Here is a 576,716-nt window from a genome sequence, read left to right on the forward strand (position 1 = left end):
TCCTCACTGCCCTAGCCAATAAAATTAAGAAAAAAATCTCCACTGGGAGCAGTGGATTTGAAGTGCCAGCACCGAGCCCCTGTGATAACCATGGTGGCGGTAAAAAATAAAAGAATGGGTTAGTAGTCATGAGGTGGAATTTTTCAGTGGGCATAGTTTTGCAAGATGGAAAGAATCTGGGCATCGGGCCGTGGCACATCGAGTTAAACTCACATAGTATGAAGTACAAGGACCAGCGCAAGAATCCCAGTTTGAACCCCAGGCTTAACACCTGCAAGGGGGTCGCTTCACAAATGAAGATCTGCAGGTATCTATCTTCCCTCCCATGCCTCTCAATTTCTCTGCATTAACCGGAAGAAGAAAAAAAAATGGCTATAGGAGCTGTGGATGGATTCGAAGTGCAGGCACCGAGCCCCAGTGATAACCTTGGAGGCGGGAAAAAAATCTGGAGATTGATAGCACGACAATAAATATATTTAGTGCTTTTTCTGTGCATTTGAAACAAGGTTTAGCTAACCAACTAATGTATTTTACTCTAATTAAAATGTTTTAAATTAGTAGAAATTTATTTATTTGCCTCCAGAGTTATCACGGGCTCACTGCCTGCACTAGGAATCTACTGGAGGCCATTTTTTTCTATTTTGTTACTGCAATTGTTGTTATTGCTGTTTTTGTAGGATAGGACAGAGAAATTGAGAGGGGGAGAGAAAGACACCAGCAGATCTGCTTCACCACCTGTGAAGCGATCCCTGTACAGATGGGGAGCCAAGGCTGGAACTGGGATCTTTACGCAGGTCCTCGCACGCTTCGCACTGTGTGCACTTAACCCGCTGCACTACTGTCTGGTCCCCCTGGAAATTCTTTCCTTCCTTCCTTCCTTCCTTCCTTCCTTCCTTCCTTCCTTCCTTCCTTCCTTTCTCTCTCTCTCTCTTTCTTTCTTTTTTAATATTTTATTTATGAGAAAGATAGGAGGAGAGAGAAAGGACCAGACATCACTCCGGCACATGTGCTGCTGGGGACCGAACTCGGGACCTCATGCTTGAGAGTCCAAAGCTTTATCACTGCGCCACCTCCTGGACCACGGAAATTCTTTTCTTAAACCAGGATAGTGCACTAACTTAATACGGGGGAAAATATGATTTTATTAAGATGAAGGCAAAAGTTTAACAATATTCATCATACATTCCTGATTTAAAAAAATTCTAAGCAAACTAAAATTTAATAAAAAGTATCTGAAAAAAAATCTACAGCTTCTTTTCCTCCCAAGATTTGCTGCCAGCATTCTATTCAACATTATAGTGGAGAGTCTAGCCCAGGACAAAAACAAACTTAAAAAAAACCCACTATTTATATTGTAGAAGAACTGCAGAAAACATGATCACGTAAAAAAAAAAAAATCCAAAAGAACTTTATTATTGCTGGAAGGAATATATAGCAAGGTAACGTTTAAGGGCAAATACAATACTAAAATTTTAGGGGCCCTGTGGTGGCATGCCTGGTGGAGCAAACCTGTTACAATGTGCAAGGACTCCAGTGCAAGCCCCAGTCCCCACCGGCTGGGGGAAACTTCACAAGTGATGAAGCAGAGCTGTAGGTGTCTTTCTATCTCCCCCTTCCTCTCAATTTCTGGCTATCCAATAAGTAAATAAGGATTAAAAAAAAATTTTAAAGCTAAAATTTTAAATAATAAAGCTAAGTATAGCAAAATTCATCCAGGATCTTTCCTATAAAAATGATAAATTGCTAAGAAATAAAAGAATGTAAATGAATAGTGCAATATACCATAATTGTAAATTGATTTTTGTCAGTGTTGACTCTCCCTAAAATCCTGACAACTTGTTAACAAACTGGTTCTATAAAGTTAATCTGTACATGCAAATGCCCCAGGGTAGATAAAATGATTTGAAAAAGTGGTGAACTTTATATATAGCTTTGCTACTTAAAGCTACAGTCATCAGGATGTGTCTAGATAAGCAAAGGCCAGTGAACAGGAGAGTTCAGAATTCATCTCACACATGTATAACTGTTTTTGATAGGTACACCAGCATAATGCAATAGGGAAAGAGAAGTCTTCTCAGCGAATGTTAGAATAACTATCTGTGAATAGAGAACATGCATCTTAGTCCTTCATGTCACACAAAATTAGATGGAGGGTGGTATTTTATCATTTTTTTTATATCATGGTTTTGTGTGTGACATTCTAGAAATGACAGGATTATTCCTCCAGCTAAGGCATTATTTAGGAACTCAAAAGTTAAACTAGCCTTTTGTGTCCCATAAATTGAAAAAATAGCCCATATTGAATTTTGACAAATTCTTATCTATTACTCATACTGCAGCAAAGCGATTAAATATTTGTGAGCACTCTAAGCTTCACAAGTATTTAACAAAAAGCAAAAAACTTTCAGAGGTGAGATCATTCACATGGGTGGATTGAGGGCTAAACTAACTCATGACATGTATTTGATAAACTTTGATGCTGGTGGGGAAAAAATGTCCTTCATAGATCTTTCTTGTGTGAAAATGAGTTCATCTCTTCCCTGTTGAGAAATGAATATTGTCACATATCTTTGCTAAGATAAATCAAAACAAAATTGTTTTCTACATTTTTCACATTGTCTCTGAAGAAAGCATTTCCTCTGGCTATTTGATTTTCATACTTTCAGCAGTATTCTTGAGATGGAATGATTTCAAGTGTTGTCTCCAGATAAGAACTCTTGTATTTGAACTTGTCTCACTCATCCTGTGAGACCTAATAAAAGTAAATTTACATACATCGTGGAAGATAGACTCCTTCTGAAAGTCAATAATTATCTCAGTTTACTAAGTGATGGCCCAGGAATCTGAAGGAGTGAACTTGGAAAGCTTTTCTAAAGACACTGGGCACTGACTTTTTGAAATAAACTTTTTCTCCATTCTCCTAAAGTTGATCTGTGAAAGATCAACTCGGTGTCTGTTTTGGAGTGAACAAGGTAGGCATGTGTTTTTGTATTATTATTATTTTTTTATATTCTGTTTCCTGATTGAAATACCTTTTCTCTTTTCCTCCCCCTTCTCTGTCAAAAATCTGATTACCCTGTACCTTGTCTTGACTTGCCCAGCACTACCTTTTTGAACACATGTTCTTTGAAATTACTCTCATCCAATCCTCTCACCCACTGGTTCTTTCTGTGCTCAGTAACTTACAGTTAACTGTAACTTTCCACATCATTGCCTCGATCTGTGATCCAGCTGTGTTCAGGGCTGCATAATGGGACATTTCAATCTAAATATACCAAAATGGGACTTTCCATTTTCCAACCCTGTTCCGCTCTTTCCAGCTTTCCATTTTCTCTAAATAGCATCTCTATCTTCCACTCAAGTGTTCAAAAGAAAAGACCTACACCAAGTCTTCTGTTTCCCTACTCTTGCATCCATCCAGTCTCTTAGCAAATACTCTGATCAACCAATATCCATTACAAATCCACCCCCTCCAACTCCATCTCCAGTACTAATCTTTTTTTGTCCAAACCCAAATCACTTATGTGGATTTTAGGAGTTTCTATTGAGTGAACATTGTTAATTGATTTCTGAATGTTCTCTAATATTTTCTCGATGTAATTAACCCTGTTTGATCCCAATGTACTACTGTTTAGTTATTGCTATATTTGATTTATCAGTATTTTATAGAGGATTTTCTCTATCACCTATCTATTGTCTCTCTCTCTCTCTCTCTCTCTCTCTCTCTCTCTCTGGACAGGGAGGCACAGAGAGTGAAAGAGACCACAGCACCAAAGCTTCCTTTAATGTTGTGAAGTCCAGGCTTGAACCTAGGTGGTGCCTATGGTAAAGCAGCACAAGATTCAAGTAGGCTATTTCACAGGTCCTCTTTCTCTCTCTATTCACAGGGAGGGGAGCCCACAATATTCTTTGTTTGTCAGGCTTTGGTATCAGGTTTATGCTGTCTCCTCAGCCATTTATGTTTTTTCTTATTTTTACTGGAATCTGAACAAAATTTGTCAAATCTAGATGGGGTTATTTTTATGATATTTTGAGACTATTTGAGTAGTATTAAACAACGTAGGAAAATATAAATTTGTGGGATTTCTGTGATGCCTTTGAGTCTCCAGTTCCGACTTTTTCCAGCTGATGTCACTGTGGCAAAAGTATCTTAAACATCTGGCACACGTCAGCAGAGGGAGAAGGAAGCAAATCTGATGCGTCTGAATCAAGAGAAAACATATTTTGGAGGGGATGCAGTTCAAATGGGAATCGGCAGCAGGGCAAAACATCCAGACTACCATTCTTGGAATCTGAGTGATTGAGGGAATGCATTGATCTGACCTTCTCTGAGACAGCAAACAAACAAATCAGTGGTGAGTTTAGAAGCAGCTGAAGTTGCTGCTTTTTGCAATGACAGAAGTTAAAAAAAAACAAACAAACAAAACTTTCCACTCTCTGAACTGCATGATGCCTTTGGAGAGTAGATTACAGTCTTTAGTCTTGCTTCCATGCTCTTTAGAAATTTCTGACACTGGACTGATGGTCTATCTTTCTCCCCACAGGAAGTTAGGACAAATAATAGAGGAAATTTAAAGTAAGGGCCAGCTTATTTACTAAAAGGAGTGGTAATGGTTGAGAGTGCCTGAAAATGAACAGAAATTGCAATAAAAATGTCTGCCTGGGCACTTTATGGCTCCAAAGTGAGTACGACGTCCTTGAGTTTAGCAGCTGGTTAGGGACGTCTTTATCTTTTAGTGTTTTTTTTAAATGTCAAGGTAAAGGAACTTATGTAACTAAACACTTCATCAACAAGCGTTTACTGGGTATTTTTCTGAAATGGGAAAACAGATCAGTTTTCAGATCTTGCTCAGCTGTGCAGGGAGGCAAACAGATGTATTCATTAACACTTCCCACCGAGCATATTACAATATTCACAAGTAGAAAGTGCTCGAACTGAGGTTACACAAATGTTTTCTGTTATGAAACCTGCCTCCATGGGACCATCATTTTTTAAGAAGACTCTCATTTTAGACCATTTCCTGTTGTCCCACTTTATGTGAAAGGTGATTTTTCTAATTACATTAGTAAGCTGCTTTTTTTATTTTGCTTTAGAGAATGTTAAGTCTGTTTTCTTTCTGCCTGAAACCATGAAATCTGATGTATTTAAAATTCAGTTTTCCAGGATTGGGAATGGTTTACTTGGTAGAGTGCACGTTTTATCCTGAGCAAGGACCTAAGTTTGAATCCTTGCCACTGCATAAGAGTGCCATTCAGGGTGCCAGAGGAAGCCTCAAGAGCAGTGGTGTTGTTTCTTTCCTTCTCTGTCTCTATCTAAAGTTAAAAGAAAAAAAAATGTCCATTGAGTGTGGTGGAATGAATCATGCTGGCTCAATGCTCCGGTGGACAAAATGGTAGTAATGATGCAATGATGACGATATAATGATACCAATTTTTTCTTATGTAGTTACTATAAGAAATGAACTTACCAATGAAGATAAGGGGTTTTTTTCCCCCAGTGTTTAAAAAAAAATTTTTTAAATCTTTGTTTATTGGATAGAGACAGCCAGAAATAGAGGGGGAAGTGGGTGATAGAGAAGGTGAGAGACAGAGAGACACCTGCAGCCCTGCTTCACCACTCGCAAAGCTTTCCCCATGCAAGTGGGAGTTGGGGGCTCAAACTCGGGTCCTTGAGCATTGCAATATGTGCATTCAAACAGGTGCAACACTGCCTGGCCCCTGAAGATAAGATTTTAACAAAGTTGAATGACATTCAAGGGCATGGCTATGAGATACCATTGTACTAAAGCCAAAACTAAACACACCAGCTAAGAGTTAGTGTTTCTCTTTTATTTATTTTTTAATTTTTTTTATTTATTAATGAGAAAGATAGGAGGGGAGAGAGAAAGAACCAGACATCACTCTGGTATATGTCCTGCCAGGGACTGAACTCAGGACCTCATGCTTGAAAGTCCAGTGCTTTATCCACTCGGCCACCTCCCAGACCACGTGTTTCTGTTTTATACCTATAAGCTGATAATGATAATGATGACAAAGGGCAGCATTAATTTGGAATTCTGATGAATAAAACCAGGATTGTGCTGTCTTTCATCATCTTTGGATGCTTAAGCATTCTGCTTGATAGGAAATTTCCAGATTTTAGCCCCTGGATATGCTTATAATATGTGCTTATAATCTGATTGTGATGCATTTGTAAGTAGGCCTCAATACAAGGCAGAAAGACTGGAAATATAATAAAGGGTTAAGAACGTGTAGAAAGGCTGAGATAGTGCAGGCGGTGAGTGCAGGCTGGCCTTCACTGGGTGAGCAAGTGATAACAAGTAGAGACAATGAAGGTCAGACTGAACTTTGACTGAGAAGGCAGCTTCTGTAACCCTGGCTGGCTTCTGCCCTCCTAAAAGTTACAATCCCCCCCCCCCCCCCCTGCCCAGTGGTTGTATCTTAGGCTGAAGCTAAATTTTCCCAGACACAGCTCTGCAGGAAAGATAACAGTAACTAAGGCAGCCAGAACTCGAGCGATGGGTACAAGACCCAACCCTTAACCTCGCAGCCTCTGCTTCTGGGATGATCCTTTTTTCTCTCAGTCCTGCATCCCCTGTATAAGCTTGTACTGTTGCTTTGTTGGTGCCAGAGTTAACAGAATGATCTGAGCTCCTGGCCCGCTCGTAAACAAAACACCAAAGTATTGCACCAAAGTAAAAGACTCTGGGGTGGGTTGGGGGGAGAGTTCAGGTCCTGGAACAGGATGGCAGAGGACCTAGTGGGGGTTGTATTGTTGTGTGGGAAATAGGAATGTTATGCATGTATAAACTATTGTACTTAATGTCGACTGTAAAACATTAATCCCCCAATAAAGAAAAATAAAAAAAATTAAAAAATAATAAAAAGGTCCTTTCTTCCTCCACCCACCTTGGCTTCAGTCATCTTGATTATTAACAGAGTTCCTTAACATATGCTGTGAGGCATTTTCTTAAAGGTGAAACATGGTCTCATTGCCTAGTGCCACAGAGAACCGAACTCACATCAGTTTTTGCAAAAAAGTGGAGAAAGTTGTATTTCCATTAGAACCCTCCCAGCTCGCAAAAAGTATCAGCTCTTTTCTACAAGTGGAAGTAGGGAAGAGCTGAAAAGTTAGAAATTGGATTTAGGGGCAATCATCAAGGGGTTGAAGACATGGCTTTCCCTTGCCCTCCATCTTTCTTTCTCCTGGGCCACGACTGCTCAGACTTTCTCCTAGAACATAACTTTTACAGGCCTTTTGCTTGCTTTTATCTTTTTTTTTTAAAGACAGAGAGATTGACAGGGAAGCAGGGAGAGGAGCAAAGAGAGAAAAACAGACACGGGTAATACTTCACCTCTCATGATGCTTCTTTCTTGCAGGTGGGGACTAGGGGCTTGAACCCAAGTCCTTGTACACAGTAAAGTGTGTGCTCAACCAGGTACACTCATTGCTGGCTCCCTAGCCTATAAAAGGTCTCAACAAATGGTGGTGGTGCACCTGGTTAGCACACATGTTACAGTGCACAAGGATCTGAGTTCGAGCCCCCAGTCCCCACCTGCAGGGGGGAAGCTTTGCAGTGGTGAAGTAGGTCTGCAGGTGTCTTTCTGTCTCTCCCTCTCTGTCTCCCCCTTCCCTTTCAATTTCTGTCTCTATCCAATAAAAGAAATACACACACACACACAAAAATCTTCCTGATTTCAAGAGGGCAAGGTCAACAGGAACGGGTAGGATATGAGTTCCTGATGCTGTTTTGTGATCCTTATATTTTCACATTCAGTTTTATTCACTGAATCTTAACTGGTTGTATTGACTGTTACTTTGTAAAAAGTCTTCCTGCAAACAGCCAGTGCTGTCTCCTCCTCATCCTGAGTTCATATCAGACAACCTGTTCTTTTGGGACCCAATATCATTCTGCCCAGAGAGAGGTCTGAGGCAGGGTTTTATGGGAAAAATGTTCAGGCCTGAGATGGAGATTTGGGGAGAATCATTCTTTCTGTGCTATCACTGTTACTGCAAAATCAGGCTCTGAAAAAAAATGAAATGATTTTATTAATTTATCTATTTTTATTGCCACCAGTGTTATCACTGGGGCTTAGTGTCTACATGAGACATCCACTACATCTGGGAGCCATGTTCCTCTCCTCCTTCAGATAGGGACAGATAGAGATTATTGAAAGGCAAAGTGGAGATAGGGAAAGAGAAAGAGTTACCTGCAATACTGTTTCACTGTTTGCGAAGTTTCACACCCTTTCCCCTCCACCCCCAGGAGGGGTCATGGGATTTGAACCTGAGGTTTTTTTTTTTTTTTTTTCCAGAGTACTACTCAGCTCTGGCTTATAGTAGGGTGGGGGGACTGAACCTAGGATATTGGAGCCTCAGGCATGAGAGTTTCTTTGCATAACCACTATGCTAGCTACACCCGTCCTGACCCTGAGTCGTCTATCTGTGCATGGTAATGTACGTGCTCTACTTGGGCACACAACCATCTGGCCCCCAAAATGTAATCATTATTTTAAAAAAATATTTTGTTAGTGATTTAATACTGATTTTAAAAAAATTGCAAACAGTGGATTTGTAGTGCTGGCACTGAGCCCCAGCCATAAACCCTGGAGAACAACAAAAAAAAAGAATTGTATTTGGCCAAATACTTCTACACCAGGCATGGGTGCTATGTTAAATTATTTAACTTGGTGCTTCCGCCAAGCCATCTTCAAAGCAGGTTCCCAAGCCATTCCTCGTGGGAGACGTGCTAACTATACGCCTTGTCTTGATGCTGAATGCGAGCAACTACTAAAGCAGTATGATGAGTCGGGCGACCCAGATGTGGCTGACCATCTCATTGCCTCCCTGGATGCAGCATGCCAAGCCTGCTGGCAACAACTCAAGGAAAGTCTGAACTTCACCCACTCAAGTAGGAAGGCCTGGAAGCTTCTTCACAGACTGGGTGCCGGTAGCCAACCCCCTCCCGTCTCCCATCCTCCCGTATCTCCAAACTCAGTGGCCAGTCACCTAACTCAAGTTGGACGTGCTAAGATCAACCCAGTCTGGAAAAGAGAAATTTCCCGTGAGTGGTCATCCCACCTCCGGTTATCTGGTCCATCTCCAAAACTCTCTCCCTTTACTCTGTCTGAACTAGAAGACGCTTTGAAGAGGGTTAAACCAGGAACAGCTGCTGGCTATGATAACATCACCCCAGAACTCATTCTTAACCTGGGTCCCGCGGCAAAGAAGTGGCTCGCTTCATTCCTGTCCCACATCTTGGAATCTGAGTTTATGCCCAAAGTTTAGCGTCGTGCGAAGATTATAGCGGTTTTGAAACCAAAGAAAGACCCAACACTGGCCGCCAGCTATAGACCAATTTCTCTCCTCTCCATGTGTTACAAACTACTTGAGAGGCTGCTTCTGTCACGTATTTCTCATCTTACAGAGAAATTCCTATCACCCGCCCAAGCTGGTTTCCGCCCAGGAAGATCTACCTGCGAACAAGCCCTGGCCCTCTCAACTTACATTGAAAATGGATTCCAGAAGAATTTAAAGACGGGTGCTGTCTTTGTTGATCTCACAGCAGCCTATGACACGGTCTGGCACCGTGGTCTCCTAGTCAAGATCTCAAGATGCTCCATGGGTGGCCAACACTATATCGTTTCTTCTCCAAAACAGAAGATTCCGGGTGCATCTGGGTGACAAGTCAAGCAGATGGAGACCTGTCTCAAGTGGCCTCCCCCAGGGCTCTGTTCTGGCTCCTACGCTATTTAATATTTACATCAATGACCTCCCAGAAACTTCTTCAAGGAAGTTCATCTACGCCGATGACATCTGCTGTGCAACTCAGGCATCCAAGTTCGACATCCTCGAGGAAACACTCACGAAAGACATGTCTCTGATATCTGATTACTGTAAAAAATGGCAACTAATCCCTAGCACTGCAAAAACGGTATCATCTGTTTTCCATCTACACCATGCCTCGGCCTCGCGTGAGCTTAATGTGCAGCTTGGCGATAGGAGAATCCGACATGAAGCCCAGCCAGTCTATCTTGGCGTTACTCTCGATCGCACTCTGTCATTTCACGAACATCTCATAAAAACTGCAGCAAAGGTGGGCGCGAGGAATAACATCATTGCAAGACTGGCCAGCTCCTCATGGGGCGCGAGCGCTTCCACACTACGATCATCCTCTCTGGCATTATGCTATTCCACTGCAGAATACTGTGCCCCAGTATGGTTCCGTAGCCCCCATGTCCACTTGGTCGATTCCAAATTATATTCCTCCATGAGGATAATTTCTGGAACCATCCGTTCCACCCCGGTTCCATGGCTGCCAGTTCTTAGCAACATCGCCCCGCCAGGTATTCGTCAGGATGCGGCATCATCTAAGTTCATTTCCCACGTCTACACTCGACCAGACCTGCCAATATACGCGGATATCTTCGCCCATCCTGTTCAACGCTTGACGTCTCGTCACCCAATCTGTTCCCCTATGCCTACATTGAACTTCTCTGTTCCAGACTCTTGGAAACAGAGTTGGCAGTCAGCTGAGGTAAAGAACAAACACCTCATCACAGACCCCTGCAAGCATCTACCCGGCTTTGCTTTTGACCTAGCATGTTATGATTGGGCCCTCCTCAATCACTATCGAACAGGCCATGGCCGGTGCGCCGCTATGTTCCATCGCTGGGGAGCCAGAGACGACCCGAACTGCCCCTGCGGCTCCAGACAGACTATGACCCACATAGTCAACGACTGCCACCTCTCCAGATTCAAAGGAGGTCTCGAAACTTTACATCAGGCTCAACCTGATGCTGTTGACTGGCTACGGAAGAAGGGCAAACGCTAGAAGAAGAATTTAACTTGGTCCTAATCTGAGTACCTAGTATAACTCTGCACTACTTCCACCACTGAGTTCTGAATCCTCAATTCCTCCATTGTAAGCTACAGAAGTTCTCTTAAGGCTATATAGATACGGGTTAACTATTATTTCTACAACTGTCTATATTTGTATATAATTGGCCTTTTTTCTGAGAAGGGCCTCTTTTTTTTTGGGGGGGGGTTCCCATTTACTCTTCCTTTCCAAGTCACACTACATCTATTATTACATTCAAATATACCTCCCTCCGCTCCCCACCTGCACTGTTTAGCTTAACAAGTGGTAAAGCAGGTCTGCAGGTGTCTCTCACCTTCTCTATCTTTCCCTCCTCTCTCAATTTCTCTCTGTTCTATCTTATTTGTTTCTTTTTTTATTTAATTTTTTATTTATAAAAAGGAAACATTGACTAAACCATAGGATAAGAGGGGTACAACTTCACACAATTCCCACCACCAGAACTCTGTATCCCATCCCCTCCCCTGATAGCTTTCCTATTCTTTAACCCTCTGGGAGTATGGACCCAAGGTCATTGTGGGATGCAGAAGGTGGAAGGTCTGGCTTCTGTAATTGCTTCCCTGCTGAACATGGGCGTTGACAGGTCAATCCATGCTCCCAGCCTGCCTCTCTCTTTCCCTAGTGGGGAAGGGCTCTGGGGAAGCAGAGCTCCAGGACATATTGGTGGGGTTGTCTGTCCAGGGAAGTCTGGTCGCATCCTGCTAGTATCTGGAACCTGGTGGTTGAAAAGAGAGTTAATATACAAAGCCAAATGAATTGTTTACCAATCATGGACCTAAAGGCTGGAATAGTGCAGATGAAGAGTTGGGGGTGGGGACTCTATTTTGTAGATAGCTAATAGGCATATTTTAGTTATATTCCAAAGGGCCTGTGGTTTTTGTTTTTTTTTTTCCTGAGTTTGAAATCTGATATGCAGGTGGATCCTAATTATTGTCTGGGGAGGTGATGTCATGGCTGGCAGAAGGACTAGAAAGCTGGATCAGGGAAGAGAGTAGCTCCCAAATATGGGAAAGGTATATAAATATTGTTGACTGTAAACTCCATCGATTTGATCTGATCTGGGGCCCATATTCAGCTTAGGAGCCTATGTGACCTCTGCATCCCTGTAGATCTGAGTTCACATTTTGTGGTCATAAGTAGGAATGTTCCAAGCTGCTCCAATGTAAGGACTCATCTTCCTCAGGTGTAGTATAGAGTATATTGTCTAGCCTCCCTTCGGAGGATGGAACATTATCTACCATTTTTTTATTTATTATTATTGTCTTTATTTATTTACTGGATAGAGATAGCCAGAAAAACCTCCAGGAGCAGTGGATTTGTAGCACGGGCACTGAGCCCCAGCGATAACTCTGCAGGCAAAAATAAATAAATATAGTCAACCCATATCTGTGATCTTGGAGAACTACTGCAGTTTCCAATGGAGGGAATGAGAACATAGAACTCTGGTGGTGGGAACGGTGTGGAATTATGTCACTGTTCTCTTATGATTTTGTAAATCAATATTAAATCACTAATAAAAAATTAATGAAAAAAGGATACCTTCTACCCTCAAGCCAGTTGGATCAAGGCAGCCTATAAAGAAAACATTTTATAACATGTACGCTCAACTAGGTGCACCACTCAGCCCCTAGGATGACATTTTATATCAAGAGTTCAGAGAGCAGCAGTATGCACTGAAAGCTTAAATAAAACTGCTTGTCTATTGCATGGACATTTCTTTCCCCAGCCTTGAATAAAGTCTTGCTTTCTGAGGAAATACATAGAAGCACATTGTCCAGATAGCCAGATGACCTTAAGTCCTCTGTCTTGCTTATCTTGAGAACTAGCTACTGTTTTTACTGAAGGCCTCCATCCCCTCTGTCCTAAAATTTGGTTATTGTTTTCAGGAAAGAGACAAAATAGAAGTTTCACCCCCTTCTGTCTATCTTCATAAACATTTCTTGAAACAAAAGGACAGTGAGAAGGGAGTCGGGCGGTAGCGCAGCAGATTAAAGCGCAAGGACCAGAGTAAGGATCCTGGTTTGAGCCCTGGCTCCCCACCTGCAGGGGAGTCGCTTCACAGGTGGTGAAGCAGGTCTGCAGGTGTCTATCTTTCTCTCCCCTTCACTGTCTTCCCCTTTTCTCTCCATTTCTCTCTGTCCTATCCAACAATGACAACATCATTAACAATAACAATAATAACTACAACAATAAAACAACAAGGACAACAAAAGGGAATAAATAAATAAAAAGAAATATTAAAAGAAATATTTTTTTAAAAGGACAGTGAGATAGTCTTGAGCACGGATCCTGCCTTCACTGCACATGGACTTTAGGAAGGTCTTTCCATTTTGGCAAAAGTTGGGGTGACAGTATTTGTCTTTCTGAGGCACAGGGCAGTGAGGTCTCCTGGAGCTTCCAAGAAGATTCTTAGAAAGAGAACATAACTTAAAAGTAATTTCTCACCCTGGAAGGCAGAAAGGGGGGAAAATCACCCATTAAACAGGAAAAGATAATGATCACTGTGAAATGGTCAGTGGTGAAAAGAAGAAATGAAACATTTTACAGAAGCAAATCTATAAAATCATCTTTCTGAAGTAAATAATGCTGCTGAGACGAATCTGCTTTTTCAAATGTGAAGAAATGATTGTGAAACAGACCAGAAGTGTGTGCACCTGCTTAACATCTCAGATTAGCAACAAATCTGCATTTCTGTTCTTTGGGTGAAGGTAAAGGTTTTATTTTTTTTAATTTATTTTTTATATTTATTTATTTATTTTCCCTTTTGTTGCCCTTGTTTTTTATTATTGTTGTTATTGATGTCGTCATTGTTAGATAGGACAGAGAGAGATGGAGAGAAGAGGGGAAGACAGAGAGGGGGAGAGAAAGATAGACACCTGCAGACCTGCTTCATCACCTGTGAAGCGACTCCCCTGCAGGTGGGGAGCCAGAGGCTTACGATGGTCCTTGCGCTTTGCGCCACCTGCGCTTAACCCGCTGTGCTACTGCCAGACTCCCAGTAAAGGTTAAAAAAAAAATACTGTACAGTACTGATAGTGGGAGTCATCTTTCCATGCTGACTCCCTCTACCCACCTCATGTGTGTTTTTGAAAGCTCCAAGGAGGAGGTAGGCTGGAGATACGGGGGCCCAGATGCCCAGCTCTCAAGGGGCTTCTTCAATTTTCTTCTCACCGCAGACCATAGTTCTTCCGTAAGGTAGTCAACACTATAATTCTCAGTTTCACCATGACCCATTAATGTATTTTACGCACTTTCCTACTGATCTCTCATCTCCCTTGTAATAGGTGTTCTTGAGACACTCTCTTTTCCCTAACTTAGGTCTTGAAAAAGTGCATTTTAGAAGAGGAAATTAGGACTTGAGTTCAGTGTTTAGGTTGGCTTGGAATCTTTTCTGTTCTCAAGCAAGTTGGACCAAAACAACCCATAAAGGTTACTTGTTTGAAGAATTCTGAGAGGAGCCATGAGGTGGCACACCTGGTTAAGCAGACACATTACAGCACACAAGGACCCAGGTTCAATCCCCTGGTCCCCAGGAGCAGGGGGAAAGCTTCACAAGTGGTGAAATAGGGCTGCAGTTATCTCTCTATCTTCACCCTCTCTATCCCCCTCCTGCTCAATTTCTCTGACTTTACCCAATAATAAATAAATAAAAATTAGTGGGTCTGGGTGGTGGCACACCTGGTTGAGTGCAGGGGCTACAATGTGCAAGGACTCGAGTTTGAGACTCCAGTCTCCACCTGCAGGGGGAAAACTTCATGAGTGGTGAAGCTGTGTTGCAGGTGTCTCTCTCTCTCTCCCTATCACCTTCTTCCTTCTTGATTTCTGGCTGTCTCTATCTAATAAATAAATAAAGATAATAAAAATGTTAAATAGATAAAAATAAAAAATTCAAAAGAAAGTAAAAAATATTTTTAAAAAAGAATTCTGAGATAAAACTGCATATCCATTATATCAGAATTACTTTTTTCCTTTTCTTTCTTCTCCACCTCCTCCTCTTTCTTTTGCCACCAGTGTTATTGCTGGGTTTTGATACCTGCATGATGAATTCACTGCCCCTTCCTTCCTTCCTTCCTTCCTTTTTTTTCTTCCTTCCTTCCTTTTTCCCTCTTTATTTTTTTTCTTTTCATCTTTGAGAGAGAGAATTTGAGAGGGAAGGAGGACACAGAGGGAGAGAGACTGAGAGACAACTGCAGCATTGCTCATGAAGCTCTCCCACCTACAGGGGATAGGAGGGGCCTTGAACTTGAGTCCCTTCACATGATAATGTTTGAGCTCTACCGGGTGTACCACCACTCAGCTCCAAAATTACTTTTTTTTTTACTTTAAAAAAAATTATTTATTTTCCCTTTTATTGCCCTTGTTTTTAAAATTTATTTATTTTCCCTTTGTTGCCTTTTTTAATTGTTGTAGTTATTATTGTTGTTATTATTGATGTCTTTGTTAGGTAGGACAGAGAGAAATGGAGAAAGGAGGGGAAGACAGAGAAGGGGAAAGAAAGATATACACCTGCAGACAGACCTGCTTCCCGCCTATGAAGCGACCCCCCCCTGCAGGTGGGGAGCCAAGGGGCTCAAATCAGGATCCTTACGCCAGTCCTTGTGCTTCGTGCCACATGTGCTTAACCCTCTGTGCTACCGCTCAACTCCCCCTTGTTTTTTATTGTTGTTATAGTTATTATTGTTGTAGTTATTGATGTTGTCATTGTTAGATAGGACAGAGAGAAATGGAGAGAGGAGGGGAAGACAGAGAGGGGGAGAGAAATATAGACACCTGCAGACCTGCTTCACTGCCTGTGAAACAACTCCCTTGCAGGTGGGGAGCCGGGGGCTCGAACCAGGATCTTTACACAGGTCTTTGCGCTTTGTGCCACTTGCGCTTAACCCGCTGCTACTACCCGGACTCCCCCAAATTACTTTCCTAACCCATGAACCTTGAGCAGAGTCTTATTAAAGATTATAACATGTATCTACTGTGTTATGAACAGTTAAAGAACTGTGTTTATGCTTGGCCCATGTGTAAAGGATTTACAATCTTTAGACAAGATAATATACTAGTTCTGTGGTATTTAAAACTTTAATGTTTTGTTTATCATAGATTTCTTTGCATGCATTAAACATTATTTACCTCAATCATTGGGATCTTGGATGTCTTTACAAATTACGCATGTTGCTATCAATTCTGATTCTTTCAATTCTAAAATTCTGGGATCTGCTTACAAGAAAAGAAGGAGTTTCAAGTTTCCAAGTTCACAGAAAATCAAAAGAGAGATATAAAAACAAGAGTTTAAAGCTAGGGTATGGGTTAACTTGCCAACACTCATGTCCAGCAGAGAAGCAACTACAGAAGCCAGAACGCCCACCTTCTGCACCCTCAAAAACAATTTTGATCCACACCCCAGGTGGGGGAGAAATGGTAGGAGAAAGATGACCAGAGGCTCTGAACTCCAACTCCATCAGAAATCAGAGAGAGAGGAGGGAAAAAGAGAGGGACATTTAGAACTAATAATAGGTGCAAATCTGATTTGGAAAGGAAGGGAAGGTAGGACACTTCTCCCCCCAAAAAAGGCTGAATATATCCAAATATAGACAGTTAGTTGTATAAATAATAGTTGACTCATATCTACAACCTTGGTAGCTTAAAATGGAGGGATTGGAGACCCACAACTCTGGTGGTGAGAACAGTGTGGATATACCCCTTTATCTTATAGTTTTGTAAATCAGTATTAAATCATTAATAAAAAATGAAATAAAAACAAGAGTTTATATCTTAGTAGAAAAAATTTTTCATGACTGAAAACTATTATCGTGCATAAAAACTTTCTCAACACTGGGCATAGAAGAAAGGAGAGAGAGAAAACTAGTCTTCCTTGTTGCAACGGCTATCTAAATGTGGCAGTCACATCCACAAATCATGGCTAGTGGGACATTCTTGACCTAAAACTGTATTCTGACATGTGTTTATATTTATTTTGGGATGTGGTATTAGGAAAACTTGAAAATACTTCTACCCACATTTGAGTTAAATCATTATTGTAAGAATACTCTGTCACACTCACAGCATTTACTTCTTGAGCCTAGAAGAATATAGGAACTAAAATTAAATATCTGGAGGCCTTCTGGTTTTGGCTTCAACATTTAAAGAGTTTGCAAGTTGTCATCGTTGTCCTCACATTAAGAAAAAGCTGAGCAAACTAAAAATCTTTGACTTCTCTTGGACCTATCAGAGAGTTGAAGTTATAGGGCAAACTGTCACCCGAAATCTGGAGAAACAAATGAATTCAGAGTCACTGTCAATATCTGCTTAACTCAAACTGACATTTTGGAGCCATGAAACTGGTAGAATCTCCTACCTGCAAAGTCTGACAAACTTCTAGGGGCTTCACAAAAGACTTGAAGCATTCAACAGGCCTGGGCCCAGATGAAGGGGGAACTACAACACTTTCATAGGTTTTTATCTCCAAGAATCTTAGCAGGTTCTCAAGAGTGAGAATCAAAAAAGACTCCCCTATGTCTCTGATGGAAAGAGGAGAAACACTGGGGGCCGTGCAGTGGCCCACCTAGTTAAACACACGTGCAAAGACCGGGTTTGAGTCTGCACACCCCACCTGCAGTGGGCACACTTCATGAACAGTGAAGGAGGTCTGCAGGTCTCTCTCTCTCTCTCTCTCTCTCTCTCTCTCTCTCTCTCTTCCCCTCCCTTCTTTCTCCTTTCAATTTCTCTCTGATATATCGAATAAAATAGAAAAAATGGCCACCAGGAGCCGCCCTGTATTTTCAGTGCTAGCATGGAGCCCCAGCGATGACCCTGGAAGCTACAAAGTAAAATAAAATAAAGTAAAATAAAATAAAATATAAAGAAAGGGGGGGGGAGAAAAGCTATCATGAGTCAGGTCCAGATCAGCTCTCCTTTCCCTTTAGTAAATGAACTTAGAGAGTCCTGTCTGAACTTGGAAAGGGTATTTATGCCACCATTGGAATAGATACTAAAGTAGCGACATAAGAAAGTGGAGGCAAAAATAACTGAAATTGCTTAAAGTTAACTGCTTTGAAATTCTGCCTAGAAAAAGGCTGGGTGGTAGAGCACCTGGTAGAGCACACAGCTTACCATGCACAAGGACTTGAGTTCAAGTCCCCAGTCCCCATAGGGGAAGCTTTGTGAGTGGTAAAGCAGTGCTGCAGTTTTCTCTTTTTTTTTTTTCTCTACCTCTCTATGTCACTCTCCCTTCTCAATTTCTCTCTGTCCTATCAAATAAAAAGAAAGAAAGAAGGAAAGAAAAAACTAGAAATAAAAAAAATCCTGGGGCCAGGTGGTGCTGCACCTGGTTGAGCGCACATATTACAATGTGCAAGGACCCAGGATCAAGTCCCCGGTCCCCACCTGTAGGGGGAAAGCTTTGTGAGTGGTGAAGCCATGCTGCAGGTGTCTCTCTGTCTCTCTCCTTCTCTATTATCCCCTTTCCTCTTGATTTCTGGATATCTCTATCTAATTAATAAATAAAGATAATACAAAGAAATTAAAATCAATCAATAAATTCTGCCTGGAGGGACACCAGATGACACCAAACTGAAAACTGTTCTAGTAGTCTGGGAGGTGGCGCAGTGGATAAAGCATCAGACTCTCAAGCATGAGGTCTCCAGTTCAATCCCCGGCAGCACATGTACCAGAGTGATGTCTGGTTCTTTCTCTCTCCTCCTATCTTTCTCATTAATAAATAAATAAATAAATTTTAAAAAGAAAAGAAAACTGTTCTAAGAATGTGAGAAAACTAGAAAGTCTCAATCCTCAGTGGAAGAACCATTTCTTTTGGACCAAGTCAACTGGGGCGTCTCGTTGCCCAGTGTGTTCACCTAAATAGGCCAAGTGAATCCCAAATTGCCAAAATGTTCACTTGTAATAACTCAAGAAGTTATGAGCTGGGGTGAGGGCATTAAGAAAACCCAGAGGGAAGTCGGGCGGTAGCGCATCGGGTTAAGCACACGTGGCACAAAACACAAGGACCAGCGTAAGGATCCCGGTTCCAGCCCCCGTCTCCCCACCAACAGGGGAGTCGTTTCACAGGTGGTGAAGCAGGTCTTCAGGTGTTTATCTTTCTCTTCCCCTCTCTGTATTCCCCTCCTCTTGCCATTTCTCTCTGTCCTATCCAACAACAATGACCACAATAATAACTACAACAATAAAAAAAAAAAACCAGGAAGACCCAAAAGACCTCCAACCTCAGGACAGATGCTTTTCACTATTCACTCTCTACTCTGTCAAGACTATACTTTGATCTTTTTTCTTAGTGAACTTTTGACACACTGATGACAGTGTCTCTGCTCTGAAATTCTATTTCTGTGACACTTCAAGAACCAGAAGGACTTGAAAGTGGTTTTGGGAACCTCAATAACATGATCTCAATCTCTTTGATGGAACTGGAGTTTGGAGCCCTATGGTCATCTTCTTCTAACATTTCTCTTCCTCTAGGGGTATGGATCAGAATTCTTTTAAGGGTGCCAAAAGAGAGAGTTCTGTCTTCTGTAATTGCTTCTAACACAGCACTACTCAAATCTGCTTATGATGATATGGGGACCTGAGAGCCTCAGGCATTAGAGTCTGTCTGTGTAACCATTGTGTTATTTTCCCCACCTTTGGTCTAATTTTTATTTGAGCTAAAAGAAATAGTATTAATAGGAGAATGTTCAGGGTGATGATATGGAAACTGTGCAGTGAAATAAACAGCTCCACTGATAGAGCACAGTTTGCATGCCTGAAGCTCTCAGTCTGATCCCTGGTGCTTCATTTGCTACATTGATGCTCTGCCTCTTCTTTCTTCCTCTCTCTCTCTCTCTCTCTCTGTCTCTCTCTCTCTCTCCGTCTCTCTCTCTCATGTGAAACTATTTCATATAAAATTGATAAAATTCCTAGTCCCCACCTCCAGGCAAGGGGAAAGCTTCATGAGTGGTGAAGTAGAGCTGCAATCTCTCTCTGTATTTCTATCTCTCCCTTCTTCTTCTTCCCCTCTCAATTTCTCACTGTCTTTATCCATTAATAAATAAATAAAATAGGTGGGTGGGTTGAGCAGTAGCACAGCAGGTTAAGTGCACATGGCATGAGGCACAAGGACCTGCAGAAAGACACCAGTTTGAGCCCACAGCTCCCCACCTGCAGGGGAGTCGCTTCACAGATGGTGAAGCAGGTCTGAAGGTATCAATCTTTCTCTCCCTGTCTCTGTCTTCCCCTCCTCTTTCCATTTCTCTCTGTCCTATCCAACAACAACGACATCAATAACAACAACAATAATAATAACCACAACAACTATAAAACAACAAGGGCAACAAAAAGGAAAAAAATAGCCTCCAGGAGCAGTGGATTCATGGTGCAGGCACCGAGCCCCATCAATAACCCTGGAGGCAAAAAAATAATAATAGTAAATAAAATTTATAAAATAAATCTGGAGAAAAAGAAATGTCATAGGTATGAGAAAGAGGAATTGGGGATATTCTGTTCTAAAATATCTGTACTATAAATCAAGCCATTTGAATCAGATACACAAAAAGCCAGACTTCAGTTAGTAGTCTTGAATCACCGCTGGCTCAACAGCTGTGACAAGTAGAAAGGTGTTAAGTTGGATCTTCAGTGGACTACAGTTTATCACAGCAGATTTAGGGATTCAGAAGGGGGACCGGAAGGTTACTAAGGGGAGGTTAGTCACCTAAATTGCTTGGGTGAAATAAGATACTGGTTTGGTTGAAAGTGGAATGTACTGATACTTATCTTGGGGAAATGTGAAAATATACCCTTGTCACAACAAAAATCCCATAATTCGTCATTTATTGAAAAAAATTGGTGTTGGAACTGAAGGAAAAAAAAAGAAGAACACAAGATACTTCTTCTTCTTCTAGCGTTTGCCCTTCTTCCGTAGCCAGTCAACAGCATCAGGTTGAGCCTGATGTAAAGTTTCGAGACCTCCTTTGAATCTGGAGAGGTGGCAGTCGTTGACTATGTGGGTCATAGTCTGTCTGGAGCCACAGGGGCAGTTCGGGTCGTCTCTGGCTCCCCAGCGATGGAACATAGCGGCGCACCGGCCATGGCCTGTTCCATAGCGATTGAGGAGGGCCCAATCATAACGTGCTAGGTCAAAGCCGGGTGGACGCTTGCAGGGGTCTGTGATGAGGTGTTTGTTCTTTACCTCAGCTGACTGCCAACTCTGTTTCCAAGAGTCTGGAACAGAGAAGTTCAGTGTAGGTGTAGGGGACCAGATTGGGTGACGAGACGTCAAGCATTGGACAGGGTGGGCAAAGATATCCGCGTATATTGGCAGGTCCGGTCGAGCGTAGACGTGGGAAATGAACTTAGATGATGCCGCATCCTGACGAATATCTGGCGGGGCGATGTTGCTAAGAACTGGCAGCCATGGGACCGGGGTGGAACGGATGGTTCCAGAAATTATCCTCATGGAGGAATATAATTTGGAATCGACCAAGTGGACATGGGGGCTAGGGAACCATACTGGGGCACAGTATTCTGCAGTGGAATAGCATAATGCCAGAGATGATGATCGTAGTGTGGAAGCGCTCGTGCCCCATGAGGAGCTGGCCAGTCTTGCAATGATGTTATTCCTCGCGCCCACCTTTGCTGCAGTTTTTATGAGATGTTCGTGAAATGACAGGGTGCGATCGAGAGTAACGCCAAGATAGACTGGCTGGGCTTCATGCCGGATTCTCGTATCGCCAAGCTACACATTAAGCTCACGTGAGGCCGAGGCATGGAGTAGATGGAAAACAGATGATACCGTTTTAGCAGTGCTAGGAATTAGTCGCCATTTTTTACAGTAATCAGATATCAGAGATATGTCTTTCGTGAGTGTTTCCTTAAGGATGTTGAACTTTGATGCCTGAGTTGCACAGCAGATATTAATAAAGCAAGATACTAATAAAGCAAGATACTAATAAAGGGGAACTGGGTTTTGGTATGTGACCCTCTGACTACATTTTTTTTGGGTAATTTTTCTTTAAATTCAGAATTATTATTAAAGTGAAGTTTATCTGGCTTGAAAAGTTGACCTTGTTACTAAGCAAGTTGGCAAAAGCTGCTGTTTAAAAGGACTTAGAGAATATAGAGAATATAGCCACTTAGAGAATAAAGAGAATATAGCCACATATTTGGGCTCAGCTCAGACCCAGCCAAGGCTCAGGAGAAGCATATTTTGAGTTCCTTGAGTACAAAATTGTCTAAGATGCCTAAGCAATCATCTCCTATCCATTTCCAAATGGGGCAGGATAAAAATAAATCTTGCTCTTCAAAGAGTATGTGTAAAGGGATACAAATGCAAGGACACAGAGAAAAAGACAGAAAGGTTATCTCTGGAAATAGCATTGAAAAAGTGATGGGCAGATGACCCCACCAATATGTCCTAGAGCCCTGCTTTTCTGGAGCCCCGCCCCATGAGAGAAAGAGAGAGGCAGGCTGGGAGTATGGATCGACCTGTCAATGCCCATGTTCAGTGGGGAAGCAATTATAGAAGCCAAACCTTCCACCTTCTGCAACCCATAATGATCCTGGGTCCATACTCCCAGAGGGATAAAGAATAGGAAAGCTATCGGGAGGGGATGGGATATGGAGTTCTGGTAGTAGGAATTGTGTGGAACTGTACTCCCTCTTATCCTATGGTTTTGTCAGTGTTTCCATTTTATAAATAAAATTTTTTTAAAAAAGTGAAGGTTTGGCATGACCAGAGACAGGCAAAAACTGTATAGGTTAACAAAGGCAACTTTTCTCCCCACCCCTGCATAGGGTCCACTGATTACTTTCCCCACTTGAGTTTAAACTTTCTTAAAATTGGGGAGAATAGCTTTGAGATCCAGGTAATTGACTATGTGTTAGGCTTGGTTTTCTTTGTACTGTAAATTCTTCTTTTCATTTAAAAAAAAATTAAAAATTTTATTTATTTATTATTGGATAGAAACAGAGAGAGAGATTGAGAGGGGTAGGGGGTCATAGGGAGAGAGACAGAGAGACACCTGCAGCACTGCTTTACCACTTCTGGAAATTTCCCCCTGCAGGTGGGGACCAAGGGCTTGAACCTGAGTCCTTGTACACTGTAATGTATGCACTTAACCAGGTGTGTCACTGCCTGGCCCTGTGTATTGTAAATTCTTACTGTGGTATAGTGTTTGTGGAGATTTTTCATGCAAAACTTTGCATTGGCTATAGTAGGAATTGCTCTGCAGATGTCCCTTTAAATGGGAAGATGATTTCCAAAATTTCTAAAAGGATGCCTGGTGACTGGCCTGAGAAGTGGCACAGTGGGAGAAAACCCTGGATTTTCAAGCCTGAGGTACCAAATTGGGTTCATGGAATCATAGCTAGCAGAGTAATTCTCTCTCTCTCTCTCTCTCTCTCTCTCTCTCTCTCATTAATAAGTAAGTCAGTCTTTTAAACATAAGTAAACCAGGGGCCAGGCAGTGACACAGCTGGCTAAGTGCACATAGAACTAAGCACAAGGACCTGGACTCAAGCTCCCACCCCCCATGTGCAGCAGGTCTACTTCATGAACTGTTAAGCAGGTCTGCAGGTGTCTTTCTCTCTCCCTATCTCCCCCTCCTCTTTCAATTTCTCTCTGCCTCATCCTCTTATCCAATAAAATGTAAGAAATGGCCGCCAGGAGCAGTGAATTCAAAGTGCGAGCACGGAGTCCCAGGAGGCAACCCTGGAGGCAAAAGTAAATAAATAAATAAATAAATTAGTAGATGGGCCAGGGAGATAACATAAGAGTTATGCAAAAGAAATTTATACCTGAGGCACTGAGGTCCTAGGTTCAATCCCAGGTGCCACCATATGCCAGAAATGAGTAGTGCTCTTCTAAGATAAACAGAAAGTAAAACTTAGACTGAGTATGGCTTATTGCACCAAAGCAAGGACTCTGGAAATGATTTGATGGTCCTGGTACATGATAGTGTAAAAGGATCTAAGTTGGTAAGAATATTTTGTAGACACATTATCACAAGGTGATGAGAAGTTATACTCAGGTGTCAATAACTATACTGTAAACCATTAATGCACACCCCAGTAAAGCGATAAAAAAAAAAAGGTAAAGTCTTGGGGTTGGGGGAGTAGTGTAATGAATGGTTAAGCAAAGAGATTGTCATGCCTGAGGCTCTAAAGTCCCAAGCTCAATTCCCTGCACTGTCAGAACTGGGAAAAAAAAAGTAAAGTCTGACATTGAAAAAAAAACAGATAAATAAACAATGCTTTATTGTATTCAAGACCTCTCAATTATAAAGTTTGTTGATATGCTGTCTTTGTTTCTTAATCTTTTGTGCAATGAACATTGAGTATATGCCTCTCCCCTGATACTCAGTCAAGAGCATTTGACTATGGGTGGAGGTATAGCATAATGGTTATGCAAAGAGACTCTCATGCCTGAGGCTCGCAAGTCCCAGGTTCAGTCTCCCACACCACCATAAACCAGAGCTGAGCAGTGCTCTGATTAAAAAAAAAAAAAAAAAAAGCATTTGACTAGAGAATCAATATCTGTAGGAGTCTAAGTAGGTGACACCTGGGAAGGGTTGAGGAGAGAGGAAAAGGAAGGTCTTAGGAAGCACAGCTCCACAACCTGTATGCACCCACTAAAACCAAGCTAATGTCAGATGAGCTTGCTCTTCTTAGAAAGAGCTCAGTTCATTATCTGATTTCTATAGCTTTACTATCTAGTTTCTGTTGCATACCACCTGGTTCAAAATATTCTTTTGTTTTTCCCAAATCATCTTATGATTTGGAAATAGTGGGTTACAGGACAGTAGTTAACACATGTACAATCTCTCATCTCCCCAGGGTGTGTCTGCATACCACTGCCACCACCCACCCAAGTCTTTCTCTGCCACCCTGCACTGAGTCGCTGATGCCCTCTTCAACCCTCCCGTCTCTCCTTTCCCCAGAGACCTTTAATTTCTTGCAAAGTAAAAACCACCCAGTCCAAGCTTAAGCTTGAGTTTTCCCTTTCTTGTTTCTAGTTTCCACCTATGGGTGAGATCAGCCAGTATTCATCCTTTTCTTTCTGGCCTATCTCCCTTAACGTGATTCCTCCAAGTTCTGTCAAGAGGCCAAGGAGCTGACTTTATCACTTTTGCAGCTGAACAGTGTTCTATCGTGTATACACAATACAACATAACTATTATTATTACTTTTTGCTACGTATCTGTCACTGGGCATATAGTTTGTTTCTAAGTGAAACAAGCTTGTGTTTCACATACATCAAATTTTCTTATTTCAATACCATCTCTCCTAGCTTCTAATGTGCTGTTGGTCAAAAAAGTATTGACATCACACAAAGCTTGTGATCAGAACACATCTTCACTTTACAGGGAAGGAAATGCAAGGAAAAGTCTACAGGGTCTCTCTGAGTTGGTGACAGAGGTGGGTGATAGTCTGGATCTACCTAATGCTTTTGAAACTCTTGAAACAAGCTTCTTCCCAAAGGGCTCCAAAGGCTTGGCTTTCAAAAAGTTCAGAGAATTCACTATTTATTTTATGTCATGATAATAATTTTGTAGTGTTCTTTGCATAATTAGCAATTTTATAGATAAACATAGGGATTTAAAAATATTCTAAAGACTGGCCTGAAAGAATGAGGTGTTGGAGAAACTGAAATCATATTCAGACTCCACCTCCCAACAGTCAGCATGGCCGACATCGATAAAATGATGTGTTGATGAGGATGTGGAGAGACAGAAACTCGAAACTCAGTTATGTTGTTGGTGGGAATACAAACTGGGGCAGACATTATGGGAAACAGTATGGAGAATACTAAAATAAATTAAAATGGAGTTACCTTGTGATCCAGCAACACCGCTGGTAGACACTTATCCAGAAGTCATGAAAACACTATAATTTGAAAGGGCATATGTACCCCCCGCCCATGTTCATAAGCTGCATTATTCACAATAGCCAAAATATAGAAGCAACTGAAATGTCTGTCTACAAATAACTGGATAAAGAAGTGATGGAGCATACACTCAATGGAGTGAGTACTACTTGTCAATTTAAACAGCTATATTATATCCTTCAGGACAAGATGAATGAGCTGGAGTTGATTGCACTTAGTGAAGTAAGTAAGGAAATGAAAGACAAGTACCAGATAGTTTCACTTGTATGTGTAATATAAAGAACTGAAACACATGAACTTGCAAAAAAAAAAAAAAGTAACCAATCAGTCTCTAAGAACTTGGGGGGAGTCGGTCGGTAGCGCAGCGGGTTAAGTGCACATGGCGCAAAGCACAAGGACCAGAGCAAGGATCCCAGTTTGAGCCCTTGGCTCCCCACCTGCAGAGGGGTCACTTCACAGGCGGTGAAGCAGGTCGGCAGATGTCTATCTTTCTCTCCCCCCTCTACCTTCCCCTCCTCTCTCCATTTCTCTCTGTCCTATCCAACAATGATGACAGCAATAACAACAACGATAAACAAGGGCAACAAAAGGGAAAAAATAAAAAAAATAAATAAATTTAAAAAATAATTTAAAAAAAGAAATAAAAAGAACTTGGGAGAACTATGGTGGTTATAACTATAGTGGGGCACAGAACTTTGGTGGTGGGAGTAGTATAGAACCCTATTAGCTTCTAATCATGTATGCACATAAATGTTATGGCTACACATATACACTGTGTGCATGCATGTGTCTTTACTTAAACTTGCAAGAACCCAATATTCATACATTTTTCTTGTTTTTTTTTAAACTTTTTAAAAAATATTTATTTATTCCCTTTTGTTGCCCTTGTTGTCTTATTGTTGTTGTAGTTATTACTGTTCTTGTTATTGATGACATTGTTATTGGATAGGACAGAGAGAGATGGAGAGAAGAGGGGAAGACAGAGAAGGGGAGAGAAAGATACACACCTGAAGACCTGCAGGTGGGGAGCTGGGGGGTTTGAACCAGGATCCTTACGCTGGTCCTTGCGCTTTGTGCCATTTGTGCTTAACCCACTGAGCTACTGCCTGACGTCCTCTTGTTTTGTTTTAAAGATTTTATTTATTGGGGGTTGGGTGGTAGTGCACCGGGTTAAGCACACATAGTACGAATCACAAAGACCTGTGTAAGAATCCCAGTTTGAGCCCCCAGCTCCCCACTTCACAAGTGGTGAAGCAGGTCTGCAGGTGTTTACTTCTCTCTCTCTCTCTCTCCCTCACTCTACCTGTATATATTTGCCTCCCCTCAAAATTTCTCTCTGTTATATCCAAAATAAGTAACTAAGTAAATAAATAAATAAACAAACAAATAAATGGCCACAGGAGCAGTGGATTCATAGTGCAGGCACTGAGCCTGAGCAATAACCCTAGAGGCAAGAAAAAAATTATTTATTTATTAGTGAGAAAGAGAACTACATTTCATGTTGGGAACATGTGTGAGCCTGATAGAGCTTAGGGAGAACCACCCCCATCTTTGGATGGAGGTCTGAGAAGATAACCTCTTGTTAAGTCTCTCTCAACCGAGGTAAGCATAAGGGGGGAAACTCAGACTTGGTTCTTTCCTTCTTGACTCTCCGGCCCACAGATACCCCAGTACTTCCCTCCATTAACTGCAGGCCACATGGCCACAGATTCACTCATTCAAAGTCACCTTCTGATCACAGAAGAACACACCTTATCACACACTTCATCACACACCTCAGACCCCAGACAAGAGAAATGCCGAACTATATGGCCTTTTGATATCCATCTTCTCTCTGTCTCACCCTACGGGTTTAACCCCTATGCTTCTCTCAAATACCTTTGGATAATTAAGTTGCTTGTGTAATGGAAAATAACTGTCTTGTATCTCATCAATTCCTGTCATACCAACCCCCTACCTTAGGGGCATGTAATTTCTGTCATATTGCAACAATAATTACCTCCATTGCTTTTCTATTTAACTCATGTCCACTTTGCTAATAAACGGACTCTAGGATTCTGGGACTCAAGGACTCAGATTCTAGATTCACGCTAAGAGTCCCCTGGTGTCTTTTACTTCGTGTCACCCCTGTCGTGAGCGAGAAAGAACCAGCCCGTTACCTTTCCCCTGGAGGACACCCTGATGGAGAAGGAGGGAGACACCCCGAAAATATCACTCTGGTACATGTGATACTGGGCATTGAACTTGGGACCTCATGCTTGAGAGTCCATTGCTTTATCCATCGCACCACCTCCTGGACCACTGTAAATTTTCTCTGAAAACAAAGTATCAAAGTTCTGTCTAATTGCTAATATATATATATAGCCATGTATGGTGTAGCTTATTAAAGCAATGAAACTTGAGCTTCCTCCACTGCTGTAGCATTTCCTATCTGATGCTTGGGCTTGAACTTGGGCTGAACATCCTCCCTGGTGAACTATCTCTGTAGCCTAAACGATGGATCTCTTAAAACCACTATGGAAAAATCACCAGCACCAAAAAAAAAAAAGTGATTTTTTTTCTTTATTGGAGGATTAATGGATTACAGTCCACAGTCCAATACAGTAGTTTGTACATGTGTAACATTTCTCAGTTTTGCACATAATAACAACTCAATTAGCCCCCCTCTAGGTCCTTCTCTGCCATCATGTACCAGGACCTGAACTCTCTCCCCACCCACCCCAGAGCCTTTTACTTTGATGCAATACACCAACTGCAGTCCAAGTTCTGCTTAGTGTTTTTCCTTCTGTTCTTATTTTTCAACTTTTGTCTGTGAATGAGATCACCCCATATTCTACCTTCTCTTTCTGACTGCTCTCACTTAACATGATTCCTTCAAGCTCCAAGAGATGGTTTGATTTATCACACCATGCCTCCTGTTATTTGAACTGTAACTTGCCTCAGCTAGATAGGCACAGCTCACCATTCTCACCATCTTTGATATGCTGATAAACTAGAAATAATTATGATGAATTCCAGTCTGACAATTCCTCAAATATAAGGCTCTGAATTATACACAAGTTATTTCTATTGTTTTAACATTTTAAAATTCAGGACCTTAATATTTCATTGAATTTAATATAAGAAATGAACACTCCAGGAAAAGCCTTCCCTTCAGCATGAATTTCGTTGCAGAAAATGTCAGGGGCATCAGGCTCAGAGAGAATTAGAAGCAGCAGCATGAGGCTAAAACTAAAAACAGGCTTTTAGGTTAAAAAAAAAATTATTCCCTGTGGCACAGAATTTTTTTTTCCTCCCCCATAACCAATTGCTCTAAGCAAATGAGCTCCCACTCCATTCTTCTTGCATTTCCCAAGGAGGAAGATCAACCTTCCAGCAGGGAATGTAACTAAGAGAGATTAAATCTCTCTGACTTCTGATATTCTTATTTTTCTGCTGCTTCCTGCATCTGCTATTACTTGGTTGGCAAAATACTGCGGTTCTAGTTTTCCTCATGGTTGTCGCCACACTCAAGAAAGTGAAAAAGACTACGAGCCTGGACACAAACTTGGAAGAAATCCCAGTTTTTACAGAGAAAAAAGTCACAACATTTAATAGAATGCCTAGTGGGCTATTTCTCTACAGAGTTTTTCAAAAATACCACCTATTAGCCATTGAAGACAGGGGAGTCATGACTCACTTATCAGAGCACATGGTTACTATGTTTTTCAGCAGAAAAAAAAAATTCTAACATGTCAAATTATATTTTTCTTCTTAACTCCTTTGATCCTGAATGAATGCAAAATCCCCACTGAAGTGGGCATTGACTTCATTCTTTGGGATAATCCTTCTGTCCAAACAGGCAACAGTGGTAAATGATGTATGAACTGGAAAAACTGAAGTAGAAATAGAAAGCAGAATCGAATCTGATGTAGGCTAGGGGCCAGCTCTGTGGTTTTGGAGAGGCAGAGAGTGAGGACTCTGACTTGGAGGGAGAAAATCACTACACAAAGCAGGGGCCAGAGCTGGCTCACTGCTGAAGCAAGGGCTGATGGGGATTCTCTGCGTCTGAAATACAAGGCAAACTCTGTGTGGCTTGGCACAGGGTTTCTGTGACACCAGAGCTTAAGAAAGGCAGACTTTGGAGGTACAACCGCACAAAACAAGCCACCTAACGGCGCAGACAAAGAACTGCAGTATCTCCAGTAGCCCTCCTGGGATGGATAGTTGGTTTTGCATCAGATTCCCAGTGTGTCCTTGCAACCAGTGATCTAACTACTGGACAGTGTGACGTGAACACAGCAAAAGGACGGAAGCAAGCAACAGCAGTCAAAAAGGCTGCAAAGCAATTATTCAGAATGCATGAAGAAATGTAATGCCAAGAAAACGTTGGAAGCATCATATTTTAGAAATTTATGGCAGACATGTCTTCCTACAGGATGTAAATAAACAGCAAAGGAGGTTAGTATAAGAATTCATATACATGTGAATGTGTTGTTGAAGTTCTGTGAATACGTGATTGATTTAAAATAAAAGGTTACATTACAAAAATGGAGAAAAGATATCCCACTCATGAGATATCTTTTTGTAACAGTATTAATAGCATGAAAATAAAATATAAAACCTGAATAGAATAAAAAAAAGATCAGTCATTAATAATTCAAGAAACAATTCACTGAGAAAATACATTTATTATTTTGACTTTACTTATAACCAAAGCCAGGATATTATTAAGGGGAATCTAATAGAACTATTAGGAAGAAAATAAACAAAATCACACTTAGGATGGTCTGCCTTAGTATATACCTCTACCACAAATAAATATATTCCAAGAGGGTTGTAAAATACAAAATGCCTGGAATTCAAATATGTGTGCTTACAAGTGTGTTTATAACTTTAGTACATTCATTTTTAAAAAGGAATAAGTAAGATTGAAAAGAAATGTATGAGGAAGTTAGATAATGGGCAGGGTAGACAGCATAATGGTTATGCAAAAAGACTCTCATGCCTGAGACTCCAAAGTTCCAGATTCAATGCCCTGCATCACTGCTGAACAATGCTCTGGTTAAAAAAAAAAAAAAATGAGGCCAGTTGGTGGTGCATCTAATTGAGTGCACATGGTACAATATGCAAGAATCTAGGTTTGAGCCCCAGGCAGGATGAAAGCTTTGTGAATGGTGAAGCAGTGCTGCAAGTGTCTTTCTCCCTCTCTATATGGCCCTTCCCTCTAGATTTCTGGTTGTCTCTATCCAAAATAAAGATAACTTTTTAAAAGTTAAAAAAAAAAAAGTTAGATAAGTAGACAGGTAAGATAAATGAGCTAGATAGATTAATATTTAAGATAGAAATAAAAGTAAGGATAAAAGTAATAAGATCTAAGACACAAACTAGCTGAGAGAATAAAAACTAGTGGCTAAAATTAGAATAATGGGAGGGGAGGGGATACAGAGTTCTGGTGGTAGGAATTATGTGGAGTTGTACTCCTCTTATCCTATGGTTTTTGTCAGTGTTTCCTTTTTATAGATAAAAAAATTAGAATAATAAAGCAAGATCAGGAAGAACAAACAAAAACATGGAATTAGAAATTATGATAGCATTTGAAACAACTGTATGCAGATACATTTAAAAATCTGTGGTATTTGCAATTATCAAGAGATAAGTGCATTAAAATTAGCTAAAAATTCATATAATGGAGAAGCATCTTAAATTCATTCATAGTGTTAAAACTGACACCAGTGTGTGTGTGTGTGTGTGTGTATATGTGTGTGTGTGGTCACTGGGGGTTGGTGCTGGCACTACAATCCACTGCTCCAGGCGGTCATTTTTTTTTTTCATTTTTATTTGATAGGACAGAGAGAAACTGAGAGGGGAGGGGTGACAGAGTGGGAGAGAGACACCTGCAGACCTGCTTGTGAAGTAACACACCTGCATGTGGGGCAGGGGGGCCCTTGCACTTAACCCAATGGGCCACCGTCCAGTCCCTCCCCCTCCCCCCCACCCCCAGTCTGTGTTTAAAAGATGTCAAGCACGAGTTTCAAATCAAATACAGCTGTGGCAAATATTGAAAACTGACAAGGCGGTATTTGAGAATCAGTTGTTTCATGCCTGGAGAATTCTCTGTGATTTGCTCCTTAGAAGAAAAGTAAAGCTGTTTCATTTAAAGAGGGTTCATTCTTTTCTAGTTTATCCAGAGGAGTTTAGTTAATACTGGAACACATATGAACATGCAAATTTTAAGGTAATCTTTGCAGTACTGATTTGCTCTTCAGGGAGACACTCTCAGAAGCAGAATTTCTGGATCAAAATATGACACTTAAAACATTTTTTTAAATTATGTTTCTTTATTGATAGAGACAGACAGAAATTGATAGTGTAGGGGAGACAGAGGGTAAGAGAGAAAGAGAGACATCTGCAGCACTGCTTCACCACTAGCAAAGCTTTCCCCCTACTGGTGGGGACCTGAGGCTTGAACCCAGGTCCTTGTGCATTGTAACATGTATGCTCAATCAGGTGCACCACCACCCAGTCCCAAAATATGGCACTTTTTTTTTTTTTTTTGCCTCCAGGGTTATTGCTGGGGCTTGGTGCCTGCACTCAAATCCACTGCTCCTGGAGGCTATTATTTCCCTTTTTGTTGTCCTGGTTGTTTATTGTTATTGTTATTATTGTTGTTGTTATTGTCGTCGTTGTTGTTGGATAGGACAGAAATTGAGAGAGGAGGGGAAGACAGAGAGGGGGAGAGAAAGACACCTGCAGACCTGCTTCACCGCTTGTGAGGCGACCCCCCCTGCTGGTGGGGAGCCGGGGGCTCCAACCAGGATCCTTACACGTGTCCTTGCGCTTTGCGCCAAGTGCGCTTAATCCACTGCGCTACCTGGAAGGTAAGATGGTCCTCACCCTAAACATATTGGCTCTCAGAATCAACCCTATCCCATGACATCTCCTTGCTCACACAGTCCCTGCCAGGAGAACACACTTCACCGTTTAATCTTCTTGTGTCCAGAGAGACCACATTATTTATTGTGTGAACTTGGACATATGTCGCATGCCAGGTGCAAACTAACAGTCTTGGGAGAATATCATTACCCCACTCATGATCCACCTTGTCTGAAGATCTCCCTGGTGAATCTAATTTGATCCTGTGTATTCATTCCTTGTCTTCACCCATATCTAGGGTTTTCATTGGGCCTTACAGATCTGTAGTTCGAACGTATAAAACTAATCTGTAATCATGGAAGCAGATTCAACAAAAGGAAGGAGTACAAAGAGACTGTATAGGTTGGTAGAAACTTTCTGCATATTTATTTTTGTGGAAATGATCTTTACTTTTAAAAAATATCTTATTTATTTTCATGAAGGACAGAAACAGAGATGAGGACTTGAAAAACCATACCTAGGGGGCAGGCAGTAGCGCATCAGGTTAAGTGCACATAGCGCAAAGTGCAGGGACTGGCTTAAGGATTCCGGATTCCAGCCTAGGCTCCCCACCTGCAAAGAAGTTGCTTCACAAGCGGTGAAGCAGGTCTGCAGGTGTCTATCTTTCTCTCCCCATTTCTATTTCCCCTTCCTCTCTCGACTTTTCTCTGTCCTATCCAACAATAATGACAGCAATAACAACAATAATAATAACAAGGATGAACAACAAGGGCAGCAAAAGGGAAAAAAATAGCCTCCAGGAACAGTGCATTCGCAGTGCAGGCACCAAGCCTCAGCAATAACCCTAGAGGCAAAAAAAGAAAAAAAGAAAAAAAAAAGGTAAAAGAAATGAAAGGAAAAGAAAAGAAAAGCCACATCTACAACCCCACCAACTGTCCTGGAGCCCCACTTCCCCAGAGCCCCGCCCCACTAGGGAAAGAGAGGGAGTTTGGATCCACCTGGCAACACCCATGTTCATCAGGGAAGCAATTACAGAAGCCAGACCTTCCACCTTCTGCACCCCATAATGCCCCTGGGTCCATACTCCCAGAGGGATAAAGAATAGGAAAGCTATCAGGGGAGGGGGTGGGATATGGAGTTCTGGTGGTGGGAATTGTGTGGAGTTGTACCCCTCTTATCCTATGGTTTTGTCAATGTTGCCTTTTTATAAATAAAAAATAATTACAAAAATATAAAAGAAAGAAAGAAAAGCCACATCTAGTGAATGTTAAAGAAAAGACTTCTATTTAGGTAGATTTCCTGAGGAAATCACCTTCTAAGAACTGTAGGATCTTTACTTCTCTCATTGTTCAAAGCTCAGTGAAAGGCAGCTTCTGTGTGGACTCTCATCTCTTCCTGACAGATACTCCCTCATTCCTGCCTGGTCTTGCCCTTGACCGGTGTGTTTAGAGAGACAAGTTGTCTACATCGTTCACTCTAGCATCTGGCTGTAGATTGTCTCTAAAGAGAGAAACCCCCGGATGTTGACAGTGAGCAGGCCTCCAGCCTGCTACCCTTTTAGCTGAGACCAGTGAAGTCAAAGACACTATCCAACATGTCTGAAAGAAGTTCAGTTAAGATCATTTGACTTCGAGAAAGATTTGTAGCCAAGATATTTTTTTCATCAGAAAAATCATGCCTGTCTTATAATTCCAGTTCCTTAAGACTAAAAATAGCAAAAAAAAAAAAAAAAAAAAAAAAAAAAAGCAGCAAAACTGATGAATTATATTCTTTAGTTGGCTAGGGGCTATTTTTAGTTCCACATGAGACTATCTTTGCAGCAGTGTTCTTCGGTGCTGTTTCATCTTAACATTTTGGGTACTGTGCTGGCCTTTGATACAAGATTCTGTTCTTAAGCCGCTTTATAATGACAGGTGTTCATTTTGCCCAGGACTTGCTTCTTAGTCTGTTTTGGTGAACATCAGGTGGAGCCTCAGCTCTCTTCAGAGAGAAGTGTTAGAGCAGAGTAAGAATGAGGAGAGCCATCGTTTGAATAAAAAGATTCTTTTGTGTCAGTGTGAATTGTTTGGTAACCTTAAGAGTGACTGAAGTGCAGAATAGATTATTCAGAATTTTTCTTGCTTTTCAGATTAATCATCTGTTAAAGAAACATTTCTATAACCCTTGTTCTCAGCCATCTTTAGATTACAGATCTTGTTATTGTGTTAATAAGTAGAGCCAGTTTTAACAGCCACTCTGGAGTCCAAGTGGTGGCGGCACACCCAGTGGACTGCATATATTGCCACATTACCATGTACAAGGACCTGCTTTACCACTCATAAAGCTTTCCTCCTGCTGGTGGGAGCTGAGGGGTTGAACCCACGTCCTTGTGCATGGTGATATGTGCACTCTACTGAGTGCACCACTGCCTGGCCCTAACTTTAAGATTTTCTAATAAATAAGTGGTTGAGGGCTGGCAAGGTAGCTCACGTGGACGGTGTTGTAGTTTTGTCATATCCAGGTTCAAGCCTGGCCTTGACCAGGCTGATGAAAGCTTTTGGTGCTTTCCTTCCTTGTCTAAAAAAGTCGATGTGGAATGGTAAAGCTCCAGTGATGACCAAAAATACCAAACCAAACCAAACCAAACCACAACAATATCACCAAGTGGTTAAGGTGGTGTGCCAGGCAGAAATATTAGCCTGAATGCCGGCTGGACTAAAACCATCTCAAGTCTGGGGGTTGACAGTGTCTTACAGAAAACTGAGAGATTTTACACATGCATTAAAACTGTATTTACTGTAAACCATTAATCCCCCGATTAAAAGAGAAAAGGCCTCAAGTTTCTTAGTAGAGTGAAAGCAAGGTCAAGTTATTTATGTATCTATTCATTTTTGATGAGTTGGGGGGACAATTCACTCTTTCCAGACTACATTTTCATTCATTCATATGTGGAGAAAGCATTAATCCCATTGTCATGATATTGTCCATGAGGGCCTGGAATTTGAAGCTGAGCCACTTGTGTGGCGATATAGACATCTGACTTAGTGAACTGTTCCTCTGACTCTAACTCTATTTTGATTTCCTTAAAAAGATTGTTATTTTTTGAGAAAGAGAGATAACAAAAGACGTCGAGACCAGAGCTCTACTCTGCTTTGACATATATACCTTGCCAGGGATCTAACATGGGATCTCAGTTATGCAAGTCTTCTCTCTCCCCTTCTTTCTCTTTTTTTCCCTTCTTTCCTTCCCTTCTCTCTCTCTCTCTTTCTCTCTCTCTCTCTCCTTCCCCCCCCCCCCTCTCTCAGTTTGCTCACTTCTGGCTTATGCTGGTGCCAGGGACTGAACCTGGGAACTTTGATTCCCTAAGCATGAAAGTCTATTTGCATAACCACTCAGCTATCTCCCCAAACCTACATACAAGTCTTGTGCTCTACCATGGAACTCTCTGAGTACAAAGATTCCTAGTTGAAAAGATGCTGCTGGCCAGATGCCCACACTTTGGGAACAGCTGGGATAGCCTTCACTCTCTATATAAAATGTATAAACACAAACTTGACAAAGACACAGAATTGTTGGTTCCTTCAGCCCCTTCCCAGGCAGATGAAGTATTGTCTGGGAATGAGCTAGCAGAGCTCTCCCTAACACAGGCAGCCCTAACATGCAAGACTGGGAGAAGATAAACTGCTGGTGAGGATAGAGACAAGTTAGCAAGATCTTACTCTCTTTAACAAAAGAGCATCACACATGTTGAAGACTGGGGACAAATAAGTGTTGTTCCAAACCCAAGAGCAAAAGAAAAACAAATACAAAACAACAACAACAAAACACAAGACTGTGTATCTGTGCATGGCTTATTAAGCAGCGTGACTGTGGGATTCTTCCTGTGTTCAGGAGCTATGCAGACGCTCGTTACTTTCTTCATAATTTCTCTCTTGATAAAGGCGATGGTGCTAGCTATGTGGATTTATACCTCTAACTGTGGCCTGGCTTCCCATTTCTGAACTTTGACAAGAGTGGTTAGCAGTAAACCCAGACCTTTGAGCTTTTCAAACGGCAAATAAACATCACACTTTCTCCGTCAATTTAAAAAGACAAAGTCATTATAAAAAGCTTGAGAGATAATAGGAGTGTCATAATAACTTCTCAGATAAAATGGTGACCTCTTTATATTTTGTGACTTGCTAGTCTGTTGGTGCTCTGCACTATTTCGTTTAGTTACAGATACAGTTCACACAGCTTAAATCCTGTTTTCTCCCAATTAATTCAAATCAAGAAAATTGTTTCTATGCAGTCTTCACGTGGTCATTTCAATGGCAACACTTTATGTGGTCTTCTATTAACTTTCTTAATTAATAATGCATCTCAAATGGTTGAGTTCTAACAAAATTAACCTTGCTCCCTATCTTGAATGCTCCTTCTACTTCCAATTTTTAAAAAAGATTTACTTATTTATTTTAATGAGTGAGAGAGAGACCAGAACACTTCTCAGCTCTAGTTTATGGTGGTGTCAGAGAATGAACTTGAGAATTCAGTCTCAGACATGCAAGCCTAGTACACTATCCTTTGTGCATCTCCTCGACTCTATGTCCACCTTTTGGACTAAAAAATCCACAACAGAGTGATGTCCAATATAAGCTAACAGTATGCTTCTTCTTCATTGAGGCAGATTCTGTTATTGAAACTACAAGTTGTCCCAGTGAGCTTAGCTCATGAGACCATATGAAACAAAGGTACCAATTAGCTCTAATGAGGAAAAATCTGTCTCCCCCATGACCAAATTAGAACTCCTGATACAGTTAAGAGGTTAATAATGAATGCCATTCTGTGTCCAGATAGAGGTATATTCATTTGTCATTGCTACAAGAAAAAGTTTTTTTTTTTTCCCCAGGGTTATTGCTGGGCTCGGTGCCTGCATCATGAATCCACCGCTCCTGGAGGCCATTTTTTTCCCCCTTTTGTTGCCCTTGTTGTAGCTTCGTTGTGGTTATTATTATTGCCCTTGTTGATGCAATTCGTTGTTGGATAGGACAGAGAGAAATGGAGAGAGGAGGGGAAGACAGAGAGGAGGAGAGAAAGATAGACACCTGCAGACCTGCTTCACCGCCTGTGAAGCGACTCCCCTGCAGGTGGGGAGCCGGGGGCTCGAACCGGGATCCTTACGCCGGTTCCTGCGCTTTGTGCCACATTCGCTTAACCCACTGCGCCACCGCCCGACCCCCAAGAAAAAGTTTTTAAAAAAACCAGAAGACCTAGCTATACTTACTATATTTTCTCACAAAATGAGATACAGATTGGAATATTGATAGCCTAAGTCTAGAAACAGTTTCCTTATCTTCAATTGACTTTTTCTTTGAATACTAAATCTACATGTATAATTACTTATTTTTTTAAAACGTATTTATTATCTTTATTTGATAGAGAGAAGTTAAAGGAAGGAGAGGTAGAGAAAGGGACAGAAAAAGAAATACCTGCAGCTTTGCTTTCTCATTCTTAAAGCTTCACTTCTGCAGGTAGGGATTGGTGGGATGACGCTAAGTAACATGTACATAGTAACATGTACACTCTACTGTGGTCCGGGAGGTGGCACAGTGGATAAAGCTTTGGATTCTCAAGCAGGAGGTCACAAGTTCCATCCCCAGTAGCACATTACCAGAGTGATGTCTGGTTCTTTCTCTCTCTCCTATCTTTCTCATAAATAAATAAATTCTTCTAAAAAAATGTACACTCTACTAGGTGAGCCACCACCCAGCCCCAATTTGCTACAGTAACCTGTGATTCCCTTCTCAGAACTAACTTTATGTTCCTCTTAAATCATAGGCATACTTGCAAAATGAGGAAGTGGAGTTGTGCTCATAGCAGGCTCAATTAGTCCCAATTCTGTTCTTGGGAATGTATTCATTTGTTCTAAAAACAAAAACAAAAGCCCTGCAGTCTCATAGCTTAAAGTGAAGTATCATCCTAGCAAAACTAGGTAATCAATCTAAAATCAGTACAAGGCAGTCTACCAACTTTACTACCTATGAAGTATATTTCAATACAAACAACACCAGAAAATCCAGTTACCATTTGTCTTTGTGTGGTACACTTTAGATTCCATTGTAGGAGTCATAAATAAATACAGCACTCTCTCTCTCTCTCTCCCTCCCTATTTTCCCCACTTTGCTGGGTAGGGGGTTAATGGTTTACTATATAGTTGTTGACACATAGGTATAACCTCTCCCCATAGTGTCTGTAAGACACTCTCCTCTACCATCATACACCCTGCCCCTCCACCCCAGCCTTTTTCCTTCCTTCCTCCCCAGAGTTCTTCGCATTGGTGCAATATACCACAGTCAGTCCAAGTCTTACCATATGCTTTCCCTTACTGTCCTTGGGAACACTTCTCTTTCTATCCTCCACTGTCTGAAAGTAATGATGCTTGTAGTCTCCACCCAAACAGAAAATAGCTCCTTTGCACATTCTCAGAGGGTGGGAAAGGGAAGTTGGAGTAAATGAGAGCCTTGGAAATCTGGAACCACCTGCAGAGGACTCTGGTACTTTTTAGGTTTCTAGGACTTAAATAGTTTGCTGCAAACTCTGCTATTATTATTCTTTATTTCCATTCGGCCAAAAGCTTCTTACTAACTCATGAGCTCCCAGAATATTAGTCCTCGCTAGACCCTATGTTGTGACTCTCTAACCACATTGCTACAAACTAGGTGCTGTATACTTATTGACAGTTTCCATCTATTCTTGATCTGCCAACAAAAATTGTATGATTTGTTATCTTCTTCCCAGCTTCTCCTGTCACTCAAGTAAGAAGTCAGCATTTTTCAAATATCTTGTGAATTTCATTGAAAACAGCTAAGTAAAAATAGCCGGGCATCTATTTCCATCTAGATCCTAGAGGGAAAGACATGAAGCCATCAATCTAATGAGAAGATGTGCAAGTCAAGTTTCACTGTGTCTTTGTATGGAGTAGGACAGCTGCACTTACCAAGAGATTCCCCAACTTGAGGAACAACCCAGTGGCCCCTGGTGTGGGAGACTTGATGGGTTTAGGATGAACCCCTACATCAGATGATGTACCACTTGTCTTGGTTTGTCTGTGTCTTTTTGGTTGGTTATGATCCCATACATGTCTCTTTGTTTGATTTGTCATGACGGGGAGTCATTTTCTTGAGACCCAAATACCTTCATTTAGATAATGGGACTAAGTCCTTAAGAATAAAACAAAACAAAACAAAAACAAAAACAAAAACAAAACCCTGCCTTGTTTTCTATATTTCAAAGGAAAAACCCACAGATCTTTATAGAAACTGAGGAGAGTGGTTGGGGGTTGAGCTACAAGGTTTTTTCTTTTTTTTCTTTTTTTGTTTACCAGAGCATTGCTCAGCTCTGGCTTATGGTGGTGTTGGGGGGGATTGAGCCTGAGACTTTGGAGCCTCAGGCATGAGATTTTCTTTGCATAGCCATTATGCTATCTATTCCTACCCTAAGGTCTTTAGATATGCTTTAAATTGTAGAAATATTATCCCTGACAAAATGTGAATTGCAGAAAAGAGAACAGACACTTAATAAAGTTATCAGTCAACTAAAACGCTAAGAAGAAATAAGGCCTAGCAGTGTGATAAATAGAAATTATTATTATTATTATTATTATTACCAGAGCACTGCTCAGCTCTGGCTTATAGTGGTGTTGGGACTTGAACCTGAGACATTGGAACCCCAGCAATGGAAGTTATTTTTGCATAAGTATTATGCTATCTCTCCAACCCAAAAGGAAGTCTTGAAACTCCATCCTGATTTTTTAGTATAAACATTCCCATCATGGTTATTTGGAGTTAGTATAGGTTTAACTACCAATTTATGAAACTGCAGTAAATGTAAAAATTATCTTAGGTTTGCTTTATTGTTTGCTTTTTTCTAGAATATCCAAAAAGAGTATGTATTGCTAGCTTTTTTTTTTTTTTTTTTAGAAATTATCATTTATTTTTATTTTTTTACTATTTATTCATTGATTGATTCTTACCAGATCTCTACTCAGCTGAGTGGAGCTAAGGATTGAACTTGGAATTTCTAGTGCCGCAGGTATAAAAAACTGTTGCAGGGAGATAGGAGGTGGTAGTGCACCTCCTATCTCCCTGGGTTAAGCACACATAGTACAAAGCCCAAGGACATGAGCAAGGATCCTGGTTTGAGCTCTCAACACCCTGCAAGGGGATTGTTTCACAATCTTTCTCTCCCTCTCTCTATCTTCCCCTCCCCTTTCAATTTCTCTCTGTCCTATCCAATAAAATTTAAAAAATGGCCACCAGGAGCAGTGACTTTGTAATGCAAGCACCTAGCCCCAACAATAACCCTGGAGGCAAAAAAAAAAGCATAAATTCTAAAACTTGTGAGAACTATGATGGTTGTCTTTGTGTCAACAAGACTGTTTTTCTCAGGAGACTTTCAAAGGGATTCTGCTTCCTTGCCTGTTTCCAGATTCAAGAGGCCACATAATCTTTTATACATGGTCCCTTCCTCCATCTTCAGAGTCATCAATGTTGCTTTGCTTGGCTTTTATTTTAATAGTCATCTGATTCCATTTGAGAGTTTCTCTGCTTTGAGTACCTATGGGATCAGATTAATCTACCCTAATAAAATCCTGGACAATACTCTCATCCCCAATTTATGACATTAATCATCCCTGTCAAGTTCTTTTGCCATATATAGTAGTGACATGTTTTAGTACTGGGGATTATGACATGCTAGTTATTCTGCCCACCACAGATTGGCTATAGATTTCATGTTCCAAGATATCCATTTTCTCACTAGAGAAAATCAATGTGAACTTGTGGAGAAACTTATGACAGATTAGAATTTTATCATTCCTTGCATGCAATTTAAAGAAACATTAAGGATTCAGCAAAGGATTCAGTTACATTGGTCTCTCCCTCAATCTCATTTCATAGCCTCAGGTCCTGTTGATATTGAATAATTCGATTCCTCACTTGAACCTGTGCCTTGAATTAATCATTTTTGTAATTATTCTTTTCTACTTCAAGTTGAAAGGTATGCAACGATCAGGATTCTGTTTCATGAAAAGAGGTTGATTGTTTCTTTACAAAATTTTTTTAAGTTAAAAAAAGAAGATTTACTTTTTTATATTTTAACGAATGAGGAAGCACCTGGTTAAGTGGACACATTACAGTTTACAAGAACCCACGTTTAAGCTTCTAGTCTCCACCTGCAGGGAGAAAGTTTCATGAGTGGTGAAGCAGGGCTGCAGGTATCTTTCTGTTTCTTTCCCTCTCCTCTCAATTTCTCTCTGTCTCTATCCAATAATCAATAAGCTATATATATATATATATGAAAGACCAGAGAAATGTCCAGTTCTGACATGTGTTAACACTGGTACTGAATTTATCTATCTTAGGCAGGGAAATCTGGTGCACAACTGTAATGCTGTTTTCTTGACCTTTGAGTTGCTTTTTATTGTGTCACTAAAGATACCTTTTTGAACTACCAAATGAACATAGATGATGTAAGATGCACTTCTGATTAGATCTTCTCAGATTTAGAAAAACCATAGCTACCAGCCCTCAAGAGAGGGAAACTGGCTTAGAGGCAGGAAATTGGGGACTCTTTTTAGAGAAAGACTCAGGCACTAATCTACAGAGAAGCACTGTCCAATAGGAATGCCATGTGGACATACATATAATTGAGAAGTCGTTAGCAATCATATTAAATGCAATAGAAAGGAATAGGTGAAAACTAACTCTTTTTGATTAGTTCAGTATGCTTGTTCTTTTTTGTAATTCTAAAATTTTTACTAGTGATTTAATAATGATTAATAAGACTGTAAAATAACAGGGATACAATTCCATACTTTAACTTTTAATTAACTTTTATAAAAGATGCAGAATATGACTGCAATTTGGAATTAGCACAAGATTTATTTTAAATTTATTTTTTGTTGCAGAAATGTTGTTTTACAAGACTGTTTTTCTCTCTAGGGTAAAATATCACATGCTCTCCAAATAAATTCTAACCCAGCTATTTCACTGTGCCCTTTTCAAAGAGATTCCTGTTCAATCACACACTCCCCCATCTTTTACTTACTATTTAGTCCACAGCAATTTGACTTTAAAAAATTTTTTAAATTTATTTATTTTCCCTTTTGTTGCCCTTTTTTTATTGCTGCAGTTATTACTGTTGTTGTTACTGATGTCATCATTGTTAGATAGGACAGAGAGAAATGGAGTGAGGAGGGAAGACAGAGAGAGGGAAAGACCTGCTTCACCACCTGTGAAGCAACTCCCCTTGCAGGTGGGGAGCCAGGGGCTCAAACCAGGATCTTTTCTTGGTCCTTGTGCTTTGCAACACGTGTGCTTAACTCTCTGTGCTACCACCGACTCTCACAATTTGACTTTCTAAGAAAGCTCTCATTCAGTTCTTCCATAAAATCCACCACCATCGTGAACAAGGCATTCTCAGTTACCAAACTGGAAGGGCAGGTCTAGTTAGATCTCTTGACCTGACTGAGGCATATCATTACTTTCCTCTAGACACTTCTCCCTCCTCCTGATGCTTTTTGCTTACCATGGCTTTTCTTTCAACAAGAGTCTCTTTGAAAGGAGGTGAAAGGTGGACCAGGGAGATAATGCAGTGGATGTGCACCAGACTTTTGTGTTGGAGATTCAGAGATCCGATGTTCAATGCCAGAAACCACCAGAAGCCAGGACTAGGTTGTGCTTTGCTCTCATACATTTGAATGAATAAACTAATAGGCTTCCCTTCACCGCCCCCCCTTTTTTTTGCCTCCAGGGTTATTGCTGGGGCTCAGTGCCTATACTACTAATCACTGCTCCTAGTGGCCATTTTTTTTCCCATTGTTGTTGTTGGATAGGACAGAGAGAAATTGAGGGTGGATGGGGAAGACAGAGGGAGAGAGAAAGATAGACACCTGCAGACCTGCTTCATCATTTGTGAAGTGACTCCCACTGCAGGTGGGGAGCTGGGGGCTCGAACTGGGATCCTTGCACTTTGCGCTATATGTGCTTAACTCAGTGTGCTACTACCTGGCCCCCACTAATGGGCTTTTTAAATACTAAAAAAGAAAGGAGAAGAAAGATTTCCTAATTAATGGGGGTGGTTAGACCAAAAGAAAAAAAAAATTTTCTTTTTCTTTCTTCACACATACAATGCTACTACTTCTGGGCCTTTTCTTTCTTTCTTTTAATTTTTATTTATAAAATGGAAATATTGACAGTTTTATTTATTTTTTTTTATTCTTTAAAAAATTTTCAGAGGGAGTCGGGCGGTAGCGCAGCTGGTTAAGTGCACGTGACCAGTATAAGACCCCACCTGCAGGGGAGTCGCTTCACAAGCAGTGAAGCAGGTCTGCAGGTGTCTATCTTTCTCTCCCCCTCTCTCTCCTCCTCCTTTTTCCATTTCTCTCGGTCCTGTCCAACAATGACAACATCAATAACAACAATAACTACAACAATAAAAAACAAAGGCAACAAAAGGGAATGAATGAATAAATAAATAAATAAATATTTTTAAAAACTCAGATAGATACAGCATCATTCTACTCCACAGGGCTTCCCTCACTAGCATTCATGATGTTCCCATATTGTCAAGGTTTGTTGTTTTCTCTGGGCTAGCTTCACCCGCGGGTAACAGATGACCAGAAACTCATAGCTGAGCTGAGAACACAGTTTAATCTTTATTCACCAGCGGGCAAACAGTCCAACACCTAATCACCACACCATGTGCTTCTCCATCTTTCTCCTCCAGCAGCAGAGAGGAACCCAGGCAGTACGTAGGGTAGTGGGCAGGGAGAAGGAAGAAGTGAAACTAGCAAGGGCTAAACCAAATCTCCCAGAGGTGGGGGGAGTGAGACCAAACCAATGTAACAGAAAAGACCATGTAAATAGACCACAATGTCAAGCAATGTAACAGAAGCAGAACTAGATCCCAGAAGCAGAGCTAGATGCATACCAACAAAGGTTTGAACCCAGGACCTCACATATAATAAAGCATGTACTCTTCTGGATGAAAGCCCAAAGATGAATCAACTGGATGTGCCACATGGTACTGAAAAAGAGCAGCAGAGGGCAGAAGTTAGACTCAACGTGGAAGACCTCTGCATTCTATCTGAGCACACTTTCTGGAATTAACATTGAGCTAATCTGGGTCTACCAAGTGTCTTTACTGAGTATTCAGCTTCAGAGATGTTAGAAAAAAACCTTTAGGGGAGAGACCAGGCAGTTGTGTTCCTGCTTGAGTGCTACCTTGATGTTTTAAGTCCCTAGTCCCCACTTGCAGGAAGGAAATTTCCTAAATTTCTCTCCCTTTCTTTCTCCCCTTTCAATTTCTCTCTGTCCTAGCAAATAAAATAAATTAAGCATAGTCTTGGAACCTCACTTCTCCAGAGCCCTAGCCCACTAGGGAAAGATAGAAATAGGCTTGGGGTATGGATTGACCTGCCAATGTCTATGTCCAATGAAGAAGCAATTACAGAAGCCAGACCTTCCACTTTTTGCACTCCATGAAGAATTTTGGTCTCCCAAGAGGGATAAAGAATTTTACAGTGGAGGTGATGGGACATGGAACTCTGGTGATGGGAACTGTATGGAATTATACCCCTATTATCTTACAGTCTTGTTAGTCATTATTAAATTACTAATAAAAATTTTTAAGGAAGAATTTTGGCCCATACTCTCAGAGGGGTAAATGTTAAGATGATCAGAGGGCTCTGAACTCAATACCATCAGGACCTGAGGAGAGAAGGCCTGGGGTGGGGAAGGAAGGGCACTGAGAAGTAGTAGTTGTGACTTAGAAAGGAAGAGAAGGTAGGACCATAGAAACACACACACACACACACACACACACACACACACACACACACACACACACACACACACACACAGTTTTATAAATAATAGTCAACCCATATCTCTGATCTTGGGAGCACTAATGCAGTTTCCAGTGAAGGGAATGGAGATTCAGAACTCTGGTGGTGGGAATGGTGTGGAGTTATACCCTGTTATAATTTTGTAAATCAATATTAAATCCCTAATAACAATTAAAATTAAGTAAGTAAATAAGTAAGTACAAAAAGTTGGATCTTGAGATTGGAGGTCAGATTCAAACAAGCAATAACCTTTAGGGGAGGAGTCTTTTGAGACAATGGTTCAAAGCACCATTGAATCCTGCTGCTGTTCTCCAAGGCAGGGCCACCTCCTGATCAAATTTATTGCTGGTCTGTCCAATTTTGCAGATTCATGATCTAAAGAACTTGTAAAGACCCACATATATTGTGTGTGTGTGTGTGTGTGTGTGTGTGTGTGTGTGTGCCCTCTGTGCCCTCTTGCAAGCCCCAGGCCATGTATTCAAACAAAGTCATTGGAACAAATCGAATGAAGATGGCACAGTTTTCTATGATAAATTCATAAATCAAGTTCTGATATTTATAAGAGTGGGAGTCAGTGTTGAATGTTAAAGGAGTGGACTTGGTTTTGTTTTGCAACATTAGATACTCTTGTCCAGGTTGATCCTCAGTAACAGTCTTAATTTTGTTATCAAAGATGTGCATTTATACATTGGGTATATATGAATATTTTCACTTATCTATGCTGGTGAGAATTCTCTCAATATAATCAGTTATATATTGGTGGACTGAAAAATGAAGGCTTGTGGATAGAGGAAAAATGAGTCTGAGTGGTTGGCTTTTTTTTCACAGAGAACAACAACAAAAGCTAATGCCTTCAGAGGATTTTGCTGTAAATGAAAACCAATATTCAACAAACAGCAGTGATCTAATTTTGAAGCAATGTTTAGTGTAAAGCAGATTGATTTTTTTTTTTTTTTAGGGCTGCCATCACCTATCAGCACGAAAAGAGAATCTGAAAAGATAGATCTGAAAGCATCTGTTCCATGCCTTTCTCCTAGTTTCTGGTGGTTTGCAGAAATCCTTGGTGTTCCTTGACTTGTACCTGAATTATTTTGATTTTCCTCCATCATCTTATGAAATTCTTTTTGTGGTCTCTATATTTTTGTATGACCTTTGTAAAATTAAATTTTATTTATTTATTTTAATGAGAGAGAGTGGGATGCATTGGATCGACCTTCTCGTGGTGCATCCCGTGAGTACCCATTCATTGGGGAAACTGACGATCCTTCCTAGCCGACTGAATCCACATGGATCCCAGTCACTTTCAAAGCCAGCAACAAGTAGCTCCTGACAGCTTTCAGCCTGACGCTGTTGACTGGCTACGGAAGAAGGGCAAACGCTAGAAGAAGAAGATGAGAGAGAGTCCAGAGCACTGCTCAACTCTGGTTCATGATGGTGTCAGAGATTGAACCTGGGACGCCTGAGCTTCAGGTGTGCAAGTCTAGGATGCTACCATTGTGTGCCACCCCAGCCACCACAGTCTTCTTAGAAAAGCATCAGTCATTGCAATTAGGGCCTCCCCTAATCCAATATGACCTATTTTAACTTGGTTATATTTTCTGAGGCCCCGTTTTTTCAAATAGGGTTCAAATTGGAAGCCAGTTGTATCAGAAGTTAGGACTTCATCATGTATTTCTTAAGGGTGCATAATCTGATTAACAATAAAAAATACTAGAAAATAGGAATTTTGATGAATTCCGTGCTTGAAATAAGGGCTCTTCATAACTGGTATATAGAAAATGAACCGGAGTGAGGGGGATAGCATAGTGGTTATGCAAAAGATTTTCATGTCCGAGGCTCTGAAATCTCAGGTTTAGTCTCTCCACACCGCCATAAGCCACGGCTGAGCAGTACTCTGGTAAAAAAAAAAAAAAATTGGACAAAACAAAACTAAACCAGAACAGAGTATACTGAGTAACAGATTATAATTTGGGAGAATTCAAATTCCAATCAGAGATGAGAGCTTCCTGGGAAAATTTTTAAAACTTCACAGAAGGGCCGGCTAGTGGCACACCTGGTAGAGTGCCAACATTACAGTATTCCAGGACCTGGGTCCAACCTCCCCACCTCCATTTCTGTCTGTAGTGGGGAAGCTTCTTCACAAGCTCACAAGGGATTTTGTTTTTCTCTTTCTCTCTATCTCTCTCTTCCTTTTTCAATTTCTTTCTGTCTCTATCCAAAAGAAATGAATACATTTTGAAAAGTAATTAAAAATAAAAAAAAAGAATCCCACAGACTTCTCATTACACCTTCCCTGCTCTCTACCCGCCAGTTTTGGTTATGAAAAACAGGTGAGCCCATTCTATCTAGCAACAAAAACGTTTTCCCTCTCTTCATACTGGTCAAGTCTGACCTGGAAACTGGATAACTCAGTTGAAACCACTCTTCAGATTACACAGAACTAATTGTAGCCAACAAGGGGCCCAGAAACTAGGGCAGCATATTAAGGCACAGGACTCGCATGCTTGAGGTCCAGGTTCCAGCCCTAACACTGCATATGACAGATCTGAATGATGCTCTGGTCTCTCTCTCTCTCCTTCTCCCCCAAACATTAAACATTTCCACAAATCACTAATATCAGTCAAAAAAGTTCCTATTTTCAATACATTAAACCTTGAGAGAGTAGCATTTCTCTAATCAAAATATCCAACTCTGAGAGTGTCATTTGATGTGCCCTGGGGTGCAAAGGCATTTTTTTTTTCCTCCAGGGTTATTGCTGGGCTCGGTGCCTGCACCATGAATCCACTGCTCTTGGAGGCCATTTCCCCCCCCCCTTTTTTGTTGTAGCCTTGTTGTGGTTATTATTATTGCCATTGTTGATGTTGTTTGTTGTTGGATAGGACAGAGATAAATGGAGAGAGGAGGGGAAGACAGAGAAGGGGAGAGCAAAATAGACAACTGCAGACCTGCTTCACCACCTGTGAAGCGACTCTCCTGCAGATGGGGAGCCGGGGGCTCGAACCGGGATCCTTACGCTGGTCCCTGTGCTTTGCGCCACATGCACTTAACCCACTGCGCCACCTCCCGACCCCCGCAAAGGCATTTTCTTTCATAATTATTTTTGAAGGCATTTTATAATTTCAATTTTGCTTATTCTTATTTTTGTCTTTTTGATTTATTTATTTATTTATTTATTTTTCCCTTATCTATATTTTTATTTTTTTATTATTTTTTTTATTATTTATTTTTTATTTAAGAAAGGATTAATTAACAAAACCATAGGGTAGGAGGGGTACAACTCCACACAATTCCCACCGCCCAATCTCCATATCCCACCCCCTCCCCCGATAGCTTTCCCATTCTCTATCCCTCTGGGAGCATGGACCCAGGGCCATTGAGGGTTGCAGAAGGTAGAAGGTCTGGCTTCTGTAATTGCTTCCTCGCTGAACATGGGCGTTGACTGGTCGGTCCATACTCCCAGTCTGCCTCTCTCTTTCCCTAGTAGGATGGGTCTCTGGGGAAGCTGAGCTCCAGGACACATTGGTGGTGTCTTCAATCCAGGGAAGTCTGGCCGGCATCCCGATGACACCTGGAACCTGGTGACTGAAAAGAGAGTTAACATACAAAGCCAAACAAATTGTTGAGCAATCATGGACCCAAAGCTTGGAAAAGTGGAGAGGAAGTATTAGGGAGGTACTCACTGCAAACTCTAGTATACTTCTGCTTTCTTACTTTGGTGCCATACTCCAAACTCAGTCAATTTCTGCTTTGCGTTTCTACTTTTTTTTTTTTTTACATGCATAACATTCCCCAGATTCCCATTTAGCAATACAACCCCCACTATTTCATTCATCATTTTTCATGGACCTGTATTCTCCCCACCCACCCACCCACCCCAGAGTCTTTTACTTTGGTGTAATACTCCAATTCCATTTCAGGTTCGACTTGTGTTTTCTTTTCTAATCTTGTTTTTCAAATTCGGCCTGAGAGTGAGATCATCCCATATTCATCCTTCTGTTTCTGACTTATTTCACTCAACATGATTTTTTCAAGGTCCATCCAAGATCGGCTGAAAACGGTGAAGTCACCATTTTTTACAGCTGAGTAGTATTCCATTGTGTATATAGACCACAACTTGCTCAGCCACTCATCTGTTGTTGGACACCTGGGTTGCTTCCAGGTTTTGGCTATTACAAATTGTGCTGCCAAGAACATATGTGTACACAGATCTTTTTGCATGGATGTGTTGGGTTCCTTAGGATATATCCCCAGGAGGGGAATTGCAGGGTCATAGGGTAGGTCCATTTCTAGCCTTCTGAGAGTTCTCCAGACTGTTCTCCACAGAGGTTGGACCAATTGACATTCCCACCAGCAGTGCAGGAGGGTTCCTTTGACCCCACACCCTCTCCAGCATTTGCTGCTGTTACCTTTTCTGATGTGTGACATTCTCAGAGGAGTGAAGTGATATCTCATTGTTGTCTTGATTTGCATTTCTCTGACAATCAGAGACTTGGAGCATTTTTTTCATGTGTTTCTCGGCCTTTTGGATCTCTTCTGTGGTGAATATTCTGTCCAATTCCTCCCCCCATTTTTGGATGGGGTTATTTGTTGTCTTGTTGTTTTGTCTGGTAAGCTCTTTATATATGTTGGTTATTAAACTCTTATCTGATGTATGGCATGTAAAGATCTTCTCCCATTCTGTGAGGGGTCTCTTAATTTGGGTAGTGGTTTCTTTTGCTGTGAAGAAGCTTTTTAATTTGATGTAGTCCCATAGGTTTATACTTGCCTTAGTCTTCCTTGTAATTGGATTCGTTTCATTGAAAATGTCTTTAAAATTTATGCGGAAAAAAGTTCTTCCAATATTTTCCTCTAAGTATCTGATAGTTTCTGGTCTAACATCCAAGTCCTTGATCCACTTGGAATTTACTTTTGTATTTGGTGAAATACAGTGATTCAGCTTCATTCTTCTGCATGTTTCAACCCATTGTTTCCAACACCATTTGTTGAAGAGACTCTGCTTTCCCCATGTAATAGTCTGGGCCCCTTTGTCAAAGATTGGATGTCCATAGGTGTGGGGGCTCATTTCTGGGCTCTCAATTCTATTCCACTGGTCAGTGTGTCTGTTCATGTTCCAGTACCAAGCAGTTTTGATGACAATGGCCCTATAATATAGTTTGAGATCTGGCAGTGTGATGCCTCCGGTTCTGTTCTTTTTTCTCAAGATTGTTTTGGCAATTCTAGGTCTTTTCTGGTTCCAGATAAACATTTGTAGCATTTGTTCTATTCTCCTAAAAAATGTGCTTGGGATCTTGATGGGGATAGCATTAAATTTGTAGATGGCTCTGGGTAATATATTCATTTTGATGATGTTAGTTCTTCCAACCCATGAGCATGGAATATCTTTCCACTTCTTTGTGTCTTTTTCAATTTCTTTGAGTAGTGACTCATAATTTTCAGTATACAAGTCTTTCACTTCTTTGGTTAGGTTTATTCCTAGATATTTTATTGTTTTTGTTGCTATAGAAAAAGGAACTGATTTCTGGATTTCAATTTCTTCTAACTTAGTGTTTGCATAGAGGAATGCCACTGACTTTTGAATGTTAATTTTATAGCCTGACACATTACTGTATTGCCTGATGATTTCCAAAAGCTTCTTGCTAGATTCCTTAGGTTTTTCCATGTATACTATCATGTCATCTGCAAATAAGGAGAGTTTGACTTCTTCTCTTCCAATCTGTATTCCTTTAATTCCTTGCTCCTGCCTGATTGCTATGGCAAGAACTTCCAACACTATGTTGAATAGTAATGGTGATAGTGGGCAGCCCTGTCTAGTACCTGATCTGAGGGGAAATGCTTCCAGTTTTTCACCATTGAGTATGATGTTGGCTGTAGGTTTGCTATATATAGACTCCACTATCTTCAGGAATTTTCCATCTATTCCTATTTTTTGTAGTGTTTTGATCATAAAGGGATGTTGTATTTTGTCAAAGGCTTTCTCTGCATCTATTGATATGACCATGTGGTTTTTGGTCTTGCTTTTGTTGATGTGGTGGATCACATTGATTGATTTACGTATATTAAACCAACCTTGCATGCCTGGGATAAACCCCACTTGGTCATGATGAACAATCTTTTTGATATACTGCTGTATCCGGTTGGCTAGAATTTTGTTCAATATTTTCGCATCTATGTTCATCAGAGATATTGGTCTGTAGTTTTCTTTTTTGGTTGTGTCCCTGTCTGCTTTTGGTATCAGGGTGATGTTGGCTTCATAGAAGCTGGCAGGGAGTATTCCAGTGTCTTCAATCTTCTGGAAGACTTTTAAAAGTAGAGGTATTAGTTCTTCTTTGAAAGTTTTGTAGAATTCATTTGTAAAACCATCTGGTCCAGGACTTTTATTTTTGGGAAGATTTTTGATAACTGTTTCAATTTCATTAGCTGTGATGGGCCTGTTCATGTTATCCACTTCCTCTTGACTTAGTTTTGGAAGTTGGTAGGTATCTAGGAAATCATTCATTTCTTCCAGGTTCTCTAGCTTGGTGGCATATAGTTGTTCATAGAAGCCTCGCATGATATGTTGAATTTCTGCAGTGTCTGTTGTGATATCTCCTCTTTCATTTACTATCCGATTTATTTGGGTCTTCTCCCTTTTTTGTTTTGTGAGTCTGGCTAAAGGTTTGTCGATTTTGTTTACGCTTTCGAAGAACCAACATTTACTTTCATTGATCTTTTGTATGGTTTTCCTATTCTCAATGTTATTTATTTCTGCCCTAACTTTAGTAATTTCTGTCCTTCTGGTTGCTTTAGGGTTCCTTTGTTGTTCTTCTTCTAGGTCTTTAAGATGTGCAATCAGGCTGTTTATTTGTGCCTTTTCTTGTTTCCTAATGTGTGCTTGTATAGCTATGAACTTCCCTCTTAGGACTGCTTTAGCTGTGTCCCAAATATTTTGATAGCTTGTGTCTTCATTTTCATTGAACTCTCGAAACATTTTGATTTCTTCCTTGATTTTCTCTTTGACCCAGAAGTTGTTAAGAAGTGTACTGTTGAGCTTCCACATTTTGGCACTGTTACTAATCTTTTGTTGATTGTTAAGTGTTAGTTTAATTCCACTGTGGTCTGAGAAGATGCTTGGGATGATTTCAGTGTTCTTGAATAGGCTGATGCTGTCTTTGTGGCCTAACATATGGTCTATCCTTGAGAATGATCCATGTGGATTTGAGTAAAATGTGTATTCCAGTTTCTTGGGATGAATGACTCTGAAAATGTCCAATAGTTCTAGTTTATCTATCTCTTCATTTAGCTCCCTTATGTCTTTACTGATTTTCTTCCTGGATGATCTGTCAAGTTGAGAGAGTGGGGTGTTGAAGTCCCCTACTATGATTGTGTTACTGTTAATATATTGCTGTAGCTCTTTCAGTAGAAGTTTGATGTATGTAGATGGCTTCTCATAGATATTAATAATTGTTAAGTCCTTTTGATTGACTGATCCTCTGAGCATTAAGTAGTGTCCATTCCTATCTTTTTTAATCTTATCTATTTTAAAGTCTATCATGTCAGATATGAGAATAGCTGTTCCTGCCCTTTTTTGTGGGCCATTGGCTTGAATGATAGTTTTCCATCCTTTCACTTTAAGTCTGTGTTTGTCTTGTTGCGTTAGGTGAGTTTCCTGTAGACAACATATTGTTGGGTTGTGTTTTCTGATCCATCTTCCTACTCTGTGTCTTTTAATAGGTGAATTCAGGCCATTCACATTTATTGATATCAAAGATTGAAGATATTTTAACGCCATTCTTGTAGAGTTTTAGAGTGTTTTGATATATGTTCTATTTGTGGTGGTCTGGTTGTTTATAGGAAACCTTTCAGAACTTCTTTCAAGGCAGGCTTGGTGATGGTTGCTTCCTTCAACTGTTGCTTGTCTGAGAAGGTTTTGATGCTTCCATCTAGTCTGAATGACAATCTAGCAGGATATAGTATTCTTGACTGAAAGCCTTTCTCATTGAGCACTCGATAGATATCTTGCCATTCTCTTCTGGCCTGTAGTGTTTGTATGGAGAAGTCCGCTGCTAATCTTATGGGTTTTCCTTTGTAGGTGACTCTTTGTTTTTCTCTTGCAGCCTTGAGGATCCTTTCTTTATCCTTATTCCTTTCCAATCTAAGTATGACATGTCTTGGTGTCTTTAGGTCTGGGTTAATTCTGTTTGGGACCCTCTGGGCTTCTTGAATCTTTATGTCTTTGGTGTTGTCTAGACTAGAGAAATTTTCAGCTATTATGGCCTGGAGAACGCTTTCTTCCTCCCCTTCTCTTTCTTCCTCTGGTAAGCCAATAATGCGTATATTGTTTCTTTTGAAGTCATCCCATAGGACTCTGTTGTTGTTTTCAGCATCTCTTAATCTCTTTTTGAGATCTCTTACTTCTTTTTTAGTTGTCTCTAATTCATCCTCAATCTTGCTAATTCTGTCTTCAGCTTCATTGATTCTATTCTCTCTGCCCTCTACTGCTTTCTGGAGTTCATCTATTTTGTTGCCCTGCTCTGATACTGTTTTAGCTTGTTCAGCTAGTTGCCTTCTTAGCTCAGCGATTTCAGCTTTCAGCTCTCTAATAACCATGCGATTATTAGAATTTTCTTCCATATTCTCATTTGTTGTTCCTGCAGTTCTGATTACAATTTTTTCAAATTCTTTACTCACTCCTGTTATTATTTCCTTAGCTAATGTTTGGATGTTGAACTCGTTGTTTTGTGCTTCGCCCTCTGGAGGACTTTTAGCTGGACTCTTGTCCTGGTTCGAGTCTCCATTATTTTTTCTTGTTTTAACCATTTTATATAAGTTAACAGTTTTTTCAATCCCTGAGTTGGAGTTCAGTGGTGTAAAAGCCTTTTTTTTTTTTCCCCTGTAGGCTATGGTAGCCTGAGGGCTTTTAAACTATCAATAGGCTTCTTGGCTTAATCAATGACTCCTGACCAAGAGATAAAGCAGGGTGTGGCAGAGATAATCCAGTGGTTATGCAAAGAGACTTTCACAGCCCTTCAGCTATGCCACCGAGGTATAGGTCTTCTCCTGAGTTTCCCGGTTAGATCTCTGTGCCCTGGTGTCCCTCCCTGTTGCTGCTCCAGATTCTGAGGGTAGTAGCAATGGAGACTCAGAGTTGTACTTGGTGAGTCTCTGGGGAGTCCTTTCCTCCCTTCAGCTGTCCCCTTGTTGGTGGAGCAGACTGGAGGTGGTGTCTCCACTGACAAACTGTCGAACTGTTAGCAGTCACTTAATCTCTCCTTAGGCCCCTCTCTCCTCTCTGTCACCAGCCACGCGTGTTTGTACTCACGGGTGATTTACTGGGTTTCTGTGGTCATTCTAGTCCTGTCTTGTTTCGGTCCGGGTGGTCTCCTTTGGTATTCCTAGTTGATCCGGGAGAGGAGAGGAGAGGAGAGAAAGCGATCTGCTGCTCGTAGCTCCGCCTCCGGAAGTCACAATCCTAATTTATTTATTTTCACCTTTTGTTGCCCTTGTTTTTTATCATTGTTATAATTATTATTGTTGTTATTGATGTCGTCATTGTTAGATAGTGCCGGGCTAGCTTTGCGGGCGGGAGACAGACGACCAGGGACTCATGGCTGAGCTGGGAACGGAGTTCAATCTTTATTGACAAGCGGGGATGCAGTTCAACAATCTAATCTAATCTAATCTAATCTCTCTTCATTAGAAAGCCCTGTCTTTTATGTCTCCTGAGGCAGAACTGTCAGGAAGAGGAAGTACCAAAGATAGGGGGTGGGAGAAGGAAAATAGTGCACGAACTAGTAGGGATTAAGCCAATGAAAACAATGATGATGTAAACAGACTACAACGTCAAGCAATGCAACAGAAGGGGTCTTAGAAGCAGAATTTAGAAGCATACCAACAAGATAGGACAGAGAAAAATGGAGAGAGGAGGGGAAGACACCTGCAAACCTGCTTCACCACCTGTGAAACGACTCCCCTGCAGGTGGGGAGCTGGGGACTCCAACCGGGATCCTTATGCTGGTCCTTGTGCTTTGCTCCACTTGTGCTTAACTAGCTGCGCTACCTCTGACTCCCCCCCCCCTTTTTTTTTATCAGAACAACAGCCTTGCCATCCTCTGACTTCCCGTGAGACTAGGCTTTGAACTTGGAAGCTTTGGTGCCTCAGGTATGAATGTTTTTCTGCATATCCACTCTACTATATAACCAGTCTTGAAAGACATTTTTCTTATCATACACGTTACTAATTTCCTTTGGGTTCAGATACCATAGCAGACAGAGCTCTTTTCTGAGTTGAATTTCTGTCATTAGGCACTTAACATGTTTGGGAGTTGGCTAGTGATCATAATTTTCATCGTAACAGCTGTCACAAAAAACTGAGTCTGTTAATGGAACTGGCGTATTGCACCAAAGTAAAAGACTCTGGGGTGGGGGTGGGGGTGGGGACACAGGTCCAAGAAGGATGACAGAGGACCTAGTGGGGGTTGTACTGTTATATGGAAAACTGAGAAATGTTATGCATGTGCAAAATATTGTATTTACCGTTGAATGTAAAACATTAATTCCCCAGTAACGAAAATTAAAAAAATAATAATAATAAATAAAATAAAAAACAGAGTCTGTTAAATTCAAATGCATTGGCAGAACAGATGAGCAGTCCCGTGATGGAATTTTCAGTATCAATCTTTTTTCTTTGTGTCTGTGCTCAGAAACTCCAGTTAAAACATTTTGGGACACAAACCAAATTGGTAAGTAATGGAATCAGTGCTTCCCTCATTCCTAGTCCATGTGGTTCTGATGGAAGAAGGGACTCAGCTCCTATATCCTGAAGGCTCAGCTTATCCAGGTAGCACATTGGAAGACTGACTGAGTTCCTGAAGGCTCGGCTTATCCAAGCAGCACATTGGAAGACTGACAAACTGAGGGAAGAACCAGGTTCCAAACATCTCTGACTTCAGGGACCATTTAGCCCCTACTCCCAAAAGTGAACCAGTTGTAAAATTGGCAGAGTGTCGGGCATATGCTAGCTTCCTTGTTTTACTTTAACAAACCTAGTGGATTAAAAAAACACACGTGTTGTTTTAGAGCTCTAGAAGTTTAAGTGTGATCTGTGTCTCATTTAGCTGCAGTGAGGGTGTTGACAAGGTCGGGTTCTGGGGGATCTAGAGGAATATCTGTCTTCTTGCCTATTCTAGCTTGTAGAAGTTGCCTGAGTTCTTTGGCTTGTGGGCTCTTCCATCTGCCGTGCCCAATTAGAAGAGAGAGATTGTACCGCCAGACAGAGTGGACTAAATTTTCTTCCACTATGAATTTTTTTTTTTAGGATATAAGAAATGAGATTTTCTTTTCTAAGTCCTTTTAAATATTTTATTTATTTTTTAAATGAAAGAGAGATACAGAGAGAAAGATACTGAGAATCCAGAGCACTGCTCAGCTCTGGTTTATGGTGGTGCTGGGGATTGAACCTGGGACCTTTGGTGCCTCAGGCATGAAAGTTATTTGCATAATCATTATACTATTTCCCCAGGCCAGAAATACTATTTTCTAAATTTTTCTCACCTTTGACTTAAGTGTAAATTCTCCCAAATCATAATTTGTTTCTCTGTACACTGAGTTTATATCTTGCAAGGTAAAGTCTTATATCACATCACTCTTACGTTGACTTCTTCTATTTAAAAAAAAAAAAGAGAGAGTCGGGCAGTAGCAGTGGGTTAAGCTCACATGGCGTAAAGCGCAAGGACTGGTGTAAGAACCCTGATTGAAGCCCCTGGCTCCCCACCTGCAGGGGGGGTTGCTTCATGGGCAGGGAAGCAGGTCTGCAGGTGTCTGTCTTTCTCTCCCCCTCTCTGTCTTGCCCTCCTCTCTCGGTTTCTGTCTCATCCTCCCCCCTACCAAAAAGAAAGAAATGCTTTCTGAGCTGGGCAGTGGCACGCCTGGCTGAGTACACACATCACTATACACAAGGATCCAGGTTCAAATCTCCATTCCCCACCTTCACAGTGGTGAAGCAAGTCTGCAAGTGTCTCTATTTTTCTCTCCCTCTCTATCTACTCCTATGTTCTCAATTTATCTCTGTCCTATCAAGTAAGAGGAAAATAAATCAAAACCAGAAACAGTGAATTCTTTTTAGAGAAATGGTGATTTATAAGACAGTTGTTGATATCTATCTATCTATCTATATATACTTTTTTTGCCTATAGGGTTATTGATGGGACTCTGTGCCAGCACTATGAATCCACTGCTCCTGGCAGCCATTTTTCCAATGTTGTCATTATTGTTGTTGGATAAGACAGAGAGAAATTGAGAGAGGAAGGTACGATAGAAAGGGGGAAAGAAAGATAGACACCTGCAGACCTGCTTCATTGCTTTCGAAGCGACTCCCTTGCAGGTTGGGAGCCAGGGGCTTGAACTGGGATCCTTGCTTGGGTCTTTGTGCTTGGTATTATGTGCGCTAATCCCAGTTCACTACTGCCCAGCCCCCAATACTTCTACTTTGAATGACCTGTAATCACACTCCAAAATCCAGGATAATTTCTTTATTTTCATAATCTTATTTATTTATTTCTTCTTTTTAAAATTTTTTTAATTTAAGAAAGGAGACATTAATAAAACCATAGAATAAGAGGGATACAATTCCACACAATTCCCATAACCCGATCTCCATATCCCATCCCCTCCCCTGATAGCCTTCCCATTCTCTATCTCTCTGGGAGTATGGATCCAGGGTCATTGTGGGTTGCAGAGGGTGGAAGGTCTGGCTTCTGTAATTGCTTCCCCGCTGAACTGGGATTGACTGGTTGACTGGTTGATCCATACTCCCAGAGCGTTGACTGGTTGATCCATACTCCCAGTCTGCCTCTCTCTTTCCCTAGTAGGGCGGTGCTCTGAGGAAGCAAAGCTCCAGTACACATTGATGGGGTCGTCAGTCCAGGGAAGTCTGGTCAGTATCTTGCTGGCATCTGGAACCTGGTGGCTAAAGTCTCTGGTCACAGTCTGAAGTGAAGCACATTGGGGTGGCACTCGTTGCGTTGATTAGGTTGAGATCCGCGGATGCAATATTATTTGATTTGAATTGAGAGCAGCATGCAGAAAAGTGGGCTCCACCCTAAGGTTCCAGGACTAGGGAAATATAGGCTCTATAGTGGAAATGTGAGGTTCCTGTTGTCTTAGGGTTCAAGAAGACAATGGATAGTTATTGTTATCGTCACATTATTTGGTGATAGGGTTAACTTTGGAAAGTCCCTTTGTTAGGGTTTGGGGTATAATACCCAGCATCTTGTATATAGCTGTGCTACCGGTTGCTTCTGTTCTCCCTGGTCTAGGCTTTTGAGAGAGTCAACATATCAAAGACAGCCTATGTATTAAAAAGACTCAGTCTGTGTTTTAAGAAGTTCTAGACATATGATCAATTTTTCCCCTCTCATATTAATTAAATAGTGGTTTATATGTTTACACTTTAATAGGATTGTACATAAATACCACTCCCACCACCAAAAGACTGTGTCCCATCCCCACCACCCATCCCTGCCCCCCCAACCATAGCACTGTTCAGCTTTGGTTTATGGTGGTGCTGGGGATTGAACCTGGGACCTCAATGCTTCAGGCATAACTATTATGCTGTCTTCCCCACTATTGATTCATTTTTAAAGTATAACTTTCCCAATTCTAATCACCTTATTTTCAAACTGCTTATCAAAGTTAATTGTCCCTTGACAATCTTCTTTTGTTATCACCAGGTCAACATGTCTCTGAGTTGGATTTTTCAGTTATAATTTTCAGTTTAATTTCTCAGAAATCCTCTCCCTCTCTCTCTCTCCACACATAAACACACACACACACACACACACACACACACACACACACACACACAATTATTATTATTTTTTACAAAGTCGTCCTAGCACTGAGTAGAATGAAAGACAACCCAAATCTATTCCATCCAGTTTTTGCTCCGTTGTCTCCACAACTCCCCAGGCCCGCAACTCTGGCCATGAAATACTAATCATCTCTTCCTTTCTTGGGTGTGTGACCTGTCCTCTGATGTCTTTCCTGGGGTTGTGGGTGATGGAATGGCGTTGCCATGATCTCAGGAGGGAATGGAATGACCCCATTTATTAAAAAGAAAGGTGTATCTCTGAGGTGACAGCAGACTTGGGTGGGCTTCAGTACTACCTAAATGTTAGGGACACAAGGTAGGGAGGAGGGGACAGTGTCTTCACATTGACATTTCAGAGCTGAGGCTGAATCCCTGCAAAGGCTCCAGACCCATTCAGAAGGCCAGGCAGAGACTGTCTTTAAAAAGGGAATTCCCAGGAGTTGGGAGGTAGTGCAGTGGGTTAAGAGGGTTAAGCACACCTAAGTTACGCCGATGACATCTGCTGTGCAACTCAGGCATCCAAGTTCAACATCCTCGAGGAAACACTCAAGAAAGACATGTCTCTGATATCTGATTACTGTAAAAAATGGCAACTAATCCCTAGCACTGCAAAAACGGTATCATCTGTTTTCCATCTACACCATGCCTCGGCCTCGCGTGAGCTTAATGTGCAGCTTGGCGAAACGAGAATCCGGCATGAAGCCCAGCCAGTCTATCTTGGTGTTACTCTCGATCGCACTCTGTCATTTCACGAACATCTCATAAAAACTGCAGCAAAGGTGGGCGCGAGGAATCACATCATTGCAAGACTGGCCAGCTCCTCATGGGGCGCGAGTGCTTCCACACTACGATCATCCTCTCTGGCATTATGCTATTCCACTGCAGAATACTGTGCCCCAGTATGGTTCCGTAGCCCCCGTGTCCACTTGGTCGATTCCAAATTATATTCCTCCATGAGGATCATTTCTGGAACCATCCGTTCCACCCCGGTTCCATGGCTGCCAGTTCTTAGCAACATCGCCCCGCCAGATATTCGTCGGGATGCGGCATCATCTAAGTTCATTTCCCACGTCTACGCTCGACCGGACCTGCCAATATACGCGGATATCTTCGCCCACCCTGTCCAATGCTTGACGTCTCGTCACCCAATCTGGTCCCCTACACCTACACTGAACTTCTCTGTTCCAGACTCTTGGAAACAGAGTTGGTAGTCAGCTGAGGTAAAGAACAAGCACCTCATCACAGACCCCTGCAAGCGTCAACCCGGCTTTGACCTAGCACGTTATGATTGGGCCCTCCTCAATCGCTATCGAACAGTCCATGGCCGGTGTGCCGCTATGTTCCATCGCTGGGGAGCCAGAGACGACCAGAACTGCCCCTGTGGCTATAAACAGACTATGACCCACATAGTCAACGACTGCCACCTCTTCAGATTCAGAGGAGGTCTCGAAACTTTACATCAGGCTCAACCTGACGCTGTTGACTGGCTACGGAAGAAGGGCAAACGCTGGAAGAAGAAGCACACCTGGTGCAAAGCACAAGGACCGGCATAAGGATCCTGGTTCGAGCCCCTGGCTCCCCACTTACAGGGGAGTCACTTCACAGGTGGTGAAACAGGTCTGCAGGTGTCTACCTTTCTCTCCTCCTCTGTCTTTCCCTCCTCTCTCCATTGTCTCTGTCCTATCCAACAACGACAACAAGAATAACTACAACAATAAAACAACAAGGGCAACAAAAGGGAATAAATAATTTTTTTTTTAAAAAAGGGAATTCCCTGGAGTCGGGTGGTAGCACAGCAGTTAAACACACATGTTGGCCAAGCGCAAGGACTGGCATAAGGATCCCAGTTCCAGACCCTGGCTCCCCACTTACAGGGGGGTCGCTTCACAGGCAGTGAAGCAGGTCTGCAGGTGTCTATCTTTCTCTCCCTGTCTTCCCCTCCTCTCTCCATTTCTCTTTGTCCTAACAACAACGACATCAATAACAACAATAATAACCACAACAATGATAAAACAACAAGGGCAACAAAATGGAAAAAATAGCCTCCAGGAGCAGTGGATTCGTAGTGCAGGCACCGAACCCCAGCAGTAACCCTGGAGGCTAAAATAAAATAAAATAAAATAGGAATTCCCATAGTTTTGGAGGTGGCTCAGATGTAGAGCACTGCTTTGCTTGCACAAGGGCCTGGGTCCAGTCTGTGCTATCACATCAAACAATGGAGACAAAATGGAGAGGACTAAGTGGTATTCGAGCAATGTGCCTCTCGTTCTCACACAGCAATTTTTAAAAGGAATTTGTGTGTGTTTATTGAATGGCTGTTGACTGACATTCAGATGTTTGTGGAGGTCAGGAGATGGGGGTCAGTGGGTAGACAGAGAACATACCTTTCTGTGCATGAGGTCCTCGGTTCGATCCCCAGCAGAACATGAGCACACCGAGGTAATCACCAAGGAACCCACTGAGTGCCAGAGCACCATGGTTCTCTCGTTCCCTCTCTCTCTCAATGAATATCTAAGGACTCGCAATCTTTCAGACAGTTGTCCTTGAAACTTCCACATGGAAAGAGTACACAGTCCCAGGCCTTACAGATCTGAGCTCTGCTTCTTAGCTTGAGGCCTTTGCGTCAGCCATGATCCATCTAATCCTGAGTCAGGCCAAGACGCATCTTAGCTTGATTCCCCTCCTCATCTTTACTGGAGCTGGGAGTACTGGAGCAGCACTGTCTGTCATGCGCCTGACATTGTTCAATTCAGATGTCAGTTGGCACAGAAAGAATAACCCAGAATCCTGCAACACAGGTGTCCCAATACAAGTCCCACTCAGTGAAAGTAGACTACAGCAAACTGAAGAAAGAAGGCCCAGATGTCTACATGAAATATTTCACTATACAGCTCCTTAAAATAAAGGTTTTCCAGAAGTCATTTCACAATTTCCCACTTAACCAGGAATATCTCCCCTTGAAATGCATGAAATCATGCTGGTGTACTGTGTTGGGGTTTGTAATGATTAATAACCATCTGAAATGTGAATAAAAAAAGGAATTTACACATGGGACAGTGGGATGCAAATTTCACAGGACAAAATAAAAAGCTTGTGCATTTGGTAATGCTTCTTTAAAATCAATACATATTCAATATGTCATGTACATGACCCGGGTTTGACTCTGGCCCTTACTGCTTTGAAGGAAGCTTTGGTACTGTGATTTCTTTCATTCTCTCTCTACTTTTCTGTCTATCTAAGAGATAAATATTAAAAATATCTTAATCATCAGTTGAGATTGACACAATGAAATGTCTTTTTCTATGCCACAAGGTTTTTAAAAAAACACATTTGTAAACTAATAACCACCCAATAAAATGACTTGATGAAACAAAATCCATATAGGTTTGTTTGAATAAACAAAAGCCACAAGGTTTTTAAAATACACATTTGTAAACTATTAACCACCCAATAAAGTGACTTGATGAAACAAGATCCATATAGGTTCACAGAATATCATTTTATAGAAAGAGAGAGAAAAAAAAAAAACAGGGGCCAGGTGGTGGTGCACCTGGTTGAGCGCACATGTTGCAATGCTCAAGAACCTGGGTTCAAGTCCCCGGTACCATGGGGGTAGACAGCATAATGGTTGTGCAAAAAAGACTCTCATGTATGAGGCTCCAAAGTCCCAGGCTCAATCCCCCAACCACCATGAACCAGAGCTTGAGCAGTGCTCTGGTTAAAAAAAAAAAAAAAAAAGAAAAAATTTGGGGTTTGGGTGGTGGCACATCTGGTTGAACGCACATGTTATAAGTCCCTGGTCCCCACCTGCAGGGGGAAAGCTTTGCAAGTGGTGAAGCAGGGCTGCAGGTGTCTGTCTCTCTCCCTCTTTTTCTCACCCTTTCTCTCAGCTTCTGGCTGTCTCTATCCAATAAATAAAGATAATAAAAAAATTTTAAAAAGAGTATCATCTTATAAATACACATTTGTCTCCAAATAATTAAAACATATGTAGACAATTGATGTGACTACAAAAATATCCAGAAAAGAATCAGCTGTCAGATATCTAGCTCTTAGAAGAAATAAGCTTATGTTTGGGATAGAAGACATGACTTTTGTGTCCTGGGTAAATATCTTTCTTCTTCAAAGAATGATTTATAGTTAGGGAGGCAGCCCAATGGTAGAGCACAGGATTTGCATGTATGAAAGCCTGGGTTGCATTTCCTGCATTACATGTGACCAGGGTGTTGGGCTTTCTCATTTCATTTCTTCCTCATAAAATACAGTGATTGGTAAAAATAGGAAAGTTATCAGGGGATGGGTACAGAGTTCTGGTGGTGGGGATTGTGTGAAGTTATATCTCTCTTATCCTATGGTTGAGTCAATGTTTCTTTTTTATAAATAAAAAATTAAAAAAAAACAGATAGTGGTTGTTGTCTGTGCCTGGCAGACAGGTCCTGAAAGACCGACTGCTTCTCCAGTCTGTCATCTTTTGTACCCGCTCTAGACCCAGGGATGGAGTTTACTGGTGGAGGTGAGTGTGACACGGCACAGATGGTCCTTATGTCCTTGCACTAACGCCATATGAATTCTGCCTTCCATTCCTGCCTTCCTAAGTGTAGTTTCTAGGCCTTCCTAGTGTGGCCTATGCTGACACGTGCTCTTCCTGAATTTTCTTACTGGTGGATGTGGAGCTTAGTAAAATAGAAATAGGCAGTGATCTCCAGTAATTGACCAGGTCTGCAAACATGATTTCATACGTGTTTCTTGTCTGGCACAGGAAACTGATCTCTCTGTACACACTGTTCACATTTTTTCTTTTTCTTCCTCTTTTTTTTTTTTTCTTTGCAGAAATAACTTTCTCCAGGGAGTCTGGGCGGTGGTGCAGTGGGTTAAGCGCACATGGTGCAAGAATCCCTGTTCGAGTCCCCTGGCTCCCCACCTGCAGGAGGTGAAGCAGGTCTGCAGGTGTCTATTTTTCTCTCCCCCCCTCTGTCTTCCCCTCCTCTCTCCATTTCTCTCTGTCCTATCCAACAACAACAACAACAATAATAATAACCACATCAATGATAAAACAATAAGGGAAACAAGAGAGAAAGAATAGCCTCCAGGAGCAGTGGATTCGTGGTGCAGGCACCGAGCCCCAGCAATAACCCTGGTGGCCAAAAAAAAAAAAAAAAGAAAGAAAAGAACTTTACACATTGCAGGGATTATCCAAGAGGCTGGATCACCAGCAAGTCTTTAGTTGGGATGATCTGTTGGCTATTTGCTGAATCATGGTGAGAGTTTCAGTTTCTGTTCCTCTTTGGTCTGCTTTCTCTTTGTGCTTCTGACTCCTTCCTATCTCGATGATAGCTGATTGGGGCTCTTCCATGTGTTGGGGAGGACGTGAGCAGTGCCCTGCCATGAAGATGACATGATGTTGTCATTAATGGCAGCCGGACACAGAGCCTGCAACATGCGAAGACTGGCTTCAACCTTCTACTTGCATTGTGTGTCTTTGGTCTGTGTCCCTGGTTCATAAGGTCCTGGCCACCCCTTCAATAGTGTAAGCTGTCACTGGCACCTTCTCAAATCTGAAGATACGTCCTCTGGTGCTGACCCCAAACATTGCCAGGGCCCCACATGTCAAGACATCACCATCCTGGGGGTTCGTAGGATGTAGTCAAGCTGATGGATCAGGTCAGCGAGCTCTCCACAGGAGCTTCAGGGTACTCGTGGTCCTGGGGCCAAACAGCAGGTACTCTACGGTTTGTGGACTCCATAGCGCGGCCGCCAAGTGTCAGTAACCTATGGCTTCAACTGACCACTTAGATCTCTGGGAGTGTGTCCCCAGTATGAAAACTGGCACTCGGCAAACAAGAGGGCAGTTGGAAGGGGGAGGGGAAGCTGCCCTAGCTCCAGAACGCACACTCCATCTTGTTTTTAAAGTGGACAGTGTCTCACTGGGGGAAGTGGGAGGTCTGACCCTGAAACTCTAACCCTAACGGGACAGGATTCCCTAGGATGACTTTATTTATTAATTTATTTTTGCCATTAAGGTGATCACTGGAGCTTGGTGCCCACAGGATTCCACCATTTCCAGGGGCATTTATTTATTTATTTATTTATTTTTCCCTTTTTGTTGCCCTTGTTTTTTTTATTGTTGTTGTAGTTATTATTGATGTCGCTGTTAGGACAGACAGAAGTGGAGAGAGGAGGGGAAGACAGAGAGGGGGAGAGAAAGATAGATACCTGCAGATCTGCTTCACTGCCTCTAAAGTGACTTCCCTGCAGGTGGGGAGCCAGGGGCTCCAACCGGGATCCTTACGTCGGTCCTTGAGCTATGCGCTACCCGCTACCTGCGCTTGACCCACTGCGCAACCGCCCGACTCCTGATTCCAGGGGCTTTTATTTTTTGTCTCCAGGGTTATTGCTGGGGCTCGGTGCCAGCACTACAAATCCACTGCTCCTGGAGGCCATTTCCCCCCCCCCCATTTTGTTACCCCATTTTTTCCCCCATTTTTGTTCCCATTTTGTTACTGTTGCCATTGATGCTGTTGTTGGATAGGACAGAGAGAAATCCAGAGAGGAGGGGAAACAGAGAGGGGGTAAGAAAGATAGACACCTGCAGACCTGCTTCAGGGTAGAAAGGACAGTTCTGTGTTAGGTATAAAAGAAGGGAAGGAGGATGTGGGGGTAGTGCTGCTGCCAGACCACCATTCTGTCAGCTACATGCTCTTCCGTAAAAGAATAACCTTGGGGGTTAGGGAGGGGAGAGGGATTTAGGTTCTAGTACATAATAGTGGAGGAAGACCTAGGCTGGAGGTGAGAATATTCTGCAGAAAACTGAGAAATTTTACACATGTACCAACAACTATATTTTTTGTAAACCATTAGTCCCCCTCCCCCCAAATAGTAGCATCTGCAACTTGGTGGCTGGAAAAGCATTAAGATATAAAGCACAACAAAATGTTTAATAGTCAGGAACATAAAGGCAAGAATATAGCAGATGAGTTTTGGAATCTACATTTTGGAAAAAGCTAGTAGGTCTGTTTTAGATATATTCCAAGGTGCCCATGACTTTACTAACTTTTGCCTGAGCCTGACAGCTAATACGCAGGTGGACCCAAGGTATTGTCTGGGGAGATGGTGTCAGAGTTGGAAATAGGACTAGAAAGCTGGATCAGGAAGAGAGTAGCTTCCAAATATGGGAAAGGTATATAAGTATCATTTTATGGTGTCTTTTTCTTTTAAGGTCTTTCTACTTGCTTGCTGTTTTGGGTTGCTGCAAACTATTGTGCACTTTTGCTTTAAGGTGTACATTTTCTCCTGACTTATGGGTACGTGTGCACATGTGCTCTGTCTCACAGGCCCTGATCTATATCTAGGTTCTGTGGTTTTGTTAAGAGGTGCACCACCCGATATGGAATAAAGGAGTCCTATGAGCTAGGAAATGTCTCACCAGAGTAATGGAGCTGAAGGGTTGACATCCCTCTGGACACAATCAGAGGGGAAGCATGTTGAGGTAGTACTGGTTGCATTAATTTGGTTGAGCTCAACAGATGCAGTCTGAAATGGCATGGATCAAGTGAAGTGTGCAGGAAGGCAAGCCACGCCCCAGTGTTGTCCCCAGGACTGGGACAAATACGGGTTTTATAGAGAATGAGGAGGGTTCCTGCTGTCTTGGGTTTTGAGAAGGCAATAGGTAGATAATTTAAGAAGGTAATAGATAATTATTATTGTAACTAAGTTACTAGGGAATTTGCTTTACTTTGACAATACTTCCCTGGACAGAGGACCTCACCAATGGACCCTGAACCCTCACTTCTCCAGAGCCCTGCCCCACTAGGGAAAGATACGGACAGGCTGGGAGTAATGGTTGACCTGCTAACACCCATGTTCAGTGGAGAAGCATTTACAGAAGCCAAACCTTCCACCTTCTGCATCCCATAATGACCCTGGGTCCATGCCCCCAGAGGGATAAAGAATAGGAAAGTTTTTAATGGAGGGGATGGGATACAGAACTCTGGTGGTGGAAATTGTGTGGAATTGTACCCCCTCTTCTTCTGTGGTCTTGTCGATATGTTTTGTTTTATAAATAAATTGATAACAATTGAAAATAATAAATGTCCTGCAAGTTAAAAGTATGTATATACTTTCCCCATATTTGGGGACTACTCTCTTCCCTGATCTAGCTTTCTAGTCCCATTTCCAACTCTGACAGCATCTCCTCAGACAATACCTTTAGCTTGCCTGCAATTTAGCTGTTGAGCTCAGGCAAAACTTAGTAATGGGCTTCTTGGAATTTACCTAGAATAGACTTCCTAGCTTTTTCCAAAATGGAGACCTCGAGTCTCATCTGCTTTATTCTTACCTTTATGTTCCTGATTTTCAAAGTTTTTTTTTTTTTCTGCTCTCTATCTTAATGCTTTTCAGCCACCAAGTTGCAGATGATGCCATGACACCAACATGAGTTCCCTGGGCAGACAACCCCACCTCTCCAGAGCACTGCCCTACTAGGTAAAGAGAGAGAGAGGCTGGGAGTATGGATTGCCCATGTCTAGCCAATGTCCATGTCCATCAGAGAAGCAACCACAGAAGCCAGTCCTTCAACCTTCTGCACCCCATATAGATATTGGGTCCATACTCCCAGAGGGATAAAGAATAGGAAAGCTTCCAATGCAGGATGGGATGGGAACTCTGGTGGTGGGAATTGTGTGGAATTGCACCTCTTATCCTATGGTCTTGTTAATCATTATTAAATCAATAAAAAGAAGGAAAAATAAAATAAATAGAAGGGAGGGAAAAAGAAGAAATACCTAACTTCAATTCCCTATCTTTTGTTTTGACAATGATCTTAACTGATTATTATTTCCAACAATTCTTCAAGGGAAAAAAGACACAAAATAGAGTATGAAATGGAGTGCTTATTTTGGAAGGAGAGAAACCCTGAAGCTTAAGTTTCAGGAACTTTAGGATATGTCAGTCTTGGTTTATGGGTTTTGAGTCTGCAGAGAGAAAGTGGAATGAAGAATTGGATATAGAGAGAGGCAGAGGTGAACTACCTCAAAAGATGGAAATAGCATCATATTCCACTTTTTATTTTATTTATTTTTATTTTATTTTTATTTTTTATTTATAAAAAGGAAACATTGACAAAACCATAGGATAAGAGGGGTACAACTTCACACAATTCCCACCACCAGAACTCTTTATCCCATCCCCTCCCCTGATAGCTTTCCTATTCTTTAACCCTCTGGGAGTATGGACCCAAGATCATTGTGGGATGCAGAAGGTGGAAGGTCTGGCTTATGTAATTACTTCCCTGCTGAACATGGGCGTTGAAAGGTTGATCCATACTCCCAGCCTGTCTCTCTCTTTCCCTAGTGGGGAAGGGCTCTGGGGAAGCGGAGCTCAGGACACATTGGTGGGGTTGTCTGTCCAGGGAAGTCTGATCGGCATCCTGCTAGCATCTGGAACCTGGTGGCTGAAAAGAGAGTTAACATACAAAGCCAAACAAATTGTTGGACAATCATGGACCTAAAGGCTGGAATAGTGCAGGTGAAGCGTTGGGGGGGAGGGGTCCTCTATTTTGTAGATAGCTAGTAGGCATATTTTAGTTATATTCCAAAGGGCCTGTAGCTATACTAGTGGTTTTTTTGTTTGCTTGGTTGTTTTTGTTTTTGCCTGAGCCTGAAATCTGATATGTAGGTGAATCCTAATTATTGTCTGGGGAGATGATGTCATGGCTGGGAAAAGGACCAGAAAGCTGGATCAGGGAAGAGAGTAGCTCCCTAAAATGTGAAAGGAGTATAAATATTACTGTAAACCCCATCAATTTGATGTGATCTGGGGCCTATAATTAGCTTAGGAACCTGTGTGACCTCTACATCCCTCTAGATCTGAGCTCACATTTTGTGGTCATGAGTAGGAAAATTCCAAGCTGTCCTAGTATCGATCCATATTCCTCAGGTGTAGCATAGAGTATGTTGTCCAGCCTCCCTTCAGAGGATGGAACATTCTCTACCATTGTTGATCCAGGTTGAGGGCAAGGTCCTGTGGGGGCCCACAAAGGGGTCTATTGTGTTGTTCCTGATAGAGATGACCGGAAACAATGGAGAGAGGGATTTATTTGAGGTCTAGGCCCATCATGTCTGTTTGGAAGACTCAGGACTCCCTGATTAGGGCCCCAGCTATATTCCACTCTTAAAAAAAAAAAACTCACTTTCCATGTCTACATGTTATTATCTTGTGAAGATCAGATTTACTACTCATAAACATTACCAGAAATTTGCCCTTTTCAGTTTAAATTAGTTTATGGGAAGCAATCAGCAGATACAATTCCCCTACAAAGAAAGGAAAAGACAGGTGGAAATGTTACCATTTTGGAAAAGTCACCAGCTAGGCAGAGAGCACAGTAGAGACTTGCCCAGACACACAGCAGAGTGTGTTATAGGCTCAAATAGAGTCAGTTGTCTGGAGTGGGCCCACTATCCGGGAAGTCCAGGCTATTGTTTTCATGAGAGTCTGAGCGGGTAGACCCCAAGTTAGAGACAATGGCAGGTTCCCCCAACCTTGTGAATTAATGATGAATGGCTTCTCTGGATGGAGGCTACCTTTCTGCACATGCTCCTCCTTCCCCCTTAAAACAAAGGTCATGAGTTACTGTGTATTGTGTATGGCCAACTTGAAAACCACTGCAAATATCCTGGTTTTGCTCAACTGCTCCCTTCCTCCTTGCCCTAAAGTGCCTGTAATTTACTTCCAGAGAAATATGCATTGTGAACTCATCATCAGGCCTTGTATGGTAACTTTCCAGTGTGATCAGTTTGTAGGTCAAGATGTAATTATGTATTGTGTTTGGGTTAATGATTACCTCAACCTTCTTTGTGGACAATGGGTATATCTGCCTGCTTTCTCCCTCAATAAACGAGTTCGCCCCTCTGAGGCCTCTCCCAGAGCTGGATGAGTCTGGTGTGATTCTCTCCTCTCCATGCACATCACCCCCTGACACTTCACCCCAGGACTCCCAAGGGCCTGCTCTGACCTCTGCCAACCAACGGCCGGGGAGGCGGGGGACCCATAGCGAGCCCGCAGCCAGTATCTTTGACTCTCTGGTCAGAGAGTCCCTCACTCTGTTCTTAATAGGGCTGGTACCTCCTTAGAGAGATGGTGGGTGCCTGGGGATCTCATTACTTATTATCTGTCCATACTTCTTGTTCGGTGATTCCATGAAACACAGTTCTGTCACCACTGGAAACTAAGACATAATGAACTAAGAGAAGACAGGGTAGGTATCATTAGGCAATGCCATCTTTGACAGAATGTCCAGTGGCTGCTATTCATTACACTTGTTCATTGAGACCCTTGCTTGCTTTCCGCTGGATTGATTTGCAGTGAGGGTAGTTTGGAAACAGTCCCTCCAGGAAATTTCCTTCCCACTTTGATGTGACAAAGCAAGCATGTAGGCTTCATTTCAGCAGAATTCAATTGTGGACTCTGTAAGCCCCAGAGTTAGGATACAATTGGACAGTGTGGTGAAGAATGTATTAACAAACTTCGGAGACTTGTTAGAAAGAATGCATGCTGGTAGTGTTGGCCAATTACTTTGGCATTACCAGAGGTGTCATGTCGTTTGACATTGTTTGACATTGTGATGCTCTCACTAGTGATGGCCACTGTGCATTTGCTGTTCAAATCGGTGGAGGTGGTTTAATTAATTTTTGCTATGTGTATCCTGGCAGTTGCTAACTACAGAGTAAAAAGAATCTCAAGGGCAGCAGAGAATCAAGGAATGTATCATTTTCTGTGTTCTCAGCAAATAGGGAAACAATATAACATAACAACAAATAGGAAAGAATAAAATGTCATCCATTTTTTCCTTCCTTTCTCCATCCTTCATTCTTTCCTTCCTTCCTTCCTTCCTTCCTTCCTTTCTTCCTCCCTTCTCTCCTCCTTCCCTTCCCTTTTCTCTCTTTCTTAATTACAGTGCTTTTTGGTTAGTGCTGAGAAACTTTTGTACACTAGTCCAAAAGTCCTAATAAGAGAAGACTAGCACAAATAATTCCCTGCAACAAAAAAAAAAAAAAAGGAATAATCCCTTTCACACCGAAAGAAAAGGAAATGAAAGCATTGTATGTACAACTGGGAAGTGGTAGACTTAGAACTTTAATCCAGGTCTTTGTAACTACAGGGACCCATTGGTTATCTATCATTACAGCACCATCTAGATACCTTCAAAATGGGGTATTTTGGTACCTAGTCCAAGTTATTCTTTGTGTCCCTAATACCTATCTCAGTTTCTTTCTTTTTTTTTCTACCTCAGTTTCTAATTGCTTATCAATGCCTCATTAATAAATTAAACGGGGGAACCAGGCAGTGGCACACCCTGTCAAGGGCACATAATACTAAGTGCAAGGACTAGTGCAAGGATCTGTGTTCAAGCCTCTGACTCCCCACCTGCAGGGGGGATGCTTCACAAGTAACAAAGCAGGTTTGTATCTATCTTTCTCTCTCACTATTACCCTCCCTTCTTAATTTCTCTCTGTCCTGTACAATAAAAAGGGGAAAAGTGGCTCCCAGGAATAGGCGATATAGTGCTGGCACTCAGCCCCAGCAATAACCCTGGAAGCAAAAGGAAGGAAGAGAAGGAGGAGGAGAGAAAACTATATAAATGAATTAAATGGGTGAATGTTTTTGATTGAATGACCTATACTGGCATTAAAAGTGGCTATCTGGGGCCCAGGAGATAGCTCACCCACTAAAGCATGGCTGAGGCCCTGCATTCTAGTCTGAGTACCACATGAATTCACTATTTTGCCATGAACCACAATGGTGAAACTCTATGTCTGGTGAAGTGGTATTGTGGTCTCCTTTCTCTGTGTCTGTGTCTCCCTCTTTTCTCTTTTCTCCTTTCTCTAAGGAATGGAGGGGAAAAAAAAGGCCACATACATGCATTTCTGAATTCATCCCTTAGTGCTCGCTTCGGCAGCACATATACTGAATTCATCCCTTGAAATGCATAAAAAAGAAAGGAAGGAAGGAAGAAAGAAAGAAAGAAAGAAAGGAAGGAAGGAAGGAAGGAAGGAAGGAAGAAAGAAAGACCACCTGGGCCTTTTGGTGTTCTTTCTTGTGCTAGAGAAACAAAGGTATCTCTGGGAAGTTAATGTCAATGGCTCAAGTACTACTGTGGGTCAGACCCTCTTAAATTAGGACCTCTCTGTAGGGTTCAATGCCTGACTGTTGGTATGCATGAGACCCCTTCTGTTTCATTTGGTTTAAATCCCCCCTGCTTAACACTATTCTATTTACATAACCACTGTTAACAAGTTCCACCTCCCTCCAGGGCATTTGTGGTTCAGTGATAGGATTCTCGCCTGCTCCACCCCCTCCTTGTCACACCCTGATCCCTTCTTTGTCACACTCTGATTTTCACCAGTCACTTTTCTCTCCACCCTCTCTATGTCACATCCTGTTTCCACCTTACTTGGCAAGTATATATAAAGACAGCATTGTGAGTAGTACTTTACTTTGAGTTTAGCTTAGCTTGTCTTAGATTGTGCTGCGTCCTGCATGAATAAAGAGATACTGCCTACAGCTCAACTATGAGTCCCTGGTCGTCTGTTACCCGCCCGTGAAGCCAGCCCGACGAAAACAACCTAACCCATTGAAAACAACACCTGACTATTCCAACTTCACTGTCCCATTTCAGGAACAAAGTCAGTGCTTCCTTGTCAAGAGTATTTTGCTTATCAATTCACCTGCTTTGGTACAATGGAGTTTGAGTTCATTAATCACCCATTCTACACAGCATGCGTACTTTTGAATTGTTCAAAGAATTTTTTGTGGGTTCTTCTCCTGTTTCACGTGTCCTACCACCTGGTCATCCCATTCCTTAGTTAGTGCTCACTCTTCATTAATTTGTTCCCAAAGTCCCTTTTCTGCCACCTGATAAATCTCTAGGGTGTGTGGGGGGGGATAATTTACAGAGTTTCTGTGTCAAATGTCACCTGAGAATGAGAATAATGCACAGTTTCCAGGGTATTGGAGGAAGTGTGTTTTCTCTTAGCTCTGTTACCACTGTGAATATTCTTGGCCCAAAATGTGAGGGTGGTGCTAAATTAATGTCCTCCCTTTTCCAACCTGTTGTTTCTTAATGCTTTAAACAAGAGTAAGTGATCTTCTTTTAGGTTAACTTTTATTCACTCCCCTGGTCTCCATTTTCTGGTTATTAAACCAAATGCGCATGTAAGTAGCTAAGGTATAAGAAATACCCATCCGCAAGGACAGGCATAAGGATCCCGGTTCAAGCCCCTGGCTCCCCACCTGCAGGGGAGTCACTTCACAAGCTGTGAAGCAGGTCTGCAGGTGTCTATCTTTCTCTCCCCCTCTCTGTCTTGCCCTCGTCTCTCCATTTCTCTCTGCCCTATCCTACAACAATGACATCAATAACAACAATCCCCCACCTGCAGGGAGGTCGCTTCACAATCGGTGAAGCAGGTCTGCGGGTGTCAGTCTTTCCCTCTCTCTGTCTTCCTGTCCTCTAGATTTCTCTCTGTCCTATCCAATAACAACGACAGAAAAAACAACAATAATAACAACAACGATAAACAACAAGGGCAACAAAAGGGAAAAAATAGCTTCCAGCAGCAGTGGATTCCTAGTGCAGGCAGTGAGCCCCAGCAATTACTGTGGAGGCAAAAAAGAAGAAAGAAATCTGCTACTGGGGCCAGGTGGTGGTGCACTTAGTAGAGTGCACACATGACCATGTGAGCCCCCATACCTCATGTGCATGGGGCGGGGAGGGGGGACTGTCATTAGCAGTGAAGCAGTGCTGCAGGTGACACTCTTCTCTCTCCTTTATACCTCCCCCTACCCTCTTAATTTCTCTCTGTCCTATCAAAATAAGTAAATAAAGAATGAATGGATGAAAGGAAGGAAGAAAAGAAGGAAGGAAGGAGGGGAGGAAGGAAGGAAGGAAGGAAGAAGGAAGAAGTATAAATGACCACCAGGAATGGGAGATTCATCATGTAGGCACTAAGCCTCAGCAATAACACAAGTGGGGGGGAAAGCTGCTATTATCTCAAAATTCTTGCTCAGGGGCATCTCTTTATTTAGATATGGAGGATCGCAGACCATAATAAGTGCCCTCAGTGAATGTGTTCATAGTTTTAGTTACAGAGAATTTTTTTTTCAGGCTTGTACATCTGTCTCTTCCCTTCAGTTGGGCTCTCTGATGACATTAGTCACAACAGCTCTGTAATTCAGACCCGCCTGCTGAATATCTCCAGATAAGTGGATCAGGGTTTATTTATTTGCTCCCTGAGCTCCTCGGTTGTGGAGAGCATTCACTACTGGAGGCTATTCTCAGATGAGGCAAACATAATATAATAAATGATTGCTGGCCTCTGCCTCTGTGAGGCTTGCTTCCTCAGACCACCATGAAGGTTTCTGCACTGAATCACTAATTCTTTTCTGTGTGTGCTGAGCTTGCCACCTCTGCATCAGACTGTGGAGGGTCAGAGAAGAGGGGCACCCTCCCAAGATTTCCCCAGCTCTGTTTGGAATAATCCTTAACAGACTTAAAAAAAATTCATTTGACCATGAAAACTAGTTACAGAAAATAAGAATCAGATGGAGCTGTGGCTACTACATGTAAGATAGCCATGTTTGGTCTGCTTTTGAATGAAAGCCTTTTGATATTTTCCTATATGGAAAATATAGAAAAATATATGGATTGGAGAAATAGCTCACCGTGTGGGAAGTGTGCCTTGCTATGCTTGAGGCTTTGGTTTGAGCCCCAGGACCACATGGGAGGCGTTAAGACACTGAGGGGAAGCTCTGGCATTCTGATGTCTCTGCCTCTGCCTGTCTTTCTCTGTGTCTCTCTTTCTATCTGGATGAATGTGTAGTCTGGAGTGGTGAGATCACATATGCTTGAGGGCCCAACTCTGCAAACAGTAATGGTAATGATGATAATGATAATAATAATAATAGTAAGTTCTAGCACCGGGAAAGAGGAGAGTCTGGGGGTGTGTTGGAGATGGAAAGGGTGGGGGTGAGAGGGCATGGAGGTCTAGGTTCTATCCCTCTCAGTCATCTTGGATTTGGCCTTGAACTTGTTGGCCCAAGTAGCTAAACAAAACAGGGGCCGGGTGGTGGCACCCCTGGTCAAGCACATATTCTAGTACTAAGCGCAGGAACCTGCAGTGAAGCAGGTCTGCAGGTGTCTATCTTTCTCTATATCCCTCTCTTTTTCTCAAATTCTCTCTGTCCTATCCAATATAATGGAAAAAAACAGTTTCTAGGAGCAGTGGATTCACAGTGCCTGCACTGAGCCATAGCTAGGGGGCGGGGGGACTGTGCAGGTTGCAATATGGGCCTTCCTTAAAAGGAAGTTCTTAGGCCTTTATCCCTCTTAACATTTAACATTACATTTTTGCCAAATCAACCCATTCCACTAATAAAAAGGGGGTGAAAATCATTCATTCGATGAGAATAATTGAATGCTAGTGAGTGACATGCACTATGACAGTTGCTGGGAGGGGTTGTGGGGTGGGGAACATTTAACTAATAAGACACTGCCAGATGTTGATAAATTCAGTAACAGGGAAGATAATGAGAACATTAATAGGTGGTGGTGCACCTGGTTGAGCGCACATGCTCCATTGCTCAAGGACCCAGGTTCAAACCCCTGGGTCCCCACCTGCCGGGGAGGGGGGGGTGCTTCAGAAGTGGTGAAGCAGGTCTGCAGGTGTTTGTCTTTCTGTCCCACTCTCTGTCTTTCCCTCCTCTCTCGATTTCTCTCTGTCCTATCCAACAAAAATGACAACAATAACAGCAATAACAATAACAAGGGCAACAAAAATGGGAAAAATGGCTTCCAGTAGCAGAGGATTCATAGTGCAGACAGGCACAGAGCCCCAGCAATAACCCTGGAGGAAAAGAAAAAAGCATTAACAGGCAAAGAAGCAGATAAATAATTACAGTATAGGAAGTTTTGTGATGGAAACAACCACATAAAGGCACAAGAGGTAGAGTTAGTGTAAAAAAAAAAAAAATCTGAAGTTGGCATTTACCAAGGTGAAAAAAGAACCAAGAGTTTCTCTCTCCCTTTTTATCTTTCCCTCCCCTCTCCATTTCTCTCTATCCTATCCAATAAAATTAACTAATGAAAGAAAATGATCACCAGGAGCAGTAGATTCATAGAGCCAGCACAGCACCAAGCCCAGCAATAACCCTGGAGGAAAGAAAAAGAAGAAGAAGGAGAAGGAGAAGGAGAAGGAGAAGGAGAAGGAGAAGGAGAAGGAGAAGAAGAAGGAAGAGAAGGCGAGGGAGAGGGAGAGGGAGAGGGAGAAAGGACTAAGAGATGAGAAACAACGAACTCTCACTTCTCCAGAAGCCGATAAACTGTAATCTGTAAACTGTCTGTTCTCTGTGGTTTTGTCATTTCTAGTTCTTCTCAGTGTAACTTGCTAATGTGCTACATTTAGTGTTTGTCGGTGGAGTTTTGAGTTGTCCTAATATTCACTCTTCTTATTTTTTAAAAAAATAATTCATAACCTAGAGGTCTTTGACCTTTTGCTTTCTCTTCCTCTCTGTTTTTGTACTGCAATTAAAAAAAAAAAATACTGGGAGTCAGGCGGTAGCGCAGCAGGTTAAGCAAGGACTGGCGGAAGGATCCCCCAGTTCGAGCCCCCGACTTCCTACCTGCAGGGGAGTCGTTTCACAGGCTGTGAAGCAGGTCTGCAGGTGTCTATCTTTCTCTCCCCCTTTCTGTCTTCCCCTCCTCTCTCCATTTCTCTCTGTCCTATCTAACAACAATGACATCAATAATAACTACAACAACTATAAAAAACAACAAGGCAACAAAAAGGGAAAATAAATATTAAAAAAAAACCAAACTTGGTTGGCCCAAAGGGAGCTGGATTCTTTTTGTTTTAATTATTTATTTTATGTGATAGGATAGAGAGAAATTAAGATGAAGGGGAGATAGAGAAGGAGAGAAAAAGAGAGTTATCTGCGGCACTGCTTCACTGCTCATGAAGCTTCTCCCTTACAGGTGGGGGTTGAGGACTTGAACCCAAGTCTGTTCAGATAACAGTGTGTGTGCTCAGCAGGGTGTGCCACCGTTTAGCCCCAGTTGGATTCTTTTGTCTTTACATCATCATGCAAATTTTTCCTGGGGCCATGCAGTAATTATGGTTGATTGACTATTCATTTCTGAAAGGCAAAAATAAACTATCCAGCTGCCTAGGTAAATTTTGTAAAAGGAACCCCCCAATTTTATTTTATTTTATTATTTTTTTAAGGTAACAGGAGTATAAGTCCACATAGTTTGCACTACCAGAGTTCCGTGTCCCACACCTTTCATTGGAAACTTCCTTAACCTTTATCCCTTTGGGAGTATGTACCAAAATTCTCCATGGGCTGCAGAAAGTGGAAGGTCTGTCATCTGTAATTGCCTCTCTTGCTGGACAAGGACTTTGGCAGGTCAAAACCTATAGAATTTAACTGTGTGAAGCCTGCCCAGGATTTTCTGTGGCGCTAAGACATACTGTAGGCTAGGTCACTATTACAAACAAGCAAATATTCTTCTCTGTCCTGTGCATCCAATCTGATGTTCCTTTTTTCCAGAGAGCAATAACATCCAGCAGCAAAGCCTAGGGAAGAAGTTAGAGGTTGCCTAGCAACCTCATTCCCAGCACAAGTTTGTGGCTTTCTGAGCAGAGGAATAGGGGAACTTTCTCATTTCCCTGGGAGCCTCTTGTTTTCCCTTATTATATTGTAGAAGCTGAGAGGTATGAAAACTCAGGCCGTAGGTGTGACTACCAGATAGGAGTGTCACCTCTCATTAAAAACCATGCTCATCCTCCACTCAGTGCAGTAGGTTTGCAGCCAGGATGTGAATCACTGGTCCCCAATTTCTGGCATATTCTTCTGCTGCAGAGAGCACTGCAAATGTCTGCACCCACCAGTAACTGAAGGGCCTCCTAAATTCTTTTGTTCTTTTTTTTTTTCTAGAGATAAGTGACATCTGTTTTGAGGTCTTGTCGTTTGTTCCTGCCTCTCATTCATTAAAGAGTTACCAAGTTGAGTTTTCTGAATCTGTATTTGTGATTTTCTATTTCCCAGTGGTCATAGTCTATCTAGTTATCTCTCCTTATTTCTCTCTCTCTCTCTTTCCTTTTTCCTCACCCCCTTTTTTCTCTCTTTTTTGGTAGTTCTGCACATTTCATTTGCTGAATTACTTTAATTCTTTCTCATTATGCTTTATGTTTTCAAAACTTCTGTGTCATGCCCTTACTAAGCCAAAGGTAAGAGTTCTAAAAGGTTACATGGAAATTATAAAAACATTTAATTATTGGGAAATGAATAGTATGTGTCATCGCTGCCCCCCCCCCCCATTTCAACATGCTTTTCAAACAGAGCTGCCTTTGTTCCTGGCTATCTTTTAAAGGTCTTTATCTTGGAAGCAAAAGACAGTGTCTTTCTCCACTGCAAAGAAAGGTATTCTGAGCCTAGAAGTATGAAGTTATTATCTTTTTCTGGAGAAAGGGTACAAATTTGCTCGATGCTCATTATATAATATATAATTTCCCTGTGCTTGGGGATCCTCTTACTGCTTATGTAGACATCTTCTGACTCATTTCATATTCAGACCCAGAGAACTGGTACACATCTAAGTACCCCAGCTATTGCTATGGCTCTGAATAATAAAGTCCTTTGCCTATGACTTAGAAATCTTGTGTTTTCTGCCCACATTGTGAAATGATGGCTGAGTAGCTTATTGAATGGAAAGTAGGATGAAATATTAGAGTCTTTATAGTCCTAGTTAAGTTCTTAGGAGATTCTGGTCTAGTAGGCATGTGTTGGAACATATTTTAAATTGGTCTCAAGATACATTTCTTTTAAGAAATTTGTTGTTGTGGTCTGGGAGGTGGCACAGTGATAAAGCTTTGGACTCTCAAGCATGAGGTCCTGGGTTCAATTCCTGGCAGCACATGTGCCAGAGTGATGTCTGGTTCTTTCTCTCTCTTTCTATCTTTCTCATCAGTAAACAAAATCTTAAAAAAAAAAAAATAATTTTGTTTTAAGAAATTTTAGAGTGCTGAATTAGCACCTGAGTCTCTACCCAAGGAGGAACAAATGTAGAATTCTTTCAGTGCTATTTTGGTCATAGCATTTCATTTCATTTGTTTTGTCATCACTGGGGCATCACTACTCCATCATGACTTTGGGTAGGGAGAGGGAAGGGACAGGCCCAGGAGGTGGGGTGCTGGATATAGTGCTGTACTTATAAGCATTAAGTCCTGAGTTCAATCCCTGGCTTTACATGTACCAGAGTGACATTCTATCTTTTCTTTCTACCATTAATAAATTAAATAATCCTAAAAGAAGAGAGAGATGGAGGGAGAGAAGGTTACCACAGCACCAAAGCTTCTTCCAGGGTGGTGGAGTCCAGTTTTGAACCTGAAGTAAGGGTGTATCAAAGTAACACACTATCCAGGTGAGATGTCTTGCTGGACCCATAACGTTTTATTTTAAAAAGTATTGAGGGCTTCTTATTAAAAAAAAAAAAAGTCCAGGGGCTGGGTGGTGGTGCACTGGTTGAGCGCACACATTACAGTGTGCAAGGATCTGGGTTCGAGTCCATGGTCCCCACCTTCAGGGGAAAGCTTTGAGAGTGGTGAAGCAATGTTGCAGGTGTCTCTCTGTCTCTTTCCCTCTCTATCATCCCATCTCTCTTGATTTCTGGCTGTCTCTATTCAATAAATAAATAAAGATAATAAGAAAATTTACAGAAAACAAGCTAGGGGGCCAGGTGGTTGTGCAGTGGGTTAAGTGCACATGGCGTGAAGCATATAGACAGGCATAAAGATGCTGGTTCGAGCCCCCAGCTCCCCACCTGCAGGGGGGTCGCTTCACAAGTGGTGAAGCAGGTCTGCAATGTCTATTTTTCTCTCCTTCTCTCTGTGTTCCCCATCTCTTTCTATCTCTGTTTTATCCAACAACAGCAATAACAACAATAACAATAATAACAACAACAAGGGCAACAAAAAATGGGGGAAAATGGATTCCAGGAGTAGTAGATTCATAGTGCAGGCACCAAGTCCCAGTGATAACTCTGGAGGCAAAAAAGAAATAGAGAAAGTAAGTAAATAAGAAAGACACACACACACACACACACACACACACACACACACACACACATACACACACAAGTTTAGCTAAAATTCTGCTGCTGGCTTTCAATTAACAAGATAATTTTACTTGTTGTATCTTATGCTCAAAGCTCCAGATAACTCAAATGTTCAAAGTCACTAAGTTATGACACTAGACCATTTGTTTTTCACTTTTTCTCCTCCTCCATCTCATCTTTTTTTTTTTTTTTTAATTGCTCGGCTCAGTGACTGAACTACCAGTCCACTGCTCCTGGTGGTCAATTCTTTTCTTTTCTTCTATTTTTCTTTACTTTCCTTCTTTTTTAAAAAAAAATTATTTATTTATTCCCTTTTGTGGTTTTGATGTTTTATTGTGTAGTTATTATCGTTGTTATAGCTGTTGTTGTTGGATAGGACAGAGAGAAATGGAGAGAGGAGGGGAAGACAGAGAGGGAGAGAGAAAGACAGACACCTGCAGACCCGCTTCACCACTTGTGAAGCGACTCCTCTGCAGGTGGGGAGCTGGGGGGTGGGGATGAACCGGGATCCTTAGGTCAGTCCTTAACACTTCGGGCCACCTGCACTTAACCGCTATCGCCCAACTCCCTTTACTTTCCTTCTTTATAGAGACAGAGAAGTTGAGAGGAAGGTATGGTAGAGAGGGAGACACTTGCAACATTGACTCACTGCTTCTTTCCCTGCAGCTGGGCAGCGGGGACTTGAATCCTGGTCCTTGCGCAGGTTAATAGGTGTGCCACAGCACAGACACAAGACTCCTCCTTTCTTGATGTTCCCATCAATGAGTGGGATGCCAATCTACTGCCTATTGCCTACACCCCTGCTCCGCCCACTTTGGCAGTTCCTTATTTATTTCCAGCTCTTCATTCAGATTTAATAATCAAGACTACAAATATCTAGTCCTTTCCTTCTTTTCCTTCCCTTTTCCTTTTTCCTTCCCTTCCTTTGCTTTTCTTCCTCCTCCTCCTCCTTCTTGTTTTCTCTCCCTCTTCTCTCTCTCTCTCTCTCTCTCTCTCTCTCTCCTACCAGGGTTATCATTGGGGCTTGGTGCCAGCATTACAATTATATTGCTCCTGGCAACCATTTTTTTCTTTCCATTTTGTTTTGACAGGATTGACAGGGGAGGGGGGACAGAGAGAGGGAGAGAAAGATAGACACCTGCAGACCTGCTGCATTGCTCACGAAGCATCCCCCTGTGGCTAGGGAATGGGGGCTCAAACCTGGATTCTTGAGCACAGCAATGTGTGCACTTAGCCAGGAGTGCCATGACCTTGCCCCCTCTAATTTCTTAGATATGTTTTGCTTATATATTAAAGACCTGTCTTCAAAATGGGTCTGGATTAGTGTTATTCAACCTATAGCCCTCCTCCCTCCCGGTCCCAGATCTGATGCTGCTAAAAACAACTTAGGAGAATTTTTAGCAGAGAATAATGCCCACATATATTAAATGACCTACTTCCTCGGCTTTATTTTGATTTTTAAATTTTATGTTCTGTGGGAAGCTATGTGTTCAGTGGCTCAGAGCAAGCACTTTGGAGTCGGAATCTGGAGTCTGTGTCTGTACTCCAGTGGCTTAGTACGTGAGCAGAGTGACCCTGGGAAAATTTAGTTAATATTCTTTGGCTTAGCTTGTAGTCCACAAATAGAGATGAAAAGGTCATGCACAATTTAAACAAAACAAAAAATGAAGCCGTTTAAAAATGTTTTAAATTTTAGTTCTTGTCAGAAATTGAAAGAGAATGGAGAGATAGAGAGAGAGAGAAAAAAAAAAAAGAGCGATACCTGCAACATTGCTTCACAGCTCATGCTGCTAGTAGAGTACTGTAGTTCAGAAAGCACAGGTTCAGGTTAGCATCCCCAAAGGTGTTTCAGGGACAAACCCAGACTAGCAGGCTTTAGTGAGTGAAAGAGAAATAAAGAGGTAATGGGTAGCTAGTGCACAGATGAAAGAATCACAAGGTAAGACTGTTCAGGGGCTGGAGAAATAGTTCACATGGATAAGTGCAACACAGGTTCAAGCCCAGCCCCTACCACACTGAAGAAAACTTTGGTGCTGTAGTCTCTGCTGTTCTCTTTTTCTTTTCTTTTTTTGCCTCCAGGATTATTGCTGGGGCTAGGTGCCTTGCACTATGAATCCACTGCTCCTGGAGGCCATTCCCCCCCCCCCTTTTAAATTTATTTTATTAAAAAATTTTTTTTTATTATTTATTTTCCCTTTTGTTGCCCTTGTTGTTGTAGTTATTACTATTGTTGTTGATGTCATTGTTGTTGGATAGGACAGACAGAAATGGAGAGAGGACGGGAACACAGAGAGGGGGAGAGAAAGAGAGACACCTGCAGACCTGCTTCACCACTTGTGAAGCAACCCCCCTACAGGTGGGGAGTCGGGGCTCAAACCCGGATTCTTATGCCGGTCCTGGCACTTTGTGCCACCTGCGCTTAATCTACTGCGCTACTGCCCGACTCCCTTAAATTTATTTTTTAATTGAACAGAGAGAAATTGAGAGAGGACAGGAAGATAGAGAGGGAGATGGAAAAAGAAAGATAGACACCTGCAAACCTGCTTCACTGCTTTGTGAAGTGACTCCCCTGCAGGTGGGGAGCTGGGGTCTCGAACTAGGATACTTGTGTGGGTTCTTGCACTTTGTACTATGTGAGCTTAACCCAGTGTATCACCACCAGAGCCTTTGTCACTCTTTTTCTGTTTGGCCATTTTCCCTCCCTTTCTTCTTTCCTTCTTTCCTTCCCTCCTTCTTTCCTTCCTTCTTCCCTTCCTTCCTTCCTTCCTCCGTCTCTCCCTCTCTCCCTTCTTTACCATCACCCCATATTTGGTTTTGGGATGTTGGAACCAGGACTGCAAATATCATCTCTATTTTGCCTTCAGGAAGACAGCAAGGCTAGGAGGAAAAGAATGATTTCTTCTGTTTTGTTCGTTGGTTGTTTCCCTTTGACTGTTGGCTTCTGTGAGTCAGCAACATTTCCCGACTTGCAGTCATGTTCCTTATACTTTTGCACAGGACAGGGAACTCAGGGATTTGAGTTAGGTATTTGTCTCAGGCACAAAATTTAAAGGAGTGCTTTACAACGGGTGAAGTAGGTCTGCAGGTGCAGGTGGGGAGCCGGGGGCTCGAACTGGGATCCTTACATTGTCCTTGCACTTTGCGCCACGTGTGCTTAACTGGCTGCTACTGCCTGACTCCCATATTTATTCATTTTCCGTTTTGTTGCCCCCTTTTTTATTGTTGTAGTTATTATTGTTGTTGTTATTGATGTCATTGTTGTTAGGACAGAGAGAAATGGAGAGAGGAGGGGAAGACAGAGAGGGGGAGAGAAAGACACCTGCAGACCTGCTTCATCGTCTGTGAAGCGACTCCCCTGCAGGTGGGGAGCCGAGGGTTCAAACCAGGATCCTTAAACGGGTCTTTGCACCTCGTGCCACGTGTGCTTAATCCGCTGTGCTACCACCGGACTCCCCTGGCTCTGGTTTTTATCCAGTCTTGGGTTGGCTCCATGCCCATTTATTTTTAAAAAGTAATTTGTAAGATATAGATAAAATATGTAAAATATATAAGATATAGATAAAATTCATATATGCCAATTTGAATCTGAATGCAGCTGATATTCAGTTTTCAATATTATCTCACTACTTTAATGTTCTGGAAAAATCTGCCATTTATTTTTTAAAGATTTTTAAAATTTATTTATCTAATTTGATAGGACAGAGAGAAATTGAGAGGGAGGGGGGATAGAGAGACAGAGAGACACTGCTTGTGAAGTTTTTCCCCTGCAAGTGGGGACCAGGAATTTGAACCATGGTCCTTGCACATGGGTGCACATAACCAGGTGTGTCACCTCTAAGCCCCAAATTTGCCATTTAAACACTCTATGGAGTTATCCATATAAAGATACACTATGTTTCATTTGGCTGTAGGTTCTCATATGGTTCAGTACAGCACTGCTTTCTTACCTCCCTCATTCAGAAGTATGCATTATTTAACTGTCCTCTATGCTAACTTCTCTCTGTTTAAATAACCAACATTATGGTTCTTTTCTGAACTGGTGCTGAATGGTTCACCATAATCTAACAATGATCCAGAGCTTTCTCTATAATGAAAACAAAGCTTTATTTCTATTCTTTAGGAGAATTACAACCTGAGGGTCACCAGTTAGACAAACAATGTTGAGTGACCAATACTGGGGACAGGAGTCAGCATAGAGCTGATATTGGCAGATTGGTTTCCTACAGGTAAGTTAATAATCTACTTTTATTGAACATATATTTTATTTATTTATTTTCCCTTTTTTGTTGCCCTTGTTGTTTTTATCATGGGCGGTTATTATTGTTGTTGTTATTGATGTTTTTGTTGCCAGATAAGACAAAGAGAAATGGAGAGAGGAGGTGAAGACAGGGGGAGAGAAAGACAGACACCTGCAGACTTGCTTCAACACTTGAGAAGCTGTACCCCTGCAGATGGGGAGCTGGGGGGCTCAAACTGGGATCCTTATACCAGTCCTTGAGTTCAAGCCATGTGCACTTAACCCACTGTGCTACAGCCTGACCCCCAATAATCTACTTATAAGGGGAAAGGAAGACATACAAAAGGAAAGACTTCTGCATGTCAGTGCAGTGATAGATGGTCCTCTTTGAAGCCATTGTCTAAAGTGCCATTTGCTGATTTCTGTGAGTTGACTGGTCTGTTGCTTTAAAATGCCTCAACTTCAGGTATCCAGATGCTGGTATTGAAGATGGGGTAATGATGCTATTTGATTGCAAATTCTGATGACTAAATGGTTAGGCGCGCTAGATGTATTCCCTTTAGTAATTTTGCTCTCACGTTTTCTTCGTCATCTTTACAAAGAATGCAGCCTCTGAGTATGAAATGGACTTCTTCCTGTTCTCTCCCACGCCTGAGCACTTGCTCACTTTTGTACTTTGCTCATTTTCTGTATTGTGCAAAAACACAGCCCTTCTTCCCTTACACATGCATTTATTTCTTCCTGTCCAAATTTAATCCATTCTTCAAGATTCATTTCATGTGCCATGAGGTCATTCTTCATGAACAATTTCTTCTCTCACTGTATCTGAAAGCTGTTTTGCAGCTTTTTTGTCATCCTATTCTGGCTTGCTTCTGTTGTTATTTGTATATGATTCATATTTCTTTCCCACTGGATGTTGAATCTTTGAGGATCAAGGACCGACCCTACCCACTCTCCCCATCTCAATCCTCTTTGGGCTTTGGCTATGAAGAGAGCTGGAGACAGAGCATCAGGAAGCTCTGGGTTTCTGCAGAGACATGGAAAGAAGCACTGTTAGAAGTTTAAATTACTTTTCCTTTACAACCTCATTGCTCTAAAAGCTTTCTTCCATTTTTTTGTCATCTCTGCCTCTGGTGCTCAATTTTGATCTATGAAAGGGATGATTAACTCCTCTTCTTGGCTAAGCCTGCTGAGCACAGGGTGCCATTGAAAACAGTCAAGAGCAGTCTCTCTCTCTGTGCTAGAAAGGAAGAGATTTCCAGGAAGCAGAAGGGACTTTTAAGGTGTTTGCAGTGGAGTGGGATAGCTCTGCTCTGAATGGCCCTATGAGCAAGTCACTTCCCTCACAAAAGAAATGGAGGGCTACAGGACCAATTAGTGATGGGGCCAAGGTAGTTGGGAGCAGTGGGGACCATTCTGCTTACTTCTCCAGTCATGAAAGCACCTCCCATAAAATTGAAACATGAGGAACTTCCCTCTGCTGGCCTCCCACGGGCTTCAACTTCCCTCTTTTAGAAAAGACAGCGTCCTCTAATTTGGGGTTGGGTGGGGAAGTTGAAGGGTAGTTATGTTTGTTATAGGGTTGTTTAGTTACATAGTATAAAGATGATATATTCAAACTGGAAGCCAAATGATTTTGGATGACAAAAAGAAGTTTCCAAAAACAAATCTACAAGGTCGAGTTTCAGAGTCACAGGAGGGGTAAGTGAGGCAGCAGAGGCCAACCACAATAAAAGAAGGCATATTGAGTTTCTGCTTCGGAAAGGAATTTGCATCTGTGCCTCAAGAGCAGCCCGAGTTCAGAGTCTGTCTTAGCAGCCTACATCTTTATAATAGATAATGCTGACCCATTTTATGCTCTTTGGTTCCAGATGGAAGAGAAATGAATCAGTAATCCAGATTGTTGAAGAGATTATGCCACCCTGCTGTATTTCTGTGTTTGCTTGTGTGCACTACTTTCTTGAAGAGGACCATAGATGATTTTAATTCTCAACCCAGCAACACCATACTTTGTAGAATGAACTAAAAGCAAAGACAAAAGCAAATAAACAAAAAACCCAAGTGTCACAGCTGCTTCCTAGCCCTGCAGGTACCACTTGAAAAGCTCAGTGGGATTTTTCTCTTGGAGTCAGAGACATGAACTCTGTTTCACCACATAGGATGTTCTCTGAAGTATCCTGGTAAAACGACCTATATTCTTAGAGAAAAACAAAGGATATTAATCCAAATCTCCTTATGTTGGCTACTCATCCATTTGTGCATCTATCCATCCACTTATTCATCCACCCATATGCATTCACACATCCCTATCCATTCATAGAAACATCCATCCATCCATCCATCCAATTTAAGGCATTTATGTGATAGTGTAGAGCTAGGAGCATCTATGCAGTAAAAATAACAAATCACTGTTCCTGTGGAAAGACATTGCTTCTTCAAACATTCAAGCCCAGTGTTCGTAAAACACATTCCCAGATTTAGAAATATATATATATATATATATATATATATATATATATATATACATGGTAGACCCTCTGGTGAAAAGCTTTTGTGTCCTTAATGAATGAACTAAATCAAAACATCAGAAATCTGGATGCAAGAGTTCCATACAAAACACAAAGATGCTTTTTAAAGTTGAGTAAATGACTCCTTATTTAAAAAACCCAGCCAAACAAAAACAAGATAAAACCAATGCTTTTAGCCAGAGTCAGTTTTGTCCTCTAGAGAGATATCTCTGGAGGTATGGAGGCATGTTTGTTATATTGGGGAGAGAGGGGCTACTATTTGGATCTAGATGGTAGAGGTCAAGGATGCCATAATAACGTGACAGAGCTGCCAGCAAAAAATTAACCAATTCAAATTGTCAGTAGTGCTGAGTTGGAGACCTCCTGTTTTTACCCAGTACAACAACTAAGTTTTCTGTGTTTCTAATTAAGATGAAAAATTTTATTCTGAAAAAAAAAAAAATAAATAAATAAATAACATTATCCTTGCTGAGTTCCTAAGTTAACATTTCACATTAATGATGAAAAGCCATAACTAAAATTTACATTTCACTTGACTACAGAGCTTTTTTTTTTTTTTTTTTCCTAACTGTCTTTTACTTTTAATGTCTGATGTTGGAAAAGAGCTGTTTCTGAATCCCAGTGGTTCTGCCTAACTAAAGTTTGTGAGCTGGTCAACCTCTTTTGATCTCCGACTTCCTGCCTCTAATGGTCTCAGCAGACACCTTGCTTCTGCCCCAATCACCTTTCTGCTTCTTTTTCAGAAAAGTCCTGAGAGTTTAGTTCCCCTGCTTTAGAGACACAGAACCCAGAACCTTAAAAGGTAAGATTTAATTAAGGTCACCAGCAGGGCCTTGCACATGGAGTATCCCTCACTCCTCCTTTATCTCATTATTCTCTACTCCTTCAGGAGTAATGTACAGTATAAATCAGCAAAGACTATTGTCTATAGTCCCCTAAACGTGAGAAGTTAAGTTTAGTCAGGCAGGTGATTTATACTGCTGATTTCCCTTTAAACCTCTATGGAGAGTTTAAAATCCCTTTGGAGCTAGGACAACTGGAGAGGCAATCTAAAATATTTCAAGCTCTGTTGTTGTTATTCTTCAAATGTGAAAATATTATTCAAGGTCTATTTGCCCAGGAAGGTTTGGATCAGAAAACATTTTTGTGAAATCATTTCTTTGGCACAAATTAATTAACCAAAAGCACTTCACATTGCATCTGTTATCACTCTCCTGCATCCTATAGTCCAAAAAAGTTGAACTATAAAAACAAAAGAAATTTAATGAGAAATTTAATAGGTCAACTGTTAGGAAGTTACTGGAAATGACAAAGGACTTGGATCATAAGCAAATCTGACTTTTTTTTTTTTCAATAAAACTAATGGAATTACAGACTCAGCCTGGCCACTCACTTCAATTTCTTATTTAGGAGGGGGAAAGTTATGATTTAGTGTATGCAAAAATACAGACACATCTTCCTTCCACTTAGCCTTTTATTTTTTTTTTTCTTTTAACATTTCTTTTCTTTACTTTTTTACCCCCAGATTTTCTTCTGACCTTTCTTTCTTTATGTGGTCACTGCAGTTCAGATAATATTTGGTGTGAAACACAGTTGGAGGGGCCAACATTCCCCAAATCATTTATCAGTGCTCTCGATCCAGATATCAATGGAAGTAACTCCATTGAGAAATAGAGACTAGAGGGTAACATAACATAATGTCTGCAACTATAGTGACATAGTTGATGCCTATAAAAGGTGAATTGCAGTCATTAAAATTTTGATGACTTTCTTAACCACTAGTCTGTCACTGGACATCCAGGATAGAGCTGGAAGGAATCATGTTAAGTGAGAGGAGCCAGAGAGAGAAGGATGATGATTTCACTTACAGGCAGAACTTAAGAAACAAAGGCAGAAAGGGAAAACACAAGGTAAAACTTAGACTGGGTTTGATACACCAAAGCAAAGGACTCTTGTGGGACTATGTGAAAGCTTGGTAGAGCTTAGGGGAGCTCTCCCATCCTTGGATGGAGGTCTGGAAAGACACCCCGCTTGTTAGCCTCTCTCATCATAGAGATGAGCCAAGAGGGAAAAAGTCTCCCAGACTAAGCTTGCCTTGTTAGACTCTCAAGCCCACAGAGGTCTCACAGTTTCTACCCTAACTGCAGGCCACATGGCTGCCTGATTTAAGGTTCTTTTACTCAAAGTTCACCTCGCCTTCCGATCACAAAGGAGAACACACCTTATCACACACTCCTAACAGTGCCCTTTGATGTCCTTAAATTTACATCAAACCTTGCTTATCTTCTCTGTAACTCACCTTAACTGGTTTAACCCCTATTCTCCTCTCAAACGCCTTTGGGTTATTAAATGCCTGCATCAGGAAACTAATTATCTTGACCTTTATATATCTGCATCAATTCTTGTCATACCAGCCTCCTACCATAGGGGCAAGCTGACCTTTAAGAAACCTGTAATTTCTAACGTATTTGAAAAATGTTCTTTGCTTAACTTTCTCTCTATATATATATCCAAGCCCACCCCTGAATAAATTGAGAGTGTTCCAATTCTCCCCGGTGTCTCTTGTCTGTATTGCTGAGTCCTCAAGCTAGCGAGGGAGAACCGGCTGAAAACTGAACTGACTTCATGGCTGAAAGTCACCCTGCGTAAGCTCCAGCAGACTCTGGGGAAGGAGGGCAGAGGAGGAGGTTGGGGTAAGGTGGGGGTGGGGGTTGGTTTCATGATGGGTAAAAAGGGTCTAAGTTGGAGGATGAGAATGCTTTGCAGACACTCATCATGGGGAGATGAAAAATTGTACCCATTTGTCATGAACAACTACTGTAAGCCATTATCCCCTGAATAAAATGATGAAAGAAAAAAAATTGATGACTGAGTACATGGTGACCTCTACCTGTTTCACCTCATCTTTCCATCTCCTGTTAGAATATAAGGCTCAGATTTCTATTTCTTGTCATGGGAACCTGACTCAGGAATTCATTATGTAAATCCATGGAAAATCACCAGGTTTTCTTTAGATCACTTTGAAATGGAAGTGACTTGTTAACAGTGAGTAAATCTCACATAGTGGTAAATTAATTTTTTCTCTCCAGTCTGAAAATCTGAGTACCTGATTTCGAGAAGAAACAACTCAACAACCGAGTGGTTTTTCTTAATTATCCTTTCATCTGAATGTTGCCGACTCTAATGTCTTATGCAAAAAATGATATATTTAGTAACTCAAAGATATGCCTTTTAAACATGGCTCTTCTAAAGGCTAACCAACTGACTGTGTGTGTTTTCTTCTTGTGACTGTAGCCAGTGTTTTTCACCCATCATCCATTGTTTTCTGTTAAAAAGCACTGCTTTGTGGATTAGAATAGAATTTAACCCAGTTTAATATGCCAGGGCATAGATAATTAGTGAGACATACCAGTGATTCTACACTGTGACTCAAAGCAAACCAAGCCTGGTAGTTTCTGTCATTAAATATGTATGTAACATATACAATCATCAGCATTCCCAAAAACAAATTATTGGTTCTGTGAAGAAATTTGAGGTGAAATCATTCAGTCTAATTTTCATCTGATTATATTTAGTTTTTACTAAGTCTATAGATTTTATTTTTGGGGATGGAAAAAAAAAACCAGCAAGATATCTTCTGAAGGAGTGGCAACAGGAGCCCAAATAAACTCACCATATTGTTTGTTTATTTGCACACCCTTCTGTTTCTTTCAACTGATTGATTTTCCTTTTATTGTATGTTATATTTTTGCCTCCAGGGTTATTGCTGAGGCTCAGTGCCTGCACTACGAATCCACTGCTCCTGGAGGCCATTTTTTCCCTTTTGTTGCCTTTGTTGTTTACTCTTTTGTTGCCTTTGTTGTTACTATTATTGTTGTTACTGCTATCATCATTGTTGGATAGGACAGGGAGAAATGGAGAGAGGAGGGAGAGACAGAGAGGAGAAGAGAAAGACAGACACCTGCCGACCTGCTTCACTGCTTGTGAAGTGACCCCCCTGCAGATGGGGAGCCGGGGGCTCCAACCGGGATCCTTATGCTGGTCCTTGCACTTCGGGCCACATGCACTTAACCCGCTACGCTACCGCCCAGCCCCCTGATTTTTCTTTTTAAGGAGAAAAGTCCCCAGCTCTAGATACATTCCAAGTTATCCATGAACTCAAAGAAATTAAAATCACCTCTGAATATCTCTGTGACAATGGATATTACTGACATTAGCGTGTAAAAAGCATGATGTAGAATGCAAGCATTTTGACCATCTTGTTTACTGCTCTATTCCCAGTATATAGCGACTCAAGGCTGTAAAGAATGGGCCATGCATGTGTGAGGCCCTGAGTTTGAACCCTAGAACCACATATGCCAGAGCTGTGTGATGCTTTGGTTTCTCTCTCTTTCTTATAAAACTGACTGAATGCATCTTTACATATATTTTTCTTCCAAAAAAGCAGTATGGTAAATATCTTTTATTTTTTTTAAAGAAATGACTTTTTTAAAAACTTGTTATTTATTTTTATTTAATAGGACAGAGAAATTTAAAAGGGAAATAGAAAGGGAGAGAGGCAAAAGATAGACACCAGCAGCACTGCTTCACTGCTCATGATGTTTCCCTCTGCAGGTGGAGACTGGGGAGGCGAGTGTGAACATGGTAGCACACACACCAAATGAGGTGCACCACTCTTGGCCCCAAATACATCCTTAAAGCATGTAAGTAACTAATCTATATTTAGTGAATGAACTGGACATATTTTATGAGGCCTCGGTGTTCTACTCAACAGTTAAACAAAAATTGTATCTTACTTAATCAGAATTAAATGTTGGGAACTGGGCCAATGCTGCACCCACTTAAGTGCACATATTACTAAGCACAAGGACTGGGGTTCTAATCCTGGCTCCCCACCTGTGGGGGGTATGCTTCACAAGTGGTGAAGCAACAGGTCTACCAGTGTCTTTCTGTTTTTCTTCTCCTCTATCTCCCCTCCCCTCTCAATTTCTCATTGTTCTGTCAAATAAAATAGAAAAAGAAATAAAGAGGGAAAAAGAAGAAGGCTTCTAGGAGCAGTGGATTTGTCGTGCCGGTGCCAATCCCAGAGATGACCGTTGTGGAAAAAAAAAAGAGTTAAGCGTTATTTTTCTTTCTACCAGGGTTATCACTGGCTCTGTGTGCCTGCACTACGAAGCTTCAGCTCGCAGCAGACATTTTTGTCTCCTCCTCCTTCTTCTCCTTCTCCTCCTTTTCCTCCATCTTTCTTTCTCCTTCCTTCATGTTTTTTTTTAAATTTTTTATCTTCATTTATTAATTAGATGGAAACAGCCAGAAATTGAGAGGGAAAGGGGTGATAGAGAGGGAGAGAGATAGACAGACACCTGCAACAATGCTTTACCGCTCACAAAGTTTTTCCCCTGCAGGTGGGGACCAGGGGCATGAACCTGGGTCTTTGTGCATTATAGCATGTGCACCCAACTAGGGGTGCTACCACCTGGCCCCTTAAAATTTTTTTTAGACTTTACTTATTTGATAGGACAGAGAGAAATTTAGAGGGAAGGGGGATACGGAGGGAGAGAGTAGAGAGACACCTGCAGCACTACTTGACCACTCATGAAGCTTTCTTCCTGCAGGTGGGTCCTGGAAGCTTGAACCTGGGTCTTTGTGCGTTGTAATGTGAGAATTTAACCAGGTGCACCACCTGCCAGCCCCCTCATCTCCTTCTCTTTCTCTTTCTTCCTTTCTTCCTTTCATTTGGATAGAGACAGAGATAAGAAGCTAGAGAAGGAGTGGGAGAGACTAGTGTTGCACTGTTTCACTGCTCCGTAAAGCTTCCCCCTGAAGGTGGGAACCAGGGGCTTGAACCTGGGCCCTTGCCTTTAAAGAGATGTACTCAGTCATCCAGCTCCCTTGACTTCTTTCTTCCTTTCTCTCTTTCTCTTTCTCCCTTTCTACATTTCTTTCTTTCTTTCCTTCTTTCTTTCTTCCTTTTTTCTTTCTTTCTCCCTTAAACTGGTGATCCAACTGTAACTAAGGTTAATTAAGCAGAGTATTTAAGTGACTAGAAATCATAACTTTGTAAATATTTGGCTGGCTTGCAGCTTTTCCACTCTGAATTTCATCCATTGACTCATGGGAGAGCTGTGGTTTTTGCTCTGTCTTGTAATTACCTGCTCATCTGCCAATTTTCCACAAGTCTGGCTGAGACTAAGCAGTTCACTTATCCCTTTTCTTCCCAGTGCCCTTGGAATGCCTCCTGGTAGCAAGTTTTTGGCAATTCTCTTCATCCATGTATTCATTACTAACCTATCGCAATTAGAATGTACTGAGCTTTAGCCTGTTCAAGGACTTGGAGAAATCTTTGCAGCCTGATTGAGATATGAATACAAATACAACTGAACGACATGGAGTTGGGTGGTAGCGCAGCAGGTTAAGCACAGCTGGTGCAAAGCACAAGGACTGGCATACGGACTCCAGTTCAAGCCTCTGGCTCCCCACCTGCAGGGGAGTCACTTCACAAGCGGTGAAGCAGGTCTGCAGGTGTTTATCTTTCTCTCCACCTCTCTGTCTTCCCCTTCTCTCTCCATTTCTTTCTGTCCTATCCAACAACAACAATAATAACTACAACAATAAAACAACAAGGGCAACAAAAGGGAATAAATAATAAATAAATATTAAAAAACTGAAATACATTTAAAGTCTACAATATGCTACTTATCATTCATATGAAGAGAGACTGCTGGAAGCAAAGAGAAGACATGTTTCTAAAGTCTGTGACTTCTGGGTCTACTAAACCCCAGGAAGTAAAGGAGGAGAGAAAAAAAAAACTCAGCTATTGGAACAGCCCTCAGGACCAGTGTGTCAGACCTTAGAATGGTCATGAGATTTAGAGTTTCCTTCATGAATGGGGATTCCTTGAATGTGAAGAGAGGGGAGGAATCACAGAGCATGGAAAGCAGTTGCCATGTATCACAGCTGTAGGCAGATAAAGAAATGCTGGAGACAGTGTCTGCAGATGCTCTAAGCTTGCAAGGCATGTGCAAACTATTCAGGAGGCCAACCAGAGGCCAGGAGGTGAGTCCTTATTATGAACCTCTTCTCCCCAGGTCCTGGGACATAGAAGAGAGGTTGACTTCTTAAATCAACCCTGTGCAGGTGGGCTGACCTACTTTCTCTGCATCCAGCACTAGAGAAGTTGCTGTGGGTCTTTCTCTAGATAATCTATGTTGGGAAACTTAGAAAATCGGATGGGCGTCCTGGGTCATAAACCATCCATGGTCAAGTACAGTCCTACTCCTCTCTTGCCTCTTTTTGCCTCCAGGGTTATCATTGGGGCTCGTGCCAGCAGTATGAATCCCCTGCTCCTAGCGGCTGTTTTTTCCATTTTATTGGATAAGACAGAGAGAATTTGAGAGGGGGGAGGGAAGACAGAGAGGGAGAAGGACAGAGAGACACCTGCAGCCCTGCTTCACTGCATGTGAAGCGACCCCTCTGCAGGTGGGGGACCGGGGGCTCAAACTGGGATCCTGTGAGAGTCCTTGAGCTTTGCACTATGTACGCTTAACCCGGTGTTAGTTACTGGAGTGTCTAAGGCTGGGGCATTGTCTTGGCCCTTCCCAATGTAGACTGAGGGTGCCACATGGGTTATGGAGAATAGATGACTGCTTTATTTGCTATTAGAATGTCTGTAGCCTATAGCTGGCTTTCTGAAGACTCCACTCTGCCACAGGGAAAGAAAAGATAGGATCTAATGAGGCCATGTGAGCCTGCCAAGTTTCCCTTTCTTTCTAAGACAGAAAGCATTATATTTGCCTCAAACATTCTGCTTTCCCTGCTGGTAGGTAAAATCAGTATTTCAGCACCCCAGGCAGAGACTCACCTGCTGGACAGTTGGAATAAATACTCTTCAAATCCTGGCCTCTTTGCCAGCCCTACATCTCCAGTCAGTTCCCCTCAGAGATCAGGGGCCTTTAACTAGTGTTTTTTTTTTTTTTGGTGTGTGTGTGTGTGTGTGTGTGTGTGTGATGTTACTTAACTTTCCTTATACTCACCCACTGTTATATATGGAAGTCAAACAGCATGTGCAGTGAACCACAAACATAAGTCAGACTTACCTGTCATTTCTCTAGGAAAGATTTAGAGGTCTGTATAGAGAAAAACCAGCCAGAAAAATTGGATTGTTTGGGGAAAAACTTTGTGGAGTGGAGGGCTGTTATTGTCAGAATAGTAAAAAGAAAAATAAACAAATGGTTTAACCAGTAAAGGTGACATACATTAAAATAACAAAAGGAGAGAGTGGCGGGTGGTGAGTGGTGGTGTACCCAGTTATGTGTTTATAGTACTAAGAGAATGTACTAAGAGCAAGGATCAGGGTTTACCTCCCACCCGCTACCCACCTAAGGGTGAACCCACAAGTGGTGAAGCAGGTCTCCTTCTTCCTCTCTATCTTCCCCTCCTCTCTCAATTTCTCTCTGTTCTATCCAATAAAATGGGGGAAAAAAAAAAAGGTCACAGGAGCAGTGGATTTGTAGTGCCAGCACTGAGCCCTAATGATAACTCTGGAGAGAGAGAGATATTGAGAGAGATATTGAGAGAGAGAGAAAGAGAAACATAATGGTTCTGTAAAAGATTCTCTTGCCTGAGGCATCAAAGATCCCAGGTTCAATCCCTTGTACAGCCATAAACCAGAGCTGATCAGTGCTTTGTTTTTTTTCTTTTTTTCCTTTCTTTCTTTCTTTCTTTCTTTCTTTCTTTCTTTCTTTCTTTCTTTCTTTCTTTCTTAAAAGGCTCTGTAGTGATGCACCCAGTAGAGTGCACACATTACCATGCTTGAGGACCATGAGTCAAACTTCATGAGTGGTGGGGCAGTGTTTCAGATGCATCTCCTCTCTTTCTCTCTTCCCTCCCTATCTCTGTCTCTCATCCTTAAGAAAAAGAAACATAAAGAAAAGGAAAAAGAGAAAAGGGGGTCGGGTTGGGCAGTAGCGCAGCAGGTTAAGCGCACGTGGTGTGAAGTGCAAGGACTGGAGTCAGGCTCCCCATTTAAGCCCCTGGCTCCCCACCTGCAGGGGGGTTACCTCACAGGCAGTCTGCAGGTGTCTATCTTTCTCTCTCCGTCTCTATCTTCCCCTCCTCTCTCTCCATTTCTCTCTGTGCTATCAAAAATAATAAATAAATAAATAAATAAATAGAAAAAGGAAACGACAGGGGAAATGGTCACTTGGAATGGTGGAGCCATGCAGGTACTGAGTTCTAGTGATAATCCTGATGGGAAGAAATAAATAAGTAAAATACCAGCGACAAAAAAGCCCACATAGTTCTGTATCTGACACCCCAAGGAGCAAAATGCTTTTCCCACCATTACTGTCATTGGAATATTTTCATCTGTTTGCTTCTAGGTATTCAAATGCAGCTACTCCACCACCCATAAAACCCATTAGCAAAAACTATAAAAATGAGTGGTCAGAGGATACAGCACCAGCGTTGAAATTAGACTAGTAAAACTTAGATGCAGAGACAATACTGGCTGCTAGACCACTTTGCATCATAATAGACTCAACTGTTTGGGGACCTAAATTCTGGGTTCTTTTAGCTATGGCTATTGTTTTTGTTTTTTTCCCCTAAGAGAAAACATCTGTATTCAGTTTATGCTTTTGTTCTGTTTTGCTTTTCCTCCAAGATTGTTGTTGTTAGAATGTGGTCTACTGTGTGTAGGGCAAGATAAAGGAGGATTTTCCTGTAGGTTGAGCAAGAGAATTCTTTTATTTTTTTTTCCCCATCTGCCAGTTTTCACTCCTCTAGCCTAACTTTTTCAGATATTCTGAAGGAAAGAAAGCATGTAAGGAGGAGGAGAGAGAAAAGGGAAAGGGAGAGGGAGGGATAGGAAGAGAGAGGGAGGGAGAGGGAGAGGGAGGGGGAGGGTAAGGGTAAGGGAGAGGGAGAGAGAGGGGAGGGAGAGGAAGGGAGAGGGAGAGAGAGGGAAGGGAGAGGAAGGGAGAGGGAGAGAGAGGGGAGGGAGAGGAAGGGAGAGGGAGAGAGAGGGGAGGGAGAGGAAGGGAGAGGGAGAGAGAGGGGAGGGAGAGGAAGGGAGAGGGAGAGAGAGGGGAGGGAGAGGAAGGGAGAGGGAGAGAGAGGGGAGGGAGAGGAAGGGAGAGGGAGAGAGAGGGGAGGGAGAGGAAGGGAGAGGGAGAGAGAGGGGAGGGAGAGGGAGGGAGAGGGAGAGAGAGGGGAGGGAGAGGGAGGGAGAGGGAGAGAGAGGGGAGGGAGAGGGAGGGAGAGGGAGAGAGAGGGGAGGGAGAGGGAGGGAGAGGGAGAGAGAGGGAGGGAGAGGGAGAGAGAGGGGAGGGAGAGGGAGGGAGAGGGAGAGAGAGGGGAGGGAGAGGGAGGGAGAGGGAGAGAGAGGGGAGGGAGAGGGAGGGAGAGGGAGAGAGAGGGGAGGGAGAGGGAGGGAGAGGGAGGGAGAGGGAGGGAGAGGGAGAGAGAGGGGAGGGAGAGGGAGGGAGAGGGAGAGAGAGGGGAGGGAGAGGAAGGGAGAGGGAGAGAGAGGGGAGGGAGAGGAAGGGAGAGGGAGAGAGAGGGGAGGGAGAGGAAGGGAGAGGGAGAGAGAGGGGAGGGAGAGGAAGGGAGAGGGAGAGAGAGGGGAGGGAGAGGGAGAGAGAGGGAGGGAGAGGGAGAGGGAGGGAGAGGGAGGGAGAGGGAGGGAGAGGGAGATTGAAAGGGAGAGGAAGAGGGAGAGGAAGAGGGAGGAGGAGAGGGAGAGGAAGAGGGAGGAGGAGAGGGAGAGGAAGAGGGAGGAGGAGAGGGAGAGGAAGAGGGAGGAGGAGAGGGAGAGGGAGAGGAAGAGCAGTCCCTGATTTTGCCTGGCACCTTAGTGCTTCCATGTGATGGAGTGCTTGCATGACATAGCAGGTGAGCTACCTTGCATTGTATTTATTTATTTGTTTCTTTATTGGATAGAGACAATCAGAAACTGAGAGGGAAGGGGAAGATAGAGAGGGAAAAAGACAGAGCTTGCAAAGCTTTCCCCTTCAGGTGGGGGCCAGGGGCTCGAACCTGGGACCTTGTGCACTGTTGACATGTGCATGCAGTACCACCACTCCAGTCCCCCAGGTGAGCTGTGTCCTTGGCCCAGTAAGAAAGAATGCTAGTGGTTTCTTCTTCTCCAAAGCCTGTGCTACCACAAACATGACTTGACAGAGGCCATAGAGTTTGCTGCACTTTTGCCTTTATCTCCCTCATAACTAACTGTTGAGAAGCAAAATTGGTGTTGTGGACCCCTTGCTGCAATGCAGGACATCCACACTGGCTTTTTGCCCAGGGCCCCTGAGGCCCTGCCTCTTCATACTAGTAGAGCCAATAGAAGTCTTCCTTTAGCCTTCTTGGAAGAAGAGGCAAACATGGCCATGATTTGCCTTTTTCCCTCCTTGTGTATTTGATCCTGAGCTTTTGTGTTTTCAGATAATGTCATCATCAGCAACAAAGGTTTATTTTATTTTAGCCCATTCAAGTAAACTATCATTAGGAAATTTCAGTCCCAACCTGGTCTTCTTGACCTCTCAACAATTTCTTGATCTGCTTAACATCCTAGTGGAAACTGGTACTGGAAACCTTATTTTTGTTGTTGTTGTTGTTGCCTCCAGGGTTATAGCTGGGGCTTGGTGCCTGCACTACTAATCCCACTGCTCCTGGAAGCCATCTTTTTTCCATTATCATTGTTGTTGCTGTTATTATTGTTGTTGCTGCTGCTGCTGCTGCTGCTGCTGTTGCTGTTGTTGGATAAGTCAGAGAGAAATTGAAAGAGGAGGGAAAGACAGAATGGGGGAGAGAAAGCTAGACACCTGTAGACCTGCTTTACCGATTGTGAAGTGACACTCCTGCAGGTGGTGAGCCGGGGACTCGAACCTGGATCTTTGCGCAGGTCCTTGCACTTCACACTATGTGAGCATAGCCAGTGTGCCACCGCCTGACCCCTGGAAACCTCTTTTTAAGATCCTTGATTGAGAGGTCAGTGGATTACAACAATATCTTTCGGCCCAGCAATATCCTACTTAATGTAGGTAAATCTATTGGACAAGTGTTGGGGTCTTCATAGTATAGAGATATGTATGACAGCTATTCCAGTTCTATGTCTGGGCGGCATGTTTTCACCTTATTGACTTTTGATTTAAAAACATGCTCATATTCTTTGATATCATTTTCACCAAAATATAGACATTACACTCCCTCTCTTATCCCTTTCCCCCCATCTTCTTACTCTGGACACATCTTTATGACTTCCGTAACCAATCTGTGGAACTTCCAAATTCTTTATGATATAAAGAATTTTTTGCATCTTTTTAGAATGTTTACTCTAAGATCTTTGCCATCATGCTACCAGAAAGTCTGGATCACATAAAAAGATACAAGAGTTGAAGAACTGAGGCTCCCAGGCGAGCTCCCAAGCTGATAACCAGCACCAATTCACTGGCTACATGAGTGAACCATCTTGGAACAAGGCTCTGAGCTTTCAGCTGTGTTGATCCAGTCGATGTTCCAAGAAGTAAACATCAGTCTTCCCATGAGCACTCCTCAAACTGCCAATGTGTGACAAAATAAAGATCACTACTACATGATCATTGTTTGGGTTAGTAATGATGACTTGAACATTTAACTTGTAAGGTTTTTTTTTTTTTTTCTTGTATCTTTAATCCCTGGCACTATCTGAATGCACACACTCAATTTTAAATCAATGGATGATCAAAGACAAGCAACTGTGACCCTCACACAAACAATGAGGAGACACTGAGACCACTAAGAAAAGTTTCTGGCTTGAGAAAGTGTTCAACTTAGAAAAACTAGTTCAGGGTGGTTAAATGTAGTCAGCTCTGTACCATGTAAAACAGATTACCCATGAAGACACGACTACTCAAGAAAACATACTGGCAATTAAAATCATTTACTTTGGAAATTACTTCAAAACCTTTTTAAGTTGAGCGCTGGAAACGGAAATGAGACATCGCTTTCTGGTTAACCTTGGAGTCTGTTGTTGGAAGGGGGAAGGAGGGTGGTTTTTGCTGCTTTAATAGCCATAGTGGAGCTGTGTGTTCTGATTTGATCTGCAAATGGATTCCACAAACTAAATACATATAATGAAAGCAGAAAAGTTAATTAAATGATTTGCACTCAGATTTTTCTTTTCTTCCTCTTTCTTTCTTTCTTTCTTTCTTTCTTTCTTTCTTTCTTTCTTTCTTTCTTTCTTTCTTTTGTCACAAACCACCAAGGTTATCACTGAGGCTTGGTGCCTACACAATGAATTCACCACTCCTAGTGGCCATCCCTCCACCCCTTTCTTTTCTTTTTATTTGATAGGTCAGAGAGAAATTGAGAGGGAAGGGGAGATAGAGAGTGAGAAAGGTTACACTTGCAGACCTGCTTCATCATTCATGAAGCATTCCCCCTGAAGGTGGGGAGCAGGGGTTTGAATCGGGGTCCTTGGGTGCTTAACCGTGTGTCATCACCCAGCTGCACACATGGAGAAGGGAGAGCTAATGAGAGAATGGCCTCAAGGATTTTCCAAGAATCTTCTGCTACAGAATCATCCCCAGTGTGGATGGTGAGGTCAAAATTAGTTATAATAATAATAATTATCATTATTTTTAATATTTTATTTTATTTATTTATTCCCTTTTGTTGCCCTTGTTGTTTTATTGTTGTAGTTATTATTGTTGTTGTTATCGTTGTTGGATAGGACAGAGAGAAACGGAGAGAGGAGGGGAAGACAGAGAGGGGGAGAGAAAGATAGACACCTGCAGACCTGCTTCACTGCCTGTGAAGCGACTCCCCTGCAGGTGGGGAGTCGGGGTTCGAACCGGGATCCTTATGCCGGTCCTTGTGCTTTGCGCCACCTGCGCTTAACCCGCTGCGCTACAGCCCGACTCCCAATAATTATTACTTTTTATTTCAACTTGGAGAGACATGGCGTCACCCAAGTCTCTCTTAGGCCTGTGGTTCTATGAAAGGACAAACACACATGCTGCTAATTGCTATGGAACTGTTCATTTTGGAAACCAGTTTAGTATTATGGAAAAGAAAAGAAATAAAAATACACTTCTGTATATGTTCCTGAGTATGCAGCACTTAAATGTAAAATTTACTACATAGTGAACGGTGTTCTAAAAACTGTATATGAATTAACTAAGCCTCACCATCATCATGTGAAGGGCTACTATTATTATCTTTGCAAATGAGGAAACTGAGGTCCAGCCAAGGCAGATGTTGGATCAAAATTCTGAATCCTTTAGACAAATACTCAGTTGATTTTTTATCAAAAAAATGAAACAACGATTTGTGGTCAAAGCTATTGATTCAAATAGTATTTATAATAGTGAAAATTTTCCTAAGAAAGAAAATATCCTTATATTTACTCAAAATGTAGACCCCTAGATCTTCAGAGTTTATTTAAATAGATCCAGGAAATTGCATTTTCTGGTGAGGCTTATAGGTAATTTTGGAATAGGTGAATGTGATGATCCTCTGAGAGCCAGATCTGATAAATAGCACCAAAATGACTCAGATAGTAGGGAAACACAAGGCTGTCACAGACAAGCGACCACAGGACCTTGGAGACAGTGCATATACAACAAATAAAAAGCATGGTGTAGTATAACAATAACCAGCAATTACCTACCCTCACAGGGACCAAAAGCAGGAACAGAGGGGAAAACCTGGGGGAGAACTGAGCATCTGGGGAAACGGAAGTGTTGCCCTGATACAGGAAGTGAGGGACACACCACAAAATGAAGGTTTGTGCCCAAAATGCGAAGAAGACACACCAACTCTTTCCCTTCTCTCACTGCCCCATCAGTGCTGTTCGTGAAGGAAACTGCAGAGAGACAAGAGCAGACAGAAGAAAGACTAGCCACCCCATCTTCAAAAACGAATAGTAGTAGAGAAAAATAGACCATTGTTATAGAGAATGCCATAGAATGTCTGAAACCATAAGTAACATTGCTGTGTTGCTGAAATCCTTCCCATAAGACCACCATATAGTTTTTAAGTTATCTTTATTAATGAGCGTGAGAAAGGAAAAGGTGAGACAGAGAGAGAGACAGAGAGAGAGAGAGAGAGAATATTACTCTTGCGAACCACATGCTCAAGGGTCCAATGTTTTATTCCCTGTACTGCCTCCCAGACCTCTTGTCATAAAGTTAAGGGACATTGTTACCCCAACACTCAATGAAATCCAGCATGAACCTAGGGAAAAGATCATAGCCTAAGTCAAAAAGTCAAAAACTAAGTAGAGAAATTAAGAAAAATGGGGTCCAGGCAGTGGCGCACCTGGTTGAGTGTACACATTACAGTGTGCAAGGACTGGGGTTCAAGCCCCTGGTCCCCACCTGCAGGGGGAAAGCTTCATGAGTGGTGAAGCAGGGCTACAGGTGTCTCTCTGTCTCTCCTCCTTTCCATCTTCCCCTCCCCTCTCAATTTCTGGCTGTCTCTATCCAATAATAAAAAAAAGGTTAAAAGAAAAGAAATTAAGAAAACAAAAACAAAACAAAACAAACAAAAAACCCAGGGAGAAATAAAATTATAGTTGATGGAACTTAGGAAAGAAATCAAAGAAAATTGCATAGCCATATTAATAACAGACTAGATTATTAGATGCCCAAAGGAAAATAAGTTCAAATAAGCCCTTATGAAATGGCACTGAAGAAAAGCAAGAAAAACAACCAAGAGAACGAAAAATAAGATAAAGAAAATAAAAATGATCAAAGAGAAAGAGTTTGAAATGGGAAAGGAAGCCAAACGTTCATATTATTGGTGGCTCTGGAGAAGAAAAAAGAACGGAATGGAATAGTTCAAGCTTTCATCCAAGAAAAAGTTTCAGAAGTAAAAGAGCTGAATCAACACACTGGAAGGGCCCAAGGGGTACCTAGAAAAAATTGACTACAGACAATCAACTTAGAGATATAACTTTGCAAAAATTATTAGACTTTAGAGATAAAGGGGGGAAAATTCTCAGTGTCTTCAGGCAAAAATGAGGAAAAACTTAAAAAGGGAAGAGAATTAGATTGGCCTCAGATTTCTCAGAAATGACATATAAAGTAAGGAGACAGAAGAGCATTTCTCAGAAACTTAAGGCAAAATGAGCTGCCCTTCAAGCTTCAAGGTCATAGAGAATCAGTTTTGAATCTACCAGAACTCTAGAAATACTGAACATATATGCTGCTGCCAAGGAATTAGCTGGAGGGGGGTGGACATTCAGCCTAAAGATGTCTGAGAATAAAAACTGATGAAAACCATTTCACTTAGACAACTATCGAGCTAAGCCTAAAACAACGTTGGGACCATGAGTTGAAGAAAGATCTGCTCACATGAAGGAGACCAAATGCAACCCAAAACAGGTGAGAGGGGGAGAGGAGAGCAGTGCCGCTCATTTTGTCTCATCCTTAACACCTGTGAGAAATATCTGACGTCAACAAAACAGGAAAGTTTGATGAGGAAGTGGAATAAAGAGAATTCTGGTACACTGTTGGCAGGAATGCAAACTGGTGCAACCATACTTCTGATCGAGGGATGAAAAAATGGTCGCGCAGTGGAGCACTGAGTTAAGCTCACATAATATGTGCAAGGACCAGCACAAGGATACTGGTTCGAGCCCTGGCTCCCCACCTGTAGGGGTGTCTCTTCAGATGCAGTGAAGCAGGTCTACAGCTGTTTTTTTTTAATTTTTAAAATTAATTATTTTCTTTTTTGTTGCCCTTTTTATTGTTGTTGTAGTTATTATTGTTGTTGTTATTGATGTCGTCGTTGTTGGATAGGACAGAGAGAAATGGAGAGAGGAGGGGAAGACAGAGAGGGGGAGAGAAAGATAGACACCTGCAGACCTGCTTCACCGCCTGTGAAGCGACTTCCCTGCAGGTGGGATGCCCGGGGCTCGAACCGGGATTCTTACACAGGTCCTTGTGCTTGGCGCCATGTGCACTTAACCCACTGTGCTACCGCCTGACTCCCTAGGTGTTTAATTTTCTCTTCCCTTCTCTATCTTCCCCTCTCTCAATTTTTCTCTGTCCTATCCTATAAAAATGGAAAAAAATGGCCACCAGGAGTGGTGAATCTATAGTGCAGGAACTGAGCCCCAGTGTCCTACAGTGGAGGGAGATGGCAATTTGGTAATGTGTGAGCTAAACTGACACTTCCCATGCGGAAATGTGGGAAATGTGAGACTGTAGTCCTGCGACAATAACAGTCTTGTAAAACAATGTTTTCTAGATAGATACATGAGTGAGACACAGCTACTGGAAAAGCTGACAATAAAGGGGGTGAGTAAACACTTATCAGGGGAGCCGGCCGGTGGCACACCTGGTTGAGTGCACATGTTAACAGTGTACAAGGACCCGGGTTCAAACCTCTGGCCCCCACCTGTAGGGGGTAAGCTTTACAAGTGCTGAAGCAGCGCTGCAGACGTCGCTCTGTCTCTCTTCTCTGTCTCTCCCTTCTCTCTTGATTTCTGACAGTCTCTAGCCAATAAATAAAGATAATCATAAAAAAGAAAAAAAGATGAGGTGCATGATATCTTGGTATCAGTGTAGATTTGAAGGCCAGAAGACACAAATAGGAATTTCACAGAGCAATAAAATGGTCCATGAATTTAGGAAAGACTATCCAGCTTCACTTATAGTAAGATAAATATAGATTAAAAGGATATTGAAGCACCTTTCCCCACTCATTTGGTGGGTCTTATTAAATGATTTTTGCCATAAATTCATGTGATAACACTCCAATTTTTCTATTCTTGCTTTTTTTCCCTCTTTCTTTTCCTTCCTTCCTTTCTCTTTCCTTTTTTTTTTTTTTTAAATTTCTTTATTGGGGGATTAATGTTTTACATTCGACAGTAAATACAATAGTCTGTACATGCATAACATTCCCCAGTTTTCCGTATAACAATTTACCCCCCACTAGGTCCTCTGTCATCCTTTTTGGACCTGTATACCCCCCCCCACTCACCCTTCTTTTTTTTTTTTTTGTAATTGACATATACATTAAACTTGCTACCTTCTGGAGAATCTCTTCAGTGTCATTCATTTTGAGAACCAAAAAACATTATCTTTTTTATTTGTAATTCTATTATGTGCACTTATTACATATCTTACTTTATACACATATTAAAGTCTACATGCTGGGGCCACATGGGGTTAAGTGCATATAGTATAAAGTGCAAGGACCTGCACCAGGAACCCAGTTTGAGATCCTGGTCCCCACCTGCAGGAAGGTCAGTTTGCAAACAGTGACGCAGGTCTGTGGGTATCTATCTTTCTTTCTCCCTATCTCCCTGTCCACTCTAATTTCTCTCTAATAAAATGGAAAAAATGGAGCAGTAGATTCGCAGTGCTCGCACTAGCCCCAGCGATAACCCTGGAGGAAAAAAAAAAGCCTATATTCTAACACACACACACACACACACACACTGCATGATTGAAGGATGGCCTATATGTCTGAGAAAGCTTGGTTTTATTTTTTTTATTTTTAAGTAATTAAAAAAAAATTATTATCTTTATTTATTGGATAGAGACAGCCAGAAATCAAGAGGGAAGGGGGTGATAGAGAGGGAAAGAGAGAGACACCTGCAGCCCTGCTTCACCACTCATGAAGCTTTCCCACTGCAGGTGGGGACCGAGGGCTCGAACCCAGGTCCTTGCGCATTGTAATATGTGCACTCAACCAGGTGTGCCATCACCCGACCCCTTTAAGTAATTTTTTATAAGATTTTTATTTATTTATTAATGAGAAACATAGGAGGAGAAAGAACCAGGCATCACCCTAGTACATGTGCTGCCAGGGATTGAACTCAGGACCTCATGCTTGAGAGTTCAATGCTTTATCCACTGCGCCACCTCCCGGACCAGCTTGGTTTTATTTTATTAGAGTCACTGTATATACTGTTTAGGGCTAATTTTACTGCTATCTATTTTTCTTTGGGTCAAGTCACATATATCCATATAAAGTACACACATCAGGCATATTCATATTGATTTTCCCTCAGCAGGACAAGGAAATGAGGATATTGTTCTCATGAAAATAGGACACACTCAGATGAGTTTCATTTGGATCTGTTCCTATCACATAATAACATGCTGAAACAGTTTTGATTTTCTTGGCTTAGTGTTTTGGTTTTTAACAGGTTACAATCTAAAGTTGAAAGTGCTGGCTACTTCTGTCATGTCCTCCTGATACCAAGCACAGCATGGCGATAAGACAAGGGTCAGTGTGCTTTCTGTCCTTGGGGATAACAAGGGATGGACTTCCCCACTTAACAAACGCATGTGCATATGGCATTGATTTAAAACAGAGAACAAGCATTCTCCAATGGGGCCGATTTTGCTCTCTTTAAGGGACATTTGACAGTGTCTGAAGACATTTTTGTTACAACTGGGGAGTGCTCTCTGCATCCAGTAAGTAGAGACAAAGAATGCTGCTAGACATCTGCAATGCAAATGACAGATGCCCCACCCTCACTCCCACCCCTAGGAATTATTCTCCCTAAAAATGTCAAGAAGTGGGCAGGGCAGCTGGCTCAGCGGGAGAATGCAAGCCTTGTAAGACTAAATGAGTTCAACCCCTACTACTGCTTATGACAGAGTGCTGTTCTGACTTCCTCCACCAACACCCCCAGCTATTAAAAATAAATACAATTTTATGAAGGGATTGGGAGATAGCTTACCAGGTAGAGGCCCTGCCTGATGTGACCTGAGGCCCTGGGTTCAAGTGCTACTGAGAGAGCATCATGGATGGCGGAGCAGTGCTTTCAAACAAAGCAAAATGAAGAGTAAAAAAGTGGACCAGAGTGGTGTGGGATGTGGCATCGTGGATAAAGCACTGGCCTCTCAAGCATGAAGTCCAAGAGTTCAATCCCTGGCAGCACATGTACCAGAGTGATGTCTGGTTCTTTCTCTCTCTTCTCCTCCTATCATTCTCATTAATAAATAATGATAATGACCAGGAAGGTGACTCAGTGGCGTATGCAGGGGCCCCTGGGCTCACTGTGCAGTGCTGCAAAAGAAAATGAAAAGAAAAATAGAATTGCTGGGAAATTGTGCAGACTTGGTCACATCTGCCATGTTGTCCCCTCAGGCTACTGCTAGTTCCGGGACAGTTGGGACATTCTCAGAGCGCCTGCTCCACCATGTTGTGCCCTCAGGGCATTGTCAATAGTTGGAGTGCTTTGGTTACTCCTCCCCCTTCCCATTCTCACAAGAGCTATTCCCATAAAAGCCCTTCTTCTTCCACCCCTCGCTCTCTTGCCGGCCTTTCACTTTGGTGATTAGACGCAGGGAAGGTTGCTGTGTGAGGCGGCCATTTTTGCTACCTCCACCTGGCCCAAACTGCTGCTCTCTCACCCAACTCTGAGGTGCCAGCGCAAATAAAGGATTGTGTTCCCTTTCTGCTCCAAACCTCCTTCTTCTGCGTACCGCCACCACAGTGACAACTAATTAATTAAATATTTTTGTCACTAGGCTTATCCCTGGGGCTTGGTGCTTGCATGATGATTCCACTGGTCCTGCTAGCCATACTTTTCTTTTTCTTATAGATAAAAGAGAAATGGGGGGGAGGTGATAAAGAGGGAGGGAGACACCTGCAGCACTGCTCCACTGTTTGCAAAGCTTCTCCCCTGCATATGGGGGTTGAGGGCTTGAGCCTGGCTATGTGTGTATTGTAGTATGCACTCTGCTGGGTGTGCCACTCCTGCCCCCTCCCCCAAATAGGATTTTAAAATAATTTTTTAAATTATTTTTAAAATATTTATTCCCTTCTGTTGTCTTTGTTGTTACTATTGTTGTTGTTATTGATGTTGTTGTTGTTGGATAGGACAGGGAGAAATAGAAAGAGGAGGGGAAGACAGAGAGGGGGAGAGAAAGATAGACACCTGCAGACCTGATTCACCGCCTGTGACTCCCCTGCAGGTGGGGAGCCGGAGGCTCAAACCGGGATTCTTACACTGGTCCTTGAGCTTTGCGCCACATGTGCTTAACCCACTGCACTGTCACCCAACTCCCAGCCCAAATAGGATTTTATAAACACGAATGCCTAAACAGCCTCCCTTCCAGAAAACTATTGACTGAGCTGACTCAATTTTCTAGTACTTTCATCTTTTATTGGGGACTGTGATGGATGGTTTCTCTGAATGTTTGTGTCTCCCATAGCCCACCATCCAAATGTTGAAATCCTAACCTCCACTTTGGTAGTTTGAGGAGATAGGGACTTGCCTGGGGAGGTGGCTGAGTCAGGAGGGGGATGTTGCCTGAATGAGACTAGGGAGTGTGTCATAGAACAGAATTCTTCTTTTTTTTCTTCTCTATATTACTTTTTTTTTTTTTATTGGGGAATTAATACTTTACATTCAACAGTAAGTACAATAGTTTCTACATGCATAACATTCCCCAGTTTCCCATATAACAATACAACCCCCACTAGGTCCTCTGAATCCTTCTTGGACCTGTGTTCTCCCCACCCACCCACCCCAGAGTCTTTTACTTTGGTGCAATACGCCAATTTCATTTCAGGTTCTACTTGTGTTTTCTTTTCTGATCTTGTTTTCCAGCTTTGGCCTGAGAGTGAGATCATCCCATATTCATCCTTCTGTTTCTGACTTATTTCACTCAACATGATTTTTTCAAGGTCCATCCAAGATCGGCTGAAAAATGTGAAGTCACCATTTTTTACAGCTGAGTAGTATTCCATTGTGTATATAGACCACAACTTCCTCAGTCACTCATCTGTTGTTGGACACCTGGGTTGCTTCCAGGTTTTAGCTATTGCAAATTGTGCTGCCAAGAACATATGTGTACACAGATCTTTTTGGATGGATATGTTGGGTTCCTTAGGATATATCCCCAGGAGAGGAATTGCAGGATCATAGGGTAGGTCCATTTCTAGCCTTCTGAGAGTTCTCCAGACTATTCTCCACAGAGGTTGGACCAATTGACATTCCCACCAGCAGTGTAGGAGGGTTCCTTTGACCCCACACCCTTTCCAGCATTTGCTGCTATTACCTTTTCTGATGTATGACATTTTCACAGGAGTGAAGTGGTAACTCATTGTTGTCTTTATTTGCATTTCTCTGACAATCAGAGACTTGGAGCATTTTTTCATGTGTTTCTCAGCCTTTTGGATTTCTTCTGTGGTGAATATTCTGTCCATGTCCCCCCCCCCCCCCCATTTTTGGATGGGGTTATTTGTTGTCTTGTTGAGTTTGGCAAGCTCTTTATATATGTTGGTTATTAAACTCTTGTCTGATGTATGGCATGTAAAGATCTCCCATTCTGTGAGGGGTCTCTTGGTTTGGGTAGTGGTTTCTTTTGCTGTGAAGAAGCTTTTTAATTTGATGTAGTCCCATAGGTTTATACTTGCCTTAGTCTTCTTTGTAATTGGATTTGTTTCATTGAAGATGTTTTTAAAATTTATGCGGAAAAGAGTTCTGCCAATATTTTCTTCTAAGTATCTGATAGTTTGTGGTCTAACATCCAAGTCCTTGATTCACTTGGAATTTACTTTTGTTTTTGGTGAAATACAGTGGTTCAGTTTCATTCTTCTGCATGTTTCAACCCAATGTTTCCAATGCTATTTGCTGAAGAGACTCTGGTTTCCCCATGTAATAGTCTGGGCCCCTTTGTCAAAGATTAGATGTCCATTGGTATGGGGGCTCACTTCTGGGCTCTCAATTTTATTCCACTGGTCAGTGTGTCTATTCATGTCTTGGTACTAGAACAGAATTCTTCTTCACCACATGTTGGATGGAGTTTGAAGAAATCCTGTTAAGTGAGAGCAGCCAGAAAGAGAAGGAAGAATACGGGATGATCTCACTCATGGACAGGAGTTGAAAAAACAAGATCAGAAGGGAAAACACAAAGCAGAACTTGGACTGGAAAAGACTCTGAGGTTTGGTGGAGGGTTTAGGTCCTGGAACTTGATGGCAGAGGAGGACCTAGTGGGGTTTGGATTGTTATTGGAAAACTGAGAAATGTTACACATGTACAAACTATTGTATTTTATTTTACTGTTCACTGTAAACCATTAATTCCCCAATAATTTAAAAAAAAAGAAAAAAGAAAAAGGAATCCAGAGGGCACTGAGTAACAGCACACCTGGTTAAGTACACACATTACAGTGCGCAAGGGTCCAGCCTCGAACCCCTAGTCCCCACCTGTAGTGGGAAAACTTGAAGGAGTGGTGAAGCAGTTATAGCTCTCTCTCTCTCTCTCCTTGCCTCCCCCCACCACTCTTGATTTCTTTCTGCCTCTATCCAAAAATAAATAATGATAAAAAAGAGAAAAAAAAAAAGAGGGGGCGGCTAGGTGGTAGCACAGTGGGCTAAGTGCATATGGCGTAAAGTGCAAGGGCCAGTGTAAGGATCCTGGTTCGAGCCCCCAGCTCCCCACCTGTAGTGGGGGTGCTTCACAAGCAGTCAAGCAGGTCTGCAGGTGTCTGTCTTTCTCTCCTCCTCTCTGTCTCCTCCTCCTCTATTTCTCTCTGTCCTACCCAACAACAGCTGTAACAACCATAACAATAACAACCACAAGGGCAACAAAATGGGGGAAATAGCCTCCAGGAGCAGTGGATTTGTAGTGCTGGCACCGAGCTCCAGCAATAACCCTGGAGGCAGAGAGAGAGAGAGAGAGAGAGAGAGATGGAATTCAGAGTGATTGCTGGGCCCTTTCACCAAGTGAGGCCACAGTGAGGAGTTGGCCATCTGGAAGCGGGTCTTCACCCACCACGCTAGTGCAGAGACTGACTCCTAGTCTTGGCAACTGTGGAAAAGGACCCTGTGGTTTGCTCAGTTACCTAGTAGCCAGAAAAGACTAGGACAGGGACACAGACACACAATAGGGCAGTAAAGATCAGGAGATAACTCAGCTGGTAGACTGTGTGTGCCTTCCTATATGCAGGGTCCTGGCACCACTGGTGACACTGGAGGAGGTCCATGGGTGGTGGAGTGGGGTTGAGTGTCTTTCCTTGTCATCTCTAAATAATGATAATAATAATGTTCCATCCTGTGGAGAGCAGTCTGGAGACCCTCCGAGGTCTAGAAGCAGACCTACTCTATGACCCTGCAATTCCTCTCCTGGGGATATATCCTAAGGAATCAAATTTACCCGCCCAAAAAGATTTGTGTATGTATCTATGTTCATAGCAGCACAATTTGTAATAGCCAAAACCTGGAAGCAACCTAGGTGTCCAACAACAGATGAGTGGCTGAGAAAGCTGTGGTCTATATACGCAATGGAATACTACTTAGCTATTAAAAATGGTGATTTAACTTCTTCCAGTCCATCTTGGATGGAGCTTGAAGGAATCATGTTAAGTGAGTGAGATAATTCAGAAACAGAAGGATGAATATGGGATGATCTCACTGACAGACAGACGTTGAAAAACACTGAGCAGAACTTGGATTGGAGTTGGTGTATTACATCAAAGTAAGAGTCTGGGGTTGTGGGGAGGGTTCAGGTCCTGGAACATGGTGGCAGAGGAGGACCTAGTGGGGTTTGAATTGTGATGTGGAAAAGTGGGAGATGTTACGCATGTACAAACTATTGTGCTTTGCTGTCAAGCATGAATCCCCCAATAAGGAAAATTTTTTAAAAAGTACACATCAACACAATGAGTGCCACCCCAACATGCTTTACTTCAGACTGTGACCAGAGACTTTACGTGTGGAATGACAACCCTTCAGCTTCATCACTCGGGTGAGACCTTTCCTTTCATAGGATTCTCTAATTCCATTCCAGGTGGTCCACTCCCCAATAAAGTCCCCAAACCTAGATATAGACCAGGTCTCCTGAGATAGAGCACAGACAGGTTCACACGTGCCCATAAACTAGGGAAAAATATATACCTGAAAGCAGAAGTACACAAGAGCATGCAGGAAATACCCCCAACACTTCATCTGCACTATTACAGTCTTTAGGTCCATGATTGTTCAACTATTTGTTTGGCTTTGTATGTTAACTCTCTTTTCAGCCGCCAGGTTCCGGATGCCAGCAAGTTGCTGACCAGACTTCCCTGGACAGACGACCCCATCAATGCGTCCTGGAGCTCTGCTTACCCAGAACCCCACCCTACTAGGGAAAGAGAGAGGCAGACTGGGAGTATGGATCGACCAGTCAACGCCCATGTTCAGCAGGGAAGCAATTACAGAAGCCAGACCTTCCACCCTCTGCAACCCACAACGAGCCATACTCCCAGAGAGATAGAGAATGGGAAGGCTATCAGGGGAGGGGGTGGGATATGGAGATTGGGTTGTGGGAGTTGTGTGATATACCCCTTTTATTCTATGGTTTTGTTAATGTCTCCTTTCTTAAATAAAAAAAGAAAGAAACCTATAATTTGACATATTTGAAAAATGTTCTTTGTTTAACTTTCTTTGTATATATCCAGGCCCACCCCCAAATAAACGAGAGTGTTCCAATAAAAAAAAAAAGTACACATAATAATTAGCCATGCAAATAAAATCTTTGACTTGTTAAAAAAGAAAAAGATCTAAGAGGCCACTTAAGAGTTACCATGTACATACATAGCCTTGAGTTCATTATATGGTGCTGCATTAAAAAAAAAAAAAGGAAGAAAGAAAGAAAGAAAGAAAGAAAGAAAGGGCCGGGTGGTGGAGCACCTGGTTGAGACATGTTACCATGCACAAAGACCTGAGTTCGAGCCCCCAGCCCCTCCCTGCAGGGGGAATGCTCTGAGTGAAGCAGGGCTGCAGGTGTCTTTCAGTCTCTCTCTCCATTTCTGCCTGTTTCTATCCAATAAATCAATAAGGGTAATAAATTCAAAGAAAAGATATGGTAGCAAACATACTGTGGACCAGGGCCTAGGAGACAGCCCAGCAGTAGAACACAGGACTTGCATGCATTAGCTTACAGGTTCCAATCCTGGGACCACCTACACCCGCTGAGCAGTGCCTTAGTCTCTGGGCCAAGGAAAACTGGGAAAATGAAGGGAGTTTACAAGTCCGAGAGAGGCATGCTGCCTCTAGTTTCCCAATCAGACATGCAACTAGGACACAGTAGGTGCGGGTTTAGATTCCTAGTCTTTGGATGGCTAAGCAATCGGAAGGCTGTTGCCGTGGAAACAGTCACTCGCTCCAGCACAAGGGTGCTCTTCCAAGCATGCATTTATTTACCTGAAAATACCATTTTATGCAAATTGAAGCCAAGTCTGAAAGAAGGGTTGGTCCCAGCCTGCCTTGTCCGTCTCCTTATTTTTGCCCCTTTCTGTACCATCCTCTTGGTATCAAAGATCAACATTTCAGACTGGTGACAGGAAAGCAAAGCGGCTTGGCCTCCTATCCCTACAGATGCACCCCCTTCCCCCTCACTCTGAATATTCAACCTCCACAGTCATTCTTCAAAGAAAACTCTTGCCCAGGGTTATTTTATTTAATTTATTTATGTAATACAGTGTAGAAAGCTATCACGTTCATAAGCAATGATTCTGTACAATCAACCTGCAGAAAATTTTGGGGGAGAATTCTTAAGTGATTTGAGACCAGCGGAGTTCCCCCGCCCCTCCCGCCCCACCCTCACCAGTAAAAGTGCTTACAATGAACAGGGGTTCTCTTCTTTTATCAAAGAGCTGGAAGATACATGGACCCAAAAAGTCTTGATTCTCAATGCCTAACGTGTGCACATAAAACAGGCACAAAGAAATAAACGTGTATTCTCATAGTTCTGTATCACAAATACAGCGGAAGCAGCAATCTGTACAGTGAGATGCAACTATGGGATAACAAAAGTCTCTAAACCATTTGGAATACTAAAAGAAAAAAAAAAAGAAAGAAAAAACCCTTAACTTGAAAATGCATAGTCATCAGGAAAAGAATACTTAGGCAAGAGAAGCAGCTGGACTCCCACGTTCACACGAAGCGTCCCTCGAGTCTTAAAGCATAGTTCGAGTAGGACTTAACTGGCTCACAAACCACGAGGATAATATACAATTGGCTAAGAGGCTACGAGATAAATAATCTGGAGAGGATCTATTCATGCACTAGTCTGAGACAGCTAAGTTCCTTACAGTACACAAAACCCATTAATCATGTAGTGTAGGCGACCAAAATGTAAAGTGAGAGAGATTACATTGCTGATTTGTATATTGATTCAAGTTCAGGCATCTACTCGTGTTACAGCACGGCTGTCAAAAGGCAATATAATGAGTAAATAATGAAAGAGAAGGGGGTTGTTTCTTTCCACGTTATTCTAGAAATGAACACCGATAGGTAGTGAAGCAATGGTTTTCGCTGTCCAACTTCGGAGGCTGCTGTGGCGGTGGTTTAGTTCTGCATCTGCTCGAAGAACTTGTAAGTTGGGTTTTCATAGCCGTTCTGCTGCATCTTGGAGAGGTGGCGCTCCTCTGGGGTCACAGCAGCGTCCACCTGAAAACGCGAGGACGAGGAAGTAGAGTTAGAAAAACCAGCCTTTAGAAAGTGCAGAGATGCATAGGCAGCAAATGGATAAGGAGCAGGATAGTCTAGTTTTGCAAAATAACCACTCTCTCCCAATTTCGACACGTGTTCGCCGTTGCTCCATCCAGCCACTAGGTGGCACTGAAAAGCCTGTACTGCTGGCTTGGGTTTACAAAGCGCTCACTGACCAGATCAATTCAACAGTGACTAGACAGACCTATCCATCTAGAACAATCTATCAATAGATTAAGTTTTCTTCCTTGTTGCCTGGATAACGGACAAAAAGTGATGGTAGGAGAGTCAAACAAACAAAGATACGCCCCCAAACAAAAACACTTGAAAATGTCATGGTAAACTAGAAAAAGAAAAAAAAAATCCAGAGAATCAAGTTCAAGTTCACTCAGTTCACTGTGGCGATGCCCAGGATCATTTTAACTCATCCCTGTTTTCTCCGAGTATGTTCATAGCAGATCTAGAAACCTTTCGGGGGGAAAATGGTATGTGTGTTAAAGAGGTTATAATTGAAAAACAGTGAATATATGAAGTTCTATCTTGAAGGTGATATTCTTTCTTTCTTTCTTTTTTAATTGTGCAATAAGATTCTATATAGAAGTGAAGTTCACCTAAAAGTCTGATAGACTATCTGCTTTTCTTTATTGGGGGGATTAATGGTTTACAGTCAACAGCAAAATACACTAGTTTGTACACGTGTAACATTTCTCATAACTTTCTCATAAGTTTTCCACATAACAATTCAACCCCCCACTAGGTCCTCATCTGCCATCATGTTTCAGCACCTGTACCGCCCCCCCCCCCCCAGTGTCTTTTACTTGGGTGCAATACACCAGGCTTTCTCTGAGATCAAATGAGCGGTTGTAAATTTATATGCTCCCCCTAGTGGGAGCATTTTCCATCACTGAGTCAGTGATGTGAGCAGTAGCTGCTCATATGATTGGCACTTTTTTTTTTTCCCCTTCCACCAGAGCACTGCTCAATTCTGGCTGATGGTGGTGCAGGGGATTGAACCTGGGAGCCTCAGGCATGAGAGTCTCTTTGCATAACCATTATGCTATCTACCCCTCCATATTGTCAATGTATTTTTGTACCTCTCACAGTGCACATTAAGAGAGAATTTTTATTTTAAAAAGTCTCTATGTTTTATATAGCCTTCCTTCCTTCCTTCCTTTATTTTATTGTCATCAGGTTATCACTGGAACTCAGTGCCCATATGACAAATCTACCACTCCTGACAGCCAGTTTTCCTTTTGTCTATTTGATAGGACAGAGATAAATTGAGAGGGGATGGGTAGACAGAGAGGAAGACAGAAAGGGAAACACTTTTCATGAGTTTTACGAAGTATTTTTGGAAGTACTTTTGCATAATCATCATGCTTTTCCCTATCCAATTAATTAATTAATTAATTAATTTTTGCCTCCAGGGTTATCAGTGGGGCTCGGTGTCTGCACTACGAATCCACTGCTCCTGGAGGCCATTTTTTCCTTTTTGGTTCTTGTTGTTTATTGTTGCTATTGCTGTGGTTGTTGTTGGATAGGACAAAGAGAAATGGAGAGAGGAGGGGAAGACGGGGGGGGGGGTGGAGGGGGAGAAAGATAGACACTTGCAGACCTGCTTCACCACCTGTGAAGCGACCTCCCTGCAGGTGTGGAGCTGGCGGCTTGAACTGGGATCCTTACCGGTCCTTGTGCTTCGTGCCACGTGCGCTTAATCAGCTGTGCCACCACCCATCCCCCCCATTGATTTATTTATAACGAGAGAGAGAGAGAGAGAGAGAGAGAGGAACCAACAACATCACTGACATATGTGCTGCCAGGACTTGAACTCAGGACCTCATGCTTAAACCTCGTGCTCTCTTGCTGCACAACCTCGGCAACTTAACTCAAATCTGTTTATGAGCCCAAGTGGGGAAGTTCTTGTCCAACTCTTTTGTCTGATCTGCCTGTGTTCTCTCCTGCAGTGAGTCCTTGGATGCTACAGGGACAAGGCTCCTAGAATAGTGCCACCAAGAAGTCAGTACTCAAAGGACGCCTCTCAGACAACATGCCCAGCCTTGCTCTCCCAGTGGGAACAATCATGAATGTTTTCCCCCCCTCTCTTCCTCTCCCTTTGATCTGCACCGATGTCAACAAATGAGGTCAGCCTGCTCTAATTGGCAACTGTGTAATGAGCCTGCACAGTGAGAGATGAAGGCCAATAATGAGGGCTGACAGTCACCCTCCGAATTTGCTGGCAGGAATCCGCCTGCCATTCCAACTTGAACTTGAGCATCTCTTGCTTTACTCTTCACTGAGATTTTCAAGAATGTTGAAATTAAAAAAAAAGAAGACTTGTGTGCAGGAGATCAAACACCATCAATGACACGTTTCTGAGTATAGAAATAAAACCACGCCCATGTTCAGTGGGGAAGCAATTACAGAAGCCAGACCTTCCACCTTCTGCATCCCACAAGGATCCTGGCTCCATACTCCCAGAGGGATAAAGAACAGGAAAGCTATTGGGGAGGAGGGTGGGTGGGATACGGAGATCTGGTGGTGGGAATTGTGTGAAGTTGTACTCCTCTTATCCTACAGTTTTCTTAATGTCTCCTTTTTTAAATAAATAAAAATAAGTAAATAAATAAATAAATGAAAAAAAGAAAGAAAAGCACAACTTGTCTAGATCTCCGTAATACCACGCAGGGTCTGCTCTAGGAGTTCCATCAGTTCCCCCAACTGAAGTGCCAACACCTTCTGCTTTCATATCTGGCCCTTCAATAGCTTTATCTCCCCTTCAAAGGTCAAAGTCAAATGCTTAAGAAGATTAACCCATGAGACATGCAGTTTGCTGCTCAGTGGTGGAACTTTCCTGTCTTTTCTTGGTCTTTTCTTTCTGCTTGCTAATTCTCATTATCCTGCCACTGGGTAGGGGGCTGCTGATCCTGCAGTGAGGAGGCTCGATCCTTGACCTCCCCGCCCCAGGCCCACATACACAAAGGGCTCCGGATCCATGGGAGAAGGGCTTAGCTTTACAAGATGGCAGCCATGGAATTGGGATTGTATCTTTATTATTATTATTTTTTAAATTTTAAAGTATTTTATTTATTTTATTTTTGAAAGACAGAAAAAGACACAAGAGAGAAACACCAGAGCACTGCTCAGTTCCGGTTTATGGTGGTGCCGGGGATTGAACCCGGGACTTCGGAGCCTCAGGCATGAGAGTCTCTTTGCATAGCCATTAATGCTATCTACCCCTGCCCAGGATTGTGTCTTTTAATTCTCCAATCCCTTGAAAGTGAAATGACCCCTGAAGTGAGAGCACTAGGTGAGGGTGAGCCTGTCTTTCCAGCGGGTGCAATGGAGAATTAACTCAACTGGTGCCGGGCTGCTCTGTCAGCCCAGGCCTGGGAGACACAGTGGGGAACGCGCATAATAAAGCGTTATTATACCACTGCCCGAGAGACACCCAAAGCACAATCCTCTCCTACGTAGAGCCAGGGGTTAGAGTCCAGACTCTTTCCTATCCTACCCGTTGCCTTTTCCGAGAAAAGTCCAGAAGCCTCATGTGTGTTAAATGACTCACTCACTCACTCCAAGGAGATGCATTCTGAATGATTCTTTATTACAGGACAGAGAGACACTGTTTAAATTAATTAAATCTATGGTGAAGCCAGAAACCCCATTTTGCTCAGCACTTAATCTCCACAGACAACTTATTTACAGGAGCTAATTTTCAGTCTTATTTCGCTGGTCCACTCTGGTGTGGATATGCTAAGAGAATTGAGAAGCAGGTGGCAGGATGGGAAAGGCCCACATGATTGACAAACCAGAGTGTGGACATGGAATGTGAGGCAATGATGCCAACATCAAATTTTGAGATGTGGCTCTTTTCACTCCTGAACCTTTTTTTTTTAATCTTTATTTATTTATTCCCTTTTGTTGCCCTTGTTGTTTTATTGTTATAGTTATTATTGTTGTCATCATTGTTGGATAGGACAGAGAGAAATGGAGAGAGGAGGGGAAGACAGAGAGGGGGAGAGAAAGATAGACACCTGCAGACCTGCTTCACCGCTTGTGAAGCGACTCCCCTGCAGGTGGGGAGCCTGGGGCTGGAACCAGGATCCTTACGCAGGTCCTTGCGCTTTGTGCCACCTGCATTTAACCTGCTGCACTACCACCCAACTCCCTGAACCTGTGTTTTTTGAAACAGTTTAAGAATTAATGATGCTACCCCGTTGATCTAATTTCCACTCCAAGCAATTTTATTTCTCATTTTAATTCCATATTGGGCAAAGGAAAATGTTTCTATAATAGAATTGTTTCTTTTCATTTTCTAGGACTGATGAATTGACCCCAGAAGCAGCTTCCTCCCTGTCGAGAGCCAGAATATTGGACAAATCTATCTGGTTACCTCCTGGCCCACTATGCCATCATTTTCCCTTCCCTTTACCCTCCCCTCCCCTTTTCTTTTTCCTTTTTTTTCATTGCCATTGGGTTATCACTGGGGCTCAATGCCAGCACTACAAATCTACGGCTCCCAGAGGCCATTTTCTCTCCCTTTTCCCTTTCTATTTCATTTGATGGGACAGAGAAAAACTGAAAGGGAAGGGGGAGACAGAGAGAAAGACAGACACCTGCAGTCCTGCTTCCCCACTTGTGAAGTTATCCCCCTGCAGGTGGGGGACGGGGGCTTGACCTCGGGTCTCTGCGCATGGTATTGGCCTATGTTAAACTGAGTATGCTACCTCCCGGCCCCCATCAAATCATTCTCTCTCTCTCTCTGTCTTTTCTGTCAAGTTCAGGATGTGGGTCCTAGAGATAGCTCAACTGTTAAGAGTACATGTTCGACCATGTTTCAGGACCCACATTTGAGATGCAGCGCAATGGACTGCAGTAGGGAAAATTCCACAGGTGGTGAAGGATTGCTGTGCTCTGTCTTGTTTCAGGTTTTTTTTTTTTTTTTTTTGCCTTCAGGTTATTGCTGGGGCTCAGTGCCTGCACTATGAATCCACTGCTCCTGGCAGCCATATTTCCCCCCGTTGTTGTTGTTGGATAGGACAGAGAGATAAGGGGGAGATAGGGAAAGAGACACAGAGACACCTACAGCCCTGCTTCACCCCTCGTGAAGCTTTGCCCCTGCAGGTGACCTGGGGCTTAAACCCGGGTCCCATGTACCGTTACGTGTGTGCTTAACTAGGTGTGCCACTGCCTGCCACCCTTATCTTTCCCCTCTTTGTTCTGTTTTCCTTTTAATGCTTGCAATACAATTTTTTAAAGCATTTTTAAAAAAGATTTTATTTATTTATTAATGAGAGAGATAGGAGAGAGAAAGAACCAGACATCACTCTGGTACATGTGCTGCTGGGGATTGAACTCAGGACCTCATGCTTGAGAGTCTAGTGCCTTAGCCACTGTGCCACCTCCCGGACCATGCAATACAAATTTTTAAAGTCAGGCATCATTACTATTATTTTGATAATTTCGGTATACATCAACATATGATCCTAGTACTTTGACTGGAGTATTCGTAAGTCCGAATGAATAGAAATCAAAGCAAGAAAATAACTGTAAGAAGAGCAATGCACAGGAGTATGGATTGCTTTAAAAAAAAAACAAAACATCAAAGACACATCAGCCAACGATTCACCCACAGTCTTTGACTCCCACCTGCAAACGTGCAGCTGTGTTACCTACCTCCACCACGCCATGATGGATGGATGTGTACTGCTTCTTCTTCAGCATCACCAAGGTGATGACAATCACTGTTGCTATGACAACACCGCCCACCATGAGTCCAATGATGGCACCTTTGTTTGAACCCACATCTTCTGCAAAGAACACCTTGAAAACAAATCAAGAGGAAGAACTGTAAGGAAGGGCAACTGGATAAAGTATGAAAATTCTGACGAGCTCTCTGATGCTGTCAGTTGGGTTCCTTCCTCACTACTACATCATTTGGTAGTTACCTCATGAATCATCCATCACACATCCTACTTGGTAAGAATGGTATTTGTGGTCTATAAAGTCTCTTGTTAGACGTGTGGTTTCCCCTGTTCTAGCACGTCTACTGTCCCTGACATGTCCCTTGGAAGGCGAAACAGAAGCCTGCAGGGATTTCACCTGGAATCCTCTGGCAGATGGAACATTTGGTGAGAGTTGGGAAGGTAACTCTTGGAGGTCTCACATGCTGTAAAGGCACAGACCATGAGTACCAAAGGAGGCTACGTATGTTCCCTGTCACAGCAGGTTTGAACCACGAAGACTAGATGCATGACAACTATGCCTCAGGGGCTCTTCACATGTGCAGAGGCCCTAATTTTCTCAGAGGGACATTCTTAATACACAAGACATAGGCATTCTGAAGGTAACCTGGAGGAAAAAGACACTATGCTACCTACTTGGAGCCATGACAAGTCAATGGAACACCAATTACCTTTGTGAAGCATCATGAGTAAAGAGCAGTTACTTCAAAAGGAAGTAGTAGTAAAGCCACAAGACCAGAATGTTAATGTGACTCCGGCTTTCAGACCATGTGGTCTTTAGAAAGCACATTTTTAGAAAATATTCCTTTGTTCTTGCTATTTCCTTGGATTACAGAATCAAGAGGGGCCAGGTGGTGGAACACTGCGTTGAGCGCACGTGTTACAATGCGCACGGACCAGGGTGCAAGTCTCCAGTCCCCACCTGCAAGGAGAAAGCCTCACCAAGTGGTAAAGCAGTGCTGCAGGTCTCTCTCTCTCTTTCCCAATCTCTCTCCCACTTCCTCTCAATTTCTGGCTGTCTCTATCCAATAAGGAAATAAATCATTAAAATAATAATAATAAAAGAATCAAAAGCACTTGTAAAGAAGAAGTACATTGGTATGATGTATTTATTATGCTATATTCTTTCACATTTTTAATATCTGAATTATCTCTCTTTTTTATTGCCACTAGGGTTATTGCTGGGGTTCGGTGCCAAATCCACTGCCCCTGTGGCCATTCTCCCCCCCTTTTTTACTTTCTATTTTATTTGATAGGCCAGAGAGAAATGGAGATGGGAAGGGGAAATAAGAGAGAGACACCTGTAATACTTGATTCAGTTTGTGAGGATTCCCCAGTGCAGGTGATGAACTAGGGCGTAAGCCTGGGTCTTTGTTTATGGTGACGTGTGCTTAACCAGGTGTGCCACCATCCTGTCACCTGTATTTGTTTATTGCCAAAAGGGTTATTGCTGGGACTCTGTGCAGGCACTATGAATTCACCAATCTCAGCAGCCATTGTTTCCCCTTTTTGTTTTCTTTCTAATTTTTATTAGATAGGACAGAGATAAATTGAGAGAGGATGGGGAGATAGAGAGAAGGAGAGAAAGATAAGACACCTGCAGACCTGCTTTACCATTTGTGAAGCAGACCCCCCAGCAGGTGGGGAGTGGGGGCTTTAACCCAGATCCTTGAGCTTGGTGATATGTGTGCCACTGTCCAGCCCCCCTGTATATCTATTTTTCAACTTTATCCCTTTAAATGGACTTGTACACACACACACACACACACACACACACACACACACACACACACCATCTATCATTTTGTTTTGATACCAAAGCACCTGGCTTATGGAGGCACTGGGGACTGAACTTGAGCTAGCAGAGCCACAGGTATAACCATTATTCTATCTTTCCAGCCCTCACCTAACTTTTTTGTTATAAAAGGAGATAATCTCTCACTGTATCCAATAAAACCACTGTCACACACAACCACTTCTGTTATAGAAGTTAATGAAAACAAATCCCTAATAAGTAGCTCTTTGAACCTAATTGTGGCAGTAAATGGCCAATTTTCATAAACAGAGCCGAAAACGTGAAAGAGCGCTGGAAAACAGAACAGAAAATGCCCATTTCTCAAACACGTACTCATATTAACTGCAATAACACTGGCAATTGTGCACATCTATTCCCCCTTCCAAATGAATCTGTTAGCTCAACATTACTTCTACAAAAGCAAGTCATTAATTAACTAATGATACGAGTAGGAGGCAGTCAGGACTAAACGTGTGCCTGGACATCTTCCTCAGTCTTCACGGAAATACTGTGATTTTGTCATATTCACTGCACTAATTATAGTACATTATCTTAGCAACTAGTTCAGTAGAGGGAGCTGATTCTCCTAATTGCTGCCACCGCCATTAGTCACTGTCGCATTGTGGGAGCTGGTGTAGCTGTGGGGATGGGTTTCTGTGGCATTTGCACTGGAAAATGCCAAGCTGCACATTGCTCTTCAGCTCTCTGCCCCACCAAGTCCCACTGTCAGGCAGCTCCCCCAGTGTCTTTTAACCTTCTCAGCAGCAACCATACCCAGAGCATCCCTGATTCTGTAAGGATTGATCCTGAATTAACTCGCTAAGGAACCCATCCTTCAAGAAGCTATGTGTGTTTTCATGGGAGCTGAAATGCCCATCTGAAATAAAAACCAGTTTTTTATTTACTTACAGAATTCAGAGAGGACAGGGGTCATCAACAGTCAAAGACATCTAGAGTTTAATATTTGGATTCACAAATCTTATTTATGATCATTAGAAAGAGAGGTTACTGCTGACAAAGAAAAAATGCACAGACACATAAACAAAAACCAAGTAAGCAAGTGTCTGAGAACAAGCACTTCAAGTGGTAGGCTAACAAATAATTACTCCTTTTTTATTTTTTATTTATATTTATTTATTCCCTTTTGTTGTCCTTGTTGTTTTATTATTGCAGTTATTATTGATGTTGTTGTTGGATAGGACAGAGAGAAATGGAGAGAAGAGGGGAAGACAGAGAGGGGGAGAGAAAGACAGACACCTGCAGACCTGCTTCACCGCCTGTGAAGCGACTCCCCTGCAGGTGGGGAGCCAGGGGCACGAACCCGGATCCTTAAGCCAGTCCTTGCGCTTTGCACCACCTGCACTTAGCCTGCTGCGCTACTGCCTGACTCCCCAATTACTCCTTTTAAAAAAAATGTTGTGCCAGGAAATGAACCCAGGTCCCTTGTATATTCCTGTATACCTCCTTGGTCCTTTTTTTTTTTTTTATAGAAACACACACACACACAGAAAGAGAGAGAGGAGAGAAAGGGGGGGAGAGACATCTAACGACTGCTCCACCATCCAGAGGGCTCCTATGTAGTGCTGGGGATTCAAACCCAGGCTATGATAAGACCATTGTCCTCTATCTGCAAAACCTTCTTCCATTTTAATTATAATTAGTCTTATTATAAAACAATTTTCTCTCATTTTTGGTTCATCACTCAATATGCACTAAAATTATCTCCTTTATTAATCTTACTCTTTATTGTGCTGATAAGATGGAAGGAACTCTAATATAATGCAGGATTTGATTTACATGAAGCTTTCTTGGGGAAGAGATTTTATATAGCAACTAGAGAATCTACAGAAGAGATTTATTTAAAATTTTAGTTCACTCCTAACATTTGAGGGTGGGGAAGATGATCTTCGTGTAAAAAGGAAGCTGTTTTCCTTTTAAGTTCACACACACACACACACACACACACACACACACACACACACACACACACACACACACACACACACACACCAGAGCACCACTACACACACACACACACACACACACACACACACACACACACACACCCCAGAGCACCACTTCACCATATATAAAGCTCATCCTGGTGTTGCCTAAGGGATCCCCATGTGGTGCTGGGGGGCTTGAACCCAGGTCCTTGGGCATGGTACAGTGTGAACTCTACTGACTGAGCTATCTCCTGGTCCCCAAATATTCTGTTCACTTCCTGTGTTCATTTCCTTGTACAGTCACAATGATCACAAAGTGTAAGATATATGGGGGTGTAGGAGGAAAGATGAAAGGCAAAGATGAAGAAACACTGGAGAACTACTAACATGAACAATTATAAAGACGGTCCCTTGAAAACAAGGCACGTTTGCATGTGTTTTAAGATTTAGCTCCATGGCCAGGTGGTGACGCACATGGTTAAGTGCATACATTACAGTACCCAAGGACCCAGGTTCAAGCCCCTGGTCCCCACCTGCAGGGGGAAAGCTTCATGAGGGGTGAAGCAGGGCTGCAGGTATCTCTCTGTCTTTTTCCCTCTCTATCTCCCCCCTCAGAATTTCTCTTGGTTTCTATCTATCCAATAATAAATAAAGATTAAAGAAAATTAGCTCCTTCAAAGAAAGCTATTACAAACCCTATTTCTTAAAAACAAACACACACCCCCCCCCCCCCCCGGGAGTTAAGTGAAAACGGCTGCTACGTGCTAATTCCATCTTAATTCCTGTGTGGGTTTAGCTTCCTCCTAGGCATAACGAACTCTCTAAAGAGCTTGGTTTCCTTTCCCAGACTGGTCTCAGAATGACCCTCTAGGGCAAACATCATTAGTGTGCTTCTATTTTTTTTTCTCTATAGTGGATTTTGAACATTGTGATACATCACTTAGCAAGAGAGCGTGGTGGGAGAGGTAATGATTTTGCGCACCAGTTTTTGATGATGAACTTCATATCCTGCATCATGTCGGAACTCTGCATCCATCTTCACTTCAGAGATCTCTTCAGTCTTGATGTTTGTCAACCCTGAACCTGCATTACAGCACAGACATGATACCATGATTAAAACGTGCAACTAGCCAACTCATCCGCCCTATGAAGAACAGGACAATACAAAGGATACAATCTCCTCTTCTCTAGGCTTAAAGTTAGAGGAAATAGATTTCATGACTCCTTCAAGAAAGATGACATCCACATTCATATCCTTAGCCACTACTTATTAAAAAAAACCAAAAAACCAAGAAATCAAAGATATCTGATGTTAAGGGTTTTCCTATCTTTAAGCATATGCTATGATCTTTTCCTTAAGGGGGAAAAAACAGAAGCTAGATGGGAGGTTGACAAGCATTTGTTCCTGGAATATGCTGGCTTATTATAGGGACTTATTATTTAGGCCAATATATATATATATATATATATTTTTTTTTTCCATGTGTTCTTATTCCTCCAGAAAAAAAAGCAGTAAAAGGCTCTAAAATGAGTGTTTATTACCTGACAGAAAAAAACTGTTACTATGGGCTTTGCTCTGATCACACACACCAAAAGTGTATAATATATATATATATATATTTTTTTTTTCCCTTCATATCCCCCATATGCCTATGCAGTGACTGCAATAAAAGCTCTATCATTTACATAATTATCCACACAGAATGGAATTGGTTCATATGGTGAACATAAAGCTGGAAGACCTGTGGTCCGGGAGGTGGTGCAGTGAATAAAGCATGAGGTCCTCTCAGGCATGAGGTCCTGAGTTCAATCCCCGGAAGCACATGTACCAGAGTGATGTCTGGCTCTTTCTCTCTCCTCCTATGTTTCTCATAAATAAATAAGAAATCTTAAAAAAAGAAAAAAAGCTGGAAGACCTAATTTTTGAGAACATTTCTTGGGGCTAACTCTCCTCTCGCTAACATACTTCTTAAATTACTTGTTATAATAAATCTCACTTTAAAACACGACAGCATAAGGAATACATATTGGTTTCCATGGGGCAGCATTTCAGAATGAGGAGGACTTTAAAGATCAGATAGCCGTAGTGAGGTATCCCATTCTTGTTGGACCTTCTCTTACTGGGGCAACTCTCATGGGACCCAGTACTGCTTTCATCTGGTCTCTCCTAAAGTCTTGTCTATAAGGTGCCCTGGGACTGTCGCACACCAAAATAAAACTGAAAAAGGCACAATGTCCACAGGACGTGATGTGTCAATCTCACAGCACAACCTACACGAAGGAAAAAGTAGGGTAATTTGACATGTCCAGGGAGTCCATGCTGGCTGTGACATGTCACCGATTTCTCACCCAATCACTCAAAGATGTTACCATTTAGTAACCTATAAACAGACCCAAGGTCAATGGCTGGAGAGCAACTACCTTTTCTCTGTTGATCACGCTGACATTTTCTTAAGCCTGTCTTCTCAGATCTTTTTTCTGCTTTCTAGGAGTTTTATAATGATCATGTGCCAGGACCCATTTCTCTGCTTAATAGATGATAAGCTTTGAAACAATGGAAGCCCTCGAGACAAGTTTTATTTCCCCTCTGGGCAGGCCATTTCCCCTCAGGTAAACCATTTATCAGTAATCAAGTGAGACAACACACAGTTGTGGTAATAAACATGGTTTCGGCCATTGTTTGTTGCAAGGAACACTCCACTTTGAAGTTTGTTCCCCCTCCTCCCCCTCCAGCATCTCTGCCTCCCCCTTCCCCCTATGCTCCTCCTCTCCCAAAGCCTTATAATGCCTGTGAACACAATACAATTTTGTAGCTTGATCAGAAACCTGTCTTGCTGTCGTTCTTATGTGTCTCTTGTCCCTGTCATTCCAGGTCTTCAGGTTCCTAGCCCCTGTTCACTGCCCCGCTGGTCGGGGCACTCATGGATTTCTGAGTTCAAACTTTCTTAGCTTAGGGATTGTCTCAGTCTTAAAAGTTTGAACTTGTGTAGAGATTTAGTAGATTTTCAATATAGTCATACTTTTTTTTTTTTAATGAGGGGAGACCACTCCCTTCTTTAGCATGTGATCTGAGTTTGTGACTTGATCTCAGTGAATGTGGCATAAATGATGGATAATTTCTGAGACTAGGTCAGAAAAGGCGGTTTAGATTCCTTCTTATTTTCTCTCTTAAATCATTTGACCTGGGGAGAGCTGGCAGGCCTATTGTGAAGATACTCAAGTAGTTGTGTAAAGGTTCAAATGGTGAGGTCCTAAGAGCTCTGTCCTGCTCAGCAACAGCAACAGCAATGGCAACAATAAAAACAACAACAACCAGGGCAACAAAATGGGAAAAATGGCCTCCAGGAGCAGTGGATTTGCAGTGCAGGCACCAAACAAAAAAGATTAAGGAAAAATTTATTAAGAGCTAGTCACCTTCTATAAAGGGGAGAGGCAATATCTGGAGAGAAAATAAAGCTCAAATTCATGTAACTAGTTAGAACAAGAGTCAATCAGACCTCAATACTTTGCAAGATTCTTAGCAGAAAGTCCTAGCTAGCTCACAATTTGCACAGTATGTACAGTCACTCAGAAAAAAAAGACCCAAAAAAAACACCTTTCTGTATATTAAGTAAAATATACTGTGAGGGGGAGAGAAAAACTGGGGAGTTGGTACATACAGAAATATGGGTAGTAAGTTGATATTGATAGTAAGTTGGGATGGAATGCGACCAGTAGCTTTAAACACATCGCAGGAACTTGTTTTCACAAGCTCATCAGATCTGTTACCTAACAGTGCTGATGATGCTCTTGAGCCTGAGGGTTTCAGTGACCTGAGTCACAGTAAATGAGTGCTATTCATCTGTGGGAGTTATGACCACCACAGAAACCTCTCGTGTGGTGGCACGATAAGCCACTGTGAAGAGGGTAGCTTCCTACCTCCTGTGAAGAGCCTGCTAATGCACTCTTCCTTCTTCTGGGTAAATAGTTACTTGACCTTGAGAGGCTATTTTTCTCTGGGAATAATCTGGGAGAGCAGCTACAATAACAGTCACTATGCCTAGAAATCTCATTGCTATTATTGTGTCTCCCACAACCCTCCCCCCCCACCACACACACACGTTGTTCTAGAAGTTACTGTGTCCTGGTTTTTCAGATATGAAGGTCAAGGAGAAGTTGTTTTCCTCAGTTCTGATTATACCAAAACCCTTTATCCGTTCCAGAATGACAGCAGTGATTATTCAAAAACAATGCTATCAAATGCATGGTATGATTTGACAATCTGGGGAAGAGTTTCTAAGTTTGGAAAGTCTAAAGATATAATTTGGCATGTTAGACCCAAGCATATAGACTTATAAAGGCTGATGAAGAAACAAAGCTAATGCTACAAACATCAGGGAAGGAAGACGCTGATCCAAATGCTTAAGAGAATCGTGTAAGTACAAAAATACAGTGTTCATATGTCTTATATACTTTTCTCGCAGATACAGCTATTCATAGACTTCTATTATATCAGAGCATTCTTTCCTATCTAAGGCCTTCTTCTAAGGCTTTTTTATGTAGCTTAGGGAAGGATGGTTGGCTTAGGTCTTTCTCTGATCTATCTAGAGAAATTTCTCTCCGCTCTTATCCAGGAAGTGCCCTGGTGAATACACTTCTTGGGCTTGAGTCGGGCTCTACCTCCTCACATTATAGACATCCTGGTTTATACCTTACGTTACTTGCTATTTCCGCACATGTCTAAGTCCATCTTCTCTTTCTAACTATGCAAAGTATGTCTTTCAGTATTCTTCTCTCTCCTAAGAGCAGGGACCCTATCAGTTCATTTGTTTTGACTTTCCATAGCATTTAGTGTGCCAATCTTTGTGAGTCACCATAATAAAATACTATTCTTCTAACAGCAAAGAGACTTTAGGGTTCCTTTTTCATCTGTAAAATACCTCCAACATTTATTTACTTATTGATTCATTCATTTACTTATTTTCATGACTAGGGTTACTGGGGGGGGTTCAATGCCTGCATGACGAATCCACTGCTCTCGGTGCTATTTCCCTCTTTCCCCTTCTTTTATTTGATAGGACACAGAGAAATTGTGAGGGAAGGGGGAGACAGAGGGAGAGAGAAAGAGAGCTACCTGGAGCATTAGTTCTTCCCCCCTGCAGGTGGGTACTGAGCGTCTGAACCTAGGTCCTTGTGTATGGTAATGCGTGAGCTTTAACCAGTGTGCTACACCCTGGCTTCAATACTTTCAATTTTTATCTAGCATTTTGATTAAAAAATGGTGGTGTTTGACAATGTGTGAAGAGGTTCCTTTTGTGTTATTATTATTCTTATTTTTTTTTAAAGGGAAAAAGCTAATCAGTTTGGTGGGTGTCAACCTTGACCAGATATTTTAACTTAAGAAGATAATAGTCCAGCTTACCAGGGTAGAAAACTTTAATAAAATTGGTTGAATGACTACTTCTACCTCACTTTTTATATTTGTAGCTGTAAAGCATCTCTTCCTTTTAGAATAAAGTAGGAAGCACCAGGAAAAAAGGCCCAAGGCAGATGACCAACCAGAGCTGGCTTTAGTTATAGTAAAGACGGAACTAACCCTCAGCCTTGGGTCCCACCAGCAGTGGGACAGATGGGGGACGCCAACTCCTGGCTCTCTGAAGTTCACTTGAGTGACATTAGCAATAAAAGGACATTAGGAGAGCCAAAACTGTGTCTGTCTCCCTATAACTGAAGTTCTTCTGAAAAGCCCTAAAGCCAGAGATTCATAAAACCACAGAGATCAGCTGTCAAGACGTGTCACTCCACTGTCCCTGCTGTTCCATTAATCACAGCACTTGGAGCATGAGGTTGCCACAAGGCAGACTGATTCTCCTCAGTGACTGTGTTGGGGACAGAAGTGGCTTGAGCTTGCCGTGATGACCTCCTCCTGGCAGGGTCTGTTCCTAATCCTTCAGCTGACTGCACCTGAACGAGGTAACTTGGAGAGTGCACGTTTCACTTCTTGAAACATGGTTAGTTTTCTGTTGATTACTACACGGGGGACACTATGAGGATAAAGGAGAAAATGAATCTATAGGTACACTTATTGTTGGAAGTAGAATGTTCTCAGAAAATGTACACACACACACACACACACACACACACACACACACACACACACACCTCAATTCAGTAAAATTCTCTTTTTGACTCATTGGAAAGACTGACTGTGAAAAAAGAAACGATCATTTCAGTATTAATGGGAATTGCACAGAATAAAACAAATAGAGAACTTAATCCCGCAGGGGAATGGTAGGATAGTGCTACAGCTCTCTCTTCCTCTCTTCCTTCTCTGTTACACTCTGAGTTTATCTCTGCTTCTATCAAAAAGAAAAAGAAGAAGAAAAGGAAGCTAGAATTTTCAGTATCATCCCAGCTACAATCCTAGTGACAATAAATACATAAAGGACTTATATGCAGAAATGCTCAAGGTCGTAAGTTGTGTCATTTTACTCAAATCTCTCTCTTTTTAAAAAAGTTATCTTTATTTATTTATTGGATAGAGAGCCAGAAATTGAGAAGGAAGGGGATAATAGAGAGGGAAAGAGATAGAGAGAGATACCTGCAACACTGCTTCACCACTAGCAAGCCTTGCAGATGGGGACCAGGGGCTCAAACCCAAGTCCTTGCACACTGTAACACGTTCATTCAACCAGGTGCACCACCACCCGGCCCCCTCATTTTACTCTCATTGTGAATAAGTATACACAACTCACACAAAAAAAGAACTAGAGCTATTCCAATTCTGATGTTTTGAGGAATTCTTATCTACTTGAGAAATATTCACATAAGCTTGAAACCATTTTAGACAGGGACACATCGAGATACCAGACAGGAAGAATAAGTGAGAGGTGTTCACCTTTGTGACAAAGTCCAGCAAGGCCTGAGCCTGCATTAGAAAGGGGGTGGGGGGAGAAGGGGTCCCCCTTTCTGAGAACAAATAAGCTCTACCTAATCCTCTCTATTGGAGAATGAAAATCAAAACAAAACAATGCAGAACTTGGATGGATTCCCTTTTGCTATTCTATTTTCCAAACAAAAGCTCAGCGAGAAAAATAAAAACAACCCCATTTACTGCCTTAGGAACTTGTGAAATGGAGTGTAAGGTAAAAAGAAAAGGGAAACTGAAAAAGTTGGTTTCCAGACTCATTTCAGACCTCTCCACTTTGCAGAATATTTGTGTTTCAGGGCAACAAATCATGAAGAAAGGCAGCAGCGTGGGCTCAAGCTCAAATGCAAGCTGCCAAAGGGCAGAGGGAAAGCGAGCTCTACCTGGTCGGGTGGTCAGTCCTCGGTCGGCGGCAGGGCGGGCGTCAACAGGCTCAACTGGGCACAGGAAGCGAGAGGCACAGAAAGCAAAGGAGACAAATCGAGATGGTAAGTCATGGCTCCTAAATGCAGAGCAGGGCAAAGGCATGTGCAAATCACATTAAAAAAAAAAAAAGGAGCAGCTGGAAGAGAACCACAGCGAGTTAATCTAGAGCAGGGAGGGCAGGGAGGAGTTGTTTCAAAATGCCAATCCCACTTCTCAGTACCCACCAAGATACGCAGTGACATCAAGAAGAGGGGCTGTGGACAGTGGATTTTCCTCTCTGCTAGTCTAGAGAGAGTTTCCTGCCTCTTGAATAGAAATAAAATATATCTTATGCAGTCCAGTGGAAAATCTTCAAAAGAAACCTTCTTTTACAACTGTCCCATCTTTTTATAGTTAATTAATTACAAAAGGATACTTAAAATCCCAATGCAAATAGGAATTGATCAGAAGTGGTTTATCTTGTAGGTAACCTGCCATTTGCTGGCTCAAATTTACTCCTAGTTGGAGTAGAAAAAGAGGCAAGCCTTACATCAACAAAACAGAAAATGACAGATGTTGGCGAGGTTGTGTAGAAAAAAAGGTTGTTGCCCTCTTGGTGGGAACACATACTGGCCTATGATAGTATATGGGATTGAACCTGGGACTGCAGAGCCTCAGGCATGAGAGTCCCTTTGCATAACCACTATACTATCTATGGCACCCCCATATCACACTCTCAACATGATTCCTTCTGTCTAATCTTCTTACCACCTTCCCCACTGAGAAAGACAATGCCCCCATCCCATTTTACACTTTTTTTTTTTTTTTTTTTTGCTTTTGCCTTAGCTGTTTAACACAGTGCTGAGGAATTGAATTCAAGGTTTCCTACATGTGAAGCAGGCACACTGCAGCAGAATCACCTCAGTGGGACGGCATTTGGACTATTTATTTACTTCATCAACGCTGTACAGCTTCTGCTGCACACAGCTCAACGGTCAAACATGGAATTATACACCCAAAGCCGTTCTAAATCCCACATGTTGGTAGGGACAAAGAAAGTGGCAGCAAGCCAAATATTCAGGAGAAAATTCTATTTCTGAGGACATGGAGACATCTGGATGAATCAAAAAAGAAACGTGGTTTGGTCATTTGCCACGTGGAGACCAGCAACAGGGTAATAGAGAAAGGAGCCCCACATTTAAAATACAAGTGACTTTGGGGACAATTACTTTTCTCAGCCTGTTTCTTCATATGGAAAATAGAAGTAAAAATGCCTCTCCCTTCTTTCTACTTGTAGGAGAAATAATAGTATACATTTGATATTCTGTTTATTAAATATCTTATAATTGTTATAAGCATGACTAATCTCTGGCACTTTCTTCATTAGAGTAAGAGATACTTCCTTCTACAGTTCACAAATACACATGAACAATGTATTGGATTGTTGGAAAAGTCACAATGCATTTTCTGCCCAGAAAAAAATGTCATGACTTTTCGAACAATCCAATAATTCCTAGTTTCATTTTCTCCTTATCTGCAGCAATATATACATCGAATGATTTTAATATTCCTTATCAAATGGGATTAACTGGAGGATTGTTGTACTTTTTTTAGAATTTCTTACTTTTTTTTTCCCCCTCCAGGGTTATCTCTGGGGCTTGGTGTCTGCTCCTGGAGGCCATTCTTTTTTGGTTGTTTGTTTTTGTTTTATTGGATAGGACAGAGAGAAATTGAGAGGGGAAGAGAGGATAGAGAGGGGGAGAAAAAAACAGACACCTGCAGACCTGCTTCACCTCTTGTGAAGTGATCCCCTTGTAGGTGGGGAGTGGAGATTTGAACCAGGATCCTTGTGCAGGTCCTTGCACTTCTTACTATGTGCACTTATCCAGGTGTGCCACTGCCTGACCCCCGAGAATTTCTTACTTTTTAAAATTTTTATTTATTTATTTATATATTTATTTATTTTCCCTTTTGTTGCCCTTGTTGTTTTTCATTGTTGTTGTAGTTACTATTGTTGTTGTTGATGTCATTGTATAGGACAGAGAGAAATGTAGAGAGGAGGGGAAGACAGAGAGGGGGAGAGAATGATAGACACCTGAGACCTACTTCACCGCCTGTGAAGCGACTCCCCTGCAGGTGGGGAGCTGGGGGCTCAAACCGGACGTTGCGCTTAACTTGCTGCGCTACCGCCCGACCACCGAGAATTTCTTATTTCTAAGAGTGCCAAATGGTGCTTCAGTTGAAAGTAAGGAATAAAGAACTTACTAAGCCAAAAAGAACTTTCAGTGGTTAAATTATCAGAAACCGTATTTGATCTGGGTAAGCAGCTGTACTTGTGGTTTAAACTTGGGCTGAAGCACTGCCAGCCAACTGCACGGTCTCCTTTGATGTCATCATTTATTTTCCTCTGTGATCTGGGGCAACTCACAGTCTTTGAGCTTCAGCCTGGTTATAAGGAAACAGGGTCCTTGCGAGACTCACCTGTGTATATGTATGTGAAAGAACCTCAATGGCAAACTGCTATTCCATAATCACGTAAGTGAATACAGAAAAGCATCAGATGTGCAGAGAAAAAAAACTCAAAATTGCTATTACAAGAAACTATCTATCAGTAGGTATTTTAAGTCAGAAGATTAATCCTATAAATTTCTCTGTGATGGAAAAAGTATGATTCCCTCCCTCCATCCTTTCTATTTTAGCAGAAGACTGCTCAACTCTGGTTTATGGTGGTGCTAAGTATTAAACTTGGGACCTTAAAGAGTCAGGCATGAAAGACTTTTTGCACAAACATTATTTGTGGCGAAAAACCTTATTCTTCTTGAACAGCTTGAGGCTGTCTCAATATAAACTAATATTCCAAGAATAATTAAGTCTTGTGTTCAGGCACCAAACATCAGTATGCTAAAAAGACAAGAGTTGTGTCTAAGTTCACATTCCATGGAAAATACTTTGTATATTTTCAATTGAAAGATTACTCTTTGAACCAGAAAGTAACTCCCAACATAGTGATCAAAGTAGTTTACTCTGTGCTTTTTAGTAAACTGAAAATAAGAAACAGATCACCTTAAAGAGTTAAAAATAAAGTGTAGGAGCTCTGGGGGTGGGCAATGTGTGGAAATGTACCACTCTTATACTATGGTCTTGTCAATGTTTGTATTTTATAAACAAAACAAACAAACAAGAAAAGAGACAAAGGAAAAAAAAGCGTAAACAGATATCTTTTTTCCCCTCCCTGACTTCAGCAGTTTTTGGTTCAAATCCTTCCCTGACAAGAGAAGAGAAACAGAAGGATAAAAATTCTTGAATTTTGGGAGTCGGGCTGTAGCGCAGTGGGTAAAGCGCAGGTGGCGCAAAGCACAAGGACCGGCATAAAGATCCCAGTTCGAGCCCCCGGCTCCTCACCTGCAGGGGAGTCGCTTCTTAGCAGGTCTACAGGTGTCTGTCTTTCTCTCCCCCTCTCTGTCTTCCCCTCTTGTCTCCATTTCTCTCTGTCCTATCCAATAATAATGACATCAATAACAAAAACAATAATAACTACAACAATAAAAAACAGCAAGGGCAACAAGAGGGAATAAGTAAAATATTTTCAAAAAAATCTTAAATTTTTGAGTTTGTGCTTCTTGATCAGTTAGAAGCTACCAGCTGCCTAGCACAACGTCTTCACCTGCCTGAGGAGGTGACAGAGGGTCAGCAGCAAACCAGGTAGTGAGGCCTGGAGCAGATGGCTTGTGGGTCTAAGGACAGTCATTCCACTTCAAAGTCGATATGTAAAAACATTTATTCATTGCTTCTTTATTATTCATTTATTTTTTTTTCCTCCAGGGTTATTGCTGGGTCTCGGTGCCAGCACTATCAGTACACTGCTTCTTGTGACCACCCCCCTCACCCCCCAGTTTTTAACTGGATAGAACAGAGTGAAATTGAAAGAGGAAGGGGAGATAGAAAGATAGTCACCTGTAGACCTGCTTCACCTCTTTTGAAGCGTTTCTCCTGCAGGTGAGGAACCTGGGACTTGAACTTGGATTCTTGCTCAGGTCCTTGCACTTAGTACTATGTGCACTTAACCAGGTGTACCACTGTCCCCCCCTCCCATTGCTTCTTTTTATCTAAGTAAAGACATCAAAGGGGCTACTCCTTTTCCACAAATATAAGACCTCTCTTGCCTCTTTAAGAGCATCATATGTCTGTCTGTATTAGATACCAACAAGTTGACTGGTGCCCACAAAGACTTTCTGGTGGCCACTGTTCCATGATGGTCTTGCTGACTAACCATATAGTCATGAAAAAGTAGAGGAAACATAAATGCTTTCAGATGGATGTGAGGGTGAGCTGGCTGCAACATAAATGCTCTCAGATGATTTCGTGATTCATGAGAACAACAGTTTTAGGAACAATGGTGTCCTTTCAGTTTAGTTATTTAGAATTCAGTGGCTCAGAAAAGCCAGAGGATAGCCCCTGCCCCCCGCTTTTAAGAGCCAATCAAGCATAGTTCATGAGCTTAAAATTACACTATATATATATATTTCTAGCATAGATTAAAAGAAGGCCCTGGTGTCTGATCCATCATCTCTGAATTTGACTGATAAGTTGTGGAAAATAACACATTTTTCTTTTTTTTTTTTAATTTTTTAAAAAATTTATTATTATCTTTATTTATTGGATAGAGACAGCCAGAAATCAAGAGGGAGGGGGTGACAGAAAGGGAGAGAGACAGAGAGACACCTGCAGCCCTGCTTCACCACTTGTAAAGTTTTCCCCCTGCAGGTGAGGACTGGGGGCTTGAACCCGGATTCTTGAGCACTGTAATACATGCACTCAACCAGGTGCGCCAACACCCAGCCCCAGAAAAATAACACATTTTTTGGTAAGCCTGTTACTTCTCAGAACTGATGAAAACTCTATGCCTCCAGGAATCTGAGCCCAATAGTCACGGGATACAGCTCTGGGCAGAAGTGTTAAGTTCATTGCTGTTTTGGGAGTACTTCCAAACTGCTTTTTTTTTTTTTTCTTCCTCTCTCTTGGTTTTCCCCAAACTTAACACATGGAGGAAAACCAGTATACACTAAGGAGGTGCTGAAAGATGTTTTCTTCAGAACCGGCAATGCCAAACTATATATATCATGATGATCCCAACAGATGACACCATATAGCCTACCAGCTATATGCACCTAGGATTCTGCACTTACACTTGAAGACACACACACAACAACCAAGTCACCTAGTGACTCATTTCTCCGAGTGTCTCCTTGCCATTAAGTGATGCCTGACCATGGTCAATAAAATCTTCTTTCTCTGGGTTATCTGGCAAGGGTTGGGGTAGGAACTCAGTTTGCTTCATGATGTGGACTCAGATGTCTTTTTATTGACTTGATTTTTTAAAAATGTTTTTATTTATTTATTATTGGATAGAGACAAGAGGAATTGAGAAGGGAGGGGGAAACAGAGAGGGAGAGAGACAGAGAGACACCTGCAGCCCTGTTCTACTGTGTGTGAAGCTTTCCCCCCTGCAGGTAGGGTTTAGGGGTTTGAACTTGCAACCTTGCACACTGCAATGTGTACACTTAACCAGGTGCACTACCACCTGGTCCCCCTTTTGACTTGGGACTGCTCGGAGGCAGAAGACCAGAAAAACAGTGAACAAGTTCACACAGGCGTCAGGTTAAGATTTTAGGAAGCTGCTGTGGTGGTGAAATAGCGTTGACTAATATTTTTACTTAAAAGGAGAAAAATTATTACTGCATTCTCTACCTCTCCAAACAAAATGCCTTTTATTTAAAAACAATTTAAAAAAATATTTATTTATTTACTATTGGATAGAAATAGAGAAATCGAGAGGGGAGGGGAGATAGAGAGGGAAAGAGACAGAGAGACACCTGCAGCCCTTCTTCACCACTCTTGAAGCTTTCCTCCTGCAGGTGGGGAACAGGGGCTCGAACCCAGGTCCTTGCACACTGTAATGTGAGCGCTTAAACAGGTGCACCACCACCTTGGCCCCATCTTAAAAAATTTTTTTAATATAAGCAGCACACTTAATAGAACATATTATTAGTGGTGATCACATATGTGCATACACACACGGACACATAAAGTCAGGATAAAATGCTCAGAACAATAAAAGTCAGGGTATTTAACTGCTGGTGTTATTGATAATCTCCATTTACTCCATTAAAGATAATGAGATATATAGCCTGAAAGCCACATATGGAATTTAAGCTCTCAATAAACAACAAAAAAGGATAAGAGGAAACCTGCAGTCCAGAAAGGCAACACCTTGTAACATGCTGCATCACCTTCTGCTACTCTGGGCTGTGCTCTGCGACACTGCATTCCCTGCGTTCACTGAGGTTGTTACCTCGAATGTCTGTTATATCTTCGTCAGACAAGTCTAGTGCAGTCCAGTCCATCTTTCAATAGGCCTCATGAAACTGAGAGCAACGTCAAGTATTCCAGCATACTCAGAAGTTTCTACACATTAATTTTACTCTGATGCTAATTCATTTTATTTTGGCTTTCTAAATATCTTTCCATAAATAAAATTACAATTTATAGCTTCTACTACAGCATGTGTGTTTTAAAATTTTTTAAAAATTATCTTTATTTATTGGATAGGGACTGTCAGAAATTGAGAAGAGTGGGGAGACAGAGAGGGAGAGAGACAGAGAGACACTTGCAGCCCTACTCTACCACTTGTGAAGCTTTTCTTCTGCATGTGGGGACCGGAGGCTTGAAAAAAAAAACATTTAGAACAACATGCTTCCACTGTTGACAGCTGCCTTGCAGTGAACTGCCAAGTATAAAATTATTTAAATCTTAAGCAAAATTGCATTTTATTCCGAAGTGGTTCTCTATCCTTGCCTTTAGCATTGAACACCATCCAAAATGGTATGCACTGGTATGAATAACTAGTAAGACTCGGGTGCCTTTCCAATCTCCACACACACAGGCCCTACCGGAACATTTCCGCACTGTTGGGTCTAGTGTGATTTGCTATCATTTCATCCCTGGTCCATTCTCTTCAAAGGTGGTCAGTCCAGTCTGGTGGGTCATAGACACAAGTCAGTGCGTTAATAATGTTCTTTCTTTGCAGAAGCAACAAGACACTCCTCAGTGAGAGTACTTTCTTTTCTTTTTCTTTCTCCTCCTTTCCTTTTACAGTTGGGTGTCACAGCTGTGCAATTTTACCGATCCCAGAGGGCTCTTTATATCTTTTTTTTTTTTTAATTTAACATAGAGACAGATACCACAAGACCTGTCATGCATGGTGATCCCATGTTGTACCAGGGCTCAAACCTGGGTCTTTTGTACATAGTAAAGTGTGAGCTCTACTGCCAAATCCTCACCCCCACCCCACCCATTTTTTCTCAATGTATTTTTCATTTTACCTTCATTCTCTGTATTGGCAGGCACAGAGTCGGCGGCAAAAGGATGCCAGGGCTGGAGATCATCCAGGCTGAACTCCCCATTCACGGGAAGAAGCTCCACCGTAGTTTTCGTTTCTGTCAAAGATGGCATGAGTGCATCATTTCCGTAACTGATTCTGGGTTCGCTGATCATGTTGGCCAAGACATCATCCGAGTAGTTTTGCTCCTTTTGTAGCAGTTCATCTAAAGAAAACACAGCCAGATTCTTGGTAAGGGATGACAATCAGACAACTACCAGTAGCCATGATCACTTAACATCTCAGTCACCAAGTACCCAGGTTGGAGTCTGAGCCTAAAGAGACCGCTCAGTCCCGGACTGATGCTCTGAACCACCCCACACTCCTCCCAGAGGCTCAAAACTCTTCCCACCTCTGACAGATTCTGCACATGATTTCATACTCTCAGAGGAAGCAAGCTCTGGTGAAGTGCTTGTGGCCACTGCTTCTGGGTCAAAGTTTCATTCCTTTTTGTTTATTTTAGCGAGAAGGGAAAGAGAAAGAGACACCACAGCAACACTTCATCATCCATACAGTTTACCCTGGGTTGGTGATGCTCCTGCGTGTGTTGTCAGAGGCTTGGGCCCAGGGCTTACAACTTGGTAAGGTGCTTGCTCTACAGAGTGAGTTACTTCTCATCCTCTTGACAACCTTTTCCCTTCCTTCCTTCCTTCCTTCCTTCCTTCCTTCCTTCCTTCCTTCCTTCCTTCCTTCCTTTCTTTCTTTCTTATTTGATAGAGACAGAAGTTGAGAGGGAAGGGGAGGCGGGGGATTGAGAGAGAGAGAGAGAGAGAGAGAGAGAGAGAGAGAGAGACCTACAGCAATGCTTCACAGTTTGTGAAGCTTCCCTTCTGGAGGTGGGGACCAGGGGCTTGAACCAGGGTCTTCTGTGCATGGTGATGTGTCTGCTCTACTCAGTACATCATTGCCTAGTTCCCTGCTATCTTATTACTTCTAAGCTGAAAGACAAGCCCAACGAATGCTCAGTTCTTTTCTTGAACACTCCTAAGGACAACCAAAGTGAAATGGACAACAGGCACCTCCTACATGTTCAATCTTTTTGAAGCAAAAAAAAAGGTGCCCTGGCCCTTACAGATGTGGCCTGAAGATCTGAAGCTTTGCCCCGGTCACGTCAACATTCCTGCTTCCCACCATTTCTCATGCGAGTAACTTCAAACTAAATATCTACTTTCTTCCTCTGCTGCTAGGTGCATTCTCTTTTTAAAAACAATTAACTTGGGGGCTGGGTGGTGGTTCACTCAGTAGAGTGCATGCTATCATTCGAGAGGACTCAGGTTCAAGACTCTGATCCCCACCTATGGGGGGAAGCTTCTTCATGAGTGGTGGAGAGATGCTCCAGGTGTCTCTTCTTTATTTCTGTCTTTCACCATCTTTCAAAAAATAAAATAATAATAATACAATAACTGCTGGGAGTGGTGGAGTTATGTAGACACTGAGTCCCAGCAATAACCCTGGTGGCAAAAAAGATTCATGAACTTTGTAGCAGTATGAGAAAAGGAAGGAGGGAGGGAGGGATCAGAGAACCACTTAGTTCAGGCATATGTGGTGCTGGGGACTGGACCCGGGACTTCATGCATGCAAGTTCTGTGCTCCAGTGCTGAATTATTTCCTCCAGTCCCTTCAGGGTTTGCACATTTTGAGAAAAGTATTTGTTTATTATGAGAGAGAAGGAGTAAGGAGAAAGGGGAAGGGAGGGAGTGGAAGGAGGGAGGGATGGAGGGGGAGAGAGAGAGAGAGAGAGAGCGAAACACCAGAGCAGTGCTCAGCTCTGACATTAGCTGGTGATAGGGATTTAACCTCTGGCTTTCTAATAGGCTGACAGAGAAGAAGAAAGAGAAGTAGAGACACCACAGAGTTTCACCCTGTGCTGTGGCACTCCCATTTGGTACTGGGAACCAAAATTGAGTCATGTGCTTAGCAAGATATGCACCCTACCCAGTTGAACTACCTTTCTGACAACCTTCTGTTCCTCTTTTTTTTCTTTAAACTGACTAAATAAAGTCAGTTTTATGGAATATAGTGAACTTATCTAAAGTTCTTTAATAAAATATCTGTTTTAATGAGAGAGATACAGAAAAAGAGAGAGACAGGCAAGACAAGAGCACTGTTCAGTTCTGGCTTACAGTGGTGCCGGGGATTGAACCTGGAACCTGGAACCTCAGATTCTCAGGCATGAAAATCCTTTGCATAACCATGGTGCTGCATCCCCAGCCTATCTAAAGTACTTAAAGATCGGGTGGGGTGGTGGTGCACCTGGTTGAGTGCGCGTTATTGTGTGCCAAGGACCCAGGTTCAAGCCCCCACTCTCCCCCTGCAGGGGGGAAGCTTTGCAAGTGGTGAAGCAGGGCTGCAGGTGCTTTTCTCTCTCCCTCTCTCCCCCTTCCTCTCGATTTCTGGATGACTATCAAATAAATAAAGATAATAAAAAACTAACAACAACAACAACAAAACCCTTTAGAGTACTTAAAGACTAGTGAAAATTCATTATTGAATTGCATTTTTATTAGGAAAAAAAAAAGCCTGGAACATAACCCAGTATCAAGTTTAACTATTACTTTAAAAATAGGATTATCACTCAGTTCACAAATCTGCTATTAAGCTGACCCAATGATCCACACCAGGTTTTTCTGTGATATATCTTAAAATTCGAGACCCATATATAGCATATGTGCTACTAACAATAATATTAATCAGAATAGAGCATTTTCCAATCATACTTCTGTCAAGAGTTTATTGCATTTGATATTTCAAACTGATCACGGGTTTCATATTCCTGCTGTAGGAATGTAGAACAAATAAAACCAGGATCTGAATTTGATTTGCAACATTTTACCATCATCCTTCACATTCTTTTTTAATCGACAAAAATTTGCCTGAAGAATTAAAATTCTGCTCCAATAGATCTATTAAAATCCTTTGACAGAACAGCTCTAAAGACTGATGAATATTCTTCCGTGGAGTCAGTTTTATTGCAAGATATTATTTTAAATGATAAAAATCTCTAGCAAGTCAGCCCTCCCGACGTCTAATTTGGGTTGTAACATATATCTGTTAGCAGTTGCACCACGCTAAAATCCAGTATTTGATGCTTTCAGTGACCTTTTCCGTTCAGATGAAACACCATTAGATTTCCTGCAGTTTTTTCATGTCTTACAGATCCATGGGTAATGTCTAATAATTCAGCCAATGTCTGCTTTAGTAAATTAAATGGACATCCTCTTATATAAATCTTATGCTTGTGACTAGTATGCACTTACTATGCTAAAGATCAGATCTTCTGGAATAATGTTCATCTTATGAAGGAGTAACCTTTGCCAGCATAATCTGCCCATGGCCTCAGTTGGCGCCACCATTTTTATTTTAATGTGTGTGTGTGTGTGTGTGTGTTTACAAGAAAGACACAACCTTCATCTGGAAATACTTTCCTTGTAGATTTTTCCTAACACAAGTTCTGAGTTTTTTTTTTCCTGACCTCTTTGAATAAATCTTCATCCCTCTTCTCCACAAATCTAATCATATCATCTTCTCGTACCCTTCTACCCTCCCCCACCCCTTTTAAAATTAACCTCTTTGAAATACCACCCACTCCTTAGACCTTAAGGATCACCTCCCATTGATGAATCTGAAGTATATTTCTTCGGCTTTGAATTTTACTTATTCTGGTTTACAGTTTCTAATAGCTTGCTGACTTTATCGCTCAGCGTTTCCATGAACTTTTATATGTGCCCAAACCCCTTGCTCTCCTTCCTTTCTGTTTTCTAATGGTTGCAGGAAACAAACATACCCAAAGCCATTCTCCTAACCGCAGGTGTCAAACATTCAGAACCATCTGTGACTGACTCTGTATTCTGAAACTGATGCTTTATTTCTGAAAATACCTTTTAATTTTATGTGTGAATTGGCTTATTTATTTCTCTCTCTCACTTTCCACTATTAACCTATCAAACATTGCTACACTTTTATGGATAACTGATAGCCATCTCATTGCTCTTTCTACTCTAATTTTTACCTCGGCACCCAGTATTTTTGATATTGAGGGATGGTTCCCTATTTTCTACTGAATCAGTCCTAAACTCCTCTGTTAGCTGCTAAACACTGAAATCTGAGTTCACTGATTTTTTTTTCCAATCAAAAAGATCATAGATATTTGCTGTATATACCCATGGTGTGATTTATAATGGGAAATATATACTTGGTTTTCATTGATATAGAATTTCTAAAATCCTTGGAATTTCCCAAGTGATAAGGACTATAAAGGTTCCCTTACTTTCTCTTTAGTCACCAGTGGGTTTCCCTACTCTGAGTCAACCTCTTCAGATAGGTAGGTAGGTAGATAGACAGATAGAGAGATAGATAGATAGATAGATAGATAGATAGATAGATAGATAGATAGATAGATAGAAAGATGGATAGAGAATGGGAAGGATACCACAGCACTAAGTTTCCTTCAGCTATTTTCCTGTCCCTATAAAGGTGCCTTTAAAAAGGTCTGTCAACGAGTAGCTTTGGTAAAACTCTGGAGTACATAAGGACAGAGAGTCTGGTTACCAGTCAAGCCAACTGTATGATCAGAGAATTGAAACCTTCTGACTTATGCCCTTCCTCTTGGTGAGAGTTTGAGATTGAGTTGAGTCCCCAGTGGACAATGATTTAATCACCCATGACCCATAAAGACACCTCCATAAAATCCCATAAAAGCCAAACAGGACAGAGTTTGGAGAGCTCTGGGGTTGGGGAACACAATGCATAAAATCTGAGTTCTGGGTTGCTTGAAACCAAACTCTTTCATTTCACCCACACTTATTCATATTCCACACTGGCTGAGGAGGGTAACATGGTTAGTCTTTACCGTCACTGGATTGCTCATCTGTGGCATAGATGGAATGCAGAATCTATTTTGAATCAAATAGATTCTGCCTTGTGCCTAGCAGTCTTATCTGAATACTTACAGTTGAAAATCCAGTGGTCTGACTCAACATTTGGGGGACTACAAAGAAAACAAGATAACACCCCTTCTCCCATGTGGCAGCATTCTGTCTGGAGATATCTGTGTCTGATCATGGACAGACTGATGGGCTTGAGAATCAATTAAAAATATTTCATAACAAACTCAGACCTCTTTTTTTGTCCAACCCCCTTACAACTCCCCCACCCCCTGATTCCAAGGACTGGCCCTGGGTTAGGAACCCCAATCATGATTTCTGCTTTAGGGTAAACATGCTTTTGACTGTATGACAGCCTGATTATTTTCCTGTCTCCTCCTCTCAGTGCAATCTGAGAAATTCAGCTTCATAAGCAGAATTTTCTTATAATAACTATTTCATAATGTCTTTCACTATGGGACAGTTGCAAGCTGACTCAACTCCCAGTACCATTAGCTCCATGGAATAGAACCTGGCTTTGTTTCCTGGAACAGACATTTCTCAGGCCTGGGAGCTGGTTCTCAGTCTACAGCAGTAAAAAAAAAAAAAAAAAAAAAAAACAGACAGAAAAAAGAAAGAAGAAAAAGAAAAAGCAGAGAACTACAGTAGCAGAGAAGCTCCTACCTGTCCTTCCTAAACTATACAAGGTATTTCAAGGAGAGGAAAACCCTGGCCCCTTCTCTGTTATCTCTTTTGTTGGGAGGAAATTTCCTTTGAATGACTGTGAAAATGTTTAACCCTGCAGTGGTTAATTTTCCTAGATTACCATATTCATTTTCATAAAATGAAATATTCAAGAAAGGCTGTCATTTTCACAGAGTGAAAAGCACTTAGGCTTTAAAAAATAAATTTCTGAGTACTAAAGTGCAGAAATTCATGTTCCTGTCTCAATTTAAAAAATGGGAGGTTTAGAAGCAACTAGCTCTGGTTAATCTCATTTGGAAAATGAAGCCAGTGGGGTTTCTAAGGGGACAAGGAGGGTGGGAACCATGCATTATCATAAATGAGTGGAACTCAATTTTATGACCATAAAATGTCAAGATGGCTATTTTTGGAATCACTTTCTGGGATTTTTACCAGCAGCTAATATGAACGGATACTGGGTAATCCTGCCTGTAGTAATGATAACAAAACAAACAAACAAAAAATCCAGAGTTCAGTAGGATTACTTCATTGTTCATTCTGAGTGGGCAAATTAATTGGATTAGTTTAACATTTTTATTTTAATGCTTTGAATGGTAAATACTGGGGATTTACAAAGCTTTTCTTAAAAAAAACATTTTGTTGGGAAATTAATGGTTTACAGTTGACATATGGTACAATTTCTTATCTCCCTGTGATAGGTGTCTGCAAACATGCATCAGGATTCCAATGCCCTCCCTCCCCTTCCTTACCCAGTATCCCTTGTTTTAAAGTTGCCACATAGCACAGCTGCCAATTGCTGTGTCAAGCTAAAAGACTAGGCTCATTTTCCATCCAGACTTCCCCCCTTCCCCCCCGAAAGCTGTTATTGCCCAAAATTGCAGCAGTTATACAGAGAATGAAACATCAGAAATACTCAAGTGGAGCAGCCTCACTGGTAACAATTGATAATATTTAACTGAGAACTCAGTTCAGTGGTGGCAATATTTAACCGACAGTTTAAACAATACCAGAGATACAGAATTCCAAATATGAAACAATGAACTCCTTTCATTTTGTTAAGAAATGCTTTGAAGATAGTATTAGGCATATTTATAGTGTGGGGGGAGCCCTTAAATTTCACCACTTAGCCAGTATTGAAAAAAAAACTAAAAGAAAGCAACATCAAAATGGCATTCAATAGGGATTTCATCTTCCAGCAACTAAGATATAGGTATATCTACTGCAAAAGCAGTAGGCTTACGTGACAGTTCATTTTTTTTTTTTAAACATTTTATTGATTTTATATGCTGGAGAGAGTTTTATGAGAGAAAGAGAAGCCAGAGAGCCAATCCAGTACATGTGGCACTGGGGATAGAACTGAAAGTCCCAGGTGTGGGAGTTCTGGGCTCCATGTTCTGAATGACTTTCCTAGCTGTGTGATAACTCAGTCTGAAAGAACTGGCCTCCGGCTCAGTAGACAGCATAATGGTTATGCAAAAGACTTTCATGCCTGAGGACCCAGGTTCAATTTCTAGCATCATCATAAACCAGAGCTGATCAGTGCTCTGGTCTTTCTCTGTATCTCTCTCTCAATTCTTAGTCATTATAATTAATATCATGCAAATGACTTCTGAACATTTAACAGCCACATTTTATGTTTCAAAAATCAGGTTTACTTACTATTTTGTGAGATTAAATCAGTTCTCTTTGTATACACTTTCATTGGCATGAGTGAGTTTCCTAATTTCTTCTTCCATCTCCTTTAAACACATTTAAGTTGTGTGGAGGAAATTTTTATGCAACTACTATTTGATGGGGGTTCAAAATCAGTTTTCCCCAAAAATTCATGGCCTGTACAGGACTTGTTTGGAGACTGGTGAGAGCATAAAGTCCTTTAGATCTGTTTTTCTTTTGTCTAGCATTGAACCCTCATTACACACACACACACACACACACACACACACACACACACACACACACACAGTTTTTTCACCTCTAATTCTTCTAGTTCCTAGTGGATAAAAATGCATTTATTAATCGTATCTCCTGCCAAATAGAAATTCCCTTCTAATCTCATCTCGGTAATTCTCATATGACAAATTCCCACCTTTTAACTAAATACAGACAGGACTGAGGGTCACCATACCTCTGTCCAAGGTAAATCTCACCATGCCTGCACTGGGAAGATTTGTGAGAGGAAAGTGCTTCTTCCCCCTAATATGTGCGGCTCTGTTATCATCCTTGTAGGCATTTGGTCCACACTGAGACTGGGAATCAGATACAGTTCTGCAATCCCAGTTTTTGTGTATTTCACTGCTCAATGCACAATATATTTAATATCACATGGGCTCTAAAAATTACAAGTCTGGTGGTCACCGTCTCTTACATAAGAGGTTGCATGGGCAAACTCTGTAGTTCCTTGACTTAAATTTTTTTTTTTCAAATTATCTTTATTTATTTATTAGATAGAGACAGCCAGAAATTGAGAGGGAAGAGGGTGAGACAGAGAGGACAGAGACACCTGCAGCCCTGCTTCATCACTCACAAAGCTCTCACCTTGCAGCATTCTACCATGTGTGCTCAGCCAGGTGCAACACCACCTGGCCCCAGTCCTTGACTTTTTGAACCCTGTTTTCTGCTACTCTTGCTATTTGAGTATCTTATCCTGGAAGAAAAGGGTCAGAATCTGCATGGATATTTTCTTGAACTACATTATGGTCTGACTACTGCTGAAAATTGCACAAAGACATTGCTACACAGTGACCTCATCTTTTATTTCTAAAACGATTCCTTTCTTTATTTTTATGAAAGGGAGATACAACAGAGTACCACTCAGTTCCGGTTTATGGTAGTGCCAGAGATAGAGCTTTGAACCTAGGGGGTCTATGTTCTTACCTGTTGAGATTGTTCCCTGGCTAAGATGTCCTCTTAATAAAAGATAAAACCCATGACTTTAGTAATCTTTGACTGAACCTGATAGCTAAAATGCAGGTGGACTAAAAATATTGTCTGGGAATATGGTGTCAGAGTTGAGAATAGCACTAGAAAGCTCTATTAGGGCACAGAGTAGCTCCCAAACATGAGGAAAGTAAATAAATACCATTAACTGTTTGCCCTATCCATCTGACTAGGGCCCATATACATCGATATTTAGCATAGGAGACTGTGCAACCCTTGCTCCCTGTCAGTCTGAGTTCACCCTTGCAACATACCTAAAATAGGCTCCCTAGGTTCTTTCTGCATGAAGATCCCTAATTTCATCTGCTCTATTCCTACCTTTGGGTTAAATAGTTTGTCCTGCTTTCTATCTTATTGCTTTTCAGGTACCAAGCTGTAGATGCTACTATAATTCCATCCTGACTTCCTTGGGCAGATGACCTCACCAGTGTGTCCTCAAGTCTCACCTCCTAGAGCCCTACATCACTACGGAAAAAAAGAAACCAGCTGAGGGTATGGATTGACCTGCCAATGTCCATGCCCAGTGGAGAAGCAATTACAGAAGCCAGACCTTCCATCTTCTGCACCCATAAAGAATTTTGGTCCATATTCCAAGAGCAATAAAGAAGTTTCCAATTGGGTAGATGGGACATGGAACTCTGATGGTGGGAACTGTATGGGATTTTACCTCTGCTATCATACAATCTTGTTACTCATTATTAAAGCACTAATAAAAAAAAAAAGATAAAACTCATAAGCAAAACAAGGGACCAAGATGAGTACGTCCAAGAAATGTTATTGCCAGAATAATGGACATTACAACACACCCAAAAATCAGGTTTTTAAACACCCCCTCCCCCACTACTTATTGCCATGAATCTATCACTCACTAAAACATTTTCACAGGAAAAGAAGGGGTAGAAAAGAACTTCCTTTTTTTTTAACCAGAGCATTTGTCAGACAGGAAACCACAGAGAGCACAGGGAAGTTCAGGAAACAGGTCAGGAAACAGGTCAGCGTTACTTTGATTCTGGTAAAAAGGATGCACATCATAATTCAGAGGGCACCAGAGGATACACACCACTGCTGTAGATTGGCCTTAGCTGGGGAATACAAAGGATGGATTGCCTCACAGTTCACTGGAGCAGAGCCATATGGCTTGGAATGCTGATTTGAAGGAGAACCTGTGGAGTCTTCCTGTGATTGTCATACAGGGTCAGGATGCTACAACCAGCATATGACATGTGTTACAGCCATGCTGTGATAGGATTTGTGTCATGCTATGGCATCTTCATAACATGAGATCAACAACATTTTTTTCTTGCTTTCTTTCCTCTCCTTTCCCTTCCCCTACTCCCTGTTGGAAAGATTTACTTATTTATTTAGTGAGAGTAAGAGAATGAGAATGAGGGAAAGAACTAGACTACAGCATCACTCTGACATATGTGGTGTCAGAGATCAAAATGCAGGACCTCACAAATGCAAGTCCTGCATTCTTCCACTGAGCCATGGCCTCAACTGTGATACCTTCTACTTCCAAGGCCTTTCCCACCACTAGTACATTTGATACCCATGATAATCCTCCCCTTATTTTTATCATCAACGTTATCACTGGCGCTCAGTGCCAACACTATGAATCCACTGCTCCTGGATGGTCATCCCCCCCCCATTCTTTCTATATTTGATAGGACAAAGATGGGGAGTGGGATGGGGGATGCCTTGTGCATGGTAATGTGTGCGCTCAACTAGATGCACCACCACCCAACCCTCATGATAATCTTTAGAATGGTACGACCACTACTGACAGTTCAGCAAGTGGTAACATCCACCTTGAGCTATGAAGCTAGCAAGTGGCAGAAGTAAGACTTGAATCCAAGATTCCTGATTCTAAGTGCAAACCTAACATAATTCCATGAAAAATTCTATATTACAAAGGTTCTGGCTAGTTGATTTTGATGACTAATTAATTAATTATACATCTATCTTCACAAGCATCCTGTGGTGAATAAATTATTTTTGATAGATCTCGAAAGTGGTGGAGTCAATAGCAACTTTGAGTCACGTGAAGAAAGCAAAGGTAAAGATATAAGTTATAGTCCAGGGTCACAGAGCTCCTTCATGGGAGAACAGAGCTGAGCAGTCAGGCAGTTCTCAACTGCACAGCCACTCATGTGCTAAGGGAACCCTGACCTGTCACTTCTGACTTGACAGTTAACGCTTGATAATGGGTTGCCTTCTAAACAACTAGCTCCCCACTTATAAGATTTTCCTTTCTAAGAAAGATTGGCTTATATATGATAGCTACATGAACTGTCAGAGTAGAATTTAAGATAATTCAAGCTTCCTTTGGATTTTAGAACTATTTACATGACTGAATTCAGCATACTTAAGTCATTCCAAATATCTCTACCCTCTTAAAAATTTTTATTTTATATTAGTGAGAGATACACAGAGGAAGACAGAAAGATAGGAAGAAAGAAAACAAGAAAGAGCATTGGTCAGCTTTGGCTTATGATGGTGCCAGGGATGGAACCCTAGGAATGAAAGTCTTCTGAATAAACATTATACTGTCCTCAGCCTCCAAATATCTCTATTTTAATAATGTGGTGACTAGAACACTTCAATGACCAAGAGTGGAACAGCCGTGAACAAAGCAGTTGCCATTTCCAACGTGGGGAAGAAAATCAATGATATCACACACTTTGTTTTTATTTTGACCTACAGAAAACTGGGTCAGTTCTCTGATTTCTGGTTTTAAACATCTCTTTGAGTCAAAATTCAGACTTTATGTCTAAATCTGAGATTATTACTATTCTTTTCTAGTAGTTTCCAGGATGTGAATTTTTAATAGAACATGCTTTGTCTGCTTGTGACAACAAAATGTTCCCAGTGGGAATATAAGCATGGCTACATATGACTTGTGAGAATATCCCATATTTGCAAGTGACATTTTCCTAAAGAATCATATGGTGAAAGACTGAGCTTACAGAAGAATTCCCTTTTCACTGAAGGCAGATTTCCTTTTGACTTGTAAATAATATAGATCAAAGAGTTTTAGCTCTACCAGTGGCATCAGTCAGAAAGCAAGATAAAAGTCAGTCTGGCTGCTGGACATCTAAAAATGGATTTAAGAGCTCCTTCTCTATGTTGCTTTGAGGATCTTAGTCCAAGATCCTAATCCTATTTCTGATATAGCAGAAGTCTTGGTTCTAAGCAGGGAGTCAGGAGACTGGGTAATCCTGAGGTGAAAAGTCTTCTAAGGTTAGACTAAAGCCCAATTTTAGATTTTAAGGAAATAATTTCTAACTACTGAGGTTATAGTTCTCACTCAGATCCTTAATTGGAGTAAAAACAAACAAAAAGAATGAAGAAGTGAGAAAGTCCTGTCAAGTTACTGGAAGCAAACAAACAAAAAAATTGTACAAGATACCTAGGAAGTTATTGTCCTGTAACACACACTACCTCTTAGCGAGGCCATTTTTCTCTAGGAATTACTTCCTAGATCCCCTTTTTACTTGTCTGTTTTCTTTCTTTCTTTTTAGATACAATTTAAAAAGAAATACTTTCCCAGTATAATTATAGTGGCTTAAGCCACGCCAATTATAAAAAAAATAAAAAACAAGTGTGTTCTAAGTGTTCAAGTTGAAATAAAAACCATCATGTTCAATCACAAGCTAAACCTATTTTAACAAGTTTCCACTTTTTCAGAATATATGACTGTGCTTTTGAGAACGTACTATTTCAAATATAACCCTCAGTAAACAAAAACTGAGTCACTCCAGCAAATGGAGAACAAAAAAATAAAACAAAACAAAACAAAATAAAAAGCTGCATTTTTACTTTATAAAAGAGTTGTTCTCCATGATACAGTGAACCTGTGCCTTCACTGTGATTCTGCCTTTATATGAAGAATGTAATTAGTTGGTAGCAATTACAAGACGAACATAAATTCAGAGCCAGAAGTGAAGAAAAACAAAAGAAATAACAATGACTCATTTGCAATCCCACCTCCAGAGAGCCGAGAGTAATGTTTTCTTGATCATTTTCCCTCTTTAAAAAATTGATGACTCCATCTCTAACCCACTTTTACTTTACTACCTAATTTTTATGACTGTGGTTAAGAAGAACAGATTCTGGGAGGTTACTGAGGCGGCACAAGGCCCTTGAAAATGATAACGATGGTGTCTGAGGGTTGAGAGAGAGAGAGAATTGAAGGGTGAACTTTTCCTATGGGTTCATTCTACAATACGGATTTCTTAATTTTGAGTAGGCTGTTGTGCATAATTGGCATAGGTTTTTTGTTTGTTTTTACTTTCAAGTGAATTCTCATATACAGGATACTGGAAAGACCAATATGAAACCTGATGTTTGTTCTATCTAATGGGTCAGTAACACATTTCATTGCTCAGAAAACTGCTATTGCTCTTAGTGTGTAAAGGAAAGCAAAATGAAGGTGCCCCAGACTTTGTTATATTATTATGATTGAAAAATATTAAAATAGGGGCAGTTGGGAGATGGCTTAGTGGGTGGAGCTCATGCCTAGTCATGTGACAGGCCCAAGGCCCCATGCCTAGTCATGTGACAGGCCCAAGGCCTCATCCTTGGCACATGGGAGAACCAGGGACAGCACTACAAGGAGATCCAGTGACGGAGTGCTTCTCTGGTGTCTCCCTACCACTTCTCTCTCTCTTTCAGTATATAGAGTAGAAAAACTGAGTTAGGAAGTGAGAGTTTTTTGAGACCCTGGGTTGATACCTCACCACTGTGTTTAAAAAATATTGAAATAACAAAGTATTGCTCTTGATAGATTTTTATAAAACCATTCTGGTGACTGTATACGATCTGAGCTCATAGTCTTGCTGGTATCGGTGTGTTGTGGGCATTAACTGATATCGTCCTCTGTTCTCTTCTTGATCTCTGAACCCATCAAAGAGAGTTGCTAGGGATAAAAACATAACCTTGATTTCTGATAAGGTCCAGGTCATGACTAGCCCCCATGACGTTTCTTTTGGGGACTCAGTCAGATACAGGATGCATGGCTTGACAAGTTGCCTGTAGACTAACAGCTGCCAACTTGTTCTCTCAGCTACACACGAGGGAGGGAGGCCAAGCGTCACTTCTACAATTGGGTTCTACGTGACCAGCACACTGTCTCCAAACTTGAAAGAGATACCTGCCTGTCTTGTTTGTTCATGTACGAGAGATACCGTGGAGGATCAGAAGAAATCAAAGGACTGAGAACCAATGCTTCTCTCAACAGCCAGTAGTCATTCACTACAAAGCTATGAAGAGAGTTCATGCTATTGGGGCCAAATATTCAATGGACAGAATTTTACATTGAGATGCATGAAAAGAGTTGCTGAGCAATGTTCATGGCAGAAAGCAAGACTTCCAATGTCTATACAAACCTGACTTGATGTAAAGAGTCTCAAGATTCACATAGAGGATGTGCACTAGAGGGACAAAACCAGAAAGACATTGACTGAAGTGACACAAGAATGGACAGAACAAATACTTATTTTATGAAATACAGAAGGAAGAGCACCACACTGGTATATCAGGGCCTCACACAGGTAAGTCTTGCACCCTACCTGTTGGGCCACACTCCAGCTGCATTTTAAAAATCTAAGTAAGAGTGATGGTTATTTTTGTTTTTGTAAAGAAAATCACTTCAAGGGGCCAGGTGGTGGTGCACCTGATTGAGCACTCACATTACAGTTTGCAAGGACCCACGTTGAAGCCCCTAGTCTCCATCTGCAGGAGTGGTAAAACAGGGCTGCAGGTGTCTCTCTGCCTCTCTCCTTCTCTCTTCTCAATTTCTCTGTCTCTATCTAATAATAAATAATAAATAAAAAATAAAAAAAGAAAATCACTTCCCTGTTAGAATCCATAGGATAGTAAAGAAACAGTGTGGGTGGGAATAGATAGCATAGTGGTTTTGCAAAGAGACTCTCATGCCTGAGGCTCTAAGATCCCAGCTTCAATCCCCTGTACTACCATAAGCCAGATCTGAGCAGTGCTCTGGTAAATGATAATAATAATAAAATGCAATTTTTTTTTTTTGCAAAGAGCAGAGGCAAAAACTAGATAGGAGAATAATAATAACAGTAACAACAATAATAAAAAGAATCCTAACCTTTTGCTCATTTGACTTTAGATATACTCTCTGATTAAATAAAAAGACTGGGGTGATGGTGGTATCACTGAGGGCTGCTTTGGTTTTTTAAAAAATTTTATTTAATGTATATTTTATTTATTCTAGTTTAATGAGCGAGTGAGAGAGAGAGACAGAGAGACAGAGAGAGATCAGAGCATTGTTCAGCTCTGGCTTATAGTGGTGTGGGGAATTGAACCTGGGACCTTAAAGACTCAGGTATGAAAGTCTTAAAGCATAACCATTTTGCTATCTTCCCTCACCTAGCAGTGTTGTCTTCAGATAACAAGTGAATTTCAGATTCAGGCACTAGAAGGTATGTTCAAGTACATACTGGAAAACCACCCTAGTAGGCCACATCTCTATGAACAATGGTTAATCTGTTTCACTGTTGGAACAGCTACTTGGCAATTGCTTTAAAGACATGTACAGTCTCTTTGACCACAAAGAGGAGATTTTGCCTCAGATTTTCTCCTGAAACTGCTTTTAATCTCCACACTTTCTGTCTAAGCGTAGAACTCACCGCAGCCCCCTGATGTTTTCCTGTTGAATATTCACATGGAATTCTAGCAATTTCTTCTCTTCTAGGAAAAAAACTTCTTTAAAGTATTACTTTCATCTAAGCACAATCAACTTTTTGCTCACCTCTACTCTGTCTCAACTAAAAGCAAAATCAATACAGACTTTATTTCTAATCACAACATTCTACATGAAGAGTTACCAATCTGCCCTAATTGTCTGTGAATATGGTGACCTTCAATAATATATGTTAAATCACCCCAAATTTGGAATCTTCTATACTAATTACATCAAGTTTTTGGTAGTGTGATGTAAGGAATTTTTATTTGGATACACTTGCAATTCAACAGAGAATTAAAAAATGATTCACATTATGGTGCATTTATTTCTTTTCATCTACGTGTAGTAAACACTAATTAATCCTGGCTAATTAAAACAGTCATGGTTCACAAATTTACTCATAAATCAGCCTCAAGCAGACACAAAACATTTAAAGCCTTTCATTATTTGTACCAATTAAATATGAAAATTATTATTATTTTTCCAAATAAAGGGGTCATAAATTCAAGACTTGCAGTCCTTTGAAACCAGGACAATTTTTGTGTTCACAGAGAAAACACTGAACTGGCTACTCTAGGTAGAAGTATATTTCTCAATAGATACGTCCAAGTAATAATCCCTGATTAACTTAGTATATTAGCTAATTTAGAAATAGTGCTCTTGAGGATAAAAATCAAGCAAAGATGAGATGTTACCGGAATAGGATAGGTCTTTAATCTAATCTGGACAAGTATAAATGACTAGACTAAATGTGCTCTTAGCCTTATAGATGGAAATGAAGGGGAGAAAATTATATGAAGACAGAGGTAGCGAATGTAATGGTTGTCTACAAGAACATCCAAAGATTGAGGTAGCACCAGAAGCAAGGAAAAAAGAATAGGTCAGATGCCCTAAGACCTTCAGAGAGAATATGGTCCTTGACTTTGTGGTCTGCTATCACACAGAACAAAGAGAAAACAGATTTCTGCTGTTTTAGTCTACACAACTTATGAATTCTTAGAAAATTAATATATATTGCACCAAAGTAAAAGACTATGGGGTGGGTGGGTGGGGAGAATACAGGTCCATGAAAGATGATGAATGACATAGTGGAGGTTGTATTGTTAAATGGGAATCTAGGGAATGTTATGCATGTACAAACTATTGTATTTACTGTTGAATGTAAAACATTAATTCCCCAATAAAGAAATAAATTATAAAAAAAAAGAAAATGAACATAATATCTGTATAAAAGTCTATCAGTCTGTCATTTCTGGTATAATAAAGGAACTGGAATTGATTGTGACTTCTTGGTGAGCTTTTCAGTCAAACCTGAGATAATGAAGAGGCCCACCTATTAGTCTAATCTAGTCCTCTTCCTGCAGAGCTGCATTCCCTCCAAATACCAGACACTGTTCCAGAGGAGATTAAATAGCTTTGTCATTTCAGATCTCGGTTCTTTTACCCCTTCTAAACGGAAGGGCCTCATTTTCCTTTGCTGATTACCAGAGGCTAAATATCTTCTCTTGATGAGACTGTGGGAATTCTGTATACTAGTCTCAACTCTGAGTCTCAGCAAGGAAGTGAAAGGGCCTCTGTCTCAAACATCTTGTAAACACAGAGGTTGTCTCACATCCGCTCTAGCAAGTCAGAAGCCGAGCCATCCCTGGCAGGCAAATGTATGGCAAATGCTGGCAGGTTTCATGCTTTACTAAATTCAGAGTGATGAAAACACTACCTCCTCTAATGCCAGAACTGAGTCTGCTGTTATACCTGTCAGACAACTACATTAAGTCAAGTTAGAACAGCTGGTATCATCTATTAGACATGACATATCAATTTCATTGTAGGGTTTACATTCAACAAATTGGGACTTAACAAAAATATCTTCAGTAGCTTAAAATTTCTTTTATTCTCATATGAAACATGACTGACTGGAATAGAATACTTTATAAAAATACACCATCAACTTCTAGGATATTCTACTTAAACTCTAGGTTAAATCCTTTGGCTCAAGATAAAATATATCTCTAAGCTATGAAGAAAAAAATCAATACTTATAATTTTTTCATTTTCTTTCATTTTATGGTCAACTGCTAAAGATGTTCTCATATATGTTTCCAACTATACTGTTGTACGATTTGGCCTGCCCTTGTGCTTCGACAGTGGAAAAACTTAGCTTTAGTTATTTAGAGACATGGGTGTGCAGACATTAGTAAAAAGCATATTAAAAAAAAAATGTCAAGGTTTATTTTTTATATGCCAAAGTGATTTTACATTTGAAACTCGTAAAGATATAGTGAAGGCTGACAAAGGAAAGCCTATTGTTAGTGATGAAGGATGAAGAATCAGGAAAAATACCTTCTATGGCCTCCTTTGATTTTCTGATGGTAAACATTCGATCTATCCAAACGCACGAGTTAGCCAATTGTTATGAGTTAAATTGTGTTTTCTCCTAAAACTCGATATGCAGACCTAACTCCTAATGTGACTATATTTGGAAATAGAACCTTTCAGAAAATAATGTTAAAATTATATCAGAAGGATGGGGCCCTAAACCAGTTGGACTGGTGTCCTTAGTAAAAATAGCAAAAGACACCAGATTTTCTTTTCATTCCACATGTATGCACAGAGAAAAAGCAATGTGAAGGCATAAAGAGGAATGAGAAGGTTGTCATCTTTTTTTCTTAATATTTATTTATGTATTCCCTTTTGTTGCCCTTGTTGTTTTATTGTTGTAGTTATTATTATTAATGTCATCATTGTTGGATAGGACAGAGAGAAATGGAGAGAGGAGAGGAGACAGAGAGGGGGAGAGAAAGATATACACCTGCAGACCTGCTTCGCCGCCTGTGAAGCGACTCCCCTGTAAGTGGGGAGCTGGGGGCTCGAACCGGGATCCTTACTCCGGTCCTTGCACTTTATGCCACGTGTGCTTAACCTGTTGCACTACCATCCAACTCCCCGAGAAGGCATCTAAGTGTTAAGGTGTATGGCCTCAGGAGAAACCGAGCTTGTTTTGACTCTAGACTTCTGGTCTCCAGAACTGTGAGAAAACAGTTTCCTGTTGCTTATGCTACTTGTTTCGCTGGAGTATTTTGCAATGGCAGCTGGATGTGAGACATTCACCTCCAGAGGAAAACACCAGAACAGCTTTTTTCTAAGGCATTTTGTTTGTTTCTGTCTCTCATTTTTTTTTCTGGAAAGGTGGTAACTGGAGAGGAATACAAGTTACCAACAGGCCACCAGGGATGTGCAACTTATTTCTTGACCTGCTCTTTTCATAGAAGTGACAAGGAAGCAATCTATTTCAGATGAGACACACTTTAGGTTTTGAAAGAAGTTGACCTTTGTGGTTTCTCCTTTTTCTTGATTTTTCATCATCAACTGCTAAGAAGTTCGTAAGTGCTCTCCCCTCTGTTACAAGTGGAGCAAAACATCTAAATGAGAGTTTTCCCATGTGTTCGATATTTTTTCATTAAATGGTATATAAGCTTGGTGGGGAGTAATAAAAGGAGTGGCCCATGATTTTGAAGGCAAGTCACTACATGAGAATCTATAAGAGAAAAAGGGTTATAACTTGTTTTCTTGTAAAAACCTCAACATACATATTCAATGGCTTAACAGTGAGTTACTGCTAGTTAGTGTGGCACCTGGAGCTGGTATTCCACAAGCCTTTCTTTGGTAATTTGTTGTCAGTTCTTTACGGAAAAACACATGGCTGCTAAGCTAACATTAGGCTCTTTGACAGGCCTCCAAGATTCCCGTTTGTCATTGACTAGGCTGACAACTCCGACAGTATTTTGCCAATTCCCTCTTTCAATTCTTATTAGGATACTATCACTTCTGATTTAAAGAAAGCCTAAGTGGATACTTTCTTCCAGTGAAATGGCAACATCAGTGGTTTGATTCTACTTTCCTATTCCCTTGAAGAGGCATTTTGTGTGGATGCAGGTTCCTACTGAAATTCATTTGGGGTTTCACCCTGGACATTTTTCTCCCCTGTGGCATTTAGCTCTTATCATATGGATTTAAAAGATAATGCAATGTACAAATCACATGGTCAGAGGACAGATTACTTTGTGATAATCAGATTTACAAGGGAAAGTACATGAGAAGCAGGGTTTTAAAAGAGGAAGAGGGTCTCAGTGGGCCAAGATTGTATGTAAAAAGATGGGGGGGGGCAGGTGGTGGCACACCTGGTTAAGCACACATAGTACTAAGTGCAAGGACCCACACAAAAATTCAGGTTTGAGCCCCCAGCTTCCCACCTGCAAGGGGAGTGGGGATGCTTCACAAGTGGAGAAGCAGGTCTGCAGGTGTCTTTCTCTCTCTCTCTCTCTTTCTCTCTCTTTTCTCAGTTTCTCTCTGTCCTATCCCCCTGCAATGCTGGTGGGAATGTAAATTGGTCCAACCCATGTGGAGAGCAGTCTGGAAAACTCTCAGAAGGCTAGAAGTGGACCTACCCTATGACCCTGCAATTCCTCTCCTTGGGACATTTCCTAAGGAACCAAACACACTCATCCAAAAAGGTTTGTGTATACCTATGTTGATAGCAGCACAATTTGTAATAGCCAAAACCTAGAAACAACCCATATGTCCAACAACAGATGAGTGGCTGAGCAAGTTGTGGTCTATATATACAATAGAATACTACTCAGCAGTTAAAAAATTGTGAATTTTTGCACTTCTTCATCTCATCTTGGATGAAGTTTGAAGGAATCGTGTTAAGTGAGATAAGTCAGAAACAGAAGGATGATCTTACTCAGACAGAAGTTGAAAAAAAGAACAGAAGGGAAAACATAGAGCAGAACTTGGATTGGAGTTGGTGTACTGCACCAAAGTAAAAGACTCTGGGGTGGTGGGGGAGGGTACAGGTCCTGAAACACGATGGTGGTGAACCTAGTGGGGGCTGAACTGTTATGTGGAGACTGAGACATGTTACACATGTACAAACTATTGTATTTACTGTCAACTGTAAACCATTAATCCCCAAAAAAGAAATTAAAAAACAAAAATGAAAACAATAAAATAGAAAAAAATCGCTACCAGTAGCAGAGGATTTATAGTACAGGTACTGAGCCACAACCATGGAGGCAAAAACCAAACAAAACAAAAAAAGAAGATAAGAGTAGCACTATCAACTTAGAAAAGAAAAGAAAAAAAAAAAACCTACAATCCTTTCCCTAAATTCTATCATGCTTTACTTTTTTCTGTTTCCTTTCTAAAGACAATCATTAGAATAATCCCCTCCATGGGCTTGGTATATGTTTGATTTTTAAGGGCTCACTGAGAACTGTTCCCATAGCGAAACTAAGAGCTGCTTGAGGATTATTACATCATGGTTTCAGCAAAATGTCCCCCTGCACTGCAGGGGAAATTTTAATGGCAACGAGAACACAGAAGAGGGCATGTTACTTGTCATGTTTCATGTGCTGGCGTGATTTTAATAACAAATGCATAATACAAACAGAAAACAAAAATCCTGCAAAATGCATTGCAAGCAGGTATCGATATCCTTTTTTAAAAGACCTTAGCAGTGGCTTAATATTCAACAGGGATGTGTCTTTGTGCTTGGGAAGCATCTTACACTGAATCATGTCACTAACACAAGGGGCATTTCTTAAAACCTCCAATAGTTTCAAAGAGACGACACTGAAGCTCGAAAATTCACCACCCAACCCAGTTTTTGTTTAGCTTGGCATCAGCAAGGAGGCAGAACAAATAGAGAGATATTCAAATATATTTAATCTTTAGTCTTATTAACCAAGATGTTTGGCCTTGGGCTTATCACACTGTTTCTCTGAGCCTATGAAATGTGGCAGAGCTGGCTGAAAATGCTTGGGTCACCTCTGACAATCTTTAATGAGTGCTGGTGGAAGAAAGGAGTGTGTCAAAATGTTACCACCTACAATCAGGGGCATGGTGATTAGCATCCTTAACATTTATAGATACAGTCTCTCCCTCTCTCTCTCTCTGGAATCTGGAATATGGGAGGCACAGAATTTATAGTCACTGGAGATCCTAAATGGTTCTAAAAAATTCTTGGAGTTCCTTACTATCCAAGGCAGATGCTCTGTGTATGCACTTACAGAAACTCTTGTGTTCACTCAACTGCTTCCACCCTTCAGGCCTGACAACCACTATTTTTCTCTTGGGCCTGATAAAATTACTATCCCAGGGAAATCATATGATGGAAAATTAAAAAACAAAACACCTCTATTTCTTTATTTGATGCAGACAGCCAGAAATCAAGAGGGAAGAGATTGAGAGAAGGAGAGAGAAGAGAGGTACCTGCAGCTCTGCTTTACCACTCGCAAAGCTTTCCCCCTGCAGGTGGGGACTGGAGGCTTGAACCCAGGTCCTTGTGCATTGTAATAGGTGCAATCAACCAGGTGTGCCACTTACCTGGACCTTGGAAATTTAAACAATATAAAACACCTCACCAACTGGCAGTCATTCTTTCAGGGGATGTACCTTCTCTGTATCATTCCAGTTTTAGCACATGTACTGTTGAAGTGGATATTGATAGGGAACTTTTTGAATCGCTAGAAATTATTGCTGTTTACCCAGGGTGGGGGAGATAGCACAGTGGTCAATGAGACTCTCATGCCTGAGGCTTCAATGTCCCAGGTTCATTCCCCCATATCACCATAAGCCAGAGTTGGAGTGCTTTGGTTAAAAACAACAACAACAACAACAAAAAGTGTTTACCCATTTATACTAGACCTAGTAATATTGATAGTTTCCCCCCCCCCCCCCGCCCCCATACTCACTAGATCCCTGCTCAGCTCTGGCTCATGGTTGTGCTGGGGACTGACTTTTTTTTTTAACTAGATCACTGCAGAGCTCTGGCTAATAGAATACCAATGGTATAGAGGATTGAACCTGGGACTTCAGAGTCTCAGGCATCAGAGTCTTTTGCATAACCATTATGTTATCTCTCCTATCCGGAAAGTTTTCTTTTTTACTTAAAAAATGTTGCTTATTAAAATTTCACATGTAAAAGTTTTTGGGAATAGTCTTTGGTACCATTAGAAACTTTTAAATAGCAGAAAGCCTGTTATTGGATCATAGGTCAGGTAAAGCAAAATATCATCTTAATGAAAAAAAATTAATTTGAAGAAAAAAATTGAAATCTACCAAAGATCACATTTTACATGATTAATACTTTCAAGTCCGGTTAGATATATGGTATCTTTCTTGTGTATGTCATGAGAGTCTGTTTGCATAACCATTATGCTATCTCTGCTGCCCGTTTCTCTCTCTCTCTCTCTCTCTTTCTTTTTAAAAATGTTGATTTATTATTGGATAGAGACAGAGAAAATTGAGAGGGGGAGGTGAAGAGGGAGAGAGGCAGAGAGACAACTACAGTACTGCTTCAACACTCATGAAGTTTTCCCCCTACAGGTGGGGATCAGGGGATTGAACCTGCATCCTTGTGCACTGTGATATGTGCCCTTAACCAGGTGCACCACCTTCTGGCCCCCAACAACAACAGCTATGACAATAATAACAACTACTACAAGCCCAACAACAAGGGCAAACAAAATGGGATAAACAGCCTCCAGGAGCAGTGGATTCCTAGTAAAGGCACCGAGCCCCAGTGATAACCCTGGAGGCAAAAAAAAAAAAAAAGTTAAAAAAAAGAAAAAAGATTGAATTTATTTAAGGCTGTTGTTGTTGGATAGGACAGAGAGAAATCTAGAGCGGAGGGGAAGGCAAAGAGGAGGAGAGAAAGATAGACACCTGCAGACCTGTTTCACCGCTTGCAAAGCGACCCTCTGCAGGTGGGGGCTTGAACTGGGATACTTATGCCCGTCCTTGCACTTTTGCGCCACGTGCACTTAACCCGCTGAACTACTGTCCAGCTCCCCTAATAATTTCAATCTTAAAAAGGGACCTGGGGCAGAGAGTTGATTCAACAGGGCAAAAACACTCAGTGTGTGAGGCTCTGTGTTCAATCTCATGCGAGCACCAAAAGACAGAAAGCTGAGCGGTGCATAGAGCAGTGCTTTGATCTCTCTGTGTTTCCCTCTCTTCCTCTCAAAATGCGACATAAAAGTTGGGCTGGGGAATCAGGCTCAGTGGCCTTGTGTAAATCCCCCGGTTCATTTCCTGGCACCAGTTTAAAAAGAGAGAGAGAGGTAGAGAGAGAAGATGAACACATAGTTCCTTTATTTACTCTAAGGAAATGAGTTAATTCATCTAAATGTCACTCAAACTACAAACAAAGCTAGAGATGTGAATGAGACTAAAGAAGTTGTCATCAATTGCGATTGCTGTCACAGGTAAACTAATTTTGTGCTTTCATGAGCACATGTAAATGAAAAATAATCATAGGGGCTGGGTGGTGGCACACCTGGTTAAGCGCAAATAGCACTAAGCTCAAGGACCCACGCAAGGATCCAGGCTCGAGGCCAATCCTTTACTTCACGAGTGGTGAAGCAGGTCTGCAGGTGTCTCTCTCTCTCTCTCACTCTCTCTTTTTTTCCCTATTAATTTCTCTGTCCTATTTTAAAAAAATGAGAAAAATAAGCACAAAAAAATCAAACAAACTAGATAAACAATTTTAAATCTACTGTCTTAGGCAATGGCTCTGTCCAAAGTAACCGCAACATGCTGACACCCTGCCCTTCAACTTCTCAGCACCTGTTTCTCACAAGTCCAAAAGAGTCTTTATGAAGTGTTTTGATTCATACAAAAAAAAAAAAAAATCAGAATTTAATTGCGTGATCTCTTTTTTGATAAGATATTATGCCTCACCGCCTCTGATTTCCTTTCTAAAGAAGCCCACCATATACATGACAGGAGAACTCTTAACAAAGAATAATGGAACTCAGTTTGGAATATAGTGTAAAGTTTTACTCCTGAGTTGAGTAGCAAGAGGTAAATTAATATGCTTCCGAAATGCTGTCTCTCATGCAAGCACAGTCATTTCCAGTTAGTTGTTGTAGTAACAGACTTTAAAATTTTAGTCTCAATTTGAATTGAGAGTGACAGGTATCACTACATTCCTCCCCCCCTTTAAAATATTGCCTTGATGGTGGCTCCTTGTCCAAAATGAAATAACCAGTCTAAAATGATTAGCTGTTCCCCAGACTCCTCTCCCTCTCCCTCTCCCTCTCTCTCTCTCTCTCTCTCTCTCTCTCTCTCTCTCTATATATATATATATATATATATATATATATATATATATATATATATATGTCAGAACACTTCTGCTGTAGGGTTTCATGCCAGGAAGGAGACTAGCAGCTACCACTGTGGTCTGACTTCACCCTGCAGTCATGTAAGATCTCTTTAGGAATTTTGCTTCAAATCACAGGGCCATCCATAAGAGATGACGAGCAAAGTCTAGAGCAGCACCGGGTCATCACAGGAGTCAGCAGAGCTTGGTATAGAAGACTCCGACTCAGGCTTTGCCCATTTGGTTGAGTTCCTCCCTCATCTCCTAAGAGTACAGCATGCAAACATGCAAACAACTGCTGTGTCATGGTCACCAAGATTTATGGAAACGTTCACCAAGAAATCTGCTCAAACGTCATCAAAATATAGAGCAAAGCAAATGGCAGTATGCTGAATCAACTTTTCTAAGAATTTTCAACATCAATCCTCTTGAACGGGGTCAATCATCTCACACTAGGTTTCTACTTAAGAAGTTATAATGTTTTAATGGGCCATTTGGTCAATATCACACCACCTCATCATCTGGGGCCCTAGTTAGGGGATCCTTGGAATCCTATACAGCTATGATGGGCCTAGACCTCTAAAGCATCCCTCTCTCCACTACCACTGGTCACTTCCATAAGGAACAGCATCTTGTGGGCCCTCCCAGGACCTTCCCTTCACCGTGAAGCAATGATGGTAGAGATTGCCCCAGTCTCCATAGGGAGGCTGGGGGTACCCTGCCCGGCCATTCAAAAAAGACTGGTCCTGAAGTGAGTGCAGCCTGCAATGTTCCTCATTGAGCTATAAGCTCAGACCAACAGGGACTTAGAAGTTACACAGGCTCTGGTGCTAAATATATATATATATATATATATGGGCCCTGGAGCAGGTGAATGGAGGTAAATAATTAATTTTAGCCACAGATTTTTTTTTTTCCAAGAATGGGAGCTACTACCTGCCTTAATCCAACATTCTAGCCTTTTTTCTACTCTGATACCAATTTCTCAGACAATATTCTTTTTTTTTTTATATTTTATTTTATTTATTTATTCCCTTTTGTTGCCCTTGTTGTCAGACAATATTCTTATCCAACCTTATGGTAGCTACTAAACTCAAGCAAAAACTACCATAGTTATGTGCCCCCCGGAACATGCCTAAAATGGTTTTCCTAGCTTTCTTCTACCCTAAAATCCCTAATCTCATTTGCTGTAGTCCTACTTTTTGGTTCCTGTTCACTAACCATTTTGTCTCAACTTAGGTCATACCACCTTCCAGACAACAAGTTACAGAAGCTACCAGGACTCCATCCTGACTTTTCTGGGCAGATGACCTCATCATTGTGTCCTGGACCCTTGCATCTTCAGAGCTCTGGTCTACTAGGGAGAGATAGAAACAGGCTGGGGGTATAGATCAACCTGTCAATGCCCATGCTCAGTGGAGAAGCAATTACAGAAGCCAGAACTCCTACTTTCTGCTCCCAAAACAACCTTGATCTATATATACCCCAGTGAGGGAGAAGTGATAGGAGGAAGGTAAGAGGGCTCTGAACTCCAGCTCCATCAGCCCCCAGAGAGAGAGAAGGGAAAGGAGAGAGACGTATGGAGGTAGTTATGATGTCATGAGTGTCTTGGAGGGGAAGAGAGGATTGAATCAGAAAAAAAAGAGGAAACTATATATAAATGTAGGCAAATAGTTGTAGAGATGATGGTTTGGCCCATGTCTACAACTTTAGGGGAACTGTGGTAGATTGCAGTAGGGAGACTGAAGATTTAGAACTCTGGCTCTGGGAATGGGTGTGGATTCAAACCCCTGTTGACATGTAATTCTGTAATATAAAAATAGATAAGTAAAAAGGGAAAAATGTTATAATGTTTTCAAAAATTACTTTGCAAAATCATAGCAGTAATTGCTTCTCAAATTGATCTAGAGCTCTAATGTGACCCCATTAAGATGCCAACTTTTTAAATGTCAGAAAGAAGGAATATTGCCTTTAAGGTAATATGGAAAAACCAGGGACCAAATTAAAAAAAAAAAAAAGAAGTTGGAGAACAGCAAAGGTAGAAGGCTCATCTTTCCAACTATAAAATTTAATATAAAAGTATAGTACTCAAAGCAGTGTTGGACTATAATAAAGATAAACAAAAGATCAAATGGGTTAGAAATAAGGCATAGGGAATCTCAGGAATTCAGCTGATTCCTGAGAAGAGTGTCAAGGCTATTCAAAGAGGAGAGGAAGAGTGTTACCTCAACATAGTACTACAACACCACATATCCAACTATGAAAGAATGATGGTGGATCCTTACCTCACACTACATGTAAAACTGTAAATAAATCAAAGATCTAACTCGAAGAATTAAAATGAGACCAAAAAAAAAAAAAAAAGCCTGCAGGAAAAAAACATAGGTATAAATCTTTGTAATCTTGGCTGGATTTGGGTAATAGTTTTAAATATAAAGCCAAAGCAGAAACAACAGTAATAAAATTAAAAAGGGGGAGTCGGGCGATAGCGCAGCGGGTTAAGCGCACGCAAGGACCGGCGTAAGGATCCCGGTTCCAGTCCCCGGCTCCCCACCTGCAGGGGAAGTCGCTTCACAAGTGGTGAAGCAGGTCTGCAGGTGTCTATCTTTCTCTCCTTCTCTGTCTTCCCCTCCTCTCTCCATTTCTCTCTGTCCTATCCAACAGCAACGACATTAATCATAACTACAACAATAAAACAACAAGGGCAACAAAAGGGAATAATAAATAAATATTTAAAAAAATTAAAAGGATACTGTCAAAGGGTTCAAGAAAGTAAAAAGAAAACTCACAGAAAGGGAGGAGACAGGACTGGCAAAACAGCTCCCGTGCACTGCTCTGCCATGGGTGCAACCCAGCTTGAAGTCCAATCTACCACACTGAAGCAAGCTTAGGGAAATGTGGTTTTTCTCTGTCCCTATCACTATTTGAAAAAGTCAGTTTGGAGGTATAAAGCCTCAGATTACTGAAGGAAGGAAAGGAGAAAGTAAGATAGAAGGGAGGAAGGAAGGAAAGAAAGGAAGAAAGGAAAGGAAAGAGGGAAATAATTGCAAACCATTCTAGCATCCAGAATATATAAAGAATGTTTAGTAATGAAAAAGGGGGGGTGCTGCTGGGCGGTGGCTCCATGGGTTAAGCACACATGGCGCTAGCTAAAGATACCAGTTTGAGCCCCCAGCTCCCCACCTGTAGGGGGCGTCGCTTCACAAGTGGTGAAGCAGGTCTACAGGTGTCTTTCCTTTTCTCTGTTTTCCCCTTCTCTTTCAATTTCTCTCTGTCCTATCTAACAATAATATTAACAACAATAATAACAACAGCAATGATAAACAACAAGAGCAACAAAAAGGGGGAAACTAGCCTCCAGGAGCAGTGGATTCAGGCACTGAGCCCCAGAGATAACCCTGGAGGCAAAAAAAAAAAGGCAGATTGTGGTCAGCAGTTGACTCACCCCCAAAACATCTATTACCATGCAGCAGGGCCCAGGTTTAAGTCCCCATGGTAGTTCCTGCAGAGGGGAAACTTCACAAGCTGTGGATACGAGAATCCGGCATGTGCAGCTTGGCGATACGAGAATCCGGCATGAAGCCCAGCCAGTCTATCTTGGCGTTACTCTCGATCACACTCTGTCATTTCACGAACATCTCATAAAAACTGCAGCAAAGGTGGGCGCGAGGAATACCATCATTGCAAGACTGGCCAGCTCCTCATGGGGCGCGAGCGCTTCCACACTACGATCATCCTCTCTGGCATTATGCTATTCCACTGCAGAATACTGTGCCCCAGTATGGTTCCGTAGCCCCCATGTCCACTTGGTCGATTCCAAATTATATTCCTCCATGAGGATCATTTCTGGAACCATCCGTTCCACCCCGGTTCCATGGCTGCCTGTTCTTAGCAACATCGCCCCGCCAGATATTCGTCGGGATGCGGCAGCATCTAAGTTCATTTCCCACGTCTACGCTCGACCGGACCTGCCAATATACGCGGATATCTTCGCCCACCCTGTCCAACGCTTGACGTCTCGTCACCCAATCTGGTCCCCTACGCCTACACTGAACTTCTCTATTCCAGACTCTTGGAAACAGAGTTGGCAGTCAGCTGAGGTAAAGAACAAACACCTCATCACAGACCCCTGCGAGCGTCAACCCGGCTTTGACCTAGCACGTTATGATTGAGCCCTCCTCAATCGCTATGGAACAGGCCATGGCCGGTGCGCCGCTATGTTCCATCGCTGGGGAGCCAGAGATGCCCCGAACTGCCCCTGCGGCTCCAGACAGACTATGACCCACATAGTCAATGACTGTCACCTCTCCAGATTCAGAGGAGGTCTCGAAACTTTACATCAGGCTCAACCTGACGCTGTTGACTGGCTACGGAAGAAGGGCAAACGCTAGAAGAAGAAGAACAAGCTGTGGAAATGGTGCTGCACTTTCTCTCCTTCTCTCTCACCCTCTACCTAGAGGAAAGGAACAAAAGAAATGTCTGGGGGGACAGTGGTGGGAGTGGGAATCAGGCAGGCACTGAGCCCAGTGATGACTTCGATGGCAAAAACAAAGCAAAAATATCTACTAGAAAATGGATAAAGGTGTCCTGCTCTTTGCAATCACATGGGTGGACCTAGAAGGTATTTAAACCAGCCAGAGAGAGTCGACACACCATGACTTCACATTCATGTGTACTATATAGAGAAAACAAACAGAAAAACTGAAAAAATCAAGGACAAACTTTTGGAGTATAAAACCAGTTAGTAGCTATCAGAAGTAAAAGGGCATGGTGTATACAGGACTGAGTGTTGGGGACACATGGGTGCACTTGTTGAGTCTCAGTGTTGCACACCTAAATATATAAAGCTTCAATGCAATGATACTTCAAAAAAATTTTAATGAGCAAAAGACTTGAGTAGACACTCTTTTTCATTTGTTTACTGCAGCTGGAGTGGAGACGCACTCTATGAAGAGTTACTGCAGTGGCATGAAGTCAACAATGTGGTTGGTGTTTAATTCAGCTAATGACTAACTGCCCATTTGGACCACAATAAACAAGATCAATATACCACACTAGATTATACATATTATTACCAGCAATTTGTCTGTCAAAATGACAGTTTGTTTTTCTTAGTGAAACCATTTTCACATTCATTCTTCCTATAAAGTGTATTCTTTCTAATGCTGAAGGATTGGCTTGCCCAATCAAAAACAAAACAAAAACACCCCCCCTACCACCAAACAAAACAAAACAAGCAAAGATGAATCAACTAGAGAGAAAAGCTAGAAAACTCGTTCAGGAAAATGGATGTTTTCTGGAGTAATTTATATAAACTAATAATTTACATCTGTCAATATTTAAGGTACCAGACCAGTGTCTTCTACACACACTATAATTAAAGACTGAATAGCTAAACTCCTAATCAAGAAAAAGTTTATGCATCACATTCAAGAATGGAAGAGGGAACAAAATACAGACATACCCTGAAGTATGCTCTATGAGTAATCTAAGCACTAGTTGCTGTAACCTCTTAAGATTGTTTATAACCAGTTGAGTTTGAGGGTGAACTGTACTGTCATTAACATAGTTGAACAGTTAATACCAGACACATTTCCACATGGCTCTCCGAGCACTGGAAATTCGGGCACCGCTATACTTTACTTTGCCATTCTGCTGCAATGGGGAATGAATATAAAGGTTTGAGTCTCATTTTCCAATACATAAAAGCATTTAGCAAAAGTATTTCTATTTTAGGAGAACTGCTTTACTCTCACTCACTCATGAAAATAAATAAATCTTTAAAAAGGCAAAACTAAAAAAAACAAATAAGGAAAAATTTCCATTGGGGAAAGTAGGAATAAGATCTTTTGAGATCACTGTAAAACCAAGGGGGAGGGGCATGTTGCTGGGACATTTATTTATTTATTCTTATTACTGTTATTATTAACCAGAACACTGCCCAGCTCTGGCTTCTGGTGGTGTGGTGAATTGAACCTGTGACTTTAGAGCTTCAGGACTGAGTCTCTCTGCATAACCATATGTTATCTCCCCCACCCTTGGTGGTATTTATTTGTGAGATAAAAAAATGTCCTTGTTTTCAGTACTTAAATCAACCGTAGAGCATTTTAAAGTCATTTCTTATAAAAAACAAAGAATAAGAACTGAGGAGGCCAGGAGTTGGACAGTAGCGCAGCGAGTAAAGAGCACATGGAGCAAAGCACAAGGACGGGCCTAAGGATAAGGATCCCAGTTCGAGCCCCCGGCTCCCAGCCTGCTGGGTGGTCGCATCATAAGTGGTGAAGCAGGTCTGCAGGTGTCTATCTTTCTCTTCCCCTCTCTGTCCATTTCTCTCTGTCCTATCTAACAACAACAACAACAATAATAACTACAATAACAATAAAAAACAAGGGCAACTAAAAGGAAAATAAATAAGAAGAAGAACTGAGGAGGCCTACAGTTCTTTTATAGTTTTTAATTTTAATTTCTTTTTTTTTTTACTCCTTAATGGTCTTCCTTGACTCACAATAACACAGAAGGATAATTAAAATTCTCAATAGTAACAAGTGTCCCATTTTGTTCTTCTGGCAAATGCTGTAAATATTTTATTTTAAATCTAGATGACTTGGGATGCATGAAATCTTCAGATCAATAGGGTTGGTCATTATGAACAGAGAATAGAACCACTGTCTTTGACATAAACATGCTGTATCCTGCCTCCCCCTCCACACAAAGAGGATAAAATTTTATCAAATGGTGACAGTAGAATTGCAGTAAAAAATTAAAAGCATTCTTTCATTGTGATCAAGAATCTTGGTCTCCTGTCATACATTTCAGCTCTGTCCCCTTCTCTATGGATTTGCTCAGAGAGCCTTCCAACATGCAAGGATTTTTTTTTTTTTAAATTAGTTCTGAATATCAAAAGGAAGAAGGAAAAGAAAGGAGGACACCATTGGGCCTTTCCTTCCTACCACTGTTTCTCATAAATTGGTTATTACAGCATCCTGTGAAACAGCCTTCTCTGAATTGAGAGCTACAATATTTTTAGCTTTGAGGTAGCTGCAAAATGAAGCACTTTGATAAATAACCTCAGGGTAGACTAGAATCTTTTTAGCAGAGATTTAAGGACGCTTATCAAGGGCAAAGACAACCAGTCATTTTGAAATAACAATTTGACAAAGCAAAGGTTGAACTGGGCAATAGCAGTGATGAAAGAATTTTGCCTTTATGAAGCGCTAAAAGGTGATAAAAACAAAAATATGAACAATAAATAAGGGGACATGTTTTCTTTGAAATAATCTTTCTATCTTTTACTGAATGAAAGATGTCCTACATAACTATTCTAAATAAAAGTTTTTTTTCCTTTATGATTGCCTTAGGTCTTTCTTTGCAATAGGACTTCATAATTTGTATGCAAATAACATTTAAAAAGCCCCCAGGAAAACATTATGTAATAAATAACTGTACCTACAAATTTGCACAGTAATTCACATAATAATTACTATAAAATGAAAAAAGCTGAGCGCTTATAAAACTAACAGGACAGTTATGACAATTCATGCTTACTGATAAAGCAAATCAAATAGACAGTGTCCAACTATGACTGATGTGCCAGTCACAATGGAAAACTTCATGAAATAAGTGTCAAAGTATGTAGGTTGACACAAGATAGCCAGACAGCAAAGATACCACTGAAATGACAGAGGACAGTGCTACAAATGTTATTAATTATAGCCCTTAGAACTCTGCTTTATTCTTTATTTGATGCCTTTGCCCATGGTACCCATTTTGTTGGCTTGGTGGAATGCTGTGGTAGAGGAAAGAGAAGGAGCTCCAGGCAAGGGGTGGGATGGGAGAGGGGTGGTCTTCTGGGCTATGAAGTTCACCCAATGAACCTAAATTAAGGAGAATCCCCGTGTAGCCTGAGCATTAACCTCAAATTTGAAGGCAATTATCAATACCTACAAAGGACTAGGTCTTCTGCAGAGATGGTCACAGTATGGTCCAGAAAGGTTGACAAAATGTGGTCTTGGTGGACATGTAAACATACAGTTAAAATCAAAGTAAAGATGAGTATCAGGTATTTTTGATACTGAGATTAAGTAGAGGAGAATTCTTCTTTTCATTTTTTTTTAAATTGTTACCCATGTTATTGCTGGAGCTTAGTGTTTGCATGATGAATTCACTACTCCTAGTAGTCACCTCCCCCTTCCTTTCATTTACTTAATAGGACAGAGAGACATTAAGAGGGGAAAGGAAAATAGGGAGAGGGAAAGAGAGACACCTGTGGCATTACTTTACCGCTCATGAAGCAGTCCCCCTGTAAGTGGGGACTAGGAGTTTGAACCAGGGTCCTCCCACATGGTAACTTGTGTGCTCAACAGGGTGCACTACACCCAGGCCCTTGAAAATTCTTGAGAGAGGATAAAAGGAAGCAGATAGGTCATGAACTGTAGACTCCAACTAGAGTTCTACCATAGTCAGTTAAGACCAGCATGGGTGGTTGCATTGCTAATGAAAGTCATGAAAGAGGAAAGGATCTAAGAAAACATATCTAGAGAGAGCAGGGATTCAACCTGAACATTAAGGATTTGAGATTGGTAAAAAAATTATTGGTGGAAGAGAGAAAGGTCTCATGGATAAATTTTGGTCAACAGGGAGAAAATGATTAAATTTCATTTTATTTAAATAGGACATAGCAAGTTCCTTTTTTGGTTGAAGTCTGAGAAGCACATGGAACATCCTCATAGTCTGGAATATGTCCCTGGGATTTAGCTGTTACAAATATGGGTTGGGATTTCCTGTAGTCAATAGGAAAGTAGCCACAACAATGAGATTCCTTAGGAGTGCATAAAAGATGAAAGAGGACAGGGTTCGATTCATGAGCATGATGAATTCTATGCTTTAATTAGTCACAAATTACAATTTCTAAAAGTTTGATATTAATTCTCTCCTTTTGCTATGACTAGTTTGTGATTTGTAATAAATGAGGCTACCCTAGTGAAAGTATACATTACCCTGAAGCAGACAGAAATGGTACTAAAAATACTAGCGGATTCTCAGACCAGTGGATACCCCCATCTCCTGAACACCTGTTACCTTTCCTTTAATACTACATTTCTTGCCAGATGTCTCCCTGAATTAAGCAAACCCAAATTGCATGCAATTATAAGCACAAACATTTATGTCAAAGGCATGCAACTGTTGGTATTTTCTGAGCTTACCCTTCTTCTAGTAGCTCTGAATTATAAGTGTCTTTACTGGTAGTGAACCTACTGCTAAGTTAAAGTTTAATTATATGTGAGGATAGAAGCAAACTAATAAAGACATTTAATCAGAAACTATTAGAACAAGTACAAGACATAATCTGGAAGAAATCTGTGAACATCCTATTTAGAAAGTGAGTAATAAAGAAACCCTAACCATTTCCATTATGGAAAACTTCAAACATGGACAAAAGCCAAGAAAATGCTACATGAGCTCCCAAAGACTCACCACTCAGCGTAATCAATGAGCAACCCAAGGGTAATTTTGTTTCATCTCTCTTCTGACATTGAAAGTATGTTATTTTTAAATGTTCCTTCAAACTAAGAAGAATAATTATGGAAGCCAGCTAAGCTGGATCCAAAAAGTTCATCCCCACCCAGTGAGCTTTCTTCTTTGCTTTGTTGTTAGGAGCTCAAATGGGGAATAGGGCTAATTAATATGAGTTCATTAACACCAGTTTCTTCTACAGTAAAGAGTCGTTTATAAATGGTAGAAAACAAAAAGCTGATTTGGTATTTGGTATATTTAGGAGGGCAGCAACATATATCTTAAAAATAACATGCTCTTGATCCAATTTAATAGGGAAGGGTTTTTTTTTTAATATTTATTTATTCATTTTCCCTTTTTGTTGCCCTTGCTGTTTTATTGTTGTAGTTATTATTGTTGTTGTTATTGATGTCATTGTTGTTGGATAGGACAGAGAGAAATGGAGAGAGGAGGTGGATGCAGAAAGGGGGAGAGAAAGACACCTGCAGACCTGCTTCACCACTTGTGAAGTGATTGCTCAATAGGTGTGGAGCTGGGGGCTTGAACCAGGATCTTTATGCCGGTCCTTGTGCTTTGTGCCACCTGTGCTTAACCACTGCACTACTGCCTGATTCCCTTTTTTTTTTTTTGGAGGAAAAGAATTCCAGACTGGGTGGTAGTGCACTTGGATAAAGGCACTAAGCACAAGGACCCTCGCAAGGATCCTGGTTCAAGCCCCCAGCTCCCCACCTGCAGGGGGGGGGGAATACAGCAATGCTGGCCTGCAGGTGTCTATCTTTGTCTCTCCCTTTGTATCTCCCCCTTCCCTCTCAATTTCTGTCTTACCCAATAAAATGGAAAAAATGGCCCCAAGGAGCAGTGGATTTGTAGTGCCAGTACTGAGCCCCAGGGCTAACTCTGGAGAAAAAAAAAAAAAAACCACAAAGAAAAAGAAAAAAAAAAAATCCATGATTTTCATTATCTAAATGTTCTCCATGGAATTGAGAACTGAAGCTTACTGTGCTACGCTATTCTTGGGCATTTTGCAATATGCAACATCTTTGAATCACCATCTGCTCTGCAGACATGTGACTCATCAGTGACCACTGTTTTCAGTAGTACCGTGCCAAATAAAAAGTTCTAATAATTTAATTAGAATGAGACATAAATAATCATCAGGTCAGAGTGAAATGATGGTCAACTCTCCAGTCTTTTATAATTGTTTATCCCCTGTATTTTGGTGTTACTGAAGTCATGTATAAAAATAGTTAAAGTAACTGCAAGACAAATACCCATTCATGTAGACCTTGAGCTTTAGTTCGTTAAAAAAAAATGACTTCTTTAATTCTATCCTTTCTATAGCTTACTGAGGACCAATTACACATATACACATTATAGTGGTTCCTTGTCAATTTATTTTCTACCAATTTATCTAAGAGATGTATGCATTTCTTAACAGCAGAGTGAAAATTCAGTGGGAATACTAAGTCCAATTCAAGGTGTAGACTATAGGGTCTGCTGATGATCCCCCTAAAATCTGTTCAACATAACCCACTGTTTAAAGATTTTTAAATTTTAATTAATTCATTTTCTTTTTCTTATTAAATAAGCCTATGTTCATTCATGATTCCACTATGTCCAGGCTCATTTTTTCCATTAAATTTCATTTTTCTCTCTTTTTTTAAAAAGATAGAGACACGACAACACTATGCTTTCTCTGGTGTTGCGATGAACCAGTGTTGTGTGTGTGGGGGACTCACACTTGGTTAGGTGCATACTCTACCAGAAGGCCTATCTCCTGACATCTTTAATGTGCTCCACCACTAAGCTACTTCTTTGGCCTGAGTTCTTCCTTTGGAACAAAAACCTGGATGACTTATTACAAAGTTTCTTCATCAGCTATGAAGACTGAAGTACCCTTGACTTCATCCATTAAAACACAGTACTGGCATACCATCACCACTTGACACCTGCCAAATATCTGGGAGTAAACAACATTTAAAAGTGACTTCAAGTTCAAAAAGAAAAGAGTAGAATAGCATTGGCACATACTGGAGAAAGGAAGTTAAGAGGTATTTTGGACACTTCAAAGGAGGAATTCCTGTAATGACAAATCCCTGACTTCAGATAGCCAATATTTATTTCCAACCCACTTAACAAAGGGTAGAATTCATTATGGAGAGGGGGACAGCCCATGGATACAGCTGATCTGCTGACTAGTTATTTGGCAAATACAAATCTCCAGTAAGCACACACTTCCTTTATGCTGATAAGATTCATCAGCATAGCTGCCCTCTGTACACTGTTGTAAGGAAAAGTTAAACAAATGTGGGCATTTACAGAGAATAAGACACTTGATTCTGTTTTCAAGAAAGGCAGCAACTGACTCACTTGACATATAAAACATGTTACTAGGAAAACAAGGGACATCAATGACAGTGGGGCCACGGCATCAATTTCCTGGTTTGGGGATACTGTCTTTGGTTTTGTGAGTTGATGGTTATTTCAAAATGAGGTTTACATCCTTGTCTCTGTGTTGTGCCTCTTCCAATGTTGTGATACCATCTCCCCATAACAGTCCCAGTGTCCTCCACTACAGTCTACTGGATTACCATCCCCTTTGGTTTCTTTCCTTCTCTCTTTGACAACCCCAGTTCTTGAGGGATTCAAAAACTAGTTCTGGATTGTCTTAGTCTATGAATGAGATCATCTGGTATGAAAACAAAATTTTGATTAAAGTTAGGGCTCACATTTCAATTAAATATGAACAACTATCTGCCTCAGAGAATACTCATGGCTCGCTCTTCTTTTTTGGGGGGGAGGGGGAGCTCTGGGGGTAGGGAATCAAAGACTGCCGTGACTTACTGAGCATAAGAATAACCTAAAACCCTCCTCACCTACCTCCTATTACACATCCCTCAATCACTCCAAAGCTAACATGTCAGACAAAGGACTACAAAAGCTGAGTAAGGGCAAGGGACCGGCAGACTTTAATGATGACTCTTTAGTCACTACCAGGCCATCCCATCACCTGGGACCCTAGTCAGGGAGTCCTGGGATCCCACACAGACATGATGGGGCTAGACCTCTAATAGATCTCTCTCACCACCACTGTCACTGGTCTTCTCCATCAGGAACAACATAATGGACCCCTTTGTGGACACTCATAGGACCTTGCCCTCAACGTGGATCAACAATGGTAGGGAATGTTCCATTCTCCGAAGGGAGACTGGACTACATACTCTACCTATTACCGGAGGAAGATGGGTCCTGAAATGAGTACAGCCTGGAATGTTCCTAGCTGTGACCACAGAATGCAAACTCAGACCTACAGGGATGCAGAGGTTACATAGGCTCCCGTGTGGAATATGGGCCCCAGATCAAAGCGACGGGGCTTACAGTTTAACCTGGGTCCACCTGCACATTACCTGTTAGGCTCAGGCAAAAATTAGTAACATCACAGCCCCCTTGGAATATACCTAAAATAGATCAACTAGTTTTTTCCAAAACGGAGACTCCAAACCTTTATCTGCAATATTCTTGACTAGGTTCATGATTAGTCAACAATTTGTTTTGCTTTATATCTTAACTCTTTTTCAGCCACCAGGTTCCAGATGATACCATGATGCCAACCTAACTTCCCTGGGCAGACTACCCCAACATATGTCCTGGAGCCCCACCTCCCCAGATCTCTGCCCCACTAGGGGAAGAGAGAGACAGGCTGGAAGTATGGACCAACCTGCCAAAAGCCCATGTTCAGTGGGGAAGCAATTATGAAGCCAGACCTTCTACCTTATGCACGCCATAATGATCCTGGGTCTATACTTCCAGAGAGATAAACAGGGAAGCTATCAAGGGAGGAGATTGGATACGAAGTTCTGGGGGTGGGAACTGTACCCCTCTTATCCTATAGTCTTTTCAGTATTTCCACTTTACAAATAACAATAATAATAATAATAAAAAGAGTAACCTAAAAGTCAGAAATGAGTTTTATGTTCTTGATGCACTGCTTAGGATACATGGTGTGGCATGGGCAAGAAAGCCACTTAAATGGTAAATGTGAATAAAGTAGTGTTCTGGTGAATAAGAAGAGAGATAAATAAAGGTTTGCTTTTTTACCAAACTGTGAAGTACTAAAGCATGACAGGGGGATATGCATGTGACTGGCTAATGGCTGACAAGTACAAGCCAACAAGTATCTCATCAGAACAAAGATCTACCATGAGACAAATTCTGTCTCCCTGTTCTTGTAAGTACTTTTATGAACTGATGCAATTACTAAGGTGAGAGTTATTATGATCTCTTGTAATACTGTAATACGAAGTGTTTTTTCCTCTTCAACATATTAGAACAACTGTAATTTCTGACAAAGATGATTTCACTTTCTAGATTCTCCTTTCCAGGGAAAAACATGCTTTAATACATAGGATTAAATATTTTGCTTACCAACTTCATCCTGAATCTCCTCGGCCACTGCAGGTACATTGTAGAGCAGGGAGAGAGACTGGTTCATGCGCTCATAAATCACACGGAGATGAGTCATAACCTGCAACAAAGCAAGACAAGATGGTTAGCCATCTCCTGAGTAAGGACCGCTCACTTCCTTAGCCAAGTATTACAGATTGACAGACTTTCTGAACAAAAAGGACAGAATGCTGCTGGAACTTATCATCTTGATGGCAGAGCATTCTACTTTTTCTTCTCCCTCCACTGATTTTAACTCTGAAGTTACTTTAATCTACCTTTCCTATTGCATGTTTATAATCAAAGATATAACCAAAGAACACGAATTGAAAAGGTAATTTTTGCCCAACTCTGATTCCTAACATTGAGTCTTTCCAAATAACTTTGATGCCCTAAATATATTTCTTTGTACATTTACAAACAGATAAGAATGTTTTTCAGTCTGGATGGAAAATTCATACTATATGTGAGTTTTAAATATAAGTCTATAAATGCATGAATTTACATGCATGTATAAAATGCACACACAATTTCATGATAATATATTTATATATCTAATTTAAAAAAAACCATCTACTTTAGGAAATGTCAAATTATAGTTTTTAGAGGTAGACTGAAAGTTTCAACCTTTGGGAATAGAGGTATATGAAATATTATTATTAGAGGATTTTTTTAGGCTCACATTATATCCATGCATCAAAGAAACAGTGATTGCCTGCTACAATTTAATTGAACCAGGGTGTTGACTTATACAGCTTCTGTTTTCTTCATATTAATCATCAGAGAGTTAAAAGATCCTTTAAGAATCAGTAGTCCCTAATATTGTTGAAACTCAGAAAATAGCCTATCACACTTTGCTCTAAGATAAGCCATTAGAATTTTACCAGGCATCAAAGAGCTCTTGTTTTAGTGGAACAATAGCCAGAGCTACCCTGGGAATAGCTAAAAAGAACAAGGATACTGAGCTGTCAAAGCTCCCAAAGATTCCCTCTCTCTGCTTACCTGGGACCGGATCTGAGCAGCTTTCTTGGGGTCCACCATGCGTACATGTTCAAAATGCTTTAGGGTGTGTTGTCTGTCTTTCTGTTCAGCTCGGACATACCTCTTCAGCATGTTGAACACATGACGAGGCTATGGGGGGGTGATGAAAAGGAAATTATAGGTTTGTGAAAATCTCTTGACAAATCATCACCCCTTCCCTTCAAAATTCTCCTTTCTAGACATTTCCTCCATTTTTTCTGTAGTGGGTGATTAATTAATTAGCCAGCGCACCACTCTTCATTTCTATGTAAAAAAAGGATTTGGTAACTTCAACACGGTGGAGATTGTTCTCCTTAGTCAACATTTCTTTCTGTTTATTTTTTGGGTGGCACTGGGAGCTCTGACATGTGTGATTTCATCACATTTAGGTTGAAATTTCCCATTCCTTTTATATATCAGAATATATATATATGGAGAGAGAGAAGGAGAAGACAGATACCATAGCACTGCTCTAACACTTATAAAATTATCCATTTACTTATTTATTTGACAGAGAAGAAATCAGGAGGGGTGGGGGAAATAAAAAGGGAGAGAAAAAGAGAGACATGCTGGGAAATTATGCAGATGCAGTCACATCTGCCATGTTGTCCCCTCAGGCTACTACTAGTTTCTGCGAGAGTTGGGACATTCTCAGAGTGCCTGTTTCGCCATGTTGTGCCCTCAGGGCATTGTCTATTTCCCCCCCCCCCATATTTGCAGTGTTTTGGTTACTCCTCCCCTTTCCCATTTTCACGAGAGTCATTATCCTATCCTGGAGTGCTATGGTTACTCCTCCCCCTTCCCATTCTCGCGAAAGCTACTCCTATAAAAGTCCTTCTTCTTCCGCACCTCGCTCTCTTGCCAGCACTTCACTTCGGTGTTCAGACGCAGGAAAGGTTACTGCGTGAAGCGGCCATTTTCGCTACCTCCACGTGGCCCAACCTGCTTCTCTAGCACCCAACTCTGAGGTGCCAGCGCAAATAAAGATTTGTGTTCCCTCTTCGCTCCGGACCTCCTCTCTCTCTTCTCTGCGGCCCACACAACAACAGAGACATACTTAGCACTGCTTCACCACTTGTGAAGCTTCCCCCCTGCAGGTGGGGTCTGGGATTTGAACCCTTGTCCTTGTGATGGGTAACATGTGTGCTCAACTGCCCAGTCTTCCCTGTCTTAGGGTTAAGTCAACAGTAACATTACACAAGTAATTCTACCATCAGTAGCATAAAAATGCACAATAACCAAAACAAGAAAAAGTCATGGGAAACGTTAATCCTTTTGTAGGCAAAATAATAATAATTGATAAGCACCAAGTGGCCTATTTTCCTAAGATCAAGGTTGATGCTAAACTGTAGTTGCTTTACATTGAAATTTGATTACATTCTTTTGAGGCCATCAGATTCTAATTCTTTAGCAACAATTAAGATTCTTTTTAATGATGATCTCACTCATAGACAGAAGTTAAAAAATAAGAACAGAAGGGAAAACACTAAGCACAACTTGGACTGGAGTTGGTGTATTGCACCAAAGTAAGACTCTGGGGTGGGATGTGAGGGTGGTGGAGGGGAGAGCTCATGTCCTGGAACATGATGGCAGAGGAGGACCTAGTGGGGGTTGTATTGTTATGTGGAAATGTTACACATGTACAAACTATTATATTTTACTGTTGACTGCAAACTATTAATTTCCCAATAAAGAAATTTAAAAAAAGATTCTTTTTAAGTGCTCCTACATTTTCTAGTTGGTTCCTTTTCAGTTTTATTCTATTTGAAATTTGGATTTGAAAACATTCACCCTAATCAAAAGGACAAAGTTTCTTCAACAATTCCATGGCTATATGCATTCCACCATGGCATTTGGCAAAATAATTTCCCAAGACACACATTTCTTCTTCCTTAAAACAAGCAAGTTACCAGCTCTAGAAGCTCATGTCAGGAATAGAATTCCAGCCATTTGAACAAAGCTAGTTAATTTATTTGCAGAGAAGATGGTGATTATGATGTGTATGTGTGTGTGTTTGTTTATATGTGTGTAGGCGGGTCTGTGGTGTTCCACTATTTGATCAAGTCCACATCTTCTTTTGTTTGGTTGACCAAGGAGCTACTCCTGACATGCTCAATGGTGAGATGTTAAATGAGACCCCTTTTTGCATGCCTGTGCAATACTCTGCTAGTCCCTGTGACTGGATTTAATCCCATATACTAAATTATTTATGTTTTGATTCCCCTTTTCAAGTGTAAGGTCCCAAAGTGGCAGCTTCGGTGCTGCTAGTTTCTTTATCAGCAATCACACAGCACACTGTGCCTGACTGAGAAGGTGTCTTGTACGTGCTTGCTTCATTGCGTGCCAGTCAGTGCATGCACTCCTACACTTGCAAGGACAAATCTACCAAAAGGAAAAACAACGGGTGCTTCTCTGCCTTATTTATTTTTCCCATCTTAGGAAAAAAAAAAGTGCTCTGCAATTTATCCCTAAAAGCAGACATTGCAGCTTGAGATGAGCTTGTGGCAGTATACCCTTTCAGATTTCATTTATACTATGAAAGTCAGTTGAATCTACGGATCAGAAAAATGATCTTTTAAATCTTAAAACAGGAAAAGCAGTAAGAGACAAAGATCTACAAGCCACATTAACCAGATATATATATATATGTATATATATATATATATATCCAAAAGAAGATAGAATACAGACACATATACATCTATATCTGAAAGACACAAGTATACATATTTATATCTAAGAGGAGAGACTATAGATATAAATTAAAAAGGCATCTTTAGGGGGCCAGGCGGTGGTACACTGGGTTAATATAGTGCGAAGTACAGGGATTCCTATTCAAGTCCCTGGCTCCCCACCTGCAGAGGGGTCGCTTCATGGGTGGTGAAACAGGTCTGCAGGTGTCTATTTGTCTCTTTTCCTCTCTCTCAACCTCCTCAATTTCTCTCTGTCCTTTCCAACAACAACAACAAAACAGCAGCAGGAACGACAACAAAAACAGAAGAGATGGCCACCAGGGGCAGTGGATTCGGAGTGTAGGCACTGCGCCCCAGCCATAAACCCGGAGACAAAAAAAAAAAAGAAAAGCACCTTTAAAAGGTCAGAAATCAAAAGCTGTTGGAACATGGTGGATATTTTATCTGTAGTCCTATGCAAATAGAAAGTGACATCCCCTTCTTGATGCTTACTCATTTTTCAACAGCAAGGCCTAAAAAAGCATGTACACCAGGACGGGGAGAGTCCAAGCTGAGCTTCGCACTCCTACACTGAGCTAGGTTTCAAATTTAAGCACAGGAGATGATTCCTGATCATTAACACAGGGCTTCCCGTTCTTCCTTCCCCTGCCACCACTTACATCATTCCCACTTGCTGTTTATCTATCGGTTATGAGAAGGGGTGAGAGAAAGACAGAAAGAGAGGCCAAGTTCAAGCTTAACGTAAGGTGGTACTCAGGAATGAATCTGACACTGCTGGGGCCTCATATACGCGAGTTCTGTGCACTAACAGGGCTGAGCTCACTTCCTATTCCCTTGCCTGCTAATGACTAAATATCAGTTTTACAATAAAATGAGAGTCTCAACACTTTCTAAACCCCAATTTTATCATCTGTGCCAACCAGCTATTCTTCTTCTATACAGGAAGGTATAGAAAATTAAAATGGTGCTGTGCTAAGCTAGCCACCGATACCTAATCATGGTAGGCACTCAATACATATTTATTTTAGTCTTGTTTCTCTTCTTTCCTCTAAGCATTAACAACCCAGCATTAAAAAAAAAAATTGCCACCAGGGTTATTGATGGGGCTTGGTGCCTGCACTATCTTGGTGGTCATGTTTTTTTGTTTTCTATTTTTATTTGATAGGACAGAGAAAAACTGAGATGGGAAGGAGGATATAAAGAGGGAGAAAGACGGGTATACGCAAACCTGCTTCACAGCCCATGATGCATCTCTCTCCACAGATGGGGAATGGGAGCTAGAACCCAGGTTCTTGAGCTTTGCTGATGTGTGCGCTCAACTGGGAATGATACCACCTGGTCCCAATAACCTAGTAGTTACTGGATTATTGAACAAGACCATGTTTTCAGTGCTGTGTGCTTTTTAACTTATCACTGTGCTCAGATTCACCTTACAACAGAAATAGAGCTGTTCTTTGCACTACACAGTAGTAAACGGAACACAAAGAAGGCTGAGGGACTAGAGTTTGATGGCCACATAACTGGTCATGCAGCTGGTTAGTCAGTAGCAGCAAAACAGTTGAGAAACCCCAATTTTTCTGGCTTCAGAACTCATTCTCCAAACCACAAGGTGATCCTTTATAGGCAAATCTAAAATGTATCAAGCTAAATGTGAATTGAAAGAATAACTTACAGAGATGAAAAACAAAGAACCGAATAGCTACAGAAGCCCCATGCCAGGAATCTTTGCCTAAATTTCTAGGTTTTATGCTCTCATATAGTATTCTCTTAGGACTTGCTAATATCAGCTCTTTTAATTGTGTGGAAAGACCATCCAGATTTAGCTTGTTCAATCTCATGATTACTGTCCTTGATTTTTGGCACTCCTCTCTACTTTTGCTAACATGTCAGATACAGAGAGAAGGAACAGCAAGATAGGAAGGTCCTCTGTCAATCTGGTTAGGATTACTGGGAACTGATTAAAAGCATTAGTTCAAAGTTAGGCTTTTGTGATATTCACGGATTCCAGTTCTAAAGCCATCTTTATCTCTTATTAAAAATGGATAATTAAATGGTGACTGTATTCATAGTTAAAAATGCTTATCTCCTCTAATACCAACAATTTTTTTCTTTCTATGCTTTCAAAACATATCCCTAGCCTCCTCTCCCCAGCCCACCAGAGCTCGACAGTGAAATACACACCAGGCTCTCTCTCATGATTACCCAACCTCAGTATGAAGTTCTCTCTCTGCCAGGAACAAAAGCTCCCCTGTGGACAATGAACCCTAAGAGCCCACAGGAGGCTAGGACCTCATCATTGTTAATGTTAGCTCAGATACACGCTGTGTGGACATCTATAGAAACACGAGCCTTACTAGAGGGGGTATAGCTCAGTGGCAGAGCATTTGCAGAATGCTCTGCAGAAACACAGCCTTTTCTTCCTAATGTTCGCACCTCGGGACATGAGATAATTCAGGAAGACATTACCATGTCCTTCAATAAACGAATCACAGGGTTCTGCTCAGCTGATTTAATCATGTAAACAAACACATTTCTAAGAATCATGCTCAGAAGTGGGGGAAGGGAGAAGATTAATTATCAGGCGGGAGCAGGCAGATAAATCACAGCAAGTGAAATGACAGCTATGTCTATATCTCAGAAACAAATATTATTTTAGTGAAAAAGAGAAGCCAATAACATTGCTCTGTCCTTTTATATTTTCACTGGTTTTTAGATTAAAAAAAAAAAAGAGGCCCTGCCTTTGGCACATGATTCATGCATATTCCCTTCAAATAAATTAACTGCCTTAATGACTTTTAGTAGGAATAGAGAATTCTCCAGACTGGAAACTATTTCTAAAGCTGTATCACATACTACAGGTGACAGGAGATCTCAACTGTGTAAGGAGTTTCATTTCATTATGCTAGGACGAAAATAAATGCCATCATATTTTCATTAAAAACACAAAAAATGTTCATATAGAAATGGTAGGAAAAATTCCTGGTATCTACACAAATGTATATTACTTTAAAGTAACTGGTACTATTACCGTCACAATATTTAAGTGCATAGCAGAATTATTCATATAATTGGAAAGACAAATATAAGAATTGAGGAGCTAGTCATAAAGATGATGATAGCAAGCAGAATCTAAGAAACATTTTTTATTATTATTTATTTTCCCTTTTGTTGCTCTTTTTTTAATTTTTTATTGTTGTTGTAGTTACTATTCTTGTTGTTAGATAGGACAGAGAGAAGTGGAGAGAGGAGAGGAAGACAGACAGAGGGAGAGAAACACAGACACCTGAAGACCTGCTTTACCACCTGTGTAATGACTCCCCTGCAGGTGGGGAGCCAGGTCTCGAACCGGGATCCTTATGCTGGTCCTTGTGCTTCGCGCCATGTGCGCCTTACCCTCTGCGCTATTGCCTGGCCCCCTCTAAGAAACATTTAAACTATATCACTCTCACATCTTTAAATCTTTTGCAAGAAGTAGTGACATTTTTTTTGTGTGTGTTTAAATTTCCTCTTTCACCATTTACATATGCTATGTATTAGTAGTACAATAATTTTATATTGGCCCTGGATGGTTAATCTTATTAAAATTTACAGCAAAGAATGGGGACAATGAAAGGAAAAGATCTGCCCCAAGGGACTAATTATAACCAATCCTTTTTATTGTCATTACTGTTTCTGAAAGTGTTTAGCCTATGATTACAAAGTATCTATTTACATCGAATGTGGTACTTTTCAATTTTCACTTAGTTAACTCCACAAATCATGCTGCTTAAAAAAAAAAAAAATCATTTCAAAAAGAAATTTCTTAAAAGATAAAGAGTGGCCTTTCCTCACAAGCACTAGACTCAACCTTGGAAAGAAATTGACTTCTATTTTGAAACATCAACCATTGTCCTCCCTTGGAGCTAGAGTGTATCTTCATTTCCTGCTACAATCCTGCCACAGTTTGGTTACTCATTAATGTCGGTTAATTGAATGAATGGAGCCAAACAGAACTTCACAGTAGTTGCAGTACCAAAATAGACAGCTGCCCATATCCAAGTTGCAAAGAACTATCTTTCCATTAAGAAGAGGCACAATTCAGAGAGCATCACAATCCCAGTTGGTTTAGCCATCTAGTATGTTGGGGTCCTTTAGGAAGTTGTTGTAATGGAAACACAACTTAGAAAATATCAAATGGGGGGTCGGGCGGTGGTGCAGTGGGTTAGGCGCACGTGGCGCAAAGTGCAGGGACCGGCATAAGGATCCCGGTTTGAGCTCCCCACGTGCAGGGGAGTCGCTTCACAGGCGGTGAAGCAGGTCTGCAGGTGTCTATCTTTCTCTCCCCCTCTCTGTCTTCCCCTCCTCTCTCCATTTCTCTCTGCCCTATCCAACAACGAACAACATCAACAATGGTAATAACAATAACCGCAACGAGGCTACAACAACAAGGGCAACAAAAGGGGGAAAAATGGCCTCCAGGAGCGGTGGATTCATGGTGCAGGCACCGAACCCAGCAATAACCATGGAGGAAAAAAAAAAGAAATATCGAATGGACTCTAGCCAGCATGTTCAAACTAGTGTCAGTACGGAGATTCATCTCAAAAGATGTCATATCTCGTCTCTTATAGCTTGAGTTCTGTTGTCAGGTAATCTTTAAGGAGACTCTTGAGATGAGAAGTTGTACCCATGTGCCAGCAACTGTACTGTAAACCATTAAGCTCCTAATAAAAAAGCAATCTGTGTATAAATATATATTATATATCCCCACGTATCAGAGGTACTAGCTTTTTCACTTGGGTTTTTTATGTAATTTCATAAATGTTCTGTCCCTGAACTTTGGGTATATCACACACATCTGACTGACTTAACGCCAACCACATCTGAATGGGCCACTTTTTTTTTTTTTTTGCCTCCAGGGTTATTGCTGGGGCTCGAGCCTGTACTATGAATCCAATGCTCCTGGAGGCTACTTTTTTCCCTTTGTTGCTGTTGTTGTTATTGTTGTCGTTGAAGAGGACAGAGAGGAAGGGAAGACAGAGTGGGGGAGAGAAAGATAGATACCTGTAAACTTTCATCTCCATCTGTGAAGACCCCCATGCAGGTGGGGAGCCAGAGGCTCGAATCGGGATCCTTGCACTTTGTGCCAGGTGCAATTAACCCGCTGCGCTACCGCCTGACCCCGAATGTGCCACTTTTTAAAGAAATTTTATTAGTGATTAACGAGATTGTAGGATAACGGGTACAATTCCACACGATTCTCTCAACCAGAGTTTTGTATCCCATCCCTATTCCTTTTTTTTTTTAAAAAAATATTTATAAAATAGAAATATTGACAAGATTATAGGATAAGGGGTACAGTTCCATACAATGCCTACCCCGAAGGGCTCCATATCCAAATCCCCTCCCTTGATAGCTTCCCTATTCTTTATCCCTCTGGGAGTATGGACCCAAGATCACTGTGGAGTGCTGAAAGTGGAAGGGCTGGCTTCTGTAATTGCTTCTCCACTGAACATGGGCATTGGCAGGTCGATCCATACTCCCAGCCTGTCTCTCTCTTTGCCTAGTGGGGCAGGGATCTGGGGAGGCAGGGCTCCAAGACAAATGATGAGGTTCCCTATTCTTTTTTTTTTTTTTTTTTTTATTTTTTTTTTATTTTAGGGCAGTGGGAATGGAGAGGTTCCCTATTCTTTATCCCTCTGGGAGTGGCACTTTCTTTCCTTCTTTCTTTCTTTCTTTCTTTCTTTCTTTCTTTCTTTCTTTCTTTCTCCTTTCCTTTCTTTCTTTTAATGTCACAGTCTATATGGGAAGTAGATTAAAATAAGACCACTCAGTCCTACTATCCCTTTTCTGCATCCTTATGCTTGACCTAGAAATTTGGCATCTTACCGTAACAGACATTTGCGCCTTGAACCACTTCATAATGAGAGAATGGTCTGTCAAATGCCTTTAAAGGCATAATCTTGCCAAAAAGAAAGTGAATGAGTCACTTAATGGGGAGGGAAGCACCTTCGCCTTTCCAGGCAACAAGAGACTTTTTCAGAAAACCCTCTCCTGGAGCACTAAATTACACCCTGGTGTTTTCCAACCCTGTGACTGTGGAAGTTAATCATCACCCAAGAAAAAAAGCAATTCCCTCCTGTTTTCACAAAAAAGTTCAGAGCCATTATTCTCCCAACTCTAAACCCTGCATCTCAAGATTCTGAGCACATAAATATAAAATGTGCTCTAAGTACAGGTTTTAAAAAAAAGACTCAAGATAGTCAAGCCTCTTTCATTTTGAGGTGGTCTCTAGGGAGGGAGAGAGGGGGGTAGGAAGAGGTGGAGTGAGGGAGGGAGGGAGAGAGAGAAAGAGAGAGAGGGAGAGAGAGAGAGAGGGAGAGAGAGAGAGAGCAGCCTTGAGTCTTTTGACAGTATGATTTTAGCACTCTGTCACTTTTTCATTTAGATAAAGAAAGGCCTACCTTGAGAGCTCTCTCTCTCTCTGTCCTCAGTCAAGTTTATTTTGAGCTATCACTGAGTTCATTCTGCAGTTTGGCCTCGGCATTTCATAGGCACCTTCACGATTACAAGAAAAATCTGAAAGCACCAGAAAAAGCTTCCAGGGGGAAGCTCAGCTTCACAACCTTGTCTGTCTTTCAACTTAGGAGGTGAGGAAAATTCATCTGCTTTCCTTTCCTCAGAAGAACACAAATAGGGTATTCATAGTTTACAACAATGACAGAAGCTAAATGATCATTTTATGCCAACTGTAAGCCTTAAAGAAGCAAGAAGGGAAAAGGTAGCTTATGCTCATGTCAATGCACATCTACCCTTCTTCAAAGTTTGATAATGTGGAGTCAGTAAGATACGTGCCTCCTCAAAACACAAAGGACACTGCATGCACTCTGGTGTTGGACTTTAACAGAGCTCAGGGGCATCCAGGAACAGAGTCCATCACACTCTATCTTCTACCCAGAAGTCTGAGGAACATGAGGTACAGGGCTTCCCACAGGCTCCTGGAGCCAAAGCTCCTGTTAATTTTTTCCTAATAATCTTTCTCTTTCTAGGGAGGAAGTTTTACTTCATAAACCCACCCCGATCCATCTTCAACTAATGAATTTTTGGTCTTTCTTGTTATGACTACCCAAAAATAGGAAAAATGTTAATTATGAAAGAAGATAAAATTAAGTGCCAATTTTCAGGTGAAAGAGTCCTTTTAATTAAGTCACTTGTGCCAACTTACAGGCTATAAAGGTAGCAAGAGGAGTTTTAATTTGCTCACTCATAAAATTAGTGACTTTATGTGTCAGATTTTTTTTCTTTTTTCTTTTGTTACTTTATTTTTGAGAGAGATGCAGAGAGAGGAAGACACAGAGGCAAATACCAGAGCATTGCACAGCTCTGGCTTATTGTGGTGTGGGGGGATTGAGCCTGGGACTTTGGAGTCTCAGGCATGAGAGTCTCTTTGCATAACCATTATGCTATCTACCCCTGCCCCTTTATGTGTCAGATTTTTTTCAGGGATATTTTGCCAGTTCGCAGAAATAACTATTTTGGTACACACACACACACACACACACACAGAAAAAAATATATATATATTTGGCCTCATGCTCTAGTTCCTGACATAGACTTCCTAAAACTCCTCTAATTCCTAAATGGTAAGGATTACAGAGGCATAAATTATTTATTTATTTAAGTTCTTTTTTATTATCTTTATTTATTATTGGATAGAGACAGTAAAGGAAGGGGGAGACAGAGAGGGAAGGAGACAGAAAGACACCTGCAACCCTGTTTCACCACTCGCAAAGTTTTCCCCCCTGAAGGTGGGGACTGGGGACTCAAACCTGGATCCTTACGCACGTGTGCTCAACCATGTGCGCCACCACCCAGCCCCCATAATTTATTTTGGGGGGGGCATAAAACAGTTTTCTTATTTATTTTTGCTACTTATTTTATAAGTGACTTAATCTTGATTTACAAAATCATAACAGGGGTATAATTCTGCACCGTTCCTACCACCAGAGTTCTGTGTCTCCACTCCCTCCACTGGAAGCTACAGTAATTCTCCCAAGGTCAGAAGTATATTTAAAAAAATGCCTTTATGCGGTCCGGGAGGTGGTGCAGTGGATAAAGCATCGGACTCTCAAGCATGAGGTCCTGAGTTCAATCCCAAGGCAGCACATGTACCAGAGTGATGTCTGGCTCTTTCTCTCTCCTCCTATGTTTCTCATTAATAAATAAATAAAATCTTTAAAAAATGACTTTAAAGGGTGGGGGTAGATAGCATAATGATTATGCAAATAGACTCTTATGCCTGAGGCTTCCAAGTCCCAGGTTCAATCCCCTGCACCACCATAAACCAGAGCTGAGCAATGCTCTGGGGGGAAAAAGAAATTAATTTATATTGCGTCTTTCACATGACATGGTTTTCTACGAGAGAAGTCAGAGCACCACTAAGTGCACACATCAAGCATGCAAATCTTGTGCTTACCAAGCTGAGCTATTTCCCTGGCAGCCATCTTTTAATATTTGGTTTTAGTGCTTGGTTTCTGACTCAAGAGCTTCTAGACTCTTGGAGTAGCCAATGTCTTTTTAGCTGTTAATGAAGTGACTCTTGGAGTATGGGGACTGATAGCCACCTAACAAGCCACATGAACAAAGAGAGGAAACTTGAAAACTGAACTCCAAGGTGGAGAGGGGGCTGGAAATTGAGTCCAAGCAAGGATGACCCGTGATTTCTTCAGTCATGCCTTTCCAAATGAACCTCCATAAAAAAGACTCAATAATGGGGTCCAGAGAAATATGCAGCTCTACACACTGGGGGTGGGGGACGGCAGTTCCAAGGGGATGGGGGGTTCCAGGAGGATAGAAGGCCCCCTACATCATGTACTCCACATCTTTCATCTGCCTATGCCTGAGGTCTATCCTTCATAATGACCTAGTAGAGCTTTTATATCCTTTCCGTGAGTTGTTCTCTCAATAGTTGACTATCAAGTCTCATTTACGGCATGTAGACAAGAAGTGGAGGTAACAAGCCAGGTCTTACAGTTAATTGACTTCCAAAATAGGGGGTAGATTCTGTGGGGCTGGACTCCATCTTCACTCTGCTAGTGAAGGAGTTATTTAACCTCTGAGAGGGGAGAAAAGCCCACACAGCTGATGACAAAATATACAAAGTTGAGAAAGTTTTTTTTTTCTTTTAGCTAATATATACACTAGTGACAGTGCGTAGAATTGAAATTCAGTGCCTGATCAACCGCCTTGACTTAAGCCTTTGGGCCACCTTTAGCATGCACTGTATACAGAACGTAGATCTCCTGATTTGAGAACAAAGAAAGACCAGAAAATGTTTGAACTTGCATGCTTTCAATTCTTGCTCACTAGAGCAGTGAAGCATGTTGAAGCTCTTCACTATGAACAGGATTATTAATGCAACCCAGAAGGCAAAGCCCACAGAGCTGCAGGAAAAAAAAAATCTTATAAACAAAAGATGTTTTAAAAGTACTTACTTTGGAGGGATTTGCCAAATGGTTTGATCACTCAACAAAAGTTAACTATGGGACTTGCAAGCAGTGGCTGGCATGAGCTCCTACAAGCAGCAGCTTGTGACGGGGATTCTCTGGATAGGATGACTGGGTGTCCTTGCCAGTGTGAGAGGAACTTGTTTCTCTCTACCTCTTCCCTCCACTCTCCTTTCTCCCTCCGTGCTAATTAAAAAAAAAAAAAACCTCTCCTTTCACTGCTTTTTTTTTTTTTCTTGTTCTTGTCTTTTTTTCTTCCTTCCTCCTTTTGATTTCTGAATTCACTGATACTTGTTTGTGAATTATTTGGGGGAAGACATCTGACTCAGAGTTGGCTCACTCTCTCTGTGTGTCTCTCTTCTCTACTTCCCTTTCTCCTCTTGCTATCCCTAGAATTTACGGTGGACAGTAGATCTGCATAATTGTCTATTCTTGCTTTCCCTTTTTTCTTTTCTCTTTCTTTTTCCTTTGGATTTGGTTGCTATCTTTTCTTGGACTAGAGGTGTTGTTCGGCTAACTGGTATTGGTTGGACTGCATCAATCCTTGCTTCAGTTACTATTGTTGTAGTTTCTGAGGTTGGTGACTGCATTTGTCATAAAGGTCTTTAGTATAGCGTGGCTTGTACTCAAAACACAATTAAAGAATGACAGAACAGAAAAACACATCAGTAAAAAGAAAACGGTTAAATCAAGAGCAAATAAAACTGCTACCACAATGAATCAAGACAGGAGCCCAGAAGAAACTCCAAATCAGTCAGAAGTAACCATAGATAAGAAAAGTGTGCAAGCAGTAGTAAAACTAATAATCACAGAAATGAAGACAACTATGGAGAAAAGGGCTATCAGAATTAGGGAAACAAGAGATGAGACCCCCCAAGGAAAACACAAGCTACCTTGAGGTAATTAAAGAACTGACAGCTGAAGTAGCTGAACTAAAAGGTCAATTAGCAGAACAAGCTAATACTGTAACTGAACTGAAGAAAGAAGCTGAGGGAAGGGAAAGCAGATTAACAGAAGCAGAAAACAGAATTAGCCAGACAGAGGATGAGCCAGAGAAAACTAAGAAAGAGGTAAAAGACCTCAAAAAGAGATTGAGAGACACTGAAAACAACAACAGAGACATATGGGATGATGTCAAAAAGAAGTAACATTTATATAACTGGCCTGCCAGAGGAAGAAAGAGAGGAAGGGGAAGTAAACATTCTAGAGGAAATAATAAAAGAAAACTTCCCAGACCTAAACAACAAAAAGGACATAAAGATTCAAGAGGCTCAGAGTGTCCCAAACATAATCAACCCAGACCTGAAGACACCAAAACACATCATAGTTACAATGAAAAGAAGTAAGGATAAAGAAAGGATCCTAAAGGCTGCAAGAGAAAAACAAAAAGTCACATACAGGGGAAAACCCATAAGATTATCTGCAGACTTTTCCACTCAAATGGCAAGATATCTATCAAGCCCTTAATGAAAAAGGGTTTCAACCAAGGACAATATATTCTGCTAGACTTTCATTCAAACTAGATACGGGGATCAAAACCATCTCAGACAGACAACAGTTAAAGGAGGCAACCATTACCAAGCCTGCCTTGAAAGAGGTTCTAAAAGATCTCTTATAAATAAGAATATCACCATAATACTTGCCATATATCTGAGCAAATTAAAAATTGTAGAATAATGGCACTACAATACATTCAATCCATAATATAAATAAATGTCAGTGGCTTAAATTCACCCATTAAAAGGCACAGAGTGGGAGGATGGATCAGAAAACACAACCCAACCATATACTTGCAAGAATCCCATCTGACCCAACAAGACAAACAGAGGCTTAAAGTGAAGGGATGGAAAACTATCCTACAGGATAATGGACCACAAAAAGGGCAGGAACAGCCATTCTCATCTCTGACACAATAGACTTTAAATTAAATAAAGTAATAAAAGATAGGCAAGGCTATTACATAATGATCAGAGGATCAATCAACCAAGAAGATTTAACCATTATTAACATCTATGCACCCAGTGAGGGCCCATCTAAATACATCAAAAACTTACTGAAAGAACTACAAAAATACATCAATAGTAATACAATAATAGTGGGAGATTTTAACACCTCACTCTCACACTTAAACAGATCAATGAAGCAGAGAATCAACAAAGAAACAAGAGAATTAAATGAAGAGATGGACAGACTAGACCTCCTGGACATTTTCAGAGTTCTTCACCACAAATGTTAACTATGGCACATTCTTGACTTCTTAAGAGAATTACAGCAGTATGCTTAAATGGTTCCTATTTGTATTAAGATTTTGACATAACCTCTCATAACCATCTTCAAATAGTTTGTATACACACATTTCTTTTGACTTCATCACCTCTTCATACCCTATATAACCATAGTGGCTTGTTTAACTAGAAACATTAGTATAAGGAAACTCAATATAAAGGTTTTTGAAGTTCCAAATATACTCTAGGATCTTTAAACTGGTCTTAGATGAACAATTTCCTTAGAAGCCATGTAGGATTTTGTGTTCAAGTCTATATATATTGAGGGAGATCTTTACTGTTGGCTCTTCCATAGGATAGATATCTGCAATGCCAAACTGCATTCTTATGAAATGTGTTACACATTTGTTTAAAGGTTTTTTTTTTTCTTGCCTCCAGGGTTTATCACTGGGGCTCAGGGTTTATCGCTGGGGCTCGGTGCCTGTACTGCTTCTGGCAGTTTCACTGTTGTTGCTGCTGCTATTGTTAGGCAGCACAGAGAGGGGGAGAGTAAGATAGACACCTGCAGACCTGCTTCACCACCTGTGAAGCGACCACCCTGCAAGTGGCCAGCTGGGGGGGGGTCTCGAACTAGGGGGGGTCTCGAACTGGGATTCTTGCGGTGGTTGCACTTCATACTGTTTGTGCTTAATCTGGTGAACTACTGCCTGGCCCCTAAAGGATTTTTTTTTTTTTCAAATTCTGTTTTCACAATGAGTTTTCATCTTCCAAGAATAAAATCAAGATAGATATCAACAAATACACATATGCATGCAAGCTAGGCTAAGAAGGAGCATGATATTCCAATGCTATGTGATATTGACAACATCTGCTGATGAATTACTTGCATTTGGAAGGAAACTAGTAAGTGGGGTTCCACTGTGGAGGGGACTGGGGTGATGAAGTTGAAGTTGGCTTCAGAGGTCGAAGAGAGTTTTTCAGCTAACGCCTTTCAGCCATGCTTATCAACTGTCTTTTTTAATTGATTCAATTAAAAACCAAACACCAGTGTCTCTGGTTATACATGTCCTCCCGGTCTTTGGCAGGAATTTCTTACTGAATCTCAAATTAAACATTTGATGTAAGTAAGGAGGAAATGCTAAGCAGCTTTACTGAAATAGCATGCAAATCACTCAGGATAGTTTGTGCTGATTTTCCATAAAGGCTGATTCTCCCCCCTCCCCCCAACTGTTTGTTACTGGATCTGTCCTTAAAGACTCAAGTCTTCATGGTGCATTGCACCAAAGCAAAGGACTCTGGGGATGGGGGGTGGTGGTGGTGGTGGTGGTGGAGTATAGGAAGAAAACTTTGTGGGCCTATTACATAATGAAATTGTATGCATATATTAATGACTGCACTGTAAAATATTAACTTCCTCAAAAAATGCTCCCTACATGGTTACTCCATATTACGTTGACTAATGATTAGCTTTTCTGACATGAAACATCCATCAAACTGTTTTCATGTCTATTCCCTTCTTCTAGGCTTGCTTCTGATTTCTGAACATTTATTGCACTCTTGCGCAAATCTGTCAAGTAGGAAAGAGCAAAATCATAACTTCAGGACAAAATAGTGATCAGTAATCAAAAGTCTCAAAAAGCTTTACATTGAAGTTTTCCTGAAATTTTCCCAGGCTTTCAGGAATCTCAAGCAATTTAACATTGAGGTGAATTATTCAGTAGTAAGATAATGCTGCTGGCACTGATGAGTGGAGATGTGTGTGGATATACACATTCAATTTCATGTAGAAAATAGCTGGAAACTGTTTACATCAGGATAGTATTATGATGCTGTGTGGTGAAAGACAAACTAAGAGTCTATACAGACACTCCAAATCTTAGAATTACTAAGAATGGTTATATTCTTCTAGTCTTTAGAGCATCATAATCCTTACCAGGAATTGGAAGTTTATCTAGACCTCAGTACACAGAAATTTCTATCAAGACCTAAGCTTAATCACACACTACCCATTTCTGCCTAATTTCTCTTCACATTAGAGAATGGAGATTAGTCAAGTACTATCATCTGCCTTCCACCTAAGAACTGTGGCAGTTACAAGAGAAGAGGTTCAAATAGCAGTTAGCTCAGGTTTCATGAGGCCATAAGCTGCCTGAACATGGGCTTCACTTGATAAAAAGGCAGAAGCTCATAGCTGAAAGAAGTGAACACTAAAGGATGATGATTTCTCTTCAAGCAGTTACTGTATAACTTTGAAGACAAATGTAATTTTTTGGAAAAAAAAAAAAAAGAAATGACTACTTGATTTTCCAAGGAAACTTTCAGGGAAATGGGGAAAAAAAAATTGAGGGGATTGGTTCTTAGAAGAATAACTGGCTGCTACAGAGTTAAGAATTTATTTTATGAATGGTCCAGGAGGTAGCGCAGTGGATAAGGCATTGAACATTTAAGCATGAAGTCCTGAGTTCAATCCCTGGCAGCATGTGTACCAGAGTGATGTCTGGTTCTTTCTCTCTCTCCTCCTATCTTTCTCATGAATAAATAAAATAAAATAAGAATTTATTTTGTTTGCAGCCACATTTTTATCCTATTTTAATTCCTCAAGAAAATAAAACTTTAAATAGTTTAAATATCACAATATTTAAAGTATTTATATAATTCCATAAAATACATTTGATTCTAAATATGATTCAAACACTGCACTTCTAGGTGGGTTGTTCAGTATATCAGCCAGAGGCATTTGGAACATAAAACACAGAGACTCAAGACTTCATAGATGAAAAAATAACCGCTGCACAAAAACATCATCTTGTAAGACTTGAGTTTGAACATACAGCCAAAGGCCAGGGAGGTGGCTCAATGGTGAGAGAATATGACCTCCAGGCCTCAGTCCTGGGTTTGATTCCCGACACCACATAAAAACAGCAAGGACAGAGGAAGTGGAACAACATAGATGGCAAAGCCATACTTTAGTGTCCTCCCCCCACCTCTCATAAAAAAACAAACAAAAAAAATAGGGCAGAGGGTAGATAGCATAATGGTCATGTAAACAGACTCTCATGCCTGAGGCTACAAAGTCCCAGGTTCAATCCCCCGCACCACCACCATAAGCCAGAGCTGAACAGTGCTGTGGTTAACACACACACACACACACACACACACACACACACACACACACACACACACACACACACACACGGCTGGAGCTGGAGGAGGGCACTCAACAACAGAGTAAATGTGTGAGGTCCTGGATTCAGTATTTAGCACTGCATTAAATATACAGATCAGAGTGGATTCAACCCGAGCCTCACAAGAGATTATGTGAAAATAATGTCTATTGTTTCAGAACTTCATGTCTGTGAAGCCTGGAACCATAAGGTAGAATTTCCTCAGGGTTAATGATAGCTAATTCTGAAGGTAATGGAGAAAAACCACTTCCGCAAATTCCTGTCTTTAAATTTAGCTAATATTTACTTTAGACTTTTTTCCTTTTCTTTAAATTTTCTTTTTATTATTTTTATTATTGGATAGAGACACCCAGAAATTGAGAGGGAAGGGGGAGATAGGGAGAGCAACAGGGAGACACCTGCAACACTGCTTCACCACTTGCAAAGCTTTCCCTCTGCGGGTGGGGACTGGGGGCTTAAACCTGGGTTCTTGTACATTGTAACATGTGCGCTCAAACAGGTGCGCCACCACCCGGCCCCTACTTCATATTTTTTCTAGGGACTGTTTTAAATCTCAGGGAGATCTGAGATATATTTATTTCTGGCTCCAATGTAAGATGTGATCTTCCTCAGATAACAATGGACTAATTCTTGAATAATAACTTTTGATAAAATATATACAAATTCTTAAGCAGGGATTTAGGGCTTCCTCATTTCCCAAAGTGCAAAGTTAAGTCATACGTGAAAAGTTAAACACAATATTCAAAAACAGTAACTTTATAAAAATTGTATGTCTAGGACTACCCAGTTCAGTTCCTATCGGATGGGAGAGTTCTCTATTTGAGGAAAGATTTCAACAAGAATCCCATGGACTAATCAACAATAACCTGATTTTCTAGATAGTAAGATTTTCTAGATAGTAACATCTTCACAATCTAGTGCTTATTTTTTTTTTTATTATTAATTTTACTTTGAATGGATGTATTTGTGGGTCCAGGTGGTCATGCACCTAGAATGCACATACTATAATGTACAAAAAGACGCAGGTTTGAGCCTCGGATCCTCATCTGCAAGGAGGCAAGCTTCACAAGCGTCTCTGTTTCTCTATCTCCCTCTTCCCTCTCAATTTCTTTCTGTCTCTATAAAATGAACAAGTATGATATTAAAATAAAAAATTATTTCTTTAAAAAAATTTGTTTATTATGAGAAAGCATGAAAGGGCAGGGAGAGAAATAAGCAGAGCACTGATCATCTCTGGCATACAGTGGTGCCAAGGATTGAACCTGCAGACTTCACGACCTCAGAAATGCAAGTTCTGTGCTCTTAATAGGCTGAGTTATCTGCCTGGCTCTTTATGTTTACTTTTTAAATAAACACGTTGTCCAATTCCACTTTCTTTTCTGTGATCGCAGGTGAGAATGAGCTGACAAATTCTGAAATGCAGACTTGTTAAAGACTCTATGCAGCCCTTCTTTTATTTTTAGCTCTATCAATGACCACTTAGTCAAGCTCTGACGTTAGAGACTAGACTTTCAGCCATACCGTGTCACTCAATGCCAGCTATTAAGATTCTGGTCTTGGCATACACCTTCCTGTCCTGCTCTGGCAAATGATTGCAATGTCCATGCTCTTAGAAACATGTCCCATAGAAGAAGAGAGAGGAAACAAGCATTTCTTGTTATTCTACAAAGACACACCAACACTTCTAGGGACAAAACTAGGACAAAGGGTTTTTGTTTTTTTCCCTGAACAGAAAATGAAAATTTGATTTCAAAAGTTTTCTGTTTAAAGAGGAAGCAGGGCCAATGAGAAGGCAGGCAATGGTCAACTAGGATTCACAAGTTTATGCTGTCTCTTACGAGCTGTCACCCAGGACCAGTCACTCAACCTCACTGGTGTCTTCAGCAAAATGGGGTCAATATCTATCTATCTAGAAGAGTCCCATGAGCTCTTTAATGGCTCCCCAAAGCTTTCTATGCTATCAATTTAGCACTGAAAGAAAAATCAAAATGGCGAGGCAAATCCATGCAAGTGGGTGGCTTTTTTGACTTAGTTGCATAATACATATGGAGACAGAATTTTCCCTAAGATGGAGCAATGGGGACCAGATTTACTCTCTCACCTGAAAACCACTTCCAAAACAGACAGAATACAAGGAACAGTGTGCCATCAAGATGTTAGCTATCAAATAAGAGATATGAAAAATGAGAAAATAGGTGAGTCTTATAATTATCCAACTTTACTGGCTTGAATTTCTTGACTGTGACCCCAGGCAGGGAAATCCAGGTTGAACCTGCCGGACTCTCAGAGTTGAGGCTGTGGAGTGAGAGACTAGGGAGACTGAGGTAGCTATGGTTTGTAGACAGAGTACTAGGGAGGGACTTGATCCAAGAAATCCCAAAGATTTGCAGATGATGCCATTGAAAATGTAGTTGAGTGAGAATCAGTTTACAGATAAGAAAGAAACCAACCAGAGTCATGAGGAAAAGCATTCAAATGGATTAGTTGGTGCCATAGCTATAACAGCACCTGTTCCTACAATCCAGGTGGAAAAACTTAACATTCATTGTGGGTTACCCAGAAGGATCTTGTCTCTGTAGTGGAAATAACAAGCTAAATTAACCCTCAGCTGGCACAGATGTTAAAAGCAGCAACCAAAGATAATGTTACCATAACATACCCCATAGGTTAAAAAAAAAAAGTTGGAGAAAGATAGGGGACAAGCGTAAATAGATGACAGACTGAGATATAATTCTATCAATAATTCCATTAAATATGTATGATCTTCCTAACGAGAAGGCAAGATCCAACTATGTACTATCTCTAAGAAATACACATCAAATGCAAACACAAATAGACTTAAGAAAAGTGTAAAGGTGAAAAAATACAGTCTGCTAGTACTAACAAGAGAAAACTTAACTCATATTAGAACAAGTAGATTTCAGAGCAAAACATTATGAGGCGTAAAGAAGGTGACTTCGTCAGAAGAGGGTGAAAAGGCAGAACAACCTCTAACATTTATGCAACTAAAAATGGCCTCAAAATACAGAAAGGAAAAACTTTACATGAAACATAGAGTAGGCCATATTTAGAGGTGAAAGTTTCAATATACCTACTAGCAGACAGAGTAAGACGATATGGACACTCTGACTTACAATGTTCCTTATATCCATAGTAAACTCTCCTAGGGAGCCTCACTGAGGACACCTATGCTTGTGAAGGCATTATTACTGAAAATCATAAGCCCCTCCATCACTCACATTTTGACGGACTAGGATTTCCTTTCTAGAGAATATGGCTACTGTTTTGAGCAGGAAATGTAAATGCTACTTCCTGTTGTTGACCCACCTGAAACTGTATTAAGTCTGCCAATACCCAATCAGTCTTGACCACAGTTATATACAACCCTTATAAGATAGGGGGGGTGGGGTGGGGTGGGGGGTGGGATCCATTACTCCTGAAGTCTTTAGAGCTTCTGTGGTGACAACAACTTTATCATAAGTTGTCATTACTTCAGGAATATTAAGTTTAGTAAGGCCTTGGGAGTCCCTGAGAAGTCTGACTCCTCTGTGGATGGCTATCCTACTGAGTTGTCCTTTGGGGACAACTATCTGCCATCTTTAATCTTCAGAATAAAACAGATATAAATCCTCAGGGCCCTTTACATATTGTCCTGTGTTGGGTGCCCTGCAGGGAGATGAGGATAGAATTCCTGGTGAGGCTTACCCGAGGGGGAACAGCCTGCAGAGCGGTGATATAGTTCTCTAGAGCCAGGCGGCGGCGGTCATTGAGCATGGCTTCCACTCTGGCCATGTGTGTCTCTACCAGCTGCTGTCTCTCATTGGCTGCTTCCTGCTCGAGAGACTCCACTTTCTCCTGGAAATGCTGCCATTGTAAACACAGACACAAACATGTTCATCAGAAATAGCACAAGTAGGATAGTTCATATATTTTATAAGAGGTACAGTATCTTGGTTGATTCAAATGTTTCAGTCTTCCTGCCATTTTGACTAAATCAATAGGCTTGTGGGTTATCTCCCTTTTCTGCAGTCCCAGCACCAAACACAATTATTTCTCATTATAAATTCTTAAATATTTATAATTATATAAATATTATTAATATTTATACGGTCCCTGAAGAGTAATTTAACTAACAATAATGTAGAGGATTTAATGTACTTTTGAAACTCTAAATAACATTGCATATTAAATAACATTGCATATTATTTTACTCAAAGTATCTTAAGGCATTGACCATAACCCTGTAGTTGATGAAAGTAACACAGAAAGGGATGGAGTAAAAATATCAAATTCTTACATTGTTTTTGCCAAAGAAACCATCAGCCAATCACGTCAACACAAACTATACATTACTGATAAAAAAAATAAATAGATCTCAATTAACAGCACTGAGTTTTATGAGAATGAATTGTACCTTAACTTGGACTAAATACAGGAAGGATAGGAGCAACTGAATGGCTAGACAACAAATAACTGGAATAAGCCAAGTTGATGGGCTTATAGCCACACATGTCAGAAAACTTGGGGACACATGCAGCCAAAGGGCTGCTGGTATGGTCAATGCGGTGGGGAACAGACTCACGCTCTACCTGGATAACTGCCTTCTTATCAGCTTTAGGCAAGTTCTTGGCTTGACGTTCTGCCTCTTCCCATTCTCTCATGACCTAGAAAATGAGAAAACATTTGGATTCATCATTTGGGTTTTCTATTGCTATAACATCAGTCTGCAACGGTATAAAAATCTGAGAGTATAGTTTCACACATCCAGTGTGAAAGTTTCATCACAACCACCTCTAAAATAACCAGTTTCATCTTCTAAACATACATTAAATAATGCTTTTCTTATTCTTTTTGTCATTTAAAAAAATGTGAAAAACTAGGGTCGGGCGGTGGTGCACCTGGTTGAGCGCACGTTACAATATGCAAGGACCAGAGTTCGAGCCCCTGGTCCTCACCTGCAGGGGGAAAGCTTTGCAAGTGGAGAAGCAGGGCTGCAGGTGTCTCTCTTCCTCTCTATCACCCCTTTCCCTTTCGATTTCTGGCCATCTCTATCCAATAAATAAAAAAAGATAAAAAAACATTTGAGAAACTATATATCTTTCATAGTTCAATATTTCACTCCCACTATGATGCAAATAATCTATCCCAATAGTGCATCAAACACAGATGTTCACATCTATTATAGGAATATGATTCTTTGAAACAGTGTTCTTTGATAATTTTTCTCCGAAGGAATGGTTGACTTTTTCTGATGTATATACATGCCAATAATTCATACAAGGCATGTATAATTTCTTCTGAACAATGTTTTCTAGTGTTAGTCTTTCCTGTTTTGCATTTTCTGCACTATGGTTATCACTGGGGTTTAGAACCTGTACAGCTCCATCATTCCCACCAGTCATTTCTCCCTGCCCCCTTTTCATTCTTTTTGATAGAGAGACAGAGATTGAGAGGGAGAAAGAGACAGAGAAAAGGAGAGAGACTTCCAGCACTGCATGTGAAGCTTTCCTCTCTGTAGGAGGGACTTGGGAGTTCTGAACCTTGGCCCTTGTGCATGGTGATATTTATGTTCTATTCCAATGTTAATTTGACTACACTAGTCTTATGCTTGTGTAAAAATAAGTTATAAAATTTCAGGTTGTGGGGGATAGGCTCCTGGTAAAGCACACACATTACCATGTGCAAAGACCTGGGTTCAAACCCCTTGTCCCTACTTACAAGGAGTGTGTGTGTGTGTGTGTGTGTGTCTGGGGGGGGAATTCTTGCATGGTGAAGCACTTGTGTAGGAGTCTTACTTTCTCCTTTCTATCTTCCCTCAATTTCTGTTTCTATCAAAAAATAAATGAATAAATAATTGAGGCTGTATATTTTACAAAGAATATAGTTGACATCTGAGACATGTTATACATGTGTGCCAAAAAACAAGTACCTAGTGGAAGAAGAAAAATAAACTTTCTGTTGTCAGAAACTGTAAGACTGCCTACATCATAGAATTGATGGCAATTAGATTTGTGTGCCATGAACAGCGATGGAGGTGCTGTGTCCGTCCAGCTATCACAAGGGAATATAATCTTTTGAATGCAATAAGAAATATTTTGATTTAGAGGAAAAGAAGCTTCTTTTTAAAATATTTACTCATTTATTTTCATGAGAGAGAGAGATACAGAGAGAGAGACAGAGAGAGACAGAGAGACAGACACCAGAGAATTGCTCAACTCTGGCATATGGTGGGTGGTTCCAGGAACAGAAACTGGGAATTCTGGGGCCTCAGGCATGAAAGCCTAGAGCACTGCCCCTAGTGATCTCATGGGCTGGACCCTTTTCTCTCTCTTCCTTGATGCTCATCCAAGACTTCCCTTAGATAAATTCACTCAACAGTCTGAATGCAAACAGGAAAAGTCCACAGCTATACATGTTAAGAGAAAAATATTAGATTTTTACTACCTATAGTTGTCTTTTCCCTTTCATTTTGTACTACTCATAAGTGAACTGTGTAAAATAAAGAACTAAAAGATCAAGCAAGCAAAATAAAATACTGTTGACAGATATGTACTTGCATACTTTTGGGGCTTATCAAACAAGAGAGAACTTGATTGTTGCCCTAGAACAGACGGTTATTTATTCTTATGAAGCTGACTTTTTTGACCTTCAAGATTACAAAAGAGGCTTGTATGAAATAATGCACCATCAAATCACCGAGTGTTTTTGTTTTTGTTTTGCCTCCAGGGCTATCTCTGGGGCTCAGTTCCTGCACTACAAATCCACTGCTCCTAGAGGCCATTTATTCTCATTTTTGTTGTCCTTGTTGTTGTTTTTATTATTGTTATTGCTGTTGGAAATTGAGGCAAGGGGAAGACAGACAGGGAGAGAAAGATAGACACCTGCTGACCTGGTTCACTGCCCATGAAGTGACCTCACTGCAGGTGGGGAGCTGGGGACTTGAGCTGGGATCCTTATGCCTGTCCTTGTGCTTCGCACCATGTGCACTTAACCTGCTGCACTACCGCCTGGCCCTGTACTGAGTGCTTTTGATTTTGCTATTTTTCTGTCTCTAACAGTAATTTTGTTACATAAAAGACTAATACATTGTTTTCAGAAAAATAATGGAGAAAATAATTTCTCCATATATGTATTTTAAAATTATCACGCGGGTATCGCTAGACCTTGGGACTTGTAAAATCAATCCACTGCTCCCATTATCTATTTCTTTTTCCTTCTCTTCTATCTCCTCTCTTTTTCTCTCTTCCCCCCCCCCCCGCCTTTCTTTCTTTTGAACTGTATTCATTTTATTGATAGAACAGAGAAACTGAGAGGGAAGAGAATAGAGAAGAAGGAGGAGGAGGAGGAGGGGGAGGGGGAGGGGGAAGGGTTTCGAGAAGGAGAAGGAGGAGAAGGAGAAGGAGAAGGAGAAGGAGAAGGAGAAGGAGAAGGAGAAGGAGAAGAAGAAGAAGAAGAAGAAGGACACCTGCAGACCTACATTACCATGAACCTGGGTCCTTACGCATGGTAACATGTATACTCAGCCAGGTACACCACTACTCGCACTCCTTTCTTTCTTTCTTTTTTTCCCTCCAGGGTTATTGCTGGGCTCGGTGCCTGCACCATGAATCCACCGCTCCTGGAGGCCATTTTTCCCCCCTTTTGTTGCCCTAGTTGTTGCAGCCTCGTTGCGGTTATTATTGCCATTGTTGATGTTGCTTTGTTGTTGGATAGGACAGAGAGAAATGGAGAGAGGAGGGGAAGACAGAGAGAGAGGGGGAGAGAAAGACAGACACCTGCAGACCTGCTTCACCGCCCGTGAAGCGACTCCCCTGCAGGTGGGGGCTCGAACCGGGATCCTTACGCCGGTCCCTGCGCTTTGCGCCACGTGAGCTTAACCCACTGCACCACCACCCGACCCCCCCTTTCTTTCTTTTTATTTGATAGGACAGAGGGTAATAGAGAAGGGATAGGGAGATAGATGTTTGTCACACTGCTTCACAGCTCATGAAGCTTCCCCCCTGCTGGTGGGGACCAGGGGCTTGAACCTGGGTCCTTGTGCATGGTAATTTGTGTGCTCAAGGGGGTGCACCACCAACTGGCCCCTCTTCATAAATTATAGATTGAATAAATTTTTAATAAAACTTGGACAAATATCCTGCTGCTATGAACAAGAGCAGAATACACACAGAAGAGAAATGCGCTGTCCCAGATACTTTGATGTCTCTGAGATTTAATGAGCAGCAGCACAGTACTTAGAGGGAGGACGCCATTGAAGACCACTTTTGTTTTAGAGGTGGAATAAATAGTCTCGTAATAAGAATAATCCAACATCCCGTTTCAAAAATGTCCAGAATGGCAGGAGTGCCAGGAATTTTTCCCCCCAGAAATCCTCACAATTAGTTTGAGAGGGAAGCCAAGTCTCTCATTGGAATGTGGAAAGCAGACCCACCCCCATGACATTTACATTTTCACCATCTCCACCTGTATCTTCAGACCTTGCAATTTGAGCTTCAAGAGAGATTAATCCTTAGGCCAGTTCAGGATTTGATTTAGCTAATGAACTGAAAGTAAGCATTAGGACGGAAATGAAATCGGATTTAGGGTCTTCACAGCCATTTAATTATACCCTCACAGATAAAACGATTACAGATTATACTGACACCATTATTGACGGCCTATAGACTACTGGGTTAATATACACAGCTGACGCAACTTCTCACATGGACCATGGCTTGCACTGACATATGGTGAAAACATATAACATGACTTCTGACCTGCCACATGTCAGATCCTGTAGTAATTCGTTACCAAAGGCTCTGTTGTTGAGCTAACTCCCTATAGGCCACCACTTCATAATAATATTCCAGTGTCTTACTTCCAAAATGGACACAGTGGTACTAGTCTGCCATGAATTCTCTCCCAGGAAAGCACTCAGTTCTTGAAAGCAAAGTCAAATATCTCATTGGGCTGTGAAAGGTGACTGTCCCCATGACATTTCCATGGTTACCCCTGTTGTGGATGGGGTTGACCTGCTGACACAAGGACATGCAGAAAGACATGGAGAAGGAAAGCTATCAACTAAGATCTCTGTGGCTCTGAAGACAATGCACTTGTTCTCTCTGACCCAATTTGCCTTTGTAAAATGTCAATGGGTTTTATTGACATTTGGTGACAGGAGAAGGGGCTGTTCCTAAGATGCTGATGTTTTTCTTAATAGTAAATCAAAGGGTTACCCTCCAGCTCAAAGTACAGACATGGCGTGTATACATTGACTGCAAAATGCAGCTTTGGTCAGTATAAGAGAATTTTTACCTGGTTTAATAAACATTTATCATCTGTCCCCAAAAAGCATAAATTCAGAGAAAAGTTAACTTTCTTTGTCATCGTTTTAAATTGTTGCTGGAGCTTCATTGTTCTGAGTTAATCTTTTCAGACAAAAGATACAGATCCCTTGGACCAGTGAGATCAAACCTGGACTGTGCTCATGACAAAGCAAGCACACTCAGTGAGTTATCGAGTGGGCTCTAAATTTCACTTTGAAGATGTTAAAAGCGAAATCTGTCTGACGCTGCTAAAAAATTCATGAGTAGGACAATGCCATCTCTAACAAGTAGAAAGGTGATATACTTTGAGAAACACTTAAGAGAATATATTAAAACTTCTAAATTTATAAGTAAGCAAAACACCTATATGCTGTTCAGATTTTTATTTGCTAGATCCTATTTATAACAAGTAGTCACAGAGCATACAGGATTAGAGATATCATGAACTATAATAAAACACTAATAAGAAAAAAAAAAAAAAACCACCCAAATACAAATAATAAGAAACGACAATGAAACTCATTTGTAAGGACTTATTCTTTAGGTTCAGATTTCTCCAGATCTGCACTTCATGGTTGCTCTGTATATTTTTATAAATCAATTTTCCACTTTCTACCCACAAGTATCAGCACATTAGGACTTATAGATCTTCAAAGGGTTGGCTGTTTCATGCAGAGAAAATGACAACTAATTCATAGAGATTTAAGAGGCAAGGAAGTTCAAAGTCAAACATCCCCCAGTACTCAGCACCATAGATGATAAAGACAAATGATGGTTTCAGGCAACTCACTTTCCTAAGATTCCTACAATCTAGCTAACAACATTCTCTGCTTCAAGATAACATCTCCTGTTTTCTCTTAAAGGCTAAAGATGGAGAAAGTTTACCAAGACCTATAAGAAGTAGGTGATTGGTTAAACAGATGTGGTAAAAAAGTTAAATTATTATTCTGTAAGAGATCTATCCTACTCCAAACTATTAAGAGTACTTGAAATTTTCTTGATAGGATTAAAATGAACAAGATATATTAAACAAGAAAGAAGGAAAGATCCAAATTTATCTTTATACCCTAGTAATGACTATTGAGTTCAGAAAATAAATGTAATTAATTAAACAAACAAACAAACAAACAAAAGGGAAGTAGGTGAGGAGGGTATCTAAGGTTTAAGTAGAAAATACTTGATGTACCCTGGAACCCACCTCTCTAGAGCCCTGCCCCACTAGGGAAAGACAGAAACAGGCTGAGAGTGTGGATCAACCTGCCAGTGCCCATGTCCAGTGGAGAAGCAATTACAGAAGCCAGACTTTCCACCTTCTGCGCCCCATAATGATCCTGGGTCCATGCTCCCAGAGGGATAAATAACAGGAAAGCCACAAATATGGGATATGGAACTCTGGTGGTGAGAATTATGTGGAATTATACCCCTCTTATCTAACCGTCTTGTCGATAGTAATTAGAAAAAAAATTAACATAAAGCTAGCAAAGTGTCTTATATAGTGAATTTTTAGAAACTAATTTTTCTTTTAATTTTTTAAATTATCTTTATTTACTTATTGGATAGAAACAGCCAGAAGGGAGTCGGGTGGTAGTGCAGCGGGTTAAGTACAGCTGGTGCAAGCTCAAGGACCAGCGTAAGGATCCCAGTTTGAGCCCCTGGCTTCCCACCAGCAGGAGAGTCGCTTCACAGGCAGTGAAGCAGGTCTGCAGGTGTCTATCTTTCTCTTCCCCTCTCTGTCTTCCCCATCTCTCTCTATTTCTCTCTGTCCTATCCAACAATGATGACATCAATAACAATAACTACAACAATAAAACAAGGGCAACAAAAGGGAATAAATAAATACATAATAAAAAAGGGAGAGAAACAGCCAGAAATCAAGAGGGAATGGGGAGATAGAGAGGGAGAGAGACAGGAAGCTGGGTGGTAGTTCACCGGGTTAAGAGCACATAGTATGAAGCGCAAGGACTGGTGCAAGGATCCGGGTTCAAGCCACACTGTGGGGGAAGGGGGAGCTTCACAAGCGGTGAAGCAGGTCTTCAGGTGTCTGTCTTTCTCTCTTCCTCTCTATCCCCCCATCCTCTCTCAATTTCTCTCTGTCCTGTCCTATAAAATGGAATAAGTAGCCACAGAGCCACTAGTAGCAACACTTGGGATGTGGTTGCATGCTCTAAAAATCCCAAGCTGAATATTCAGCACTAATTTTTTTTGTTATTTTTGTCTTTTTGAACTCATTTTTCCAGAAATGGACTTGTGAGCAGAAAGGACCCTGTGAAGGCATCAGAAACAAAACAGAAAGTCATTTAAATGTCAACAAGTATGACTCATAGTCATTTTGTGCTTATACACACATATATAAATATTTATACACATATATACATATACATGAGTATAATTATGTTTTTTTTAATTTCTTAATTCTTTTTATTCATTTATTGGGTAGAAACAGTCAGAAATCAAGATGGGGGGAGGGTAGGAGAAGAAGAGAAAGCCTTGCTTCATTACTCACAAAGCTTTCCCCTGCAGGTAGGGACCAGGGGCTCAAACCTGGCTCCTTGTACACTGTAAGATGTCCACTCCACCAGCTGCGCCACTGCCCGCCCCCATGTGTGTAATTCTGTACTGCTGTAACATTGTATTATAACACTATGTAAGTTTTAGGTGTGCATGATGATGAATTCCTATCTGTGTATGGCACATTCTATACACTTTAATGATTATTTATGAATTTAAGTGGCTTTAGATGAAACCTCACTATTCACCTCTAGCTAATGCACATACTACAAAAAACAAGAAGTGGCGGTTGGTTGGGGAAATAGCTCACTTAGTGCACTGCTTGGCCATCTGTGTGGCCCAATTTTGAGCCTAGCCCCCACGGCATTGAAGGAAGCTTCGGTGCTGTGGTCTCTATAAATCTTTGTCTCTATGTGAAAGAAAAGAAGAGAAAAGGAGCAAAGAGAAGGGAAGAGTAGCTGACATCACCCTGAGGTTTTTCTTCATTTACTAATTTTTCTCCTTAAATTTGATTTTCCCCTATTTGCTTTTAACTTCACTCTAAAGGGTATAAACTGCAAAACAGAATAGTGATAGTAAGCACATGCTAGAAATATACACTGACAGAATGAAGCATCTGAGAAAGAGATAAAAGCCTCTACTTTATCAAATTCTAAGGTGTTATCTAGTACCTCAAATAGAGGTAAAATGGTTTAATTTGTTCATGTACAGATTATATATATATATAATGTGGTCTCAAATTATTTTCAGTTCATCTTCATTACATTTTGCTTTTACTAGAATTTTAATGACACCACCTCTCTTGCTTTCTTCTCGACTTGGAAATTAAAGTCTTGTACCTCTATTGCCTTAACTACCACTTATGGGACAAAATGAAATGATAATGGTTCACTTTACTTTTAAGTCTCTATGTTTCTAATGATTTAAATTTGTAAAATGTGACAGTTTCAAAGTTCTAATAGTAAGTTGCTTCATAGTAAAAAGCAAAAAAAAAAAAGTAGTTAAACTGGTGCTATGATTTTGTGAAAAGTATGGTGGTTATCCTTGGGGAGAGCCTGAATGGGGTGACGGAGGGCACAAAATTATGTTGTGGGTGTGGTGTGCAACTATATCCTTGTAACCTTATGATCTTGCGAACTATCAATAAATCACTAATAAAAACTAAAATAGTAATAATGATATAAAAATTCAATCTATAATGTGATGATCATAGGTACTAAATGTATAGAGTAATACAGCCTATCAAGAATGTGGTAGATATAATTTAATTCCTTCATTCAAAAATCCTACAATACACATTATAATTAAATACTTTCTAGGTATAGGTTCATGGACGAATTAAAAAACCCAAAAACTGGGGTGGGGCGGTAGTGCAGTGGGTTAAGTGCACATGGCACAAAGCGCAAACAAGGTTAAGGATACTGTTTCAAGCCCCCAGCTTCTCACTTGCACGGTGGTCGCTTCACAGGTAGTAAAGCAGGTCTGCAGGTGTCTATCTCTTTCTCCCCTTCTCTGTCTTCCCCTCCTCTCTCGATTTCTCTCTGTCCTAGCCAATAACAACGACAGCAATAACAACAATAAACAACAAGGACAACAAAAGGGGGGAAGAAAAACCCCCAAAACTGGGGCCAAGCGGTGGTATGCCTGGTTAAGCACACATATTACTGTGCGCAAGGACCTGAGTTCAAACCCCTGCTCCCCTCCTGCAGGAGGAAAGCTTCACACGTGGTAAAGCAGGGATTCAGGTATCTCTACCTTTCTATCTCCCTTCCCCTTCTCTATTTATCTCTGCCTCTATCCAGTTATAAATAAATAAAAAGAAATGTTTAAAAAAATACTCAAATACAAAAAGAAAAAGAAAAACCCAAAAACTACACTCAGAGAGTAAACAATTAAAACATTATGGCTTCACTGGGCCAGATAAAGTCAGGGACCCCCTACCCACATTAACCATTGGAGACTACAAGGCAATGGCAAGCCCAGCTTTTCCAGTACTGCAAGACTGAAGAATGGAAGAGTTCCATTTACCTGGGACATTCTTTCACGGTGCTTGGCCTCCAGGCGTTCTTTGGCCTTCTGGAAATGGGCATGTTCATTCTCATCTCCGGGAGTCTCAAGATACTTATCAACAGCATCAGGGGTGCTTGCTGCTGTGGTAGGAACTACAAAGGAGAAGGGAAAGAAGTTTCAGAAGAGAAAGAATAATCAGTCATTCACTCCCAAGAAAATACCGGTTTCCAGACTAAAGAATTTAGGAAAGAAGCACAGACAAGATGTTAGTGCTGTTTAAAAGAACATTGTAGATATATTCCGCAGCCCAGAAAAGGTAGTCAACCTCTTTCAAGTGAAGAGTGAAGGAAAATTCTTAAAACAGTCCATGTTGAGAGTCTAGTTTAGTCATTAAGATACTCAACAGAAAAAAGCATGCACAGAATAAAAACAGTGGCTATTTAGGACAAGCATGTCACAAATTCTAAAACTTTGCTACATTAACTTCTGTAATCTTGAAAGTGAGTGACAGAATCATCAAGTTCACACCTTAAGACTCCTGAGACATTTGTAAAAGACAATTTTCTTTCAAAGGAAAATGATAGTATATTGAGACTTACAGATTCCAAAGCATTTTCATAAAAAGTCTCAACATTTTTTTCTCCCCTGCAGACAGGAGTTTTTCTCTAGAGAAAATCATCTTTCCCTCCTACTTCAAGGACAAGGTAAAGAACTCTTGTTGAGGTCTGGGTGATGGCAGACCTGGTTGAGTACACTTGCTACAATGTACAAAAAACCAGGGTCTAAATCCTCAGCCCCTGCCCCACCTGCAGCGGGAAAATTCCATGAGTGGTGAAGTAGTACTGCAGGTGTGTTTTGCTTCCATGTCATCTCTCTCTTTCTCTTCCCTCTTAATCTCTCTCTAGCTCTAGACAATAAATAAATAATTTTAAATGAAAAAAATTATTTTTATTTTACTCCATTTTTTTTGCTCTTGTTGTTTTATTGTTGTAGTTATTATTGTTGTTGCTGTTATTGATGTTGTTGTTGTTGGACAGGACAGAGAGAAATGGAGAGAGGAGGGGAAGACAGAGAGGGGGAGAGAAAGACAGACACCTGCAGACCTGCTTTACCGCCTGGAAGCGGAGAGAAATGGAGAGAGGAAGGGAAGACAGAGAGGGGGAGAGAAAGACAGACACCTGCAGACCTGCTTTACCGCCTGGAAGCGACTCCCCTGCAGGTGGGGAGCCGGGGGGTTGAACCGGGATCCTTCCGCAGGTCCTTGCTCTTTGCGCCACCTGCACTTAACCTGCTGCGCTACCTCTCATCTCCCAGAAAAAAGATTCTTACAGAAACCAAAGAAATCTCAAAATCACCACACTGCACAGCTCACTTCAAAGAAAAGCAAAGCCATGTTTCATGAGAAAAGTGTTTGAAACCCCAGCCAGAGTCACAATGGTCAGTGAATACATTTGAGAAATCACAGAAAGACTTGGACGCCTTCACAAATGTGTCACAGGCCATCAATTCATTGCCCTAGTTGTCAAAAGAGAAGTGATTTCTACTTTGAATTCAACTGGTGCTGCTTAAGAACTATTACTGACTCGAAACATATACTGCTTTTATTATGTGGAAGTAGAAGTGCCCATAAAAATGAAGCAGGTACTATAAAACAAAAATGTCTTCACTTGAGTTATAATGCCTATACAAGCAGTCTTCCCAATAGATTAGTTATGACTATGGAGGAAATCCGAGTATTTATGAACTTACACACACACACACACACACACACACACACACACACCCCGGAGAGAGGGAGAAAGAGAAAAGAAACAAAAAGTGATTTATGGAAGAAAGCATGTTCAACATAACGAGATTAAGATGTTTTCACCATCTTCTCAGGTCACATCCATTTCAAGTGTTATTCAGCAGTGTTCTAAGTGTCTTTGGTCACTGTCCTCATCTAATTATTTGACTATTATATTTTAGATTAAATATTCCAAAAAGGACCTGAGTGAGAAGAATTTTTAATTTTTAAATGTCTTTTCTCTGTGTTTTAAGCAAACATCTGGGATGCTAATAATCCAAAGATTATAATAGTTGAACAAAATCAGACCTTTTTTTTTTTTTCCTCCAGGGTTATTGCTGGAGCTTGGTGCCTGCATCAGGCATCCACTTCTTCTGGAGGCTATTTTTTTCCTTTTTGTTGCCCTTGTTGTTTATAGTTATTATTATTGTTGTTATTGTTGTGGTTGGATAGGACAAGGAGAAATTGAGAGAGGACAGGAAGACAGAGGGGGAGAGAAAGATAGACACCTGTAGACCTGCTTCACCGCTTGTGAAGGCTTGTGAAGTGACCCCCTGCAGGTGGGGAGTCGGGGATTTGGATGTAGTAATAGGGTTATGTGTGGCTTGGAGGGAAAGAGAGAACTGGGCCTGGAAGAAAAAGGGGGCAATTATGTGCAAATGCAGACAGAGAGTTGCAGAGTGACAGTTAACCCATGAGAAGAACTGCAGTGGTTTGCAATGGAAGGACTTGTGATTCAGCATTCTGGGAAGGGTGTGGAATTATACCCCTGTTGACATGTACTTTTTAAAATTAATTAATTAATTTAAAAAAAGGAGACATTAACAAAAACATAGGATAGGAAGGGTACAACTCCACACAATTCCCACCACCAGATTTCTATATCCCATCCCCTCCCCTGATAGCTTTTCCATTTTTCATCCCTCTGGGAGTATGGACCTAGGGTCATTGTGGGTTGCAGAAGGTGGGAGGTCTGGCTTCTGTAATTGCTTCCCCGCTGAACATGGGCGTTGACTGGTCGGTCCATACTCCCAGCCTGCCTCTCTCTTTCCCTAGTAGGGTGGGTCTCTGGGGAATTTTATTTATTTTATTTTATTTTTTAATTAATTAATTTAAAAAAGGAGGACATGTAATTTTATAAATCAATACTGAATCACTAGTTAAAAAAAAAAAAGAGTAGGGTGTATTCCCCCAAAACAACAGGGAGACTGTGACTCAGCCAGTATGCTATTGGCACAAGGAAAATATATTTGGAAAAAAAAAAAAAAGCCTCTCCTATGTGTCTATATATTTGCCCTAATGTTTTTGTGGAGGTGAGAGAGTATGTATTGGGTTTCAGAAAAATCAAGATGTATTTTTTTTTTCTGTTTTCCTATACACTTTTCTGACAGCCCAATATTTCAGCACAAAAGAAGCAGGAAAGAATAAGGGGCTGTGCAATTAGCTCACCTTAACTGAATCCCTGCTTTCTTAGACAAGCTGGGACCCAATTACCTTAGCACTCTATGTTCCAATTCTCTTTTTTAATCAAGTGGTGATAACACACCAACGCACTAGGGCAGTGGAAACACAAGATGTATCACAGCAAGTGTTGATCACCCTGCAGACAGGGTGGTGCACAGGGTACTTAGTCCCTTTTCTGTTTTACATCTCAGCCAAATTATAGGGCTTTGAGCTAAACACAGGAAAAGGCAGCTACTATTATTTCACATCCTCTGAAAATGAATTATACATGGGACCATCAAGTGCGAACTACTGGAAAATCACCATGTACTTTTCTAAACAATCCTCAACAGAACCTAAATAAAAGGCTGAAAATAAGACCTTAATTAGTATGGCTGAAAAATGAATTTTAATTTCAAATCCTTTTTTTGCATTAAACAAAATCCAAACTAAAAAAAATTTTTTTTTTTTCTGCATAAACTCAGGCAAATCAACATGAAAAAATTTTGTTTTTCTTTTCAACACAGTCATTTCTGAACCTGGAAAACTTTTGAATGTTTCCCATGATCTTAGTCATTTCTCATCTGTACTGGCTCAGTCAAATGAGAATACATTTTGTGATAAGGTCCATGACAGGTCAGTGACAGGGGAACAAAAAAGTAAGATCAGGAAAAACTGTATCCTCCTTGCCTACTCTTTCAAAAGTTGCTTCCTCTTTGGACAGAGCAATTCAAGAATGTTAAGAGCACAGGAAGCTGTTTATCAGAGTCCACTTAAGGTATAGGGTGCTTTAACCCTTTTGGGCCGGGGGGGGGGGGGGGGGGACGGACGGACGGACGAAAAGAATTAGACTTTAGGAGGGCTTATTTTTGTGGTATTTTAAAAATCTATTTTTAGAGGAACGTGTGTGTGTGTGTGTGTGTACACTGGGGATCGAAGCCCAAGATTCTTATTACATATGAAATATGCTTTACTATGAGCCCTATCTCCTGCTCTTGTGTTTTTATAATTATCAACAAAGCAGTCTGTCCTATTCAGGGACCTTTCAGGACCTTTTAGGTTCTTTAGATAGTGCTGCAGACTTGAGTTATGTAAGTTGGGCAAATAACAGCCTCAAGCATCAGTGTCACTATGTCAGATACTTTTTATCATTTCATCAATGCAGAGAAGGAAAGATTACCCTATTACCTACATAGAGGGGAAATATCCTCATTCACCGAGTTGCATCCCAGACAGACAGAAACAAATCTGAATTTAGAAGTAGGCGAACCATAAAACAACCAAATATTAATATTTAGAGCAGTGAAGGGTTAATGTATTGATACATTCTAGACATTGGAATGGGATTGGCTTTGTTTGTGAACAACAGGAATTGGGGAAAAATATGCTTTGGTAAATTATCTGTTCGTCTGTTTGTTGCCAAACAGCTTCTGCCTGCCCTGAATGCTTCTGGATGGTCACCTTCCACCAGTGTTTAGCAGAAGCAGGGTGCTGAAACAAGGGTCAGATGAAAAAGCAACGGAGCATGAATCTAAATAACCTTTTAGTCTTGACCTTTGCTCATTCATGCCTTCTGCAAGCAAGCTCAGGAATAAATGTTTCCTTTCCCATAGAAACTAGTCTTAAACTTAAGGTTAAATACTTTTAGCTCTAGGGTTTGACCTCTATAGCTTTGCAGTACTCCCACTACTGTATGCATGAACTTTTATGATATCTTTTCTTTTCTCTTTTCTTTCTTTCTTTCTTTTTTTAACCAGAGCACTTCTCAGCTCTGGCTTCTGGTGGTGCACAGGACTGAACCTGGGAGCCTCAGGCATGAGAATCTCTTTGCATAACCATTATGCTATCTACCCCTCCCACCCCAGGAACTCTTATGATTTCCAATGACCTTCACAGTTTCTCCCTCCCTCTATGCCTTCCTCTTCTCTTTCCTTATTTTATGTAACCACCACTATGGTCAAGATGTAGAACAATTTTATCACAAGGAATTTTTCCATTCTGCTACTCTTGTGTGGCCTTCCTCCCTGTCTCTCAAAACCACCAGTCTGGTCTCCAGCTCTATAATTATGTCATTTCAGGAACACTGCATACGTAAAACATGTAAGTGTTCTTTGAGGTTGGCTTCTTTTGCTCAGCGGGATGTCCTGGAGTCCCACTCAGTTGATGTTATTATTGACCAAAAGTTCGCTATGCTTTTTTTTTTTTTTTTAATTTTTGTTGGAGTGGTATTCCAACTTTTTTTTGGTCTCAGTTTTATCATCTGTAAATGATATGGGATGGGCTGTTTGGTCTTAAAAGATCAAGCTGAATAAATATTTAATGTTTTTTAAAAAATGCTGAAACATTCCTTAAGAGTGAACAGACCCAGAAGGTATAAAAATCTAAGAAAGATGGTAGGCATCAGGTCTTTGAGTGTAAATTCTAGTCACGTGATACAGTCACAGGAAAAGGCACGTGGAGAGACCTAAGCATCACTCTGGCATGTACAATGCTGGGAACTGAACTTAGGATCTCATATTTACAAGTTTGTAAGTTCTACTAAGCTAAGCCACTCCTCACTCCAGTCACCACAAGTCACTTGGAAACACAGATGATCAAGAGTAGTAGCTTTTCACAGACATGTATAAAGGAGGCAATTTTTTAAAAAGTTCCCTTAGAAAACTGTAGAGATGCTGAATTCAAAGGTTTCTCTGTAGAGGGAATTACCTTAGGATTGGCTTTAAACTTCTCTATCATCATTTTATTTTAGTTTCATAATAGTCTTACAGGATACAGCAGGATATGTTTCTATATATACATATATGTGTGTGTATATATATATAAGTTGAAAGTATATGTCTAAACAGCTTATTAAATAAAAGTGAAAAAAAGTCCCTACTCTCCAGTTTCTCTGTAAGGGAGAAACTTCCTGAGTAGTGAAATGTCTCTGACTCCCCTACTCCTAGTTTTCCCTCCCTTCTCAATTTCTCTCTGTCCTATCAATTAAAGAAGAAAAAAGTTCCCGCTCTTAATATGTTAACAACTCTGGATGAATAATTTGCTTCCCAAATTTAAGAAGCATTTGGGATGAACAATGCTCTCCTATATAATTTATTTATTTATTACCAGAGCACTGCTCACCTCTGGCTTATGGTGATAAGGGGGGTTGAACCTGGGACCTCAGAGCTTCAGGCATGAGAATCTGTTTGCATAACCATTATGCTATCTCCTCTGCCCTCCTATCTAAATTTTAACACCAAAGATCTGTAACTCTCCTGCCTAGAGGATGCTTGTTCATTCCATTCAGCACATATTACAGCTGCTTCTAGAAGAGAAGTACAGGGACAAAACCATGAGCAAAACAAAGGCTCTTGTTCTCACACAATTATGTTTTAGTGAGAGGAAAACCATCTAAAAACAAAAAGACAACAATAAATCATATTGTTAGATTACGATTTGCATAACGGAGGACAGGAAAACCACTAGGTGATGCTTTGGAGAACACAACAAGAAGGAGGAGGCCAGGAAGGCTGGGCTTAAACTGACAGAAGACACAAGGAGTTAAAGTGCCACTTCCCATTTACCTGCTGAGAGAAAAGCACAGATGAAACAACAACACAAAGACAAGCTTCCCCCACCCCCGCCTCCCTATGGGGAGTGTGCTTGTAAAGCTCTAGAATCAGGATAAACAAGGTCAGAACTGAGGACCCAAGTCTGGGAGCTGTGAGAGAGGCAGAAAAGAACTGCAAGACAGATCAGGTAAGGCCTCAAAGTCACGGAAATAACCGTAAGGTGACACTATGTAAGGGTGTTGTAAGGAATGACCACTTCTGGCTGGGGCCAGGTGGGAGTTCACTGTGTAGAGCATGTGCCTTAACCTGTATGAGATCCAGGGTTTGTGCCCCTGCACCACACGGGAGCACTCTGGATATCTCTGAGGGAGCTTTCTGGTTCATGGAGAGATGTTGTGGTATCTCTCCTTTTTTTTTTTTTTTCCTCTCTGTTCCGTCTCCTTTTTCAAAAACAAATAAAAAAAAAATTGAACTGGGGAGACCATTTTGCATGGGCGAGATCCAGAGCTTACCTCTTGATATCCCATGACAATCATAAATAATACATAGAGTGAAAGAATGACTCAAGTTTGTTCAGAGACTATGCCTATGGAGTATCTCTTCAGGAGATAACAATGGAGGGATGAAGGTGTGTCTGGGACTAGTAGAAAGGAGGTAGGTGGTGTTAAGGGGTTCTTATGGATGGTCCGTGTACACACACGCACATACACACGCACGCGGTCAGAGGTTCTCTTCTTTTTCTGACCAGGCAACACCATTCCTTAAACCACAGGTAACCTACTACTGATGGGGAAATTGCTTACACATGCGCAGGAGCATTAGGTTCAGTTTTCACTGAAGTGTAGCAACATGTGCAACCGCACATTGCAGGCTCCTCTCTCAATCCCTGCCAGAACCCTATTTGAGAGCAGGAAGGATGGGAAATGAATTTATCTTCAACTCATGAGTGAACCCTGGTCACTGCAGTCAGTGGTCCCATCTTAAGATACATCGGGGACACATTTCCCTTCTGGCAATTATGTCGAGAAATTGTCGCCACAGTAAGAAAAGATACAACTGTTCTATCTTCAGAATGTGGCTGAAGTCACTCCATCTCAGAGAGACTGTTCAATTTTTTTTAAAAACTTTTATTTATAAAAAGGAAACACTGACAAAAACCACAGGATAAGAGGGGTACACCTCCACATAATTCCCACCACCAGAACTCTGCATCCCAATCCCCTCTCTTGACTGAATACGTCTTAGTCTCAGGCTTTCATTTTATTTCCTTTCTGTAGATACAGGACTTAGCATAGATACAGAGATAGAGATACACTTAGACACCAAGACAGAGAGAGGAAGAGATGAGACCAGAGCCCCCCCCCTTCAGTATCATAGCACCTTCCATGTGGTACTGGAGGTCAAGCCTGGCTCACACAGCAGACAAGGCATGCACCATCACTGGTGACCTATCACTCAGGCTTCAGTTCTGGTTGTTTTTTAATCATTTCACTTCATATTTTTACAGAAGACTGGAAGGTGTGGAGTTAAGACAAGAGATTCTGTGAAGACTGCCCTGATCTCATTGATATTCATTTGTTTTCTCAATCTGTAGGGAGACATATCATTTTACAGGAGTGATGGGCAGAACCTGCAACTGCATCTCAAACCGTAATGACTGCGATGACTGGGTTGTTGGAAAAGTCATGAGCTATTTTTCTATGAGAAAATGCATCATGACTTTTCTCCCTAGACGGAGGCATGAGAATGGCATTTGGTCGATATACCAATGTTAGAGTCTAACAAGAAAATTTGGTTAGCCTCCCTTTTCTAGCAGAAAAGCAATTTATCTCTATATAACTGACAACAGAAGATGAAAGCAAATTAAGACCTATAGAAGTCATTGCCCTTTCATTGCAAATGCGATTTTATACAACGTTAGCTAGGCTGTCACTTTAACGGGCTATAATTTGTAGGCGATGTGGCCATGAGGATAATTGATAAATATGCGAAATATAAACCTGTAAAGCAAGATTGTTATGTGAAAACTTAATCTCAAAACACTACAGAGCTTGCAGGCTGCCAGTTTAACTTTTAAGCAGAAAGTCTTGCATGGCTGAGGCCTCAGAGGGCCCAGGTTTGATTTGATTCCCAGTGCCACAGAGCTCTGATCTCTCTGCCTCATAAAAACAAATAAATCTTAAAAAATAAAAAAAAAAAATTTTTTTTGGTGAGAGCACAGAGTGAGAATCTCTAACTTACCCTAAATGTGAGTATTTATCAAAACCACTAAGTTCGAATTTTTCTTTTCTTTTTCTTTTGCCTCCAGGGTTATTACTGGGGCTCAGTGTCTGCACTACGACTCCACTGTTCCTGGAGGCTGTTTTTTTCCCTTTTGTTGCCCTTGTTGTTTTATCATTGTTGTGGTTATTATTATTGTTACTGCTGTCCTCATTGTTGGATAGGACAGAGAGAAATGGAGACAGGAGGGGGAGATAAAGAGGGGGAGAGAAAAATAGATACTAGCAGACCTGCTTCACTGCTTGTGAAGTGACTCCCCTGCAGGTGGGGAGCTGGGGGCTTAAACCGGGATCCTCATGCCTGGGCTTAACCTGCTGCGCTACTACCAGACCCCCAAGTTCAAATTTTAAAAGCTCATTGACAATGTGGAAAAATTTTTGTTGTTATTTTTTTACATGTGGTATCAGACTCTCTTTAAAGGAGAACACATCAGGGCATGTGTCCTCACACAGCACTTCTTTATAGTCAGTGTAGACCTAGATGGCAGATCAACACGGCATCCTGGGGACAACAGGAGGTAATAAGAGATGCAATCTGTGCTATGTTTCCTCTACTTTGGTCAAAACACATTGCTTTTTTTTTTTTTTTTAATGTCTTAACAGGCATGGACTGACATAGGGATTTTGTCAAATACGTAAAATGAGCATGAAAGAGTGAATGACAGTGCTCAGTGCTATTTTATTAATATCTATATCTGTTTTAGCATAATGCTCATGAATTTAAAAGCAACCTCAAGACAAAATTAAAAAAAAAATCTGAAGCAATAGCGAGATTAAAAGGCATCTAGAACAGCTTGCTCCAGGTTCTCTTATTCATTCGTTATTTTTTTTGTTGCTGTTGTTCATTTGTCAGAAGCCCTTCTCGACTTCATTAATTGTGGATGACAAAGGGAGGACCTGCCACAGCTGCTCAAAGCTGGAGATGAGTTCAGAGAGTCAAAAATCTTTCAATAGTGTCCACTTTCATTAAAAACTGCAGCAACAAAAACCCAGATGGAATTGTTAATCTCAGTGGAGGCATTCAGAATCAAACCCACTTCATTTCATCTTGGCCTTCCACAGCAATATTTCTCTGCCCTTGTACACTGGACTTTACACTGATATTTAATTCCATCATCCTTGTGTGTTATCACATCAATAAACCTGCCAAGTTACTGCAGGCAAAGTGCGTGGTTAAGTCGTGGGCCCCTTGGAATATATCTAAAACAGACTTCCTACTTTCTTCCAACATGAAGACCCCAAATCTCTTCTGCTATACTCTTACCTTTAGGTTCCAGATTAATAATAATAAAAAAAGGTCTGCTTTCTATCTTAATGCTTTTCAGCCACCAGGTTGCAAATGCTACCATGATTTCAGCCAGACGACCTCACCAATGTGTCCTGGAACCCCACCTCCCCAGAGCCCTTAACCACTAGGGAAAGAGAGAGACATGCTGAAGTATGGAGCAACCTGCCAATGCCCATATCCATCAGAGAAGCAGTTACAGAATCCAGACCTTCCACCTTCTGCATCCCATAAAGAATTCTGGTCCATACTCCTAGAGGGATAAAGAATAAGGAAGCCTCCAATGAAGGGGAGGGGATGTGCAACTCTGGTGGTAGGAATTGTGTGGAACTGTACTCTTCAACACACAATCCTGTTGATCATTATTAAATCACCAATAATATATACATATTATTGGTGATTTAATATCTCTTAGCACCTGTGCATTCTGGCTGAAATGTAATGACTATTTGACACCAGGTGTTGGCCTACTTGTTTCTTTTGGTAAATATTCTTTATTGCAAAACACCTGTATCTATTCATTCCACTTGCCCATGACTGCCCACAAGTCCCAACTGCCAGGGCAAAACCTACACTGCTGGCTCTCTGTCTTTTTATTGAAGATGTGTTACTGAATCCTTTATCAGATTATCCACTCTTCCTTGAACATTGATAAAGAACAGGGCACACAGACAGCAAGCACATTTCAATGATCTGAGTAGATGAGCTTTATTTAAAAGCTAGTTTGCTAAGCAAATCAATCCTTTCTAATAATAAGGTTTCTCAATGTGGCAGCTGTAAGGAAAAAGGTATCCTTCTTAGTCTGATCATCTCTGGATCCCCAAATTATGGTTTGTCCTATTTATCAATTTAACAGATTTTACGGGTGCTCATATGATACTACCACTACCACGTCTTTTAATGCTTTTAATTATTTTTAATAGCACTTGGCACTTCCGTCAAAAACATCACAGTTCTATTAGTCTTAGAAAGTGTGCTAACGGGAACTAATTCTTGCCATTTTACAATCTGAAGAACAAGTACAGTGAGTTAAAAAAAATGGTTCAAGTCTGGCTAAAGACTAAAGGGCCTGGACATTCTGACAGGCTATATAACTCTGGCTGAGACTAAGGGCACACATCCCATTTAAAGGGGACACATTGAGTTATCTATACCCGGCAAACTCAGAGTCTGAGGCAACCTCAGATTCAGGGAGGGTGTCCTGGCCAGAACTGATATGATTTCGTTTCTTTTTATAGTCTCTGGAAGTGTCCTAGTCTATTCTGTTATGTCTGGGCCCCTGAGATGGGAGTGAAAATTTATTACTAGCCCTTCCTCCACTCTTCTGAAGGCAAACTTAAACTTCTGCAGAGATACTGTGATCACAAGTACGATGCAAAGACCATGCTAGATGCCGAGTCACCTAAAGTAAGGGAAGAAGGCACCTCTGCTGATGGCTGCTTTCTGTCATATGTTGGAATTTTATGAAACAAAAAGGAAATAGAGAAAGCAGGCTGAACTATGTGCTTTTAACCCAGATGCTTGCTGGTTTAGTTTCTGCTTCTTAATAGAAATTCCATTAGAGTAACTAGGAGACCTAAGAAATTCTAGAGTCAGAGCACTGAGGGTAACATCCATTTTAACTCAAAAACATTGAGAGAGAGGATAATGGTCTAACAAATTCAATTTTGTGCACATTTGTTGCACACGAGAGGTTTCTGACATTCTAACACTTCAATATGCCCTCAAGTTCATGGAAAGTACAAAGTACAGCAGATTTATTTTATTTTAAATTGGTTTAATTTAATGTTATGGCTCTGGGGTCTCATGTAGGAATGATTCCATTACTACTGAGGACTTTTCTCCCCCTCTCTTTAAATATCCCATATAAACACATACATGCATACATAGAGTTTCTTTGGTACCAGAGATAATGATACTCCCATGAGGCACCATCACACTTGGGGTTCAAACTTGGGGCCTTGTACACAGCAAGGTGTATGCTTCCCTGGGTGAGCTATGTTTCAGCCCTAAAAGTATAGCTATTCACATCAATCCAGGTATAAATTTGAAGTAGATATGGGTAAACACGTATCTAGGTCAGAAGTTTTCAGCCAGGAATGGTTTATCCCATCCCCCTTTAGAGGCGTCCCTGGGAAATTCTAGAAAGGTGTTTAGTTATCTCACCAGGTAGGGTGTTACTGACCTCTGGAGAAGCCAGAGGCCTGGCTTCTACCCCACTCAAGACAGTGTCTATGACAATGAATTATCCAGCTCCAAGTGTCGACTGCATTGAGGTGGAGAGCCTTGGTTTAGACAGTGCAATTTGTTGCAGGGAAAAAAAAATTAAAAGATGGGTCACTTGTCATTCTCTTTGGTTCAGTCCCTCCCTTGGTACAGCCAGTTGCACAAGAAGAGGCATGCTGCTCTCTGTGAGAGTCAGAGTCATTCAGGAGACAGTCTGTTTACCTTTTAAGGTATAATCAGATGGGGAGGCAGAGAGAACAAAGGAAGCATGCTTTCATATGTGAAATATAAACAAATCACTTTATGTAGTATTTACAGTTCACAAGCACAGTACTAGGCAGATGGAATGATAAACATGTGTACCATACTAAAGCTCAAGGGACAGCTAAGCTATTGGCAGAAGCAACTCAGGTCAAACAAGAATCTTTATCCTGTGGGTAAGGGAGACAGCATAATGGTTATGCAAAGAGACTCTAGTGCCTGAGGTCCCAAAGTTGCAAGTTCAATCCTCTGCACCAATATAACCCAGAGCTACCAGTCCTCTGGCAAATAACTAAAAAACAAAATAAAAAAGGAATCTTTATCCTAAAAGTAAAGTTTTTTGTCTGTTTGTTCTTAGGATTCAGATCCGTAAGTTATGGGTAAAATGAAGGATCTTGGCCTCATGTTGGATTTTCTTTTTGTTTTGTTTTCCTAGAGTACTGCTCCACACTGGTGGTGTGGGTGGTGACACTTGGGACTTTGGAGTTTCAGGCATGAGAGTCTCTTAGCATAAACTCTGTGCTATCTTCTCTGCCCCCAATTTTAAGTGTTTTTATTAGTGATTTAATATTGATTTACAAAATTATTAAATAGCAGGAGTATAATTCAATACCAGTCCCACTGCTAGGAGTTCTGTGTCCCTCTGTTAGAAGCTACAATAGTTTTCCAAAGATCACAGATATGGGTTGACTATTTTTTCTGTAACTATATACATTTGCCCACTTTTTTCTATGGTAGTGCCTTCTCTTCCTTTCTAAGTCACATCTACTACTTCTGAGTGGTCTCTCCCCCCCCCCATACACACACCTCTTTTTCATTGTTTCTTCTTCTTCTCTCTGGGTTCTGATGAAATCAGAGTTCAGAGCTCTTTGGACATCTTCCCCTAACATTTATTCTTGTGGGAGAATGGACCAAAATTCTTTATGGGATATAGAAGGTAGGAGGTCTGGTTTTTGTAATTGCTTCTCTGCTGGACTTGGGCATTGGCAGGTCCCAGCCTGTTTCTTTCTGCCTTTCTCTAGTGGAGTACGGCTCTGGAGAGGTGAGGTTCTGGGGCATATTGGTGAGGTCATCTGCTCAGGTATTTCAGAATGAAATTGTAGTAGCACCTGCAACTTGGTGGCTGAAAAGCAGTAAGATATGAACAGGAACCATAACACAGGAATAGAACAGCTAGGAATAGGGACTTTAGGGTGCATAGAAGCTAGGAAGTCTATTTTAGGCATGTTCCTGGGGACCCATGACTTTCGTATTTTTTTTACTAGAGCTTGATAGCTAACCTGCAGAGGGACTAAACATATTGTCTGGGAATATAGTGTTAGAATTGAGAATAGGACTAGAAAGCTGGGTCAGGGTACAGAGTAGCTCCAAATTTGAAAGAAAATATATAAATGGGGGGGGGTGCTGGTGCACCTGGTTTAGCATGTTACAATGCTCAAGGACCCAGATTCAAGCCCCCAGTTCCCACCTGCAGGGGGAAGGCTTCATGAATGAAGCACGTTTGTAGGTTGTCTATCCTTTTTTTCTCCCTCTCTACCTTCCCCTTCCACTTAATTTCTGGTTATATCTACCCAATAATGATAATTAAAAAATTAAAAATAATAACTATTCATATTTAGCACAGGAGCCTGTATAGCCTTTGAGTCCCTGTCAGTTTGAGTTCACAGTTCATGGTCACAAGTGGGAACATTCTAAACTACATCCATTTCAGGACCAGTCTTCCTTGAGTGGCAATGTAGGCTCCCTTTGGAGAGTGCCTGCCCCTGATTCTTACTTATGACAACCACACAAGCCCAGCCCAGCCCAGCCCAGCCCAGCCCAGCCCAGCCCAGCCCAGCCACGCCCAACCCAACCCAACCCAAACTAGTGCTCCTTAAAATTGCATGGCTCAAGTTTGTGTGTGTGTGTGTGTGTGTGTGTGTGTGTGTGTCAAAGATGCAAAATCCACAAATGCCTGATGATAAGGAGCCAACTTTGCCGGCAAATTCACTGTCTTTACAATTCTCACCATCACACATTTCCTCCATATATACAAGCTTCTACCGCTTTACTGAAGAGTTTTCCTGTCTAGTTCCCTGTATATTATGTAACTAGAAGCAACACCAACAGTGAAATGCTTAAAATTCAACACCATCATGAAAAGAGACACCATTCACCTAGCCCTCACTTGCCAAGAAAGAGCCCAGGGCAAGTCCCCATTGCCAATCAGACAAGGATGTTCAGCCTCTGGTTTCTCTCCATTTTTTTTTTCCCCCGACTGTGTTTGACTATCTGCATCTGACCTCCAGACGACCATGACTTTTTCAACTCAAATGTGCAGCTTTGCTATAAATAAGGAGGCATAGCTGCAAGGCTATAAATAACCAGAAATTATATGCTTTCTCCAATCTGATTGTACTAACACTGCAAAACCCTTCACTTGCCGTGACTGAACAGTCTCTGTAGGTAGACTAAGAAAATATAGCTGCCAAAAAATCGCCTCACCCTCCTGGAACTGGAAAGTGTCAGGACCTCAAACACACTCAAAGTAGAAGGAGAAAATTACTGGGAAAGAAAAAGAATATTATGAGAGATTTCAATGTCTACTTGGAAAGATTAAGGGCATGAAAACAAATCAAAAATGGCAAAATACAATAGCTCCAACAAAAGTAAAAATGCTTATTAGTTCAGAAAAGAGTGAGAAAGGCAATTCACGGAGGCATGTTATATTCTTGACATTTAGGGAAAAATGTTTTAAATATTTTTCACTGGCTTTGGGGCACTGTCTACATTTTTATAATGTGCATCTCAACTGCAAACATAATTTTTCTAGCCTCAAGAACACTTTCAGATCTTGACCATATGGAGTGCAAAACACTTTATAGGAAAATTTCTCTACAATCTAATGATAAAATTAGAAGTCTACCTACCCTACTAGGGAAACAGAGAGGCAGGCTGGGAGTATGGATCGACCAGTCAATGCCCATGTTCAACGGGGAAGCAATTACAGAAGCCAGACCTTCCACCTTCTGCATCCCACAATAACCCTGGGTCCATATTCCCAGAGGGTTAAAGACTAGGAAAGCTATCGGGGGAGGGGATGGGATACAGAGATCTGGTGGTGGGAATTGTGTGGAGCTGTACCCCTCTTATCCTATGGTTTTGTTAATGTCTCCTTTTTTAAATAAATAAAAAAAATTAGAAGTCTAGGTGCCACTGTTCTACTTGTTTTCATTCAGAGAGAGAAAGAAGAGGTGGTTCTGACATCCAAAAGTGATCTTTCCCTGTTCTAAAGCTTAACCGTTATCTCAACAATCTTGTGACTCTTGTGCACACGCACCAGTCCATATGGTTAACATATTACATGCATACTCAGTATTTTTCTGTAGAACAAGTCTTTTGTATACATGGCTTCTCATTACATTGTGACACCTTGGCAACTTCGGGAAATGAAACTGACACCCAATCCAATGAAATGATACTTTACATATACAGCACCTAAACATTTCCATAGGAAATCAAAAGATCACAAGTAGCAGCTCTGTCAGCACTACATCTGAAGCTGTCTGACCAAAAAAAAAAAAAAAAAAATCAGACAGAATTATATGCAAGGCAATGGAAAGAGACATTTCAGAATAGACACAAAACCATGCAAAGAAGGTGCGGGTGCTGGAGAGAGAATGCCGCCATGCAGTGCTCTCCTTCCCTCCGCCCCTCCTCCAAGTCAATTACAACATACGTGTAACAGCATCTTGGGGAGGTTCCTGGGTGGTCTTGAGTAAACTTTGGGACACTATGGAGAAAATAAGAGAACATAACTAAAAACAAAAATAGAAACGTGAAAATGATGGCTGAAACTCACGTGTGTTCACAGACCAAGGGAAAAAGAGAGACTAGATTAAAAAACAAATACTAAATGAATATCCCTAACAAAAACTAAAAACTGTCCTGCAGGCAGACAGCTTCACATGCAGTGCTTGTGGTTTTTCTTTCTCTCTCTCTTAAAGAAATGTTATTTATTTAATTATTTTAATATATATTTTTCCCCTTTTATTGTTGTTTTATTGTTGTAGTTATTGTTGTTGTTATTGATGTCGTCATTGCTGGATAGGACAGAGAGAAATGGAGAGAGGAGGGGAAGACAGAGGGGGGGAGAAAGACAGACACCTGAAGACCTGCTTCACCGCCTGTGAAGTGACTCCTGTATAGGTGGGGGTGCCGGGGGCTCGAACCGGGGTCCTTACGCCCGTCCTTTTGCTTGGCGCCACCTGCGTTTAACCCACTGCACTACTGCCCGACTCCCATTTATTTAATTTTTAAAAGTTATTTTTACTTATTATTTTGGATAGAGACAGAGAGAAGTTGAGAAGGGAGGGATGATAGAGAGGGAGAGAGGAAGAAAAATACCTGTAGCCCTTCTTCATTGCTTGTGAAGCTTTCCCTTTGCAGGTGGGGACCAAGGGCTTGAACCTGGGTCCTTCCTTACACAATGTAATGTGTGTGCTTAACGAGGCATGCCACTGACTGGTCCTGGGTTCTCTCTCCCTATCTTCCCCTCCCTCATGATTTTTCTCTCTATCCAAATAAACAATAAATTAAATTAAACCTTTAAAAATGTATTTTAAGAACTATGCTGAAAGCTAAATATAAAATATGAAGTTTGGTTCCAGCATGGAACCAGAAAACACACTTAAACATCAGATTGTATTTCCACAAAACCATCTTAGAAAAATCTCAATGACTTTTATCTCTGATAGAACATCTGGTATCCAGTAGAAGGATTTTGTGGCTCCCTGTTTGTCTCCCTAGTTCCCATTTGAACCACTCCTTCATAGAATCTCCAGGCATTTCGTTCACTCACAGGTCAGCCTCTAGTTATTAACCCTGGCGATTTATGGAACTTAACTCTCTTTATCTAGTCACCCTCCTAACTACCAGTCTTACATGCTTGTTCTCTTGATAAAGCATTCCATAACCCACCTCTTCTGGCTTATTCATTTCACCTTCTTTGGGGTGTTAATTTTTTGGAAAATCTCTTAGCCAACAGTGTGTCATTCATGGCACCTTCTAGAAGATATATATGCCTGCATGGTCCCCCCACACCCAGCTGCTAGCCCAAGTCTAGTCAACCTCATCAAATGGGGAAGGTTATGTAGGAGGTGGTTATAGGATTGGGGTGGGGTGGGATAATTTCTAATTCTTAAGGCAAAGTCACTACTGTTTACAATTTTGGAAAACATTTTTATTTCTATTTTTACTTACACATACACACATCTGTGTGCTCCCTCCCCAATCTCTTCTTATGATGCGTTGTCTTCAAACATTTTTTAAAATTTATTATTAAACCCTGTTTTCTATTCTTGACTGTAAAAATAAAGAAATCCATCTCTGTGAAGGGGGAAATAAATAGTTGGGAAACTGCCAGAAAATTCTCCCCAGCAGCTAAACAACTAAACCAGTTAGAATCACTATAACAAAAACCCTTTCTTTGTTCAAGAGGCTTCAGGCAACAGAATTGTGTTCCTGTTACCTGACCTAATTAACTTCTTTGTTTAAAACTGGAGAATGGAGTCTTTGGAGCTAGATACTGCAGCCATCCAATCTGAGCCAGAAGAGAAGCCCCAGGGGTCCAGTTCCTCCACCTGCTCTCACACAGGACAGCAATGGAGTCAGTCACCTCTCCCATCCTCCATGAGCCCAACAGGGACTTATATCAGATTCCATGGAGATAGTGGGCTTCTTCACAGTAAAAGTTTTACTGGTGTAGTCTTTTTGGTGTGTGTGTGTGTGTGTGTGTGTGTGTGTGTGTGTGTGTTAACCTTAATTCTATGCTCTCAACAAATATAGTCCTTAGAAATTCCAAGAAGGTAAGGATGGCTGTCATCCTCACCAAGGGAGAAAAAGCAGAAAAAAAAAGCACACCATTTGGGGGTTTAATCCTTAATTGAAGTGATCTTTGATTTGTCATATGGAGCAATGACTTCTCTGGCAGTTCAAACTTCTTACTCTTGAGCAAAAAGCAAAATAAATTTGACAGGGTGGGGATGATAGCATACTGGTCATGCAAAATGACTTTCATGCCTGAGGCTCCGAAGCCTCAGGTTCAATCCTTAGTCTCACTGTAGACCAGAACTGAACAGTGTTTTCATAAACAAATAAGCAAATAAATAATAAAAAAGGAATAAACAAAATTGGTATTTTTTTTTCTGGTACATTACCTCGGGAGAACTACTTTCATGGAAACCTTCTTCACTGGTATTTTAAGGCATCTTCACATTGTGTATGTGTTCCCCTCCACCCCAGTGTTAAGGAAATTTTAACATCCAAGAGGAAAGGCTTTGAAAATGATATTCTGTGAGATGTATGCCATTGAAGATTACTAATGTTAAGTCAACAGTTTTCTTCTATTTCCAAGAGAAGACATGCGAACTTGACATTGCTACCATCCATGTGTGAGCTCAGGAGCCTCAGGTATTTTATTTTATTTTTTCCCTCTGACATGAGGTACGTGTAATTCATTCAAGCACATTCCCTTCCCAATCACAATAAAGAACATGTCACAAAATAAAGACATGAATCAGAGCAATATGCTTTGCCGATGCAACTGAGGCTTTCTCAGCCAGGTCTGCTGTGGCAGATCTCACTTGCATGAACAGTGCTCATGCACAGACCTGAACATACACGTACACAGACAAACACGTAAGAACACATTGGCAGAAACAGCGGAGAAGACAAAACGACTACTCCAGCTTGGCTTAAAGAAAAGCGCTCAAAAGTCTCTACAGATTGCAAGATGGGAGGCAAACACAGCTAGAAGAATAGGCTGGAAAAGAGGCTGTACAACTTGAAAGAAGGTGACGGGGCGTGGTTAGTGGTAGCAACAGACACCTTTCCAAAGAACCATGAAACCAATCGGTTATAAAGAGCAGAGTCAGTGTGGAGAAAGACCAAAGGTGGCCAGGCTTGGAGGGAGGGTCCACTTACTGACGCTGCCACACACGGCCAGGCAGTACTCCTCTGTGTCAAAGTTGTTCCGGTTGCCTCCACATCCGCCGTAAAAGAAGGGGGCGCACTTCCCCTCTGTCACATCAAAGTACCAGCGGGAGATCATTGCTCGGCATGGCCCGGTCTCTGCTTGTTCTGAGCATACCTCTAAGCAGAGGAGACGTGGGGAATCACATTTAGCATGAAAAGGCACCGGCTGGCTGTTCATGAACACACATTTACCTTTCTCTACGTGACAGTCCTCCCACTGGTAACCTGAGCAGGTTCTATCAGGCAGTCATTGAGAAATTTAATTACTTAACAGGACTGTAGAATTACCCCTAAAACAGAGCTGTACATTCTCATTGGGTTTAATGAGTAGAGCTCTCCACAGTCATTAAAGGATCCCAGCTGGAGATGGACAGATTTTCTTTTTCTTTCTTTCTTTCTTCTTCTTCTTCTTCTTCTTCTTTTTTTAGCTGATGTTAGATTTAATGTTAAATGCCTAGAGGTGTTTGGACATCAAAACATGTCTTCATATAGAAAATAAAGCTCTTACAACTGATGTGGATATCAACTTTAAAACATAAAAGGATGATGCCTGGTTAGGATGCAAAAAAAATGTAACCTCTGAACAAACATCTGGTTTAATAATTGATTGTCTTTGGTCAAAATACAAAATAAACATGCATCTTGTGAATGTGGTATAGTTTTCAGAGAATGCCAGTCCACTGACTATATCTGGAAAGAAGTGATATATCTAAATGTGACTTGGTCAATTATGTGAACCCCAATTCAAGTTTTCTTTGCACATTTATCTGCCCTTTGGATAATGGTATTCTAAACTAAAACAACTAATTCTTTAACACATAGCACACACAAATATTTTTTTCTTAACATAAAAACATGTCTTACCTGTCAACATGCCTTGCCTCCCTTCCCAAAGTCAATTTCTTATACCTTGACAGATCAGAAGTATCAGAAGTGTACCAGTCTGATTCCACCGGGGTAAAATGATTGTGAATACAGTTGGAACTCTACCTCCTAAGTACATTCCATTCCTGCTAAACGTAAATCACTTCTCCCTCTGGTTTGTGTCTGGTCCTGGCCATGTTTACAGAGAGCCTGTTGATGCTTTAGTAATTCCAGATGTCTTGCTTATTCTTAGTTATATTAACATGTCAGAGGAAAGAACCCTTCTTCTAAAAGACAAAAGTCATACATACCGCAGAGCTACCCAAGCAGAAATAGTCAACAGGAAAATCCTAATCTAATCCCTCAAAGACCCACACCCACAACAGTGATGGAAAAGGAGCCATCACTTTACTTCAGTGAATGCCACCCACTGCCTTTTCCAATGCCAGCAAAGAGAATGATGGTATGACCATCATGATGCTGTCAACAGCGTAGGGGGACAGCTGATAGTCAGCTCAGAAGGCAAATGTCAACATACTATAGGAAAAATGTCTGATGCAACAGATGAGCTAAGATGATTCTGGTTCTCTGGATGGCTTCCAGATGAAGGCACCTGGTTTCAGGAGCACCAGCTCAATACTGCTCATCAATAAAATCACCTTGCTCAGTACTGCTGCTCATCAATAAAATCACCTTGCTCAGTACTGCTGCTTTGCAAGTTCACATTTAAGTCAAGATGGGGTTGTGGTTTTTTTTGCACAGAATTCTATATAATGAAAATCTGCCACACTATTAACGTGAATATTATTTATTCCCTTGGCAATTTGATTCATCCCTCCAAATTAATGGATTAGCATTCTGACTTATTAAAGGTAAGTTAGTTTTCTGGGAGCTGCAGAACACTAAGTCTGTAGAGATAGGGTTCTTCCCAGTGACACTCACAAGTTCTTCCCCCCCACACCACCACATAGACACTATCTTTTCTCTCTCCGTTTTAACACATATGTATAGTATACATTGGCTTTTCCTTCCTCTGAATCTTCCCTCCCAGGCTCTTTGTGTTCATAAGGTTTGTTCTTTCTTGTTTTGAAAACATCAGAGTATTAACTAGACTTTCAGGCAACATAGTCTTCTAAACCTACACTGGCTATTACTGGCTCTTATAAGAACTCCAGATGTCACTGCTACCACAGAGGTCAGTGCAGCCCACATCCAGGGCCACAAGACAAGCCAAGTCAAAGAACACGGGCAACGGAACTCAACATGGCTTCTCACCTCAGGCCAAGCCTTCCATTCTACCAGTAAACTATATATTCCACAAGGATGGAGAATTTGATCTGCTGGGACCCTTCCATTCTACCAGTAAACTATATATTCCACAAGGATGGAGAATTTGATCTGCTGGGACCCTTCCATTCTACCAGTAAACTATATATTCCACAAGGATGGAGAATTTGATCTGCTGGGACCCTTCCATTCTACCAGTAAACTATATATTCCACAAGGATGGAGAATTTGATCTGCTTGCTGCCAGAGTTATCACTGGGGCTTGGTGCCTGTCCCATTCCACCATTCATGACAGTCTTTTTTTCCCCCGCCCCCAATAGAAGGTGAGAGAGACAGAAAGGGAGATGAGATGCCTGCAACAATGGGAAGCAGCGGCTTAAAGCATTCTGTCTGTTTGAGTACCAGGCACCTTGATATTTGCCTTCCATGGACAAGAAAGTTGCTTTGAGGCTATCTTCCATGTACTAAAAAAAAAGTGGTGAAATTAACTACTGGGGTGAAAGAATGACTTCCAAAGAAGAGCCAAGCCACCGCAGACATTTTCCTTTGTGTTGATCTACTAACAGTTTCTTGCTTTTGATTTTTTGCAGAACTTCCCAGTCTAAAACTCAAGTGACACTGCGATGTATTGGTATTTTCCTACACCAAGAGTAGAATATAATGGTACATTGAGCTTTATATTACTTTTATCTACTTTATTCGAAATGGCTCCGAAATCTGTGTTACAACTAATTTATAGGACTTCAGTCAACTTGAAAAGCATTCCGGACTAGAATCCATCTATAAGTCAACTAAGCAAAGAGAATAAACTCAATGATGAGTCCACAGTTCATGATGGAGACTCCAATTATAAGAGAACACATTTGTCAAAGTCCGTGGGTGCAAAAGAAGAGCAAATCTCCATTTGGAAAGTGCTCTGCTGGCTCTCCTGGCATTATCAGGGGTGTTGGTGATGCCAAATAGTTAGGACAACTCAACTTTTTAGAGGAGTAAAGGTGAGTCTAGAGGACACTCTATAAATTGAATCATTTATTGAATTCTTAGCTCTCCTACATAACCATATCACTACTCCACTATATAGAAAACACATGTGTCAGGGATTAAGAGATAGTGCAGCAAGTTAAGTGCACATGGCACGAAGCACAAGGACCGGCATAAGAATCCCGGTTCGAGCCCCCCCGGCTCCCCACCTGCAGGGGGGTTGCTTCACAAGTGGTGAAGGAGGTCTGCAGGTGTCTGTCTTTCTCTTCCCCTCTCTCGATTTCTCTCTGTCCTATCCAACAACAATTACAGTAATAACAACAACAATGAGAAACAACAAGGGCAACAAAAGCGAAAAAATAGCCTCCAGGAGCAGTGGATTTGTAGTGTAGCACCAAATCCCAGCAATAACCCTGGAGGCCAAAACAAAAAAACAAACCAACAACAACAACAACAACAACAAACCACAAGAGTCTGACCTCTGTAAAGTTCTAAAAATGATAGAAAGAGAATCTTTGCTTAATTTGGGAGAAGCTGAAGGATAAGCATAAGATCCTAACTGGAAATGAATATGTAATTTATTAAGACACAGAGAAGAAAATGAGAAATAATTTTGGCATAAAGTCATGTTAAATGTTTAATGTCAAGTTAATTGATATGATACTGTACTCTAGATGGGGAAAATCAGATAAAGACTATGCAGAATTCCTGAATTAATATTTGCATTGTATATAAATCTATCATTATTTCCTGAATATTTTAAGTCTTCAGTGTGTGTGTGTGTGTGTGTGTGTTTGTGTGTGTGTGCTCATGCATACTGTGGGTTACTTCAGTTTATCTTAGAATTCTACTATTGTCTCTTTCCTTGAATATTTTTTGGCGTCAGAGTAATTCCCCCCCAAAGGGCTACAAATCTCAATTTGAGAAGCTTTCCTTTAAATTCCTTGTGAGTAATGGGAAATTACCAGGAACTCTGTCCAATCTAAATTCTAAGCAAACTGAAGAGTTTTAAAACACTGAATTCTGAAATGTATCATTTATAAACTGTATGACAAGATTTAGAGAAAAAGATTTCTCAAGAGAGACTCTAGATGCTCATGTTTGGTATTACTATTTTTTTAAAAGGAAATTTTCTTCCTCCCTGATATATGGAGGCCACAAAAAATCAGTGAAAACATGGTCCATATGAATGACTATAATCATTCAGTTGTAAGTTATTTACATTATTCACTAAATGTAAAGCATGGAAAATTAGATTTCATAATAACTATAGCTCCCCCCGGCCCCAAAAGAAGAATTAATCTGGAAATTAAAACTGAATCTTTCATTTCTCATCTTCATTCTCTTCTCAAAATCTAAAATAAATACCAAGAGACAAATTATAAAATCATTTCCTAAATTTGTTTTTTGATTTCCAATTCACTTTTATTTTTTTATTCAAAGTAAATGTTACATATATTTTTAGGAGAGATTATGCTCAGAATAATAGGTTCTCCCCACCCCCAGACAGAAAACCCAAAGCATATTAAGTGCTGGAGACTGAGCCCAGGACTTCACTCATATAAGTCCTGTGCTCCTATCACTGAACAACCTCACTTACTAGAAAAAAGAGGTTCCTTCCCTCTTTCTTCCTTCTTTTTTTTTTCTTCTTCTCCCAGAACCATGCTAACCTCTGGCTTCTGGTGGGACTGAGTTTGTACCTAGATTCTTTGGTGCCTCAGGCCTGAAGATCTAAATAGCTACTATATTAACATTATGTAACTAGTCTTAAACAGGGCTATTATTGCTGATGCTTAAAATTAGAAACATAGGCCAAATCTGGGACAATTAAGGAATTGCAGTCCTTGTTTATTCATATTTAATCTTTAACTCCTAGGACTGCAAATCAGTTTCCTAGTACTCATCCAGCAGAATCTCGCACCAGGAAGGGCTTAGATCCTCTTTTAAGACAGTTCTATTCACCCTTTAACACAATAGACTACTCAGTAAGCTGAAATGCTATTCTTCACAAAGAAATAGAAAGGTGTGTTTATATCTAAAAACAAGCATAGGAAAACATCAATCCTGTAAATCAACATTTTCTCAATCAAGTGATTTTAAAAGATTAAAAAAAAAAATCTTGGGGCCGGGTGGTACACATGGTTGAATGGTTGAGTGCACAGGTTACAATGCGCAAGGACTTGGGTTCAAACCTCTGGGCAGGAAAGCTTTGAGAGTGTTGAAGTATGGCTGTAGGTATCTCTCTGTCACTTTCCCTCTCCATCTCCCCATTCCTCACAATTTTTAGCTGTTTCTACCCAACACGTAAATAGAGATAATACAAAATTAAATAATAACAACCATAAAAAACCAAGCTCTTTTGCTTTAAATGCATCTTTGTAAGGCAGAGCCTTGTTGAGTTTTGTGTTGGCTTCAACACCAAATTCCAATTTCCAAAAAATCAATATCATATAAACACAAGACAGAAATAAAGCTAACCCTGTTATACACAAGTGATTATATAATCAATCCATTGTTAATAAAGTCAGATTCATTACTTGTTCAAAATAATGCACAACTAAAAAAAGGTTTCAAACTGAAGTAAAATTTTGTGTAGATGACCAAAGTTAGAAAGACAAGTTTATATTTGTTAAAGAATTTATGAAGATAAAAATTTTCATATGCTGTTAGAGCACAGAATTTATAAGCCTGAGGCCCTAGAGGTCCCAGGTTCAATCCTATGCACAACCTTACTCCACAGCTGAGCAATGCTATTGTCTATCTCATAAAAATAGATGATTTTTTTTAAATCTGGAATTTTTCATACATTTATTTATTTTCCTTTTTGTTGCCCTTGTTGTTTTTCATTGTTGTTGTAGTTGTTGTTGTTATTGATGCCGTTGTTGTTAGACATGACAGAGAGAAATGGAGAGAGGAGGGGATGACAGAGAGAGGGAGAGAAAGACAGACACCTGCAGACCTGCTTCACCACCTGTGAAGCGACACCCCTGCAGGTAGGGAGCTGGGGGCTCGAACCGGGATCTTTATGCCGGTCCTTGCACTTTGTGCCACGTGTGCTTAACCTGCTGCACTACTGCCTGGCTCCCTTAATCTGGAAATTTTTAAGGAGAGTAAAAAATACAAATGTAGCTTGGCTTTGTGAAAAAAAAAATCACTGGTTTAGTGTTCATGGTGAAATAAAATAAATCATGAGCAGATGTATTAAAAAATCTAGTAAACCTAGATTTGTGGTTAAAAGTTTAAGTAAATGCTTATGGTCTAGTCATGCAATATGTTAATAATGAAAGTGGCTGGCCTGAATGGAGTTTATGACAACTCTATATTGCAGGTCAATTAAATTACTGCTGTAATTCTAAATATTCTTAATACTGAGCCTAAACAATTAGAATTATTCTTATAAGTAAGTAAATATGTGTTTGAGTTTTATAAGTGAGAAGTCTGAAACATCAACATGCAATAACAGAAAACTGATTATTTCTTAAGAATATATTTTTCACAATTGATATGTTTAAGTTTAATGGAAAATAAGTTAAATGAATTTATATTAAAATATGATAATTTAGAAAGAATGTCCAACAATTAACTCTGATTGAGGGTAGATGATCAGATATTTACCACCTAGTAACATTTGACTATATAGAGGCCTATAAAATTGGGCAAGCCAGCTTGAATGAAAGTCTTATGACAAATCTCACTTAAGTCCCAAATAGGAGAGGAAATACATAAACAAATGATGGGAACAGCTGTGCATGACAATGAAATTACTGACTCCTTTCAAACTGACGAGAGCTAATTTGTCACGGAAGTCTCCAGAAGATATCTGCAGTTGGCTAGTCTTTTACTGAATGTGCTCATTCTCTAAGGCTCTGCAAGACATCTGGCATCCCAATTACACCTGACCTGGTTCTCACATCTCACCATGATGAAAGATTACTTATAAAATGCAACCTGAGGAGATCTACTACTAAGGTAGTTAGACTAATCAGTACTCTTGTGCTAGTGTTTTGGCAAGCATTTACAACACAGCACTATGACTTTTTCTTATACTTTTGTTTCCCTTTTATTATGGGGATACGTTTTTTTTTTTCCCTTTGAAACTGAGATTAGTCTGAAGAAGACATGATGTCATTTTTGCTTTGTTTTTTTTTGGAAATAAGAGGAAATGACTTTTCTTAACAATTGAGAGACAGTGTGGCATGCTGGGAAGCTAGTTGTCTCCAGAAAAGAGAAGAAACGAAAAAAAAAGAAAAGAAAAAAGAAAATAATAAAAGAAAAAGGAAGAAAAGAAAGGAAAAGAAAAAACTACTCTAATTCAGTTTTATTTCTGATACAGATTTCCAATGTTGATATTTCAAGCTATTGACTCTTGCCACTCAGAAAACACCTCAATACTTTCAATAGTCTGCTTTCACTGACTATAAGAGATCCGAACAATTATATATGTACAGAAATTATAACTTTCTCCCCACAAGTACAACAAATTTGTTTGGTCTTGAGTATTTATTGCTTCTGTTGTTTAGATAGAGACAGAGAGGCACAGAGAGAGAGTGAAAGAGACCATAACTTAAAGCTTCCTCAGTGAAGGAAGAGGGGGTTGCTGGGCTGGAACCTGGGTCATAGACATGACAAGGCATCATATTATCTAACTGAGATTTCCCAGGCCTGGTCTTGAGTTTTACAAAATCAGTCAGTGGGTAGACACGCTTGGTGTTTCTCTATCTCTTGGTGGCATCTGATATGTTAGAAACAATGGCTAGATAAAGATAGCTTTGCTGTCACTTTCTTATCCCCGTTTTAATCTCCTAAACCAGTGTGGAGAGCAGGAAGTGTTACTAAGATTTTTTTTTTTTAATATAATCCACGGGTCCCTGTCACCTGGTATTCAGGCATCACCTCCAGGCTCACTGTCTCAGTGCCTTGTGTTCTAGTGAATGGACAATAATGTTTGAAAAGAACCATACACGTACGTACAGCTGAAATGTCAGGACTAAATACATAAAATTCAATCACTTTACCAAAGGACCAGAGAGGAGGGATTACCAAAAATTTTGACTTTTTAAAAAGTTCATATATACTTGGAGGAAAAAAAAAACACACACAAACAGAAAAAACAAAACAAAAAAACATTCGCTGGCTGCCTACATAGTAGTATAGCACTAGAATGGGAGCTGACAGGCAAATGAGACACTTGTTCAAAGACTCAAAGCTGGACTCAACAAGAGGTTTCAGAGCCCAGTGGTTTGCATCTAGAGGCCCTGCCACCTCGCCCCTTTCCTGGTGGCTATCGAGTGATGACTACAAGACACTTCTCTTTGTCCCAACTGAGGGTCCTTCTGTCACCTGGTAAAGGTCAGGTATATTGCCAAACCTTCACTAGTGGATAAGACAGTCCCCCACAAGAAGTAATTTTCTGACTCTAAACATTAGCAACACTGAGCTGCAGAAACTCTGCCAGGGCCCATGCTAATAGTAGAATGATTCACACTGCATTTTAGTAAGAATCATGTTGTGTGCTGAGTAATCCCACTCATGAGTGCAAAGCTACTGGCACAGTACTACAAACACCTCTCAAATCCTGGTAACCAGTGCTATTAAACTCCAGAACAAAAACAAACATGAAAATTGAGCAGCTAAGACTTTCTTTGTTCCAATCATACAATGTCAGGGACTTCAAGTGCGAGCAACATGAAATTTCTGTTCAAGGTTGTCTATTATTTTGTTCTTTTGCTTATTAGTGGTTTAAGCATTTATCGGTCTCCTTCCTATTCTGACTTACAAACTGTGCTGAACCAAAATCTATACATATGTTAAGGAAAAAGAAAGGGATAATCATAGCTTTCTAGTTAACACCCACACTGGAAGAGTCTTCCCAGTCTAAACGTTGACAATCTGCTCTAAACTCTATTTATTCCCTTGAAAATCTCCCAAGTCACAAAATTTGAGCTGTTGTTTTGAAGGTTAAGGGGCCTGACTTGGACATCATTTTTATGAGATTCAGTCAGTCTTATTCCCACCTGATATCTTTCTCTTCTAAGGGAATCACAAAAGGTCCCAAGTGTTGAGAGAGGTGGCTAGAAAACTAAAGATGGGTGTGCAGGAAGGCAAAATGGTTTAAGGTTGAGAGAAAAAGTGTTTAAACTATCATTCACCCAGCTAAAAACTTCAAGAAGTTTATTATACAAAATAATTAAGGGTTTTTCATTTAAAACCCACAATTGGCCAGCGACATAGCTCAATGTGTTAGATAACAGGAATTACATGCCTCAGTCTCAGTGGTCCCCGGTTCAATCCCCAGCACTATGATAAACCAGGGCTGAGTGCTTTGATCTCTCTAGTAACAACCAATTAGTTAAAAAAAAACAAACAAAAAACCCAAAAATCTGAGCTGGTATTCACAAGAACACACGGATGAGGAAAAAAGGAGTATTTATGAATATGACATTTGCGTTTTAATAAACTGTTCCATTACTTTATGTTGTGTAATGTACACAACTGTTTCTGAGGCATGTGTGTTTTTAATAGTAAATGTGAACTTCTATTGCTATTATTATTGTTATTATGACGATGTTGCCAGCACGGTTATCCCTGGAGTTTGGTGCCTTTACAATGCTATTGCTCCCAGTGGCCTCATGTTTGTTCCTTCCCTCCTCCCTTCTTATTTTCCTTTTTTTATTTTTTTATGGGGTGGGGAAAGGAAAGAGAGAAACAGAAAGGAGAAGAAACACCTGCAGCATTGACTCTCCGCCCCCGCCCCCTGCAACCAGAGCAGTGCCACATACCTGAATGCGCCCTGGCTGATACTGGACAAATACACAGCAGAAAACCTCACTGCACTTCCTCTAGGTTAATAGCTACTAGACAGAGAAGCACAGTCATTTAATACTATGGTGTTCAGTCACTGAGCCCAAGGCAAGTAATGGCTAGATGAGATCATGCTATGTGATGACTGAAGGTCCACCTCTGTTACTGTTTCTGTCTGTGTAATGGATGAACTTCTATGAGATTTAAAATATTCGCAGGAAAGGAAACTTGGCTTGAAATGCACTGATACAGAATATAGTTGTTCACTCTCTAGTTATAGGAAAAATAAAACTGAAAATATTTGAAGTATATATAATATATTCTTTCCCAGATGCTATTATTTTTTCATATTTTCTTTATGCATTTCTTTATTTACCAGAGCACTGATCAGCTCTGGCTTATACTAATGTGGTAGGTTGAGCTTGGAGCCTCAGGCATGAAAGTCTTTTTTTGTATAACCATTATGCTATCATTTACCTTACATGCTCCCCAGATTTTAATCCAAAAGTTAATGTTTAACTGTTGCTATAAATATCAGTTCTCTTATGCTAATCCATATGCATCAAGGAATTGTAAGACATTTTCTACATGTTCTATATGAGATAGGTAGAGAGAGACAAGTGAGAGCCCCACTCACATGCATTTGATATGAGGTCAAAGCAAGTGTTCCAGGCATGCAAATCTTGTGCTCTCTCCCAGTTGAAACACTTAACGCCTTTCATCACTAACAGACAGTCTGCTGGACTACTCTGGGCATTTCTAATTAGTAGTAAACAGTCCTCTGGAGGACCAGAATGATGTTATAGTCATGAAGACTCTAGTACCTTGTGTTAACTGAACACTTAGTGCCCATAAGTGTTTCTCATGGATGATTTCACTTAATTCTTACAAATCACTTAAATTAGGGGAGAATTATTAAGTCCCATTTTACAGGGGAAGGCAATGAAACTTCAAGGTTACTTGACTGACAGAAATTTAAAGTAAGGGGGCCGGGCAGTGGCACACCAGGTTAAATGTATTTAGTATGAGGTACAAGGACCTGAGCAAGGATCCTGGTTTGAGAGTCCGGATCCCCACCTGTGGGGAGGGGGGGGTCACTTCACAAGAGGTGAAGCAGGTCTGCAGGTGCCTACCTTGCTTTCCCTCTCTCTATTTCCCTCCCCCCTTTTAATTTCTCTCTGTCCTATCCAATAAAATGGAAAAAATGGCCACTAGGACTACTGGATTCCTAATGTTGGCACTGAGCCCCAGAGATAACACTGGAGAAAAAAAAAAAAAGGAGAGAGAGAAAGAAAAAAAAAAGAAATTTAAAGGCAGTAGGTTGTAGAGTCAAGACAAAACTCTGGGCAACCTGTATTATTTAAATAAATTAAGTAGAAGGTGCCAGGCATTTTTGTAAATGTTTAACATGGCTCACCTAAAGGCATCTGTATAACAAACATGTGCAATCAGCATTTACACTACATGGGGGGGGGGGGGAGGCTTACCAAGGTTATTCTCAGGCCCAAGGACACTGCTGACTAAAAATGATCTCTTAAACACTAAGCCAGCCTGTCTCAAAATAAAATTTCTTTCAAAAAATTAGAATCACAGTGCCATATCTGAAACATAAGGACATTCACAGCGCATTTCTAATGATCAAAACCGGAGGCAGTCTAGAGGCCAGATGGTAGTTCTCCCAGTAGAGGGCATATGTGAATATCACAGGGACCCATGTTCAAGTCTCTGACTCCCACTAACGAAGAGGTGGGGGGGAACTTCACAAGTGGTGGAGCTGTGCTGCAGGTCTCTCATCCTCTCTCTCTCTCTCTCTCTCTCTCTCTCTTTTCCCAATAAATATTTACTTGTTTTTCTTTTTTTACTTTTTAGTTGTTTTGGATAGAAACAGAGAAATCGAGAGTCAAAAAGACACCTGAAACTATTTTACCACTCATGAAGCTTCCTTCCTGCAGGTGGCACTTGGGGCTTGAATTGGGTTCCTTGCATACTGCAATGTGTGCGCTCAACCAGGAGCGCCACAACCCAGACACTCACCTCTATAAAAAAGGTAAAGAAAGAAAGAGAAAAACAGGCTGCCAGGAACAGTGGTGCTATGCAATCACTGAGCCCAAAGTGAAAATCCTGATGGTGGGGGTAAAAAAGATAATAATCTATAAAAGCTTGGATATTATGTATATTACTTTATAGGCCTTGTGATGTTTTCTGCGACCATTCAACTCAGTCTCAGTCTGTGTAGTAAGAAAACACTAAAGACAATACATAAAAATAGTACTGACTGGGGAGCCGGGTGGTAGCACAGCGGGTTAAGCACCAGGTGGTACAAAGCGCAAGGACAGGTGTAAGGATCCCAGTTTGAACCCTTAGCTCCCCACTTGCAGGGGAGTCACTTCACAGGTGGTGAAGCAGGTCTGCAGGTATCTGTCTTTCTTTCCCCCTGTCTTCTCCTCCTCTCTTCATTTCTCTCTGTCCTAACAATGACTACAACAATGAAACAAGGGCAACGTAAATATTTAAAAAATAGTATTGACTGGAGAGAAGCCTGGAAAACTCTCAGAAGGCTAGAAGTGGACCCACCCTATGATCCTGAAATTCCTTTCCTGGGGCTATATCCTAAGGAACCCAACACACCCATCCAAAAAAGTTTGTGTATGCCTATCTATGTTCATAGTAGCACAATTTGTAATGACCAAAACCCGGAAACAGCCCAGGTGTCCAACAACAGATAAGTGGATGATAAAATTGTAGTATAGATATACAGTGGAATACTACTCAGCTGTTAAAAAGGGTGAATTCACCTTCATCTTATCTTGGATGGAGTTTGAAGGTATCATGTTAAGTGAGATAAGTCAGTAACAGAGGAATGATATGGGATGATCTCACTCATAGAGACAGAAGTTGAAAAACAAGAACAGAGGGAAAACACTAAGAAGAACTTGGACTGGAGTTGGTGTACTGCACCAAAGTGAAAGACTCTGGGGTGGGGGTGGGGGGAGGCTCAGGTCCTGGAATATGATGGCAGAGGAGGACCTAGTGGGGGTTGAACTGTTAATGTGGAAAACTAAGAAATGTTACACATGTCCAAACTATTGTATTTTACTGTCGACTGTAAATCATTAATCCCCAACAAAGAAATAAAAAAAAAAATGATTGACCGTGTTTGATTAGAAACATAGGTGATACACCTTATTGGATCTATGGGGATAGTTTTCTGGCACCAGATTGTCATTCCTACATACGTATCTTAAACTTTAGGCTATGCTCAGTGGGAAGTAATCCTGAGGCAAACATACACACATAGAAAAGGGAGCAAATGGCAAACTAGATTAGTATGTCTTTAAGTAAAAGAAAAAGAAGAAAAAGTATTGTCATTACTGTAGTAGAAACAACCTGGTCCACCTGGATCCAAACTGCCTTCACCACTGGGGAATTAGTTGGAAGGAAGGAAGGAAGGAAGGGAGGGAGGGAGAAAGAGGAGGGAGGAAGGAAGGAAGGAAATCTCTATATTTTTATAGTTACCTTGGTTTCATTTCAAGCCCACAGTACAATTATAAGGACTAAAGACTAGAATAGTTGTCCCAAAGGGTATAGGAAGCTCCAAGAATCACATGAGTGGACAATACCAGCCAGACTTAACTCAAACCAAGGAGCAAGGAAATAGGTTGCCCAGGAAAGTGCACACGTCATCATGCACAAGATTTCTGCCCCTCGCCAGCCACTACCACTCAGAAGCATCAAATGCAAGAAGAAAGCTTCACAAGTGATGCTGTGGCATCTATCCTTCTTTCTGTCTTTCACTCTCTGGAAAAAAAAAAAAAAAAGAAAGGAAGAAAAGTCTTCTGGGTGAGGTGGTTGGAATTGCACAGACATGAAGCCACAGCAAAGCATTGACAGAAAAAATTAAATCAAAGATTAAGTCATGCAGTATAATACCTATGCTAAATTGGGAGTTTCAGACTTCATGATTGGGCCAGAAATTACCCCAGCATCTTGCATTTATGAGGGCTGTGTGATCCCTTCTCAAAATAGAAACTTACGGAGATGAGTTTAAATATCCTATTGACTGGCTCTTACTGGTAGTGAGTTACTCCAGACAGTCAATATTCAAATAGCTTTTAAAGCAGAATCTCTAGATCCTGAAGTCAGATGGATATACAAATATGTGCTCACTTTCCTCTCTTCCTGAGCCCTTCATACAATCAGAACTCAAACCTTCTACCTCAAAAACACTGCTTCTAAATCTAAACAGACTGAACATTTTCTAGTGATGCTGAAAGGGTCTCTATTTTTCTGCCCTCTACCAATTTCTTTCCAGTTTCAAAGGGTTCCAAAAGGATGGAGGTTTCTCCTTTTAATTTTTATGAAGCACATTAAGGACTCATATCAGTGGCAATATGCTGGTAATGAAGAAACAATTTTCTTATTAAGTATGGTTGTAAATCACATTTTCTCTGGGGCACTGAAACATTAACATTGAATATTAGATTGTAAGCTTCTCTTCCATAACTCTTCTTTGCAAGTCACTTCTAATTTATATTTTCTGCACAAGAGCAGACTACTGGTAATGAGACTTTTACAAAGTTAGCTCTCAAGTCTAGCCCTGACATCGTTCTAAAGCAGGACAGAACTATAACTCACCTTCTGTACCAAGGAAGCAGAGGAAAAGGATTCTATGCAGCTCTAGGTTTTAATGCTATTTTCTAAAACTGATATGGACACAGCATACATATACATTTCTTTTCTCAGGTCTCCTTTTCAGGAAAAACTTCCCTCACTTATAGATTTCAAGAGCCTCAGATATCAGGGGCTAGGCAGTGGCACACCGGGTTAAGCACACATAGTAAGAGACTCAGATGAATCCCCATTAGGGGATTTTCTATTTTTTGCACTACTGGTACATATTAATGACCAGGCATTTGATTTTAGAAGGTCATTTTCACTGTCCTAGCCATTGACATTATTAACTTGCTATCTCTTAAGGCCACTTTTTCTTTTTATTCTTATTACCAGCCTCAGCATTTTTAAAATGTTCTTTTAATTTCCTTTGTCTTTCTATAGAAATCACTGTACCACATTTGACTCACTGTGTTTTATCTATCTGTCTGATAATGCTATATTTAAAGACCAGCTTGGGCTTGGTAAAACAAGCAAATAAATTAAAAAAAAAAAAAAACACAAACCTCACCTAGCTAGTGTACTTGCTTTAACATATGCACAACCCAGGTTCAAACTTGGTTCACATTGCACTGGAAGTTTTGGTGCTGTGGTGTGCATGCGTGCATGTCTATCTGTCTTGGTCATGTCTGGCCATTTCTACTATAATGAAATCAATCTAAAGACCAACTACTGGTCTTCTTAGTTTTACTTCAAATGCTATCCCCCACTCCCTCCTCAGCTGTCACCAATGAGTGTCTCTCTGTCTTTTTCTCTGCTCTCTCCCTTTTATTTTATCAGAGCACTGATCAACTCTGGCCTATGGTGGTGCAGGGAATTTAACCTGGGACTTTGGAGCCTCAGGCATGAAAGTCTCTTTGTATAACCATTATACTATCTCTTCTTGTCCTCACCAATTAATCTCTTACTCTTTGAAATGGATTCTCAGCTTTTAATTTATGTAACAGGGAGAATTTGTAGATCTTTGACTTCTATTTTCGACTAGACTTTTCCATCCTATGACTAAGTCTAGAAAAATGCCTTGTTGCAATTAGATGATCCACAAAGATGCTAGATAGGTAGATAATGGTATACAAGGAGTTACTAACTGATGAGAATTCAAGAACTTCAGTCCCATTGCAGAAATATTAGCTGCTGTAGTTTATAGTTACACTACTTTGACAACGTGCGCACATGCGCGCGCGCACACACACACACACACACACACACACACACGCACATCTGTCTTGCCTAGCTAGGAAAACAGAAGCTAACAACTTCATTTAACCAGATCTGTCACAAATGGTCTTAAGAAGCATGTGTCAAATGCCCTGAGGAAGGATTTCCAGTGACTCAAACAAAAATGTGCATTTACTTATATGTGTGTCTACATACACAAGCACTTAATGATCTATACTAAGAAGTTGTCATTAAGTAGGGAATGATAAAGCTAAACAATCCGTCTTTTATATATGTTTATTTTGAAAAGAATATTCAATAATACTTTAAATGGATCTTGCATTAACTCTGAATACTCAACTCAGAATAACCTGTGTTTTAAATGTTAAAGATATGCAGGATATCAACAATCCTATGTTAAATGAACGAAGCCAGACCTGAAATCCAAATTTGATTTCACTTACATTAGACACTCATAAAGGACAAACCTATGAATTAGAAGGTTGTAGCTTGGAACTGATGGTGACATGAACTAGGACTAATTTTGCATTTGTATAAGGGATTTTGTCAGGATAAAGACAATGTTCTAAGACTGGGTTATAGTGATGGTAGAATAGTTTGGTGACTTTATTGAAGCCACCAAATGCTGTACGCATACCTGAGATGAACAAATCTTATGCTAAACATATTCTACTTCCATAAAGTGGAAAAAATGTATTTATAGGGGAGAAACCAGTGATAGGAATCTTCTTGAAGCAGAGAAAGTAGCCCATTAGAAATAAATTTCAACTAACAAAAGAGCTGAAATAATTTGACCTTAGTAAAACTAGAGAAAGACTTAAAATGTTCTAATACTTATGGCTTAAGCTTAGAAAATATTTATAAAACATAAAAACTGATTAACTCCTTATACATTCAAGGACTATCTTCTATTATATGCAACTCTTAGAGAAACTCAACGTAATAATTCTCCAGTCGCTATAATAATCCTTGTCCACCCCCCTTAAATGTAAATCGAATGCTTGTTCTTACTTCATGAAGATAATCAGCAAGTATATTACTTCATTCAGTTGACAATATTTTTGAAAGTGCATTAATTCACCAGAAACAGATCATCTAAAATATTATCATTACACATCTATCTCTCCAAGAGAATCCTGGTACTTCCTCCAATAAAACAATGTAAAGAGAACATAAAACATTTAAGCTGAACTTCCCAGTGAAAAGTGACATGATACTTACCAAATCTCCTTTAATGAAATCTAACTACAACTCCTCACACGATTAAAATTTGTGGCAACTTTCTAGAAGCTAAGCAATCTGCTTCATACTGAGAAAAACCCAGTCATCATCCTCAAGTTGGTAACAGGTAAGGTGGATAACAAAAGACAACAAAGTGGAACCAGTATTGACGCCAGGGGGCTGTCAAGGAGGCTACTTAACTTGACCCTTGTTAAATGAGATGAGGCCTTGCTGTAACCAGTTTTACAGAACTGACTGAGAGTTTTACCAGGCTGAATACACATGGGACAGAGAGCAGTGACCACATAATCAGGATATTATATTATTGGAAAAGAATTATTTAACTTCTTATTTAACAAAAGAGTTTCTCAAGTAGAGGAAGGGCCGCTATTTTGAATATTTTGGTTTCAGGTAAGAAAATCAGTGGTACTAGGATGGAGAGAAAATTCAAGCTGTGGTATGATGCTTCCCATTCCCTCCCAAGATAGAAAAAAAAAACCCAAGCAAGGTGTGGCTTACCTCGTACAACCTCTTCCACAGACTCGGTGGTGGTGGTGGTGGTGGTGGCGGCGATGCTGGTGGTTCTCTCTGTGGCCTCTTCATAGGGTTCCTCAGCCTCTTCCTCGACCTCATCACCATCCTCATCATCTTCATCATCCTCAACTTCAGCCACTTCCTCTTCCTCTGTGACTTCCACTACTTTGTCTTCACTAAAACAGGAAAGAGAATCAACAGCGATGGTCACTTAATCTTCAGGGGGAAAAATGAACAAGGAATTTTCAGTGGGTGAAAAGCATGAGTGTTAACTTGATAGGTTGGCAACATTTGGCCTGTAGGCATGGCTTCTCTTAGTCTGCACACCTGCACAAAGGAGAGATTGTAATTCTAATGAAATGACACTCTGGAAAAGGCTAAATGAATGGAGACCCTAAGACTACCTGTGGTTGCCAGGAACCCTAGGTGAGGGAAGAAAATGGACAGTCAGAACACAGGGGATTTTCATGGGCATGAACATACTCTATGCCGTCATGTAATTATAGATAAACTTTATGTGCACTTGCCAAATCTCATAGAGAACCGGACAACAAATAGTGTGAACTGTAAAGACACCATGAGCTTCAGTTAATAATAACATATTTGTGGCTCCCTTCCCTGGGAAAAGTCTGTAAATCAATTTGTATTTATTTATTTATTTCCTTTTGTTGCCCTTGTTGTTTTATTGCTGCAGTTATTATTGTTGTTGTCATTGATGTCGTTGTTGTTACATAGGACAGAGAGAAATGGAGAGAAGAGGAGAAGACAGAGAGGGGGAGAGAAAGATAGACACCTGTAGACCTGCTTCACCGCTTGTGAAGAGACTCCCTTGCAGGTGGGGAGCCAGGGGTTCAAACCGAGATCCTTAAGCTGGTCCTTGCGCTTTGTGTCACATGAGCTTATCCCGCTACACTACTGCCCGACTCTCCAATTTGTATTTCTATCTTAGCAGATAAAGTTTTGCTGCTTACAATGATAATAGTAATAACAATAATATATTGATAGTAGTTCACAAGTGCTATACTAATGCAAAATATTAATAACTGGAGAAAGAGAGGGGTGTGTACAGAGAGTATAAGAAAGGAATTCTGTGCTCCGTGCTAAAATTTTCTATAAATCTGAAGCTGCTCCAAACTGTAAAGACTATTAAAAAATAAGACAAAAAAGTATACTGTATTATAGAGATTATTTCTCACAATGATATACAAACTCTGAATAGCACACATATAGTAGATAAATATATATGGGAGCTAGTTAAAATATTGCTATTGAATGTTTCAATGGAAAATGAAGAGGAAAGGACTATCTTAAATAAATCTGTAACACTCAGTGGTCAGGGAACTAACTGGAACTATTCAGTTGTGTTTTCTCCTCCTGCTATCTCTGCAACCTTTTAGTCTATTTGATATTTCAGTAAGTTTCAAATTTCAGTGATAGGAGCCAGGCAGTGTTGTGCCTATAGAATGTACATGTGACAAGTTCATAATGACCTGGATTCAAATCCCTGATCCCCACCTGCCTCAGGGAAGCTTCACAGGTGGTGAAGCAGTACTGTAGGTGTCTTTCTTTCTTTCTTTTTCCTTCCTTCCTTTTTTGCCTCCAGGGTTATCTCTGGGGCTTGGTGCCTGCACCACAAATCCACTGCTTCTGGAGCCAATTTTTCCCATTTTGTTGCCCTTGTTGTCATTATTGCTATTGTTGCTATTAATGTTGTTTTTTTTTTTTTTTTTTGGATAGGACAAAGAGAAATTGAAATTGAGAGAGATGGGGAGACTTAGAGGGGGAGAGAAAGGTAGACACCTGCAGACCTGTTGCACTGCTTGTGAGGCGACTCCCCTGTAAGTGCAGAGCCGGGGGGGCTCGAATTGGGATCCTTACATATTCCACTGCGTTACCACCCGACCCCCAGGTGTCTCTCTTTCTTTCACCACCTCTATCTCCTCTGCCTTTGTCCAAGGAATAAATAAATAAAATAATATTTTCAGTGATAATCAGTTTCCCTATCAGCACTCTGAAATGGGGCCCAATAATCTATATTTCTTTCCTTTCATGTCGTCCAGTTACTGGGGGTCCAGACATGTACTGTGACACCACCACTCTGCTTCTGGTGGCCAATCTTTGAAAAAAAAAATATTTTGATAGGAGAGACAGAAAGAGAGAAAAAGACAGAGGAAGGAGAGAAGCCTACGACATTGCTACACTACTCATGGAAGCTACCCCTTGCAGGTGGGGACCGGAGGAGGCTTGAACCCAGATCTTAGGGCATGGTGACGTAAACACTCTACTGAGTGCACTACTAACAAGTCCTAAATTTGCATTCCAGAGCTCATGTAATGTTAATATTTACCACTAACCGAAAGATAATACTTCTGAGAACCACGGAAACTTCTGATACTGAGAATAATGGTAACAGATAGTATGTGACAGTGTGATTATGAAAGAGATTATAAATCATAATCGTGGCACTGGATATCTGTAAGCTTTCACAGAGAGGTGAACAATCAATCAGAAAATATGATGGCAGAAGAAGGGAATGTCTAGAGCAAAACCAGAACGTCCCAGTAAGAGATCCTTGTGGAAATCATACGGCTGTCAAGGTTGATATGGTCCAGAACCTTTGGACCATGATTGATGGAGATAGGAGTTAAGTGTTAAGTAGTCATAGTACCTCACATGACACCAGGCTGCACAGATGGAAGATACCGGACATTTTCTCTTTGATCAGATCACAAAACCAGTGCAAGGAGAAAGATCTATAAGTGGTGGAGCATTTCGACTGAACAGAGTATCTACTGCTGCAGGTCTTATTTGCCAAAAACAACAACAACAACAACAACAACAACAACAAAACACTAAGGAAATAGAATTGAGAGCTGCCACAGCGACATATAAATCTACACACACACAACAGAGGATAGCAGAGGGGAACAGTTACCCTGTACTGATTCTAACCAACAAAGAGAAGATGGCTGCTGGCAGACATAGTATGCCCAGAGAGTTTGTGTCAGCCCCAACATGTAGTTCGCAGTGGGAGTCTAACACTGTATAGGAAACCAGACTTCAAAGATGTTAGAGAAAGAGAACAGCAGGATTTCATGGTCTAGGAAAACAGAAGGGAGGGGGGTAGTTTAGAAGGACTAGGACTGAATGTTTGACAAGAGAGACTCATGTAATATTTGCTGGAAGTGAGCTGTGTAAAGAAATAAACAGAGTGCAGAGGGATTCCTAGATTAACTGAGTTGAAAGAATTTTACAGTGGGGCTGGGAGATAGATCACTCAGGAGCGTAGAGCACATTTTGATTTTATTTTTTTATTGTCACCAGAGTTATCTCTGAGTGGTACTATGAACCAGCTCTCCTGGTTGCTAGTTTATCTTTCTTTTTTTTTTCTTCCTTCCTATTTTATTATTTTATTTTATTTTATTTCTTGCCTCCAGGGTCATCGCTGGGGTTCGGTGCCTGCGCCACGAATCCATCACTCCTAGAGGCCATTTTTTTTCCCTTCTGTTGCTCTTGTTGTTTATTGATGTTGTTACTACTATTATTGTTTGTCATTGTTGTTGGACAGGACAGAGAGAAACTGAGATGGGAGAAGAAGAGAGAGGGGGAGAGAAAGACAGACACCTGCAAACCTGCTTCACCACCTATGAAGTGACTCCCCTACAGGTGGGGAATCTGGGCTCGAACTGGGATCCTTACGCCAGTCTTTGCGCTTTGTGCCATGTGCGCTTAACCTGCTGCGCCACCACTCGGCCCCCTCTTTCTTCCTATTTTATTTGATAGGACACACACACACACAGAGAGAGAGAGAGAGAGAGAGAGAGAGAGAGACGGAATGAGAACAAATTTTATCATATGTGGGACTTTTTGCAAGAGGAAGAGTCAAAAGCAGTGGAGCAATTCTGTAGTGCCTTTCCTCTCTCTCTAGTTCAAAAAAAAAAAAAGGCTCACTAGGAATGGTGAAGTTTTATGAGTTTGGAGCCCCAGAAATGACCCTGGTAGAAAAAAGACATTTATATAAATCCATAAATCCAAAGGACTCCCCCCCCAATGAAATATCTAATTTTGATTAAATCGAATGCAAAGATAATAGTGAACACATCCCCCAAAGACATTTATTATTGATACATGTGGTTAAGAAGGAAAAACTAATTCAATAGAATAACAGTAGTAATGGGGGCTGGGCGGTAGCATAGCGTGTTAAATGCACATGGTGCAAAGTGCAAGGATGGGCTTAAGGATGCCGGTTCGAACCCCCAGCTCTCCACCTGCAGGGGGGTCGCTTCACAAGTGGTGAAACAGGTCTGCAGGTGTCTTGCTCTCTCCCTCCTCTCTCCATTTTCCTGCCCTATGCAACAGCAACTACAGCAATAACAACAATGATAAACAACAAGGGTAACAAAAAAGGAAAAATAGCTTCCAGGAGCAGTGGATTTGTAGTGCAGGAACCAAGCCCCAGCAATAACCCTGGAAGCAATAAATAAATAAATAAATAAAATAACAGTAGTAGTAACTTACTGGTGTGTCAATAAATTCTAGAATATAAAATACTAACCAGTTAGTAAGACCATGAAGAAAAGTGGCAGTGCTAATCATACAGTATAAGCCTTCATCTACACAGAGATAAATTAAGTGAAATAATTTTCTTGACTGCCTAAATTGCTGCACAAAATCCCTGGATTGGGACAGTATTTCAAAAAAGAATCCTAAATTTAACAGTTGCTCAGATACTCCAATTTTTACTGAGTATATGTCTGAGTTTTTTCCTATAGAATCTCGATGGCTATAGAATATCTTGGCTATAGAATATAGACCCTATGGGGGATCCACGGCAGCATAGTGGGCTAAGTGCATATGGTTCGAAGCATAAGGATTCCGGTTTGAGCCCCCAGCTCCCCACCTGCAGGGAGGTTACTTCACAAGTGGTGAAGCAGGTCTGCAGGTGTCTATCTTTCTCTCCCCACCGGCCCTGTCTTCCCATCCTCTTGATTTCTCTCTGTCCTATCCAACAATAATGACAACAATAACCACGATAAACTAGGGTAACAAAAGGAGAAAAAAATGGCCTCTAGGAGCAGTGGATTCTTAGTGCAGACACCGAGCCCCAGTAGTAACCCTAAAGACAAAAAAGAAAACAAACAAAAAAAATATATACACCCTATGCATGTGTTTGGCCCATTTATTGTGTCTGAGATCTCATCTGTATTCCATCATATCATAGGCACCAATACTATGCAGTTCTTCAATGAAGTGTAAAATTCAGAAAGAAAAAAAAAACTAACTAACCAACCAACCAACCAAAAAAAAAAAAACCCAAACCAGTAGTCTTTTTACATCATGAACTGTGCGTGCTGTCTTGAAGCAGGAACTGGAATAACAGGTCCCAAGTATGTGGTTGAGGGTAAAGGCACTGCTTTTGTTACAGCCAAAGAAAGGCTTCAGTGAGTAGAGACAGGACTTGCATGCTGGAGTCCCAAAGTTTTATGCTTTGTGCCTCATAGGATAGAGTAATGCTTTGGCCTCACATTCAAAAATAGATACTTTAAAAAATTTTAATTATTATTACCACCAGAGTTATTTCTGGAGTTTGCAGCCTGAATGATGAATTTACCATTCTTAGTGGTCACTCATATTCTCTCTTTTCCCTTTCTTTTCTTTTTATAGAGACAGAAATTAGGAGGGGTGGAGGAGATCTAGAGAGTGAGGGAGAGAGAAAGAAAGATACCTGCAGCATGACTCCTTCACTGCCTGTGAAGCTTTCTCCCTGTAGCTGGGGACTGGGGTTTTGAACCCAGGTTCTTAAGCATGGTAATGTGTGTGCTCTGCGAAGTGTGCAACCTCTCAGCCCCCATCTGTTTTTTCCCCTTCCCTTCTTCCCTCCCTCCCTTCCTTCCTTCTTTCCTTTCTCTTTTTAGAAGGAAGACACAGTGCTTTGGTCCTAGGTAGGAAGGTAAAAAAACAACAACAACAAAATGACCCTGGACACCCCTTCCCCCCAACTCCCTCAACCTTCTCTGATATGAGTTGACTGCCACACTTAAGACTCTAAACAGAAAACATGCTTATGCAGACAGCTGTGTTTAAAGCGATCTGCATTCTGGTACGTGTCTCTCCATGAGAAAGAGTGAAATATATGCCCATCATTCATCACAGCATCTGCCAGAGCAATTTGCTGGCATAATAACAAGGAAGAAAGATGTATAATAGTTCAACTGACTGAGGAATTAAATTACTCAGCCTAAGAGGAACTCAGGTCCAGTTCTTATTACCATAGCTTTGATTTCTGGAATTAAATTCAGATGTCCAATGAATTGAATTATCTATTTGAATACTATTAAAACAGTAGCACATAGTTATGTTTTAATGATGGTATATCTTCCCAAGGAATGCTGAGCAAGCCAACATCAGAAACTCCAATCAAAGTTTTCAGAAATGGTAGGAAACATGGGAAAGGGAACAGAATTTCTTTTTTCCACCTCCCCTTGGCCTGGCAGGTTTGCTCTGCAATGTGATTAAGGGAAGCTGGTGAGAATGCAAATAGGAAGGAAGGAAGGAAGGAAGGAAGGAAGGAAGGAAGGAAGGAAGGAAGGAAGGGAGGGAGGGAGGGAGGGAGGAAGGGGAGAAGGGGGAGGATGGAAGGGAGGGAGGTAGATAGAGAGCAAGAAGGAGATAAGCAAAGAAGGAGAAACAGCACGTCAGACTTCTTTTATGGACAGGTGAGGCTGCGTATCATAAAGCAATTTCCTCATAATCAACAACTCACAATGAAAGAACCCACTGAAAGATTGTTAGATAGTTTACTTGAATAGTAGTGCACTGCTCTGCCAGCATGGGACCTGGGACCTGGGACCTGGGACCCGGGACTCAGGACTCAGGACTCAGGACCCAGGACCCGGGTTCAAGTCCAGCCCTCACTGCATTAAAGGAAGCTACACTACTGTGGTCTTCGTACCTCTTTTTGCTTCTCTACCTCTCTCTTTCTCTCTTTCTTCCTTCCTCCCTTCCTTCCTTCCTTCCTTCCTTCCTTCCTTCCTTCCTTCCTTCCTTTCTTTCATGAATCAACACAAGCAGAATGCCCTGATCACCTGCCAACTTAGAGGAGACAACTTTCACAGGTTTTAAATTCCAATCATGGGAAACACTTCTAGTGGATGAAGGGAGGATCAGAGGATGCTGATTGTCTCACGAGAATCTAGATTTCGGAAGGCTAAATGATCAAAAGGACATGACTTTGAGAAAATATATCACCAGAGATAAGATTTGATAAAATTTGATGTGTCAGCAAATGGGACTTCACTTTGGGGAAGGATCAACTACTATCCTCACATAAAGGCTAACCATGACAGTCTCCCCAGCCCTCACCTCCCCGATATTCCCCCTCGATCGCAGAAGACTTAGATTCGCATCCCACTTTCCATTCCTTTTTGTGTATGTCAGACACAACAATTCATTATTTGTATACTCCAGGGAGGGGTGGGGTGGGGAGCTGTATGTATTCTTTCGTTGCCTCTCTTAAGACTAACTGTTGTTTTTATCTCCCCCTTTGGAGGACAAAGACAAGGAAATAGCTAAGAGAAAGCTCTGATTCCCATGGTCATGAGAACTGGACAATCAAGAGACCTGATCTATTAGAGCACTCAGGGGAGATGGAAAACAGGACAGCTGTCAGTTCCCAAAGTGCACAGATTCTCAGAGGGTCAGAGAGCAAGTCTCAACAAGAAGATGAGATTCCGCTGTGTTGCTACAGAGACAGGGAGAAAGCAGTTCTGAGTCTAGAACACAGGGAGAAAAAAAAAAATTTTTTTTTTTTTGAAAAAAGGTCAGCACGTCCCTCACTGGCCTGTTTCTTAATTCTACAGGAGGCACAATGATTGGGTTAAGAGGTTGTTTCCAGGGATAGCAGTATCTGAAATGACTTCAGTTAAATTAGGAAACTTAGAAGCTGTCAGAAACGGGGGGGGGGGGGGGAGAAGTATCTTTCATTCTCGGAAATTCTGAGAGACTTTTTAATGGGGAAAAGCTAAGAAAAAAAATCAGTATCTCCCCCAGTTAAAGGCACTGTTAGGAGTGAAACTCATCCAAGTCTGCACAAGGCTATAGTTGTTGATTTTATTATGAAAACAGACACTTTTATCCAGATAGAATAGGCATTTTTCCTTTTGGCAAGGGGGAGGTTGGTGGCTAGGGATGGGAGGTGGGCCCCCCCCCCCCCATTGGGCTGTTGGTGCATCTGGCTATGTTCATTTAAAAAAAAAAAGCCAGCTATAAACCTGTATTAGATCACTTCACTTTACATCACAGCTCAGGATAAAAGGGAGAGTATGCCGCTAGTGTAGTATCTCCTGGGCAACACTCTCACGGACAGTTTGAGAATAAGGAATCTGTTTTGTGGTTGAGAAGTTTTTGTTTTGTTTTGCTCTGTTTTTTTTTTTTTTTAATCATTTGAAGCAACACTGCAATCAGAACTCTGTAACTGAAAACATTTAAATTCCAGGTTCCAAACCTAAGAAGAAAACAGCCAACACTCCACAAAAAGAAAAAAAAGAAAAATATCAAGAGGCTGAAGACAAAACAAAAATTTGGTGTGTGTGTGTGTATGCATATCAGCATGATTAGTGAGACCTTGACTGGAAGACTGTACGTGTTCATTTAAACTAAGTAACTCATTCCCTAATTTTATTCAAGACATTTGTAAATGAACTTGATACTCAGAGGAATTAATTCACCATATGTCTTAGTAATTACTAAAAATAACCTACCTACCTTTAATGTTAAAAGTATTAGAATCTCTGTAGCATCTAAAAAAAAAATCCCCAAAATAAGTTCTCACAGATTTCTCTTTAGCATCTGTTTTGATGGTGTTTTGTAAGTGGTGTGTTTTAATAATTTTTCAGTTGCAGAGCCTTTGTGAATTTGATGAACCTTTTCACATGAAAAATGACTGTATAGGAAAATTATGAGGGATCTCAAAAGTCAGACTCCTTAAAAAGACCAACAAAGATGCATAAACTGGACTGCAGAAGAATTACACATGGGCACTGGTTTTTTTTAAAGACTTTTTAAAAATATTTATTTTCCCTGTTGTTGCCTTTGGTTTTTTATTATTATTGTTGTTGTTATTGATGTCATCATTGTTGGATAGAAGAGAAATGGAGAGAGGAGGTGAAGACAGAGAGGAGGAGAGAGAAATATAGACACCTGAAGATCTGCTTCACTGCCTGTGAATCGACTCCCCTGCAGGTGGGGAGCTGGGGGCTTGAACCAGGATCATTAAGCCAGTCCTTGCGCTTTGTACCACCTGCGCTTAATCCGCTGTGCTACCGCCCGACTCCCATGGGCACTGAGTTTTAACAGTGAAACACACCAACTTGCAGAGAGACCAGGTATTCAGATTATCTTTCTTTAGTAACTTAGAGTTTGAGATGGAACGGACCTGTATCAACTCATCAACAAGGCACAGAGCCATTCTGTCAGGTACCTTTCTGTGCTGCACACAAACACCTATTCAATCACCTAAGTCTGCGATGCTTTTATCCAGTGTTAGGTGCTATTCTGGAGTAGACCAGCGGAAGTGACAAAGGCCAGTTTGATCTCATAAAGCATCTATGTTCACAGAAGAAGCACAATACAGGGAAAGGAGTAAGGATAAGAGAGCTAGTCAACAGCACTAGAAAGAAAAGGAAACACCAGGGAGAAGGATGCGCATGGGCCAAGAGGAGGGTTTTCACACGTGAGACCTCGGCTTCAGTCTGCACTGTGAAGGCCAGAGCAGGACTCTGGTATCACTATTTTCTGTTTTTACACATGTATGGCTTCCTCTCTCTCTCTCTCTTTCTCTCTCTCATAAAAATAAAATCTAAAACAGAAAAAAAAAGGAAGTATAGCTAGTGTTGCTAACAAGTGATGAAAACACATGAGTGTAAGGTGTGGGGCAGCATTTCAAGTAGGGTAGATGGGGAATTCCACCAAAAAGGATCCTAGAGATTAGGCTGAGAACTCAAGAGTTAGGCAATGAAAAGAACGGGGTTGGGTGGATAATTAAGGTAGGAGTAAGAGTAAGTGCAAGCAAGCATGCCCTGATAAAGAAGAAGCCACAGCCAGTGGCTAGGGAGGAGTGAACGAGAAAGGGAATTAGTTTCGATGGTGGAATCAGGCAGGCAGGGTGTGACCTCATAAGGTATGTAAATTATGGGGCAAAGCAACATTTCAATTTCTTGGTGATGGCAACAGCTCAATCATATTTATGCTTTAATGATGCCTGGTTGCTGGGTGGAGACAAGAGTAGAAGTCCAGGGACTAGTAAGGGACAATCACTAGAATTATATTGGGGAACAACAAGGGGGGACCATGGCGATATCAATGATGCCAACCTGACTTCCCTGGGCAGACGACCACACCAATGTGTCCTGGACCCCCACCCCTGCAAAGCCTGCCCCACTAGGGAAAGATAGAGACAGGCTGGGAATATGGATCGACCTGCCAATGCCCATGTCCAGTGGAGAAGCAATTACCTTCCGCCTTCTGCACCCCATAAGGATCCTGGGTCCATACTCCCAGAGAGATAAAAAATTGGAAAGCTTTCAAGGTAGAGAATGGGATACAGAACTTTGGTAGTGGAAACTGTGTGGAATTGTACCCCTTTTATCTTATGGCTACGGAAGAAGGGCAAACGCTAGAAGAAGAAGAATCTTATGATCCTGGCTTGCCATGTGTGAGCAGCATAGATCCAGAGGGGAAGCTCCAGGGCTGTGATGTCTCTCTCTCTCTCTCTGAAATGTTGGCCTGAGTTGTGCAACTGCCCATGCGAAAAGTCCAATGATGCCTCAATAAACAAATAAAGACTAAAACTTGCACATTGTGCGAAGTGCAGGGATCCTGGTTCGAGCCCCCAGCTCTTCACCTGTGTGTGGGGGGTTTGCTTCACCAGCTATGAAGCAGGTCTTCAGGTGTCTGTCTTTCTCTCCCCTCTGTCTTTCCCTCCTCTCTCAAATTTTCTGTCCTATCCAACAACAACAGCAACAAAATAATAATAACAACAGCAGTAACAATGGGAAAAAAAAAAAGATGGTCACCAGGAGTAGTGGATTTGGTAGTGCAGGCACCAAGCCTCAATGATAACCCTGGAGGCAAAAAACAAACAAACAAACAACCCCCCCAAAAAACAAAAACCTTAAAAGTCCCATTCTATACTCTCAACACTAGGGGCATAGAAGGCTGAACCTGGTACTATACAGGTTCTTGCATGGAAAAATAATTCAAGGAGGACATTTCTGGCACTGAGGAGAGTCTGACTATGAATTCTTTATCTGGGGATAAGAAAAAAATTATCACCAATTTTATAGGTGAGACTGAGAGGGTATCATCTGGGCACTGGAGAAAATAAAAGTCCTTAGATCTTAGAGACACAGAACTGAAAGGTGGAGTGTACTTTATGTCTGAATTTTACTTTGAATCATTAAAAAAGGGGGGGGGGATAGTATTCTGGCAAGACTTAGAAAATATTAAATTTGGAAGATAATTATAGTAAAAAAGTAAAATCGCCTTCTTAAAAGTCTATCTTGGAAGCAACAAGAGTCATGCATAATCGAAAGCGAGTTCTTTTCCTGACAGCTTTATGAACTAATTAACATGAAGGAGAAGCACTGACGGTGATTAAAAAAAAAAAGTTTCAGGCATTTGAAAATCTTGAGCTACGAAGCACAATTTTGGTTAATCAGATCTCCTACTGGAAAACTTGGGATGAACAAACGTCTCCTGACCTTTAGATGAGGCTACTAAGTGCAGGTGACTTGAATACACTTCAAAGACAGAGTTGTAATATAAGCTTCTTCAGCAATTTAATAATGATTTGAGTGTGCTCTAGATTCCAGAGTCTGTTGCAGACAGACAGTAGGAAGAAAACAGACAAAATGGTTTGAGCTGCCTGATCCAACCCGTAGGGCGAGGAAGCTAGCCCAGCAGTAGAGCAGTGCTGCAGGCATCTCCCCTTCGGTCTCTCTCACTCTCTATGACAAAAATGGCTCCTGGAAGTAGCTGGAATGTTATCAAGCATCAAGCCCAAGCGATAACCCTGGTAGCAAACAGACAAAATTCTCTATTCCTCTGGAGTATATAGTCTATTTGGGGTGGGGTGAGGGGAGCAGGCAGAAGAAGAGATACACAAAACTAAAACAAAGATCTTTTATTAGGAATGCTTGCAAAGGTATGCTGAAGAGTGGGGAGGGCAAGTATCGGAGAAGGATCTCTGGTCTAAGGACACCAGGACATTAAGTGGTGGATGTGGTAAAATTCTAAAAATATTTCACTTACTTATTATTTAATGGGTATAGACAAAGAATTTGAGAGGGAAAGGAAAGACTGAAAGGAGGGAGGCGGGAAACAGACAGACAGACACCTCCAGCTCTGCTTCTCTACTCACACAGCTCAAAGCTTCTCCTCTGCAGGTGGGAGCCATTAACTTGAACTTGTCTCCTTGCACACTGTAACATTTGTATCCAACTAGGTGTACCACTTCCCAGGGCCGGGAGTGATAGCGCTTCTACACATAGAGGGGTGGAACTATACTCCCAAATGTTATGATGTTGCCAACCAATATGAAATAAATAAGAAGACACACTAGAGGGGGTAGTTGCAAGGACTCTGTGAATTAGAGTAGAACTACAGAAGGCCCAATCTATGAAATGGCTAGGAAGCCCTCTAGAACAGCCACGGAGAAAGAGAGCAGCCTGTCCTTTCTTTTGGTGACACCTTGTGAAAGATCTACTTTTCAGAAAAAGAAGGTACCTGCCTCTGCAGGTTTCTCCTCCATCTTGCTAGGTAAGAAAAGACAGTTATCCATGTATCTGCATTATCTTTTGGGTCCAGTCCTTGTTAATTAGCTGTGTTTGTGAATTCTTTTCCCCTTTTTTAAGAAAAAAAAAAATCATACTACTGGCTGTTCAGTTCACTGAAGGCTGATGTTCTCTGGATCCTTAAGGAGGGGCAGTGAGGTAAAGGGAAATTTTCAGATGTCACCTACTAGCTCTAGTGTGACTACAGGCAAGTGACTTTGTCTCCTGCCACTTAATTTCTTCATCTTCTAAATAAATCCTTGAAGATGACTCACCTTACCATGGCTCAGGCCCTGGCCTCCATCTGTGACACCAACCACATGGAGGCACAAAGGAAGTTCAATGGATAATGAGTGATACAGTGCTCTGGTCTCTTATCCCTTCCCTCCCTGTGTTTCCAGCCCATTTTCTCAACCTCAGAAACATTCCACAGATGGAAAATTTGGCCACAGAGGCAGGTCACTTATGTCACACATACCTGAGATCTCGAGTTTATTTTCCAGCTCTTTGTGAAAATAGACGATGGGGAGAATGATAACATTACCACCCTGATCAGCTAATATAAATCAACACTTAAGAAAAGGACACGGTATTGATAGGACTGGTTGTTTCACATCTACCTGGTCTAAGATTATAGGTGATTTAATATTTCAGAAAAAGATTTATTATAAATGCTTTCACAATTTAAGCCCAGTGTTAGAATTTAGTTTACAAATTTGAAACATTAAGTGTAGACTAAAGGAATATATATTCAGAACTGAAATGTATGCATTTAAAGAACTCGAGACACTCAATTTATTTCCCGCGTCATAATAAATAGAGATTGACATGACTATAAGTTCATAGGAGTATGTGTTAACTATTCCGGCCACCAAAGGTCTGTGTCCGTACCCCCAACCCCCTATAGTGAAGCTGAAAATTTACCCTCCTCCCTCCCCCTTCTTTTACTTTTATTCAATAAAAAAAGAAAGAGAGAAAGAAAAGGACAAGGTAAGATCTACAAATTATATGAAGGTGTACGTATTTGCTATTATTAGACTATAGCTTTGCTTTGCATTCTATTAGTTTTTTTCTTTAATGCTATTGAATTTTGAAAAGGGTCTAAATGCAAGTATCTTTTGGCTTTTCATGTACAATGTGTTCAAGCCCCCAGGTCTCCATCTGTTGGGGGGGGTCGTTTCACAAGCGGTGAAACAGGTCTGCAGGTATCTATCTTTCTCTCTCCCTCTCTATCGCTTCCTCTCTCAATTTCTCTCTGTCTTATCCTATATTTCAAAAAAAAAAAAAAAAAAAAAAAAAAGGCCTGCAGGAGCAGTGGGTATGTCATGAGGTACCAAGCTCCAGCAATCCCCTTGATGGGTAATAATAATAATAGTAACAACAAACAACAACAACGACGGTGATGATACAGCTAAATCTATTTTTAAAAGGAAGCATGTTGAGAAAAATAACAACAGAACCAGTGACCATCAGGAGAGAGGGGGTTAAATAGAGGGTGAAAGGGATGCTTCAGGATGGAGAAACTGGGTGGAAAGCAGTTGCTAATGGTGACCAAGGACACAGCAGGAAGAATGAGAGGTGAGGATGGAAGTGGAAGGCTTCAGCCTTGACCGTGACAGCAGAGCAAAAAAGTATTTCAGACTTCACTGAGATTCACGATCAAAGACCACAGATGATCTAGTACATTATTTGAGATAGACAGGGGACAAGGCAATTAGGTTTAGTTTCCCAGTGTGCATGGACTCCAGACTCCAAATGGAAGGAATTGAGAAAGACTCCCTTGTTATGAGTGGTCTACACAGAAGGGTCAACGGTAGTTGTGTTTTAGTACTGACGGTGAACCACATGTGAGGTTGGACTCGTGCAGGAGAAATGCAGAGATGCTGTAAAACTGTGGTTTGTAGCATTTTCTTTCTGTGAGACTGGTCATTAATAACCTACTTTAAATGCAGTGTTGTTATTCTGTGACTGCCTTGGAAATATATTTGCGTAAAACCAGAGGGCTTCATTTACTACTCTGACGTGTCCTGGGCTCCAATGTTCCAATAATATTAGCTGTAACATCCTCTTGGGAACAACTTGAGGCTAACCAATTAATATTTGAAGGAGGTACAAGCACTTAATAGAGAGACACATGAATAGCATATTACTGGAAGTAAAAGATAAAATATTTGATATATCTTCCCTAGCTAACTAGCAATTAAAGTTTATGACAACACAATTCTTCTAGTACAGTGTCTGAAATGTATAAATTAAAAAAAAAATAAAGGTCTCCAAATACATAAAGTTGAAAGTAGAACAATTTTATGATTGTTTGAATGTCTTCTAAATTTCTAGTTAAAATGTCCAAGTGAGCGCAAATCAGCTCCACGTTAACATTTACAACTATCTGCCAAGGCTGTGAAATGATGCTGTTCTATATTTTATTTCTTTAAACTAAGGAGAACTCCACCATGTCTAAATTCATATAATATCATAAGCTGTTTACCATTAAAGCTTATTTTAACAATGTACTTAAACTTAGCTAGGACAGAAAGTGCTTAAGAAGTCATTATCTACTGCTATTGGTTATAATAGCCATAAGACCTACAATACTTCCAAAGGAGTTAATTAACAAAGAACAAGCTCTAAGAGCCATTATTATCAAGCCAGAAGTAGAAAGATGATTTGTCACTGTACCCTAAGAAAAGCTTTTCTATTTAACAGTGTGAGTTAATGGGAAGGAGAAGGATTCGACTTAAGATAATGGTAGTCAAATAATGGTCTGCCCTCACTTACAATTCCAATGCATACATTGTAAACAAGCCCATGTAGATTTTACTTTAACATGCTCTAATAGCCACTGTTTAATTCAGTCTGAAAGGAAACATTATGAAGTAAGTTCAGCACTTTTTCCCATGTTAGCAGTAAAGAAATACTAAAATAAACAAAACTTTACCAGGTTCAAAGTACTCTTTAAAGCTTAGAAGACAATTTTTGAAGCAAAGATAATCTTATTTCCTAACGAAATGTTTCTTTTCTTTACAACTTGGATACATCCTCCTACATTGAGCTTCCATTTCTACAGTGTTTTTTTTTTTTTTTAATGGGGATTATCTCCATCATTGGTGAGTGACCATGATTCCAATATTGACCTTCCCCTCACGCTGATCATCTTTTTCCAATTTCAAGGCTAACACTTGTTTGCCAATCACAGGAACCTCTTTCCCACTGTGTTGACCAAAGGTTGTTAAGCAGAAAACTCTGAAAATCAAATCTACCCATCAGAGAAACAATGACTTCAAATGTAGAAGAAACCTTGAAGTATATGCTACAAGAGATATTTATGTTTATATAGTTTGGATTACTGTTCTCAATAAAATAGTACCAGTCTATAAACATATTTACAAGGAACTTCAAATACCATAATACACTTTTGAATGTCCTCAGGCAATTTACTCCAGAATTACACATTACACTTTCCTAAAACAATATAGTCAATACATAAACATTTATAGCCTACAATACATTTGATATCTGATTCTGCTATAACTATTTATATGTTTGGCAGAAAATAGGGACATTACAATACTAAACATTTGCTGTGTCTTCAAATGTGTGATGCTAACAGAAGCAATAGATGTATTCTGTACCCCTTATTTAAATTTCAAATTGACAACACATTATTAGAGAGCAATAAAACAGAAAGGTGATGGAACCACTACCACTAGGACATTTAAAAATATACTAACATCCATAACTCACATCACAGCTGCCATCAGAAAGTGTATGAAGAGGTCACTGGGAGTGGGATGCTGGTAGATGTTACACAATTAAAAAAATAAGGGTAAGAGGTCAGAACCAGTAAAATTTTATATGCACAATGTCTTTATTTCCCACGGTGTACTTTTTTGATAAGATCTGATGCACGGAAAAGCAGCTCATTTAAAGGTGCTTCCATTTGCTCACATGGGCAGTGTTCTAAAATACAAATATATATATATGCCTATGAGACCATAAAGATTGCTCACTATCATACATGCAACTCAGGGTTAGCCCTAACACCACATGGGGAGTTGCTATGTCAACAGAGGTGCTATAATGTCTCTTTCTTTCTCTATCTCTCTATCTGAAAAAAAAATGCTGGAGCAGTACACATATGTGTTCCACCACAAGAAAACATCTTTATTGTTACAAGGGTGTGGGTGTGAGAGAAGGCTGGCTTAGTAAATGTCATCAACACTGAGAGCAGGTCTAATGTGCTTGTGTTGTTGTTCTGCTCCATAATGATGTCTATTTGTAAAATGAAGACCCAATATAAAGCAAATAGAAACATATGAATTAGGGGGCCGGGTGGTGGCGTACCTGGTTAAGTGCACACACTACAGTGCTCAAGGACCTGGGTTCAAGGCCCCTGATCCCCACCTGCAGGGGGAAAACTTCACAAGTAGGGAAGCAGGGCTTCAGGTGTCTCTCTCTCCTTCTCCCTCTGTCTCCCCCTCCCCTCTCAATTTCCCTCTGTCTCTATCCAGTAATAAAAATAAATAAATAAATAATTAAATTTTAAAAAAAATATGAAGTATCAGCAGGGGGCTGGGTGGTGGCGCACCTGGTTGAGGCACATGTTACAGTGCACAGGGACCCAGGTTTGGGCCCCCGGTCCCCACCTGCAGGGGGAAAACTTCATGAGTGGTGAAGCAGTACTGCAGGTGTCTCTCTCTCCCTAACACCCCCTTCCCTCTTATTTGCTGGCTGCCTCTATCAAATAAAGATAGTTTAATAAATAAATAAAATAAAAATAAAGTAGCAGTAATTTGAACACAAACTTGTTAGTTAGAGCTATTGTATTAATCTGAAAGTAACTCCTTTAAAAATACTGTACTAGTCTCTGAGAGAGCTCACGTGGGAGGATGCCTGCTTTGACAGGCGTGCGACGCAAGTTCGAGCCTAGGCCCCACACCACTGGAGGAAATGTATTGCTGTCATCTTTTCCTCTATATTTCTCTCTCCTTCTAGCTGAAAACACTGGCTTGAAGCAATGAAGCTTTGGTGACAAGTGACAAGATTTTAGAGTTTTAAGCAATGAAAACTTTTCTCCTATTGACTCACTTTCTGCAGGAATTATGCTATGGGTTCAATGTGGAAAAAATTTCATTCTCAGTAGATTCTATTTTTGAAAGGGGGGAGACTCTATCCCTTTAGGACCATTTCAAAAACAAATGAAGCACCTAGAAGTCATGAAGATGGAGTACGTGCATGCACGTATGTTCCCCTCCCCCCAATCAAGTGACCACCAGTCTCCATTCACTAGCTAAGTAGAGTAATTCTGTTCTCTGGTGGTAACTGCCAACACTGGAAGTGTTACTTTATGAATATAGACGGTAATGTAAGGGAAGCTAAAATTAGTTCATACTTCGGAAACATTTTGTTTACTATACCTCTTAGCAAAGTTCTGAGTATCTCCACATTATTTTCTATATAACTTACTTCCTACCAAAACAAACACAGGCCTCTTCAAATGTTACTAAGTTCTCAGGCTGGGTGGTGGCCTACATGGTTGAGCGCGCACATGTTACAATGCTCAAGGACCCAGGTTTTAGCGCACATATTACAATGCTCAAGGACCCAGTTTTAAGAGCACATGTTACAATGCTCAAGGACCCAGGTTTAAGCCCCCCGTCCCCATCTGCAGGAGGAAAGTGTCACAAGTGGTGAAGCGGGTCTGAAGGTGTTTCTGTATCTTCCCTCTCTATCTCCCCCATTCCCCTTAATTTCTGACTATCTCTATGCAATAAATAAAGATAATAATAAAGAAAAATAAGCCTAAGTTCTCTGCAGTCCATTTTTTGGTACGAGTTTAGACTGAAAGGGGAGGCAGCATAGAAAAGCTTGATTTGTTGCCTTAGGGATCCTGGAAACCAAATGACATTCAAAGAACTTCCAGGTAAAATTTCTGAAGGCAGTTTGTCATTAAAGATTCATAAACCACATGGTTCAAGTAAAGAGAACCTTTTGGGATATAATACACTGGTATGTCCTAAAGTCCAGAAGTCAAAGGAAAAACAACAACAAAAACTTGGGACCAGGAGAAAGTTTACTTGGTAGAGCACATGCTTTGCCACATGTGAGAACTTGGGTTTGAGGCCCTGGACTCCACATGGGGGTACTGGCAAGGGGTGGGGAACTGGAGGGGCAGTACCTTCATGGTAGCTGGAACAACGCTGTGGTATCTCTCCTTCTCTGTCTCTTGTCAAATAAACAAACAAATAAATACATGGAAGATGTCTGCCAGGAGAGGAAGAATCTCGCACAAAGCCCCAGTGGTATCTTTTATAATTTTATATACAACAAAATTAAGCATTTTAATAATTGTGGTGATTATTAAAATAACAACAGCAACTACTACTACTACTACCACTACTAAAACTACAACAACAACAAGCCTCATCTAGCCTGCACATTTTACACTGGAGACAATAAGATCCTGATGTTGAATTCAACTAGTAATTGGCATTTGGGGTACTACTGCCAGAAACCAGTTACAACCAAAAGGATTTTCTTCTGTTTTTTTCCTACTATTTTATAATTTAGAAAAAAAATGGACATCTCAATAAAAAAATATTAGGGGGAGAAGACAGATCATTCACGCTTCAGTGGTATAAAATCCTTGGCTCTGGGAGTTGGGCGGTAGCGCAACGGGTTAAGTGCACATGGCGCAAAGTGCCAAGGAACAGCTTAAGGATCCTGGTTCAAGTCCCTGGCTCCCCACCTGTGTGTGTGTGGGGGTCCGCTTCACAGGTGGTGAAGCAGGTCTGCAGGTGTCTATCTTTATCTCCCTCTCTCTGTCTTCCCCTCCTCTCTCCATTTCTTTCTGTCCTATCCAACACCAAAGACATCATCAACAACAACAATAACTACAACAATAAAAAATGATGGCAACAAAAGGGAATAAAAAAATAAATATTAAAAAAAAATCCTTGGCTCTGAGTTATCCCACCCTTCAAACAGCTCTTAGAAATTATCTGTTCGCCAGTGTGTCTCATTTGGTAGGCTCCTGTCTTTGGGCATCTTTTGCCCAGCAGGCACAGAGATCCCTGCCAGATGTAGCTGGGATGGCAGGAACCCAACCCACACTACAGAGGCACCTTCAGTTCCAGCATCACTTGCTTGGAAACTAAAACAAACCCCATTGGCTTGGCCAGTAACCATGACCTGGTTAAGGCTATTTAGAGTGTTTTGTTACTCCTCTTGCCCTCTATGTGGTCCAAACTGGGGAAATTCAGAAGTTCAGCATTCCTGAATAAGACCTCACCATTGGCAGCTGGTTTCCTTAAGAGAAAATGCTACCTACTGCTACTCTCCCATTCTTTATTTTCCAACTGGTTCTTTTATTTCAGAAAAGTGGGCAACAGAGTGACAGCCTCAAGTAGAGCCAGAAGTCGCCAGTATGGTGGCAGTTACTTCTCAAATTTGTCCACTAATTCCATCCAAATCCAATCTTATTTGACACTGATACTGGCAAATATTTCAAACTTGCCTTATCACTTGTATGTCTGTTTTTGTAGGGTCGGGGCTTCATGCGTATATGATCTCACTGCTCCTACTTCGCCTCTACATTCAGATAAAGACAGAGGTAGAGAGAGATAAAGACAGAGAACCATAGCACTGGTGTTTCCTCTGGTGCCAAGGTTAGAAACCTGTTATGGGTCTAGAAACTGGGCCATACTCATGGCAAGGTATTTGCCCTATGTAGTGAGCTATCTCTCCAGACCACATTTAAAAAAGCCTGCCCCCCCCATTCTCTCTCTCTCATCTTTAAAGCCATAAAAGTTGACCCAATAATTGACATGCATTCATATGACAGCCTGACAAGAAGGAAGGCAGCAATGTTTCCACAAGTCCAACTAAGTGGAAGACATTTGCATAATTTACTCCACTTGACAGAATGGCAGGTTTCACAAACAACAAATAATGTCTTTGTGAAATGTGCCCTCCATACTACCATCTGGTGATTCTTTCCTAAGCACACAAACCACAGTTAACTTGATTCTTCATAGAGCTCTTTAAGATGAAGGTACAAATAATCATGGCTGAGATTTCATCCCTTATGTGGGAGCTCTGCTCACACTCTGGAAAATGACCAGAAATAGGCCCAGTATAGAGCAACCCTCTATATTTCTGAAATACAGTTGGGTCCCAAGTCTCAGGGGTCTCAAGAAATAAACATGTTACATGGCACAAAATGCAAGGACTGGTGTAAGGATCCTGGTTTGAGCCCCTGGCTCCCCACCTGCAGGGCAGATGCTTCACAGGCGGTGAAGCAGGTCTGCAGGTATTTATCTTTCTCTCCCCCTCTCTGTCTTCCCCTCCTCTCTACATTTCTCTCTGTCCTATCCAGCAACAACGATATCAATAACAACAACAATAAAACAAAAAGGGCAACAAAAAGGGAATAAATAAGTAAAAATAAAAAAATAAACTTGTAAAATAAAAATTAACAGAATTAACCTAGTCTTGTGACTAACCTGTATGTCTTGAAATTTTTGCCTACCGTTGCTTTTATTAAAAAGATAGAGTCTAGGGGGGGCTGGCGTTAGCACACATAGTGCAAAGCACAAGGATCAGTGCAAGTATCCTGGCTGAGCACCCGATTACCCACCTGCAGGGAGGTCGCTTTGCAAGTGGTGAAGCAGGTCTGCAGGTGTTTATCTTTCTCTCCTTCTCTCTGTCAATTTCTCCCTGTCTTGTCCAATGACAAGAACAGCAGCATCAACAACAACAATAACAATAACAACAACAATGGAAAAAAGAGGGCTGCCAGGAGCAGTGGATTTGTAGTGCAGGCACTGAGTCCCAGCAATAACTCTGGAGGCAAACAAAAATCTAGTCTGATATTATAAACAAGAAGACATGTTGATTCAAGTAAGAAAGATGTTAGAAGAATGTTTTTTCTCAAATTTTTCTGAGGTTCCAAAACTCCCCCCCTCCACAGAAGTTCCTGATGCAATTTCACTTAATTCTTGCATATCTGGAATGGTATTCCTTAAAAGGTTTTTTTTTTTTAAAGCTCAAATAGTTTAGCCTTGAGTTATTCATAATGTCTTTCCGTATGTATAATGTGAATGGCAGTTCAGTTCAAATCAAATATTTGTAGAGCACCTAAACTGTAGCAAATTATGCCAAGTTCTCTAATGTGAAAACTGATAAACATTTTGAAATGGAAACTCCAGCTATGCAGGGCAGGATATCAACACTGCAGCAATATCATTGTTCACTGAATGCCTTTTGAGTCTCATTTTGAGCAACTTTCTATCAAAGTGATGTCTCTTTTAAATTTTTCTTTTTAACAGATTGGCTTTATTTATTGACTATGGGGGGGAGAAGAGATGAGAGGAGAAGAGAGGGGAGAGAGAAAGAGAGAGAGAGGAGAGAGAGAGGAGGGAGAGAGAGGAGAGAGAGGAGGAGAGAGAGGAGAGAGGAGGGGAGGGGAGGGGAGGGGAGGGGAGAGAGAGAGAGAGAGAGAGAGAGAGAGAGAGAGAAGAGAGAGGAGGGAGAGAGAGGAGAGGAGAGGGAAGGGAAGGGGAGGGGAGGGGAGGGGAGGGAGAGAGAGAGAAAGAACGAACACGAGAACACAGGCCAGAGCATTACTCAGCTCTGGAAGAAGATGTGGTGGGGATTGAACCCACAATTTATGGAGCCTCAAGTACTCACATGGAAGCAACAATAGACCCGAGCTAGCTCTGCAGCTTTGGTTTATATATTTTCTGAGAGAATTTTAATTTTTTTTTGCTATCCCCAAAGCATTATTATTTATTGCCAATTGTGCATATATTTTTAAATTCTCTACCTCATCTCATATTTCCCATACTAATTAAAAAAAAAAAAAGGGGTAATTCAACAGATTTTTCATGTGGGAAACTGCAATGTGAACAGCTTCTTTCTTTTCCCCATTAGGTCTAAGTCTCCTGGTTTAGCCCTTATTCCACCAATATCTCGTTTGTAACAGACATTTTTCTTTCTTTTTTCTTTTACTGTAAAGTTAATGGTTTACAGTACAGTTGTTGGTACATGAGTAGAATGATTTCTTTTTTTAAAAAATATTTTATTTATTTATTAATGAGAGGGATAGGAGGAGAGAGAAAGAACCAGACATCACTCATGTGCTGCCAGGGATTGAACTTAGGACCTCATGCTTCAGAGTCCAACACTTTATCCACGGCACCACCTCCTGGACCACATGAGTACAATGATTTCTCATTTATCATGATAGTATCTGGAAAACACTCTCATGTAAATAAGAAGGAAGCTTAAATAAGAAGTACGCTTAGGAAAATTAAAGATCAAAAGATCCATAGGAACACTAGGATTTTTAGGAATAGGGTGAGCAATAATAAAAGTTATAACATTTCTCTACAAATTAGATACATGATATTATTGTGAAATAATGCTCTATATTAAAAAGAGGATGTGGGCAGGGAGATAGTCCCACTAGCAGAGCAGGAGAACTTTGTGCCTATGGCATCAGAAGTCCCAGGTTCAATGTCAGGCACAACCATAAGCCAGAGTTGAGCAGTTGAGAGAAGGGGAGGGGAAGACAGGAGACAGAGAGAGAGAGAGAGAGAGAGAGAGAGAGAGAGAGAGAGTGTCAGGGGGGTTGGGGGAGTTAAAGGAAAGTGTGGTGCTTGCTTTGGGGTCCTAGTGCATGATGGCAGAAAAGGACCTCAGTTGAGGGTGAGAGTGTTTTGCAGACACCTATCAGGGCAAGATGATAAATTATACCCATGTGTCAACAACTGTACTATAAACCATTGTTCCAAGAAACTAACTAACTGAAAAATAACAAAAATAAATAAATATTCTTGAAAAAAGTATTTTTACTCAAAACACACACACACACACACACACACACACACACACGTATAAACAAAGGGGAATCAAAGAACATCATTCTTACAAGTTAACTCATTCAACTGTATTCATCATTTTAATATTAGAACAGATCAAAACCAAAGTCTTTAAAAGGTGATAGGGCTGGAGTGTGCTGTACTAAAGTAAAGAACTGGGGGCGTGAGGTGGAGGAGGACCTAGGCTAATAATGACAGTGTTTTGCAGAAAACTGAGAAATTTTACACATGTACCAATAACTGCATTTACTGTAAACCTCTAATCTTCCCAACACACACAAGAAAAGAAAAAAAAAGAAGAAAAGAAAATGGATTGGAGTAGCAAATGAGACTTTTTTTTTTGGTCTGGAAAATAAAACTTTTTCTAGCTTATTGTTTCCATGAGTTTAGTGAGATTATATTTATACCATTGGGGTTTATCTTTGCAATATTTTTTCCTTTTTTTTTTATTCAAAGAATTATTTCATCATTACACATCCACTAATTCCAAGTGTATTAAAGAAGACTAAACAGTATGAAGCTGAGAGAAAGAAGGAATTGCTGACCAAGATGATGCAACAGTGAAAGTATCCGTTTTCTCCCTGTGCTCTCAAAATATTACATCATCTTTCAAGAAGTTTATAGGAAAGACTTCCATGGAATATACCTGAAAACAAAAATTTTCACTTTCAGGGCTGGTATAATGTTTATGCAAAATGGCTTTCATGCCTGAGGCCCAAGGTTAATCTCTAGCACAACCGTAAGCCAGACCTGAGCAGTGCTCTGGTTAAAAAGAAAAGAGAGTCGGCTGTAGTGCAGCTGGTTAAGCACACATGGTGCAAAGCACAACGAACGGCATAAGGATCCCGGTTTGAGCCCCCGGCTCTCCACCTGCAGGGGAGTCACTTCACAGGCAGTGAAGCAGGTCTGCAGGTATCTATCTTTCTCTTCCCCTGTCTTCCCCATCTCTCTCCATTTCTCTCTCCTATCTAACAACGATGACAACATTAATAACTACAACAATAAAAAAACAACAAAGGCAACAAAAGGGAATGAATAAATAAATAAATACTAAAACAAAAGAAAAAGAAAAGAAAAAAGAAGTCAGTTTCCATGTTGTCAAAAAGTAGAAGATTGGAACTATTTCACAGTTCACAGGCAGATTAGAAAATAAAGGAAGCTGATCACATAAGCAAGATCTCAGGTAGTAACATTCTGAATGAGCTTTTTCAAGTTCAAGAATGAACACTGCACACCTAAGAAAAGAAAAAGATACTTTCATTCATTTATCTATTCAACATGAAATCAGCAATCTGTAGTTACGATAGTTCTAGTTCAAGCATGACAAGTGATTAGGAGCTAGTTTCTGCCAAAGGGTTGGAGTGAATACCTTTAAATCCAGACAGGGGCTGAAAGGAAGCTCACCCAGCAGTTGTGTTGCTTTCCATGCATGACACCTCAGGCTCGAGTCCAGGCACCACACGGGAACACCATGGACAGCACCATAGATGGTAGAGAGAGAATGGAGCATTGCTGAGCTCTGGCATTATGACATGCTGGGGTCTGAATGTGGGAATCTCCTACATGCAAGACTGGTGCACTACTGCTGCTACCTTCCAGACTCTATAATTCTCATTACAATGGCTTTTTACATAGAGACAGAGGCAGCAGTATATCTATATCTATATCTATATCTATATCTATATCTATATCTATAGAGAGAGGAGACCACAGCACCAAAAGTTCCTTCAATGCAGCGAGGGCCGGGCTCAAACCTGGGTCACACACGTGGCAAAAAGTACCAAACTGTCCAAGTGAGTTATTGTGTCTCATTAAAATTTTACTATCCTTGTATTCCTTTTTGTAAATCGCTTGCAAAAGAATACAATTTACCAATTGGAAACAACAAATGAAATCCCAGAGTAGCAGTAATAATAGTAAGTGTCCAGTTAGTGAACAGAGCAGCTGGGTTAGTATTTCTGGTATAGCCAGGATACAGGTGTGGTCAGAGTTCATTCAGCTAGTGAGTGCAACAGCATTTTCAGGTCGCATCGCCTGCCACTCGTACATGAGTGGGTGAACACACACCTACACAGGAACTACTGAGGAATCATTACTGAGGAAGCCCCACCATGATGCGAACAACAGTCTCAAAGAAGGGATTTATCCTCAAAAACGATCACTCATCTGGATTAATCTGAAATACCTGTTTCATCATTAAACAAAAAAGCAAAGAAGTCATCTCATTTTCTAGGGAAATACATCAGACTTTTCTCAGAAGATTCTCATTAATGTCTGCAAAACATTGTCCTAGAATGTGCTTAAAAAACCCAAGGTCTTTAAAACACAAAAACACATAATTTGAAATTCTGTTTTTTTTTTTTTTTTTTTTTGGGGGGGGGCGAATCTTACTTCTAAGAGGAAAAATGCTTCGATGAAAGAATTAAATAATCTTCCTTCATGTCGTCTGGTCCACAAATCCAAGTTTAGATGGTGTAGAGTGTTTGGTTATGTTTAGGCTCTTCAGTTACAGGTGAGGGCATATTCATCCCCAAGACTCTCACTCTCAAGGCTAGCTTGAGTATGTGGCAGGTCTCACAAGTATGTTTTCCAAGTGAACTTTCTCATGGAAAAATATGTACCCAGGATGTTGAAACCCCTGTACTAGTCACCTTAGTAAGCTACATTACTGATCACATAAACAAGTATTTTGAGGTGGTCTGAGAACTTTTAACAAGGGGGAAGTAAATACTGAGTTATTTATAAGTGAATTTTGGAAGCAATATCTGCTTTGTCTACATTTATTTCGACATTTACCACTTTCTCAGTGAAGTCACTAAATGGAGCTCTTCCCACAAAGAATGTTTTCTCAAACACCTCATTAGTAAGAGGAAAAAAACCTCCTACCAAAACAAGTCTCAGTATTTACTAACCAACAAGGTCCATGAAACTGGGGATCATATTTCATTTCTGGAAGAGTTTCCTAAATCTTTTCATCCATTTTCCAACTTCTGGAAACACTTTGAAAGTAAAATTTGTTAAATTCCTATATTTGCCTCCATGGTTCAGGTCCTTCCTTTCTTTTTGTCTCCAGGGTTATTGTTTGGGGCGTGGTACATGCACTATGAATCCACTGCTCCTGGTGGCTATTTTTAGCTTTTTTTTTTTTTCCTTTTTTCTATTTTATTTGATAGGACAGAGAGGAATTTAGAGGGGAGGAATTGAGAGAGAAATCAAGAGAGGGGCTCAAACCAGGTTTTTTTTTTTCTTTTTTTTTTATATTTATTTATTTACTTTCCCTTTTGTTGCCCTTGTTGTTTTATTGTTGTAGTTATTCTTCTTGTTGTTGTTGGATAGGGCAGAGAGAAATGGAGAGAAGAGGGGCAGACAGAGGGGGAGAGAAAGACAGACACCTGCAGACCTGCTTCACCGCCTGTGAAGCGACGCCCCTGCAGGTGGGGAGCCAGCGGCTCGAACTAGGATCCTTATGCCAGTCCTTGTGCTTTGCGCCACTGTGCTACACCTGACTCCCTCAAACCAGGTTCTATGCACATAAATTCTTGTACATACTATATTGTGTGTGCTTAACTGAATGCACCACCGCCTGGCCTTGATGATCCTGTATTTCAAGTGTCACATGGAAGGCTGGTTCCTGGCACTAGAAGGTTTCCAGCTGGCAAGAGCCCAGCTTAAGTATGGGTCAGTGATGCAATATACCTCCTCTCCTGCTTTGCTAGAGGAGGCTGAAGAAGGCAAATTGCCCCCAGAGCTAACAGAAAAACACTCAAAATCAAAGGGACACAGGCCACCTGATATCCAAATTGTATCAAATTCAAACCAAGTCTTTCTAATCTTCAAAAGAGGAACAGTTACAAAACAACTATTAAGTATAGAGTTCAATCTTTGACCATATCACTGGGCCAACTGTCTTTATGGAAAATAAAGAATGAACTAAAAAACCTCTATATTTAGAGCTATGCTGTATTTATAAAGAAATCTCTGGGGGCTGCGTGGTAGCGCACCCCGTTAAAAAAAGTTCAGGAAAAAAGAACAAGATAAGACAAAGAAGGCTTTTAAGATATAAAAATGTGTTAAGTGGGGAAGTAGGTCTGGTAAAAACCTATGGCATTTGGGAGAAGTAGAACACACCCATTTTTAATTACAAAAATCCTGTGTGAACAGAAAGGTGCCAACCTTGATAGAGGGTTGCAAGTCCCACCTGCAATAAGTTTAATATCAACCATGGAGCTCTCCTGCCTTCTCATATGATATACAATCTGTTTTGGATTGAGAAATGATCAAATCAAGTGCCCTGTAACTAAGAAGAAAGGGAGTGACTGTCCATCTGCAATTTCCCTTTTTGGTATTTATGGATTTAATGCTTTCAGTGGTGCCAGGGCCTCATATATGTGTGATTCTGCCACTCCTAAGACAATTTTCTTTTCTTTCTCTCGCTCTCTCTCTGTTCCTTTCTCCCTCTCCCTCTCCCTCTCCCCCCCCCCCGCCCCCGCCTCCAGGGTTATCACTGGGGCTTGGTGCCAGCACTATGAATCCACTGCTCCTGCTGGCAGCCACCTTTTCCATTTTTTTTTTTTTTAATAAGACAGAGAGAATTTGAGAAGGGAGAGGGGATAGAGAGGAGGGAAAAAGAAATACACCTGCAGACCTGCTTCTGACCTTCCTGCAGGTGGGGAGCCAGGGTCTTAAACTGGATCCTTGGGCTTTGTACTATGTGTGCTTAACCCAGGGCACCACCACCTGATCCCCCCACCCAAGTCTCTTTTTATTATTATTAATCTCAAACAGAGAGACATCACAGCAATCCTCCACCATCCATGGAGCTCCTCCCTTGTTTTCATGGTGCTCCCATGTGATTTTAGGGTTTGAATCCAGAGCCTCCTTCAGTCTACTGAGTGAACTAGCTCCCTACCCTAACCATTTTCCTTTTTAATCTAGGATACAGTGACATTTAAAGCTACTCAAAAACTTTGAGATCTCAAAGAATATGAAGAAACTGCAGAAGCCAAGAAACCAAGAAACTCCAACTTTTAGACAAAGTGACAAACCAGCAGACACTTTTGTGACTGGCACATGGAACACAGGTGTGGCACCACCTATAGCCCACAACTAAGTAATTCCATGGAAAAACAACTCAGAAGCTCTCCTGGCAAATGCTTTTCTCACTGACGTTTCCTGCCCTGAGGGGGAAAAAGAGTTCATATTATTTGCTTTCAAACCAATTGCAAGCAGAAAAATACTAAAACCACATTGCTGGCATTTTCCTTGTTCTTTTGGCTTTTTTCCCCCCCGCATTCTTTATAATTTGATTATTGACTTGATTAATTTAGCTTTCTGCCTTGCTATATTGATCATATTTTTTCCTAAGCCGGGTAAAGAGGAAATTTTCAAAAGCCCGTCCTGAATAAACTGGATAGAAGCCATTAAAGAAAAGGTCAGCAATATGTCAAATACATCTGTATTTTTGTCAAAATTCTACAAAACATAATGCAAAATTCTGTGACCAACTATACAAAAAGCAGAGAATTTTACACTAATAACTCTTAAGTCTTATAATTCACATTTAATGCTCATCTGGAGACTCAAAGAAGATACTTGAGGGAACAGAAGTGATATACTAGAGACCAGATGGTAGCGCATCTGCTTGAGTGGACATGTTACAATGCACAAGGACCAGGGTTGAATTCCCTTGTTCATACCTGCAGGGGGAAAGCTTCAAGAGCAATGAAGCAGTGCTGCAGGTGTCTCTCTTTCTCTCTCTCTCTCTCTCTCTCTCTCCCTTCCTATTTCCTAACAATTATCAAATCAAAGCAACTAAAGAACTTTCACATTTATGAATGCCTCTGCATTTGTTTACAAAGAAGTAGAAGACAAAGCAAAGTGAAATAACAACAACAACAAAAAAAAAACTTTAAAAAGTGGAACTTGGAGTCAGGCGGTAGCATAGCAACTTAAGCACCCAAGACGCAAAGCCCAAGGACCAGCATTAAGGATCCCAGTTTGAGCCGCCAGCTCCCCACCTGCAGGGGATTTCTCTATGTCCTATCCAACAACAACAGCAATAACAATAATAAACAAGGGTAACAAGAGGGGGTAAGAAGTGGAACTTTATGCAATCAAAATTCACATTGGCTGACTAAACAGTTCCTAAATAGCATTTAAATATTTCTCAGTCACAGACCAAACAAAAAGTTATTTCACTCAGTTTTCAATTCGATCTACTAGTTGACCTATTATTAGTGGAATTTTGATGCCAGCTCCCGATAGTAAGTGAAAATAGCCAAACTAATCTATGATGATTAACTTACCCTATTAAATTAAAATAGTGGGCTGTAACCATAACTAGATATCAGGGTTAGGTTTTTCATTTTTCCCCATAAAGGCAAATTTTCACAGGAGTGGGAAAGGAAAGTCTTTGTGGGAAAAACAAAGTGTGTGCTGTATGCTGCAGCATCTCCAGAGAGGTGGATCACAATGGCTCCTTACCTCCCATCTGTGTAGTCTGCGTCTGCTCCGCCCCACCAGACATCTGAGTCATCCTCCTCCGCATCTGCTGAATCGATATTGTCACTTTCTTCGGCCAGTGGGCAACATACAAACTCCACCCCTCGGAACTTGTCAATTCCACAGGGCAGCAACATGCCATAGTCGTGCAAGTTGGTGCTCTTCTCACTGCAAGTCTACAAAGCGGAAGGAGAAAACAGTGAGGGGTGAGAGAGTAGATGGGTTCACTCTAAGAAAATCCCCACTAGAAAACGGTCAACGTATAGACCCACTATATCGAGAACCAAGGGAAAGAAATGAGCCTATGCTTTGGGGGTGGATTCATATATAAGAGATTCTTTAACACATTATCCTCCATTATCCTTATTTTTTAAACTTTATTATTAAAAAATGAATCACTAAAATGATTTAATAAAAACATGTCATTGCATGAGTTTATAAAAACAACAGAAATAGAAACTTATGCTAAATCAGACATAGATGAAGTCTGCGATATCAGAGAATCAAGGTTTTTTTTGGCTTTGGTTATATATATATCTGGATGGTGTCTAGGCTCCATGTGGAACCCCAACTCACTTCCACCTACATTACAGATGGAAGCTTTTCTCTTTTTCTTCTTCCCTTCCAGAGAAACAATTCTGGGAAGAGAAGAAATTATTCTTTTGGTATGGATCAAAGCTCAGCTCATAGTCATTAGAGACTTCCCTTTCAATATCTTTCTACAGTCTAGGGATCTGAAAAATTTGCACATATCAAGATTAATATAAAACTCTGAAAGCATTCGCTGGTGACAGAAGAAAGATGAATAATTCAACACACAGAGGTAAGCAATGAAAATATTGCAGAGTGCATTCTGGCCTCACAGGAATTTGAGTCATTTTTGTTGGTAATGAAGAACTTTTTATTCAAAAACTTGAGAAGAAATGAAAAAAATAAATGAATTTATCAGGTGGGTACCTGAGTTTCAAATTATTTATTTCTTTTGCTTAAGCTTAATAAGCTCTCAAACCCCCAAAGCACATTCTTATGTAAAATTATCTTTACAGTAAATTTGAACATATCGTTTTATAAAAGGCCAAAATAATGGAAATATTAAGTGTTATCTTCCACTAGACAGCATTAAGGCTATAGAATATATATAGAATTACAGATACAGTGCTTACCTTGAGTTGGATCAGGGTTTCTCAATGGCTACAACTGGCATTTTGGACCAGATGATACTTAGACGTAGGAATAGAAGCTTATCATAGCCCTTGAGGAGTATTTAGGAGAATTTCTGGTTTTTAAGCTTCCAAATGTCAGTGGCACCACCCCCTTTGGTTGTGATTATTATTTTGGGAGGCAGACCTATGGTGTCATGCATGTGTTATTCCACTGCTCCCAAGATGATTTTTTTTTTTTACATTCTTTGTATTTTCATTCTTTTGTATTTTCCATTCTTTGTATTCGTGAGATTGACAGATATGGAAGGAGAGATAACCTGTACTTGTAGTGCTTCCTTTGGTACCATCCACGGTACTCTCAGGTGGTGCCTGGGCTCAGACCAGGTCCAAATACATGAGATGGTATGTGTTTGTTCTAATGAGCTTTTCTGCCTCTAACCCTTTATATTTGCATATGCAAATACATCTCTAGGCTTTGACATATGTTTCTGGAGAGAAATAGCAAAGCAAAACTAAACTAGCTCCAATTAACAAACACTGAGCTATAGATAAAGGAACCTAATTTGAAAAGACTGAAGTCACTACCAAAAAGAAAGAAATAAAGAGAAAAACCTATAGATATCTTGAACAACAACTGCCATTTTATATGCATACTATTTTTCAATCAATTGCGTAGGTTCTCTGAATCCAAAGGCTCCAGAGGATATGGAATGATTAGATCAGGTGATGTGGAGCCTGTGGGTTCTGAGGTCAGATAGTGAGGGGTTAGAGCATAAGGTTTATTATACCTTCGGGGTTCCTGAAGCAAATGCACCAAGCTATCTTGGGATACTGCGTTTTCTACATTGCATGGAGGGAGATACCTCTACCCAACCCGCCTTAAAGTTAAAGGGTCAACTGTATATACATCAATGGGACAGAAAGTGCCATTTTGGCCTAATTGTCTTATGAGTTTTATCAGATTGATCAAAACTAAAGATTAGCATTGGGCGAGGGTTGGTGCCAAAGGCTCAACTAATATGGAAAAATGAAGAGGGTGCTGGATGGTGGTGCACCCGGTTAAGCCACACATAGTACAAAGCGCAAGGACCCATGCTAGGATCTGGGTGCAGATCCCTACCTGCAGTGGATCCACTATAGGATCAGTGAAGCAGGTCTGCAGGTGTCATTCTCTCTCCCTCTCTATCTTCCCCTCCCCTCTCAATTCCTCTCTGTCCTACCCAGTAAAAATGGGGGGGGGGGGGGGGAGATGGCCACCAGGAGCAGTGAAGTCATAGTGCCGGAAGCATGCCCTAACGATAATTCTGGAGGCAAAAAACAAGAATGAAGGTAGTGCCATGGCAGGGTGAGCTCAAAACTGGACGGCATAAACTAAAGTCTGGGTTCTAACTGCAGTTCTTATGTTGGCCTTTGAGAAGCTACTGCTTGTTCTGCCACTATATTCAACAAATAGAAAAGGGTCTAAATTATATAAACTTTGTATGTGACAAAGGAAAACAACAGGTAAATTAAAACTATATATGAGAAAAGCCCAATTGAATTTATAACATGGTACATGCATGTAATGAAGCTAACCAATGGTAACTAAAATAAATACAATTTTGACTCAAAAGTACTCTTAGGGGTGTCAGGCGGTGGCGCAGTGGGTTAAGCGCATGTGGCGCAAAGTGCAAGGACCGGCGTAAGGACCTGGTTCGAGCCCCTGGCTCCCCACCTGCAGGGAAGTCACTTCACAAGCAGTGAAGCGGGTCTGCAGGTGTCTGTCTTTCTCTCCCCCTCTCTGTCTTCCCCTCCTCTCTCCATTTCTCTCTGTCCTATCCAACAACGAAAAACATCAACAATGGTAATAATAATAATAACCACAACGAGGCTACAATAACAAGGGCAACAAAAGGGGGAAAAAATGGCCTCCAGGAGTGGTGGATTCATGGTGCAGGCACTGAGCCTGGAGGAAAAAAAAAAAGCACTTTTGTATTAATTTTTTAGCAATGAAAAAAACTTCTTTTTAAAAATGTTTTTATCAATATAGCGCTTGCCTCAAAACACCCTCTAAAATGCGACTGTCCCTAGGAAATCTGTACTTTGAAAGAACATAGTGTGTGGGCTGGTACCTCTTTGGCCACAGTGTGCCAGTGAAGGTGAGTTTCACAAACGTCCATCCTCTCCTGGTGTAAGAATTTGCACTTGTCAGGAACAAGGAGGGCATCACTTACAAACTCGCCAACTGCAAGAAAAGAAAGCACTTCGTGTCAGTTCACATGCATCCTGTGGGTTTATCAGAGTCTGAATCAAGGACATAGGGGCTGCATGGACATTGAGGAAGTAACACCACTCTTTTGAAAGAAGAAGTAATCCAATCCAGAGAGACCTGAACTTTACAAATGTTGAGTCCTGTCTCCCTCTGCAATCCAGTTACTACTATGCCATGTCAGTCTTGACTGTTAAAACACTTCCCACATGGTCTAAGTGAAATCTGTGTTTTCAAGAATGTACCACATTATATACATACGCTATGTATATACATCCTTGTACAGCTTCTACTAAGCTGATCCTCTTTATTATTATTTTTAGTTTTTATTGGTGATTTAATGATGGTCCATAAGACTATAAGATTACCTGGGTATAATTCAACACTGTACTTGTCATGAAAGTTCTGTGACCCTCCATGATAACCATCATACCTCTCAAGAGTCTTAAGGATTTGGGGCATTTTTTTTTTTGCAAGTTCATGTGTTATAATAATCCATATTCCACACATGGGTGAAACGACCCCACTAAGTGAAATTTTTATTTAGCTAATATAAAATTTTCACTGCAAACCACACAAGTGGTTTTCATGGCTGAAATAAGATTCCGTTGCCATTGCAATAAAGACAAAATACAGATTTTGAAAATACCTACACAACATCTAAGCACTGTTAATATGACTACTTCCTGACCTTCAGTATCAAACATTTTAATTTCTCTGCCACCTAACAATTTTTCCACTTATTAAACAAGTAGATCTCTGTATATATGTGTGTATTGCCTGTTTATGAATGTAAAACACAGTTCAATTCAAATTATTTCTCTAGCATTGTGGGTGTTGCAGACCTAACTTGCATACAATGAAGCCAGTGAACTTGTATTCTAATGAGAGTTAAAAAGGGATAATTACAATATGATAAGCCAATTATGAGCTTGATTTTCATTTATTCTTTGATGTATTGCAGTATTTCCAGCATTTAGAATAGTTTCTGCACAGTGTCAACCAATTATCTGTTGGTGATTAAAGAATTAAAATGCTATAGTAGAGATGAAAGTGACAGGCCAATATAGTGACTCAATCTACTAGAACGTCCGCAAATATGGACGGATTTAAATGGATGAGTAGGAAATAAACCAAATTAAAAATACATGCAAGTTCCATGATAGACAGACAGGATTTTTTTTTTAATACTTAAAGAAATTTATCTATTTGATAGAGTCAGAGAGAAGTCAAGAGAGAAGGGGGAAAGTAGAGAGGGCAGACAGAAAGAGAGACACCTGCAGCACTGCTTCACCACTAGTGGAACTTCCCTCTGTAGGTAGGAACTGGGAGCTTGAAACCTAGTGCATTATAATGTGTGTGCTCAACCCAGTGAACCACCAGCCCACTTCGTATCTATCTTGTGTTTCATTTTACATCCAACCGCTATACCCTTTCTGACAGAAATGATCATCCTGGCTGGTTGGCTGACTGGAAGGATGGATAAATGGGCGGGTGGATGAATAGGTAGGTGGGTAGGTAGATGAGTGAATAGATAAATGGTTGGTCAGCTAGGATGGATGGTCAGAGGAATGAATGGACAGCAAAAGACACTTCAAAATGATGGCGCTTCCCAGTCAAAAATAGACTAAAGAATAAGCAAAGCATTTTTGTAGAATAGGTAGAAATTCACTATGGCTGAACCACAGAATATTGGCACAGGGAGTCCAGAAGTAACTCGGACCAGTAAAATATGCTGAAATCTAATTTTAGAGTCGAAAGCTAAAAGATGCTTTCAACAGGAGTGGCATGCCCTGGTCTGCTTTCCAGATAAAAATTCTTCAAGTGAAAGATACGACTAGCAGGGGGACCATGAAAGCGGTCCACGTAGTTGGCAAGGAAGACAGAGAGGGGGAGAGAAAGACAGACCTGCTTTACCACCTGCCAAACGACACCCCCTGCAGATGGGGAGTCGGGGGTTTCATAGTACTATGTGAGCTTAACCTGCTGCTCTACTGGCCAACCCCACCCCACCCATATTGTCCTTGACTGAGAAATATATGCCCATTTCAAATGAGACCATTTTATATAAAGACTCAGTATTAGATAGCTAATGAGCCTTGGGAACTAATGGCAAAAAAAAAAATTCACTGTATTTTCATACTAAAACAAAATTAAGCAGTGGATTGTGGTTTAAAGCCCTACTTACACTATTTTCAGAACTGATCAGACACTCTAGAATGTCTCACCACAGACATTTTACACAGTTACAACCATAAAAATCCTTCTAAAATCTCTTAATAATTAAAGCATATTGGTAAAATTAATCCTTTCCCCAAGCTGGCGAAGCTTAATATAGTTTTTTCCTCTTTTAATTGCAAAAAAAATGTATGTTTTTTTTAAGTCTATCATAAAACAGGATCTGTGGGGAGTCTATACTTGCCATTCAGGGTAATTGTGAAGTTCAAATTGCTCTAAAAGATGTACCAAGAATCTGACAGTCTATGATTTGGTTTCATATAGGACCTTGTGGACTTGAATTTTTAAAACAAAGTGTGTGTGTGTGTGTGTGTGTGTGTGTGTGTGTGTGTGTGTGTGTGTGTGTGTGTGTAGATGGAGGAGGGGAGAGCAAGAGACTACAGCACCAAAATTTCCTTCAATGCAGTGGAGACTGGGTTAGAACCTGGGTCCTGCACATGTCGAAGCAACCACTATCCAAGAGAGCTGGCTCACCAACTCACTTGTCTATTTACTAATAACCATACAACTTGGTCTCTTGTTTAAAAAATTTACTCACAAAATACAGACATATACTAACTCACTTAACTACAACTCAAAGAGGATTTTCAAAGCTATTGAACAAGATCTTGGTTTAGCTTCTTGGCTTAAATGTCTTGGAGAGGTGAACAAGGACACCAAATTCAACTGGGACTCCACAGGTTCCAGTGGTTCTCTGGTGGTCTCTGACAGAGAACTATCTAGCTCAAATTACCTCATTTTGCAGATGGGAGAGGTAAAGCCCAGGTCCAGTGATTTTCCCCACAGAGACAACTGGCAATAGAACTGGCATAAAAATCCAGATTTCCCAGGTGCTGGGCAGTAGCACAGCAGGTTAAGTGCACATGCTGCAAAGCACAAAGACAGGGGTAAGGATCCTGGTTGGAGCCCTGGCTCCCCACCTGCAGGGGGTCGCTTCACAAGCAAGTGGTGAAGCAGGTCTGCAGGTGTCTATCTATCTTTCTCTCCTCCTCTCTCCATTTTTCTCTGTCCTATCCAACAACAACTGCTATGACAACAATAACAACTACAACAAGCCCAACAGGAAGGGCAACAAAATGGGATAAATGGCCTCCAGGAGCTGTGGATTCGTAGTACAGGCACTGAGTTCCAGCAATAATCCTGGAGGCCAAAAAAAAAAATCCAAATTTCCTGGCTCTCCTTCCTTCGAAGAGTAGTAACTCAACTCACTGCCATTTAAACTCTAGTCAAATGGTTTATTTGGCAATACACTTTGGTTGTTATAAAATTAGATTCATTTTAGACTATAAAATACTTAAATGCTATAATGCATAATGTGGCCGACTGAACAAGAACACCAGATTTAAATTAGCCAACAAGCCCCATAAAACTGCTGGGATCATATTCCTCTTCATGGATTAGAACCTAGGGTGAAAAGCATTTTAGAGTTCTGGAGGGAGTATTTATCTCACAGAAGTCTGTTGTTGAGGAGAAGACTACTGCAGATAATCAATGATACCAACAGAGACCAAGCTAGTCCTGTTTTTCTGTCAGGTTGGCTACTGGCCTCATGTTTTCTGGTCATTCTTAATGGCTTCATATTTGTTATCCTGAGAGGACAATGGCAAATCAGCTCAACGGATGGAAGTTCTCTCTCTTTTTCTTTCTGCCTTAGAAAAGTTTTATAGTTTTCTATAGGGAGGACACTCTTCTCATCATCTACCATATGCCATGACTGTTATCTAACCACACATTGCTGTAAGGAAGTATGTGGAAGTATTTTGCAGCTGAAGGTGTTATCACCATGCACAAAAGAATCTGCAATTCCTTTAGAAAGGAATGAACTGAAAGAATATGAACAGGGCAACAGTCTCCTACACTATGAGATTCAGCAACGGAAATGTAGTTTTTTTTTTTTCCATTTCTTTATGTCTTCTAAATTGACAGATGATTCTGAGAAGAATTCAACATTATTCTCTTATTTCAAGAATTAACAGCACAAACAGATCATGGATTTTACTACACGGGAAGAAATGGAGGGGAAGGGATGTCCGAGTAAATAGGACAATCTATATGTAATTTATTTGCTAGAGAGAGAAACTGACAGAGGAGAAGAAGATAAGAAATAAGCAGTGTTGCTTTACCACTCACAGAGCTTCCTCCCTGCGAGTGGGGACCACTGGCTTGAACCCAGGGTCCTTGACATTATATCCTGTGTGTTCTACCAAGTGTGCCACTGCCTAGCCCTGATCACTATTTCTATAGCCCAGATATCTTAAGTTTTGAGAAAGTGGAACTGGATAGATTAATCAAAGGGCTCCACAGTTTTAAGACAGTTTCTCCAAGACATAGATCTTAGAAGAATTTTTAAAAATTTTTTTATTAATGCCTTTATTTATCTATTGGATAGAGACTGTCAGAAATTGAGAGGGAAGGGGGAGACAGACTGGGAGAGAGATGCCTACAGCACTACTTCACCACTCTCAAAGCCTTCTCCCTGCAGGTGGGGACTGGGGGCTTAAACCTGGGTCCCTGTGCACTGTAACATGTGCACTCATTCAGGTGCACCACCGCCAAGTCCCAGAAGGATGATTTTTAAAGCTTTCACGAACTGATGAGAATACAGTGGTACTGGTCAGAATCAGAGAAATACAAATGGTGATGTATAGAGTCTTGAGATGTCAGCTCAAAGGTATTGATATGTCCTTCTGAACTTGTTTCCCTAGAGTTAAAATAATGGCACGTTTTAGTCTCCTTCTTTCTGCTCTGCTCCATGATCCACACTGAGCTTACAAGGAGACGCTGGTCAGCAATTCAATGATTTTGAACTGTGCTTGCCTTGCCTTAGATTCATGCTATCCAGAAAGCACTCAATTCTTTGTCCACAGCAAATGTGCCCAACAAGTTATTACCACTGTTGGCACCAATGTTACCACTGTATCCCCTCCCATATTTATCAGCCACAACTGCTTTTCATATTAATAATAATCATAGAAATAAGAATAGCTATTGCTATTGCTATTTAGCCCTATTTGGTGAGCCATGGATCTAGGAGGAAGGACTCAATCTGATAATAGTGTCTAAACAATTGATATCAAAAGCAGGCTGGACTCTGGGTTTGTTTTTACCCAACAATGGGTCATGAGATTCATACTGGTAGCATTAGAAAATTAGTGAGCAGCTGAAATTATGAAAATAATTACAATGACAGCTACACCTTTTCAGGTTAAGGGTTTCTCACACTTTCAGGTGAGGGGAAGCTTGATGAGAATGTCAAGCCACGCTCTCCCTAGTCCCAACACCGTAGGTGTCAAGCCACGCTCTCCCTAGTCCCATCTAGGTGTCCTGGGATGGGCCTGAAAACAGACTTGCCCAGAGGGATTCTGATTCAGGTGGCTCACAGGCCAGACTTCGAGAAAAGATATTAAGGACAACGGCTTCTCAGGCTTTAACGTGCATCCTGATCATCTGGGGATCTTATTAAAATGCAATTTTGGATTGGACGAATCAAGGGTGGGCCAATGTTTTCTTTCTAACAAGCTCCCAGATGATTCAATGCAGGTGTTTCTTTAGGTAGCAAGGGTCTACTTAAGATAATCCACTGGCATTAATCTTATTAGGGTTTATTTCTTCAAGTTACAAGTTCTTGCATGATAAAATACTTTAAAATGGCATGGAAACATTGCAATAGAGTATGTCCATTTCAAGTGTGTATCACCATAAATTGATGTCTGCAAATAGTTTACCACTGAAAACCCAATTTCACCCTTCAAAACAAAGCTGACCACTTTAACTATGGTGGGATACAAGTCATATAAAAATTTACCAACCTGGGGCCAGGTGGTGGCAGACCTGGATGACTGCACACATTACAGAGTGCAAGGACCAGAGTTCAAGCCCCTGGTCCATACTCGCAGGGGGAAAGCTTTGTGTGTGGTGAAGCAGTGTTGCAGTTATCTCTCTGTCTCTCTCCCTCTCTATCACCCTCTTCCCTCTTGATTTCTAGCTGCCTCTATACAATAAATAGTAATAATAATAATAATAAAATACCCACCTACCATGTTTATGTGTGCAAAGCATTACACTGTTATGTAACCAGTCTCAAGAATCGCTTCTACCTTGTGGAAGTGAAACTCTATGCCCATTAAACAAACCCTTTCCATTTTCTTCTCTCCCACCCCCTGACATGCTTCATTCGAACTTGTGATCTCTGAATTTGATTACTCTGTACCTCCTATAATTGGAACCACACGGTATTTGTGTTTTCATAATTAATTCTGTTTGTCCTATAAAAAAAAGAGAGCGAGAAAGAGACCTCTTTCATGCCCTCCTTCCATAAGCCGGTGCCCTGTCTCATGCATTTGTCACCATAAAGTGACATCCCATAGTAAGGGCTGAGTGTGTTTTCACACATCTCCTAGAGTCATGATGCTTCTGCTTTATACTCTGGGGAATCGGCGTTCCAGGACACATTGGTGGGGTAGTCTGCCCAGGGAAGCCCGGTTGGCATCATGGTAGTGTCTGGAACCTGGTGGCTGAAAAAAGAGTAAACACATAAAGGCAAACAAATTGTTGACTAATCATGAACCTAAAGGCAAAAATATTGCAGATGAAGATTTGGGGTCTCCGTTTTAGAAATAGCTAGTAGGTCTATTTTAGGAATATTCCAAAGGACCCGTGACTTTACTAGTTTTTGCCTGAGCCTGACCTCTGATATGTAGGTAGGCCCAAGTTATTGTCTGGGGAGATGATGTCATGGCTGGAAAAAGGACTAGAAAGCTGGATCAGGGAAGAGAGTAGCTCCCAAATATGGGAAAGGTGTATAAATATTGTTAACTATAAACCCCATCGATTTGATCTGGGGCCCATATTCAGCATAGGAGCCTATGTGACCTCTGCATCCCTGTAGGTCCAAGCTTCATTCTGTGGTCATGAGTAGTAACGTTCCAAGTTTCACCAATGCCCGTAAACTTTCAAAGTCATGGGCCCTTTGGAGTAGAATTCAAATAGGCTTTCTAGGTACTTCCAACATGAAGACCTCGAATCTCATCTGCTCTATTCTCACCTTTAGGTTCCTTATTACTAAACAATTTATTCTGCTTTATATCTTAATGCTTTTCAGCCACTTAGTTGCAGTTGCTACCATAATGCCAACCTGACTTTCCTGGGCAGATGATCTCAACAAGGAGTCCTAGAACCCCACCTCCCCAGAGCTCTACCCCACTAGGGAGACAGAATCAGGCTGGGGGTGTGGACTGACCTGTCAACAGCTATGTCCAGTGGAGAAGCAATTACAGAGGCCTGATCTCCCACCTTCTGCACGACCTAGAGAATTCTAGTTCATACTCCCAGAGGGATAAAAAAAAGGGGAAGCTTATAATGGAGGGGATAGGATGTAAAACTCCGATGGTGGGAATTGTACTGCTCTTATCGCACAATCTTGTCGATCATTATTAAATCACTGATACAAAAATAATAATAATAAAAATCATATAGTGTAAGCAGAGATTCCGTTTCTTTCTTTTCTTTTTTTGGTCTCTTGAAAAAAACAAGTCCCCTCAATGGTTGCTTTGCTTTCTCCTAACTTCCTTTTCTTTCTGGCTTATTAAAAATTCATAACCTGATAGATTTTTTTGAAGATACAATTAATTTGAGCTATATCTGGACATTAAAAAAAGCCACATAATTGCTAACAAAATACCAACCAGAGTGCTGAATGGTGAGACAGGAGCACCACCACTTATTACTAAAACCTTAAATTATACAGAGAAGTAAAAATACACAGCATACTTTCTCCACATACCACACTCAGAAACCCATGTGCAAGGCAGGCTATAATCAAGACAGGAAGAGGCACTTTAACAGGTAAACCTCTCATCCATCGAACTTATGAACTGCCACTTTCAAATTCCTGACTTGTTCCTTCCAAATCAACACTCTCTGCTCTTACTCTAATAGTCTTCTGCAAACTTTTATTCCCCCATCTGAATAGCAATAATTGGACTTGGTCCTTCTCAGACCTCAAGTTCATGTCCACTCTCTCTACCATATCACTTTCTTCTTCCTCTCCTTCTTCTTCCCCTCCCCCTCCTCCTCCTCTTCTTTTTTTGCCTCCAGGATTATCATTGGGCTCGCTGCCTGTACTATACATCCACTGTTCCTGTAGCCATTTTTAAAATTTTTTTTGGTTAGGACAGAGAGAAATTGAGAGAGGAGGGGGAGAGAGAGAAGGAGAGAAATAGAGACACCTGCAGATCTGCTTCACCGCTTGTGAAGTGACCCCCTTGCAGGTGGAGAATCCCAGGCTTGAACTGGGATCTTTCTACTTCGTCATTTTCTTCTTTCAACTAAGTTGTCTCTTTTAGCTTTCTACCAACCAAACAATATTCTCCTCATTCTTTCTCTTAAAAGTTTTATTTACATATGTATCGAGAAGGTGGAGGGGGAGAGAGAGAACCAGAGCACCACTCTGGCATATGTAACACTGGGTGTTAGAGAAATCTGATGTAAATCAAGAAAACTGTAGCTGAGGTGGGTGAAGGAAGAGAGGAGTTTTTATCTGAATGGGTCGAGAGTTCAGGCCCCTGCCTTGAACAAAGAGATGGTACAAGCGTACATAGCAGGTGCAAGCCTGAGAGCAAAAAGCGTCATTACAGAAGCAGAGGCTACTCATTGCTCAGTGTCTGTTTGCCTTCGTTACTCTCACGGTTATTTGTTATCTTTCCTGCATAGCTGCGTCTGGGAAAGTTTAGCCTCAGCATAAGATATACTACTGGGGGGTGGGGCGGTACCTTTTAGGAGGGCAGAAGTAGCCAAGGTTACAGAAGCTGACGTGACAAGCAATTAAAATATGGCAGTAACGTTGATTACTATAGATACAGTTTGGTATATATATATATATATATATATATATATATATATATATATATATATATATATATATGTAACATCTTACTGTTGGCCCTCAGCTTATAAAGTTCAGTCTGACCTTCATCGTCTCAATTTTGTTTTCACTTACTTCAACCTACTTTTATACAACCACCTGCTCTGTCTCATGTTTCTGCACATAACTTATTAAGTCTTTCTACACATTCTTTTTTTTTTAAGTATTTTATTTTTTGGAGTAGGGCACCAAAGTAAAAAACCTGGGTTGAGGGTGAGGGTGAGGGTGAGGGTGGATATTCACCTTCACGGGGGAGGAGGTATGGGATGGGACACAGTCTTTTGGTGGTGGGAATGGTCTTTATGTACACTCCTATTAATTTGTAGACATATAAATCACAATTTAATTAATACAAAAGGGGGGAAATTGACTGAATGTCTCAAACTCTTTAAAGCACAGACTGAGTCTTTTTAATACATAGGCTGAGTCTTTGAGATGTTGACTCTCTTAAAAGCTTAGCCCAGGGAGAACAGAAGCAACTGGTGGCACAGCTATATACAAATAATGTCAAAGGACATAAATTATGGTGATGTTGTATATGATACAGCAAATTCTAACAAAGGTATATTTCAAAGTTAACCCAATTGCCAAATAATGTGATTATAGCAATAACTATCTATTGTCTTCTTAAGCCCTAAGACAGCAGGAACCTCCCGCTTATTTCCCCCAGCTCTGAAACCTCTGGGGTGGGGCTCACTTTTCTGCAGGCTTTTCTCAATTCATACCAAATGATATTGCATCTGCTGATCCCAACCTAATCAATGCAACGAGTACCACCTCAGCATGCTTCACTTCAGACTGTGTCCAGAGACGTCAGGCGTGGAATGTCAACCCTTCACCCTCATTACTCGGGTGAGACCTTTCTTTTCACAATATTCTCTAATTCCATTCCAGATAGTTCACTTCCTAAAAAAATCCCAAAACCTAGATATAGACCAGGTCCCATGAGACAGAGCATAGGTTCACATGTATCCATAAATTAGGGCAAAATATATACCTGAGAGCAAAAGTACACAACAGTCTGCAGTGAGTCAGTATGAAGTTCATAATGAAATAGTGTCTATTTAGACTTAGATACCCACCTCACCTACTTCCTATTACAGTTCTCTCACTCACTCCAAAGCTAACCTTCTCAAAGCAAGGACTGTAAAAGCTGAATAAGGGCAAGAGACTGGTATACTTTAACAATGACTCTTTAGTCACTATCAGGCCACCCTATCAATTGGGGCCCTATTTAGGGAGTCCTGAGATTCTCAAACAGACATGGTGGGCCTAGACCTCAAATGAATCCCTTTCTCCATTGTTACCAGTCATCTCTATCAGGAACAACAAAACAGACCCCTTTGTGGGGCCCCCATAGGACCTTGCCCTCAACTTGGATCATCAATGGTAGAGAATGTACCCCATGCTCCAAAGGGAGGATCCTGGCCAACATACTCTATGCTACACCTGAGGAAGATGGGTCAATATTGGGGCAGCTTGGAACATTCCTACTCATGACCACAGAATGTGAGCTCAGATCTACAGGGATGCAGATGTCACATAGGATCCTAAGCTGAATATGGGCCCCAGATCATATCAAATCAATGGGGCTTACAGTAAACAATATTTATACACCTTTCCCATATTAGGGAGCTATTCTCTTTCCTGATCCAGCTTTCTGGTCCTTTTTCCAGCCATGACATCAACTTCCAAGACAAAAAGTTGTATCCACCTGCATATCAGATTTCAGGCTCAGAAAGAAAGAAAGAAAGAAAGAAAGAAAGAAAGAAAGAAAGAAAGAAAGAAAGGAAGAAAACTAGTATAGCCACAGGCCCTTTGCAATCTAACTAAAATATGCCTACTAGCTATCTACTAATAGAGGACCCCCCCCCCAACTCTTCATCTGCACTATTCCAGCCTTTAGGTCCATGATTGGTCAACAATTTGTTTGGCTTTAATGTTAACTCTCTTTTCAGCCACCAGGTTACATATGCTAGCATGATGCCAACCTGACTTCCCTGAACAGACAACCCCACCAGTGTGACCTGGATCTCCAATTCCCCAGGGCCCCACCCACTAGGGAAAGAGAGAGACAGGCTGAGAGTATGAATCGACCTGTCAACGCTCATGTTCAGTGGGGAAGCAATTACAAAAGCCAGACCTTCCACCTTCTGCATCCCATAATGATCCTGGGCCCATAGTCCCAGAAGGTTAAAAAATAGGAAAGCTATCAGGGGAGGGGATGGGATACAGAGCTCTGGTGGTGGGAATTGTGTGGAGTTGTACCCCTCTTATCCTATGTTTTTGTCAATGTTTCCTTTTTACAAATAAAAAAGTATGTTATTTAATTTATTTTTGTGAGAGATGCAGAGAAAGACACAGAAACACCAAAGCACTGCACAGCTCTGGCTTATTGTGGTGAGGGGGGAACTGTACCTGGAATTCAGAGCCTCAGGCTTGAGCGTCTCTTTGCATAACCACTATTCTTAACCCTTTCATTTGCAGTTGTTTTGTTCTGTGTTGAGGCCTTCTTGCAAACACACCACAATCATATTTTTATATAAGCACATATTTTGAGGCTAAAATTTTTGGAAATTCCCTATCACTGGAGATAGAGCCCACGGTGCCATCTCCTGGGTCACCCCGTTGTCTGTCACAAGCTAATTGTTCTTTCTCTTCTCACTGACTCATCTTATAAGAACTTGGATTACAGAGCAAGAGTCTCCTCCACCCTCTGTGCTTTCTCAATCTGATGACAATCAGCCCTTCCCAAGCAGCTAACGAGCTCCTTTACTCTCAATGTCAATACTTATTGACTTGTCCTAGTCACTTGTTTTGAACACCCTCTTCAAAGGTGTTGCTTCCAACGAATGCACTGACTGTTCAGTCTGGGGGCTGCATTCAGAGGACAAGCAAGTGGGTCAAACTTGATCTTAAGCAAAAGTAACAAAACGGGAGAGAACTGACACGCACCATTGGGGAGGAAAGGCAAAATGGTAGAGCCTACTGACCGGATGCTACTCAGCTGTAAAACTGAGTCCTTCCTCCCATTATGCTACACTGCCATTATCTCAGTATGTATTCATTAAGGATTCATGTCCTTACCCCCATAAGCTCTATGTCCACTGACCTTAAAACTTCAGTATTCCATCTCAGATCATGTCTTTTGCAGAAATGACACCTAATTCCAAACTCCAGTAAGCCATTTCCTTAGCAAGAAGTGCCCAATATCCATTTCATTTCCCCTATTTTTTTTAATCTCCTACAGTGGCTTATCATGACACAAGATCCCTGGATAGGCCCATCATCATTCGTTTTTATTATTTTATTTTGATATACTATTTATTTTGGATAGACAGAGAGTAATTGAGAGGCAAAGGAGGGCCGAAGGGAGGAGGGGAGGAAAGGAGAGAGAGAGAGAGAGAGAGAGAGAGAGAGAGCGAGCATGCACGTGTGTGCGAGCCACCTGCAACACTATTTCACCACTCGTTAAGTTTCCCCTTGCAGGTGGGGCCTGAATCCAGGACTTACTACAACGTGTATGCTTCACCACGTGTCCCACCTTAAAGCTTTCAAGGTTACAGACACTCATTTCATTTCTATGTTGGTCTGGCTTAGGACACTTAGCACATATACTCACATATATGTATATATACTCACCCCTAGTGTGAGCACATATACTCACCCCTAGTGTGTACAACCACCCCACATGCTCATGGTGCACGAAGACTGTTCCAGTCTACCTCTCCCCCAAGAAGAAGCCAACCAACAACCACAATGTGTTCCTTGAGAGCTTATCAAGTGTCCTATCTAGATTCCCTTATGTAGACCCTAAAAACCTGAACTATCCCAACTTCAACAGACAATGAGATAATAAATGTAGCTCTGTGTTATTAAGGTTTACTAACTCAAAACTTACCAGACAATAAAATGCTTTATCTTAAAAGATGTGAAACTATCAATATTTAGGGGAAAATGAAGTCAACAATGAGAGAATGAAAAAGATACCAAGGCATTTCACAAGAGAACTAGTCAGAAAGAATTAGGATAGTGTATCCGTAATCAGCAAGCTCTTTCAACAGTCTAGGATTATGATAAGCTCCCAAGGCCCTGGTAAAGCAGGGTATTGAGTGGGGTGTTTGGGAGGGGCACATGGTTAATGGTGGAAAAGTACCTAGAGGCTTGGGGAAGACACTGTCTTGCAGGCACCTAGAATGGGGAGGTGAGTGGTTGTAGCTGTGTGACAAAATCAAACAAGCAACCCCTTCCCCAATATAAAGGGAGGTAAGGAGTTTGGAGTACTGTCATTATAGTGATCATACTGTCTGGGGGGAGAGAGACAAAGTATCTAACATAATAAGCTTATATTTGAAGGGTACTCTATTCAGCAAGCTCTCCAATAAAAATGTTTTAGGAATTACCCAACCCCACTTTGAGTACCTTATGGAAAATCATGTTATCCGTTCAATGGAGACAGATTCAGCTAAATTAGAATCTCTTCCTCTGCTACCACTCCACTGTGGACTTAGAAATTGCCACTCAGATTTGTAAGCAAGGCTTAGCTTCATTACTGTAAATCAATTTACCAGGACTTATCACTCCTGAGAGAAATGAAATAATTGAATTTCTGGACTTTTAAGGGAGAAGGGTTTGGATCAGGGAATAATTACATTAAGACCTCCAAGAGGTGTATTGTAAACTATTTAGCAGAAAATTCTTCCCGGGAAACTCTGACCCCATTTCTCTAATCCAGTATTTTAGGATAGCATCTATGTCTAGGCCAACTGAATTATCTGCCTTTACCTGCTGATATTTACAAATAAAAGCTCAGAAATCACTGTGAATTTCTGTGGTAATGGAACTTAAAAAGCCCACATTATAACAAAGAAATAACAGACTAATGAAAGGGATAATGGATCTGTTTAAAGATAACTAAAATATAGAATAAAATAAAAACCTTAGAAAAAACTAAGGTCAGCAAAAGGATATGCATACTTTGGGATCACTAAACAGAGTCTCCAGCAATAACATTAAGTATCAAAAACCTATTTTTGTATTGACAAAACCCCGTGTTGTATAACCGAGGGAGAACAAGGCTATTCTTGAACCTAGCAATTTTCTTTTATAGCAGCAACTTCAATCACTAATGTAAATGAAAATTTCTGCTCACTTTGCTGCTTTTCTGCTTGACTGGATTTTGTAATGAAAAACGTCTGTTCCCTTCCAACAGAACACAAGTGTCATTCAAATTTTACACACCAGGCAAAAGAGTGAGGGCATTTGTTTGGATGCAAAATCACTTCAGTATGTGTCACTACAAGCGGCAGCACATTTATGGAAGCAGCAGTTTAAAATCTTCCTAGGCAATAAAACGCAAGGCATGGAAGAAAGGTGCATTCAAGCTTCAAACAACTTCAGACTAGTTCTTCCTGTCTGAACACTGTCGGCCCCGCCCTCCTTTCCTTAACCAGAAAGCAACAGAACTCTGCCAAGGCCAGTTCCATTACTCAAACATCTTCCAGGTCAACAATTCAAAATCACAAGAAAACCCTATCTCCAGCTAACCTCTCTGGGGAGCAGATATTTGGAAGAGTAAGCAGTCTAAGCTTGTTGAAGAAGCCTGGCCTTTAAGCCAAACTAAAGTGTGTGTGTTTATTTTATTTTGATTTTTGTTTTTCAAAGTAAGGCTCTGTTATATTCGCAAGGCACACTCAACGCTTTTGAAGAGGACAAATCTCATATTTTCAACAAAAGATTTACAAATAAGGAAACGGTTAAGACTCATAATGCCAGGGTAGTTCTCATTCCAAATAACACAGTCTTGGTCTTTAACTTAAAATTATAAAGATGACTAAAATGGACATTAAAAAGAAAATTACACTTGGAAGTCTCAGTTGTTTTAATTCAAAAGTGTGGTTTTGGAAAAATGCTGAGGGAAAGTTTTAGTTTTGGGTAAGGATATCAGACTGCCAGAATCTTCTGAGGAAAATGTAAGAGACTTGCCCTTTGCTACTGCAAGGCAGACATTCCCGCAGTGCACATAAGATGCACACACATATATATGCATCTTAATGTTCTTCTAGCGTTTGCCCTTCTTCCGTAGCCAGTCAACAGCGTCAGGTTGAGCCTGATGTAAAGTTTCGAGACCTCCTTTGAATCTGGAGAGGTGGCAGTCGTTGACTATGTGGGTCATAGTCTGTCTGGAGCCGCAGGGGCAGTTCGGGTCGTCTCTGGCTCCCCAGCGATGGAACATAGCGGCGCACCGGCCATGGCCTGTTCCATAGCGATTGAGGAGGGCCCAATCATAACATGCTAGATGTTAAAGTAACTAAAGTATTTTTATAGTCAGATGTTTGTTTAATTATATGCTCTCATTTTATTTTAATGTGAAAAATCAATACAAGAATATTTCCTAGGGATTTAAGCTTGATCCCTTTCATTTTTGCATGCTAGTTGTCATGAACTAGAAAAACAAAACAGACAAACAAACAAACAAACAAACAACAACAAAAAAAACCCCAGAACATAACAGAAACTTCTATGGTGAGAGTCCAGTATGAGCTCATTCAAATCTAACAGATTTTTATGCAGGAAATCAAGTGTTCACAATAAAAGCTGACAACAGCTCAATATCCAAAACTGTTCAATAAACCAAGAGAGAAAAAAATGCACTAGGCTTGATCCATGCTTACATATGCATGAGAGAGAAAAAAGAGACATTTGCAGCACTGCTTCACTGCTCATGATGCTGTCCCTCAGCAGATGGGGGCAAGGGCTTTGAACCTGTGTCCTTGTCCATGGTAATAAGCATTCTCTAACAAGTACAACACCATCTGGTTCTAAGATGTTCCCAAATACAAAGTAATAAGATTTATACCTCTGGAAGGGGAGTACTTAGCATCTTTATGTCTAGCACCTACTAAAGATTGCCTACTTATTTATTTATTTTTTTCCTTTTGTTGCCCTTGTTGTTTATCACTGTTGTTGTTATTGCTGTCGTCATTGTTAGATAGGACAGAGAAAAATGTAGAGAGGAGGAGAAGACATAGAGGGGGAGAGAAAGATAGACACCTGCAGACCTGCTTCACCACTTGTAAAGCGACTCCTCTGCAGGTGGGGAGCGGGGGCTCGAACCAGGATTCTTGCGCTGGTCGTGCGCTTTGTGCCACATGCACTTAACCCCTGTGCCACCGCCCGGCTCCCTAAATAGCACATTCTTATCAACGTGCCTTAAAAGCATTCATTCTCCGGAGTCTGGCTGTGGTCTGCTTAAGTGCACATGGTGCAAAGCGCAAAGAGCAGCAAAAGGATCCCGGTTCGAGTCCTCAGCTCCCCACCTGCAGGGGAGTCACTTCACAGGTGGTGAAGCAGGTCTGCAGGTGTCTATCTTTCTCTCCTCCTCTCTGTCTTCCCCATCTCTCTCCATTTCTCTTTTCTATTCAACAATGGCGACAACAGTAAAGCAACAAGGGCAACAAAAGGGAATAAATAAATAAATTTTTTAAAAAAGCATTCATTCTGTGTTTGCTTGCTTGCGTATTCATACCTGTTGTTGTCCTAGTGCGTCACTGCTCCAGGCTAACTTTTTCAGATAGCAACACAGAGAGGGGAAAAGATAACACAGAACACAGTAGTGAAGTTTCCTCCCGTGCAGTACGGGCTGACCTTGAACCTAAGTTAAGCACCTGGCAAAGCTATCAATATTTTGCTGGCCTCCAAGAAAGTCACTTAAATATGACAGGAACTAATACATATGCATTACCCTACCCTTTAAGCTACAACAATGTAAGAATTTTAATCAAGTTCCTAGAACCTATTACCATTGTTGAATAGTATTTAGAAATGGGTTTCTGTTATGACAGTCCTTTATCATTAGAACTGAAAGCCAAGGTTAAGGAAACTATCAGACACTAATACAGTGATGCCTCTAATATACATCGATTTTATACTAGACTCATGTAGATAGATCAAACCCTATTTCCTAGAGATAAGCAGTTAACTATCCTTTATCAAGACCCACAGCACTTGGCTTTTTCCTGACTTGAGATTCCTGCTATTTGACTGGTAAATAAAACCAGTGTGCTAGTCAATACTGATACGAGGAAAGTAAGTGGCACAAACTGTTACCCTAGAGATTCTTTCGGGCATGGAAGATCACTGCTCTATACTCTCTTTCTCTTTTTCTAATTTTTTTGTTGTATTTATTTATTTACTATTGGATAGAGACAGAGAGAGACTGAAACAGGAGGGGGAGAGAGAGAGGGAGAGAGACAGAGAGACGCCTGCAACACTGCTTCACCACTCATGAAGCTTTCCCCATGCAGGTGGGGACCAGGGGTTTGAACCTGGATCCTTGTGCACTGTAATGTGTGCACTTAACCAGGTGCACCACCACCTGGCCCTCTCTCTCTCTGTCTCTCTTTTTTTATTTCTTTATTTATTGGATAGAGACAGCCAGAAATAGAGAGGGAGAGAAACAGAGAGACACCTACAACACTGCTTCACCACTCGCAAAGCTTTTCCCCTGTAAGTGGGGATCTGCAGCTCCAGCCAGGGTCCTGACACATTGTTACATGTACATCCAACCAGGTGCACCACCACCCGGCCCCTAAGCTCTCTTGTTAATGTTTAGGTTATTCCTTTAGCTGTTGCTGCTCCCATATCTAGTTAAATTCCCGATTCACTCCTTTCAAATCAATTTACAAAGCACCTACAGTGTGCTGTGACAGGCTGGAGTTCTGTGGCTTCAGTCATGAAACAGAAGTTCCAGTTTTGAAAAACCTTTCATCTCATATTCAAAACATACAATTATTTCCAAATTTATAAGCAATTGTGTGTTCTATCTTCTAATTCATCTTGCTATTTTCTAACTTATTTGCTCTTGTTCTACAGCTGATCCCCCATCGGAAATTTGCTTTAACTTCAATGTGACCAGGAGGATGGTATTTTCTGCCTCGTTTTCCCAAACCAGACACTGAAACCACTGGAAGGAAAGGTGAGTGCTGGGGTTCTCAGAGCCATCTTTCCCTGGCGTCCTCCCCTGGGAGCCTCCCCTTCTCCTCCCATCTGGGTTGGCTGCTCTCCAGGTGCCTACACAGCTGCTGTTATTGGCCTGCCTTCCACCATCACTTTTCAAAGCCAGAGTCAAAGCCATGATGACAGGAGGAGGGTAGGGGAGTGGAGGAGACTGCTAGGGCACATCATCGGCAAGAGCTGAGATTTATCAAGGGATGGGAAAGAGAGAAAAAGCTTAATGAAGCCACTGAGGGGAGAGAGAGAGAGAGAGAGAGAGAGAGAGAGAGAGAGAAGAATTTAATATCCTCAGCTGCACAAATCCAGGGTACTTTTCTGTACCAGGTGCTAAATTGAACACTTCACAGCACCTTTGGATACTGAAACTGAAATACATCTTAACCCAGGCTATAGATTCCCTGTCGTCTTTATGTCAGTTTTATATTCATGCTTTTTTTCTTTCTTGATGTAGTTGTAAGAGAGCAGATTGCTCTTCATTCTTATCTTTGATTAAGTATAAGCATCAAATTGATTTCTCTTGAAATGCCTTAAAAACTTAAGAAAAAATGCTTTTCCGTCACTTCATGGTGGCATTCTTGATAGAATGAACATTTCCCTTCATAAATGAACAGTTAATATGCAGTGGGTATGGGTCTGAGGGCAGTGTAAGGATATACTGTTCCTATCTTATAAAAATTGAAACTGAAAATAATCCACTGAAAAGAATGGCCTAATGTTTTTCTTGTTTTTTTTTTAAATCTCTACAATTTATATGGGCATTAAATCTATAATATATTTTCCTTATTTATATAACTCCTAAAATACAGCATACTAATTAAAATATAATGAAAGACCTAAGTCAATGTAGTGCATCTCATGTATTTATTTTTTCTTCCTCTGGGGCTTCACAACTGCACAATTTCACCACTCCCAATAGACTCTTTTTCTCTCCCACCTAGAAGGAGAAAGGGAGGGAGGGAGTGAGCAAGAGAAGACAGATACCAAAGCACTGATCTACCACTTTTGAGGCTTTCCCAGTGTATGATGGCTGCATGTGGTGGTTGATAGTCTGAATCTGGGTCCTCAAACATGGGTATTATGTGTGCTCTACTCGCTGAGTTATCGCCCAGCTCCCTGAGTTCCAGACTGTATTGTTGGATTGAACCTACTCTCTAGCCCCAAGAACCATAGTAATAGTTGTCAATACTTCTGTACTTCCCCCTTACTTTTTATGATCTTTTTTTTTTTTGCCCCCAGGGTTATTGCTGGGGCTCGGTGCCTGCACTACGAATCCATTGCTCCCACAGACCACCTTTTCCCCTTGTTGTTCCATCATTGTTGTGGTTATCATCATTATTATTATTGTTGTTGCTGCTGTCGTTGGATAGGACAGAGAGAAATCAAGAGAGGATGGGAAGACAGAGGGGGAGAGAAAGATAAGACACCTGCAGACCCGCTTCACTGCCTGTGATGCGACTCCCCTGCAGGTGGGGAACCCGGAGCTCAAACCGGGATCCCTACGCTGGTCCTTTCGCTTTTTGACACATGCGCTTAACCCACTGCGCTACCACTCGACTCCCACATTTTATAGTCTTTATCTGGTTACAGTTACTCTCATTGCATAAGACATGGAACTCTGAATCCCAAAATAATCCTGCACACATTTTTTTCGTAACAAATTACACTTAGCACTCCAGTCCTTTGGAAAGTTCTTAACTAAGTATAGACTGGTAAACAAAAGCAAGCCAGTGTCTTATTTGTTTTGGGAAACAACATGATGAAAATTAGTTCTAGAGACAAAACAGAGGATCAGCTTCCTCTCTCAGCTGGGACAATATGTGAGGGCAAACAACTTACTGAAGAGAACTTTGATAAAAGCCCATTTCTTACTTGATTCCCTGTCATAATAACTTGCAATCATAGACATCAGGGGAAAAAAATGAAGAAAAATCCCCTGACAAAAGACACAGCTTGAGACTAGCTGGAAACTTCATGGTTCTTCAGATAACATTTTTATTAAAACATGGAGCTAATGACTTCCACAACTGAATTATGCAGATGTAGCCAGGAAGCAGCTGTTCATTGATTGACACAGCAAAGTAAATGCATTTCTCTCCGTCCTATCCAACAACGACATCAATAACAACAACAATAGTACCTACAACAATAAAACAAGGGCAACAAAAGAGAATAAATGTTTAAAAATAAATAAAGGAAGAAAAGAAAATCATGTTGAGAGACAGAAATAAAGGACTGCAGCAAAGTACCCAACATCTGACAAAGGAGTTAGGAGGGTGGCATGCTAGATGTAACAGATTATTTTTCTCTCTTCTAGCTTTGTTTTGAGTTGTGATATGGTTAAGATTTAAGACTATTTTTCTTGGGAGGTCCTTTCTGAGAATTAACTTGAGTACAGAAATCTTCTATGTAAAGGATTTTGAAGGGAATTTAGAGGGCATTCATTGTAGCACTGAACAGTAATTCTTTGTTGAAGCAGCAAATACTATGTAAGAAAGTTGCCTATGACTACCATAAAATGGGAAACATCGTAAAGCAGAAACCTATCTGTTCTGGGACCAGAGGGTCACAATTCCGTCCCTTTTGAATACAGCAAGCCTTGGGAGTTTTCATAGTGTTATTTATTGTCTCGAATTCACATCCTTCCCTCCATGATTTGATTTTTGTTGTTGTTGTTAATATTGTAAGGAACAAAGGATCAAGAATAAAAAGATCAGTTTCCTGCTTCCATTACTAATCAGATTCTTTTGTGAGTTATAACAAGATAGCCAACCTGGTAGAATTAGTATCTTGTGCCTGTAAGTGAAGCTACTTACAATGAAGCTTTCCCTAGAGGGTACATAGCATAAATTATTATGATAAAGATAAACATTTTGGCAGTTAATCACAGCATTACAATAAGGGTATGACTTCATTTTTTTTCTTAACTACTTCTGAAGTCATTTTATGCTTCTTTTCCTGTCTTTCTTCATCCCCCCCCCCCACCCCTCACGGAGATTTTCAATTCACTCTTTCTACAAGGAGCAGAGCTTTTCAGAATGAGAAGACAGGAGGGATCAGGGACAGTGAAGGCAGCTGTGAAGGCAAAGGGACACAATCAAGTTGAAGACACAGGATATTTGCCACAAGTAAGTAGTGCTATGGTTAGGCATATACATTCTCAATGTGGATTCTGCCTTTAGGTCAGTGCTAGCATTTTTGAATAGAGCTGTGAAGCAAGAAGTTCAAAGCCAAAAGGGTAGGCATTCACTTCCAAACTGTAACCTCAGGAGTGAATGTCATTATCAGTGTCACAGCAATAAAGCTCATCCAAGTACCTACAGCTGTGCCTCAGGAGCTTACATTCCAAAGAGAAGGGATTCAAAACATTCTTCCTAAAGTAGCCAACAGAGAAACACAAGGTAGATATCACTAGCAAGGCCCAACCCACCTAATTAACCAACTCAAGGACTACTTTCTAACTTCCGCTGAGTTACTTGGTCTCTTGCTAGAACAGCTAAGTCAGTATAAATGACACAGTTGCAAAAAGTAACTGAACTTTTGTATATCTTCTCCAAGTCAGACTCTGTATCTGGAGTTCAAACATTATGTTTTCACCACGTTAGATTATTATTTCTCGATCATTCAAACAAAGGGGTCCTAGAACTTCCTGCTTCACAGCTCTATTCAAAAATGCTAGCACTGACCTAAAGGCAGAATCCACATTGAGAATGTAAAATGTTTGGGAGGAAGGTGTAAGAAGGAACCAAGGAAAGTCTTGAATTATCAAATGTCTAAGAAATAAAGTTTTTCTTTACTTTTTTATTATCTTTACTTATTTATTTGGATAGAGACTGTCAGAGATCGAGAGGGAAGGGGGTGAGAGAGAGAGAGACCTACAACACTACTTCACCACTCACAAAGCTATCCCCCTGTAGGTGGGGACCAGGGGCTCAAGCCCAGATCTTTACGCACTATAACATGTGTGCTCAACCAGGTGTGCCACTGCCCGGCCCCAGGAATATAGTGTTTCCAATGTCTCTTCATCAATTACATTGTGAGTAGTAAATCCAGCAGGTGAAATCACCATTTTTTAATATATTGTTTATTTATTTATTTTCCCTTTTATTGCCCCTGCTGTCTTTTGTTGTTGTTGTTGTAGTTATTGTTGTTGTTATTGATATCGTCATTGGATAGGATAGAGAGAAATGGAGAGAGGAGGGAAAGACAGAGAGGGGGAGGGAAAGATAGACGACACCTGCAGAACTGCTTCACCGCCTGTGAAGCGACTCCCCTGCAGGTGGGGAGCCAGAGGCTCAAACCAGCATCCTTTTGCTGGTCCTTGTGCTTTGCGCCATATGTGCTTAACCCATTGCGCTACCGCCTGACTCCCTGAAATCACCATTCTAAGGTCCAGTGTTTTATATTCTTGTTTCAAATTATATACCTGCATAAATAGTAACCTACATGTTCTTCCGATACTTATGTTTGACCAAATATTAAACAGATCTACTTTCTAAGTATGTTGTGAAACTTTTTTAAAAGTAACTTTCCCTTTTTGCTTCTAAAAAGTCATCACAATGTATATCACCATCTGTCAACAACCTTTAATTATAGACTTCTGTATCCTTATACAATGGTTTGTTACTCTTGAATAAGGTTGTTGATTTCTGCAAAGCCTGATTACATAGACATACGGCTAACAAAACTAATAATGAGGTCAGATTAAATAAGAAGTTTTATGGTGCTAACAGAGGGAAAAAATATACCACACAAAGTGATTCAAATCTTAAAATAAGAGTTATAGTAAAAAATGAGGTCAGTGAGAGAAAAATACATTTAAGTCACATTTAAACCTTAGTGATCAAAAAGTTGCTGCAGTTTGATATAAGTACAAATAAAATATCCCAATTGCAATTCTTCAACTCCCATAGAAGGAGTGATGTGTGTGTATATGAAAGAGAGAGAGAGACAGAAGAGACAAAAGGAGAAAGAGTGAGAAAAAGACAGACTAAGAGACCAACTAAGAGTTGGTCGGTAGCGCAGCAGGTTAAGCGCCAGTGGCGCCAAGTGCAAGGATTGGCATAAGGATCCCAGTTTGAGCCCTGACTCCCCACCTGCAGGTGAGTAGCTTCACAGGCTGTGAAGCAGGTCTGCAGGTGTCTCTCTATCTCTCCCCCTCTCTGTCTTCCCCTCCTCTCTCCATTTCTTTCTGTCCTATCCAACAACGACACCACCACCAACAACAATCGTAATTATAACAATAAATCTATAAAATCTAATTATTTTATGTATAGATAAGGAATATAAATGAAGATAACCTACAGATTTCAGTAAAATTATAATTCCTGGGCCTTATCAAATTCAGCAGTCCTGGGATAGTTCCAAAAATTATGAATCACAATAAATGCATTGGGGAAATTCATTCTGAGTCAGAAGCTCAGAAATCCGATATTCATTCTGAGGCTGGACTTTGGAAGCACTACTCCTCAACTAACAAAATAAAATATAGGCTACCTTAATAGTCTCCAAATGACTCTACTACATGTTGCAATGTGCTGAAGGAAAAGTGATGCTTGACTTCATCAGAGTGTCCTCCATTGTCTTTCTCAAAGAACAGGGCAATCATCACCAGGGCAAGTAACGTGTCTGCCTGCTCACCTAAGCAGCGGTAGGGAATGACGATGTGGGCGTGGGTCTTGCACTGCTTGCGGCCCCTCTTACACCAGTTCTGGATCGTCACTGGTTGGTTGGCTTCCACCACATTGGTAATCTGAAGTTCAGGGTAGACCTGGAAGAAAAAAGAAAAAAAAACCACACACACAAAAGTAAGGTGTTGCCTGAGGCTCTCATGTGCAAATAGCTGATCAAACATGATGGTATTATACGATGTTACTTTTCTCCCATATATAATTAAAAATCTTCAGGTCAACTCATTTTTCAGCCACCAGGTTCCAGATGCTACCATGACACCCACCTGACTTCCCGGGGCAGATGGCCCCACCAATGTGTCCTATATAGAGTCTCACCTCCCCAGACCCTTGCCCCACTAAGGAAAGCGAAAGACAGGCTGGGAGTATGGGTCAACCTGCCAACGCCCATGTTCATTGGGGAAGCAATTACAGAAGCCAGACCTTCCACCTTCTGCAACCCATAATGATCCTGGGTCCATATAGAGGGATAAAGAATAGGAAAGCTATCAAGGGAAGGAATGGGATACGGAGTTCTAGTGGTGGGAACTGTGTGGAATTGTACCCCTCTTATCCTATGGTCTTATCAGTGTTTCCATTTTTTTCTTTAATTTTTTTAAAAGATTTTTTGTTTATTTATTAATGAGAAAGATAGGAGGAGAGAAAGAAAGAACCAGTTATCACTCTGGTACATGTGCTGCCAGGGATTGAACTTGGAACCTCATGCTTGAGAATCCAACGCTTTATCCATTGGGCCACCTCCGGGACCACAGTGTTTCCATTTTATAAATAAATAAATAAAAGTTAAAAAAAACCTTCTGGTCGGGGCCAGGTAGTGGTGTACCAGGTTAAGTGCACATATTGACGAATGCAAGGACCTGGGTTCCAGCTCCCGCTCCCCACCTGTGTGTGTGTGGGGGGGGGGGGGGGAGTCTGACTGGTGATGCAGGTCTGCAGGTTTCTATCTTTCTCTCCCTCTCCTCTCTCAACTTCTCTCTGTTGTATCTATTTTAAAAAAAGACTGTGGGAGTGGTGGATTTGTAGTTCCCACACTTATCCCCAGAGATAACCCTGGTGGCAATTAAAAAAAAAAAATCCAGGTGAAGAGTGTGTGTGGAGAGAGAGAGAGGATATATATGTGTGTGTGTGTGTGTGTGTGTGTGTCCCCTAATCACTCCACTTTAAACATAAAGGACTATAATTTTTGCTTAAAGCTTTATTTTGGTTTTTTTATGATTTTTTAAATATTTATTTGCCCTTTTTGTTGCTCTTGTTGTTTTACTATTGTAGTTTATTATTGTTGTTCTTGGTGTCATCATTGTTGGATAGACAGAGAGAAAAGGAGAGAAGAGAAGAAGACACAGAGGGGGAAAGAAAAGATAGAAACCTGCAGACCTGCTTCACCTCTTATGAAGCGACCCCCCTGAAGGTGGGGAGCCTGGGGCTGGAACCGAGATCTTTACACAGGTCCTTGTGCTATGTGCCACCTGCGCTTAACCCTCTGCACTACTGCCTGACTCCCGGAAAGCTTTATTTTGTACTTAAGTTTGTACTCAGATGCTACCGTGATGTATTTAAGTTTCTAAACATCTCAGTGCATGCTTTTCTGTGACAGATAATGCCCAACTTGAGCTTGCCGTGAAAGCTGTAATATCACCGAGGCTTCTTCCTATATAATGAAAGGTGAAGTGGCTAGCTCTCTCTCCCGCCACCTTGCCTTGTTTATGATATCAAAAAGCACAGCACTCATGAGTCATAAACTCTACAGCACTGAAGTGTGCCCCTGAGGGACATGAGTGAGATGCAGTCAAGGGTGAGGTGCTGGCTGTCACTTCATAAAAGTTACTACCTTGTTGAGACTTTCCCCAGGAGCTTTCAGGTTGCTACGTACCCTGGGGCCCACACAGCAAAATCCCATCTTCTTTTCAAGTCAATCTGGACAACTAAGTAGAGGATACAAATAGATACAGAGAAGGAGCTTCCATTCATCCCATCCATACTTTCTACAGCCCTAAGCTTTCTTGTTTTATGTTTATGAGTGAGTTAATAATAGTTTTTTAAAAATTATAATAGGGGTGTAATACCACACCTTTCCCACCACTAGAGTTCTGTATCCCCATTCCCTTCACTGGAAACTGTATTAGTTCTACCAAGAGCTCAGGGTTGACTACTTCTACACCTATCCATATATAATTTTTTCCCTTTTTTTGCCCCCTTTTGTTGCCCTTGTTGTGGTTATCGTTGTTGTTATTGTTGTCATTGTTGGATAGGACAGAGAGAAATGGAGAGGGAAGGGGAAGACAGAGAGGGGGAGAGAGAGATAAGACATCTGCAGACCTGCTTCACTGTTTGTGAAGCTACTGCCCTGCAGGTGGGGAGCCGGGGCTGGAACCAGGATCCTTACGCCAGTCCTTGTGCTTCGCATCATGTGTGCTTAAACTCTGCGCTACCGCCTGACCCCCTATATAAAATTTTTTTCTTGCCCATTTTTTTCACCTTTACTTCCTTCCTAAGTCACACTTAAACCACCTATTATTACTTCCAAGCATCGCTCCTTTTTTCTCTTCTCTCCCAGATTAAGAGAACAGTGCCTGGGGTCCTCTGATATCCTCCAGATTCTCTTCCATTTTAGTGATGTTATAAAAACAAGATTCTTACAGGCTGGGGGTCTGGATCAACCTCTCAAAGCCCATGCTCAGCGAAGAAGCAATTACAGAAACCAGAACTCCTACCTTTTGCTCCCCCAAAACAACTTTGATCCATACTCCCAGAGGGGGAGAAGTGATAAGAGTAAGAGGATAAGAGGGATCTGAGCTCCTGCTCCATAAGCACCCAGAGAGACAGAAGGAAAAGGAGAGGGATATATGGAGGTAGTTATGTTGTCATGAGTGGCTTGGAGGGGAAGAGAGGACTGAACATGCAGTTAGCTATAGAGAAATATAAAAACAGTTTTATAAGATACATGTTGTCACAGAGTTCTACAGAAAATTTTCTCTACTGCTACTATTAAGGGCAAATAAGGGAAGCCTGGAAGTGCCTTTTATAAACATCTGGGACAAGTGGTTAATGCCAAAAGTCGTATTTTACACACAAGTAAATTCCAATAGACCAAAGCTATTTCAAGGACGGACACACACACACACACACACACACACACACACACTTATGAAATATGGCTGAGAAAAGGGGGAAAACAGAGACAGTGGTCAGAGTAGTGGGAATTGCTACTAATTCAGAAAATGATTTGTTATTTTTCTAGTCTTTCAACTCTGAAATCAATTTCATGCCAATTCTCAAGGATATTTCTTCTTGGAAGAAAAATGCTAGCACTATGCAGCCTCAATAAAATGGTGTTTTTAACAGCCTAATCTAAGTTAATACACAACATGTTTTTAAAAAATATTTATTTATTTATTGGATAGAGACAGACAGAAATCAAAAGGCAAAGGAGAGGTATAGAGGAAAATGATGCTTTAATTCATCTTTATCAATTTGCAGCTTGACAAAAAGAGTGAATAAGGAATCAGTGTGAGGAGTTTGTAAAAAGTAATGCAAATTCCATAGAAGGAAAGATAGAGAAACTGATTTTTGTTACTCCAGGAACAAGAGTAACTAGATTTGAGAATCAGTGAAGGTTTTTGATAGGTACACACAATATTATATGATTCCCCCCCTAATTTTATATGTACTGGAAAATTTGAATTATGTGGGTCCTAATTTGATACCCAACACTGTATATGTCAAAGTGAGGAACTAACTGATGCATTCTCTTTCTGCCATTAATAATTAAGTAAATATGTTCTTTAAAAAAGAATCCAGTGGAAACTGAATTACAGTGAAAAGGTAAACAAAACAAAACAAACAAACAAAAAACAAGCCAAGATCCTAATTGTATATGCATGATTCCACTAGCAGGTATGAGCATACACATGAAACAAACCCTACAGCAAACATGTCACAGAAGCAGCCCACTCGCAGGGTACTTTGATCTTCTGAAAGCATACTGTTTTCTTTTCTAAAGAACACAGTCAAGAGGAATACAAGAAAATTCTATAATTGAGGGTTCATTAGGTATGCTGCGACATTGCAAACTTCTTATATGTAGGAAGTTAAGTTACTGTCAGTTTGTAGTCACTCCATTTTATAGGTACCACTGACAGAGTCAACAGGCCTAGAACATAGCATGCCAAGTAGGTGCCACTTCTAAGCAAACAGTTTATTAACACATACACCAAAACAAACTCTGTCTTATACCACACGTTTGTTTCTGAATGAAAATGCTGTCCCCTTCTTCCTTAAGAATCTTTCGGAACACAATGAGAAGTCACAGCTTAAGTGGCTGTCAACAAAAATCCTTTTAATAATGAGGGATACTGGGAACAGGATATCTAATTTAATTGAGAATGAGAACTGGAAACCGAAAATGTTCGCCACTTACAATTTAATGAGGTACTGAGAGGCAATATGCAGCTAGCTGATGAAACATTGGTGCAATAATAAGTTAGAGCATGAAATGTCTCACAGTGATGGCCTTATGGTAAAAGCAAAGGAGCTAAAAAGCTTTGGGGCATCAGTCTATTTCCCAAGAATTTGGCCCAAATCTTTCTCAAGCTGTGGCTAATTTTCTTACATGTAAGTATCTACAACTTGTCAGCAATACCTCACCAAAGCTGGGGGGGGGGGTGCGGGGCTAGAAAATGGGTCAGCTGGTAATATCTATGTCTTCCTGTGTGTTAGGAGCTGGGTTCAATCCCCTGTTGCACCATGGGCAACAAATGACACCTGTCATGGGGAGATACGAAATGGTACCCGTGGGTATCGGGTAGTGGAGATATCGGGTAGTGGACCACCTGGGTGAGCGTACATGTTACAAGGCTCCAGGACCAAGTTTAGAATCACTGGTCCCCACCTGCAGGAGGAAACGCTTTGTAAGTGGTGAAGCAGGTCTGCAGGTGTCTCTCTGTCTTTCTCTTATCTTGTTTTGATTTCTGGCTGTCTCCACCCAATAAATAAAATTTTAAAAAAATTAAAAAAAGAAATGGTACCCATGTGTCAGCAACTAAACTGTAAACAAACCACTGACCCCCACCACCACCACCAAATGATGAAAGAAGAAAAAAAAAAAAGAAAAGAAAATTCAAAAGGACGGTGGTAGGTGCTTCGGTGATGTGTTCAACAAGCCACCTATTTCCCTCTTTACCTCCCTCTTTCTTAACAAAAAAAATGGACCAAGGCCCCCACACATTGAGTATCACACATGCATGAGGTCCTGGGCCCCTTCTCTGGCACATTAGACAAAATACATGACAGGAAAAAATTAATAAAGAAAATGTCAAATAAGCCCATAACACTTAACTGAAAATATGTAATAGCAATGTACATCTAGAAATGAGCTAGATAGTAACTAGGACAAAAGGTAAATGAAGCATTCATTTGATTAAATTATAATTGTGTGTAATATATTGTCTGGGGATGACAATCAATAATATTACTACAAAATTGAAAGCTATGAAAGGACACATATCTATTTATCATATTATTGCACACGATGTATACAAATTTCAACTTATTTTGCACACCGGAAACAAAACAATGCTGTCTATCTGTTGTATTTCAATTTTAAAAACTTATCTGCAAAAAAAAAAAAATCCAAATTAGCTTCATCCTTTTTGGTTTTAAAATACAAGCCCTAGAAAAAAACTCTGCTGTCAAATAATAAAAAATAAAGATGATGGGCAAAGAAAATGGCTCCATTCAACTTAGCTAACAGTCTTTGTTTTGTTCTGCAATTGGTGTGCTTTGTGCAATGATCCTGTTAATTTATAGAGAAAATGACAAAACAGCTCATCTGGAGCTCAGCGGAAGCTTAAAAGAAACAGAAAACATTTCCTGTCAGTGGTGGAAGAGAAACCATTTGGGGTACCGGGAGGGAGACAGAGAGCACACACTCAATTAAATAGAAGCAGTTACAAACAAAGCCACATTCACCTGCCTCACTTTCCCAGTGTGAAATCCCATCAAGCATTTCAAATCTTAACCTGTTCAAAAACGCTCCAGGGACTTGCTCCCCATTGTGTTCAGAGAACCTTCTACACCTGCACCCAATCTAAATCTCTCTGTGGATATCCCCCCCTTTTCTGTTTTTCATTGTTTTTTATTTATTTGATAGAATAGAAAGAAATTGAGGAGGAGGAGGATAGAGGAGGAGAAAGAGACAGACACCTGCAGCACTGCTTCACCACTTGTGAAGCTTTCTCCCTACAGGTGGTGGTGGTGGGGGGGGTGTTGGAGCCTTGAATACAGGTACTTATGCATGGTAGTACATTCACTTAACCAAATGTGCCACCACTCAGCCCCCTCCGGGGATACTTTCTATGTCAAAGCTACACACAGCCCGTGTTTCAGCTTTTCTCCTGAAAAGAACAGGAGGGGTGTGGAATTCCTAGGCTAGTTGATATTAACTTTTACAGCACATACCTGTGCATTCTTCTCATAAAGGGAAGACATGATCTAAGGCTGGCTAGACAGCTTTCCTGGATTGCTCATGTCATGTTGCCCCTTCACTGAAGCTGACCTCAGGGGCTGCTTTGTCAAAGCATCTTGAGGTACTGCATTTAGCCAAGCAACGTATTGAGAAAGGACAAGATCACCGTCCACATCTCCCTTTCCATGCTAACAACTTCCCCATCTTGGATCTAACACTCCATCTTCCCTATGGATACAGGTTTGCTTCTCTACCAGTATCTTTTAAAAATATTTCATTTAAGAGAGGGCAAACGCTAGAAGAAGAAGAATTTAAGAGAGGCAGGCAGACTCACTCTAGCATATGCATTGAGAGGAATCAAACCCAGGGCCCCATGTTTGCAAATCCTTCACTCTAACCACTGAGCCACCTCCCTGGATGCTCTACAAGTAAACTGGCCAGGAAGCATGCTAAAAACACAATCCCCCAGCTGCTGTTTATCTCCAGAATAAGATCCCAAACCCCGGATTTCCAGTCAAGAACCTCTTCAGTGTTGCTTTATCTTTCCAACTTTCTAAACTGCCTTCTCTGTGTCTTTACCTTGTATTTCTCAACTACTAATGAGCCACAACTAGGGTCTCAGCACTCAGAAAAAGGGTGACGTCCTTTTCTGAACGGCACTCAACAAATACATGCTAAAATCTGCCTGAGTCAAGTCTGAGAAGCAAGCAGATTTTGTTTATATGACTAGTTGAATTAGATTCCTAACTTGCTTTTCTCTCATCAAAGAATCTTTGGTTTGCAGTTGGTGGCGAAACATCTCACCTGAGAAGGTGCCTGTTTTGATGGGCATGTGGGCCAAGTTCTAAGCCAGTTCGCAATGCACTAGGGTAAGTCTCCATGTTATAGTATCTCTCAATCTCTCCTCGTCTCTGAAAAAATGATCCTTGAGTAGTGAAGCCCCGGAGATGGCAAAGATTTTTACTTGTTTGGTTGTTTTGTGATTTACAAGATTATAAGACAATAGGCGTATAATTCCATAACACTTCGACCATGAACGTTCTCTGTGTGTCCCCTACCCCTTCCACCCCTAAATGGTAACCACCATAGTTTTCCCAAGATTGTAGTTATGGGTTGACTCTGTATATGCATATATATTCTTGTTTCAAGTTCATGTGTATCAGTTCTCTATGTTCCACTTATGAGTGAAATCATCCCATAAGTTCTTCCCAACAAAGAAGTTTTGGGAAGAAATAAAATGGCATTTTATTTTCTTTAATTTGTATTTATTTATTTATTTATTTATTTTTACCAGAGCTTCTGCTTAGCTCTAGTTTATGGCAATGTGGGGAATTGAACTTGGGACTTTGGAGCCTCAGGCATGACAGTCTCTTTGTGTAACTATTATCCTATCTCCTCCATCCAATTTTTACTTTTTCACCCTAATCTTGCTAATGTTCAAGGACAGAGACAAATAAAAATGACAAAATTCATAATAATAAGCAAGAAACAGTAACGGGATACAAACTAAAAGAGCCATGAGAACATGGACTACACATGAAACCAGTTATGTCTGACATCTCCTATTAAGCTAAAAACCACCCTAATACAATATGCAGCTTACATAAGGCAATCCTTTGGAAAAACAAACTTAACAAGCAAGTTAAATTGACTAACAGAAGGTCAAAACAAGGTCACCATTATGAGTTCAGTTGGTTTTGTTCAGTCCGAGAACCACAGACTGCTAAACAGCTGCTCTGACTCAGCCAACTGTCTCTAAAACATCTGTGCTCTGGCCCTAAGGGGTAGAATGAGCACATAAAAAGTAAGTCATCACTATGAAAAGGAAAAAAAAACTATCAGTAAATGAGAAGCACTATATATGGAAACTAATAATAATGGCTCTTGGATTTATTTACTTATTTATTTTTTACCAGGGTACTGATCAGCTCTGGCTTTTAGAGGTGCAGGAGACTGAACCTGGGACTTTGGAGCCTCAGGCATAAGAATCTCTTTGCATAAACATTATGCTATCTACCTTTGCCCTGGATTTAAAAAAAAAAAGAATTTGCACAAAGATAGGTGCCAGAAAATAGTGAATGAGTATCTTCACAACGTGGAACAAAAATAGAGGTCAATCTGGAATTTTATAGCTGACTAAATATGTTCTTTCTGGAAAAAACTAAGAAAAATGATAGGCATCCAAAATAAGTCGATTGGAAGTAATAAGTAGTGAATCTTGTTAACGACAGAGTCTACCATTGTGGTAAAGCAATAGGACAGACCGTAAAATAACTCTGAATATCTGAAAATAGTAACTTACAAAGTTACTGAGAAGGGGAGATAGAAAAACTGTGAATATTACTTTTTCTAGCTTTTCTAGCAGGATATCAGTCACCAGTATCTAAAATAAAAACAGGGATTTTTCAAACATAAACATTTCCAAAGCATATGAAATTTCAGTCCTATAAGCAAAAACCTCACTTTATCTGATTGAAGGGCACAGGGTAGGGAGAGCAGAATAGCTACAAAGTGAAAAGTGGAAGGAAGACCTTAAAATGATTGGTAAGGAATATTCTAGACAGTGCAAGGTGCACCATACAAGAGAAAAATGTCACGTTGCTGGAGCCGGCTGGTGACACATCTGGTTGAGCACGCACATTACAGCATGTAGAAATCAGGGTTCAAGTTCTCAGTGGTAAAGTAGTGATGCAGGTCGCACACTCTCTCTCTCTCTCTCCACTCTCAATTTCTCTCTGTTTCTATCAAAAATAAATAAATTAAAATTTTTCTGAAAAAATGTCGCATTGTTTAGTAAGTTTAACTAAACTTTTAAAAAGCTTAAGTTTGGAGAGAGAGAGAGAGAGAGGTTCACATAAGGCAGAGAGGAGAGAGAGGCAACTCGGAGCACCATTAAGGTAGGTGCAGTGCTAGGACTAAATCATCATGAACCTTGGGAATGAAAGTCCAATGTTCTACCAGTTCAAATATTTACCTAGCCACTTAATATGCTTTAATAGTTTTTTTCCCCACCCCTCCACACCTTCCAGAGACTGTTAAAATAATTCGGTGTCATGAATTCCTTCAGTTAACAGGTCAACAACCTACAAAAGGATTGTCCAGTCTTCGATAACTGAGTCCACTGTGCAGGGCCATGCTGGGTATTCTATGTTGCCTAACACCACCACACATCTCTTTTCTGGCCAAAGCCTCTCTCGCTCCGTCTTCTCATGGATAAGGTGGGTCAGTCATGGTACTAAGTCTTTCTAGAAATGGCAACTGGCCCCAGATGGAGATATGTGACCAAAAGTAGGGTTAACCAGAATCCTTCCCTGTAATTTTAATGAATGCTGGTTGGTGAAGTTGACATCTGTGTTTGGGACAACACACTTCTTGAGCTACTGGCTAACATCTCCCTCGGCCTTCTCAGCAGAAGAAACTGAAGTGTACACAAAGGAGAAAAAAAAAGCAGAAAACAAACAAACAAACAAAAAAGCAAAAGTCTGGACCAGGTAGTGGCACACCTGATTAAGTGCACACATTACAGTGCACAAGGACCCAGATTTAAGACCCTGGTCCCCATCTGCAAGGGGGAAAGCTTCATGAGTGGTGAAGCAGGGCTGCAGGTGTCTCTCTCTGTCTCTTTCCTATCTCCCCTCCCCCTCTCAATTCCTCTCTATCTCTATCCTATAATAATAATAATAACAATAAAAAAAGTCTGTCACTCCTAAAATGTGTCTTTGGCCAAAGATTAATTTTATAGGAGGGGGCCCTGGGAGCTGGAAGAACATTATGTTTGTCTGAGACAAAGGTTTCACCTAGGGAGGAATAGACCTGTGGAGAGGACAGAATTTTCATTTTCATAATTTTGCTTTCACCTGTGGCCATTTTCAAGTAACCTTCCTTTCCAGCTGAACCTTCTTCTCCACAAAATCGTCTGTGTTAGTGAAGCAGTTTAAGATCAGATCATGGGGATGTAGTAAGTTACTCATAGAGTTACTCATAGATCTCTCACATGCACAGAAGAGATATATGTGTTATTTCTGGATTTCTCTTAATTATTCTTTTGTTGATTTGCCTCATCCACGTTTGAGGACTTGCTTAGTCTCTGAAAAACCCAGAGGTGGTAAACTAAATGGATTCTTTTGCTTTCACAACCAAAACAGACAAATTCTAGGTAGTTCCAATATCTAATGACCAATTTCTGGATCTTCTATATTATTCTGTCTTACTTCACCTTAAGATCTTTCCCATCTGTGGGAGAAAAATATTCTCCAAGTATAATTGTAGTGGGTTTCTGTCACATAATAATATAACTGCCTAATTAACCTGTCATTTTCCTTTCCCTTCCAAGGCTCCATCACACACTTTTCCAGTAGATCTCATTTATTTCTATTTCTTAGAGATACTTAAGACTTTTTTTAAATTAATCTCTTGATTTTTAAAAACCAGTCTCTTTCTCTTGACTTGCCCTCAAGTTCTATCTTTTCTCAGTGCACACAGATGTCTTCTTCACTATTCCTTCATGCTATTCTTCCTGCATTTTAATTTCTTCATAAGCTATTACACTGCAACGGAAATCACAAACATCAATAATGACCTTTCATTTGCCAAATGAGAACAATGTTTTGTTATAAAGCACTATTCACAGTTAGAGTAATCAAAAGAGATTACAGGGTATCCTAACACTGAAGTGCACCTGATGTCTTCCAAAGCCTGGGAGAAGAAAAGATTATCTCCTTGTGCAAGGTGTGTTCTTCCAAGGGACTTTCTTTTCATAAGTTATTTTACTCTTCTGTAAGGGCAGAGACAACAGAAACCTAATAGCATTGCAGGTGTTTCATGATCCATGCAACACAAATCTCTGGTCATGCAAAGAACTATGTAGGAAAAAGAATTTTAATCTCTCTTTCTCCAAATAAAACTAAACTGGTTTTAACCTCAATCATTATGGAACTCAATTAAAAAAAAGTCAGTTTAGATAGAGACTAAGGAGGGAGAGAGAGGAAGAAGAAGAGATAGAAAAAGAGAGAGAGCACAGCACCAAAGTTTACTTCAATGTAATGGGGGCCAGGCTCGAACCCGGGCTGCACACATGGCAAAGCAGCACACTATGCAAATGAGCTATTTTGCCAGCCCTCAATAACATCTTTGACATATTCATGTGCACAAGAGTCATGACTGTGCCTTGTCAAATACCAGGCTTCAACCACTTCTGGTTGGCATCACATCTGCATCCTGAACAGCCCCCTGGTTTAGAAATCAACTTGGTTTGACCACTACCACTCTAAAGTGTGACACCTCCTAGTTTTGATCCTGGGTCTCTGTGATCATTTCTCCTCCTCTTTGGATAGCATCCCCTTGACTTGTTCTCCTTGAGACATCACAAATTCTTAAAGTCCTTTCCCAGAAATCTCGCACAGAAGCATCATGGGGAATTGTGATCAAATACTTTGCAGTGGGAGTCCGGCGGTAGCGCAGTAGGTTAAGCGCACGTGGTGCAAAGCGCAAGGACCGGCGCAAGGATCCCGGTTCAAGCCCCCGGCTTCCCACCTGCAGGGGAGTCACTTCACAGGTGGTGAAGCAGGTCTACAGGTGTCTATTTTTCTCTCCCCATCACTGTCTTCCCCTCCTCTCTCCATTTCTGTCTGTCCTGTCTAACAATGATGATATCAATAACAACAACAATAACTATAACAACAATTAAAAAAACAAGGGCAACAAAAGGGAACATAAATAAATAAATAAATATTAAAAAATTAGCTAGTGCTTTAATACCCAGTAAAAGCTGGCAGCAGTAGTGTTCTGTGTCATCACTGCCCTGGGCCACTACTGTCCTCAATTTTCAATTTGCTCAAACTCTTTCACAAGTTTTTCTCTCCCTACTGGTTGATTCTCCCTTGAAGAACAGGCCCTATATCCTATTGCATTCTTATTACTCAGAGAAATACCTGAGAGTGAAAAAACAAACAAATGGGGTCAGGCAGTAGCACAGCAAGTTAAGTGCACATGGCACCAAGAGCAAGGACCGGTATAAAGATGCCTGTTCGAGCCCATGGCACCCCACCTGCAGGGGGGTCGCCTCACAAGCCGTGAGGCAGGTCTGCAGGTGTCTATCTTTCTCTGTTCAATCTCTGTCTCCCCTCCTCTCTCAATGTCTCTGTCCTATCCAACAACAACATCAATGGCAACAATAACAGTAACGACAACAAAGGCAACAAAAAATGGGGAAAAAAATGGCCTCCAGGAGGAGTGGACTTGTGGTGCAGGCACTGAGCCCCAGTGATAACCCTGGAGGCAAAAACAAACAAAAAACACCCCCTCCCCTGTCCCATCTACCAGTAAATCCCAGTAAGAGCCATACATTCTTCAGAGTGGTGACATGGGGGAGTAGCACTGACAAATTTTAAGTATCATTGTAGCAACATCTGGAAAATATAAGGTGATGACCATTTTAATAACATACTTAATTTATCATTTGCTAATATGATGCTTCTAAAAGTATATAAAGAGACTGTAATAGATAATCAGTGTGAAAATTATCAGGTGATATTTTACACTGTTTTGTCATGTCTTTGATATGGTATATTTCTCTTATACTGACCAAACACATCCACTTAGATGAGCCACAATTTAAATGCTTAATGGTCACAAGTGGCCAGAGGCTACTATACCACACAACACAGGTGCAGGGTTTACAGGAGTGCAGGTCCCAAAGGGAACTAAGCCCAAGACGGTCAGAGTGACAAAGCAACAGGGTGACTTTTTGTAATACAACTCGATGGTGGTCACTCTCCTTCTTACTAAAAATTAAACACCTTCAATGACTTCTTGCTATTAGAAAGACTTTCATGATTAAAAGGGCTCACTAAGCCCATTGCTCTAGCTCTTCTTAAACTCTCCAGTCTTATATCTGTCTAGGACACTGGCCCATGTGCTTCAACCCTGTAAGACCTCTTTTTGTGGGTGGGTAAACTGAGACAAGCAGTTAATACCAGAATTACAAAGGATTTACATGCCCTCCCACTCATGGCCATTAATAATCTAGTAAAGCCTTGGGCTGGGAAAAAAAATAAAAATCACTCTGAAGCATAGCTCTGAGACAAATGACACAGGAATAGAAGTCACTCAGGGGATGGAGATTGGGAGTCTCTACGTAGAGTAGCAATAAAAGTTGATCTCAGGGTTATGCAGAGTGAATTTTATAGGGTCATCATACAAATACAATCATCTGATTATTGGTAAGTGACGGGGGAAAAAAAACTTAATCCAAATTATACCACATCCTATCAGACACTTCACAAGAATACTGTGGCCAATGAAAGTCAGTAAGTTTGAGTTCTGACCTCTCAAAAATATTTAACACTCAGAATGCATCATTTACAAGTATGTCCAGAAAAAAAGATATCATAACGAAAAATTTTAAATTGGCATGTTGTATGCTTTACATTGGGTTGTTCTAGCTCTCCCCCACCAAGAAAATTGGATCAGTCCTGCTAGTTTCGCGGGCCCGCCTGGCTCCGCCCCAAGGAACCCCGAGAGGGTTCCAGAGTTCCAGAGTTTGAGAGTTAGAGAGTGCTTGGTGCCGCCGCAGGGGAAAGAGGCAGCAGAGTTCTGTTTGGTGATTAGTTTGGTTTAGTTTATGAATCGTTGTTCCTGAATAAAGAAATACAGCTTCCCTGCCCAGCTGTTGTCTCGGCATCTCTGTTACCCACCCGTGAAGCTAGCCCGGCCAGCTGGAGCCGCCGAATTTTAACAACATTGGCATATACACAATTCTCGTGTATCAAAGAGAACTCAGTTTAACAGCAAAAACTGTACTACAAGTATGTCATTAAAACATGAGTAGTCTTTCTAAGTTGCATTTCACAAAGTCCATCTTATCTGTTCCAATGTGATTTTATTATCAACCATCATTTAGTAAACAAATAGCATACTTAAAAAAAAAAAGATGTAAAATACTTTAAAAATAATCATTGCTGCTTAAATATGAAAATTTTACATCGTCGATTATTCTCTTTCAAGAAAAAAGAATTACTTGATGTAAAATATGTTGGAGGGGAGACAGCATAATGGTTATGCAAAAAGACTTTCAGGTCTGAGGTACCAAAGATTCCAGGTTCAGTACCTAGCACAACCATAAGCCAGAGCTGAGCAGTGCTCTGGTAACAAGTGTGTGTGTGTGTGTGTGTGTGTGTGTGTGTGTGTGTGTGTGTGTGTATGTGTGTGTGTGTGTGTGTGTTGGAATAATGAAGTCATTGTTTCTCCAAACAAAAAGTTAATATTTAAAGACCTTCCAGAGTTTGCTTTGTGTCCTTATTTCTTAAGTTCCACTTGTAATTAAGTTCCACTTATATTCCACTATAAGTGAAATCTTTCAGTACTCATTTCTATCATCAAGATAAAATCAAGCTTTCTGGTACACACAAGATTATAACAACAACCAAAAAAATGTTGTCAGGCTAATTGTTATTTATGTTCAAGATTATGTATAATCTCGAGTAAAACAAGTAAATATACTAATGGTATGAGGAATCTTTAAGAACCAAGCTTTTGTGGTCCAGGAGGTGGTACAGTGGATAAAGCACTGGACTCTCAAGCATGAGGTCCAGAGTTCAATCTTTGGCAGCCCATGTACCAGAAATGATAGCTGATTCTTTCTCTTTCTCTGCCTATCATTCTTCATAAATAAATAAAAATTTTGAAAATCTTTAAAAAAAAAAAAAAGACAAGTTTTTAAAAAAATTTTAAATTAAAAACAAAATGCATCTGCAGGGGACTCACTTGTTGGCAGTACTGCAGGATGCCTTCCTTCGTGCCAATGCAGGTTTTGGTCCCTGATGGGTCTGACTCCCATTTTCCATTCTGCACATTCATGTGCATGTTCAGTTTGCCACAGAACATGGCAACCTGGGGTTCTGCAAGCAGGCCGGCATTGCCATCAGTGGGCACCTGAAAAAGAATAAGAAAAGGAAGCTTCAGTTAGTGACAGAAATTCAGAACTCTGATGTGAGAGGACGGGAGGGGACTGAAGAGAGGAAGGGGGAATGAGGTATCCATATGATACCAAAACTAGTTCTGTTCTTGTCAGTTCTCGATCATGAATTCACCCTGCTTGCAGTAAAGCTTTGGGTTCTATACCATGCAGGCTACATACATCCTCAGTCATCCATATAGTAAGCTGGTACAGGTTTACATTAAAATAGAAAGTGTAATTAGCAATACTGAAAGGAATTCTTTCATTGAAAAGCATAGCTATTTTCCCCAAAGCAGGTTTTCCAGCACCTTCTGAAATGTTCTGATAATTCGTTTTTCCTAAAATAAATATAATCACTCTGGAAGAACTCACATTCTGATAACTTAGTAAGTTCCAACTGGCTCAGACAAAGGAAAATGCCAAGTCTGCCTGATGTCCAACCCTGAGAGGAAGGGTTATTATCTGTAACTACCTCCCCACACACACCACAGCTGAGGATAGGGAATATATGTAATTTATCAGTGAGTGACCATATCACGAGTGTTCTGAAGAGAAAAAATTCACTATAGAATTCACCATCTACAAGTGTGGATTTTATATGTGGTTTCCCCCCAGAACATTCTCTGCCTATCCTCCTCTCAGCTTTTAGGAGAATGTCCCATTGTCTCCTGCAAAGAACTAGCAAGGTGTTACTTCAGAGCCCAGAAAAGCATGTGCTATGCACCAAACTCTAAGTAGGTCTTATCTATTAGCTTGGAGTTTCATACCCTGAAAAGAACTTAGAAATGGGTACCTTCTTTGTCTTCAAATCTTTCTGTACTCACTTATTAATTTCATATACGTATAGTTTTTCATTTAATTTTTTTTTAACCAGAGCTCTCCTCAGATCTGGCTAATAGGGAATTGAACCTGGAATTTTAGATTGTCAAGCCTGAGAAACTTTTGCATAACCATTCTGCTATCTCTCCCATCCATTTATATGCATATTTTTAAATTGGAAGATAACAGTTCTGAAATATCTGTACTTAATAGGCTCTGATACCTTAAAAAGAAAAAAAAATTCTGCTATTCAAACCCAAAAGGACGTAAAAAGAAGCAAAATAATTCCTTCTTTGTGGAGGGAAGGGTGTGAGATCTACACCAAGGCAAGTTCACTACCAACAAAAGTCCTCCAGGCCATCAAGAACTGGGTAATTCTATGTGTAACACTTCTAAAAATCATTCACAGGAGGAAAAAAAAACACACACTAAAATTGCCCCCAAGAAATTTTAACTAAAGAAATAGCTATTTGACAGTACTTCCCACAGACACTTAAAAATAGATCAAACATCTGTCCATCTGAGTTATTACCATCCATCTACTTATCTGTCTTGTATATCATCTATCTTTATTTCCAAGCTAGGAATTATGTTGCCTTTCAAATACATCTTGCCCTGAGTCCAGTTGAGGTCCACCACAGCACTGAATGCTAAAGCTCCTGGCAAAGCCTCTAAGTACATAGATTAAGGCATATTTTCTACATTTCTGGTTCTAATTTGTAAGGTATATTTCCCACAAGTCTGCCTGGCATTGCAGCCATCATGTCAGCTTGTCTACAGGAAGAACGGGAACCCCTGAACTCTCCCATCTGGGCCCATTTCCGCCGCCTACAATTTCTAAGCCAAAAAGTAAGACTCTCGTTCTCTGACAGATGCAAAAAAGCAGCCAGAGCAGAATGCTCTGTAAATTCTGCTTTCACAGCTTTCCAGAAGAAATAAAAGAAAAAGTCAAGACCTAGATCTTAAACTCCAGAGTAAAAATTTTATTCTTACATTGAAGTAGGAAGATAACGACATTGCGAAAAGTGAGTTAACAACTGGATACTACACTTGGATAGATAAGATGTGATGGAAGACGATATATATATATATCCCTTGCTCTATGGAATTTACAATCCAGTAATATAATCACCACTAAATACCTCATGGTACTTTATTATGTTCAATGTTCAAACTCAGTCATGTCCAAAAGATTTCCAATTTTAGCAGAATATGGCACCTTTTCTCTAACTCAACTGAGAGACTAATAGTAAGTAATTACTCTTTTAAGTGAATTTTTTTTTTTCCTTTATGGTTTCAAAACCTCAGGAGATCCCACCTAGGTGAAATTCAGAACTGTCCCTTCTCATAGAATGGGCAGTAGAGGTGGGAGAAAGTAGCCATCTACTCCAGACTGACATTTCCAAGTCCGGTTTCTGCCTTCACCTCTGGGTCATTCACTATGGGGAAAGCCAGCCAAAAATGGGGGGGGAGGGACATGGACAGAATATTCACCACAGAAGAGATCCAAAAGGCCGAGAAACACATGAAAAAATGCTCCAAGTCTTTGATTGTCAGAGAAATGCAAATAAAGACAACAACGACATAGCACTTCACTCCTGTGAGAATGTCACACATCAGAAAAGGTAACAGCAGCAAATGCTGGAGAGCGTGTGGGGTCAAAGGAACCCTCCTACACTGCTGGTGGGAATGTCAATTGGTCCAACCTCTGTGGAGAACAGTCTGGAGAACTCTCAGAAGGCTAGAAATGGACCTACCCTATGACCCTGCAATTCCTCTCCTGGGGATATATCCTAAGGAACCCAACATATCCATCCAAAAAGATCTGTGTACACATATGTTCTTGGCAGCACAATTTGTAATAGCCAAAACCTAGAAGCAACCCAGGTGTCCAACAACAGATGAGTGGCTGAGCAAGTTGTGGTATATATACACAATGGAATACTACTCAGCTGTAAAAAATGGCGACTTCACTGTTTTCAGCCGATCTTGATGGACCTTGAAAAAATCATGTTGAGTGAAATAAGTCAGAAACAGAAGGATGAATACGGAATGATCTCACTCTCAGGCTGAAGTTGAAAAACAAGATCAGAAAAGAAAACACAAGTAGAACCTGAAATGGAATTGGTGTATTGCACCAAAGTAAAAGACTCTGGGGTGGATGGGTGGGGAGAATACAGGTCCAAGAAGGATTCAGAGAACCTAGTGGGGGTTGTATTGTTATATGGGAAACTGGGGAATGTTATGCATGTACAAACTATTGTACTTACTATTGAATGTAAAACATTAATTCCCCAATTAAAAAAAAAGTAAGTAGAATTATTAATATGCCTTTGCTTCATATACTGGTGGTAGTTTAACAGCTAAAACTGTAGTTCCTTAATAATTAGGGAAATCTATGAATAATTATAAAATTGAATTTATTCATGATTTGCTAGATTAGGTATCAGTAGAGGCTGTAACAAATAAATAATTAAGATCACAGAAACATACTTCATGGGCAGAAATTCGTTCCCAAATCAACATCAGGTGTGCAGAAGAAGATCCAACCAATTAGCTGAGAAATACAAATTGAACCAGAAGCTTTTCTATTCTTACTGAAGCCCACCTGCAAATAATTCCATGCTTTACATAATACAACCCTGGCTCAGTTAATTAAAAAGAAGAAGACCCACAAAATCATCACCTGCATCAAATAATCCATTTAAGAAACAAAGCCAGGTTGCTAAGAACAACCCCTTCTTTTTGACATTCAAATTAGGTTGGGGTGGGCGGGACCACCATCAAACGTTTTCTAATGGAATTCGCTTTGGAAAGTCCATTTTCACACTAACACGTCCACTCACAGCGATCATACAGGAGATAATAATAGCATGTAGCCCAAATGCCCAATAGGTCTATCCGAGGCCCTTTTTTCTGAATGAAACCTCAAAAAAAAAAAAAAAAAGTGTCTCAGTAAATCATATAAAGGATGCTATATAGATCCTGTTAATAGAAAACTTATAGAACTGTCATCTCTGCATCTCTGGGCTGGGGAGACAGCAGAGTGGTTATGCAAAAGACTTCTGTGCCTGTAAACTTTGAGGTCCTAGGTTCAATCCCCAGCACCACCCTAAGCCAGAGCTAAACAGTGCCGAGCTCTCTCATTAAAGTAAATAAGATATTAAAAACAAACACACACTGTCATCTATGAGCCCTAGTGTAACTGATTTGCTGCCAGTGAAAATGGGTACCCTTTAAAGCCATTCTAAAGATTCATAACTTAAAGTTTTTCCTTCTTTTCAAAAGAAATTATCAGAACTTTGATAGATAGGAAATATAATCAATCAATTAATGACTACTACATTTAATTTTGTTTACTTTCTTTTTTTTAACAAGGGTTTCATCGGAGTTTTGTATTTGCACTATTCTACAGTCTCAGTAAACTCTTTTTTTCCCTTTTTTTCTAGATACAGAAAAAGAGAGAAACTACATCACTGCTCCACTACCTGTGAAGCACCCTTTTCCCCTTGCATGGTGATCTGATAGGGTGGCTAGAGCTTTGAGTCAGTCCTTGCTCATGGTAAAATGTGCACTCTACCAGGTGAGCTATCTCCCCGTCCCTTTCGTTTTCACCTTAACATTACCAAAAGTGCCTGAAGGATAATACTTTAATAACAACTGAAGATATCTAACAGACTGGAACATCAGTGAGGCTGCCTATTTATTTCTCAGAGACTATAGAAGAAGACAGACCTTGTAGACTAAATGCCCAGAGGGCTTTCCCACAGGAAAAATCAAGTTAGGTGACAAGGAAAAAAGTAACTGCTTCAAACAATGAAGCATCCACACACTGCCTCAAAAGCTACTGACAAAATGCTCTCAACTACAGAGAAGTAGTTATCACACCTAATATTGCAGCAAATCTTTTCAAAACAATCCTCTGTTACTAGAAGCATATTTTAGGGTCACAATGACTACATAGAGTGGTGAATTAAAATAGAGTCCCCAAAAGGAGGAAATGGCTTCAACAGTGTTTAAAGCAGGAAGTTACAAATAAACAAACACAAACATATAGACAATCTGGGCCAGTCTGCACAGGTGAACTTGGAAAGCTACACCTAAAACTGCTGTGATCTTACAAGCATGAAACTCAACATATTGAATGAGTTTTCCTGCTCTCCTGAAAACTGGGTATTCCCTTTCCTCAAAAAGTTTCTCATTATTATCATCAAGGAGATCAAAATTCCTTAAGGAACAGGCTTGGCAGCTTTTCTCCCCCACACAGTCCCAACCCAAAAGGAAAGGGAACAAGGGACTCTCTGTTTCACAGACTGCCAAGTCTCACTCTGCAAAGAGAGGGCACACACAGAGCTCTCTCTAGCTTAGCTGCAGCGTGGTCTTATGTGATTTCAAGGTTTGTGGCTAATTAAAACCATCTGGTTTCTGTGCTGAATCAGACTTGTCATTGGTCTGCAGAGCTGCTTTCATACAGTAGAGCACAAGGTACTGTTTAATCCCTTCACAATTTCCTCTGGCCAGATTCTTGTATAGCCTTCTTTTTTTTTGGATACTTCTTTTTTTTTATCACATCTGTATTTTTTTCTGACATAAATAAGTTTTCCCTTGACCTGAGTAATCCAATTACACCCAACAAAAACAGCTTTTAGATCTACTTCGAAAACATTTTTTCAATTTTCTATATTCAACACAGTTGAATACTGGTTTTTTTTTTGAGGGGGGTGGGGGATTAGAATCACAATTTGGAAGCTAAGTGTGAACACCTTCTTCAAGGGAGGAATGAAGCACATTACTGAACAGTAGATATAAGAACAAATACTGATTTTTTAAAGGAAAATATGACGTGTACTCCCAAATTTTTATCATTTTTATAAAGAATGGTGGGCTGGGAAGAGAGCATATGATTATGCAAAAAGATTTTCATACCTGAGATTCTGAGATTTTAGGTTCAATCCCCAGTGCCACCATAAACCATAGTTAAGTAGTGTTTTAGTCTCACTGTCTCTAATTAAAATACACATTTTAAAATGTTTTTTTAAAAAAAAAAAAGCCTGTGAAGAATCAAAACATCTGCAATTGCCCTTTTTAGCTCTTAACAAAGGAGAGCTGAAATTAGAATTAGAATCACAGAATTAGAAGACTCTAGAAAAATCACCCATCTCAACCTTAAGGAGAATGAGAAGTCTCTATTAAGAATTTGTCCAAGACCACAGGAAGAGGCAGAGGTGGGAGCTGGACCTATTCCATCACCAAGAGTTTTGTTGACATGACTTGGTTGACTCTTAGATTAAAACAGGTAATTGCAATTCTCCAAGAATGTGTGTGTGTGTGTGTGTGTGTGTGTGTGTGTGTGCATGTTTTTGGTGAGGAAAGATGGAGAAGCTAACCAAAAGCAGACAGAAGCATCAAATGGGGCCACTGAAACTGTACACACCTTCAATTTACCTATGAAACAAATCAAGTTCAATATAACTATATTCTGCACAAGTATGTAAAAAATTCGAGTTTCAAACTAGAAATGGTATGCCAGAGAAGTGAATGAAGAGAGAAAAAAAAATCTAAGAAGTCTGTCAGAGAACTAGTCCATATAGTTCACTCCTTGGAAGTTAACATTCTTTGATGACCACTGCTGACCTCTTCATTAGAAGCCAATATATCTTGATGATTACACGACCTTTTGTTCATCATCATCATCAAGTTAACTCTTAGATGGGAGTTTCAACATGTAGGGCTGTTCCAGTGATCCAGACCCACATGACAAATCTAAAATATACACCAATCGCAACTCTCCAACACAGCATTAGTGAGCTGACTTGACCCTAAAAGATACCTGTACCCATGCTCCTAAAGTTGAGTAGTATCATAAGCCAATGGTAAATGAACAAAATTTACCAAAGGAAGAGAGATAATCTGCTAGTCCTAGAAGGTGTAAGTCCTGACTTCCAAGACAGTCATGTCTTTTATTTTCTTTTAAATTTTATTAGTGGTTTAATATTATTGATCCACAAAATTATAAGATAACGGGGGTATAAATTCCTCATTGTTCCCACCACTAGAGTTCTGTATCCCCATTCCCTCCATTGGAAGCTACAGTAGTTCTCCCAAGGTTACAGATAAGGGTTGACTATTATCTCTATAAAACAGTCATGTCTTCTTGTCTATAAAACTTGCTTCCACCTCCAATCCTCAGGAATCTTTCATCACCCTCAAATCTACGGATATTTCCCCTTAAATAAGAAAACATCAAACCCAATACCAAGTTTTAGTTGTATCAATAGAGAATATCAACCTTTCTGTTCAAAGGTAAGCTATTCTAAAGTTGACCCCAGATTCTTTCAATCTCATAAGAAAATATTTTTATTCTTCCTGCTAGTTTCCCGCAGGAAATCAAGAATTCTCCTAAAGGAAACTTTTGTTATTCCATACCCATGAAATTAATTACCAAAATTTAAAGCAAAGGTTTTCATGCAGGCCCACACACACACACACCAAAAAATGTCCACTTCCTAAGACAGATAGACCTCTTCAGAGCCCTGCCCCACTAGGGAAAGATAGAAACAGGCTGGGGATGTAGACTGACCTGCCAATGCCCATGTCCAGCAGAGAAGCAATTACAGAAGCCAGACTTTCCACTTTCTGTACCCCATAATGATCCTGGGTCCATACTCGCAGTGGGTTAAAGAATAGGAAAGCCTCTAATGGAGGGGCTGGGATACGGAACTCTGGTGGTGGGAATTGTGTGGAACTGCCCTCCTATCCTACAATCTCGTTAATTATTATTAAACCAATACAAAAAAATGGAAGGAAATAACTGGATTTTTTAAAAGAGTCTCTTGAAAATCAAGAAAGTAATCTGATTCAAAATATAGTATAGTCCAACTAATGCCCATTTAGTCCTCAACAGGAAATGACCTTTATTTGACTGTATCAATACACACACCACCACCACAATGCGTAAGTATACTGAAGATGTTTTTACACTGGCAAGTTAAATTCTTTTTGACATTGCTTTGACATAGAAACAGCTGACTTTCTTTAATTCACTCTTTGTTAAGTTGTATTGCCATGTTTTATTTTATTTATTTATTTACCATATAAAAACAGTGCCATCATCTTTCTATTGTTCTGCCTATCTCAACATTGCTTTCTCATCCGTCTTAATCTTTTGAATCTGGAGGAAGAAGAGTGAGAACAAAAGAAAGCGTCTCCTTATGACCTTTTCTTCCACTACATCTGACTCTCAAAGTAAAAAAGGTAAGTCACTTTCACATCTACTTAATTAGAAAGACTCAAGACCTGCCTAATCAAAGCTGCTACTCCAAAATCCAGACCCATTTTTTGCTGAGAGTCCAATTCTTTATCTACTACACCACCTCCCAGACTGCTTGTCTTCCCTCTCTATCTCCCTCTTCTCTCTCAGTTTCTTTCTGTCTCTGGTAAATAAATAATACATGGACAAAATATATATTTTTTAAACTTCCCCTCAAAAGAAAGTGTATATAAGGTTTGGTACTATATGTTAGCCTGGGGGTTTCTTGAAGAGTTTTGCCCATGAAGAAACTTAAAAATGCAAACATGAGAGTGACATCACTGCCTACATAGGATCCTTCTTATTCTTTTCTCTCTCTCCCACTTGCAGGCACTCAGTAAATATTTACAGGAAGCATTAAGGAATGCCTGGCATGGAAAGTAGTAACTGTTAGCTCTCAAAAGGTGGAGAGTATAAGTAGGGCACCAAAGTAAAAACCCAGTGGTGAGGGGTAGGCATGTAGCTTCCTGGGCCAGTGGGGGGTGGGAGTGGGCGGGAGGGATGGGTCACAGTCCTTTGGTGGTGGGAATGGTGTTTATGTACACTCCTAGCAAAATGTAGACATATAAATCAGTAGCTAATTAATATGAGAGGGGGAAATCAATTGTATGTCTCAAAGTTTCTCAAAAGACAAACTGAATCTTTTTAATATATAGGCTATGTATTTGATATGCGGACTCTCTCAAAAGCCTAGACCAAGTAGATTAGAAGCTTCCAATAGCACAGCTATATACAAGATACTGGGTACTGTCCAGCAAACCATAACAAAGGGACTTTTCAAAGTTAACCCAATTAACAAATAATGTGATGATAATATTAACTATTGATTGTCTTTTTGAACCCTAAGACAGCAGGAACCTCACATCTTCACTATAGAGCCCCTACTTCCCCCAGTCCTGGAACCCTTGGATAGGGCCCACTTTCCCGTATGCATCTCCCAATCCAAACCAAATAACACTGCATCTGCCGATCACAACCTAACCAAAGCAACGATTGCTACCTCAACATGCTTCACCTCAGAATGTATCCAGAGACTTCACGTGTGGAATGACAACCCTTCAGCTTCATTACTCGGGTGAGACCTTTCCTTTAATAATACACTCTAATTTCATCTCAGGTAGTTCACTTTCCAACAAAGTCCCATAACCTAGATATACACCAGTTTCTGTGAGAGAGAGCTTATGTGCACACGTATCCATAAACTACCGCAAAATATATACCTGAAAGCAGGACTACACTAGAGTTTGCAGTGAGTACCTCCCTAACACTTCCTCTCCACTATTCCAAGCTTGGGATCCATGATTGCTCAACAAATTGTTTGGCTTCATATGTTAACTCTCTTTTCAATCACCAGGTTCCAGATGCCACCAGGATGCTGGCTAGGCTTCCCTGGATTGAAGACTCCACCAATGTGTCCTGGAGCTCAGCTTCCCCAGAGTCACACCCTACTAGGGAAAGAGAGAGGCAGACTGGGGGTATGGACCGACCAGTCAACGCCCATGTTCAGCGGGGAAGCAATTACAGAAGCCAGACCTTCTACCTTCTGCAACCCTCAACGACCCTGGGTCCATGCTCCCAGAGGGATAGAGAATGGGAAAGCTACCATGGGAGGGGGTGGGTTATGAGGATTGGGTGTTGGGAATTGTGTGGAGTTGTACCCCTCCTACCTTATGCTTTTGTTCACTAATCCTTTCTTAAATAAAAAATTAAAAAAAAAAAAAAAGGTGGAGAGTGCAATCACTAACAAAGGCATGGAAATAAGACGAAATAAATTCCAGCTCAGATACCTGTAGGGTTTTTTTTTTATTATGGGACCAAGAAAGCAATGTCCTTAGGTGGAGAAAAGAACTTGTGACACCACAGCCATGTCTTTGTCAACACCGGAATCCCAGTTACAGCTCAACCTAGTCACCAATCATGAGTTCTCCATAAAGAAAACAATAGGGAGCACAAGGCAAAGTGGCTTAGGATGCCTGTGGTCCGATCAGTTTCAATGCCCACTTCTGGACTCTCGGAGCATCATTTTGCCAAGTCCAGGCAGCACTAACGATAAATCAGATGATCTTATTAGACTCTTAGAAGAGCATAATGGGGGCCAACAGACTTCTTTAATAAAGTATGCCATCAACTATTAAAAAAAAAAAAAAAAATCCTGCAGCTAAAAGCCCTCAGCAGCACAGTGCCAATTCTCAAGGGACTGTCAGGTAACTTAACACCTAAGAGCAGGTTAGTGTTAAAAAAAAAATCCACCTGAAACTACTACAAGGAAGAGACAGAAAATGAATTGTTGGCCTAAGTGAGCCCAACAGCATATGCTGATCGCTATCAAGCATTTGTCTTTCCACTTCAAACAGACATGGTTTCAGAGTTGTTGGATTCTGGATTAAGTTTCAAGGAAGTTCTGGCTTGGTGCCTTGTAGTAAGATAAACATGTTTCAGGCACCAAACATATTCAGGACTGGGAGCTGGGGACAGAGAGGTGACCCAAACATCCCTTATTTCAATCGGCTATAACATTGGTGGAAACAAAGGAGGCTCCAGTCACTAATAAAAGGCACTCGTGTGAGAAAGCAGTGACTGGTTTGATCTGGAGAAGGAAGAGGATTGTTTTCCTAGTGGGCAGACCAACACCTAGGCTGACAAATGTACACAGCATAAGTAGGGAAGAAGGGAAAGAAAGACAGGTGGGATTAAGTAGGAATGACTTTGAAATATTTTTTAAGATTTTATGTCATATGAAGAGAGAGAGAGAGAGAGAGAGAGAGAATGAATGCGCACAGAACAGGGTACCCCACAAATACAGTGCTGGGGATCCAACCTGCACTCTACCACAAGCTATCTCCTTCCCCACATGACTTTGAACTTGTATTAAATATCAAGCCACAAGAAATAACCAGAAATAACCACCCACATTGTAGAGAAGGAAAGAGCAGCACCCTATTTTTGTATGCAGTATGTATCTAAACAAGTATTACAAGTCCTATTTTATCAGCCAGGGAAATAGTGCAACTGGCAGAGCACAGGACTTTGCATGCCTGAGGATGCCAGTCTGATGGTCAGTGCCATATGCACGAGAGTGTCACCCTGTCCCCTTCTCTTCCCCAACATGTGTATGTGCACAAACACATTGAAATCTCATCTCAATTAAATAGAGTTTTGAAAACAAAGGCAAGGCTTTGCTGGGAGGAATTACTTCTTTTCTTGACAAATGGCTTAGAGCATCTTGTAGGCCCTCTCAGGACCTTGCCCTCATCATAAAGCAGTAATGATATGACAGCCCCAGTCTCCAAAGGGACGCTGGGATAACCTGCCCTGCCATTCGAAGAAGACTGGTCCTGAAAGGAGTGCAGCCTGCAATGTTCCTCAGATGTGCCCATGAGTCGCGAGCTCAGACCAATAGAGACTCAGAGGTTACACAGGCTCTGGTGCTAAATATAAATATATATGGGCCCTGGGGCAGGTGGATGGGGGTAAATAGTTCATTTTATCCACAGATTTTTTTTTTTCCAGAATGGGAGCTACTCCCTGCCCTAATCCAACTTTCTAGCTTTTTTCTCTACTCCAACACCGTTTTCTCAGACAATATGATTATCCAACTTCAGGCTAGCTACCAAACTCAAGCAGAACTACCAGATCTGTATGTCTCTAGGAACATGCCTAACATGGGCTTCCTCACTTTCTTCTACCCTAAAATCCCTAATCTCATCTGCTCTGTTCCTACTTTTGATTCCTGTTCATTAACCATTTTGTCTCAATTTATGTCCTGTCACCATCCAGACAGCAAGTTACAGATGCTACCATGATTCTATGCTGACTTCTCTGGGCAGACAACCTCACCAATGTGTCCTGGAACTTCACCTCTTCAGAGCTCTGGCACACTGCGGGAAAGACAGAAACAGGCTGGGGGGTATGGATCTACCTACCAATGCCCATGCCCAGCAGAGAAGCAATTACAGAAGCCAGACCTCATACCTTCTGCACCTCAAAAACAACCTTGTTCCATACTTCCAGTGGGGGAGAAGTGATAGGATGAAGAAGGTAAGAGAGCTCTGAACTGTAGCTCCATCAGGACCCAGAGAAGAAGGAAAGGAGAGGGATATTTGGGGGTAGTAATGGTGTCATGAGTGGCTTGGAGGGGAAGAGAGGAAGGGACCTGGAAGAAAAGGCAATTAAGTATAAATGTAGACAGATAGTTGTAAAAATGATGGCTGGCCAATGTCTACAAATTTGGAGGAACCATGGTAGCTTGCCGTGGGGAGACTGAAGATTCTGGTGGGGGGACCTGTAATTTTGTGCATCAATATTCAGTCACTAATATATGTATATTTCTTAAATGGCAATGAGGGCTGGAGGTTGAGGTTGAGAAGATTCTGAGGCTTGTAAATTGCAAGCATGAGGACACAGGGAGTGGTGGTGGCAGGGGACGAGTTTGGGAAACCTTCCCTCTCATGAGCAGGCCAGCAGCTAAGCCCTCAGAATGCACCACTTTAGGGAACCAGAGTCCTCAGCAGTGAAGGAAGCAAAGTAAGGGCCTGTCCCACTAGTATGGACTTTTCCTGGTTGACTAAACAGACTCTTGCACCCCTAGCGCGTGTCCAGCACATCATGCCAGAAGTGCTCCCAGTCAATCGGGCAATCAGTTCATCTCTGTCTCACTGACTTGAGTGATGGGAGATTATTTTAATTCTTCAAACTAGTGAAGCTGCCATTCAGTCATGACACATTGTGATATGTGACCTGTAAAAAAAAAAAAGAAAAAAAAAAACATCTGGAAGCTTCCATCATTAACATACTGCTGACCCACAGAGTTGTCCTGACAAGTTTGAGACAGAAATAAACCCTGTAATAGGGAAGGATCATGCAAAACGATCAATGTCTGAACGACAGGTGGTGGTGGCACACCCAGTGAAACACACGTAACACTATGTAAAGACCCGTATAAGGACCTGGTACAAGGACCTGCAGCAGGGAAGCTGCCAGGCAGTGAAGCAGGTCTCTCTCCCTCTCTATGTCCCCCTCTCCTCTCAATTTCTCTCCGGCCTATCAAATAAAATGGAAAAAATGGCCACCAGGAGAAGTGGATTTGTAGTGCTGGCACCAGGCACCAGAGATAACCCTCAAGGCAAAGATTTCTATTCTACCAAGGAATCTAACCATGGAGTGTTCACAGAAATCAATTGTTTAATAGATGGGTTCAAAAGATCACATGTGGGGCTAGATGGTGGGGCATCAATTTCTCTATGTCTCTACCCAATAAATAAACAAATCAATGACATATTTTTTAAAAAGACTCAAAAGCAGAACACAAAAGTGGACACTGGGTGTGCACACACACAAACACACACCCTGTAGATTTCAGCTTCCCACTGTTATGTCAGCCACTTACACTGTATAATCTAAGCAATATGAATGTTTAGGAATTATAAAGGAGATACCCATCCAGAAGAAACATGTACACAGCTAACCCTAACTCTGGCCGAATCGCAGCAAACTCTAAAATAACTACATTTTCTCCTTTTCTCTTCGCTTTTTTTTTTTTTTTAAGCACTGCTCAGCTCTAGTTTATGGTGGTGCTGGGTATTGAACCTAGGATTTTGGAGCCGCAGGCATGAGTTTGAGTCTCTTTGCATAACCATTATGCTATCTACCCCAGCTTTTTTTGTTTGTTTGTTTCGATTTTTTTAAACAAACTATTTTATTTTATTTGCCTAGAGTCAAATCAGATGCTTTGTAACGATCATCAGTTCTGCAAGGTCCCTGGGAACCCTCACTGCTTCTCTTCCCTTTAAGACTTCTTTTTCTTCACTCTATTTTTGTTTCACCCAAACAACCTAGTTAAATTTTGTCTTAGCATCCATTTCAGGTCTCCTATAATATTTCTTAAATTCTTTTCCAGATATGCCAAATGGGCCACAGTCTATTATTGAAGGCCCCCATGACCAAACCATGGGAAACCTTAGGAGAGAAAGAGTTCAAATACATTCTTTCATTACAGGATTCTTCTTCTTTTCTTCTTTTTTTTCCCATGGCTTCTAATAGTGATCGTGCCAGATCAATTTCGCAGATGTATTTGTGAACAGACCCAGAGCCCCAACCAGGAAATGACTGTCCACATCTCTTGAAAACTGTCTTTGAGGACACTGATACCTGAGATAAAAACTGAGCGAGGTGTGGACTTCCCAGTGGTGTAAAGACTCTGAAGAAGGCTGAGTATCAGTACTGTTTCTAAATCAGTGGAAAACATTCTTGGTATCTTGACATTTGTTCAATACCTTGACATCTAAAATCTGTTTAGAATTGGCATCCACTGACAGTAAACTGTAAGAGTAGGCATTGTGAACCTTAATTAGATACCTTGAGAAGAGCTAGAATTTCCATTAATCTGCATGCATTTAAATATCCTAGATGGTTTTAAAACACTGTGTTCTATGCACAGTAGGCATTCATGACATCCCTGCTCACCACTGTCACATTATTACCACAGCCAAGCTGCAGAGAAGAGCTGTTTTTACCCATAACACCTTCCTATTCTCCTATTCTTATCCCCTATAAAGACTTATCTGAACCCAAATGACAATACAAGCTGGGCTCAAAGTTCTAACCTAGGATTTTTCCTTAAGGGAAAAGTTTTATGTCTCATTCAACTCTTTATCTCTAAAATAATGCTCAGAACAATACTGACATTGCAGAGACTTAATCCTAGAGATATTGTGATAATCAGTCCAACTGAAATAAAGAGAAAAACATGATGTAAATATCTATGTAAATATCTCTGAAATATAGTTTGGCTTCTACAGCTGGGAGCAAAAAAAGAAAAAAAAGAAAAAAGGAAAGAAAGAGCTACATTAATTTTTAAAAGGTGCCTGGAATGTCAAAAAGATATTAATATTTAGCATAATAACTTCTCCACTTCAGATTGACCCATAATTGATTTGAATTATAGTAATTTTCTTTGTTTTTAATTTAATCTGGGTAGAGACAGAGCATTTGAGAGAGGAAATAGGGAGAGAGGTGAGAGAGACACCGGTAGCACTGTTTTACCATGTAGGTGGGGGTGGGAACTCAGGTGAGGCTTGAACTCGGGTCCTTACACACTGTAAGGTCTATGCTCAGTTAAGTGACCACCACCTGGGCCTTGGGTCTTAGTCATTTTCATGACTTTATCATTGTAGTAACTCCTGGAGATCAATCTATTACAGTAATCTATCAATTATGAGGTACTGAAAGTTAATTATCCAGCCTAAACACAGATTTAAAAAAAAAAAAGGAGGGCCCAAATGGTGGCACACCAGCTTAAATGCATATATTACCAGGGTTCCAGCCCTAGTCCCCCACCTTCAGGGGAGAGGCTTCACAAGAGGTGAAGCAGATCTGCAGGTGTCTTTCTCTCTCCCTATCACCCCCTTCCTTCTAAATATCTCTCTGTCTTACCCAGTAAAATAGAAAGAAAAAATTAAAGTAAAATTAAATTCACAAAGAGAAGCAAGACTACACACTCATTATTAGGATTCCAAGGTCAAAGAACTTGCTAGATGTCTCTCTGTGGGGAAAGACGCAAAGGTTTGCAGACTCGCTCATTCCAATTGGTTTGTTTCATAATAAACAACTCAGACATTAGGAGAGAGGGCTACACCGCCGGAGTGCTTCTGAATAATTTATTAACTCTACTAGAATAACAAGTTTATCCTATCAGGTGACATAAGTCAGAAGCCCTGTAGAGAAAAAAAAATGACTGAAAAAATCATTTCCAGAAACTTCTTGACATCTCTGTACCTGAAGCTACTAACTCGCTCTAAATCATCCCTGTTGATGACATCAAGGTCCTTTGTAGGAAGAACTGGATGAGGAAACTCACTGCTTAAAAACACCATTAGGAACTCTGCAGAAAGTAAAAAGTCAAACTCTCTGTCCAGCATTTGCCAGCTCTTTGTGGGGTGCCTCTTTACTTCTTGATTTCCTTCAACTCTAAGGTGGGTAGGCAGGTAGTATCAAAATCCACCTCTTGGGTGACTGAGAGAATTTACAATTCATTGATACATATACAGTGGACATATGTAATTTATTTTAAAAAGCTAACTGTACTGACTCAGTCTTGAGCAAGGAGACAAAAAAGAAGGAATTCCAGTATGAGAAACTTCAGAAGACACCAGAAAAGAGTGAACTAAAAAAAAAAAAAAAAGAGAGAGAGAGAGAGACTTTGAAATCCAAGAGGAACCCTACAAAGATGTCTGTTATTCATGTATCCAGAGACTCTGTGATGGAAAGAACGGGCTGAGTGTAAAAGCAGCTATGACACACTGGTTTAAAGAAAGTCTCATGCCCCTTGAAATAGACAATCTTTCCTCATTTATCTGCAAGATGTCTGCCTGGCATGAGAGATACCATTGAGTAAGGGCAGAGAAACCCATGTGCCCTCATTCCCAGTCACAGTCTGAAAGTTCCACATAGTAGATCTGACTTACCAAGTCTCTGTGGTATTTTTAAACCATCTAGGATATTTGAATGCATGCAGATTAATGGAAATTCTAGCTCTTCTCAAGGTATCTAATAAAGGTTCACAATGCCTACTCTTACAGTTTAATATCAGTGGGTGCCAATTCTTTTTTTTTTTTTAATATTTATTTATTTATTCCCTTTTGTTGCCCTTGTTGTTTTATTTTTGTAGTTATTCTTGTTGTCCTTGTTGGATAGGACAGAGAGAAATGGAGAAAGGAGAAGACAGAGAGTGGGAGAGAAAGATAGACACCTGCAGACCTGCTTCACCGCTTGTGAAGTGACTCCCCTGCAGGTGGGGAGTCGCGGGCTCGAACCGGGATCCTTATGCCAGTCCCTGAGCTTTGTGCCATGTGCGCGCAACACGCTGCGCTACCGCCCAACTCCCAGGATGCCAATTCTAAACAGAGTTTAGATGTCAAGGTATTGAACAGATGTCAAGATACCAAGAATGTTTTCCACTGATTTAGAAACAGTACTGAGCTCATTTTTATAGAGAGATGCATATAAAAATTTTGGATGCAGCCTCATACAGAAGTTGATAAATGCTTATCAAGTGACCACATATGTCACTGTATTTAATATGTATGTATATGCATAGTGAGATATTAAATATATCATGAAAAATCATACTCAGCCTTCTTCAGAGTCTTTACACCACTGGGAAGTCCACACCTCGCTCAGTTTTTATCTCAGGTATCAGTGTCCTCAAAGACAGTTTTCAAGAGATGTGGACAGTCATTTCCTGGTTGGGGCTCAGGGTCTGTTCACAAATACATCTGGGAAATTGATTCTGCAAGATCACTATTAGAAGCCCTGAAAAAAAAGAAGAAGGAGGAGGAGGAGGAGGAGGAGGAGGAGGAGGTGGTGGTGGAGAAGGAGAAGGTGGAGGAGGAGGAGGAGGAGGAGGAGGAGGAGGTGGTGGAGGAGGAGGAGGAGGAGGTGGAGGAGGAGGAGAAGGACAAGAAGAAGAAGAGGAGGAGGAGGAGGAGGAGGAGGAGGAGGAGGAGGAGGAGGAAGAAGAAGAAGAAGAAGAAGAAGAAGAAGAAGAGGAATCCTGTAATGAAAGAATGTATTTGAACTCTTTCTCTCCTAAGGTTTCCCATGGTTTGGTCATGGGGGCCTTCAATAATAGACTGCGACCCGACCCATTTGGCATATCTGGAAAAGAATTTAAGAAATATTATAGGAGACCTGAAATGGATGCTAAGACAAAATTTAACTAGGTCATTTGGGGTGAAACAAAAATAGAGTGAAGAATAAGAAATCTTAAAGGGAAGGGAAGGGAAGAGAAGCAGTGAGGGTTCCCAGGAACCTTGCAGAACTGATGATCATTACAAAGCATCTGATTTGACTCTAGGCAAAAAATAATTATATGCCATGTAGAATGCAGAGCAAGAAAAATGATAAAAACTGGAGATGGATTCCCAAGGGGTCCAAATATTTCAAAAGCAGTATTCTACTGAGCTATCAGAAGTATGCAAAAAAAAAAAATTGTAAGTTGCTGGTACAGTGCAACATTCCACATCTCTTTTACATTATTCTGGTGAACAAGTCAAGGTGATTTACTGAATGTTAGCTTCTCAGACACTGGGAATGCCTTTCACGTTTGAGACCCCGGTATCAATTCCCAGCACCACAAGGGAGTTGAATGGACAGGAATGGATAACATTCCATGGATCTAGTTGTTATTTCTCTCTCTCTTTTTATCTCAAAAAATGTAAAATAAAAAAATAGACCAGGGTGGTCTGAGGTGGTGCAGTGGATAAAACATTAGAAGGTCTTGAGTCAATCCCCAGCAACACAAGTACCAGAGAAATGTCTGGTTCTTTCTCGTTCCTAATTTTCTCATCAATCAATAAATAAAATCTTAAAGAAAAAAAAAAATAGGCCAAGGATGTGGCACCGTGGCATGCACCAAGATTTTATTCCTGATGCTGCATTTAAAAAAGAAGAAGTTCAGGTTTTCATTTAGTGAAATAAACATGAAATGACTGATGACAGGTGCATGTTATTAAGTCACACCCCTGGATCCAAAAATCAGATTTGTAAATTTCAGTACTGTTACACTATGTACAAACAATGGCCCAATAACAACAAACAAAGAAGACAGGGATGACAGGAACTCTGAGCTGAAGCACAAACCTAGTGGAAGAATGAACTTTAGGGTTCACAATACAAAGCATGAATCACAAGTTATTATCATTATTGATTTTAAATAGAGGCAGAGGGGGGAGGGGAGGGGGAGAGAGAAGGAGGGGAGGAGAGGGAAAGGGAGAGGGAGAGGGAGGGGAAGGGGGAAGGGAATGGAGGGGGAGGGGAGGGGGATGGAGGGGGAGGGGAGGGGGATGGAGGGGGAGGAGAGGGGGATGGAGGGGGAGGAGAGGGGGAGGGGAGGGGGAGAGAGAGAATACATGACCGAAGCTTCCTTCAGTGTGGTGGGGCCCAGGCTTGAACTGGGTCACTCACACTACAAAGCAGCGCACTATCCAATTAAGTCATTTCACCAGCCCCACAGATTGTTTCTTTTTTCCCCATTTTTATACAAGTAAGAGAGATTAGCCCAACTCCTAAATTAGCTTTCTCTCAATATTCCAAAAGACTTTGGAAAACTACTGATAAATATGGCTCGTGATACTACAATGTTCATCTGCGATGATGAGTAAAAAGCACTAGATATGTAAGAAGTATCACAATGGGAGTTGGGTGGTAGCGCAGTTGGTTAAGCGCCGGTAGTGCAAAGCACAAGGACCAGTGTAAGGATCCCAGTTCGAGCCCCTGGCTCCCCACCTGCAGGGGAGTTGCTTCACAGGTGGTGAAGCAGGTCTGCAGGTGTCTATCTTTCTCTCTCTCTCTCTGTTTTCCCCTCCTCTCTCCATTTCTTTCTGTCCAATCCAACAATGACGACATCAATAAGAACAGCAAAAATAACTACAACAACAATAAAACAACAGGGGCAACAAAAGGGAAATAAATAAATATTTTTTTAAAACAAGGGCAACAAAAGGAAAAATAAATAAATATCTAAAAAAGAAGTATCACAGTGAGGACTTCACTTTTTCATATGCTATAATGTCTTCAAAAAACACTATTTTGAAATGTACTATGAAAAAGCAATAAAGTGCCCCCACACCTATAGACATCTATTTAATTTTTGACAAGGGAACCCAAACCATTAAATGGAGAAAGGAGAATCTCTTCACAAATGGTGTTGGGAAAATTGGATTGAAACATGCAGAAGAATGAAATTGAACCACTACAATTTGGCACATACAAAAGTAAACTAGAAATGGATCAAGGAATTGAATGTTAGACCAGAAACTATCAAATACTTAGAGGAAAACATTAGCAGAACTCTTTTCCATCTAAGTTTTATAGGCATCTTTAATGACTCAAGTCTATTTGCAAGGAAGACAAAATGAAAATAAATCAATGGGACTACATCAAACTAAAAAGGTTCTGCTCAGCAAAATAAAGCATCACCCAAAGAAAGAGATCAGAATAGGAGACAAAATGGGGAATCTTTACATGCCATACATCAGACAAAAGGCTTATAGCCAAAACATATAAAAAGCTCACCAAACTCAGCAAAATAATAGTAATAATAGTAAATAAAATAAAAATCCAAAAGTTGCGTGAGGATATGAACAGAATATTCACCAGAGAAAGAAGAGATCCAAGAGGCTAACAGACATATGAAAAAAATGTTCCAAATAATTGACTATCAGAGAAATGAAAATAAAGACAACAATGAGTTACCACTCCACTCTTATGAGAATGTCATACATCAGAAAGGATAGTAACAACAAATGCTGGAGAGGTTTCAGGGGTAAGGGAACCCTCCTGCGCTGCTAGTGGTAATAAAAATTGGTCCAACCCTTGTGAGAGCAGTCTGAAGAACTCTTAGAAGGCTAGAAGTGGACCTACCCTATGGCCATGCAATTTCTTTCCTGAGTTATATGTCCTAAGGGACCAAACACACCCATCCAAAAATATCTGTGTACACCTATGTTCACAGCAGAACAATTTGTAATAGCCAAAACTTGGAAGCAACCCAGGTGTCCAAGAACAGATGAGTGGCTGAGAAAGTTGTACTGTGTATACACAATGGGATACTACTCAGATATTTAAAATGATAAATTCACCTTCTTTGCCTCCTCTTAGTTGGAACTTGAAGGAATCATGTTAAGTGAGATAAACCAGAGAGAGAAGATGAATATGGGATGATCTCACTCATGGACAGAAGTTGAGAAATAAGAACAGAACGAGGAAACACAAAGCAGAAGAATTTGGACTGGTGTATAACGTCAAAGTAAGAGGCTGGGGTGGGTGGGGTTGGGTTGGGCTTTCAGATGCTGGTGCATGATGATGGAGAAGGACCTAGGCTGGGGGTGAGACTATTTTGCAGAAAATTGAGAAGTTTTACACATGTATCTATAGGTGTATTTACTATAAATCATTAATCCCCCCTCACTGAAAATTAAAATAGAAAGATCAATGAAGTTTAACATCACACAGAAACAAGACTGGTCATGCTTCTCACTAAGAATGAATAGACTGGGGAGTCGGGCGGTAGCACAGTGGGTTAAGCACACGTGGTGCAAAGCACAAGGACCAGAATAAGGATCCCAGTTCGAGCCCCCCGCTGCCCACCTGCAGGGGAGTCGCTTCACAGGCGGTGAAGCAGGTCTGCAGGTGTCTATCTTTCTCTTCCTTTCTCTGTCTTCCCCACCTGTCTCCATTTCTCTCTGTCCTATCCAACAAGGACATCAATCATAACTACAACAGTAAAACAAGGGCAACAAAAGAGAATAAATAAAAAAAAAATAGAAAAAAAGATATTTAAAAAGAATGAATAGACTGTAACTCATAAGAAGGTTGTAGTCTCAAATAAAGCCAGACACACCACACCATTCTATGATGTTTAAGACAGCAGGATTTGCATTGCTGGTTTTTAAAAGTATACATTGTAACTAAGCCCTCCTAGTTATTCACCTGCTACAACCTTGAGTATTAAAATATCAGTCACCAGGTGTGCAGTGGCTAGAGCACTGGACTTGTATGAAGTCCTAAGTTTGATCCCTAGCATCATATGTGCTAGAATGATGTTCTAGTTCTCTCTTCTCTCAAATAAATAAAACTCTCGGGGGGGGGGGAGGAAAAAAGAAGGATGAGTAGGGGGAATAATAAAAAGAAACAAAATAAAATACCATAGAAAGAAAACTTTTTTTTTTTTTAAGTTCCTGTTTGAAGATCAAGTTTCTCTGGAGGAAGTACTTCAGGGACTTTTCAATGGACAGAAAAAGAATAAGAATTCTTCCCTGATAGGTGAGAAACATACTGATGATGTTGTCTTTGAAATGGGAGGGGAGGGCTAGCTCTCAGAAGAATCAAGGACCTCTCCACCGTCACAGAACTCTGGAAAACCTGCTTCAGATGTTGAGGCCATTCCATCTGGCATTTCCTAACACTGAAATTAGAACTGACTCAACTCTTTGGCTAAGAGAATGCTCAAGACAAATTCCTGTTTCTAAATGCGTCAGATCTGGACAGTACAAACACGTGAGCTCTAGCACCCAAACAAAGTCTTTACTTCCACTTAGCAATCTGTATTTTTAGCAGGAAGTCTTCGCTTCCTTCCCTTCTGCCACCACAGAAAAGAACAAAATAAAGGGGGGGGGGGGGAAGAACGTCTACTTAAATAGCCAAAGCCATCTTTGCCTACAAGTTAGTTCACCAATAAAAATTAATTCTGCTATTTTTCTTTTCAGTATACCTATTCCTGGGTAACATAAATTTATGTGATCAATAAAGTAGTGGAAAAAAGGTCTATAAAATAAAACACTTCATTAATTCAAGAAGCACTAAATTTTTCTAACAAGTGTAAGAATTTTCTACCTCACAGTGATTCTATAAACTTTTTTTTCCTTAAAAACAACCAAGTCTGGAACAACCTACTCAAATCACTCAAAATGTTTATCAATTCTAAGAAAAAAAAATCAAAAGATCATTAAACTCTTGAAGAGATATCATCTGTGCTGTGGAGGCATGGTTACGGTTACAGGGCAGAAAATAAGGAAATGTCAACTGTACTAAGTGAATTTTAAGCATTGGTGGGCAAAAATGAGTCACTGGGTAATAACTGAGAAAATACTCAGTCATAACAAGGTTCTCTAAATGATGAGGCCCAGTTTACTGACAACAGACAATTATTTGAAGTCATCTAAGATCTGTCTAATTATTCATTCATACAAAATGGATTGGTGAAGAATTGAGTTAGGAATTTTTCTTGTGTGTGTGTTTACAGTGGTAGAGAAAAATAATGAATTCAATAGAAGAGGTACTTTAATATTCTAATTCTATTCTTTAAGGCTGGTTTATTTATTATGAGAAAAAGAGCACCTGAGGTTAGTTCAGCACTGGCCTGGAGCAGCGCTGGGAACCATGTCCAGCTATCAGGCACACAAGTCCTGAACTCCTGATACTGAGCTATCGCCCATCCCCAATTTATGAATGCCACCTCTTCCCCTGCAAGCAAAATGCAACACAAAACTTTCTCTTGATGCTGAGCAGCAAACTACAGTTCCCATTCAGCCATGCAATAAAGGATAAACAACTAACATGCCACAGTGTAAAGTATTCCGGAAATTATATAAGCTGGTGAGCAATTTATAATAAAACAGGCTTTGTGTAAGGTACGTTAAGCTAAACTACAAGATTTACAAAGTTAGCTATAATAAGTACACCACATCGGGTTCACCAGAGTATAACCTCATTGTGATCTCTGTAACAGTTCTCAAATATTATATAAATGCTACAAAATAATGTCATTGTTATACACCTATGTTTTTAAAATTTTATTTATTTATTCCCTATTGTTGCCCTTGTTGTTTCATTGTTGTAGTTATTATTGTTGTTGTCATTGTTGGATAGAACAGAGAGAAATGGAAAGAGATGGGGAAGACAGGGGAGAGAAAGATAGACACCTGCAGACCTGCTTCATTGCCTGTGATTCGACCTCCCTGCAGGTGGGGAGCTGGGGAGGGGCTTGAACCCGGATCCTTACACGGGTCCCTGCACTTTGTGCCACCTGCACTTAACCCGCTGTGCTATTGCCCGACTCCCTACACCTATGATTTTACTTGTTTATTTTGAGAACTTGAGAGGGGAGAGGGAGATACAGAGGTAGAGAGAGATGACACCTGCAGACCTGCTTCACCACTTGTGAAATATCTATCTCTCCTGCAGGTGGGGTATATGTATGTTTTTCTAAGCAAAAATATATCATAATTTTTCCAACAGCCCAATATACAAAAATCACAGGATTTGGCTGAAAGACAGCAAGCCTGTAACCTCAGAACGACAAAGCAAGGAACTCAAATTTGACACCCCATGTATACAGAAGCTTCTCTACAAGGAATCATGATAGTGAATTAGATTCTCCCAACCAGATCCGTTTTTTCTCTCCCCCCCCCGAGTCATATTTCTAAAACAGGGTGGAGAAAATACTACAGTATAAGCTCCTTATATTAAACAATTATACATAAACAAGCTGCCTGCTAAAAATCGAGACAACAACAATCTATTTCTGCTGCTAGACAAAGGATTAGTTTTTCTTTAAACTTTTAAAAAAAGTATTTATTACTGAATAGAGACGGGGGTGGGGGGAGGCGGGCAGTGGTGCACCTGGTGGAGTGCACATGTTACCGTGCACAAGGACGCACCCAGGTCCCAGCACCCAGTCCCCACCTACAGCGGGGGGAAGCTTTGTAAGTGAAGCAGGACTGCAGGTGTCCCTGTTTCTCTCCCTCTCTACCTCCCCCTACCCTCTCAATTTCTGGCTGTCTCTGTCCAATAAATAAAGATAAGAAGAAGAAAAAGAGAGGTATAACACATGTGAAGAACTGGCTTCATTTTCCTGGATTGTGTTTTTAAAAAGATAAAAATGCTTTGTGGCTTCATCTATGACATTTGAAGCTCAACAGAAATGATTCAGCTGAAGGGAAAAAGATAAATTGCTATTGTATGTGCCATCTGCCTGGAGTTCTGATTTTAGCTCAGCCTTAGAATTAAAACGGTGCCTTCCGTCCACTTGCTAATTCAACAACCTGATGCTGAATTATCATTCAAATGAAAATCTCCTCCAATTTATACCAAATTAGATTTGCATTAAAGTTGAAGATTAAAAAGTCACCTCTCTTTTAAGAAATCAACTTTTGTTCTTTCCTACATGAGAAAAAAAAAATTTTCTACTGCTGTTAGACGACTTTACATTGCCACTAAGCAGAATTTTTTTTGTGTTTTTTTTTTAGTATCTACAGTATGCATTTATCTCCATAAATCCTGAATCAGCTGACACCACCCATGGCCCAAAGAATATGCATTTGGTCACTTCAACTAGAATTTGAAAAATCATCAACATATATTTTTTTAATTACAGAGTTTTAAGAACATTCCTGAGGGGGCCAGGCACCCATTACCATGTGCAAGGACCCAGGTTCAAGGCCCCAGTCTCCACCTGTTGGGGGTAAGCTTCACAAGCAGTGGAACAGTTTCTTTGTTTCTCACTTCCCTCACAAACTCTCTCTCTCTCTCTCTCTATCTATCTATCAAAAAGAAAAAAGAAAAGTTTACCAGAAGCAGTAGATTTGTTGTACAGGTACCAAATCCCACTGTTAACCTTAGTGACAATTAAATTTTTTTTTTCATTCTTAAATATGAAACATTTTCTAAGGAACATAACCCTCTGTTGATTCTAAACAGAAGCCTCCCTTAGTGCCTATTTTAAATTTCAAGTGCATGGGTGCCAGGTGGACACATTACAGTGTGTAAGGACCCAGCTCAAAGTCCTGGTCCCCACCTACATGGAAAAAGCTTCACAAGAGGGGGCCGGGCGGTAGTGCAGTGGGTTAAGCACATGTGGCTCAAAGCGCAAGCTTCACAGGCAATGTTGTTTCACAGGCAATAAAGCAGGTCTGCAGGTGTCTATCTTTCTCTCCCCCTCTGTCTTCCCCTCCTCTCTCCATTTCTCTCTGTCCTATCCAACAACAATGACAACAATAATAGTAACAACAACACTGATAAACAAGGGCAACAAAAGGGAAAAGGATGACCTCCAGGAGCAGTGAGTGGATTCGTAGTGCAGGCACCGAGCCCCAGCAATAACCTTGGAGGGGGAAAAAAAAAGCTTCACAAGTAGTAAAGCAGTGCTGCAGGTGTTTCTCTCTCTCCCCTCTTTATTCCCTCAACCCTCTTAACTTCTCTGTCTCTATACAACAGTAAATACATATAAAGACTTTAAAAAAAAATAACGCTTAAAAAGAAAAGAATATACCTAAAACTGACTTCCTAGCTTCTTCCAACATGAAGACCCCAAATTTCATCTGCTACACTCTTACCTTTAGGTTCCTGATTATCAAACAATTTGTTCAGCTTTATATCTTAATGCTTTTCAGTCACCAAGTTGCAGGCCTGACTTCCCAAGGCAGATAACCAGAAAATGTACCCCAGAACCCCACCTCCCCAGAGCCCTGCCCCACTAGGGAAAGATAGAAATAGGCTGGGGGTATTGATCCAGTTTTCAATACCCATGTCCAGTGGAGATGCAATTACAGAAGCCAAACCTCCCACCTTCTGTACCCCATAGAGATCTTTGGTCTATACTCCCAGAGGGATAAAGAATAGAGAGCCTTCCAATAGAGGGGAGAGGATATGGAACTCTGATGGTGGAAATAATATGGAATTGTACCCCTTTTATACCAGAATCTTGTCAATCATTCATTATTAAATAACTAATAATATTTTTTAAAAAATTCAAGTGCAAAAATCACCCAAAAGTCAAAATGAATTTAGAAGTGGCTTGATATAAGATTAAAAAAATGAGCAAGTGGTCTTCTGTGCTCAGGTACTCTGAGCCAGAGGTTCACATCAATCCGAAATTCAAAGCAAAGGTGTAAACTGTCAGTTCTGGAGCAATTAAAAAAAAAAAAAAACTATTAATACTATGTATGCAGTTTTTACCAACAACTTGGTTTTTAGAATTAATCTACTAATTTTTGATGCCAGATACGACTGAGTTGGAACATCTCAATTATTCACCACATTATTCCCTGAGATGACTCCCTGAGATATGAACTGTTTCAATCTTTGATGAGCAGTTAGAATAAAGGCAAATGCTTGCTGAAAAGAGCAAACAAATCAGAACAAGTATATGAAAATTTTCTTGCAAAATGAAAATTTGTTATTGTTGACTAGATAATACATCTCTCTGTGGGGCTCTAACCCAGATCTTATTTAAACTGAGACTGGAATTCCTTTGCAGGAATCTCCAAAGAAGCACAGCACCTCAAAGGAAATCGGTACTATCCCTGAAATGTCCTCCTGCTATTACTGAGATGCATCTGCTTTAGTTTCTACCCTGTATTTTATACATCATTTTAATATACACTCTTAAAAATCCTCACAACAAATATGAAGCTATCATTATTATTGAGAGAGATGTATTTATTTGCTGGCAGGGAGTGAAGGGGGGTGCGGGGAGAGAGAGAGAGAGAGAGAGACTGGAACCAAGCTGTGGTGCCGGAGATCAAGCATGAGGTCTCACACATGGAACTCATAGTCTTACCCACTGAGCCACCTCCCTGACTGCACTATTATGATGCACTATCATAATGTACGTTCTAGATGTTCAAAAACATATTTCAACATCTGAATGTACTACATTATGCTCCAAGTCTACTTTCCATCCGTTACCATCTAAATCTTTACACCTGATTTATTTATTATTTCCCCCCTGCCCATGCCACCATTATTGATAACTGTAAGTAAGACAGCTTTAACTACAAACCAACTCAAAGATGGCCTAAGAGAGCAAATATTTAATTAAGTCAAATAATATAGTCAAATAATATCAAGATTTCAAAGCAGAAATTATATATATCCACTCTTAAAAGTCTTCCTCTGGGGGCCAGGCAGTGGAGCATCTGATAGAACACACCTGTTACCTGGGTTCAAAGCCCCATTCCCACCTGTAAGGGGGAAGCTTCACAAGAGGAGAAGCAATTCTCCAGATGCCTTTCTCTTTCTTTCTCCTTATCTATCTCCCTCCCTTCTTAATCTCTTTTATTTTAATTAGATAACAAGATTGTGGGATAAGAGAGGTACAATCCCATACAACTCCTGCAACCAGAGTACCGTATTCCATCCCCTCCACTGGAAGTTTTCCTATTCTTTATCCCTCTGGGAGTATGGAACAAAGATCTTTATGGGATGCAGAGGGTGGGAGGTCTCTGGCTTCTGTAATTGCTTCTCCACTGGACATGGGCGTTCATAGGTGGATCCATACCTGTTTCTATCTTTCCCTAATGGGGCAAGGGTCTGGAGAGGTGGGGTTCCATGACAGACTGGTGAGGTTGTCTGCCCAGGGAAGTCAGGTTGGCCTCATGGCAGTGTCTGCAACTTAGTGGCTGAAAAGCATTAAGATATAAAGCAGAGGGGGCCAGCGGTAGCACAGCAGGTTAAGCACACATGGCATAAAGTGCAAGGACTGGCACAAGGATCCCAGTTCAAGCCCCTGGCTCCCCACCTGCAGGGGGGGTCACTTCACAGGTGGTGAAGCAGGTCTGCAGGTATCTGTCTTTCTCTCCATCCTCTGTGTAACCTCTGTATCTCTGTTGTTCTGAACTCGCATTCCACAGTCACAGCTAGGAACATACTAGGCTGCACTTGTTTCAGGACCTGTCTACCTCAAGCAGCAGAGTATGTTAACCCCGGCCCCCTTTACTTTCTCTGTCTCTGTCCAAAAGGACAATAAAAGGCCACTGGAAGTGGTGGGTCCGTCATCAGGCACTGAGCCCCAGCTATAACCCTAGTGGCAACAAAAATTAAATTAACTCTTCCTATGAGTATTTTTGGTTCCTGTCAGTAAACGCAGAGTGTGAATGTTTTTCTTTTTACAAATAATTTGCTTTTCACAGCAATTTCCTAAGTGTGATTCTGGGAGAAAATATAACCTCACTCATTTCTCATTATGTTTCCTTCCTCTTCACTCTAGAACAGTGATAATAATAGTGTCTCGGGGCTGCTTCATAAAACCTATTGCAGCTAGGCCAAAATTCAGAATGAGAAGGTATGTTCTTTTTTTTTTCTTCCCCCCTCCAGGGTTATTGTTGGGGCTCGGTACCTGCTCTACGAATCCACTGCTCCTGGAGCTCATTTCCCCCATTTTTTTGCCCTTATTGTTGTCACTGATGTTGTTGCTGGATAGGACAGAGAGAAATCAAGATGAGAGGGGAGAAAGAGAGGGGGAGAGAAAGACAGACACCTGCAGACCTGCTTCACCTCCCGTGAAGCGACCCCCGCCCCCCACAGGTGGGGAGACAGGGGCTCGAACTGAGATTCTTATGCGGGACTTTGTGCCTTGCGCCACGTGCGCTTAACCTGTTCCGCCGAACCCCCCGCCCCCCAGAAGATAATGTTCTTGACACAGCTTTGCATCATTTCTTTAGAAGACACTACCCAGTATTTCCCAGCAGTAACAATAGTTGGAATTTCTCATAACTTGACATTTTCTGAGCTTCCAAGTTTATCACAAGATGGAAAACACAACTTTCACCATGTCACTTTAATGAGTCTCACTTAAAACAATTCGCCATTCTGTCATCTCATCACCCGGCTCGTTATGATACAACTGTTCCCATCTCCTAATAGTTTTGTATGAAAGAGACAGAGACCAGAATATTACATTTTACTGTGGGATGCTGGGGATCAACCCAGGACACGTGTACACGGCATGTATGCTACCCACTGAGCTTTGTGTCATACGGCCTGTAGTATCTTTAGAGCTTTGCACTCACAGTATTACTATGGAACCCATCACAAGCTGATATGGTTTTCTGCTACACACATAATCAGATAAACCAGACATAAAAGCCAGATTAGAATTACCTACTTAAGTTCTTAGTTCATCAAGAAGATAAGGCCAGCAAATATGATCGGTCACCTGTATAGCCGTCCTAGACTTTCTCTCCACGGGCATTCAAAACCTCCATAGCCTATCCATTAGATGCTGAAAGCAACTGCAAACAACCACATTAGATGCATGGCATCTAGAAATTAAAGGAATGCGCACACACACAGCAAACAGAAGCAACAGTAATGGTTTTCAGATGCCATGTATTCATTTTCATGAAGGAAATCGAGACCAGAGCACTGCTCAGATCTGGCATATATATGGTGGTACCAGGGATTGAACCTGTGACCTCTGGGATCTCAGGCATGAGAATCAGGTATACTATCTCTGCAGGATCTCTCAGGCCAAATGTCAGTAATTTTATGCCACTTTCTCATTAGAAATCCTAGCAGCATGAAGAAGTACAATATTCAGAGTAGATTATTTCCCTTGACTCAGAGCAGATTCAACGTAAAAACTTTTGTGAAAAACAGATGGAAGAGGAGCCATTTTAAGAGGGTCAAACTTATTATAATGGAGAAACCACCTATTACCTGTTGGAAATGGGTCTGGTAGCAATTGCTTCAAGAAGCCTTATTTAATAATCTAACAGGAGAAGAAACATGCTGGTCACAAGAACTGATGATGACCGCAGTATTTGCTAAAAGAATCACTGACCATTTGTGAACAGCCAAGAATAGTTTAAGCTTGTTAACTCTTCCTTAGCCACTCACTGCTCGTTCACATTAGAAAGAAAGAGGGGAAGAGGGTAGATAACATAATGGTTATGCAAAGAGGCTCTCGTGCCTGAGGCTCTAGAGTCCCAGGTTCAAGCCCCCACACTACCACAAATCAGAATTGAGCAGTGCTCTGGTAAAAAAAAAAAAAAAAAAAAAAGGAGGAGAAGAGGAGGAGGGAGAGAGAAGAGGAGAAAAAATAAACAACTTGCCCACTCTCAGGGGCCATTTTAATTTTCTGACACTTTGTGCCTCAAATCCCTAATAAAAATCCAACTGCCTCTCATTTTTAACTTTTTTTTTTCTACCAGAATTTTATTGTTGGGGTTTTGAATATACGTGATTCTATGGACTAAAGAGTGGATTTTTTTAAATAGAGGGTCAGAGACAAGAGAAAAGAGACAGAGAAGGAGAGACACCACACCAATGATCTACTGCTTGTGAAGCTTCCCCTCTGAGTGGCACTCCTACAGTGGTGGCTTGAGGGCTTGAACCCAGGTCCTTGTGCATGGTAAAGTGTGCACTCGACCAGGGGAGCCATTCCCTGTTCCCCCTTAGCTTCTTATTTTTTAGGGTAACACTTAATTCAGGCCTGTTTTATTATGGCCACCTCAAATTTTCATTTTCATGTTCTTAGTTATCTCTCAGGAACCATGCAAATTACTTATGAAAAGTCAACACACTCTGCTATTATCTGAAACTCACTGAGAGGGTAAGTCAATATTTTCATTTGCCTAGAGGGTGAGTCATCCACTATCGGCTAAATGCAAGCCTTACCTGCGGTACAGGAGTACTACTTGCCTTTACTTCTTTTTTAATACTTTATTTTTTATTTTAATGAAAGGGAGATACAGAGAGAAAGTCAGAGAAAGAGGAGAGGGAGAAGGAGAGGGGAGGGGAAGGGAGGGGGAGAGAGAGAGAGAAAGAGAGAGAGGCAGAGACACCAGAGCACTGCTCAACTCTGGCTTATGGGGTGTTGGGGATTGAACCTGGGACCTCACAACCTCAGGCATGAAAGCCCTTTGCATAGCCATTATGCTGTTTCCTCAGTTCCTTTCTTTTCTTCCTTGTTCCAGACTTCCATATTCCAAACCTTACCAAAGCAGAAAGATCTGCCCGTTACTCAGAAGGAGTAAGGGAGATCTTTGATAGGAATATTCAGAAATTGTCTTTAGAAGTAATTTTTCTCACACTCATCTGTGATCTTCCCATCACCTTTCTGAATGAACACTTAATGCACGACTACAAACAAGTATGTATAGTATGTAATGCTAGGCAAGCATGATGAAGCTTTTAAAAAGAAATAAACAAATAAATTTGATTATCCTGCTCCATCCTGGACCAAGAGACCCTCTATCTCTTAATTTTTAAGTATATAAGCTTGTTTAGATTCTGTGAAGTTTTCTCCTTAAGCAAAAAAAAAAAAAAAAAAAAATGAAATTTGTATTTTAAGACAGAAATTTTGTTTCTACACAGTAATGATGGCTTCTCTTCCTCCAAGTTACCAATGTGGTCACCCATGGTCCCAAAATAATATATGCAATATATCCTAGATAAAGAGGGAGAAAATACATTCACACAACTTTTCTTGCAACGTAATGCTGTAACTTTTCCATTTTAAGTTTAGCTACTGGTATGAGTCTTTTGCTCTGGCCAACGTATACATGAAACTTTATTACAGTGTCCATATAGAGGAAAAGAACTTGGTATAAGGAGGGCTTGGCCCAGTCTGCAGTCTCAAGTGTCCACTGTAGATCTGGCCACGATAAAAGGGAACTGCTGTAACTCACCTTTGACTTAATTCATTTAATAATGAATTTCAAAATGTGAATTTTTAAAAAGCTGCTTGTTCTCAATCCATCTAACCTAGGGTTTGTTGTTGTCATTTGTTTGTTTTAGTTTTGTTTCCTAGAGTGGCATTGAAAAAATGTATCTTAATGACTGCCTTGGATCTAAACTTTGAACAACCTACATAGGACTCAAATATAGGCTGATTGTTTCTGGAGGTGTCGGTGTTTCAAAGAGATGGGGGTGAAACTGGTTACTAACCAAAGTTTAATTCTGGCCCTGAGTCTAAGGTCAACCTAAGGTTTTAAGTTGCTAGTCTATAAAGAGACTATTAAAGGCCCTCCCAAGAAAATATAAGCTTCCCCATCCCATAGACTGCTGGTTCTCAAACTGGGAACCCTGAGGAACCCTGAGACTCTACACAAGTACCTCAAGAATTTTTTAAAGATAGACACAGAGGGAGTCGGGCTGTAGCGCAGCGGGTTAAGCGCAGGTGGCGCAAAGCACAAGCACCGGCATAAGGATCCCGGTTCGAGCCCCGACTCCCCACCTGCAGGGGAGTCGCTTCACAAGCGGTGAAGCAGGTCTGCAGGTGTCTGTCTTTCTCTCCCCCTCTCTGTCTTCCCCTCCTCTCTCCATTTCTCTCTGTTCTATCCAACAACAATGACAGCAATGATAACTACAACAATAAAACAACAAGGGCAACAAAAGGGAATAAATAAAAAAAAAAAGATAGACACAGAGACAGAGACAGAGACAGAGAAGGACACCACAGCCGCAAAGCTTTCTTCAATGCAGTGGGAGCTGGGCTGGTACCTGGGTCCCACATGGCAAGGCAGCATATCAACTTCACTGACTCATCAGTCCAAATTTGGAGATCAAATAAGGAAACAGGGTTTTATTTATTATTTTTTTATACAAAGGTTTTTTTTTTTTTAAGATTTTATTTATTTATGAGAAATATAGGAGGAGAGAGAAAGAACCAGACATCACTCTGGCACATGTGCTGCCAGGGATTGAACTCGGAATCTCATGCTTGAGAGTCCAAAGCTTGACCACTGCGCCATCTGCCGGACCACAGGGTTTTTTTTTTTTTTTCAAGGTTTCAATGAAAGCAAATTGGGTTTTTAAACCTATTCTTAACAGAGCAGTATCCTCTCCAGTAAGTACTTTCTGTTTGGGAAGAAATGCACATGCTGCCCTATTTTTTTTTTTTTTAAACACAAGTGAAAACTCGTACCTTATCCTTGTACTGTGTCATATAAGTAGAAATCACCCCCCAAGAGTCTGCAAGTTACTAAAAACGTAAGGTGATTTTCACACTAACAAGGCAAGTAGGAGTATGCTAGGTGGAAGACATGGAGATTAGCTTCTAGAGCAAGGAAACACAGGTCCTTCTTTCTTTCTTCTGGGAGCTAGAGCACAGTGGAGAGAGGAGGGTGGGAACCCACATAGCCAATCCGGATGAGAGTTCTGGGCTTCAGCCTCTCTGTCGGAAAAATTTATACAGAGTGAGAGGGTACACATGTGTACATGCGTATGTGTGTGTATGCACTTCTAATTCAGAGTTTTAAAAAAAAACTTAGGAACAATATAAAAATATTCTGGCTACCCACCCCAGGGATAAATAAAAAAGAGGGAGTGGGGATCTAATTACCTTCCTTCATTTGGTGGCTATGAGTCATGGCTGTTCCTCTCATGAGTTGACTGAGGAAACAAATATATCTGTTCTATAAACAAAGGCTTTCCTAAGAGAATTCATCTCCACCTTAAATGGTCAGATAGCTATTTCTTGTGGCTCTCATGAATATTTTGGAGAAAATTTAAAAGCTTCCAATTATGTTTACAAGGATGGCCTAACTTAATATCAAAACACAATGAACCTCCTATTTGTAATTATAAAATCATGCATGAAATTCTTTTAGGAGCTTAGAGGAAGGAAGAATTTACAGGTAACTTGATAGGATGCTTGGAAATTTGTTTAAAATATTACAGAATCACTCCTGCCCCCCCCAAAAAAAAAGAAAAGAGAGCATGTGTGGTGTGTGTGTGTGTGTGTGTGTGTGTGTGTGTATGTGTGTGTGTTGAAACAAGGCCAGAAAAATGTGAAAAACTGTGGAAGATTGGATGAGATAATACTTGAAATTTCCATAATAAAAGTCTAGAAATTTCTTTAAAGCTTTTAAATTAAAGCTGGAATTAAACTATGTAAACATTATGCATGTTATAGGGTTGAAATAAGCAACAAGAAAAAACAATGAATTGACAGAATGCTATTATGTTAAATTTCATAAGTAATTTGTTGGTGGGAGGTTTCTAATGAGTGAAACAATGCGATATCTGTTACTATCTAGTGATCTCAAACCCAAAACAAAGTCTCATTCAACAAGCAAACTGGCATTTGTTTGCTTATTCTTCCATTGCTGGTCAAAGCAAAAAGACTTGTAATATTATGCAGACTGAAGTAAAAAACTGTGACATCCTTAGGCTTTCCTACATATCGGATTACTCTAAGCCATGATTTCAGGAGTAGAGAGAGTATTGGGCTGTCGGAAAAGTAACTGACAAATGTTTCTACATATTTTTTTTAATTTTTATTATCTTTGTCTACATGTTGTATAGAGATAGGCAGAAATTGAGAGGGGAAGGGGAGATTGAGAGGAAGAGAGACAGAGAGATACCTGCAGCGCTTCTTCACCACTTGCAAAGCTTTCTCCCTGCAGGTGGGGACTGGGGGACTTGAATCCATATTTTTTCTTAATTTGTTTTAATTCTCTTCATTTATTAGATAGAAACAGCCAGAAATTGAGAGGAGGGGGAGATAGAGTAGGAGAGAGTCAGAGAGACACCTACAACCCTGCTTCACCACTCGTGAAGCTTCCCCCTGCAGGTGGGGCCTAGTGGCTTGAACCTGGGTCCTTGCGCACTGTAATGTGTGCGCTTAACCAGGTACACCACCACCTGACCCCTGAATCTATATTTTTTCTGTGCAAAAATGCATATGACTTTTCTGACAATCCAATAGAATGTGTACATTTTACTCTGATAGGGAAGGCTGATGAGTAATGTGCACTGCAGAAGGTAAAAGAAACACCATGATGTAATCTAAGTAAGGATGGAAACCAAGTGAGGAGAAGGGTATGTAAATACACAAAACCAAATAACTGGGAAAGGACACAAGAACTAAAGGCATTTTCTTTGGTGTACATACTTTAGTTCCAAAGGTTAACTCATTATCAAATATTTGTTGGCAGGAGAGGAAGTCTCCTTCATTCCAGAAAGGATACAATGGGTTATGACTTAAAGGAACTGGTCGTTTTATAACTCCAAGCACATTTGCATTAGTGGTTCACCCAGTCTACCTTTGATCAGAAGAATGGAGGAATCTGTTAGACAGACAGCTGGATGAAGCCCGCACACTTTTGAGAACTGGGGGCTAATTCAATGTACAATTTCTACAAAGCACCCAGTTTTCAAAGCAGCTACAGTTTTTTTTCTTAAACTTTTCTTTTTTTAACATTTATTTACTTATTCCCTTTTGTTGCCCTTGTTGTTTTATTGTTGTAGTTACTACTGTTATTATTGATGTCATCATTGTTAAATAGGACAGAGAGAAATGGAGAGAGGAGGGGAAGCCAGAGAGGGAGAAAGACACTTGCAGACCTGCTTCACAGCCTGTGAAGCGACACCCCTACAGGTGGGGAGCCTGGGGCTCAAACCAGGATCCTTATGCTGGTTCATTAATGCTTTACACCACTTGCACTTAACCCGCTGTGCTACCGCCAGACTCCCCACAGCTACAGTTTTTTAAAGCCCTATATGGGGGCCAGTCGCACCAGATTAAGAGTATGTGGGCTTCTGGCGTAGGTATTCAGGTTTGAGCACACACACACACCCCCCGCTCCGCTCCCCACCTGCGGGGACGGGAGTGGGGTGGGGTGGGAGGTGAGGTTTGGTTGCTTCACAGCCAGTGAAGCAGGTCCGCAGGTATCTGTCTTTCTCTCCCCCTCTCTGTCTTCCCCTCCTCTCTCAATTTCTCTCTGTCCTATCCAACAACAGCAGTAACATGAGTAACAAAATCCAAAAAATAGCCTCCAGTAGCAGTGGATTTGTAGTGCAGGCACCAAGCTCCAGCGATAACCCGTGGGGGGCGGGGGGGGGCAAAAATAAATAAATAAATAAATAAATAAATAAATAAATAAATAAATAAAGCCCTGGACATTCAGGAGCATTTTATTAAATAGAATATTCCAGCAGAGCAAGGGTGCCTCACAAAGCGAATTTACCACCCCGGGGAGAGAATTGCATTTCACACTGTTAACAGATGAACTAGGAGCTAACTAAGATATCAAATGGTTTGCAAAACCCACCCCTAGACTAGTCATTATTAAATGTTATAATGCTATAACTTACATGAAGTTGCTAGTCTCTGAGAACAGTTTCACCTTGGGCAAACAGGGTGTTGAACAATGCCTCCTTCACAGCACTAACTTAACAGCTGAGACACTTAGTGACAGCACACCTTTGATGGGCTCATATGTTTCTGGGGGAGAGCGGATTCAATTCTCTCCACTGACACTAGAAGCTGGGGGATACTATTAAAGATCAACAAATGTGTTGTTACAGTGACCGCAACTGCTCAGCATCAGAGCTGCTATCCTTGGCAAAGGTGAGTCAACCAGGCAGCAGAAATAACCTAACTTCCACTAGGCACAGCAAGGTCTTCCTATCTAGGCACGGGTCAGGGATGCTGCTGACCGAGTTAAGACGTAGGGCAGAGCCAACCATGGCTAGCCACAGCCTCAGGAAGTATCCTGGGTACAGTAAACCAACTTCCTCGTAAATTTCTTAGCACAAAACAGTGCCCATTGGGTGAAGAGGAAAAGAATCGTAGCCAAAATGCCATCTATGGTTTCCTAGTGATCTATCTAATCCTCTCTCATGACCCCAGAGGACTGCTTACCTCTGGCATAAGGTGCAGTTGCTCATGAGCCTGAGACCTCAAAACTTCAGGCATGGACGCCTTTTGCATAACCATCATTTTTTGCTTTTTGCTGACTCTCCCAACTCTTATTTTTAAAATCATCTTTAACAGGAGGTTAATGGCTTGCAGTGCAGTCACTGACCCATGGGTTGAATTTCTCAAACCCCTGTGAAAGTTCTCCTCCCGACAACCTGTGTCCTTTCACATCATCATGACCAGAACCCCAAAGTTCTCTGGCTTCTTCCTCTCCCGCCTTCCACAGTCCTTTTCTTTGATGCAATACACCATGCCCAGGTGACATTTCACTCTGTGTTCACCTTCCCTGTCCCTACTCTTAAATTCCACCTATAAGCAAGATTATATAGTATTTGTCTTTTTCTTTTTGGCTTATTTCACTTAGTATGATGTCTTCAAGTTCCATCCAAGATGATGCAAAGGACTTCATCATTTTAAACAACTGAAGAGAGTAAATAAAGAACAAACTTAAAATATGACTGAAACCTTTAAAAATATTAATAGCAATTATTAAAAGAACAGATGTTTTAGCCTACAGGGTCTGTTAGTTCTTTTCATCCTAAAAGGGACCTCAGAAGTTAAGATGCTGGGAGTCAGGCGGTAGTGCAGGGGGTTAAGCAAACGTGGTGCGAAGCGCAAGGACTAATGAAAGGATTCCGGTTTGAGCCCCCAGCTCCCCACCTGCAGGGGAGTCACTTCACAAGCAGTGAAGCACGTCTGCAGGTGTCTATCTTTCTCTCCCCCTCTGTCTTCCCCTCCTCTCTCCACTTCTCTCTGTCCTATCCAACAACAATGACATCAATCATAACTACAACAATAGGACAACAAGGGTAACAAAAGGGAATAATAAATAAATATTTTATAAAAAAAATAGTACTGATACAAATAATGTTCCAATTAACACCCTCGTCTGTGGGATACTGTGTAAATTTTTTATTGTATTAATTCCTAGAATTGATAAATCAGGGATATGCACATCAAGCTGTTTTAAAATCTTTCTTTTTTGGACAGAAAGTGAGGAAAGGGTAGACAGAGACAGAGAAGGGGACAGACATTGCAGCACTGTCCCTCCACTTGTGAAGTGTCCCCCCTGCAGGTGACCCCAGGTCCTCAGTCATGGGAACTTGAAGGCTCCTCTATGTGAACCACTACCCAGCCTGTGTTTTACCTGAGGGCTCTTGAAACCTTTGTAGCACTGACAGTAGAAGAAAAATTGTTTTACTTTCTTGTCAAGTACCGGCAAGAGTGTTTAGTCTCTGTCAATCAGAAGGTTAAAGAATAAATGTATTGGGTCAGGTGTTTGGCACATCTGCTTGAGCACATATTGTTACAATGCATAAGGACATCCCCCGGTCCCCACTTGCAGGGGGAAAGCTTCACAGTGCTGCAGGTGTCTGTCTCCCTCTCTAGCTCCCCTTTCCTCTCAATTTCTGACTATCTCTATCCAATAAAGAAAAAATAAAAAGCAATAAATTTATCTCACTGTTTTAATTTGCATTTCCTTGCTAATCAAATTAATTAAGCTTATCTTCCCAGGCTTATTGGCTATTACCTACTTCTATTTTCCTAAATATTATCTGGTTTTTTTTTTTTTTTTGCATTACCTTTATTTATTTACTTATTGGATAGATACAGGCAGAAACTGAGGAGAGAGACAGAGACAGCTGCAACACTGCTTCACCACTAACAAAGCCTTCCCCAGCAGGTGGGAGCTGGTGGCTCAAACCTGGGTCCTTGAGTACTGTAACATGCACTCAACCATGTGTGCACCACTACCAGCCCCTCTGTTAAGCTCTTTAATATTTTTCCCATTAAAAAAAAGAAAACGCTATTAGAGGTACAGAAAGAAATGTATATGGTTGTCTGGGAGGTGGCGCAGTGGATACAGCACTGGACTCCCAAGCATGAGGTTCTGAGTTCAAATCCCCAACACATACACACTCCAGAGTGATGTCTGGTTCCTTCTCTATCTTCTTCAAGAATAAATAAATAAAATCTTTTTAAAAAGAAAGAAGGGGGAGTCGGGTGTTGGCATAACAGGTTAAGAGCAGGTGACACAAAGCGCGGGACCAGCGTAAGGATCCCAGTTCGAGCCCCCGGCTCCCCACCTGCAGGGGAGTCGCTTCACAAGTGGTGAAGCAGGTCTGCAGGTGTCTCTCTTTTTTTCCCCCTCTCTGTCTTCCCCTCCTCTCTCCATTTCTCGTTGTCCTATCCAGCAACGACGACAACAATAATAACGACAACAATAAGCACAAGGGCAACAAAGTGGAACAAATAAATAAATTAATTTTTTTTAAAAAGAAAGATGCATGGAGAAAGTTATATTACTGGATTTATTTCAAAATAATCCAATGAGGAAAAGCAGGAGGAAGTTATTTACAGATAAAAGGCAATGATGAATAATAAATGTTGTAATACATTTATAATTTCTGAGGCTAGCTATCAGGCATCTGGAGATTCATACTATTCTCCTTCAAATGTTTTAATTATGTTTTCAAAATAGTGGTTTTTTAAGTGTTTTGTTCAAGGTCCCAGGTTTAATCCCACACACCACCATAAGCCAGAGCTGAGCAATTCTCTGGTAAAAATAAAAAAATAAATAAATAAATACACCTCTCGGTGCACAGCTGTCTGCCTGACACAGTTTAGCCTGGTCTTCTCTCTTTTTATTTTAAATATTTATTTATTCCCTTTTGTTGCCCTTGTTGTTTTATTGTTGTAGTTACTGATGTCATCGTTACTGGATAGGACAGAAAGAAATGGAGAGAGGAGGGGAAGACAGAGAGGGGGAGAGAAAGACAGACACCTGCTGACTTGTTTCACCCGCTTGTGAAGCGACTTTCCCTGCAGGTGGGGAGCCGGGGGCTCGAACCAGGATCCTTATGCCATCCTTGCGCTTTGCGTCACCTGCGCTTAACCCGCTGTGCTATTGCCCGGCTCCCATCATCTCCCTTTTCATCTGCATGTTTTCATGTTCCTACCTTGGGTCTCATCTGTTGCATTCAGAGTCTGTATTCACTTGACAATACTGTGAGCACACAAATGTTAAATAATTCATTTGCCAGTGTTAAAAGCTACTTATTTAGCCACCTGGAAAGTCCATATTGCCAAAAACAGACAAGTATATAACATTCGAACACTACCATGTATATGTCTTACTTTCTGAAAGAAGCACCTGGCTAGACACTCAGTAATGGAGTTTGTTATCAGTATTTGTCTGAGGCAAAGCGTTGTAATGTTAACACACTAAACTTAGACACAAACATTTCTGTTTGGACTTTTTGGCTCTGCAGCCTCATAGGAGGATGTAACTCGTTAACATGAAGGGAAATTTTCTTTTTAATGTCTTGGTCCATTTATTAGCATGAAGCGGCACAGAACAACTGTTTTCACAAAGCAACTGTTAAATTAATCCGTGTTAAGTCAGCCTCAGAGCACTTGGACCGAGCTACAGGATGTGGGTGTAACAGGATCAGGCAGACTAACACCTGATCTGGCCTTCTGCATGCCAGGTTAGAAAGGAGAAATGAAAGCAGATCCTTCCAGTATCAAAACCTCCAACTACCTCCCCCCCCTCCCATGGAATCTAGATTTGTCTTTGAAAATTCCATTCCCTTCCCCATCCAGAAAAATCTCCCACCTTAAAAACACAAGTTTCCCAAAGAACAGATTATTTCCTCTGATTTACATTTTGCAAATTAGTTACCTGAAACCATCACAGATGCTTCCATCTTTATCTAAGGACCCCTCCATACAGTTTTCCAGCCCTGTACCAGTCTACATTCCTACCATCAGACTTTTCCCCGCCTCCCCACATCCTCATGAGAACTAGTATGCAGATTTTTAATCAAAATGGAACTATCTTAGATCCACCGTTACCACTCCCTGGCAATATATATATCCAAGGACTTGGAAAGGCTAAATTGAAAGAATATATGTTCACAGCTCTACTGTTCACAAGAGCCCTAACAGAGAAGTAAATGGAGTTGTGGTATATGCATTTAATGGAATACTACTCTGCAAATTTAAAAGATGATAGTGTATCATCGGGAACCAAAGGGATCAAACTGGAGGTGGTTATACTAAATGAAGAGGTGAAAGGCAGCTATCCGATGGCTTAGCTCAACTGTGCAAATATAGATAACCAAAGCGAGCAAAGCTGCAAAACAAAGAAAAGAGTGATCACACTATCTCTTGAGACTTTGTAATGATCACTCCGATGGGGATTGCTGGAGAGTAGAAGACACAAAAATTGAAGTGGGTGAGACTTATACACATAAATGGATGTGAAGCTATACCCCTGAAATCTTATTATTTTGCAAGCCATTGGTAAAACACTAACCATAAAAATTATTTAAAAAAAAAAGAAGAAGAAGGAGGTAGGAAGGGAGGAAGAGAACAGAAATGCATAATCCTAACGCACAGTCAAGTTTTGTGAGCAATGTTAAGCGGTTTGTACTGAGGCCTGTCCACCACCGCTTCAGTAAGCTTCTACAGGTGCAGAAACTACAGGCAGCTTCTGAAAGATCTCTCCGTTACTTCTCTCTCAAGCTGCTCTTTTGCTATGCGGTAAGCATGCCCTTCGTTCTGCTAGGGGTTAGCAGAGATCTTGGAAAGATAGCAGCCAGGAATTACATGGCAACCTCCAGCTGGTCCCAGAGGCCAAGGCTGACACTTGTGCTGGGTCACTGGCGAAAATGTTAAGGAGGGACAGAACTAAGAGAACGAGTCACAGGGACACATCATAGAGCCCAGCCGCAGCCTGACAAACATTCTTTAGATTCCTTTCCAAGTGGTTTGTTTTCTGGTTTCACAAGACTTTCTAACACTGAGATTATAACCTGACCACAAGTTAAAACTTGAGGAAGAATTACAAATAAGATATTCTTGTTTGCAGGTACCAAAAATCATTATCCAGGAAATACTGATACTAAAGACTTCAAACTCATTTGAGAATGTATCTATTTAATCAGAGAGACAGAGAGAGGAATTTGAGCACCACCCCAGTACATGCAGTGCCAGGGAATGATCCAGGGCCTCATGCATGTAAACACTGTGCTTATATGCTACACAGTCTCCCTTCAAGTCACCTGACAGCACTGAAATAAGAAACAAAACACTGCCACAGGGCCCTGAGCTTCTTCCCCAGACATTTGAGTTTTCACAGGAAAAAGTGTGGCCCACAAGCATTTCAAGCACAGTTCTTAATAACTCAAGATATTCTAAAGAGGCTACAGTAAAAAAAAAAAAAAAAAAATCAGAGCTACTATTATTCATTAGAAGCCTTTCAGTGGCCAGATTTGTGCTTTTTAATGTTTATTTTATTAGTATAGCACCAGGGAGCAAAACCAGGGTCTCCTGTAAGTATGATACCACTGAGGAGTCACCCTGGTCCCATTTTCCAGTTGCCATTTACTAGTGAAAGAAGAAGAGGAAGGAGAGATAGAGAAAGAAGAGAGAAATCACAACACTACTTCCCTACCCATGGCCCTCACACACATCGAGATGTGCTCTTTCCTTGGCAGGCTATCTCCTCGTCCCAAGACTCCATCCTCTGTAGCTTACTCCTAATTTGACTTTTCTTCTAGTAAACCTACTTACAGATATTGTATAGATGTGGAAGCTATGATGCGGGGAACAGAAGTCATCTTTTCGAGTGGTCAGGACACAGCAATTGTTAAGAGTCGTGAATCAAACCCAAGGTGTAGAATGATTCTAGCATCGACAGTCTGGATTATTTCATTTGGGCTTGAGAGAAAGGAAGGAAAGAGGATTAAGATGAAAAGAGTGGCTGTACAGGGGAGAGAAGACATCATGCAGATACCAAAACTCAGAAAGTTCTATGCAGGTGAGGCTAGAGGGAGGAGGAGCAGCCAAGCAGGGAAGGCCTCACAAGATTAATCTTACCTCCTATCAATCAACACAGAAACCATGGTTTCCTCCAAGAGGGAACTGTTCAAGCTAAGAGGAAATGCTGAACTCCACCCATGGCTCTATTCTGCTAGAGAGAGAAGAGCTAAGTGGTTACACTACAGGCAGAATTTGAACCTGCCTTGTGAGGTGCCCACCAGCTGATATTTGACACTTTTGCCAGATGAAACAATTTCAGTAGCTACCTCACAGGGTAGTATGGATGACTACAAAAGAAACATTCCATTAGTGAATGGCTTATAAAGAGAGTTGTGAGTTTTTATCATTACTATCAACATTGTCCAAACCAAAGAACACTATTTAGACATCCCAGAAACAGTCATCTATTCTATAACTAACAAATTCTGCTAGTGAGAGGGTATTTGTTTGACTATACATGCAACCCAGGTTTGAGCCCTAGAAGACTAAATGGACAACTCCAGCACTGGGGAGAAGCTACAAAGTTGTGCTCATGGGGTGGGAGAAATAGCATGATGGTTATGTAAACAGACTCTCATACCCTGAGGTCTGCAGGTGCCAGGCTCAATCTCCCTCACCACCAAAAGCCAAAGCCAAAACTGAGCAGTGCCCTAATGCCCTGGTAAACAAAGTTGGGCTCACTCTTAACTCTCAACCAAGCAACCCACCAATCAAAAAAAGAAAAAAAGAACACCAAGCAGTGAATGACAAAAGAAATGATCATAGCAGTTAAGTTCAAGTTTCTAATGCAAATTCTTTTAGTTAGGAATGAAATAACAATATCAAAATACTTTTAAAACAGCATTTCTCTGTTGAAATTTTTTAAATATAGAGGCAAAGACAAATTTAAAAGAGGTGATAGCTCTTTAAGTACTTCTGAATACAGAATACATTTCAGGGGTTGGGCAGTGATACACCTGTATGAGTACACTTATTACAGTGTGCAAGAACATGGGTCAAGTCCCCAGTCCCTATGTAAAGGGGGGTAACCTTCACAAGCACTGAAGCAGTGCTGCAGGTCTCTCTCCTCTCACCTTCCTTCCCTCCCTCCCTATCTTACCTTTCCTTCTCAATTTGTCTCTATCCATAATAAATAAATAAATAAATAATTTTTTAAAAAAGGAATGCTCTTCTGCAAAGTCTGCTTAATTAGTACACACAGTCTATCAATCCCTGGCATCACAAAACACACACACTAAAGCTAGAAAGGTAGCTCAGTGGTAGACCACAGGACCCACATGCATAAAGATCACAGGTTCAATCCATAGCACCACATGTTAGAACTGAGCACTGCTCTGGTTTCTCTCTGTGTAATTTTCTCTTAAATAAATAAATAAATAAATCTTTTTAAAAGTTGCCTTTCGAAAACTGAGCAAACTCTTATGTGGAAGACATGTATCATTTGTTTTTATAAGTGACTCATGAAGGTGAACCATCACTGATAAACTATGTACTCATAACTGGTAGGATGTTGGTCATCATTCCTGTACTTCTCCAGACCCCAGCATGTTCCCATGTCACAGCCTTTTTATCTAGTATGAAGTTTTGAGAGACTTACAAGAAAAGGAAAAAGTTGGGTTTTTTTGTTTTTTTTGTTTGTTTTAGTTCTTTATTGGGGGGGATCAATGGTTTCTAGTCAAGAGTAAAATACAATAGTTTGTGCATGCGTAGCATTTCCACATAAAAATACAGCCCCCACTAGGTCCTCCTCTGCCATCATGTTCCAGGACCTGAACTCTCTCCCCCATCCAGAGTTTTTTACTTTAGTGCAATACACCAACTTCTGTTTATTTATCTACCACCTCAGGTTCAGTACTGGGGGCTGTGCCTGGTAAACTGACTACAGACAGAACAAAAGGGGGAAAAGCATATACATTTCATTTGATGTCAACATTGTTACATGGGTGTGAGAGGATGGGACAACTGAAAACAATGAAAAGCAGAAGCCCTGAAGAAGAGATCAGACCTCAGGGCTTCTGTACCATGTTAACAGAGAGCAATAAATTGTGGAGACATGACAATAAACTGTGGCGACATGACATCACTACTATTTACCAGGTAGTGTTTAATTCAAGTAAGCACTGAATAAGTACAGTAACAGAGTCCTTGCTCCAAAAACCTATGATGTAACATACAGTAGCATAAACTGGTTAACTACCCAAGTAAGTAATAGTTAATAAACAAACACACTGTATTGGGGTGTGTCACAAATGACTCCTCCCCCACAAAGGGTTCTATGGAAACAGCACTGCATCACATGGCTACGTTTAAAGAGGAATCTCAGTCCTTTCTGTGGCTTAGGAGTCTTACCTTTGGGAAATCAAGAGACTTTAACAAGAAATGTAAAGAAGATAGCTTTACTCACACTTATGTAAGCACACATACTTCACTTAATGTTACCATTAAATGCCTAATAAATTGAAATCATAATTTCAGCTATGTCTACATTCAAGCTTAGACTGTGTTTGCCTGTCAGCTCTAACAACTGACTGTCAAGCGTCTCCTTTGCGCAAATGATCATGGAAATAACAAACTTGCTTATTTGAAGTTTTTTTTTTTAAGTAGCTTTTGCTTCATTTTATTTTTTTAAATATTTTATTTATTTAATTTTGAGAGAGATGCAGAGAGAGAGAGAGAAACAACAGAGCACTGCCCAGCCCTGGCCTATGGTGGCTTGGGGGAATTGAACCTGGGACTTTGGAGCCTCAGGCATGAGAGTCTCTTTGCATAACCATTATGCTATCTACCCCCGCCCACTTACTTGAAGTTTTAAGTCATTATTATTTTTTTCTGTTTGTTAAGTTCCATAGTTCCTGCTCATCGCACATTTAATACTGTAGCAGAAGGACACTATGTAGAACATTTCTCAAGAATAATGACTTAGTGAATCATTCAATTGATACTCACAATAATATGTTACCAGGTATATACACACAATCCTTTTGGGTATCACTACCTCCAGGCTAACTCTGGAATGGAAACAAGGAAAAAGACACAACTCCACGATTTCATAGGCCCCAGTTGACCTAAACACACTCATATACTCACCATGCACTGCATTTGCACACAGTAAAACTAATAATAGTATAAGATTTAATTTCAAAGAACAAAGTGGAAGATTTAAAAGATTTACAGTACAATCTCAAAACCATTTTTTAGTGACACAACAGATTTGTTGTTTGTACATGCTATTTTTTGTAAGTCAACTAAAACATATTAGCAACAATTTCTCAATTCAGAAATCCTAAACACAAATTTTAAAATACAACTACCTAAAACTTCTGTTCTTGGTTATGAAAAATATAAGACAAATTACCAAAAACAAACAAACTCTGATAGGGGATTTTAAAATTGAAAATAGTTTTTAAGTTTAGTAGTAAACTGTCAAAAAAAAAAAAAAGAGATTCCTGTACTTTCAACTTATGCCAGAAGCCTGAATGCTCTCTGTATTCTCTGATAGATAAGAATTGATGAAATGCAATTATAGTCATCAAAGACCATGAAAAAAACACAAAGCATACAGTGCACTCTGTAAGTAGCCTAATCATAGATGGAAAATTCAAAGATTCAAATAGAAAAAACTAGGGGGCCTGAAGGAGGTGCACTGTGTTAACAGCACACATTACCAAGCTCAAGGACCCAGGTTCAAATGCCCACTCCCCACCTGCAGCAGAGAAGCTTCACAAATAGTGAAGCAGGTTTGCAGGTGTCCTATCTTTCTCTCCGCTATCTCCCTGTCCTCTTTCAATTTCTCTCTGTCCTAATTTTTTTATATTTATTTATTTATTTTCCCTTTTGTTGCCCTTGTTGTTTAATGTTGTTGTGGTTATTATTATTGTTGTCACTGTTGTTGGCTAGGACAGAGAGAAATGGAGAGAGGAGGGGGAGAGAAAGACAGATACTTGCAGACCTGCTTCACCACTTGTGAAGCAACTCCCCTGCAGGTGGGGAGCCGGGGGCTTGAACCGGGATGCTTAAGGCGATCCTTAAGCCAGTCCTTGCACTTTGCACCATGTGCACTTAATCCACTGCACTACTGCCTGACTCCTTCGCTCTGTCCTAATTAAAAAAAAAAAAAAAAAAAACTAGGAAAAGGAAAAAATGGTCACTGGGAGCGGGTGGATTCATAGTGCCAGCACGGAGTCCCAGCTATATAACCCTGGTGGTAATAAGAAATAATAATAATAATAATAAAACAAAAAAATTTAAATAAGAAAGAAAAACTGAAGAAAACTTACACACTCTTGAAGGTGTATGCTTACATAGGCTCATAAATAAAGACTTTAGGAATGCAATGAAAAACTCTAATAGTTCACCCATCAAGCCTTCTCATATTGTAAGACAAATACTTCACAGCAACCATCCCCAAAGCATACCAGTCCGTCCTCTTGGCCAACCCAACAAGCCACATGGTCAGCCTTCCGTATTTGCTTACACTCTGCAATTACCGACTTTACTTGCTAGGGATGTGCTGGGACTTCAGTTGTCAAAATATATCATACTTTAGGGCCAACAAAATACTTCATTTGGATAGTGTGACGCCTTGTCGTGTGCTTAACCCAGATCTGAGCCCAGCCCCTACTGCACTGAAGGAAGCTGCCTCTCTTTCTGTATCTTAAAATGTACATATATAATGCTGGATATATAATTGGGTAGAAACTATTGGAAGACACAAGTGGGTAGCCTTCCACATAATGGGGGCAGCAGGGGGGTAGATTAAATGGCAGTGTCTCCAGAAGCAGACCCCCTTACAACGCACACACAACATGTGTATAGTGGTGTCTTGTCATTTTCCTTTCCTTTCATGGAGCAGCTGACATATTAACTCTGGGATCTCAAGGATCCCCACCACCATCACTACCAAACCCTGTTCTGACACTGCCTATACCAACAAAAGGCAAATTCATCAGGCAAATTATCAGTGGGCCCTGAATCATCTACTACTACTTAACAAAGAGCTGCTAGAAATATCTGGTAAACTTATTTCCCGTAGAGTCCCCCTCTGGTTCAGGTCATACTTTTTTTGAGTAAGACGATTATCTCATGGCTCCTAACTCAAATCTTTAGCAGATAGCAACCATCTCACATCAAGATAAAGTGAAGTAGATGCTGCAACATGAAACCGAAAAAGGAAGAATCTAGGTGATGAAGAAAGACTGAAAATCAGATGACAGTGGATGTGGGCTTTGACCTTAAAATTCAAGTGACACTCAACAACTTAACATTCTTCGCATCCTGTTAGTTCATCTGCATAGTAAAGAGGCTATTTTAGTTTATTTTGCCTTTTATAGTCACACTGCCCAATATGGTAGCCACTGGCCTCATATGGCAATTAAGCAGCTGAAAATGTGGCAAGACTATGGTTTGGATTAAAACATACTCACAGGGCAACAAACCAGCTCAACTGGCTAGTATCCCTGCTTTGTCATAAACTTAACACAGGTTTGAGGCCAGCCCCTATCACACTGGAGGAAGTCTCAAAGCTGTGCTATTTTTCCTTCTCTGTCTCTCTCACTGAAAAAAATCATACCAGACATGACATTCCAGCAATGACCCCCCCCAAAAAAAATGTTTAAAAAAATGCTCTATGGGTAAAATGTTGAAAACATCCATCAAAATATATCTCACTAATAAACAACATTTATTTTTCTTGTTTCCCAGTTTTATTGAGATGTAATTGATATGTATTAGTTTGAGGTGTATGGTATGTCTTGATACAGTGATATCAGGTGAATGCTAACTGAACTTACTGAGGCAATCAACTCACAGCATAGACATATTCATAATTTGGGTACTGATCAAAGTTGAAATACTATTTCGGGTTGTTTGGATTCAATGAAATTATATTGAAACCGGTTCCACCTGCTTCTCTTTCATGTGACTACAAGAGAATATAAATTACATCTTTGGTACCATTACATGTTTACTGAACAACAGTAACTTAGAATCTAGGCTTTAAGTGGATACCAGGGAAAGTCTGAGATGCAGTGACATCACAGAGTTGCTGAGTGAACACTACTGTTTCCTGGTACCTCCATTAAGAGCTGGAGTTTAGTGTTTCTATTTTATAGTTAACAAAATGGCTATTTTTAATTTGTTGTTGTTGACTTATAGAGAATGAGAGAGAAAGGGGTCAGGTTGTGTTGCACTTGGTGGGGTGCACACATTACAGTGCGCAAGGACCTGGGTTCAAGCCCCCAGTCCCCAACTGCAGGGTGGAAGCTTCACAAGTGGTGAAGCAGGGCTGCAAGTGTCTCTCTGTCTCTCTCCCTCTCTATCTCCCCCTTCCTCTAAATCTCTGGCTGTCTCTATCCAATAAATAAAGAAAGATAATTAAAAAACTTTTTAAAAAGAAAATGAAAAAGGAAGATGAGAAAGCAAGGGAGAGAAATCAAGACACTGCTCAGCTCTGACTTAAGGAAATGGCGGGGACAGAAGCCTTGACTTCTGGGGCTGTAAGCATACAAATTACTGCTCTTAACAGGACGGTCTGTCTCCTTGGTCCTAAAAATAATTATGTTAAAGCCATGGTCTTATCTTGTGTTTGTTAACAGTGAACCAACAGCAAATTAACATTGGATATAAAAACAGTATCACTTCATTTACACGGTAGCTATAGGTTATTATCAATCGCAGTATTTTAAGCACAAATCTAAGTTTATTTCACAAAAATGATTACAAGTTTTAAAAATATTTCTAAGAGACGTAAGTGAAATGAACTTACACAGATGGACACCAGGAATATCTATTGGATATTTCAATGATACCTAAATAGAAACTTCCCTGCCACCTTTTGTATCAATGTTTATATTAGTTGGACCTATTTTAAGTGATCAAAGAGTCAGACATGGATACTTGAGAGCATGGCTGCTAAGAAATACAACAAACCAATAAACTATGTGTGAAGATTCCAGTGAGTCAAGAGTGGATAGTCAAATAGTCTTTCCTTTCAGGATATATTCCTGGAGAGCCAACTTTTTCAGCTAGATGATCTTAAAGAAAGGCAGATTGCCTGCACATAACTACCAATTATTTAATGTCAATAAAGCAAGCAATAATCACTGGTTTTGCAATGCAGAGACAACTAAAAGCTCACCCCATTTCAGACTGGTCTTAATTTATAGCTCGTAATTATGTCAGGTATCTCTAGCTATTAAAAATTAGATGCGAAAGCAAAACAATGTTCAAAATTAAACATATTTACTTTGGCAGACTATTCTTAATAATATAGATAATATGTAAAATGTAATTATACTGAGTGATACAATAGTATCAAATTACATAAATTTCTGAATTATCTTATTTCTAGTTATATAAAGCTATTCTGACCACTACAAAACTAGGTATCTCTGGGGGTGAGCACTGTGTGGAAATGTACCCCTCTTATCCTATAGTCTTGTCAATATATTTCCATCTTATAAATAAAAAGATTTGTTTAAAATTCATTCCTTTTGCTGCCCTTGATGTTTTATTGTTGTAGTTATTATTGTTGTTGTTACTGATGTCGTTGTTGTTGGCTAGGACAGAGAGAAATGGAGAAAGGAAGGGAAGACAGAGAGGGGGAGAGAAAGATAGACACCTGCAGACCTGCTTCACCGCTTGTGAAGCGACTCCCCTGCAGGTGGGGAGCCGGGGCTTGAACCGGAATCCTTACTGCGATCTTTGAGCTTCGCGCCACGTGCGCTTAACCCGCTGCGCTACTGCCCGACTCCCATAAATAAAAATTTTTTAAAAACGAAAACTAGGTAGTAACTAAAGAACAAGATTTTCCCAGACTTTATAATTCTAATATAACTCAAAGAAAATTTCAAATTTGCATGATGCAAATTACTACCTAAGAAGATTAAGCTAACCTTCTCTTCTATGGGGCCGGGGGGGGGGGGGGGGGGGAAGGTGGTCTATTTTCAAATGAAAATCAGGGTACTAGAAAGAAATGTGAATCCAGGGGGTCGGGCGACAGTATAGCGGATTAAGCGCACGTGGCAGGAAGCACAAGCACCGTGCAAGGATCCGGGCTCCAGCCCCAGCTCCCTGTCTGCAGGAGGGTAGCTTCACAGGTGGTGAAGCAGGTCTGCAGGTGTCTATCTTTCGCTCCCCCACCCCCACCCCCCCACCCCGTCTTCCCCTCCTCTCACCATTTCTCTCTGTCCTATCCAACAACGACGACATCAACAACAACAATAATAACTACGACAACAATAAAACAAGGGCAACAAAAAGGAAAATAAATAATTAAAATTTAAAAAAGAAATGTAAATCCAAACATATGGGATACTCTATCTGATTCTAATTATCAATTAACAACGATTCCAGACACATATAAACCGCCATCTGCTTTTCTAAAGACAATATTTTAAAGTGAGAAGATATTTTCTTGACAGACATTTAAGTTTTTTAAATGCCCAGATGTTAGGTGATCAAGTCTAGAACTATGCTTCGCTGAGTCTTAAAGAAAAACCGGGGTTCAGAAAGAAATAATTCAGAAAGCTAGAGCAATTTCTGAGAAATCATATTTTAGACCTCCCTTTAAAACAGAACCATATACAGTAGACCAAATAATTAGGAGGTGTTTTAAATAAACTCATAGGGGCTGAGTGTGTGTGTGCGTGTGTACAAATATGTGTGTATCTATCTCTGTGTGTGTAATATATATACTTCAAACACTTCCAAGTGTTGATGATTAAGTCAAGCTGGCTCAGGATTATGTTTCACATTCATTTTTATTCAGTATCTTCATTTGGCTACTTTTACACTAATTTGGAATGAATAACAAAATGGTTAGTAATTAACATGGATTTTAAAGTGGCAATCCTATTAGATTAACGTATATTTCCCTTGTGTGTTTCAATAACAAAGTAAGCATGAGCATATCTGGAGGCTATGTCACAATGGAAAAAGGGTCTGAACAGGAGAGGCAAACCTAGATCAAGACAGGTCTTCAGCATCGTGCTCTTTGCTAAATTTCTCTAAGTTTTGTTTTTTTTTTCATCCACTAGTACTTCCAATGACTACGTTCAACAACAAAGTTACTATAGATCCACTGAGAAAGCTAACAAAGTCATTACTATTCACAGAGCCACTAGAATTATTCCTTTGTACATTATTGTGATTGGACTGATTTCCTGGGAACACAAAACAAAGGTAAACCACCTAGTGTAACAATCAGCCAATGCAAAGGCTCAGCTCTTGGGTGATGTAAAACTTAAAAACCATTCCTGTAAACAACAAGGGCAATAAAAGGGAAAAAGCAGCCTCCAGGAGCAGAGGATTCTAGCGCAGTTACCCAGCCCCAGCAATAACCCTGGAGGCATAAATAAATAAATAAATAAATAAATAAACCAATCCTGATCGGCTGGACCTGTCAACGCCCATGTTCAGTGGGGAAGCAATTACAGAAGCCAGACCTTCCACCTTCTGCACTGGATAAAGCCCTGGGTCCATACTCCCAGAGGGTTGAGGAACAGGAAAGCTATCAGGGGAGGGGAGGGAATACAGAGTTCTGGTGCTGGCGATTTTGTGGAATTGTACCTATGGTCTTGTCAGTGTTTCCACTTTATAAATAAAAATTAAAAAAAAAAAAAGCCACTCCTGACCTCCTTCCACATCACTCTCAAATGTTACCCATGTGGTTAATGAGCAGATAAGAAATGGGCAATTAAAAAAAAAGAGTCAAATGATTTATGCAGAAGCTTATCACTGATTTGATTTGAAACCAATGCATACCACTTTCCTCTACATTCCAGACGGCCAGTTGTCATTCAATTTCTTACCGCTCCTTTATCCATAGACAGAGAAGCTGGAATGTATTCCTACTAGCAATACTGTTAGCTAATGGAGCACAGGTACTAGACTCCCTTGCAGCTATGCAATGCAATCTAGCTAAGCAGATTAAGCAGACATTGAGGACTACTTACTGTTCCAGGCCCTTACTCTAAAAGAACCATTGACATCAATGGTAATCTCTATTTCAGAAACATTTCAAAGTAGCCCCACTGCAGAGTACCCCCCAAAAAAAATTAATTATGTTTTCAAAAATTCAAGGTAAGAAGGAAAGTCGGCCAGCTACTAAAAAAGAAACAATTTTTTTTTTAAAAAATCATGTATCTCAGTGCTGATTTTACAGAAATCACAGATGCCCTCAGCGAAATTGGAAAACAGCAGGTCAACACAGGATCCAAATAAACAACTGAACATCCTGTAGTAATCCTTCTTGTCTGCTAACATAAGTTTGATGGACTTGGGTTGTTATTTTGTTTCCCTGCTGAGATGACTGAGGGAATGGGCAATTAAATCACGGACCATTTTTTTTAGCACAAATAATTGAACACATGATAATAAATCCTTAGCATATTTTGGTCTGTTTTGTTTTGTTTTCTCAAAAATATTAATTTTTCATCTTTATTAGTTATTTTTAGTTATTTATTTTTAAAGATTTGGGGGGCAGGCGGTAGTGCACCGGCTTTGTACACATTATCATGCACAACAACCCAGGTTCACAACCCTGCTCCCCTCCTGCAGGGGAGGAAGCTTCACGAGAGGTGAAGAAGGTCTACAGGTGTCTATCTTTCTCTCTCGCTCTCTTCATCCTCTCCCCTTCTCAAATTATCTCTGCCTTATCAAGTATAAAAGAAAGGAAAAGGAGAAAAAAAAAAAGGGCACTGGGAGAGGTGAATCCACAGAGTTGGCATCTAGACCCAGTGAAAATCCTGGTGGCAAATTTTCAAAGTAAGGAAAGATTTATCTATATATTTATTTTTATGAGAGAGACACTCACCAGAGTAGCATTCAACTCTGGCATATGCAGTACCAGGAATTGAACCCACTGATTATTGTTTGAATTGGTAAATAAAACCAAAAACATAATGTAGTGAAAGAAATACCTCAATCAAAATGAATACTTACCATCTTTGTCCTCACAATTTTACCTTTAAAAGTCACAAGGACACACATTTCGCTATGAGCCAATTCACATAAGTAAGTGGAATAAATTGGTGGTTCAATGGTCAGATGACAAAAAGAGAAAAGGAGGCTAATTCTGCATTCTTTCTTGCATACCATCACTCCTGCCAAATAAGTCATATCCCTGTCCTGGCTATCGCTAGCGCTGAATTTTCAATTACTCACTTCCCATTTTCCAGGACTTGCACAAACTTAGCCAACATTTCTTCCCAGCCTTTGCTTCTAAAGTTTCTCGCAGCCAGTCACATGGCCACCCTCAGAGGACTCACTCTTCTCATACTTCACTGAGCAAATATGTAGTGGTACCCAGACTGCAATTTTGTCAAAAACATAACTCTGGAAAGTAGAGTCCTTCACCACGGCTCAAACTAATAGTAGTCTCAGTTACCTTCCAACTCAAACGCCCTGTCAGTTAACTTAGGTCATTCCCCCATGCAAAGCAATTGTAGGAATTTAAAATTTGGTTTGCTTTTATTGGACTTAAATTTTCTGGGGTACTGTGGCATAAGAGGATTTAACACTTGACACAAAACATTTAAAAACAAGTCTGAGAAAACATTCACAAGATATAAGACTACTCATAATGGCCTCAATTAGATTTTCAATGCTTGTCAAGTTAATAGCATATAGCAGCTTTGGCTTCATGTCCTTGAACTTGAAAAGTACAATTATTTTAGAGAATGGAAGTAACAGAATTTTACTTTTTTTCTTAAAGGGCCAGGTTTGATCCTGATTCACACTAAGGTTAAAAAGTAAACATTCGGGGGGCCGGGTAGTGGCACACCTGATTGAGCACACGTTACAGTGCGAAAGAGCCCAGATTTGAGCCTCCAGCCCCCACCTGCAGGGGGGAAATCCTTGCCAGTGGTGAGCAAGGCTGCAATTGTCTCCCTTTTTCTCTCCCTCTGTACCTTCCATTCCTTTCTCCATTTCTGGCTGTCTCTATCTTATAAAGATAAAAAGTGTTAAAAAATAGGAAGCTGGGTGGTGGTGCACCTGCTTGAGCACATATGTTACAATGTGTAATGACGCTGGTTCAAGACCCCAAACCCCACCTGCAGGGGGGAAGCTTCACAAGTGGTGAAGCAGGTCTGCAAGTGCCTCTCTCTCTCTCTCTCTCTCTCTCTCTCTCTCTCTCTCTCTCTCACCTATCTCCCCCTTCCTCTCAATTTCTGGCTATCTCTAGCCAATAAATAAATAAAGATAAGAAACGTCTCTTTATAAAAAAAAAAAGTGTTAAAATATAAAAAAGTAAACAATAGCTATAAAGTAACCCCCAAAGGTAACAAACTAAAATACATGAGGTAACAGTAACGAGTTTAATGAGTAATTAAGCCATTGTTTAATGGTTATTCAACTTAATAACAAATACATTTTCTTTCTAAGCTCCACCATCCCTTTTCTTTTTCTCCTTTTTTTTTCTTTGGTTCAAAGGGACAGGGTATAATTGAGAGGGAGCAGGCAGACAGAGAAGGAGAGAGACTGACACTTGCAGTACTGCTCTACTGCTCATGAAGCTTTCCCCCTGCAAAAGGGGACATGGGACTTGAATTGAGTCCTTGAATAGATCCCCCTTTTTTTTTTTTTGCCACCAGGTTGCTCACTGGGCCTCATCACCTACATGATTTCTATAGCTCCCAGCAGACCACCACCTTCTTCCTTCTTCTCCTCCTCCTCCTTCTAATCGGAGTGACGGGGGGGAGGGGGGGGGAGAGACAGACAGAGAAGGAGACACCAGCTCCACCTTTCATGGAGCTCCATGTGATTCCAATGGACGGCCAGGGCTAAATCCTTGTACATGATGAAGCACGTGCTGTCAGGAGAGCTGTCTCCTGGACACCTCCACTACATTTTATAAAAATCATGTCTAGGCACCCTCCACTGAAACTGTCCCAATCCGCTCTAAGGATTTATGAAATATTGGGCTGTCAAAAAGTCATGATGTATTTTTTTTCTGGTTTTATATGCAAAAAAAACATGACTTATCCAACAGCCTAATATTTCAAGAACGAGGCATTTTTTTTGGATGAACCCAACCAAATTTCTGGAATGAAGAGCTGCAAATGGGGGGAGAGGGGAAAGCTGGGAAGTGGTGCGACTGGTTAAGTGGAGATATTACCATGAGCAAGGATCCCAGGTTCAAACCTCCAATCCCTACCTACAGAGAAGAGGAGCTTCACAAGCACGGAAGCGGTGTCACAGCTCTCTCTCCCTCTCCCTACCTATCTCCCCTTGCCTTTCAACTCCTGTCAAAATAAATAAATAAAGTAGCAAATGATGAACATTAATTAAACCACTGGAAGTACTTGAAACCTTTTACTCCAGGAAAAAAAAAAAAGTTCTAGAAAATGTCAGAAATATCTTGCAGGGCTTTCCTTTTCTCTCTGCTTGTAGTGAAGCGTCATTCGTGATTGTTGAAGCCGTAAGAGAAGATAACTGGAAAGACTCAAACACACAATTCTTTATCACCACAATAAAAACTTCTAGAGTATTCATTAAAATATTTTGTAGATACTTGGAGTACGGCAGTGATCATGGTGAGTGATGAAGCAAATTACAGGAGGATACATGAGGTCATAGTGAATGTCTACTTCTCTCCCCAACCACTTGATGATATTTAATTCCTCTGAAGAAAATTCCTTTAGCTTTTTACAAGAATTTATATATGTGTCTCCTCTAGATTTCTGAGTTAACATTTAGGTACTGACCAGATCAGAAACTTTTCCTGAAAATACCACAACCACAACACAGTCTACATAGTGTTTCCTCCACCACCTCCTGCCAAAATGAATTTTCCCCAAGCCCCCAAATGCTTCCTATTTATTCTCTTTACCTTTCACTAAGTTCCTTGTGAGGACAAGGACCTCAAAAATATTTGTTAAATAAAGGAGTGAATTTCCTTTTTCTGAACGTGTCCATAAAAATCCAGACTCAACTCTAAATGAAAAGAAGCCAGTGACTAACACAGAGAAATTTCATTTCAATTTTAAATTGAAAGTATCTGCTGGATAAATTAATCTTAGAACAATCAGTCCACACATTTGCAAGCTTCTATGTAGGTTTCTTGAGAATACATGAAGTATAATTTCAAGTTAATAACCTATAACATATTTGCAGAAGCAAAATATAATTATTTGAAACAAGTCACAAAAAATAAAAAAAGAATTAGTACTAGGGATATTTGCTCTCAAGTAGCACTTTTCATGTGATTGGTGCTAATTTTGGTCTCTGAGGAGCATTTTGTAAGTTTTCAAAATATCATTTTAAAGACTTTGACTTGAGATAAGAATTACATTTTGAAAGATGAAGAAATTCAATACATAAGCTTACCTATCTTTATCAAGTGTGGCAATTAATTTCATTGCAGCAAAATAACTGAGTAGTGTTACTTACAGAGCAATTAAGTACATTTCTGAAAATTCATCTAACAGTAAGTTTCTATAAAAAGTCCAATTTTGGACTTGTCGAGCCTTAAATGGAGAGCACTGGTTTTTCATTAAAAATAAAAACTGTTGCCTCATTAATCTGATTGCACTCAAGCACATAAAGACAAAAGGAAAAAGGACAAATGAGTTTGTGGTAAGTAGGGGTTAAAGGACACATCTAACACACACAAATATATCTCAGGGGTGGGATTAAGCCTCTTCTTTTCCTCTCTATAAAATGTCTCCATGGGGTCAAAATATATTACTGCCATTAAAGCTTTGAAATTTAACAAAGCAGCAAGAATAATAAGGCATTTCTTCATTTAAAACAAATGGCTTTTCCTTATATTGCAGATACTTTATTCTCCCAAGGATCTTTTAAGGCTGAAAAATAATTTATCAGTCTCTCTCCTCAAGGAAGACATCTTACATTCTTCAATAAAGATTTCTGTGGATGCAATTGAGATTGTAGGGCAAATTATTAGGTTCTCTAAGGGAATCAGGCAGAAGACAATTTCTTATCAACAAGATAAATCACACACACACACACAGAGAGAGAGAGAGAGAGAGAAAAGAGAGACTAACATATTTTCTTGTTTAATCAAATTTCTCCAACAAAAATCATCTGACCTTGGTAAGACAGAAATAAGAGGTTGCCTAGAAATTACAACCCAAATATCGCTTTGTGTTTATCATTAATCAGAGCTTGTGAATGCTAGAATTTGCTCATCTATAAAAACAAGCTGACTGTTAATTTCTGTTTTCTGGTGGTATGTTCCTCATATTTGCATGACTGATTTAACATACGTGCTTGTGGTTTCATCTCACTCTTGAGCAGGATGTTTATTCCAAATGTGACTACAAGACTTATGTCCTCCTCCTCAAACTCACTGGTTCTGATTGGGAAGGTCAATGAAAGTGACTTGAGTTTGCACAACAAAATCCCACATGGATCCTCGGGACTTGGCTAATTGATTCTTCTGTGTCAATCACAGTTGCGAACCACAAGATCACCAATTTCCTATACTTCCAAATAGCCATAGCATTGGTTTGAAATTCAGACTAAAAAGCTTATATAGTGAGTCAACTATACGCATAAGAAAATGCTTCCAATTAAGCAGCAGAAAGTTTTTAAAGCTATGAAAGCCATCAGCCATGGGTTTATATACTTCATTTTATTTCTGGAAGCAGATTTCCTGCAGAAATGCTTCCTTCTCATGCAGTCTCCTTTTTGGTCTCCTTGTTATCTCAGGAAAATCATTCTGAGATTCCATTCTGTCACCAAAGTTCTTTGGCTAGCATTTGAAATCTACCATTTCTGTCTAGTCTGGCAAAAGCTGTTTATTCACTTTTTTCTAGAAAAGGTTTTGCTGAAAACTCAACTGAGCTACTTCATAAGTCCTTGTACATAGCTGATTGTCAACCAAGAGTTGAGTTAATTATCTAGCCAGGCTATAAACTTGCTTCAAATTAGATAGAAGTGGCCAGCTGCCAGTGTGCACAATTTAAAATAGGCCTTTTAGGTTGGTAAGATAGCTCACTTGGATAGTGTTTCTGCTTTATCATGTGTGCACCCCAGGTTCAAATCTCACCCCTACAGGGATGGAGGAAGCTTTGGTGCTATGATGTCTCCCCCTCATTGCCTCTGTCCTCTACTGAAAAAATAAATGGGCTTTAAGCAGTAAGCCATGGTGACAGTCACAATTTAAATATAATAAAGAGGTCTTTTCGGACTGTGAAAAAACTGTAGTTTTGCACATTACTACATTGCTTAGATATTTCAGTGAAAAGGAATCACTTTATTGATTTTTTTCAAAAGTCAACTGGAATATAAAAATGCAAATATTTAATAGTAAATGCATTTAATATACAGATATCTAATAAAACTTTATGAAGTGTTCTAAAATGTTTACCTCTTCTAAATATTTTAACTTAAATTGCATTGATTCATTCCCTTATAATCCCAAACCCTGGTTTCCTGCAATAGTATCAACTGGTGAGTGCATTTGCCAGTAAATAAAACATCAGAGATTATTTTAACTTCCAATCACATAAGATTTACTCTATTTTATATAATGGTAAACAGTAATAGTAACACACACAGTTCTTTAGATGTGACATCATGTTCCATATATATTATCTCATGTGCTCGTCCAAAGATTTGACACATAGGGGGCCGGTGGTACAACTGGTTGAGTGCACATGTTACAATGAGCAAGGATCCAGGTTCAAGCCCTCAGTCCCCACCTGCAGGGGAAAAGCTTTGCGAGTAGTGAAGCAGGGCTGCAGGTGTCTGTCTCTCTCCCTCTCTAACTCCCCCTTAGGCCTCTCAATTTTGGGTTCTACCCAATAAATAAATAAAGATTAAAAAACATGACACATGAATTAATCTGATTGGTTCTCAACAATCATAGACATTACTATCCACATTTTACAAAGGGAAAAATTAAGGCTGGAGCCTCAGTGGCTATCAGTTCAAAAAGAAACAGAACCACATTTTAAGTTCAAGCAACCCTAATCCAGGTTTTTGATCCTTGAAGAACACTACCAGCCCTTAACACAAGAGGAGCTCAGTGGTTCCTTTTTGCCAGTCCAACATCACATAAACAGAAAAGTCAGCAAGATAAATGTAGCAAAAATTCCACAACTTTCCCCAGTCTAGCTTTAAAATCTCTTACCTTCCCTCTTTCCATCACAGCCTTCTTTCACAAGATCCTAGCTATGTTCCAGAAAAACCTGTATCTTCAAAAACAGAGCCACACAAACTAAATCTCCAAAGAAATGTCTTTGTAACCTCCTCTTTGCGATTAAAATATCACACGTGCAACCCTGAGGCCCCATACCCATCCTGCTTTGAACAGTCAGCTAACTAACCTGTGAAGCATCATTTGTTCACAGAGCCATTGCATTGTTACACACCTAGACTTGTTTTAAAATGTGAATTATTTTATTCCTACAATAGTTATTCTAACCAAGCTTTGGGTGGGTTTCTGCTTCTAAAAAGGTTACTAGAGTAAAGCATCTCTGTTCATCAGGATTAACCTAAAAAAGAAATTTTACAAAATCCATTTCTCCCCCAAGAGAATCACTGATGTCCTCATTGAGACAGTGATTTCTGAAGCCATCCACATTAAGCTGAAGAAACTGTTACATAATGCATCCCCCTGGACTCTGGTCCTCATTTGAAAGCTAAGTTTAAAGGTTTATGGTAGTATTTGCTTTCCATTTAAGAACCAGAGAGAGACAGAAAGAGAAAGGGAGGGAGAGACAAAGAAGAAGAGGAAGAAAAGAATTGTTTAGTAATAAACCATCTTAGCCGCCTCCTCCACCAGCCTTGAGTTACTTAGAAGATGTATCTGTATAGTGGAGCAGTGGCAGAGAGGTAAAGACACGCAGTCCAGGACAAACGACAAATGAAACATTTTATCTTACCCAACCTTCCTGCGACAGACACATGCAATACGGAGTATAAAACCTGAGACTTCCTGCTTGCAAGTCTGGGCACTCTAACCACTATACCACCTCTTGGACCTCCACTCTGACTTCCAAGCCCCTACTCTTTCTCCAGAGTGTACCTTCTAACTTCGCTTTCTGTCTCAGCATCTGTCACTGTCATATAGTCCTTCTGAAGTTGAAAATGGTTTACTTACTGTCGTCTCTATCGCACTGGGCTAGAAGCTTTACAATGAGGAGCTGACTCATCACTTTCTTACGGTGGGACAAGGCTAGGTCCCCCAAATGAGAACTGACCAAGGTCCTTCATGAAGAAGGTGCAAAGATTAATAAAGTGGATTCCCACATTTGCATATCCCTTCATTATTTAAGAGCCTAACCAGGGCCTGGCCATAAACCAAACATCCCCCATTCCAGAGAGAGAGAGAGAGGAAAGGTGGAGTGAGGCATTCAAACAAATACTGTAAATGAAAAGAACTTCACTCCCATGGCCCAAACCTGGAATGTACCTCTAATCGGAAATGAGCCCCCAAGAAAGTCTCCAGGATTATCTCACCCCATTGTGTCTTTATACCTTAAATATAGGTGTTTACAGGGTAACACTTCAAGTATACTGCTTAATCTGTATTTGTATTGTAGCCCATAAACTTTAAAACATATTTTTGTGGTTGATCTCTGCATGTGTGACTGTTAAGAGGAGGCAGAGATTACAGAAGAAACATAGTAATGAAAGATGCTTTGTCAGGGGCCGGGCAGTAGCGCAACGGGTTAAGTGCATAGTGCGAAGCACAAGGACCGGCGTAAGAATCCTGGTTCGAGCCCCGACTCCCCACCTGCAGGGGGAGTTGCTTCACAGGCGGTGAAGCAGGTCTGCAGGTGTGTTATCTTTCTCTCCCCCTCTGTCTTCCCCTCCTCTCTCCATTTCTCTCTGTCCTATCCAACAACGATGACAACAATAATAACTACAATAGTAACTACTACAACAAGTAAAAAAAAACAAGGGAACAAAAGGAGAAATAATAAAATATTTTTAAAAATTTTTAAAGAAAGATGCTTTCTCCTTTGAGGCAATGCATGTTCCCACGTAGATTAGGAATACACATTCCTAGTATCATCACATTTCTTCAGTAGTGGCCACAGGAAAGGTGTATAATAGCTATACTCCATTTCCAGGATGACTCACGAACTGTTTCCTCACACATAACTGTAGAAAAGCATAGCTATCTATATGGAAGTATTTAGAATGCCACAAAGAACACAAAATAGGTCTGGAGCAACAGGGAGAAAGTCTTACCCAGAAAGATAATCATCTCTCCATTTTCCTTCATAGCAATAATCAATGGATAGATTGTGTTTATGTTTTTTTGTTGTTGTTGTTATGTGTTTGTTTTTCTTATATCCAATCATCCTCACTTTAACCTTGCGATCCATTTAGTTGCAGCTTCTTCCTTTTCCTTGCCCTGAGCTAGGGAATCAGTGTTCTGTCTGAAGCCCTTATCTGCAGTACTAACAGCCTGGCTAGGACCTGGCAGGTGCCTCTGCTAGTTATGGTGACAAGAGAGAAGCTTCTGTGCTTGTCCTTATCATGGTTTCCCATTGACCAGCAAGAAACAGTGGCTCCTTACAGATCACCAGCAAATCTGAGCTTCACTATCTCTAAGTGTCTGTGGTCAGGGCGGTACTTGTTCGTATGGACAGGAAACACAATCACTGAATTAGCAGTACCAGCAAAGCACAAAGCAAATGTTGACAGAACCTGATTAGGTTAAAACCCTACCACCACCCCCCAATACAGAAAAACAAAACTTAAAGAGGAATCAAGTTTCAACGGATAAATGCCAGGGCTTTTGAACTCATACCCAATGCACCAGGGAACATCACACCTCCCTAAAAGGCAGAGGGCCCCTTATGACTGCCCTCATTCTTATTTCTCTTTTAGAACCATCTGCAGCAGACCTATTTTCTAAAACCTACAAAAATAGGCAGTCACCTCATAATCACACCTTTTAGTGGACATCAATATAGCTGCATAGCCACGACCCTAGCACCCCACCCCCTCACACCTCACTAGGGTCAGTTACTAACTCCCCTTCCTCCCTAAAAATGAAATAAGGTGATTCTCCGCCCTCTGAAGGAGTTAATAACCAGTGAAACTATCTCAAAGGATAGCAGACAGTAAAGAAATGTAATCAAGCTGGTCGAAAAAAAAAAATCAATCTGAATATCTGCTTATAAGCAGGCTATTCTTACACAGGGGCACGGAGGAGGGGGAATATTCCATAAGTCAAATGTGTACCTAACTAACTAAAGTTTCAAATATTAAGCCTTCACTGATTCAATCTGTGGTTCTGTTTTTTTTTTCCCCCCTTTTCTTTTCTTTAACATGTAGTCAGGCAATCGGAGAAAGCCGAAAACACTCTGAAGGAGAATTCAGAGTTTCCTTAATTAAAACCACTTTAAAATATGGAAAACCAAATTATTCTATTCTTAAAGACAGTCTGTTTTAACTAGCCCTAACTAGAACCGCTTGTAGGTTAAAAAAGAAAGAAAATTATTTTAAAAAAATAGCTTAATGACCTTATAAATTAGAGACTAAGGGGCACATAATGGTGTGCTGGTCTGTCCATCCTCAGAGGAATTACGGGAAAAAAGTGTTGTCCAGAAATTGCTTCTTTTGGAAAATTACCATGAGGTAGGGAGAAAGGGGGAATTAAAAACCAAAAAAAAAAAAAAAAATGGGGGGAGAGGTTGCGAGTGGTTAAGATGTCTAATGGGAAATCTAGCACTCATGAAAGACAACCTCCTCGGTCTTAACTGTCACACAAACAACTTCTGAGTCTCTAGATCCAGAGAAAAACAAGTCGCTTTTGAATGGGGGAAAGCCTGGGTATACACCTAGTGGTGGGCGGAATTCGCCAGGCTGCAGCCTCCATACAGCTTTTCTTTGCTGCACTGCAGAGGCGCCATCTTCTCCGTCTTAATCTTCACTCAATTCCATCCTTTTATCTGCACCCTAAAAAAAAATAAATAAGAACCCCAAGGACCCTCTCCCAGCAGCCCGAGACCCCAGGAACGGGGCTCAACCCCGCGGGCCCCGCGCTGCCAAGCAGGCAGCCGCGCCTCGACCACACAAACGTGTCTTTTGATGCCCAGGAGGGGCGAGCTCCCCACCGCCGGCCGCTGCCCTTTGCAGGCGCTCACCCCACTCTCGGCGGGTTCCTCCCCAAGGACTTCCCGGTCCCGCACAGAAGCAGCGGGTCTGGGGGTGACGGGGGTTGCGGAGAACGGAGGGGCTGCGGGGCCCCAGCAGCGCCCCAGCCCCCTCTGGGAGGACCACGCGGCGCCTGGAAGGGAGCCGAGGGGGCTCCCAGACCAGCGCGACTCAGCCACCGCGCCCCGGGCTGGCGAGGGCGGGATGGCCGCGGCTTTTGTTCGGGGGACCTTCCCCCGCCCCCGCCCCCGTCTCCGGGGACCAGCGGGGGATATGGGCGAAGGCCAGGGACCTCCCGGCTCGGGGCAGCCCCGTGCGAGGGGCGGCGGTGGGTCTCCGACCGACCCCTCCCTCGCATCGCTCGCAACTTCACACAAAAGGGAGACGCAGCAACACACAAAGTTTTGCCTGCGGAAGGTGGGGCGCCACCCCGATCCGGGTCCCACTCGGGAGGCCGCCGCGTGCAGCCGAGAAGGGCAAAGAGGGGGTGATCGGGCTGGTGAGGCGAAGGGAAGGTTAAATCGGGCAGAGGCAAAAAAAAAAAAAAGGCAAAAGCAAAGGTTGAAGAGGAAGGTGGGGAGGGGGGAAGCTAGCGCACAGCTTGCCGAGAAGCCCCGGTTCCTCCTTTCCTGCGGCCCCGAAAGAAAAGGGCGGAGGAGAGGGGAAGCGGCGGCGGCTTCGAAACCCAGAAATCGATCCAGGGATGTAGCCTTTTCACACCCCCTACCCACATCCCTTTACCTTCCTCCCTTTTACCCCCATCGGGGAAGTCTCTGGCCTCCCCCAAACCTCCCCCCCTACAGTCTGCCAGCCCAGCTCCCGAGGGAGGATCTGAGGCTCCCGATCCCCATCACCGCCCTTTTTTTTCCTTTTTTTTTTTTTTTTTTTTTTGCCCGGGACGCCCCTTTGCGTCCCGGCTCCCTCTCCGCGGGCTGGAGCGCGCGTCGCCGGGCAGGGCTGGGCCGGAGGCGGGGAAGCGAGCGCGGGGCGCCCGCAAGCGGGGGCGGCAGGCGCCGAGGGAAGAAGGGTCCCCTAGGCTGCTCCCTTCTCCAGACAGACAGACACACACACACACGCACGCACACGCACGCACGCCTCCAACCTCGGTTTCTCTGGGTTAAAGAGGGGAAGACCAGGTTCCATCGTGTACCACCGCCCAAAGCTCCCCAGCACCCCCCCCCCCAACAAACCGAGGCGCAGCACCCACCTCCAGCGCCCGAGCCGTCCAGGCGGCCAGCAGGACCAGGACCAAAGTAGGCAGCATCGCGACCCTGCGCGGGACACCGAGTGCGCTGCTGTATGGGGGGGGGGGGTGCGCCTCGCCCTCGCTCTGCCGGTTCCGCCGCCGCCGCCACCGGGGTCTTCGCGCTCCCGCGACTCCGGGCGCTCTCTGCTCCAGCCGCCGAGCAAACTGACTGAGCAGCAGCAGCGCAGCGGCGAGGCTCCGAGCCCGGAGAGTCAGCTGATCCGGCCCACCCCGCTCGGCACCCGAGAGAGACCCCTAGCGGAGCCGCCGGGGAACTGCGCGCCCGCGCCCCCCAACACCCACAGGTGCAGCACCCCGGGGGCTCCTCCCGCAGCCCGCGCGCCTCCCCTAGGCTGTCGGCCACCTGGTTTGGGCTAGCGGGCAGAGAGGGGCAGTCGGGGGCCCGGGGAGGGGTAGTGGCAGCGAGACGGAAAGGTGAATCCTAGGACATTTGGATTCCCGAAAAGTCAGGAGCGCTCCCCCACTCGCTCCAGTGAGCTTGACTCATCCAACCCCCGCTGTCCTTCGGGGATGTCTTGGAAAAGACTGCTGCTGGGGTGCCGCATTTGGGGGGGAGAGGGGGACGTTGGCTTGGTAGAGATGGGAGGGGTGGTGGCGTTTCTGGAAGAGAATGGGCACAAGAGCAGCTTGAAAGAAACAATTTCTTTTGCGCGCTGGAGAGGACCAGGGCTTCGTTTTTTGTTTTTTGTTTGTTTGTTTGTTTGTTTTTCTTTTCTTTCTTTCTTTTTTTTTTCTATCAAGAGCCGCCCGAGCAACCTGGAATTTTCTACCTTTAGAACCTAGCGAAGGAAAAATGAACTAGAGCCAGGGAAGAAGGTGGCAACTCATTTCTCCATAAATGGGATTTTAAATTTTTTATGTTGCTCTTTTTTGTTGTTGTTGTGGCAGTGGGGTTTTATTTCAGTTTGGGGTGTGGTGTGTGTGTTTAAAGAAGATATTCCTTCTTGGCAAGTTTTTTATTTGTTTGTTTAAATCAGGCAGGAATGTGACATATATCTGATCTGCAACTACAGTGAGATGACAGGTGATGAGATACCTAGTTGAGCACACATATTACAGTGTGCTATGACCAGGGTTCAGGCTCCCCCCCTCCCTATCTTGGGGGGAGGGGGAGAAACGGGCAGGTTTCACAAGCAGTGAGGCAGTCAGTGCTTCACGTGTCTCTTTTTATATATATATATTTTAATATTTATTTTATTTATTTATTCCCTTTTGTTGCCCTTGTTTTTTTATTGTTGTAGTTATTATTGTTGTTGTCGTTGTTGGATAGGACAGAGAGAAATGGAGAGAGGAGGGGAAGACAGGGGGAGAGAAAGATAGACACCTGCAGACCTGCTTCACCGCCTGTGAAGCGACTCCCCTGCAGATGGGGAGCCAGGGTTCGAACCGGGATCCTTATGCCGGTCCTTGTGCTTTGCGCCACCTGCGCTTAGCCCGCTGCGCTACCGCCCGACTCCCACGTGTCTCTCTTTCTATCCCTCTCTATCTCCCCCTTCCCTCTCCAGTTTTCTCTGCCTCTATTCTATAAATAAATAATAAAATTTAAAACTGCAGTGAGAGTAAAACAGGAGGCATCTTGAGGGGTGATTTCAATTCATATTCCCCTCTCCCTTAACAAAGAACTTCTGACCTCTACACCTGCCCTTGTTTTTTACTAGGTCTTTCTGGAGTTACAGGAAGGAACCTTCTGCACAGTCAACAACACAAACCATCCCATGTCTAGTTAGTGTCCGGTGAGTTGAGAATGGTCTAGAATGACCCATATCTAGAACTCTTCTTGGGCTAAAAAACATCAAGTCTGTGGAGGGGCTAGCAGGAATGAAGGAAGGCACCTTCTTTCGCCTACTTCTTGCACTGAGCAAGATTTCCCTCTGGGCCTCCAGGGTTCAGCCAGGGGATAACACTCCTTCCTGAGAAGTGAGCATTTGACTTCCTGAATTCTACTGTCTTCTACCCCCTCATCCCTAACCATGAGATAAGTTCCCCCACCTCAATGTTCTCAACAAAATAAACACTAATATTTGTTATCATGTGATAATTGTTCGCATGCCTTATGTCACTTGCATCCTGCAAAAACCATGGAGGCACTTAGTACTATTGTTTATTTATTTTGACAGCACATATTGCTGGGATTGATTCAGTGCTTGCACAACTTCTCTGCTTCCAATCGCCTTTTTCTTTCCATTTTGAGAGAAGGTGAGAGACAGATGTAGATGGGGGGGAGGGGAGGACAACCACAGCACTACTACTAAAACTTCCCCTTGCAGGTGGGGACTGGGGGCTTGAACCCACATTGTCCTACATGATAATATGTATCACTCTATCAGATGTGTCACCACTTTACCCTTCCATTTACTTCTTTGTTTTTTAAGATTTATTTAAGGGGGCTGGGCAGTGGTGCACCAGGTTAGGCGCACATAGAAATAAGTGCAAGGACCTGCGCAAGGATCCGGCTTCAAGCCCCCGGCTCCCCACCTGCGGGGGGAGGGTCTTTTCACAAGCAGTGAAGCAGGTCTGCAGATGTCTTTCTATCTCTAACTCTCTCTTCCCTCTCAATTGCTTTCTGTCCTATCCAAAACAAGTGAAAAATGGTCACAATAAACAGTAGATTCGAAGTGTAGGCACCAAGTGCCAGAGATAATCCTGGAGGAAAAAAAAAAAAGAGGTTTATTTCATATGAGAGAGAGAGAAGGAGGGAGAGAAGCAAAGTACATCTACATGAAGTATCAGGGATCAAACCAAGAGCCTCAGGCATGCAAGTAATCCAGTCCTACATTCTACCCACTCTGACTATTTCCATGTATAAGTCAAGAAGCTGAAGCTAAGGAACATATCAACCATATTGCACAACATGTGACATGAAATCGGGACAAAAGAGAAAAGAAAGTGACAGAAAAAAAAATGCTATAGTTTCTCAGTTTGACCTCTACTGCCACTCCAGCTTGGTCCCAGGTTTGTGCAATTGGAGGCGTCTGAATACCAAGAGGGGTATGACTTGAAGACAGAACGGGACAGGCACCAGCTACAGTTGTTTCAGGGTCCAGTGCCAAATGGAAAAATGGGATCTTTTGTTCCAAGGTTAAGAACTATATGTGGGTGACAGCACAATGTCAGACACTACATAGGACCCTTCTTTTTCTCTTTTGTTTTCTAAAATTTTTAAAAATATATTTATTTATTATCGGATAAAGACAGAGAGAAATTGAGAGAGGAAGGGGAGCTAGGGAGAGAGACAGAGAGACATCTGCAGCCCTGCTTCACCACTCATGTCCCCCTGTAGGTGGGGACCAGGGATTGGAACCTGTGTCTGCACACTGTAATGTGTGTGCTTAATCAGGTGCGCCACCTCTTGGCCCCCTCTTTTTACTTTTCTCCCTTAATTAAATTTTAGATAAAGAGAAGGCAGGGGGGCAAAGAGAGAATGAAAGAGAACATAGCATCGAAGCTTCCTTCAGTGCAAGAGGCCTGGGCTCAATCCAGGGTGGTGCACATAGCAAGGCAGCATGCCATCCAAGAGGGCTTGGATCCTTCTAAATGCAGGCCTGTGGGACAGATACTGGTGCTGTCTCCATAAAGCCAGTCCTCAGAGGAACTTTCACTGAGCCTTTTTGTTCACCTCTAGGATTATCGCTGGGGCTTGGTGCCTGAACTACAGAACGACTGCTCCTGGAGGACATGTTTTCCATTTTGTTGTCCTTGTTATTGTTGTTATTACTGTTGTTGTTATTGTTAGATAGGACAGAGAGAATAGACAGAGGGGAAGAAAGAGGGGGAGAGAAAGACAACTGCAGACTGCTTGTGAAGTGACTCCCTCTGCAGGAGGTTGGCGGCGGGGGTGGGGGGGTGGGCAGAGTCTTGAACCGGAATCCTTAAGCTGCTCCTAGTGCTTTGCATTTAGTACGCTTAATTCACTATGCAACTGCCTGCCCCGGGTATATATCTTAAACAACCAAACACACCCATCCAAAAATGATCTGTGTATTCCTATGTTCACTGCAGCACAGTTTGTAATAGCCAAAACCTGGGAGCAACCCAGGTGTCTAACAAAAGATGAGTGGCTGAGCAAGTTGTGGTCTATATACACAATGGAATACTACTCAGCTATTAAAAATGGTGAATTCCCCTGGCTCCCCACCTGCAAGGGAGTGGCTTCACAGGCAGTTAAGCAGGTGTCTTATCTTTTTCTCCCCGTCTCTGTCTTCTCCTCTCTTCGTTTCTCTCTGTCCTATCCAACAATGACAACAATAATAATGATAACAATAAAACAACAAGGGCAAAAAAAGGGAATAAATAAATGTTTAAAACAAAAGTTAAAAAAAATAAAAATGGTTAATTCACCTTCTTCAGCTCAACATGGATAGAGCTTGAAGGAATCCTGTTAAGTGAGATCAGCCAGAAAGAGAAGGATGAATATGGGATGATCTCATAGACAGAAATTGAAAAACAAGATCAGATGGGAAAAACTAAGCAGAACTTGGAATGGAGTTGGAGTATTGCACCAAAGTAAAAGACTCAGGGGTCAGGGGGAGGGTTCAGATCCTGGAACATGATGTCATAGGAGGAACTAGTGGGGATTGTATTGTTATGTGGAAAACTGAGAACTGTTATATATGTACAAACTATTGTATTTTACTGTATAATATAAACCATTAATCCTCCAATAAAAATTTTTTTAAAAGTTCTGTAACTATAATGCTGAAGAAAGGAATGATCACCACCCAGCCTACCCCTTTTTTTTCTTTTTCTTTTTTATATATTTATTTATTCCCTTTTGTTGCCCTTGTTGTTGTTATTGATGGCATTGTTGTTGGATAGGACAGAGAGAAATGGAGAGAGGAGGGGGAAGACAGAGACGGGGAGAGAAAGATAGACACTTGCAGACCTGCTTCACCACTTGTGAAGCGACTCCCCTGCAGGTGGGGAGCTGGGGGCTCAAACCAGGATCCTTACGCCAGTCTTTGCACTTTGCGCCATGTGCACTTAACCCCCTGCACTACCTCCTGACTCCCAGCCTACCCCTTCTTATTAGACTCTTTACCAGCCTGCCCCAGATTAGGGTCAGACCTCTATTTGTATGTGACATTTGGAATATTCTTGCTCTAGACAGTTCTTAAGCCCACTGAAAGCCCATATTTCCTTCCTCTATCCTCCCACACATAGAAATCCTTGTTAGAGTCCTGTGCCCAAGCAGAACAAGTCCTTCACACACCTCCTGCCTTCACATATTGACATTTGCTAGCAATGCTCATGCTGCTTCTTCCTCCGGAGTGCTCTCTTGGCTAATCAGCACAGCTACTCCTAGAGCCGTGCAAATGTCATGGCTTCTGGTTCCTTGTACACCCTGGGCAGCCTTTTCTGAATAGAGTCTGGACAGTTTCTATCTTTCTTAAATACTTCAAGAACTCTGCAGTGTGGGGTAGTCTATCACCTACCTCTTGACTGCAGATGGACATCACAGTTGATATTGTGGACTCACAGGGATCACACTAGCTAAGAAATCTCCCATATCTATTCTCTGCCTCGTGCTGCTCAAACACCTCTCTGTCATCTTGTATCTAAGGGATTAACAGTGCTACATGAGTGTCACCAAAAGCAGCTTCCGTCTAGGCCAGGAGATGAGCCCTGGATCAGTCTGCTAGGGATGCCAGGACAGACTGCCCACACAACAGGCCTTAAAAACTGAAATCTATTTGCTCACTATTCTGGAGGCTTAGAAGTTCATGATCAAGGTGTTGGTTGGCATGGCTGGTTCTTCTGAGTCCTCACCTTGACTTGCTGATGCTGCCTTTATTGTCTTCATGTTGTAGCTTCACCTAGTCTTATCTCAGTGTGTCTATTTCCTAATCTGCTTTTACTTTTGTCTTTTAATTTTTTCTTTAATGATTACAAGATTGTAAGATAACAGGTACAATTCCATACAACTCCCACTGCCAGAGTTCCCTATCCTGTCCCCTCCATTGGAAACTTCACTATTCTTCATCCCTCTGGGAGTGTGAACCAAAATTCTTTATGGAGTGCAGAAGGTGAAAGTTCTGTAATTGTTTCTCTGCTAGACATGCGACGTTGGCAGGTCAATCTACCCCAGCCTGTTTCTATCTTTTCTAGTCTAGTAGCGTAGGACTCTGGACAGGTGAGGTCATCTGCCCAGGGATGTCAGGATGATGTCATAGTAGCATCTGTGGCTAAGAGGCAGTAAGGTATAAAGCAGAACAAATTGTTTAATAAACAGGAACCTAATATGTAGGACTAGAGCAAAGTTAATCAATTTTTTTTTCTTTTTCTTTTACCAGAGCACTGCTCAGCTCTGATTTGTGGTATTACCTTAGAATTGAACCTGGGACTTTGGAGCCTCAGGCATGAATATCTCTTTACATAACCATTATGCTCTCTACCACCACCCCTAATCTGCTTTTTCTAATAAAGGCACCAGTTGTACTAAATTTGGGCCCACTCTAAATAACTCACTTTTATAAAAGTGTTGTCCCCAAAGATGGTCCTTTCTTGATAGATTGGGAGTCAGAATTTCAACATAGGAATTTGGGGTTTTCATTCTGGTTCTGGGGAAGGAAGTAAGGGGAGGAAGACACAATTCAGGCTTTCATTCAAAATAGGTAGGACTTGTTCTATAATCCTGACATTAATCATTGGCCTTTCTTACCAATGATCAATGGTTCATCTGCAGTTTTCAACTGGAAGGTTCTTCCACTTGACAGAAGAAATAGTAATCGAAGAGTTCTACCTTCTCTCCACCATGATTCAAAATATCATGGTCTCCAACAGTTAACTTATCCTTCCCAAGATCATCTACCTCCAGAAAATAAATAAAAATCATCTTTTATATTTTTCCTTAAAAAAATAGATTTATGATGACAATTAAAAACTCTGTGTGTTTCCGTGACCAGAGGAGAAGGTTCTGCAGGTTCAGTGTGAAACTCACCTGGGTGGGGCCCCAGGTACAATCCCTGGCATGGCAGTGTTCTGGTCTCTCATGAAAAACATATACAAATAAATGGTAACTCTTTTAAAAATTTAGTTTCTTCCTTTTTAAAAAAAATGCCATTAATAACAACAACAAGGGCAACAAAAGGGGATAAATAAATATATAAAAAAGAAAAAGAAAAAAAAAGGGGTAGGCTGGGTGGTGATCATTCCTTTCTTCAGCATTATAGTTACAGAACTTTTTAAAAAAATTTTATCACCTGTGTCTCAAGCATACACAATTTCACCACTCCCAAGTCAACACTTTTGCCTTCTCTTGTTTTTCAATTTCATATAGAAAAGAGTAGGAGAGACACCAAAACACTGAAGCTTCCCCCATCACTGTGGCACTTTCATGTGGTTCTGGGGCTTCAGTCCACACCACATGTATGGTCAGGTTTACAACATCCCAAGTGAGCTATCTTCTGGCCCAAATATAAAATCCTTAGGAATCTGTGGTTCTAATCCATGGCTCTGCATAAACTGAACTGATAGTTTGCTCTTCTCTCTCCCTCTTTCTGTCACGGGAAATTTTCATACGTGATAAAATACGTCTTAAAAAAAGAAAGAAAGAAAAGAAGTGTCTCTGTTAGCCTGAAAGAACTGCCATAACAAAATGCTACAGGTTGGTAGTTTAAACAACAGCAATTAATTTCCTCACAGTTCCTGATGGTGGAACATTAAGATCAAGGTACTGGCAGGATTGAGAGAGGCTTCCTTCCAAGGCCTCTCTCCCTGGGCTTGCCATGGCCGCCATATTGAGTGTCTTCACTTGCTCTTTTCCCTGTGAGACAGTACCAGCACTGATGGGTCCCTCAGTGTGTCCTAATCCCCTCTTCTTATAAGGACGCTGGTCAGATTAGACTAGGGTTTCCCCTTAATTACCCTATTTTAACTCAGTCACCTCTATTATAATTTTTTTCTGATACTGTTCCATACATTTTTATTAAGGAAATGTTGTTTTATATGACTGTTGCTGTCTTAGGAGTATAACTGTTGTTTTATAAGACATCTGCTATCTCAGGAGTATAACTGCGCATCTCTTCAAAATATGTGTTAGCTCATCTTGATAGTCGCCAATATATCGTCTCCCTTTTCCACAGGTCATTGGCCTCCCTCCCTCCCACACCTAACGCCCTCCTCCTTTTGCAACTTAATTATTTCTGTATAAGTACCGCGCGGTAACCGATTGCGCCACTGGAGCTCTTAACTTAATTATTTCTTTGAAATCCTGTCTCCAAAAAACAGTCACATTTTGAGATCTGAGAATTAATTGTCAATTTATGAATTTGAGAAAAACACAATTCAGTCCATAACATACGTCTTTTTTTAAATTAATATTCTATTTATGTATTAGATGGAGATACAGAGAAATCAAGATGGAGAGGATAGAGACAGAGAGACACCTGCAGCAGTGCTTCACCACTCATGAAGCCCTGACAGGTGGAGACTGGGAGCTTGAACTCAGGTCCTTGTGACAAATGTTCCACTGCAGCACACCCAACACCAAAGTTCTTTTTTTTTTTTTTTTTTGCCTCCAGGGTTATTTCTGGGGCTCGGGTCACTGCTCCTGCTGGCTACTTTTTCCCTTTGTTTTTTGTTGCCCTTGTTGTTTTATTGTTATGGTTATTATTGTTGTTATGTTGTTGTTGTTGGATAGGACAGAGAGAAATGGAGAAAGGAGGGAAAGACAGAGAGGGGGAAAGACACCTGCAGAGTTGTCGCTTCACTGCTTGTGAAGCGACTCCCCTGCAGGTGGGGAGCCAGGGGCTCGAACCAGGATCCTTACACCTTACACGGTCTTTGCACTTTGTGACATGTGTGCTTATCCTTCTGTGCTACCACTCGACCCACCTGCCGCAACACCAAAGTTCTATGCCTCCCCACTCACAACAATAGTCACCAAAGTTTTCATGAAATCCTATTATACAGTTTACTTCTGATTTTTAGTCTTTTATTTTTAAGCATCCTTGAGAGTGAATCCTTCCTACCTTGTGTTTATTCATTTAGTCTGGCACGTTTCCTGAAAACAAGATGGTAGCTAGACAACTAGCTGCCTCTCAGTTGAATAATGTCCAACAATGCTGAAAATTATGGGACATTCTATGAAGGTGCTACTTTGCTGAGTATTCATTATGACACAGTGACTGATTTGAGAGTTTCACAAGCTTCATAACCTGCCTTCCATTACAGAACCTCACATTGGTTCCGCTTCGTAGACAGGAAGTAAATCCCATATTATTGCATACTGTTTCATGTCTTTCTATCTTTTTTTCAGACAGAATGGTATTATTAAATTCTTTATCTCAAGTACAGACTTCAATATCTATAGCAGTCTAAAGTATAAGTAGCTTTCAAGATTTTTAATATATATATGTGTATATATATATATATATATATATTCCTTTCTATTGTGGAAGAGCACAATTTTCACATAAGATTTTTCTCCTTTCTTTTTTTTTTAATTTGTTTTGCATTATCTTTCTTCTTTCTTTTATTTTTTTTGCATTATATTTATTTATTTATTGGATCGAGACAGCCAGAAATTGAGAGGGAAGGAGTTGTTAGAGAGAGAGAGAGAGAGAGAGAGAGAGAGAGAGACACCTGCAGCCCTGCTTCACTTGCAAAGCTTTCCCCCTGCAGGTGGGCACCAGGGGCTCAAACCTGGGTCCTTGAGCACTATAACATATGCATTCACCAGGTGTGCCACCACTTGGCCGCTTCTTCTTTCTGTTTAATGATTAGACACGAAGCACACATTAACTGAATAATCAGTCATTAATATCTTCACTTACCTGCACATAGCTCACAGACCTGCATTTAACAGAGGAAGTAACATTTTTCTTTTATTTTTTCTTCAGTCATGACTCCATTCCTAGATCTTTATTTTATTCAAACATCTAGGAATTATTCATATGTTTCAAATAATACAGCACTGTAAATATTGGTCCTTTTCTATACTCATTATACAAAACTATTGAATGCTTCAGAGGACAGCCTTCTGGTTCAAATGAGAGATAGTTTACAAATGAGTAATCTCTGTAGCCAAGTCCATCAAACTACAAAATTAAATGTTTAACCAGGAACCACTACTGGTGCCTGGTTGACATAACTTGTTTGAAGAATGATTGTAATTTCAAGGTTGCCACAAGGACTAACTTAAAAGAACATTCCTGCTGGTGAGATTGCACCATTAGTAGTACAACAGAATTACATGCCTGAGGCTGCAGAAGTCCCAGGGTTAATCCTCAGTACCACTGCAAGCCAGAGCTGAGCAGTGCTCTGATTGAAGAAGATGATGATGATATAAATAAACAAAATTAAATCCTAAAAGGGTATCCCTGTATTTTATGGAATAAAAGAAAGGGGAAAGAAATAGGTTATATTGGGTTGTTGGAAAAGTTATGATGGACTTTTCTGTGCAAAAAAAAAAAATGTGTTCTGACTTTTCCAACAACCCAATACAAGCCTACATTAGCACTAAGAATTGTGAAAATCAATGTAGCAGCAGAAAAATGTCGTGGAAAAACCTGGGCATTTCATAGGCTTCTTTCTTTAGATGATTTAAATAATAGAACAATAACATTTGATGGCAGAAAAGGCCTTGGTCTTTGAGAAAGCTAAAACAGTATAACATTCTAAAACACTGGCTTTAGAAACAGAGAATCTACCAGATAGACTTTTCTGAAAATGTAAAAATCCTTTTATTCCATGGACTGGTGACAAGTTGAGAAAATACTTCTCATGGTTCCTGGGTTAAACAGAGATCAGTAGTTTTTGCTGGAGAGAACAGAACTTGATAAGTGTGAGCAGAATAGTCTTGACTTTGATCTTGCATTGACCTTGTCATCTGCTGCCAGCTAATATGGTGACTTTTATTTTAGTTATTTTGGTGTTTTGTTGTTTTTTAAGTAAGTAAAGCATTGCTAGGAAAAGCTCCAAATTTGTAACTGACATGCTTTCATCTTATATGAGAGGGGACTCAAAGTGATCTTTCTGTCAAGTTGGTTCATCACTTGTGTTCCATTAGGTTCTTAATATTTGCATTCCAGTGTATTAGAATGTCATAAAAACAATGTTACAGTTCAGTATACACTTAAGTGAAAGAAAATGATAAAGGCTGTAGAATTCATAGGAAATAGCTGTGAATTCAGCAAAACAACGAACCCCACCCCAGAGCTCATGCTAAGGAATATGAAAGAAAGGCAATTCAGAGTGGCTACTTCCTGCACAGTGGAGGAAGTGTTCTGGGGATCACTCCCCAGAACAGCCGCAGGAAGTCTACTTCTCACCAGGATTTCTCTGACCTGAGGATATTGCCAACACAAAATACCAGTGATAAATAAACATTGAGTATGAGTGGTGTTTGTACTTCAAGATAGCTGGATCTCTTTGTCTCCACACAGAACAATTTAGGATTGCCTTTCATTTTTTCTTCTTCTTTTAAGTTAATTAGTTTATTTTTTTTATTGAAGGGGTTAATGCTTTAGGTGAATGAAGTTATAGAGATCTTTATTTATAACTCACCTGTAAAATTCTTCATTAACGGGTCAGGGAAATGGTACACAATTTACACAACAGATATTCATGTCTGAGATTCAGAGGTCCTAGGTTCAATCCCTGATTAAAAAAAAAAAGTTTTCTTCATGAAGGCTGTAGCGAGTGTTACCCAAACTCAATACGAATGGGAAGATTCCAGGCACATGAACCTTGAGAATCACTCAACATGACACACGAATAAAAGATGTGAATGGCAACACACACCCGCAACAGCCAACGTTTAAGCAGAATCTTTATACTCACCCAGCATATGGCTTTTGCCATTAAGCAAAAACCCAACTTGGATGTAACCTTCAATTAACATTTGCTGTCCAACATCTCAGTTACTCCAGTTAAAGTAAATATTATACTTAGTGGGACTGGAAAGGTGGCCCAATTCATAGAGTTGACTAATTTTCTCAGGTGATATTAACTTGTTATTACAAAGCAGGGTGCTTACTTCAAAGCATTTATTTATTTACAGAGAGAGAGAGAGAGAGAGAAGGCACTTTGGCACCACTCTGTCATGTGCAGTACTGAGGACTGAACCCAGGGACTCAAGCTTGTACATCTTGAGTTCTCTGCACTCCTTGACTAATGGTTTCACTAATCTTCTTCTTCTGGCGTTTGCCCTTCTTCCGTAGCCAGTCAACAGCGTCAGGTTTCACTAATAAGAAGCAAGTAGTCACTAGGAGGTTTGCTATTTGGGAGATGAAACACAAATCCCACTCCACCCCACCCCCCATAAAAAAATAGTATGAGAAAGCTGTGAGCTGTGTTTATGCCTCAAGGCTCTAGCTCCAATTAACACCTGGGTGCATTAAAATTATAATTTTTAAAATAAAAGTTATAACATTTCCTAGCACAATTTTTCAAAGGTGTATGGTGGGACCCTAGTTCAACAGTATGTTGCTAAGAATTATGTGCCTGCTTGAAAAGAGTTCTGTGATCAAGCATGTATGAGAGATAAGCGACTCAATAAAATAAAATGTCTTTGCTTGAGGATTTTACAGTCTCTCTAGGCCTAAAAATGCTACTGTGTGTTTTGAATTTTTTTTTAAAGAAATTTTCCCCCCTTTTGTTGCCCTTGTTGTTTATCATTGTTGTTGTTATTATTGTTATTGTCGTTGTTGTTGGATAGGACAGAGAGAAATAGAGAGAGGAGGGGAAGACAGAAGGGGAGAGAAGGATAGACACTGGCAGACCTGCTTCACTGCCTGTGAAGCGACTGCCCTTCAGGTGGGGAGCCGGGAGCTCCAACCCGGATCCTTACTCCTGGTCCTTGAGCTTGGCGCTATGTGCGCTCGACCTACTGCACCACCGCAGGGCTCCCACGGTGTTTTGAATTTTATTGAGGGTAGCTCCTTATGTAGCACCTACCACTGTCTTCTTGTTTGTTTGTTTGTTTACTTATTTGTTCACTTGTTTTTAAAATTTTTTAAAGAATTTATTTATTCGTAAGAAAGATAGGCAGAGAGAGAGAGAAAGAACCAGACATCACTCTGGTACATGTGCTACTGGGGATTGAACTCAGGACCTCATGGTCAAGAATCCAGTACTTTATCCTCTTCACCACCTCCTGGATCACCCATTGTCTTCTTCTTTTAGATGTTTTTTATTTTATTTATTTATTTATTTATTTATTTATTTATTTATTTTTATCTGAGAGAGAGAAATCAGAGCTCTGCTCAGCTCTGACTTATGATGGTGCTGGGGGCTGACTAGTGAAAGTTTGGTGCACAGACTCTGCACTAGTTCCTCAACTTCAACTCTTTTTTATTTTCTGTTTACTGAGTTCCTGGGATTACGTTACACAAAGCAAGCGTTACACAAAGCAAGCTGTAGGGAACTTTGCTTTGAAGGCATTCTAATGAGCTCTCAAATTCCTTTCTTACACAATCCACAAACAAAACGAAGGTTTATAGTGTACATCTTTTTATTTGTCAAAACAGATGGATTCTTTGCACTGAAAGGTGTCTCTGTACTCGACCTTGGCCATAAATTGAAAAGGAAGAGAGCAGCAATATTAGACTGACAGACATGTTAAAGTAGGCCATAGCAGATGCCATAAAAAACATTTTTGGAAGTTGAAAATAGGAGTTAAAATGTGTGTTGCAGGGAAGATACTGGATTGGAGCTTTTGAATATTTATGATATGAATGTGCAAGTGGATGACCAGCTTCTACGTGGTTTGAGGGAGAAATGGGACCAAACCCAACTCACATTCGAGCCTATTTCTCTTTAAATCTGATGTCTCCTCTAAAGGAGGAAGTATTGTTAAATTTACAAAAATCAACCTCAGGATAAGCCTTGGGTCCCAAGACAGTGGTCCTCAAGGAGTTCCAAGGGTGGGTGGTGGTGATCAGTAAGTGGACTACCAGGTAGGGTTCACACCTTATCGCTGGGGCTTGGTGCCTGCACTATGAATCCACTGCTCCTGGCCAGCATATGTAAGGACCCTGGTTGGAGTCCCTGGCCATCATATAGGAGCGCCTGCTTGGGATAGTTTCATGAGCGGTGGAGCAGTGTTGTGTTGTACCTCCTTCCCTCTTTATCTCTCTCCTGCTCTGCCTCTCACCCTCTATATAAATCAAAACAAGACAAAACAAGCAGCCTAGGTAGTAGCACAGTGAACAAAACAAGTAGCCTAGGTAGTAGCACAGCCCTGGGCTGTGAAGTGTAAGTTCCTAAATTCAATCTCTAGCATTGCCTTTGCCAAAGAGAGGCTTTGGTTATCTCCTCCTCACACTCTTTTATTAATGGATAAATCAATATTTTAAAAAGAGGAAAGAGACTTCTGGAACTTTTAGAATAATGCAGGTATAGCAATCCAGTGATAACTCTGTTAGCAGTACATAAGTAAATATAAAAGAAGTGCCTAGAATGTCTATGAAGACTTACAAAAGAGATAGCATGTTGGTTATGCAAAAGACTCCCATACCTGAGACTTGTCTTAGGTCCAACTGCTGGTACCACAGAAAAAAGAAGTAAGCTATGCTCAGATTAGAAAAAAGAAAGAAAGAAAGACTCTTTTCTTTACCTAATGGCCTGTATTTATCTGAAAGATAACTACCAGATAGTTTCACTCATACATACAATATAAAGAACTGAAACACAAACTTTTTTTTTTTTTTTTTGCCTCCAGGGTTATCAGTGAGACTCATTGCCTCCACTACGAATCTACTGTTCCTGGAGGCTATTTTTTTCCCTTTTGTTGTTCTTGGTTTTTATCATTGTTGTTATTATTGTTATTGCTGTTGTTTTTGTTCTATAGGACAGAGAGAAATCAAGAGATGAGGGGAGGACAGAAAGGGGGAGAGACAGACACCTTGCAGACCTGCTTCACCGCCTCTGAAGCGACCCCCCCCCCCACAGGTGAGGAGCTGGGGGCTCCAACCCGGGTCCTCATGTAGTTCCTTGTGCTTAGTGCCATGTGCGCTTAACCTGCTGCACTACCGCCCGGCCCCACACAAACTTTTTTTTTTTAAAAAAAAAGGTTGACAAATTGTCTCTAAGACTTTGTGAAAACTATGGTGGTTATCCTTTGGGGATGGGGTACACAGAACTGCAGAACTGCAGTAGTGAGTTTGATGTGGAACTACACCCCTGTCATCTGATGAGCTTGTAAACTATTATTAAATCACTAATTAAAAAAAAATAAGACTCCTCTATGGAGTGTTCCAGGAAAGAGAATTAAAGGAGACATCAGATGTATTTTAAGAAGCTTCTGCTGAAATTTCTCATAAAGTATACATTGAAAACAAAGACATAAATAAATATAGGGGGGCTGGGTGGTCATAAACCAATTGAGTGCATATAGTATGACTTGCAAAGACCCAGCCAGGTTCAAGCCCCTGCTCTTCACCTGCAGGGATGAAGAGAGAGAGAGAGAGAGAGAGAGAGAGAGAGAGAGAAATGGTTGCCAGGCATGGAGGATATTACATACATACATACAGGAGAGAGAAAGAATTCTATCAGTCTAAATAAAAGAAATTGGATTTTTTCCATAGCTCTTTTATTTTAGTATTTATTGAAAAATTCACTTACTGCTAATGATGTCAAGAGCTCTGTCATGACTCATTATCCAAAGGAAAAAAAAAATAGAAAGATCTAAAAACCAGCGTCTCTGTTGTCACCATTCTTTCCAGCTTGTTTTCAACACATTTTACTCTTCCTATGAGAAAGAAAATGGGCCTGGCTGGTATCTCTGTTTACTCAGAGTCTCCTACCAGGCTTCACACACTCACCAGGACAAAGTGGCATTCGGGATCCTCCTGTGAGGTTTAGATAACAGTTCTCACTGAGAGCTGATACTCACTGATAGTCAAAAACAATAACAGTCCTCCCCCAACTTAGCTTCCTAGTTCTTTTCCTTATTTTTCTTCTTTTCTTTCTTTCTTTCTTTCTTTCTTTCTTTCTTTCTTTCTTTCTTTCTTTCTTGCTTGCTTGCTTTCTTTCTTTCTTTCTTTCTTTTTTAGTCCACCATTCGTGCACCAGGACCTGAAAGCCCACCCCCCACCCCAGGCTTTTGCTTCAGTGCAATACACCAAACCCAGTCCAAGTTCTACTCTGTGTTCTCATACAGTATGACTTGCAAAGACCCAGGTTTCTGTTCTCATTTCTCAACTTCTGTTCATGAGTGAAATCTCTTTTTAATATAGTGTGAGGCAATGAACCTAGGGTCTTGTTCAAGTGTGATATCAGAGAGCTGCCTCCCAGCCCAATTCCTATTTCATACTTTTTAGAGAAAGAGAGATGGAAAAACACCAACAAACACCACTCCTCATCCCATGATATTTTTCTGGTGCTCCCATGCAAAGCCAGGAATCAAACTCAGGGTCGGAGGCATAGTAAGGTGCGTTCTCTACCAGATGAGGGTACTTCTCAGATCCTCAGGCTCTTGCCTTGACCTGCTATTGTATGTGAGAGTTTTGTTTTTCATTGTGTCTTCTCTTATTGATCAAAAGTTCATGTATGGTTAATGACCAGAAGGCCATGACTATGAGTGAGTGTTGCTGGCTACTGAGGTCACATTGACCTAGACAGTGTCTGTGGAATCTATGGACTATCTGTGAATAGAATCTGTAGGCAATGGATCAGCAAAGTAACACAGGCAAGGGACACCCTTTGCAAACAAGCTATGCTTAGGGAGATCTTCAAGGTGCTTATTAGTAGTCAAGACCACTGTAGGTTAGTGGTCTTTAATTTAAGGAGGCTAGTAAGCACATTGTGTATTTTTTTTCTCACTATGTCCACTAATGCAGACTTTGAGCTGATGGGAGATTGAATCTAGTTTAATGAGAGGGTTGCAGGCCCTGTCAAACATTAGAATCACCTGGGTGAACTATTAAAAGATTTAGAAATCTTATCCCCAAAGCCAGAATTACTGATTACACATTCTGAAAAATGAAACCTGGACATTGATCTATTAAAGGATTCCCTGGTGACTTTAAGGAGTCAGAACAAGAAAGTGAGGAAAATGTACAGAAATGTGGTGAGGAAAAGGGCAAATGATGGATTATGTGTTCTGCAAAGTGCAGTGAAAGGGACTCAGGATTTGTGAAAGATAAAGAGAGGAAACCATACTTGGGCCATCACTGTTAGAGGCAGTAACTCTAAAATAGTTATAGTTGCTTTTTAAGTTTGAGTTTTAAGAATAGTTTAAATATAGTTGCTTTTTGCCTTCCTGACCAGTGAGGTGGAAAATTCCTTGCCCCTTTCCCCTCGACAGAACCTGAGAGGCCATCAATTATTTTGACAGACCCTGCAGCGAGCAGGACTCATCATGACCTCTGCAACAGAATACTGTTACCAGACAGTTAAAAATGGCCTGACAAATGATGACCTGATAGATTGCAAACAGATGGTCGGTGGTCCCAATAAAGAACAAAAAAATGTGGTGACCCCCACTTTGGCAATGACCTATTGGTCTGGTGTGATGTTTAGAAATAGCCCATGCTTTGCTCTGAATGGATCAGGCTTTTGCTAAGTTTGAAATGATTGGATATAGGCAGATAAGGTGATGTGTTCCCCCTCCCTGAGTGTAGTCTGAATTCCTATAAATTGTATGGTTTGAGCTTTGTTCAGGGTCGAGCTTGGTAGACTGACACCAGTCACCATCTCGGCCCGGATTGCAATTCGTGAATAAACATATTTTGCTTCCTTGCAGTGGATGGTGGTTTGATTTCGCTCTTTAACATTTGGAGGCCCCAGCGAGATATCCTCAGATGGAGGCTCCTGAGGACACCCCATCCTGGGTCCGGATCCTAGGAAAAACCTTGGAAGCTTTTGCCCGGCGCCGGTAAGTCAGGCCTGATTTTTGTGCACGGTACCGTTTCATTTGTGTGCTTGTGTGTCCCCGCGGGGCCTGGGTCTGTGGATTGCGGGACGCCGCATTGAAATCCCAGACTGCAGCGCTGGGAAGTGACGACTTCCAGGCTGCTTGGGTTGGGTGATAACTGGATCTGAAACAGGGTCCGCACCCTAAGGATCTGAAACAGGGTCCGACAGCCCAGGGTTGGGTGATAACTGGATCTGAAACAGGGTCCACACCCTAAGGATCTGAAATAGGGTCCGACAGCCCAGGATATTAGTTCTGTCTTTTGTGGCCATTTGTTGTGTCTGTCTTCTCTCCTCTTTGGCGATTCGCGAAAAGGTTGACCTTGTTAGTGCAACTGACGGGTCTGGCCGGAGCTACTCTCCGGTGACTCCTGAAGGCCTAACCTGTGATGCCTTAGTAGCGATGGCCGGAAAGGTAATCGCCCTCCCTTGACTGGATGAATGGTTTGATGTGAATGCTAGTGTGCCTGTTGCATGCCTCACAGTCGAAAGACTACGGGGCTTGATTGGGCTCCAACCTGCGTGTCCGTGGAGTCGTTTCAGCTAAGTGGAGATTCTCAGCCTGCTGAGACCGAGGCCGGGGTTTATACGGCTACTCCTAAGCTAAGACTCCTTAAGGTCCCGCGAGGGGCCCGGCCAGGCGAGCATAGTTGATTGTCTGGCATCCATCGGATGTCAGTTCTTTTTCCAACACCCACTGTTTGTCTCTTTCTGTGTCAGCTGTCTTTCTGTGTCCAGACACCAATAGGCTTCAAAAAAAAATAATAATAAGGAACTCTTGGGTAGGAAAACTGGAGTCCTCATTTATAGAAGCTCCACGCAGTCTAGTTAAGGGAGAAAGTCCCAGGTGGACACCCTTCGGGTTAGCAGGAAAAACGGTTGAGAGTGAGAGAACGTGTGAGAGTGTATGGTGTGCTGGCCAGCAAGTACAAGGAAGAGTGAGAGGAATCTTTGGTCTAATTGCTGTGATTCTTGTTGCAGTGTTTGTCTCCCTTCTTTTCCACTTTGACGAGGAGATGGGACAGAGTCAGTCCAAAACCAGCTTGCTAACCCCCCTTGAATGCTTGACTAAAAATTTTTCAGATTTTTCCAGGAGAGCTGCTGGGTTTGGAGCCCAGGTGGACGCCTTCACACTGAGGAAGTTCTGTGAAAGGGAATGGCCAGCCTTTGAGGTTGGCTGGCCTGAGACGGGAAGTCTCGACCTGGGAAAGTGCACGGCAGTGCACGATGTGATCTTTGGGAATCCCGGGCACCCTGACCAAATGCCATATATTGAGATCTGGATGAGTATTGCTAATGATAAACCAAGGTATCTGCGGGAGTGTCAGGGCGACTCCAAAGGAAAAAAGAAGGTCAAAAGCAGGTCGAGAGTGTTGGTGATCAAGGGCACGAAGGGGGATAGATTCCCTAGGAGGCCTACAGCTCCTCCTGTCCTCCCCACTAAGCCCGAATCCCCCATACGACTGAAAAAGAGGAGGGATGAGAACCCTCCACCGTATGCTGGCACTTCAGGGGCTACCACTCCTGAACCCGATTCCACTTCTGGGTTGCCATCAGGAGTCCTGAGCCCACCTCATACCAGAGCAGGAACTATGTTTGGGTCAGAGTCCACACCAGTCGGGACTTTTCCTTTACGGGAGGTAGGGGAATTAGATATGTCAGGACGGCCCCTCCGAACTTATGTCCCGTTTAGCACTTCTGACTTGTATAATTGGAAGAATCAAAACCCTCCTTTCTCTGTAGACCCAGAAGGGGTGGCAACTCTACTTGAGTCAGTTTTTTACACTCATCAACCTACTTGGGATGATTGTCAGCAGCTGCTGAGTACCCTATTCACTCTAGAAGAAAGGGAGAGAATTAAAATCGAGGGAAAGAAGCAGGCCCGGGATAAAAAGGGAGAGCCTCCCACTGACCAGGACGTGGTGGAGGAGGTGTTCCCCCAATCCCGACCTAAGTGGGACCCCAACACAAGCACCGGGTATGAGGCCCTCACCAGGTACCGCCAGACTCTATTAAGGGGTATCCGGGCTGCGGGTCGGAAACCCACCAATCTGTCTAAGGTGACCGAGTGTAAGCAGGGTGCAGACGAGAGTCCGACTGCCTTCTTGGAGAGGTTGTACCAGGTATATCGAACCTGGACGCCCATAGATCCCAAAGCCCCTGAGAATGTGCAGGCAGTCGCCCTCCAGTTTGTGGCCCAATCCGCCCCAGATATTAGGAAGAAGTTGCAGAAGTCAGAGGGTTTTGAGGGGAAATCTCTCTCGGAGCTGTTGGCTGTAGCACAGAAGGTTTTTGATAATAGAGAGGACCCCGCGAAAGCCACTCTGGAACTGAATAAGAAGATGGCACAGGTCCTTTTGGCTAGGGAAATAGGAAATAGAGAGGAAAGAGGGAGGTATGTGAGAGAAAAAGGGCAGATGAAGGGAAAAGATAAACCCCTGAGAGGACTGAGAAAGACTCAGTGTGCCCTATGCAAGGAAGAAGGGCACTGGAGGAAAGAATGTCCAAAAAGAAAAGAAGAGGAAGGAAAGAGAATGGGGAAGGAAGCCCCCCTCTTAGTTTTAGATTGAGGAAGTCAGGGCTCCTCCAGCCCCCGGGAGCCTAGGGTAAAACTCGCGGTAGGGGGGAAAGTAATTAATTTTTTGGTGGATTCCGGGGCCACCCACTCAGTACTTCAACAACCAATTGGACCCACCGGAAGAGATAAGGTTAAGATTATAGGAGCCACTGGGGAAGCAAGGAGTTATCCAAAGTCCATAGGAAGAGTCGCTGGCCCTGGCCTGAAGACTATTACTCACTCTTTCCTGGTGATACCCGAGTGCCCTGAGCCACTATTAGGTAGGGATCTCCTTCATAAGCTACAGGCCACCATTTCCTTTGAGACAAATGAAGGACCAATAGTACAAGCAGGTGGCCGAATTTTGCTCACCATGCCGGTAAGGGAGGAATATCGTCTCTATGAAGCACCACAGAATGTAGGCAACCCGGACTTATTAACAAGGTGGAAGCGGGAGATTCCAAGAGTTTGGGCCGAGACCAACCCCCCAGGGTTGGCTAAACATGTGACCCCCATAATAGTCCAATTGGTCAGCACTGCCACCCCAGTCCGAGTCCGGCAGTATCCCATGAGTCGGGAAGCCCAGCATGGTATCAGGAACCATATTAGACGCCTAAAAGAGGCTGGTATCTTGGTGCCCTGCAAGTCAGCCTGGAATACACCCCTTCTCCCGGTCCGAAAGCCTGGAACGAACGACTTCAGACCAGTGCAAGATCTGCGAGAGGTAAATAAGAGGGTAGAGACCATTCATCCCACAGTTCCCAACCCTTATACTCTCCTCAGTCTACTGTCGCCTGATCGAACCTGGTATAGCGTCCTAGATTTGAAAGATGCCTTTTTCAGCCTCCCCTTGGCCCCACAGAGCCAACCTATCTTTGCCTTTGAATGGACAGACCCCGAGGAAGGTGAGTCAGGACAACTAACTTGGACCCGACTTCCCCAAGGTTTTAAAAACTCTCCGACCTTGTTTGATGAAGCCCTAAGCAAGGACCTACTGACCTTCCGAAGTGAGCACCCTGAGTGCAGCCTCCTACAATATGTGGACGATCTGCTGATCGCTGCCTTATCTCGAGAGGATTGTGAAATGGCAACCAGAGACCTACTCGAGGTACTGGGGAACTTGGGGTACCGGGTATCGGCCAAAAAGGTTCAGCTGTGTACCCAAGAAGTAACCTACCTGGGCTACCAAATTAAAGAAGGACGAAGGGCCCTGTCTGAGGGAAGAGTCCAGGCTATCCTAAAGATCCCGACCCCCACTACCAAGAGACAGGTCCGGGAATTCCTGGGAGCGGTAGGCTACTGTAGGCTATGGATCCCAGGGTTCGCTGAACTAGCAAAGCCCCTCTACACCGCCACTGGAGGGGGCGACACTCCTTTGAAATGGACTGAGATGGAGGAAAGGGCTTTCCAGGCACTGAAGGAGTCCCTGGTAAGTGCCCCAGCTCTAGGTCTCCCAGACCTGAACAAACCGTTCCAGCTGTTTGTAGCAGAAAGTGCTGGTGTGGCTAAGGGAGTACTCACTCAAACCCTGGGGCCCTGGAAGAAGCCTGTCGCCTACCTGTCTAAACGACTGGACCCAGTAGCGGCCGGATGGCCTGGATGTCTGAGGACAGTGGCAGCAGCTGCCCTACTGGTGAAAGAGACTACCAAACTAACTTTTGGGCAGACCCTAGAAATCACCACAGCCCACAATCTTGCCAGCTTACTTCGCTCCCCTCCGGACCGATGGATGACCAATTCTCGGGTCACCCATTATCAGGTACTGTTGTTGGACCCACCCCGCATTACTTTCAAACAGACTGCAGCCTTAAATCCAGCTACCTTGCTCCCCAACCCAGAGGAAGACGCCACCCATGACTGTGGAGAAATCTTGGAAGCCCTGACCTCATTGAGAGCTGACCTGACGGACGTCCCGCTACCAGACGCACAGGAAACCCTCTACACGGATGGGAGCAGCTTTGTGGAAGACGGCGTACGGTATGCAGGTGCCGCGGTGGTCACCAGCCGGGAGGTCTTGTGGGCTGCATCCTTGCCACAAGGGACATCAGCCCAAAAGGCGGAGCTGATAGCACTCATTCAAGCACTCAAGTGGGGAGCAGGGAAAAAGATAAATGTGTACACCGACAGCAGGTATGCTTTTGCCACCGTCCATGTCCATGGGGCACTATATCAAGAGAGAGGACTGCTGACGGCTGGGGGAAAAGCTATCAAGCATGCTCAGGAGATACTGGCCCTGCTAGCAGCTGTTTGGGGGCCAGAGAGGGTTGCTGTCATCCACTGTAAGGGACACCAGAAGGATGACTCAGAAGTCTCGCGAGGCAATCAGTTGGCAGACCAGACAGCTAGGGAAGCGGCCCAAAGACTAGTGGGGACCACGGCCCAACTGGTGGTGGCTACCCCTATACCAGGAGAAGTGACAAAAGGACAGAAACCAGTGTACTCGAAACAGGAAGAGGAGATGAGCCGGAGACTGGGGGGGAGATTAAATGAGGAAGGATGGATCGTCCTCCCGGATGATAGGATTCTATTACCCCAGCCACTGGGAAGACAGGTGGTCTCTCAAACGCACCAAGGTACCCATTTTGGGGGAAACAAATTAGCTGAACTGATCAGTAAATTTTATTTGATAATTGGTTTGCACAGGATCTCCCAGAGTGTGGCAGGTCGCTGTGCAACGTGTGCCAGAGTCAACGCTAACCCAGTACAAGTGAAAGGACCAGGAACCAGGTGGCGGGGGGGGGAACCTGGAGAACACTGGGAATTGGACTTCACTGAGATGCCTGTGGCTCAAGGAGGATATAAGTATCTCTTAGTCATGGTAGATACGTTTTCAGGGTGGACCGAAGCCTTCCCCACTAAGAAAGAGACTTCCCAGGTAGTAGTGAAACAACTGGTCTTTGAAATTATCCCCAGGTTTGGGCTCCCTTATTCACTGGGGTCGGATAATGGCCCGGCATTCATTGCCAAGGTCACCCAACAATTGGCAGAAATTTTAAAAATTAAATGGAAATTACATTGCATTTACCGCCCCCAGAGTTCGGGGCAAGTAGAAAGAATGAATAGGACTATTAAGGAAAGCTTAACCAAGTTAAAAATAGAGACTGGCGGGGACTGGATTTCCCTTTTACCCTTTGCTTTGCTTAAAAGCAGGAATACCCCATACGTGTCTGGATTTACTCCATTTGAGATTGTGTATGGTAAACTGCCAACCTTGGTGCCCCAGGTTGAGACTGAAAAATTGGCCGAAGTGTCACGGGGCAGACTCCTTAAGTCCCTACAGGCATTGCAGGTGGTGCGAGGAAAAGCCAGAGCCGCCGTCCGGGACGAAAAGCCTGGGACCCGGAGGGAGGAAAGCCGAGGCCAAGTCCCCTTGTTCGAGCCTGGTGATTCCGTACTGGTGAAGAAGCTGCATCCTGACCATCTCGAAGCCCGGTGGGAAGGACCATACACCGTGATTCTGAGTACGCCAACTGCTGCTAAGGTTGCCGGGAAACGACACTGGATTCATCATACTCGCCTGAAGAAATTTGTGGCGGACCCCCCGGAAATAGAGAATCTGAGGAAATGGTGTGCCGTAGCCACCCCAGACCCAATGAAGGTCCGCTTGGTCTCCTGCTAACTTGTGTGTGTGTTTTGCCTGGTGCACTTCTGTTTTACCTCTGCCACTGCCCAAGCTCACATGCCTCCCACCCCCGAGTGTCCTCTCTGTATGTATGGGAGCTGAAAAACAAAGAGGGAAAGATGGTCGCCAATCAACTAACTGCCGGGCAGCCTATATTCACTCTTGATCTGTGTGATCTATTTGATGCCAACTGGACCAGGGTAATCTATGCCGGCCAGACTGCAACCAGAGGGACTACTATAGATGGGGGGTGTGGCTCCATTGACCTGGAGGCTCGCCTTTGGGACAGACCCTATTATGTATGTCCCAAAGAAGACAGCCCCACCAACTGCAGAGGAGAACCATATTTTTTCTGTGGGTTGTGGGGGGAATGTCTGACAGCATCTCCAGGGAGGGATGGTGATAAGCACCTGAAAGTCACAAGAGTGATTCGACCAGGTGGCCCGACCGAACCAGGTACTTGCTATATTGGAGACTGTAACCCTGTGGAGGTGACGGTCAAAACTTGGAATGAGACTGATTCATGGATGAGAGGGAGAATGTGGGGCATTAAGATTCCTTTTTCTGAAAAGGACTTTGGGACATTATTCACTATTCAACTGCGGATGCTGCCATGGACTCAGAATCCTATTGGGCCCTTGAGACCCGTCATTTTAGGAGAAGACCCCCGACCTACTCTCTCCCCCTCTCTACGGATGGGTGAAGAGAATGAGACTAATGGGGATCAGACTGACATTGCACCAAGTGGCACTAAACTGACTGACACAGAACCTTTGCATCCCAGGGTGAAGCCACTAGTGAAAACTGTAGAATTAATGTATTACCTTTTGAATGAGTCTGACCCTAACATAACCAGAAACTGCTGGCTGTGTTTACACCCTGAGCCTCCTTATTACATAGGTGTGGCTGCCTCTGCAGGAATAGGTAGCCAGAAGGGAGACATAAGGAAGCTGGCTCTATCCTCTAGCAACTCTAAGGGCCCAGAATGTAAGTGGGGAGTACAGCCCCACATGACACTGGGAGATATCCAGGGAAGAGGAACTTGTATTATCACAGCCAACTATAAATTGGAATCCTCCCCGTACAGGGGAAATTGCAACCTAACCATTAAAGTTAGTAAGACTCAAGAGTGGGCGACCCTCCTCAAAGCCCCTGAGGGGACTTGGTGGGCCTGTACTTCGGGCATGACCCCCTGCATCACCCCCTACGGAATGACCAAAGAGGACCTCTGTGTTTTGGCCCATATCCTGCCCCATGTATACTATTCCCATGGCGAAGAAGGTTGGGCTCACCTTGAACGGCAAGGAACAGACTACCTCGGACCAATAAGACGGAAACGTGTCCCGATAGTAGTTCCTATACTCGTGGGGACAGCCATAGCAGGGACAGTGGCAATGGGAGCTGCAGCCCTAGCTAAGGAGACTACTCTAGTACAGTTAGATCAGCAGATCAATCAAGATATGGCCACACTAGAGGGCACTATTGAATCTCTCGAAGGGTCCCTATCTTCGTTGGCCGAGGTGGTCCTGCAAAATCGTAGGGGACTTGATTTGTTATTCATGAAACAGGGTAGGTTATGTGTGGCCCTGAATGAGGCCTGTTGCTTTTATGCCAACCACTCCGGAATGGTGAAGAAAACTTTAAGTGAGGTCAAGAAAAGAATAGAAGATAGAGATAACCGTCTAAGGGACCTGAGCGAGGACAGCTGGTTCGCAAATCTATTTTCTTGGCCCTCTTGGTTAAAAACACTAATTAGTTCCCTGGCAGGGCCTCTGATCACCCTACTTCTACTTCTTACCCTGGGGCCTTGTCTATGGAGGTCTTTGATCTCCTTGATTAAAAGGAGAACTGAGAAGGTTATGCTCCTGGAGTCTCAGTATGTCGAGGAGCAATATAGCTCAGAAGAAGAAGAAGAAGAAGAAGAAGATGAATCAAGGATTTGATTCCCAGCTAAGACTAGTGGGGAATGTTAGAGGCAGTAACTCTAAAATAGTTATAGTTGCTTTTTAAGTTTGAGTTTTAAGAATAGTTTAAATATAGTTGCTTTTTGCCTTCCTGACCAGTGAGGTGGAAAATTCCTTGCCCCTTTCCCCTCGACAGAACCTGAGAGGCCATCAATTATTTTGACAGACCCTGCAGCGAGCAGGACTCATCATGACCTCTGCAACAGAATACTGTTACCAGACAGTTAAAAATGGCCTGACAAATGATGACCTGATAGATTGCAAACAGATGGTCGGTGGTCCCAATAAAGAACAAAAAAATGTGGTGACCCCCACTTTGGCAATGACCTATTGGTCTGGTGTGATGTTTAGAAATAGCCCATGCTTTGCTCTGAATGGATCAGGCTTTTGCTAAGTTTGAAATGATTGGATATAGGCAGATAAGGTGATGTGTTCCCCCTCCCTGAGTGTAGTCTGAATTCCTATAAATTGTATGGTTTGAGCTTTGTTCAGGGTCGAGCTTGGTAGACTGACACCAGTCACCATCTCGGCCCGGATTGCAATTCGTGAATAAACATATTTTGCTTCCTTGCAGTGGATGGTGGTTTGATTTCGCTCTTTAACAATCACCCTGGATCAGGGACAGGACTGACAAGAAGTAGGTTAGAAATTCAGGGCTTCTCTAAAATTGACTCTCCCCCACTATGCAAACTGACCAGCAACGGATCTTAACATAAAGAATTACCTGACCTGGGGCAGGGGTAGATAGCATAATGGTTATGCAAACAGACTGTCATGCCTGAGGCTTCCCAGGTTCAGTCTCCTGCACCACCATAAACCAGAGCTGATGAGTGTTCTGGTAAAAAATAAATAAAATAAAATAAATAAAACAAAGAATTACCTGACCTGATGAACAGTTGTCTCCACAGAATACCTAGCCCCAGAGATAAGACAAAAATACAAACATAGCTTGATGTGACAAACCCTTCCTTCTAACTGATAATGCATTTGTTTTTGTATTTCCTGCCTTTTACTTCTGATTCTGCCCTGAGAATCTCATTGAGACAAATAAAAGCCCCTATGCAGCCGTTTTTGGGGCCCAGATTTAGAGCACAAATTGGCTGGGACCATGCCAGCATAATAAAGGTGTGCTCTCCTCCTAATCTCTGAGTGACACTTGGTTCTTGCTAACCTGTAATTTCTGCAACAGTACCACATGGGAGGTGGTGTTGCACTCACCACAGGAAGCTTGAGTGCTGTGGTACCTCTCTGTCTCTACCTGAATGATAAAGCCTCCTGGAGCACAAGACCTGAATCTTTCTCCCCTCCACACAAGAATCACAACTCCATAGTTCAGCCTGCACACACAGTCCAACTTTGGGGACCAGGGCCAGGCCAAGAAAGTAACACCCTCTTCCTACCCCCAGTCCCCACCTGGAAAAAATAAAAATAAAAAAGAAAGCACACAAAAAGAAAAAATGCAAAAAAAAAAAAAAAAAAAAGAAAAGAGTGAGAGAGACCTGAAGCACTGCTTCACATAAAATAAAAAAAAAGAAAGAAATTCAGGGCTTATTCACCAAATTCAGGGCTTCTTCTTACATTAGAAAATGTAAAAGGAACAATGAGCTCCATCAAGCGTGCTTGAATCAGTGCAGTCAACAGAAGTACAAGGCCAGCCATGTAATGCAAGCAAATTAAAAAGTTGTAGTCATGGGAGTCGGGCTGTAGCACAGCGGGTTAAGCACAGGTGGCGCTAAGCTCAAGGACCGGCGTCAGAATCCCGGTTCGAGCCCCCGGCTCCCCACCTGCAGGCAGGTTCCTTCACAGGCGGTGAAGCAGGTCTGCAGGTGTCTGTCTTTCTCTCCCTCTCTCTGTCTTCCCCTCCTCTCTCCATTTCTCTCTGTCCTATCCAACAACAACGACATCAATAATAACTACAACAATAAAACAAGGGCAACAAAAGGGGATAAATAAATAAAATTAAATTAAAAAAAAAAGTTGTAGTCATGCTGAAAGAATTGGAAAAAGAATTAAACTTGATTAGGACAATTTATTTCATCTTGCTCCATATATACGCAGAGTATTATTTCAATATGAATATTATTACTGAGGTTTGTTGTTCTTTTTTGTACTCTAGCTTCGAAGTTTTATATGTTTTACTGACTCAACTCAGTTCGGAGCAGATACATTTAATTGTATTTTATTCTTTTATTTTATAAGCCAATTTTTATTTGTGATTAATAGAGGTTTGCAAGATTGGGAGATTACAATCACACTGCACCCACCACCACAGTTCTGTGTCCCCACCTCCCAATGATAGCCATTAAAATTTCCACAAAGTCTTAGAGACAGTTCATTTATTTTTGATTGCTTTGGGTTTTTTGCTTATTTCTTTGGTTAGTTTTGGGTTTTTCTTTTATTATTTTTTAAAATTTATTTATTTATTTATTAGTCTTAATGAGAGCACTGCTCAACTCTGGTTTATGGTGGTGCTGGGGAACCTGGGACCTTAGAGCTTCAGGCATAACTTATGCTATCAACTCCTATTCTGTTTTTCCCCAAGTTCATATGCTTCAGTTCTCTAGATTACACATAAAAGTGAAGCCATTCAGTAATTACCTTTCACCTCTCATTTATTTAAGTATAATTACTTTCAGATCTAACCCTTCATCTTAAAGGACACAATATCATTATTTGATAATGGTGTAATACTCTGTTCTTTAATCCAGTCATCTGTCAATAAGCATTTAGGCTGCTTCCACTATTGGGCTACTGTGAATAATGCATTTATGGTTATAGGTAGTGGTGCATATGATCCTTTGAGGTAGTGTTTCCATGTCTATTGGATAAATGCCTAAGAGTGATGTTGCTGGATAAGGTACTTCCATCTGTATTTGTCAAGGACTCTCCCTATAGTCTTCCAAAGGGGCTGCGCCAGTTTTCTCTCCCACCAGCCGTGTAGCAGCGTCAGGGTAGATATGACACTATTAGTGGCTACCAGAGGATCTAAGGACCAAGGGATGAATGCTGGGTAATTTCTATGGGACACACTTTTCAGAATATATACTATAACAAATTCTACCTTAAAATACATGTGTACAATGTTCTGTTAACTTAATGGACCAAATATAATTGATGTCTTCAATTATTTGGATAACGGCACTGTGTTATTATCCAGTCTACTTATATAATTCAAAAATCTTACTTTATGTACAGTTTCCACAAAGTCCTCTCAAAATTTGATATGCTTGCCTTAGGCAGTGTTATTTACGTTTATGAAGGCAGGACTACTAGCTGCCTTCAGTTATCATGTTTTCATTATGATTGTCCAGTCAGGTATGACTACATGTAATTATATAACTCAATATTACATGTCCATCAAATTATCATCCATCTTAGTCATATGCTCTGTTAAAATCCAAAAAGGCCACTCCAGCTACAATACTCTTTAGTGGAGGTTAGTTTGTGAGGAACTTTGTGATAAATCTGTGGCATGCTTTCTTTTTTTTTCTGTGTGTCCTCATGCCAGTATTTAATCTAGGCTATGTGCTTACTCTTACTTATTATATAGAACTTATTTTTTTGATTGTTAAAGTTATTGAATTTAAAAAGAAAGGAAGAGGGGAGAGTGAACAAGCATTAGTTCAAATAGGTTGTAGAAAAGCTAATATTTATTAGTTGTTTATGAAAGTGGGGTGGGAGAGAGAGAGAGAGAGAGAAATGGAAAGACAGAGGGAACCAGAGTATGATTCTGACACTTAATGATATCAGCACTTGAATTCAAGACTTCATGTTTGAGAGTCCAGTATTTTATGCACTGTATCACCCTCTGTATCAAAGCTGGATTTAATTATTGAACCTGAATACACTATTCCAGAAAAGTTGCAGACAAAAAGGACTTTGCATTTTGTGGAGGACCAATGGAGAAGAATCTGGCCATTCAAATTTCACAATTACTAAAGCGGATTGGTTGAAGAACAAACTAACTGGATGAAAGTGAACCAAAAAAGATAGGGCTGAGTCTGATGGTGCTGGGTGGTTGCGCATCCTGCAGAGTATATGTATTGCAGTACACAAGGACCTGGGTTCAAGCCCCCACCTGCAAGGGGAAAGTTTCATGAGCGGTGAAGCTGTGCTGTAGGCATCTCTCTTTCTCTCTCTGTCTATATCCCCCTTTTCCCTCTAAACTTCTCTGTCTCTACAAAAATAATTAAATAGGGGGGCTGGGCGGTAGTGCAGCAGGTTAAGCGCAATGGCGCGAAGTGCAAGGACTGGCATAAGGATCCTGGTTTGAGCCCCGAGTTCCCCACATGCAGGGGAATTGCTTCACAAGCCAGCGGTGAAACAGGTCTGCAGGTGTCTGTCTCTCCCCCTCTCTGTCTTCCCCTCCTCTCTCCATCTCTCTCTGTCCTATCCAACAACAATGACAGCAATAACAACAACAACAATAACAGCGACAAACAAGGGCAACAAAAGGGGGATAAAGAATAGGAAAGTTAGGGGAGTCAGGTGGTAGTGCAGCATGTGTCGCAAAGTGCAAGGACCAGTTTAAGGATCCCAGTTCAAGTCCCCGGCTCCCCACCTAGAGGAGCCGCTTCATGAGCGGTGAAGCAGGTCTGTAGGCGGCTCTCTTTCTCTCCCCTTCTCTATCTTCCCCTCCTCTCTCCATCTCTCTCTGTCTTATCCAACAACAACGACATTAATAACAACAGCATTAATAACTACAACAATAAAACAACAAGGGCAACAAAAAGGAATAAATAAATATTTAAAAAAAGAATAAGAAAGCTATCAGGGATGGGATTGGATAACAGAATTCTGGTCGTGGGAATTGTGCGGAGTTGGACCCCTCTTATCCTATAGTTTTTGTTAGTGTTTCCTTTTTATAAATAAAAAATAAAAAAATAAGGCCTCCAGGAGCAGTGGGTTCTTAGTGCAGGCACTGAGCCCCAGCAATAACCCTGGAGACAAAAAAATATATAAATAAATAAAAGAAATTAAATTTAAAAAATGGATCTGACATAGAGGTAGAAAAGTAGCACAAAATAATGTTTCCAGACATTATCAAATAAAACAATAATTGAATATAGATTAGGGAATAAGTGTTGAGTGATAGATAGCTTAAGAGATCTCTATATAAATGTGTATAGCATATGGCAAACAATCTGATATTAAGCACAGGGAAGAAATATGGCATTAAAGATGATACGGAATATTGACGGAATAGTAATAAAGAGGTTATGGGATGTGTACTCAGTAGAATAATACTCTATAATTTAAAAAAAAGATGATCTTGTATCCCTCAGGACAAAAATGGATGGAACTGGCTATTGCTTGAGAAATGAGTAAGGAGCAGGCCAGGCGGTAGCACACCCTGGTATGTGCACATATTACTAAGCTCAAGGGTCCAGGTTCTGGCACCTGCTCCCCACCTACTGGGGACACGCTTCACTAGCTATGAAGCAGGTCTGCAGTTGTCTGTCTTTCACTCTTCCTCTCTCCCTTTCCCCTCTCAGTTTTTGTCCCTTCTATCCAATAAAATGGAGCACAATGGCTTCCTAGAGCAATCCTAGGTTCAGTCCCCTGCATCACCATAAACTAGAGCTGCTCAATGCTCTGGTTAAAAAAATTAGTACACACACACACACACACACACACACACACACACACACACACACACACACTAAACTTGGATCTGTCTGCACATAACACCTTCGCACTCCTTTAAGCTTGGTCTCATTTGCTTCTCTAGAAAGTGAAGTTATAGTATACTTGGTAGGGTTATCACGCATGAGGCTTCGGAATGACATATACCAAGCACTTGGAACATGATGGGAAGGCAGGTGGTGGTGCACCTGGTTAAGTACACACCCTACAGTGTGTAAGGACCCAAGTTTAAGCCCCTGGTCCTCACCAGCAAGGGGAAAGCTTCACGAGTGGTGAAGTAGAGCTGCAGGTGTCTCTCTTTCTCTCTCTCTACCCCCCTCACCTCTCTAGGCAGTGCACATGACTGACAGGGGAATCAAGTCTTTTATTAAGGTGACTTCTTTCACTTCATATCTCTTTTAGAGGGTCATCCCACATGTGTTCTTATTCCTGACCAAATCATTTTCCATTGTATAGACATACTTAATTTTTAAATTAATTATTAATTTATTATTGGATAGACATAGAGAGAAATTGAGAGGGAGAGAGACAGAGCAACACCTTCAGCTCTATTTAACCACTCATGAAGCTTTCCTCCTGCAGGTGGGGACCAGGGGCTTGAACCTGGGTCCTTGCACACTGTCGTGTATGTGCTTAACCAGGTGTCCTACCACCTGGCTTCCACATTTCTTATTTTGTTTAGGTATTTGTTAGTTGCCAGTGGGCTCCTTCTCTTTGGTCTTTATAAACATTACTGTTGTGAATATTCATATATAAATGTTGCTGTAGGCTGACTTCATCATTTCTCTTTATTACATATCTAAGGGTGAAACTGCTGACTTTCAATCTCTTCTTGTTACTCTTTTCAGTGGGAATGTCAAGAGTCAATGACTGTATCCTTATTTCCCTAAAACATTTCTCTGTGGTATTCCTAAATTTCATGGATGCTTATCCACTTGGTTAATAATCATTGTGATCTTACTAAGTATTGATCAGTGTTGGTAGGAAACTTGGGTTTCAATCTCTTTAAGATCTAGATGGAATCTAACAGTACAGTGGCTTTTTTTTTAAATCTGTGATAGATTTAATTGCAGCATACCTCATGCAGGAAAACAAAAACATCACTTAACCTGCATCTCTCGTTTGTCTAGATAAACTATCATCATTTCTTAGTGTCTCTTATAAACACAGTCCATAAACTCTCATAAAAGTGTCTTTCACACTGATCATTTACATATTTATTTTTATCTTTAACAATATGCTCTTTCCTTCATTTGATACACATCTTTAAGTACTTGTACTCTGTTGACCATTGTTCTTGATGGCTATAAAGACATCTAAGTAATGTACTGCTTACTGGAGAAAAAATATAGATCACAGATTATCATACTACAACATGACAAACTGTCTTGTATTCACTGGGAAAGACTTTCTGAAAGACAGGAATGTAGACCCGATGGTGAGGAAATCCAGGGTAAAGGTAGGAAACATTCTAAGAAAGAGGTAAAGCAAGCAGACATAGAAGCAAGAATTATACAATATGAATAATTTAGTATTGTTGAGTGATAAAATGCTCTGGCAGAAATAATCTTCAAAGGGTCTAACATATAACCTACCAGTGGGGACTGATGATTAAGAATGATTGCACAACAATTTACTATTGCCCACTCATAGCTCTGTTACATCAAACAAGTCATTAACTTCTCTGTATTTCCTTTGCCATCAAATATGAAGTATGAAATAAGTTTCATGAATATATGATTTTTTAATCTTTCTTTCTTTCCTTCTTTCTTCCTTTTTTTTTTTTTTTTTTTTTTTTTTAGTTTTATTTCCATCAGGGTTGTTGCTGGGGCTTGGTGCCAGCAATATATGAATCCACCAATCCTGGTGGCCATTTTTTTTTCTGGATTTTTGTTTATTTTCCTTTCTTGTTTTATTTGACAGGGCAGAGATAAATTGAAAAGGGAGAGGAAATAGAAAGGGAGAAATAAAGACTTTTTTCCTGAAGACCTTTTTTTTCCACTTGTGAATTGTCCCCTCTGCAGGTGGAAAGTGGGGCCTCTAACCCAGTTCTCTGCACACAGTATTATGTGCATTTAAGTGGGAGCACCACCTCCTACTCCCTGAATATCAGATTTCTAAAATCACACATGAATTGTTTTTTTTTTTTTAAAAAAAAAAAGACAGAAAGGAAATTAAGTCCTTAAATAACATTTAAAATTTGTCCCAACTTACTAATGTTCAGACAGAAAAGCTATCCACAACGAAGGAGATACGTCATAGATTAAGCTCTAGATTAAACATATTGAAGTGAAAAATTCTGAAAGAAAAAAGAAAAGAAAGGAAGCAGATAAATTTCAGACTTGACTTGATTCCCCTGTCAGTCATGTGCACTGCCTAGAGAAGAAATCCTCAAGCTTCAAGTTCAGGTCTGCTCTTGTCTTTCCTCTCATGATTCATGGCAAGGGCATACCTTCTAACTGACTTCATATCCTCCCTTTTGTTTTGGACCATTTGTTGTATCTCCACAAGTTGTGGATTGCTTATAATGTTCTGAACCTATCTAGCTATCCCATAGTCCTCATAAAACATGGGTATTTCCAGGTCTTTAAGATATTTTTAAGAGGCAACATATTAGTACCTGAATCACATTTTTAATTTTTAATATAAACTGAAAGTAGTCTCTACTTCCCCTCTTACTTTCTGAAAACTAGAAATTTTTATTCTTAATCTTTACTTAGTGCCTGTAGCTCAAGAAAATTACATAAGCATACATAGAAAAAAATAAAATAGAGCCTGATACTCTAGAATGTTAAGATAATCCCATAGCTTGAACATATGTCAGCTTCCAGAACCTTTGCTTTTATCTATCCCTTCGTATTGAAAAGGCAACAAAGAAAACCAAACTCTTTGCATTTATGCCCATATACAACTGTCTCCAAGTTGATGGATTCAGTCATTAATATACATGAGTACAAAGGGGAGGTGTTTAGCTCTGATTCTTTTATCTAACTAATCTTTAGGAAATTGTCTTTCTTCTTTAATAATCATTCCTATGAAAGTGAATCAAGAAAGTTATGTCATAGAAAATGAGCAAAGAATAATGAAGAAGTCCAAAAAACACTACATGTTAGGGTCATAGAAGTGAAAAATGGAGACACTTAGTGATATCAGAGAATTAGTTAAAATTAGTAACATCCATGTTCCCAAGTTGCTTTCTGATTATTCAGTAGAGTAAGACTCCCATCAATGCTGGAAATTCTATTAATGATTTAATACGATGTTGAAATTTCCTAAGTTTTAAAACAGTTATAACATAAGATGTTGAAACTGATTTCATCTGTTGGTATTTGTAGAGTGGACATTTTCATTCATGGAATGCAATTTCCATAATTTAATTCCTTGGATTGTTATATCTATATATATGTTGAAAACATGATTCATACCTACATCACTAGGACAATTAAACTAGGCCATCAGTTTGTAGGGAGGTCTAACTGTTTTCTGTAAAATAGAATGGCATAAAAAGATATCTCTGGGTGTCCATACACTAGTTGTGTGTTAGCTGCTAACACACAACTGCTCTTTTCACCAGAAAATCCACACAATAGATGACATCCTTCTTATCAGAAATTTCTTGTGCACAAGACACCTCCTCCAGCCCCAACTAGATGCAGCAAATATTTGTCGGACTCTGTTGCCTCATGGTGGATTGATTTTTTTTTAAATTTTTTAATATTTATTTTATTTTAATTTTTCCCTTTTGTTGCCCTTGTTGTTTTATTGTTGTAGTTATTGTTGTTGTTGTTGGATAGGACAGAGAGAAATGGAGAGAGGGAGGGGAAGACAGAGAGGAGGAGAGAAAGATAGACACCTGCAGACCTGCTTCACCGCCTGTGAAGTGACTCCCCTGCAGGTGGGGAGCCGGGGTTCGAACCGGGATCCTTATGCCAGTCTTTGTGCTTTGCGCCACCTGCGCTTAGCCCGCTGCACTACAGCCCGACTCCCAGTGGATTGCTTTTTAACAGAAAGTCAAAGGGTAGCAGTGGATGACTATTGTCAACAGCCAATGTATACATTCATGAACTTAAATTTAATTGTCATATTATATAGTGCCATTCTTGTTCCAGACCTCTCTAGGAGATCATGCTGAGATTAACATTCAGTGGAAACAACATCTTTGATTGGCTGTATCTCCTGCCCTGTCCTGTTTCCTTCACCTTCATGCAAGTTTCTTTTTTTAAATGTTCTTAAAAAATTATCTTTATGTATTGGATAGAGACAGGCAGAAATCTAGAGAGTAGGGGAAGATAGAAAGAGAGGCACTGTGTGAAAATATACTCCTCTTATCCTATAGTCTTGTCAAAATTTACATTTCATAAAGAATTAAAAAAAGATTTTAAAAAAGAAAAAAAAAAGAAAGAGAGACACCTGTAGCACTGCTTCACCACTCACAAAGCTTTCCCCCTGCAGGTGGGGGTCAGGTGCTTGAATCCAGGTCCTTGTACATTGTAACATGTGTACTCAACCAGATGCACTACCACCCCGCTCCGAAAGTTTATTCTGAAATACCCTGTTGATAAATCACTTACATTAGGATTTCTGTCTCAAACTCAGTCTCTAGGAAACCCCAACCAAGACTATATGTAAATATGCTCTTTAGTTCCAAAATGAGAATGAAAGTTGAAAATTGTTAGTGATGTCTATCATTTTCAGAACAATTATACTTTTGAATTCATGAAGAATATATATTTAATTATATACAAATACACAGGTAGGATTTTGACAGGTAGTGACAGAACAGTGTGAAATAGTTATTGACATTCAAGTAAGGAAGCAGAGAAAGTCAAAGGGTATCCCTGGATGACTGTTGTCAACAACTAATGTGTACATTTGTGAACTTGTATTTAATGGTCATGACACTGTCAGTTACATCCTGTTTGACATTTTCAGGCAGGTATGTGATGGGGCATGATGATTTCATTAGCATTATGAATGATGTGAAAAAATTCTATGAAGTGTTGACAGAAAGCTGTTGGTCTGGAGAGGAAAAAGATTACACATATTTTGAATTAGGTTCCTGGAGTACAAGGAGACAGAAATAATTATATTGTACCTGAAATGATCAAGGATGGAATGCACATCTCTCTGTCTTATTGTTATGTGCCTATAATGACTAGAGGAGTTATTATATACATCTAGAAAGGTACTAAGTTCAGGCACGAGCAGAAAGAAATGTCCACAGGTCCTGGAAAAGGATGACAGAGGACCTAGTGGGGGTTGTATTGCTATTTGAAAAACTGAAAAAAATGTTATGCATGTACAAACTATTGTATTTACTGGGGACTGTATAAACACTCATCCCCCAATAAAGGAAACAAAATGTTAAAAAATGAAAAATTATTTAAAAAATGGAGAAAAAAATAAAGAGAAATGTCAAATGCTGAGTCAGACACTGGACAATAAGTTTTGTTCAAATTTTCTAAAAGGGAAAGACTATATAGATTCAAGACTGAGGTTCTTTCTTTTATTGATTCAATCAATATTTAGAGAGCACCTCCTCTGTGTTGAGAGTCCTATGCTTGTTGCTGTGGTTACAGACATGGACAAGTAGACATGAGTTCCAAGCCAACTTGACTATTTTACACTCAGCCCTGGTCTAATATCCATGCTTTTTTTTTCTCCAGAGAATTTCTGCAGTTTGCAAGCTTTGTCTACATTTGTGTGGCTTCCTTGGGCTTTCAGATATTTAAAACTAAGCTTTTTCTGGTTGCATTAACTTCTTTTAGTTAATTTATATTGCACAACTGTCACAGAAGAAATAGATCTCCTTTTCATATTTTCCCTCAATAATCCCAATATGTCAATTTAATAGGTGTATGGTGTTAATTAAATATTTTGTATCTTTATGCTTCCCCCTAAAATAATAAGTGTTACTTCCACCCGTGGTATTCCCCCCCCCCCCTTTTTGCTGCCCTTGTTGTTTTATTGCTGTTGTAGTTATTATTGTGGTTGTTATTGATGTTGTCGTTGTTGGATAGGACAGAGAGAAATGGAGAGAGGAGGGGAAGACAGAGAGAAAGATAGACACCTGCAGACCTGCTTCACCACTTCTGAAGAGACCCCCTACAGGTGGGGAGCTGGGGCTTGAACTGGGATCCATACGTTGGTCCTGGCACTTCACACCATGTGCGCTTCACCCGCTGTGCTACCCCCTGGCTCCCCCCCACCCTTGGGATTCTTATGCTAAGTGTTAATAAAATTTCTTAAGATTTTTTTTGTGAGTTGATTAATCCATCCTGTGTTGTGAATTATTGTTTCATTGCCTCAGTTTAATTATTCTGTTCTATCCCTAACATGTGTGTATTTCAGTAATCATGGCAACTAATCTTTGTGAATATCTTTTCATTATACCCAGTTTGTCACAACTTCAAGAAATTTCATTTTAATAAATTAAATACATTGGCAGTATAGGCAATTTTGCTGAATATAGCTGTTAAGTTTTTGAATAAGTATCTAGAGTATAATCTAGAGAATAGCACATTGTTCTATTGTGCTAATTAGCCTGTTACATTTTGATGACTATCTTGACTAAATTCTGAGATGAATTGATAGGAACACATTCCCCAGCTACTTTGAAGCAGTTAACTTATGAGATTTTAAAAAAAAATCTACAGATGGAAGAATACTATTATTAGTGATTGTAAGAATTTTGCATCTTACCTTAAAAATAAAACATCTAAATGAAATTTGGACATTAAGAACCAACTACGTTGCATTTATAAAAATGTCTTCATTTTTATAAAAGCACATTATTGTGCTTTGGTTTAAGATATAAACACATTTTTAAAAAAATTTCTTTATTGGGGAATCAATGTTTTACATTCGACAGTAAATACAATAGTTCGTACATGCACAACATTCCCCAGTTTTCCATATAACAATACAACCCCCACTAGGTCCTCTGTTATCCTTTTTGGACCTGTATTCTCTCCCCACCTTCCCACCCCAGAATCTTTTACTTTGGTGCAATATACCAATTCCAGTTCAGGTTCTACTTGTTTAGGTATAAACACATTTTAAATAGAATTATCTTTATCATTGGATACTTATCAGTGTATTTATTTCTATACTAACTTAGTGTTCATGGATTTATGGGTTGTTGGGTTTTACAATTCCACTTATATCCAGTGGATTATTTATAGAAGACATATATTTAATTTTTAAAAAAAATTTTTTTAAATTTTATTTATTTATTTATTTATTCCCCTTTTGTTGCCCTTGTTGTTTTATTGTTGTAGTTATTATCGATGTCATTGTTGATGGAAGGACAGAGAGAAATGGAGAAAGGAGGGGAAGACAGAGAAGAGGAGAGAAAGACAGACACCTGCAGACCTGCTTCACCGCCTGTGAAGCGACTCCCCTGCAGGTGGGGAGCCGGGGGCTCAAACCTGGATCCTTTTGCCAGTCCTTGAGTTTGGCGCCACCTGCGCTTAACCCGCTGCGCTACCGCCTGACTCCTATATACTTAATTTTTAAAAAGAAGTATTTTATCTGATGTTACAAAGATTTTTCACTATCATCATTCAATCTCTGAGGAAGTTACCTTAGGGGGAATGAATTATATTACACACTTCACCATGTTGCTAAAAGCTTATATTATGCAAATAATTCATAGACTAAAACAATAGTCATAAATAGTATATGTTAAGAAATATTAAGAATCCAAAATAGTTTCAACTCAGTTCATAACTCATTTCCTCTAAGTCAATATTTAAATTGTTAGGAATAAAATTACTTACTTAGAAAATTATTGATTTCTGGGCTGGGAAGACAGCATAATGCTTATGCAAAGAAACTCTCATGCCTGAGGCTCCAAGGTCCTGGGTTCAATCCCCAGCACCACCATAAGCCAGAGATAAGCAGTGCTCTGGTCTCTCTTCTCTCTATATATATCTCTCATTAAAATGAAAACCCAAAATATTAAAAAATTATTAATTTCCAACAGATTTCCAAATAGCAGAGGTATGTTTTATTGATTTTATATTTACATTATAATTTCATTCATTACTGTTTACAAAACATACATATCTACTTTGCTGATGCACTGTTATCCTATAAATAGCTTGAGTTTTATTATTTTTTTTTTTATTTTTTTTTAAATTTTATTTATTTATTCCCTTTTGTTGCCCTTGTTGTTTTATTGTTGTAGTTATTATTGATGTCGTTGCTGTTGGATAGGACAGAGAGAAATGGAGAGAGGAGGGGAAGACAGAGAGGGGGAGAGAAAGACAGACACCTGCAGACCTGCTTCACCGCCTGTGAAGGGACCTGCCTGCAGGTGGGGAGCCGGGGGCTCGAACCGGGATCCTGATGCCGGTCCTTGAGCTTAGCGCCACCTGCGCTTAACCCACTGCGCTACAGCCCGACTCCCAAATAGCTTGAGTTTTAAATGACTCATGTTACTGGGGTTGATCCTCAAGTGTGTATTCTAAAAGACAATTACAAACAGGGTTGAAATTTAGCAGGTACTTAAAACTCCCAGCACAATACATTTTTCTTAGTAGATACAAAATTGAAACTGTGCTTTGGAACAACACCAAATTTTGCTTAAGATCATCTGCACTCTTTTGTAAAATTTTCCTACAAATCTGGGCAAGATACCAATCATTTGGTGACATTTAAGAGGCCTTCTGATGTGCAAGAGAGAATCTCCAAATAAATGTACTAAATTATACTAGCCACCCTGCGAAGATAAAGATGAAATTAAGTTAGTCATTTGCCATTTAATGAAGACAATATCTTGCATGTAAGTAAAGAAGACATAAAGGCAGCTCAAAAGAACATTCGAAAATGTATTGCTTGGAACTCTAAAAATATTTTTTCCCTCTAAATTATCTAAGTTACAAACAACAATAGGTCAGATAGATCAAAATCATTTGGTCCTGTCAGTATCTAATATATTGTTATTAATAGATATCCTTATATTGCATAAAGTATAATAAGGTCAAGTATATTATGGTAAATTCTAGCCATTGGGTTTTCAAAAAGAAATAAGTTCTTAACTAACTTGGTTATAATAGTAATTAACTGTTTTAAACAAGAAAACTTTCCCATTCGCTTCAAAATCTGTATTTCTCCTTGTCCTGGAACCTCTGGGATTTTGCATGATTTGACGTCTCTTCTACTGATCCCTTACCCTGTTATATAGCCTCTCTTGTTCCCAACTAAATCAACACTGGTGCCATAATGCCAAATCATGCTGTGACTGCCTTTTTGCTGCTGATTCTTTTCTAGAGACACCAATCCTGAGATGTCAGCCTCCCAACTCCATTAACCTGGTGAGATCTTTCCTATCACAAAGGAATGTCTAGATTCATTTCAGATGGTGCATTTTTCTATCCAAGTAACAGATCCTAGATATAGGCTAGTGCTTATGTAACTGTACACATGTGTTTCCATCTCCATATGTTAGGGACAATTATATACCTCAAAGTAAAAATGCTTAGTAGTCCTCTGTCATTAGATTGAGACCTAATTAGTTTGACAACCTAATAAACTGGTCTAAAGAAGGCACCAATCTGTAATTACATATTTATTACTTGGGTCTAGGTATCTTCCTCTTGTACCCCATTTCACTTCTTTCATTCATGCTAGCTATTTAATTAACTATACAAGATAAAGTACGATTTACTCTTCTATCTTTTAATCTCTTCTGACAAGGCATTAAAATTATATACAACATTATATACAGAAATGCTGTGTAGAATTGTCCAAATGATAAACTGGAAAAAATTATATATCAAGCAAAGGACCATTGTTGTCCTTATGACAACATTTATTGGAACCATCAAATAAGTAAATGTAAAACAAACAAACAAAAACTTAAGGTTAACCTAGACCCCACTAAAATCCTATGTTTATTTTATCCCTAACTCAAGGTAGGACTCTGTCAACCTAATATTGGATTGGATACAACACATGCCATTCAAGGATTCAACAAGTGGGAGAAGGTCTAAGCTCATCAGACAATGGACTAAAAAAACTGGAAAAGGGCAGGAGGCTGGCTCACTTATTGATGGTCATTTTGGCCAATACCAGGTCCTAGTCAGGGAATCCTTGGATTCCCATATAGATGCAATGGGTGTAGACTACCAATAGATCCCTTTACCATCAATGGTCACTTCCATCAGAAATGTCTTCATAAGCACTTTTGTGGGCCTCTCCAAGACTTTACCCTCACTATAAACTAGCACTGGTAAGGACTGCCTTACTCTCCAAAGGGAGGCTGGGTCCATCTTACTCTGTCACTTGAAGAAAACTGGTCCTGTTATAAATGAAGCCTAGAACGTTTTCAGCTGTGACCAAGGACTGTGAGCTCAGACTGACAGGGACTCAGAGGATATATAGGCCTCTGTGCCAAATATAAATATCCACGGGTCCCAGGTCAGATCAGTGTGGTTAGCAGTAGTTTGGGAGCTACTCTCTGCCTAATCCAGCTTTCAAGTTCTTTTCTCAATTCTGACACCATCTTCCCAGACAATATTTACACTTTACCTTCATGTTACTATCAAGCTCAAGCAAAAAATTACTAAAGTCATGGGCCCCTAGGAACATACCTAAAATAGTCATCTTTCTACCCTACGTTTCCTAGTCTCACCTACTCTATTTTTATTCCTTCTTTCCTGTTTACTAAACATTTTGTCCGGCTTTATATTTCATTGCTTTTCAGCTGCTAAATTGCCAATGCTATTATGATTCCATCCTGACCTCCCTGACCAGATGACCTTGGCAACATGTCCTGGAACTTCATCTCTCCAGAGTCCTATCCCACTAGGGAAAGATAGAAATAGATTGGGGGTATGGATTAAGCTGCCAATGCCCACATCCAGCTGAGAAGCAATTACAGAAGCCAGAACTCCTTCCTTTTGTACCCCTAAAAGAATTTTGGTACATTCTCCTAGAGGGGGCAATTGATAGAGGAAAATAACCAAAGGGCTCTGGACCCCGGTTTCCCTGGGACTGTAATAAAATGTTTGACACCAGAAATCTTTGTTTTTATACCATTCCTGAAAGGGAAGTAAATCTGGAAAACACCAGAGGAAGCCAGGTACTGTTTCACTTATCTGACAGAGAAGAAAAAAGGGAAGTACACTGGGAAGTCGTAATAGGCATAGGTGTGACTTAGAAAGGAAGTGATGGTAGGCTCATAGTAGTGAATAAAAATGGGGAAAAAGTATATGTATGTATATATATATAGTGTAAATATATACAGTGTAAATATATATAGTGTAAATATATATATATATCTACAGATATAAAGTCAGCCCATATCTGTGACCTTGGGAAAAAAATTCTAGTTTCTGCTGGAGAGGGATGGGGACACAGAACTCTGGTAGTGGGAACAGTGTGGAATTAGACCTCTGTTATCTTGTAGTTTTATAAATAAATATTAAATCACTAATAAAAAGATCAAAAATAATAAAATTGTCACAGGAAAGAAATGTCTTGCTTAGTACTCTAATTCTAGAGGAGTGGAAAGTGAAACACACTGATGTCGAGTGATTTATCCTAAGTCATCACTAGACTGTTAACAGACCAGAACTTGACTCTCACTACTCTCTTACTGCATGCAATTATTTCTTATGTCAAAGAGACATTTACCAATTAATTATAATTGCTTAAGAAAAATCAATTGAAATAACTGTGAATGGTAAGCACATATGGGGCTGAAACAATATTATATTCAAGACTTTTGGGGGGAGAGGAAGAGCCCTTCTGGAAGATGAATCTATGAATCTCAGACTTGGCAAGCTGGTAAGACAATCGACAACTTTTTCTTTTTTAACTAGTTATCAGTCATTGGTATAATGAGGCAAACTTTGCCAGAGGACTTTAATAACAGAATACTTCTTTTTAAAGTTATATGCTTGCTTAAATTTTATTGTACAAAAGAAAGGAATTGCATTTTCTTCAGCCATATTATACTATCCTCACTTTTGATTCAATACAACTGTCAAACCAATGCGTGAATAGCCCAGAGAAGGTAAACCAATTTAAAGATCCATATTCTATTGAATGCTATATTCAATTTTATTTTAGACGTGAGACGAAGGGAAAGATAATAGCTGACTCAAACTTAATTTGTTCGGTTCTTCTCCATTCTGCTTTGTCGTTGGGGCTCAGTGCCAGCACTATGAACCCACTGCTCCTGGTGGCCATTTTTTCCATAGGACAGAAAGAAATTAAGAGAAGAGGGGAGATAGGGAGAGCGAGAAAGAGAGACACCTGAAGACCTGCTTCACCTCTGTGAGGTGATTCCCCCTGCAGGTGGGGAGCTGGAGGCTCGAACCCAGACGCAGGCGCAGGTCCTTGTGCTTCGTTCTGTGTGTGCTTAACCCAGCGTGCCACCGCTCAGCCTCCATTCTATGACTTTTCAATAGCTTTACAAACAAATCAGTTTTTATTTGTTTTGCTCTAAACTCCACTCTGGATAAGGTCTAGAATAGGAACTTTATTTCAAATATGGGAACTCTTGTAGGCTGTATATATTCATTTTGTTTTATGAGGATTAAAGTTCATATAATTTGTTCCATCATTAATATAAGTTCTATATATTTACAAAGATTCATTAGATTTAACATTCTTGAAACATACATGAGATTAGAGGAAGCTGGAAGAATAATACAAATAAATATTGGGGCTGGGTGGTGGTACACCTGGTTTAGTGCACACATCACAATGTGCAAGAACCCGATTTGAGCCCCATGGTCCCCACCTGCAGGGGGAAAGCTTTGTGAGTGTTGAAGCAATATTGCAGGTGTCTCTCTCTGTCAATTCCCTCTCTATCACACCTTCCATTTTGATTTCTGGATATCTCCATCCAATAGATAAATAAAGATAGTAATGATAATAATAAAACAAATAACTTTTGACTCCTGGGCCAGTTTGAAAGCAATTTGCTAACATGATCCTCCATGACCCTATCTTCATTAGATTACAGACTAAGACACTCTACAGAGCACCACACTACAACCACCACAAAACCAATAGACAAAAACATGTTGCTGTCATTGAATCCTCAACCTCATTCATGTTTCACCAATTATTCTAATTACATCATTACAGCAGAACTATCCAGTTTATAATAATGCATTTCATTTAGCTATCATGTCTTTTTAGCTTCTGTGGATTTCAGAGAGTCCTCAGTCTTTAATTGCATAATGCTAATACTTTTTAAGTGTATGGTCCAGTTATTATGTGGAATGACTTTCAATTTGGGTTTTTCTAATTTTAATCTCATGATTAAATTCACTCATCTGTGGCAGAAATACTACAAGACTGATGCTTCTTTCTTTATGATTGCATCCAATTCTTTAGGGTTGTGACTTATCCAGTTTCTGGTGATAATCACCGTGTTAACTAGGTTAAAGTATTGTCTGCTAGGTTTCTTTACAGTGAAGCTACTCTCTCTCCTATTTAAAATACTAAATATTTTATGATACATTTCTTTAAAATAATGCAAGAATTTTGTTCCTCTCTAGACTTTCAAGTTTGTGCATTTGTGCCTATATAGACTTATGGCTTGCTGTTTGATTTAATGGACAAAAAAAACTATTACTAATATTATTTGATACTCAAGATTATTATTGTGGGAGTCATGTTTGAAGAGTACTATATTCTTTTTGACATGTGTTTATAATTCCTTGAACATTTATTTACTTTATTTCTTCTCCTTTTTATTTTTCTATTTTTATTGCCACCAGTGTTAACGAGGCTTGGTGCCTCATGCCTCTGTGATGAATCCTTTATTCCCAGAGGCATCTTTTCTTTCTTTCTCAATATTTCTCTCTCTCCTTCCTTTCTTCCTTTCTCTCTTTATTTCTCTTGAGAGGACAGAGAGAAGTTGAGAGGAGGAGGGGGATTAGAGAGGGAGAGAGAAAGAGACACCTATAACCACTGCTTGTGAAGTTTTCTTTCCTGTCAATAGGGGCTTAGGACTTTCTGCACAGTAATGTATGCACTCAATCAGGAGCACAACTGCCTGGCCCCCATTTCTATATTTTCTGGCACAACAAAGTATTCTAGCTCATTGTGAACTTTCTTGTTCCATCCTAAATTTGTTCATTTAAAAAAATTTTTTTTTCAAGAGGACAGTTTTTAGAAGTCAAGATTTGGGTGTTAAATTTGCTTTGATAGGCCTCAAGATATCCAGAGTTTCTCAGATATATTTATTTTTTATTCTATTTTATCATCTCTCTATATAATGATTTCTTTTTCTACACATATATGTACATTTTCTTAAGTTCATAGCAATACCTCTAATTACCATTTTCTCCTTTTTTCCATTTAAATATTTGTATCTTACTTCTCTAATATTGAGAAACCTAGATCTAATTTTATTTAAAGTAAGACATATATGTTTACTTGATCGGCTTCCATTACCACTGTTACTCCAGTTTCTGTTGGCGCGTTCTTTCTCAGCTTTGCTGTAATACTCTATGTAGACCACCTACCACGAAGAGCCATTGCCAAAACAAAAGAATCAACCAGCTTACACCCCACTGGGTTCTTCAGAGGCTGGGCAAGTGATCAAATAAATATCAGACACAGTAATAACAGGAAAAGTTAGGAGAACTTATTAAGAATATGTATACCTCCTGTATATATGGGAAAGACCCAGAAAAACTAAGCAACTCAGAATAGTTCCAGCAAGGATCTTTAAGTATATTTAGGTAGAACAGAGCCAGTTGGGAATAGGAGGGGGAGGAAGACTAGCTAGGGAGAATATAAAGAAGACACAGTAAAATAAGAGAATTGGTTTAGATTTGAGTTCCAGTAAAGCGATGAGCTCTTCCAGGAACACAATGTCCAGAGATATCTTTTATATTTAAATATATCTCTCAGAATTACCTCTATCCTTCCCCAAGGGTCTTGCTTATGACGTGAACCTTTTTTCAAAGTGTATCTTTGCATAGTTTTGCTTCCTTAGACTCTCTCACTCTTCAGGCCCTGGATAGTCTTCCTACACAAGTGTCTTTCTCACTTCTCTAAGTTTCTGATGCCCTGAGCTGGGCTGTTCAGCTCCCCATAAATCCATTTCTACTGGCCTGTTTGCCTGCTTTACTGTGCCCTACTTATTGGATTTATGATTAAATTGTTCAGGAAGGAAGGGGTGGGAAATGGAACAACAACTCATTAGACTTTAAAGTTAAATGCCAAACTTCTAAAATATTTAAACTACTCAGTATGTTATTAAAGGAGCAGAACTGTGTATATCTCTGAAAATGTACACTTTTTCTAGTGTTAGATTATATAGAGAATGATGGATGAAGAATAATCATAGCACCATAGGAGAGAAAGCCTTGGCCAGTGGTCAAGGTCAAGGTTGTGATAGAGGTGAGTGATTAAGGTAATTTCAACAGGAACAAACAAAAGCTTTAGAACTTATTTCCCTTTATGCAGTCAAGATTCAGTTAACCATATTTCCCCCTCTCCTATCCTCAATGAACTATTTTTCATTTCTTTGATATTAAGAAATTGTTCTGGATTTTGTGATTAACAGGGGTTGGCCTTTTTGTACTATTAACACAAGTGCTCTTGTTTAACAGTCAATATTTTCTTGAAGATGTTAAATTATTTCAAGTCACATGCTATTTTACTAGGGCACAGAATATCAAGACTATATATATATATATATCACCAAGGTTATTGTTGGAGCTCCCTGCTTGCACTACAAATCCACTGCTCCCAGTGGCCATTTTTTCCTTTGTCTTCCCACCCCCTTTCTATTTTTATTTGGCAGGACAGAAAGAAATTGAGAACAGAGGGGAGATAGAGAATGATGGAGAAAGAGAGACACCTACAGACCTGCTTCACCACTTACGAAGTACTTTATCTGCAGGTAGGGAGTGGGGTCTCAAACCCTGGTCCTTACTCATGGTGATTAATGCACTTAACATGGTGCACCGCACCCGGCTCCCATATTTTGTTTGTTTGCTAGTTTATTTATTTATCTGTTTATTTATTATTGAATAGAGACAGAGAGAATTGAGAGGGAAGGAGGAGCTGGAAGAGGAAAGAGACAGAGACACTTGCAGCCCTGCTTCATCGTTTGAGAAGCTTTCCAGGACCAGGGGCTTGAACCTGGATTTTGCACATTGTAAATGTTTGCACTTAGCCAGGTGCACTTAAACACCTGGCTCAAGACTATCTTGTAGGAAAGATAAGGACACTCACCCATTCATACAAGAATGTATGAATTTTATATTAATAAGAAGGAACACAGTGCATTTCACATCATTACACAGAAGCAGGTCATAGGACGTCTAGGTAGAGCCCCAGGGAACATTTATCTGTAGGAGGCTCCAAGTTTATCTGTAGGAGGCACCCAAGTCGTTGATCAGTTGTCACTTTATTCCTGCCCAACAGCTTGTTGTTGAGATTTGCTCCAGTCTATTGGGCAAATAGTAGGTGTCATTAATGTGATAAACCCCAACAGCCCCTACAGGACTGTTACATCATGTCAAGTTCTACTTTAAAGAGATTTTGACTTCATGTATCATTGATTTGATAAGTCAAAACAAATCCTTCAAAGCTCTTCTATTTTATCAGGCTTTTGCAGTTGTGTTGCTTGCTCACTGGAGTTGTCTTGCATGTTTCCTGGAGTTCAAAGAGGGTAGGAAGTATGTGTGGGGTGGGGGTTAGGGGGCATGGAGGGGAGTAACTAAGATCTTTTGTAGACTAGTTTGTATGGCTACTTAGATCTACGGCTCTTTCCATCAAAGAGACATTTCATTTTAACTAAAATAAATAAATAAATAAGTAAACAAACAAACAAACCACAGATGTAAACTTTCCTTGCATTTTACTCTATCTTGAGTGATTGATTAATTTTTTGCCACCAAGGTTATTGCTGGAGCTCAGTGCCAGCACTACGAATCCACTGCTTTTGGCAGCCATTTTTTCCACATTATGGCATAGGACAGAGAGAAATTGAGATGGGAAGGAGGAGACAGGGAGACAGAAAGACATCTGCAGTCCTGCTTCACCGATTGTGAAGTGACTCCCTTGCAGGTGGGGAGCTGGAAGCTCCATCCACGACCCTTGCGTGGGTTCTTGCGCTTAGTACTATGTGCGCTTCTTCTTCTTCTAGCGTTTGCCCTTCTTCTGTAGCCAGTCAACAGCGTCAGGTTGAGCCTGATGTCTGCTTGTTGCTGGCTTTGAAAGTGACTGGGATCCATGTGGATTCAGTCGGCTAGGAAGGATCGTCAGTTTCCCCAATAAATGGGTACTCACGGGATGCACCACGAGAAGGTCGATCCAATGCATCCAAGTTACTGTCTGGGGAGATGATGTCATGGCTGGAAAAAGGACCAGAAAGTTGGATCAGGGAAGAAAGTAGCTCCCAAATATGGGAAAGGTGTATAAATATTACTGACTGTAAACTCCATCAATTTGATCTGATTTGGAGCCCATATTCAGCTTAGGAGTCTATGTGACATCTGCATCCCTGTAGATCTGAGCTCACATTCTGTGGTCATGAGCAGGAATGTTCCAAGCTGCCCCAATTTCAGGACCCATCTTCTTTAGGTGTAGCATAGAGTATGCTGTCCAGCCTTCTTTGGAGGATGGAAAATTCTCTTCTGTTGTTGATTCAAGTTGAGGGCAAGGTCCTATGGGGGCCCACAAAGGGGTCTATTGTGTTGTTCCTGATAGAAATGACTAGTAACAATGGAGAGAGGGATTTATTCAAGGTCTAGGGCCATCATGTCTGTTTGGGAATCTCAGGACTCCCCGACTAGGGCCCTAGTTGATGGGGTGGTCTGATAGTGACTAAAGAGTCATCATTAAAATATGCTAGTCTCTTGCCCTTATTCAGCTTTTTCAGTCCTTGCTTTGATAAGGTTAGCTTTGGAGTGAGTGAGAGAACTGTAATAGGAAGTGGGTGAGGAGGGTATCTAAGTCTAAGTAGACACTATTTCATTATGAACTTTATACTGACTCACTGCAGACTATTGTGTACTTTTGTTTTCAGGTATATATTTTGCCCTAATTTATGGATATATGTGAACATATGCTGTATCTCATGGGACTGGGTTTAGAGATTTTGGGACTTAACGGCTTTCTTTATGGAGCTATTAATACTTATAAGACTAATGATTTATTATTGAACTTGGAGCTGGAAGGATTAGATTCACAGCCTGAGACCATTACTTAACAAGAATGTAGCCTCAGTTCCACATTTGTAAAGTGGGTATTGCTATTAGTGTAGAAAGTTTCTCTTCTCTTGAGCCTCAGACAGTTTCAAGTTGCAGTCATTTCCATAGCTGAAAGAGCTGTGTGGATGTAGGGCACTATTAGAACCTCATCAAAAGTCAATTATCGGGAGGTAGAACAATTCACTAAGAAAACTCCAGATGAAAGAGGAGCAAATGATATTACCTTCACAAATATCAAGAGAATTTTGGCTCTGCAAACGTCAGCTCGTTTTCAGATTGAATCAATACACACTGATTTGCTCTTTTAATGTTTAGATAGACATTGTAAGATTCAAAAATTTTAAAAAATGTTCATTTTGGAAAACGTTTCCTTTGTTTTGAAAGTATGTTTAATTTTAAGGACAACATAGCTATTCGTTCCCCAAATCACCTCTAAGCAACAAGTCTCCATGGCCTACTAATGTAAGGGAGGTGTTACATTTTATTCAGACTGCATTAAACAGCTGATTCTAACAGTTAACTTATGTTCCATGACTGTGAAAATGAGACTCAGTGATTAGACTGTAGAACACTCAGTCAGACATTAATATAAAATGGGTCAACTGCATTGTAACACTTTCAGCCAACTGTAACTTGAGAATGAGTTAAGATTCTCCATCTTGGAGAATTGTTTTTGCCTTGCATACTGGAGGAATCCTAATCTCCCACAAATAAAATAGTGTATTAGCTAAAGGGAAGGAACATTTTAATTGTTGCCTCCTTAAATAACCAAAAATCAAAAACAATGAAATATTTTAATGATTGTTTTTGTGTGAAAATAGAATTGTTTACATGTAGTTAGTTTTGTTGACTGGAAACAAAAGTAAACCCTTGTTTCATCAACAACATGGGTTTATTACTCTATGCTATACCTGAGGAAGATGGGTTCTGATATTGGGGCAGCTTGGAACATTCCTACTCATGACCACAGAATGTGAGCTCAGATCTACAGGGATGCAGAGGTCACATAGGCTTCTAAGCTGAATATGGGCCCCAGATCAGATCAAATAGATGAGATTTACAGTCAAGAATATTTATACATCTTTCCCATACTTGGGAGCTACTCTCTTCCCTGATCCAACTTTTTGGTCCTTTTTCCAGCCATGACATCATCTCCCTAGACAATAACTTGGATCCACCTGCATATCAGATGTCAGGCTCAGGGGGAAAAAAAAACTAGTATAACCACAGGCCCTTTGGAATATGCCTACTAGCTATCTACAAAACAGAGACCCTCCCCCACTCTTCATCTGCATTACTCCAGCCTTCAGGTTCATGATTAGTCAACATTTTGTTTGGATTTATATGTTAACTGTCTTTTCCGTCACCAGTTTCCAGATGCTAGCATGATGCTAGCATGATGCAGACCAGACTTCCCTGGACAGACAACCCCACCAATATGTCCTAGAGCTCTTCTTCTTCTAGCGTTTGCCCTTCTTCCGTAGCCAGTCAACAGCATCAGGTTGAAAGCTGTCAGGAGCTGCTTGTTGCTGGCTTTGAAAGTGACTGGGATCCATGTGGATTCAGTCGGCTAGGAAGGATCGTCAGTTTCCCCAATGAATGGGTACTCACGGGATGCACCACGAGAAGGGCGATCCAATGCAACCCTCCTAGAGCTCTGATTTCCCAGAGCCCCGCCCCACTAGGGAAAGAGAGAGATAGGCTCCAAGTATAGATCGACCTATCAATGCCCATATTCAAAGGGGAAACAATTACAGAAGCCAGACTTTCCACTTTCTGCATCCCACAATGACCTTGACTCCATACTCCTAGAGGGTTAAAGAATAGGAAAGCTATCAAAAGAGGGGATGGGATATGGAGTTCTGGTGGTGGGAATTGTGTGGAGTTGTACCCTTCTTCTTCTAGGATTTTGTCAGTGTTTCTTTTTTATAAATAATTTTTTTAAAAAAAAGTAAAAAAGCGGGGGTCAGGCTGTAGCACAGCGGGTTAAGGGCACATAGCGCAAAACTTGAGGACCAGCATAAGGATCCTGGTTCGAGCCCCCGCCTCCCCACGTGTGTGTGGGGCTGTCACTTCATAAGTGGTGAAGCAGGTCTGCAGGTGTCTTTCTTTCTCTCCCCCTCTCTGTTTTCCCCTCCTTTCTCCATTTCTCTCTTTCCTATCCAGCAACAACAACATCAATACAACAATTATAATAACCATAACAATGATAAAAACAAGGGCAACAAAAAAAAGAAAAATAAATAAAATAAGCAAAGACAAAAGACAATTTGGGAAGTGTGTTCTCATGGTGAGATACATGTACAGTCCCTCAGATCAAAAGCTAACACCCCTATTTATTTATTTTATTTATTTATTTATTTTTCCTCCAGGGTTATTGCTGGGGCTCTATGCCAGCACTACGAATCCACTGCTCCTGGAGGCCTTTTTTTTTTTTTTTTTTTTTCCTTTTTTCCCCCTTTTGTTGCCTTTGTTGTTATAGCCTTGTTGTGGTTATTATTGTTGTCACCGATGTTGTTTGTCGTTTGATAGGACAGAGAGAAATGGAGAAAGAAGGGTGCTGTGCAGATGTCCCCTCAGGCTAGTGCCGGTTCCCGCGAGAATTAATGCCATATTCTCTCGAAGTGCCCTTCCCAACCAATCCTGTCCTGACACGTCACTCCTGGTTGTTGCCCTATAAATCCCTTCTCCTTCTGCCCCTCTCCCCTCTTGCCCAGTTTTCACCTCAGTGGTTAGACGCAGAAAAGGATGGTCTGGGAGGCGGCCATTTTTGCTACCTCCTCGTGGTCTGAACCACTGCGCTCTCACCCAACTCTGAGGTGCCCTTGGGAATAAAGATTTGTCTTCCCTCTTTGCTCTGGATCTCTCCTCTCTCTTCTCCGTGGCACAGCCGGACAGAGGGAAAGACATAGAAGGGGAGAGAAAGACAGACACCTGCAGACCTGCTTCACCACTTGTGAGGTGACCCCCCTGCAGGTGGGGAGCCGGGAGCTTGAACCCGAATCCCCATGCCGGTCCTTGTGCCCTTCACCATGTGTGCCCAACCCACTGGGCTACCGCCTGCCTCCCCCCCACCCCCTGTTATTTATTTTTTAAAGGGTTTGTTGTTGAGTAGAGAAATTCTCTCTCTCTCTTTTTTTTTTTTTTTCTTTTTCAGTTGGGACCAGGAAGTAGCATAAGTTTCCATCAGAGAAGTAAGCCATGTCGGGTGCCATACTTTTCTTTCTTTCTTTTTTTTTGTTTAACATTGTTGTGGTTATTTATTTATTTTTAATAATTTATTTATTTATTGGGGAATTAATGCTTTACATTCAACAGTAAATACAATAGTTTGTACATGCATAACATTCCCCAGATTCCCATTTAACAATACAACCCCCACTATGTCATTCATCATCTTTCATGGACCTGTATTCTCCCCACCCACCCACCCAACCACCCCAGAGTCTTTTACTTTGGTGCAATATGCCAACTCCAGTTCAGGTTCTAATTGTGTTTTCTTTTCTAATCTTGTTTTTCAACTTCGGCCTGAGAGTGAGATCATCATACTTTTCTAATTACAGTGTAAACTCTTATGTTCTAGCTTTCTAGTCTCATTTAAATTTAATTTCTGTCATGGGGTCTAAGGGGAAAAACTCATCCCTCTGGGTTCTTCTTAGGCTGGAACAAGTCACCATAAAGACATTAGAGAGACTGACAAAGGAAAAAAAATTATTAGGAAGTTGCAATGATTAATCAGGTTCAACTTTCTGAAAATAGAAATGGGGTATAATTCCCTGTCAAAGAAGTCTGCAGCACCAAAAAGAGAAAGAGGAGCTTTCAGCCTATGAGGAAAGGTGGTCTCTATTCTGAAAGTCAAGATGAGACTCTCAAGTAGAGAAGACTTGCTTACAGATATACTCACTTGAGTGAAAACCTACCAAACTATCTTCTGGACCATAAAAAGGCAATGGTCTGTACCAAAGTAATGGAAAAAGTAAAAGAACTCTGGTCAGAGAAAGAACTTCTTCTTTGTCTTGTGGTCTTTATAACTCTCCTTTCAAAATTATCTGTATTCCAGAAGAAAACTCCATTGAGAGGCAAATTCTGAGTCCCTTACTCATATTCTGAAGTACCTTACTTATATATTAATTTTCATAAACACAAAGTGGGAAAATGATGAGTTGTTGAGTTGGGTACCTTTGTGGGTCACTGGTGATCAGTTCCATTTGAGAATTCTGAAGGACTTTGTACAATTTATTTCATAGATGAAAGGCCAGGAGACTGTGGCACCCATTTACCTAACTCCTGTCTCTCATTGGTCGAGGATTTTTTATGTGCCATTCACTTCCACATTGACTTGTTTGGGGAAACAGTTATACTAAAATATGGCAGATCAAGGGATGTGACCAAGGTATTATAAGTGTCTGCTACAAAGAAAACAAGTAGGGTAAGAGAAGTCATTATCTAATTATGTGTAATAGAGTTGAGCAATGTTATGGGTGTAGGATCACAGATTGCATAGAATGAATGATGAGCATGCAAGTTACTTCTTTAGCATTAACTAGAAGAGAGAATGCCATGATTTTCATTGTGAGTATTGAGTATCTAAATTGATATATTTTGCTAATGACTGAAACCTAGCAAGCTCTTTAGTTTGAAGGAAGCATGGTTTCATTTTTAAAATATTTTTTTGAATTTTTATTTATAAAAGGGAAACACTGGCAAAAATCTTAGGATAAGAGGGGTACAACTCCACACAATTCCCACCACCAGAACTTCGTATCCCATCCCTCCCTTGATAGCTTTCCTATTCTTTATCTTTCTGGGAGTATGGACTCAGGGTCATTATGGGGTGCAGAAGGTGGAAGGTCTGGCTTCTGTAATTGCTTCCCTGCTTAACATGGGCCTTGGCAAGTGGATCCATACTCCCAGCCTGTTTCTCTCTTTCCCTAGTGGGGTGTAACTCTGGGGAATCGGAGCTCCAGGACACATTGGTGGGGTAGTCCGCCCAGGGAAGTCCGGTTGGCATCATGTTAGCATCTGGAACCTGGTGGCTGAAAAAAGAGTTAACATATAGAGCCAAACAAATTGTTGACTAATAAATATTATTTATTTATTACTGTATAGAGATAGTGAGGGGAAGATAAAGAGGAGAAAGACACCTGCAACCCTGCTTCACCACTCATGAAGCTTTTCCCCTGCAGGTGGGGCCCAGGGCCTTGAACCTGGGTCCTTGTACATTGTCATGTGAGCACTAAACTAGGTGCACCACCACTTGGCCTCCAGAAGCAGTTTTTTGGAAACACAGTGCCATATATTCTGATCCTACTTCCATTTAGTGACTGGTAATTTAGCGTCCCAGGTGTACCAGTCCTCAGGAAGGGGAGTTGGGTGCAAATGGTCTTTATTTTTTTCTTTCTTCCAGATAAAATTCCTAATACATGGAGTAAGTATTGGAGTTCTGGTTTGAGGCAGTCTTTTGGAGGCTTATTGTCATGCTTCAAATTCTCATCATACTGCACAAAATTAAAGTTATCAACTGAAGGGAGGTAAATTAGGGTATTAGCAAGAGAAACAGCTGTCCCAAGATGGAGTCCATTATGATACTACCCACGAAAACTTAATGCCTAACCCGAGTGCTGTTTCAATTTCTCCCCAAAGTGGAAGTGTAGACCAACCTATCTGATATTTCCTGGTTAGTGCCAGTAAGGTAATTTGCATAATGTGACTTTCTTTAAAAAAAAACAGTGGCTATCCCTGAGAACTTTTCTCTTTCTAATAACCTTATCCCTCAACCCCTTTCTGACTATGAAACCTTTCCTTCTTACAGAGCTCCTTGCAACGTGTTTCTGCTTGGTAGACTGGATGCTGCAGGATGCATGGATCATTGAACAAAGTGATCTAAGTGTCTAGATTTATTTGGATGGAGTGCCTTTTAAACCAGGGTAATAAGCATTTCCTTCAGTCTGAGATTGTGAATGATCATGAGCCCTCATCTGATTGGAATCCTTTATTATACGTAGGCTAATAGAAATTGAACCCTTTACCTGAATCAAAGTTTGTGAGTGAACAGACCAGGATTAGAATATGACTGGTGGAATTCTGCTCATGAGTCTGCAGTCATATCTGAGAAAATATGCACTTGATACTCTGTGGAATCAATATTCTTTTTAATTAATTAATTGTCTCCAGGGTTATCCCTGGGGCTTGGTGCCTGCACTACGAATCCACTGCTCCTGGAGGCCATTTTTTTCTCACTTTGTTGCCCTTGTTGTTTATTGTTACTGTTGTCATTGCTGTAGTTGTTGCATAGGACAGAGAGAAATCGAGAGAGGAGGGGAAGACAGAGGCGGTGGGGGGGGGGGGGGAGAGACACCTGCAGACCTGCTTCACCGCTGGTGAAGAGACTCCCTTGCAGGTGGGGAGCCGGGGGTTCCAACAGGGATCCTTGGGCTTCACACCATGTGCACTACTGCCTGGCCCCTATTATTCTGCTTTAGCCCCACGCTGGGTCATTAACTGACACACCCCCTGACCTTTAGCTACTGGCTTTGGTGAAATTCCCTAGACACTTTGACAACACTTATGGAAAGACCTATGAATGTAGGCATTTGGAATATTTTGAATACCTAAAGCCAAAATTGCACTAGTGAATGTCAAGAGTTTAAAAAAGAATGCCTTAACCACTGGTTGAATAAATCAACCAGAGTTGAAATATTTATTTAACTTGTTTGTGGAATTTTTCTTCCTAGAACTAAGGCATTGCTTGGGGGAAAGAGCACAGGTTAGCACAGTCCCCTCTTAATACCCCTAGAAACAGAATATGCTACCTCTTTAATTACAGTGTTATATATAACACAAAGCCACACTTTTGACTATAAAGAGATTCGTGGCATGGAGTCCAGCCTGCAAGGTATTTTCTTTGTCTAGGCAAGCCTAAGGAATTATTGTTCAAGAAAAGACTGCAACAAGATAGCCTACTTATTTCAGAGAGTGCATTTTATGAAGATGTTTCATGATTTTGACTTAAATGTTTGCTATTGGGGAAATGGAATTTTAGTTATTCCCTGTTGTTTGGCACAGGCCCATGTCTCCCTCCCTGTAGGTTAGCCAGGTCTTAGGCCCTGGGATTCTCCTCTAGTTCAGTGAGGACCAAAAGACTTCCTTCCTTTCTTTCTTTCTTTTAAATTTTTTTTAATTAATTAATTTATTTTCCCTTTTTGTTGCCCTTGTTTTTTATTGTTGTCATAGTTTATTATTTTTGTTACTGATGTCATCCTTGTTGGATAGTACAGAGAGAAATGGAGAGAGGAGGGAAAGACAGAGCGGGGAGAAAAAGATAGACACCTGCAGACCTGCTTCACTGCCTGTGAAGTGAGTCCACTGCTTGTGGGGAGCCAGGGGCTTGAACCAGGATGCTTACGCCAGACCTTGTGCTTTGCACCACCTGCGCTTAAGCCACTGTGCTACCGCCCGACTCCCCCAACTTTCAAATAAGTAAGAGCTATATTGTGGAACACAAAATAGCAGATTGATTTATGCTAAAAAGAACCTTGTCTTGGAGCAACAGAGAAGCATGAGGCCTTTTCTTTTAGGGGTTGGGCAGTGTCATAGCATATAGAGTTTGGTTCACAATGTAGAATGTTCAGTATACCATCATGCTCAGAAAATGACTTCTAAACCCCACCCAGTATATTAAAATTATAATAAACTCCTCATCACCTAGGGTTACATTGAGTTTCAACTATATAAGTGTGACCATCAGGTTCAGACTAGTCTTGGGCTTGCAATATTTATAGAACATTGTTTGGCTAAACCAATGAAGGAATTCATAGGTTACAGGAAAACATCTTATGATAGTATTGGAATCTTCATTCCCTTCCCCTCTTTTGCCTTTTCCCTGGGATTAATGTAAAGGCTACTGATTTGGATAGCCCTAATATTTTTAATTTATAAAAAAGAAACATTGACAAAACCATAGGATAAGAGGGGTACAAATCCACACAATTCCCACCACCAGATCTCCATATCCCATCCCCTCCCCTGATAGCTTCCCTATTCTTTATCCCTCTGGGAGTATGGACCCATGGTCATTGTGGGATGCAGAAGATGGAAGGTCTGGCTTCTGTAATTGCTTCCCCGCTGAACATGGGTGTTGACAGGTCGTTCCATACTCCCAGCCTGTCTCTGTCTTTCCCTAGTGGGGCAGGGCTCTGGGGAAGCAGGGCTCCAGGACACATTGGTGGGGTTGTCTGTTCAGGGAAGTCTGGTCTGCATCATGCTAGCATCTGGAAACTGGTGGCTGAAAAGACAGTTAACATATAAATCCAAAGAAGTTGTTGACTAATCATGAACCTGAAGGCTGGAGTAATGCAGATGAAGAATTGGGGGTGTCTCTGTTTTGTAGATAGCTAGTAGGCCTATTTTAGTTATATTCCAAAGGGCCTGTGCCTATACTAGTTTTTATTTTTCCCCTGAGTCTGAAATCTGAAATGCAGGTGGATTCAAGTTACTGTCTGGGGAGATGATGTCATGGCTGCATAAAGGACTAGAAAGCTGGATCAGGGAAGAGAGTAGCTCCCAAATATGGGAAAGGGGTATAAATACTTTTGACTGTAAACCCCATCAATTTGATCTGATCTGGGGCCCATATTCAGCTTAGGAGTCTATGTGACCTCTGCATCCTTGTAGATCTGAGCTCACATTCTGTGGTCATGAGTAGGAACATTCCAAGCTGCCCCAATATCGATCCATCTTCCTCAGGTGTAGCATAGAGTATATTGTCCAGCCTCCCTTCAGAGGATGGAACATTCTCTACCATTGTTGATCCAAGTTGAGGGCAAGGTCCTATCAGGGGCCCACAAAGGGGTCTATTGTGTTGTTCCTGATAGATGACCGTTAACAATGGGGGAGAGGGATTTACTCAAGGTCTAGGGCCATCATGTCTGTTTGGGAATCTCAGGACTCCCTGAATAGGGGGTTGGCCCTAATTTTACAAGAACTTTTTCCTGCTCTTTTTGGGAAAGAAGAATAACCTAAGTTTCTTCTACACATCTCTAGTTAATTACTGAATCCCTTAAGCCACTTTTCCTTAATAAACAAAAGAACTAATCTGAATTTAGGGATGATACAGGATCTCTTCAGACATGTTGGATCTCCTAGGCTAAGAAGTGTATTTTTTAAAAAAGCAACAGAATATATAATAAAAATAACAGAAAGGAAAACTAAAAGCAGGATTTGACTAAATTTGGTGTAGGGCACCAAAGTAAAAACCCTGGGTTGAGGGTGACGGTGAATGTTCGGCTTCACGGGGCAGGAGGGGCGGTGTGTGATGGGATAGGACACAGTCCTTTGGTGGTGGGAATGGTGTTTGTGTACACTCCTATTAATTTGTAGTCATCTAAATCACTATTTAATTAATACGAGAAAAAAAGTAGTCAGGCATGAAGTCATCTTAAAATGTAGCTGGGGAGCCATTATAGAGAAATTGTGTTATTTATCTTATTTAAGAGTTTGTTTGGAGGTTCTAGCAGGGGAGGACAGCTACTCTTATACCCTCCACTGGTCCATCTCTATTTGGGGAAGACCATCCTCTTCAACCAAGCACACAGCTTCGGGAAGGTCACACATGGAGTGGTGAGGGAGGAATCGGATGCTGCTTAGCCAGCCAGATTAGCTGGATCAACCTGGTGATCAGTGGGGTGACAGATATCTCCCTCACATCCTATTTATCTCATTTCAGTTGGACCAAAAACCTTCCTGTTCCTCTTTCATTTTGTGTTGGCTAAGCTGCTTAAAAGATGGTGTCTAAGGCTACATGGTGAGTTACTCATCTATGTGGGTCTCTCTCAGTTGGACAAAAGGTATATTTGTCATGAATAATTTTCTCTCTTATCAATATGCCATGTACTTATCTGATTATTTGCTTAGCCTTTGAAGGGTCCGGCAGAAGGTCAAGGTGGTTTCTTTTATGTCCTGAAACATCAAAGGCAAAGAAATGTTTAGAATTAATCACTAAGGACTTTTAGATAGTGGTAGAATCAGTCAGCTCTTTTTCTATTCCATTCTTTCTATAAAATCAGTAACCTGTTGTGTATAATCAAGAATAGTTTGTGGTCCGGGAGGTGGGACAGTGGATAAAGCACTGGACTCTCAAGCATGAGTTCAATCCCTGGCAGCACATGTACCAGAGTGATGTCTGGTTCTTTCTCTCTCTCCTTCTATCTTTCTCATAAATAAATAAAATCTTTAAAAAAGAGAGCAGTTCAAGCTTGTCCTGCTTTATATCTTACTGCCTTTCAGCCACCAAGTTGCAAATGCTCCTATGATTCCATCCTGACCTCCCTGGGCAGAAGACCTCACCAATATGCGCCAGGAAGGACCTCACCTCTCCAGAGCCCTACCCCACTAGGGAAATATAGAAACAGGCTGGGAGTATGGATCAACCTGCCAATATCCATGTCCAGCAGAGAAGCAATTACAGAAGCCAGAACTGCCACCTTCTGCATGCCTTAAATAATTTTGGTCTGTACTCCCAGTGGGGAAGAAATGTTAGGGGAGGTTGACCAGGTGGTTCTGAACTCTAATTCCGCCAGGACTTGGAGAGAGAAGAGGAAAAAAGGAGGACATTTGGAAGTAGTAACAGGTATAGATGTGACTTAAAAAGGAAGAGAAGAAAAGGACCATAGAAAAAAGTGGGCAAGTATATATAAATATAGATAATTTTATAGAAATAGTAGTCAACCCACGTTTGTGACCTTGGGAGAATGACTGCAGTGTACAATGGAGGGAATGGGGACACAGAACTCTGGTAGTAGGAATGGTGAAGAATTATATCCCTGTTATCTCATAATTGTGTAAATCAATATTAAGTCACTAGTAAAAAGTAAAAAAATAGTTTAAGCCACTAGCAGTAACCAAATCTTTTAAAAATTAATTTAATTTTATTACATTTATTACCATCAGGGTTATCTCTGGGGTATGGTGTTGGTACTATGAATGCACTGCTCCTGGCATTCATTATTTTATTTTATTTTTAATTTTTTAAATGATCTTTATTGGTTTATTGGCTAGAGACAGCCAGAATTCAAGAAGGACAGGGGAGATAGAAAGAGAGAGAGACAGAGAGACACCTGCAGCACTGCATCACCACTTGCAAAGCTTTCCCCCTGCAGGTGGGGACCGAGGGCTTGAACCCTGGTCCTTGCTCATTGTAAGATGTGCGCTCAACTGGGTGAACCACCACCCAGCCCCTTATTTTATTTTATTTTATTTTATTTGATAGGAGAGAGAGAAATTGAGAAGGGAGAGGAAGATAGAAAGGGACAGAGAAAAAGAGATACCTGCATACCTGTTTCATAGGTAGTGAAGCGTTCTCTTTGCAGATGGGGAGCAAGGATCTGTTCAGTTCTGGGTCCTTGCTTGTGGTAATGTGTGAACTCACCTGGTCTGTCACCTCCTGGCTCCCAGAACTAACCAATTCTTTAGACCATTTACCTGATTTTCCTGTTTGCTTCCAATAGAACTGTCTGACCTTGTCCTTCAGTGGGGTGTTTCTCAGGCTTTCTCCTGAACCTATGTACCAGAATTGCAGTTTTTGGATCCAGATAAATGTGCTTTGCTTCTTAATTGCCTTTTGAATGTTCAGGCTGGCAGGTCTCTGTGGCAGTGATGAAGGCGACCTGTCAGTATCAGTGTCTTCAGACCAGCTGCAAGCAACCCTGAAAGTTCATTCTGGCCTCTTGTTGAAGGGAAAACATCAACAGGTAACAGTGCCCCTTAGACTCTTTCTGTCAGCCTGGCTGTCCTTTTCTGGCCACAGGTGCTTGTGGGAAATGAATAATGAGAGGTCTGGGACAGAGGGACTATGGAACAGGAAAGATTGATGTGGACTATTTCTTGGAAAGGTTAACAGAAACTACAAGACATGATTTACCAAACCAATCAGAGTGGAAATGCTTGTGTAATGGTACTCTTATATCTTAATTCTAATTATTGTTCTTTTGATAATTAATGTTCCTACCCATATTTGTTGAATGAAAACAATGCACATGATTAGGCTGGTACTGGAAGTTCAGTGCTGAATTAAAAAACTTTAATAAACCCCTTTAAAATGGAAAATCTTCAGCATATTTAAATGGAGAGTGGATGGTATAAAGAACCTTATGTGCCCACTACTCTCACTCACTCAGCAGCTCCTAGTCAGTTTTATTTGACCTGCGTTTACTCTTCCTCTTTCCTCAGATTGTTTTGAAACAAATCCCAGACATAATATTTCATGTCTATTAGGTTTATTGCTGATGCGTTGATAGTGTTTTTCCTTAAAGAACCCAGCTTTAATAAAATCACTTCCCTTAGAATTTAGTATTTTGGGGGGGCCGGGCGGTAGCACAGTGGGTTAAGCACACATGGAGTGAAGTGCAAGGACCGGCTTAAGGATCCTGTTTCGAGCCCTGGCTCCCCACCTGCAGGGAAGTCGCTCCACAGGTGGTGAAGCAGGTCTGCAGGTGTCTATCTTTCTCTCCCTTCTCTATCTGCCCCTCCTTTCTCTATTTCTTTCTGTCCTATCTAACAACAACAGCAGTGACAACTACAATAATAATAATACAACAACAGCAACCATAAACAAGGACAACAAAAGGGAAAAAATAGCCTCCAGGTGCAGTGGATTTGTAGTGCAGGTTCTGAGCCCCAGCAGTAACCCTGGAGGCAAAAAAAAAAAATTAGTATTTTTTTTTTAGTGTCATGAACTATCCAACTGGTGTTCCAAATTTATTAATGTTTCCAGAGTCAATATATATATATATATTTAAATAAAGATCTGTTGTAGTGCGCGGGCCACAGAGAAGAGAGAGAGAGGGTCCGGAGCGAAGAGGAAACACAAATCTTTATTCGTGCTGGCACCTCAGAGTTGGGTGTTAGAGAAGCAGGTTGGGCCACGTGGAGGTAGAGAAAATGGCCGCCTCACGCAGTAACCTTTCCTGTGTCTGAACACCAGAGTGGAGCACCGGCAAGAGAGTGAGGTGCGGAAAACGAAGGGTTTTTATAGGAGTAGCTTTCGCGAGAATGGGAAGGGGGAGGAGTAACCATAGCACTCCAGGATAGGATGATAACTCTCGTGAGAATGGAAGGGGGGAGGAGTGACCAGAGCACTCCAGATATCGCGGGGATGTAGACAATGTCCTGAGGGCACAACATGGCTGAACAGGCATTCCGAGAATGTGAGGCTGACCTTCCTCTTGCAGCATTTCATCCCCTGCCATTTCTCCCCCTAGTCGCCTACTTTGGACTGAGACTTCTATCGGACTTGCTGGTATACCCTTTGGACACTTTAGACAATTTTACAGCAGCTTCCTTCCCTTCACGTTGCTGGTTTTTCATAGACTGACCCTGAGTAGTTCATAGACTTTACACACTGTTGCCCTGGGCATTAGATAAAAGAAAAGGGGAAGATGCTGGGAAATTGTGCCAATGCAGTCACATCTGCCATGTTGTCCCCTCAGGCTACTGCTAGTTCCCTGGAGAGTTGGGACATTCTCGGAGTGCCTGTTCAGCCATGTTGTGCCCTCAGGACATTGTCTACATCCCCGCGATATCTGGAGTGCTCTGGTTACTCCTCCCCCCTCTCATTCTCACGAGAGTTATCATCCTATCCTGGAGTGCTATGGTTACTCCTCCCCCTTCCCATTCTCGCGAAAGCTACTCCTATAAAAACCCTTCGTTTTCCACACCTCGCTCTCTTGCCGGCGCTCCACTCTGGTGTTCAGACGCAGGAAAGGTTACTGCGTGAGGCGGCCATTTTCTCTACCTCCACGTGGCCCAACCTGCTTCTCTAACACCCAACTCTGAGGTGCCAGCGCGAATAAAGATTTGTGTTTCCTCTTCGCTCCGGACCCTCTCTCTCTCTTCTCTGCGGCCCGCGCACTACAACATCTGGCTCTACAACATATGGCGCTACAACTTGGGACCGGACCTGCGCAACTCCCAGATAAGTGAAGACTTTGCCTACCTATGCACTATGGTCATCTGTTACCCGCCTGTGAAGCCAGCCCGGCGAAAACAACATAACCCGTCAAAAACAACAAAGATCTACTTGAGGCTCACCAACTGCAATAGGCTGATCTTTTAATCTGTGATGATTCCTATCTGCTTCATCTCTTGCCTTTTTTTGTTATTAAAAAACACAGTTTACAGGCCACAGAGATTGCTCACTGGGTAGAGTGCCTGTCGTAGTGCCATGTGTAAGGCTAAGTTGAAACTCCACATGGGAAGTGCTACTGGGTGGAGCTTGATGCTATGGTATCTCTATTTCTCTGAATGAAAAGTCACCTGGAAGCAGTGAGATAGCACATGTGGAGATCATGTCTCAAACAACAACAATAAAAAGTTTGATTTAAAAAGCAAAAATCTTGTCACCTAGATTTATACATCAGTGTTCCCATGACTGGCTTATTTGAAGTATGATTTTGTTCTAGAACCATTGAAGAATGGGTCTCTTTAAGAGGTTAAGAATAAGCCTTCCCAAGATGTGGTATGAGGATTATTTAGGACTGAGATTAATTGAGAAGTTTTCACCACTTCCCTTTTTCTAGCGTTTGCCCTTCTGCCGTAGCCAGTCAACAGGTCAGGTTGAAAGCTGTCAGGAGCTGCTTGTTGCTGGCTTTGAAAGTGACTGGGATCCATGTGGATTCAGTCGGCTAGGAAGGATCGTCAGTTTCCCCAATGAATGGGTACTCACGGGATGCACCACGAGAAGGTCGATCCAATGCATCCCACCACTTCCCTGACTAGAAAGCAAAATGAAAATTGGAGAACATCATCCAGAATTAAGATTTTTTACCATAGAAGCCTGTCTATGGGGCTGGGTGGTGGCACACCTGGTTAAGTGCTCACATTACAGTGCTCAAAGACCTAGGTATGAGACCCTGGTCCCCACCTGCAGGGGGAAAACTTTGCAAGTGGTGAAGCAGTGCCTCAAGTGTCTCTCTGTCTCTCTCCCTTTCTATATTCCCCTTCCCTCTCAATTTCTGACTGTCTGTCTCTGCAATAAATAAAGACAATAAAATTAAAAAAAGAAGAAGCCTATTTATATGGATTGGCACACATCTAATTATGGAGCATCTGGTTTCTGTCACATGAATCTCTCTTTCCTCATCATATGTTCATTCTTCCTTCTTTGAAGTCTCAGACCCTGATCTCATTCCCTCATTTTGTTCCAATGATTTTATCATCCTGTTCCAAATAGATTCTCCATATTTATTGATATATGATTCAATTTTGTTTCTACCCTGCTGCTCTGTTTACTATTAACTTGGTTAACACTTAAATGGGGCAAGGGAGACTTTTTTCTTTGTTTTTACACCATATTGTTCTTGTTAATGAGAGCTACTCCTCTGTCATCTCATGTTCTTGAGAAACCTTGTTCTATTCTCTGTGTGTGTCCCTGGTTTATCAGAAGGTTTGGATTATGAGACTTTCTTCATTTGTTCGTGAGCTATAACTTCTCCGTCTCCTCTGTCTCCTCCTCCTCTTCCTCTTCCTCCTCCTCTTCCTCCTCCTTCTTCTTCTCCTGCTCCTTCTTCTTTTTTAATGCTAGAGCACTGCTCAGTTCTGGCTGCCAGAGAACCTCAGAGCCTCAGATATTAAAGTCTGTTGCATAGATCATTGTGCTACTTTCATAACCAAATAAAAACATTCTAATCAGTTGTAGTAACCTGCTTGCTTTGTTTATAGCCAATGGCTAGTATGAGTAAGTAGATCAAAGCAGGTTCCCATGGTGAGTAAACATCTGGGCCTTGGTGTTATCTGAACTCAAGTTTGGAGACTGATGGGGAGCCGGGGTCTCCAACTCGGATCCTTACTTTGGTCCTTGTGCTTTGTGCCACCTGCGCTTAACCTGTTGTGCTACTGCCCGACTCTAGTTTTCACTATTCTAAGAATGTCCTGAACTCTACCTAGTCAATTCTCTTTTCCTCCCCTCCCTCCTAGTAGTTATAGGTTGTCTTACTATCCCTATACTTTTACCTTTTCCAAGATAATGCCATGTAGTTGGAATCCTGTAGTATACAGCTTTTTGGACTGAAAAAAATTTTTTTTAACTTAGCCATTTTTTTTTGTTAAAAATGTATATAATTTATACTTAGTGGAAAGAATTGCACAGTGTATGTGCTATGTGAAGACTTGGGGACTACTTTGGATATTTATCCACTTTGCTGAGATACTATGGAGAGGGTTGGAGGGCTTTCCCTTCCAGCATGGAGCAGATGGCAGGAAGTCTGAGCCCTTTACTTATACACTATTTGGGGTAATAACTGTTGCATCTGTGTCTATAATACTGATGTTCTTTGACATCTGCTACATCAACTAGCTGCAGCTTAAAAATATTTTGAATCGATGCCTTCAGCCTTGGGAAGATGTTTTCTTTTTTTATTTTTTTCTGAAATATATTTTATTGATTTTGGATAGACAGAGAGAAGTTGAGAGGGAGGGGGAAGAGAAACTCTTGCTGCACTGCTTCACTAGTTATGAAGCTTCCCCCTTGCAGGTGGGGACTGGGGGATTAAACCTGGACCCTTATATATTGTAATGTGTGTGCTCAACCATATGCATTATTACCTGATCTCCATCTTTTTATCATTTATTATTTTTTAAATTTTATGGAGTTGGAGTGAGGCCTGGGATTTTTTTTTCTTTGTGCTACCAGTGTTATCACTGGTGGTGGCAATTTTTTCCTTTCCTTTTTTCTCTATTATAGGACAGAGAAAAATAGAAGATAGGACAAAGATAAATTGAGAGAGGAGGGTGAGATAGAGAGAGGTAGAGAAAAACACCCGCTGACGTGCTTCACCAGTTAAGCATTCCACCTGCAGGTGGGGAGCAGGTACTCAAATCCTGGGTCCTTGCTAGGGTTCTTGCTTATAGTACTATGTGCACTTAACTGGGTGCACCACTACCCTACTCCCTACCACCCCCGAACCATTTCTTTGGTAATAAAATGAACATCAATTGTGGCATCAGAGATTTGACTTTAAGTCCTTACTCTTCATTACAGAACCACATTTTTATAAACTCTTTCTTAGTATCTCTTGTGTTGATAGACTTGTTGACTTCAGCAGCCATACTTCTTAATCGAATGAGCTTATACTGTAGAAAAAGTAGAGAAAATTGACCTTGGACTGAATTGTTATCTGCGAAGGGCAGGATGCTTGACACCTGGGACCACAAGGTCATTATGACTTGATATACCAGGAAAGAAGATTTGCCTGAGGATTTACCATTAGTATCTGTTCTCTTGAAGAATAGCCAGAGACCGTACCTTGCTCTGCAGTCATTCTACCCAACTGCTCTGAAATCTCTTCTCAGTCTCTAAAATATGTTTCACAATTTTCCCAGTTGTATTTATCAGAAACTATTTCAATCAGGCTGTTAGCAGGCCTTACTTTAAGAGTGCTAGAATTTTAGTTGTTTGTGATCCTTAGGGCTCCTTTCATTTTGAGGTAGTTCAACTCATTTACTGAAAGAAATGCATGACAGAGAAAAGCATCTGACTGTGTATCACAACCACCCACAGCTTGTTTAGTGTGTGAGCATTCGTTGAGTATTTTTTACTTGTGGTCTTCTTTCTCTTCTAAAGCCTAGCAGATTTGTATTCTTGTCACCTCATTGTACAGTTGAGGGGAGAATAAGAAGTAGGTGATAAAGGCAATCTCTTCTACTTTACAGTTTTATGTGTAAGAGTATCTCAGAGCAGATAAAATGAAGCATTTTTTTCCTTTTTAATTTAGACTGGGCTTTTATTTATATAACTGAGGGGATAATTGGTTTACGAGCAAATATGATCTGGGGTACAATTTCACAACTCTCTATGATCTGTGTGCACGATCACACCATGCTCACCACCAAAACATCAATAGCCCTTCCCCAGAGCACTGGAATTCTCCACTTTTTCAGCCCACTGCCCCTCTGTCTTTGGTTACTTCAGTTCTACAGTCAGTCTAAAAGGGTTTGTTTTCATTTGATTTTGTTTCCTTGCTTTGTTTCTTCATGTCCCACATATGAACAAGATCATCAGATATTTGTTCTTCTTCTAAGTTATTTTTTATTAGTAATTTCATAACAATTAACAAGATTGTATGATAAGAGGGGTACAATTCCAAATAGTTCCCATCACCAGAGTTCTATACCCCATTCCCTCCATTGGAAGGTTCCCTATTCTCTATCCCTCTGGGAGTATAGACCAAAGGTCTTTATGGGATGCAGAAAATGGAAGGTCTGCTTTCTGTAATGGCCTCAATGCTGGACATGGTTATTGGCAGGTCAATCTATAACCCCAGCCTATTTCTATCTTTTTCTGATGGGGTAGGGCTCTGGGGAGGTGAGGTTCTAGGTTCTAGGACACATCAGTGAGGTTGTTTGCCCAGGATAGTCAGGAAGGTGTCATGGTAGCTTCTGCAACTTGGTGGCTGAAAAGTGGTAAGATACAAAGCAAAAGAAATTGTTCAATAAACAGGAATCTAACAGTCTTCATATGGGGAAAAGCTAGAAAGTCTATTTTAGGTATATCCTGAGGGGCCCATGATGTAGGAGTCTTTTAACCTACATTTTAAGTTATTTTGCTTAGCATAACCTCCCTGCCCCCAGACCTCTGTTCTATCTATCTTGTAGCAAAAGGCAAAATATCATGTTTTCTTTTTTATAGCTGAGTAATATTCCATTATGTATACAGACTGTATCATCTTTATCTGCTCCTCTGTATTGGGCACCTGGGTTGCTTCCATATCTTTACTATCAAAAATAGCATTGCAATGAACATAGGTGTGCATGTATCTTTCTGGAGTAGTGTTCTGTAAATTCTTTGGCTAGATACCTAGAGATGTAATTGTGAAATAGTATGGTATGCCTATCTTTCAATTTCCTAAGGCATCTCCATGCTGATTTCCACAGGGCCTGGACAAGTTTACATTTCCACCAATAACGTACAAGGGTTAAAAGGAAGCAAATCCTTACTGAGCAGAACTTCAATAATTCCCCTTGTAAAATTAAGTTTCATTCTTGGGATTTATCATGTATATACCCGACTCAGTTTTAGGGATACTCTAGTAATTTGAAAATCCAAGATAACCTCAAGCTATTTAGACCCTGCTGGAAAACTTTGTAATAGAGTACAGGTGTGAACCTGGTGAACTGATTCCAAACTAGATTGAAGGATCTGTTGCTCAAGTGCTCCTCAATCACTTGCACCAGAAACGGATGTAAATCAAAGTGTAGATGCTTGGATCTTTACTCATTTTGATGGGGCAAAAATTTTGTGAGGTGAAATCCAAGAATCTGCATATGAACACAGAGATTCTTGAAGGCTATTATTCAGATATCTCTGGAACAAGTCTCATCCATTACCAGGGAATGAACATAGGACTTTGAGTCTATAGATCAGATGGACTGGGATACTTTTAATAAAACTTCCTATGAGAGACAAAGCAATTGTCCTGTCAGTGGCAAAGGGCTTCATAAAATAATCCAGCCTCCAAGGGCGACGTAATTTCCTGCTGTTCTCAAATCGTGATATGTTCTAGAGACATTTCAAGTTTTCATCAAGTTGTCTCAGAAAGATAAATGTGCTGTGACTCTGAAGTATACTTGTTGTTCTTTTAATGGAGTCTAATTGAATGAATAAAGTTCTATAGAGCTGTTTGGATAACATCACAGTAGAAGCAGAATAGTGATTTACTAAAAGGAAGTATATATTATATGCTGTATTATTTAACATTATGAGATAAACTCTATACTAATGCTTTAATTATAATCTAGGATCAAAACCAAAGCAGAAGCAGTAATGAAATGAGCAGGGCTTTGGTTTCTGTCCTAACACAATAAAATAAAAATATGGAGAATTAATTATCATCTCATGTAATGGTAGTCCAATCTTTAACTTTTTTGGAGAATTGAAAATTCTTATTATGATAGAAAAGACACTTCATCTGGTTGCTTTGGGTGGGTATTGACACAGAAACATGGAGGTTGGGTTTTGGATTCAGATACCTGTTGGTTTCTGCTAGTCCACTTGTTGCTTATATACCTCGGGTATACTATTCTTTTATTTCTGTATTTCTGAATTGGTGATTTAATAGACTTACAAAATTATAAGATAATAGAGGTATTCAATTCAATACCATTCCCACCACCAGAGTTCTGTGCCACCACCCCCCCCTCCAGTGGAAACTTTAATAATCTTCCAAGGTCACAGATATGAGTTGACTTTATTTCTGTATCTATCTATTTATATATATGTCTACATATTTTGGACCATTTTTTATATACTCCTGCTTTTATTTTCTTTCTTTTTAAAAAATATTTCATTTGCTTATTGGATAGAGAAAGAGAGAAATTGAGAGGGGAGGAGAGGTAGAGACGGAGAGAGACAGAGAGACACCTGCAGTTCTACTTCACCGCTCCTGAAAATTTCACTCTGCATGTGGGGACCAAGGGCCTGAACCTGGGTCCTTGTACACTGTAATGTGAGCACTTAACCAGTTGTGCCACTGCCTGGTGCACTCTTTCATTTACTTTCCTTTTTTTAAAAAATTATTTTTTTACTATTTATTTCCTTTTGTTGCCCTTGTTTTATTGTTGTAGTTATTGTTGTTATTGCTGTCATTGTTGGACAGGACAGAGAGAAATAGAGAGAGGAGGGGAAGACAGAGAGGGGGAGAGAAAGACAGACACCTGCAGACCAGCTTCACCGCCTGTGAAGCGACTCCCCTGCAGGTGGGGAGCCAAGGGCTCCAACCAAACCGGGATCCTTATGAAGGTCCTTGAGCTTTGCGCCATGTGCACCTAACCCACTGCACTACCGCCCGACTCCCCCTTTCACTTACTTTCTAAGTCACACCCTCACCTATTACTACTTCTAAGTGTCTTTCCTTTTATTTTTCAGATTAGTGAAACAGTACCTGACTCTCTCAGGTGTTTTCCAGATTTACTTCCTTTTCAGTGATGGTATAAAAACAAAGATTCCTGGTGACAAACACTTGAATGCTTGGCGGAATTGGGATCCAGAGCCATCTTGTCATTTTCCCCTATCATTCCCGCGTTCTGGGAGTATGGACCAAAATTCTTCTTGGAGTGCAGAAGGAAGGAGTTCTGGCTTCTGTAATTGCTTCTCCACTGGATGTAGACATTGTCAGGTAGATCCATATCCCCAGCCTGTTTCTCTCTTTCCTTGATAGTGCTCTGTAGAGGTCAGTGCCAGGACATGTTGGCAAGGTCATCTGGCCAGGACAGTGGGATGGAGTCATAGTAGCATCTGAAACATGTTGGCTGAAAGGCAGTAAGATGTTAAACAGGATGAAAAGTTTAATAAATAGGAACCAAAGAATAGAAATAGAGTAAATAAGAATAGGCTTCCAAGGATAGAAAAAAGCTAGGAGTTCTAATACAGGTATGTTCCTAGGGGGCTCATGACTTCAGTGATTTTTTTTTTTTTTGAGCTTAATATCTAACACAAAGGTAGACTATAAATATTGTCTTGGAAGATGGTGTCAGAGTTGAGAATAGAATTATAAAGCTGAATGAAGACAGGGTGTAGCTTCCAAACTTGAATATATAGATTTATATGTTGAATATATATATATTTACATGTTGAATATATATTGACATGTTGAATACATATATGTATATTTAATGTTAAGCACATTGATTTGGCTTGGGGCCCATATATATATTAATATTCAGCACAGGAGCCTATAAAATCTGCATCTTTGTCAGTCTGGGATCACAGTCTTGGACATGTTATTCAACCTCTGTAAATCTCTGCTTTCTCCAGTATAAATAGAAGACAAGAGTATATTATTTTTGCAATACAAAATGTTACCATAGTACAGTGCCTAGAACATACCAAATGCTCAAGAAATATGGTGCCCTTCTTTGCACAAGACATATGACCCAGGTGGTGGCACAACTGCTTGAACATACAAATTACAGTGCACAATTACCCAGGTTCAATTCCCTGGTCCCCACCTGCAGAAGGAAAGCTTTGTGAGTGGTGAAGCAGGGCTACAGGTGTCTCTCTGCCTCTTTCCCTCTCTATTTTTCCCTCCCCTCTAAATTTCTTTCTGTCTTTATTTGATAATAAATGAAAATATTTAAACAAGAAAGGATGATGTAGGGGTCATTGGGAGACATTTCTGTGCTCAACTATGGTGTGTTATTGAATTGGAAATGCCTCTATGTCGTATTTTTTCTTATTCTTAGAATTTTCCTGTATTACTATGTATCTCACCCCCCCCCCCCCCGTAGAGGAACAGGTAAACACAGTACCAACCACTTTGCTATTAATTTTGCTTGGAGCCTGCTGGCTGTAACCTCTCTGGCAGTAGCATTCACTTGCCTTAAAAAATTCTTCTCACAAAGGTTCTCCACTGGGCATGCACATTATTCTTAGTCCTCCCACTGTTCCAAGGCAGCACAGTCATCAGTAATATGTACATTTCCAGTTTGGCTCAGGCCTGTTTCTCTGACTTGCTCAAAAGGCACCACTGACCTTTCTAATTAGCTGGGTTGCAGATGACTGAGCTTGCACAGATGAGGGCCAGAGAGAAAATAAATCTTCCCTGTTTCTCTCTTGCTAGTCACAAAGAGTCAGGGGAAATTTCTCTGAAAGTCCATAAATCTTCTATCTTCCCTCTTAAAGAGATTGGGGGAAAGACACACACACACACACACACACACACACACACACACACACACACACACACACACACACACACTCACACACCCTAGCTCTCTGGTCTTAAGTTTGTCAGCATTTTTGAATGTGTGGGGAAGGTTTTTGGTGTCAGTTCTTGGTGCCAATATCCTGGGTAGCATGAGTTAGCATCCTGTGTATAGGTGCGAAATGAGAGATTTGGTCTGCTACAGTGAAACCAGCTGTTAGCAACTAGAGAAAGAACCAATCTTAAAAGACTAGCTGCATGACTTAGCTGGGGGGTAGAAGTGGGGGGTGAGTGTGTAGGGGGAAGAGCGTGTAACCTCTGACTTCAGAACTTTGGAGACCTCTAGGTAAGTGAAAGGGAGGTTGGCAGAAGTTGAGAAAGACTTTTCCCCTAGAAGAAATAAGTCGCATTCCAGATGGTTCCAGAGCCCTAGAGCTGGCAACCCAGAGCAAAGAGATTGCTTTCTGGGGGCCACAGCTGGCAAAGGGACTATGTACTCAAATTCTGTCAGACATAATGGACCATCAGGTTGATGTCAAGAGGCTGAAGTTTTACTGGTACAGTGAGGCAGTCTGTGAAATGCTTCTTAGATCCTAGCCAACGGATCAAGAGTCTCATAAAGAAAATGGCTTCATTTTCAACAAAAAGAAAAAAAAGGGAAAAAAAATCACAGGAAGATCTGGACAGACCAAAGGAAGTTATTGGTGAAAAGGCAACTTTTAAGTTGGGAAATTGGTAGACAGTATAGGCTGTAAAGTGAACTCAAGAAGTAAAAGACTGACAGAATTGTTTATTTGCATAATGTATTGCTTTGCCTTGTGTGCAATCCAGGTTCGAGACTAACTCTTACCACACCAAAAGAAGCTTTGGTGCTCTGATTTCTTTCTTTCTCTCTCTCTTCCTCTCTGTTTCTCTCTTTAAATTTTCATGATCTTTGTTTATGCATCAGATAGAGACAGTCAGAAATTGAAAGCAAGGAGGACTCCGAACTGGCTCCTGGGTACACAGGCAGCTAAGTTCTCCTGACTGCCTTCCACTTGGGCTTATCATGTGTACTGAATAGAGACAGCCAGAAATTGAGAAGATGTGGGAGACAGAAAGGGAGAGAGACAGAGAGACATTTGCAGCACTGCTTCACCACTTGTGAAACTTCCCCCCTGCAGGTGGGGACAGGGAGCTTCAACAAATTTTTTGATGATCAGGAACTTAAAGGTAAGAATATAGCAGTTGAAATTTGGGGTCTTTATGTTGGGAGAAGCTAGGAAGATTGTTTTAGGTATATTCCAAGGGGTCCATACCTTTATTAATCTTTGTATGAACCTGATGGTGTGCAGGTGGGTGGGCTAAAAGTATTGTCTAGGAAGATTGTGTTAGAGTTGGGAATAGGACCAGAAGCCTGTGAATGGTGTGTGCAATGACTGGGTTAAAGCCCCCATTTTCACCTGCAGGGCAGGAGTGGGGGAATCTTCCGAAATGGTGAAGCAGTACTGCAAGTGTCTTTCTCTCTTCCTCTCATCTCCCCTTCTCCTCTTTCTCTCTCAATTTCTGTTTGTCAAATATATATATATGGAATGAGATAAGTAAAAGATAAAGGAAAAAATGTAGCTGGGAGCAGTAGTTTTGTTGTGTCCCAGAGATAATCCTTGTGGAAAAAAATTAATTTTTTCCCAATTCAATTGTTTTATGAAAAAAGATAACAATTGTACGTTTTTCCAATCAGAATTGTTAGTTGTGATTGAAATTGCAGCCCTGTGCCTGAAGTGGACCAAATAATATACAGTTACTAGTTTCTTTGTGGCATTTATCTTGGCCAGCCTTGGGCTACACAGCCCTCAGTGACCAAAAATTTACAGAGCATGCAGTGTTCTAGGAAATATAACAGCACTGAGAGAAACGAGGAACTGGGCCTAGCTGGGAATAAGTAGCCACATTTAATGAACTCTCAATGAACACATCTCAGGAGACTTCTCCCTGAAGGCAAGATTTCTTTTTTTTAATTAAATATTTTTATTTATTATTGGATAGAGGCAGAGAAATCGAGGAGGAGATAGAGACAGACACCTTCAGCCCTGCTTCACCACTCGTGAAGCTTTCCCCTGCAGGTGGGGACCAGGGGCTTGAACCCAGGTCCTTGCACACTATAGTGTGTGCGCTTAACCAGGTGTGCCATGCCTGATCCCTGAAGGAAAGATTTCTAATGTTGTTGCAAATTTTCTCCATCCCACTAGTGAAGATGAATTCTGTCTTCCTCTGAGGTAAAAGAGGACAGTCCTATCACCACCAAAAACAGCTTTTCACTCTTGCCTTTCTCAAGACAAAATAAAACTAATCGGTGTATGGCTTGATAGGATGAAATTTAGCAGAATTGGCAGGTGCAAACATTCTTTTTTCTTTCTTTTAAAAATTTTTTTATACTTATTTATTTATTTTCCCTTTGTTGCCCTTGTTTTTTATTATTGTTATAGTTATTATTGTTGTTGTTATTGATGTTGTCTTTGTTGGATAGGACAGAGAGAAATGGAGAGAGGAGGGGAAGACAGAGAGGGGGAGAGAAAGATAGACACCCGCAGACCTGCTTCACCGCCTGTGAAGCGACTCCCCTGCAGGTGGGGAGCCAGGGCTTGAACCGGGATCCATTAGCTTGTCCTTGTGCTTCATGCCATGTGCGCTTAACCCGATGTGCTACCACCTGTCTCCTAACATTCTTTTTTCTTCTCTCTCCCTCTCTTTCTCTCTTTTTTCTCTCTTTCTCTTTCTTTCTTTCTTTCTTTCTTTCTTTCTTTCTTTCTTTCTTTCTTTCTTTCTTCCTTTCTTTCTTTCTTCTCTCTCTCTCTCTTTCTTTTTCTTTTTTTTACCTCCAGGGGCTTGGTGCCTGCAACACAAATCCACTGCTCCAGGAGGCCATTTTCCCCATTTTTTGTTGCCCTTATTATTGTTATTGCCATTGCTGTTGTTGCTAGATAGAACCCTGTTATTGTTATTGTTGTCGTTACTGTTGTTGCTGGATAGGACATAGAGAAATCGAGAGAGAAGGGGAAGACAGAGAGGGGGAGAGAAAGATAGACATCTACAGACCTGCTTCACTTCTTGTGAAGCGACTCCTGCCCCTTGCAGGCTCGAACTGGGATCCTTGCTCTGGTCCTTGTGCTTCACGCCATGTGCACTTAACCTGCTGCGCTACTGCCCAGACCCCGCGAACATTCTATTTTCACATCTCACAGAGTCACCTAGGGGAAAATGGAGGCACTGTTGAGAGAAGAGTTGCCCACTGCACCACACTCAACAGAGATGGGAGCTACTGTAAAATGAATGGACAGAGCCTCAAGGCAGAGTGGTAGAAATTAACTCACTGTGTAGCAGAGCAAAAATCCAGCCCCCTCACCCCAGAGTATTGGTGTTTTTGTTACTATTTTTGGCAAAGATATTGATTTCCTGGGATGGGGATCTGAAGGCAAAATGTACATTAGCTTTGAAATACAGGATTCAAGAGACATGAGAGACTAGAGTATGATCTTCTGAGTTGTTTTCCAACCCGGCTGAACAGCTCTCATGAGACAACAGGCAGTAGAAACAAAGCCTGGTGCTATCTTGGGTTTTATGATCCCTCCCCCCTTCCTTTCTTTAGAAGATAGAACTCACTGCACCTTAACTGACCCCTTGTTTTATCTCCTCCAGCACCTCACATACTGGACATATTTATGAGGTGGTACCGGAGGCTGTGTAGGAGAGCTTTCACATGTGTTCACTAGGCACAGATGTTGTTAATATATTTCTTCTCATTTTTTCATTATCAATATCATGCTTATTTGACTACTTGCCCAGCCCTGAAGAATCTAAGAGTATCATATTGAATAATTTCTCTTATCCCCAATATCTAGGATCTTGTAAAGGTTTTGGTGTCATAATATAAAATGGTTTTGATCATTCACATAAAGAGGTTTTTTTAAAATTTTTCTTTATAAAATGGAAGCACTGACAAAACCATAGGATAAGAGGGGTACAACTCCACACAATTCCCACCACCCGATCTCCGTATCCCCTCCCCTCTCTTGATAGATTGCCTATTCTTTATCTCTCTGGGAGTATGGCCCCAGGGTCATTATGGGATGCAGATGGTGCAAAGTCTGGCTTCTGTAATTGCTTCCCCGCTTCTTCTAGCGTTTGCCCTTCTTCCGTAGCCAGTCAACAGGTCAGGTTGACAGCTGTCAGGAGCTGCTTGTTGCTGGCTTTGAAAGTGACTGGGATCCATGTGGATTCAGTCGGCTAGAAAGGATCGTCAGTTTCCCCAATGAATGGGTACTCACGGGATGCACCACGAGAAGGTCGATCCAATGCATCCTGCTGAACATGGGTGTTGACAGGTCGATACATACTTCCAGCATGGTGGGGTGGGGCTCTGGGGAAGAAGGGGTTCAGAACACATTGGTGGGGTTGTCTGTCCAGGGAAGTCCAGTTGGCATCATGTTAGCATCTAGAACCTGGTGGCTGAAAAAAGAGTTAACATATAAAGCCAAACAAATTGTTGACTAATCATGAACCTAAAGGCTGGAATAGTGCAGATGAAGAGTTGAGGGGTCTCTGTTTTGTAGCTAGTTAGTAGGCCTATTTTAGTTATATTATAAAGGGCCCATGACTATACTAGTTTTTTTTTTTTCTTCCTGAGCCTGACATCTGATATGCAGATGGATCCAAGTTGCTATCTGGGGAGATGATGGCATGGCTGGAAAAAGTACCACAAAGCTGAATCAGGGAAGAGAGTAGCTCCCAAATATGGGAAAAGTATATAAATATTGTTGGTTGTAAACCCCATCAATTTGATGTGATCTTCATAAAGAGGTCTTGGTCTAACCTTAAGAGGCAGTATAGATCAATACAAAAGAGAAATGTATCAGTCTTTTGAAAAAAAAAATTCACTTGGTGGAGAATATAGTCAACTACTTAAAGGGGGTGTGTGTCCTCAGCTCTGATATATGACCCTGCAGGGAACTGAACCTTGGAACCTCAGGTAGGGAAGTCTTTTTGCATAACCACTATGCTAGCTCCTCAGCAGCAAAACCAATTTAGAAAATAACTTGCATATTGAATCATTCCCTCTACTATGTATTAAAAACAAAACAAAACAAAAAACAAACAAAAATCCACAAGCCCAACAATGAGCTGAAGTAAGAGATTCTTACCCCAAAGATAACTAAGCTAGAAGTATGAAGCCTCCTATTTTTAGTAAATTCTCAGAGGCTTTGCTGCTTGTGTCCCCAGTTTCCATATAAATGTTCTCCAGTTGTCTGGTTATAATGCTGCAAATCACATTTTACAATGTCAGCAAACAGAGGTAGGAACATGAGGTGTGAAGCAAGATCAACTTAGAAAAAAGCGAACATAGAATCACCGAGGTCTAGAAGCAGTCCAGTCCCTTAGGAAAATAAGGGGCAATAAAAAATAATAATAATAAAATAGGTGTTGAAATAAAAAAGACAACACTACTTGGTTGTGGTTACATAGGTTCATATCCTTGTTTGTATTTGTGTCTGTATGACTGTAAAAAACAAATGACACTCAGTTAATTACAATATAAAACAGCTGTTAGATTTTTGTTTGTGATACATACATACGTGCATACATACATACATACATATATCCCCTTACATAAAATTTAAATTAATGTGTTTGTATATGTAATACATGAGTAATTCATTGTATAGACAGAGAATTATTTTGTCAATCAATTTCTATATAACTCCAATTACATTATATTCTCAAATGCTTATTTATGTGCCAGAGTGATATTCTGGTTCTTTCTCCCTTTCTATGAAATAAATAAATAAAATAGTCATTTCAAACATAAGTATACATTATGTATTAATTTCATCACTGAATATAAACATGCGTTTTATATATATATATACATACTAAATATTTAAAGTCCCTTTAGTATGATAATTAACCAAGGAATAAGGCACAATTCTATCTATACTGCTCTGTAAATGTGTCACAGATAATGATGTTGTAAGTACTTTTTCTTCTATTTAAGTTTATATCTCTGTCACTAACTTATTGTAAATTGCCTCTTATATGACACAGGGGTGGCTGATAACAAAACTATGTGTGAAGTGTTTTTAAGAAGTTTAATGAGCCCCACCTGCAGGGGGGTCGCTTCACAAGTGAAGCAGGTCTGCAGGTGTCTGTCATTCTCTCCACCTCTCTATCTTCCCCTCCTCTCTCGGTTTCTCTACGTCCTATCCAGCAATAACAAGGGCAACAAATGGAAAAAAAAAAAAAAAGAAGTTTAATGTGGGGTTGCAGCATAGTGGTTATATGAAAACCTTTCATGCTTGAGTCTCCAGGTTCAGTTGCCAGATTCCCCATAAGCTAGAGCTGAGCAGTGCTGTGATCTCTGTCTCTCTCTTTCTCTCTCTCTGTTCCTCGTACTGTGTAGCTTTTCTCTGTAGCTCTTTTTCATTAAAATGAATAAATGATAAATTATTAAAATGTTTCTATTGTTTGGAAAAAATTGATGAATACTTCTGTTATCTATGTTTGGCACTGGTACTGCCTCTCATGTGATTCTTTTTTAAAAAAAATATTTATTTATTTAGTCCCTTTTGTTGCCCTTGTTGTTTTATTGTTGTAGTCACTGTTGTTGTTATTGATGTCACTATTGTTGGATAGGACAGAAATGGAGAGAGGAGGGGAAGACAGAGAAGGGAAGAGAAAAATAAACACCTGCAGCCCTGCTTCACCGCTTGTGAAGTGACTCCTCTGCAGGTGGGGAGCCAGGGCCTCGAACCGGGATCCTTACTTCGGTCCTTGCACTTTGTGCCACGTGTGCTTAACCGGCTGTGCTACCACTGACTCCCCTCTCTCTCATATGATTCTACCATTGCTGGTGTTTTGTTTTTTTTTCTTTCAATGTCTGCTAGAAATAAAGGGGGAGAGACAGAGAAGGAACTATACCACAGTGTGCCGCAGCGCTCATGAAGCTTTCACTGTACATGGTGCTCCCACCTCGTGCCTGCTCAGACTCCTGTGCATGGGAAATCCTGGGAGAGTTGCCTCCTAGACTCCTACTTTCAGAACAATCCATTCTCTTGTGCAAGATAATAAGTGAAGATTGTATCTCTCTCTATATATTTAAATTTGTAGTAGTAATTTTTAAATTTTTTAATTATTGGATAGAGACAGAAATTGAGAAGGGAGGGAGAGATAGAGATGCAAAGAGACAGAGAGACACCTGCAACCTTCTCCACCACTCATGAAGCTTTCCCCTGCAGGGGGGGGACCAAGGGCTTGAACTTGGGTCCTTGCACACTGTAGTGTGTGCTCTTAACCGGGTGCACCACCGCCTGGCCCCTTGTAGTAGTATTTTAATAATGGTTTTCAAGATTATAAAGTTACGAGTTAGGTCCACACCATGCCATCACCAAAGTTCTGTGTCCACTCCTTTATCTACTCAGTGATAATTACTATAATTCTCACAAAGTCTTAGAGATAGTTTGCAGTTTGGCTAAATTTTTTTTTGAAAGTTCATGTGTTTCATTTCTCTGTATTAGTGAAATAAATGAGGAGATGAAAGACAATTACCAGATGGTTTTGTCCCTTTTTACAGTTTTTAAATTAGTTTTTGTTCCAGACTGGGGAGTTAGCATAATGGTTATTCAAAAGACTCTAATGCCTGAGGCTCTGAGTCCCTATGTTTAGTCCCCAGCACTACCATAAGCCAGAGCTGAGCAGTGTTCTATTATCTATCTTTCTCTTTATCTGTATCGCTCTTTCATTAAAATAAAGTATTAAATAAAAACCTAGGTTTTGTTCCTTGTAATATCTGACAGACTTGAAAAACTAACTCATAAACTGTCAGAGTCTACTCACTTATAGAAGCTTTTAAAAATGTAATTGGGGGCAGGGTGGTGTTGAACTAGGTGAGCACATACATTAACGTGCACAAAGACCTGGGTTCAAGACCCTGTTCCCCTACCTGCGCAGGGTGGGGGGGGGTACTTCTTGAACAGTGAAGCAGGTCTACAGGTGTTTTTCTCTCTCCCTCTCTATCTTCCCATTCTTTCTCAATTTCTTTCTTCTCTATCAAATAAAAAAGAAAAGAAACGAGAAAAAAAAAGTCATCTGGGAATGATGGATTCACAGTGCTAGAACTGAACCCCAGTGATAACTTTGGTGGCAATAAAACAATAATGTAAAAAAAAAAGCAAACAAATATTTGCTGAGTTCTTTTGGCTCTGCTTAGATGAGTTGAATTTGTGATGCAATCATGCTCACAATTAATTTAAAAACAAATGGAAGTGTCTAATTTGTTGAAAGTGGCAGACAAAGGCAAGTATTTTCATCTCAATGAGGAGGGACAGTAGAACCCTCGTCATTCTGTGTGGCGGCAACTGTCTCGTTAGCAGCAATTTCTCGCCATCAGCATATGATTTTGCCAATGGGTAAGAAGTGGTTTTGTTGCTTTCAGTGTCAATAAAAGAATAGCATCCTGGCATTTCATTTCGTGTTTTACAGACTGGAAATTTTTAGTATCCTGAAGACATGTGACTTGAAAAGAGGAACACTGTTGAGAATTATATTTTCTTCTTGTCTTCAGAGCTAAAGGGAGTTAGAGCTGAGCAATTCCCACTGCAGCACAAAGAGCTAGAAAACTATTAAATTCAGAGGCTAAGGTTTTCTATTGAAAACTGACTTTGGAGTTTTTTCAGAGTGAGAAGAAGCAAGGACAACAGAAGCCAGGAGACTGGTATGTATGAACAGTGGCACGTCTTCCCGTCCTCACTGAAAACTTTTTTTCTAAGAAAAACAATTAATCAGAATCTCAGGATGTCTCTTTCTGATCCTGTTTAGCAAAAGATTTGGATAGATTAAGCTCTAAGGTTGCTTCCAAATAAAAAATGTGAACCTCGGTTGATAACTGTCCACAATGACCGTAGTGCATAATCTAATTTTATGGAATTGCTAAATTAATTTACCAAGTGCGATATTCATATGCTATTTTAATAAGTTTATATCATATTCTGTGTGGCATTCAAATTTCCTTTACTAAGGGGTTAGGTGGTTGCGCAACTGGTTGAATGCACACATTATCATACGCAAGGGTCTGGGTTTGAGCCCTCAATCCCCACCTGCAGGGGGAACACTTTAAAAGTAGTGAAGCAGGTCTGCAGATCTCTCTCTCTCTCTCTCTCTCTCTCTCTCTCTCTCTCTCTATATATATATATATATATATATATATATATCCCCATCACCTTCTCAATTTCTCTCTGTCCTATCAAATAAAATAGAAAAAAATTACCTGGAGTGATATATTCGTGATGGCACCAAGCCCCAGTGACAATGGTGTTGGCAATTAAAAATAAAAGAAAGAAAGAAATTTCTGGGTCTGTGTGGCATCTGACCCATCACTATTACATCGTGAATCAGGGATCTGACTAAACATAGACCTTCAAGTGCACTCTTATGATCCAGGGAGATTTAAAATCACCCACAGGGATATCTGCAGGATCTTGGACAGTTTATGCTTGTATTAAGACGTTTTTCCATATGGAATTTCTGGGAGCAAGGAAGAAAATATACCTTCTGATAACTTCCCATAATTGGCTCTACATTTGTGATCAATATTATATAGAGAACACTGAAGATGGGCTAGCCCTTCAGAGGCAGAAAACTAGGGTCAGATCTCTGAAGCAACAAAGGACTTTGCAATGTTGGGGAAATGTCCAATGTTTTCAATGTTGATTCCTTAGCCTGATGAATTGCATGAGGTCTTGTTTGGAAAAAGTCTATTACAGAACTAATATTCAAGTAATATTCTCCTTGTACTGCCATTTTATCATATGTTTATTCTGTTAGGAATAGCTTTAACCTGCTGGGCTATCAGCATTTATAGAACTGGCCTTTTTTGGCTAGAGGTATGTTATCTGTTGTTTTTGTTTTGACTTCAAGAACGTGATGTTCCTTTAAAAATATTTTTCAGTGTAGACTCTCTGTACTGTTAAATATAAAACTGAACGAACTAAATCATCAGAGAACGAACTAAATCATCAGAGAAAGCACATTTACAACAGAATATATACAAATGGCCAACGAATATGAAAAAAAAAAGTCCCCACTGACTCATCAGAGAAATTTATAATTAAAAAAAATTAACAGCTTTCTGGAGCCAGAATTTACACAGCATACATTGCTTACTTCCAGTGTGTTTTCTAGTGATTTTTAGTGTATACAGAGCTGTATAGTCATCATGGCTATCAGTTGTTTAACATATTTATTAAGTCCTCATAAAACCTGTTAAAGAAAGAGGGAGTTGGACGGTAGCGCAGCGGGTTAAGCACAGGTGGTGCAAAGTGCAAGGACCAGCATAAGGATCTCAGTTCGAGCCCCTGGCTCCCCACCTGCAGGGAAGTCTCTTCACAAGTGGTGAAGCAGGTCTGCAGGTGTCTATCTTTCTCTCCCCCCTCTGTCTTCCCTTCCTCTCTCTATTCTCTCTGTCCTATCCAATGATGACAATATAAATAATTACAACAATAAAAAACCTGTTAAGGATTAGTAGTCATACTTTTTTCCTTTCAATATATATATACATATATATTTTTTTTTGAGAGAGAGAGAGAGAAATTGAGAGAGAGGCAGCTAGAGAATCAGGTCAGCAGATAACTCCTTTGCTTTGCTGTGTGTAGGATCCAGGCTCAAACCTAGTCCCCACTGCACTGGGACTTCAGTCTTGTTACAGCTTTTACTCTCTATCTTCCCTTCTCTTTTTAACTTCTCTCTGGCCTATCAAATAAAATAGGGCGAAAAAAAGAAAGGAAAAATTGACCATAGGGAACAATATATTCTATCTTTTTTTTTTGAATTCACTTATTTATTCTTGAGAAAGATAGGAGGAGAGAGAGTAAGTAGCTGACATCTGTCATATGCTTTACATTGGTTTGTTCTAGCCCTCCCCCGCCAAGAGAATTGGATCAGTCCAGTTAATTTCGCGGGCCCGCTTGGCCCCACCCCAAGGAACCCCGGGAGAGGGTTCCGGAGTTCGAGAGTGCCAGAGTTTCAGAGGGTTCCCCAGTAAGAGAGTTCCAGAGTTGGAGAGTTCCCGAGTTACAGAGTAAGAGGGAGTGCTTGTGCCGCCGCAAAGAGACAGCAGAGTTCTGTTTGGTGATTAGTTTGTCTTAGTTTATGAATCGTTGTTCCTGAATAAAGAAATACAGCTTCCCTGCCCAGCCGTTGTCTCCGCGTCTCTGTTACCCGCCGAGAAGCCAGCCCGGCCGGCAAGAGCCTTCCGAATTTTAACAACAGACATCACTCTGGTATATATGTGCTTCAGGGGATTGAACTCAGGACCTCATGGTTGAGAATCCAATGTTTTGTCCACTGTGCCATCTGTCTGTCTTATTCTATTTGAAAAAGTTGGCCCAGAGTGGTGAAAGCTCAGCAATGGCAAGGGAGGGATGTGTGTGTGTGTGTGTGTGTGTGTGTGTGTGTGTATTTCAGTGTCATCTACCATACTCACAATGTAGTAAGGTAATTACCACTATTTTCAAATTTTTTTTTTATCATTCCAAACAAAAATTGTAACCATTAAGCAATAATTCCTCATGATCTATCTCCTCAACCCTTAGTAAACTCTTGCCTTCTCTACTTTCTATAAAATTTTCTATTATAGACACCATACGTAAGTGGGATCATACAAAATTTGACCATTTTTTTTGCCTCAAGGGTTATTGCTGGAGCTCGGTGCCTGCACTATGAATCCACTGTTCCTGGCAGCCATTTTCCCCATTTTGTTGTCCTTGTTGCTGGACAGGACAAAGAGAAATTGAGAGAGGAGGGGAATACAGAGAGGGGGAAAGAAAGACACCTGCAGACCTGCTTCACCACTTGTGAAGCGACTCCCCTGCAGGCGGCCATCTGGAGGCTGGAACCGGGATCCTTACATAGGTCCTTGCACTTCACGCCATGTGTGCGTAACACTCTGTGGTACTTCCCGACTCTCAATTATTAATCCTTTCATGTCTAGTTTGTTTCACATAGCCTGCCTACTGCTTCCATTATTCATCTATGCTGCAGAATGTATCAAAACTTACTCCTTTGTATGGATGAGTAATATTTGATCACATGAATATACCACATTTTGTTTATGTATTCATCAACTGAAAGACATTTGGGTCATTTCAATTTTTTGGCTCCTGTGAATAATACTATGGTAGATATTGGCAGTTGATAGCTGAGTTAGTTCCTGACTTCTGTTCTTCTTTTTTAAATATTTATTTATTTATTCCTTTTTGTTGCCCTGTTGTTTTATTGTTGTAGTTATTATTGTTGTTGTCATTGTTTGGATAGGACAGAGAGAAATGGAGAGAGGAGGGGAAGACAGACAAGGAGAGAAAGATACCTGCAGACCTGCTTCACACTTGTGAAGCAACTCCTCTGTAGGTTGGGAGCCAGGGACTCCAACCAGGATCCTTATGTTGGTCCTTGCGCTTTGTGCCAACTGCGCTTAACCCACTCCACTACCGCCTGACTCTTCTGATTTGGGAATATTTCTGGGAGTGTAATTGCAGAGTTTGTAAGTATATTTGAGGAAATACCAGTCTATTCTTCAAAAGGGCCACACCAATTTATATCCATACCTGTAGGGCTTGGCGATTCTAATTTCTCACCAATAGTTCTAATTGTATGTCTTGTTGATCACAGCTACACTGGTGAGTGTGAAATGATATCTATCACATTATGATTTTGACTTGCTTTTCCCCAGTGGATGAAGAAGCTGAATATATTTTTCATCTGATTACCAGCCAGTCATGCACTCCTCTCCTATTAATGTAAGTGTAAATTGATTTTAAAAAATCCCTTTAGATGACAGTTTAAGAATTTTGGTTAAAAATTACTTTTGCCAGGAGATCAACTTATAGGAGTTTACCTTAAGGAAATGACAGAAGTATGAAAAGTTGCAGACTCAGGAGTCGGGCGGTAGCACAGCGGGTTAAGCGCACATGGCGCAAAGTGCAAGGACCAGAAGGATCCTGGCTTGAGACCCAGCTTCCCACCTGCAGGGGAGTCACTTCAAAAGCGGTGAAGCAGTTCTGCAGGTGTCTGTCTTTCTCTCTCCCTCTCTGTCTTCCCCTCCTCTCTCCATTTCTCTCTGTCCTATCCAATAAAAACAACAATAATAATTACAACGATAAAACAACAAGGGCAACAAAAAGGAATAAAAAACAAGTTGTAGGCTCAAGTTTTTTTTCAGTATTGAAATTAGTCTCAGCAATAGTTTTAAAAATAAATTATTTGTAGATATAAGATGGTATTAAGTAAGTATTCATTTAAATTATAGGTCATAAATATTTGAGAACAAAATTCCTAAGACAAAATGCTTTTGACTGAGGAAACTGATCGTAGTACAATGTGCCAGCTACAATATTCCATTAGGTGAAAGTCTTCACCTTTTACTTTTTAAAATTATTTTTCCATTTTTTTTTTTTTTTTTTTTTTACTTATTGGATACAGAAATGGAGAGAGCAGAGAGTGATAGAGAGGGAGAGAGACAGACTCCTGCAACACTGCTTCACCACTCACAAAGCTTCCCTCTATGGGTGGGGGTTGGCAGCTCACCCAGGTGTACCACCACCTGGACCCCTTATCTTTTCTTTGTACTGTAGAGCTAGGAAGACATCCCGCAGAATAATGACCGAGGAAAGTGAGTGATTATTCTTACCTCTCAGTGGTAGGCTTAGAATGACTTTTGTGGTTTCCCATTGAGATATTCATTCATTTTCTCCCTCTCCCTCTCCCTCTCCCTCTCCCTCTCCCTCTCTCTCTCTCTCTCTCTCTCTCTCTCTCTCTCTCTCTCGTTTCCTCCAGGGTTATTGCTGGGGCTCGGTGTCTGTACTATGAACCCACTGCTTCTATGGCATTTATTTACTTATTTATTTATTTTTGAATAGGACAGAGGGAATTTAAGAGGGAGGGAAGGTAGGGAGAGAGACAGAGAGATACCTGCAGACCTGCTTCACCACTTGTGAAGTGACCCCCACCCCTGCAGGTGGGGAGCCTGGGGCTTGAACTGAGATCCTCAAGTGGGTCCTTGTGCTTCCTACTGTATGCACTTAACCCGGGGTGCTACCTACCGCTCAGGCCTTGAGACTTTTATTTTTACTGTTAGAATATTCCAGAGAATTGGTATGCATCACAAGAATAGCAATAAAGCTGCTTCAAAAGGAAACCTAAGTTTGCTCTGAACTATGGCTCGGGGACCATGCCACTTTGATTCTGAATTCCTACCTTGAAACCACAAGAGAATCCCAACAAACATGGTGAACTGATGTAACTGAAATGGCTGAGCCTGTTTTCATAGAATTGACTTGCAGTAATTACATACATTTAATTACTGCAAATAAATTGAAATCAATACACCAAAATCAATATGCACAAAACAAAATGTGCCAGTTTTACGGGTCCTAATAAGATTTTGTATAGGAAACATTTACCAGTATTTATTTCTAGTACATTTGTCTTTGCAAAGCAATCTGTGGCACACTGTGAGGCTACCTCCATTCTGGCCATCTCATCCACCACCAAGGTCCCATTTGTCCAGACTGACTCATAATTCTTTGTACTCTGTCATGTTTTTCTACTTGTCTTTCTATATTTGGCTAGAAGGTCTCTTTCCACTTTGAGGTCCTACAAGATTCCCAATGTTTCACTTATACAATATTTTCCCAAGACTGTAGTTGCCTGGGGGCGTTTCTGTTTTGTCTCTCTTGGTAGTTGCAGGGTGCAATGCCTTTGTTTTTGCCACAAGTTTATCATAAAATGATGACACTTATGGTCAGGGAGGTGACTCAATGGGAGGAATGTAGGACTTATGTATGTAGGTCCCAGGGCTTGATTTCTGGCACTGGATGAGTTGTAGTGGTGCTCTGGGTTTATTCTCAAAGGATAACCTTAAGTGTAAAGAAATACATTATAGAAAATGATGACATGGGGACTAGTGGTTGTGCACCTCGTTGAGTGCACATGTTACAATGTGTAGGGACCTGGGTTTGAGCCCTTAGTCCCTACCTCCAGGGGGAAAGCTTTGTGAGCAGTAAAGGAGCATTGCAGGTCTCTCTTCTTTTAAAAATATTTATTTATTTATTATTGGATAGAGACAGAGAGAAATTGAGAGGGGACAGGGAGATAAAGAAGGAGAGTGAAAGAGACACCTGCAGCCCTGCTTCACCACTCGTGAAGATTTCCGCATGCAGGTGGTGATCAGGGGCTTGAACCTGTGTCCTTGCACACACTGTAATGTGTGAACTTAACCAGGGGCACCACCGCCGATCCCCCACTACTCCCTCCCTTTTTGATTTCTGGCTGTCTCTATTCAATAAATAAATAAATAAATAAATAAATATTATAAGGAAATTTTGAAAAGAATTATTTTGAAAATGATTATACTTGCCAGTAATTGATTTGTATGGAAACTTACTTTATCTGTGCCCATAGCTATCATTGATTCTTACAAATGTTTTCACCCCAGAAGTAAACATTCATCAAAACACTTCTTAAAATTACTTTATTTTATTTATTTGTTTATTTATTGGATAGAAAGAGAGAGAGAGAGATTGAGATGTGCTTAAGTTAGGTGAGCCATCACTTGGCCCCCACTTCTTAAAATTTTTTTGACTTCTTAAAATTTTAATGAGTTGCTTCTCAATTCATTAGAACACATCAGATGATCTAGACTTCATTGTTTTTTTGAAGGTTAAACTTCTGAGAACACTTCATTTTTATACTTCAGAGCAGAATTTTATTTTTATTTATAAAATTTTATTTTATTTATAATTTATTTTATTGTAAATTATTATAATTTATATTATATATTTATTATAATTTATTATTTATTATAACATTTTATCTTATTTATAATTTATTATTATTATTATTATTATTTTTATTTAAGAAAGGATTAATTAACAAAACCGTAGGGTAGGAGGGGTACAATTCCACACAATTCCCACCACCCAATCTCCATTTCCCACTCCCTCCCCTGATAGTTTTCCCATTCTCTATCCCTCTGGGAGCATGAACCCAGGGTCATTGTGGGTTGCAGAAGGTAGAAGGTCTGGCTTCTGTAATTGCTTCCCCGCTGAACATGGGCGTTGACTGGTCAGTCCATACTCCCAGTCTGCCTCTCTCTTTCCCCAGTAGGGTGGGTCTCTGGGGAAGCGGAGCTCCAGGACACATTGGTGGGGTCTTCAGTCTAGGGAAGCCTGGCCGGCATCCCGATGGCATCTGGAACCTGGTGACTGAAAAGAGAGTTAACATACGAAGCCAAACAAATTGTTGAGCAATCATGGACCCAAAGCTTGGAATAGTAGAGAGGAAATGTTAGGGGGGTACTCACTGCAAACTCTAGTGTACTTCTGCTTTCAGGCATATATTTTGCAGTAGTTTATGGATACGTGTGAACATATGCTCTCTCTCACAGAAACTGGTGTGTATCTAGGTTTTGGGACTTTGTTAGAAAGTGAACCACCTGAGATGAAATTAGAGTATACTATGAAAGGAAAGGTCTCACCCGAGTAATGAAGTTGAAGGGTTGTCATTCCACACGTGAAGTCTCTGGACACAGTCTGAAGTGAAGCATGTTGAGGTGGCAATTGTTGTGTTGGTTAGATTGTGATCGGCAGATGCAATATTATTTGATATGGATTGGGAGAGGCATACGGGAAAGTGGGCCCTATCCAAGGGTTCCAGAACTGAGGGAAGTAGAGGCTCTATAGTGGAGATGTGAGGTTCCTGCTGTCTTAGGGTTCAAAAAGACAATCGATAGTTAATGTTATCATCACATTATTTGGTAATTGGGTTAACTTTGAAAAGTCCTTTTGTTAGGGTTTGCTGTACAGTACCTAGTATCTTGTATATAGCTGTGCTATTGGTTGCTTCTGAAAAAAAAAAGGGAACATTGACAAAAATTTGGTTGTGTCCCCGTCTGCTTTTGGTATCAAAGTGATGTTGGCTTCATAGAAGCTGGAAGGGAGTATTCCAATGTCTTCAATATTCTAGAAGACTTTTAAAAATAGAGGTATTAGTTCTCTTTGAAGGTTTTGTAGAACTCATTTGTAAAACCATCTGGTTCAGGACTTTTATTCTTGGGAAAGTTTTTGATAACTATTTCAATTTCATTAGCTGTGATAGGCCTGTTCATGTTATCTAGTTCCTCTTTCCTTAATTTTGGAAGTTCGTAGGTATCTAGGAAATCCTCCATTTCTTCCAGGTTCTCTATCTTGGTGGCAGTGTCTATTGTGATATCTCTTCTTTCCTTTATGATCCGATTTATTTGGGTCTTCTCCCTTTTTTTGTTTTGTGAGTCTGGCTAAAGGTTTGTCGATTTTTTTCACTCTTTTGAAGAACCAACATTTACTTTTGTTGATCTTTTGTATTTTTTTTTTTTATTTTCAATGTTATTGATTTCTGCCCTAACTTTAGTGATTTCTGTCCTTCTGGTTGCTTTAGGGTTCCTTTGTTATTCTTCTTCTATGTCTTTAACATGTGCAATCAGGCTGTTTCTTTGTGCTTTTTCTTGTTTCCTAATGTGTGCTTGTCTGGCTCTGAACTTCCCTCTCAGTACTGCCTTAGCTGTGTCCCAAATATTTTGATAGCTTGTGTCTTCATTTTCATTGAACTCTTGAAACATTGTGATTTCTTCCTTTATTTCCTCTTTGAGCCAGTAGTTGTTAAGTAGTGTACTGTTGAGCTTCCACATTTTGGGACTCTTACTAATATTTTGTTGATTGTTAAGTGTTAGTTTAGTTCCATTGTGGACTAAGAAGATGCTTGGGATGATTTCAATTCTCTTGAATTTGCTGATGCTGTCTTTGTGGCCTAACATATGATCTATCCTTGAGAACGACCTATGTGGACTTAAGTAAAATGGGTATTCCAGTATCTTGAGATGAATGACTCTGAAAATGTCCAATAGTTCTAGTTAATCTATCTCCTCATTTAGCTCCCTCATGTCTTTATTGATTTCTGCCTGGATGATCTGTCAAGTTGAGAGAGTATGGTATTGAAGTCTCCTACTATGACTGTGTGACTATTGCACTCACTGGTGATTTGATGGGTTCCTGAAGTCGTTCTAGTCCTATCTTGTTGTGGTCCCAGGTGGTCTCCTTTGGTATTCCTAGTTGACCTGGGAGAGGAGAGCAGAGAAACACAGCTGCTCCTCTTCCTCCTTCTGTACTGGATTACAGGCTGGCTTCATGGGGCCTGTAATCTGTGCAGTTACATTTAGAAGGGCTCTGAATTTAGTTTAATGCTTTAATGTCACCATTTTGAAATGTTTCATATATTTTGAGAAAGATATTCTGTGTTTTCTATTTATACTGGGCCCTGTAAATTATGTATTTTGTCTTGAATGGACCTGAGTTTCTGTTCCTCTTACAGTCTTGGTCAACTCTCTCAGTTGGATTGAGTGTCTATTCCAGTAGCTTCTTGAGTAAAGCTGTGTTGGGTGTCATTTTATTATTTATTTATTTATTATTGATTTAATAATAATAAGAGTGTAGGATAAGATTCCACATTATTCCCACCACCAGAATTCCATATTCCATCCCCTTTATTGGCAGATTTTCTGTTCTTTATCCCTCTGAGAGTATGGACCCAGGATCATTATAGAGTGCAGAAGCTGGAAGGTCTGGCTTCTGTAATTGCTTCCCTGCTGGACATGGGCATTGGCAGCTTGATTCATGGAGGTCATTTTTTAAATATTGAACATCTGGAAAAAAATCTTTATTTTACCTTCATATTCTAATGAGAGTGTAGTTTAGCACAGAACTTCTAGTAGGATGTCATTACCCTCACCTTGGTTTTGGAAAACACTGCATTATTGTCTTTTGGTGCCCAGGGATTCCATTAGCAAGGTGGATGCCCTTCTGATGTCAGACCTTTCCTTTCCCTTCCCTTCTTTTCCCTTTCCTTCTTTTCCCTTCCCTTCCCTTCCCTTCCCTTCCCTTCCCTTCCCTTCCCTTCCCTTCCCTTCCCTTTCCTTCCTTCTTTCCTTCCTTCCTTCCTTCCTTCCTTCCTTCCTTCCTTCCTTCCTTCCTTCCATCCTTTATTCCTCCCTTCCTCTTCCCCTTCTCCTTCTCCTCTTCCTCCTTCTTCTTCCTCCTTCTCTCCCCCTCTCTCTCTCCCTCCCTCTACCTTATCATCCTTGTTTGATTGCTGTGCTCTCCTCTGTTCATCTTCCTGTATTGACTGGTGAATTTGGAAAAAAAAAAAAAAACTTCATTGTAATAGTAGTCTGAAAAAGAACAGAAGATGTAAACACATGTTTTCTATCTGAGCCACATTTAAAGGGTTTTGCCACTTTTCAAGTTTGTCCTTGCTCTTGCTAGGCAGAATTCAGAAGCATAGGTGGGGAAATGATTTGCCTAAGAAGACCCAGTGCCTTCTGGAAGAGTCACTAATCTATCTTTTTTCTTAAACTTAAGGAAACTTTTTCAATGATCAAGGGCTGCAGACCAAAAAGAAAAACAAAAAAACACAACAAGAACTCCAGAAAAAGGTTCACACTGAGAAGAGGGCAAGACTTGATGTTTACCTGACTCACTGGAGTTAGAGTGGATACATAAAGCAAAAAACAACACACACACACACGTCAGGCTGGGCTAGCTTCATGGGAGGTAGAGAGACGATCAGGGACTCATGGCTGAGCTGGGAAGCAGTATCTCATTTATTAATCAGATACATTGCTTTCTATGCATCTCTTCACTAGAAGTGACAAGGGAAAGGAAATGACTAGGAGAGGGGGCAGAGCAAAAAAAAAGTGCAAACAGAACATAGAAAGCTTCCGTCTAACCAGTGGGGATTAAACCAATACCCTGCAGGAAGGGCGGGACCCACGTAAAAATAGTGATTATATAAATAGACCACATCGTAAGTAATACAAGCAACCTAATGTGATGATCAAAACAGAAGGTCTTATAAGCAGAATTTAGAAGCATACCAAACACACACACATATACACACACTCACTCACTCACTCACTCACACACAAACACCTAGCTCACTGGGTACTGGGGAGATGTACTATTTTCTGTGTTATACATTATTATTATTAAATTTATTATGTCCATTTTCTCTGGAGCTTGTCTACTACGTGATTATACTCTTCCTAGTGTATTCTCTCTCCCTCTCATATATATGAGGATGAAAGACAGAGAGGGTATGAAAGATAGAGCAGAGACACTGCAATCATTCTCCACCACTCATGAAGCTTCCCTGTGGAAAACGGATTTCAGAGTCTTGAATTCAGGCCCTATGACATAATACAGTGCACTCTCTGCCAACTGAGCTGTTTCTTGTCCCCTCTATGTTGTACATTTAAACATGTGTTTTATTTTATTTTAGGCTTTTGACTAATGTCATTCCTGTCCATGCACATTTTATATGTTGCATTTGTCAAGCTGCCCCCAGAAAAATTAGTTTCCTAGGGTTTTGTGTGATTTTGCTCAAAGAAAATGATTCTTTACAAAATGATTTCTTTAATGGTTTCTTTCTTTCTAATTCAAGGCATGAGGCAACATTAAGGTCCTCTGAGCCTCTGTTTTTATTTTTGTAAGAATATTTATCAAGGTTTCATTTCCATCTCGGATAACCCTGGAATGCATTTACAATGTAGACATCATAACTAATTATTAATATTACAGGAAAAAAGGATATAATTTTCATGACACTTTGTCACCTCCACCTGGCTGGGTCTATAGTAATTCACAGGTATTTATTTCACTAGATTTTCCTCTAGGGATTTCTGCTACATGGAACAGTTAGATCACAAAATCAATGAAGCCTCTCTTGGTAACTTTGCTTTTGAAGTTGATGGGAAAACTGTGGGCAGCAGAGCTCTAGGGAGAAAGTAGCATGATCACCAGTTCCTCCCTGCACCCCCCCACCCACCATTTAGAAGGATGCTGGGATGTGGCAGGCTATCACTGCCTTGGACATTGAGATCATTCTAGTATATTAGGGCTATTTGGACTGAGGGATAATTTCAGTGACCAAACTGTCAGATGACATTGACTTCAACATCAGTAAGAAGACTAAGCCTGGAAGGCTTTGGGATCTTCCCTGCTGACCTGAGTTTTTATTTTTACATGGGTTTATACCAACCATTCTGGTTGCAAACATGGCCGACAGCAGAACAAGTGCACAGGCAAAGATCTGAATGTTTTAACTGCAGTTTGCTGCATCAGCCACCTTGAAGGTCACTATTGATTTCCTGTCCCAATGAAAAGACCAGTGACTGAATAAGCTGCAGCATTTATTTCCCAGGTTATGATTCATTAAGAATATATCATGAGAAGTATAACATAATAAAAACAATCAAGAATATACTATGTCTTTTTGGAATCAAAGTTATTTTCCTTGTCACTCATTCAATATGGAGGAAGCTCTGACTTTGGGGGAGGTAGCTAGACAAAATGCAACATGGTAAATGTGTGGAGAAGGGGACAGGGGTGGGGGCTGAGTAAGATTGCAAGAGTGTCTGCACAAGGGTTTTGATGACATCATTGAAAATGGCCAAAATATGTACATGAGTGCTGACTGTGAAGAACAGAGTGGATACATGTCCTTGGTGCTCACAGATGCAAGTAGTCAACCCTTGTATTTTTACTCACCATCCTCAATAGCCAATTGGTCACCTGGCCCAGCCATCTAGCTTCTAAGAGTGTTTTGTGAGTTAGTTATCAGTTTTTTATTCTAAGTGACTATTGACTTGATTGTATGTTCTAACTTTCAAGCAAGACTCCAGCAGCTTCCTAGTCTGGAAATGTCTAGGGTCTTCCTTACTTTGTTATGAATCACCATAAACTCGTTAAGTGTCTCTCATTCTCAAGAGCTTTAATAATAATGACATTATTTATCAATAGAAAGAGTTCAGGTGGGGTCGGGCGGTGGTGCAGTGGGTTAAGCACACGTGACGCAAAGTGCAAGGACCGATGTAAGGATCCCGGTTCGAGCCCCCAGCTCCCCACCTGTAGGGGAGTTGCTTCACAGGCGGTGAAGCAGGTCTGCAGGTGTCTCTTTTTCTCTCCTCCTCTCTGTCTTCCCCTCCTCTCTCCATTTCTCTCTGTCCTATCCAACAATGGTAATAATAATGACCATAGCCAGGCTACAACAACAAGGGCAACAAAAGGGGGGAAAATGGCCTCCAGGAGCGGTGGATTCATGGTGCAGGCACTGAGCCCAGCCATAACCCTGGAGGAAAAAAAAAAAAGAAAGAAAGAGTTCAGGTAATACAAAAGATGGTGAGCTACTATGGACCTAGTGGGGATGGAAGTCTACCAGCCCTGGGGCTAAGGAAGCCTGGTATTCTAGGGAGAAATAAAAGTTCCATCAATCTGTAACTGGGCAAAGAGGAGTTGGGAAAGTAAACACCTCAACCTGTCTCTGTATAACCTAAGGCTTTTTGTTTCAAACCCAACCCAAAGCAAGATGAGGCTGCCTGCCATGCTAATCCTCTGAGCCACAGAGCTGAGAAATCCCAAAGGCCTTTAACATACCTCTTTCTTTCAGGATTATTAATAATTCCAGTAAAATTAATTACATGAGAAGGGGAAAAAATAAAGACAACTTATCACAGTACATTTTTTTCTGATTCTCCCATGAAAAACTCATCTCTTTATTATTTATATGCCAAGAACATTTTATTCATATCCAAGCACTGGTACCAGCAATAGCATATTTGTAAATTACTTCCTTGTTTAGATCATCAACTCCTTCATTTAAGGACTCTATCTTAATTATTGTCATATCTTTAGCACTTGGCAGGGTCTGGCACACAGCGGTACCCAGTGAATATTTAATGAATGAAAAGACAAAGGATGGCCTGGGCATTTTGATCATCTCTAATGAGAATAGTGACTGAAAGGAGATATCTTCTCTGTAGTGCACTTTATATAATCTGTTCTGATAATTTCAAGTCAGCATGAGTCAGGTGGAGAAACGGAGAATGCAGAGGTAGAGGCTGCTTAAGTAAGGGAAGTCATAAATGCAAAAACATTTTTAAAATCTTTCATATTTTATTTATTTTCCTTTTTGTTGCCCTGCAAAAACATTTTTAAAAGGTATTTTGGGAGTGATGAAATAGTTCACTTGAATAACATACTGCTGTGCCTTGTATGCAGTCCAAGTTCAAGCCCAGATCCCACCATATTAAAGAAACCTCAGTGCTATGGCAAACGCTAGAAGAAGAAGAAGTGCTGTGGTCTTTTTCACTCTCTGTCTTTGCCTTGCTGCCTCTTTGCCTCAAAAAATTGTTTATTTTCTTTTTTAATTTTTATTTATAAAATGGAAATATTGACAAGACTATAGGATAAGAGGGGTACAATTCCACACAATTCCCACCACCAGAACTCTATGCCCCATCCCCTCCCTTGAAAGCTTTCCTATTTTATATCCCTCTGGGAGTATGGACCCAGGGTAATTATGGGATGCAGAAGGTGGAAGGTCTGACTTCTGTGATTGCTTCCCCTCTGAACATGGGTGTTGACAGATTGATCCATACTCCCAGCCTGCCTCTCTCTTTCCCTAGTGGGGCAGGGATCTGGGGAGGTGGGGTCGTCTGCCCAGGGAAGTCAGGTTGGCGTTATGGTAGTATCTGGAACCTGGTGGCTGAAAAAGAGTTAAGATATAAAATAGAACAAATTATTGCCTAATCATGAACCTAAAGGCAAGAATATTGTAGATGAAGATTTGGGATCTCCACTGTAGAAAAATCTAGTAGGTCTATTTTAGGTATGTTTCAAAGGGTCCATGACTTTACTAGTTTATGCCTGAGTATGACAGCTAACATGCAGGTGCACCCAAGGTATTGTATGGGGAGTTGGTGTCATAGTTGTAAATGGGACTAGAAAGCTGGATCAGGAAGAGGGTAGCTCCCAAATATGGGGAAAGTATATAAATATTGTTAATTGTAAACCCCATCAAAATTTGATTTTTTGTCCATGTTCCACACAGGAGCCTATGTAACCTCTGCATCCCTGTAGGTCTGAGTTTGAATTCTGTGGTCACAGCTAGGAACATTTCAGGCTGCACTAGTTTCTGGACCCATCTTCTTTGAATAGTAGGTAGAGTATGTAGTCCAAATTCCCTTCAGAGAATGGAACATTCCCTACCATTGCTGATCTACAAAGGGGTCCTTTATGCTGTTCCTGATGGAGGTGACCAATGACAGTGGTGAGAGGGATCTGTTAGAGATGTAGGCCCATCATGTCTGTGTGGGACTCCCAGGAGTCCCTGGCCCTAGCCCCAGGTCAGGGGATGGCCTGGTAGTGACTAAAGAGTCATCATTAAAGTATGCCGGTCTCTTGCCCTTATTCAGCTTTTGTAGTCCTTACCTTGCCTGACCAGATTAGCTCTGGAGTGATTGAGGGAAGTGAAATAGGAGGTAGTTGAGGAGGGTATCTAGGTCTAAGTAGAAACTATTTGATTAGGTACTTTATGGTATCACTATGAGAGTGTAGCATGACTCAGCTGTGGCATGCAAGGATTGCAGGGATTAAAACTGGGGCCTTATAGATGCAAGTCCTGTAAAAAAAATTCTGTGAAATATGATACTATCTAATAGTTTCCTTGCTAATCTCCATTATTGTGGAGTAATAAGGAGATATAAGAACAGCAGCAACAAAAACCCAACAGACAATAGTTCAGTGAAAGCTTGAATTCTTTGCTTGCTTCTATTACATGGAGAAAGTCATAACAAAGATTTTTTTTTTTCAGCAGGACCAGTGACTAGATCAGTGTCACTGAGGACTATTTTCTGCTCTAATTCTAACTCATTCTGTAATATTTGGTCAATCATTTAGCCTTTTTTGCAGTGCATTTCACCCAATCCATTAAGTGACTATTATGGCACAATCTCTCTGCTGATGTGCAAAGATGTTTGAGTGATTCATTTGGTAATTGCTATAAAGCACTTTGAGTTCCATAGCAAAAGCCATAGAACATGATTGAAGTAAAAGCAGAAGGGACTATTAGGCAGAAAAAAAATTTCCAACTCCAGTATAATTTTATTGAGGAAATATTGATCTAGAAGATTTTGTTGCAATGGTACATTTCCACGTTTCCCAAGTTGTTATCAGCACATTTTTACCCTCAATTATAACTATCCATCATCTTGTTCTCCCATAGAACAAGCTTACCCTTAGTGTTCCTCTCTTCTGAGTCTCTAAGTCTGCTGGAGTGTAGTCCATTTCTTAGTCCCCATCTGTGAGGGAGGTCATCTGGTATTCATCTTTATTCTTCTAGCTTATTTCTCTCAGTATGATTTCCTCTAGTTCCTTCCATGTTTTAGGAAAGGAGAATATATTTCCATTTTTATAGCCATGTAGATTCCATTATTTATATACCAAACAACATTTTAAGCCATTTATCTGTTGTTAGGTTATTTCCAAATGTTGGTTACTATAAATAGCAGAAAGTTGCTTTGTTCTGTTTGCATTTGGTGAATGCCTGGTTCCTTTTTGTAGCTCTACTATGACTTTTCTATATCTTCCTCAATTCTACCTGAGGCTGTGTGCACAATATAAGAATGCAAGGGTATGAAGTATTCCTACTGATGGTGCTGATGTCAGGTTAACTCATTGGATGGATGTAACAAATTTAGAAAAATTCAAGAATTTTGAGATTGTGTTATGGTAACTGGGAAACACATTTAAGGCAGTTTGAATAGAGGAAGAGTAGTAGTAAGTGTCCAAAATCAATCTAGAACATAACCATGTACTATGTACCTTGGAAGGGATAAAGGAGAGTTGAACTCAGGATGTAAAGTAAATATTTAGTTCCCTTGTTTAGTACATAAAATTTTGGTGTTTTTTTATGTCAGTGACCAAGTTCTACAATTTTACACTGTTTTTGAAAGTCACAGGAACACTTAGGCAGAAAAAACCTGACTTATAGGCAAAACAGAATGTGTAAGTTGAGTAGCATGCAGACAGTATAGGCTATGAGTCAAGCTTCAAAGAAGAGGACAGGGGGTAATGGATTTATACCAAGTAGAATAAAAATATTATAATCTATTAAATTACTATTATTTTAAAGTCAGTTCTAGTTTCATACCACACCCACCACCACAGTTCTGTGATGACCCCCAAACCCCTCCACTTCCCTTCCATGATAAATACCATAGTTCTCACAAGTCTTAGAGACAGTTTGGTCTCTTTTTTGGTGAGTTCATGCATTCCAATTCCCTATATTTTACATATAAGCAGAATCATCTGGTAATTGTATTTCACCCCCTCACGTACTTCACTAAGTATAGTCATCTCCAAGTCTATTAATTTTCTCTCAAAGGCCAAATTATCATTTTTTTTTTAAATCAAAGAGTAGTATTCCATTGACTCTATGACCAGGAATTTCTTCATCTAGTTGTCAATCTAAGGACAGTAGGTTGCTTTTACTTCTTAGAAATTGTGAGTAAAACATCTCTGAACAAGGAAGTATGTAACTCTTTGAATTAGTGCTTTCATTTCCTTTGGATATATGCCTAGGAATGGTATTGCAGGATCAGAGTTATATGAAGTATAATTAAGATGCGATAGTACTCCATAGGTATTTTAGAGTTTTCCAGAAATAATTGTGCATATTTGTGAGGTGGGAAAGCAGGCCATGCTCAGGGAAGGAATATATAACAATCATACAGTACATGTATAGAAAATAGCAGAAAAATCTCATTGGAGTATGTACTTGGATGGCTCCATTGTTCAACCATCATTGACTAGCTTTGCTCAGTCCAGGATCTGGGATCCTTATCAGTAAAGCTCTGTCTTAATTCTATCAAAGCAGAAAAAAAAATGTAAGAGTGTGTTTACTTCCAGAGAAGAAGTGTTATATCCTCCAAACCACAAACCTCAGACCAGTGTAGTTTTACTTTTCTTTACCCCAAATCTATTCATCTTAGTTTTACTGGAGGAAAGACGGGTGCAAAGTCTTAAAGCACTTTGATTCACGCATCAGATATTACAATCTCATGGGGAGTAACTGAGGGACTATATCAGGGCTTCCTCCACATGCCTTTGGGAGACACTAGATGTGGCTTTGAGACAGGATGTGATTATTTGGAATTCTAAACCTGCCTTTATTCTTTCAGCTTGAAGACCATCGTGAGATACTGTTTGATTATGGCTTTTTGGAATATAAATATTTATATAATGGCTTAAGCTTTCCTGAATCTAAAGAGAAATTTAAGATTGGATTGTGCCTCCAGTCCTGTTCTCTCTCCCCTGAGAGCTGGCCTTATACCTTAGAGCAGGAGGTTTGCATATCGAAATGCCAACTTGATCTGGTTGCTTGCATATCAAGTCCACAACAGAATTCACTAATTTTCCTTTACAAGCTGGTAGTTTATAGTTTATTCTCAGAAGTAAGGCTAGTGTCAGGTATGCCTTGGCTGTGGCCCTACTAACTGTAGCATATCCTGGCATTATGTTCTGGTATCCTAAAGTGTCACTTTTGTGCCTCTACTGGAACTGACAGAAATGGTGGCAACAGGAGGTGGGCAGGAGTCACATGTACTCAATTCATGGTTATTGAAGCAATGGCTGAGTCAGTAGAGTAAGGTGAATGACTCCCTCTTCAATTATATGACGGTGTTAAGTTTCCTTCAAGAATTTGGGAGGCAGCTCAAATGGGAGACAAAAACCAGAAAATTGAAGGAACATGAGCCTACAGGATCCTTTTCCATTTGTGGTGAGATTATTATCTATTACCTATCTTATTTTTATGTTTACACTTATCCAGAATGTATTTTTGATTAAAATTACATACAATATTATAAACTAAACATCACTTTCCACAATCCTACCCTCCAAGAAAAAAAAAACTTGTGAATTGGATGCTAGAGCAAATAATCTATATTATTAATAGATGAAAAATGTTTGACATAGAGGCCCTGAAGGTATTAAATGAGTTGCCATACTTTGTCTCGAAAAATAAAGAATGTTTAAAATAAATTACACAGGGTAGACACATTTATTGTAAAGTGATAGAAGTAACTGTCATTCTGAAGTAGCTGACTCTCAGTGTCATTCTGCTTTGCCCCTTCTGTGGTATTGTTGCTTCTGAGTCTTCCTTTATGCCAAGTGTCTTAAACATTCCAGAAACTTCTTACCACATGCTACGCAGAGGTATTGATCATATCTTTACGTATATAACATTATGTTCTGCCACATCTTTTTTTTATGTTTATTTATTTTCCTTTTTGTTGCCCTTGTTTTATTGTTGTAGTTATTATTGTTGTTGTTATTGATGTTGTCATTGTTGGATAGGACAGAGAGAAATGGAGAGAGGAGGGGAAGGGAGAGAGGGAGAGAGAAAGATAGACACCTGCAGACCTGCTTCACGGCTTGTGAAGTGACTCCCCTGCAGGTGGGGAGCTGGGAGGCTGGAACAGGGATCCTTACACTGGTCCTTGCGCTTTGTGCCATGTGTGTTTAACCTGCTGCGCTACCGCCCGACTCCCATACCACATCTTCTTATATGTCATGAAAGTTACTTAATTTTGTCCAAAATAGTGGACCACACTCCACGTACTATTATGCATTGTATTTCTGCACTTAATTTTGCGTTGTGGGTGTCTTTCTATTTCAGTATGATAAAGTGTACCACAACCATCCCAATGCCTACAAGATATTCCATTGTGGAAGGGTGGTGACTCAATGGCAAATCAAATATCTTGCATATGTGGAGCTCTGGGTTTGATCCCTGGTACTTTGGGCTTTCTTACTGGTTCATAAAAGCAAATAAACTAATGAAAAAATAAACAACATATTCTCTTGAGAATTGCCCTCATTTCTTTAAACAATTTCATATTAACTGAGTTTAAAGTTGTTTCCAGTTATTATCACCAAGTGACACAACCCATCTTGATACAGAGAGTCTCTGCAATTCAGGAGAAACATATATTCAAGGTACCACAACCAGAGATGAAATATATATATATATATATATATACATATATATATATATACATATATATATATATGTATATATATATATTCATTTGGAATTAATTACAGAAATAATGCCAAGCATTTGCTCTCTTGCTGACACTGAGAAATTATTTCTTTGTGCAGGTCTACATGTTAACTTGAGCCAAACCACAGATGGCTGGCTGGTTTGGCTTTATGATGGGCAAGGAAGAAAGAGATGCTGCTTACCATCTCATCACTGTTGCTTTGACCTTGGCTTACCACTGAAACAACTAGCCAGGAAGGCAGAGAGCAGTCCTTAGACTATAGTTACTCAAAGTATAGTCCCTGACCCCAAAACATCAGTGTTACCAGGAACTTGTTACAAATACAGGTTATTAGGTATCGTGCTACAGGGATTTGTGTGTGTGTTCTAAAAAATTGTTTTTAATTAATTAACTAACGTATTAATTTAAAGAGACCAGAATACTGCTCAACTCTGGCTTATGGTGGTACTAGAGATTGAACCAGGAACCTCAGAGCCTCAGGCATGAAAACCTTTTGCATAACCATTATGCTGTCTCCCCAGCCCAGTAATCTGTGTTTTATCATGTAGATCGGTGATTTGTTTTTGGCTATCAGGCCTATCCCCCAATCTGGTCCCCTATGCTGTTGTTGTGGTGGTCTGGTGTTGGGCTGCACCGCGGGGAAGAGAGTGGACGTCCAGAGCAAAGGGGTACACAAATCTTTATTATAGGATGGGGGGGGGGTTTGGTTCAGACCACGTGGAGCCAGCCAGCAATGGCCGACCATGGGGGGGAGAGCAGGGAGCAAGACCTCAGAGAGGGAGAGCTGAGAGCCCAGAGGGGGGGGGGTGAGGGGGCTTTTTATTGGGTGACAACCAGAGGTGACGTGTAGGGCCAGGATTGGTTGAAGGGGGCAATGCTAGGGTTTCGCGCTGCTTAGTAAAACCTGGGGGCGGAGACTGCATCAGAATAACTCCTCAGCAACACTATGCCTACACTGAACTTCTCTGTTCCAGTCTCTTGGAAACAGTTGGCAATCAGCTGAGGTAAAGAACAAACACCTCATCACAGACCCCTGCAAGCGTCAACCCGGCTTTGACCTAGCATGTTATGATTGGGCCCTCCTCAATCGCTATCGAACAGGCCATGGCCAGTGCGCCGCTATGTTCCATCGCTGGGGAGCCAGAGAGGACCCGAACTGCCCCTGCGGCTACAGACAGACTATGACCCACATAGTCAACGACTGCCACCTCTCCAGATTCAAAGGAGGTCTCACTTTACATCAGGCTCAACCTGATGCTGTTGACTGGCTGCGGAAGAAGGTCAAACGCTAGAAGAAGAAGGCCTATCACTTGGGCTCAGTGCCTGCACTATTCCAGTGTTCCCATTGGCCATTCCCAAACAACCCTCCTATTTTTTTTTTAGATAGTGAGAGGCAGAGAGAGAGAAAGAGAGAGAGAGAGGAAGAGAGAGAGAGAGAGAGAAAGGTGAGAGATGCCACAGCACAGCTCCACTACGTGTGAAGCTTCCCTTGTAGGCACTCTCATGTGCTGTCTTGGGGCTTGAACCTGGGCCCTGGCACATGGGAGTATGTACCATTGTGAGTGAGGAATTTGCTGGCTCCACAAACACATACATTTGATGTTTATCAAATTTTGAAATCCACCATGATAAAAATAAGGAGTTTCCTGATGTTTCATTGAATGTTGAACCTGGAATGCTCTGGTTTAAACTGAAGGTATCCAGGGCTGCATGATTTCCTATTCTTTAGTAGCAGTAAGGGTCACACTGTCATTCAGGGCAGTAGTTGTTCCCCTGATAGGCAACTGCATCTCTTCATATGTACCAAGTCATTGCCTTACAAGGCCCTCAGTGGACATAGCCAACTAGGAATGCAATTGTGCATTCTAGTCAAGCTAAAAAAATTGCACTTCATTCCCATTGGATGTTCATTTCTTTAACTATGACTGAAATTGAGCATCTTTTTATCTTAGCAGCCACTGGCACTTCTTTCCCCCTCTGCTTATTACTTTTCTCTGTTCTTTACCATAGTTTTTATTGGTTGGTTATTTCTTTTCTTTTTTCTTTTTTTTGACTCTAATTTTTTTGGGGGGGAGTTAATGTTTTACATTCAACAGTAAATATAATAGTTTGTACATGCATAACATTCCCCAGTTTCCCATATAACAATACAACCCCCACTAGGTCCTCTGAATCCTTCTTGGACCTGTATTCTCCCCACCCACCCACCCCAGAGTCTTTTACTTTGGTGAGATATGCCAATTCCATTTAAGGTTCTACTTCTGTTTTCTTTTCTGATCTTGTTTTTCAGCTTCTGCCTGAGAGTGAGATCATCCCATATTCATCCTTCTGTTTCTGACTTATTTCACTTAACATGAAATTTTCAAGGTCCATCCAAGATCGGTTGAAAATGGTGAAGTCACCACTTTTTACAGCTGAATAGTATTCCATTGTGTATATATACCACAACTTGCTCAGCCACTTATCTATTGTTGGACACCTGGGACGCTTACAGGTTTTGGATATTACAAATTGTGCTGCCAAGAACATATGTGTACATAGATCTTTTTTGGATGGATATGTTGGGTTCCTTAGGTTCTGTTCTTTTTTCTCAAGATTGTTTTGGCAATTCTAGGTCTTTTCTGGTTCCAGATAAACATTTGTAGCATTTGTTCTATTCTCCTAAAAAATGTGGTTGGGATCTTGATGGGGATAGCATTAAATTTGTAGATGGCTTTGGGTAGTATATTCATTTTGATGATGTTAATTCTTCCAACCCATGAACATGGAATATCTTCCCACTTCTTTGTGTCTTTTTCAATTTCCTTGAGCAGTGACTCATAATTTTCAGTATACAAGTCATTCACTTCTTTGGTTAGGTTTACTCCTAGATATTTTATTGTTTTAGTTGCTTTAGTAAAAGGAATTGATTTCTGGATTTCAATTTCTTCTAGCTTAGTGTTTGCATAGAGGAATGCCACTGACTTTTGAATGTTAATTTTGTAACCTGACACCTTACTGTATTGCCTGATGATTTCCAAAAGCTTCTTGCTGGATTCCTTAGGTTTTTCTGTGTATACTATCATATCATCTGCAAATAGGGAGAGTTTGACTTCTTCTCTTCCAATCTGTATCCCTTTAATTCCTTGCTCCTGCCTGATTGCTAAGGCAAGAACTTCCAACACTATGTTGAATAGTAGTGGTGATAGTGGGCAGCCCTGTCTAGTACCTGATCTGAGTGGAAATGCTTCCAGTTTTTCAGCATTGAGTATGATGATGGCTGTAGGTTTGTTATATATAGACTCCACTATCTTCAGGAATTTTCCATCTATTCCCATTTTTTGTAGTGTTTTGATCATAAAAGGATGTTGTATTTTGTCAAAGGCTTTCTCTGCATCTATTGATATGACCATGTGGTTTTTGGTCTTGCTTTTGTTGATGTGGTGGATCACACTGATTGATTTACGTATATTAAAGTAACCTTGTATCTCTGGGATAAACCCCACTTGGTCGTGATGAACAATATTTTTAATATACTGCTGTATCCAGTTGGCTAGGATTTTGTTCAGTATTTTAGTATCTATGTTCATCAGAGATGTTGGTCTGTAGTTTTCTTCTTTGGTTGTGTCCCTGTCTACTTTTGGTATCAGAATGATGTTGGCTTCATAGAAGCTGGCAGGGAGTATTCCAGTGTCTTCAATCTCCTGGAAAACATTTAAAAGTAGAGGTATTAGTTCTTCTTTGAAGGTTTTGTAGAATTCATTTGTAAAACCATCTGGTCCAGGACTTTTATTCTTGGGAAGGTTTTTGATAATTGTTTCAATTTCATTAGCTGTGATGGGCCTGTTCATGTTACCCACTTCCTCTTTACTTAGATGTGGAAGTTGGTAGGTATCTAGGAAATCATCCATTCCTTCCAGGTTCTCTAGCTTGGTGGCATATAGTTGTTCATAGAATCCTTGCATGATATGTTGAATTTCTGCTGTGTCTATTGTGATATCTCCTCTTTCATTTATTATCTGATTTATTTGGGTCTTCTCCCTTTTTTATTTTGTGAGTCTGGCTAAAGGTTTGTCGATTTTGTTCACTCTTTCGAAGAACCAACATTTACTTTCATTGATCTTTTGTATGGTTTTCTCTGTCCTCTGGTGTCCCTCCCTGCCACTGCTCCAGATTCTGAGGGCAGTAGCAATGGACACTCAGAGTTGCACTTGGTGAGTTTCCGGAGAGTCCTCTCCTCCCTTCAGCTGTCCCCTTGTTGGAGGAACAGACTGGAGGTGGTACCTCAACTGATAAACCGCTGGACTGTTACCAGCCACTTAGTCTCTCCCTAAGCTCCTCTCTGTCACCAGCCACAAGTGTTTGCACTCACCAGTGATTTGGTGGGTTCCTATAATTGTTCTAGTCCTGTCTTGTTTTGGTCCCAGGTGGTCTCCTTTGGTATTCCTAGTTGATCCGGGAGAGGAGAGGAGAGGGTAGAAACAGATCTCAGTTATTTCTTGTTTATTGACTCACAAGAACAAATTTAATTTTGAGGAAATTAGCCCTTTGTCATTTGTGATATCAAGTTATTTGTGCCCAGTTTGTCATTTGAATTTAGTTACAGTAAATGGTTGCATCACAAATTGTTAAAGTCTTAAGCTGCTAGATTTATTAGTTTTTATCTTTCTGAGTTTGCAATTTTATGTAAGCATAGATAGATTTTTCCCTTACCCTAGCATAATAAAATAAAACCTCATATTTTCTTCTAGACTTTATGGTTTATTTTCAGCATGTAAATCTTTAATGCAAACAGAATTTAATGTTACTTAAGGAGTGAAGTATCACATAAACGTATATTTTCCAAATACTTAAAAGTTATCCCAGCAGTTAAATAACTTGGTTTTCCCTCGATGATCTGAAATAACTTTACAATATTTAAAATTAGGATGTGTATTTGTGGATATTTTTAGACTCTACTTCAGTGATTCAAATTGCAATTGATTTATAGTTTAATTTTGAGAAGAAAAAATGTTCAATATAAAGTTTTCCTAGCTAGAAAAGAGAGTAACTTTGTAGCTACTTAATGCCCTGTGCTCTCTCTACATGTTTTAAAAACTTAATAAATGTATTGCAGATCCTTTTGTAGGTTTGTACATTTTAAAATGCTTATTTTAATTTGGTTGTATTTTTTTAGATGGAAATAGAGAGGATGGGAGAGAGAGAGAGAGAACACAGTACTGAAGCTTTCTTTAATGTGTTGGGGACTGAACTTGAACCTGGATTACATACATGGAAAAGCAATACACTATTCAAGTGAGCTCCCCCCTCCCCCAAAAGTATTTATTTACTTTTTCTGTAATCAGAGAGAAAGAATAAAAAAGAAAGAGTGGAGGACTATTTAACTCTGGTGCTGAGAACTGAGCCTATAACTTCTGGGGTGCAGACATATAATGTCTGTCCCCTTAAAGGCTAAACTATTGCCCAAACTCCACTTTTTAACTTTTAAAATGGGATTTGCATTTTTGTCAGGCTTTAATGCTAATTATTTACACATAAGAGTTTACAATATCTTTGCATATTAATTTCATAGTCAACATCTTTCTGAATTCTATTACACGTTGTTAGCATTTGGGTGACCTTTAATGACTTCTCAAATTTATAACAATCCTGTACAAATAGTATAGAGTATCTTAGTTATGGAATTAGATTTTTACTATGGAATGTCTTTTTTTTTTCAATCATGGAATAATTCTTCTTTCTGATTTTCTGCTTCTAAAAATATGACTTCAAATGAAGTAAATACACCGATAAAAACAAAACTTGCTAAGTTTGTTTGAAATTCAGAGTTTTGTTAGACAAATATGGCATATTTTGTGTAGCTTACAGTTGTATTTCTATGTTTATAATACCATCATGGTCATGATCTACATCATCTATTATTCCAGAAAGTTCCCATCTGTTCCTTTCTAGTCAATGGCCTTTCCCTAGGGTTGGCCCCTGGCAACTACTAAATTTTTTTTTTTCATTATTTTAGCTTTGCCCTTTCTAGAATCTTGTAGTCCTTTTGCTTCTGACTTTTTCACTTCTTATTCCATTATGACGATACAGCAATGAGTTTGTACTGGAACACCTTGATTTTTGAAAGTAAAAGTCATGTTACCTCACATTTATGAAAGACAGCTGTTAGCACATATTTCTGTTAATGGAAAGAAATCAGAAAAGACTTTCCATTTTCATGGCAAAACATGATAAACTGGGACTGCTGAGACTGCCGAATATGGAGTGTGTATTTGTCATTTCATTCTTATTTTTATTGTGTGTGTGATTTTAGGTTTTTTTTTTTTTTTAATGTGTCCGGTGGTATTTTTTTGTGTGAATTCTTATTATTATTGTTTTGGTCTGGGAATGCTAAAACATTTTCATAAATTAATGGTAAGTGATACTTTGCTTTATGCAAGCATTTTTAGAAATGCTATCTTTTCAGAAAGTGAAGGAAACCTGTATTTGATAGTTAATGGATTTTTGGTTTGGTTATAGACTTTTTGTTTCTGGTATAAAGTTAATAACAAAATGACTGTGGACATTCAGATGGATGGCCTTGGACTTACGTTAATGTTTTTCTTGGATAAATTCATAGTAGATTGCTGAGTTGTATATTGGTTATCTATTTTACTTACTATGGACTTGTCAGACTTTTTTCCATGTCTCTGCACTATTTTGTATTTCCACTAGCAGCACATGAGTGATCCAGTGCTGTAATTCATACAAGTTTTGGTATTGTAAGGTCTACGAAATTTTTTAAAAAATTTCATTTATTATTATTAACCAGAATGCTACTCAGCACTGGGTTATGGTGATGTCTACCACTGAATCTGGGAACTCAGAACCTTAGGCATTAGAGTGATTTAAAATTAAATTTTCTCTCATAAAATTATACCAAATTTACTTCTATTTTAGGCATTTCCCCTTTCTGTTTAAATTTTAGGACCTGAAAATAACACTCTTGTGATTTTGGAGTTGTAAGAATCCATCGAGTACATCGATTCAGATGAGTGCTGAATCTATGATAGTTCATTAGTAGAGTCCAGGACTTGGGAGCAGAAGCTGACAGGTTCAGTTCCTGCAATGCAAATTCCTGCAAAACCTGTGTTCTGGTTTTGTATGCATGCATACATGTGTATGTATTCACACATGTCTCTCTCATAAGCATAAAATAGAAATAAATTTGAAGAAAATTGATATTTCAACTGAAGAAGTTTACATTCTCATATTGAACACAGGCAGTCCTTTATGTGGTCTTTAATTCATTTCAGCAATATCTAGTTGTTTATTAAACTTTTTTTTTGGTAGCTACCTTTCCACTGGATTAAGATGGTTCTCTTTCATTTCTAGTTTGCAACAAGCATTCCAGTCACAAGATGGATGTTGAAGGATGTAAGATGCTTTTTCTTGGATCAAGATGATTACATGGTTATTTATTTTCCATCTACTCATGTATATGTATAGTCACTCATTTTTTTCCAGTGTATACCAACCTTATATTATTGCTAAAGAATTGATTAAGAAAGATTTTTTCAAACAGAATGAATGGGAATGATATTAAGAGGAACATTGTAATATTATAAATAAATTATATCTTTTTAACTCCCTGATATGAAAAATAAAGAAAGCACCACATTTGAACATTTTTTTCTTTATCTTCCCCAAATTATTTATTTTCCCCCTTAGCTACAAATGCATTTCAGTGTTTATCATTTGCATAATACTTCAACATTACTTTTATATCCTAATCAATTGTACGAAAGAAATAATTTTAACCGTGAATTTTCCTTTTCCATTTGTTTTGACAACAGCAACTGTTTGATGAAACATTAGATAACATTTTATTCCCAAGAACTCCTGTTCTATTTTGGTTCACAAGTTTTTGATGCCTAATGTGCCAGTGAAGAAAACGTGGGCTAAGTGGCACGGGGTGGGGGTACACAGTAGAGTGCACACACTATCATATATGAAGACGTGGCTTCAACTCCCCGGCCCCCACTTACATAGGAGAAGGTACATGAGCATTGGAGAACTGCTGCTTTTTGGAGAATTCCTCTTTTCTCTGTCTTTCTCTTCTCTATCTCTGTCTCTCACCATCTATCAAAAAATAAATAAATAAAAGAAAGCCAATGCTATCATGGTTTCCCTCCTTGGTAGGTGAATTGTGTTTTTTGACTGAATGCTTATATTCAGTAATTCTATTTTTATTTTTTTTAAATTAAAAAAATTATATTTATTAATTTTCCCTTTGTTGCCCTTGTTGTTTAACATTGTTGTGGTTATTGACATTGTCGTTGTTGGATAGGACAGAGAGAAATGGAGAGAGGAGGGGAAGACAGAGAGGGGGAGAGAAAGATAGACACCTGCAGACCTGCTTCACGGCCTGTGAAGCGACTCCCCTGCAGGTGGGGAGTCGGGCTCTTGAACCGAGATCCTTATGCCGTCCTTGTGCTTTGCGCCACGTGGACTTAACCTGCTGCGCCACTACCCAACTCCTTCCATTTTTATTCTTAAGGTAAATATTCTCACCAGAATGTATGATGCTTTTACTTGGGCCAAGTTTGCCTCTTTAGTATTCAGATGCAGATTCTAGTCCCTCCCCCCACCAACATACACATACTTACATAGTTGGCCCTCTCTTTCTGAAGGTTCCATGTCTGAGAATTCAACCGACTGCATGAGAAACCAGATGGCAAGTACGAACTATCTAGTTAGATCTGTGATGGCTGTCTCTGTACTGAACTCAGACAAATTTTTTTTTTGGTTAGTATTCCTTAAACTATACAATATTGACCACTATTCACATGGTTTTTACATTATGTTAGGCATTTTCTAGATAACCTAGAGATAATTCTAAGCAGATAGGTTGGTTCTGAGGACTCAGTGTTAGAAAGCAGGTTTTGACTTTATGGATTTAACCTCTGGCACTACATGAAATGGTGGAATTGCATTCTGTTCTCTTAATCACTCAGCAAGAAACTTGAAGTATATGGGAGAATGTATTCAGTTAATAGGCAGACATTATGTCATTTCATTTTAAAGACTTGGGCATCTGAGCCAAGCACAGGGTTAATGGATATCTTCAGTCCTTGGGAAAGGAAGCATTTTATGCTGTTAATTTTCTTTTTTTCTCTGCTATCTATGTCCTGTTGTTATGGAGTGAGAACCAGGGCCAGACTGTCCTTAGATAGTCTCTTTCACAGTCCAGAAGATAGAGAGGTGAGAAACCATAGGTGAACATCTTGCAATGATTTTTTTTTTTTTGAGAATGTCTGGCATTCCTGAAACCTACAATCAGATTGAGAGAGGAATATTCCATTGTCTTTCTCTCCTGTGTTTAGGGGTGGGCCAAGGGGCACTTAATCTATTCCTTTTCCATTACTCTGTATTGGATGCTCCAATAAGCATGTACTTTAATTACAACCAATCTAGTTGCCTCTGAATATTGTTATTATCAGAAAAAAAACCAGGTGATATATGTTTGCTCTATCTTAGAAGACCAGGATATAGAAATCAAATTCTTTGAGCTCTGAGAAACTGGAAGCAGAGGACTGGGTGAAGTACCTGTGTCACTTGCTCTAAGGTTGATATGTGCAGAGAAATGCCGTTTTGTTTTCTTCCTCCCACTGTCACCATATCAAATGGGAACTCTGCCCTTTCATGTCCTCTCCAAACCCTTTTGTCTACTCCTGACTTCTTTTCACAGCTTTCTGGGGGCATCACTGGGATTTATTCTACTATTTCTCTACTTGCTGGTCTTGCCTTAAAACTATGTTTCAGCTGTCCACTTGGCAGACAGATTTCTCTTTTACTTCTTCGTCTGAATATTGTCACTTTTATTCTCTTTGGAAATCAGTCTGAATTTTTTCAAAACACCTGGTAGGCTAGGGAACATTGCGAGTGCCTCTTGTCCTGCTGATTGTGTTTGGTGACTTGGGATGCTGACTCACAGTATTGGCTCATGGAGGACATCGTCCTGTAGGAGTAATAAATAGACTCCTATTCACTGGGGGGAGATTCTGGCAATGCATCCTGAGACTTTGGTATCTTTGGCATGAAGATTGGATCTAAATAGTGTGAGAACTTGGGACTGTGCATGATTCCATACGACAGAGATTGCTTATTGAATGTGAATGCTTGGGTTGATAGGAAAAAGACCCTGAGGAGAGAAACAGAGTTACTTAAAAATTTTTTTTATTTGATTTGATTTTTTAAAATTTATTTTTTATTTAAGAAAGGATAAAATAACAAAACCATAGGGTAGGAGGGGTACAACTTCTCACAATTCCCACCACCCAATCTCCATATCCCATCCCCTCCCCTGATAGCTTTCCCATTCTCTATCCCTCTGGGAGCATGGACCCAGGGTCATTGTGGGTTGCAGAAAGTGGAAGGTCTGGCTTCTGTAATTGCTTCCCCGCTGAACATGGACATTGACTGGTTGATCCATACTCCCAGTCTGCCTCTCTCTTTTTTTTTTAGGTTGGGTCTCTGGGGAAGTGGGGCTCCAGGACACATTGGTGGGGTCTTCAGTCCAGGGAAGCCTGGCCGGCATCCTGATGGCATCTGGAACCTGGTGGCTGAAAAGAGAGTTAACATATGAAGCCAAACAAATTGTTGAACAATCATGGACACAAAGGTTGGAATAGTGGAGAGGAAGTGTTGGGGTGGGGGTACTCACTGCAAACTCTAGTGTACTTCTGCTTTCAGGTATATATTTTGCACTAGTTTATGGATACGTGTGAACATATGCTCTCTCTCACAGAACCTGGTCTATATCTAGGTTTTGGGACTTTGTTAGAAAGTGATCCACCTGGGATGGAATTAGAGAATACTATGAAAGTAAAGGTCTCACCTGAGTAATGAAGCTGAAGGGTTGTCATTCCACACGTGAAGTCTCTGGACACAGTCTGAGCTGAAGCATGTTGAGGTGGCAATCGTTGCGTTGATTAGGTTGCGATCGGCAGATGCAATATTATTTGATATGGATTGGGAGAGGCATGCGGGAAAGTGGGCCCTATCCTAAAGTTCCAGGACTGGGGGGAATATAGGCTCTATAGTGGAGATGTGAGGTTCCTGCTGTCTTAGGGTTCAAAAAGACAATGGATAGTTAATGTTATCACATTATTTGGTAATTAGGTTAACTTTGAAAAGTCCTTTTGTTAGGGTTTGCTGTATAGTACCCAGTATCTTGTAAATACCTGTGCCACTGGTTGCTTCTTGATTTGATTTTAATTTGTTATCAATTTAATAATAATTAACAAGATTGTAGAATAAGAGGGGTACAGTTCCACACAATTCCCACAACTAGAGTTCTGTAATCCATCTCCTCCACTGGAAGCTTTCCTATTCTTTATCCCAGGATCATTATGGGGTACAGAAGGTGGAAAATCTGGCTTTTGTAATTGCTTTTTTATTGGACATGGGTGTTGGAAAGTTGATCTATACCCCCAGCCTGTTTCTATCTTTCCCTAGTGGGGCAGAGCTCTGGAGAAGTGGGGTTTCAGGATTCATTGGTGTGGTCATCTGTCCAGGAAAGTCAGGTTGGCATCAAACAGGGCTAATTTAAAAACATTTTTTATTTATAAAAAGGAAACATTGACTAAACCATAGGATAAAAGGGGTATAACTCCACATAATTCCTACCACCAGAACTCTGTATTCCATCCCCTCCCCTGATAACTTTCTTATTCTTTAACCTTCTGGGAGTATGGACCCAAGGTCATTGTAGGATGCAGAAGGTGGGAGGTTTGACTTCTGTAATTGCTTCCCTGCTAAACATGGGCATTGATAGGTCGATCCATACTCCCAGCCAAACAGGGATAATTTAAGAGATAATACACCTATGGTATCTTAGCTGAATAAGCTTACATATAAGGAAAGTACAAGGGAACCATGTTCATAACCATCAAGTATATGTCTGCTACAAGTAGCCAAATTATTTCTTTTAGTTTGACTAAGCACTTTCAATATTTATTTATTTTGCCGTTGGAGTTAACACTAGGGCTTCGTTACTGTACTACTTCACCACTCCCAGGGATCATTTTCTACTTTATTTTCCTAGAGTGTGAGAGATGGGCAGTGATAGAGTCAGAGAGGGAGGGTCCAGGCAGTGGTGCATCAGGTTAATTGCTCACATTACAATGCACAAAGACTCAGGTTCAAGCCCTTTGTCCCCACCTGCAGGGGGGAAGCTTCATGAGTGGTGAAGCAGGGCTGCGTCTCTCTGTCTCTTCTCCCTCTCTATCTCCCCTCTCAATTTCTTTCTGTCTTTATCCAAAATAAATAAATAAATAAATAAATAAGGAGTCAGAGAGGGAGAAGAAGAGAGAAGGAGAGATTTCTGCAGCATTCTTCATCTACTAGTGAAAATTCTTTCCCCTGTTGTTAGGGGCCTGGGTCTTAAACTTGGGTCTTTGCACATGATAACATGTGTGCTTTACTAGGTGAGCCACCACCTGGCCTCGTATAATGCATTAATTTTTTAGTATATCATTTCTTCAGGTATATTTATTTTTTTATAAAAAGGAAACATTGACTAAACCATAGGATAAGAGGGGTGCAACTCCACACAATTCCCACCACCAGAACTCCGTATCCTATACCCTCCCCTGATAGCTTTCCTATTCTTTATCCCTCTGGGAGTATGGACCCAAAGTCACTGTGGGATGCAGAAGGTGGAAGGTCTGGCTTCTTTAATTGCTTCCCCATTGAACATGTGCATTAATAGGTCGATCCATACTCCCAGCCTCTCTCTCTCTCTCTTTCCATAGTAGGGTGGGTTTCTGGGGAAATGGAGCTCCAGGACACATTGGTGGGGTTGTCTGTTCAGAGAAGTCTGGTTGGCATCATGCTAGCATCTGGAACCTGGTGGCTGAAAAAGATTTATCATACAAGGACAAACAAGTTGTTCATCAATCATGAACTTAAAAGGTTGGAGTAGTGCAGATGAAGAGTTGGAGGATACGCCATTTTGTAGATAGCTTGTAGGCATATTTTAGCTATATTCCAAAGGGCCTGTGGCTATACTAGTTTTTTTTTTTTCTCTGAGTCTGAAATCTGATATGCAGGTGGATCCAAGTTATTGTCTGGGGAGATGATGTCATGGTTGAAAAAGGAACAGGAAGCTGGATGTTTGCATATATTCACTTAGAACAGTAAAAAGTAAAGATATTAATAATGAAGGATCAGTTTTCTTTTTCTTTTCTTTGGGTTCATATGCAGGAATTCAGTTTTTAGATAGATGCAAGGAGAGAGAGAGTGATTGATCACAGCACTGAGGCTTCCTTCGATGTGGTAAGAGGTGGACTTGAACCTGGGTCTTACACACAGCAAATCAGTACATTCTCCATGTGAACTATTTTGCCAGCACAAGAGGCATTTTTTTTTAACTTTCAACCTATCTTTTGCCTTCTCTCTGAGAATACTCTACTGTTTAATGACTTGCTGTACCTATTTCTTGACCTTTTCCTGTGTATGCTTATAGATAAGACTTTTCTGGTTTCGCTGATATATCTTGTTGACATTTTTATGGCAATTTCTATTTTTCTGCTATAAAACAGCTTTCGTTGTACCATAATATAAGTTGTGCTATTGCTTATTTAATTCTCTATTAGATTTAGCCAGATATTCTATATACCCTAACATGTTGTTATGAATAGTTTTCTGTGAGAGTTCCTATTGCACATAACCTAGGAGAGGGCGTATTTTAGGTATAAGATTTTTATATGTCCTGAATAATTATACTTTGAAAAAAAAACCCCTGTTCCAATTTACTGTGTCACTAATGAGTTTCTTTCCCAATAGGCTCCATTGTCAAAATAGCCATTATGCTGCTTTTTCATTTTTGCTTATCAGAAAGTTTAAAATCCTGACTAATTACTTTATAAAATTGCATACCCTATATTAAAGTGTAATTTCAGCATGTTAAAAATATGCATTAGATATGTTTCTTCTGTGAATTTCTTTGACTACTTTTTGTAGGCTTCCCTCCACTCCCAGCTTTTTTTTTTCTTTTTAATTTCTAGGAGTCTTTTAATAAGCCAAAGTCTTTTAGTTTTATGGGTTTTGTATCCTTTTTAAAAAATATATATATTTATTTATTCCCTTTTGTTGCCCTTGTCGTTTTATTGTTGTAGTTAATATTGTTGTTATTGATGCCATCGTTGTTAGATAGGACAGAAAGAAATGGAGAGAGGAGGGGAAGACAGAGAGGGGGAGAGAAAGACAGACACCTGCAGACCTGCTTCCCCACTTGTGAAGCGACTCCCCTGCAAGTGGGGAGCCGGGGGCTTGAACCGAGGTCCTTAGGCCCATCCTTGCCCTTGGCGCCACCTGCGCTGAACCCGCTGCCTGACTCCCTAGGGTTTTGTATCTTTGCTGAGGAGAAGATTCCTTGCTCTGAGATTAAGACACAAAGTTCTCTAATAGCTTTCTGAAAACTTACTGTCATTTTAAATGCTTTTAATGTTTTATTGAGCTTGGTATTTAATTTGCCTGTAAATAGTCAGCATGTTATGCCAGCAGCTTGTTGAGTTGTTGATCTTGTCTCCCCTGACTTGAAATATCACCTGTTTTATCTTTTCATATTGATCTATTTATCTTTTCTTGAACCAGTGCCACACTCCACATGCCATTCACTTAACATTCTCTTTCTCTCTTTTTTCTTTTCTTTTCTTTTTTTTTTTTTTAGTTGAACTGGCCATTTAACATCCCCCTTTTAGAATTTTCATTGAGAATTGTATCGTATCAAATTTATTTGCAAGTTTGAAGAGATTTGACATCTTTCAATATTGTTTTCCCAGGCTGAAACATTGCTCGCCCTTTTAAGTGAGAACTATTCTTGCTTTTCACAGCAGAATTTATAACATCTGTCATGAATGAATTGCATATTTCCTGTTAGACTTAATAATGAATGCCATTATTTTCTTTTCTATTACAGTAAGATCTTTAAATACATTTCTTTTTTCACCAGGGTTATTACTGGGACCTCATGCCTGCATGATGAATCCACTGTTTCCAGAGGTCATTTTTCACTTTTACAATCTATTTTATTTCCTTTTTCTTAGGACTAAGAGAACTTGATAGGGGAGGGGCAGGCAGAAAGGGAGAGAGAAATAGACAACCTCAGACCTATTTCACAGCTTGTAAAGTGTCCTCCCTGCAGATGGGGAGTGGGGGCTCAAACCCAAGTACTTGCAAATAGTAATGTGTGTGCCACCACTAAGACTTCCCTTTAAATAACCAGCTATTTAGGCATGAAAAGGCTATAAGTTCTCCTATGTGGATCATGTGTCCTCATAACTCAATTCTCTACTTTTTTAAAAAAAATTTCTTTATTGGAAAATTAATGTTTTGCATTTGACAGTAATGCTTTTTTCTAAAAGTTTAGCAGTAAAATCTCTTGACTGTTTTAAGTGGACGCTCATGTTGTTTGGCAATAAAAATGGCTTTGTCCTAATCTTTCTGTTATTTATACTCAACTTTTTTTCTTTTACATTTTTAAGTCTTCTTGAAATAGATATTTATTGAGTTATTTTATAGTATCAGATTCCTAGTTTTTCTTTATTGCTCTTTTGGTTTAAAGTACTAGAATATGGTATAATAATCCCTTGTTTTGGGAATGTATAATTCAAAAAACAAAAATTTGTTTCATTAAAAAGAAATTGTGTGTGTGTGAGAGAGAGAGAGAGAGAAGAAGGAGGAGAAGGAGGAGAAGGAGGAGAAGGAGGAGAAGGAGAAGAAGGTGGAGAAGGAGGAGAAGGAGGAGAAGGAGAAGAAGGTGGAGAAGGAGGAGAAGGAGGAGAAGGAGGAGAAGGAGGAGAAGGAGGAGAAGGAGGAGAAGGAGGAGAAGGAGGAGAAGGAGGAGAAGGAGGAGAAGGTGGAGAAGGAGGAGAAGGAGGAGAAGGAGGAGAAGGAGGAGAAGGAGGAGAAGGAGGAGAAGGAGGAGAAGGAGGAGAATGAGGAGAAGGAGGAGAAGGAGAAGAAGAAGAAGAAGAAGAAGGGAGGGTGGGAGAGAGAGAGAGGGAGAGAACTAACCTCTGGGCATCTATCCTGGATCCTCAGGTATTCAAATCCTATGCTTTAAAAACACTTGGCTATTTCTGTAGCCATGGAATATATTTTCCAACCTACATGAGAATTCCAATTTGGTAGTTGATGGAAAATCTTACCACCTCAGGTGAAACCAGAGAAGTGGACCAGAGTATAATTTAGAGGCTGGGCCAGCCTACTGTGCCACTCAAGAAAGAATGATCCTGTAATGCCTGCAGCCTAGAATGTTCCTACTGTAACCATGGGCTGCAAGCTCACACTGACAGGGGCAGAGGTTACACAGGCTCCTGTGCTGGATATGAGTAGACATGAGCCCTAGGTCAGACCAATGGGGTTTACAGTTAATGGTATATTTATACTTTCCTCATATTTGGGAGCTACTTTCTGCCCTAATCCAGTTTTCTAGTCCTAGTCTCAACTCTGACACCATCTGCCTAACAATACTTTTAGCCCACCTGCATGTTAGCTGTTAGGCTCAGGCAAAATTCACTAATGTAAATTTCATGGGCCCCTTGGAATATATCTAAAATAGACTTCATAGCTTCGTCTTACATGAAGACACTTAGTTTCATCTGTTCTATTCTATTCTTATCTTTAGGTTCCTGATTATTAAACAGTTTTTTCTGTTTATATCTTACTGCCTTTTAGATTCCGAGTTTCAGACATTACCATGACTCCATCCTGACTTCCCTGGGCAGATGAACTCAGCCATGTGTCCTAGAGCCTCACTTCCCCAGAGCCCTGCCTCACTAGGGAAAGATAGAAATAGACTGGGATATGGATAGACTTGCCAATGTCTATGTTCAGTGTGGAAGCAATTATAGAAGTCAGACCTTCCACCTTTTACACCCTTTAATAACCCTGGGTCCATACTTCCAGAGGGATAAAGAACAGGGAAGAATGAAGGGGATATGGAATTCTGGTGGTGGGAGTTGTATATAATTGTACTTGTCTTATCTTACAGTCTTGCTAATCATTATTAAATCACTAATTAAAAAATTATGAAAAAAATTTAAAAAAAGGAAAAGAAAGTGATCTAGGAGACAATGGGAAGGAGGCTTCTTGGACCCCGTGCAAGACAGAAACCCTCCCTTTTTCTTGCTTGGTAATTGCCTGAGTAATCTTGCAAGTTAGCAATTCTAGGAGGTAGTATTCATAATTAAATGGGGGAGGGCAATGAGATTGGGTGGAGGACTGAGGGTATGTTTTTTATTTAAGCTACTCCTTATTTAATTGCCTAAAACAGCATTATATGTTTTATTTTAAATTAGTGATTTAATAATGATTGGCAAGATTATGGGCTAAGAGGAATACAATTCAATACAATTCCCACCACCAGAGTTCTATATCCCATCCCCTCCATTGGAAGCTTCTCTATTCTTTATCCCTCTGGGGGTATTTTTTTTTCTTTTTTATTATTTTTTATTTATTTTATTTAAGAAAGTATTAATTAACAAAACCATAGGGTAGGAGGGGTACAATTCCACACAAAGGGCCCATGACTATACTAGTGTTTCTTTCTTTTTTTCTGAGCCTGAAATCTGATGTGCAGGTGGATCCAAGTTATTGCCTGGGGAGATGATTTCATGGCTGGAAAAAGAATCAGAAAGCTGGATCAGGGAAGAAAGTAGCTCCCAAATATGGGAAAGGTGTATAAATATTGTTGACTATAAATACCATCTATTTGGTTTGATCTGGGGCCCATATTCAGCTTAGGAGCCTATGTGACCTCTGCATCACTGTAGATCTGAGCTCACATTCTGTGGTCATGAGTAAGAACATTCCAAGCTACCCCAATATCGACCCATATTCCTCAGGTGTAACATGGAGTATGTTGTTTATCCTCCCTTCAGAGGATGGAATGTTATCTACCTTGGTTGATCTATGTTGAGGGCAGGTTCTGTGGGGAACCACAAAGGGGTCTATTGTGTTGTTCCTGATAGAGATGACCAGTAACAAAGGAGAGAGAGAGTTTTATTCGATATCTAGGCCCATCATGTCTGTTTGGGAATCTCAGGACTCCCCGACTAGGGACCCAGATGATGGGGTGGCCTGATAGTACTAAAGAGTCATCATTAAAGTATGCCGGTCTCTTGTCCTTATTCAACTTTTGCAGTCCTTACTTTGATAAAGATAGCTTGGGATTGAGTGAGGGAAGTATAATAGGCAATAGGTGAGAAGGGTATCTAAGTTTAAGTAGACACTATTTCATTAGGAACTTTATGGTGTCTTTTTAGGTCTTTTTACTTGCTTGCTGCATATACTGACTTAAGGCAGACTATTGTACACTTTTGCCTTCAGGTATATATTTTGCCCTAAATTATGAATACATGTGAACATATGCCCTCTCTCATGGGACATGGTCTATAACTAGGTTTTGGGAATTTGTTAGGGAGTGAACCACCTGGAATGGAATTAGAGAATACCATCAAAGGAAAGGTCTCACCTGAGTAATGAGTGCTGAAGGATTGACATTCCATGCCTGACGTCTCTGTATACAGTCTAAAGTGAAGCTTGCTGAGGTGGTACTAGTTGCATTTATTAGGTTGAGATTGGCAGATGCAATATCATTTGAGAGAAGCATGCAGGAAAGTGAGCCCCTGTTGTTAAAATTTGGGGGTGCCAGCAGGCCAGGCTAGCATCGCGGTGGTAGACAGAGACTCGGGGACACACGGCTGGGCTGAGAAGCTGCAGTTTAACCTTAATTCACGAATGGGCAAATCACCACACCATGTGCTTCTCCATCATTCTTCTCCACGGCTGCTGCTGGGACTCTGGATGTCCTTAGCATAGGAGGTGGGAAGAAAAAGGGGAGCGAAACTAGCAAGGGCCAAACCTTCTCAGAGTTGGGGGGAAGGGGAACAAACCAATATGAAACATAGCAACAATTCCCCCTTCTGTTTTTAACTAAATGACCACAGTATCAGGGGTGTGGGGTGAACAGAAACCTATATCGTACAGGCATTTTCAAAAAAGAAACTGGCACAAACACGGAGAAAAATGTAAGCGAGTAACAAGAACCAGTGTGCTGCCAAGGGAAGGCCTGAGGGGGCCATTTTTTGCCTCTGTGGGCAAAACTTTATCAGCTTAAAAAAAACATTTCCTGCCTCTGGGGTGTGTACTTGCCTCGACAGGCATTTTCTAGTGTGGGGGGAGGGTGAGGCCTAGAGTCCCAAGGCATGGCTGCAGTCAGTCTTTGAGAAACCCAGCAGCATAAGGGGAAGCTGCTAGTTTTGTGCAAAGTGTCCGAGGTGTACCAGTGAGTCTGATAGAAGTCCAAAGCAGATGTCCACTGAAGAATTGCCAGGGGGTGAATTGTTGTACGTCTGTCTCGATGGGGAATGTCAGCCATCAGAATTCTGCTTTTCTGTAGAGAACTTGACAGCTGCAATTCACTTACTTATGAAACAAAACTTGTAGCAGGTTAGAAGTTTACCACAATTGATAACTCTATTACAATTAGAAGTCTTTTTTAGAATGATTTTAAGGTTGTTTAAAGTTTAAACAATAGAATGTGAAAAGGTAGACATAAGAATCAAGGAAAGAAAACCTCAGGCATGAGAATCATTAGCATAGCCATTGTGTAATCTACCATTTCTTTTTTTTTTTAGTTTTTTAAAAATATTTTATTTTATTTATTTATTCCCTTTTGTTGTTTTATTGTTGTAGTTATTATTGTTGTTGTCATTGTTGTTGGATAGGACAGAGAGAAATGGAGAGAGGAGGGGAAGACAGAGAGGAGGCGAGAAAGATAGACACCTGCAGACCTGCTTCATGCCTGTGAAGTGACTCCCCTGCAGGTGGGGAGCCGGGGTTCGAACCAGGATCCTTATGCCAGTCCTTGTGCTTTGCGCCACCTGTGCTTAACCCACTGTGCTACAGCCTGACTCCCGTGACATTAGGTTTTAAGGGATGAATTTGCATTAGAGAAATCTCTGAACCTAAGAAAGATATTGGAGGAATTAGCTGTATCTTCTCAGGAGCTACATTGAGGCCACTTTTCTTTAATGCAGGAATGAGAAAATCACGTGGCTTCTGGCTCCCTGACTGGAGGTGGGATTGCCCTGACTGGAGGCGTGGTCGCAGCTTATCAGGACATTGGTTACGCCAATGCCCTTGGTGACCACACTGAAAGCAAGCCCCATTTTGATTACGTGGGGTAACTGCATAAACCTGTGTTGCAGCGGGTGCCCCATAATTGCCTGATGTAAGTTCCTGTGTCTCTAAAATCCAATTATCTGGGTGTAGGTGTTTAAGATCAAGGCATGCCTGACGGAATTGTGGTGTCATGCCACCCCAGACAATAGAGTGCAGGAGTAGAGAGCAGACATCAGGATTATAAACCTTTCTCTCTAAGCTTGTCCTCACCCTTGAGATGAAGCTCGCTAATGATTCATCAGTGCCTTGGCGAAGAGAGTTAATGGAAACTGACGAGTCTACATTGGGTGGGGTCACCCTTTCCCATGCTTGTGTTGCGCAGATGCGTACCTGTTCAAAATAACCAGTTGGAAACCTGGCTTCTGCCTGCTGAGTTCCGGATTCAAACGCTCCTGCTCCAAACAGAGCATCAAAATTCCATTCTACCTGTTTGTTACTATTTTCCTGCGATTGTCTAGAGCATTCATTGTGGAAGCACACTTTCCACTGAAGGTAGAGGGGGTCTGGGAGTGCAGTACAAGCCAGGTCTTTCCAGTCCTTGGGGGTGGTAAGGTGCTGGTAAAAACTCCTTAAAATGAACTTAGTCCATGGCGCATGAATTCCGTCATCCCTGACCACTTGTCTGAGTTCTCTGAGCTCTTTAGAGGAGTATGGGTGCCACGCCTGAGGGTTTTGTCTATTGGGGGCCACGTTTACCAGGAAGGTGTGGATTTGGTTCGATGACACTGGGGAGAGAGCTACGGAAGTGGAAGGTGCCGTGGAAACTGCTGTAGTGGCCGCAGGAGAATCTGAACACGTATTTACTGGGACAGAGCTCTCGGGGCGGACTGCACATGGTTTAAGGTCCTTAAATGCTGAAAAAATATCCTTTAACTCTCGTATCTCAGACACAAGGTCTCTTAATGATGATGTATCAGCAGGGGGTGGGGTCAGAGAAGCGGAAGCCTCAGGTGAAGCTGAAACTGGGGTGGCAGTGGGCGGGGTCAGAGGAGGAGCATCCGAACACATGTACGTGTCTGTGGGAATGGAATTTTTGGGTCTAGCCACTGATCACTTAGGGCATCTAAGTTTTAAGCACATGTGCTTTAACTCTCGTATCTCAGCCTCAAGGTCACTTATCCTTATGGCAGACCATGTTGTACATATCTTGTAAGTGGTGATTATAATTATAAAAACCCATGGGGTAGCTAAAATTAAAGTGTCTCTGAGAGCGTGAATCTGTCCCAGGAGAGAAGGAGATAATGTCTGGGACACCTCCTTATAAAACAAAAAAAATTCCCATGGTGGAGGGAAACGCGGGGCCACAGAGGTGGGCGGATGCCACTTACCTGTGTCTGGGCAGCTTTTGGGGACCTCAGGCCGGGCCACCCAGCGGGGCGTGGGTGTGGAACATGATGGGCGCCAGATGTTGTTGGGAAGGGGAACAAACTAATATGAAACATAGCAACAAGCCCCACCCTAGAGGTTCCAGGACTGGGGGAAATACAGGCTCTACAGAGGATGTGGGAAGTTCCTGCTGTCTTAGGGTTTAAGAAGGTAATAGATAGTTATTGCTATAATCATATTATTTGGCAATTGGGTTAACTTTGAAAATTCCTTTGTTAGGATTTGCTGTATCATACACAACATCACTGTAATTTATGTCCTTTGACATTATTTGTATATAGCTGTGTCTTATAGAGTAATGCCACCAGTTGCTTCTGTTCTCCCTGGTCTAAGCTTTTAGAGTCAACATTTAAAAGACTTGGCCTATGGTCTGTGCATTAAAAATTTGAGACATTCAATCAATTTTCCACTCTAATATTAATTAAATAGTGATTTATATGACTACAAGTTAATAGGAGTGTACATAAACACCATTCCCACCACCTAAAGACTGTGTCCCATCCTATCCTCCTCCTAGTGAAGCTGAACATCCACACTCACCCTCAAACCAGAGATTTTTACTTTGGTGCCCTACTCCACACTCAGTCAAATTCTGCTTTGAGTTTCCCTTTCTGTTCCTTCTCAACTTCTGTTTATACGTGGGGTCATCCCATACTCATCTTCGTCTTTTTGACTTAGCTCACTTAACACAATTCCTTCTAGTTCAATCCAAGATGGGTCAGAGAAGGTGGGTTCATTGTTCTTTATAGCTGCATAATATTCCATTGTGTATATATACCATAGCTCTCAGCTATTCATCTGTTGTTGGGCACCTGGGCTGCTTTCAGGTTTATTATGAATTGTGCTGCTATGAACATAGGTGTACACATATCTTTTTGGTTGGGTGTTATGGAGTTCTTGATGTATATCCCTAGGAGAGAAATTACTGGGTCATATGGAAGGTCCATGTCTAGCCTGTGAGAGTTCTCCAGACAGCTCTCCACAGAGGTTGGACCAATTTACATCCCCACCAGCAGTACAGAAGGGTTCCTTTGTCCCCACAGCCTCTCCAGCATTTTCTGATTCTGTCCTTTTTGATGTATGCTATTCTCACAGGAGTGAAGTGGTATTTTAATGTTGTATTTATTTGCATTTTTCTGACAGTGACCTGGAGTAATTTTTCATGTGTTTATTAGCCTTTTGGATCTCTTCTGTAGTGAATGTTCTGTTCATATCCTCTGCCCATTTTTGGATGGGTTCATTTGCTTTTTTGTTGCTAAGTTTGCTAAGCACTTTGTATATTTTGGTGATTAGTCTCTTGTCTGATGTATGGCATGTGAAGATCTTTTCCCATCCTTTAAGGGGTCTCTTTGTTTGGGTGATGGTTTCTTTGACTGTGCAGAAGCTTTTCAATTTGATGTAGTGCCATTGATTTGTTTTTGCTTTAGTCTTCCTTGCAATTGGGTTTGAATCATGAAAGATATCCTTGAGGTTTAGGTGAGAAAGTGTTCCACCAAAGTTTTCCTCTAAGTGTTTGATAGTTTCTGGTCTAACATCCAAGTCCTTGATCCATTTGGAACAACAGACGATAAATTCTAGAGATAGCAAGAGTAGAAAGAAAGGGGAAAATAGAGAGAGAAAGAGAGAGAGAGAGCACTCTGAGTCAGATTTCTTCCACAAAATGATTCACAAAAGAGTGTCAGTGAATTCACAAAGCAAAAGAAAGAAGAAGAAGGGGGAAAAAAAGAACAGTGAAAAGAAAAATACATATTTTTTTAATTAGCTAGGAGGAAAGAATGAGGGTGGAGGAAAGACGGGGAGAGAAACAAATTTCTCCCACAGTGGATAGCACAGCCAGTCACCTATCAATGGAATAAGCAACAACAGTTAATTTTGTTCAACCTGAGGAGGAGGGAAAAGGTACATGCATATATAATAAAAGTAATGATAAAATCAAATAGTAAAAAAGCCCTAAAAGTCAGTCTGCAGCTTGGACCACTCCAGGTTGGCTGTACACAGTCTGCTTACCTTACTAAACAAAACAAAGCAAAGACAACTAAAGAAGTTGTTGAAAAACAAACAAACAAACAAACAAACAAAAAACCTCCAGCTAGTCTTTCCTAGGTAGGACTGAAGCCCTGATTGGTCAAGTATTCTGTCACTCAAATTGAGCTCCAGCCCCCTAAAAAAAAAGGGCTTGGAATGACATCCAACCCCTGCTGGGCTAGAAATCTTGGTAAGGAAAGTGTCTCCACAGGAAGCCTGCTAGGAGCAGCTGGCAAGCCTGTGGGGGTTGGTATTGGGGTGAGGGGGCAGGGTGAATTCAGAAATAGTCAAGCCAAGGATTTTCCTTTCTTTTGTCCTTTTGGCCTCTGTTTGACAGCCCAATAGGGAGTTATAGGACTCTTTTTTGGTGTCACCATGACCACCCCTTGCTCTCCCTTACCAGGATGCTCAGAAATCCTTCCCACTTCTGAGAGTCCCAGGTTGAAAGCTGCTTTTTTCCAGAGCTCACACCAAGTGTCCTCTCCAAGTTGCCATCTTGGCTCTGCTCCACTAACCTGTTTCTATCTTTCCCTAGTGGGGTAGGACTCTGGGGAGGTGGGGTTCCAGGACACATTGGTGAGGTCATTTGCCAAGGGAACTAATGTTGGTGTCATGGTAGTGTCTCCAATTAGGTGGCAGAAGAGCATTAAGATATAAAGCCAAAAAAATTGTTTAATAATCAGGAATTCATGGGCCTAGACCTTTAACAGATCCCTTTCTCCACCATCACTGGTCATCTCTATCAGGAACAAAATCATAAACCCTCTTGTAGACCTTTACAGTACCTTGCCCTAAATGTGGAACAATAATGGTAGAAATAGCCCCACTCTCTGAAGGGAGGCTGGGTCAACATACTCTGCTACTTGAGGAAGACTGGTCCTGACATGAATGTAGCCTAGAATGTTCCTAGCTATGACCATGGAATACTATCTCAGACTGACAGGGATGCAGAGGTTACACAGACTCCTGTGCTAAATATGAATAGATATGGGTCCTAGGTCAAATCAATGGGGTTTATAGTTAATGGTATTTATATAATTTTTCCATATTTGGGAGCTATTCTTTGCCCTGATCCAGGTTTCTAGTCCTGTTTCCAACTCTGACACCTGCTTCCCAGAAAATATTTTATCCCAACTGCATGTTAGCTATCAGGTTCAGGCAAAAATTTGAAAGTTATAGGCCCCTTGGAACATGCCTAAAATAGACTTCCTAGCTTCTTCTTCTTTTAAATTTCTTTATTGGGGAAATTAATGTTTTACAGTCAAAAGTAAATACTATAGTTTGTACATACATAATATTTCCCAGTTTTCCACAAAAGAGTTCAACCCCCACTGGGTCCTCCTCTGCCATCATGTTCCAGGACCTGATCCTTCCCCCACTATTCCTTCAGAGTCTTTTACTTTGGTGCCATACAACAATTCCAGTTTCAGTTATGCTTAGTTTTCCCCTTCTGATCTTGTTTTTCAACTTCTACCTCTGAGTGAGCTCATTCCATATTCATCCTTCTGTTTCTGACTTATCTCACTTAGCATGATTCCTTGAAGCTCCTTCCAAGATGGGCTGAAAAAGATGAAATCGCCTGTTATAGTAGCTGAAAAGTATTCCATTGTGTATGTAGACCACAACTTGCTCAGCCACTCAGCTGTTGTTGGACACCTCGGTTGCTTCCAGGCTTGCCTATTACAAATTGTGCTGTTATGAACATAGGTGTACACAAATATTTTTTGAATGGATATATTTGGTTCCTTAGGATATATTCTAAGGGTAGGTCAATTTCTAGCCTTCTGAGAGTTTGCTAGACTGCCCTCCACAGGGGAGTTGGACCAGTTGACATTCCCACCAGCAGTGTAAGAGGGTTCCTTTGTCTACACAACCTCTCCAGCATTTTTTGCTGCTATCTTTTCTGGTGTATGACATTCCCACAGGAGTGACGTGGTATCTCATTGTCTTATTTGCATTTCTCTGACAGTCAATGACTTGAAGCATTTTTTCAAATGTTTGTTGGCCTGTTAGATCTCTTCTGTGGTAAATATTCTGTTCATATCCTCTCCTTTTCAGATAGGGTCATTTGTTTTCTTGTTGAGTTTGGTGAGCTCTTTATATATTTTGGTTATTAGCCTCTTGTCTGATGTATGGCATGTAAAGATCTTCTCCCACTCTGTGGGAGTTATGTTTGTTTGGGTGGTGGCTTCTTCTGCTGTGCAGAAGCTTTTTTAATTTGATGTTGTCCCACTGATTTATTTTCATTTTAGTCTTCTTCATAATTGGATTCGTATCATTAAAGATGCCTTTAAAATTTATATGGGAAAGAGTTCTGCCAGTATTTTCCTCTGAGTATTTGATAATTTCTGGTATAACATCTAGACTTCCTAGCTTCTTCCAACATGAAGACTCCAAATCTCATCTGCTACAGTCTTACCTTTAGGTTCCTGAATATAAACCACCATTATCTTTTCCTTTCCTTATGCCGGTCCTTGTGCTTTGCGCCACCTGTGCTTAATGCGCTTCTCTACCGCCCAACTCCCTATCATGTATATTTTAACACTCTTGTGATTATTACTCTAGAGCACTTTGTATTTATTTTTCCATTATAATTTGACACGTTCTATAGCATTACATAATTAAATTCTTTAATAGTATCATAAGATATAATCAAGTGGGTGCTCCAAGGATAATATTTCTCTATGCTGGGCCATCTGAGTTAATTTGGAAGTTGACTTTTTTCATTTTTAAGAAATAATTTATACTTATATAGACATATTTAATTTCTGAGCTTAAATTTACATTGAAGTCTGCATGTCCCGAGTAAATAATCTGATGAGTTTTGACAAGTGTTTATAGTCAGTCAAGTGTTTATAGGCACCATGAGATAGAGAAAATTTCTTTAGGTTATTTTAATGATGTAATGATGAATATCTATGTGAAACTTCACCATATTTGGATTACTAGACAGTGTTTTTAGAAGTGAAATAACATGTCCTCATTTTATGACATTGTTAACAGACTTTATTTTTGCCCAGGTTCTTTCCAAAGGCTTGGATCAATATGAACCCCTACCAGGTAGTGACAAGTTGCCAGCATTATTCAGTCCAATCTCTGTGAGTCCTTTGACATGTCTGACTCATTCCCAGCTAGAAAGCTGCACTGTTTCTTCCTGAAAGTCACCTGTGACTCTGTCATGTCAATATTTACCTCCACTGACTGACTGTGGCTCTCTGTGTATGTGTGTTCACATACTTATGGATAAAAATAAAATATCAAACTCAGTTTTCAGAAGTCAACCCACTAGTAGTCATCACCATGACCATCGTTAGGAACTGCTTTTTCATGCTAGGTGTTTTGTAATGGAATCACATCTCAGTAGCTCTTTTTAAAAAATATATATTCTTTTATTTTTGTTATTTTTTTGACATAGAGAGAAACTGAGAGCAGAAAAACACATAGAAAGGAGACAGAAAGACACCTGTGGCACTACTTTATCCTTGTGTTTAACTGTCGCATTATGTATGCATGATTTCACCACCTGCATGTTGGCTTTTCCATTCTTTTTAATTAGAACAGAGAAATAGACAGAGAGAAGAGACACCACAGTACCAGTGTCTCCCCCCAGTAATATACTTCCACTGTGGCAATGGGACTTGAAACCTGAGTTGTGTGCATGGCAAGGCATGTGCCTTATCCAGTGAAATATCTTCTGTCCCTCAATACTTTGAAGAGCCTTCATACAGAGTCCTTATCCTGCCATTCCCTGTCTTCTAACTTTATGCAACTCATTTTTTTTTTGAAAGCTGTATTCCAGCCAGACTAAGACACTTGTTATCCTTATATTTAACACAACCCTCATTTGTTCTCTGCCTTATGCAGACTCTTGCCTTTTCTGGAGTGTTTTTTGCTCCCTGATGATTCAAATTTCTAAATTTTATCTTCTCTTCAGAACCCAGTTTAAATGTCATTCTTTTTTTCCTCTCTCCTGTGAATTTTTTCTCTTCCCCCCCTCTTTTTTTTAATATTAGTCGTTTAATATTGACTTACAAAATTACATGTCAACAGAGATATAATTTCATACTGTTGCCACCACCAGAGTTCTGAATCCCTAATCCCTTTCTCATAAACCACAGCAGATTTCCTAAGGTTGCAGATAAGGTTTAACTACTATTTCTACATCTATCTGTTTATATTTGTATTTCTTTTCCCCTTCCCCTTTAAGGTCTCATCTTCTCTTCCCTTCCAAGTTACACATGCCCCTATTAATATATCCAAATGTCCCTCTCTTTTTCATCTTCTCTTTGGGTCCTGATGGAGTTCACAGCCCTATTATGCTCTTCCTCCTATCATTTCTACCCCACTGGGAACATGAATCAAAATTTTTTGGGGGGTGTAGAAGGTAGAAGTTCTGTATTCTGTAATTGCTTCCCCGATAGACATGAGCATTGGCAGGTCAACCCATACCCCTAGCCTGTTTCTTTCTTTCCCTGGTGGAGTGGAGTTCTGGAGAGGTGAGGTTCCAAGACACATTGGCAAGGTTGTCTGTCAAGATAGGTCAGGATGAAGTTAGCATCGCATTTAAAACTTGGTTTCTGGAAGGTGGCAAGATACAAAGTAAGACAAAATGATTAATGAACATTTGCCAAAAAATATCTCCTGTGAATTTTTACAGAGCTTTATTCATTTTGCACTGTGTGCTATTTATTTTTGTAAATTAATTTTTACTACTATCTATTTAAGATTGGTTTAGAAAATTATATGATTTAGCGATATAGATTCATACCCAAATGTGTGTGAGTCACACACTCTATCACAAAAATTCCTGTGTTCTCCTCAACCCTTAGATATAATTCTCACAACTTGACAGTTCTGCTACTAGTTTTTGCAAGTAAATTTGTTTTAGTTGTCTATATGCTACCTATGAATGAAACTGTATGGTATTTTTTTTTTTTATGTCTTTACTTATTCCACCCAGTTTGTGTATTATTTTCCATCTGAGTCACAACAATTAATTGAATGTCTTATATTTTGTTAAACAGAAAGTTCCTTAGAACAAGTTTCATGTTTTAGAATGTTTATATATGTTTTGAATGCCCTGCATACAATAGAACCTCAGTAAATCATCTTTTTCAGGTTGTAGTATAGTTGACAAAATTGCAATATGTTTTGAGAACATAATATTATTTAACATATATATTAAATATATACTGATATATTTGTAACATAAACATGAATATATATATATATATATATATATATATATATATATATATATACTCATTGTAAAAGAATTCCCATTATCCTGTCATCCATGTAATTAACACATCTCTTATTTCCCTTTGGGCCTTCTATTTCACAAGCTCTGTTGATAGATCATTTTAAGGCTCAGCCCTGAGGTAGTTGCTGGGAAAATTGAAGCACTGCATATGTAGACAAGCTCCTTCCAGGGAGATCTAGAGACCCTATCTTTATTGTTGGAATGAGACATAAGAGAAGGCGGAAGAAGGGCTCACCACGCCACTCCCACTCTGGTGCATCCTGCCTGGTCTGTCCTTAAATGAATGATCTAAGAATCTGGATTCTGAGAGCTGGGGAGATAGCTCGGCCTGTTAGGGTACCAACTAGGGCACTCAGTATGCACGCCACCACTCAGCACTCTCTGCTGAGTCTTGAGGTGACAGCTATGAAGACTTCGCTTGTGCCCACATGTGCCCTTGTGATGACAAGTGCTCCTTTGCTCTGGTCTCTGGAAACTTCTGAATGAAAACCCTTCTGAGTATCAGAGCTAAGTACTTTGGGGGTAATAACTGCTCCAGTAGGAGCACACAAAAAATGGGGAGATAGATGTATGATCTAAACCCTTATCTCTACAGGGAGATACTGGAAAATGGGGATCTTTTCCCAATCATAAGGTATTGTGCTGAAGTGAGTTTTATGTTAAGAATGTGTCTAACCCCAAATCTCATCTGCTCTATTCTTACCTTCAGGTTCCTGATTATTAAACAATTTGTTCTGCTTTATATCTTAATGCTTTTTTAGCCATCAAGTTGCAGATGCTACCATGACACCAAACTGACTTCTCTGGGCAGACTACCTCACCAATGAATCCTGGAACCTGACCTCTTCAGAGCTCTGCCCCACTAGGGAAAGACAGGGACAAGCTGGGAGTATGGCAACATAGGACCTGATAACATATGACCTGACAACACCCATGTTCAGCAGAGGAGAAGAAATTACAGGAGCCAGATGTTCCACTTCTGCACCCCATAATGATCCTTGGTCCATGCTCCCACAGGGATAAAGAATAGGAAAGCTATCAGGGGAGGGGATGGGATATGTAAGTCTGGTAGTGGAAATTGTACCCCTCTTATCCTATGGTCTTGTTGATATTTTTATTTTATAAGTAAATTAAAAAATAAATGAATACTTTAAAGCATAAAAAAGAAGTGTCTCAAACTTTCTTACTTATTTTGATTTGATTATTTTCTCGGTCCTCTCTCTCATAAAGTTAACTTCTATATTTTCCTCAGAGAGTGACTCTGCGTGCAGTTATACATTCCACAGGAAGACAGAAATTCAGGAGCCTGCTATGTCACCATGTTGGTCTGGAATAAATGTTCATTAACTAAGTAATACGTAACAGGATTTGGAACAAAAATGTAACTTATTTGAATTAATTGAGAAAACACACCAATCCAGTATTTGTTCTTTTAAAGATACAGATAGCAAGCTTGGTTAGGAAGTTCAAGCATTGATGTTCTTTTCTGTGGAATATTCTGATTCAACCTCCAAATTACTTTTGGATTAAGGTAGTAGAGATGGTTTTGAGCTTAAGATAGAAGCCTCTAGTTCATTGGAGGAAGGATACATCTTCTTTTACTGCTGCCACTGTACAGTAAAATGGGACTGGAGTCTGCCTCTAGTGTCACAGCTATGCCAAAGACAAACCTTCTATTGCTTTAACCTCTGCTGACCATAGTCAGACTAAGTCAATAATTAGTAATATATGCAAGAGCTCTACTTGTTCTCCTGTAAGTTTAAAAAAATATTTGTGCATTTATTTATTGGCTAGAGGCAGAGAAAAATTGAAGGAGAAGGAGGAGTTAGAGAAAGAAAGAAAGAAAAAGAAGAGACCTCCAACACTGCTTCATCTCTTGTGAGGTATTCCCCCTATGGGTAGGGGCCAGGGGCTTGAACTAGGGTCCTTGCACACTGTAATATGGCTGCTCAACTAGATGTGTCAACAGCTAGTCCTTTTAGAATGGTAGGTTTTTAAAAAAATTTTATTTATAGAAAGAAAATAAACACTGACAAAAACCATAGGATAAGAGGGGTACAACTCCACACAATTCCCACCCTCAGAACTCCATATCCCATCCCCTCCTTTGATAGCTTTCCAATTCTTTATCCCTCTGGGAGCATGGACCCAAGGTCATTGTGGGGTGCAGAAGGTGGAGGTCAGGCTTCTGTAATTGCTTCCCTGCTGAACATGGACATTGACAGGTGGATCCATACTCCCAACCTCTCTCTCTCTTTCCCTAGTGGGGCGGGGCTCTGGGGAAGCAGGGTTCCAGAACACATTGGTGGAGTTGGCCAAGTTTTAAGGTGCAGATTTCTTCTTTCTAGTACTTGTTCCAATCCTTGTTTCTAATATTTGTAATACGTAGTTTATATGTGTGTGTGTGTGTGGGGGGGGGAATGTGCACATAGACTTCAGAACTTATACAATTATCTTAAACCTCTTTCTCTTCGCTTTCATCATCGTGAAATATATACAATTCATAAACAGAAGTTGAGAAAGAAGAACAGAAAGGGAAATTCAAAGCAGGAGTTGACCGAATTTGGAGTAGGACACCAAAGAAAAAACCCGGGTTGGAGGGTGAGGGTGAATGTTAAGCTTCATGGGGTGGGAGTAGGGAGGGGATGGGACACAGTCTTTTGGTGGTGGGAATGGTGTTTATAATAAATAAAATTAAAAAAAGAAAAATTATATACAACTCTCACTGTGTAAGATTTTATGGTTTTTCCATAATGTCGATAATCCGTGTCTCTGCCCTACAGTGAAGTGGCATTGTTTGATCACACTACTTACTACCAGAGACAAAGAAACAAAACACCTTCCTCTAGCAAAACTCTAACTCAGTCCCCCTTAGTAGCATCTCACAGGTGGATAATTCCTCAGGCATGAGGACTGAGCAGTGTGTGTGTGTGTGTGTGTGGGGGGGGGGGTACTAATTTGTTCCCATTCCTGTGGATTTTTGGAAGAACAGCAGAGAGATATAGAGACTCTTCTCTTCTGCCCACCTACTCACTCACCACTTGCACTATTCACCTGCATACATTTATTTCTCTGAAGGGGAGGCGCCTGCCATGGTATGCCTGTCATGGTGTGCCTGCCGCTGCTCAGACAGGGGTTGCCAGGGAAGCAGTCCTGAGAAACAGAGGAGGAGACTCATCAAGATCTGGCTCTTTCTGAAATTTGCTTGTCAGAACAGATGATGCATCTGGGTGTGATGCATTCCCCAGTCTCTTCTTCTGGCACTTTCCCCTTGCAGTTTCAAAGCATTCTGAGTTCTATTGCAAGTTATCCTTTCACAGGGATTTTCCTTTTTCCATGTTCCTTCGTGAAAACTTAGTCCTGGCAGGTGAGGGGTTAGAAAGGCCCTCACAAGCTGAATTTGTTTAGCACCAAGTCGGTCAGGCTAGCTAATCTCCTCAGCATCAAGACTCCACTTCCTTTGCTCATTTTGGAAATGACAAATCCCACTTGTCTTCCAGTGTGTCTGAGTCTGGAAGAGGGTTTGCCTTTGTTGAACAAACCTTGGTCAGACTTTATCAGGGCTTTATCAGTTGGCTTTTTTCTGAGACTAACCTGCAGAGTCACATAAGCTTAAAAAATGTAGAGAGGGCAAACAAATGTGATATGGGGCTGGTTACAAAGCTCTTGGTCACTCAGTACCTGCTTCAGTATGTGGTGCATGTGCATTTAAGGCCAGGCAATTGATCTAGAAGGATTTCCTTGGCAGGACTCATCATACTCACTTCAGAAGGGAATCTGACATTTAATCCTTACCCATATCCTGAAGTAAATATTATCATTCTCATTTTGTAGATGATGCAACCAAAGCTGAGAGAAGTCACACAGATGCTAAGCCATGGTATCTGAAGGAGACTTGGAACTCTCACTTTGGCTTATATATAATCTGTATATAATTATATAATTATATATAATTTGTATATAATCTGGTTAGTGGAAAGCAAATCCATCTCTATAAGGAGTATGGCCTTGCTTTCTTTAAACCAGTAGACAGGGAGGAGGCAGGACACGCAGTGGTAGTGGGGTATATTTATACATACAAGAGAGATGTCCCTTTGGATTTGGGGTCTCTGGTATAAATTGAGCTGCTTCTCTGATTTTATTTCATAGCTAAATGATACTAGTGAGTGGAATAAAGGCCCTGATCCAGGATCTGATCTCTAATTCCCTGCTGTAAGCTCTGAAACGAAAGGGACTTGTCATTTACCTTAATAGACTGTGCTGTGTATGTATACAGAGACAGTAAGATTCCAATTAAAAGAATATTGATCGCACATAAATTAATGCCATCCATTCACAATCAATGCCCAATGAACTTCTTACAATGTTTTTTTTTTTTTTATTGTGAGTCCTCTTGGTCCTTGAATTTTTGCTTATTAAAGTTCCACTGTAATCGTATGCCCAGTTAACAAAAACAGTTCTTTTTGCTATTAAAATACAGTTTTTTGAGTGTAGTCTCGGTAGCACTATTTGTCACTGCAAAGGAAAGTGGTGGAAGCTTATAATCTCAAGTGCCTTTCCTGTTCTACTCCCAGAGATTTATTATCACTTCACTCCCAGGACTTGCAAAGCAGGTAAACATCTTTAGTTAAGCTACATAGAAAAACAGACGTTATCTGGAAATCAAACAAAGCAATCCACTAGCAACAGAAAGCAGAATGCAGAAACTAAGTTTTGGGGGAAGTTATGGTTGGAACAACACTGGGGAGTACTATGTCATTGCCTAGGAGGAAAAATCACTTCCAAATGTACTCAGGGGTGGGGAGTGTTTTGCACCTCTTTGGAGGTGGTGGTGGGGGGCTTCCCTAGAGTGTCGTGCTAATTAAACCTGAAAGGGAGATATACTGCAAAGCTGTCAGTGCCAGGCTGAAATCCCGCTGTAGAGGAAGAGGAGCTGGGCAAATTCAGAGAACACATGTTTTGGGAAAGAGATGTGATGGCTGCCTGGAGTTCAAGTGAAACTGATCTTCCAGCTCAGTGGTTGATTGGGGACTAGGAAATAACCTGTGGCTGGCCAATCAAAACTGTTGTGACTCACATCAATCCTTCAGCAGCCAGGGATTTCATTCTACTTCTTCCCATTGGTGTCAAAGCTCAAGTCCATTAAAGGTAAGCAATTGAGCATATTTTGCCAACTCTGGTGCATTTCTTCTGAAGAGCATTATTTACAGTTTTATGTAATGTCTGCTCTCTGTATTAAGGTATTTTGTGATGGCCCAGCAGGTGTAGAGAGAACTGTATCAAGTGTAAATGTTTCCTTAGGGACAAGGCATCACAGTTTCTAATCTGAGCTTTGTCACAAAGTGGCTGCAGGTCTTTTTATTTCTTTGTATTTGATCGCTTCTCTATAAAGAAAGTTGTACCAAATAACCATATCCGTTATAAAGCTAAAATATGTCCTACTGTAGATTCTAGAATAGCATCCTCCAACTGCTTTTGCTCATGCACTCTCAAAAGAATTTTAAAAAGATATGTGCCCCCACATTTCAAGTCCACATGTCATACATAAGTCATAATTAGTTACAAAGGATATAATTGCCAGCATATTGTATATTGCATATGAGTTGTTAGTGTATTTTTTATCAAAACTGTTGGGCTGTAGGATTGAGCTCATTCAGTTTGTGGTACATCTTGCAACATCACCTAACTGCAAAGCCTGCCCTCATTGTCTACCCGTGTAGCAAAATCAGACTGATTTTCCTTCAGAAAAGAGTGGGATTTCACTTTTTCATTCAAGTCAATCTGTTAACTGGCTTCCTGGTGACAGCCATCTCATGGTTTATTTTATTTGGTATCAGCATTACTGCTGGGACTCATTGTCTACAAAATGACTCCACTGGTCTCAGTGGCCATTTTTTCTTTTTCTTTTTTTTCTTTGATGAGGGAGGGGAGAGAAGAAAGGAGAGGAGAAAAGAAATGAGGGAAGGAGAAAGGCGAGGAGAGAGAGAGAGAGAGCGCTTCTTTTCTAGAAAGTTCATTAGTAACTTACCCTAAATTTCAGGGGTAATATTCTGATATAGCCCAGACTACTGGACTCCTAGAAAAATCAAGTGAAATGTGGTGGCCTCCTGAGCCTTCATAGGATTTATATCATATACTCTGGTACATATTTGTTTTACTGAGATCTCCTTTGTATGTGTTACTTGCTCCAGGCTCATCAGACTGAGATAGAGGTAGGTAGGTAGATAGATAGCTAGATAGATAGCGTGAGAGACAGAGAGGCAGAGAGACAGAGATGGAGACAGATTGTAGTCTTGGAGTAAGACCATAGAGTACACTGTTTTCTGTTCTATATGAATGCACAATGCTCCTTAAACTCTTCTTGTCAGGAAGAGAACAAGTGGAATTGGTAGATTAAGGGATGCATACTATGTGCTAGAAACAATGTGAACCTGCCACAACAAAGGCACTGTATCTAACAGAGTACTTGCAATTGGTTAATATTTGGTTAACATGAGGTTTTTTGTTTTCTTATATCACAATCCATTCTGTCTCTGAGGGACCTGATTAAATATTAAATTGAGCAATCATGGATTCACCAGCTCAGAATTAAGTTTTTGTAGATGGCATTATCACATTCTATCTTTCCAGTTGCGATTTTTTCACTTGCTATCTTGGTCAAAGAGAAAGGAGTTTCAGAAATAACTCCTATACCACATATTAAGAACCAATGTGGAAAAAATTTCAACCACCAACGATACCTATTCCAGTGATATATTTGAAGTCTTATAGAAATGACTACTGATGGGTGAATGGTGAGAGGCATCACGGCTGGAACTCCATTTGTTGTTGGTCTTCTGTGTCCTGTGAACATACTTTGGGTCCCTGCATAATCAATGGCAAAGTAGATTTTTTCAGTATTTGAATGACTGGTACTAGGTTTGAAGAAGGACATAGGAACTAACTACTGAAATTAGTGTTGTTTCAGAATCTTTCTTCAAAGAAAATTGGTTGACTCTTTCATCAATGAGTTCTGGGAATTTGAACATAGATTCATTTCCGAGAATTGAACCAGGGATTTCCAGTGCCACTGAAGTAGTTGTTCTTGGTTTTCTGATCATTTTGATTGTTTAATTTAAGGACTACTCTTGTGTCAGGACTTCCTCATCCTCCCCATGATTTCTATAACCAGACAGTTAACACTTAGGTCTCCTGATTAGGATGACTGGCTCATGGGACTGACTGGATTGACATCCCAGACATGCATCTTGTGCAGTTACAAAGTCATATACACAAAAGAGTCATAGAATGCCTGATGCACTGTTGCTATAGTCTTGGGATGGTTTTTTAAACAAGAGATTCCACATTTGCAATCTGCACTGGGCTTGCAAATTATGCTGTTTATCTGGGTTTTATTCTTCAGAAGTTGGGATTCTCTGTGACACTGGCATGCACATCAACAGTCCATTATTAAGTACTTGGTGTGCAGAGGCGTGTTCTATGTGATTTCTTGGAGAAAACAGGTGTAAGTGGTATATCCACTTTTACCATGCTCACCTTTATCAGCCTTTTGTTTCCATATTCTATCCCTATTACATTAGTGGGTACCCACTATTTTGTTAATTCTGATATTTCAACTTCACTCTTTGATTGGATTATTGCTTTGTCTAAGCTAGAAGTAGTCCTTGGCTCCCCACATGCAGAGGAGACACTTTGCAAGCAGTGAAGCAGGTCTCCCCCTTTCTATCTTCCCCATCTCTCTCAGTTTCTCTCTTTCCTATCCAACAACAACAGTAGTAACAACAACAATAACAGCAACAACTACAACGGAAAAGAAGACACATGGTGTGAAGTGCAAGGACCGGCATAAGGATCCTGGTTTGAGCCCCCGGCACCCCACAAGCGGTGAAGCAGGTCTGCAGGTGTCTATCTTTCCCCCTCTGTCTCCCCCTCCTCTCTTCTCTCTTATGCAACAATGATGACATCAATAAAAACTACAACAATAAAGCAACAAGGGCAACAAAAGGGAATAAATAAAAATATTTTTAAAAATTCTCTAAGCATGATCAACAAAGGATATAATATCCTTTTAAATTGCTGAGTAGTGTTCCATTGAGTATATGTCCCAGAACTTCTTTATTCAGTCCTGTCAATGGGCATTTAGGCTGTTTCCACTCCTTGTCTATTTTGAATAATGCAACTATGAACACGGGGGTGCATATGCCCCTTTAAATGAGTGTTTTCATGTCCTTTGGATACATTAGGCAAAGAATTCTTTGAACTACTGCAGAGGTAATATAAAATTCTACATAACAACTGAAAGAAAGGTGTGGTTATTCAATCAGTCTTAAAAAAATCCTTGAATTCACCTTTAGTGTGTTAGGTCATATTGGAAAGGAAAAAAAGCCTGCTCCTTTTAGTTTTTCTTTTTAATATTTATTTTATTTATTATTTATTATTTATTGGGTAGAGACAGAGAAATATCAAGAGGGAAGCAGGAATAGAGTGGGAGAGAAAGACAAACATGCTAATTCACGGGTCATGAAACTTTCCCCCTGCAAGTGGGGGTGGTGTAGAGGGTTGAGATGGGGGAGTGGGGAGTGGGGCTTGAACCTGCCTCCTTGTGCATTGTAATGTGTGCGGTTAACCAGGTGAACCACCTCCCAATGCCAATCTTTTAGCTTTTTTTTTTTCCCCTCCAGGGTTATTACTGGGACTCACTGCTGGCATTACGAATTCACTGCCCCTGGCGTAGGGCATTTTATTGGTAGGAGAGAGAGAAATTGAGAACAGAGAAGTAGAGAGGGAGAAAGAAGACACCTGCAGACTTGCTTCAGCGCTTATGAAGCGACCACCACCACCACCCCTGGCCCCGGCCCCCGGCCCCCACAGGTGGGAGGCCGGTAGCTTGAAGCCGGATCTTTGCACAGGTCCTTGTGCTTCATACTATGTGGGCTTAACCCAGTGCGCCCTTCTTGGACCCTCTTGTAGATTTTCAATCCTGAATTGGGTTGTTTGCAACTTTAAAGTTCCAGACACAACTACCATGTGTTTCCTGGGAATGCCTATGCTCTATACATAAGGATTCCTTTTTTTTTTTTTTTTTTTTTGCCTACTGGAGGCTAATTTCCCCCTTTTGGTCCTTTGTTTTATCGTTGTTGTGGTTATTATTGTTGTTATTTATGTCGTCATTGTTGGACAGGACAGAGAGAAATGGAGAGAGGAGGGGAAGACGGGGGGCGGGGCGAGATAGACACCTGCAGACCTGCTTCACGGCTTGTGAAGCGACCGCCCCTACAGGTGGGGAGCCGGGAGCTCCAACCGGGATCCTTATGCCGGTCCTTGGCGCTTTGAGTCATGTGCGCTTAACCTGCTGCTCTACCGCAGACCCCCAGATTCCTGATTTTAAAGAGAACTATGTAGGGGTGGTGCTAAAGCATTACTCCCAGGAAACTAGAACATGCAAAGCCAGAGACAGAAGCTATACAGCCCTAATAGAGGGAACGAGCAATAACAATACATCCAAGGCTGTACTCAAAACACATTATTATCTGCCCTTACTCTTACAATAATTTGTAAGCAGGCTGCCTTTGCTATCAACAGACCAGCCAGAGAGTAGAACATCATGTGAATTACTGCATCTTAACTGTCTGGGACTCAGCTACCTCAGACCCAGGAGACACCATCAATTTTAATACACTGAAATATGGAACTGTCTTTGAGAGGCTCTCATTTGGACTAGGGCCACTGAGAAAGCCTGGAAGGCTTTAAGCAATGCAGAGAGATGCGCAGTTTATGATACCAACTGCCTGGTATCCTCATGAGTGAGCATCACCATAGCAGTAGAAATGTTAGCCAATGCTTTTTAGCTAATGCTTCCCAGCACCATTTGGGAAGGGAGCCATGAGTGGAGCTCAGTGCAGTTACTTACTGCCCTGTCCTGTTATGGGGATTACTCATTTCAGACATGATTATTATATCATATATCAGGTGTGGGGCTGAGTCAAAGCTATGTTCACCCCAGGATGCTGATGTACTTGTACATGTCTTGAATTCTGAAGTAAAACCGCTAAGGTGTGTGTGTGGGGTGCTGGTGGTGGGGTTCTGAGTCCATAATGTGTTTATGGTTTGGGCTATGGAGGAATCATTTATCTCTATCCTAGACCTATGCATTGAAAATACCTCAAATGTTAAGCCATCTGTAAAATGGTTGTCTACAACCTTTGTAAGTGCTTGATGCCTTAAAGTATTGCTTTGAGGCTTCTACTGCAGAACATAGTCTTTTGAAAAAGATTTTTTTAACTTGAAAAATATTTACATGTTGACTTTTAAGGGGGTGGGGAGGAAGAGAAGAGGAGTGGAGAGAAGAGAGGATGAGAGATCAGAAGACAGCTCAGCTCTCATCACTTGTGATGGGGATCAAAGTTGAATACTCATGCGTGAATGCATGCTAGCCCTCTGGTTCAATGTAATGAGCTATCTATCTCTCCAGCTCTAAGATACAGCTATTTATTTAATGAGAGAGACACAGAGAGAAATAGCATCCTTCTGGCATTTGCAATTGCTAGGAATTGAGCCAGGAACTCAAGCATGGAAAACCTGTCCACTAGTCACTAAACTACCTCCCCAGTTGCTGCAGAATATCTTCTCAGAAGGGGGTGAAACTTACTTGTCTACTGAGGTCTAATAAGCACACAGAGCCCGCAGAGAGCAAGGTGAGAAGATATAATATTTGCCTGGACTTGAATATGTGGGGAAACTATAAAGGCCAACAGCCACACCATGCAGGAGACACTACCATCCATGATGTCAACAGAACAGCACTGGGCCCCTTAGGCAGGAGTATGATGGCTGCCCAGTGGCTTAGCCAATGTTTCTCAACTAGTGTTGATTTTTCATGCTGGAAGACATCTGGTGATGTCCAGAAAAACTGTTTCTCTAGCACAAGTGGGGTGTGGAGGGGTGGAGGGTGTTGCTACTGCATCGATCATGGGCAGAAGCCAAGGATATTGTTGTATACCCCATAATGCCCAAGTCTGCTGACTGTTGCCCTTCCCACCCCTCAAAGAGAATTATCCTGTAGAAAAAAGTCAAAAGTCACTGTGACTTATTCCTGTTGATGATTATATTGCTGTAATGGTTGTGAACAAGAACAGAGGAAAATGGAGGTTTCTTTTGGCAATGAAATGATTGATTCCATAGGCACATCTAGGATGACCAGATAAGGATTCCAGAACATCGTGAGAATACAACAAAGGGAATATTCCTGTCAGCAAAGAGAGCTGTGGACCCAGATAGACATGATCTAGGAAAATGGAGTTCAGATGAATATCTCTTGCATATTCAACTTTGTTCATAGTTTGGTTTTATCAGCATTTAATGTATACTATAATGCAATACGATAATTCTTAGGCTTTCAAATCCATGGGCCAGGTAAGTGGCACACCTGGTTAAGCGCACACATTACAGTCAAGCTCCTGATCCCCACCTGCTCCTGATCCCCATCTTCACTAGTGGTGAAGCAAGTGTCTCTCTGTATCTCTCCCTCTTTCTCTCCCCATTTCTTCTTAATTTCTAGCTGTCTCTATCCAATGAAAAATATAAAAGATAATGAAAATATTCAAATCCTTTGAAAGAGCTGTATCTCATACACAGATTCACAAATGTCTGACTCAAAGTATTGCCAGTCGGAAGGCATTCTTCTTCCTCTCTCTACTCTTCTCCCTCTTGAGACTTCCCACTTTTTAGATAGAGACAAAAAAAGGCAGAGAGGCAGAGAGAAAATGAAAGAGACCACATCACTGAGATGTCCCTTAATGTAGTGGAGGCCACATTATCCAAGTGGGATATTTCACTAACCCTCTTATTCTTTCTGTAATTCAGTCATTCTCTGCTAACCTGGGACACTTATTAGGGAAATGCAATAAGAATCTGTTGTTTTAAGTTCACATTTTAGATTATTTGGAAAATAATTTGGTTCATCTAGATCTCAAATGTTCAGTTCACTAAAGCTCTCACAACTGAGAATAAGGTCTGGAAATGCACATCAGTTTCATGAAGTTGATAGGTTCTATTGTTAGAGAGATGTTAGTTATAGGTATTTATTCATGATTTAATATTGATTTACAAAATTATGAGATAGTAATTCTGCACTATTTAAATCAATAGAATTCTGTGTCACCACTTTCTTCATTGGAAACTGCAGTAAAGATATGGGTTGGCTATTATTTCTTTTTTTAAATTTCTTAATTGGGGAATTAATGTTTTACATTCAACAGTAAATCCAATAGTTTGCTCATGCATAACATTTCTCAGTTTTTCATATAACAATACAACCCCACTAGTTCCTCTGTTATCCTTCTTGGACCTGTATTCTCCCCCCCCCCCCCCACCCCAGAGTCTTTTACTTTGGTGCAAAATGCCAATTCCAGCTTAGGTTCTACTTGTGTTTTCTCTTCTGATCTTGTTTTTCAACTTCTGACTGAATGTGCGATCATCCCATGTTCATCCTTTTGCTTCTGACTTATTTCACTTAACATGAATTTTTCAAGGTCCATCCAAGATCGGCTGAAAACAGTGAAGTCACCATTTTTTATGGCTAAGTAGTATTCCATTGTGTATATATACCACAACTTGCTCAGCCACTCATCTGTTGTTGGACACCTGGCTTGCTACCAGGTTTTGGCTATTACAAATTGTGCTGCCAAGAACATATGTGTACATAGATTTTTTTGGATGGGTATGTTGGGTTCCTTAGGATATATCCTCAGGAGAGGAACTGCAGGATCATAGGGTAGGTCCTTTTCAAACCTTCTGAGAGTTCTCCAGAGTGTTCTCCACAGAGGTTGGACCAATTGAAATTCCCACCAGCAGTGTAGGAGGGTTCCTGTGACCCCACACCCTTTCCAGCATTTGCTGCTGATACCTTTTCTGATGTATGGCATTCTCACAGGAGTGAAGTGGTATCTCATTGTTGTATTTATTTGCATTTCTCTGACAATCAAAGACTTGGAGTATTTTTTGAAGTGTTTCTAGGCCTTTTGGATCTCTTCAGTGGTGAATATTCTGTCCAGGTCCTCTCCCATTTATGGATGGGGTTATTTGTTTTCTTGTTGTTGAGTTTGGTAAGCTCTTTATATATATTAGTTATTAAAATCTTGTATGATGTATGACATGTACAGATCTCCCATTCTGTGAGGGGTCTCTTGGTTTGGGTAGGCTTTGTGATAGTTGATTCTTTCACCTGTTGTCTGTCTTATAAGGTTTTTATGCCTCCATCTGGTCTGAATGACAGTCTAGCAGGATACAATAGTCTTGGCTGAAAGCCTTTCTCATTGAGCACTCGATAGATATCTTGCCATTCTCTTCTGGCCTGTAGTGTTTTTGTGCAGAAGTCTGCTCCTAATCTTATGGGTTTTCCTCTGTAGGTGACTGTTTTTCTCTTGCAGCCTTCAGGATCCTTTCTTTATCCTTATTCCTTTCAATTCTAAATATGTTGTCTTGGTGTCTTTTAAGTCTGGGTTAATTCTGTTTGGAACCCTCTGGGCTTCTTGAACCTTTATGTCTTTGATGTTGTCTAGATTAGAGAAGTTCTCAGCTGTTATGTCCTGAAGAATGCTTTCTTCCCCTCCCTCTCTGTCTTCCTCTGGTAAGCCAATAATGTGTACATTATTTCTTTTGAAGTAATCCCACAGGTCTCTGTTGTTATTTTTAGTATCTCTTAATCTCTTTTGGAGATCTCTTACTTCTTCCTTAGTTGTCTCTAATTTGTCCTCGATCTTGCTAATTCTGTCTTCAGCCTCATTGATTCTATTCTCTCTCCTCTCTACAGTTTTCTGGTGTTCATCTATTTTGTTACCCTGTTCTGATACTGTTTTAGCTTGTTCAGCTAGTTGTGTTCTTAGCTCAGCTATTTCAGCTTTCAGCTCTCTAATAACCTTGAGATAATTAGTGTTTTCTTCCAGAGTCTCATTTGCTGTTTCTGCATTTCTGATGACAATTCTTTCAAACTCTTTACTCACTCCTGTGAGTATTTCCTTAACTAGTGTTTGGATGTTGACCTCATTATTTTGTGCTTCAGCCTTTGGGGGGTTTTATCTGGACTCTTGTCCTGGTTAATTTCTCCAATATTTCTTCTTGTTAGTTTAACCATTTTATATAGTATGTTATGAGGTCCCTCTCTTAGAACTTTTCGAATTACTAAACACTCTTGCCTGGATTGACTTGTGTCTAAGTAAGGTAATTAAAGGGTTCAGAGTTGTGGAAACTGACAGTTGTTTCAATAGTATTTTAATCCCTGAGTTGGAGCTCAGTGGCTTACAAGTCTCTTTTGTTCTTTTTCTTCCCTGTAGGCTATGGGAGCCTGAGGGCTTTTAAGCTATAAGTAGGCTTCTTAGCTTAGTTACTGACTCCTGACCAAGAGATAAAGCAGGGTGTGGCAGAGATAATCCAGTGGTTATGCAAAGAGACTCTCACAGCCCCACCACTAGGCCACTGAGGTACAGATCTTCTCCTGAGTTTCCTTGTTAGTTATTAGTTCTCTGTCCCCTGGCGTCAGCACAGGGCCTCCTCCCCCCGCCTCGATGTTCCACATTCTGAGGGCAGTAGCAATGGAGACTCACAGTTGCATTTGGTGAGTCTTAGGGGAGTGCTCTCCTCCCTTCAGCTGTCTTTTTGTTGGTGAAACAGACTGGATGTGGTGTCTCAACTGGTAAACTGCCAGACTATTACCAGCCACTTAATCTCTCCCTAGGCTCCTCTCTGTCCAGGAGCCACATGTGTTTGCACTCACCGGTGATTTGGTGGGTTCCTTAAGTCATTCTAGTCCTGTCTTGTTGCAGTCTCAGTTGGTCTCCTCTGGTATTCCTAGTTGACCCAGGAGAGGAGAGGAGAGAAACACAGCTGCTCCGTAGCCTTGCCTCCAGAAGTCCTTCAACCCAAGTATTCTAACTCCCAGCTCTGTGTTTGGGTGGGTTACTGGAGTGATCCTAGCCTCATCTTGGTTATTATCTTTTGCCCACTTTTAAAAAATCTATTTATTTATAAAATGGAAACATTGACAAAACCATAGGATAAGAAACCATAGGATACAGTTCCCACCACAGGTACTCCATATCCCATCTCCTCCCCTGTTAGCTTTCCTATTCTTTAATCCCATGGGACTATGGACCAAGGGTCATGATGGAGTGTAGAAGGTGGAAGGTCTGGCTTCTGTAATTGCTTCCTCATTGTACATGGGCATTGAAAGATAGATCCACACTTCCAGCCCCTCTCTCTTTTCCTAGTGGGGCAAGGCTCTGGGGAAGTGGAGCTCCAGGACACCCACTTTTTTTATATGGTCTTGCTTTTTCTTCCTAAGTCACACCTACACCTATTGAGGAGAGAGAAAGAACCAGACATCACTCTGTCACATGTGCTGCCAGGGATCGAACTCATGACCTCATGCTTGAGAGTCCAAAGCTTTACCACTGTGCCACCTCCCAGACCACAATGTCCTTACTTTTTTCCACTTCTCTTTCTGGGTCTTGATGGAATTGGAGTTGGAGTTCAGAGCCCTCTGGCCATCTTGGGGGGATGAACTCTGTTGGATAGCAGTTTAAAACCAGGTAAAAATGCTAATTTTTATCTGTTTTTTATAAAATATATTTTAAAATCCATTTTAATGAGAGAGAAATACAGAGACAAAGACACAATGAAAGAACAGAGCACTGTTTAGCTTAAGCTTATGGTGGTACTGGGGATTGAACCTTGGACCTCAGAGCTTCAGGCATATAAGTCTTTTACATAACTATTATGCTATCTCCCCTGCCCTTTAAGCTGTTTTTAAATTGCTGTCCAACAGAGTTCCTTCCCCACTCCCATCCTCAACAGTGGTGAAAATTTAACTACAGAGAAAAAAGTTGAGTGAGATAAATATATACAAAGAGGCCATTCTGATGTGAATTGATATTTGACACATCTCCCTTGTTTTGATGTCATCTCTTTCTAGTTATTAGGAGAAAAACTACCAACCTTCATCAAACAGAATTCAGGATTGTGATGAGATGCATGCATATTCCTAAGACATTTGGGAGCAGGCAATATTTCCCTGAAGAAGAATCTGACCTCCTTTATATGTTCTGAGTGATTTATAAATATTTGTAATCAGTGTAATCCTTGTATACAAACAAAAAGTTGGTTAATGTTAAATGACTTGCATGTCACAGGTTAAGTCAATGTTCAGTAAGGTCATTGATGCCTGTTTAGCATATTGTACTCAATGGACATTAAATTTTCAGGACTTCTTAGATGATGGGAAGATATTAACTGGTATGTTGAGTTTACAATAAAATCCTTTAGTGACACTTTGAGTGTTCCAATTGAGCCTTTGAGTGAAGCAATTTCATAATTATATTGACCCAAGTGTACTTGCTAGAGACAGGGACATATACTGTGCTAATACATCGTAGAATACAAATATTGAAGCTTAGCAACACGAAAACAAACAACTTCATCCACAAAAAGGAGAGAGGATATGAACAAAATATTCACCATAGAAGAGATGCAAATGGCCAACAAACATATGAAAAAATGCTTCATCATTATTTGTCAGAGAAATGCAAATAAAGACAATAATGAGATACCCCTTCACTCCTGTGAGAATGTCATACATCAGAAAAGGTAACAAACAACAACAAATGCTGGAGAGGTTGTGGGGTCAAAGGAACCCTTCTGCACTGCTGGTGGGAATGCCAGTTGGTCCAACCCTTATGGAGAGCACTCTGGAGAACTTTCACAAGGCTAGAAGTATACCTACCCTATGACCCTGCGATCCCTCTCCTGAGGATATATCCTAAGGAACCAAACATACCCATCCAAATAGACTTGTGTATATCTATGTTCATAGTAGTACAATTTGTAATAGCCAAAACCTGGAAGTAACCCAGGTGTCCAACAATGGATGAGTGGCTGAGCAAGCTATGATCTAGATACACAATGGAATACTACTCAGCTATAAAAATGGTGAATTCACTTTCTTCACTCCATCTTGAATGGAGCTTGAAGGAATCATGTTAAGTGAAATAAGTCAGTAACAGAAGGATGAATATAGGTTTGTGGTAGTTAAAAAATAAGATCAGAAAGGAAAACACTAAGCAGAACTTGGACTGAAGTTGGTGTATTGCACCAAAAGTTAAAGACTCTGGGGTCAAGGGGGGCAGGATTCAGGTCCTGGATTATGATGACAGAGAACCTAGCAGGGGTTGAATTATTATATGGAAAACTGAGAAATGTTATGCATGTACAAACTATTGTATTTTACTGTTGACTTTAAAACATTAATCCCCCAATAAAGAAATTAAAAATGAATATATATATATATATATATTGTTTATAGTCTGAAGACAGAGAATGAAGCCTGTGTGGTTTGTGGAAGGTAAAAATATTTACTCCAGAAAAATCTACAGATTTCTGTTAAAAAATGGTTTCAGGCCAGGTTCCTTGGAGAACTGACTCTGAAACAGAGGTTTGTGGTAATTAGTTTATGGAGGAGGGAGGAAGTTGCTCTTGGGATTAATAACTCTGGAAGAATGGAGGCAGTAGGATTCTGCAGGGGTGGGAGTTGGAAGACTTGGACACTGACGCAGCTCCAATAAGTCTCAATAAATATTAGTGTTGAGTGAAGCTGAGATACCCTTAGAGTGTTCTGGATAGATGCAGGAGGATCAGTTTTTAACCATCATAGATTATAAATGGACTTAGAGCAGAAGGCCAAACATTGAGTGAGGTCACTTGCTTTAGACACAAACAATTCAGAGAGACAGAGAGAGAGAGAGTTGGCAGAGAATTCCCAGCTATTGATACTTGCAGCAGCCAGGGAAAAAGCTTCTTTTTTTATTGATTTAATAATGATTGACAAGATTGTAGGGTAAGAGGGGTACAATTCCATATAATTCCCACCACCATATTTCTGTATCCCATCCCCATCATTGGAAACCTTCCTATTTTTATCCCTTTCGAAGTATGGACCTCAGATCATTATTGGGTACAGAAAGTGGGAGGTCTGGCTTTTGTAATTGCTTCTCTTCTAGACATGGGTGTTGGCAGGTCAATCCATATTTCCAGCCTTTTTCTGTTTTTCCCTAGTGGTGTAGGACTCTGGAGTGTTGGGGATTCCAGGTGAAGTGAGGTGAAAAAAAGCTTCTTAATTTTAAAGAAGAACACACCATAATATCCTACCATATAAGATTTTGGAACTAGTGAAGGGTGCACTATGATTACCAATGAACGAGCTTATTAAACACAGACATTGTAGGAAGCATTGCCTTGTAAGAATGGATTATCATTCAGAATCTACCAGAATCCAGCACAGGAGGCATATTAGTTCTTATCACTACTTGATAATGATTAGTTACATGGCATGAAATGTTAGAGTTGTGCCTTTTCTAAAAGGTTCCATGGAAGATACTTCATGTTTCTGGAAATTTGTAATTCTTACACTTACTCATCAGTGCAAAAGGAAAATGAATATATTCTGGGTGATTTTTTTTGTTAATAGTCTGAATAATCAAAGATATTTGGAAGACCCTTTGTCCTACTGTCTCAAGGTTTTATTTCTAGGGGCCTAGAGCTAAATGACTGTTATGAATGCATTAGTTTATCTGTGGATAGGAAATTTCAACCTGTGACCTCAAAAAATGCATCACAGATATCACCTAGAAAAGAATTGGCTTACATCTTTTTGAAATCAAGTGATAGGCATCAATAACATTAGGGAGACCCTATCACCAGTTTCTATCCAAGGCGAAGGCACTACATAGCAGTTAAGTAACATAAATTCTTTGTAGTTCAGAACAGTTTCACCATTATTTTTCTTGATGACTTGTGGAATATTACATTCCCTGTCATGTTGTTAAAATTCGGAGGCTCCAGCTGGCAGGGCTAGCTTCACGGGCGGGTAACAGAGACGACCAGAGACGTACGGCTGGGCAGGGAAGCTGTATTTCTTTATTCAGGAACAATGATTTATAAACTAAGACAAACTAATCACCAAACAGAACTCTGTTGCCTCTTTCCCCCACGGCGGCACCAAGCACTCTCAAACTCTGAAACTCTGGAACTCTCTCGGGGTTCCTTGGGGCGGGGACAAGCGGGCCCGCGAAAACTAGCAGGACTGAACCAATTTTCTTGGCAGGGGGAGAGCTAGAACAACCCAATGTAAAACATACAACATTGTCGTTTAATTTTTTCATTCCCAAAATGACTGTAACAGTAGCAATAATATTTTAAAAACTAAATGACTAAACTATCTGCATATCAGACAAAACAAAGCACCTTGTAGAAGTTTTCTGGTATAATGGTCAATTGTGAGTTTTTTCTTTTGCCTCCAGGGTTGTTGCTGGGGGCTCCGTGCCTGTACCAAGAATCCACTGCTCCTGGAGGCTATTTTCCCCCTTTTGTTACCATTGTTGTTTTATCTTTGTTGTTGTTGTTATTGCTGTTATTATTGATGTTGTTGTTGGATAGGACAAAGGGAAATGGAGAGAGGAGGGGAAGACAGAGGTGGGGGGAGAGAAAGACACCTGCAGACCTGCTTGTGAGGTGACCGCCCTGCAGATGGGGAGCCTGGGACTCAAACAGGGATCCTTAGGCTGGTCCCTGCGCTTTGTACCATGTGAGCTTAACCTCTGCATTATCATCTGACCCCCTCAATTGTGGTTTTTGAATAAAAATACAAAAAGGTAACTATTAGCTGCACCCTTTAATTTTTAGTTTCTGCAAGATAAACCAAATAATGTTGATTGTGAAAAGTATATTTGAATTACTGCTTATCCTAGATCTCTCAGAAAAAGGTGTAAGATTTGGAGTTTACTTATCTGTTGAGCTATCTCTCTGACCTTGAAAAGTTGTTTCCTTAACTAGTTAATGTTCAGAGAGGATATTGGGAATCAGTGCATTGTTGCTTTAAGATGTCTTGCAATATAATTCTTTTCTGGATATTTTAAGAAAGAAAAAGAAATAGCTAAAGGACATAGCTGTGGTAGTCGAAAATTATCTTCTTGAAGGCTTGTTTATAATCTTTTCTGCTACAGAATATTATGTTAATTCAGGGAAGTAACTCTGAATTTTTTAAAGACTATAATTGGGAGTAGAATCATATTTAATCAGCAGGAAGAATACAAACAGTGGTTTTAAATCTTCTAAAGTTACATTTAGAGAGTTCTTACAGTGCTCAGTTAACATACTTTCTCTTTCTATAAATAAAATGACTAGCCATCCTTTTTATGTTCCAGGAAGTCTCAAAGTGATATACAAAAACAAAAACTTGAAACAGAAGAGAAAAATTTCCTTGAGGAATTTGAGAAGAGATTTTGGTTATTTAAATGTATACAGATCTAGTAATCATACAAGAAATGACATTTATATTGTAATATCTAAACAATATAGACTTTGTTGCTATGAAAGATTTTTCGTACCTAATAGGTTTAAAAAAATCAGGTAGAGGATGACACAATATAATAAAACAAAAGAGGCAGATGGCTACAAATCAATTTTGATAAGAATATAAATTAAAAAAATGGAGACCCCAAATATAATCTGCTCTATTTTTGCCTTTAGGTTCCTGACTATTAAACAATTGGTTCTGCTTTATATATTAATGATTTTCAGCCAGTTTCAGATGCTACCATGACACCAAACTGACTTCCCTGGGCAGACAGCCTCACCAATGTACCCTGGAACGCCACCTCTCTAGAGTCCTGCTCCACCAAGGAAAGATAGAAACAGTCTGGGAGTATGGATTGACTTGCCAATGACCATGTCCAGAAGAGAAGCAATTACAGAAGCCAGGCCTCCCACCTTCTGCACCCCATAATGTTCCTGGGTCCATGCTCCCAGAGGGATAAACAATAGGAAAGCTTCTAATGGAGGGGATGGGATTTGGAACTCTGGTGGTAAGAATTGGGTGAAGTCCTACAGTCTTATCGATCATTATTAAATCAGTAAGAAAAATTAAAAAGAATATAAATAAAAGGGATAGAAGAATGAAAGATCTATTTGTAATTTTTTTTAAATAGTTGTTTGGCTAGAAGAGAATAACAGTGAAACATTAAGTGGGAATGTGTGGAAAAGGGCAACACTAGACCAAATATCACCTCTATAAACATAGGAGGCATTTTGAGTTAGACATAACAGGCACACTAATATCCATTGTTGTCAGCTCTTTGGAAAACAATGTGAAGGAAAGATAAACCAAAAAGGTTACCCATCTGAAGTCAGTAAAATGTGAGATTATCTTTTTTTTTTTTCTTCACCAAGTCATTTAGCACCATAACCAGATGGTTAAAGAAAATAATTTTAAGAGTTGATTTTCAAATTTCAGAAGAAACTGCTGTTGATTTTCAGTTTGGTGTACTTTTAGCACATATTTTCATTTGAAGAACACTTCCATAGTGTTGTAGTTAATTTACTGGGCAAACAGCTTGAATATATATTGTGGTTTTATGGTGCCAAAAAAAAAATCCTCAAAAAACAAAAACAACAGTTGATCTGATAAGACTACAAGTAAATTTGGGGATGGAAGAGAAAAGTGTTGGTGTGCTTCTAGTTCTGCTTCTGGGATCCCTTCTGTTACACTGCTTGACGTTGTGGTCTATTTACATGGTCATTCTGTTACATTGGTTTGGTCTCACTCCCCCTGCCCCCAGGAGATTTTGGTTTAGTCTTTGCCTTTACGCACTTCTTGCTTTTCCCCGCCCCCTATCCTATGTACTTCCTGGGTTCCTGACGCTGCAGCCGGAGGAGAAGAAGGCAGGACAGGATTGTGTTATTTTTGGGTTGTTGGACTGCTTGCCTGCTCGTGAATAAAGATTAAACTGTGTTCTCAACTCAGCCATGAGTTTCTGGTCATCTCTGTCTCCCGCCCGTGAATCCAGCCCGGAGAAAACAACAGAAAAGTAGTAAATCAGTTCCCTGTAGAAAAGAAGAAATAAAATATACGCTTAACTGTTGGTCTTCTTCTAATTCTGCTTCTAAGACCCCTTCTGTTTTGATCGTCATGGCAGGTTCCCCTGCACTGCTTGACACTGTGGTCTGTTTACATAATCATTGTTTTGTCTGAGACCTGCATTGGTTTAATCCCCACTGGTTCCTGCTCTTTTCCCACTCCGCCCCCTCTTAGTCACGTCCTGTTTTTCACCGTTTAATCCCCACTAGTTCCCGCGCTTTCTTCCTTCTCCCCACCCCCTATCCTACGTACCTCCTCTTCCTGACTCTTCTGCCTCAAGAGATATAAAGAACAGGATTTTCTAATGATTAGAGATTGATTGATTGGACTGCATCCCTGCTCATCAATAAAGATTGAATTGCATCCCAGCTCAGCCATGAGTCCCTGGTCATCTGTCTCCTACCTATGAAGCTAGCTCGGCATCTGGCGCCTGAACAGGGACTGGCACTTAACTTCCTAACTCTTCTCAATATTCAACTGGTTGAATTTCTATTATTCAAGCAAAATGTGATTGTGTTAATACTTGATTAATGATTAGTCATTCTTCTTGAAAATATGTTATTGAGGCTTCTGGAGGTATGGCTATGGAGTAGGAACTAGTTCTGATCATTCTCCTGATAAACTAGAAAAATCAATGACCTGAAAACTCAAAAAAATACAACTTAGTTTCTTCAGAAACTCACTTATCCACAGCCACCAAGTTGCAGATGCTACTATGATACCATCCTGACTTCCCAAGGCAGACTTTGCTAATATGTCCCCAAAACCTCACTTCTCCAGAGCCCTTCCCCACCAGGGAAAGACAGACATGGTCAGGGGGAGGGGGCCGGGGGTTGGGAAAGGATAGATCAACCCACCAACATCCATGTCCAGAAGAGAAGCAATTATAGAAGCCAGATCTCCCACCTTCTATAACCCCAAAAGAACTTTGGTCCATATTCCCAGAGGAGGAGAAATGTTAGGGGAAGATGACTGGAGGGCTCTGAACCCCAATTTTGTAAGGATCCTTAATGAAGAGAATAAAGGAAGGATACTATGAAATAGTAATAGATGTAGGTGTGACTTAGAAAGGAAGAGAAGGCAGGGCCATAGGAAAAAAATAGGCAAATATACTTATGTGTAAATATAGATAGATAGTTATAGAAATAATAGTCAACCCACATCTGTGATCTTGGGGAACTACTGTAGCTTCCAATGGAGGAATGGGGATGGAGAACTCTGGAGGTGTGTGGAATTATACCCCTGTTGCCTTATAAGTGTGATCAATATTAAATCACTAATAAAAATATGTTAGTAGGTTGACTTAGTCAATTGATGTTAAAAATAGTAAAATCATTGATAAAAGTTAGCCAATGTGAACACAGTATAAATATACACACACATAAAATTAAACTAATACTTTACACAGATGTCTTGTTAAAGTAAAGAAATAATGACTCTTTTATTTAATGTTTTTTTAAGGTTGGTTGGCCAATCAAGTAAAAGTATTTTTCATTCTCCAAACTTGAGTAAATGGGACTGTTATTTGAAAGAAAGAACAGATGCTGCTGGTAAACACTTTCCAAATAGTTGTTAGGCAGTCACAGTTCTGTTATTGAAATATGACTTTGTTGGGTGGGGGTAGATAGCATAATGATTATGCAAACAGACTCTCATGCCCAAGGCTCCAACGTCCTAGGTTCAATCCCCCACACCATCATAAGCCAGAGATGAGCAGTGCTCTGGTTAAAAAAAAAAAAAAAGAAATATGACTTTGACTTCAGTGGTGATTATTATTGCTTTTCCATCAGCAATTCCACTCTTCTTTCATTAAAGATCAGCCACTAATCTGGATAATTGACGAGTTCAAGTTTCAGAAGTGGATAATAGTTGATTTAAGCCATAGTGCAATCCCATCTCTACAGACTGTGGTTGGCTTAGAAGTATCATATAACTTGAGTTACTTCAATCAAAGACCCATGACATATATTTAGAACTCGGTATAATAGTAGCTCTCTATTCTTTGGTGTCATGTGCTGTATTGATGTGAGAGGGAAAACTGCTTCAGATACTTTGCTGTCATGAGGAAAGCAAGCCATGGGAAAAAGTTGACATATAAGGTTGGGCAGAGATCTGTGAACCACTGAGAAACAGACTGGAGTTTTTGAGAAACTGTGTGACAGATCTAATGGTCATGTGGACTACATGAACCAGTACATTCTAGTATAAAGCAGTCAGTTTTTGCTCTTTTTATTATTTATTTATATAATTTATATTATATATTTTAAATTATACATAAATTATCCTATGAGATTCAATAACTTAATAATATCCATGCCAAAGTATCTTACTGGTTTCTTGTTTTCTTTAAGACAGAGATACCTGTAAGAAATCTCTTTTTTTGGGAGTTGGGCAGTAGCGCAGCAGGTTAAGCACAGGTGGTGCAAAGCACAAGGACCAGTGTAAAGATCCCAGTTGGAGCCCTCGGCTCCCCACCTGCAGGGGAGTCACTTCACAGGCGGTGAAGCAGGTCTGCAGGTGTCTATCTTTCTCTCCCCACTCTGTCTTCCCCTCCTCTCTCCATTTCTCTCTGTCCTATCCAACAATGACGACATCAGTAATAGCTACAACAATAAAAATATAAATAAAGAAAGAAATCTCTTTTCTTGCAAACTTCTAAGTTATGATTTTGGTCAGAGAAGATTAAGGCTGAGGTAATTTCTCCAAACTTCTACAGCTTAACATTTCAAATGTTTCGAATATTTGAAGCGGCACAGTTTATTTATGTTAAATTTTATTTTAAAAACGATTGTAGACATACAAGAAGTTGCAAAATGGTGCAAGGAACCCACTCAATTCTATACCCAGCTTCCCATGAGTAGTATTTTATATAATTGTAGCACAATCTCAAAATAAGAAGACTTACATAACTTAATTTCCTAGCATGTAGTATGATTTTTAACTTGTCTTTTAAATAAATATCTTTTCACCTTAGAGAACTTGAAAATTCAAGTAAACTTGAAATTTTACCCCATAATTTTGTTGAAATATACCTTGTAAAACATCATAAAAATTCCTATGAGTTAAAAGGAAAAATTTTAGTCTCTCTGTCTAAAATAGAAGAAAAAAACTGGCCACTGGGAATGGTGGTGTCATGCAGACACTGAACCCCAGTGATAATTCTGGTGAAAAAAATATTGATTTTACTCATCTCACATGAGATAGAGAAATAATTTCATATGCAACAGAGAAGCAAGCCAGAGCAGCACCCCTCCTCTTCCTCCTTCTCCTCCTAATAATAAACTATTTACCTGTGGCCTGGGAGCTGAAACAGTATATAAAGCAGTGGACTCTGAAACGAGGCCCCCAACACAGTCCTCAGCATTACATGTGCCAGAGTGATATTCTGGATCTTGGCCCATCTTCTGCACCTCTCTCTCTCTTTCTCTCTCTCTCTCTCTCTCTCTCTGAATATTAGCCAAGAATTTTGTTGATTTCTCTGGGACTTCATTACTCTGGGCTGACCTTTTTTTTTTTTTTTTTTTTTTCCAGATAGAAGACAAAGGGACAGAGGGAAAGAGAGAGAGACCACAGTACTGAAGCTTTCTCTAATGCAGTGAGGAATCAGCTGGAACCTGGGTCTTGGACATGACAAACATATGCTCTATGCAGGTGAGTTATTTCAGCAGCCTATCCTAATAAGGACTGTAGGGTTTTACTGAGAATATATTATTATTATTATTATTATTATTAGATAGGACAGAGGGAAATTGAGAGGAGGGGGAGATAGAGAAGGAGAGACATAGAGAGACACCTGAAGACCTGCTCCACTACTTGTGAGGTATCTTCCCTGCAGGTGGGGAGCCAGGGGTTCGAACTGGTATAGTTGAGGAAGGTTCTTATGTTACAATTCATACTATGTGCACTTAACCTGGTGCACCACCACTTGATGTCCTACTGTGAAGATCTTGAATGACCAGATGAGGAGTCTTTGATTTATTACAGAGGATGAGATGTAACAAGAAAGGTGGTTGAGAGATTTTGTCACTGGTAGCTCCCTCTTACTGGTGAGTAGACTTACAGATTGCTTTTGATATAAATACTAATATAAATACTAATAAATACCACCTGAGGAAGATGGGTCCTAAAACTGGGGCAGCTTGGGACGTTCCTATTCACAACCACAGAATGTGAGCTCAGACCTACAGGGATGCAGAAGTCACATAGGCTCCTAAGCTGAATATGGGCCCCAGATCAAATCAATAGGGTTTATAGTCAACAATATTTATACACCTTTCCCATATTTGGGAGCTACTCTCTTAATCCAGCTTTCTAGCCCTTTTCTCAGCCATGACGTCATCTCCTCAGACAATAACTTGGGTCCACCTGCATATCAGAGGTCAGGCTCAGGAAAAAACTAGTATAGTCATGGGCCCTTTGGAATATAACTAAAATAGGCCTGTTAGCTATCATCAAAACAAAGACCCCAAATCTTCAACTGCAATATTCCAGCCTTTAGGTTCATGATTAGTCAACAGTTTGTTTGGCTTTATATGTTAACTCTTTTTTCAGCCACCAGGTTCCAGATGCTAACATGATGCCAACTGGACTTTCCTGGGCAGATGACCCCACCAAGGTGTCCTTATGCAATGTATCCTTCCCCAGAGCCCCACTTCACTAGGGAAAGAGAAAGACAGGCTGAGAGTATGGATTGACCTATCAATGCCCATGTTCATTGAGAAAGCAATTACAGAAGCCAGATATTCCACTTTCACCCCATAATGACCCTGGGTCCATACTTCCAGAGGGATAAAGAATAGGAAAGTTATCGGGAGGGGAGTGGTTTTGTCAGTTTTTCCTTTTTATAAATAAACATTTTTAAAAAGTACTAATTTTGATTGACAATATATACTGATAAAAGACTACTCTATTTGGAATAGCTATTGGCAAAGGTTTAAATCTTATTTATATTAAACTATGCATTTTTATTTCCCTGCAAAGTAATGTAATGTGCATTTTACTTCTACATAGATAATAGTTTAAAAATACAAATTGACTTTCCTGACTCACCATTTTTTTGGTGTGTGCAAAAAAGTAAAATGGAATAAAATGAGACATTGTTTCACTACAACAGAATACTTTTCCACATGAACTTTTGAGAGAAAATGGAAATGATTAAGTTTTTTTCAATGGACAAAGTTCTCTTTATCAAGAAATCTTATACTTTGAAGGCACATGAACATATGTTCCAGAGCCATAACTTTATCCTAAAGAGAATTTGAAGAATGCTAGTTTTCTATGATGTTGTTATCCAGAATTTTAATTGCATTATTAGAAGAAGATTTGCCATGACTAGGAAAGTATGGAAGCATTTAGAACAAGATAAATTGAAATTTCAAAAAGAAAGGAAGACAGAAAAGTCATCAGCATGCTTCTAATTTTTACAGTAATGAATGATCCTAGCATGTGAACATGTGATAAGTTTCACTCCTAAAAATATCAGTGACTTGTAGAAGCCTAAAACAAATATAGATAAATTTAAATAATTATGTCTTTTGATTTAACATCCAAATACTTTCTTCTTTCTCTTCCCACCTTCCCCAAAAGAAAGAAATTAAAAATATGGTAGGATACAGCACAAAACAGAGCCAGAGACCACAAAGAATTATAAGACTTTTGCAGCTGAGCACCACTTGGCTGGTAGCTCTAACATGAATTTGAATTTCTGCCAATGAACTTGCCATGGTGCACTGTGTACAGACACCTGCAAGGGTAGCTTGGCAAGAGTAATGCAGTTGGATCAAATATCACACCTCACACACTTAACAAGTAAGTGCACATCTAGTGTTTAAACAAAAATATTCACACTTAGAAACTCCCCTCTGTCTAACTGGATATTTCTTCATTTGTATCCTGAGCACCAAATTCCAATACCGAACCCTGTTCTCAACCGAGAACAGGCAGTCATGTTTTCAGACAAAATGTGAGTGCCTTGTGTGTTAGTAAAACTGTAGACAGCACACAGGAGACTCCCGCTTTCAGACAATCCGTGAACATCTTTAAAGAAAAAGTGCTGAAAGAAACATTATAATTATGGATCATGACAGATACTATGAACAAAGTTACCAAGATGATGCTTAAGACAGTAAGGGGGCGGGTACTGATGGTGGTGCACCTGGCTGAGTGCATATGTTACAATGTGCAAGGACCTGAATTCAAGTCCCCAGTCCCCACCTGTAAGAGGAAATCTTCACGAGTGGTGAAGCAGTGCTGTTGGTGTCTCTCTGCCTCTCTCCCCCTTTCTAGATCCCCCCTGCCTCTGGATTCTGTCTGTCTCTAACCAGTAAATAGAGATAATCAAATTGTTGTTTAAAAAGTAAATAGATTGAGATGCAGCTTTGAAGTAATAAGTGTCAAGTGGGAGATCATTTGGTATTTGTCTTTCTCCATCTGAATTATTAGAAGCAAAGCAAGGGAATAAAGTCAGAGGGAAACTAGCCCTTAGACTCTGCAAAACTGAGCTCACCTGAAGGGAAAAGGGGAAGAGGGAATTAGTGATACGAGTAAAGGGAGACACAGCCGACTTTGCTGGAGGTTATTGGTGCATCTCACAGTGAGGTTTTGCCTAATTGTCTCTGCTGAACTTGTCACATGGAATCTCATCTGACCCCCACCTTTTTATTTCCTTTTTTTTTTTTTTTTTACCATTCCTTATAATGGCCAACAAAATGCTACCTTTAATTTTTTTTTTCTTTTTTACATTTGCCAACTCTGCTGATCAAGGGCATGGCACTGCTAGTCAGAATACATGGTTGCTCATATTTTGGGCTTAAAAGGATGGCCTGCCCCCAGGAAAGTTTTTTCTTTTTTTAATTTTGAGTAGATGAAAGCTTGGAGTGGGTTTCCTTTCATTTTTCCCTTTATTTAATTTTTTTATTTTACAAAATTACATGTCAACAGTGGTTTAAATCATCACACCACTCCTACTACCAGAGTTCTGAATCTTCAGTTTCTCCACTGCAAGCCACCATAATTCCCTCAAGGTTGTAGACATGGGCCACCTATCATCCTTAATCTGTCCACATTTGTACATAATTTACCCCTTTTTCTTCCAGGACCAGTTCTCTCTTCTAGCCATTCATGACATCATAACTACCTCTATATGTCCCTCTCCTTTTCTTTCTCTCTCTCTGGGAGCTGATGGAGCTGGAGTTCAGAGTCCTCTATTCTTTATCCTATCACCCTCCCCACCCCCGCTGAGAGTTTGGATCAAGGCTGTTATTGGGAAGCAGAAGGTAGGAGTTCTGGCTTCTGTAATTGCTTCTCCACTGGACATGGGTGTTGGCAGGCCAATTCATACCCCTAGCCTGTTTCTATTTTTCCCTAGACAGGTAGAGCACTGGAGAGGTAAGGTTCCAGGACACTGTGGTGAGGTTGTCTGCCCAGAGAATTCAGGATGGAATCATGGTAGCATCTACAACTTGGTGTCTGGAAGGTTGCTCTAGGAACCTTTCACCATGAGACAGACAACAATATCTCAGTATCTGCCACCCAGTATTATAACCCTTCTATTTTACTCAAGAAGAGTTTTGTTTATCCAAGTCTTTTGCCTGAATTAAGGAATCCCATAACTAAATCTTTAATTCAGTCAATAATAATTGATTGCAATGCCAAAATTTTAAGCAATGTACTATCCCATTACTCCCAATTGACATTTTCTGTTCTTTTAATTTCAGATTTATGGAGAGAAAGACACATAAATAGGTACAGAGAAAATACAGAAACAGTGAAGGAGGGACACCATAGCAGTACCGCACCATCTGTGGAGCTTCCCCCAGTGCTGTGGTGCATGCATTTGGTGCCAGGACTCAAACCTGGAACCTTACTCATGGTAAACCTTTTTTTTTTTTTAAGATTTTATTTATTTATTTATGAGAAAGATGAGAGAGAGAGAGGCAGAGAGAACACCAGACATCACTCTGTTACATGTGCTTCCAGGGATTGAACTCAAGACCTCATGCTTGAGAGTCCAGTGCTTTATCCATTGTGCCACCTCCTGGATCACAACTCATGGTAAATCTTATGCTCTACCACATGTTCTGTCAACTAATATATTCTGAGAAGGCCAAGCAATCCTTCAGATTGCTTGGATCTAGGAGGCAAAGGAAGGAGGGGGTCAGTAATCACATAACTCAAACTACTGCTAGGAAGGGAACACGATTTGTCAGTTTGGTCAGCTCTCACAGCTGGGGTGAGAGTATGTTCAGATACAGAGCAGGACAGACAGTGGGGGTGGGATTCAAAAGTGCTATGGGCTTGTTCATATATGCTTGGTGCATACAACACAGAAGATAAAATTGGTTAACTTTTCAATTTTGCTTAAGGCTGTCGGCTGTGCTATAACTCAGGCAGATTCCATGACCCTGCCTGACCTTGGATGAATTTTGCAGGCAGGCTCCCCTGTGATCTTGGCAAAGTGAAGGAGCATGGGAACTCGATGTTATAGCTAGAGGCAAGAGTCTGTGCTAAATATAAAGTGTGCTGTCTTGCTTTTCATTTTCACAATAATAATTTCACAATAATAATTTAATAATTTTCACAATCATAATAATCTATAGCTTTTTGTTTTTACCCCCCAAAGGGCTCAGTAGATCACTTGACCTCCTTAATATTGATTTTTTTTTAAAACTCTAATTTTGGGCAGAGGGAGGTTAACCCTTCGTGTTTTTCCAAATACAGCAAAAAAGGAAACAAAAAGTTGTTAATTAAAAATGTAAGGGTTGGGGAGGCAAAAGAGAGCTCACTTGGAGAATGCGCTGCATTCCTGTGTACTTGACCTGGGTTTGAGCCCAGCCCCCACTGCGCTGGAGAAAACTTCATTGCTGTGGGTTCTTTCCCATTCTCTCTCTGCTTCTCGGTATCCCTCTATTTGGAAAAGTCATCCAGGATGAGGCAGGGCTTACTACACCAAAGCAAAAGACTCTGGGAAGGAAAGCGTTAGAAGATAGTGAGAAAGATCATGGGCTGTTAATGTGCCCCTATACCAACAACCATATTGTAAACATCTACCTCCTAACAAAATGGAAATATAAAACAAAACCAATGAATAAATGAATATATAAATAAACAAATATATAAGGGGTCCAAATGAAAGGTCTATGGATTTCTTCACATCTTATTCATCGTCAGGGTATTTGACAACCTTTCTTTAGAAAACTCATAATTCACTGAGATTAAGGCATTATATAATACTTTTTTGCTTAAGTTTTTGATATGTTATGATGACTAGATCTTGATTCTCCCTCTAGGTTACAAATTTTAGGAAAGGTGGTATTACTTCTCATATATTTAGGAAAAAATAATTTCTGAATTTATGTACAGACATTTAAAACATACAGAATATAATATAGCAACTATTAAAATAATTACTTGAATTATCGACTACAATGCAGATAACTATTGTGATAAGTACCTAGAATTACATGCTACTGATTTAGTGCTCTACTTCCTTCTAGTGTTTTCTTCTCTTTTGGTACATTACTGCATATATAAGTATATTTATACTACCATACTTTTATATGGTATATGTGTATATGTTTATACCTACTTCAAATTTACAGTATGCTGCATAAATGCTATTAAATGAAGATGATGGTGATGATGATGAGTTTTTCAGAGTTGGGGCCTCATGTATGTATAATTTTACCATTCCTTGACTTTCTTTATTCTTTCAGAGAGATAGAGAAGGACCTAAAATAAGCGAGAGACATCACCACACTGGGGCTTCTCCTGGAGCCATAGCAATTCCCATTTAGTGTCAGGGTTCAAATTTGACCTGGGTGTATGGCAAAACAGGTACCCTACCATATGAACTGCCTCTTCAACCATTAAAAGATGTTTTCTCAACCAGCAATTTAGTATTGCATCCTCAATAATCTTAATGTTATTTATAAAGAGCTCACTAAACTCAGCAACAGAAAAAAAAAAAAACATGTCCAAAAATTAGGAGAGAATATGGACAGAATATTCACAAAAGAAGAGATCCAAAGGGTCAATAAACATGAAAAAAATGGCCAAAGTCACCAATCAACAGAGAAGTACAAGAAAATACAACAGTGAGATACCACCTCACTCTGTGGGAATGCCATACAATAGAAAGGACAGTAACAACAAATGATGGGGAAGTTGAAAGGATAAAGGAACCCTGCTACACTTACTAGAGGGACTGCAGATTAGTTCATCTTCTGTGGAGAACAGTCTGGAGAATATTTTAGAATGCTAAAAATGAAACTAGTCTGTGACCCAACAATTCCTCTCCTAAGGATATATCCAAAGAAAACAAACACTCCCATCTAAAGAGGCCACTGTACACCTATGTGCATAGCAGCACAATTTACAATAGCTCAAACTAGGAAGTTGCTCAATCACAGATGAGTACCTGAGAAAGTTGTGGTCTATACAGACAATGAAATACTATTCAATTGTTAAGAATGATGAAGTTTTTATCTCATTTAATTAAAAAAAAAAAAACGGAGCACTGCTCAGCTCAGCTTTGGTTTATGGTGGTGCTGGAAGGATTAGGCATGAGAGTTTCTTTGTATAATCATTATGTTTATTCCCTACCCCACCCTAAATTTTATCTTTTTTGCCTCCTCTTGGATGGAGCCTGAAGGAATTACATTAAGTTAAAGAAGCCAAGAAAAGGATAAATACTGGCTGGTCTCACTTATGGAATTGATGAAACAAGGACAAAAGGGAAAACACAAAGCAAAACTCGGATTGTCTTTGACTTATTGCAACAAAGCAAAGGACTCTGGGGAAGGAGGACAGAGAGGAAACTGAGAGGATTTTGGGGTTCTGGTGTATGATGTGGAAAAGGACTCAAGTTGGGGTGAGAGTGTTTTTCAGACACCTACATGGTGAGAGGAGAAATTTTTTTAAATTTATTTTTTATTTAAGAAAGGATAAATTTACAAAACCATAGGGTAGAAGGGGTACAACTCCACACAATTCCCACCACAAGATCTCCATATCCCATCCCCTCCCCTGATAGCTTTCCCATTCTCTATCCCTCTGGGAGCATGGACCCAGGGTCGTGGGTTGCAGAAGGTGGAAGGTCTGGCTTCTGTAATTGCTTCCCCACTGAACATGGACGTTGACTGGTCAGTCCATACTCCCAGTCTGCCTCTCTCCCTAGTAGGGTGGGTATCTGGGGAAGCGGAGGAGAGGAGGAATTTTACTCATCTGTCAACAACTATATATAAACCACTACGCCCCAAAATTATATAAAAATCTGGATTTTTATTTTGTTAGTTTATTTATTTATTTTTCTTTATTGGAGGATTAATGGTTTACAATCAACAGTGAAGTACAGTAGTTTGTACATGTGTAATATTTCTCAGTTTTCCACATAACAAATAAAGTCCCTTTAGGTCCTCCTCTGTCATCATGTTCCAGGACTTGAACCCTCCCCCCATCCCAGAGTCTTTTACTTTGGTGCAATACATCAAACCCAGTCCAAGTTCTGCTTTGTGTTTTCTCTTCTTATTTTATTTTTCAACTTCTGCCTATGAGTGGGATCATCCCATATTCATCCTTCTGTTTCTGACTTATCTCACTTAACATGATTCCTTCAATTCTGACAAGTATTAGGTAATATTACTTTGCTTTGTGTAGCCCACTAAGAGGTTTATAAATTAGTTAATTAAGTAAATGTATCAAGGTCAATATAAAACTTCTTAACTTACATATTCCAATAATTAAACATTAATTAATTGAGAATCAACGGGGCAAGCTGCATCTACTATATTGTTGAAGTAACTTACAACCCATCTACTTTCTTGAACAGGGTTTAGAATGTACATTTTTACAATCATCTAGGAATTACCTATTATGTGCTATACCTTTAGTAATTGTTTCAAGCTTTTCTTGAAAAGAATAGTGATGGTAAAGAATCTCCTGTAAAAATCTGAATTTTAAAGCACCAAGAGAATAAGGGCTTACGGATGAACCATATTTTATTTTACCAACCTTCACTTTTGAACATTTCAGTTGCTTCTAATGAGTTGCTATTAAAATAAGGTTACACGGAATATTTATGTATATAAATTATTCACTTACCTCTGAGGGAATTACTGGGTCAAAAACACTTGCATAACAATTTAAAAATTATATTTAATGCCTGTTTTCAAAGTTTCCTCTAGAAAACTGTATCAGTGTCTCCCTCCATAATGTATAATGGTGCTGTTTCATTCATTACAGTCTCGTTGGTGCTGTAGAATATAGTACCTTGAATATTTCTAGGGCAAAATGATCTCTGATTGTTGTAATTACCTAGTATTTCACTTTAGGTTGCCACAGTAAAAGCTCCATAGAAAGATTTCCTTTTCCTTCCTCTTTATAGATTTGAAAAATAGTATTTCTTGGGAGTCCGATGGCAGTGCAGCAGGTTAAGCACAGGTGGCTCAAAGCATAAGGACCGGGGTAAGAATCCCTGTTCCAATCCCCAACTCCCCACCTGCAGGGGAGTCATTTTACAAGCCTGTGAAGCAGGTCTGCAGGTGTCTGTCTTTCTCTCTCTCTCTCTCTCTGTCTTCCCCTCCTGTCTCCATTTCTCTGTGTCCTATCCAACAACAACAACAACAATAATAACTACAACAATAAAACAACAAGGGCAACAAAAGGGAATAAATAAATAAATATTAAACAAATCTTTACAAAGAAAAATAATATTTCTTGCCTCGTGGGGGAAATAGGAAACTGCAAAATACATTTGAAAGTGCGATATAGACATGAGGCATTGTGATTGTTTTTTAAGCCACAGTGGTGAAAATGAGGCATTTTCAATATGTGGCGGTCAGCTGTGGATAACACATTCCATGCTGTGTTGATGTCATCGGACACAGTCTCTGAGGCTCACATTGCATTCACTTGGTCTCTTCTGATTTTAGTCACAGCTGTGGTGGGCAGACCATGAAAACTCAGGCTCTTCTCCCTCTGCCAGGATCTTGCTGCAAGCAAGTACTTGCAGCTGTGTCTCTGCATTCTTCCCTAGAGCCGGCTCCATTACAGGTCTACCAGCTGGCTCCTATTAAGCAGTCCAAAGGTACAGGAATGGAGGGATGGATTCAGGTCCAGGGGGAGCCCTTCTATGTGATATGGGAGCCAGTGGAGAAATGTTCCAGCTTTCCAGATTTTGGCTAATCAGTTCTGGGAGGCAGTCCATAGTTGCTTTACAAGAGGATCTGGCAGCACCCCCACTGTTGTTGCCTAGTGCAAAGATTTCAATGAAGTGTATGTCATGAACGGCTTTCTTCTCTTTCAGTTTGCTAGTTCACTCCCTCCCATTTCTTAGGATTAACATCCAAATAAACTAACCGTAATCAAGTCCTTATTCAAGACTTTCCTCTTAGGGAAACTATACGTATGCCATCACTATATTCTCTTCTTCAGGAATACTGAACTCTTACCCTTCTTTTGTTGACTATTTACTTGGATAAGTTGCTAAATTTAAAAAGATATATATACTTATTAGTGATGTAATAATAATTTATAAGGCTATAAGATTACAGGGACTGTGGCATATATTCACAGTGACTACTACTCAGCTGTTAATAATGACAAAGTCATGTCCTTCATCTCATTTGGGTAGAACTTGAAGGAATTTTTAAAAATTTATTTCTATTTTTTATATTCATTTTCCCTTTTGATGCTCTTGTTGTTTTTTCATTGTTGTTGTAGTTATTATTGTTGATGTCATTGTTGTTAGATAGGACAGAGAGAAATGGACAGAGGAGGGGAAGACAGAAAGGGGGAGAGAAAGATAAGACACCTGCAGACCTGCTTCATCACTTGTGAAGCGACGCCCCTGCAGGTGGGGAGCTGGGGTCTCGAACCTGGATCCTTAAGCCGGTCCTTGCGCTTTGCACCACGTGTGCTTAACCCGCTGTGCTGCCGCCCGACTCCTGTTGAGGGAATGTTTTTAAGATAAATAAGTCAAAAAAGAGTAGGATATTAAACACCGGGTGGTCTTACTTACAGGTGGAGCTTAAGAAACAGGACAGAAAGAAAACACAAAGTAAAACCTTGACTTGGTTTGGTGTATTGCATGACAGCAAAGGATTCTGGGGAAGGGCAGGAAGGGTAATGGGAGGGCTTTGGGATCCTGGTGCATGATGGTGGGAAAGAACTTCAGTTAGGGGTGAGAGTATTTTGCAGACACCTGTCACAGGGAGATAAGACATTGCACCCATGCGTCAACAACTGTATCCCCATCCAATAAAATAATAAAAAGCTTACAATGGTATGTCACCCACCACCAAAGGTCTGAGCCACTGCCACCCCTAAGGATAATTATCATCATAATTATCACCAAATTTTAGAAATAGTTTTTTTTTCCAGGTTCATGTGTTTAAAATCTCTGTATTCCACATACGAGTGGAACCATCCAGTAACTGCCTTTCACCTCCTTGCTTACTTCAGTAAGTATAAACACCTCCAGCTTCATCCATTTTGACCCAAAGGACATAGCTTTTTAATTGTAGAGTAGTATTCCATTTATTATCTGTTCCATAACTTGTTTATTCAGTAATCTGTCAATGGGCTTTTCCTCCTTGGTTATTGTAAATAATATAGCTGGAAACATAGGAGTGTGTATGTCTTTCTGAATTAGTGTTTTTATGATTTTTGGAATATGCCTCTGAGTGGTATTGCAGGATCATAAGGTATTTCCTCTTTTATTTCATAGGGAGCCCCATACTGCTTTCCATAGAGCCAGTTCCTGTTTGCATTGCTACTGACAGTGTATCAGAATTCTCTTTCCTCCACTTCCTCTCTTGACGTGTTAATGTGAAATGCAGTGTTTTGAGCCTCACAGGCTTTTAGGCAAAGATATTTATTTAGGAGGAAGACAAAAATGCTTTTCTTTAACTGTTTACGAAATTAGTTCAATATTTAATGAGTGGAACATGAACCTTCCATTTTCCCCTTGCCTTGAGCCCTAGAATCATAGCTGTGGACTTTAATCACCTGTCTCCATTCAATCACTTCTGGGTCAGTTCTCCTACTGAAGAAGTTTACATGGTGCACAGATTATTTTGACATACTATGAATTTAGCGGAAAAAAAAAGACAACCTTTACTGAATAAATTCCTGAAATTTAATATTTTTATATTGTAGTTTTTTTTTTTTTTTTGCCACCAGGGTTATCGCTGGGGCTCAGAGCCTACACTATGAATACACTGCTCCTGGAGGCTAGTTTTTCCCTTTTGTTGCCCGTGTTGTTTATCGTTATTATTATTGCTGTTATTGTTGCTGGATAGGACAGAGAGAAATCAAGAGAGGAGGGAAAGACAGAGAGGGGGAGAGAAAAATAGACAGCTGCGGACTTGCTTCCTTGCTTATGAGGTCACCCTCCCTGCAGGTAGGGAGTGGGGGGGCTTGAACCGAGATCCATACAATGGTCCTTGCACTTTGTACCACCTGTGCTTAACCCGTTGCACTACTGCCCGAACCCCCTATATTATATTTCTATCCACCCACCTGTTTTAGAAATAGATGATGAACACAGAATTTCTTGGGAATTGTGGTCATATTCTTTCCCGCCCTGTCGGGTTCCTTGGGGGAACAAGCCAGCCCAGCTCCCACTTCACTGTCTGGCCTGCTGGCCACAAGAGCCTAGACAGAGAGTGGGGAATCTTGGGTCAGCAGCGGCAGGGATGAGTTCGCTAAGGGGTCTTCCTAGCATACCATGGTAGTGGACGATACAACAAACCTCTTCAGGGTACTGTGATGGAGGACAAAATGCTTTATTGTCTTAGTAATGTGTTTATAAAGGGGTAGCTGTGCAGGGGAAGTAGCCACGCTGGCCAATGAGACCAATATCTCCTAATAAAGAAAAGAGAGCAAGGCAATGAGAAGGTATGGATGGTAGTGCAGGAATGGGGAAATAGAAAATTAAAGAAGGCTAAGCCCACCAGACGGAGGAGGGGTGGGGTGATGCGGTGAGGCTGATAGGAAGGTTCGAATTCCCCCCCTTTCTCTGGCCACATCTCGCTGGACCACAAGGCTGGCATGCCAAGGGGAGTCTGATAGACGGGCTTCCAGGGGGGTCAACCATCCATGCTCAAACATGCATTAGACCCACACCACCCATCAAAATTAGTTGTACGGTTGTCATTACCTTTGTCTTTCCACATAATGTTGACTAGCTTTTTTCATCAGGTTGTTTTCTAGTGCACCAGGGGCCAGTGGGAGCTGACAACAATTTCCTTATAGCAAAGACACAACTCCAAGTCACTAAGTTGCAACAGAGAAGTTCAGTGTAGGCGTAGGAGACCAGATTGGATGACGAGACGTCAAGCGTTGAACAGGGTGGGTGAAGATATCCGCGTATATTGGCAGGTCCGGTCGAGCGTAGACGTGGGAAATGAACTTAGATGATGCCGCATCCTGATGAATATCTGGCGGGGCGATGTTGCTAAGAACTGGCAGCCATGGAACCGGGGTGGAACGGATGGTTCCAGAAATTATCCTCATGGAGGAATATAATTTGGAATCGACCAAGTGGACATGGGGGCTACGGAACCATACTGGGGCACAGTATTCTGCAGTGGAATAGCATCATGCCAGAGATGATGATCGTAGTGTGGAAGCGCTCGCGCCCCATGAGGAGCTGGCCAGTCTTGCAATGATGTTATTCCTCGCGCCCACCTTTGCTGCAGTTTTTATGAGATGTTCGTGAAATGACAGAGTGCGATCGAGAGTAACGCCAAGACAGATTGGCTGGGCTTCATGCCGGATTCTCGTATCATCAAGCTGCACATCAAGCTCACGCGAGGCCGAGGCATGGTGTAGATGGAAAACAGATGATACCGTTTTTGCAGTGCTAGGGATTAGTCGCCATTTTTTACAGTAATCAGATATCAGAGACGTGTCTTTCGTGTTTCCTTGAGGATGTCAAACTTGGATGCCTGAGTTGGCAGTCAGCTGAGGTAAAGAACAAACACCTCATCACAGACCCCTGCAAGCGTCAACCCGGCTTTGACCTAGCACGTTATGATTGGGCCCTCCTTAATCGCTATCGAACAGGCCGTGGCCGGTGCGCCGCTATGTTCCATCGCTGGGGAGCCAGAGACGACCCGAACAGCCCCTGCGGCTCCAGACAGACTATGACCCACATAGTCAACGACTGCCACCTCTCCAGATTCAAAGGAGGTCTCGAAACTTTACATCAGGCTCAACCTGATGCTGTTGACTGGCTACGGAAGAAGGGCAAATGCTAGAAGAAGAAGTTATACTGACTTGCTTTCTTCTTCCTTTTACTAAAATGGAAGGGGGAATGTATGCAAAGTTTAGCCATTTGGATAATCTTTGCCAGATCTTCAACTCTAAGCCAAATTAGAGTGGGTTAAAATGGACTCATTCTAGAAGGAATATTAAAAAAACAAACATGTTACTGCTGCTAAGATTGACAAAAAGTATCTCTGTTCCAGTCCTCTTTAAATATATATTATTTATTATTAATAGTCTATTACAAGATTATAAACTTACAATGTGTATTTCCACATCGCACCCACCACCAGAGTTCTGTATCCTCACCTTCCCACCTATTGAAGATAACTACCATAGTTCTCTTTTAAAGTCCATACACAGTAAGGCATCCCATAGTCTTGTCTTTTGCACAACAATAAAAGGCAATTCTGTTCTGTGCAATTATTTAGTAAATTGAAACTCCATTTTGAGCTTGAGAGGACAAAAGTATAGTTAAGGACACTTGCTTTGAGATAATTGCTTACACAGTTGGTGAAAACTGAAGTCTATTTTTTCTGGTAAAGAACTTGCATTTAAGTAAGTGACACAGGTGAGCATCATCTGAACATGGATAAAGATAGGTAATAGAAACCAGGGGATGGGATATGGGACCCTGGTGGTGAGAAATGTGTGGAATTTTACCCCTCTTATCCTATGGTTTTGTTGATATTTTCTGTTTTTTAAATTTTCTAAATAAATTAAATTTTAAAAAAGGAACCAATTTTTGGTAAAAGGAATCTCATCTGAAATATACAAATGTCGTATATCTCATATTACTTATAAGATGTTTTTGTTAGTGAAATATTTGTCCTATATAAATAATTGGGAGGTCTTAATTAATATACAGTCACTTGTTTAATTACAATGGTAAATATATTTAGCAAAGATGTATTTGGTAAATATTGAAAATACATATAAGGTACACACATTTATAATATAATTTCAGGAACAAAAGAAAAGTGCTTACTTGAAAAGATAGCAATATTCATAAATATAATGTTGATATTTTAAAAAATAAATGTATTTACTAACTAGAAATAATAATAATAATATTATTATGGAAGCTGGCCAAGAGTTAGTAACCGTAAATAAGTAGAGTTTAGATTCTTTTAAAAAAAATCTCTTTTTAAAAATTTAAAAAATATATTATTATTGGATAGTGACAGAGATATTCATAGCAGCACAATTTGTAATAGCTAAAACCTGGAAGCAACCCAGGTGTCCAACAGCAGATGAGTGGCTGAGCAAGTTGTGGTATATATACACAATGGAATACTACTCAGCTATTAAAAATAGTGATTTCACCTTCTTTACCCCATCTTGGATAGAGGTTGAAGAAATCATGTTAAATGAGATAAGTCAGAAGCAAAAGGATAAATATGGGATGATCCCACTCGTAGAAGTTGATAAACAAGATCAGACAGGAAAACACTAAGCAGAACTTGGGCTAGAGCTGGTGTATTTCATCAAAGTAAAAGAATTTGAGAGGGTGGGGGAGTTATATTATTATGTAGAAATGCTATACATGTACAAACTTGTATTTTACTGTTGAGTGTAAACCATTAATCCTCCAATAAAGAAACAAAAAAGGTGGTCCCAGAGGTGGCGCAGTGGATAAAGCATTGGATTCTCAACCATGAGTTCCTGAGTTCAATCCTCAGCAGCACATGTACCAGAGTGATGTCTGGTTCTTTCTCTACCCCTATCTTTCTCATGAATAAATAAATAAGTAAAGTCTTAAAAAAAAAAGAAGCAAAAAAGACAAAAGGAAGAAAGAAAGAAATTGAGAGGGGAGGAGGAGATAGAGGGATAGAGACAGAGAGACACCTGAAGCTCTACTTCACCATTTGTGAAATTTTCCCTCTGCAGGTGGGAACCAGGGGCTTTACACACTATAGTGTGTGTGCTTAACCAAGTGAACCACCACCTGGATCCTTTTAATTATTTAAAAAATATATAAGTTTAGACTCTGTTAAGGGTCAATTTTATTAAACTTGTTTCTTGGGAAGTTTAAACTGAATAATTTTGTTTTTAGTCATCACATGCCATCACATGTACTAGGTCTTTCTGTTGAAATACTTCTGAAAGTTTTTCTTAGCTGGTGACTTAGATGTTAAAGGTCATACACCCCTTCTCTGAAATGGATTCAAACCAATTCTCTTTTATGGGCTAATAATAAAATTTTTGACCCTGTTGCTCTCTGTATGGTTTTCATTGGTCAAACAAACAAAGAGCTTATGAATATATATTTTTGGATACTACAGCAAATATTACCTTTCTATTACATAAAATCTTATTGTGAAAGTCAAATATGATGAAAAATTAATACATATTTTTACCATCTGGAAAACACAAAGTAAACATGTACTTTTGTCTTCATCAGACTTGAAATTTTGTATTTTACTGTCTTAAATTTAGGATAACAGAAAGCTGCAGTCACTTTAAACTGTGCATATTATAGTGAATTGATCAGCAGTCTGCAAAGAAGCATGTCTACATCCACCAAAAACTCAAGGATGTGACCTTATTCAGACAAAGGGTCTTTGTACATAGAATTAACAGAAAGATCTATAGAAAAGATCATCATCCTCATGCCATTTCTCAGACAAAAGACTAATAACAAAAATATATAAAGGGCTCACCAAAGAAGAAAAGAAAAAAAAGAAGAAAAATAAAAAATATGACCCCATCCAAAAAATGGGGAGAGGATATGAAGAGAATATTCACCAAAGAAGAGATAAAAAAGGCCAACAAAAATATGAAAAAATGTTCCAAGTCATTGATTGTCAAAGAAATCCAAGTTAAGACAACACTGAGATACCTTTTTATCCCCTGTGAGAAAGTCATTCATCAGAAGGGATAGCAACAACAAATGCTGGAGAGGTTGTAGGGACAAAGGAACCCTCCTGCTTTGCTGCTAGGAATTCAATTTTGTTCAACCCTTGTGGAGAGCAGTCTGGAGAACTCTCACAAGGGTAGAAGTGAACCTAACCTTTTACTCTCCAATTCCTCTCCTGGGGATATATCCTAAGGAACCAAATACACTCATCCAAAAAGATCCGTGTATACCAATGTCCATAGCAGCACAATTTGTAATAGACAAAACCTAGAGGCAACCCAGCAGTTCATTAACAGATGAGTGGCTTAGAATGTTATGGTATATATACCCAATGAAATATACTCAGCTATTAAGATTAAAGCATTCACCTTCTTCACCTCATCTTGGATGAAGCTTGAAGAAATCATGTTAAAGGAGATAAGCCAGAAAGAGAAGTATGCGTATGGAATGATAACATTCATCGACAGAAGTTGAGAAATAAGAACAGAAGGCAAAACACAAAGCAGAACTTGGACTAGGTTTGGTGTGTTGCGCCAAAGTAAAGGACTTAGCAGGAAGGGGGTTCAGGTCCTGGAACATGATGGTGAAGAAGGACCTAGGTGGAGCGTAGGCAGAGTTATGCAGAAAACTATGAGCTTCTTGCCTGTACTATGAACCCATTAATACTGGATGATTTCTTTTCATTCTTTTTAAAAAAATTTTATTTATATAAAGGAAACACTGACAAAAACCATAGGATAAGAGGGGTACAACTCCACACAGTCCCACCACTGGAACTCCATATCCCATCCCCTCCCCTGATAGCTTTCCTATTCTTTATCTCTGTGAGTATGGACCAAGAAACATTATGGGGTGCAGAAGATGGATCTGGCTTGTGTAATTGCTTCCCTGCAGAATATGGGTGTTGACAGGTTGATCCATACTCCCAGCCTGTCTCTCTCTTTCCCTAGTTGGGCAGGGTTCTGGGGAAGTGGGGCTCCAGGACACATTGGTGGGTTCATCTGCCCAGGGAAGTCTGGTTGGCATCATGGTATCATCTGGAACCTGATGGCTGAAAGAAGAGTTAACATATAAAGCCAAACAAATTGTTGAGTAATCATGAACCTAAAGGCTGGAATATTGCAGATGAAGATTTAGGAATTCTAGACTCCCCACCTGCGGAGGAGTTGCTTCACAGGTGGTGAAGCAGGTCTGCAGGTATCTGTCTTTCACTCCCCCTCTCTGTTGGGCACTCCTCTCTCCATTTCTCTCTTCCTGTCTAACAAAGATGAAATTAATGACTACAACAACAATAAAAAAAAGGTTTGGGGGGGTCTCTGTTTTGTAGATGGTTAGTAAGCCTATTTCATTATATTCCAAAGGGCCCATGATTATACTATTTTTTTTTTCTTTTCCTGAGCCTGACATCTGATATGCAGGTAGATCCAATTTATTTTTTGGGGGAAATGATGTCGTGTCTGGAAAAAGGACCAGAAAACTGAATCAGGGAAGAGAGTAGCTTCAAAATATGAGAAAGCTATATAAATACAGTTGACTGTAAACCCCAACAATTTGATCTGATCTGGGGCCCATATTCAGCTTAGGAGCCTTTGTGACCTCTGCATCCCTGTAGATCTGAGCTCACATTCTGTGGTCATGGGTAGGAATTTTCCAAGCTGCCCCAATTTCAGGACCCATCTTCCTCAGGTGGAACAAAGAGTATGTTGTCCAGCCTCATTTCGGAGGATGGAACATTCTCTACCACTGTTGATCCAAGTTGAAAGCAAGGTCCTATGGGAGCCCACAAAGGGATCTTTTGTGTTGTTCCTGATAGAGATGACCGGTGACAATGGAGAGAGATTTATTCAATATCTAGGCCCTTCATGTCTGTTTGGGAATCTCAGGACTCCCCGACTAGGGACCCAGATGATGGGGTGGCCCGATAGTGACTGAAGAGTCATATTTAAAGTATTGCAGTCTCTTGCCCTTATTCAGCTTTTATAATCGTTACTTTGATAAAGTTAGCTTTGGAGGTAGTGGGGGAAGTGTAATAGGAAGTAGGTGAGGATGGTATCTAAATATAATAGACACTATTTCATTAAGAACTTTATGGTGTCTTTTTAGGTCTTTCTACTTGCTTGCTGCATATACTGACTCGCTGCAGACTATTGTGCACTTTTGCTTTCAGGTATATATTTTGCCCTAATTTATGGATACATGTGAACATATGCCCTATCTCACAGGACCTGGACTATATATCTAGGTTTTGGGACTTTGTTAGGAAGTGAACCACCTGAAATGGAATTATAGAATACTATGGAAGGAAAGGTCTCACCCGAGTAATGAGGCTGAAGGGTTGACATCTCTGGACACAGTCTGAAGTGAAGCATGCCGAGGTGGTACTTGTTGCATTGATTAGGCTGGAATCGGTGGTTGCAATATCATTTGGTACGAATTGAGAGAAGCATGCAGGAAAGTGAGCCCCACGCTAGAGTTTCCAGGATTGGGGGAAATATAGGCTCTATAGAGGAAGTGGGAAGTTCCTGCTGTCTTAGGGTTTAAGAAGACAATAGATAGTTTTTGCTATAATCAAATTATTTGGCAATTGGGTTACCTCTTAAAATTCCTTTGTTAAGACTTGCTGTATCACACACAACATTACCCTAATTTATGTCCTTTGACATTATTTGTATATAGCTTTGTCTTATAGAGTAATGCCATCAGTTGCTTCTGTTCTCCCTGGTCTAAGCTTTTAGGAGAGTCAACATTTCAAAGATTCATCCTATGGTCTGTACATAAAAAAAGTGAGACATTCAATCAATTTTTCCCCTCTCCTATTAATTAAATGATGATTTATATGACTACAAGTTAATAGGAGTGTACATAAACACCATTCCCACCACCAAAAGATTGTGTCCCATCCCATCCTCCTCCCCCACCCAGTGAAGCCAATCATCCACCCTCCCCCGCCCCCCTCATCCTCACCCTCCAGCAAGAGTTGACTTTGAAATATCTTTGGACTTTTTCTTATCAAAACTGACCTATCTAGCAATCCTCCCCCAAATAATATACTATTTATTTATTTTTTATTAGTGATTTAATAATGGTAGACAAGATAGCAGGATAAGAGGAGTACAATTCCTACACCAGAGTTCCACATACCATTCCCTCCATTGGAAGTTTCCCTAGCCTTTATCCCCCTGGGAGTGTGGACCAAACATCTTTATTGTGTTTAGAAGGTGAGAAGTCTGACTTCTGTAATTGCTTCTCTGCTGGACATGGGTGTTGACAAGTTGATCCATACTCTTAGCCTTTGTCTATCTTTCCTTATTGGGGCAGAGCTCTGGAGAGGTGGGGCTCCAGGGCACATTAGTGAGGTTGTTAGCTCAGGGAAGTCAGATTGGTATCATGGTAGAGTCTGAAACTTGGTGGCTAAAAAGCATTAAGATAAAACAGGACAAATTGTCTAATAATCAGTAATCTAAATGTAAGAATATAGCAGATAAGATTTGGGGTCTTAATGTTGGAAGAAGCTAGGGAGTCTATTTTAGGTATATTCTATGGGGCCCATGACTTTACTTTTTTGCCTCGGGCCCACAGATATATACACATAGGCTAAAATTATTGTCTTTGAAGATAGTATCAGAGTTGGGAATAGGACTAGAAAGTCAGAGAGTATCTCCCAAATATGGGAAAAACATATAGATACTATTAACTGTAAACCCCATCGATCTGACCTAGGGCCCACGTCTATTCAATTAATATATATTTTTTTAGATATAGAGATACAGAGAAAGAAGGACACCATAACATTGCTTTACGGCTTATGAAGTTTTAATTTTGAGTGGTGTTCCCACATGTTGAGAGATAGACAAGATAGAGAGCATTAGAGCTAGAAGAGAGATACCTGCAACGCGGCTCCACTGCTCATGAAGCTTCCCCACTGCAGGTGGGGACAAGGGGCTTGAACCTGGGTCCTCATGTATAGTAACCTCTGTGCTCTATTGGGTGAATCACAACTGTGGCCTCATTTTATATTACTACAAATTATTGATTAAACTCTAATTTACACTAATGCAATTATAATTTATTAATGTATAATGTGGTGTATATTAGTTATATTACTTTTCACCTTTCCATTCCAGACTATATAACAAATTAAACATAAGATCTTATATGTAATTACTATAATATTATTGATGGTTCTACTAATAACAGTGATTAATGAGAGGATAGATTACTGTATGAAGTTGGACACCCCAAATTAGTATTGAGTCTCCCTCAACTACTTTGATTTTCATTTTTTATTCAGCTGAGAATTTTAATCTCTATAGATACATTTTTTTTATCTTTAAAATATTCTTGGAGTCTGGAGGTAGTACAGTGGGTTAAGTGCACGTGGCACAAAGCAAGGACTAGCTGAAGGATCCGGGTTCCAGTCCCGGGCTCCCCACCTGCAGGGGAGTTGCTTCACAGGCTGTGAAGCAGGTCTGCAGGCGTCTGTCTTTCTCTCCCCCTCTCTGTCTTCCCCTCCTCTCTCCATTTCTCTCTGTCCTATCCCACAAGGATAACATCAGTAACAACAACAACAATAACTACAACAACAATGAAAAACAACAGGGGCAACAAAAGGGAAAATAAATAAAATAAATATAAAATTCTTGATGTATTTTCTTAACACAGAGACATTTCTAGGTGATAAAACCATTATAAGTAGGTAAGAGAATAAACTATTTCATGGTGGTTAGAATATCATGGTGCATGTTTGTGCCTCACCCAGAATCAAGAGATCCATCTGCTACTTAAAATCATGTAGACAGAAAATTTCATGTTAAGTATTATGTTAAACTTAATCCCTGAATAACAAATAATTTGTAACATATACAATCTTTATTATCCTAATCTATAAGGCTGATACTAAAACATACCAAAAGAAACCTGAAGTTAAGATTTTGTTTAGCATCTAGATTTTTGTGTGTTGTTTTGTTGTTTTAGTGGGAAGAGAGGCAAACACTAGAAGAAGAAGAGGGAAGAGAGAGAGAAAGGGGGAGAAAAAAAAGAATTATCTAATGTTGTTTTTAAGCATATGGTCTTATCTTGGTTGTAGTCATAAGCTTTTAATAGAAAGTGCAAGTTTAAAAATTGAATTTTAGGTGCGACATTCTGGAAGTTTGGCCAGAAGCTAGAACAATTGCGCAGTGTTTTTATGAGGACTCCTGATGTATAATATTTATTTTTATTTGTTCTCCATTTATATTTAGTGCATGTTGTAAAAGTACACAAGGCTATCAAGTAACTTTGGAAGTGGTAATGGGAAGCAGCTCTTAATGAAAAACATTTTTTTTTTCTAAGATTCACTTTGAAGTGTATTAAAAGCACGTTCAGCTGAGTAGAGCAGCCTCTACGCATCACAGATTTAATTCATACACATAATAAAACCTTTCCGTGTGCTTGCAGAAATAACACAAAGATCAATAACCTGAACAGAGCAAGAGGAGTGAAAATACATGGTAGATGAGGCTCATTTTGCACAAGACAAGGAAAGGAATACTTAAGCTCAGTGACAGATTAAGATGCTCTGTTTTACATATTGCCTGCTATATTATGGCAGAGTTGCATCTATTTCTAGAATTTTAATCAAAGCCACTGAAGGAGAAAAGTGGACATTCAGAAAGAAAGAACTCTGTATGAGTAAGGACCTGTTACCTCTCCATAAAAAAAGATTTATTAATTTTTTTTTTGCCTCCAGGATTATTGCTGGGACTCAGTGCCTGCACCATGAATCCACTGTTCCTGGAGGCCATTTTTTTCCCTTTCATTGCCCTTGTTGTTGTAGCCTTGTTGTGGTTATTGTGGTTGTTGTTGATGTTGTTCGTTGTTGGATAGGACAGAGAGAAATGGAGAGAGGAGGGGAAGAGAGAGAGGGGAGGAGAAAGATAAACACCTGCAGACCTGCTTCACGGCCTGTGAAGCGACTACCCTGCGGGTGGGGAGCCAGGTACTTGAACCAGGATCCTTACCTCGAAGATTTATTAATTTATGTGGGAGAGAAGAAGGAGGGAAAAGAGGAGAAGTTTGATGATGATGATGATAATAATAATAACACAATAATATCATACTCTGGCACATGTAATGCCAGGGACTTAACTGAGGGCCTCATGGTTGAGAGTACACTGCCTTATCCACTACATCACTTTCCAGCCACACCCTCCTTATTGTGTAAAGATTTCTCGAGTCTTGATAGGAAACTCATATCTAACCTGTGAATTATGATAAATAGTGACATTGTTATGATATCTTTAATTTTCTTTAAAATTTAGACTACAAAACACTATACTAACTGGATTTTGATATGTTTGACATTTTAAATATACATGGTTAATTCCAGAGGGAAAAAAAAAATCCTACACCCAAGTTCCATAGTCTATAAAGGTAAATTCTCTGGACTAGAGGTAGAAAGAGATGTTCATTTAAGAAGGAATTGTATGGCTCATGAAATCCCAAGGATTTATAAAGTTAGGAAGCAAGAATAACTTACTGAAAGATTCATTCCATATCTTTCTACATTTGAAGAAAAAACAAAACACATAAAATTAAACCTAACTTTTGGAAAAAAAGAAAACTGTCAGGTCACTTCTTACTCCTATTAGAATGTAGTCATTTCAGGAGTCAGGTAGTAGCTCAGTGGGTTAAGCACATGTGGCCCAAAGTGCAAGGACCAGCATAAGGATCCCAGTTCGAGCCCCTGGCTCCCCACCTGCAGGGGAGTCGCTTCATAAGCGGTGAAGCAGGTCTGCAGGTGTCTATCTTTCTCTGCCCCTCTCTGTCTTCCCCTCCTCTCTCCATTTCTCTCTGTCCTATCTAACAATGATGACAACAACAATAATAACTACAACAAGGGCAACAAAAAGGGAAAATAAATAAACATAAAACAATTTAGAAAAAAGAATGTAGTCATTTCATTATTCTTAAAAAAAAGGTGTATAACCTTAAAATATATCTATTAGCCTATAGGAGTTTCGTATAGATGTTTAGTATCAACCACGTTTGAAATGTGTAGTGTGCAAATATCTTCTCCCAGTTATCCTTGTGGAGTTTTCTTTTGATGTGTAGAGGCTTCTTAGTTTAATGTATTCTGATTTATTTATTTATTTAGTCTTGTTTTAGTTTTCTTTGCCCATGGGGTTGAGTCTCCAACTACATCTTTGATGGTAAGGTCTCCAAATGTTTCATGAATATGTTCTCCTGTGTATTTTATAGTTTCAGGTCTAACATCCAGAACTTTAATGCATTTTGAGATAATTTGTGGTGCTAAATTGTTGTCTAGCTTCACTGTCTATATCTAACTGCCCAGTTCTTCCAGGACCATCTGTTGAAGAGACTTTATTTTTTTCTATTTTTTTATTATTTATTTTCCCTTTTGTTTCCCTTGTTGTTGTAGTTATTATTGTTATTGATGATGTCATCGTTATTGGATAGGACAGAGAGAAATGGAGAGAGGAGGGCACGACAGAGAGGGGGAGAGAATGACAGACACCTGCAGACCTGCTTCACCACCTGTGAAGCGACTCCCCTGCAGGTGGGGAGCCAGGGCTGGAGCCTGGATCCTTATGCTGGTCCTTGCACTTCGCGCCACATGCGCTTAACCCGTCGTGCTACTGCCCGGCCCCCTGGAGAGACTTTCTATTCCCTTTTGGGTAGTTTTGGCCCCTTTGTCATATATTAGGTGCCTATAAATGTGTAAGTTTAGCTCTTGGCTCTCTATCCTGTTCTATTAATCCAAGTGTCCATTTTGTGCCACATGGTTTTAATTCTGATGCCTCCAGTTTTCTTCTGTTTCCTCAAGAGTTTTTTGGCTATCACGGTTTTCATGGTTCCACACACATTTTTTGATAAAATGCTCAATATCCTTGAAATACATTGTTGGAATTTTGATAGGGATTGTATTGCATCTATAGATTAATTTTGTCAGGACAGTAATTTCAGTGATATATAGTCTTCCATTCCATAGACAATGAGTGTTCTTCTAATCTTTGTGTCATCATCTATTTCTCTTAACAATATCCTACAGTTTTCTTTTCTTTTTTAAAAATATGTTTTATTTATTTATTATTTGATAGAGGAAGAGAAAAATCAAGAGGGGAGGAGGAGAGGTAGAGAGGGAGAGAGACAGACACTTGCATCCCTGCTTCACCACTTGTGAAGCTTTCCCCCTGCAGGTAGGGGACAAGGGGCTTGAACCTGGGTCCTGATGCACTCTCATGCATACACTTAACCAGGTGTGCTACCACCTGGCCCCATTTTACAGTTTTCATTATAAAGCCCTTCAGGTCGTTTGTTAGATTTATTCCCTGGTATTTTATCTTTTGGAGTTTATTGTAAATGAGACTGTTCAATTCTCTTTCCTCTGACATCATTTGTATATAGAAATGCCACAGAGCTGTGAGTGTTAATTTTATATGCCATTACCTTATTGAAAAGAAAAACCCAGTAAAAGCAGTGGGCAGAAATTAGAATAGAGAGTTTTCTAAAGAAGACTTGAGGAAATGCTCCACTTCACTCATCATTGGAGAAGCACAAACTAAAACCACATAGTAATTCCACCTCACACCTATGAGAATGGCCTTCACCAACAAAACAGGAAATGCTAAGTGGTGGAGAGTATGTGGAGAAAGAGGAGCTCTACTATACTACTAGTGGGACTGCAAAGTGGTGCTCCATGATGGAGAACAATATGGAGAATTATTTAAAAAATACAAATGAAAATCCCTTATGAGCCAACAATACCATTCCTAAGCATTTATCCAAAAGACACCAAAACACTAATTTGAAGGGACATATGTGGCCCATGTTCACAGCTTCATTATTCATAATAACCAAACTGTGGAAGAAACCTAAATGCACTTCAGTAGATGACTGTATAAAGAGTTTATGAGGCTGATATCAATGGAGTACTACTCAGCAATTTTAAAAGATGATTTTGTATCCTTTGAGACAAAATTGATGGAACTGGAATTAATTATGCTTAGTGAAATAAGTAAGGAGGTGAATGACAACTACTGGATGATTTCACTCATATGTGGAAAATAGCAAATTGAGACACATGAACCTGAAAAGACCTTCATCTTTTCAAGAAAATCATCTCCCCAGACAATAACTTGAATCCACCTGCATATCAGATTTCAGGTTCAGGGGAAAAAGAAAAGAAAAAAAAAAAACTAGTATAGCCACAGGCCCTTTGGAATATAACTAAAATATCCCTACTAGCTAAATACAAAATGGAGGACTCTCCCCCAACACTTCATCTGCACTATTCCAGCCTTTAGGCTCATGATTGTTCAACAGTTTGTTTAAAAATTGTTCAACAATTTTTGTTTGGCTTTGTATATTCACTCTCTTTTCAGCCACCAGGTTCCAGATGCTAGCATGATGCTGACCAGACTTCCCTGGACAGACAACCCCACCAATGTGTTCTGGAGCTCTGATTCCCCAGAGCCCTTCCTCACTAGGGAAAGAGAGAGGCAGACTGGGAGTATGGATCAACCTGTCAACACCCATGTTCAGCGGGGAAGCAATTACAGAAGCCAGAACTTCCACCTTCTGCATCCCACAATGACCTGGGGTCCATACTCCCAGCAGGTTAAAGAATAGGAAAGCTATCAGGGGAGGGGATGGGATACGGAGTTCTGGTGGTGGGAATTGTGTGGAATTGCACCCCTCTTATCCTATGGTTTTGTCAATGTTTCTTTTTTATAAATAAAAGAAAAAAAGAACTAATAGTGGTTATTGTTGGGGGTAGAAGAGTGGGAGCACAGAACTTTGGTGGGAGGAGCTGTGTGGAACAATACTTCTATTATAATCTTATACATCACTATTAAATTTCTAATAAAAGTACAAAACACGTAGTAGGAATCATTCTAATGAAACACCAATACAATTAAACTATAAATTCAAGTCATTTTGTTGATGCAGTGCTGATTTACATGACTGTTGTCACAGTTATGCCATGTTGCATCTCTCTAGAAAGTAAAATAGAATAAACATACTCTTTGCATGGATATTTACATCTGAAGTATGAAAAAAAAGATGATGTCAATTATATAGTTGCATGTATGATATATAATAGACAATATGAGCTGAGATAGTATTTTGGCCTGGTTCACTGTGTGAGTGTGCTCTGCCTCCATCATAGCTCTTTGCCAGAACATAAAGTTCTGAGATACAAGAGATAACAAATGTTAGAGATACAAGAGATATCAGAAGTATCAAACAGGATCATTCTTTGGTCAGAGTAAACTATTGGAGACCAAACTCAGCTGTTCATAAGGACTGAGCAGGCTGTTTAACTGTTCATACAGGAGCAAATAACAGGTAACAAGCCTGAAAAAAAAAAGTGATTTGTTATTGTGAGAAACCAGAGAGCTCTTGTGTGGTGAAAGGGCAGCTATTGCTAAATTTCTATGAGTTGCATGGAGGGAGGTCTATTGTTGCAGTTTGATGATTATGCTTTAGAGCTATGAACACCTTTCTTCAGTTTCTTGACTTTCCCCTATAGATACAATAAACATTGAGTTTGTGAAACCCAATGGTGTGTGTGTGTGTATGTGCGTGTGTGTGTGTGTGTGTGTACTAATAATGTTATTACTTTATTGCTTGACCATGTGGAAGAACAACAGGGTTTTTAGTTTGAGGAACTATTATTGGAGTTGAGATCATGAAGCTAATGTCTTTTATCAATGACATTGTCTTGGTTTGAACATATTCCTCTGGAGAATGTTAATGGAAGAAATACCTACTGTGAGTCATGGAACAGGAAAAGTCATAGAAATTAATAATATGTATTATTCATTTTCTCAGTCTAATGAAGGCACCAGTGGATATAATTTAAATACAGTCATAACATAAAGGATATGCAATAAAGTATGTTTCATACAATGATGAATTATTTTATACTTTAAATAAACTGATTTCTGTATTTGTGTCAGTGTCTTACTGTGTAACAATTCTAAATAAATCATTCTTTATTTTATTAATTTTAACTGTAGTATTTTTAATTCCTTTAGTAACATAAATATAAAATTATAATGCTGACCTTACTTATGATTAGTGCTGGAAAGTTTATATATTGATTAATATTTGAATTAGAATAAAACTATATTAGCACTTCTGAGAAAAGCAGGGACATTTTTTTAATGTAAGGTTAAAAAAAAAAAGATAATTCATCCCTGGTATCTTTCCAGTCATTACTTTTCCCTGACTCTAAAGTAAATAGCAACAAACATCTCTTACTCTTAGTCTTGCTATCACTTCAGACAAGGGCAGGTTTTACATTGGGAGTTCTAGTTCTAGCAAGAGATAGAATGTGATGTAATCATTATGGACACTGTCTTGATAATCCATGTGCTTGGTCAACATATATATATATATATTTGAGTAGCTCAGGTCAGAGGGGTGGATCTGTTTCTCTGTGTCTTTAACACTCCTTTACAAGTAGCCTGTAACAGGTAACTCTTATTACCTGTAGCCTGTCACCAAACCATTAATCTCATTCTATGAGAAAAAGGTCTTAACGCTTCCCTGGTTATGTTATCTCATCCTTTTGTACTGTCACCTACTTGATAGTCATGGTTTTCTAAGAAGTACTCTGAACCAATGCTGTCACTCAACATCTCCCCCACCCCCCTTGCACTGGACATTCTTAATTACTTATACCTGTGAGCCAGACCAATTTTTCTATATGAACTTAAACACAATACATTAATAATTTCTATGATAGTGTTGGGCATATAGGGCTCTTCGATGTGATTGGTTTTCCATTGCTCTCTAGGTAATGATGCGATAGTTGTGTTTTGTGGTGGAGCTTGTCTGAGCCTTAGCTACATGTGTTAAGCAGTCTGGAGTTTTTAAAGCTCTTTAGTGAAAAAACTTGAATCCTAGAACTACCCATCATAGTGAAAAAATATGAATCCTAGAACTACTCATCGAGTGTCCCTCCAAGGACATCCTACAATTTCACTAGCATGGGAAAGTAGTAGAGAAACAAGAGACGTCCCAGGGCTAAAATATTTTGAGAAAGCCTTCTCCCTTTGTTTATATGAAGTCTCCTCATATAGAATTAATTTCAGATTTTTTAAAAAAAGAGATGTGTGACTTTTGGTTTTACTAACTTCTCAACAATAAGATAGTTACATGGAGAAAGAAAAAAATCTTAAAAACAACAGTTACTTCTGGAATCACCCTTTTGGAATGTGTCAATATTTTTTCACACTGATGCTATCACTGTAGGGCTGATTTCTTTGTTGTTCCTTTTCATGCTACTTTATGATTCATACTATGATGGTTGTTGAAGACCAAGGAATATTACTTGAAAGGCCAACAAAGTAATATTGTAATTTTAACTGGCAAAGGAAAAGAAAGAAGTATAAAATAGGTTGACTAGAGACTTTAAGTTCAAATTGGGGTGGTGGTGGTGGTGTCAGCTTTGTAGGTCTGCTCGCAGCTAACTTAAATAGCTTATAGAAAGACCAAGTTAGAAATTGAGCCTTTTTGGGGACCACTATGACAGTGATTAAGTCAATTAATTAAGATATTTTTCCTTGGATTTTGTTACTGGCTACAGCAAAGATTTTATCCGACTCCATTCCTAAGCCATCCACTGAGTCATGAATATACGTCATTTGCTGTAGCCAAGTAGCCAAGTAGCTGTGAGGTAAAGCAGAGTATCTGCTCTGCTGAGAGGAAAAATCAGTTTTCAAACTTCCTATTTCACATTCTTTTGACTGTTGGACAAAAGTAGTCTACACATTCTGGAAGTCATGGTTTCTTAGTTTCATTTTCAGACCTGAGTAATCTCTTCTTACACACACATATGATAATGAGCTTCAGTCTGACGATTATTGAGTGTGCTGCCAGCTGGCCTTTAAAACGCATTCTTCAAATCCTGTTCGTGCTTGAGTAAAGAATGTCATTTCTAACATCAGCATGTATTAATGAACAGAATAATAAAATGTATTTGAAAAATAAATCACATTTGAAAACTATTTGATGTCACACAGAAAGTAAAAACAGACATTAAAAAGTGTAGAATACTTACACAAACATAGGAATTTTGTGAAGCTAACTTTGTTTAGTAAGGATAGGTTAAAGTATGCTGTAGTAACAAAATGGCTCTGAAATCAGGTTTAAAACAAACAACAAAAGTGGAAGATTATGAGTTTTGTGTTATGATTTCACAAAAATTGTCAAGAGTCAAACACCTGGTGAGGGTAGATGGCATAATGCTTATGTAAACAGACTCTCGTGCTTGAGGCTTCACAGTGCCAAATTCAATCCCCGCATGACCATAAACCAGAGATGAGCAGTGCTCTGGTTTAAAAAAAATAAAAATAAAAAAGTCAAACACTGTTCCAGGGTTTACTTTTTTTCCTTCCTTCCTTCCTTCCTTCCTTCCTTCCTTCCTTCCTTTCTTCCTTCCTTATTTCCTCTCTTTCTTTTTTTGTTCCTTCCTTCCTTCCTTCCTTCCTTCCTTCCTTCCTTCCTTCCTTCCTTCCTTCCCTTCTTCCTTCCTCCAGTCCTTAATATATGTCCTCTGGTAGTGTTTGTGGTCACAAAATTGTTCTTGGTTGAGAACTAGCAAACTAGAATCAGTCATTTTGCTCAAATTGTAAGATTGAAGGGAGATGATCTTCTTTTGTTTACAAAAATGGAAAACTGGATTTGGATGTATACTGGTAGTCTTTAGTATATCGCTAATAGTAGTAGAGATTTTTCATTGTTTCACCATGTAGCTAAACATATGCAAGTGTTATCAAGTTTCAATTTTAACATAAAACAAATAATGTACGTCCAAATTAAATTTAACTATTCTGAAGATTTAAGCATATTCTATAACACTGTAAGAGGGCACATTTATAGTGAAATCACATTGAGAGAATAATTAAAAGAAATTGAAATTATAATTATTGTACTTGATGATAGCAGGCTTAAAGCAAACATCAGTTATGTAAATATCAGTTCTAGAGAGAACAAATTAGTGTTACTGTAAAAACTTGTTTAGTGTCTCTAAGCATATGTTTAGTGTTGAAAACAATTTCTAATTAGATCTTGAAATAGCCACTTATGGGATAGACTAGTTCAATACATTCTTGTTCACACATGTTGGCTACGGTAGTTTTGTTTTGCAGATGTATTGCTAAATTGTATGTATGAATCATGGGATAAAAAATATAGATTAGTCAGAAGATAATTAGTCAGAATGCTTTCAGTTAAAGGAACAGAAATATGATAGAACTATCTTCTGGGAGAGAGTAAGAAGGAGAGAGGCTGAAATTATAGCACTTTTTTGTACAGTGTCAAAGGCATATTTCTTGTTCACTTTACCTTTGGTTGTGGTTCTGCTCACCATATTTTCTCATTCTTTGAACTTTATTGAAGAAGTATCCTCTATTTCAATCTTATGGGAGAAAAAATGATCACAAAAACCTGTGTCTCTCCATTTCTTCTTGCATGTATCATAGAGTGGCTTATATTCTATCAGGAAAAGCAAGTCACATAGCCACAGTCATGAAAGAAATGTCACCTTGCATAGAGAATCATTGCAAATGACTTGCCCATAGGACAGATACGGAGCACTCTCATCACACGGGCAACATCTAATTGTGAATAATTGCAACACCTTCCATAAATATTGAATGGCCTTGGCAGACTGGGCAGATCTAGAATTATGTCTGGGGACATAATTATTTTATTTTAATTTTTTTTGTCTTCATTTCTTCATTTATTTCATTCAGTTTAGTGACCTCCAGTTTCATCCATTTAGTCCCAAAAGATACAACATCATCATTCTAATGGTTGAGTAAGTAGTCCAGTCCATATTCATCCTACAATTTCTTTACCCATACATCTTTCAGTGGGAATTTAGAGTATAAGGTATATATATATATATATATATATATATATATATATATTTTTTTTTTATTAGTGATTTAATAATGATGAACAAGATTGCAAGATAACAGGGGTACAATTCCATACATTTCCCACCATAAGAGTTCTGTAAGAGCACATAATTCTTCTCTCTAAAGTTCAGCTGCTTTCCCACCAAATTTGGAAAGCCAGAGGATGTCAACTGCGATTTTTATTTCCCCAATTAGCAGCACTAAAGAAAGAGAAAGAGTGAGAAAGAGAGATACTTCTCTGTCACTTATAGTGTCTTTTGCTTTTGTGCATTATGGGAGGTTTAGTCCAGGACCTCAAACATGTACTCATTCTGTTGCTGAGCCATCACTCTATGCTCATCCCCAATGGCTGGTTTTTAACAACCCTGGTTGACTGATTTGTTAGAAGGAGCTGTGCTCTTATGATACATGACTAGTTGGTCATACTTAGGTATTCACTGTATATGGTTAACAGTTGAATATTGCATTTCTAGTTCTTCCATAGGTATGTCTTTAGTAACGGAGGAGTATTTTCATAAAGGAGGTTAGGAATGTTGTTTCTAGAAGTTAGTAATGATGCTATGAAGATTAAAAAAGATGTCTACTATGTGTAAAAGCCGAAGTATAGAGACATAATGTGAAAAGGTGATTATTTATTTATTTTTGCTTTTTGAATTTTTATTTTTAGTAATAATTAAAAAAATTATAAGATAAAAGGGGCATAATTACACACCCTTCCCACCATCAGAGTTTTGTGTTCCCAACCTCCTCTAGAGGAAACTGTAAGTGTTCTCCCAAAGTTTCAGATATGGGTTGATTTTATATCTATATCTAGATTTTTTTTTGCCTATTTTTTCTGTGGCTCCACCTTCATTTTGAAGAGGTGATTTTGTTTTTATCTTCTCTAGTCCCATAATTACATAAAATATTTGCCACAGTCCAAGGGTAAAGGTTACCAAGAGCTCAACTATCAATTTGGCGAACAATAATTTCCTAAATGCTCTTTACAAATCATTGAGTAGGAATTCAGAACAATACAAATTTATTACTCTATTAAAGTAACATTGTTAACTTAGCAAAGAAGATAACTGAAGCTTGCTTTACTCTTGTTCCCAATTATTATTGATTTTTTTTCAAAAATCCTTTTGATGTACAGAGATGCCTTAATGTAGAGTTGAAAAAGATGCCTTAATGTAGAGTGAACCAACAATTATATATTGTAGCCATTTTGAGACCCATTGGAGACAAAGAGAAGCTCAAATTATAGTCATCGACTTTGAAGTGTTTGTGGGTGAGAAGTAGAGAGAGAAGCATTCATGTAAGGAGATAATAGCACAAAGTCCTATGTGACAAATACCAGGGAACTAGAGACAATGAGCTGTTCACATCAGGTTCTTCCAATCATTAGTCAAGGTAGTGTATGAAAATCGAAGCCCGAGATCACAGGGACAGGGTAGGACAGCTGAGGCTAATTTAAGTACAGAACGCACTGAGGCGCTGATGACATTTCCAGGGCATGTGTCTATCTAGGGAAGTTAGTAGACTATTGTGTAGGAAGGATTTGCTTGCAGGATCTGAAAGTTTAGCTTTTCATATATGGACCTTGCTTTTCAACCCAGAGTGGCCAATTAGAGGCTGTTTGGCAATACCTGGTGATAATTTTGATTCCCATGCCAAAATAGACAGTGGTGCTTTTGGTATCTAGTGGCTAAGCCATGGATGCATAGCCTGAATTGCACACAACAGTCCGTCACCACAAGGACTAATCCAGCCTAACATGTCAACAGTGTTAAGGCTGAGAAGCACCGTACTTGGAAGTTTTGTGGAGATGAAGTATATCTGGACTACAGAGAAATGTAAATAAAAAAATATATATGCAAAGTCATAATAGAGAAAGCACCTTTGAGAATGTGTGCTTGATTGTGTACAACCCATAAATAGTCCTTGCACCCAAATTTCCCAAGTGTCATCTCTTGCATTCGAATTCGAACCCATAACTGGCCGTCGTTTCCTTCAGTGATTGAATCTTAACAAGGGTATTGGAATTGAAAGGAACCTGGAGTGTTATGGAGCTCTTAGGTCAGGAAAACTCAAAAGTACTTAACGATAAAATGAGGAACCAATTAGATGACTTGATATAAAATGAAAAAGAGTCTTTGTCAGCTGAAAGTACTTCAGATAATCAGTTTTCCTAAAGCAATGAGTGGACCCTGCCACTCTGATTTTGGTTTCTGATCTCATTATTCAATAAAAGAAGATGTTGTTTGGGCCATGTGGTGGTGCACCTGGCTGAGTGTACATGCTACCATGTGCAAGGACCTCAGTTCAAGTCCCCAGCCCTCACCTGAGGGGGAAGCTTCACAAGCGGTGAAGCGGTGCTGCAGATGTCACTCTCTTTCCTTCCTATCTCTCCTGCCCCTCTCAAGTTCTCTCCATCTATATCTAACATAAAGTTTAAAAAAATATTGATTTTTGGCTTTTTACCCAACATTTTTTTTTCCCTTCTCCCTAGTCTCTAAAAGAAATCTTTTCAATAGAGGGTAGAAAAGACATTTGGATCCTGGTGCATGATGATGGGAATGGACTTAAGTTGGGGGTGAGAGTGTTTTGAAAACACCTATCCCAGAGAAAGAAAAAAGTGTACCTCTTTGTCAGCAACGGTGCTGAGAACTATTAATCCCTCAATAAAGTGATTAAAAAAAAAAACTTTCACTCTGTGTAGCTCTTTGGAACCCTTATCTATTAGACTAAATGCTGTCAGATTCTAATAGATTTTTACTCAAGTAAACACTTAACTTTTTTAATATGCCTATTTTTTTTCTTTGGACAGAAAAGAAAACATGCAAATTCTGGGAATATATAAAAACCTGAGACTTTGAATGATACAAGAAGAGATTTTCAAGTGGGAGAAATACATTGCAGGTTAGTTGCTAACTTAGCCAAACCATAATTTTCATTACTGTGGACATGACACAACCTGATGATGAAGTTAGGAAAATGTTGCCGTAGTTGAATATTTTCATGTTATCAATGCACTTGAGTGAAACTGATATTCTTGTAAATGATCAATGAGCAAAGCACAGGGGCACCAAATAGATTCTTTGCAAGTGTTATTAATCGTTTAACATGAGAATCATCTATATTAATCATCAGTTTGCAAATGGACTATTTTTATTTTGATAGATTGGTTATGATTTTATAGACTTTCAAAAGTCAATTGTTAGCTAAAAAAAAGGGCATACTTGATGGGAAGGGAATATGACTTTTCTTTCAACATCAAATCAAACCTGTGGAAATTCCCAGATGGGTCCAAATTCTCATCTCCCTTCCCTTGTCTTAAAAACTGATAACAGTTTTTTGTACTTTTGCTGTAAATGGTCCCATTTAATCTTGTAACACAACCCTCAGAGGAGTAATGATTGTTTTACTGCTTTAGAGATGTGGACATTGAAGGTGAAAGCTAGTAAATGGTAAAACTGGCATTTAAATCTAGGCTGTCTGACTCCAACTAAGAGCATGTATTTATCCTGAATATTCTACTGGCATATCCCAGTTGTCTATAGAAATGATTATTACATACTAACTGCAAAACCTTCATTCTTTCAATTCACAGTAGGAGCAAGATTCTGGGAAGTCTTCCTCTACTTATTGTATCCAATTTATCGATACTCACCACAGAGAATTAGATAGCTTTTCCCATCTATCTTGTGAATTTTATTTATAGCATTTATTACAAATACACTTATATATTATTTATTTGTTCTTGAATACTATGTTCCCTGATTTCAGAGACTATATAATACACTGCTTTCTCCCCAATTCCTAAAGAAGTCTCTGAGACAAAGTAAGCCATGAAGAGTCTTTGATGAAAGAATTGATAAGGGCAAATTTATTGAAATCAGATGGTGTAGTATATAAGTAGCATACCTCTGACCATGATGTTACTTGTAGTTCATGTAGGAGACTATCTTAGGCAGCAAACTCTGTTACTTTCAGAATCAAATACCCATGGATGG

The 576,716-nt window shown here is 40.6% G+C and overlaps 2 protein-coding genes across 7 annotated transcripts; one reads left to right on the forward strand and one right to left on the reverse strand.

Moving 5' to 3' along the window:
• Positions 1–113,621: 113,621 nt before the first annotated feature.
• On the reverse strand, positions 113,622–385,408 carry APP (amyloid beta precursor protein). Of its 6 annotated transcripts, XM_007519783.3 has the most exons (18): positions 385,196–385,408; positions 319,765–319,932; positions 304,489–304,618; positions 280,540–280,652; positions 277,248–277,441; positions 247,037–247,227; positions 229,463–229,630; positions 226,218–226,271; positions 209,687–209,820; positions 200,435–200,509; positions 199,551–199,709; positions 178,243–178,371; positions 177,223–177,322; positions 138,844–139,065; positions 131,440–131,493; positions 125,132–125,232; positions 120,341–120,487; positions 113,622–114,622 (listed from the first exon to the last, which is right to left on the reverse strand). In XM_007519783.3, the coding sequence occupies exons 1-18, from the start codon at positions 385,250–385,252 to the stop codon at positions 114,521–114,523; spliced, it is 2,298 nt and encodes a 765-aa protein (XP_007519845.1). In that variant the 5' UTR covers positions 385,253–385,408; the 3' UTR covers positions 113,622–114,520. The 6 variants fall into 6 exon arrangements, with proteins under 6 accessions (XP_007519845.1, XP_007519846.1, XP_016042216.1 ...); XM_007519784.3 differs by lacking the exon at positions 226,218–226,271; XM_016186730.2 differs by lacking the exon at positions 131,440–131,493.
• Positions 385,409–409,409: 24,001 nt separating this feature from the next.
• On the forward strand, positions 409,410–415,207 carry LOC132540318 (endogenous retrovirus group S71 member 1 Env polyprotein-like). Its single transcript, XM_060197119.1, has 3 exons — positions 409,410–410,998; positions 414,450–414,569; positions 415,111–415,207. The coding sequence occupies exons 1-3, from the start codon at positions 409,410–409,412 to the stop codon at positions 415,205–415,207; spliced, it is 1,806 nt and encodes a 601-aa protein (XP_060053102.1).
• Positions 415,208–576,716: the final 161,509 nt, after the last annotated feature.

Source organism: Erinaceus europaeus, chromosome 9 (assembly GCF_950295315.1).
Source record: "Erinaceus europaeus chromosome 9, mEriEur2.1, whole genome shotgun sequence".
Lineage (NCBI taxonomy): Eukaryota > Metazoa > Chordata > Mammalia > Eulipotyphla > Erinaceidae > Erinaceus > Erinaceus europaeus.

Coding starts and splice junctions, on each gene's coding strand:
- APP (XM_007519783.3), bottom strand. CDS start 385,252: ATGCTGCCTACTTTGGTCCTGGTCCTGCTGGCCGCCTGGACGGCTCGG. Junction 226,272..229,462: donor GGCCGTGTGTGGCAGCGTCA/GTAAGTGGACCC, acceptor TTTTCTCCATAG/TGTCCCAAAGTTTACTCAAG. Junction 125,233..131,439: donor AGGACTGACCACCCGACCAG/GTAGAGCTCGCT, acceptor GCTGTAATGCAG/GTTCAGGGTTGACAAACATC.
- LOC132540318 (XM_060197119.1), top strand. CDS start 409,410: ATGGTCGCCAATCAACTAACTGCCGGGCAGCCTATATTCACTCTTGAT. Junction 410,999..414,449: donor GACCTGAGCGAGGACAGCTG/GTTCGCAAATCT, acceptor CTTTATGTACAG/TTTCCACAAAGTCCTCTCAA. Junction 414,570..415,110: donor CATTATGATTGTCCAGTCAG/GTATGACTACAT, acceptor ACACTATTCCAG/AAAAGTTGCAGACAAAAAGG.